The following is a 576,716-nucleotide window of genomic DNA, read 5'->3' as shown; positions in this document are numbered from 1 at the left end:
CTAGCTAGGTTTTGTGACTTACATTAGCAAGGTAGCTAGCTAGATATAATGTGACGTGTGATATAATAATGGGACATGTGCAAAATAAAAATGTAATCTTCTAGTTATGAAAAGGTCCCACCAGAATCTACTTCAAGGAAAGTGTTAGCTCTGCCTGCTTTATCAAGCATTGGAGTGGCTTCCAGAACCACACTGTCAGATAGATGAGAACACATGCTTAATTTCAATAGGAGAACACCTTTTCCATAATCCTTTCAATGATGGCTATTGGGTTGTTTGATCTTTCTTGTATGTGCATAATTTATGGTTGGTTTCTGTGTTTTTGTGTCCCTCTTTGTTCCGGCCTTCTTTGAGTAGCCTATGTGGGGGTGTATCTCTCTCTTACTGTCAAGTCTTCCTCTCTAGTATTCAAAATGTTTGCCAGTAATGAAGATACTATATGCTTGGTGTGTAACCAATTGTCTTTTTCTAAAGGGGGGATGAGTTTCTGAGGAGCCTGGAGTGGTTGAGCTAGATGGGAGCACCATGGAGGCAACAGAAGGCAAAAATGAAAAAATAGTTAGTTAATTATTCCCAGACATCATTACCCTATATGTGTTGTACAGATCTTATTCAGTCAAAGTATGTTTTTTGTTATGTTCTTTCACTTCTATTTAGACTGATTAATAGGAGCATATCCGAAGAGACCATAGAAGTAAATTAAGATTAGGTCAATGACCTACTGAACAGTGTGTAAGTGTAAGATTTTTCTTAGAATTTGTGATTTGCTAGTATGCTTACTTTGTTGTTTGGATTTACAATTTAATTATTATTCTGTCTTATTTGTGATAGCATCAATTGGGATGATGAAATCGGTGCTGACGAGAGTGGTGCTGATGACACCTGGAGTCCCTCAAAGAAATCACAGGTGAATGAAGATTCTGATGAAGAGGATTCTGCCCGAGTTTGAAGATTCTGGGGACAGCAGCTCGGACAAAGAATATGTTTATCCACATTATTTTCTATGTGTTAAAACAGAATGGGTGGATCTCCATTGATAGACTACCGGTCATCAGTGTGGAAGAAACAGTGCATGAATCTTCTTTTAGAAGACTCTTCAGACACACCTCCATCCACAAACACACCTGAACCACACCTGAACCACTTTGCAAGGATGACATCATTGGCAAGCATGCATCCATCACTTATGAAGACAGCTTCATAAATCTGACAAACTTTCTTGCGCTACCTGTGGATCAGTGGCCGGTCCACAACCGGGGAACAGGTGAAGATTGCTATGTCCATCCACCCTTTGAGGTCCAAATCAGTTCGAGAGGCACAGCAAACCTCATTGAATTGGTGAGTAAATCCAAATCTAAGATGGGTTTGTTGTATTTCTCTACATGCAATGAAGGATGTCACAGACTTGTATCTTTGAACTTCCTACGTTATTTAGACATTGGTTGGCATCCACCCAATCAAGTATGCTTGAGCAAATGCACACTGAACAAAAATATAACTGCAACATCTATGTTTCATAGGCTGAAATAAAATATCCCAGAAATGTTCCATACACACAAGCTTATTTCTCTAAAATGTTGTGCACAGCTTTGTTTACATCCCTGTTAGTGAGCATTTGTCCTTTGCCAAGATAATCCATCCACCTAACAGGTGTGGCATATTGCTGGGGACAAAAAAAGGCCACTCTAAATATGCAGTTGTCACACAATACAATGCCACAGATGTCTCAAGTTGAGGGGGCGTGCAATTGGCATGCTGACTGCAGGAATGTCCACCAGAGCTTTTGCCAGATCATTTAATGTTCATTTCTCAACCATAAGCTGCCTCCAATGTCATTTTAGAGAATTTGGCAGTGCGTCCAACTGGCCTTACAACCGCAGACCAGGACCAGCCCAGGACCTTCACATCTGGCTTCTTCACCTGCGAGATTGTCTGAGACCAGCCAACCGGTCAGCTGTTGGAACTGGAACTGTATCTTTGTCTGTAATACAGCCCTTTTCTGGGGAAAAACCGTCTCCCCAGTGCGTGGGTTTCATTTCTTTTTTCCAGTAGAGAATTCTTTGCCCCTTATAGTAACAATTATATTTTTCCTGACAGGTTTCCTCCAGATTGGCATTCAGGCGAAAGAGTTCAATCTTGGTTTCATCAGACCACATAATCTTATTTCTCATGGTCTGAGAGTCCTTTAGGTGCCTTATGGCATACTCCAAGTTGTCATGTGCCTTTTACTGAGGAGTGGCTTCCGTTTGGCCACTCGACCATAAAGGCCTTGTTGGTGGAGTTCGGCAGAGATGGTTGTCCCTCTGAAATGTTCTCCCATTTCCACAGAGGAACTCTGGAGCTTTTTCAGAGTGACTATTGGGTTCTTGGTCACCTCCCTGACAAAGGCTCTTCTCCCCCGATTGCTTCTCCCCCGATTGCCGCAAAAGCATGCTACTGCGGCAGAGTCGATTTCCGCGCTTATAAACCCAGGGTCGTTACAATATGTTTTACGTTCAAAAGGCTCTCCTGTGAAGTCATGACTTGCGACATACGCCTAGTTTCCTGAAATCTGGTCACAAATAAGGTATTTCTGTTTTTTATTTTTAATACATTTGAAAAAATGTCTATTAACCTGTTTTCACTTAGTCATTATAGGCAATTGTGTGTAGATTGACAAGGGACATTTTTTAAGAATAAGACTGCAACATAACAAAATGTGGAAAAAGTAATGGGGCTGAATAGTTTCCAAATGCATTGTATGCGCTCTCCCACTCTCTCACAACCATAGATTGTATATTTAAACAACACAAGAAGTGAGGGGAAGCCATGGACGACTCCCTGATTACCACTTTTAATTATATGTCATTGAGTTAATTTGTGCAGAGGTAGTTATGTGTTTTATATTCCACTTGAAACCTCCTCTGGAATATCGTTACCATAACCAAATCATTTCGCGCCTCTGTCTTGTCACTGGACATCATGTCTCCTTGAATAGCAAGGCTTGGAATAAGTTCTTATTTACCTGCATAGAACTGGCACTAGTCATTGGCGTTAACTGTTGTTTTGAGGGTGACACACATCATTGGCATTAACTGTTGTTTTGAGGGTGGCACAAGTCATTGTACAATTTTAGCTTTGAAATGTTATATCAAATCAAATCAAATTTTATTTGTCACATACACATGGTTAGCAGATGTTCATGCGAGTGTAGCGAAATGCTTGTGCTTCTAGTTCCGACAATGCAGTAATAACCAACAAGTAATCTAACTAACAATTCCAAAACTACTGTCTTATACACACAAGTGTAAGGGGATAAAGAATATGTACATAAAGATATATGAATGAGTGATGGTACAGAGCGGCATAGGCAAGATACAGTAGATGGTATCGAGTACAGTATATACATATGAGATGAGTATGTAAACAAAGTGGCATAGTTAAAGTGGCTAGTGATACATGTATTACATAAAGATGCAGTAGATGATATAGAGTACAGTTTATACGTATACATATGAGATTAATAATGTAGGGTATGTAAACATTATATTAGGTAGCATTGTTTAAAGTGGCTAGAGATATAGTTTACATTTCCCATCAATTCCCATTATTAAAGTGGCTGGAGTTGAGTCAGTGTGTTGGCAGCAGCCACTCAATGTTAGTGGTGGCTGTTTAACAGTCTGATGGCCTTGAGAGAGAAGCTGTTTTTCAGTCTCTCAGTCCCATGTTTGATGCATAGCGGGGTGAACAGGCAGTGGCTCGGGTGGTTGTTGTCCTTGATGATCTTTATGGCCTTCCTGTAACATCGGGTGGTGTAGGTGTCCTGGAGGGCAGGTAGTTTGCCCCCGGTGATGCGTTGTGCAGACCTCACTACCCTCTGGAGAGCCTTACGGTTGTGGGCGGAGCAGTTGCCGTACCAGGCGGTGATACAGCCCGCCAGGATGCTCTCGATTGTGCATCTGTAGAAGTTTGTGAGTGCTTTTGGTGACAAGCCAAATTTCTTCAGCCTCCTGAGGTTGAAGAGGCGCTGCTGCGCCTTCTTCACTATGCTGTGTGTGTGGGTGGACTAATTCAGTTTGTCTGTGATGTGTATGGCGAGGAACTTAAAACTTGCTACCCTCTCCACTACTGTTCCATCGATGTGGATAGGGGGGTGTTCCCTCTGCTGTTTCCTGAAGTCCACAATCATCTCCTTAGTTTTGTTGTTTTGTAGTTTTGTTTTGTTGACTCCTTAGTTTTGTTGACGTTGAGTGTGAGGTTATTTTCCTGACACCACAGGGCCCTCACCTCCTCCCTGTAGGCCGTCTCGTTCTTGGTAATCAAGCCTACCACTGTTGTGTCGTCCGCAAACTTGATGATTGAGTTGGAGGCGTGCGTGGCCACGTTCGTGGGTGAACAGGGAGTACAGGAGAGGGCTCAGAACGCACCCTTGTGGGGCCCCAGTGTTGAGGATCAGCGGGGTGGAGATGTTGTTGCCTACCCTCACCACCTGGGGGCGGCCCGTCAGGAAGTCCAGTAACCAGTTGCACAGGGCGGGGTCGAGACCCAGGGTCTCGAGCTTGATGACGAGCTTGGAGGGCCCGATGGTGTTAAATGCCGAGCTGTAGTCGATGAACAGCATTCTCACATAGGTATTCCTCTTGTCCAGATGGGTTAGGGCAGTGTGCAGTGTGGTTGAGATTGCATCGTCTGTGGACCTATTTGGGCGGTAAGCAAATTGGAGTGGGTCTAGGGTGTCAGGTAGGGTGGAGGTGATATGGTCCTTGACTAGTCTCTCAAAGCACTTCATGATGACGGAAGTGAGTGCTACGGGGCGGTAGTCGTTTAGCTCAGTTACCTTAGCTTTCTTGGGAACAAGAACAATGGTGGCCCTCTTGAAGCATGTGGGAACAGCAGACTGGGATAGGGATTGATTGAATATGTCCGTAAAGACACCAGCCAGCTGGTCTGCGCATGCTCTGAGGGCGCGGCTGGGGATGCCGTCTGGGCCTGCAGCCTTGCGAGGGTTAACACGTTTAAATGTTTTACTCACCTCGGCTGCAGTGAAGGAGAGTCCGCATGTTTTGGTTGCTGGCCGTATCAGTGGCACTGTATTGTCCTCAAAGCGGGCAAAAAAGTTATTTCGTCTGCCTGGGAGCAAGAAATCCTGGTCCGTGACGGGGCTGGTTTTCTTTTTGTAATCCGTGATTGACTGTAGACCCTGCCACATACCTCTTGTGTCTGAGCCGTTGAATTGAGATTCTACTTTGTCTCTATACTGACGCTTAGCTTGTTTGATTGCCTTGCGGAGGGAATAGCTACACTGTTTGTATTCGGTCATGTTTTCGGTCACCTTGCCCTGATTAAAAGCAGTGGTTCGCGCTTTCAGTTTCACGCGAATGCTGCCATCAATCCACGGTTTCTGGTTTGGGAATGTTTTAATCGTTGCTATGGGAACGACATCTTCAACGCACGTTCTAATGAACTCGCACAAGGAATCAGCGTATTCGTCAATGTTGTTGTCTGGCGCAATACGAAACATATCCCAGTCCACGTGATGGAAGCAGTCTTGGAGTGTGGAATCAGATTGGTCGGACCAGCGTTGAACAGACCTCAGCGTGGGAGCTTCTTGTTTTAGTTTCTGTCTGTAGGCAGGGATCCCCCCCCAAAAAAGATGCAAACAAACTAATGTAACATTATTTATTCAAGCACACATTCAGTGTGAAATTCTGAATTTTTTTCATTTAAAATTTCACTTGAGTGAGAAATAAACCATTAACCTTTAGAATAATTGATATGACATGGTGTGCCCACTACGAAGGTTTTTTGTCCTGATGATGTGTGTGGAGAGTGCAAACTGAGAGAGAGGTTGTGTTCTGTTCACAGCAAGTGACATGATACCATACTAATGTCATGCCAATAAGGGTCTGGTAACAGACAGTGTTTGGGCACAACACTAGTATGGCATCATGCCACATGCATTGAGAATCCTAGCGGCCAGGGTGGAACCCAGCGTACTGTGAATGGGGATCAGGGAAAGTGTCACTGATTCTCCAAACACAGCAATTGGGGATGTCAACTCGGTTTCCTGCCTGCACCAAGGGCACCATGCTGCTACATCACAAACTGTGTGTAGCCAGCATGCCGATACTCCCAGGCATCATCTCCAGGCTCAGCTGCATCAGCCACTGCCAACACTTCAACCCTATACCACCTGTGCAAACTTAAATATCCGTTGCCTAGGCAGTAATGGGTGAAATGTGGCAGCTGGCTAACACAGAGGTCTGGTCCCTGACCACAACATTTCCTCTCTCTGTCTGTAGGCATCTCCCTGCAGTTGGTACATGTGCAAGTGGTGGCTCACCATTCTGCCGCCAGTAAATCTCTAGACATCAAAGAAAAAAACTTGCTGAAACATCAGTCTCACCACCTCTCTGTTGTCTGCATCATCCAGCTCCCTGAGGAGGAATTCCTGAATGAACAGGTGCACACATGGCCTATTATTAGTAAGGCCAAATGGGATATTTCTCTCCACACCCCACTAAAGGTATTTCTCATTTGTATGGTCAAGGTCTACGATTAATTCAATGCCAATTCAAACACTAGTTTCTACTGTAAATTGATCAACCTAGATCATGTTTCTATTAAAAGTAGTATGTGTGGAGAAATGCATGTGAATGTAGTATGTGTGGAGAACTATCAAAAACCAAAATGTATTCAGCCACAAATGATTCTGTTCATACATTAATTATTCAAGAAATTTATTTGTATTTTTGTTAAATGTATTGACATTTTTTCAACATAATACAAACCTGTGTGACAGCCATTCTATCACCTCGGAGAGCAAAAAGCCTCTCCTTATCCAAATGTCTATCCCTCGACCCCTGCCTCTGCCTATCCGTCCTCTACCCCTGCCTCTGCCTATGTGTCCTCTGCCCCTGGCTCTCACTCTACCCATGCCTCTGCCCCTGGCTCTACCCCTGCCTCTGCCTATCCGTCCTCTGCCTCTGGCTCTACCTCTGCCTCTGCCTATCTGTCCTCTGTCCCAGGCTCTCCCTCTACCCATGCCTCTGCCTATCTGTCCTCTGCCCCTGGCTCTACCCCTGCCTCTGCCTATCCGTCCTCTGCCCTTGGCTCTACCCCTGCCTCTGCCCCTGGCTCTACCCCTGCCTCTGCCCCTGGCTCTACCCCTGCCTCTGCCCCTGGCTCTACCCCTGCCTCTGCCTATCTGTCCTCTGCCCCTGGCTCTCCCGCTACCCCTGCCTCTGCCTATCTGTCCTCTGCCCCTGGCTCTACCCCTGCCTCTGCCTATTTGTCCTCTGCCCCTGGCTCTACCACTGCCTCTGCCTATCCGTCCTCTGCCCCTGGCTCTACTATTCTAGAAGTATGTATTCATATCACGCTGGGCCTTGGTCTCCTCGTTATGATGAACGTGACAAACCCTGCCTCTTGCCCTGCTAGTCTGACTGCCATCAACACTTTCCAACGCAACCTGCGCATTGTTGAGGATTAATCAGAATAGTTGGGTAACATAGATAAGATTTTTTATTGCATGCTTATGTGAGATGTCATTAGAATGTCTATTTTTGGGTAATACTGTTGGCCGGTTGCAGTTATCTGTTCTGTCAGGGTTCAGTTACTTGGGCCGCAGAGAGGGGAGAGGTCAAGCTTGTCTTCATATGTAAACATATCTTTTAAACCATGTGAAGGGATGATTGAGGGGGAACCAATGATCTCTTGGTTCCACAATGTCTGTGTGCCAGTCACTGTGTCTCCATGAGCTTGTCCAGAATGGGAGTGTCTAAAATGACAATTGATATGTCTTGGTACTATGTTGTACCAAGAACGAGAAGTAGAACCTCTTTTTAGGAGAGCAAACTGAATGATAATGTATAGCTAATGCTGTCTGGCTATGGGATACTCCTCTCTCAAGTAAAGTCTTCCTTTGTAATGTTCCTAAGATCATGTGAGTTGAGATGGGTGTGTCTTGGCTATAAATGATACTAAGAACTGTTTTGTAAGCACTCTCAGAATTCATTTATAGACACTGAATTGATCTGAGAGTCACAGGGTTGTGATGGAGCTCATATAATTAAAGATGGACTTTATGATAACTCTGACTTGTGTGTGGTTTGCTCTCATGATTTGGTAAATACAGGAAATTTCCACTACAGCATACAATGAATGGTGTTAGCTAGATGTTATGTGCTACTACGTGAAATCTTTCTTACATACATTGGCTATTACAAAACAACTTGACAAGGTTGAAACTATTGCAGCTTGCTAGATGTGCAATAGTCTCAACTAGCTTTGGTTTTGCAAATGTTAGCAAGACTAGCAAGGGAACTGACAGAACACATCACAGCAAGTTGACAAATTGAAAGTACAACATTGCCATATGGTTTGACAATACAACTACTTTTTGGAGTTATACCATTATATTTCACCTCATCACTTGACATTCTGTGTCCAGTGGTTAGCTAGTAGACTGCTGCTGTAGCCATATGAAATGGCTGCCTAGGTAGCTAGCTATGCCTATGTAAACAAATCTACACATTGTAGGACGAAAGGGAGCGAGCGTGCAAAGCGGAATGACTCTAGGCTTGTGGGGATGGGGGAGAGTTGTTTGAAAATAGCCAAACTGTTATAATTCGCCAAGCTTCCACAACATGGGAGAAAAATAGGGATATCTATTTTAAGAACTTTTTTCAAATGTGTAGAATCTGGATGGTTCTGACTTAGAATATGTGGACAACTATAAATACCTAGGTGTCTGGTTAGACTGTAAACTCCTTAGACTCACATCAAACATCTCCAATCCAAAGTTAAATCTAGAATTGGCTTCCTATTTCACAAAGCCTCCTTCACTCATGCTGCCAAACATACCCTTGTAAAACTGACCATCTTAACGATCCTCGAATTCAGCGATGTCATTTACAAAATAGCCACCAATACCCTACTCAATAAATTGGATACAGTCTATCACAGTGACATTGTTTTGTCACCAAAGCCCCATATACTACCCACCACTGCGACCTGTACGCTCTCGTTGGCTGGCTCTCGCTTCATACTCGTCACCAAACCCACTGGGTCCAGGTCATCTACAAGACCCTGCTAGGTAAAGTTCCTCCTTATCTCAGCTCGCTGGTCACCATAGCAGCACCCACCTGTATCACGTGCTCCAGCAGGTATATCTCTCTGGTCACCCTCAAAAGCAATTCTTCCCTTGGCCTCCTCTCCTTCCAGTTCTCTGCTGCCAATGACTGGAACGAACTACAAAAATCTCTGAAACTGGAAACACTTATCTCCCTCACTAGCTTTAAGCACCAGCCTTCACAGCAGCTCACAGATTACTGCATCTGTACATAGCCCACCTATAATTTAGCCCAAACAACTACCTCTTTCCCTTCTGTATTTATTTATTTAGCTCCTTTGCACCCCATTATTTCTACTTTGCACATTCTTCCACTGCAAATCTACCATTCCAGTGTTTTACTTGCTATATTGTATTTACTTTGCCACCATAGCCTATTTTTTGCCTTTACCTCCCTTATCTCACCTCATTTGCTTACATTGTATATAGAATTATTTTTCTTATGTACTATTGACTGTATGTTTGTTTTACTCCATGTGTAACTCTGTGTTGTTATATGTGTCGAACTGCTTTGCTTTATCTTGGCCAGGTCGCAATTGTAAATGAGAACTTGTTCTCAACTTGCCTACCTGGTTAAATAAAGGTGAAATAAAAAAATACAAGGCCAAAACGTTATATCTGCAACTAATAATGCGGAAATATTTAACCAATAACAGTAACATATAAATAAAAACATTACTGCCAATTGTCTACATAAAAAACAAAAAGCTCTAGAATCTAGCATGTCTATTGTGCAAAACAGATTAAACCTAATGACAATACGAGATCAATGATGACATTTTAGAACTGAAATAATGAGCTGTCTTAAGCTCAACTGTAGTATATTTACAATATTGCACAAGTGGCTATAAATGATAAGAGACATGATCAGACTGGTTGTGAACTAAAGAGTTGTCCTCAGCTCAATTCTTCAGTCAGAAACAGGCCAGGGGAGGTCCGAACTTGACCTCAAGCATCCTGCTGACCTCAACATGCATTTCACTGGTCTAAAATAGAAATGACAATAAACCAGGCAACCAAATGAAAGCGACATACTGTATCTCATCCCTTGAAAAGTTATACCTGTGTTGCATCACTTACCCATAAATGCTGACCTCTAATTCTTCAAGAAGAGAAAAAAGTAGCTGAACAAACGTTAGTCTGTAAAATGTGTTCAGTAAAGGCAGCCCATTATTAACCGAGCTGGGTGCAGTAAACAGGCAAGTACAGGCCTTACATTGAGCTCCTGTTCCCTTCAATCAAACACAGAGGCCTTCATAGCTTCTCCAAATGTATGAATTTGGAATTTTTCAAGGTTCATGAAAGACCCTTCACAGTGGGGGTAGGTAGACGTGTGTGTGTGTTATCGCCAAATAAGATTAGACGCAAATACCTTCTGAAGCAAATGGAAAACTACCGGGCACTAGAGTTCTGTGGTTCACTCTTGTCTGAACATTCACAGAGGTACTGAGTGACTATTGGCGTAAACAGAACTTTTGATGTAAATGTACTCTAAGGACTTTCTGTGCAAACAGCCCATGGACTCTGAAATGATTTCCCAGGGGGAAATAAAGACAAACAGTCTTTCACTGAGAGAGAGATGTCCTTTATTCAATGCCACAGTGCCCATGTAGACTGAACACATCATCCTGAGAGCTTCTCTGCTATTGTATTAATAATGCATTCTGGTTTATGATGCATCCATTTTTCTGGTGCCATTTTGTTTTTCATTACTTTACATGAGATGTAGATATTTGAGATATATCTGAGATATTTTTCTCCCTTGGAGATCTAGGCTCTCCATCTCTATTACTGTAGAATGATGGCTGCTTTCCAGACAGGCAATCTCAGTGGACAACTCAGTTCCCTGGACCTAACCACTGAACCACAACCTCCGCTTCCTCTATGTTCAACATGTCAATGTAATGAGACAAGTGTTGGTCAAGAGGGTTTAAATCCGTGCTTTACGCCACAATATATTACTCACTACTAAATGAGCATGCAAAATTATGGTAATTCTTCCTGCCCCTAAAATTAAAGACTATGATATAATACTCATGCAAAATGCAACCTTTATGTAAAAAAAATGATTTGGTTGCACACACATTAGTAAAGAATAGGTTATTGTTTTACCCTGATCTGTACTTAGCCAGCAGTTATATGCGGGTACCTTCTCAGAGTCAGTGGCGGATACACAGGCGCACTCAGAGATGTAGTGTCTTGCACCCCTCTGGTGATTCATCATGACATACAGTGCTACTTCAAATAGTTTTTCCTGGCAGTGTTGGGAAGGGAAAAAGTGCATGAGCAACAACAAAGTGCATGAGCAACAACAAATTGCATGAGCAACACTTTATCTCTGGAGAGACCACTGTGCAGAGAATGTGATAAACAACATCATTGCTACTGGTTCACCCAGAGAGATCACTCCTCCTTCATCCAGAGTGCTGCAGTAAAGCTCTGCAGGAGAAGCTAGGGACCTTAGTAGTACACACTACCATACTAGAGTGAACAGTGGGCTTTGATGTGGGTGCAATTACTAAAACGGTATAGTGAACACTCTTGTGTTTTGTTGGGGTTGTGTTTTTATGTTGGTGTCACATACATACAGAACAGATCCATCTTTCTGTGGCTGAGCCTGTCACACCTCCACCCAGGGGTGTTAAATTAGCAGGCTGAGGAAAATGCTGAGGCAAACGTGGAAGCGTGAAAGCCTCTTCCTGTTGACCTTGAGAGTGAGAAGAAAGATGCAGATAGGTTCCATTGGAGCAGAGAAGATGATCCTCCCTGGTGAAAAGTCTTCCTCCATCCTCCTCTCCTCTCCTTAGTGAGACCATCAGTAAGGTTTTAAACTATAGCTATACAGCCTCAATTCTGCCTTATTCAATAGCAATACGTCTCTATCCCACTAACCCTACTGCAGAGACCTGAGCCCAAATCTGGGGCTCAAAGTGCTTGAGTACAGAGGCCTCCCTCAATCAGGTGGTTTTTGTGCTCCACAGAGCCCCAGAGTTGATCCTGAGACGTTCCCTTCCCAGACAGACATGCTGCTCCCTCCACTGCTTTAGACCAGACGAGTGGCTAGCTGACTGCTGCTGCTCTCAGGGATCTGACTGCCACACACTCCTACACACCCTTCAACTGAACCAATTCCAGTTACACAAAAACCCAGTTCTCTCCTGAATCGCTCATCTGGAATAGCCTGGCCCACAAGGCTGAACAATCAGGTCGACCCAGATGGGTTTTCTACCCGACACAGATATCGGAACAAAGGAAGTAAAACAACAACTATTACACCAGCAACCAACAGATTAAGCAAGACTGGTGAGGCATTGTTAGGATCTTAATTACGTTATTACAACAAAATCTACAACATCGGCTCAACAGATGCAGAAGGGCTCAATGGTTGATATCACCACAACAATATATATAACAGTGTCCAGTTAGATGGTGCTCCAATCCATTGAATCAGAAAAAACATCTATTTAAACAGCACCTGCTGAAATAGAATGTACTGCCTCTGTTTACTTTTATTGTTTCCATAATTACATCTCATTTCCACTGGGAGTTGAAACTGGCAGAGAGGATGAATATCTAACTACTCTCATCACATAGTAAAATGGCATCCTCCAACATGAAACACAACAAACATAAAAATAGTCCTCAGATCGCTTACCCAGCAGGGCACAAAACAGTGAGTCTCCTTATCAGGGAAAGAGCAGGGTTTGTTGCATTAGCAATGATCAGTTACATAGTTCCTCAGCCCTGGATACCACATCTTTCAATTAGCCAATCCACAGAGCTGGAGAAGTGGAAAATCTGCATACCTGTCCACCGTGAGGAGAGCAGTATGAAAACAAGAAACTCAGTTACAGCAAAACAGCGGAAAGGCATTCTTATTATTATACACTGCTCAAAAAAATAAAGGGAACACTAAAATAACACATCCTAGATCTGAATGAATGAAATACTCTTATTAAATACTTTTTTCTTTACATAGTTGAATGTGCTGACAACAAAATCACACAAAAATTATCAATGGAAATCAAATTTATCAACCCATGGAGGTCTGGATTTGGAGTCACACTCAAAATTAAAGTGGAAAACCACACTACAGGCTGATCCAACTTTGATGTAATGTCCTTAAAACAAGTCAAAATGAGGCTCAGTAGCGTGTGTGGCCTCCACGTGCCTGTATGACCTGCCTACAATGCCTGGGCATGCTCCTGATGAGGTGGCGGATGGTCTCCTGAGGGATCTCCTCCCAGACCTGGACTAAAGCATCCGCCAACTCCTGGACAGCCTGTGGTGCAACGGTTGGTGGATGGAGCAAGACATGATGTCCCAGATGTGCTCAATTGGATTCAGGTCTGGGGAACAGGCGGGCCAGTCCATAGCATCAATGCCTTCCTCTTGCAGGAACTGCTGACACACTCCAGCCACATAAGGCCTAGCATTGTCTTGTATTAGGAGGAACCCAGGGCCAACCGCACCAGCATATGGTCTCACAAGGGGTCTGAGGATCTCATCTCGGTATCTAATGGCAGTCAGGCTACCTCTGGCGAGCACATGGAGGGCTGTGCGGCCCCCCCAAAGAAATGCCACCCCACACCATGACTGACCCACCGCCAAACCGGTCATGCTGGAGGATGTTGCAGGCAGCAGAACATTCTCCACGGCGCCTCCAGACTCTGTCACGTCTGTCACATGTGCTCAGTGTGAACCTGCTTTCATCTGTGAAGAGCACAGGGCGCCAGTGGCGAATTTGCCAATCTTGGTGTTTTCTGGCAAATGCCAAACGTCCTGCACGGTGTTGGGCTGTAAGCACAACCCCCACCTGTGCACGTCGGGCCCTCATACCACCCTCATGGAGTCTGTTTCTGACCATTTGAGCAGACACATGCACATTTGTGGCCTGCTGGAGGTAATTTTGCAGGGCTCTGGCAGTGCTCCTCCTGCTCCTCCTTGCACAAAGGCGGAGGTAGCGGTCCTGCTGCTGGGTTGTTGCCCTCCTACGGCCTCCTCCACGTCTCCTGATGTACTGGCCTGTCTCCTGGTAGCGCCTCCATGCTCTGGACACTACGCTGACAGACACAGCAAACCTTCTTGCCACAGCTCGCATTGATGTGCCATCCTGGATGAGCTGCACTACCTGAGCCACTTGTGTGGGTTGTAGACTCTGTCTCATGCTACCACTAGAGTGAAAGCACCGCCAGCATTCAAAAGTGACCAAAACATAAGCCAGGAAGCATAGGAACTGAGAAGTGGTCTGTGGTCACCACCTGCAGAACCACTCCTTTATTGGGGGTGTCTTGCTAATTGCCTATAATTTCCACCTGTTGTCTATTCCATTTGCACAACAGCATGTGAAATTTATTGTCAATCAGTGTTGCTTCCTAAGTGGACAGTTTGATTTCACAGAAGTGTGATTGACTTGGAGTTACATTGTGTTGTTTAAGTGTTCCCTTTGTTTTTTTGAGCAGTGTATATTATTTGCTTTCTAATATAGGAGGCCGGGTGCATTCAAATGAGCATTGGATCAGGGAAATATTGGAAATATGGTAAATCCCTATGCTTAGACTTTCTAATCAGTAATATAAACAAATTCAGACAGAGTACTATCTCGCTTGACTAGCCTACCCCCTAAAAGAGGTAATTGTTGGTCAGCACAATCAATTCGATGTAATAAAGGTTGGATAAGGGTGGCAGGTAGCCTAGTGGTTAGAGTATTGGGCTAGGAACCGAAAGGTTGCTAGATCAAATCCCTGAGCTGACAAGGTAAAAATCTGTCATTCTGCTTGTTGAACAAGGCAGTTAACCCATTGTTCCTAGGCTGTCATTGTAAATAAGAATTTGTTTTTGCCTGGTTAAATAAATAAAAACAATTGTACTTCAGATGAAGTACAGATGATGATAAGAATAATATGCGTTACATAGCAATTAAATAATGAACATGACCAGATTTCTTAAGACCCCACACGATCTCTCAAAGTCTTAAGTGCAGAGGGGCTAAAACACTTAAAGTCTTAGCTTATCTAAGTCGGGGTTCACTCCATGTGTCCATTATCAGACTGAGATGGAAGTTAGGGGAAATAGAATAAAGATGTTGATGGAAAGAGGAGGAATTGCTCCTGACAATCAATTATTAAAACAATGGTCACTGATTTGATGGAAGCTGATATGAGTAATGAAATGGCAGCTCTGCTTCTAGCTCTTAAGCAACTTCGCAGTATTTTGTTTTTTTGTGTGTTATTTCTTACATTATTAGCCCAGAAAGTTTTTTGTGTCATTACATACAGCCGGAAATAACTTTTGGATATCAGAGCAGCGGTAACCAGCATTACGAACAGAAATACAACTTTCCTGAATTGGATCCTTTGTTCGTACCCCCCAGGACAATTGAACTTATCTCAGAGGCTGCTCCAAAATGCCACCGTCAGAGAAGAGGTATTCAGAGTGGACTTCTGGTCCAACTCAGGAGGTGTGCACACCATCCACCGCTAATGAGTATATTACTCACTAATGTTCAGTCCCTGGAAAATAAAGTAGACAAGCTCAGGGCCAGGATATCCTTTCAGAGAGACATCAGTGACTGTAACATACTTTGTTTCACGGAATCATGGCTTTCTCCGGATATACTGTCCCTGTCCATACAGGCAGCTGGGTTCTCCGTACATTGCACAGACAGGAATAAAGAACTCTCCGGGAAGAAGAAAGGTAGTGGTGTATGTTTCGTGATTACCTACTCATGAAATGATTGTGATAATGTAGTGGAACTCAAGTCCTTTTGTTCATCCGACCTAGAATACCTCACAATCAAATGCCGACCGTATTACCTCCCAAGAGAATTCTCTTCGTTTATAGTCACAGCCGTGTATATTCCCCCTCAAGCTGATACCAAGACGGCACTCAAGGAACTACACTGGACTTTGTGCAAACTGGAAACCACATATCCCGAGGCTGCATTTATTGTAGCTGGGGATTTAAGCAAAGCAATATTGAGGAAAACGCTAGCGAAATTCTATCAACACATTGCCTCTAGTATTCATGCTTCAAAAACTCTCGACCACTGTTACGCTCCCTTCCGGGATGACCACAAGGCCCTCCCCCACCCTCCCTTCTGCAAATCATATCACAACTTCATTATTTTCCTCCCTTCCTATAGGCAGAAACTCAAACAGGAAGTACCTGTGCTAAGGTCTAAGGTGTATAGGCTGTGTTGTTCCCACTGTGACTATTCAAAACCTACCCAAACCAAAAACTGTGGATAAATGGCATCATTTGCACAAAACTGAAAGCTCAAACCACCACATTTAAACGAGGTAAGGTGACTGGGAATATGTTTGAATACAAACAGTGTTGTTATTCAATCTGTAAAGGAAATAAAACAGACAAAATGTCAGTACAGAGATAAACTGGAGTCTCAATTCAAATGGCTCAGACACAAGAAGTATGTGGCAGGGTGTACAGACAATCACAGATTACAGAGGGAAAGCCAGCCACGTCACGGACACTGTCTTGCTCCCAGACGAGCAAAACACCTTCTTCGCCCGCTTTGAGGATAACACAGTGCCACCGACGTGGCCCACTCCCAAGGACTGTGGGCTTTCATTCTCCATGGCCGACGTGAGTAAGACATTTAATCGGTTTAACACTCGGAAGGCTGCCGGCGCAGACGGCATCCCAATCCGAGCCCTCAGAGTCTGAACCCCGCCCTGTGCAACTGGGTCCTGGACTTCCTGACGGGCCACCCCCAAGTGGTAAAGGTAGGAAACAATACCTCCACTTCGCTGATCCTCAACACAGGGGCCCCACAAGGGTGCGTGTTCAGCCCCTTCCTATTCTCCCTGTTCACCCATGACTGCGTGGCCACACACGCCTCCAACTCAATCATCAAGTTTGCAGACGACAACAGCAGTAGGCCTGATTGCCAACAATGACGAGACAGCCTAAAGGGATGAGGTGAGGGCTCTGGCGGAGTGATGCCAGGAAAATAACCTCTCCCTCAATGTCAACAAAATGAAGGAGCTGATCGTGGACTTCAGGAGACAGCACAGGGAGCGTGTCCCTATCCACATCGACGGGACTGCAGTCGAGAAGGTGAAAAGCTTAAAGTTCCCTGGGTACATCTGAAATGGTCCACCCACACAGACAGTGTGGTGAAGAAGGCGCAACAGTGCCTCTTCAACCTCAGGAGGCTGAAGAAATTCGGCATTGGCCCCTAAGACCCTCACAATTGAGAACATCCTGTATCATCACCTGGTACGGCAACTGCACAGCCCGCAACCGCAGGGCTCTCCAGAGGGTGGTGCGGTCTGCCCAACGCACACTGCCTACCCCCCAGGACACATACAGCACCCAATGTCACAGGAAGGCCAAAAAGATCATCAAGGACATCAACCACCTGAGCCACGGCCTGTTCACCCCGCTATCATCCAAAGGGCGAGGTCAGTACAGGTGCATGAAAGCTGTGACCGAGAGACTGATAAACAGTTTCTATCTGAAGGCCATCAGAATGTTAAATAGCCATCACTAGCCAGCTATCACCCTGTTACTAAACCAAAACCTTAGAGGCTGTACATAGACATGGAATCACTGGTCACATCCATTTTTTTACTTTTAGATCTGTGTGTATTGTTGTGAATTGTTAGGTCCTACTGCACTGTTGGAGCTAGGAAGCATTTCCCTACACTCGCAATAACATCTGCTAAATATGTGTATGTGACCAATAAAATGTGATTTGATTTTGATTTGATTTGAGTAGAGCTGGGGGTTCTTTCTAGAGTGGAAACCCACCTCTGTCTCTGAGATGCATCTGGTAGAGACTCCTAAGAGACCAAATAGAGTAGCTGGAACACCTTAGAGTTCATAATGAACTATTTGCAGTGGGGCAAGACCATTAATCCTACTACTCCCTCTACAACATGGCGGCAAAAACTAGCAAATAGCCAGTAGCCACAAATATGACAGGGAATGAGGCTTGTATCTATAGCAACAACAGTAACCCTGAAAGAACCCATCTCTTTTTGGGGCCTCTAAGCCCTCCTGAAAGAACCATAACAAGATTAGGAGGAGTGTGCTTTACACCTCTTCAGCAGTGTACACCCCTGAAACCCCTGTTCCCACACACTGCTAGAGGTACCCACAGAGAAAGAGCTTTCTTTATCTCTGACTCATATTTCAATATGCTGATTCTCTTTTCCCTAAAGCCATGACTACAACAAGTACACTTTCTGCTGAATTGTTAGCAAATTTGAACCTCAGTCTCCACATTAACAAAGGACAATTTCCCGAAGCTGCCATATCTCCTCATATTTTACAATGTTTCTCTTTGCATTCCGTCTTCCCCATGTATTCCACAGCAACATTATCCTGGGGCCACAGTGAACTCAAATCAGAAAGATCTTTCTGAAACACGCTCCGTCTCTCTGCAGCACTCTCGTTCTCATTGCTCCTCAAATTCATAGGGCTCCCTCCCTTTCTCTCCTTCTCACTCCATTATGAGGAATCTACAGATGCCCTCCCCATTGATCATTGGGGAGCTGTACAGTATGAAGGTAAACGGCTATCAGAGTGCATGGTGGACCTTTTCTTCATCGTGTTCAGAGGGAGCAATCAACCTTGATTGCTTACAAGATGAATCAACCTTGATTCACTCAAGCAAAAACTAAAGCAGGAAGTACCAGTGACTCGCTCAATACAAAAGTGGTCAGATGAAGCGGATGCTAAACTACAGGACTGTTTTGCTAGCACAGACTGAAATATGCTCCGGGATTCATCCGATGACATTGAAGAGTATACTACCTCAGTCACCGGCTTCATCAATAGGTGCATCGATGACGTCATCCCCACAGTGACCATACGTACAGTAATGTTAGGTTTAGTACAGTAACTTGCGTCACCACTTCATTGCTCCAGACCAGCGCAGGGGGGAGTTACAGCACTAATTATGCTTTTGGGTGTACTGTGTCTCTAACTGACAATGAATGGGCGAAATAAACCGAAATAGAAACTTGTGCACAACTTCAGTATTACTTACTAAAACTGTTGGTACACTAAGGTTTTTATTATCTTATTTTGTTAGGATTATTTTGCTCTTAATGTTGTAGTGAAGCCCACTCCCGACCAGTCAAGTTGGACAGTGCCAGAGTGGCGCAATGGTCTAAGACACTGCATAGCAGTGCAAGCTGTGTTGTTACACGTGCTGGTTCAATGCCTTGACTGGTAGACCCATGAGATGACTGTAGGTTTTTTGTTTCTCTCCCTCTAAAAACATAAATAGATCATTCTAAGTAACAAACTGGCTTTATTTACAAATTAGTAACAATGTCTCACCCCATGTTCAAGAATGGCCTTTTTTGCACTCATGTTACATTCTTCGAAAACTAAATAATCTCCAAAATATTGTAATTTTAAAGAAAGCGATTATTATTATTATTAATAATTTAGAATTATATAAAAGCCTCTTGGATATTCTCATAGATTGATTATTAACCCTGTTATTAGCAGGACAATATATATTGGTCATATTGGTCATGGCTCCCGAGTGGAACACAATGGAATTGTCTTGCAGTTCTCCAGCTGTATCCACTATTATGTATCACATCTGACCGTCATTGGGAGTCGCATAGGGCGGTGCACAATTGGCCCAGCGTTTCTCTCCCTCTAAAAACATAAACAAATATTTTGGTCTTTACAAATATTCTTTTGAGCTTTTATTCAGATTACAATCGCTCACTTTCATTTTTTGGGAAAATAAATCACCTCCAAAATATCGTTAAATATTATCAAGTTGATGGCACAGTCATATAGGGGCACCTACGTAAAGCTGAGTGACTCACTCGTTCATGGCTTTGGATCATAATAAATAAGTACAAACATTCTTGCTGATAGTCTTTAATAAAGAAATGTTTTGGTTATCCTGACATGGACACCATGTAGAGTATTATAATAGCCCTGTCACGCCCTGGTCTTAGTATTTTGTGTTTTCTATATTTATTTGGTCAGGCCAGGGTGTGACATGGGTTTATTTTGTGTTGTGTTGTTGTATGGGGGTTTTTCGTAGGTTTTGGGATTGTGGCTTAGTGGGGTGTTCTAGCAAAGTCTATGGTTGCCTGAGGTGGTTCTCAATCAGAGGCAGGTGATTCTCGTTGTCTCTGATTGGGAACCATATTTGGGCAGCCATATTCTTTGAGTGTTTCGTGGGTGATTGTTCCTGTCTCAGTGTTTTGTATTTCACCAGATAGGCTGTATAGGTTTTCACGTTCCATTTGTTTTTTTGTATTGATCGTGTTTTGTCTTCATTAAACATGTATCGAATTAACCACGCTGCATTTTGGTCCGACTCTCCTTCAACGGAAGAAAACCGTAACAGAATCACCCACCACACCAGGACCAAGCAGCGTGGTGACAGGCAGCGGCAGCAGGAGCAACCAAGGTTGGAATATACGACTTGGGAGGAAATAGACAGGTGGGCGGTCGACCCAGAGAGAGTGCCGGAGCCCGCCTGGGATTCGCTGGAGCAGTGCGAAGAGGGCTATAGGAGAATGGAGTCGAAGAGACAAGCACGGCGGCGCAGAAGGAAGCCCGAGAGTCAGCCCCAAACATTTCTTGTGGGGGGGGCTCAGGGAGAGTGCGGCAGTGTCAGGGTTCAAACCTGAGCCAACTTCCCCTGTTTATCGTGAGGAGCAGCGATCACAGGACTTCTGGACGTGGGAGGAGATATTGGACCGAAAAGGACCCTGGACACAGCCTGGAGAATATCGCCGCCCCAAAGAAGAACTGGAGACCGCGAAAGCGGCAAGGCGCTGGTATGAAGAGGCAGCACGGCGACGCGGATGGAAGCCTGCAAGTCAGCCCCATAAATTTATTGGGGGGGGGCTCAGGGAGAGTGTGGCAGAGTCAGGGTTCAGACCTGAGCCAACTCCCCCTGTTTATCGTGAGGAGCCAAGGAGGAGACCAGAACCAGAGCCAGTGTTGGAGGTGAGTGAAGCAGAGACTGTGAAGGAGTTAATGGGGAAAGTGGAGGAGAGAGTTATGAGGGAGTTGCTAGGTTGGTGCTTTAGGTACGATATTCGCCCGACGGAGCGTGTCGGGGATTTGATGGCACCTGGGTCAGCGCTTCATACTCGTCCTGAGGTGCGTGTTAGTCGGCTGGTGAAGAGTGTGCCAGCCTCACGCACTAGGCCTCCTGTGTACCTACCTAGCCTTGCACGTCCTGTGCCAGTCCTGCTCTCAGGCTCTCCAGTACACCTTCACGGTCCAGTCCATCCTGTGCCACCTTCACACACCAGTCCTCCGGTGGCAGCTCCCCGCACCAGGCTTCCTGTGCGTGTCCTCAGCCCAGTACCACCAGTGCCAGCACCACGCACCAGGCCTTCAGTGCGCCTCGCCTGTTCAGCGCTGCCAGAGCCTTTCTCCTCTCCAGCGCTGTCGGAGTCTCCCGCCTGTTTAGCGCTACCAGAGCCTTCCTCCTCTCCAGCGCTGCCGGAGTCTCCCGCCTGTTTAGCGCTGCCAGAGCCTTCCTCCTCTCCAGCGCTGCCGGGGTCTCCCGCCTGTTTATCGCTGCCAGAGCCTTCCTTCTCTCCAGCGCTGCCGGAGTCTCCTGCCTGTTCAGTGCAGCCAGAGCTGCTAATCTGCATGGAGAAGCCAGAGCTGCCAGTCTGCATGGAGCAGCCAGAGCTTCCAGTCTGCATGGAGCAGCCAGAGCTTCCAGTCTGCATGGAGCAGCCAGAGATGTCAGTCTGCATGGAGCAGCCAGAGATGCCAGTCTGCATGGAGCAGCCAGAGCTGCCAGTCTGCATGGAGCAGCCAGAACTGCCAGTCTGCATGGAGCAGCCAGAGCTGCCAGTCTGCATGGAGCAGCCAGAGATTCCAGTCTGCATGGAGCAGCCAGAGCTTCCAGTCTGCATGGAGCAGCCAGAGCTGTCAGTCTGCATGGAGCAGCCAGAGCTGCCAGTCTGCATGGAGCAGCCAGAGCAGCCAGTCTGCATGGAGCAGCCAGAGATGCCAGTCTGCATGGAGCAGCCAGAGATGCCAGTCTGCATGGAGCAGCAAGAGTTGCCAGTCTGCATGGAGCAGCCAGTCTGCATGGAGCAGCCAGAGCTGCCAGTCTGCATTGGAGCAGCCAGAACTGCCAGTCTGCATGGAGCAACCAGAGCTGCCAGTCTGCATGGAGCAGCCAGTCTGCATGGAGCAGCCAGAGCTGCCAGTCTGCATTGGAGCAGCCAGAGCTGCCAGTCTGCATGGAGCAGCCAGAGCTGCCAGTCTGCATGGAGCAGCCAGAGCAGCTAGAGCCGCCAGTCAGCCAGGATCTTCCAGATCCGCCAGTCAGCCAGGATCCGCCAGTCAGCCATGATCTTCCAGATCCGCCAGTCAGCCAGGATCTGCCAGAACCACCAGCTAGCCAGGATCTGCCAGTCAGCCAGGAAGCCAGGATCTGCCAGAACCACCAGCTAGCCAGGATCTGCCAGAGCCTACTACGTGCCTGAGTTTCCTCTCAGTACTGGGCTTCCTCTCGTTACTAAGCATCCTCTCAGTGCTGAGCTTCCCCTCAGTGCTGAGCTTCCCCACAGTCCCGAGCTACCCCTCAGTCCCGAGCTTCCCCTCAGTCCAGTGGGGTCCTTGGTGAGGGTTATTAGGCCTAGGTCGGCGGCGAGGGTCGCCAATCAAAGGACGCGTTACAGGGGGACTAAGACTTGGTTGGAGTGGGGTCCATGTCCCGAGCCGGAGCCGCCACCGTGGACAGACGCCCACCCGGACCCTCCCCTATGGGTTTAGGTGTGCGGCCGGGAGTCCGCACCTTGGGGGGGGGGTTCTGTCACGCCCTGGTCTTAGTATTTTGTGTTTTCTATATTTATTTGGTCAGGCCAGGGTGTGACATGGGTTTATTTTGTGTTGTGTTTATGTATGGGGTTTTTTCGTAGGTTCCGTTTGTTGTTTTGAATTGATCGTGTTTTGTCTTCATTAAACATGTATCGAATTAACCACGCTGCATTTTGGTCCGACTCTCCTTCAACGGAAGAAAACCGTAACAAGCCCATTAATTTATGCAAAATGTCTTAAAATCAGTCCCATATACTATGTTCTTAAAAAAAAGGTTTTAAATTCTCTAGTACTGTCACTAATGAAGGCTATCAAATGCTTCTCAAAAATGTCCTCTGGTGGTAAAACTAGCACTAACTTGTATTAATGGTACCAGTGGTTGGCACTTAACCTGCCATAGAATTCTGCGGCACCACGCAAGCTGTGCTGCAGTACGCTGCAACTTTTATAGGACGAACCACGGTATACTAGGCAGTGTCAAAGACTCCAGCCCCCCAAGTCATAGACTGTTCTGTCTTCTATCGCACAGCAAGTGGTACCGGAGGGCCAAATCTAGGTCCAAAAGGCTCATTAACAGCTTCTACCCCCAAGCTATAAGACTACTGAACAATTAATCAAATGGCTACCCATTTTTACCCTACCTCAATTACCTTGACTAACCTGTACTCCCGCACATTGACTCGCTACCGGTACACCCTGTATATAGCCTTGCTATTGTTATTTTATTGTGTTATTTAATTTTTTTACTTTCGTTTATTTAGTTATTTAATATTTTCTTAACTGTTATTTTCTTAAAACTGCATTGTTGGTTAAGGGCTTGTAAGTAAGCATTTCACAGTAAGTTCTACTCCTGTTGTATTCGGCGCATGTGACAAATAAAATTAGATTTTGATTTGATTTCACAGACACTCAATAGATGAATTAACCTTTATTCACTCAGACAGATGCTCACAAGATTAATCAACCTTGATATACTCTGACAGAGGCTCACTAGATGAATCTACCTTGATTCACTCAGACAGATGCTCACTAGATTAATCAACCTTGATTCACTCAGACAAATCAAAATCACATTTTATTTGTCAGGTGCTTCGTAGACAACAGGTGTAGACTAACAGTGAAATGTTTACTTACGGGCCATTCCCAACAATGCAGAGTTAAAGAAAGATAAATAATATATAGAAATAAAGATAATAACACAAAGAATAAATACACAATGAGTAACGATAACATGGCTATACACACGGGTGTACCAGTCAATGTGCAGAGTACAAGGTAATTGACAGATGCTCACTAGATGTTTGTGCCCTGGCCACAGGAGGAGGTGGGAGCAAGCAATAGGCTATTTCCTATTGCCTATAGGCTATTCTGTCATCTTAATTGGGTAACAATGTGGGAAAAATAAATAAGCATTGTTACAAGTATGTAAGTACACATAAATGAAAAAAGATAGATCATGTGGTAAGTCATTTTTTTACATTTTTTTTATACATTATAATTACAGTTATTCCATTGATATTCCTTGAGAAAGACTGGAAACCTCAAGTATAGCGAAGGACAAAAAAACTGCTCATAAGTCACAACCTATTTGTAGGCTACAGTGCCATATTTGATTTAATCTCAAGTTGTTTGGACTACAGGATGCTCCGTCTGAAAAATGTTTTCCTTTCATAATTGATGACTGAAGGTTTTCCACTCATCTCTGATTGCATGCCGACTCTGCAATTACTCTTCACTTTCCACAATTGAAAGGTGAGAGATGTTGAGTGAATTCCATATGGTCAGAAATAGCGGAGGCTAAAAACTTGACAACAGCCGAGACAGAGTGCAAGAGTGAAGCAGAGAAAGCATGTTAATTTGAAGACTGAGTATGCTGCCCCAGTAATTACACGTAAAAGTCTAAACGGAATCCTTGGGTCATCCCAACTCGGACATCACCCCATTGAAGTTGACATTTAACATGGTTAAGGTAAGGGTTAAGGTTAGGGTTAGGGTTAAGGTTAGGTAAGAGTTTTGGTTAGGGTAAGGGTAGGGGTTAAGATTAGGGTCATGGTTTAGGGTAGGGACGTCCCAAGGATCATGGATAGCACTAACTAACTCATCTAACCAATCGCTGCAGCTGTACATAGCCCATCTGTAAATAGCCCATCCAATCTACCTACCTCATCCCCATATTGTATTTATTTACTTTTCTGCTCTTTTGCACACCAGTATTTCAACTTGCACATCATCATCTGCACATCTATCACTCCAGTGTTAATTTGCTAAATTGTAATTACTTCGCTACTATGGCCTATTTATTGCCTTACCTCACGCCATTTGTACACACTGTATATAGACTTTATTTTTTATCTATTGTGTTATTGACTGTACATTGTTCCATGTGTAACTCTGTTTTGTTGTTTGTGTCATACTGCTTTGCTTTATCTTGGTCAGGTCACAGTTGTAAATGAGAACTTGTTCTCAACTAGCCTACCTGGTTAAATAACGGTGATAGATTAAATAAGGAAAAATAAAGAAAAAATATACATTATGTACTCCCCATACTGCACTGTCTTTTGTCATCCTTTTTTAGCTTGCCTGCCTAAGCCTACTGCAGAGCTGTCTGACAAACTCAATTTACTAGTTCTCCAAAGTAGATTAGGCATACTTTCACGAACTGTCTCTCGTCCTGTGTTAATCATTGTGCACGTGTGTTATTTATTTGAGGTACTCCTCACTCTTTTGTTTGGTGTTTCTACCCTGTGTTTGGTTACGTGTTTGGTCTTCGTCCCTGTGCCTTTACACAGCACGTCGTAATTTGGGCTTAATAAAATAATTGATACCACCATAACAAGCCCTGCGTCCCACATAGTTCTTGACTTGATTTCTTTCATTAATTAAACAAACTACATTTTATTCAAGTAATTGAACCAACGTCGGTCAATTACTTGTTTAATAACACCCCCAAAAACTAAATGTTGATTAATTGCTCAGCACTGGTACTGTTTTATTGGGCATAAGTGAGTTACCACTTTGTGTAGCCATTAGCGATGACCCTAATGAAAAATCTTCTGGTAGATGGAAAGGTTTCCCAAAAACCTTCTCAATTAAATGTTAACATCAATTCAATGGCAACTACAAAGTAGCCTATGCCAGAGGTGTGGACTTGAAACGGATTACAGTTTGAATCGGACAGCAGCCAATCAAATTGTGCCAGCAGACAAAAGGTTGCGAGTGGCAATGCAGATGGACGTCAGCGGGTGAATTCAGATGGAGCCCTTGGAAAGATGATACCCAAAATTATTATTTTCGGATATAAAGTCTACGCTGTAGTCACCCAAAACTTATTTTTTTTGTTTTACTTTTCAAGAATTCTTTTATATGCTTTCCTCTTACAGATTTGAACAATTCCAGATGAACAAAAGTGTCACAAGTGAACCACAAGTCTCCAAACTCACAGTTCATGGAGACCCATGTAGGGCAGTACAGCATGAATCATCCTCATCAGAAAGCTATCAACACTGCAATACTGTCCGACATGGTTATCGATTGCAACTTGCCTCTGTCTATTGTGGAAAACCACAGTTTTCGTCACTTTTTGTCAGTGGTTGACAGTAAGTACAGCCCAGTGTGTCGCAGAACATTGACATCAAAAGTAGAGAACCTCGCTACAGCGAGATGTTCAAAACTGAAAACTAAGTTGAGCAACACAGACCAAGTTTCAGTCACAAGTGGACATTTGGCCGACCGAAAGATGAGTATGGGAGTGGAATAGGTTGAAGGAGTTGGTGGACATCCTGAAGCCATTTGGAGCAACAGATATGACACAGGGGGAGAAGAATGTCACAAAGAGTTCTGTTGTTCCCTCTGTCCTGTTCCTGAATCACCACCTGGAACATTTTCTGAGCAGCCTGGTCAGAAGTCTCCAGGCATCCCTGAACAAAAGATTTCTTGGAATCTTCATCAATGTGAAAATGTCCAGAACACAAGATGGAATCACTGCCCCCTTTTCAGATCCAGTCTACCTCAAAGCAGCTGCCTTGGATCCGACTTTTTCTTCGGATGTGGGTGGAGCAACATGTGCTGGTCAAGGAGGAGATGGCACAAAGAGTGAAAGGTAAATATTGAGTTTAATGTAAGTTTTTCTCGTAATTTGATCCAATTGACTGCAACAATAATAATTTTTCTGTTTAATCCACTGCATCACCAATACTCTTATACCGGCCTTTTTGTTTCTGCTATGCTTTTACCAATGTTTTGCCAGAACTGATTCTGCAAGATGCTGCAGGGACTGAGCAAGCTATTGATTAGGAAGAGCGAGAGGACCATAGACTTGGACAAGAAGAAGGGCTGTTTGCAGCATACTGTAAGAGACAGAAGAAAGTTGTTGAGACCACTCCAGCACGACAGCTAAGTCACTACCTTGACATAGGCAAAGGACAACATGCCCTCTTGTTCTGGGCAATGAACATGAAGGCTCTTCCTTCACTGTCTCGAGTGGCCATCGGGGTCATGGCAGTGCCTGCCTCCAGTGCTCCGGTGGAGCATGTCTTCAGCCATGGTGGCATCATACTGTGGCCTCATCGTGCACAAATGACTGACAGACTTTTATGGAATTTGGTCTTTGCAAATGCAATGCATCATAGGGCACTGAGATAAGAGAAGAAATGAAACTGTTTATGCATTACAGACAAAATCGATTTGATGTTTTGTTGATGTTGGTGGAAAACGCTGTCTCAGGCGCCCATCCAGAATCTACCATAAGTGTTCAATTGGGTTGAGCTCTGGTTACTGAGATGGCCATGGCATATGGTTTACATGCTCATCAAACCATCCAGTGACCACTCTGCCCTGTGGATGAGGGCACTGTCATCATATGGAGGCATAACCATGGTAGCTAAAATAATGGCCTGCCAGCATTTGTATTCATGACCTTAAGCATGATCGGATGTTAAGTGCTTAATTAGCTCAGGAACAATGGATCAGGAACAATATACTTTGTATCCCTCACCCAGCTAACACAGTTGTGCTGGGCCAATTCAGTCTCAGAGTCGGGGCACTCGGCTGAGAGTCAGACTCGGCCGAAGTCATGTGGCCAGAGTCTGGGCCGCTTTCGGCAGTATTACTTATGGCTAGGATGCGGGAATTGAGCTCGTGTTGATTCCGGTGTGAGTTATCTGGCCCAAATGTATTACTTGGGGTTCGGGCCGATTGGGGCTACTCTCTGGCAGATGATTACACAGGCTTCTTTATATAATTAACATTGTATTATTTATTTATTTTTCCATATTTTTCTCATTGTTTCTGTGATCAAAAAATACAATTAATATTTAAATGAAATTCTTTAAAAGTCCAGTGTAGTATTTTAGTATTTTGATACTTTGTAAAAAAACAATTGATAAGCATTAAAAACTATATAGATGGAACTTCCCAGCGGTCAAAGACACTGCATGGCAGTGCAAACTGCGTTTCTACAGATGCTGGTTCGAGACCCGTGCCGACTGCACCCGGGAGACCCATGAGGCAAAGCACAATTGGCCCGGTGTAGTCCTAGTTAGGGGAGGGTTTTGCCAGCCGAGATGTCCTTGTCCCATCGCGCTGTAGCGACTTCTGTGGCAGGCTAGGTGCATGCACGTTGACACGCTAACACCAGATGTACGGTGTTTCCACTGAGACAAAAAAATAATAATTAATGGGTATAATTTGTATGTATAAAATGTATAATAGTAATATTTTAAATTACTAAATCGGGTAATTTTGTATCCATTTATTAAAATGTGCATCCAGCCACTTCTACAGAAACAGACCCGATGTACTTGGGCCGATTCTGGGGAGTCATTCATTTTGATTCCAACCGAGTCCAAACCAGTTTCTCCACCGATTCAATCAGTTCCGGTTCACCGAAGACCGCTTCTGGGCCGATTCCTCATTGCCATCTAGGCATTTACTTAAGTGTTTCCATTAGTTTGGCAGTTACATGTAGCTTGGTGAACATTGTGGTTGGTGGTCGTCCAATTTACTTGTCATGATAGAAAAAAGACACGACATGTGAGAAATGCCAAGTGCGAGGGCAGATTCAATAAAAGTTAAAGAAGGTTATTTAATTAAGACAAATGCAAGCGGTTAGGATGACGCGCTAGCCCCAGACTTTCGCTTGTCAGGTGTGCTCAGGTGCATACTAGTAGTTGTTCTGTTTCAGCTATGGACATTTCACCATTCAATCTACATCCATAATTTGCGATAGGGATAAATGGAATGGGATATATATGGGTTGTGTCCAGGCGTCTCAGCAAACCATAGACCAGCAAACCCTGTCAACCCCCGGGAACGACTGCTAGCACATTTGCGCACGCGGTCTTCTTGCTTCCGTCACTCTTATCGTGGTGTAGGCTATTTCAGTTATTCTTCCTGAACGTATGATGTCAACAAATAAGTAACACGACTCTATTCTAAAATCGTCATTGTTTTACTATCATTCATTCCGCGAGTCATGCAGAATCAACGTTAATGGAACGGAGTGCGCTCTCGCTACCTACAACAGTACAGAGGCAGCGATATATAGGTTAATGTAGCCTATTGAGGGACAGAATAAGCGTACATTTTAACATACCTGTATACTGCAAGAGAAACATTGTTCCAGTGAACTCCCTCCGGCTGCTGTATCACGTATATTCAAAATATATTCCTTGGATTGAGCGAAGGATACAATTTCCACGTCCGATCTGCTCCGCATGCAGAATGGGCTGCAGTGGACAAGGAGAGTGGAGGATGCTTTTAGCTCTGTAAAGTTTGCATACACGGTGAAATGCCCGGATACATAGACGTTCACAATAGTACACAAAATACTTCCAGTTAAAATTAGCAGGCGAGTATGAGATTACGCGCAACAGTGATTTGCACACGTACTGCCTGCTTCCTCCTAGTAGCCTACCGCCGCTGACAAGTTATTTGTCTCCACAAATGCGAACGGCCCATGGTTCATCATTGTCATCCTAATCATTATAGATGATGATCGGAATAGATCTGTTGGCAAGCCTCTTTCACTGAATATTATAATATGCTACTTGAAAAAAGCACTGTAAACATAGCAAGTGTCAGTTTAATCTGTGTGTGTGTGTGTGTGTGTCTGTCTGTTAGTTCATGGCATAAAAATATAACTATTGATTAATGAAGCAAGTAATGATCAGTCTTCAACCTTGGGAAGTGAGCCACAGTTCCTTGGAGTGCCAGCTGTGGGCACCACTGTTAGCACACAGAGTTAGGTCATGTGTCATTGAGGGTGATGTTCATATGGATTTCACACACAGGCACACTAACTGTGAGCCTCTCCCAGTGCAGAACTCAAGGCCTAATAAATAATGCACACTCTTACTGTAAGCAAGCAGAGACTGTGATCAGTCTGGTGTGATGATTTAACCTCGGGCCTTACAATCTTTTTTCTCAGTAACAAAAATGAAGTAGACTAAAGGAAATTAGTACATTTGACCCTTTTCAAGTCCATTGCAATCTAGTTTACAATTTCAAGAAGAAGCCAGACCTCTTTAGTATGTCGGTGAATCCTATTCTCATCTGTACATAGAGTGGAATCAACAACTCATGCTCCCATACACCCACCCTCTGTTCCCCTCCGAGTAAAACCATTAAAAAACATCAGTGATGTAGGATGGACCGAACGTAGGGGGGAGTGAAGGTATCAGAGGGTATCAGAGTTCATCATGTCACGAGTGGTTTGACGTTGCGTATGAGGAACCTGTGGAATGTGTCATGGCGGAAAGATAACGATGATCTTAATAAGGACCAGAGATAGAGTATGATTTAACATGTTGATTGGTCAACATCTCTGAGTTCCCAATGGTGTTCGATGGAGTTGAGGTCAGGGCTCTGTGTGGGCAAGTCAAGTTCTTCCACACCGATTTCAACAAACCATTTCTGTATGGACCTCGCTTCATGCTGAAACAGGAAAGGGCCTATGCATTCGGGCAGGTAGCGTTCTCCTGGCATCTGCCAAACCCAGATTTGTCCGTCGGACTGCCAGATTGTGTGATTCATCACTCCAAAGAACGCGTTTCCACTGCTCCCGAGTCCAATGGTGGCGAGCTTTACATCAATCCAGCATTGCACATGGTGATCTTAGGCTTGTGTGCAGCTGCTCGGCCATGGAAACCCATTTCATGAAGCTCCAGACGAACAGTTCTTGTGCTGATGTTGCTTCCAGAGGCAGTTTGAAACTCGTTAGTGAGTGTTGCTACCAAGAACAGTCCATTTTTACTCGCTACGCACCTCAGCACTCGGCGGTTCCATTCTGTGAGCTTGTGCGGCCTATCACTTCGCAGCTGAGCCGTTGTTCCTGCTATAAGTTTCCACTTCACTCTTAATAACTATTTAATCAAACTGTATTTAAACAAGTTTACCAAGGTCTTAGTTTTGTCCTCACACAACTTTTTTTATTTAATTTTTTCACCTCAGATGCTTTATCTGGACATAGACCTGCAAGACCTACTCCGCACGGGAAAAAAAGAAAGCTAAGTAACATTATGCCCTCTCATTGCAGTCGCTGTACTCTTAATATACAGGAGAACTATCTCTTTATGGTGAGGATAGCCGAGTTGCAAGCTTGTCTTCAGACACAATCGTTAGGCAAGTGTAGGAAAGGATGATACAGCGTCTGTGCCACCAGTAAATACAGGTACTAGTCAAGGCTGCCAACTTTTGAAGAAAGCTTTGAGTGAGATTTGCTATGTGAATTTTATTGCCCGATGGCACAATCCCTAGACTGGAGTCCTCCCCAAAGAAGATTTGAATGTTTTAAGGCTAATTTCCTTCTTATGTATTTTGACATGGCTTAGGCCTATGACCAGGGTGGAAAATTAGGTATAATCAGGATGATTTGAATATATCAAATAAACACAGAAAATTCTGCAACTTTTGGGGTGTGAAATGTAAAGTATGCAAAAAAAAAATTCACATATTGTTTAGGTGGTTTGACACAAGTTCATATTAATGGTTGATGGCAGTCTGCTTCTCCATAGACTGCTTTCAAGGTAAGGACACAAACATTTAATATTTTGACATTTGGATGAACTCTCTCTTTAAAATAGGTATGGAAGAAAATCCTGCTTGCTCTCCAGGAGGCTTTGGCCACCCCAGATCTATGTTTCCCAAGTGCTGGGTGTTTGAATATATTATTGTTATAACAGTTCATTTCTTAAGATCACCCAACCTTCAAGAAACATTTACTGAATATCAATATTCCGGTAGTTTATGCCTACTAATTGAAGATTCTTGCCATCATTTTACTCTACTTAGACAAAATATGATGTGTTTATGAGTTGTGAGGTACTGTAGAACAGTTTGCTGCCTTTTCTTTGTCACAGGCTAAATGCCAATCACCAAACGAGTGGACTAATGCAGGTGTGGATTAAATCGACTTTAGTACATGCTGTCTAAAGACTGCCTTCTGCAATAATACGGACGGGAGTAACAGCAACCTAATTTAGTTGACAACATTGTAAATAAATCAGCACTACTGTGCTGCTCTTTTTACAGTTTTATAAACTCAGTGGAGAATGTTCTCTCCATTCAGCCCCACTCTAATCTTGAGGGGCTTTTCTTTAAAACGCGCATCCAATCCCCTTGATCTTTTATATAACTAGAACAATAGTTCAAATGTGCCTAGGTTCACAATGCTGTGGCAAGACAGGACAATGATAGAGGTTCAGCTCATGATGTTAAATTGCAGGGGCAGATGCTCTGATTTCAAAAAGATTTTAAGGACAGTTGAAAGGTTAATGCGCTGACAGTGCGTGAGATATAAGACGAGAGCCGCGATAATAGGGTCAAATGCGTGTGTCTCAAAGGCAAAGCATGAGAGTTAGCAGCTCTGACGATGTTAGGATGAAAGAGTCAGAGGTCACCAAGCCCAACATAACTTCAGTGTGTAATTTAGCTAGAAAGACATGTTGGCATCGAGAAATTGTCTCTGGCCTCCTCCCGGTTAGGGGGAGTGATGAGCTCTAAAGCAGACTCGCACAACTCAATCGCTGGTTGATAACAGTTTTCTGCCCTTCCCAAAATATATAATTCGTAGATATCCAACCCTCTTTCTGGGACTCCCCCACAATTGTATTTATTTTTATATTTCACCTTTATTTAACCAGGTAGGCAAGTTGAGAACAAGTTCTCATTTACAATTGCGACCTGGCCAAGATAAAGCAAAGCAGTTCGACACATACAACGACACAGAGTTACACATGGAGTAAAACAAACCTACAGTCAATAATACAGTATAAACAAGTCTATATACGATGTGAGCAAATGAGGTGAGATGAGGGAGGTAAAGGCAAAATAAAGGCCATGGTGGCAAAGTAAATACAATATAGCAAGTAAAACACTGGAATGGTAGATTTGCAGTGGAAGAATGTGCAAAGTAGAAATAAAAATAATGGGGTGCAAAGGAGCAAAATAAATAAATAACATAAAATAAATACAGTAAGGAAAGAGGTAGTTGTTTGGGCTAAATTATAGGTGGGCTATGTACAGGTGCAGTAATCTGTGAGCTGCTCTGACAGTTGGTGCTTAAAGCTAGTGAGGGAGATAAGTGTTTCCAGTTTCAGAGATTTTTGTACTTCGTTCCAGTCATTGGCAGCAGAGAACTGGAAGGAGAGGCGGCCAAAGAAATAATTGGTTTTGGGGGTGACCAGAGAGATATACCTGCTGGAGCGCATGCTACAGGTGGGTGATGCTATGGTGACCAGCGAGCTGAGATAAGGGTGGACTTTACCTAGCAGGGTCTTGTAGATGACATGGAGCCAGTGGGTTTGGCGATGAGTATGAAGCGAGGGCCAGCCAACGAGAGCATACAGGTTGCAATGGTGGGTAGTATATGGGGCTTTGGTGACAAAACGGATTGCACTGTGATAGACTGCATCCAATTTGTTGAGTAGTGTATTGGAGGCCATTTTGTAAATGACATCGCCGAATTCGAGGATTGGTAGGATGGTCAGTTTTACAAGGGTATGTTTGGCAGCATGAGTGAAGGATGCTTTGTTGCGAAATAGGAAGCCAATTCTAGATTTAACTTTGGATTGGAGATGTTTGATGTGGGTCTGGAAGGAGAGTTTACAGTCTAACCAGACACCTAGGTATTTGTAGTTGTCCACGTATTCTAAGTCAGAGCCGTCCAGAGTAGTGATGTTGGACAGGTGGGCAGGTGCAGGCAGCGATCGGTTGAAGAGCATGCATTTAGTTTTACTTGTATTTAAGAGCATATATGTATTTTGGAGGCCACGGAAGGAGAGTTGTATGGCATTGAAGCTTGCCTGGAGGGTTGTTAACACAGTGTCCAAAGAAGGGCCAGAAGTATACAGAATGGTGTCGTCTGCGTAGTGGTGGATCAGAGACTCACCAGCAGCAAGCGTGACATCATTGATGTATACAGAGAAGAGAGTCGGTCCAAGAATTGAACCCTGTGGCATAAACAGGACCAAGCCTGGCCTGCTGAGGAGAGACAGACTCCATCCAAGTTGGAGGGGTGCTCTCACATTATCTACCAACATAGACAGGGCTCTAGCTTCTCTAGCTCCACAATGAGATATGGTGCAGGCTAGGCAGCAGGCTGTTATCCAGCCTGCCAGCTTAGTGGAGTCTGCCACCAGCACAGTCAGTGTAGTCAGCTCAGCTTTCCCCATTGAGACCAGATCTGTACCTCCATCCAGGCCGGACAAAACTAAACATGGTGGCGTTCGCCTTAGCAATCTCACTGGAATAAAGACCTCCTTCATTCATGTTATTGTTGAAAGACATTGTGATAATATCTCACATCTCAAAATAGGACTACTTAATGGTAGACCCCTCACTTTCAAGGCAGTCACAGTCAATGAACTTATCACTGATCATAACCTTGATATGATTGGCCTGACTGAAACATGGCTCAAGCCTGGTGAATTTACTGTGTTAAATGCGTCCTCTCCTCCTAGTTACACTAGTGACCATAAACCCATGCATTCCGCTACGGCGGAGGTGTTGCTAACATTTACGATAGCAAATTTCAATTTACAAAAACAAAAAAATGACTGTTTTCATGTTTTTAGCTTCTAGTCATGAAATCTATGCAGCCTACTCAATCACCTTTTATAGGTACTGTTTTACATGCCTCCTGGGCCATACACAGAGTTCCTCACTGAATTCCCTGTATTCCCTATTGGACCTTGTAGTCATGGCAAATACATTTCACATTTTTGGGGACTTCAATATTCACATGGATAAGTCCACAGACACACTCCAAAAGGCTTTCGGAGCCATCATAGACTCAGTGGGATTTGCCCAACATATCTCCGGACCTATGCATATTGTGGATCTAAATGTTTTTCCTCATAATCCTGGACTACCATCTCATTACGTTTGCATTCACAACAAATACTCTGATCAGACCGCAACCAAGGATTACCAAAAGCTGCGCTATAAATTCTCAGACAACCCAAAGATTCCTAGATGCCCTTCCAGACTCTCTCCACCTACCTAAGGATGTCAGAGTACAAAAATCAGTTAACCATCTACAGTTGAAGTCAGAGATTTACATACACTTAGGTTGGAGTCATTAAAACTACATTTTCAACCACTCCACGCATTTCTTGTTAACAAACTATAGTTTTGGCAAGTCAGTTGGGACATCTACTTTGTGCATGACACAAGTAGTTTTTCCAAAAATTGTTTACTTACAGATTATTTCACCTATGTATCACAATTCCAGTGGGTCAAAAGTGAACATACACTAAGTTGACTGTGCCTTTAAACAGCTTGGAAAATTCCTGAAAATTATGTCAAGGCTTTAGAAGCTTCTGACAGGCTAATTGACATCATTTGAGTCAATTGGAGGTGTACCTGTGCATGTATTTCAAGGCCTACCTTCAAATTCAGTGCCTCTTTGCTTGACATCATGGGAAAATCTAAATAAATTAGCCAAGACCTCAGAAAAATAATTGTAGACCTCCACAAGTCTAGTTCATCCTTGGGAGCAATTTACAAATGCCTGAAGGTACAACGTTCATCTGTACAAACAATAGTACGCAAGTATAAACCCCATGGGACCACGCAGCCGTCATACCACTCAGGAAGGTGATGTGTTCTGTCTCCTAGAGATGAACGTACTTTGGTGGGAAAAGTGCAAATCAATCCCAGAACAACAGCAAGGGACCTTGTGAAGATGCTGGAGGAAGCAGGTACACAAGTATACATATCCACAGTTAAACAAATCCTATATCGACGTAACCTGAAAGGCACTCAGCAAGGAAGAAGCCACTGCTCCAAAACCACCATTAAAAAAAGCCAGACTACAGTTTGCAACCGCACATGGGAACAAAGATCGTACTTTTTGGAGAAATGTCCTCTGGTCTGATGAAGCAAAAATAGAACTGTTTGTCCATAATGGCCATCGTTATGTTTGGAGGACACTTGCAAGCCGAAGAACACCATCCCAACCGTGAAGCACGGGGGTGGCAGCCTCATGTAGTGGGGGTGCTTTGCTGCAGGAGGGATTGGTGCACTTCACAAAATAGATGTCATCATGAGGTAGGACAATTATGTGGATATATTGAAGCAACATCTCAAGACATCAGTCAGGAAGTTAAAGCTTGGTCGCAAATGGGTCTTCCAAATGGACAATGACCCCAAGCATACTTCCAAAGTTGTTGCAAATTGTCTTTAAGAAAACAAAGTCAAGGTATCGGAGTGGCCATAACAAAGCTCTGACCTCAATCCTATAGAAAATGTGTGGGCAGAACTGAAAAAGTGTGCGCGAGCAAGGAGGCCTACAAACCTGACTCATTTACACCAGCTCTGTCAAGGGGAATGGGCCAAAATTCACCCAACTCTGCATCTGTCCTTGTGCTCCTAGACCTTAGTGCCGCTTCTGACCCTGATCTCTCTTTTGACAAACATATCAAGAATATTTCAAGGACAGCTTTTTTCCATATTCGTTAAAATTATGCAAAAAAGCGAATCTATGCTTTTGTCACTTCTAGATTAGACTACTGCAATGCTCTACTCTCTAGCTACCCGGATAAAGCACTAATTACATTTCAGTTAGTGCTAAATACGGCTGCTAGAATCTTGACTAGAACCAAAAAAAAGTATCATATTAAACCAGTGCTAGCCTGGATTCCTGTTAAGGCTGGGGCTGATTTAAAGGTTTTACTGCTAACCTATAAAGCATTACATGGACTTTCTCCGAACTATCTCTCCGATTTGGTCCTGTTGTACATACCTACATGTACGCTACGGTCACAAGACACATTCTCCTGTCTTATCTGGTGTCCTGTGTGAACTTAAGTATGCTTACTCTAATTCTCCCAACAACTCTCTCTCCCCTCCCAGAGGACCTAAACCATAGGACTATGCCTCAAGAAAACCTGGCCTGATGACTCCTGGCTTTCCCTGTCCCCAGTCCACCTGGTCGTGCTGCTGATCCAGTTTCTGCTTTTTTGCCTGTGGCTATGATACCCTGACCTGTTCACCAGACATGCTACCTTGTTGTGCTGCTGCTCCAGATTCAACTGTTCTACATGCAGCTATGGAACCCTAGCATGTTTACTGGACTTGCTATCTTATCCCGGATCTGTTGTATTCGGCCCTCCCTCGCCCTCTCTCTCTCCCTCCCATCTCTCTCTCCCTCCCTCTCTCTCACCCTCTCTACCACACCTGCTGTCTCGACCTCTGAATGCTCCTCTATGGAAATCCAACTGACATTTACTGCTGAGGTGCTGACCTGTTGCACCCTCTACAACCACTGTGATTATTATTTGACCCTGCTGGTCATCTATGAACGTTTGAACATCTTGAAGAACTATCTGGCCTTAATGGTCATGTACTCTTATAATCTACACCCGGCACAGCTAGAAAAGGACTGGCCACTCCTCAGAGCCTGGTTCCTCTCTAGGTTTCTTCCTAGGTTGCTGTCTTTCTAGGGAGTTTTTCCTAGCCACCGTGCTACTACATTTGCATTGCTTGCTGTTTGGAGTTTTAGGCTAGGTTTCTGTATAAGCACTTAGTGGCTTCTGCTGATGTAAAAAGTGGCTTTATTTTGATTTGATTTGAGTGCCTAGTCCGGCTAATTTGACTTCTGAAGGTGAAACTAGTCAAACTGACTCCATAATCCGTTGTTTTCTGAATGTAGCAAACATCACAGCAACCCCCCAAAATTGTTGAATGTAGACTAAATAGTCTAGAATCTTTGGAGTCTTACAAAAGTGTCTGAGATAATGTGTCTGATAATAATGTGTCCTGTCTGTAGTTTTTTTTTTCTTCAATTTAAAGTTTTATTGAGTTTTCTTGTTTTTCAATCAACCAACAAAACACATTCCACATTCACAGATGTGACAGGCTTTAAAAACACATTCCACATTCACAGATGTGACAGGCTTTAAAAACACATTCCACATTCACAGATGTGACAGGCTTTAAAAACACATTCCACATTCACAGATGTGACAGGCTTTAAAAACACATTCCACATTCACAGATGTGACAGGCTTTAAAAACACATTCCACATTCACAGATGTGACAGGCTTTAAAAACACATTCCACATTCACAGATGTGACAGGCTTTAAAAACACATTCCACATTCACAGATGTGACAGACATTAAAAACACATTCCACATTCACAGATGTGACAGGCTTTAAAAACACATTCCACATTCACAGATGTGACAGGCTTTAAAAAAAGAAAAAGTCAAAAAATAATAATACATTTGAAAAAATAAAAATACAATTAAAATGAATGAAAAAGTCAAATAAAAGCATTTATTTTTCTTAATCTATTTATTTTCCTTGGTGCATATATATATATATATATATATATATATATATATATATATATATATATATATATATATATATATATATATATATATATATATATATATATATATATATATATACATACGTACATACATACACACATATACATACATATATACACACACACACACACACACACACACACACACACACACACACACACACACGCACACGCACACGTACTCAAAAACTAAATTAAAATAAAAAAACACAAAAACATATAACACTTGCAGCATCACTATCAAGGTTCTTATCAGCTGTCTGTAGTTTTAAAAAGAAAGTGCATTTACTATCAATTTCTCTTTGTAAATGGATCAGATTTGCCATCAGGGCATCCAGCAGTTCCAAAGAGTTTGGAGACAAACTACAGAACTTACATCCCACTGGGCACAGACATTCAACGTCTTTTCCACATTGGTTCAGTGTAATTTTATTAAAATGACGTGGAAACAACATTCATTCAACCAGTGTGTGCCCAGTGGGATAAGATCTGTCAGACTGATTCCAAGGTGGAAACGAATGAGACAAAGACTGTCTACATAAACATTAAAACATTCCTAGGATAGATTTTTAAACAACCTTAAAGGGATACTTCTGGATGTTGGCGATGAGACCCTTAACCTACTGTGCGCTTCTGTAAATATTGGGAGAGTGAACCATTTTTTGTTGTTTTCGTTCTGTACTCCGGCACTTTGGATTTGAAATGATACAATGACTATGAGGTTACTGCAGACTGTCAGCTTTAATTTGAGGGTATTTTCATCCATATAGGGTGAACTGTTTAAATACCCTCAAATTTAAATATGAAATATTAAAGCTGACAGTCTGCACTTTATCCTCATAGTCATGGTATCATTTAAAATCCAAAGTGCTGGAGTGCATAGCCAAAACAACAACAAATGTGTCACTGTCCCAGTAATTTCTTAGGGCACTGTACATCCCCGGAGTCAGATGAACTCATATGGATACCATTTTTATGTCTCTGTGTCCAATATGAAGTTAGAGGTAGTTTCGCGAGCCAGTGCTAACTGGCAGATACCCATAGACTTCCAGTCCTTGCGCTAACGCTAATTAGCAATACTAGTTAGCAACTTTTTTTCAAACTGCATGCAGAGACATACAAATGGTATCCACAAGTTCACCTGACTCTGGGGAAGAAGATAAAGGGCCTCATTGCTAAAACCTAGAAGTATCCCTTTAACGCAATCAGAGAAATATATTAGGTGTCTGTTGTTGGTGGAGCAGTAGTGTTGGGTGCTCAATCTGCAGTCATTTCCTGGATATTATGGAAATTGCATGTTTACAGTCAGTAGCTCTTGCAGAATGAGTGTCATAGCAACACTGACTGAAAAATACATCAGAGCAAAGACTCAAGGCAAATGTATAAAAAAAACTAAACATGTTGTTAAAGGTCCAGGGCAATTAAAAACGTGATATTCCTGTGTTTCATATATATTTCCACACTATGAGTTTGGAATAATACTGTCAAATTACGAAAATTATGAAAACGCCCTTTTAGTGTAAGAGCTGTTTGAAAAACCGCCTGAAATGTCAGCCTGTCGTGGTGGGATGGAGTTTTGGCCTGCCTGGTGACATCGCCGGACGGTTAATTAGTTAATAGACCAATAAGAAGAGCTCCAAACCTCTCTACCAATAACAGCTAGTTTTCAGTTTTCCCCTCCCCACTCAGACCACTCCCAAACAGTCCTAACCAAATTCTTGCTTGAGAAATGGTTCTTTGCTAAGAAGAGTTTGGTTAGGACTGTTTGGGAGTGGTCTGAGTGGGGAGGGGAAAACTGAAAACTAGCTGTCCCTTTTTGGCTATTTTAATTTAAAATAATCACAGTAAGGTACTTCATTGTTAGCCAGAAAATATGGTTGGCAAGTGACTCATATTAGAAGATATAAATACACACCACCCTAAAACATACTGTATGTCTTTGTATACATGAACATGCCCTCAGAATTGTAAGGAGAATGTACTGGAAGGAACACAAAAGGAAGATGTGTGGTTTCGAGTTCAGTTGACAGTTTTAAAGGATAGCCAAATCTGTTGAGCCACTTGACCTAAAGCTATTTTTAAAATTTGACATTAACTAGCTTTGTCTGATGGTCCAGGATCATGGACCCTTAAATATAGAAGCCCACTACTTGGACTCAATCAGCAGGAGTGTTACTGAAACTGTTTTATGACCAGTATGGGAAGATCAAAAAAGGCTTCCAAGTAGCTGCATTGGATGGAGCTGCTGAAACACTCATTCAGACAGCCACTTTTTCTGTGTCCTCATTTTTCGCCACAACAGACTGGTCATAAATAATCTAAATGATCCCCAGACTGAATTAAATTACTTCTGTCACCAAATAGAAAATGAATAAAAGTGAGTCTGTGTCTCCCTAGGCCTAGGGAATGATGTTTGCATTTTTTTCTCCAAACAATTATGTTCTTTCATTTGCTTTCTTGGTTCAAGAGTGGATTTAAATCAAATACTAATTTGCCTTTTTGCTACAACAAATGAAAGAAACCTTCATTGGTTTTTATGGTTAGCATTGTACATTAGCTGTCCTCTTCACCCAAATGAACTGTGTGGCTTGAATGAAGGGTATGATAAATCAAAGTCATTTTGCTGGCACGTTTCCACTTCCTTTAAAAATGACAAGAAGAAACTTTGCCATTGCAGAAACGTCTTCAGGAGCTAACTCTTTAATCAGGGGTATAAATCTAATTGCAGAATGCAACTGGATTTCAACCCGTCCATTCCCATACTAACTCCATATTTGAGCTGGAATACCGCAGGGTTGGCATTTATTGTAATGAATCTTGCCTGAAGGCAGCTCTGCAGAGTAGTCACTAGCTGGTACAGCCACAAAGTCATACAATTTGATGTTAATCTTAACCTTAACCTTAACCACATTGCTAGCCTAACCATAAATTAGGGCCAAAAAGCACACTTTAGTATTCCAGAATTTTTAAGATATACCCAATTTTGCAGCTTCCCATCTAGGGGAAATTGCCCAGTTCTGCCTCCAGAGCAAGATAAATGACAATAAACATCAACCTGTTGGAATATCAGGCAGAGTTGATCACCTCTGATCTAAGGTAATCATGCTAAACAATAACTAACTTGATTGACATCTATAATGGCTGTGATTCATTGTGTGTTGTGAGCAAGTATTCTTCTGCTCAAACATCTTCACTGCTATTCTGAAAAGCTCACACAGAAAAACAAGGTTCCTGGGGTATGGTTTCAAAGATGTCTCCAATAGATACTGTGCAGCTCTAATGTGGTCCCTCTGTAAATGTTGAACCATCACACAGAGAGAAGCTGTACATCACAGATGTCTCTGTCTCTCCACAGGCCTTTATATGCCCACTCAGTGGAGTGTAAGTCTGATGCCTTGTGTACTATTGTGTGTGCTGCATTTAGCAATTCTAGAATTGATGATGCCCCTTGCACACATTATGATCAGAAGAGTAGATAGTGTTGAATGCTATACTAATATGCCCTTTCCAATCAAACAGAGGTGTCAGATCACTGCTCTGCAAAGCTTTCAGAATTTGAGAGTGGATGATATTTGAAGGTTCTGCTCACCAGAAAGCCTGCCAGAGTTTAAAGGACGGCCCTGGTATTTGGTGTCATCCATTTTGAGATCAATGAAATGTACTATTATAGCTCAGACTGGGAGGGGAAAATGTCAGATCTAACGATTCATAGTGTTTCATTAGCTCCACTGCCCTTTGTGGATGGAGAGACTGCCCATCGATCTGAACCAGAGCTAAGGATGGAGCCCTCCCTTCTTTCACCACTTCCTCTGTCTGTCTATTTCTTTCTCACTACCCATCTTTCCTTTGGACCCTGTACCACACTCTCCCTCTTCCTTCTCTCTTTTCCTCCTCTCTGTTTCCCACCCTCACCCTCTCGTTGAGTGCTGATTAGTAGATAATCACCTCATTAAGTCAGCGTCTCCACTGGCCAGATTGTGTTATTCCTGGTGGAATACTTGGGCAAGGTGACCGGAAACAGGACCGAATACAAACAGTGTAGCTATTCCCTCCGCAAGGCAATCAAACAAACGAAGCGTCAGTATAGAGACAAAGTAGAGTCGCAATTCAAAGGCTCAGACACAAGAGGTTTGTGGCAGGGTCTACAGTCAATCACGGATTACAAAAAGAAAACCAGCCCTGTCGCGGACCACGATGTCTTGCTCCCAGACAGACTAAATAACTTTTTTGCCCGCTTTGAGGAAAATACAGTGCCACTGACATGGCCCGCAACCAAAACCTGCGGACTCTCCATCACTGCATCCGACGTGAGTAAAACATTTAAACGTGTTAACCCTCACAAGGCCCAGACGGCATCCCTAGGCGCATCCTCAGAGCATGCGCAGACCAGCTGGCTGGTGTGTTTACGGACATATTCAATCAATCCTTATCCCAGTCTGCTGTTCCCACATGCTTCAAGAGGGCCACCATTGTCCCTGTTCCCAAGAAAGCTAAGGTAACTGAGCTAAACGACTAGCACTCACTTCCGACATCATGAAGTGCTTTGAGAGACTAGTCAAGGACCATATCACCTCCACCCTACCTGACACCCTAGACCCACTCCAATTTGCTTACCACCCAAATAGGTCCACAGACGACGCAATCGCAACCACACTGCCCTGACCCATCTGGACAAGAGGAATACCTATGTGAGAATGCTGTTCATCAACGACAGCTCAGCATTTAACACCATAGTACCCTCCAAACTCGTCATCAAGCTCGAGACCCTGGGGCTCGATCCCACCCTGTGCATCTGGATACTGGACTTCCTGACAGGCCGCCCCCCAGGTGGTGAGGGTAGATAACAACATCTCCACCCCGCTGATCCTCAACACTGGGGCCCCACAAGGGTGCGTTCTGAGCCCTCTCCTGTACTCCCTGTTCACCCACGACTGCGTGGCCATGCACGCCTCCTACTCAATCATCAAGTTTGCAGACGACACTACAGTGGTAGGCTTGATTACCAACAACGACGAGACGGCCTACAGGGAGGAGGTGAGGGCCCTCGGAGTGTGGTGTCAGGAAAATAACCTCACACTCAACGTCAACAAAACAAAGGAGATGATTGTGGACTTCAGGAAACAGCAGAGGGAGCACCCCCCTATCCACATCGACGGGACAGTAGTGGAGAGGGTAGTAAGTTTTAAGTTCCTCAGCGTACACATCACAGACAAGCTGAAATGGTCCACCCACACAGACAGCATCGTGAAGAAGGCGCAGCAGCGCCTCTTCAACCTCAGGAGGCTGAAGAAATTTAGCTTGTCACCAAAAGTACTCACAAACGTTTACAGATACACAATCGAGAGGATCTTGTTGGGCTGTATCACCGCCTGTTTCGGCAACTGCTCCGCCCACAACCGTAAGGCCCTCCAGAGGGTAGTGAGGTCTGCACAACGCATCACCGGGGGCAAACTACCTGCCCTCCAGGACACCTACATCACCCGATGTCCTAGGAAGGCCATAAAGATCATCAAGGACAACAAACCACCCGAGCCACAGCCTGTTCACTCCGCTATTATCCAGAAGGTGAGGTCAGTACAGGTGCATCAAAGCAGGGGCCGAGAGACTGAAAAACAGCTTCTATCTCAAGGCCATCAGACTGTTAAACAGCCACCACTAACATTGAGTGGCTGCTGCCAACACACTGATTCAACTCCAGCCACTTTAATAATGGAAATGGATGGAAATTGATGTAAAAATATATTACTAGCGACTTTAAACAATGCTACTTAATATAATGTTTACATACCCTACATTACTCATCTCATATGTATGTACTGTACTCGATACCATCTACTGCATCTTGCCTATGTCGTTCTGTACCATCACTCATTCATATCTTTATGTACATATTCTTTATCCCTTTACACTTGTGTGTATAAGGTAGTAGTTTTGTAATTGTTAGGTTAGATTACTCGTTGGTTATTACTGCATTGTCGGAACTAGAAGCCCAAGCATTTCGCTACACTCGCATTAACATCTGCTAACCATGTGTATGTGACAAATAAAATTTGAATTGATTTATATGAGCTCTGGGAGGACAGAGGGACCATGGAAAAGACACTGGGGCTGTGGAGTTTTGTGTTCCAGAGCCCTCTGCTGAAATCAACATTTTCTTGTGTGAGAAGGGGGAGGTGGAAGCCTTGGCAACATTCTGTAAATTGGATTAAGTGAAAGATACAGAGGCAAGCTGACCTCCAGGAAGTCCCCACCAGCATGAATATTGATGGTAGTAGGTTTCATACAGAGTGCAGAATACCCCTTTACTTCAGTCTATAGCTAAACCCCAGTCAACAGCAGGGACTCCCCACCATCAGTCCACACTGGTCATGGTCCTCAAATTCACAAACCAAAAAAAGAGAAAGGTTAAGGAATGGGAACGGAAATGTCTGTGTTTGCTCAACACAGCAAATGCAGACTGGAATGCCACAAGTCCTCTAGAACAGGGTGCCCCGAATTTGGCCCTCAGGTGAATTTATTTGGCCCCCCAAGATTTCTGAGCATTTATTTTTGCTCAGAAATCGTATATCTATGTATATGGTCTTAATCATCACAAGTCATTTTAATTTTGAGAATCCATTCTAAAGTGTTCCCATGCATAATAGAGAGATATGTGATCACATACAAATGTAAGGAAGGTTTGAAATTATGACGTTTTAGTCCTTCTGCTGAACCTTCTGCTGAAATCAAACATTATATCTCTTTGGGCTTCTTGCAGTCATTATGCAGTCTACAAATTATTTCTAATTATGCTTCAGCCCCCCGAACATCCACTCAAGAAAAAAATCCTCCCACAGCTGAATCCAGTTGATAAACCCTGGCCTAGGCTATTACACAATCACAAATGGTCCATCAGTACAAGTGGGTATTCTAATGCGTTTTGGCAGCGGAGAAGTGCAGCTAACTGTGATCCAGGCACCTAATGTGCCATCTGCCCAGACGAGCATCAGAAAAATCCGTCCCCTATTCGACATTAACAGTGGTCTGGTCAAGTGTTGAAAACTCTAAGCACAACTGACAGAAGCTGTGGCAGAAACACCCTCAGAGGCCCTCAGGTTACAGGTCCTGAGGCATTAACGAGATGGAACCAACACAACCATTCTAATTAGAGTCATTGAAACCCACCGAACCTTATCTGCCTGCAGCTGAGCCTGCCAATTTAACAGCCATTATGCATCATACTCTAGATTCATAATCATCATTTCTCTTATCTCAGAGCATTCCAATTTCAGTCACAACTTAAGAGGAAACTATTAAGTCAATACATGTCCAGCCCACCACCTTCTGCCCTGCCCCTTACACTCACCAATTAAAAGGGTGTGGTAGCCCTGAACTTTGTGGCTATACCATCAAAGGCCACTGAGAGGACAAGGTTCTCAAGCTCCAGTTAGTAATCACAGAGACGTGACGTCATTGGCTGCCAGAAAAACAGACAGACATACAGAGGCCAGTTAGAGATGAAGTATATATAAGAGAGTAGCAGTGCTGAGGGAAGATATACTACCACAGACAGAGGAGGCTGAACGCTTCATGCTGCTAGACTACAAGAATGCTCTCGAGAGAGCACAGATAGAGGATGGGAGTGGGAGAGAGATCAGACACCAGACTGCAAGGCCAAAGATACAGAGAATGGTGATACCTAGTCAGTTGCACAACTGAATGCATTCACCTGAAATATGTCTTACGCATTTATAACAACCCCTCTGATTCAGAGAGGTGAGGGGTCTGGTTTAATCGACATCATAGGTGCCCGGAAGAAGTTATTATTGGGGGTTAACTGCCTTGCTCAAGGGCAGAATGGCAGATTTTTTTTCCACCTTGCTGGCTTGGGGATTCAAACCAGCAACCTTGCAATTACTGCCCCAACACTCTTATCCGCTAGACTACCTGTCTTTAGAGGCCAGAGGTACAATGCCTTTAGAGGCCAGAGAGCGATAGAGAGGATGGGGGAGGCCAGAGAGAGAAAGAGGCCAGACACCAAGACTGTACATTCATTATCACCTGACCAACCTGTGCACCACACTGTGTGAACATAATAGGAGTTGACACACTCATCTACCAAATCCCGGCAAGAGAAGAGACGCTTTCATTCCCTCTCCCCATGCTCTCCCTGTATCTCTCACACCACTCCATTTTTCATCCTGGTTTTAATCCCTCACGTTCTCTCTCTCTCTCCTGTGCCCACCCCTCTGAGAGCCTCTGAAATAAAAGCCTGTGATTATTCTGATAGCGTTGAGTCAACTCCCTCAGCTGTAGTGAAATGTTGGAACACTTGAATGTAAGCTCAGATGTCAAAAACCTTGCAACATTACATTGTCAGTCACCTTTGCAAACCTGTAGGTGAAATAATAATATATATTTAAACATATTTCACATCCCATGTTTTGTACTTTACATTTTTTCTCTTGATTGCTTGCCCTAAAACAATAGAGCAATACTTGACATATTTGCATATCTGCTATTCCATAGGAAATTAGTTTAGCTTTCCAGCGGGGTTTGTGTCATAGTGGAGAGGTGTCTGCATGTCTCTGCTATCCATGTCTAAGTGCTGTCAAGTCACCTCTCCCTGTAAGCTTGGATGAGTTGTACGCTACTCGAATCAGAAACCTTGACAGCGAAAACAAATAAAGAGAGCACTGCAGGTTCCATTGTCTCTGTACACAATCAAACAAAATGAAACATGGAAAACACACAAATGATAAATTAGATGATGGAAGTCCCTGAGATAATGTTGCTCCAGGGGGGTTGGGGAGAGCCAGTGTAATAGTAGGGGTAGCTCCAGGGGGGTTGGGGAGAGCCAGTGTAATAGTATCTCCAGGGGGGTTGGGGAGAGCCAGTGTACTAGTGGGGGTAGCTCCAGGGGGGTTGGGGAGAGCCAGTGTAATAGTAGGGGTAGCTCCAGGGGGGTTGGGGAGAGCCAGTGTAATAGTAGGGGTATCTCCAGGGGGGTTGGGGAGAGCCAGTGTAATAGTAGGGGTAGCTCCAGGGGGGTTGGGGAGAGCCAGTGTAATAGTGGGGTTAGCTCCAGGGGGGGTTGGAGAGCCAGTGTAATAGTGGGGGTAGCTCCAGGGGGGTTGGGGAAAGCCAGTGTAATAGTGGGGGTAGCTCCAGGGGTTTGGGCAGAAGAGAGGAGGCTCTACTGGATAGAATGAAACCTCCACTAGGGGACAGATACAATCTTATCAGGTGTACAGCAGGAATTTTGGCAACAAAATGAAACATGGAAAACACACAAATGATAAATTAGATGATGGAAGTCCCTGAGATAATGTTGTGCCAGTGTAATAGTGGGGGTAGCTCCAAGGGGGTTGGGGAGAGCCAGTGTAATAGTAGGGGTATCTCCAGGGGGGTTGGGGAGAGCCAGTGTAATAGTAGGGGTATCTCCAGGGGGGTTGGGGAGAGCTAGTGTAATAGTAGGGGTAGCTCCAGGGGGGTTGGGGAGAGCCAGTGTAATAGTGGGGGTAGCTCCGGGGGGGTTGGGGAGAGCCAGTGTAATAGTAGGGGTAGCTCCAGGGGGGTTGGGGAGAGCCAGTGTAATAGTAGGGGTAGCTCCGGGGGGGTTGGGGAGAGCCAGTGTAATAGTAGGGGTAGCTCCAGGGGGGTTGGGGAGAGCCAGTGTAATAGTAGGGGTATCTCCAGGGGGGTTGGGGAGAGCCAGTGTAATAGTAGGGGTAGCTCCAGGGGGGTTGGGGAGAGCCAGTGTAATAGTAGGGGTATCTCCAGGGGGGTTGGGGAGAGCCAGTGTAATAGTAGGGGTAGCTCCAGGGGGGTTGGGGAGAGCCAGTGTAATAGTAGGGGTAGCTCCAGGGGGGTTGGGGAGAGCCAGTGTAATAGTAAGGGTAGCTCCAGGGGGGTTGGGGAGAGCCAGTGTAATAGTAGGGGTAGCTCCAGGGGGGTTGGGGAGAGCCAGTGTAATAGTAGGGGTAGCTCCAGGGGGGTTGGGGAGAGCCAGTGTAATAGTAGGGGTATCTCCAGGGGGGTTGGGGAGAGCCAGTGTAATAGTGGGGGTAGCTCCAGGGGGGTTGGGGAGAGCCAGTGTAATAGTAGGGGTAGCTCCAGGGGGGTTGGGGAGAGCCAGTGTAATAGTATCTCCAGGGGGGTTGGGGAGAGCCAGTGTACTAGTGGGGGTAGCTCCAGGGGGGTTGGGGAGAGCCAGTGTAATAGTAGGGGTAGCTCCAGGGGGGTTGGGGAGAGCCAGTGTAATAGTAGGGGTATCTCCAGGGGGGTTGGGGAGAGCCAGTGTAATAGTAGGGGTAGCTCCAGGGGGGTTGGGGAGAGCCAGTGTAATAGTGGGGTTAGCTCCAGGGGGGGTTGGAGAGCCAGTGTAATAGTGGGGGTAGCTCCAGGGGGGTTGGGGAAAGCCAGTGTAATAGTGGGGGTAGCTCCAGGGGTTTGGGCAGAAGAGAGGAGGCTCTACTGGATAGAATGAAACCTCCACTAGGGGACAGATACAATCTTATCAGGTGTACAGCAGGAATTTTGGCAAGAAAAAACCCTTAAGAGGCATGAAATCTGGACACTGCACCTGAGAACGCCTCTGGGGCTGCGGTGTGTATGCTCCACTCCAGACTGTCTTTCCACATGCAAACTCGAACACAGACACGCTGAGCTCTTATCTGCTGCTCGTCCTGATCTGTTGTCCTTGTACATTATGGCGTTGTGGTGGCACTTCCTCTGATCTCAGCCCCTCTGGTCTCTCAGTGATGCTCCTGTGAAGAAACAGCAACAACAATGGCCCCATGATTCTCTGTTCATTCTCTTTAGATCCATGCTGTTCAAGAGAGCACCAATATGCCATACTGGGATCTCAGCTCATCATTTCTGCGGCTGGTTCAAGGACACCAAGAGAACTGGGTAATAAGGGTCACAATAAAGGTGCTTTGTCTTGAGTAGAGAAAGATGATAACTAAAGGAGGATGTCACTGTGCTTCTTTGATAGGCATGGCCCTTTTGCTTTGTAGAGGAGAAACTCATCTGAACCAGAAAGAGCTGTGGATCAGGAGGGTCCCAGTGACTGTAGAATGTACACTCAGCCTTGGGGAAACCATGGAGGGAAATACAAAAACACAAAGCTGCCAGAGACCGATGCACAGAGAATACTCACTGTGATGTCTTATAATAGACTGAAAGAGGCCCTAAGGGTATCGTGATGACCAGAGTAATTGGCTTTCTCCTGCTATGACAATCTGCATCAGTCATGCCATGATGCCAACACACACTCAAGCCACTGTAAAGGTCATAGAGATCCCCAAAGCTTTCTCTTCTACTCATGAGCGCTCCTGATCTTCCCTAACCCACCAAAACAACGGCTTTATTCTGCATTAGGGGAATATCTGTATATGTCTGACTTTTTATTGAAAATGCTTGTGCATGTGTCGTTGAATCAAACTTGGAACTTAAATATATCTCTTGGTTCCTACTGACTCCTCTTACCTGCTCCATCCACCCCTCATCCCAACCCATCCCACCATTCCTTTCATCATCCACCCCCCCCCCCCCCCCCCATTCCCAGTCCTTCCCTCCACATAGCTTCAGAGATCTGTTCATCCACTACCGTTAACCACAGAAGACCAGAGTGAGAGCTGGTGACGTGGGATCTGTAACCAGCCTCTCTTTGTCTTTAGACAGTAGAGATCCAGGTCCGGCTCCAACACTGGTCCAGATCTGTTCATTACCAGTACACCTCAGGTGTCATGGTGAATAATAGCCAACAGGACAGAAACAGGTGTTCTGTTGTTGAGTCTATCGTTCTCTTTGATCTATTCCTCCTCCGTGTGAATGTGATTAACCCAGACTAAACAAAAGACAGAGGAAATAGCAACATGGTCTGCTCCAACATATCACCTTCATGATTGTTATTCACAGTAATGGTTGTTTTAGGAAACCAGTAATGGTTGTTTTAGGAGACCAGTAACGGTTGTTTTAGGAAACCAGTAATGGTTGTTTTAGAAGACCAGTAATGGTTGTTTTAGAAGACCAGTAATGGTTGTTTTAGGAGACCAGTAATGGTTGTTTTAGGAGACCAGTAATGGTTGTTTTAGGAGACCATGTCACGTTCTGACCTTAGTTCTTTTGTTATGTCTTTGTTTTAGTATGGTCAGGGTGTGAGTTGGGTGGGTTGTCTATGTTAGTTTTTCTATGATTTGGTATTTCTGTTTTTGGCCTGGTATGTTTCTCAATCAGAGGCAGCTGTTAATCGTTGTCCCTGATTGAGAACCATACTTAGGTAGCCTGTTTTCACCCTTGAGTGGTGGGTGATTTGTTTTCTGTTTTGTGTCTACACCAGACAGGACTGTTTCGTTCATCCTCCTTTGTTATTTTGTTTAGTGTTCTCGTGATAATAAATTATCAATATGGACACTTACCACGCTGCGCATTGGTCCTTACCTTCTTCCACCAACAACGGCTGTTACAGACCAATAATGGTTGTTTTAGGAAACCCCACAGAGGAATGTGATGCACTGGAGATTCACTTTTATTTGATGAGCAGAATCTCCAAAATGATATCATCGGCTGAGAGGAATTTAAAGTATTTGTCTCAGTTAAGAGGAGACGACCCCCAGAGATACCAATTACAGTGGACATATTCTGTGAACTGCACAAAGACGCTAAACACATAATAACTAAATGTTGTATTTTATTCTATTCTGCTTGTAACCTCAAAGCACCTCACTGGAGTATTTAGATCAAATTGAAGGCCCTTGCTCTCCCCATACTGTATGTACATCCCCCTGTACAAATTAGATTGCTCTTCAAGTCAAGGGGGTAACAGCACATATTCACTGCTCACTAGAACTAGTTTCTTTCTTCAGCACATTGGTTGATTGTTAGCCTGTCTGAACAGTGTCAAAGCTTGCTAGAGAGAACTTGTCTCCCCCAATTGGTTCAATTTGTGAATCTCAAAGTTGCTTCACTAATAATTAGTTCAAACTTTCTCAACTCTGGTCGTAAAATCCCTAGTCACCAACAGTAAAACCGCTCAACTTCTTCTTGTGTCTCCTCCTGCCATTGAAAATGCCCATCCATATAGTCAAGTGTCCTGGACATCTGACTGACATGTTTGATAGTTGGTGCTGCTGAGAGCCTCAACAGGTCTTTAATTTCACCCACTGATGACCTTCTGAGGATCTTCTGATTCAGGTAGAAATTACAAGACCGTATGTTCCCCCTGGCACCAGGTACCTGAATGTTGTTCTCTTTCTATGCACTCTGTCACGCCCTGACCATAGAGAGCCATTGTTTCTCTATGGTGTAGTAGGTCAGGGTGTGACTGGGGGGTATTCTAGTTTATTATTTCTATGTGGGGTTCTAGTTTATTATTTCTATGTGGGGTTCTAGTTTATTATTTCTATGTTGGTGATTTGTATGATTCCCAATTAGAGGCAGCTGGTAATCGTTGTCTCTAATTGGGGATCATATTTAAGTAGTTATTGTTCCCACCTGTGTTTGTGGGATATTATTTTGTGTTTTGTGCATGTGCACCATGTAGTCACGTTTCGTTGTCAGTTTATTGATTTATTTGTTTTGTTCTTGCTAAGTTTCACTTTATAATAAATATGTGGAACTCAACATTCGCTGCGCCTTGGTCCGTCTCTCTTCACGTTCGTGACACTCTAATAAATGTTAAGGTCTTGGATGAATAACAGTCTGCCCTTCACATTATACATTGAATGGGCTCCAGCACGCACTTTAACTGAAAACAGAGGCTGCTATGGCTGTAAATACATATTTGGCAGTGAAGAGATGCCAAAGAAACTGAGCAAAAAATGCACTAACAGGCTAATAATGGAAAATGATAATCTGCAAAACATGAACCAGGCTACTTTAAAATGACAGACCATGCAAATGTAGAACTACAGTGAAGAACGCTAGCCAGGATAATGTAGAACTGCAGTGAAGAACGCTAGCCAGGATAATGTAGAACTGCAGTGAACATGCTAATGCTATTTACAGAATTACAGAGTGAGTAAGGGGGTAATCCAACAGAAACAGCTTGAAAGACACTTAAAATTCACACACATTGCCTACTGTTCCACCTGCACACAGCATCCCAACCACTACAGCACCTGTTGTGACTAGGGGGCAGTATTTTCAACGTTCCCATAGTAAAACAGGATATTTTGTCAGGACAAGATGCTAGAATATGCATATAATTGACGGCTTAGGATAGAAAACACTCTAAAGTTTCCAAAACTGTAAAAATATTGTCTGTGAGTATAACAGAACTGATGTTGCAGGCAAAAGCCAATCCGGAAGTGCCTCATGTTTTGAAAGTGCTGCGTTCCAATACATCCCTATTGAGCAGTGAATGGGCTATCAACCAGATTACTCTTTCTCTGTATTCCCGAAGGTGACTACAGAATTGTGACGTAGTTTTACGCATTTATGTTGAAGAATACCCGTAAGCGGCTACATTGCGCAAGTGGTCACCTGATGGCTCCCAGAGTGACTCTCGCGTAAAATACAGAGGTAGCTATTATTCCAATCGGTCCTACTGAAAAACGAATTGTCCCAGTGGATATATTATCGAATAGATATTTGAAAAACACCTTGAGGATTGATTATAAACAACGTTTGCCATGTTTCTGTCGATATTATGGATCTAATTTTGAATATTTTTAGCCGTTTTCGTAACTGCAATTTCCGGGCGATTTCTCAGCCAAACATGAAGAACAAATGGAGCTATTTCACCTACAAAAAATTTATTTTTTGAAAAAAGGAACATTTGCTATCTAACTGGGAGTCTCGTGAGTGAAAACATCCGAAGCTCATCAAAGGTAAACGATTTAATTTGATTGCCTTTCTGATTTCCGTGACCAAGTTACCTGCTGCTAGCTGGACAAAATGCTATGCTAGGCTATCGATAAACTTACACAAATGCTTGTCTAGCTTTGGCTGTAAAGCATATTTTGAAAATCTGAGATGACAGGGTGATTAACAAAAGGCTAAGCTGTGTCTCAATATATTTCATTTGTGATTTTCATGAATAGGAATATTTATGTCCGTTGCGTTATGCTAATTAGTGTCAGTCGATGATTACACTCCCGCATGCGGGATGGGGAGTCAGTAGAGGTTATTAAATCGACCGCCCTTTTGCAAAACAATCTTGAGAAAATCACTGCTCTCCAGAATTTTTTTATATTTTTTTTATTTCACCTTTATTTAACCAGGTAGGCTAGTTGAGAACAAGTTCTCATTTGCAACTGCGGCCTGGCCAAGATAAAGCATAGCAGTGTGAGCATACAACAAAGAGTTACACATGGAGTAAACAATTAACAAGTCAATAACACAGTAGAAAACAAAGGGGGGGTCTATATACAATGTGTGCAAAAGGCATGAGGAGGTAGGCAAATAATTACAATTTTGCAGATTAACACTGGAGTGATAAAAGATCAGATGGTCATGTACAGGTAGAGATATTGGTGTGCAGAAGAGCAGAAAAGTAAATAAATAAAAACAGTATGGGGATGAGGTAGGTGAAAAGGGTGGGCTATTTACCAATAGACTATGTACAGCTGCAGCGATCGGTTAGCTGCTCAGATAGCTGATGTTTGAAGTTGGTGAGGGAGATAAAAGTCTCCAACTTCAGCGATTTTTGCAATTCGTTCCAGTCACAGGCAGCAGAGTACTGGAACGAAAGGCGGCCAAATGAGGTGTTGGCTTTAGTTATGATCAGTGAGATACACCTGCTGGAGCGCGTGCTACGGATGGGTGTTGCCATCGTGACCAGTGAGCTGAGATAAGGCGGAGCTTTACCTAGCATAGACTTGTAGATGACCTGGAGCCAGTGGGTCTGGCGACGAATATGTAGCGAGGGCCAGCCGACTAGAGCATACAAGTCGCAGTGGTGGGTGGTATAAGGTGCTTTAGTGACAAAACGGATGGCACTGTGATAGACTGCATCCAGTTTGCTGAGTAGAGTGTTGGAAGCCATTTTGTAGATGACATCGCCGAAGTCGAGGATCGGTAGGATAGTCAGTTTTACTAGGGTAAGCTTGGCGGCTTGAGTGAAGGAGGCTTTGTTGCGGAATAGAAAGCCGACTCTTGATTTGATTTTCGATTGGAGATGTTTGATATGAGTCTGGAAGGAGAGTTTGCAGTCTAGCCAGACACCTAGGTACTTATAGACGTCCACATATTCTAGGTCGGAACCATCCAGGGTGGTGATGCTAGTCGGGCATGCAGGTGCAGGCAGCGACCGGTTGAAAAGCATGCATTTGGTTTTACTAGCGTTTAAGAGCAGTTGGAGGCCACGGAAGGAGTGTTGTATGGCATTGAAGCTTGTTTGGAGGTTAGATAGCACAGTGTCCAAAGACGGGCCGAAAGTATATAGAATGGTGTCGTCTGCATAGAGGTGGATCAGGGAATCGCCCGCAGCAAGAGCAACATCATTGATATACACAGAGAAAAGAGTCGGCCCGAGAATTGAACCCTGTGGCACCCCCATAGAGACTGCCAGAGGACCGGACAGCATGCCCTCCGATTTGACACACTGAACTCTGTCTGCAAAGTAATTGGTGAACCAGGCAAGGCAGTCATCCGAAAAACCGAGGCTACTGAGTCTGCCGATAAGAATATGGTGATTGACAGAGTCGAAAGCCTTGGCAAGGTCGATGAAGACGGCTGCACAGTACTGTCTTTTATCGATGGCGGTTATGATGTCGTTTAGTACCTTGAGTGTGGCTGAGGTGCACCCATGACCGGCTCGGAAACCAGATTGCACAGCGGAGAAGGTACGGTGGGATTCGAGATGGTCAGTGACCTGTTTGTTGACTTGGCTTTCGAAGACCTTAGATAGGCAGGGCAGGATGGATATAGGTCTGTAACAGTTTGGGTCCAGGGTGTCTCCCCCTTTGAAGAGGGGGATGACTGCGGCAGCTTTCCAATCCTTGGGGATCTCAGACGAGATGAAAGAGAGGTTGAACAGGCTGGTAATAGGGGTTGCGACAATGGTGGCAGATAGTTTCAGAAATAGAGGGTCCAGATTGTCAAGCCCAGCTGATTTGTACGGGTCCAGGTTTTGCAGCTCTTTCTTGCAGCTCTTGAGAATGAACTGACAGATGAAGAAAATAGTTCTCTAAAGGCATTGAGAGATGAAACAACCCCCTCTCACACAACAACGACCATTCATCAGCCATAAAAACACCCAATTTTCACACACCCGTTATTACTGACATTTTTCATTCCTTCCCACCCATAAGCATTTTATTACCGTTCAAGAACCCTGCTTACATTGCCAACTTAGGAGGCAGCAAATGTGTAATGATTATTAATGACATGAGCCGAAGTCTGGGAAAGGAGAATTCTTGCACGCTTAAAAAAATGCATGTTCAGATGCATGCTTAAACGTGAGACGCTGAGAGGGGAGAATGGCTCCAGAGAGAATTGCATCATTATACCAGACAGTCTTGCTGAGGACGTGGATACCATTAAAATTGTGTAATTCTTCAGGAGAGAAGAGAAAGAAAAATAGCTGCTTATAATGACAGCCCTGCAAATGAAAGTAGTATAGAACTAAAAGTAGAGACAAGGGAACAGACAAAATAAACTTTAACAAAGTGCCTTAAAAGGATCGGACCCTTTTTTAAATTTTTGCCTAAAATAACATACCCAAATCTAAAACTGCCTGTAGTTCAAGACCTGAAGCAAGGATATGCACATTCTTAAAACCATTTGAAAGGAAACACTTTGAAGTTTGTGGGAATATGAAATTAATGTAGGAGAATATAACACATTGGACCGGATAAAAGTTAATACAAACAAATATTTTTTTCTTCTCTCCATCAGCTCTGAAATGCAAGTGAAAGGCCATAATGTATTATTGCAGTTTAGGCGCAATTTAGATGTTGGCCACATGATGGCAGCAGTGAAGCATTTCAATAATGGACAATATTTTTAATCAAGTCTGCCAAAATGTGCCGAATTGGTCAAATGATACATTTTCAAGTACATTACATACGTAACTTTAGAGAACATACAAAAATGATATGGTAATACAACATTTAAATTTAAACACTCCCAGGAATGTCATACATGATGGATCATTAGCTTATACACTAACTATCACACATCTAGATGGCAGGGCGGGAACCCAGTTCCTACATTTGAATATAGAAATAGATTCTATCAAACAAAACTATGCTACATTTTATCTCTGGGACCCTCAGGATAACAAATCAGGGCAAGATTACTGAATGTAAGTACATTATTTACCTTCAGAGGTGAATGTATCAAACTAGTTTTTTGTTGTTGCGCACTCTCCTCAAACAATAGCATGGTATTTTTTCACTGTAATAGCTACTGTAAATTGGACAGTGCAGTTAGATTAACAAGAATGTAAGCCTTCTGCCCAGATAAGACATGTCCTGGGAAACAATGTCGTGCTACTCACATTAGCGCATGTTAGCTCTCGGTGGAGGGACACCGATCCCATAGATCTACACCTGCATTGCTTGCTGTTTGGGGTTTTAGGCTGGGTTTCTGTACAGCACTTTGAGATATCAGCTGATGTACGAAGGGCTATATAAATACATTTGATTTGATTTGATAGAGGTTAAACATACAGCAGATGATTGGTTATGGTATTCAGTGTAAATATGGACTAAGGTGATTTCGTGATGAGGAAGCCCTGAAACCTGTAACACCAAATATCACCCTCAGACCACACGGATTTCCTCTTCTTCTGATGGCTAAGATATTGGGTTGGTGTGTGAGATGTCCGCCGATTTGATCCCACCAGTTATACCAATGGTACGTTTTGGTTATTTTACTTACACTATACTATACTGAGTGTACAAAACATTAAGAACACCTGCGCTTTCAATGACAGACTGGCCAGGTGAATCCAGGTGAAAGCTATGATCGCTTATTGATGTCACTTGTAAATCCACTTCAACCAGTGTAGATGATGGGAGGAGACAGGTTAAAGAAGGATTTTTAAGACTTGAGACATGGATTGTGTATGTGTGCCATTCAAAGGGTGAATGCACAAGACAAAATATTTAAGTGCCTTTGAACGGGGTATGGTAGTAGGTGACAGGCACACCAGTTTGAGTGTGTCAAGAACTGCAAGGCTGCTGGGTTTTTCACACCCACCAGTTTCCTGTGTGTATCAAGAATGGTCCACCACCCAAAGGACATCCAGCCAACTTGACACAACTGTGGTCAATATGGGCCAGCATCCCTGTGGAACGCTTTCACCACCTTGTACAGTCCATGCCCCCAAAAATTGAGGCTGTTGTGAGGGTGAAAGTGGGTGCAACTAAATATTAGGAAAGTTTTCCTAATGTTTTGTACAGTCAGTGTATGCTCGTGCATATGGTGGTCGAAGAAATGTAGGCCGATCACAGAATTTTTCAAATAGTTTAAATTAGAAAATGCTGCAGGACAAAGCTGCTTTTCATATGCTCCAAAATACCAGTATCTTAACTCACCACCTTTCATTCTCATTCTCAAGCTGTTCCCACTGGGAAAAAACTGGTTGAATCAACGTTGTTATAGGTGGTGCCGACAGAGATGGTCGCCTCGCTTCAGGTCCTTAGGAAACTATGCAGTTATTTGTTTTTTTATGTATTATTTCTGACATTCTTAATCTAGAAAATCTCAAGTGTTATTACATACAGGCGGGAAGAACTATTGGAAATAAAAGCGATGCCAACATTACGACCAGAAATACGGATTCTTTGTTTGGACCTTCACCCTGGACATTGGATCTTATCCCAGAGGCCGACCCAAAACAACAACGGTCGCTGCAGAGAGGCAGACGGAGCGGCCTACTGGTCAGACTCAGAAGGCGAGCACACCATCCACTGCTCCCGAGCATATTACTCGCCAATGTCCAATCTCTAGATAACAAGGTGGACGAAATTAGGGCACGAGTTGCCTTCAAGAGAGACATCAGAGATTGTAACATTCTCTGTTTCACGGAAACATGGCTCACTTGGGATATGTTGTCGGTGTCTGTACATCCACCATGGTTTCTTCATGCATCACGCTGACATAAACAAGCATCTCTCTGGTAAGAAGAAAGGCGGGGGTGTATGCCTATTGATTAACGACTCTTGGTGTAATCACAACAACATACAGGAATTCAAGTCCTTTTGTTCACCTGACCTAGAATTCCTTACAATCAAATGCCGATTGCATTATCTTCCAAGATAATTATTTTCGATTATAGTCACAGTCGTGTATATCCCCCCAAGCAGATACCTCGTCAGCCCTGAAAGAACTTCACTGGACTCTATGTAAACTGAAAACCATACATCCAGAGGCTGCATTTATTGTAGCTGGGGATCTTAAGAAAGCTAACCTGAGAACAAGACTTCCTAAATTCTACAGCATTTTCGAAAACGCGACACGGGCTGGTAGCATTCTGGATCATTGCTGCTCTAACTTCCGCAAAGCCCTCCCCCGCCCAGCCTTTGGCAAATCTGACCATGACTCCATTTTGTTGCTCCCAAACAATAGACAAAAACTGAAACAGGAAACGCCCGTGCTCAGGTCTGTCCAACACTGATCTGACCAATCGGATTCCACGCTTCAAGATTTCTTCCATCACATAGACTGGGATATGTTTCGGATAGCCTCAGACAACAACATTGATGTATACGCTGACTCAGTGAGCGAGGAAATTAGCAAGTACATCAGAGATGTTGTACCCACTGACAAATAAAACCTTTCCTAACCAGAAACTGTGGATTGAAGGCTGCATTCGCGCAAAACTGAAGGCCGCGAACCACCACTTTTAATCATGGCACGGCGACTGGAAGCATGACCGAATACAAACAGTTCAGCAAAGCGTCAGTATAATAGAGATAAAGTTAAGTCGCAATTCAACAGCTCAAACTCGAGAGGTAGGTGGCAGGGTCTACAGTCAATCACGGATTACATAAAGAAAACCAACCCAGTCGCGGACATCAAAGTCTTGCTGCCAGGCAAATAAAACAACTTCTTTGTTCGCTTTGAGGACAATACAGTGCCACTGACACGGCCCTCTACCAGCGCCTGTGGGCTCTCCTTCTCCGTTGCCAATGTGAGTAAAACATTTAAACGTGTTAACCCTCACAAGGCTGCCGGCCCAGACGGCATCCCTAGCCATGTCCTCAGAGCTTGTACAGACCAGCTGACAGGTGGTTTTACGGACATATTCAATCAATCCCAGTCCGTTGTCCCCACATGCTTCAAGATGGCCACCATTGTTCCTGTTCCCAAGAAAGCTAAGGTAACTGAACTAAATTACTATCGCCCGTTGCGATAGGTAGGTTCACTGACGATGCAATTGTCATCACACTGCACACTTCCCTTTCCCATCTGGAATACCTATGTAAGAATGCTGTTCATTGACTACAGCTCAGCATTTAACACCATAGTACCCTTCAAACTCATCATTAAGCTCGTCATCAAGCCCTGGGTCTCAACCGCGCCCTGTGCAACTGGGTCCTGGATTTTCTGACGGGCTGCCCCCAGGTGGTGAGAGTAGGAAACAACATCTCCACTTCGCTGATCCTCAACACTGGGGCCCCACAAGGGTGCGTTCTCAGCCCTCTCCTGTACTCCCTGTTCACCCATGACAGCATGGCCAAGCACGCCTCCAACTCAATCATCAAGTTTGCAGACGACACTACAGTGGTAGGCTTGATTACCAACAACGACGAGACGGCCTACAGCGAGGAGGTGAGGGCCCTCGGTGTGTGGTGTCAGGAAAATAACCTCTCACTCAACGTCAACAAAACAAAGGAGATGATCATGGACTTCAGGAAACAGCAGAGGGAGCACCCCCCTGTCCACATCGACGGGACAGTAGTGGAGAAGGTGGGAGGTTTTAAGTTCCTCGGTGTAGACATCACAGACAAACTGAAATGGTTCCACCCACACAGACAGCATGGTGAAGAAGGCGCAACAGCACCTCTTCAACCTCTAAAGGAATTTGGCTTGTCATTTAAAACACTCAAACTTTTACAGGTGCACAATCGAGAGCATCCTGTCCGGCTGTATCACTGCCTGGTACGACAACTGCACCGCCCTCAACCGCAAGGCTCTCCAGAGGGTAGTGCGGTCTGCACAACGCATCACTGAGGGCAAACTACCTGCCCTCCAGGACACCTACAGCACCCGATGTCACAGCATGGCCAAAAAGATCATCAAGGACAACAACCAACCGAGTCACTGCCTGCTCACCCCGCTATCATCCAGAAGGCGAGGTCAGTACAGGTGCATCAAAGCTGGGACCGAGAGACTGAAAAACAGCTTCTATCTCAAGGCCATCAGACTGTTAAACAGCTGTCACTAACACAGAGAGGCTGTTGCCAACATACTGACTCAAATCTCAGTATGTCACTTTAAATAACGGCACTTTAATAATATTTACATATCCTACATTACTCATCTCATATGTACAGTGCCTTGCGAAAGTATTCGGCCCCCTTGAACTTTGCGACCTTTTGCCACATTTCAGGCTTCAAACATAACGATATAAAACTGTATTTCTTTGTGAAGAATCAACAACAAGTGGGACACAATCATGAAGTGGAACGACATTTATTGGATATTTCAAACTTTTTTAACAAATCAAAAACGGAAAAATTGGGCGTGCAAAATTATTCAGCCCCTTTACTTTCAGTGCAGCAAACTCTCTCCAGAAGTTCAGTGAGGATCTCTGAATGATCCAATGTTGACCTAAATGACTAATGATGATAAATACAATCCACCTGTGTGTAATCAAGTCTCCGTATAAATGCACCTGCACTGTGATAGTCTCAGAGGTCCGTTAAAAGCGCAGAGAGCATCATGAAGAACAAGGAACACACCAGGCAGGTCCGAGATACTGTTGTGAAGAAGTTTAAAGCCGGATTTGGATACAAAAAGATTTCCCAAGCTTTAAACATCCCAAGGAGCACTGTGCAAGCGATAATATTGAAATGGAAGGAGTATCAGACCACTGAAAATCTACCAAGACCTGGCTGTCCCTCTAAACTTTCAGCTCATACAAGGAGAAGACTGATCAGAGATGCAGCCAAGAGGCCCATGATCACTATGGATGAACTGCAGAGATCTACAGCTGAGGTGGGAGACTCTGTCCATAGGACAACAATCAGTCGTATATTGCACAAATCTGGCCTTTATGGAAGAGTGGCAAGAAGAAAGCCATTTCTTAAAGATATCCATAAAAAGTGTTGTTTAAAGTTTGCCACAAGCCACCTGGGAGACACACCAAACATGTGGAAGAAGGTGCTCTGGTCAGATGAAACCAAAATTGAACTTTTTGGCAACAATGCAAAACGTTATGTTTGGCGTAAAAGCAACACAGCTCATCACCCTGAACACACCATCCCCACTGTCAAACATGGTGGTGGCAGCATCATGGTTTGGGCCTGCTTTTCTTCAGCAGGGACAGGGAAGATGGTTAAAATTGATGGGAAGATGGATGGAGCCAAATACAGGACCATTCTGGAAGAAAACCTGATGGAGTCTGCAAAAGACCTGAGACTGGGACGGAGATTTGTCTTCCAACAAGACAATGATCCAAAACATAAAGTAAAATCTACAATGGAATGGTTCAAAAATAAACATATCCAGGTGTTAGAATGGCCAAGTCAAAGTCCAGACCTGAATCCAATCGAGAATCTGTGGAAAGAACTGAAAACTGCTGTTCACAAATGCTCTCCATCCAACCTCACTGAGCTCGAGCTGTTTTGCAAGTAGGAATGGGAAAACATTTCAGTCTCTCAATGTGCAAAACTGATAGAGACATACCCCAAGCGACTTACAGCTGTAATCGCAGCAAAAGGTGGCGCTACAAAGTATTAACTTAAGGGGGCTGAATAATTTTGCACGCCCAATTTTTCAGTTTTTGATTTGTTAAAAAAGTTTGAAATATCCAATAAATGTCGTTCCACTTCATGATTGTGTCCCACTTGTTGATTCTTCACAAAAAATACAGTTTTATATCTTTATGTTTGAAGCCTGAAATGTGGCAAAAGGTCGCAAAGTTCAAGGGGGCCGAATACTTTCGCAAGGCACTGTATATACTGTTCTATACCATCTACTGCATCTTGCCTATGCCGCACGGCCATCGCTCATCCATATATTTATATGTACATATTTTTATTTATCCCTTACATTTGTGTGTATAAGGTAATTGTTGGGAATTTGTTAGATTACTTGTTAGATATTACTGCATTATTGGAACTAGAAGCACAAGCATTTCGCTACACTAGCATTAACATCTGCTAACCATGTGTATGTGACCAATAAAATTTGATTTGATTCCACTTTATTTCAGTTGAATGAACATGAAAACTAATTGGATTTGCAAAATGTCATCAACGTAACAGCTTTTCATCTTTTTTTCACCCAACTTTAAACCTAAATCCAATGACATGATGACATTTATTGTTGAAGTCACACTGGTTGACAACTTCACCAAACGTAAATCAAAACTAGATGTTGAACTGACGTCTGAGCCTAATGGATTCTGTTTGTTTACATGCATTTTCACACAACGTTGAGCACATTATTCATCATAGGTTCATTCAGAATTGGAGCAAAAGCCTGTGGCGGGCAGAGATCAGAGGACCCCTCAGTGAACAGTCTTATCAGAGAGAGTCAACATGACCGCATTGTGATGGAGGAGAGAGAGAACACATCAGCTCATCTGACTCCATTAATCTTCTCTGGCCACACTGGAGGGGACTAGCAGCAGAGGCATTGCAGACCAACAGAGATTCAGTATCAGTGGATTACCTACTGAGCATTGGATTAATCATAAAAACTTAAACCAAACTGAACTATACTTCACAAGCACCACTTTCCCCCGTTCCCTATACCGTAGTTCTGCCTCTGTCTGCCAGGTTATCTGTATGATGAAGTACCTCATCTTCAACACAGGGACTACAAGAGGAAGCATTTTTCCCTTCTGTTGAGATCACTGAAAAATGTACTACACTGGTTCAGCTGAGGGGAAAGGCAGTGCTTAACATGACGTTGAGTGGTATAACACGGGAAAATCTTATCTTACCAGATACCTGTACATTTCAAAACCATGCTCAGCTGTACTGTAACCCTCTTGGCCTTGATATATAGAAACATATCCAAGTTCAAGGCCCTAAGCATACCGTTGTCATTGTACGAAATATGAGTTACCATAATCAACGATGTCAGGTTTTCCTGATCGGTTCAAAATTTGACCCTCCACTGAAACTCTAACTTGTTTTTGAATTTGGTATACTCCCTAGACCTATGCTAATAAGGCACGGCTTCATACAGACATCCTAATAATATATGAGTGGCTTCATTTTATAACACTGCTCCACCATGGGAACATTCATTTAGGGCTGGAGGACAAATTGAACAGGAGGCATTGGTGTAGGCTGAACCAGACTGCACAAATACAGTGTTAGAATAGATGGAGCTCTAGAAGACTTTTGCCCTTCTGTGGTTCACTGCCGGAGGGGACCATGACCAAGGCTATGTCACAAAGGTGATAGAGAGGCAAAGGTAAATAGTCAAATGTTTTTACATATCCTTGTGGTAATGCCCATTTAAAATAAAGGTATTGAACATTGAAGAGTGCCTGAATGTTTTGAAAATAATTAAGAATTGATCAAGAACCCATCCAGAACACCTTTTTTTTTTACCTGCTCTGCCAATCCAAGTAGAATGTCATCCATTGTTTACTTTAGCACTGTGGCCTAGCCTTAAGCCAAATGCGGTATCGAGGTGTTGATGACATCCAATGGACACAATAATAGGATTTCCACTCTGCTGTGCACAATTTCTTTTTTGTTCCCAAGTCATATGACTCCGGTAACCACAAGTTAGCATTGTCTACTATTTCCTTAGAAAAACAGTTTTATAGAAAGGCCACTTTTGTCTTAGAAATTAAATAATTTTCCTAGGACTGCAGCTCTTATTGGACAATGTGGTTGTGGCACACATTTATTAATTTAATGAGTTCCTGCTGGCACGTTTTAGACTTGACAGCCTCTGTCAGGCTTCTACACACGCAGGGAAACAACATCACTAAGCGCCAGTGATAGACGTGTTGGATATCTGGCAATGGCACCATGTTGCAAGGCAGACGCCCAGACGTAACAAATGGTTCTCATCTAATCAGAATTCATCATATTAAAGTGGATTGAAGGAGACGATATTAGTTTGGCAACATTTGAAGCAATTCCATGTTTGAAGGGAACCTCCGTCTGTTTGAATTAAACTCTAATCTTTAGAGCAGTTCAAAACTGACAGAAACTATTTGCTTGTCAAATATTTACTTGTTAATCCAATCCAACATCCACAGAGAGAAGCTTCAGACAATCCATGCATACTGTAAACCCAATAACCAATTAGTAGAAAGAGAAAGAGAAAGCTACAGCAGTGCTGGAATTTGATCTTACTTAGGGCCTATGCATGGTTTAAGAAAACACGCCTAAAACATCATGAGGGCGATCAACAAATTAATCTGAGCCACAGAGGAGTCGTAGCAGACAGTCTCATCCCAAAGGATCCAGCCTCCTAGACTGAGCACCTCCCACTGAAGGCGGGTTTGTGAGAGTTTCCAGTTCCGTTATTTACGAGTGGCCCGGGAGCCAGTGGGCCTTGTTAAACATCCATAAGCACGTGTTCACCTTTCATCGATGGCCAATAGAAAGACAAGGGAAATCATTCCCAGCTCTATCACACACAGCCCCAGCCCAGAATTTGGCAGGTAAGGATCCTGGCATCACTCGAGGACGTTATATTTCACCAACAAACAAATGGAAAAATAAATAACATTCAATACCAGCTGGATAAGAAAAGCAAACTGGTGACAGAGCTAAATCAACCCTTTGTGGAATTCTTTCCCTTCAAAAATTATATCAAGCATCTGTCGTTAATTTTCCATATTAATTATCAACAAACAGAGGGTATCGAATTGGGAAATTTCATAAATGCCTCACAATATCATGATTGATGACTTCAGGGTATTATATTGAACAGAAAGCATATGGAGGTACTGTGAGGTTCCTGAGAGTACCTGGATGTGTAATCTACAGTTACCAGATTTAGAAGGAATAAAATACTTCTTATCTTCCCAAGTCAATGCCTCAAAGCAGCTTTGATTGGCTCAACTCTCCCTGACACAACTACTCACGTCTCAGTGGATGATGGATGCTTGAGAAAGGAGAGAAATGGACAAAAAGAGGCCTACATACCGCTGCAAAAGGCAGTGTTCTCCCACCTACCATTCTCTGTCTCCCTACCCTGCCCCCTGGAACTTTGACACAGTAAAAATGCCACAAACCAGAAAATCAATACACACATAATCCAGAAAAATTAAGAAATTAAGAAATATCAGAACGTATTCAGACCCCTTGACCTTTTCCACATTTTGTTACCGTTACAGCCTTATTTTAAAATTGATTAAATTGTATTTGTTCTTCATCAATCTACACATTCTATCCCATAATTACAAAGCAAAAACATGTTTCAATTTTTTTGCAAATTTATAAAAATAAGAAACTGAAATATCGAATTTACATAAGTAAAATCAGTACTTTGTTGAAGCACCTTTGGCAGCGATTACATTCTCAAATCTTCTTGGTTATGACGCTACAAGCTTGGCACACTTGTATTTGGGAGTTTCTCCCATTATTCTCTGCACATCCTTTCAAGCTCTGTCAGGTTGGATGGAGAGTGTCGCAACAGAGCTATTTTCAGGTCTCTCCAGAGATGTTTGATCTGGTTCAAGTCCAGGCTTTGGCTGGACAACTCAAGGACATTCAGAGACTTGTCCTGCGTTGTCTCCTGCCGTGTCTTGACTGTGTGCTTAAGGTCGCTTAGGGTCGTTTTCCTGTTGGAAGGTGAACCTTCGCCCCAGTCCTGAGTGGTCTGTAGCAGGTTTTCATTAAGGCTCTCTCTGTACTTTGCTCTGTTAGATGTCCTGGAGGGCAGGCAGTGTGCCCCTGGTGAAGCGTGGGCTGACCACTGCACCCTCTGGAGAGCCCTGCGGTTGCGGGCGGTGCAATTGCAATACCAGGCGGTGATACAGCCCTAAAGGATACTCTCACGCTGATTGTGTGAAGGAACCATTTCAGGTTGTCAGTGATGTGTACGCCAAGGACCTTTAAGCTTTTGACCCTCTCCACTGCGGCCCCTTCGATGTGGATGGCGGCGTGCTCTCTCTGCTTTTAAAATGTTTAACAACAGAAATGGTTAAAGATCACTGCCATGGCAAGCCAAGGGTGAAAAACTACAACATTTAAAGTTTAACATCAAACAGATAGGACCAACATTGTTAAGGGCAATATAATAATATCCTACCCTTCATTCATATACCATCTGACCATTTCCAGAGGTAATATCCGAGATGAATGAAAAGAGCAGCAGACCTCCTGATTCAACCAGCCCATTGCATAGGGCTAGCTCTCTCCATGCAAGCTGAGACTGAAAGCTGAATGCTGGTGAGTCTGGTCAGATGTTCATTGTCATCCTCAACACTAATCTTAATGGTTAATAACCCTCTTTCAAAAGGCTCTGGAGCCTGTTCTCTGTCTAGTACGAGAGGTGAGCTAATAACGTTCCCTGAAAAGACCATGTAGACTGCTGCCATTCACCTTCCGTTGAGATGAACAGGCTTCTAGTACAGTAGGCTGTGTTAGCGCTGCACTGTAATACTGTATATAATGTCATCCATTTAAAAGGGGGGAGATGGTGATGTCTTAACAAAATGTCAGCTTCAATGTAGTATAGTACCTTGTTCTTGTACTGTTGTGCATAATAATGACATCTATGATCCTGTGCAAGGAGGGGAATGGTATGTTGGTTTCTCAACGAAGTATCCATAAAGATATTAATCTCTCAAAGAAACATAGCACACATGAGCACTCCACTCCATGATGGCTGATTGTTGCAAGAAATGGAAAATCTCATTATTGTACATCTGGTAAACATGCTGCAAGTGGTTATTTAATCTTTTCCGCCACAATGTTCTTGCTGATTACCTTCACATCATTTCAGAGTGTGGTCATTTGTAGCTCAGTCTGGTAGAGCACTTGTAACGCCAAGGTAGTAGGATCAATTCCACAAAACACCCATAGGTAAAATGACTGTGCTTTGTATATGATTATATATTATTAGATTGGGCTCTGGTCTCCTGCTGGGTCAGTAAAACACACAAGCTTTACAAATGTTTCCAACCCTGTTTAACCAGTGAACAGTAAAAAGGTCTGCCAAGAAATTCAATTTAGACAGAATGTTAAATGGTGATGAGTCAGATGAGCCGTAACCATTAATGATGGCTGAGATGTTTCACTGTTAGCTCAACATTGCTGCAGTAAGGATATGGAAATAGGCTCTGTTTCTCTATTCAACATTTCTCTGCCCACCACTTAGCCTGTGTCACATTCTGACCTTTGTTCCTTTGTTTTGTCTTTGTCTTTTAGTATGGTCCGGGCATGAGTTGTGGTGGGCAGTCTGTTTGTTTTTCTAGGTTGGATTTTGAGTTTGGCCTGGTATGGTTCTCAATCAGAGGCAGGTGTCGTTAGTTGTGTTTCGTGGGTGTTTATTTTCGGTTTTGTGTGTCATCACTAGACAGGACTGTTTCATTTGTTCGTTCTTCCTAGTTGTTATTTTGTTTAGTGTTCAGTTTTGATTCAATTAAAATCATGAACACTTACCACGCTGCACCTTGGTCCTCACCTTCTTCCACCGACGACAGCAGTTACACCCTGCTACAGTCCTTTGCCTCTTTACAGAGCAGAGCGGTAGCTTAATAAAGCAAAGCTTAAATCATTAATTGTTTGAAGACAACACAATTAATACCAATTCAATCATATTGCAGAGCACTATCATCAAATCTGATTGCAATACCTGATGTCATTAATGTCATCTGTGGCAATGTGCCGGCAATTGCAAATGCCAGTTCAGAATGCTGACACCAAGGTTACACAGCAACCCGAGAATGACTTCAGCACCACTATAAGCATGGTGTTGCTTTGCCATCAGTCGTGTCATTGTGACGTTCTACCTGCTACACAGAGCGTGTTGCCTTGCTATCAGTCATGCAGTGGTGATTTTAACATGTAGAACTTGGTGGTGCAAACCCCCCAAAAATGTGGGATGCATGGCAGCAAAGCCACTACACAACACAACACTAAACAATTTAACTATAACGGTGACAAACGTTGCCCACAACCTGTTAGGTCCTACATAAACTGTCCCAAAAGCAGAGTCCCAACAGCAGTCCCAACACCATACCAATGCTACACCTGGCTATCAGCGGAGCCTTGTCTGGCACCGAAACAGTTAATTCAGCCTCAGAATTCAGAACATGGGCAGCTGATACAGTGTTCTCCCTGTACACCAAGTCAGAACCGTAGGATAAATAAATGGGCATATAAGAAGACAATGAAAGCTCTTACAATATTCAATGATTACATTTCTCAAAAACAGGTTATAGGCTACTTGTGCACTATCAAGTCAGAACAGTAGGCAAAATTAAGAGGTAAAAATAGACCAAATTATTAGGGTGAGGCACAAGGGCCACTAACAGCTTACTACACAACATACTCTTAGTATTACTTTATTAGCTCCAGTATACAGTACATACTGTATCTCCCTGGCAAATTACATAAATTATGCAGCAGCATACCAGACATTTTTGGACTCACCTTGTTGCGCTCACTTGAACAGGAAGGTGGCACGGCGGTCCTTCTTGGGCAAATTTTGTCATCAGACTTTGTCATCAAAGTCTGCCATTCTCTCTATTGATGGTGCTTTCAAGACAACTGGGAACTCAACAACAACAAAAGGTTGAATCATGATGACATCAGTGATCCTCAGGTCGAAGCTCTAGAAAGAGGCCCGAGTTCCGGATTTAAAATTCAGAGTTGGATGAAATTTCAAAAATCTTTTTTCCAGTCGTAGCTCATTTTTTCCAGTTCCCAGTTATCTTGAAATCACTAAAGTCAGATTTTGCAGTTCCAAACAGTTGTTTTGAGCGTGGCACAATTCATGCTTCATTGACAGCATGGCCAATGTCGAGTGTTTATCATTTTAAACTAGGAAAATAAACCCTTAATCTTAGACTTGGGACCACACAGCCACTCCACTGAATAGCAGGCTAATGATTGCTTTGCAATGCTTGCAGTTATCCACTGATTCCTTCCAAACCACTCATTGTTGAATTAGCCATTTCAACCTTGTTTTGTAATGTTTATGTCCAGTGGCCGATGAGCACAAATATGTTTTTAGTATATATTTCAGTATATATACTGTATACTACCGTTCAAGAATTTGGGGTCACTTAGAAATGTCCTTGATTTTGAAGAAAAAAAGCAAATTTTTTGTCCATTAAAATAACATCTAATTGATCAGAAATACAGTGTAGACATTGTTCATGTTGTAAACGACTATTGTAGCTAAAAACAGCAGACTTTTTATGGAATATCTACATAGGCTTACAGAGGCCCATTATCATCAACCATCACTCCTGTGTTCCAATGGCACATTGTGTTAGCAAATCCAAGTTTATTTTGCAAATATGTTAGCACAGCTGAAAACTGCTGTCCTGATTAAAGAAGCAATAAAACTGGCCTTTTTTTAGACTAGTTGAGTATCTGGAGCATCAGCATTTGTTGGTTTGATTACAGGCTCAAAATGGCCAGAAACAAAGCACTTTCTTCTGAAACTCGTCAGTCTATTCTTGTTCTGAGAAATGAAGGCTATTCCATGCGAAAAATGCCAAGAAACTGAAGATCTCATACAATGCTGTGTACTACTCCCTTCACAGAACAGCGCAAACTGTCTCTAACCAGAATAGAAAGAGGAGTGGGAGGCCCCAGTGCACAACTGAGCAAGAGAACAAGTACATTAGAGTGTCTAGTTTGAGAAGCAGACGCCTTTCAAATCCTCAACTGTAAACCCTCCCCCTGACTGAAATTGAAAAAGCATGACCCTTCTCCATTTCCCTTCGGGTAATCATTCTATAAATATCAATCCATCCCTTACACAAGTTGCTTTTGTTTACATTGTGAACCAAGCTAGTCAATGTAGTTAGCTAGCTGGTAGTAGTAACTTTTTGACTTAATAAATCTTACTAAAATAACCAGTGGTGTCTAGTGGAGGCCATGTGCAACCAAAATCAACTTTATTTATCACTATTTAAATTCACTATGTAGAATGAACACGTGCGTCAGCCATCAAGAATTGAACCTCTGCGATTCTTGAGCTTGGAAGCTGCCATTAGACATGATGCAAAGCGAGTGCAACACGGGCAGTGAAGCCGCTTTCATTGATTTCAAAAGAAGAATTTCCTCATCAGCTGACGGCTGATGGCAATGCTGGACGTCCGATGGCTATATTGTCGCAGGGCCATTAGACGGACTGTCTGCCTGTATGCTGGAATGAGGAAAGAGAGGAAATGACTTTCTGGGTTCAACTTTTTTCACATTAGACTTACTCTCTACCCTCTGCAAGAGGAGAGATTTTGCATTAAAGATGACTGGGAAGTGGGCAGAGTTAACCACAGAGAACACACACAGAAATAGCCTGATATTCTGTGGGAAAACAATATGTTTCAGCACTCCTCAAATGCAGGCTACATATTTAATATAACCGCAAATCTGTAGTTGTCAATTACTGTTTTATAGATAGGGTGGTTGATTCTGATGTTTGAGGCTTCTGACTATAATACAGTGTTGTTCTCTATGATTGGCTACAAACACAAGCTTTGACTTCCTTCAGATATTACCCATTAGAGGTAGAGTATAGGTACCAGCCCACTGCTCTCCAGTGCAATATGCCATTCTCATCTCAGCTACACACATACACACAGAGCCCTGTCAGCATGAGCAACAACAGGTATCCAAAGACCACCATGGTCACATAGTTCAAAGGACAGCTTAGGTTTACAGGGTCAGAAGGACAGATGGGCCACAACATAAAAACAAAACCCTCAAGACCTCCTCTAAATTACTCATCAAAATGGTCTACAGCAAGCCCAGGTGAAGTGCCGCCTTGCTATCTTCCAAATATAATTTAAAGTGAGGCATGCTTCTTCATCACCAGAGGCCATGAGAGGAGCTCCACTGTCCTTCCCATGTCTCCTCACACATTGGTCAGGGCACGGAGCAGAATGCTCATCTCTGTCTGGCCCAATTGACTGATGGATTACCAGCCTCTGCATCAGCCAAGCTATTAAGTGGTCTGCTGGAGCGAAATGGCTTTACTGTTTCCCAGGGTGCTGCCATTGGCTCAGAGATTCATGCTTGCTATTGTCTCGGACCGCTGTGACCAAGTACATTTCTTGCTAGACAAGCAGAAACACTTTAAATAAACAAAAAATTTAACCAATCACATCATTGACATGGTCTGTTGTTTTAACTGGTTATTAGCACCGCTGTGGTCATAGAAAGTGACCCAAAGCAAATGAATTTCCCTCAGGCAGTCAAAGTAAAGAACATTTTCTAAATTGATCTCTTTGGGGTAACAAAACAACATCAATGTAAACACATTCTATTATACTGTGATTTGTACTGCCTTGGTTTTCTACCACAGTTCTCTATGATTATGGTGGTTCTCTATGGTGTTCTGCAAAGCTTGGTGATACATGCAAAGGTTCAATCGGGACATTCAAAAAAGGTCATGTGCAACAAACTGCATTCAAGTGAGTGTTTGGTACACACAGTACTAAGAAAAAGTCAAATTAAGCATGATTGGCATGCTGCTAAGGATATGTCAGATTTTACTTTAAGACTACATAAAAAAGGGAGGGAAAGATTGACTCAATCTGCACCACAGACCTAACTGTTTCCACATTATTACTGGTCACATCTGTATTCTCAAACAAATCCTCACTTTTATTCACGAGACAAATGGGTTGGGTCTCTGTAATTTAAGTGTGCCTGTCTTGGTTGGGAAAACATCAAGCTGATTCCCACTCCTCAAACCCACTGACAGTAACATTTCCCACAAGGCCGTCTGAAGACACCGGGGACATTTAGTAGCAAAGCAGCAGAAGTCGACAAGGCTGAGGAGAAAATAACCACAAAGACGAGACACTGTCTTCATGTTGCATAGCAACTGAACTGACTTCAAGTGGTGAATCCATTGAAATATGTTCTCAGTCTCATTTAATTGATATAGGTACTTCTGTTGCCAGGTGTTTAGAACAAAAAGTGAATTGTTTCAAAAGATCATCAGATGTAATGAACAGATATCTACAGTATCTATAGCTAAAAAGTTATGTACTGTACAGCATGGCCAATACAAGTATTATGCTCGGAAGCAGAGAAAACTGTGACGACCCTCCCACTCTGTCTGCCGTATTCTGTCTTTGTTCTTGTTTCCTTATTAGGATGCCGGTGGGCGGAATTGGGAGGGTCGTCAGCTACATGGGAAACACCTGGGCCAGGTGTGTCCCAGGATAAATAGACCTCTTCCACATTCATGGAGGAGACTCTCTCCATGCAGACACCTTTGTAGATTGTGTTGTGGTTCTTGGTGGCCTTTTGTTTGTTTGCTTTGGCACCTTTCAACACCCTGCATTATCACATTCATGCATGCAAAACACTCACTTACACTACTGATTACACACACCATTGTATATTTTCCTTAGTTGCTTTAGTTAATAAATATATATTTTGTTACTCCTTATCTCCACGTTGTCTCCCTTTGTCACGGGCTTTGAGCCGGTTCGTGACAAAACACTAAAGCAAAGCCACGTGGTTCAAAGGTATGTCTAGATTCTTGCTTCCCTGCAAGATCAATTACATGTCACTTCTTCAGCTGACATACACAATTCCAATTTATGGATAAAACAGAAGGCTCAACATTGAAAAGGAGGTTAAACTGGTTCAAAACATTCAGGTGTGTCGGTCACGTATTTCCTTTCCACTCCATTGTAGTGATTGGGGCCTAGCAGAAAGGACTTCTGTCTCCTCTCCATTGTAGTGACTGGGGCCTAGTAGAAAGGACTTCTGTCTCCTCTCCATTGTAGTGAGTGGGGCCTAGCAGAAAGGACTTGTCTGGGAGCCTTATCTTGCTGTGGAGCATGAACGGCTGTGCAGCATTTGCTGCGGTCTCTATTGGCAGGATGATGGAGGGAAAGCCTGCCTCCCCAGATTAAAAGTCCCCATTCTCAGAACATATCAGCAGACCTGCTGTTTTCTGCCGGTGCTGGAGAAACTGCTCCTAAAGCCATTTTCAACCTCCAATGGAGAGGAGCTGGTTTAACTGACTGTGGGAGAGAGAATGGACCGGAGAGTGAGGATGGATGGGGACAAACTCGGGGATGAGGAATGGGGCATATACTGGTGCAAGGAGAATGGAGATAGGTACAGGGGGAAGGGAGAAATGGGAAATATACTGGGGAAGGAGGACAGAGACAGAAGGAAGGTTGGGGGAGAGATTCTGGTGGAAAGGTGGAGGGGAACAAAGACACTGACAGACCATTTACTCCCAGAAATGTCACCTTCCTGGAACACAGGGGAAAAGTCTTGTCATGTGGAATGTTTGACTGCGATAGCACATCCAGGGAGAGATTGGCTCCAGGACTGCTAATCGAGTTCTTTCAAAACTATTTTCTAAATTCTTTCCTTCACAAACAATAGAATCTGCCTCCACACTTCCTATGCACAAAACATACACAAAGATAAATAATAGGATTTATTTTTGTGATATAGTTAATTTAATTATATTTCAGTGAAGTGAAAAGTTGACCTTATTTATGTGATAAGAGTAAGATCCTCAAAGCAAACCTCTAGGGCTGTAACACCTCATAAACAAACAAAAGTCAAGTAACTAGATGAGCTAAAATGTAATGTATAGTTCAGCCAATGCAAAAACCACCTCTGAATTTGAAAGTGTCATTCTATTGGCCTATACTGAACAGATTCTCATAAACCTGCATAGATTTGTTTTACTTGAGCCTATCCCTCCATCTACGGCACCTCCTCTGTAACTCTGGTGTGCTTCTACACAGATGATCAATAATGAGATGTAATTGTCAGGCATTGGGATACACATTCCTTTCTGTGCCCTGCCATACAGCCAGGCAGGGGGCTGGACGCTGTGCGGGCAGATCAGACTACTTGCCCCATCGACCCTGCCATCCTATTTATACCCAGGACAATAAATGACTGCTGGCCAGCCAGCAACCAGCAGGCCCTGAGGGAATGAGAGCTGTGGAGGTCCCCTGCTGGAGGAAAGACGGAGCTAATGAATACTCTGATGACCTTACACCTTATTTTCCCTGCCAGGTATCCCAGAGACAACTAATCACAGTGCCCTGCCAGGATATCCCCGAGGAGACTAATCACAGTGCCCTTCCCCTCTCTCTGATTCCCATGGCCAGATTACCGATTGGACACGCAGATAGCATATGATATCAAAATGTGTAGAATAGCAGGAGATTAGCTTTAAAACTGCAACTTTTTCTCTCTGTACCATGGAAAATTGTATTGAAATTAAGGGAGTTTTTGGGGGGGGAACAAACACATGCTATAACAGCCACAAACAGTTAGGATTCTAAACTTGGTCACAGCAGAAATGACAAACAGAAAATAGATTTCTGGGTTGACATTTTTCTTAGATGGTGTAATATCCAGGGAGATACATATGTAACCTTCTCATTTCATTTTTGTAAGTGAGCAGTCTCGAGGTAGGCATTTGACAAAACCTTTGATTTGGCATGTCTTGACATACTGTCAGAGTACCAGACATCTAAAAGTGGAAGAGCAGAATATACCATAGAGAAACTAAACTATGACACTTGCCAAACCACCTTTACTACTTCCTTTGAAACTGACAAACATTTCACTCCATCCAGAAGCCTATTATACATGTGGCTATGAATGTAACTAGCTTTGTGCTTTATTGGCCTCTGTCTGAAGAGTGCCTGTCAAAGCTTAAGTGGTTGAGAAATCAAAAACCTTGTTAAAAAACGAACTACTCTGAGTTCTTTGCTGAGCTTAAATTCCCTGGCTGAGGGAATGGAGAGAGTTACTTAACATGTCAACTTCAGAGTGAGAGGGAGAGTTTGTGTCTGGAGCTGCCTTTAGTCAGCCTTTTTAATGAATAGCCATCCCTTTGCTTCCCTTTGAAAATAGAAATGGCTGGAAGGGGAGCCAAACAGTTATCGAGTGGAGGTGGACTAGACAATGTTAGCCTGTGTAACATGAGACTCACTGTGGGGCAGCATTCACCATTTGGTTTATGTCACCTCTGGGTAGTTGTGGCACTTTTTACATAGTGTCAGGCCGTCGGGGGGGGGGGCAAGCTCTAATTGAAACAGACCAAGAAGGATCTGGCCCAGAGGTGCCATGTTATTAACTGATCTCTGGACTGATATATTGAACTTTAGATGGAGAAAAGCTGACAGTAGATAAGACATTATCCCCCAAAGCAGCCTAGCTGCCTTTTTGGATTCATTTCTTAAAATACGATCGTTGTACCTTCAAGGCTAAACCACATTGGAGCTAAACTCAGTACCTAAAAAAATTCAAGAAACATGCAGAGTTATTTCAAGAGGATTCAAATATAAAGTGCAGTACAAATTCAATAAAATAAGATTGGCGAGAGAGAGGGACAGAGACAGACATCATTAAATACATCATTTAATACATCATTAAAGCAGAACTTAATATTTGGTACAGAAACCTTTGTTTGCAATTACAGAGATCATACGTTACCTGTAGTTCTTGACCAGGTTTGCACACACTGCAGCAGGGATTTTGGGCCACTCCTCCATATAGACCTTCTCCAGATCCTTCAGGTTTCAGGGCTATCGCTGGGCAATACGGACTTTCAGCTCCCTCCAAAGATTTTCTATTGGGTTCAGGTCTGGAAACTGGCTAGACTACTCCAGGAACTTGAGATGCTTCTTATGGAGCCACTCCTTAGTTGCCCTGGCTGTGTGTTTCGGGTCGTTGTCATGCTGGATGACCCAGACACGACCCATCTTCAATGCTCTTACTAAGGGAAGGAGGTTGTTGGGCAAGATCTCGCGATACTTGACCTCATCCATCCTCCCCTCAATACGGTGCAGTCGTCCTGTCCCCTTTGCAGAAAAGCATCCCCAAAAAATGATGTTTCCACCTCCATGCTTCACGGTTGGGATGGTGTTCTTAGGGTTGTACTCATCCTTCTTCTTCCTCCAAACACAGCGAGTGGAGTTTAGTGTACCTATGATAAAAAAATATTTTTGTCTCATCAGACCACATGACCTTCTCCCATTCCACCTCTGGATCATCCAGGTGGTCATTGGCAAACTTCAGACGGGCCTGGACATGTGCTGGCTTGAACAGGGGGACCTTGCGTGTGCTGCAGGATTTTAATCCATGACGGTGTAGCGTGTTACTAATGGTTTTCTTTGAGACTGTGGTCCCAGGTCTCTTCAGGTCATTGACCAGGTCTTGCCGTGTAGTTCTGGGCTGATCCCTCACCTTCATCATGATCATTGATGCCCCACGAGGTGAGATCTTGCATGGAGCCCCAGACCAAGGGTGATTGACCGTCATCTTGAACTGCTTCCATTTTCTAATAATTGTGCCAACAGTTGTTGCCTTCTCACCAAGCTGCTTGCCTATTGTCCTGTAGCCCATCCCAGCCTTGTGCAGGTCTACAATTTTATCCCTGATGTCCTTACACAGTTCTCTGGTCTTGGCCATTGTGGAGAGGTTGGAGTCTGTTTGATTGAGTGTGTGGACAGGTGTCTTTTATACAGGTAACGAGTTCAAACAGGTGCAGTTAATACAGGTAATGAGTGGAGAACAGGAAGGCTTCTTAAGGAAAACTAACAGGTCTGTGAGAGCCGGAATTCTTACTGGTTGGTAGGTGATCAAATACTTATGTCATGCAATAAAATGCTAATTAATTACTTAAAAATGATACAATGTGATTTTCTGGATTTTTGTTTTAGATTCCGTCTCTCACAGTTGAAGTGTACCTATGATTAAAAAAAATTAGTAGGAAGTAGTAGTAGGAAAACCTGCAAAATCGGCAGTGTATCAAATACTTGTTCTCCCCACTGTAAACACGTAAAAAATATAAATTAGTTACATTCAACTTATTTCATCAACAAAAAATAATTTCCCCTACTCCACAAAACATACCGCTCCTTCAGAAATCCACTTCTCCTCAAACAATGGGAGATCTTTTACAGCCGAGAATAACTCAAAATCCACTTTTATTCTCGCTTTTTCCAATCCTTTAAAAACACATATTACATCCTTACCATATCCCTTTTTCCTACTCAGAAAATGTACATGTTAGCAATGCACTGACTCTGCCGTAGTACGTCTGGACACCTTCATTGTACTCTGTCATGACGTTGGTCATGACGTTGGCCTTTTATGACTGCACACCACTGCCCTCCCCCGCCACTCCTGTTGCCACAGAACTTAATTTTCCACATTCTTCTTTGTCCATTATCCAGCTAGCTGCAATCCGAGTTGCTACTCCTGGCTAACGTCTCTGTCCCGAAGCATGCACCAATTAGCCGGGAGCTAGCCCATGCTAGGCCCATCTCCTGGCTAGCTGAAGAGGTCCATCAGCCACTCCTTGGGCTACAATACCTATTTTACCAATTAGTCTGGACCCCTTTCACTACATGAAGCCCTGCTAATCCATCACGACTGGACTACCGCCATAATCTGCCCGAGGGTTCTTTTTGCAACAGGTCCCTCCATCGCGACATCTAACCATCTGCTAGCCTGCTAGCTGCAGCCCGCTAGCTGTCTAGAGCATATCGGACTGTTAGCTGAATAGGTCCATCGGCCAATTTCTTGGGCCACTATACCCAATTTGCCAATTGGACTGGGCACCTTTACTACACGGAACCCTACTAATCCATCACGGCTGGTCTGTACGAGGAGGCTCCACACGAGAAGGCTACAACAGACTTCTTCCGTCATGACGTCTGTCTGAATCGCCGTATCTCCAACCAGCTTAACTACTCCCTGGACCCCTATCATCACTCGGCTACGCATGCCTCTCCCTAATGTCAATATGCCTTGTCCAATGCTGTTCTGGCTAGTGATAATTGTCTTATTTCACTGTAGAGCCTCTAGCCCTGCTCAATATGCCTTAGCTAACCATTCAGTTCCACTTCCCACACATGCGGTGACATCGTCACTCTATGCCTAGGTTTACCTCCACTGTATTCACATCCTACCATACCTTTGTCTGTACATTGTACCTTGAATCTATTCTATCGCGCCCAGAAACCTGCTCCTTTTACTCTCTGTTCCGAACGTACTAGACGACCAGTTCTTGTAGCCTTTAGCCGTACTCTTATCCTACTCCTCCTCTGTTCCTCTGGTGATGTCGAGGTTAATCCAGGCCGAGCAGTGCCTAACTCTACTCCCACTCCCCAGGCGCTCTCATTTCTTGACTTCTGTAAACGTAAAAGCCTTGGTTTCATGCATGTTAACATTAGAAGCCTCCTCCCCAAGTTTGTTTTATTCACTGCCTTAGCACACTCTGCCAACCCGGATGTACTAGCCGTGTCTGAATCCTGGCTTAGGAAAACCACCAAACACTCTGAAATTTCCAACCCTGATGATAACATTTTCCGACAAGATAGAACTGCCAAAGGGGGCGGAGTGGCAATCTACTGCAGAGATAGCCTGCAGAGTTCTGTCATACTATCCAGGTCTGTGCCCAAACAATTCGAGCTTCTACTTCTAAAAATCCACCTTTCCAGTCTCTCACCGTTGCCGCTTCCTATAGACCACCCTCTGCCCCCAGCTGTGCCCTGGACACCATATGTGAATTGATTGCCCTCCATCTATCTTCTGAGCTCGTGCTGCTAGGTGACCTAAATTGTGACATGCTAAACACCCCGGCCATGTCAAACGCTCCCTAAAACACTTCAGCGAGCAGGCCTTTCTAATTGATCTGGCCCGGGTATCTTGGAAGGATATTGACCTCATCCCGTCAGTAGAGGATACCTGGTTATTCTTTAAAAGTGCCTTCCTCACCATCTTAAATAAGCATGCCCCATTCAAAAAAAATTGAACCAGGAACAGATACAGCCCATGGTTCACTCCAGACCTGACTGCCCTTGACCAGCACAAAAACATCCTGTGGCGTTCTGAATTAGCGTCAAATAGCTCCCGTGATATGCAACTTTTCAGGGAAGTTAGGAACCAATATACACAAGCAGTTAGGAAAGCTAAGGCTAACCTTTTCAAACAGAAATTTGCATCCTGTAGAACAAACTCAAAAAAAATCTGGGGCACTGGATAAGAATAAGAGCACCTCCTCCCAGCTATCCACTGCACTGAGGCAAGGAAACACTGTCACCACCGATAAAACTACGATAATTGAGAATTTTGAATAAGCATTTTTCTACGGCTGGCCATGGTTTCCACCCAGCTACCCCTACCCTGGTCAACTGCCCTGCACCCCCACAGTCACTCTCCCAAGCCTCCCCAATTTCTCCTTCACCCAAATTCAGATAGCTGATGTTCTGAAAGAGCTGCAAAATCTGGACCCCTACAAATCAGCCAGGCTAGACAATCTGGACCATCTCTTTCTAAAATGATATGCCGAAATTGTTGTACCCCTATTACTACCCAGTTCAACCTCTCTTTCATATCATCTGCGATCCCCAAAGATTGGAAAGCTGCTGCGGTCATCCCCCTCTTCAAAGGTGGAGACAATCTAGACCCAACTGCTACAGACCTATATCTATCCTACCCTGCCCTTCTAAGGTCTCCGAAAGCCAAGTTAACAAACAGATCACCGACCATTTAGATTCCACACGTACCTTCTCCGCTATGCAATCTGGCTTCAGAGCTGGTCATGAGTGCACCTCAGCCACGCTCAAGGTCCTAAACGACATCATAACTGCCATCAATAAGAGACAATAATATGCAGCCATCTTCATCGACCTGGCTTTCGACTCTGTCAATCACCACATTCTTATCGACAGACTCAACAGCCTTGGTTTCTCAAATGACTGCCTCGCCTGGTTCACCAAATACTTCTCTGATAGAGTTCAGTGTGTCAAATAGGAGGGCCTGTTGTCCGGACCTCTGGCAGTCTCTATGGGGGTGCCACAGGGTTCAATTCTCGGGCCCACTCTTTTCTCTGTATACATCAATGATTTCGCTCTTGCTGCTGGTGATTCTCTGATCCACCTCTACGCAGATGACACCATTCTGTATACTTTTGGCCGATCTTTGGACACTGTGCTAAATAACCTCCAGACGAGCTTCAATGCCATACAACTCTCCTTCCATGGCCCCCAACTGCTCTTAAATGCAAGTAAAACTAAATGCATGCTCTTCAACCGATCGCTGCCCACACCTGCCCGCACGTCCAGCATCACTACTCTGGACTGCTCTGACCTAGAATATGTGGACAACTATAAATACCTAGGTGTCTGGTTAGACTGTAAACTCTCCTTCCAGACCCACATTAAGCATCTCCAATCCAAAATTAAATCTAGAATCGGCTTCCTATTTCGCAACAAAGCATCCTTCACTCATGCTGCCAAACATACCCTTGTAAAACTGACTATCCTACCGATCATCGACTTCGGCGATGTCACTTACAAAATAGCCTCCGACACTCTACTCAACAAATTAGATGCAGTCTACTACCCACCGCTGAGACCTGTACACTCTCGTTGGCTGGCCCTCGCTTCATACTCGTCGCCAAACCCACTGGCTCCAGGTCATCTACAAGTCTTTGCTAGGTAAACCCCCACTTTATCTCAGTTCACTGGTCACCATAGCAGCACCCACCCGCAGCACACGCCCCAGCAGGCATATTTCACTGGTCACCCCCAAAGCCAATTCCTCGTTTGGCCGCCTTTCCTTCCAGTTCTCTGCTGCCAAGGACCAGGAACGAGCTTCATAAATCGCTGAAGGTGGAGACTCATATCTCCCTCACTAATTTCAAGCACCAGCTGTCAGGGCAGCTGACAGATCATTGCACCTGTTCATAGCCCATCTGTAAATAGCCCATCCATCTACCTCTACCCCATACTGTATTTATTTATTTATTTATTTATTTTGCTCCTTTGCACCCCAGTATCTCTACTTGCACATTCATCTTCTGCACATCTATCACTCCCGTGTTCAATTGCTTTATCGTAATTACCTCGCCACTATGGCCTATTTTATTGCCTTAGCTCCCTTATCTTACCCCATTTGCACACACTGTATATATACTTTTTTTCTCCTGTATTATTGACTGTATGTTTGTTTATTCCAAGTGTAACTCTGTGTTGTTGTATGTGTCGAACAGCTTTGCTTTATCTTGGCCAGTTCGCAGTTGTAAATGAGAACTTGTTCTCAACTAGCCTACCTGGTTAAATAAAGATGAAATGAATATATATATTACTATGCGTTTCTTGTAGAAAACTTATGTCACATCCCTTTCCCTTTATTAACTCATACACTACTGCTCTTTTTTTGTCTCTTGCCCCATTTGCATTTTAATAAGACATCTTAAAACTGCTCATGGCTGCAACAAAAATACAGAGTAAGAAACAGAAAACACATCTCTTAATAGAGTTAATGGCTGCGACTGAACTTTTTCATTTCCTTTAGAATTTACCTCACTTGTCACTCTCGTGACCACTTTCTTTAGTCTAGCCATTTCTGGGCTTGTCAAACCTCCCCCTGATATTTTTAACATCAGAAACTTTGCTGATTCAATAAACAATTCACTTTCAGGATAAAACATCTATTACATTATAATCCTGCATATATTTTTTCCTTTTTGACGTACCTTTACAATCCCAACCTCCCTTCCACACCATTTCTCTCGCTATTTTGTTGTGACGCATCAGATGCCTCACTATCGCTATCATCCCCAGAAGAATATTCCATCATCTCTACAACATGTTTATTCTCAACTGATTTATCAATCTCTACCTTCCTCTTAGAATTAGAACCTTCACCACCCCTTAAACTCTTCCTCTTACTCCTCTGTACTTTGAAAACAGCTGCTTCATTTTCCATTGTTTCACTCTCCTCTTGAACTCCTATTTTATTCTCCAGTACCCCCTCAGTGACCTCAATCGCAGTCTCACCTAATGCCCCCCCTTTCCCTGCTCTATGCACCAAAAGCCCCTCTCTTCCACACCCAAAGCGTTTCTTTGATTCAGTAGAAGCATAAAACACATAATCAAACCCAGCAATCTTGAAACTAAATGCTAAATTCAGTTTGTCAGTATCCTTCTTTAAAATCTTGTGCACTTGTCTCCTATGGGATACGACTTGTTTCAGCAAAGGAGATTTGCATCCAAAAAGAACCTTCTTTATTGTAGACACAAGTTGTCCCTGACGAGATAACTCTCACTCCAACACTTCGTCTCTAACAAATGGAGGCACGTTAGAAAGTAAAACTTTCTTCGCCGGATTCATAAAAGGGAATACCGACGTCTGTGTCTTCCGCAACACAACACCACTCTCAACTATCATATTCACCGTTGAATGCGAAACGAGGAAGAACTCGGTTTTGTTTGTTTGAAAAGTTTGTTGTTTGAAAGTGTATTGGAAAGTTCTTGGTAGCTGTCTAGCTTCTTAGTTTGGATCCCGCAATGCAGTTGGTATCAGTTGCTGGGACTGCTTGTCTCTTTCCAGTGATCCTGCCGACCAAGAACTGGTCTGAGGAGCTATTTGGCGTTGCAGCTAGCCTAGCTGCTAGCTAGCTGCATATCAAGCTAGCAAGGTTCTCTTGAATGCAGCCCACGACGCGGTTAGCCATTGTGGCTGGGCCCGCTTATTGTCCCGGGTTTGTGGCTGTCTAGATCCCTGTTGTTTCTTGTTTTCAATTTTCCCCGTTACCTGCCCTGTCTGGAACTGCGGGAAGTAACAGCGTAACCTACATCGCTAGCTACCAAGACCAAAGCCGGCAGGAGTACCGTTGAGCACAGTGGTGTCTCTCTATCACACGTGAGGGACCTTTTAAACTAACAAAAAGAGACCTACAAGCAGTTGTTACAACAACAAGAAAATCGCTTCAAGTGTTTTGCCCAAATACTCGTGGATTCTACTAATAAAATAATGGATGACCTGACCAGAGAGGTCCAGGACCTGAAGAACAGTTTGCAGTTCTCCCAGGGTCGGCTCGATGAGTTGAAACAGGAGAACGGCAAGATGACAGCAATCTGTAAGACATTGAGAGAGGACATCAGTTCTGTGTGTGAATTCTTGATAACAATGACAGATAAATCAGACTCGAGGGCCAATCAAGGCAGAACAACATGGTTGTGGATGGAATTGCAGAATCTCCACATGAGACCTTGACGGAGTCTGAGAACAAAGTGAGGGAAATGATCTCTGAGAAATTGAAGATGGACCACAGGTTGAGGTGGAGCCCACCCACAGGACTGGAAAACCCACCACCGGCCCAGGTGATAGGCCCAGGCCGATAGTGGTCAAGTTCCTGAGGTTCAAGGACAAGGTAGCTGTTCTAGAAAGAGCCAAGAACTTGAGAGGAATGTATATCTTCCTCAACAAGGACTATCCTGAAGCTGTGCGCCAGAAGAGGAAAGAACTGATCCTCAGCCATGAAAGCTGCCAGGACATTGTGTACATCCACTATGACAGGCTCATTGTCCACCCTCCATCCCAGAAGCCTGGAATGGATGAGAGAGCCAAGCCTATGGGTTCGTAGCCTCAACCCTGCAGCACACACACACTCAGCAATTGATTAATGGACTGCTGAATGTATACTTATTTCTCTTCCTTTGTCTGCTCTTTTCAGTATTATGTATATCTCTGATAAGCTACCCAGGAAAGGGCTGAAAATAGTGTATATTAATATATGTAGGTTCATGAAATCAATATCTTGCTAACATCAGATAACATTCATGTATTAGCCATTTCTGAGACTCACTTAGATAATTCATTTGATCAGTAGCAATACAAGGATATAGCATCTATAGAAGAGACAGAAATGCTTATGGGGGAGGTGTTGCTGTATATTCAGAGCCATATCCCTGTAATGCTTAGAGAAGATCTTATGTCAAGTGTTATTGAAGTGTTGTGGTTGCAGGTTCACTTGGCACATCTAAAGCCTTTTAATTTGGGGTGTTGCTATAGGCCACCAACTGCTAATGGTCAGAATCATAATAATATGTGTGAAATGCTTGATAGTGTATGTGATGAAAACAGAGAGGTTTACTTTCTTGGGGACCTGAATATTGACTGGTTTTCATCAAGCTGTCTGCTCAAGAGGAAGCTTCTTACTGTAACCAGTGCCTGTAGTCTGGTTCAGGTTATTATTCAACCTACCAGGGTGTTAACAAACACTATAGGAACAAGACCATCCACATGTATCAATCACATTCTAAAGCTGTATTAGTACCAAGTGATCACAATATAGTGGCTATGTCCAGGAAAGCCAAGTTCCGAAAGCTGGGCCTAAAATAGTGTATAAGAGATCATACAAAATATTTTGCTGTGACTCTTATGTGAATGATGTTAAAAATATTTGTTGGTCTGATGTGATTAATGAGGAGCATCCAGACGCTGCACTTGATGAATTTATGAAATGGTTGATAAACATGCACCTGATAAGAAACTGACTGTTAGAACTGTTAAGGCTCCATGGATTGATGAGGAATTGAAAAACTGTATGGTTGAAAGAGATGGGGAAAAGGGAGTTGATAATAAGTCTGGCTGCACATCTGACTGGCTTACTTATTGCAAATTGAGAAATTATGTGACTAAACTCAACAAGAAGATATTTTATTATGAAGCCAAGATCAATGATATAAAGAACGATGGAAAACAACTTTGGAGTAGTTTAAATGAAATTATGGGCAGAAAGACAAATTCAACTCCATCTTTCATCGAATCAGATGGCTTATAAATCATAAAACCATTTGATGTTGCCAATTATTTTAATGATTATTTCATTGGAAAAGTGGGCAAATTTAGGCAGGAAATGTCAACAATGAACAGTGAGCAATTGTATTTATGCATAAAAAAACAAATAATGAAAGAAAAGCAGTGTAATTTTTAATTTTGTAAAGGAACATTACTAATGTTGATCAATAATGACAAACCTCCTGGCAACTTAGATGGAAAGCTACTGAGGATGCTAGCTGACTCTATAGCCACACCTATCTGTTATATTTTCAACCTGAGCCTAGAGGAAAGTCTTTGTCCTCAGGCCTGGAGGGAAGCCAAAGTAATTCCGCTACCCAGGAGTGGTAAAGCAGCCATTTCTGGTTCTAACAGCAGATCTATCAGCTTGCTGCCAGCTCTTAGCAAACTGTAGGAAAAAATGGTGTTTGACCAAATACAATGTTATTTCTCTGTAAAAAATAAATAACAACAGACTTTCAGCATGCTTATAGAGAAGGGCATGTACTGCACTGACACAAATGACTGATGCTTGGTTGAAAGAAATTGATAATAAGAAGATTGTGGGAGCTGCACTGTTAGATTTCAGTGTAACCTTTGATATTATTGATCATAACCTGTTGTTGAAAAAACGTATGTTCTATGGCTTTGCAACCTCTGCCGTATTGTGGAGTCAGAGCTATCTATTTAATAGAACTCAGAGGGTTTTCTTTAATGGAAGCTTCTCGAATGTCAAACATGTAAAGTGTGGTGTACCGCAGGGCAGCTCTCTAGGCCCCCTACTCAAAGCATGTGTGTCCATGTATGCTGATGATTCAACCGTATACGCATCAGCAACCACAGCTAATGAAGTCAATGAAACCCTTAACAAAGAGTTGCAGTCTGTTTTGGAATGGGTGGCCAGTAATAAACTGGTCCTGAACATCTTTAAACTAAGAGCATTGTATTTGGTACAAATCATTCCTTCAGTTCTAGACCTCAGCTGAATCTGTTAATGAATGGTGTGGCTGTTGAACAAGTTGAGAAGACTAAATTACTTGGAATTACCTTAGATTGTAAACTGTCATCGTCCAAACATATAGATTCAATGGTTGTAAAGATGGGGAGAGGTCTGTTCATAGTAAAGAGATGTTCTGCTTTTATGACTCCACACTCGAAAAAGCAAGTTCTACAGGCTCTAGTTTTGTCTAATCTTGATTATTGTCCAGTTGTGTGGTCTAAGTGCTGCAAGGAAATACCTAGTTAAGCCGCAGCTGGCCCAGAACAGAGCGGCACATTTTGCTCTTAATTGTAATCAGAGGGCTGATATAAATACTATGCATGCCAGTCTGTCTTGGCTAAGAGTTGAGGAAAGACTGACTGCATCACTTTTATAAGAAACATGAATGTGTTGAAAATCCCAAATTGTTTGCATAGTCAACTTACACACAGCTCTGACGCACACACTTATCCCATCAGACATGACACCAGGGTTCTTTTCACAGTCCCCAAATTCAGAACAAATTCAAGAAAGTGTACAGTATTATATAGAGCCATTATTGCATGGGACTTCCTTCTATCTCATATTACTCAAATACACAGCACACCTGGTTTCAAAAAACAGATAAAGCAACACCTCTCCCCTATTTGACCTAGATAGTTTGTGTGTATGCATTGATATGTAGGCTACATGTGCCTTTACATTTTTTTATGTAGTTCTGTCCTTGAGTTGTTCTTGTCTATTGATGTTCTGTATCATGTCATTCTGTATTATGTGTCATGTTTTGTGTGGACCTCAGGAAGAGTAGCTGCTGCTTTTGCAACAGCTAATGAGGATCCTAATAAAATACCCAGTGACGGATTTAGGTATAGGCAACATGGGCAGCAGCCCAGGGCAGCATCTCGCCAGGGGCAGCACTGGGCGCCAGCACTTAAAATATTGGAATAGAGACATTTGCGCGACAAGATTTATATCGCTCATTTGAATGTCACGTCAATGATATCACATCACCGTGTGGGACTGTGGGTCAATTAACCTTATCGGAGTGGGTGCCCTGATTCCAGTTTATGAGCTAGGCAGGCTACTGCCTGGGAAGGTCTCCCACTCAGAAGTACGAGATGGGAGGCAGGGGTAGATTGACCTCAGGTCTCCCCACTGGAAGCCCGAGGTAGGGGGAGCGAAGGAATCTATCAAATAGCGGACCTCTAACTTTGTACAGTACTAATGCAATTAGTAAAATCAGTCACACTACAAAATGCTACCAAATAAACCCCAATTCATTCATAATACTGTGAATATATAGTTTCACAGAAATATTGTTTTATTTTTCTCAAGTTTGTGTTGAAATCGTTAAGAATCATGTATACCAGTCTGCACATCACCTAGGTGAAGTCTTGACTCTTGTTTGACAGTGTTGGGGCATGGGTAATGTATTGATGCTTGAGTACCGAATCAACACAAATTTGTTTCTATTTGTCTTTGTTAGTATCATGACTTCTGCCGAAGTCGGTTCCTCTCCGTGTTCGGCGGTCCACGTCACCGGTCTTCTAGCCATCGTCGATCCATTTTTCATGTTCCATTTGTTTTGTCTGGTTGTCACACTCACCTGGTTTCAATGCCCTAATTACATGTTGTATATGTTCCCTCTGTTTCCCCTATGTCCTTGTCTGGAATGTTTTATTGTAAGTATGTGTGCTTTATGTGACTGGTGCGATATGGGTTTTGTGCCCATGTGTTTTTGTTATTTTTGTATGCCGGTAGTTTTGTACATTAAACGGCTCCGGCTATTTACCAAGTTCTGCTCTCCTGCGTTTTACTTCCATGCCACCAGTTACGCACCCCTGACTGAATTCCCGACCAGGACATGGGGGAAACAGAGGGAACATGTCACACCCTGACCATAGTTTGCTTTGTATGTTTCTATGTTTTGTTTGGTCAGGGTGTGATCTGAGTGGGCATTCTATGTTGTGTGTCTAGTTTGTCTGTTTCTGTGTTTGGCCTGATATGGTTCTCAATCAGAGGCAGGTGTTAGTCATTGTCTCTGATTGGGAACCATATTTAGGTAGCCTGTTTGGTGTTGGGGTTTGTGGGTGATTGTTCCCGTGTTAGTGCCACACGGGACTGTTTTCGGGTTTTCACTTTGTTGGTTTGGTTATGTGTTCATGTTCAGTTTTCTAATTAAAAAACCATGGACAACTACCGCGCTGCATTTTGGTCCGCCTCTCCTTCGACACAAGAAAACCGTTACAGAACATATACAACATGTAATTAGGGAATTGAAACCAGGTGAGTGTGACAACCAGACAAAACAAATGGAACATGAAAAATGGATCGGCAATGGCTAGAAGACTGGTGACGTGGACCGCCGAACAGTTCCCGAACAAGGAGATTTATTTTTGATATTTATGAGTCTTATTTTTGGATTTATTTAGTTTTAAATGTTATGATTATTTATTATTTATTTGTGCTCCCAAATTACAGTTAGTGCAGAATTGTGCTTTTTGGGGGGAGGGGGGGGGGGTCGCCTATTTATGAGACCACTGCAAAATTAACAGTTTCTCAGTTTTACTATTTATAGGTATGTGTTTGGCTAAAATGAACATTTTTGTTTATTCTATAAACTACTGACAACATTTCTCCCAAATTCCAAATAAAAATATTGTCATTAAGATCATTTATTTGCAGAAAATGACAACTGGTCAAACAAACAAAAAAGACGCAGTGTTGTCAGACCTCGAATAATGCAAAGAAAATAAGTTCATATTAATTTTTAAACAACACAATGTTTTAACTTGGGCAGAGTTTAGAAATCTATATTTGGTGGAATAACCCTGATTTTTAATCACCTGGACTCCATCACCTCCTTGATTACCTGCCCTATTTATGTTACTCCCTTTGGTTCCTTCCCCAGGCGTTATTGTATCTGTTTCATGTCGGTGCGCTGTTCGTGTTTCTTGTTTTGTTCATGTTTGTTTATTAAAATGTATTCACTCCCTGAACTTGCTTCCTGACTCTCAGCATACATCGTTACAATGACAATCACATACAGGCTAAAACTAGAGCAACAGAAAACATTGCTCACTTGTGTAACGTGTAGCTTAAGGGCCTATTGAGAAAATGTGTGATGTTGCAATTAATTAGAAATGTCTATTTTAAATCTATGGGTTTATTTTACACTGAACAAAAATATAAACTCAACAATTTCAAAGATTTTACTGAGTTACAGTTCATATTAGGAAATTAGTTCATTGAAATAAATTCATTCGACACTAATCTATGAATTTCACATGACTGGGTATACAGATATGCATCTGTTGGTCACAGATGCCTGAAAGGTAGGGTCGAGGATCAGAAAACCAGTCAGTATCTGGTGTGTCACGCCCTGACCTTAGAGATCCTTTTTATGTCTCTATTTTGGTTTGGTCAGGGTGTGAGTTGAGGTGTGCATTCTATGTTTTTTGTTTCTATGATTTTATATTTCTATGTTTTGGCCGGGTATGGTTCTCAATCAGGAACAGTTGTCTATCGTTGTCTCTGATTGGGAACCATACTTAGGTACCTTTTTTCCCACCTGTGTTTGTGGGAAGTTAACTTTGTTTGATGGCACATAGCCTTAAGCTTCACGGTTTGTTTTGTATTGTTTTGTCGGCGTCATTTCGAATAAAAGAGAAAATGTACGCCCACCACGGTGTATCGTGTGATCATTTACAGTCCGGTGTGCTCTGTGCCAGCATCCTGCATTTGCCAGGTGGGCATCCAGCCAGAACGGGTTGTGCCAGCTCTGCGCTCGAGACCGCCAGTGTGCCTTCACGGCCCAGTGTATCTGATGCCCGCCCCACGCACCAGGCCTCCTGTGTGTTTCTCCAGCCCGGTGAGTCCTGTGCCTGCTTCAAGGACCAGGCCTCCTGTGACGATCCATGGCACAAAGCCTCCAGTGATGATCCATGGCACAAAGCATCCAGTGATGATCCAGGGCATGAAGCCTCCAGTGAGGATTTCATGGCATGAAGCCTCCAACGACGGCCTCCAGTCCGGAGCCTCCAGCGACGGTTCCCAGTCGGGAGCCTCCAGTGATGGTCTCCAGTCCAAAGCCCCCAGCGACAGTCTCCAGTCCGGAGCCCGCAGCGACGGTCCCCAGTCCGGGGTCAGCGACGAGGGTCCCCACACAGGTGCCACCAAAGTGGGGTGAGCCAGTGGTGGAGCGGGGTCTGCGTCCCGCACCTGAGCTGCCACCGCGGATAGATGCCCACCCAGACCTTCCCCTATAGGTTCAGTTTTGCGGCCACACCTTTGGGGGGGGGGGGGGGTGTACTGTCACGCCCTCACCTTAGAAAGCCTTTTTATGTCTCTATTTGGTTTGGTCAGGGTGTGATTTGGGGTGGGCATTCTATGTTTTGTTTTCTATGATTTTGTGTTGCTATGTTTTGGCCGGGTATGGTTCTCCATCAAGGACAGCTGTCTATCGTTGTCTCTGATTGGGAACCATACTTAGGTAGACCTTTTTCCCTCCTTTCGTTATGGGTAGTTAACTTTGTTTGTGGCACTTAGCCCTGTAAGTTTCGCGGTTGTTTTTTTCTCTCAAAACTTTAGACATCTGTGGGATTGTGTTGTGTGACAAAACTGCACATTTTACAGTGGACCTTTGTCCCTAGCACAAGGTGCACTTGTAATAATCATGCTGTTTAATCAGCTTCTTGATATGCCACACCTGTCCGGTGGATAGATTATCTTGGCAAAGGAGAAATGCTCACTAACAGGGATGTAAACACATTTCTGCACAAATTCTGAGAGAAATAAGCTTTTTGTGCATAAGGAACTTTTCTGTGATCTTTTATTTCAGCTCATGAAACATGGGACCAACGCTTGTGTTGCGTTTATATTTTTTGTTCAGCGTAGTTCAAATCCTAGCCTATTTCCCAGCGGTGATATTTTATATGAGGACATTTCTTCTCTGGAAGCAGCTGAACTGTCACGTTGTATAAATGATTGGAGACAGGCGTAGGAATACATAATAGGGGGTTTTAATTCTCCACCCAAAAATACAACATGCCATGAAAGGCATGGGGACGAAGCCCAAAACAAACACGTATACAAAAAACACAGGGATGTAACCCAAACAAAAGAGCGAGCTTAAACCTCTAATAAATACAAGGGATGAGACCCGTAATAACAATACACGGAACGAGACCTGTAATAACAAGTGCACAACAATACACAGGACGAGACCCGTAATAACGAGTACACAATACACGCAACACAAAAGCCGACAGCAGAAAGCACAGGTACACAAGACCAACAATAACCGACAAGACAATGGTGAACAGAGGGCAAATGGCGGAGATCTTTGTGGGCTATACTCAGCCTTGTCTCAGGATGGTAAGTTGGTGGTTGAAGATATCCCTCTAGTGGTGTGGGGGCTGTGCTTTGGCAAAGTGGGTGGGGTTATATCCTTCCTGTTTGGCCCTGTCCGGGGGTGACCTCGGATGGGGCCACAGTGTCTCCTGACCCCTCCTGTCTCAGCCTCCAGTATTTATGCTGCAGTAGTTTATGTTTCGGGGGGCTAGGGTCAGTTTGTTATATCTGGAGTACTTCTCCTGTCCTATTCGGTGTCCTGTGTGAATTTAATCAGTTGGATTTAGGGGGCGCTATTTAAATTTTTGGATGAAAAACGTTCCCGTTTTAAACGAGATATTTTGTCACGAAAAGATCGACTATATGCTCGACTATGCAAATAATTGCAGCTTTGGAAAGAAGACACTCTGACGTTTCCAAAACTGCAAGATATTGTCTGTGAGTGCCACAGAACTGATTGTTACAGGCGAAACCCAGATAGAAATCCAACCAGGAAGTGCCGCATTTTTTGAAACCGCCTCATGCCAATGACTCCTTATATGGCTGTGAATGAGCTACGAATGAGCTTACGTTTTCCACGTTTTCCCCAAGGTGTCTACAGCATTGTGATGTCTTTTTAGGCATTTCCCTTGAAGAATGGCTGTAAGGGACCATATATGGCATGTGGTCACATGGTGTTTCCCGCAGTAAAATACTGAGGTAGCCATTTTTCCAATCGCTTCTTATAAGAAACCAACTGCCTCGACGGATATATTGTCGAATATATTTGTTAAAAACACCTTGAGGATGGATCCTAAACAACGTTTGCCGTGTTTCTGTCGATATTATGTAGCTAATAAAAAAGTTTGGCGTTATAGTTGTAGCATTTTTCGGTCGATTTCTCAGCCAAGCATGGTGAAGAAACGGGAGCTTTTTCACCTACAAAAATAATGTTTTTGGAAAAAAGGAACATTTGCTATCTAACTGGGAGTCTCCTGAGTGAAAGCATCCGAAGTTCTTCAAAGGTAAATGATTTAACTTGGTTGCTTTTCTTATTTTCGTGAAAATGTTGCCTGTTGCCAGCAGAGCCTAGCATAGCATTATGCCATGATAAACTTACACAAATGCTTGTCTAGCGTTGGCTGTAATGCATATTTTGAAAATCGGAGATGACAGTGTTGTTAACAAAAGGCTAAGCTTGTGTTTGAATATATTTATTTCATTTCATTTGCGATTTTCATGAATAGGAAAAGTTTCTAGGGGAATTTATGTCCGTTGCATTATGCTAATGCGTTTGAGGCTATGATTACGCTCCCGGATACGGGTTTGCTCGTCGCAACTGGTTGTGTGCTACCTCTAATTCTCTCTTTCTTTCTCTCTCTCTGAGGACCTGAGCCCTAGGACCATGCCTCAGGACTACCTGACATGATGACTCCTTGCTGTCCCCAGTCCACCTGGCCGTGCTGCTGCTCCAGTTTCAACTGTTCTGCCTTATTATTATTGGACCATGCTGGTCATTTATGAACATTTGAACATCTTGGCCATGTTCTGTTATAATCTCCACCCGGCACAGCCAGAAGAGGACTGGCAACCCCACATAGCCTGGTTCCTCTCTAGGATTCTTCCTAGGTTTTGGCCTTTCTAGGGAGTTTTTCCTAGCCACCGTGCTTCTACACCTGCATTGCTTGCTGTTTGGGGTTTTAGGCTGGGTTTATGTACAGCACTTTGAGATATCAGCTGATGTACGAAGGGCTATATAAATACATTTGATTTGATTTGATATATACAATTACTAATCAGGATAAATGGGAACCAGGTGTGCGTAATGAAACAGCTCAGTGACGCCTAGAGGCCGGTGACGTAGACCTCTGGAGCTGGTTCACGGAATGAGCAGCAGTACTGAGGGAATCCGTGACATGAACAAACAAGTTGGGTCTAGCTATATCTTTGGATCGTAATTCTGTCCAAAAAGATTAATAAAACGCATTACACCATGGCAATTAATTTGCTTTACTCTTCTCTTGTGGTTGAAATACCACCTGGAAGTGTAATAGCCTCCCCTCAATGTAAAAACCAAAAGAGCATTACAACCCAACAAACTGCAACACTCCATACCAGCACCACTTGAGCACAAAATTATGTCACTAATTCATTCAAAAAGACGTCACTCAGCACCAGTAAACTACCTGGAGTCTATGAGAAAGAGATCCTGATTTAGACCCTCCATGTTCTCATTAAACTGGAATGGCTCCCACTCCCTGTACGTCCTCAGGCCATGTGGTTCATCCAGGAACCCCAGCCAGGCCACACCGACATTGGAGATCCAGGCCTTAATTCTCCTCTGCCCACAGACAGAGCCTCTGCTCTGGGTAACCGACCAGAGTCAGCCTCCGAATTGTGGAGGCAACACTGACTTAGGCCTAATCAATGCAGTAGTAAACCATGTATGTGCATTGTTAAAGAACCGTGCATTGTTAAAGCCAAATTGTCACTTTATACGGCTACAGATACAGCTACTGAGGAATGAGTCGTTGAAAGCTGATTGTCAAAAGAGCAAGATATCAGATTGCAACACTTGCAAATGTTGATATGGTGGCCATATTTGAGATAATTAAAGAGACATCTACACCATAGTTCCAATAAAACAGGATTCTGCAGTCTATCTTTTAGAACATTCTCTCATGTCCTCCTGACACATGAAAGGGGCCACAGGGCTATATTGCATGTAGCCGATGATACCGAACCTACCGTTAAGACCCTACAGTTACGACCCTACCGTTACGACCCTACCGTTACGACCCTACCGTTACGACCCTACCGTTACGACCCTACCGTTACGACCCTACCGTTACGACCCTACCGTTACGACCCTACCGTTACGACCCTACCGTTAAGCTAGCTGCACTGGGGTCAAAACGCAATCATGGTTACATTCAGACACTGTGGAACCGACGCGAGATATGAGTCGGAAAACATACCTCAATTCAGGGAGGGGACATGCCACTGTACTCCAAATGTTGTGTTTATCCACAATGATACATCCACATGATTGAAATATTGCTAATTTTCCTAGACAACTTCCCTTTTCGTACTCATGTTAGTTAGCAGTAGCCGCCGCTATATTGCATGCAGCATGGGATGCTTATTGGACATGCTGTTTGCTGTGTGACAGAAAAGGGTAATCTGTAATGTGTTTCTAGGGAGAACAGGCCTGTCCCTCTCCTGAGATTTGCTTGAAGGCACTTGGCTCTGAAATGACATTCAAAAGGACAGAACACACTGTAATAGTCTATTGTGTAGAACGGCAGACAAGAGATGAATAGTGATTGTTCTCTCTCCTAACAATCAGCAAATCCTTCACAGAAGGACCGTGCATTGTTTCCCGTTCAGAAAATCTCTTGGTCCTAGTGAGAGCATATAACTTGGGCTATGACTTGTTCCAAGTCAGATCTCATGGTCGGGAAAAAACAGAGGGCCATATTCAAATCAAATCTACTCAAATTGTATTTGTCACATGCTTCATAACAAAAGATGTAGACTACCAGTGAATTACTTAGTTACGGGCCCTTCCCAAAAATGCAGAATTTGGGGGGGGGGGGATAGTAGAAAATAAATACACAATGAGTAACAATAACTTGGCTATATACACGGGGTACCAGTACCGAGTCAATGTGCAGGGGTTCGAGGTAAATATGTACATATAGGTAAGGATAAAGTGACTAGGTAAAAGGATGGATAGATAATAAACAGTAGCAGCAGCGCATGTGATGAGTTAAAAGAGATTAGTGCAACAAGGGTCAATGCAGATATTCCAGGTAGCTAGCTATTGGTTAATGATTTAACTAACTATTTAGCAGTCTTATAGCATGGTGGTAGAAGATATTCAGGGTTCTGTTGGTTTCAGACATGGTGCATCATTACAGCTTGCTATGCGGTAGCAGAGAGAACAGTCTTTTTTTATTTTACCTTTATTTAACTAGGCAAGTCAGTTAAAAACACATTTTTAATAATAAGGAACAGTGGTTTAACTGCCTTTTCAGGGGCAGAACGACAGATTTGTACCTTGTCAGCTCAGGGGTTTGAACTTGCAACCTTCCGGTTACTAGCCCAACTCTTTAACCACTAGGCTACACTACCACCACTATGACTTAGGTGGCTGGAGTGTTTGACAATTCTTAAATCCTACCTCTGACCGCCTGGTATAGAGGTCTTGGATGGTAGGGAGCGCGTCCTCACTTATTTCCTCGGCCTTACACACTACCCTCTAGCGACTTGAGGTTGGATACCAAGCGGTGATGCAGCCGTTCAAGATCCTCTCAATGGTGCAGCAGTATAACATTTTGAGGATCTGCATGGCTTCAGCCTCCTGAGGGGGACGAGGAGTTGCCATGCACTCTTCACGACTGTATTGATGTGTGTAGACCATGATAGTTCCTTAGTGATGTGGACACTTGAAGCCCTCGACATCTTCCACAACAGTCCCGCATGCATTCCTGAGTGGCACCAGTGTTGAAGTTGAGTGTGACGGATGTGTTGTTGCCTACCCTCACCACCTGGGAGCGGCCCTTCAGGAAGTCCCCTATCTAGTTGCAGAGGGAGCTGTTTAATCCAGGGTCCTTAGCTTAGTGATGAGCTTGGAGGGTACACTGGTGTTGAACGCTGAGCTGTAGTCAATTAACAGCATTCTCACGTGGGTGTTCCTTTTGTCCAGGTGGGAAAGGACAGTGTGAAGTGCAAGAGAGATTGTGTCATATGTGGATCTGTTGGGGCGGTATGCGAATTGGAGTGGGTCCAGGGTTTCTAGGGTGATGGTGTTGATGTGAGGCATTACCAGCCTTTTAAGTAATTTCATAGCTACAGATGTGAGTGCAACGGGGCAATAGTAATTCAGACATAACTTGACTCAGTTTTACTCACTTAACTGAAATGCTTTACTCAGTGTATTGCCCCCAGTCCAGAAGTCAACTATGTTGGAAGCCCCAGGTACAGCTGGCCACCCAGTAGAGCAGAGCATCATCTCTCTCAAGTAGGGCTGTGACAGTGGTAATGACGCAGAGCCATGCTCTGCAGCACCCTGCTAACCTGAACCTGCTACTGCTGTACATCCTGTCAGCTATTTATCACTGAGAGCTCCCCTCCCCCGTCTCACTCACCTCTCCTGCACATAAATTACCCTGCACAGGAGGAGGGGCTATTAACTTCTTATGGCTGCAGGGGCAGTATTGAGTAGCTTGGATTAAAGGTGCCCAGAGGTGCCCAGAGTAAACGGCCTGCTCCTCAGTCTCAGTTGCTAATATATGCATATTATTATTATTATTATTGGATATAAAACACTCTGAAGTTTCTAAAACTGTTTGAATGATGTCTGTGAGTATAACAGAACTCATGTGGCAGGAAAAAACCTGAGAAGAAATCCAAACAGGAAGTGAGAAATCTGAGGTTGGTATATTTTCAACCCAGGCCCTATTGAATTCACATTGGGATATGAATAAAATTGCACTTCCTAGTGCTTCCACTAGATGTCAACCGTCTTTAGAAACTTGAATGAGGCTTCTGCTGTGTTGTGGGACTGAATAAGAGCTGAATTGAGTCAGCTTACTGGCAGAGAGCCATTTCCTGGTCAAGCGCATTCCACATGATATTGACTTGCGTTTCGTTGCTTCTGTAGACACAAAGGAATTCTCCGGTTGGAACTTTATTGAAGATTTATGATAACAACATCCTATTGATTGATTCTATACTTAGTTTGAAATGTTTCTTCGACCTGTAATATAACTTTTTGAATTTTTTGTCCAAAGTTTTTGTCCAAACGCACGAGCATTTGGATATGTGTACCTAACGCTAACAAAAGTAGCTACTTGGACATAAATAACGGACATTATCGAACAAATCAAACATTTATTGTGGAACTGCGATTCCTGGGAGTGCATTCTGATGAAGATCATCAAAGGTAAGGGAATATTTATCATGTAATTTCTGGTTTCTGTTGACTCCAACATGGCGGCTAATTTGATTAATTTTCTGAGCGCCGTCTCAGATTATTGCATGGTTTGCTTTTTCCAGAAAGTTTTTTTGAAATCTGACACAGCGGTTGCATTAAGGAGAGGTATATCTATAATTCCATGTGTATAACTTGTATTATCATCAACATTTATGATGAGTATTTCTGTTGAATCGATGTTTTTGGAACTAGTGAACATAACGCGCCAATGTAAACTCAGATTTTTCATATAAATATGAACTTCATCAAACAAAACATATATGTATTGTGTAACATGAAGTCCTATGAGTGTCATCTGATGAAGATCATCAAAGGTTAGTGATTCATTTTATCTCTATTTGTGCTTTCTGTGAGTCCTCTCTTTGGCTGGAAAAATTGCTGTTTTCTGTGGCTTGGTGGTGACCTAACATAATCGTTTGTGGTGCTTTCGCCGTGAAGCCTATTTGAAATCGGACACTGTGGTGGGATTAACAACAAGATTACCTTTAAAACCGTATAAGATACATGTATTTTTGAGGAATTTTAATTATAAGATTTCTGTTGTTTTGAATTTGGCGCCCTGCACTTTCACTGGCTGTTGTCATATCATTCCGTTAATGGGATTGCAGCCCTAAGACGTTTTTAACAGAGACTGAGGCCTGCATTCTACTAACAAGCAACCGGAACATGCTGTCTGCAAAGGTCATTTCAAGAAGGTTTAAATCAATTTGTTGCTTTTGATCTACACAGCAAACTGGATGAAATTATTTGCATAAGTGTGAAAAATAAGTTATAAAAGGAGATTAGCATGAAAGAGAGCATGTTCGGAGAATCCATTTTGTTGCTCCCAGCCTATAGACAGAAATTAAAACTGGAAACGCCCGTGCTCAGGTCTGTTCAACACTGGTCCGACCAATCTGATTCCTTGCTTCAAGATTGCTTCAATCACGTGGACTGGGATATGTTCCGGATAATGTCGGACAACAACATTGATGTATACGCTGATTCGGTGAGTGAGTTTATTAGCAAGTACATCGATGATGTTGTACCCACGGCGACTATTAATACCTTCCCCAACTAGAAACCATGGATTGACGGCAGCATTCGAGCAAAACTGAAAGCACAAACCACTGCTTTTAATCAAGGCAAGGTGACCGGAAACATGACCGAATACAAACAATGTAGCTGTTCCCTCCGCAAGGCAATCAAACAAGCTAAGCATCAATATAGAGACAAAATAGAGTCGCAATTCAATGTCTCAGACACGAGAGGTATGTGGCATGGTCTACAGTCAATCACGGACTACAAAAAGAAAACCAGCCCCGTTGCTGACCCCAATGTCTTGCTCCCAGACAAACTAAACACTTCTTTGCTCGCTTTGAGGACAATACAGTGCCACCAACACGGCCCGCTACCAAAACTTGCTGGCTCTCCTTCACTGCAGCCAACGTGAGTAAAATATTTAAACATGTTATCCCTCGCAATGCTGCCCAGACGGCATCCCTAGCCGCATCCTCGGAGCATGCACAGACCAGCTGGCTGGTGGGTTTACGGACATATTCAATCAATCTCTATCCCAGTCTTCTGTTCCCACATGCTTCAAGAGGGCCACCATTGTTTCCCCCTCCCAAGAAAACTAAGGTAACTGAGCTAAATGACTATCGCCCCGTAGCCCTCACCTCCGTGATCATGAAGTGCTTTGAAAAACTGGTCAAGGATCATATCACTTCCACCCTACCTGAGGTGGAAAGTTTTAAGTTCCTCGGCGTACACATCACGGACAAACTGAAATGGTCCACTCACACAGACAGCTTGGTGAAGAAGGCGCATGTTATGTGATTTTTATCAATAATGACTAAATGAGGTATACTGCACTATAACTGGCAAGAATTCTAACCTGTCTTTCTTGTAGTATTAAATAATGTTTGTCCATTAGGAAGGGGTTATATGGCATGTACCTAGGAAGAAAGGAATGTATGTGGAGATAAGAGAGAACAGGGCGGGCTCCTCCAGAGTTATGTTGTCTGGGGAAGCCTGGAACGGTCAGTTGAGGGGTTATAAACTGTGGTTAGACTCAAGAGAAAATCCATGGTGGTGTGTATGTGTGTGCGTAGTTTAGGATTATATAAGAAGGAATGGATTTGTGAAAACTTTGGAGCTCTCGCAAATAAATTGGAACCTGATCAATTGTGAGCTGGGAATTCTGTCGGTTTTATTTAAGACCAGAACTTTACAAACTCTGGGTATCAGACAGATAAATATAATTGGAATTTATGAACACTGATTAAATAATTACATGACAGCACAACAGAAATTTGTCTTGTCACCAAAAACACTCACAAACTTTTACAAATGCACAATCGAGAGCATCCTGTTGGGCTGTATCACCGCCTGGTAGGGCAACTGCTCTGCACCCAACCGCAAGGCTCTCCAGGGGGTAGTGAGGTCTGCCCTCCAGGACACCTACACCACCCGATGTCACAGGAAGGCTAAAAGATCATCAAGGACAACAACCACGCGAGCCACTGCCTGTTCACCCCGCTATCCTCCAGAAGGCGAGGTCAGTACAGGTGCATCAAAGCTGGAACCGGGACTGCATGGTCCGAACTAGAAGCACAAGCATTTCGCTACACTCGCATTAACATCTGCTAACCATGTGTATGTGACCAATAAAATGCGATTTTAATTGATTTGATAAAAAATCATACAAATTGGGTTTGTAATAACGATGGGGGGGGGGGAGCAGGTAGCCTAGTGGTTAGAGCATTGGACTAGTAACTGGAAGGTTGCAAGATTGAATTCCTGCGCTTACAAGGTAAAAATCTGTCATTCTGCCCCTGAACAAGGCAGTTAACCCACTGTTCCTAGGCCGTCATTGAAATTAATAATTTGTTCTTAACTGACTTGCCTAGATAAATAAAGGTAAAAATAAATAAGTAAGACTGCATTTACCTAACAGGGAATTTAATTACCATAATAGGTGTGTTTGTCTGTAATTCAATGTTCTGGTGCTGAGGTGGATTCTGGTTGCATTTTTTTAATTAACCTTGTAAATTGTTTGGGATCTTTCTTAATTACACATAATGTCTGTCAGTTCCACCTCACCACTGTGTGAGAGGTGCAAGCAGGATGAGGGGACGTTGACCCACTTATTCTGGACATGTCCTAAGTTACATGTTTCCTGGGCTCTCATTTTTGATTATTTATCTAGAGCCTTTGATAGAGTTCTAGCCCCAGACCCATTGACCGCTCTGTTTGGTACAGTTGATGAGAATAACCACGAAGGGAAAGCTGTCTCTCTTTGTACTCTATTAGCCAAAAGGCTCATACTGCAATTTTGGAAACTGGAGACTGTACCCACCTTTGAAATGTGGTTACGGGATTTAGGGAATGTAATACATATGGAAAAGATTCGATACAATACCTCCAATAGAAGTCCAATGTTTTACAAAATATGGCAGCCGATACTGGATAAATGGTCTAGTCCCGCTTCATAACTGGGTTGACGATCTGCTGCTACTCTGTGCTGTACTCCACTCAATATTTATTTTTGGCTTAACTGCTTGTAATGACTATATGCTGTCTTCTTATACATGTACCACCTAATAGGATGTTGTTTTATTTTGTGTATGTGTGAGTTAAGTTTTGTCCTCTAAATGGGCCATCCCATTCAACAGTACAATGAATGTCATTGTTAGTATTGCTGTCTTTTTTATTTGATTTTTTATTGTAAAAAAAATAAAGAAAATAAAAAAATGTCTGTCAGTTCACTTTTCCAAATGGAACATACTGCTTTGCCTGGTCTTACTGGTCTTATTGGTCATACTGGTCTTTGCCCTTTCGCCAGTATCATGAAGAATTACCATGCACCAGTGTGTTGAGGAAATGTTTAGTCAAGATAGCTGCGCGCATTTCAATTTCATATCTATGCATTATTTACCTGTTTTAAATCTACAAGTGGATAGATGTTCAGATCATATAATTAAAACACTAGAATGAACATGAACTATCTGATGACCTGTTTACCATGTAAAGTTTTTTTTAAATCATGTTATGCATGCCAGGAAAGCCACTAAACAACACAACACCAAACAATACATTAGTTGCACTATAACAGTGACAAACGGTGACCACAAACTGTTAGGGCCTATATAAAGCTGTCCCAACAGCAGAGTCCCACCACTAGTCCCAACACCTTACCACTGCTATACCTGGCTATCAGCGGGGCCCTGTCTGGCAGCGAAACAGTTAATTCAGCCTCATTTACTGCCTTTTTTAAAAATATAACTGTTATGGCTGACTTGCTTTAAAAAAAGTGGTTTCTACTAACAATGGAGATGTACAAAGTATGGCATAAGAGAACAGTCACGTTGTATAACGATAGGAGACAGAAGCAGGAGACAGAAGCAGGAATACTAAAAAAATAAAAATCTCAAGCATGCAATTGACCTGGATGTTATCCTCCTCCACATCTGTGCTGATTCCTGGGTATGGCTCATTGTCATAGGACTCACACCACTGACCAATATGCTGAGCATAAATTACCTCTGGTCACCACAGGGTTTCAATGGTGCACACAGATCTTGGAGCATCAGCAGCTTCTAGAGTTGATATTGGAGCCTCAGCAGCTTCTAGAGTTGATATTGGAGCCTCAGCAGCTTCTAGAGTTGATATTGGAGCCTCAGCAGCTTCTAGCGCTTATTTTGGAGCCTCAGCAGCTTCTAGAGCTTATTTTGGAGCCTCAGCAGCTTCTAGAGTTGATCTCGGAACCTCTGCAAGCTTCTAAAGTTGCTTCTTTTAACTCAAAGCAGGGACAGTCTCATCTCTTTGACAGAGACAGGTTATGTCTCTGTACTTGATGTGACTTGGCAACACACTTATCTGTTGATGCATCTTCATTGTTCCTTTCACTGCAGTTAGATGGGCTACCTGAGAAGAGATGAGACAATATACTGAGAGTAGAAAACCTTTTCAAACATTCCCCTACTCACACAGCCACTAGACAAAGTATCCTTTTTGTGGTTTAAAAATGGACAAGCAAAAAAAACAGTTTCTGCACTTTTGTGTCGACAATGTTCTCGCTGACAAAGAACAGCTCTACTGATGATTCCTGACTTTTCAGCTTGTTGAACAGTCCCCCAACATCTGGAATGGCTTCTCTGAGGTGCACTAGCCTGTCGGCTGATCTCTTCAGCGTCCCTCCAACACCGTCAGGAGACCCTTGCCATGGCTGGCCTCAAAGAAACTCCAGATTACAGTATGTCGTGAATGCCTCACTTGAATGGTTCAGTCGAAAAAAAGGAAAAAGTTTCCCATCTGTTTATACTGGCTTGCTGGTCCGTCACTGAAGAAGTGACGGACCAGAACTGGCCAGATTGCTGGCGGGTCATGCCTTCTTTATGGGGGAGAAGGAGCGGAAGGCAACAGGTGAAAGCTGTGCTCCTGCATATAATACTCCAGTGTGGAGCGTTGCCTGCTGACGCGATCCTCCAAAATGAACCGACTGGACTTCAATGGAGTATTTTCAGGAGTAATTGTCGCTGAAGTCCACATGGATGAAACACTCATTGTGCTTGAGACTCTCCCTCAGGTCTCTGTACACTGCATAGTGCCATCTGATGGTGCCTGAACCTGAAGAGACTGTCCTGGAAGATCACAAGATCGTCCTCAGTAGTAGTCACCTGCCTCTTCACTGTAACTGCAAAAAGGTGATGCCTGAACCTGAAGAGACTGTCCTGGAAGATCAGAAGATTGTCCTCGGTAGTAGTCACCTGCCTCTTCACTGTAACTTTGGTCCTCTATTCTTCATCCCTGGAGCTCTCAATTGACCATTGGGGTCGGGGCAATTTCTTTGTTTGATGGGGGTTTCACAAGCGTGTCAGTGGCATGGTGGCACTCCTTACACTCACCACGCAGGAGGTTGGTGCCAACTTAATTGGGGAGGATAAGCTTGTGGTAATGGCTGGAGCCGAATAAGAATGGAATGGCATCAAACACATAGTTTGATACCATTCCATTTGCTCTGTTCCAGCCCTTGTTATGAGTCATCCTCCCCTCAGCAGTCTCCACTGACTCCATAGGCACAGGTATTAGAATTGATTGCACACAGTGGCATCTGCCATCGCCTCAAGATTTTGGGACAATAAAATCCCCCGGCTGTAAAGGCTGTTCGCCATGAATTGGAGATTCTTGTGGGTTTTACACTGGCATACCTCACGGTCAGCTTCCGTGGGTGCCACAACCCAAAATGGCCTAAGAGTGGAGAAGAAAGGGCACGAGATTGAGTCTTGACTTTCTGACAGGAACTTCCTGTGTAGATTCTTCATTGTGTCTGTCAGCAACCTTTTTTGCATCTTTTTGTTTTGTGTGACAGTTTGTTTCCTCCCTGTAGCCATTCGACTCACATCATCCCTCAAAAATAAGGATTTCATGCTCTTCTTGGATTCAACAGTTTCCCAGTTTCTCTTCGTCCAAACAAAGGTACAATGATCTCCATCCAATCCAGCCTTCATCTTTGAAAAAACTAGAGTAGTCTGGGTGAGTATTCGGTACTGCTTCACTATATTCCCAATATTTACTCTTGCAATCATCTATCTGCCTCTCGTTTACTTTTGTGGTGTTGTGATATTTAGTTCTAATGTCTTCGACCAATGATGATTGCAAAATAAGGGGTCTTCTAAAGGTTGGATGGACAGGATTATGTCTCAGCATGACATTCACTTTTGAGCGAGGAGATTTGGAGTTTCCCTTAAAACCTCTTAAGGATCGGACCCTTTTGTTTTCCATTTTCACCTAAAATGACAAACCCAAACAGACGCCTCACAAGTCCTCAACTGGCAGCTTAATTCAATTGTACCCGCAAAACACCCATCTCAGCGTCAACAGTGAAGAGGCGACTCCGGGATTCTGGCCTTCTAGGTAGATTTGCAAAGAAAAAGCTGCATCTCAGACTGGCCAATAAAAATAAAAGATTAAGACACTGGAAAAGAGGAACTCTGCCTAGAAGGCCGGCATCTCGTAGTCATCTGTTCACTGGTGACGTTGAGACTGGTGTTTGCGGGTACTATTTAATGAAGCTGCCAGTTGAGGACTTGTGAGGCGTCTGTTTCTCAAACTAGACTCTAATGTACTTGTCATCTTGCTCAGTTGTGCACCAGGGCCTCCCACTCCTTTTTCTATTCTGGTTAGAGACAGTTTGCGCGGTTCTGTGAAGGGAGTTGTACACAGCATTGTACAAGACCTTCAGTTTCTCGGCAATTTCTCAAATGGAATAGCCTTAATTTCTCAGAACTAGAATGGACTGAAGAGTTTCAGAAGAAAGTGCTTTGTTTCTGGACATTTTGAGCCTGTAATTGAACCCACAAATGCTGATGCTCCAGATACTCAACTAGTCTAAAGAAGGCCAGTTGTATTGCTTCTTTAATCAGGACAACAGTTTTCAGATGTGCTAACATAATTGCAAAAGGATTTTCTAATGATCAATTAGCCTTTTAAAATAATAAACTTGGATTAGCTAACACAACATGCCATTGGAACACAGGAGTGATGGTTGCTGATAATGGGCCTCTGTACGCCTGTGTAGATATTCCATTTAAAAAATCAGCCGTTTCCAGCTACAATAGTCATTTACAACATTAACCATGTCTACACTGTATTTCTGATCAATTTGATAAGGTACATGCAATCAACAAACAAATGTTATTATTTGTCTGCAATGCTCCTCTTCTATTGTGTTCAAGTCAAAGGAGAGCAAATCCACATCCCAAATCCCTGGTAATAGAAGTAAACTCAGAAAAATGGAACAAATATGTCTAACTAAATTACCCAAAAATAATTTCTGTAAAAAAAAAATCACAAAAATTAAGTGTTTGCATCATTTCCAGGAATATGAAAAGTGGAGAGAAATGAGTCAGAGTGCAATGTGACTAAGAAAATAAATCAATGACGTGTGATAAATCTAACTAAGGCAGGGTGGTGTGTGTGTTAGTAGGAGATACCAGACAGTGGGAGGACACTGCTTAACATGCAGACAGCATTTGGACAGTGGTTCTTAGGCACCAGGCATTAAGAAGAGATAGGCAACTGCTACTACCTTCAGATGAATCTGAAGGGAGCCCCATTCTAATACCACCGGCCTGAGAGGCAAAGACAATTGTGCTGCTGGGACACTATAGCAACATCTCCCAATGAGGTGATACCCTTCTACAAAAGATAGCTTTAGCATTGCTACCCCCAATGGAGGACACTGGTACCGGGCTTACCATGCAACTACGGGCTTATCAGATGCCTCAGAGAGCAGAGCAGGTGTAGATATCAGTGTGGGACAGAGAGGCAGAGACAAGGTGCAGTTTTTCATAATCTGCCTCCCTAGGAAATACTCCCTCCTTCCTAAATGGTTTCATCTTGGCCTGGGCTGAGGAACTCAACTTGTAGAGGATCACACTAAGACAGCACATCAACTACACTCTAACATTTAGTTATTCTTAAACCACCAAACATCACTTCATTTCAACATCTAAGCTTGTTAATTTTCACACAGCCACAAAACCATATCACTTCACATTAACGTTTATTCTCACACAAGCAGACACGTGTCCTAGAATGGGAAATCCTGCCTTGAGTGGAGTTGCTTCTGTAAGCTTTTTGTTGCTTTAATGTGGTCTGATCCCTGAAGATGTCATTGTGTCTTTAATGTAGGCTGATCCCTAAAGATGTCAGTGGGTCTTTAATGTGGTCTGATCCCTGAAGATGTCAGTGTGTCTTTAATGTAGGCTGATCCCTAAAGATGTCAGTGGGTCTTTAATGTAGGCTGATCCCTAAAGATGTCAGTGGGTTTTTAATGTGGGCTGATACCTAATTATGTCATTAGGTCTTTAATGTAGGCTGATCCCTAAAGATGTCAGTGGGTCTTTAATGTGAGCTGATCCCTAAAGATGTCAGTGGGTCTTTAATGTGAGCTGATCCCTAAATATGTCAGTGGGTCTTTAATGTAGGCTGATCCCTAAAGATGTCAGTGTGTCTTTAATGTAGGCTGATCCTAAAGATGTCAGTGGGTCTTTAATGTAGGCTGATCCCTAAAGATGTCAGTGTGTCTTTAATGTGAGCTGATCCCTAAAGATGTCAGTGGGTCTTTAATGTAGGCTGATCCCTAAAGATGTCAGTGTGTCTTTAATGTGAGCTGATCCCTAAAGATGTCAGTGGGTCTTTAATGTGGGCTGATACCTAAATATGTCATTAGGTCTTTAATGTTGTCTGATCCCTAAAGATGTCATTAGGTCTTTAATGTGGGCTGATCCCTAAAGATGTCAGTGGGTCTTTAATTAATGTGGGTGTAACGTTCGTTGTTGGGAGAAAGAGAGGAGGACCAAGGTTTAGCGTGATAAGTATTCATTATACCTTTTAATGAAAACGAATACTCGAACAAAACAACAAAGACGATAAACGAAACAGTTCTGGATGGTGAACATACACTACAGAAAATAATCACCCACAACTCAAAGGTGAAACCAGGCTACCTAAGTATGGTTCTCAATCAGGGACAACGATTGACAGCTGCCTCTGATTGAGAACCATACCAGGCCAAACACAGAAATCCCAAATCATAGAAAAAAGAACATAGACAACCCACCAAACTCACGCCCTGACCATACTAAAACAAAGACATAACAAAATAACTAAGGTCAGAACGTGACAGTGGGCTGATCCCTAAAGATGTCATTAGGTCTGTAATGTGGGCTGATCCCTAAAGATGCCATTAGGTCTTTAATGTGGGCTGATCCCTAAAGATGCCATTAGGTCTTTAATGTGGGCTGATCCCTAAAGTTGTCATTAGGTCTTTAATGTGGGCTGATCCCTAAAGATGTCATTAGGTCTTTAATGTGGGCTGATCCCTAAAGATGCCATTAGGTCTTTAATGTGGGCTGATCCCTAAAGATGCCATTAGGTCTTTAATGTGGGCTGATCCCTAAAGTTGTCATTAGGTCTTTAATGTGGGCTGATCCCTAAAGATGTCAGTGGGTCTTTAATGTGGGCTGATCCCTAAAGATGTCATTAGGTCTTTAATGTGGGCTGATCCCTAAACATGTGAGTGTGTAATCAAGCCCACAGGAAGCTTTACTTACTGGTCTGTATATCTGGAGCCTTGATGTAGCTGAGATGCAGAGGGACCATCTCGGATCCAAGTAACAACCTAACACTGCTCACTAATTAGAGCCAAGGGCGGGAATGTAATGCAGTGCCCCAAAGTCCAACAGCAAAAATATGCAAAGCTATTTATTACTGTAAAAGAGGGCAAGAACAATAGCACAAAAACAAATCGCTGCAGAGGAGCAGAAGGATAATTATTTCTGGGGATTAAAAAGAGGAAGCTACAGTATTTATTTTCATTTTGCTGTTAGTTAGCGGATCACATTGGCTACATCTCCAAAGGGAGAGTCTAGGGATTTGTTAGGATTATCCCAACAAATATGCAAATCCAGGCATGATCTCATGGTGGTGAGTGTTGGGGAAAGGGGATACCTAGTCAGTTGCATAACTCAATGCATTTAACTGAAATGTGTCTTCCGCATTTAAGCCAACCCCTTTGAGTCCGAGTGGTGTGGGGGGTTGCCTTAATCGACATCATCGGCGCCCAGGGAGCAGTTGTTGTTGGGGGTTAACTGCCTTGCTCAAGGACAGAACGGCAGATTTTTCCACTTTGCCAGCTCTGGGATTTGAACCAGCGGCCATTCGATTACTGGCCCAACACTCTTAACCTGGAGGCAGGCATCAGCCATGGATGGCTCTGTCCCTGCTCCACATGATGACGAGGCTCATCGTGTTAGAGCGAGGCGGCACCATACTGGGATTAGAGAGATAGGGAGTACCCATCTAGAATGCCCAGTCTCCTGTTCAGGTCAGAACACCCTGTCCATCTCCACGTCTCAGCCTGCACCCCAACCAACCCCCCAGGACCCAGAACCCAGCTGACTGTAGCAGGCAAACTATTAAGTGTAATGAGAATCAATGGGGTGTTAAAAGTATTGGCAGTGCAGCCTCCCTGAGCTCACTTTATTAGCCTGTAAACAGAGCTCTGGCCTCTAGTCCACCAGCTCCAAATGGACTGCATTGATCAGCAGGTCAGACTAGGTTGGCTCCGGCTCTTTAATTGCCTGTGTCCCTCCTCATGCTCACCCCAACAGCTGTCAATTACCTCCCAGGTAAGCCAGGGCCAGCAGCACTCATTGAGTTCAAAGCCAGGCTGAGGCATGACCAGAATACAGCACAGAGGAGGTGTCTTGACTTCACTGGACTGACATGAAGCCTCCTGGTCCTCCTTTTAATCACTGATGAGAATAAAGGACTGGAAAATATGAATTCAGTAGAAGGGAGGCATTAGTTACTGGCTAACTGGAGTATGAGACAACTTCATTATTCAACAGTCTGTCATCTTGAATTTATCGGCATTGGCTTCTCTTGGTTCAATGGGAGACAGATCAGTTGGCATAAAAGCAGAAACATCCTTAATCAAAGTGGCAAGACAAGACACATGTTTCAGAGGCAGGAAGGAGTCTGTTCTCGCTCTGTGTCAGTTAACGGAACAAGCAGTCCACTGCATGGTTCCAAGCAGACTTTTTTGAGCTTAGCTCTGTGATCTATATCCCTAACACTTAAGATGCTAATTACACAAACCACCATAGTCTCTTTAGAAGGAGAGAGTTTAGAGTACATATAGTACCAGTCAAAAGTTTGGACACAACTACTCATTCAAGGGTTTTTCTTAATTTGTAGAATAATAGTGAAGACATCAAAACTATCAAATAACACATATGGTATCATGTAGTAACTAAAAAAGTGTAAAACAAATCAAAATATATTTTAGATTTTAGATTCTTCAAAGTAGACACCCTTTGCCTTGATGACAGCTTTGCACACTTTTTGCCTTCTCTCAACCAGCTTCATGCTTTTCCAACAGTCTTGAAGGAGTTCCCACATATGCTGAGCACTTGTTGGCTGCTTTTCCTTCACTCTGCGGAGCAACTCATCCCAAACCGTCTCAATTGGGTTAAGGTCGGGTGATTGTAGAGGCCAGGTCATCTGATGCTGCACTCCATCCCTCGCCTTCTTGGTCAAATAGCCTTCACGCAGCCTGGGTGTGTGTTTTGGGTCATTGTCCTGTAGAAAAACAAATCATAGTCCCACTAAGCGCAAACCAGATGCGATGGTATATCGCTGCAGAATGCTGTGGTAGCCATGCTGGTTAAGTGTGCCTTGAATTCTAAATCATTTACTGACATTGTCGCCAGCAAAGCACCCCCACACCATCCCACCATCCGTCTAATGTCCATTGCTCGTGTTTCTTTGCCCAAGCAAGTTTCTTATTATTATTTGTGTCCTTTAGTAGTGGTTTCTTTTCAGCAATTTGATTGACGCAGTCTCCTCTGAACAGTTGATGTTGAGATGTGTCTGTTTCTTGAAATGTGAAGCATTTATTTGAGCTGCAATTTCTGAGGCTGGTAACTCTAATGAACTTATCCTCTGCAGCAGATGTAACCTTGAGTCATCCTTTCCTGTGGCGGTCCTCATAAGAGCCAGTTTCATCATAGCGCTTCATGGTTTTTGCGACTGCACTTTCAAAGTTGTTGAAATTTTCCAGATTGACTGACCTTCATGTCTTAAAGTAATGATGGACTGTCGTTTCTCTTTGCTTATTTGAGCTGTTCTTGCCATAATATGGACGTGGTATACCCCCCCTACCTTGTCACAATATTAACTTTCAACCATATGTGTTATTTCAATTGATGTCTTCACTATTCACTAGGTGTGTCCAAACTTTTGACTGGTACTGTAAATCAGATGCAAAGTTTCTTCTCAAACATCTTTTCATCACATAAACTGAGTGCGTGCTGCAGCTTTTTACCACATACCAGCAAGCCCTCCATCCGGATATACTTCCTTCAGAAGTATACTGGAGCAATTCTCTGAATGCAATGATTGGAGCACCAATAATGTCATACTCAGAGTCCTGCAGCAGAGAAAGCCCTGTTGTAGAGTGATTGCCACATTGACCTTTAGGTCTCACTTCCACTCCTGTGTTCCTTCTGTCTCCTGAATTGGACCTCCTCTTGCTCAGTGCAGGAGACCTATCAGCATGCTGGGCCACAAGCCTGAGGGGAGTTTAACTGTCTAATCTGCTCCCATCATGCATAGGACTTAGTATGGCTGCCCATGATGTTTTGTGCAGGCGGGCAGTGGGACAGAAAGGATGTGTTTGCGTCTGCCATGGCAGCCACACGTGTTCCTCCTGCTCACAGCAGATGAGAAGCAGATGGCAGTTTGTGATGTGTCAATCTCTGGCTCTTACATTTGCTCCAAGGAAGGAAGAAAACATGACTGATCTTTGTGCACTTTAATCTAGCTGGCTGGGTGTGTTTGAAACCTCATTTTCATTTCCCAGACATTTTACAAATCCCTGTTGGGTCTTATCTGAGTCAGGCTGAATGAAATGAAGATTCTGGCATTGTGTATGTATTGCAGATGCCTTGCTGAATGATAGGTTCAACTATCTCATCATAGAAACACTAGGATTTTTCTGCCTTGGGTCTCTGTACAAGCCAATCTCTTCATGCAAGAAGCACGGTGAACATGTCATCTTTTATTCTATGTCATTTCAACCAAAGGTTTTGTGTCAGCTATTCAATCCCAACAATGTGCGTTGTATCGAAAATATGTCTTAGCATAGAGCACATAATCTGAAAAAAGTTTTCAATTTTTCAGTTTTTAAGGGAATATAAAGAGGTGAGAGTCCATTATTGACGCTGTGAGGTCAGGTTACTGGTGAGGTCAGGTTACCTCTTGAACAAAATACAATGTACCCTACTGATCATAGACACCGACTGCAAAACTGAAACTGAGGAGAATCTGAGATTTGTCAAATGAAAGCCCTCTTAACTCAGTACTTCACAGCACACCGGTGGTATTTTTTCAGTTGTAGTCATACTTTATCCAATTACTTTCAGCTATCCAGTGAACCATGCTTGCATGATGAGTAACTTTTCCGGAGCCCTGAAGACTGTTGAAATTGTTGCTTCTTGGGTTAATTCCTAGGCTTTAGCTCAGCAGCTTAACACAGTTTTGTGGCCTGCAGACGACCAGGGCAAAAACCCTGTGGATCACATTACCCAGGAGTATGAATATAGGCTGGCTGTTCATAGAACCCCAAAAATGGACTAAATACCAAGACAACAACCATAATCGTATTTCAGGCGATGACAAATCCACTCCACCATGAAATACACTACCAGTCAAAAGTTTTAGAACACCTTCTCATTCAAGGGTTTTTCTTTATTTTGACTATTTTTACATTGTAGAATAATAGTGAATACATCGAAACTATGATTCAACATTTTGAACAGGAATGCAATGCTTCATTGGATCAGTCTTAAACTTTGCACATACACTGCTGTCACCTAGTGGCCAAAATCTAAATTGTGCCTGGGCTGGAATAATGATTTCTGGACATTCTCTTGCATTTCAAAGATGATGGTACAAAAAAAACATATTTTTTTCTTTGTATTATCTTTCACCAGATCTAATGTGTATATTCTGCTACATTACGTTTCACATTTCCACAAACTTCAAAGTGTTTCCTTTCAAATGGTATCAAGAATATGCATATCTTTGCTTTAGGTCCTGAGCTACAGGCAATTCGATTTGGATATGTAATTTTAGGCGAAAATTGAAAAAAAGGTCCGGATCGTTAAGAGCTTTTAGCAGGTGTGCCTTCTTAAAAGTTCATTTGTGCAATTTCTTTCCTTCTTAATCCGTTTGAGCCAATCAGTTGTGTTGTGACAGGGTAGGGGTGGTATACAGAAGATAGCCCTATTTGGTAAAAGACCAAGTCCATATTATGGCAAGAACAGATCAAATAAGCAAAGAGAAATGCCAGTCCATCATTACTTTATTAAGACATGAAGGTCAATCAATACGGAACATTTCAAGAACTTGAAAGTTTCTTCAAAAGCATTCACAAAAACGGAACATTTCAAGAACTTGAAAGTTTCTACAAATGCAGTCACAAAAACCTTCAAGCACTATGATGAAACTGGCTCTCATGAGGACATGAATGGAAGACCCAGAGTTATCTCTGCTGCAGAGGATAAGTTAATTAGAGTTACCAGTCTCAGAAATTGCAGCCCAAATAAATGCTTCACAGAGTTCAAGTAACAAACACATCTCAATATCAACTGTTCAGAGGAGACTGTGTGAATCAGGCCTTCATGGTCAAATTGCTGCAACAAAACCACTACTAAAGGAAACCAATAAGAAGAAGAGACTTGCTTGGGCCAAGAAACACGAGCAATGGACATTAGATTGATGGAAATCTGTCCTTTGGTCTGGAGTCCAAATTTGAGATTTTTGGTTCCACCCGCCATGTCTTCGTGAGACGCAGTGTGGGTGAACGGATGATCTCCGCTTGTGTGGTTCCCATCGTAAAGCATGGAGGACGCGATGTTATGGTGTGGGGGTGCTTTGCTGGTGACAATGTCTATGATTTATTTGGAATTCAAGTCACAGTTAACCAGCATGGCTACCACAGCATTCTACAGCTATAAGCCATCCCATCTGGTTTGGGCTCAGTGGGACTATCATTTGTTTTTCAACAGGACAATGACTCAACACACCTCCAGGCAGTGTAAGGGCTATTTTACCGAGAAGGCGAGGGATGGAGTGCTGCATCAGATGACCTGGTCTCCAAAATCCCCTGACCTCAACCAAATTCAGATAGTTTGGGATGAGTTGGACCGCAGAGTGAAGGAAAAGCAACAAGTGCTCAGCACATGTGGGAACTCCTTCAAGACTGTTGGAAAATCATTCCAGGTGAAGCTGGTTGAGAGAATGCAAAGCATGTGCGAAGCTGTCATAGAGGCAAAGGGTGGCTATTTGAAGAAATATATATATATAATATATAATATTTGAAATATATTTTGATTTGTTTAACACTTTTTTAGTTATTACATGATTCCATATGTGTTATTTCATGGTTTTGATGTCTTCACCATTATTCTACAATGTAGAAAATATAAACAATTCTGAAAAACTCTTGAATGAGTAGGTGTTCTAAAACTTTTGACCTGTAGTGTAAGTCAATGCCATCTTCCATTAGGGTGAACCATTAAGATGTCCTCTTAGTAATGCATGTGGGACACGCTATACAATAGTAGAAAGAGACAGCAATGACCTTCTTGTCATTTTTGTCAAGAGAACTCCAAATTCATCACCGGTACAGATGGTTCAATTCCACCAGCAAAAATACAATCAGCACCAACATTGACGAACTGTCCACATGACAAATGAGTTGTTTATGAGTATGTGAGGTCCCCCAGTCACAGGATTATTGCCAAAGGTATTTTCAACACCAATGTCAACATAATAGAGAGACTCCTTTCCTTTTCTGATAGTGATTGTTCACTCTGCAGTCACAAATGAAGCATTCCTGAATATTGTTCAGGTTTGATGGACAAATGTGTGATGTAGTTTGACTGTGGTTAGGTGTGGAGGACACTGAAGAATTTCCTGTGCTGGAATACTCTGGAGCAGAGTGCAGTCCACCTGTCACCCTCAGTGAGACAGGCTGCTTAGCGAGACCAGAATTTTCTGGCTTACTGAAGTATGAAATTCATTTACTTCACACCTCTCACAGACTTCATCGGAAATCAGGACCCATTCAGCTCTGATAGGAGGACTAACTGCATGGGCCTGGTAGCACTTACCACGGTTTAACGCCAAGTGGGAGAAGAAATCAGGAAATTACAGATTTCTGAAATTGCTGTACATGGGTGAGTTTTCCTAAAACCTCAAAGCTAACATGACATTTCCCTCTCTTGACAACAAAGCCACACAGCCGCAAGAGAGGAACAATTATAAAAATCGATGGTTGTCAGTAAATCTTCCATGCATGAACCAAATAAATTTGTCAAATGGCGCTCTTTGCTATTAATTCAGTGGCGTGGACGTGAGGTAAATGGCATTTCTGAAAATAGAAAAAGTACTGAACAGCTACTATACATCTCATGTATCCATCTGTCTGTATGTCCTATAGCCCTGGCCAAAGAGCTCTATTTTCATGTCATCCAACAAATGCCAACACCTGGAGTTTGCATTGGCACTTGAATTGGAACCGGTGCTTTGGTCAGAGGACATGAAAATAGAGTTCTTTAGCCACGCACATCAGCAGTGGGTTTGGCGTTGAAGTGAGAATGTATGAGCAGGAAAGGTCCCCATACCTACTGTTAAACATGATGGTGGATATTTGATGTTATGGGGCTATTTTGCTTCCACTGGTCCTGGGGCCCTTAAGTTCCACGGCATCAGAACCCAGTATCAGGATATGTTAGCATCTGCAAGGAGGCTGAATCTTGGCCCCAAGTGGATCTTCCAGCAATACAATAACCCCAAGCACACATCAAAATCCACAAAGAAATGGTTAATTGGCCACAAAACCTTCATTTTATAATGGCCATCTCAGTCTCCGGACTTGCAACCCATTGAAAACCTGTGGTATTTGAATTGAAGAGAGCAGTCCATAAGCGCAGATGAAGGATATCAAGGATCTGGAAGGATTCTGTATGGACTATGGAGGAATGGTCTAAGATCCCTACCCCAAAGTGTTTTCCAACTCATCAAACATTTTTGAAAAAGATTTAGTGCTGTTATCCTCACATTGTTTTTATAACTTGTTAAACAACATTTTTCTGAGCAATGGTACTAGAGTGTCACGACTTCCGCCGAAGTTGGCTCCCCTGCCTGTTCGGGTGGTGCTCGGCGGTCGTCGTCACCGTCCTACTAGTCGCCACCAATCCCTTTTTCGTTTGTCTGTTTGTTTTGTCTTATTAGTTTCACCTGTGTTTCTGTTGTTTGGTTTAATGAGCTCCCCTATATTTAGTAGGTAGACCCACCTTTGTTTTGTGCGGGATTGTCTTTATGTTACGTGTGTGCATTTTAGGTAGTGGTGGATTTTATTTTCTTAAACTTGGCTCCCTGTGGTTTTTGGGTTGTCTCGTTGTTTGTCCGCGCCCTGTATTTGTTGGGCTTATTATTTTGTGTACCTTAGTAAAAGCACTTAACCCCAGTGGAACTCTCTCTGTGTCTGATTCCTGCACCCACCTTGTCCCGCGTGACATAGAGTGTATTTCCAAAACTCTTCATCCACCCATTTTGCACCTTTGTGAAATGATTGGTTATGGGTACATTCATGTGTGTGTATATTATTGCTGTTCTCAGATTTTGTATTCATAGATTTTGATGTGTATGAAAATGTTTGTTTTTTTGCTAAATCCATTGTTTAGCTGGAATGGAATGTTGGTATCCTGTATATTTGACCGAGATATGTGGTTGTCTCACCTTAGTCACCTAGCTACTATAAGATGCTTTGGATAAGACCATCTTCTAAATTATTAATATGTCAAATGTAACATTAGCTAATGCACTTTTGTACATTGCGCTGTTCCATACATTTGACCTTATTTAAGCACCCCTAAAACGTAATACTTCTAGGTCAACTGCAATATGAATACCATGGTGAAGCATAATTTCTCCCCTTTCCAGCAAAATCAATGATGAGACCTTCATGCTGCCCGTCTTATTTGAGGGTGTATCGGGATTTCTTATAAGGGTCCAGATTAGTGTCCCGCTCCTTGAAAGCGGCAGCTCTAGCCTTTGGCTCGTTGTGGAAGTTGCCTGTAATACATGGCCTCTGGTTGGGATATGTACATACGGTCACTGTGGGGACACTTATTGATGATGTCGATTACTAAGGTAGTATACTCCTCAATGCCTTTGGATGAATCCCGGAACATATTCCAGTCTGTGCTAGCAAAACAGTCCTGTATCTTAGCCTCCGTGTCATCTGACCACTTCTGTATTGAGCGAGTCACTGATACTTCCTGCTTTAGTTTTTGCTTGTAAGCAGGAATCAGGAGGATAGAATTATGGACAGATTTGCCAAATGGAGGGCGAGGGAGAGCTTTGTATGCGTCCCTGTGTGTGGAGTAAAGTTGTTCTAGATTTAATTTTTTCTGCTTGCACATGTGACATGGTGGTAGAAATTAAGTAAAGCAGATTTAAGTTTCCCTGCATTAAAGTCCCCGGCCACTAGGAGCACCGCCTCTGGATGAGCATTTTCTTGTTTTCTTATGGCCTTATAGAGCTGGTTGAGTCCGGTCTTAGTGCCAGCATTGGTTTGTGGTGGTAAATAGACGGCTATGAATAATATAAATGAGAACTCTCTTGGTAGATAGTGTGGTCTACAGCTTATCATAAGGTACACTACCTCAGGCGAGCAATACCTCGAGACTTCTTTAATATTAGACATTGCGCACCAGCTCTTATTGACAAATAGACACAGACCCCCGCCCCTCGTCTTATCAGAAGTAGCTTCTCTGTCTTGCCGATGCATGGAAAATCTCGCCAGCTCCATCTTTTCTTCACGCAAATGATGGGGATTTGGGCCCATTCCCGAAAAATCTGTATATCCTTCATGACAGACTCATTAAAGAAAAAATATTTGTCAAGTTCGAGGTGATTAATCTCTGTTCTGATGTCCAGAAGTTATTTTCGGAAGTAAGTGAAGGTAGAAGCAACATTATGTACAAAATAAGTTACAAACAAAGCGAAAATAGCACAGTTTGTTAGGATCCCGCAAAATGGCAGTCATCCCATTCAGCGCCATTCAATATTTAGAAGTTGATCAAACATTTTAGCATCCTACAGCATAGAGTCTTATATTTTCAGCAGAAATCTGTGTTTTCCCTCGATTTATATTTTAAATATTGCCAAAGGCCTGTTTTGTCTGTGTGCTGTTTATTCACAGATTTGCCGCTCATTCCCGACTGTAGGCTATTGCTTGTTATTGTGCTACAAATCACAGCTAGGCAATTTTTTTAAATAAGCTATTGATCCTCTGTGGCTACATTAGAGGCCTTCTTGTGGTGTAGTAGGCTGTTCTGAATTATTTCATTTATTTCTGAACAGACAGCAGTAATTCTATAGCTTTGGCAAATGTATTTAAATGTATCAGGGGTGCTGCAGTTCCCTCAGAACCCTTCCCGAGGCTATGATTCAAAAAGGAAATTAATGATGAAATGCAATGCTGGAGAGATGAGAGTTGCATGCTCATGTCTATCAGAGCAGAGAGATCATAGAAAGTGAATCTCATTGTACTTATGTGAGTGATACTGGCGCGCTTCTCACACAGCCATGCCATGCGTTGGTCTCAAACATAGGTTACAATGTTGTGCAAACCATCATTCTTGAGGGGGGAGAGTAAGATAAACTTGGATTTTTCTGCAAGGACATATACAGGATACCAACCTCCACAACAACCTTCACTCCAAATCAAAACTCCAAACCTACAACCTGATTTTGGACAAAATGACCTATAAGGAATATTACAACCAAAGATTCCTATTTCCAAGCTATACGGCAAATGCTCTGGCAAAAAAACAAAAAACAAACCTGAAAACACCATCCAACCTGGATCTGAGTGAGTACTGTTTAGTCTGAAGCTATTTTGAAAGCCAAGAAGAAAAATACGTTACAAGGATGTATTTTACTTTATAAGGACTAATGCTAAGATAAGGCTACCTAGCTTGATAGGACAGAACAGATATAACTTTAATTAGCACTGAGGTGTGAAGTGAGAGGTGTCAAAGCCTTTGAGCCCAACAATGTTAGGACAGTCTCACAGTCTACCCCACCCAAATCCAGAGGCCTTTGAAGCCCCCTCCCGCTATTCAGAGGCCATCCCCTGGCATTTTCTACAAGAAATCTGCCTCCAGTAAAAAGCTTCTCCCAAGTGGGTGTGACACCTACTCCCGTTGCCTGATGCACTGATGCTTGGATTCCACCTGGCGATCTGTACACCGTCTGCCCTGGCCTGTCTCCCCCTGTCTGGTACAGGTACCACCGCCATACTCAATCCTCTCGGGGGGGGGGGGGCGAGCAACTCTGAACTTACAATGACTAGTCATATTCCAAGGTACTTGTATGAGGAGACTACCTCAAACTCTAAACCCTCAGAGGTAGTAATCACACCTGTGGTGGGAGGTCATTATTCTTACCAAATCATGTTATGGATGTGTTACTGCAACCTTAAAGATCCTCAAGGATGTCACCATTGCCCTTGAATCTAAGCAATCTTGTGCTGCTATTTTTATTGACTTAGCTAAAGCTTTTGATACGGTAGACCATTCCATTCTTGTGGGCTAAGCAGTATTAGTGTCTCTGAGGGGTCTTGGGCCTGGTTTACTAATTACCTCTCTCAAAGAGTGCAGTGTATAAAGTCAGAACATCTGCTGTCTCAGTCACTGCCTGTCACCGAGGGAGTACCCCAAGGCTCGATCCTAGGCCCCATGCTCTTCTCAATTTACATCAACAACATAGCTCAGGCAGTAGGAAGCTCTCTCGTCCATTCATATGCAAATTATACAGTCTTACACTCAGCTGGCCCCTACCCAGGTTTTATGTTAAACGCTCTACAACAAAACTTTCTTTGTGTCCAACAAGCTTTCTCTGCCCTTAAACCTTGTTCTGAACACCTCCAAAACAAAGGTCAGTTGGTTTGGTAAGAAGAATGCTCCTCTCCCCTCAGATGTGATTACTACCTCTGAGGGTTTAGACCTTGAGATAGTCACCTCATACAAGTACTTGAGTATGGCTAGAAGATACACTGTCCTTCTCTCACATATCAAAGCTGCAGGCTAATGTTACATCTAGACATGGTTTTCTCTGTTGTAATCGTTCGTCTTTCACCCACGCTGCCGAACTAACCCTGATTCAGATGACCATCTTACCCATGCTAGATTACGGAGACGTAATTTATAGATCGGCAGGTAAGGGTGCTCTCGAGCGGCTAGTTGTTCTTTACCATTCGGCTATCAGATTTGCCACCAATGCTCTTTATAGGACACATCACTGCACTCTATACTCCTCTGTAAATTGGTAATCTCTGTATACCCATCACAAGACCCACTGGTTGATGCTCGTTTATAAAACCCTCTTAGGCCTCACTCCCCCCTATCTGAGATTCCTACTGCAGCCCTCAACCTCAACATAAAACACCCGTTCTGCCAGTCACAATTCTGTTAAAAGTCCCCAAAGCACACACATCCCTGGGTCGCTCCTTTTTTCAGTTAGCTGCAGCTAACGACTGGAACGAGCTGCAACAAACACTCAAACTGGTCAGTTTTATCTTCATCTCTTCATTCAAAGACTCAGTCATGGACACTCTTACTGACAGTTGTGGCTGCTTTGCGTGATGTATTGTTGTCTCTACCTTCTTGCCCTTTGTGCTGTTGTCTGTGCCCAATAATGTTTGTACCATGTTTTGTGCTGCTACCATATTTGGCTGCTGCAATTTTGTGTTGCTATCATGTTGTTGTCATGTTGTGTTGCTACCATGCTTTGTTGTCAAGTGTTCCTGCCATGCTATGTTGTTGTCTTAGGTCTCTCTTTATGTAGTGTTGTGGTGTCTGTCTTGTCTTGATGTGTGTTTTGTCCTATATTTTATTCTTTATTTTTAATCCCAGCTCCCATCCCCTTTGGAGGCCTTTTGTTTTTTGGTAGTCATTGTAAAAAATAATTTGTTCTTAACTGACTTGCCTAGTTAAATAAAGGTAAACATTATTTTTTTTTAAATAAACCCAGGCTGGCCCAACCCAAACCAACTCTTAGAATGTTAGTCTTAGAATATTAGGCCCGGGCTGAAAATGTGGGGGCAGGAGAATTAACAAAGAAGCAACTCAAATTAACTTTGACCGCTTTTATTCAAATAGTCACGTTCTGACCATAGTTCTTGTGTGTTTTCCTTGTTTTAGTGTTGTTCAGGACGTGAGCTGGGTGGGCATTCTATGTTGTGTGTCTAGTTTGTCTGTTTCTGTTTTTGGCCTGATATGGTTCTCAATCAGAGGCAGGTGTTAGTCATTGTCTCTGATTGGGAACCATACTTAGGTAACTTGTTTTGTGTTGGGGTTTGTGGGTGATTGCTTCCTGTCTATGCACCAGATAGGACTGTTTTGGGGTTTCACATTTGTTGTGTTGTAATTTGAAGTGTTCAGTTGGGATTTATTGTTAAAGAAGATGAAGACTCACCACGCTGCGCTTCGGTCCTCTCTTTCCCAGGATGAAAGCCGTTACACAAATGTTTACATTTAAAAAAGTGAACATTATTTTTCATGCCACAAGAGGTACCGGACCAGGTCAACTAGGTTCCGGAACAAAACAGTCCAAAATGGAGCACTAAATATGAAGGACTTTTAAAATCTTGCATTGGTTTTGGCTGATTACCTTGTCATTTAGATTGATGTTTTGACAGGGTGTAGGTAATGTGGGATCAAATGTCAAACTGTACCTTCTGTGCAAGAAACTGAACAAAGCCATTTGACCTTTAATACTGGAGCACTAATGATTGCACACTATCAAATGTACACTATACAAAAAAAGCATGTTTAGTAACTTTTTTTTTTTACAGTGTAGGTATGTACAATAACACATTTATCGTACTCTCGTACTTTTAAATACGAACTAAGCAGATCAGGTCATTAGTTCTACAGTCCTTTGCCATGCAGTCTCTGAACATTTAGCTTCCCAAACTTTCCCATCCACCAGCATCCACCATCAGACTAGAAGCTCTACTCAACATTCACTGGACAAAGCCCAAAAACTGACTGTGCAATCCTGTAGAGCTATGAAGAACATAAGCTAAGACTTTATGAGCACCACGTGCATACTCCAGCTCTCGTTCCAGGTACAGAGCTGCACCTTCTAGATCATTAGTCAGGACATTGCTCCATCGCCCAATCAGATCAGAAACCCTCACTAATAACCAGTGGGAGGCAATTACACTGAGGAGCTCATGTCTCATTTGACAGTTCTCACCATCCCTCTATGAGAGAGGGTTTTCAGCACATTATTGCAGTCCAGTGACCGTTAAAGCCAATTATTAGAATTGGTATAAAGACCGGACTCAGCTTAACAGAAAAAAAGTGAAACTATTCTTGTGAGCATATTGATTCAGAGGTTCAGTTTTTGTCCCTGATGATGAAACAAATGGGTCTAGCCTGCGGCAGGAAATTCAGTCATCCTGCCATTGTTTTGCAGAGGGCAGAGATGGTGCAGCTTTGACAGACAAGCACAGACTATAAAAGAGGCATTGATTGGTTAGGATGGCAATCTTCGCACATCTACATCTTTTCTCATTTCACCAAATGCCCTTGAGGGTCAACAAAGTGTATTTGGTAATGAGAAATGCCACCCTTGAAGGACAAAAACAATTCAGAACAAAATAGGCAAAAAAATGGGATAATGTTTCCAACATTGTGATGGTTTCTGCTAGTTCAGGATTGAATATTTTTGCCCAAGGCGGTGGAAATCTAGTTTCATTGAGGTCAGGTCTGACAAAATCCCACAGTAGGGTGGAAATATAACACTGGAATAACACTGCAGTAAAGTGCATCAGAGGATTGCAAAGAGAAGGAACAGAACTCTGGAAATAATCCTCTCCAATAACAGTGACTTAAATAGTGTTGTTGGCATGAAAACACAAAAAAACTCACATGATTTTGAAACCTTCAAAAGGAAATACATTTAAATGTTATGAACTGTAGCCGACCTACTATGATAATTATCTGTCTCTGCAACACATACAGTGTTGTGTACAATCAATGGCAGGTCTACAGTGCAGACATCGTCATCCTAGGCTAGTAATGACGACTGCTAACAGACACAGTCCTAATGGGTCAACTGAGAAGTGAGAACTCTCTGTCTGTACTTCATACTGAATGCACTTTATAAACTAAATGTTAGAGTTGCTGAGAAGAACAAAAAGAAGAACCATATCCGAATGTGATATCTAAATTGAGTAGTTCCCCATTCATTGTTGAATGTCATAATTTCCTTGCTTAGTAAGAAGACGTTATTGACTTCGTAATCACATTTTTTTCATTTTAATTCTATTGACAGTAAGGGAAAAATATGGGGAAAAGATACGGAAAAAATTTACTGTATCTCATATAGAATTTGAACAGGTTTGACAGACTTCTGCACAAGGGAACATATTAGTATTATATTGACAAAGTAATACTCACCCAACTATTGTATTTACAGGGGCTTAGAGAAACATTGTACCCAGCTAGCACATTTGGTTCCTTGGAAGTTGCCGGAAAGTATGTTTTTGGTTTCACATTAGTTGTAGGAATAACTCATACGTTTCCTGGCCAGTAAAACTGAAATGTTTTAAACGTTCTGAGAACAGAAGGGAACATTTTGCCTGTTCTGGGAACATTTATTTTTAGGTTCCACAGAGGTTCTGAGAACATTTTACTCTCATTCCCTGAAGGTTTTCTAATCCATGGATTTAGTCCACTGCGCTAACAGGATGGAGCTAGCATGCCATGTTTTGTTACGCATTCAAAGCTGTTCATCTATTCAAACAGACCACATTTCAAAGGAAACAAGCACTCATTTAGGTCAGATGTGGCCAGGGCACAGACCTTAGGGGGGCAGGTGCTCAAACTAAAAAAGGGCACCCCATCCCCCCAAAAAACATTCACACACCTTACCAGACGCGTCTGAAGGTCCCCGGTACCAGTTGTGAAAAATGTATGAAAGTACAGTGCATTTGGAAAGTATTCAGACCCCTCCCCTTTTACCACATTTTGTTACGTTACAGCCTTATTCTAAAATGGATAAAATATTTTAAAATCATCATCAATCAACACATGACATAACGACAAAGTGAAACAGTTTTCTTGTTTTTTTATTTGATTTATTACAAATAAAAACAGAAATACCTTATTAACACAAGTATTTGGACCCTTTGCTATGAATCTTGAATTAAGCTCAGGTGCATTCTGTTTCCATTGATCATCCTTGAGATGTTTCTACAACTTGATCTGAGTCGACCTGTGGTAAATTCAATTGATTGGATATGATTTGAAAAGGCACACACCTGTCCATATAAGGTACCACAGTTGACAGTGCATGTCAGAGCAAAAACCAAGCTATGAGGTCAAAGGAATTGTCTGTAGAGCTCCGAGACAGGATTGTATTGAGGCACATCAAAAAAAATTGCAGCATTGAAAGTCCCCAAGAACACAGTGGCCTCCATCATTCTTAAATGGAAGAAGTTAGGAACCACCAAGACTCTTCCTAGAGTTGGCCGCCAAGCCAAACTGAGCAATCGGGGTAGAAGGGCCTTGATCAGGGAGTTGACCAAGAACCCGATGGTCACTCTGACAGAGCTCCAGAGTTTCTCTGTGGAGATTGGAGAACCTTCCAGAAGGACAGACATCTGTTCAGTACTCCACCAATCAGGCCTTTATGGGGTGAGTGGCCAGATGGAAGCCACTCCTCAGTAAAAGGCACATGACGTCCCACTTGGTTTGCCAAAAGGCACCTAAAAGACTCTTAGACCATGAGAAACAAGATGCTCTGGTCTGATGAAACCAAGATTGAACTCTTTGGCCTGAATGCCAATGTACAGAGAGATCCTTGATGAAAACATGCTCCAGAGCACTCAGGACCTCATACTGGGGCAAAGGTTCACCTTCCAAAAGGACAACGACCCGAAGCACATAGCCAAGACAATGCAAGAGTGGCTTCGGGACAAGTCTCCGAATGTCCTTGAGTGGCCCAGCAAGAGCCTGAAAATAGCTGTGCAGCGACACTCCCCCAACAACTTTGACAGAGCTTGAAAGGATATGCAGAGAAGAATGGCAGAAACTCCCCAAATACAGGTGTGCCAAGCTTGTAGCGTCATACCCAAGAAGACTCAAGGCTGTAATCGCTGCCAAAAGTGCTTCAACAAAGTACTGAGTAAAGGGTCTGAATACTTATGCAAGTGTGATATTTCAGTTTTTTCTAAATACATTTGCAAAACGTCAAGGGGTCTGAATAATTTCCAAATCCACTGTATAGTTGGAGATAGTTTAGTGCCTAAAATAAAATGACAAATACATGTTAAAAAATGTTTCAATCGTTTCCTGATCTTTCTCATAAGTCTCAGATATAGGACAGACACTTCAGAACAAACTTCCTTTAGATTTTTTGGGGGGACTATCTGTTGTTCCATGTAGTGAATCTGTTATTGAATGTGTTTCTATTGGCTAATAGCAGTAATGCCAAATAAACATTTTCATCAAATAATTGTTGTATATATATTTGTTTTATAAAAATCTAAATCAAATAGCTAAATGACCATTTTAAAACAATATGTTAGCTTAATAACACCTGAATAACACTTAACAAAACAGAGGATAGAGAGTTTTGTTGATGCTGGGAACCGAAAGCATATGTTTTTAAATAACATTCTTAGAATATTCTCTGAATATTGCTAAAGTTTTCTTGTGGTTTTTATGGAAAGTTTCTCACATTCTCTGAATAATTTGAGAATGTCATGCGTCCTCTGATACACAACCCAACCAAGCCGCACTGCTTCTTAACACAGCGCGAATCCAACCCGGAAGCCAGCCACACCAATGTGTCAGAGGAAACACCGTGCGCACCTGGCAACCTTGGTTAGCGCACACTGCGCCCGGCCCGCCACATGTCCATATCCTGAGCTGTCAGTAAATGACTCCCATGCATCAACAAAGTAGTTGGCCAGATCTGGTGACTGTCATGGATGCAGTGACAGGTCATGGAGCCATCTGCAGTAACTGACCGCTGCTCAGCTCACATAGAAATCTGCAGAGGAATTTTTTATTTGTATTTTACTAGGCAAGTCAGTTAAGAACAAATTCTCCTTTACAATGACAGCCTGGGAACAGTGGGTTAACTGCCTTGTTCCGGGGCAGCAGATTCTTATCTTGTCAGCTCAGGGATTCGATCTAGCAACCTTTTAGTTACTGGCCCAACGCTCTAACCAGGTCAGAAACCAGGTCGGGCCCAAACGCTGCTAAATTATACACAAGAGACCAGGGCAGACTACAGTATAAATAGAAACTCCTTATAAACACAAAAAGAGCCCCAGATGCCTTGCATTTAATCCTAGTCTTATTTACAAACCCTGGCAGCTGTCACCTGTAGAGAATTTAATCAGCTGGGCTTCCAACTGTATATTTCAAAGCTCTGGCAACACAAACCGTAAAATAATATAATTACACTCTTAGCTAGAAGTAATGCATAAATTGAACAGCAAAAGTGAACGAGAAATGGGTTTTGTGATTTAAATTGAGTTTATCTTTGCTTTACATGCATGTCTAATTCAGAATGAGTAGCAGGGGAACCATTGCTCCTCTCTGGTCCAATAATAACACTCCCTCCAGATGTGGTGAGTTAAAGGAGAAACGACAGCCATGGAGCATCGTCCTCCACTTGGGGCTTTCTGTCCTAGTCAATAATTGCTAAGTTAGTGTTGCCCAGCGCTCCTCCAATACACACAGCCTCATGGGAACAGAACTGTAGACATTGGCTGGTTCTATTGACTGAGAGACTGGAGTCTCTGCAGAAGTTCAGCTGCTTCAGCCTCGACACCAAACTGCACTGAAACACAGGAACGTTTCTCTTCATTTACAAGTTTGGGAATCAGATTTTCATAATACTTTCCAATAATTATGTCTTTCACTCTAGATTATTGAGAGCAACACATAGTACTTTTTCACCCCACCATTCTTGTCTTTATTGTGTGTCTGTCAATTATACTGACACATTTTCTTTGTGTTTTTGCCAACAGGGGCTTAGAGTAGCACAGACAAGGCCCATCCTGAGTTTTTAATTTATGTTAAGATTAACCTCTCCATCACAGAGATAGATGCCTCTGGGAGCAGAACTCAGAGTCAGAGGTTCAGGATTAGACCAGTAAGGACAAACTTTACCTCATTATTGGACTGAGATCTACAGACCTGAGTGAGACCCCATATTTCACTGACATTACCAGTAATAATCCACTAATCCCTCAAATCTCTCCACAGATGGGCGATTTAAGGAGAAATGTACCTTATCATGAGCACTTCTGCACATCAATGTCTTTGCGGAGGCTGCATGGGTAAAGAGCCACCACATCTGGAGACGAGCATTCCACTTTGGTATCCCCATCAAAGGCTTGTCTTCCAGGCATTTACCCAAGTGTCGTCTAAAAACCTTGTGCCTTAAAGTCTTTTATGTTCCCACACTGACTAACTGCCTCACATTCACGTTTTGTCATATTACCAAGGTACTCTTCTCTTACACAGTATGAGAATAGTAACCTTTGAACTGGCTGTGTAATCTAGCATTGTTTTTCCCCTATGTAAGGAAGTCTATGTGTAGCTGGTGTATAGGAGTCAGGCGCAGGACAGTAGATATGAGTAAAGAAACGTATTTTACTCAACATATAAATAAATGAAATACAAAAACAGAGCCCACAATAACGGACCTTCCTACATACAAACAATCACTCACAAACAAACATGGGGGAACAGAGGGTTAAATAATGAACGGGTAATTGGGGGATTGAGACCAGGTGTGTAAGACAAAGGCAAGACAAATGTAAAATGAAAAGTGGATCGGCGATGGCTAGAAGGCCGGTTACGTCGACCGCCGAACGCCGCCCGAACAAGGAGAGGGACCGACTTCGGTGAAAGTCGTGACACCCTAGTAAAAGCTACCTTACTCAGTCAATAACTACTGACACTGTGCTTCCATGTGACATAAATAAAGCTGCTGTGAAATAAATACATTTGATGTATAATCGGGATTACTTGAAAGATAGTTTTGTCATATGTTCTATTTACATAGTTATCAATGCTAATGAAGCTGTACAAATGTTTTTCAGTCTCAGGCTCTTTCAATTAAAATAGATTCTCAACAGGAAGGCTGTAGAATTGTCATTGACAGGAACCGTTTAGTATTAAGCACACGTTCACTCACACCTCAGTGTGCCATTGATGACCTTATCAGCTGAATGTCAAAAGGAAAGATTATATTTAGCCTCACTAAGAGGAAAAAGAGAACAGAGCAATGCCTCTCGGCAGTTGCTTGACAGATCAAACTCATATGAAAACCTTTCAATAACACAATTGCAGTGAACTATACATGGTGAGATATGTAAAAAAAAAAGAAGAATGCAAGTCTCTTTTGAGAAAAAAGTCGATAATGTTTCTTGTTGTCCTGAAATAGACACAAACCTTAACCTGTCTGGGCATTAAACGTCATACTCTGTCTGGGTAAATGAATCTTGTCCACATTAGAAGCACATGCAGATAGTGTCCTAATTTCCTCTGTAAGTGTGCAATTACCCAATGAACCATATAACGTTGGCATAAATGTTTTGGTTGATCACGAAAAAGATCAGCATAACTCGAGCCACAGAGGCAAATTGATGTTCTGTTCAGTAATATAGCCTACTGGAGTCAGCATTGAGCTCTCAGAGACCAACACGAGAGTGCACTCCATTGAAAGTTTAATATCCAAATAAATGGAAGAAGCAAAGTCCATTGAATGGCCCCAACTGGCATTTTTCATAGAGGCACTGGATATTAAACCTTGCTCATGTTTCTCTGCTGGGTCGTTTTTGTCACATTTGAGTGAGTGCATTTCATTTTGCTGTGCATAAAGTCACATTTTGTCCATTTTTAAACTGGACCATTTAAAATGTACTTACAGTGTTGTCATTTTCTATGTTTTCACAAGTGTTGATCATTCCGATTAAATGTTTGATGATATACACTGAGTGTACCAAACATTAGGAACAACTTCCTAATATTGAGCCCTCCCCCTCTTTTTGCTCTCAGAACAGCCTCAATTCGTCTGGGCATGTACTCTACAATGTGTCGAAAGCATTCCACAGGGATTCAGGCTCATGTAAACTCCAATGCTTCCCACAGTTGTGTCAAGTTGACTGGATGTCCTTTGGGTGATGGACCATTCTTGATACACACAGGAAACTGTTGTGTGGAAAACCCAGCAGCGTTGCAATTCTTGACATTAACCGGTGTGCCGGCCTGGCACCAACCACCATACCCCATTCGAAGGTACTTAAATCTTTTGTCTTGCCCATTCACCCTCTGAATGGCACACATACAATGAAGGGGAGGAGACATAACCTGCCCCCTTCAACTACACTGATTGAAGTGGATTTAACAAGGGATCATAGCCTTCATCTAGATTCAATTGGTCAGTCTATGTCATGGAAAGAGCAGGTGTTCTTAATGGTTTGTATACTCGGTGTATGTAGGAAAACCTCACAAATGCTGCTGCACTAGAACCCACAAATAATATGGGGAATATGGAACGGCAAGGCATACTCCTCACAGGTCTGAAGTCTTAGACAATGTGGCATTCAATTCCATAAGGCTCAGCAAGCAATACAGTTCATTATGAAAATTCAAGTCACAGGGACATGGTACACATGCAGAGCACTTGTAGCACCTCTTATTTCCCACCTGATAGCCCATGGGAAGACTTGGAGAGGCAAGCTACAAATTCTTGTGCGACACTTGCATCTCCTGACGCATTGTCATAAACATTTGGAGTAAAAAGGTGTTGGCTTTCAGTTACTAATCACTTAGAAAAAAGGGTTATTTGACTGTCCCCATAGGAGAACCCTTTTTGGTTCCAAGTAGAACTCTTTGGTTCCAGGTTGAAGTCTTTTGGTTTCCATATAGAGCCCTTTGTGGAAGGGGTTCTACATGGAACCAAAAAGGGTTATTCAAATTGTTCTCCTATGGGGGTGGCCGAATAACCCTTTTAAGTTTTAGACAGCACCTTTTTTTCTAAGAGTGTATTTCGAAGTTATAACATTAGAATTATCGACAGTGAGCTTGAATGGTGCTAGTCAAGGAACAATTGAGGCCTGGACAAATATACTTCACTGTAAATAATGACCTCAGCTAAAGCCCAACACAATCTATAAAGCCCAACGCATACATACAAACAAAATACACTCAGTCGCCAGTTTATTATGTACACTCATCTAGTCCTGGGTCAGACCCCCTTTGCATACATAACAGTCTGAATTATTTGGGGCTGGAACTGTTGCTCAATTGGTATCAAAGGACATATATATGCCAGGATAACCTTCAACCACACTATTACACCACCTCCACCAGCCTGTACCGTTGGTAGGATTGGGCCATGGTCTAAAGCTGCTTATGCCAAATCCTGACTCTGCCATCAGCAGATCATAACAGGAACCGGGATTCGTCGGACCTAGCAATGTTTTTCCACTCCTCAATTGTCCAGTGTTGATGATCACATGCCCACTGGAACACCAATGCCCCATCTGTGAAAAGGGCAGATGAGTTCCAAGATGCCGTTCTGCACACAACTGTTGTATTGCGCCATATTTGCCTGTTTGTGGACCGCTTAATAGCTTGCACAATTCTTGCCATTCTCCTTCAACCTCTCATCAACAAGCTGTTTTCGCCCACAGGACTGCCGCTGACTGGATGTTTTTTGTTTGTTGCACCATCCACGGTAAACCCTAGACACTGTTGTGCGTGAAAAGACCAAAAAGCCAGACATTTCTGAGATACTGGAACCAGCATGCCTGGCATGGACGATCATACCACTCTCAAAGGTGCTTAGGTCACTCGTTTTGCCCGTTCAATTGAACAGTAACTGAATGCCTCGATGCCTGTCTGCCTGCTTTATATTAAACTGGCCACTGAGAGTATATATATATATATATATACACAGTTGAAGTTGGAAGTTTACATACACCTTAGCCAAATACATATAAACTCAGTTTTTCACAATTCTTGGCATTTAATCCTAGTAAAAATTCCCTGTCTTAGGTCAGATAAGATCAACACTTTATTTTAAGGATGTGAAATGTCAGAATAATAATAGAGAGAATTATTTATTTCATCTTTTATTTCTTTCATCACATTCCCAGTGGGTCAGAAGTTTACATACAATCAGTTCGTATTTGGTAGCATTGCCTTTAAATTGTTTAACTTGGGTCAAAAGTTTTGGGTGGCCTTCCACAAGTTTCCCACAATAAGTTCCTCCCATTCCTCCTGACAGAGCTGGTGTAACTGAGTCAGGTTTGTAGGCCTCCTTGCTCGCACACACTTTTTCAGTTCTGCCCACAAATTTTCTGTAGGATTGATGTCAGGGCTTTGTAATGACCACTCCAATACCTTGACTTTGTTGTCCTTAAGCCATTTTGCCACAACTTTGGAGGTATGCTTGGGGTCATTGTCCATTTGGAACACCCATTTGCAACCAAACTTTAACTTCCTGACTGATGTTTTGAGATGTTGCTTCAATATATCCACATAATTTTCCTATCCTCGTGATGCCATGTATTTTGTGCAATGCCCTAGTCCCTCCTGTAGCAAAGCACCCCCACAACATGATGCTGCCACCCCCATGTTTCACGGTTGGGATGTTGTTCTTCGGCTTGCAAACCTCCCCCTTTTTCCTCCAAACATAACGATGGTCATTATGGCCAAACAGTTCTATTTTTGTTTCATCAGACCAGAGGACATTTCTCCAAAAAGTACAGTCTTTGTCCCCATGTGCAGTTGCAAACCGTAGTCTGGCTTTTTAATGGTGGTTTTGGTTATGGAGCAGTGGCTTCTTCCTTGCTGAGCAACCTTTCAGGTTATGTCGATATAGGACTCGTTCTACTGTGGATATAGATACTTTTGTAACTGTTTCATCCAGCATCTTCACAAGGTCCTTCGTGGTCCCATGGTGTTTAAACTTGCGTACTATTGTTTGTACAGATTTAACGTGGTACCTTCAGGCATTTGGAAATTGCTCCCAAGGATGAACCAAACTTGTGGAGGTCTACTATTTTTTTCTGAGGTTTTGGCTGATATCTTTTGATTTTCCCAGGATGTCAAGCAAAGAGGCACTGAGTTTGAAGGTAGGCCTTGAAATACATCCACAGGTACACCTCCAATTGACTCAAATTATTTAAACTAGTCTATCAGAAGCTTCTAAAGCCATGACTTCATTTTCTGGAATTTTCCAAGCTGTTTAAATGCACAGTCAACTTAATGTATGTAAACTTCTGACCCACTGAAATTGTGATACAGTGAATTCTAAGTGAAATAATCTGTCTGTAAACAATTGTTGGAAAAATGACTTGTGTCATACAAAAAGTAGATGTCCTAACCGACTTGCCAAAACTATAGTTTGTTAACAAGAAATGCGTGGAGATGTTGAAAAACGAGTTTTAATTGCTCCGTCTTAAGTGTATTTAAACTTCTGACTTTAACATTATGTACATTGAAGTCGGAAGTTTACATACACTTAGGTTGGAGTCATTAAAACACATTTTTCAACCACTCCACGTTGAGCCAACATACTGACTCAACTCTAGCCATTTTAATAATGGAAAAATTGATGTAATAAATGTATCACTAGCCACCTTAAACAATGCTACTTTATATCATGTTTAGATACCCTACATTACTCCTCTCATATGAATATACTGTACTCTATACCATCTACTGCATTTTGCCTATGCCGTTCGGCTATCACTCATTCATATATTTTTATGTACATATTCTTATTCATTCCTTTACACTTGTATGTATAAGTTAGTTGTTGTGAAATTCCTAGGTTAAATTACTTGTTAGATATTTCAGGCTCAAAATGGCCAGAAACAAAGCACTTTCTTCTGAAACTCATCAGTCTATTCTTGTTCTGAGAAATGAAGGCTATTCCATGCGAGAAATTGTCAAGAAACTGAAGATCTCGTACAATGCTGTGTACTACTCCCTTCACAGAACAGCACAAACTGTCTCTAACCAGAATAGAAAGAGGAGTGGGAGGCCCAAGACGGGTGGAGATTATAACAGAACATGGCCAAGATGTTCAAATGTTCATAAATGACCAGCATGGTAGAATAATAATAAGGCAGAACAGTTGAAACTGGAGCAGCAGCACAGCCAGGTGGACTGGGGAGAGCAAGGAGTCATCATGTCAGGTAGTCCTGGGGCATGGTCCTAGGGCTCAGGTCCTCAGAGAGAGAGAAAGAAGGAGAGAAGGAGAGAATTAGAGAACGCACACTGAGATTCACACAGGACACCGAATAGGACAGGAGAGGTACTCCAGATATAACAAACTGACCCTAGCCCCCCGACACGTAAACTACTGCAGCATAAATACTGGAGGCTGAGACAGGAGGGGTCAGGAGACACTGTGGCCCCATCCGAGGACACCCCCTGACAGGGCCAAACAGGAAGGATATAACCCCACCCACTTTGCCAAAGCACAGCCCTCACACCACTAGAGGGATATCTTCAACCACCAACTTACCATCCTGAGACAAGGCTGAGTATAGCCCACAAAGATCTCCGCCATGGCACAACCCAAGGGGGGGTGCCAACCCAGACAGGATGACCACATCAGTGAATCAACCCACTCAGGTGACGCACCCTTTCCAGGGACGGCATGAGAGAGCCCCATCAAGCCAGTGACTCAGCCCCTGTAATAGGGTTAGAGGCAGAGAATCCCAGTGGAAATTGGGGAACCGGCCAGGCAGAGACAGCAAGGGCGGTTCGTTGCTCCAGAGCCTTTCCGTTCACCTTCCCACTCCTGGGCCAGACTACACTCAATCATATTTTTATTTATTTATTTTACCTTTATTTAACCAGGCAAGTCAGTTAAGAACATATTCTTATTTTCAATGACGGCCTGGGAACAATGGGTTAACTGCCTGTTCAGGGGCAGAACGACAGATTTGTACCTTGTCAGCTCGGGGGTTTGAACTCGCAACCTTCCGGTTACTAGTCCAACGCTCTAACCACTAGGCTACGCTGACCCACTGAAGAGATGAGTCTTCAGTAAAGACTTCAAGGTTGAGACCGAGTTTGCGTCTCTGACATGGGTAGGCAGACCGTTCCATAAAAATGGAGCTCTATAGGAGAAAGCCCTGCCTCCAGCTGTTTGCTTAGAAATTCTAGGGACAATTAGGAGGCCTGCGTCTTGTGACCGTAGCGTACGTGTAGGTATGTACGGCAGGACCAAATCAGAGAGATAGGTAGGAGCAAGCCCATGTAATGCTTTGTAGGTTAGCAGTAAAACCTTGAAATCAGCCCTTGCTTTGACAGGAAGCCAGTGTAGAGAGGCTAGCACTGGAGTAATATGATCAAATGTTTTGGTTCTAGTCAGGATTCTAGCAGCCGTATTTAGCACTAACTGAAGTTTATTTAGTACTTTATTCGGGTAGCCGGAAAGTAGAGCATTGCAGTAGTCTAACCTAGAAGTGACAAAAGCATGGATTAATTTTTCTGCATCATTTTTGGACAGAAAGTTTCTGATTTTTGCAATGTTACGTAGATGGAAAAAAGCTGTCCTTGAAATGGTCTTGATATGGTCTTCAAAAGGGAGATCAGGGTCCAGAGTAACGCTGAGGTCCTTCACAGTTTTATTTGAGACGACTGTACAACCATTAAGATTAATTGTCAGATTCAACAGAAGATCTCTTTGTTTCTTGGGACCTAGAACAAGCATCTCTGTTTTGTCCGAGTTTAAAAGTAGAATGTTTGCAGCCATCCACTTTCTTATGTCTGAAACACATGCTTCTAGCAAGGGCAATTTTGGGGCTTCACCATGTTTCATTGAAATGTACAGCTGTGTGTCATCTGCATAGCAGTGAAAGTTAACATTATGTTTTCGAATAACATCCCCAAGAGGTAAAATATATAGTGAAAACAATAGTGGTCCTAAAACGGAACCTTGAGGAACACCAAAATGTACAGTTGATTTGTCAGAGGACAAACCATTCACAGAGACAAACTGATATCTTTCCGACAGATAAGATCTAAACCAGGCCAGAACTTGTCCGTGTAGACCAATTTGGGTTTCCAATCTCTCCAAAAGAATGTGGTGATCGATGGTATCAAAAGCAGCACTAAGGTCTAGGAGCACGAGGACAGATGCAGAGCGTCGGTCCGATGCCATTAAAATGTCATTTACCACCTTCACAAGTGCAGTCTCAGTGCTATGATGGGGTCTAAAACCAGACTGAAGCATTTCGTATACATTGTTTGTCTTCAGGAAGGCAGTGAGTTGCTGCGCAACAGCCTTTTCAAAAAAAATTGAGAGGAATGGAAGATTCGATATCGGCCGATAGTTTTTTATATTTTCTGGGTCAAGGTTTGGCTTTTTCAAGAGAGGCTTTATTACTGCCACTTTTAGTGAGTTTGGTACACATCCGGTGGATAGAGAGCCGTTTATTATGTTCAACATAGGAGGGCCAAGCACAGGAAGCAGCTCTTTCAGTAGTTTAGTTGGAATAGGGTCCAGTATGCAGCTTGAAGGTTTAGAGGCCATGATTATTTTCATCATTGTGTCAAGAGATATAGTACTAAAACACTTGAGTGTCTCTCTTGATCCTAGGTCCTGGCAGAGTTGTACAGGACAATGACCCAACACACCTCCAGGCTGTGTAAGGGCTATTTGACCGAGAAGGAGAGTGATGGAGTGCTGCCTCAGATGACCTGGCCTCCACAATCACCCACCCTAAACCCAATTGAGATGGTTTGGGATGAGTTGGACCGCAGAGTGAAGGAAAAGCAGCCAACAAGTGCTCAGCATATGCGGGAACTCCTTCAAGACTGTTGGAAAAGCATTCCAGGTAAAGCTAGTGTGCAAAGCTGTCAAGGCTACTTTGAAGACTCTAAAATTGAAAATAATTTGATTTGTTTCACACTTTTTTGGTTACTACATGATTCCATATGTGTTATTTCATAGTTTTGATGTCTTCACTATTATAATTTTTTTATCCTGTTTATACTTTTGTTTTTCTTTTGAAGTGCAGCCCATACCTGTACCCCCTCCCCCCGACCAAAAAATGAAATAAAAATAAAAACTTGGTCAAAAATGTTTTTATGATGCCTACTGGTATTGCCTTATGTATTGAGAAGAGTTCCCTCAACCGTGAACATTTAAGAGATTGGATGGAAGAAAACTTGAGCTCACCCTGTGACAGACAGTTACAGTTATCTCAGCTGCAACTGTATAACAGTCATGTATGATCAATCTAAATAGCATTAGAACTGCATGGAAAATACTATGCCATGTGACAGCTGGAGGGAATATAGCAATCAAGACACAATCAACAACAATGTCCTGGTATATAGCTACTCATGTCTAAAAGAACCATTCAATCACCATTTGCCTGATTGGATTAATCTTCTGAATAGGATCCATTTCTCCTGGATTCTAGTAAACATATCTTCAGGCGATTGGAAACACCGTTCTCTCTGTGATGCACCAACGTGGGCTTGTGTGAATCAATAAAATACAACATTTGATTGCATGTAAACATTTGCTCATCAGTTCATAGGAAGTAAGCCCTCTCCACTGTGTTGCACGGATGCCTACAGGCATGATCAGAGCACTTCTTGGGTGTTGTTGCTAGGATACAAAACATTTACTGTGAATCACAGTGGACATGAGGTTTGTGCTGTCCTGAAACTCTAAATGTGTCGCACCATTCCACACACTGTGTACTCCAAAAATACTTGGGATGCACGGCAGTGTAACATCTAATGAGGAAAGCAGAGTGGCTCAGAGTGAAAAAAATAGTGCACCTTCGAAGGAAATAGGATGCCTGCGGAGGTGTAGGTATACACAGACTCATACGTTTACACTGCTGACAGAGAAAGGTATGTTTCCTACAGTGTACAGCAGGTTACTCTATGTAGGCAATCTACTTTTCATTTTCTGACTGGACTGTTTACTGTATAGCCTATATACCGTAGCTGGCAGTAAAATCATTGTAACGTGTGGTAAATTGCTTACAACATGCATGATCTGAGTGTACATTAGCTGTTCAGTGGGGCAAGTGGGGACACTTCAGGCTAAGGAGTAAGTTTCACACATCCCTATGTGCAACATGGGCTTATTCTGTGTCCAGGAAACCGCCCCTTAGTCTTTTCAGTGGAGGCTGTCATACATTTTGAAGTGGTTCCTAAATAGGTTTCTATTGAGGGATTTTAACTCAAATGTGTCAACCTAAAACATCTGACTTTCCACTGGGATCTACCTGATATTTACTCACTGTGTATATTATCTTGCTTCTAAATATCAGGAATCACGGTTTGAAGTAGCAATATTTATTGTAACCTCAGGAACAAGCAATTGAAAGGTCAAGGCAGACAGGGGTTGATAATCCAGAGCAGAGGCCAAGGTTCAGGATGACAGGCAGGCTCAGGTCAAGCAGAGGTTGGTAACCCAGAGGTGGCGCAAAGGTACAGGACGGCAGGCAGACTCAGGAACAGGCAGTGGTCAGGCAGGCGGGTACAGGGTCAGGCAAAGGTCAAAAACCAGGAGGGCAGGAGAGACTAGGGTAAATCAGGTGCAGAGACAAACAGACAGACAGAAAACACAGGTATAAATACACCGGCGATAATGGGGAAGATGGGCGACACCTGGAGGGGGTGGAGAAAAGCACAAGGACAGGTGAAACAGATCAGGGCTTGACACTAAAGGTCAGTCATCAATAATGTATTCAACGATGGGAATGTAATGTAGCCAGGCCTGTACTACACAAATAATGCAATATTTGTAGTACTGTATTTTGGTAAAAAATAAACCAAACATTTTAAATGAGTCAACTAAACTCAGCAAAAAAAGAAACATCCCTTTTTCAGGACCCTGTCTTTCAAAGATAACTTAATTGTAAAGGGTTTAAACACGGTTTCCCATGCTTGTTCAATGAACCATAAACAATTAATGAACATGCACCTGTTCAATGGTTGTTAAGACACTAACAGTTTACAGCACCGGTATACACTACCAAGTGTGCTATTTTTCAGATGTTGCCCTACCGGAGTTACACAGTAATAGAGTAAATGCTATTAGCTTCACGACATACATAAACTCAGCAAAAAAAGTAATGTCCCTTTTTCATTACCCTGTCTTTCAAATACAATTCATAAAATCCAAAGAACTTCACAGATCTTCATTGTAAAGGGTTTAAACACTGTTTCCCATGCTTGTTCAATGAACCATAAACAATCCATGAACATGCACCTGTGGGACGGTCGTTAAGACACTAACAGCTTACAGACAGTAGGCAATTAAGGTCACAGTTATGAAAACTTAGGATACTAAAGAGGCCTTTCTACTGACTCTGAAAAACACCAAAAGAAAGATGCCCAGGGTCCCTGCTCATACGTGCCTTAGGCATGCTGCAAGGAGGAATGAGGACTGCAGATGTGGCCAGGGCAATAAATTGCAATGTCAGTACTGTGAGACGCCTAAGACAGCGCTACAGGGAGACAGGACGGACAGCTGATCGTCCTCGCAGTGGCAGACCACGTGTAACAACACCTGCACAGGATCCGTACATCCGAACATCACACATGGCAACAACAACTTCCCGAGTTACACCAGGAACAATCCCTCCATCAGTGCTCAGACTGTCCGCAATAGGAGGAGAGAGGCTGAACTGAGGGCTTGTAGGCCTGTTGGTAAGGCACAGACAAACCCACCGTCGCTGGACCAGACAGGACTGGCAAAAAGTGCTCTTCACTGACGAGTCAGGGTTTTGTCTCACCAGGGGTAATGGTCGGATTCACGTTTATCATCGAAGGAATGAGTGTTACACCGAGGCCTGTACTCTGGAGCGGGATCCATTTGGAGGTGGAGGGTCTGTCATGGTCCTGGTGCGGTGATTCACAGCATCATCGGACTGAGCTTGGTGTCATTGCAGGCAATCTCAACCCTGTCCTCCCTCATGTGGTACCATTCCTGCAGGCTCATCCTGACATGACCCTCCAGCATGACAATGCTACCAGCCATACTGCTCATTCTGTGCTTGATTTTCTACAAGACAGGAATGTCAGTGTTCTGCCATGGCCAGTGAAGAGCCCGGATCTCAATCCCATTGAGCACGTCTGGGACCTGTTGAATAGGAGGGTGAGGGCTAGGGCCATTCCCCCCAGAAATCCGGGAAATTGCAGGTACCTTGGTGGAAGAGTGGGGTAACATCTCACAGCAATAACTGGCAAATCTGGTTCAGTCAATGAGGAAGAGATGCACTGTAGTATTTAATGCAGCTGGTGGCCACACCAGATACTGACTGTAACTTTTGATCCCCCTTTGTTCAGGGACACATTATTCCATTTCTGTTAGTCACATGTCTGTGGAACTTGTTCAGTTTATGGCTCAGTTGTTGAATCTTATGTTCATACACATATTTACACATGTTAAGTTTGCTGAAAATAAACGCAGTTGACAGTGAGAGGACATTTCTTTTTTTCCTGAGTTTATGTATGTATGTGTGTCTCACTCAGCCGCCTCAAGGAGCAGACAAAGTTTATTGATAGGTCTCTGTAAGATATTGGTCTTGGTCTTAACCGCTCCCGACAAGATCTTTGGCCCCTGGCAACGCCTCCACCACACGCCCCATTAGCCAAGAGTTCCTTGGGGCGGTGTCATCGATGATGACAACAAGGTCACCAGTACTGAAGTTATGAGTGGAGACTGAAGTACGCCGCTTCTCTTGGCACATTGTTTTCCTTTCACAACTAGTGCAATTTCTTGTTTAAAGTGCTGTCATTAATCAAATCGAATGATGACCTTTTCTGCTTCATCTAGGTCATCCACAGACAGACTTTCTTTTCCAAACGTCAGTTTGAACTTGTCAAGTACCAGTCTGGAGATCGTCATCTGCTAGAGTGGAGTCACCCTTGATTTCACCAGTAGGAATGCGATGTGGACCTTTTCCATACCGTTTGTGAACCTAAGGTAGCTTGCTGTGCCATAATCTTGTTCACTTGCGTCACCGAAGTTATGCAGCTGTGCGGTCTTGGCATCATACACCATACAGCTGGTCCAGCTCTGAGAGCCATCTCTTCCATGAAATAGAATGTTCTTCAGGGATGACTTGGTCCCATCCACACTTTAGCTTGCAGAGCTCTTGAAGAATTTGCTTTGCCTTTAATACGAATAGGGCGAGGAAACCTAATGAATCATAAATAGAGCTGACAGTTGAGAGAATAGCTCTTCTTGTAATGGGTCTGTTCTTGACAGACTCGGAAGGTAAATGCATCACTTTCAATGTTCCGTCGGATTCACCAAGCCTAAGAAAGGATAGGTGGGAGCTTGAATGCCCGCAGTGCTGCTTTGTGGGCAAGGACTCACATTGTTAGGGCGGAGAAACAAGTATCTTGTCAGTATATCCATAATCTTTGGTTTAGCTCAACACTGGTGAGCTATTCTTTTATAATTTTTGGATAAACATGCTCGCTGCCTTTCCTTGCATTCAATGATAGGGGCGGCAACAATGTCATACAGTACTCTTTTTGACCAGACAGTATCAGATAGATGGGTTACACATACTGTACTGAGACAGAGCGGTGCTGTTTCGCTCACTCTGATGCTTTCTCCGGTGAGATGAAGTACATTCAGCCACTTGCGAATTGAAGAACAATCATGAAAAACAGAAACGAAAGTTATATTATTTTATATGCTTCTTTTTTATTGGTTATTTGGCAACCATGAATACACTCCACTTGGGGTAGGGTCGACCCAAGGATCCCGCACTACGCATCTACCCAGGAGGAATAGCCGGATATGTAAATGAGTTGAGAAAACGAAAGTAAGTCTTTCGACGACCGAATATTCATAGACGCTGCTTCTGTTGAGCAAGAGAAACGGTAAGACGACGATTGTTGTGTATATTCATATAGTTGATGATATCGTTATGTGGACATAGTGTTATAATAGGCCTACTCTCCTTAAAAAGGTATTCGATGTTAGATGGAGTGAATGTGTGCTCTGTAGAATTTGAAGAAAATAAGACACGGTGGCAGAATAATTTCAACCACACCTTTGTTTTATAACAAAACCGGATAACAATATCTGTCCCGTGAAGTCAGCCTAGTCTCACAGACTAGACATATAGTAAACTTATTCAGTACACTCAAAAGTATATTACATTTGGGATGGTTACATAATAAAGACATATGGTATCTTAAAGATGCACTATGGTTGCTAAATTTGAATAGCTCGCCTAATATCAGTTTGTGACAAAACAAGCAGTCATTGTGTATAAATATCGTAACCACAAATATTCTATATATTGTTTGAAGCTGGTGTGCAAAAACGAAACTTCAGAATGGAAAAAAAGTACCCAATTGTCATACTTGAGTAAATGTATAGAGAGATACCTTAATAGAAAGTTACTCAGGTAAAAGTGAAAGTCACCCAGTAAAATACTACTTGAGTAAAAGTCTAAAAGTATTGGGTTCTAAATATACAGTGCATTCGGACTGTTGACTTTTTCCACATTTTGTTACGTTATAGCCTTATTCTAAAATGGATTTAAAAAAAGAAAATGTGGCTTGGTTTTTGCTCTGACTTGCACTGTCAACTGTGCGACCTTACATAGACTGGTGTGTGCCTTTCCAAGTCATGTCCAATCAATTGAATTTACCACAGGTGGACTCAATGGAAACAGGATGCACCTGAGCTCAATTTCGAGTCTCATAGCAAAGGGTCTATTTATGTAAATAAGGTATTTCTGTTTTCTATGTTTAATAAATTAGCAAACATAAAAAAACTGTTTTTGCTTTGTCATTATTGTGTGTAGGAAAAAAACTTAAATCCATTTTAGAATAAGACTAACGTAACAAGATGTGGAAAAAGTTGAGGTCTGAATACTTTCCGAGTTCACTGTATTTATAAAAAATCCCTTAACTCAATAGCTCCTTGACCATGTGACCTAGACACCTCAAACCAACTTGGGAATGTTCACAGGGTAGAGACATACACTACCTGGCCAAAAGTAGGTGCACACCTGCTCGTCAAACATCTCATTCCAAAGTTATGGACATTATTATGGAGTTGGTCCCCCCTTTGCTGCTATAACAGCCGCCACTCTTTTGGGAAGGCTTTCCACTAGATGTTGAAACATTGCTGCGGGACTTGCTTCCATTTAGCCACAAGAGCATTACTGAGGTCGGGGCACTGATAATTGGGAGATTAGGCCTGGCTCGCAGTCGACGTTCCAATTCATCCCAAAGGTGTTCGTTGGGGTTGAGGTCAGTGCTCTGTGCAGACCAGTCAAGTTATTCCACACCGATCTCGACAAACCATTTCTGTATGGACCTCGCTTGGGTCAAGTGGGCACTGTCATGCTGAAACAGGAAAGGGCCTTCCTCAAACTGTTGCCACAAAGTTGGAGGCACAGAATTGTCTAGAATGTCATTGTATGCTATAGCGTTAATATTCAGCTTCACTGGAACTAAGGGGCCTAGCCCGAACCATGAAAAACAGCCCCAGACCATTATTCCTCCTCCACCAAACAGTTGGCACTATGTATTCGGGCAGGTAGCTTTCTCCTGGCACCCGCCAAACCTTGATTCATCACTCCAGAGAACGTGTTTCCACTGCTCCAGCCTGCTTGTCATTGCGCATGGTGATCTTAGGCTTGTGTGCAGTTGCTCGGCCATGGAAACTCGTTTCATGAAGCTCCCAACGAACAGTTCTTGTGCTGAAGTTGCTTCCAGAGGCAGTTTGGAAATCGGTAGTAAGTGTTGCAACCGAGAACAGATGATTGGTACGTGCTGTGCGCTTCAGCACTCGGTGATCCTGTACTCCCTGTTCACCCACGACTGTGTGGCCTTGCACGCCTCCAACACAATCATCAAGTTTGCAGACGACACTACAGTGGTAGGTTTGATTACTAGAGGTCGACCGATTATGATTTTTCAATGCCGATGCCTATTATTGGAGGACCAAAAAAGCAGATACCAATTAATCGGCCGATTTTTATTATTTTTTAAATATACATTTTTTTATTATTATAAAAAAAATTACTACAAAAAACGTTTTTATGTATTTGTAATTATGACAATTACAACAATACTGAATTAACACTTATTTTAACTTAATATCATACATCAATAAAATCAATTTAGTCTCAAATAAATAATGAAACATGTTCAATTTGGTTTAAATAATGCAAAAACAAAGTGTTGGAGAAGAAAGTAAAAGTGCAATATGTGAGAACGTTTCAGTTCCTTGCTCAGAACATGAAAACATATGAGAACATATTAACATGAGTCTTCAATATTCCCAGGTAAGAAGTTTTAGGTTGTAGTTATTATAGGAATTATAGGACTATTTCCCTCTATACCATTTGTATTTCATTAACCTTTGACTATTGTATGTTCTTATAGGCACTATAGTATTGCCAGTGTAACAGTATAGCTTACGTCCCTCTCCTCGCTGGGGTCGAACCAGGAACACAATGACAGCCACCCTCGAAGCAGCGTTACCCATGCAGAGCAAGGGGAACAACCACTCCAAGTCTCAGAGCGAGTGACGTTTGAACGCTATTAGCGTTCACCCGCTAACTAGTTAACCAGTTCACATCGGTTACACCAGCCTCATCTCGGGAGTTGATAGGCTTGAAGTCATAAACAGCGCAATGCTTGACGCACAACGAAGAGCTGCTGGCAAAACGCACGAAAGTGCTGTTTGAATGAATGCTTACAAGCCTGCTGCTGCCTACCACCGCTCAGTCAGATACATGCTCAGTCAGATTATATGCAACGCAGGACACACTAGATAAACTAGTAATATCATCAATCATGTGTAGTTAACTAGTGATTATGATTGATTGTTTTTTATAAGGTAAGTTTAAGTGCCATTTTTTAAAGTGGCTAGTGATAAAAAAATTTACATCAGTTTTTCCATTATTAAAGTGGCTGGAGTTGAGTCAGTATGTTGGCAGCAGCCACTTAATGTTAGTGGTGGCTGTTTAACAGTCTGATGGCCTTGAGATAGAAGCTGTTTTTCAGTCTCTCGGTCCCTGCTTTGATGCACCTGTACTGACCTCGCCTTATGGATGATAGCGGGGTGAACAGGCAGTGGCTCGGGTGGTTGATGTCCTTGATGATCTTTATGGCCTTCCTGTGACATCGGGTGGTGTAGGTGTCCTGGAGGGCAGGTAGTGCCCCCGGTGTTGCGTTGTGCAGACCTCACTACCCTCTGGAGAGCCTTACGATTGTGGGCGGAGCAGTTGCCGTACCAGGCGGTGATACAGCCCGACAGGATGCTCTCGATTGTGCACCTGTAAAAGTTTGTGAGTGCTTTTGGTGACAAGCCGAATTTCTTCAGCCTCCTAAGGTTGAAGAGGTGCTGCTGCTGCGCCTTCTTCACCACGCTGTCTGTGTGGGTGGACCAATTCAGTTTGTCCGTGATTGTCACGCCTTGGTCTTAGTATTTTGTGTTTTCTTTAATTATTTGTTCAGGCCAGGGTGTGACATGGGTTATTGTGTGGTCGTATTGTTTTTTTTTGTAGGCATTGGGATTGTGGTTGATTAGGGGTGTGTCGAGTGTAGGCTTGGCTGCCTGAGGCGGTTCTCAATCAGCAGTCAGGTGCTTCTCGTTGCCTCTGATTGGGAACCGTATTTAGGTAGCCTGAGTTCGCTTTGTATTTCGTGGGTGATTGTTCCTGTCTCTGTGTAGTGTTCACCAGATAGGCTGTAATAGGTTTCACGTTCCGTTTGTTGTTTTCGTATTTATTTAGTTATTTCATGTATCGCCGTTTTCTTTATTAAAGATCATGATTAACCACCACGCTGCATTTCGGTCCGACTCTCTTTCTACAAACGAAGAATGACGTTACAGAATCACCCACCACACACGGACCGAGCAGCGTGGAAACAGGCAGCGACCGCAGGAAAAGCGAAAGGAGGAATGGACATGGGAAGACGTATTGGATGGCAAAGGTTGTTACACTTGGGAGGAGATACTGGCTGGAAGAGATCGCCTCCCATGGGAACAGGTGGAAGCACTGAGGAGAGCAGAGGCAGCCGGAGATAAGAGTCGACGATACGAGGGAACACGGTTGGCAAGGAAACCCGAAAAGCACCCCCAAAAATGTATTGGGGGGGGGCTCAGAGGGAGAGTGGCTGAGTCGGGTGTCAGACCTGAGCCAACTCTCCCTGCTAATCGTGAAGAGCAGTTGCAGTGGGAGAGGCTGCATCACTTGGAGTATTGGACATGGGAGGAGGAACTGGACGGAAAAGGACCCTGGGCTCAGCCTGGAGAATATCGCCATCCCAAGGAAGAACTAGAGGCGGCTAAAGCAGAGAGGCGCTGGTATGAGGAGGCAGCACGGCGACGCGGATGGAAGCCTGAGAGTCGGCCCCAAAAATGTATTGGGGGGGGGGCTTACAGGGAGTATGGCTATGCCAGGTAGGAGACCTGCGCAAACTCCCTGTGCTTACCGGGGGGGCTAAAGAGACCGGGCAGGCACCGTGTTATGCTAGTGAGCGCACGGTGTCTCCAGTGCGGGTGCATAGCCCGGTACGGTTCATACCAGCCCTTCGTATTGGCCGGGCTAGAGTGGGCATCGAGCCAGGTAAGCTTGGGCAGGCTCGGTGCTCAAGAGCTCCAGTGCGCCTGCACGGTCCGGTCTATCCAGAGACACCTCCACACACCAGTCCTCCGGTAGCAGCTCCCCGCACCAGGCTTCCTGTGCGTGTCCTCGCTCCAGTATCACCAGTGCCCGCACCACGCATCAGGCCTACAGTGCGCCTCGCCTCTCCTGCTCTGTCGGAGTCTCCCGCCTGTTCAGCGCAGCCAGCGTTTTCCTCCTCTCCTGCGCTGTCGGAGTCTCCTGTCTGTTCAGCGCAGCCAGCGTTTTCCTCCTCTCCTGCGCTGTCGGAGTCTCCCGCCTGTTCAGCGCTATCAGAGCCTTTCTTCTCTACAGCGCTGCCGGAGCCTCCTGCCTGTTTGAAGCAGCCTGAGCTGCCAGTCTGCAGGGTGCTGTCAGCCTGCATGGAGCAGTTAGAGCTGTCAGTCTGCATGAAGCAGCCAGAACTGCCAGTCTGCAAGGAGCTGCCAGTCTGCAGGGAGCTGCCAGTCTGCAAGGAGCTGTCAGTCTGCAAGGAGCTGTCAGTCTGCAAGGAGCTGCCAGTCTGCAGGGAGCTGTCAGTCTGCAAGGAGCTGTCAGTCTGCAAGGAGCTGCCAGTCTGCAAGGAGCTGTCAGCCTGCATGGAGCAGTCAGAGCTGTCAGTCTGCATGAAGCAGCCAGAGCTTCCAGTCTGCAAGGAGCTGCCAGTCTGCAAGGAGCTGTCAGTCTGCAAGGAGCTGTCAGCCTGCATGGAGCAGTCAGAGCTGTCAGTCTGCAAGGAGCTGCCAGTCTGCAGGGAGCTGTCAGTCTGCAAGGAGCTGTCAGTCTGCAAGGAGCTGTCAGTCTGCAAGGAGCTGCCAGTCTGCAAGGAGCTGTCAGCCTGCATGGAGCAGCCAGAGCTGTCAGTCTGCAAGGAGCTGTCAGTCTGCAGGGAGCTGCCAGTCTGCAAGGAGCTGCCAGTCTGCAAGGAGCTGCCAGTCTGCAAGGAGCTGTCAGCCTGCATGGAGCAGTCAAAGCTGTCAGTCTGCAAGGAGCTGCCAGTCTGCAGGGAGCTGTCAGTCTGCAAGGAGTGGTCAGTCTGCAAGGAGCTGTCAGCCTGCATGGAGCAGTCAGAGCTGTCAGTCTGCAAAGAGCTGCCAGTCTGCAAGGAGCTGTCAGCCTGCATGGAGCAGTCAGAGCTGTCAGTCTGCATAGAGCAGCTAGATCCGCCAGTCAACCAGAATCTTCCAGATCTGCTAGTCAACCAGAATCTTCCAGATCTGCTAATCAACCTGAATCTTCCAGATCCGCCAGCCAGCCAGGATCTACCGGAGCCTACTACCTACCTGAGCTTCATCTCAGTACTGGGCTTCCTCTCAGTACTGGGCTTCCTCTCAGTACTGGGCTTCCCCTCAGTTCCGGGCTGCCCCTCAGTTCCGGGCTGCCCCTCAGTTCCGGGCTGCCCCTCAGTTCCGGGCTGCCCCTCAGTCCCGGGCTGCCCCTCAGTCCCGAGCTGCCTCAGTCCCAAGCTGCCCCTCAGTCCCGAGCTGCCCCTCAGTCCCGAGCTGCCCCTCAGTCCCGAGATGCCCCTCAGTCACGAGCTGCTCCTCAGTTCTGTGGGGTTCTGGGTGAGGACTATTAGGCCATGGTCGGCGGCGAGGGTGGATTATCCCAGGACGCGAAGGGGAGGAACTATGACATTTATGGAGTGGGGTCCACAGCCCGAGCCGGAGAGACGCCACCATGGACAGACGCCCACCCGGACCCTCCCTATGGTTTTGAGGTGCGTCCGGGAGTCCGTACCTTGGGGGGGGGGGGGGGGTTCTGTCACGCCTTGGTCTTAGTATTTTGTGTTTTCTTTAATTATTTGTTCAGGCCAGGGTGTGACATGGGTTATTGTGTTGTATTGTTTTTTTTTGTAGGCATTGGGATTGTGGTTGATTAGGGGTGTGTCGAGTGTAGGCTTGGCTGCCTGAGGCGGTTCTCAATCAGCAGTCAGGTGCTTCTCGTTGCCTCTGATTGGGAACCGTATTTAGGTAGCCTGAGTTCGCTTTGTATTTCGTGGGTGATTGTTCCTGTCTCTGTGTAGTGTTCACCAGATAGGCTGTAATAGGTTTCACGTTCCGTTTGTTGTTTTCGTATTTATTTAGTTATTTCATGTATCGCCGTTTTCTTTATTAAAGATCATGATTAACCACCACGCTGCATTTCGGTCCGACTCTCTTTCTACAAACGAAGAACGACGTTACAGTGATGTGTACGCTGAGGAACTTAAAACTTACTACCCTCTACACTACTGTCCCGTCGATGTGGATAGGGGTGTGTGGATAGGGGGGTGCTCCCTCTGCTGTTTCCTGAAGTCCACGATCATCTCCTTTGTTTTGTTGACGTTGAGTTTGAGGCTATTTTCCTGACACCACACTCCGAGAGCCCTCACCTCCTCCCTGTAGGCCGTCTCATCGTTGTTGGTAATCAATAGAGGTCAACCGATTAATCGGAATGGGCGATTAATTAGGGCCAATTTCAAGTTTTCATAACAATTTTGTTTTTACACCTTTATTTAACTAGGCAAGCGAGTTGAGAACACATTCTTATTTTCAATGACGGCCTAGGAACGGTGGGTTAACTGCCTCGTCAGAACTACAGATTTTCACCTTGTCAGCTCGGGGGATCCAATCTTGCAACCTTACAGTTAACTAGTCCAACGCTATAACCACCTGCCTCTCGTTGCACTCCACAAGGAGACTGACTGCCTGTTACGTGAATGCAGTAAGCCAAGGTAAGTTGCTAGCTAGCATTAATATAATGTTTACAAACACTACATCACTCATCTCATATGTATATACTGTACTCTATACCATCTACTGCATCTTGCCTATGCTGTTCTGTACCATCACTCATTCATATATTTTTATGTACATATTCTTCATCCCTTTACATTTGTGTGTGTATAAGGTAGTTGTTGTGAAATTGTTAGGTTAGATTACTCGTTGGTTATTACTGCATGGATAGAACTAGAAGCACAAGCATTTCACTACACTCGCATTAGCATCTGCTAACCATGTGTCTGTGACAAAAATGTTGATTTGATCCCTTTCTGTGATCTTGTGTGGCCTACCACTTCATGGCTGAGCCGTTGTTGCTCCTAGGCATTTACACTTCAATAACAGTACTTACAGTTGACTGGCGCAGCTCTAGCAGGGCAGAAGTTTGATGAACTGACTTGCTGTAAACTTGGTATCCTATGACGGTGCCACGTTGAAAATCACTGACCTCTTCAGCAAAATATAACTTTTTGGTAAAAACTCAAGTCGTCGTGTTTGGAGGACAAAGAATGCTGAGTTGTATCCAAAGAACACCATACCTAGCATGAAGCATGGGGGTGGAAACATCATGCTTTGGGGCTGTTTTTCTGCAAAGGGACCAGGACGACTGATCCGTGTAAAGGAAAGAATGAATGGGGCCATGTATCGTGAGATTTTGAGTGAAAACCTCCTTCCATCAGCAAGGGCATTGAAGATGAAATGTGGCTGGGTCTTTCAGCATGACAATGATCCCAAACACACCGCCCGGGCAACGAAGGAGTGGCTTCGTAAGAAGCATTTCAAGGTCCTGGAGTGGCCTAGCCAGTCTCCAGATCTCAACCCCATAGAAAATCTTTGGAGGGAGTTGAAAGTCTGTGTTGCCCAGCAACAGCCCCAAAACATCACTGCTCTAGAGGAGATCTGCAATGAGGAATGGGCCAAAATACCAGCAACAGTGTGTGAAAACCTTGTGAAGACTTACAGAAAATGTTTGACCTCTGTCATTGCCAACAAAGGGTATATAACGTATTGAGATAAACTTTTGTTATTGACCAAATACTTATTTTCCACCATAATTTGCAAATAAATTCATTAAAAATCCTACAATGTGATTTTCTGGATTTCTCATTTTGTCTGCCATAGTTGAAGTGTACCTATGATGAAAATTACAGGCCTCTCATCTTTTTAAGTGGGAGAACTTGCACAATTGGTGGCTGACTAACTACTTTTTTGCCCCACTGTACCTTTTTATTTAACTAGGCAAGTCAGTTAAGAACACATTCTTATTTTCAATGACTGCCTAGGAACTGTGGGTTAACTGCCTTGTTCAGGGGCAGAACGACAGATTTTCACCTTGTCAGCTCGGGGGATCCAATCTTGCAACCGTACAGTTACTAGTCCAACACTCTAACCATTGCACGCCACGCATCTCCATGTCGCCTGGGTTGCGCCCAACCGGATGCATCCCCCTTTCCCCGTTAGGCACGGCCACCCCCAATATCAAGGTGCACATGGGCCTATTTATATAATAAATATGAATTCGGAGGGCAGAAAATATTAAATAATAAAGCATTAGAGTTTTAAGAATTGTGTGTGTGTTCAATATGCTTTAAATGTCACAAATAATTGAAGTTAGAAGCAATAGGATTAGAAGCAATAGCCTACCTGCGTATGGTCAACTATTTCACCACCGTTTCACGCTGCTCTGAGACAAACATGGGGACTGGTCTTGATAAATCAATGAGATTTTTATTTTCACCGAATCTCCGTTTGGGTATTGGTTAGACTACAATTATGGTGTGGAATTGTTATGCTCTTAGTACTGTAGCCTACTCCTGACCAGTCACGATGTACAGCGCCATATTTTCAGTTTTTGTTTTTCTTGGAATAGAAACACCATAATATTAAGCAAATTAATTAAGCTAGGGCCTCCGGAGTGGCACAGTGGTCTAAGGCACTGTATCGCTGTGCCACTAGAGATCCTGGTTCGAGTCCAGGCTCTGTCGCAGCCGGCCATGACCGGGAGACCCATGTAGCGGCCCATAATTGGCCCAGCATCGTTATGGTTAGGGGAGGGTTTAGCGACTCTTGTGGCGCAGGCCAGGCGCAATGCATGCTGATTTGGTCGCCAGGTGTATGGTGTTTACTCTGACACATTGGTGCGGCTGGCTTCCGGGTGAAGCGGGCATTGTGTAGCTGGGTTGTGTTTCGGAGGACGCGTGGCTCTCGACCTTCACCTCTCCCAAGTCTGTACAGGAGTTGCATGAAATTGGGGAGAAAAAAGGGGTATACATTGAAAAAAAAAAAAAAAAAATTAAATTAAGCAACATTTCTTAAAATCAATCTCATATACTATGTTATTAGAAAAAAAGGGTTTAAATTCTCTGGTACAGCCAATACTAACTAGCATTAATGGTATGATGGCTGACAATTAAATATAATGCCGTAGAATTATATGGCAGCCCGCAAGGTGTGCTGCAGTACGATGCAACTTTTACAGGAAGAACCACTGTAACAATAAATCCATAGCACTTTACAGTACAATAAAACATATAGAAATGTGTAGCTCTTTATGAACTCTTAAATAATCCAAACATTTAATTCACACAGTAACATTAATTTCCTCAAAAAAAAATAGTTTTCACACCTCTCCTGGTGTCAGTGACCCCAGGACTTCCTCGAGATTGCCACAGATAGTCAGTCATCCAAACAATGTCATAAATTGTGATTGAGTCATCACGCTGTGCTCCCATAACAGCGTGAAAGAACATTGGTGATGATTTTGACTTAACAACTTTTTATTTTTCATCTCAGCATCACCTCAGAGTATGATTTACATCGAAGTGGATATTTTGTGAGGTGAGTTTGTTTTGCATCATCAAATCACTTTTCCAGGAAGTAAATATAAACTTATTGGATATTTGAGGCTTTAATGCACCAAATATTGATATTTTGTGACCATACAAGGTGCTCTCTAAAAGGGTTCTTTGGCTGTCCCAATAGCCAAGAACCCATTCAAGAATCCATTTTGGTTCCAAAAAAGTGTTATCCTATGGGGACAGCCAAAGAACCCTTTTGGAACCCTTTTTTGTAAGAGTGTACGTATGGTGGAATGATGAGAAATATAAAACGAGTTTTGAGTTAAGTACTCCTTTCAAGTTTGACTTGATCGGTCTTTGTCCTCCACAGCCTGAGCATGGGGTCCAGCTGGTGTAAGATCATATTGAAGAACGAGACCCCTTACACCTGGCACTACTCCGGTTCCCATGTTGATGACCCTTTTCCCAATAGCTCTTACACAGAGAGGAAGGTAAAATATTTACCTGTATTTATTTTCTGACCCCGAATTCACATAGCCCTTTCACAAACACAGTGCAAAGCATAGTGTGGGAGGGAGATGTCTGGTCTTCTCATTTGAGGCATAGTTGAAATAATTAAGTTACTTTGTGCTTTGGTGTAGAAGACCTTCAAAATGTGTAAGCTTTATGGGGGACATCAAATGCGATGTTAATATGCTTTTATCTATACATTAGAGATCTTCATTGTCCAAAAAGTTGGACCCATGGCTTTCCCACCCGAATTATTATTTATTTATTTTTTAAACGGAGACAACTTCCGAAAAAGCCTGTGGGAAAAACAGACCCGTGGTGGTTCGGACCTGAACCCGTTTGATGTGTAGCATATTCAAAACTATATAGCCTATTGTTTTATTGGTTTTTACTTTCCTAAAACAATATTTGTCCACCTAACAGTTCAGCGGTCTGAGATTTGAGCACTAAATGCAACAAGGCATTGCATGCATATAGGCCAAGGTATCTACTTTATGATATTATTGATTATAATTGAGATGGACAAACTATATGAAGATGGTTGATTGTTGTGCGGGTCGACTGAGAATGTTGTGCTTTGATAATTAGTAGGCCTATCCTTGATGAGCAACTATGATGTTGATGGTTGAATTCCTCCTGACATGTACTATAAGGGCTGATTGCTTGTTGACATAATAATGTGTGTTTGTGTTGTTGTGCGGCATGCCTAAACCTATTTTGTGACTTGATTGACACAAGTGAACTGGGATGATGTCGTAAAATGTATACACAAACAAACAAAAACAATGTCATAGTACGATGTCAGTGTCATGTATATTTTGCACAATATTTAGTTGTGTTCTGATTATGAGGGAGTCCGCGATGAATTAGTTCTCATTCTCTCTCTCAACCTCAAAAGGTATGAGAACTGCTGGTCTAGGGTAATTTGAGCACAAAATGGTCTGGCTTACGCTGCATTAAGCTTCCTTCCTTTTTATGTTTCGGTAATATAATTTTTCCCAATCATTATGACCGCCCACAAACATACACTTGGCCGCGTAATCGCGGTTGCCATTGTGATATAGTTTTTCTTCATTTACAGTATTCAAACATATCATCAGCCCCCACGTAGACTCCTTGGAATTTCAGAGGTATAGCTGATGAAGTTAGGCCTAGTTCAGCTAATAGCATCTAGCTGCTGTTGAAATTTATGAAGATCCACATAAGTCTGGCGATAGTATACTGAAGCTGAAAACAATACACACACACAACCACAAATTCTAAAGATACGCCCAACCCCCTCTCCATCTCACCCTTTACCACTCTCTAAAACAACAGAGAGAAAGAAATTATGACAAAGACAAAAGCCACAAATAGTATTGATAAAGCCCTCTTTACTTTTCCAGGAAAGTGGCACACTGAAGGCTCAGGAGGAAAAAGAATATTGGCCAGATCGGAATGGTACACTCTGTAGGTTCATTCTGAAATATGGAGATCATCAACACAATTCTTTTTCATATCCCTACTCTGGATATCAACACACAACGTTCACCATCAGAGAAAGCCTGGACCGCTCTGTCATTGAGCTGCACTGTAGCACAGGTTCTGTAGTTGAAACATGTCCCAACTATGGTAAGTCGTATTTTTTCATTTGAAACCTTCAGGGCTCTATTTTAACAACCCAAATGCAATTGTTGATCTAAGCGCTTCAGAAATAATTGTTAAAGTTCCGTGGTAATATCTGTCGGTGCAAATTCTGGCGGTAGTGTAAAGCTGTCTTTAGATTAATAAAATGAATAATAGGTATGTCAAGGGCTTGACCACTCACAGACCAATCAAAATGTGCTCCATAGCCAAATATATGCGCTCTGTGTATTTGGGGCTTGTGTGTTTTCCTCAACTCATATGGATGCATATGGTCTTCCAAACCACTGGCTAGTGAATTGATGGATAGTTTCAGTATCACATAATTGCAATGACAGACAAAATTTGGCTAACTTTCTTTAGACCTGACATCGTGTCTCCGAAGCAATAGACTTGCATTTGCAATAGTGAACATAACGTCCTTGCAAGTTTGATAAAATAATGATAAATGTTTTACTCTGAATTTGTTGCCTAGAGCATTAATAAAAGAAGGCTTTAGGATGTTAAATCAAGGCTGGATTTAACATCCTATTAGATTATAGACCTACTTTTTGTGGGCAAAGACTTCTCGCTTTGGCATTAAACATTATTGATGATTCCGTTTTTCCCAAAAAGCAAAGAAGGAGAAGGACCAGCAGCGGCGAGAGGAGGAACAGCGGCGGAAGGAGGAACAGCGGCGGAAGGAGGAACAGCGGCGAGAGGAGGAACAGCGGCGGCAGGAGAGACAGGAAAGGGAGAGGAGGATTGAGGAGGAGATCAGCAAGGAGACTGAGGAGGCCAGGAGGAGTCTGACAGAGGCAAAGCTGAACCTCAGTCCTAGTCTGAGGGAGCAGGAGGGTCATCGGCAGCACACACATGTATTACAGCAGGTGATGGGGGACCATGAGACTGTCATCGAAAGGGATGAGGTATGATGTATTTTATCTAAGCAGATCATTGATTAGTACAACATTATTCCCTTTAAAAAATCAGTTAATCCCTCTGGGTAACACTTTACAATAAGTGTACATGAATTACAATGTATTACAAATAAAGAATTGACTAATGCATTTACAAAGCATAAAGCCATTAATATAATGTTTGCTATACCATTGATAGACAATTTTCATGAAGTGGTAAATTATAGTCAGATATATAACTTAATCAGCAGGTTAACACATGGTTTACAGGTATTTTGCTTGTTCATGGTTCTGAAGGGGTAACATGTGAAAGGGATAGTTCACATTACAAAATATCAAGTTATTTACATCATATTGCTTAGAAAGCAGTCAGTATACAGACCTGGACTCAGCAGCCGATTGTGGGTTTATTTACTTAACTACAGTTTAGCATTAGCATTGTCAAAACACGTCATGTAGATATATTTGAAACTATACTCAGTGCAATAATGTGCATTAATTTTTTCAAAATAAGTCAAGCTATACATTTCTTTACAAAACAAGACATGCACAATACATTAACAAAGCCTTATTGATTTGGTACAACACTTGTTCTACTCTCATAAAGGTATTTAGAAGTGCAGTACCAGTCAAAAGTTTGGACACACCTACCCATTATATGAGATTCTTCAAAGTAGCCACCCTTTGCCTTGACAGCTTTGCACACTCTTGACATTCTCTCAACCAGCTTCACCTGGAATACTTTTACAACAGTCTTGGAGTTCCCACATATGCTGAGCACTTGTTGGCTGCTTTTCCTTCACTCTGCGGTCCAACTCATCCAAAACCATCTCAATTGGGTTGAGGTTGGGTGATTGTGGAGGTCACTCTCCTTCTTGGTCAAATAGCCCTTACACAGCCTGGAGGTGTGTTTGGTCATTGTCATGTTGAAAAACAAATGACAGCGCAAATCAGATGGGATGGGATCATTGCAGAATGCTGTGGTAGCCATGCTGGTTAAGTGTGCCTTGAATTCAAAATAAATCACAGACAGTGTCACCAGCAAAGAACCATCACACCTCCTCCTCCATGCTTCACGGTGGGAACCACACATGCAGAGATCATCCGTTCACCTACTCTGCGTCTCACAAAGACACAGTTGTTGGAACCAAAAATCTCAAATTTGGACTCATCAGACCAAAGGACAGATTTCCATCGGTCTAATGTCCATTGATCGTGTTTCTCTGCCCAAGCAAGTCTCTTCTTATTATTGGTGTCCTTTATCATGGTTTCTTTGCAGCAATGCGACCATGAAGGCCTAATTCACGCAGTCTCCTCTGAACAGTTGATGTTGAGATGTGTCTGTTACTTTAACTCTGTGAAGCATTTATTTGGGCTGCAATTTCTGAGGCTGGTAACTCAAACAAACTTATCCTCTACAGCAGATGTAACTCTGGGTCTTCCTTTCCTGTGGGAATCCTCTTGAGAGCCAGTTTCATCATAGCGCTTGATGGTTTTTGTGACTGCACTTGAAGAAACTGGCCTTGACTGGCCTTCATGTCTTAAAGTAATGATGGACTGTCATTCTCTTTGCTTATTTGAGCTGTTCTTGCCGTAATATGGAATTTTTCCAAATAGAGCTATCTGATGTGTACCACCCCTGCCTTGTTACAACACAACTGATTGACTCAAACACATTAAGAAGGAAAGAAATTCCACAAATTAACAAGGCACACCTTTTTAATTGAAATGCATTCCAGGTGACTACCTCATGAAGCTGGTTGAGAGAATGCCAAGAGTGTGCAAAGCAGTCATCAAGGCAAAGGGTGGCTACTTTGAAGAATCACAAATATAAAATATATTTTGATGTAGTTGTCTTCTACAATGTAGAAAATTGTAAAAATAAGGAAAAACCATTGAATGAGTAAGTGCCCAAACATTTGACTGGTACTGTATGTACATTTCCCACATTTCTAATAACAGGATTTAATTTAGCCATTATGGGGTCTAGAAGATTTAACAGAGAAAGCATCAAGGTAATGACTTAATTTTTTCATATGTTTCTGTGCGTTGAATGGGACACTAAGTCTTGGCTACTGTGCTCAATTGTGTATGATAGCCTAGGCCAGTGGTTCCCAAACTAGTTATAGTCCCATACCCCTTCAAACATTCAACCTCCAGCTGCATACCCCTTGCACCAGGGTCAGCAGACTCTCAAATGTTGTTTTTTGCATCATTGTAAGCCTGCCACAGACACACACACAATACATTTATCAAACATAAGAATGAGTGTGAGTTTGTCACAACCTGGCTTGTGGAAAGTGACAGAGCTCTTAGGGCACAAATAATAATTTCTCCATCTTACATATACAGTTGAAGTCGGAAGTTTACATACACCTTAGCCAAATACATTTAAACTCAGTTTTTCACAATTCCTGATATTTAATCCTAGTAAAAATTCCCTTGTCTTAGGTCAGTTAGGATCACCACTTTATTTTCAGAATGTGAAATGTCAGAATAATAGTAGAGAGAAGGATTTATTTCAGCTTTTATTTCTTTCATCACATTCCCAGTGGGTCAGAAGTTTACATACACTCAATTAGTATTTGGTAACATTGCCTTTAAAATTGATTAACTTGGGTCAAACGTGTCTGGTAGCCTTCCACAAGTGTCCCACAATAAGTTGGGTGAATTTTGTCCCATTCCTCCTGACAGAGCTGGTGTAAATGAGTCAGGATTGTAGGCCTCCTTGCTCGCACACACTTTTTCAGTTCTGCCCACACATTTTCTATAGGATTGAGGTTAGGGCTTTGTGATGGCCACTTCAATACCTTGGCTTTGTTGTCCTAAAGCCATTTTGCCACAACTTTGGAAGTATGCTTGGGGTCATTGTCCATTTGGAAGACCCATTTGCGACCAAGCTTTAACTTCCTGACTGATGTCTCGAGATGTTACTTCAATATATCCACATAATGTTCCTGCCTCATGATGCCGTCTATTTTGTGAAGTGCACCAGTCCCCCCTGCAGCACAGCACCCCCACAACATGATGCTGCCACCCCCGTGCTTCATGGTTGGGATGGTGTTCTTCGGCTTGCAAACCTCCCCCTTTTTCCTCCAAACATAACGATGGTCCTTATGGCCAAACAGTTCTATTTTTGTTTCATCAGACCAGAGGACATTTCTCCAAAAAGTACAATCTTTGTCCCCATGTGCAGTTGCAAACTGTAGTCTGGCTTTTTTTATGGTGAATATAAACTTCAACTGTAGGTACATGGTTGCAAAGAGCATAGGTTGCAAAGGGCATAAGTGTCAGCGTGATTTGCCAAGGCAGGAAATTCCAGAAATTTGGCAGTGGCTTTCTGAGCAAATTCAATGTTCACTGAACCGCTTGTTACAATTTCGATGAGGCTCTCTTGTTCAGATATCGGTAAGTGGACTGGAGGCAGGGCATGAAAGGGATAACCAATCCAGTTGTTTGTGTCATCTGTTTCAGAAAAGTACCTGCATAATTGCACACCCAACTCACTCAGGTGCTTCGCTATATCACATTTGACATTGTCCATAAGCTTGAGTTCATTTGCACACAAATCATACAATGATGAAAAGACCTGTGTTGTCCTTGTTAATGCAGACAGAGAAGATCTCCAACTTCTTAATCATCACCTCAATTTTGTCCTGCACATTGAATATAGTTGCAGAGGGTCTCTGTAATCCTAGATTCAGATCATTCAGGCGAGAAAAAACATCACCCAGATACGCCAGTTGTGTGAGAAACTTGTCGTCAGACAAGTGAAAATTATGGTCAGTAAAGAACTTTAAGCTCATCTCTTAATTTAAATAAAAGTGTCAATACTACTTCCTCTTGATAACCAGCGCACTTCTGTATTTTGTAAAAGCGTTACATAGTCGCTGCTCATATCATTGCATAGTGCGGAAAATACACGGGAGTTCAGGGGCCATGCTTTAAAGTTAACCATTTTCACTGTAGTGTCCAAAATGCCTTTCAAGCGGTCAGGCATTACCTTGGCAGCAAGAGCCTCTCGGTGGATGCTGCAGTGTACCCAAGTGGACTCTAGAGCAACTGTTTGCACGTGCGTTACCACTCTGTCTCCCTGTCATGGCTTTTACGCCATCAGTACAGATACCAACACATCTTGACTACCAGAGTCCATTTGATGACACAAAGCCTTTAAAAAGATCCTCTCCTGTTGTCCTGGTTTCCAGAAGAGGATGTCTTCCTTAATTGATCCCCCATAAATGTAACGGACATATACCAGGAGCTGTGCCAGGCCCGCCAGGTCTGTTGACTCATCCAGCTGTAATAATGCATAGAATTCACTGGCTTGTATGCAAAGCAGTAATTGTTTCAAAATATCTCCTGCCTTGTCACTGATGCGTCGTGACACAGTGTTGTTTGATGAAGGCATTGTCTGTAAAGATTGTGCCTTTTTCCCCAGCATTGTCCCAGCCATATCCGTGGCAGCAAGAAGAATTAAGTCCTCCACGATAGTATGGGGCATGCCTGTCCAAGCCACTCAGTAGCTCACCATATAAAATGCTTCTAGCCCCTTCTTATTAATGGTATCAGTTGCTTTTATACATGGGGGGGGGCTATAGTAAACCACTAAAATACCAAACTTTTAACAACCAAAGTTCCTTTCCCGTTTCAGCTACTGTCGTGACATTTGGTACATATACTGTGTGCATCTCCTCATGAGCAACACGTTTTCCATAAGGACCTATAATCTCAGCCCATTACATTTTCCACAAATTAGACTGTGTTCCCTACCAAACTTTGAACAAGCAGATCTCCCTTTTGAGCTACGGTCATGACATTGTATATCCAGTATATGCATTTCCCCATGAGAAACAAGTGTCTCATAAGGATCTATAAGCTCCGCCTACTCAAAAGTGTATCGATGTCAATAGAGCCCAACAGTGGAGGCGTCATAATACCCATAAAGCCTAATGGTCAAACAAGGTAAAGGTTCCAATCGTTTTTCTTAGAAAGATTTACACGGTTATCAAAACGGGGTAAGCCTACACAAAACACAGCCCTTATTTTAAATGTTTCTACAATCCCCTATGGGAAGAATGTAGTGGGAAAAACGCTGTTTAACCACTAGGTTTTATGGGTATAGTGACTCATACTGTGGTATTCTATATTTCAGTCATTGACCATTATGTTAGTATCGGTATAGTCTAGCCAGACTACTTTCATTATAACATTCCATCGTCTGCCCATTAAAATTAAAACCCACCCACTGGCTCCATGTCATCTACAAGACCCTGCTAGGTAAAGTCCCCCCTTATCTCAGCTCGCTGGTCACCATAGCATCTCCCACCTGTAGCACACGCTCCAGCAGGTATATCTCTCTAGTCACCCCCAAAACCAATTCTTTCTTTGGCCGCCTCTCCTTCCAGTTCTCTGCTGCCAATGACTGGAACGAACTACAAAAATCTCTGAAACTGGAAACACTTATCTCCCTCACTAGCTTTAAGCACCAACTGTCAGAGCAGCTCACAGATTACTGCACCTGTACATAGCCCACCTATAATTTAGCCCAAACAACTACCTCTTTCCCAACTGTATTTAATTTTAATTTATTTATTTATTTTGCTCCTTTGCACCCCATTATTTTTTATTTCTACTTTGCACATTCTTCCATTGCAAAACTACCATTCCAGTATTTTACTTGCTATATTGTATTTACTTTGCCATCATGGCCTTTTTTGCCTTTACCTCCCTTCTCACCTCATTTGCTCACATTGTATATAGACTTGTTTATACTGCATTATTGACTGTATGTTTGTTTTTACTCCATGTGTAACTCGGTGTCGTTTTATCTGTCGAACTGCTTTGCTTTATCTTGGCCAGGTCGCAATTGTAAATGAGAACTTGTTCTCAACTTGCCTACCTGGTTAAATAAAGGTAAAATAAATAAATAAATAAATAAAAAAAATCCTGTTTTACATCAATGTCTCTCCATCAAGCTGTAGAGTCCATTCTCTAACATCTCGTCCATTGTGAGCTATCAAGTTTAGATTTCCAGTGAGGGAAATGAATCCACACAAGTTTGAATAATTGTCACTGCATCATTCGTGGATGATGCCATGTTTACTGTGGTCTTGTTTTAACTATGGCATGTATTCATTTGAATTAATGCACCCTTATTGTAAAGTGTTACCATAGTATTTATATACATATGTTTCATACATTGTGTTACCTACATTGTTGAAGTAAAAATTTTAAACCTTCAATTCTAGCAGAGAGAAATTGAACAGAAGTTTGAGGAACTCTTGTTGGATTACCAGATCAGTGAAAATGAAAGCCTGCAAGATGTCACATTTGAAGACAGGATGAGAAACCTCCAGACTGAGCTGACAGTCCAATACTTTAGAGAGAAGCACCTCTCCCTTTGGCCTCTTTTTACCTTAGAGAATGCCATCATGTATGAAGATCTCTCTCTAACTGAGAGGTTCTGTATCCTTAAGGCCGTGACAGAGGTAACACTGGCAGGCAACCCGGATGCCGTCAATGGGGATGTCCACCAACTTGAGTGTGCCAAGAGGTATAACTTCCACCTTAGTCTTCTTGAGCATCTGAATGGTTCAAATTCCACTCTGGCAGGTAAACTTCTTTTGGCTTTTTTTGACACATTTTCAGATGTGTCTCAGACCAGCAGGGAGCTCCTTAGTCAAATTCTCTTCAGTAACATCTGGACACCTGTAGAAATCCTGCTCTTTCTTCGTGGGGTTGGTTCCATGGACCAGAAGAAAACAGATGCAATCCTTCATACAGTGCAGACCTACAGGCTGGATCTTCTCTCCACACTCTCTGCCCTTAGAAGTAATGATCCCAATAAGACTCTGCAAGGTTATGCAGAAGAAGAAACTGACAAAGATATTGACACCATTTTGAGTGAGATGCGGGATGCAAATTACCCCGAAAAGTTACTCTCTATAATGGAGACTGTCTTAGGACATATAGAAGAGAAGCTTTCAAAAGATCCCATGGTAGACACACAGAAGAAACTGAGCAAGAGAGAAAAAATGGAAATGATCAAAGACTTCAAGAACAAAATTAAATTGTTGAATTTTGCTGAGGCAGACAACACTATCCTCAAGGAAGTTCTTATTACAATGTGTATTGCTGTTAAAGACTGCACAGCCGTTTCCACTCAAAGTGGAGAGCAAATCAAGGGATATTTTCCCAGACTCACCCAGCTGGCATCATTAGTCATGCTCCTTCTACCAAAGGCAACATCAGATAAAGGATGCCTCTTAGAAATTGGCACAGGAGAAGGAAAGTCTTGCATTCTAGCTATGTTTGCAGCAATCCAGGCCATCAGAGGGGCCACAGTCGACATTGTGACCAGTTCTCCAATCCTTGCACGACGGGACGAAGAGGAGTGGAGAAAACTTTTTGACATGTTTGATATCACATCCTCCGTTGTGCCTCCACCGTTGATGAAGGAGAGCAGCCTTAAAAGCTGTGACAAAATACTACAGGACGCTTACAAAAGACAGATTGTGTATGGAACTGTAAGTGACTTTGCAGCAGACACTTTGAGGCAGGAATTTGAGAAAAACACCACTCGTGGGGAGAGGAAGTTTGACTTAGTGATTGTGGATGAAGTAGATTACATGACCTTGGACAGTGGAGTGCAGGTGACCTTCCTGTCTCATGAAGCCAGCGGCCTTAGGCACGTTGAGCAAGTCCTTGCTAGCATTTGGTGCATGATATCCGTGTGTCGGCCTATTCGAATGGAAGAAACGGGGGAGACTGAGTGGATAACTGGGATACAGCATTTTCACAAGGCTGCAAAGATGGCTGTTATGGGCTCAGACAGATCTGAACACTTTTCTGAATTTAATATTCTGCAAACAGGGTTGCAGTTTGGATTTTACACACAGGAAGACATTGATACATTGATGCAGAGTGAAAGTGAGGCACAAAGAGATGGTAAAGCTGATGATTTTCAAGATGAGAATTGGAAAGCTATTGAGGTGTTCATGACTAAAATTGGAGTGGAACAACAATATGATCTGCTCAGTATTCTTGAGACGGCATTAGATCAAACTGTTTTCATCGACTGTTACACATTAACAAATAATAAAGCCACATCAATTGGAGAGAAAAAAAGGGACAGTGACATGAAAATCAAAATGCTTCTCCTCAACAATGGACGAGCTAGTGAAATAATGTCTGAAAAATCACTAATTGATGCAGTTGTTCTTGAGATACAATCTAAAATCATATATTCTGACCAATGTCAGCCAAACTCAGAGGAAACCGATAACTATATTGTGATCCCCTTCTTCCTTAAGAAGTACATTGAGAATCGGATGCCAGTCTTTGTGGGAAATGCCTTAAAAGCTATTGCAATGAAACAAGGCAGAGAGTACATGATTGGCATGTCTTCTGACGCTAATCCAAGCACTGTCAGTGAGTCTGACAAACATTTCTACCATGCCATCATCCCAGTGGACTACCAGGCCAGTGGAGTACTGGAAAAGAACAAACGCTGGGGTGACGGCCTTCAACAGTTTCTAGAGATGAAGCACCAGTTGGCCATATCATCGCTATCCAATGTTACAAATTATATGTCAAATATCCATTACTTTAAAAGATACCTTAAAGGGAGTGGCATATTTGGTGTTTCTGGAACATTAGGTGGAAATGCAGACAAACACTTCTTGAAAAGCCATTACAAATCAGACAGCTATACGATACCTTCTCACAGGCACAATAAGGTAGTTGAACTCCCCGCTCTTCAGGTAAGCGGTGATGACTTAAAATGGATAGAGGTAGTCTGTGAAAGTGCATTGAAAGCTGCCGACAGGAACCAGGTCGTCTTGGTGGTTTGTGAGGATGTTAAGACAGCAAATGAATTACAGGTGGCAATGGCCAACCGAAGAGCAAATCAACGACATCCAATCACCATGTACACAATCAGTGAGAGAGACAACATTGAGCAAACCACATTCAGTGGGGGAAGCATCATTATCGCCACCAATCTGGGAGGACGTGGCACAGACATTAGATTGGAGCAGAAAGTGAATCAATGCGGCGGACTCTTTGTCCTTCTCACGCACTTTCCTGACAATCGCAGAGTGGAGAAACAGGTGTTTGGACGCACAGCCAGAAAAGGAAATTCCGGCATGGTACAAATGATACTCCATTGTGACCAACTGGCACCAGCGTACCAGGGCCAGCCTGTGGAGATCATGAGGCAGCTAAGAGAGGATCATGAAATCCAACGCATCACTGGTATGGAGACAAATGAGCTGCAGGAAATTGAAAGGAAGGAAAAATTATTTTCAACAGTTTGCCAATTTCTTGACAATTTTGACAGCAACTACTCAGAAAAAGAGAGAGAGAACCTGTTGACAATAAAGGTGGAGGAACATAGTTTCAGACGTCAAGGCGATAAGCTTGATTACCAGCCAGCACTCAATGCTCTGAAAGAATCCTGGGCATTGTGGTTGACCCTTCATGAGACCCATATCGAGAAGGATGATGATATCTCTGACTTGGAAGCAGACTTACTTCAACAATTGACAAACACAAGGAACATGATGTTGAAAGGACAAAGCCGAAATTTCTATGACCATCTGAAGCAGGCTGTTGTTAGAACCAACCTGCACTGCCGTGATAAAACCAAGTGGGACTATGATGCAAAATCTTCCTGGCAGAAAGCTGCAAAATGTGACCCCTTTTACAGAGCAGTGGCGCTATACAACCAAGCTTACATCACAATTAACCTGGCAGAGAGTGACCATAAAACAGAGGCTAGTAAATTACTGCAGGAAGCAAAAGACACACTAGGTATCTATATCTCTGAAACAACAAACACTTTGAATGCATGTCAGATGGCAATGAGGGGCAACTTTGAGCCACATCATGATGGTGTCTGCAATTTCCAAAGTCAGATGCAATCTAGGATGAATATTTTCCAAGCATGGCTGGGATACATTAACAGTACACTGAAAAAACTTGCAGAGCTAAAGAACAGTAAAAGTAGCGCCATAACAGAGGATTCCTCAGTGTATGCACTCTCAGACGGGACAGACTATGTCACCACAAATGAACTCATGGGCCTGTATGAGTACGGCCTTGGCATGGTGTTCGAAGTAAAAGAGAAGCCAAGGTTCAACATTGATGCTCTTGTGTGTTTTTTACTGGGTGCATGTCAGGTTCTGGCTGGAGTTCTTGTTTGTGCTCTGTCCTATGGCTCCGCCTCCCAGTTTGGTCTTGCCTTGATCTCAGAGGGAGTGTCTGACATGATCAGTGGGTGTGATGGCATGATAACTGGCAGTTTCAGTTGGGCATCGTGGGCCATCTCCAAAAGCATCGGTATTGGGATATCTTTGCTCACTTCTGGATTTGGCACCATCAAGAGAGCTGTCCAGTCTGTATATAAAGCCACAAAAGGCTTGCTAACAGGTACAAAAACCCTGTCATCTGTTGCAAAAGGTGTCATTAAATCAGGGAAACATGCATTCATGTCTTTCAAAGGCAGTGTCACAGCGGTCTCCTCTCTGTCCCTAGGTACAGTGAAGAAGCTGGGCACGAAAACTGTAGTCAAACAGACTTTCAAACATGCAACCAAGTATGCAGGACAGGAAATGGCTAAGCAGATAGTTACCCACACATTGCATTACTTCATTGATGCAGGGCTTCAAGCTGTACTGAAGGAGATTTTGAACAAGGCTTTCAAGGATTCAATCACCTCTGTAGTTAAAGAGAATGATGCATTGAGTCACACTCTCACAGAGCTTGTATGTGCTGGAGTTCCAAAATCAGCTTTACAGAAACAAGCTGCTGAGTTCAAGATAGACAGGGAGTGTGAAAAAAGTATTAAAGATTTAGTAAAATCAGTGACAGAAAAAATTATTTCTGATCTTATGATAGATTGCAGCACAGTGCATGAGATCATTGACAGAGTCTCTCAGGTGTGTAGCAAAGCGTCAGACCTTATGGACAACGCAGGAGTGCCTGGAAAAGTCCAAACTGCTATCTCTGCAAGCCTCTGCATAGCAGAGTTCAGTACAGTGCTAGTCCAAATGTTGAACTCTATCCCTACAGAAAAATGTATCAATGACAGATTCTCTTCCAAGTTGATAAAAGAAATTCATGCGCAACTGCCAAATGGGTATGACCAGGATGGCAGACACAGACTCCTTGATGTGGGACGCCTGAAGAATGAGCTCCTCGAGGGCATCTCAGAGAATGTCTCCCAGGAATTTATTGAGTCCTGTGCCAGACACATGAACTCCTTGATAACACATATTTTTAAGGAAAAGATCAATAAAGTCACGAACGCCATTGGCAATACCACTAGCAACATGCTTGGCAGGTACAAAACGGAAAACTATTTCGTAGAGCAGAAGCAGAGGCATGACATGAAATCAGCCAGTAAGCATGCAGGGGAGTCTACATGTGAGATTGAACAGTCGGACCTCCATCATTACATCAATAACATCAGTGATATTGACCGCCCTGCTTCAGAGCTGGACATCTATGTCCTTACAAAGAGTGACCTACTCCAGGGCCAAGGCATCAGGGTCAAGGTAGTGGATAAACATGGGAAACCACTCGATGAGCAATCCTACCCAGGCACTGACTGCTCAGCAGGATACATCACACTCAAACTGACCATGGAGCCAGAGACAGCTAAAAGGTACGTGCCTCTGTATTCAGCTCTGAGTTTCTGTGCCACGTCCCTCATTGAACTTTAAGGATATCAAAAATACAAATATTAATGTTCAATACCACTAAATTGACAGAGCATAAGATCAGGAGCATATTTATCCTAACTGCATTACTCTTCAAATTGCTATGTTTGAATTTTATCTTTGAACTTAACAATGATGATTGTGTTTGATTTGTTATTTTAGTGAGATGGGTCTGTTATCTCACATACAAGACCGAATCCAAGGTGTTCAAACTGCGTACAGCGGCCATTTTACCATTGTTCAACCAGATGGATGTGAGACCAGGGTGATGTCAGAGGGCCAGAATTGCATGTACCATGCCTTAATCCAGGCAACATCCAGAAGCCAGGAGCAGGACATCAAAGAACAGGCAAGGATTCTGCGCAAAAAAGTACAAAGCGAGGTTAGTCATGGAGTTCACATTCCATCTTTCATGTAAAACTTTGTCAAGTATTTTTTAAGAGAGCCATATGGATGTCTATAGTAGTTTATATGATACTGTAGGTGATGGGAGGCTGTAACCCACTGTTGCAGGAGTATGTTGACTCACAAATTAGTAATATTTTATTATATTTCATATTTTATTAGAGTTGATAGCATAACTTCACATATCTATATGTTGTACATTGACTCCTGAAAAAGTAACTAGAAAAGCAGTCAAACTGCATTGTGTAGGTCCCGGTGTTGTGATTTGACATACAGTACCAGTCAAAAGTTTGGACACACTTACTCATTCTGTCACAAGGATGACGCTGGAGTGGCGAAGCAGGTACAGGGAGTCAAACATTTAATATGGAACAAGACAGGACCAGCATCAGCACACGGGTAGCACAGACAAATTACAATTAATGAAGCAGCGGGGAACAGACCTGGGGAACTGACAAATATAGGGGAGGTAATAACAGGTGATTGAGTGAGTCCAGGTGATTCCAATATCGCTGATGCGAGTGACGAGGAAAGGTATGTGCGTAAATTATGGTTGCCGGAGTGCGTAATGCAGGGGGATGAGCGGGAGCAGGCGTGACATATTCAAGGGTTTTTCTTTATTTTTACTATTTTCTACATTGTAAAATAAAAGTGAAGACATCAAACCTATGAAATAACACATGGAATCATGTAGTAACCAAACATTGTTAAACAAATCAAAATACAGTTGTAGTCGGAAGTTCACATACATTAGGTTGGAGTCATTAAAACTCAATATTCAACCACTCCACAAATTTGTTGTTTAACAAACTATAGTTTTGGCAAGTCGGTTAGGACATCTACTTTGTGCATGACACAAGTCATTTTTCCAACAATTGTTTACAGAGAGGTTATTCCACTTATAATTCACTGTATCACAATTCCAGTGGGTCAGAAGTTTACATACACTAAGTTGACTGTGCCTTTAAACCGCTTGGAAAATTTCAGAAAATGATGTCATGGCTTTACAAGCTTCTGAAAGGCTAATTGACATAATTTGAATCAATTAGAGGTGTATCTGTGGAAGTATTTCAAGGCCTACGTTAACTCCGTGCCTCTTTGCTTGACATCATGGGAAAATCAAAAGAAATCAGCCAAGACCTCAGAAAAAGATTATAGACCTCCACAAGTCTGTTTCATCCTTGGGAGCAATTCATGAACGTCTGACGGTACCACGTTCATCTGTACAACCAATAGTGCGCAAGTATAAACACCATGGGACCAAGAAGCCGTCAAACCGCTCAGGAATGGGAGACACGTTCTGTCTCCTGGAGATGAACATACTTTGGTGCGAAAAGTGCAAATCAATCCCAGAAAATCAATCCCAGCAAAATACCTTGTGAAGATGCTGGAGGAAACAGGCACAAAAAGTATCTATATCTACAGTAAAAATGAGTCCTATATCGACATAACCTGAAAGGCCGCTCAGCAAGGAAGAAGCCACTGCTCCAAAACCGCTATAAAAAAAGCCAGACTACGGTTTGCAACTGCACATGGGGACAAAGATTGTACTTTTTGGCGAAATGTCCTCTGGTCTAACGAAACAAAAATAGAACTGTTTGGCCATAATAACCATTGTTATGTTTGGAGGAAAAAGGGGAGGCTTGCAAGCCGAAGAACACCATCCCAACCCTGAAGCACGGGGGTGGCAGCATCATGTTGTGGGGGTGCTTTGCTGCAGGAGGGACTGGTGTACTTCACAAAATAGATGGCATCATGAGGCAGGAACATTATGTGGCTATATTGAAGCAAAATCTCAAGACATCAGTCAGGAAGTTAAAGCTTGGTCGCAAATGGGTCTTCCAAATGAACAATGACCCCCAAGCATACTTCCAAAGTTGTGGCAAAATGGCTTAAGGACAACAAAGTCAAGGTATTGGAGTGGCCATCACAAAGCCCTGACCTCAATCCTATAGAAAATGTGTGGGCAGAACTGAAAAATCGTGTGCGAGCAAGGAGGCCTACAAACCTGACTCAGTTATATCAGCTCTGTCAGGAGGAATGGGCCAAAAATCGTCCCAACTTATTGTGGGAAGCTTGTGGAAGGCAACACAAAACGTTTAACCCAAGTTAAACAATTTAAAGGCAATGCTACCAAATACTAATTGAGTGTATGTAAACTTCTGACACACTTTGAATGTGATGAAAGAAATGAAATATGAAATAAATCCTTCTCTCTACTATTATTCTGACATTTCACATTCTGAAAATAGTGGTGATCCTAACTGACCTAAGACAGGGAATTTTTACTCAGATTAAATGTCAGGAATTGTGTAAAACTGAGTTTAAATGTATTTGGTTAAGGTGTATGTAAACTTCCGACTTCAACTGTATATATATTTAAAAATGTTCAAAGTAGCCAGCCTTTGCCTTGATGACAGCTTTGCACACTTGGCACACTTTTTTCAACCAGCTTCACTTCGGATGCTTTTCCAACAGTTTTGAAGGAATTCCCACATATGCTGAGCACTTGTTGGCTGCTTTTCTTTCCCTCTGCGGTTCAAATCATCCCAAACCATCTCAATTGGGTTGAGGTCGGGGGATTGTGGAGGCCAGGTCATCTGATGCAGCGTTCTATCACTCTCCATCTTGGTCAAATAGACCTTACACAGCCTGGAGGTGTATTGGGTCATTGTCCTGTTGAAAAACAAATGTCCCTGTTGGGTTGACGTATCGCTGCAGAATTCTGTGGTAGCCATGCTGGTGTTGACCAGCAAAGCACCATCACACCTCCACCATATTTCACATTGGGAACCACACATGCAGAGATTATCCGTTCACCTACTCTGTGTCTCATGAAGACACAGCGGTTGGAAACAAAAATCAAAATGTTGGACTCATCAGATAGAAGGACAGATTTCTTCTGGTCTAATGTCCTATGCGTGTGTTTCTTGGCCCAAGCAAGTCTCTTCTTATTATTTGTGTCTGGTAGTGGTTTCTTTGCAGGAATTTGACCATGAAGGCCTGATTCACGCAGTCTCCTCTGAACAGTTGATGTTGAGATGTCTATTATTGAACTCTGTGAAACATTTATTTGGGCTGCAATTTCTGAGGCTGGTAACTTGAATGAACTTATCCTCAGTAGCAGAGGTAACTCTGGGTCTTCATTTCCTGTGGTGTTCCTCATGAGAGTCAGTTTCATTATAGTGCTTGATGGTTTATGCACTTGAAGAAACTTCTACGTTTTAAATTTTCCACATTGACTTACCTTCGTGTCTTAAAGTAATGATGGACTGTCGTTTCTCTTTGCTTATTTGAGCTGTTCTTGCCATAATATGGACTTGGTCTTTTACCAAATAGGGCTAACACCCCTACCTTGATTGATTGGCTCAAACGCATTAAGAAGGAAAGAAATTCCACAAATGAACATTTAACAAGGCACACCCGTTAATTGAAATGCATTCCAGGTGACTACTTCATGATGCTGGTTGAGAGAATGCCAACAGCGTACAAAGTTATCATCAAGGCAAAGGGTGGCTACTTGAAGAATCTCAAAATAAAATATATTTTGATTTGTTTAACACTTTTTGGGGTTATTACATGATTCCATATGTGTTATTTCATAGTTTTGATGTATTCACTATTATTCTACAATGTAGAAAACAGTACAAATAAGGAAAAACCCTTGAATGAGTAGGTGTATCCATCTTTTGACTGGCACTGTACATACCAACCCAAATCTGTAAACTCAATTGCACATTCTTCAGCTGAGATGCTTGACATTTTACATTTTAATAATATAGCAGATGCTCTTATCCAGAGCGACGTACCGTTAGCCATCTTAAGATAAATACACTAAGTGGGACAACCACATATCTCAGTCATAGTAAGTAAAGGTTTTCCTCAGGAAAGAAGCTATCAGCAACGTCTGTGCTAGGATGGGGGGGTCAGGTGTGAGTGTTAGTGTGCGGAGGAGCAGGGTGACATAGCAGAACTTGGGAAGGTTGAACACCAGGTGGGCTGCAGCATTCTGAAAAACCACTAGGGGTTTGATAGCACAAGTGGGAGCCCAGCCATCACTGAGGTGCAGATGACAAGTGCCTGGATTAGGACCTGCACCGCTTACTGTGTGAGGTAGAGTCGTACTCAACAGATGTTGTAGCGCATAAACCTGCAGGAGCGGGTGTTTGCAGAGAATGACAGGGTGTTGTCCAGGGTCAATCCTGGACCTCAAGGTCCTCTACTCCGACAACATTGATAACCCCCGAACAACATCCTGGTAGGTATAACGGTAAATTAAGATACATGAACACAGGAATTACAATTACCCACAATCCTCTAGCATAGAGTTCTTTCTAAAGTCTTTGAAAGCCAACTTAACAAACACATCACTGACCATTTCGAAATCCCACCGTACCATCACCGCTGTGCAATCAGGTTTCCGAGCTGGTCACGGGTGCATCTCAGTCACTCTCAAGGTACTAAGCGATATCATAACCGCCATCAATAAAAGACAGTACTGTGCAGCCGTCTTCATCGACCTGGCCAAGGCTTTCGACTCTGTCAATCACCGTATTCTAATCGGCAGACTCAACACCCTTGGTTTCTTAAATGACTGCCTCGCCTGGTTCACCAACTACTTCTCAGATAGACTTCAGTGTGTCAAATTGGAGAGCCTGTTGTCCAGACCTCTGGCAGTCTCTATGGGGGTGCCACAGGATTCAATTCTCGGGCCGACTCTTTTCTCTGTATATATCAATGATGTCGCTCTTACTGCTGGTGATTCTCTGATCCACCTTTATACAGACGACACCATTCTGTATACTTGTGGCCCTTCTTTGGACACGGTGTTAACAAACCTCCAGACGAGCTTCAATGCCATACAACACAGCCTCCTTCACTCATGCTGCTGAATACACCCTCAAAACTGACTATCCTACCGATCCTTGACATCCGCTATCTGAGCAGCTTAACGATCGCTGCAGCTGTACACAGCCCATCTGTAAATAGCCCATCCAACTACCTACCTCATCCCCATATTGTTTTTAATTTACTTTTTTTTCTCTTTTGCACACCAGTATTTCTACTTGCACATCATCATCTGCACATCTATCACATCTATCACTCCAGTCTTAATTTGCTAATTCACTACAATGGCCTGTTTATTGCCTTACCGCCTTATGCCATTTGCACACACTGTATATAGACTTTTTCTATTGTGTTATTGACTGTACGTTTGTTTATTCCATGTGTAACTCTGTTGTTGTTTGTGTCGCTTTGCTTTATCTTGGCCAGGTCACAGTTGTAAATGAGAACTTGTTCTCAACTGGCCTACCTGGTTAAATAAAGGTGAAATAAAAAAATGAATGAAAAATAGCCATGTGTGTATTGTCAATGGCAAAGCCATAGCTAGTGGTATAGAAGGAAAAGTGGATTGTGGGTAATTCCTGTGTTCATGTTGCTGAATCTTATTAACCATTGTACCTACCGCACTGTTATTCTGGGGTTATCAATATTGGTTCTCTGCTGTACGCTCCATCACTTTTGGCAGGGTTATTGGTTCAAGTACCTTCAGTGATAAGTGTAGTAAAATGTATGGGACCAGCCTATTTTTTTACATTATTTTAAGATGAATGACCCTTGATATAATTATTGGCTTAAGTAAAACTTTTTAAGTCACTCTATCCTCCATTACAACCGACACTACAATATTACTGTAGAATGTAATGTGTGGAGACAGGTCGAAAAGCATAAAACATTTATGGCAATTTAGCTAGCTAGTTTGCTGTTGCTAGCTAATTTGTCCTGGGATATAAATGTTGAGTTGTTATTTTACCTGAAATGCACAAGGTCCTCTACTCCGACAATTAATCCCCACATAAAACGGTCAACCGAATTGCCTGTCTGGCTCTGAGATCTTGGGTCTATTGATTTAATTGACTTTCTAGGAGGGTCTCTTTTTTTAATTCCATGCATACTAAATAACAGATACAGATAGTGGCCTCCACAGTAGGTAAACCCAGAGCGATGTATGTAGAGAGTTGGGCCAATGCGGTTTCTGCATTATGATGCTTTTACATCACACTTCACCATTCTATGGCAGCCATGTTAGTTCCCTATTAACATTACATGGTGAATAATTAAACAATGATATGTAACTAAATGTCTAGAATTAAAACAATATTAAAAATTCCAAAAGTTGGCCGAACTTTTAAGGCTCTGGGCACACTCCTACTGTCCATCATGCCCATTTTCGGTTGTCTGATAGAGACATTTTGGTTTGGTCTGTTTCATGTTCGGAAAATAAATAAGTATATATTTTTAAACAACAATGAACCCTCTGGTTTCTTCAGGCTTCAGTCCTAAGCAGAAAGTGACCTTCAGACTTTATATAGAGCATTATTTTATGTGTATAACATAATTACAGTGTAAAACTTTTCGCTGGAGTTACAGTATTGTACTGGCACCACGATTGCCAGACAGTTATTGTATTTTGCCTATACTGTACCATAAAAAAAGCAAAGAGATACTGTAAAACACAAACCAATACAGTTCTGTATTTTTACTGTATTAACTACATTACTTCCACAGCAATAGCATCTTAATGTTTACAGTAAATTACATGTTACTGTAGGTTTAAACCTTAGCCCTGTCGATTGTCATAGTTACCACGACGACCGACCAAACTAATTTCATCTTTCAATCACCCACGTGGGTATAACCAATGAGGAGGTGGCACGTGGGTATCTGCTTCTATAAACCAATGAGGATATGGGAGAGGCAGGACCACGATCAGCGTCACAAATAGAAATGACTTCTATTTTACATGCTGACCACACTCCTTGCGTCGAGTGTGTGAGCGTTGCAAAATAAATGTAAACATACACGTTATTCAATTATTGCACCCACACTGCTTGTGCGCGCCAACGAGCATCTTCGTTGCCAAGGGCTAAAATAGAAGTCAGTTCTATTTGTGACGCTGATCGCGGTGCAAGTCCTGCCTCTCCCATCTCCTCATTGGTTTATAGAAGCAGATACCCACATGCCACCTCCTCATTGGTTATACCCACCTGGGTGATTGAAAGATGAACTGAGTTCGGTCGGTCGTCGTGGTAACTATGAAGTCCAAAGAAGAAAAAGCCTGGAAGGAGGAGAGATGACTAGAAAGGATTCATTTGACCGTTTTGTGTGGATTAATTGTTGGAGTAGAGGACCTTGTGCATTTCAGGTAAAATGTCCTGGGATATAAACGTTGTTTATGTCCCAGGACAAATTAGCTAGCAACTGCAAGCTAGCTAAATTGCAGTTGCCTCAAAAAAGAGACCCTCCTAGAAAGTCAATTAAATCAATAGACCCAAGATCTCCGAGCAAGACAGGCTGTGTAGTTGGCACAACTTTACAACTAATAATTAAGGCTTATCAAACAATTATTTTTGTATAAAGCCAGAAAACACAATACATTTCTGAAACAGCCAATCATTTTTTCAAAGGCATGGGCCTAGATTATATGAATAATAAAGCCAGAAGTGTAAGAGACAGATTTAAGCAAATTATTGAGAATTGGATTCTGTCAAAACAATCAATCAATGTCAGCACTAGAGCTATAGCAGTTTCAAATCAATAGTAGAGGAAAATCTGGCAACTTTCAAAATGTTTTGTTAAAATGTTGGACAGTTCTGATGACAAACTGGTGCCAATGTTCACTAGAAATAAGGAAAAGTTAACTGAAAAGCTGAAAAGCTTGTGCAATCTGGCTATTTTTTTGTTGTTGCTTTGTTCAGTCACTTTATTATCACAACTTTATTATCCATAACGTAAAGTGAATGAATATACAACAGACATGTTACCAACAGATAGGCAAACAGGGAAAAGATTGCTTCTCCCCTCGCTGTGTGTGTGTGTGAGGACCAACTTCTCTTTCTCTCTGGCTTTCCATGTGTTCTGCCTCCAGACCAAACTCCTCAGAAATGATATATGATGTAGAAGCCTAGGAAGAGGAAAACGGCCACTACAAAATAAAAATATTCTATCAAAAGTTTAGCATCGTTATAGGGGAAAATGTTATCGAGAACCTTTTATCGCCCAGTGCAAGAATAGGGAGCACAACCTTTGGGAGTAGAGAAATTGATATTGTGACACTATTTATGCTTACTGACTTCAATTATTTCCTCAAACAGGTTCAGGAAAACCTCCCAACCTACTGTGAGTTAGTAAAACTCCAGAAGCGCTATGATAATGTTATGGATCCTGGAAAATATTCCATATTGGGAGGGGTAAGGCCAGAAAAGAAGATTATCAGCCAGGACTACAGGGATGCCATCGCACCTATGACGGAAACCGACTATATCATTGCCCAGCTTTACGACCTTGGTTATGTTGCCACATACAAAGAGTAAAGTAGTTTCATCTTCATTTGGATACCGATTGCATAGATGATTTAGAGACACTCAGGATACAATTGTAAAAGAAATGAGTTCTCTAATCATATGAAAATGAATTTAGAAATGTATTATTTCTACACTCAGGAAATGTCTTCAAAATATCAATAAAGGTAATGTTTCAATATTCAAGACTGTTTCGAAGACTCTTAGCTGCTTGATACTGTACATATGGCCCCTGATATGTCTCATGCACTTTCTTTTTCTCTTCCCTCAAAAGTGTAAGAAACACCATATTGTCTGGAAGGTACGCTGTGGAAGCCGACCACATCATACCAAAGGACACATTAAGGAAGGCACTAGTACACCGTGACTTGGAAAAACTCAAGAGTAAGAATTCACAACTTTATGCTCTAGTAACAAGTATTCAATCGGACCCAAATGGAAGATGCCACCTTGTCATGCAGGTTCTCTACCAACATCACCGCACTGCCTTGACAACTGGCAATTGCATGGAGGCCAAACTGTGCAGGTGAGTCAGCAGGTGTGAGATGTTTGCGTGCATGTACATCTGCACTGGGCGTGCAAGTGAATCTGTTTCAGAGTACAGTGGATTTATTTATGAAAGCATGAATAAGAATATGTCCCTTTTTAACCTTAAAGTCTTATAGAATGTTGCCCACCCATCCCTGGTCCCTCTCTCTGCCCCATTTCCCAACAGGGCACTGCTGGCTGACACACTCGTAAGTGGGAATGCTGAGAAGATGCTGAAGCAGGCCATGATTATGGCCAATCCTGTGTCCTCCCAGAAGCTTAGGGATTATGCAGGTATCGACATCACAAGCTTGTCTACTGCTGTCCATTCCCTACTGCTCTGTTTATTCCATGTTGCTCCATGCATTCCCCACTGCTTAATCCATTCCCCACTGCTCTATTCACTCTCTTATTCAACATCCATTCTCTACTCCAGTGCTCTTTAATTCTATGTAACTGCTTAAATTTGGATGAGTATTTTTATTCAGAGGACTTACCAGTTTATTGTACATGTTTACCCTACACCTAGGCCTCAGAAACCGCTCGTCCATTGGAAAACATCAAGACTTTTCAGAAAATGGGACGAACTGCTACTACAAAGCTGGGTTCATGAATGTGTTCAGTGAGTATCTGAAAATTGGCATCATTGACCAGAACCAGCATACGAGGCTAAAGTCATGGGCCAAAGAAAACAGGCACCAGGACACAAACACAGAGGAGTTTAGAGAGATACAAAGAATAGTCGAAGGACAACAAGGTGAGAAATCGAGGAAACGGGTGAGAGGAAACATGCTCGGACCACAGACACATCAAAGCCCCTGACAAAGTGGGAACATTCTCTCTCCCTGTATCCTATAGTCATTTACACAGAATTTAGATCATGCATTTAATTATGTTTGTAAAGGAAAATAATGTAGACATCAGCTGTATATTGATGACCAATGTAGGGTCTTTGTAAGCCCGAATGTCACATGCTGGAGAATGGTGAATGATTTCTTATGTTTCTTCATGAGGGACTTGGTTTTCTATCTGTTACATAAAAAAGGAAAAGACCCGACTCTCTGTTCAAGTCATAGGCCTCTCTCCCTCATCAATATTGACATGAAATTGTACGCCAAGGTTCTAGCCAAACACCTTGAAACTATTTTGCAAAAACTAGTTCATCCTGGTTTGTCAAATATCGATTGGCGTCAGACAATTGGAGACGTCTCCTACGTATAATACAAATTACACCTGATATACCATCCTCCTGTGCAGTCCTGTCAATTGATGCAGAGATGGCCTTTGACTGTCTCGGGTTGGGTCTACCTCTGGTAAACTATGGAACATATGGGATTTGTTTATGACTATGTTGAAGACACTGTATAGTAACCCCTCTTTAATGGTCTTGAGAGTGTGATGGAAATGTGATACATTTGCTTTTCTTATAACTAATTTCTGTGTTCTATTCATGTGCTGTTCTATAAACCAATTTCTGTGTTCATGCAAGTGACTGACTGAACGAACCCTCACTATCAGTAACTGCAATTTAGCAGTACGTCCAGACCTTGTTTTGAGAATGAAAGACGTCTCAGCTTAGAGAGAAGAAGCCTCGTGAGGTATTCGTTATGAACCAGTATTGGTCGGTCATGTGAATGAAACAAAACACAAATAATTAATTAATTATGCTAAATCATGCAAATGTAACTTGTATGTGTATAGCCGTATATAAGACAACTGCTGGGACAGCCCAGGCAGAGCTTCTGACCGACGTTCACAATGGTATGCTGACAAATAAACATTGATTAATTTAAGATTTACTTCGAGGGTCCCTGTGTAAAATTCCACAACAATGTGTAACCAGTGCTCCTCAGTTTTCCATCAAACGGTGATCTCATCAAGGCTGTCCAGTGTCCAGTCTCCTATTTGCCATATCACTGGCACCTTTTGGAAGAAATAAAAATGTCAATCCTACTTCAATCGAGTACAGGCTTAACTGAATGACAGAGACAAAATGCAATCTAGAATTTTATTGAATTGTTTGGGGTAGACCTCATCTCTGAGGAATGCTCCTTGGCATCAGATGCTGATGACAGGTTACCTTATGCTAGGGCAGTTGGCATCAAAACCCCCCAAAAATAAATACGTTACTCACCAGGGAGAAGGGACACATGGAGCAATGGTTGGATATTAAGACACTGGTAAATAGATGTAAAAGAGATGCATGCAAAGACTAGAACAAAAGTGCAATTATACTGTATACTGTAATGTAAAGTATTATATGAAATGTTTGTTAATTACATCTAACCAACCACACATGATGTAATGCAATATGTATGATTAACGTGAAACTACAGCTGAGCTTTGAACCCAATAGTGCAGATCTTCAACCAAAACATAATATTAGATAAAATAAATCTGAATGAACAAATAAAACAACAATTACATATTTAATTTATTTCATAAACAAAGTTATGCAACACCTAATGCCCCTGTGTGAAAAAGTAATTGCCCCCTTACACTCAAAAACTGGTTGTGCCACCTTTAGCTGCAATGACTGCAACCAAATGCTTCCTGTAGTTGTTGATCAGTCTCTTGTGTCGCTGTGGAGGTATTTTGGCCCATTCTTCCATGCATAATTGCTTTAACTCAGTGACATTTGTGGCTATTCAAGCATGAACTGCTCGTTTCAAGTCCTGCCACAACATCTAAATTGGGATTAGGTCTGGTCTTTGACTTGGTCATTCCAAAACGTCAAATTTGTTGCTTTTTGACCATTTTCATGTAGACTTGATTGTGTGTTTTGGATCACTGTTTTGCTGCATGACACAGCTGCGCTTCAGCTCACAGATGGATGGCCTGACATTCTCCTGTAGAATTCATGGTTCCTTCTATTAAGGCAAGTTGTTCAGGTCCTGAGGCAGCAAAGCATCCCCAAACCATCATACTACCACAACCATGCTTGACCGTTGGTATGAGGTTCTTACTGTAAAATACAGTGTTTGGTTTTTGCCAGACATAATGGGACCCATGTCCAAAAAGTTATGTCCATAGAACATTCTTCCAAGGTGCTTCCAAGTGTTTTTCCACTCAATTGTCCAGTGTTGGTGATCGCGTGCCACTGGAGCCGCAATAGCCCATCCGTGACAAGGACCGGCGAGTTGTGTGTTCCGAGATGCCGTTCTGCACACAACTATTGTATTGCGCTGTTTTTGCCTGTTTGTGGCCCACCTGTTAGCTTGCACAATTCTTGCCATTCTCCTTTGACCTCATCAACTAGTTGTTTTCGCCCACAGGACTGCCGCTGACTGGATGGATTTTGTTCATCGCAGAATTCTCGGTAAACCCTAGACACTGTCTTGCATGAAAAGACCAGGAAGCAGGACGTTTCTGAGGTACTGGAACCGGCGCGCATGGCACCGATGATGATGAGGATACCATACTTATGTTGGTTAGGTCATTAGTTTTGCCCATTCTAAGATTCAATCAAACAGTAACTGAATGCCTTGATGCCTGTCTTCCTGCTTTATATAGCAAGCCAACGCCATGTGACTCACTGTCTTTAGGAGCTAACCATTTTCTTGAACCAGGTGGTGTACCTAATAAACTGACAAAGAGGCCTCCCACTCTTTCTATTCTGGTTAGCGACAGTTTGCTCTGTTCTGTGAAGGGAGTAGTACACAGAATTGTATGAGATCTAAAGTTTCTTGGCAATTTCTCACATGGAATAGCCTTCATTTCTCAGAACAAGAATAGACTGACGAGTTTCAGAAGAGATTTCTTTATTTCTGGCCATTTTGAGCCTGCAATCGAACCCACAAATGCTCCAGATACTCAACTAGTCTAAAGAAGGTCAATTTTATTGCTACTTTAATCCGAACAACAGTTTTCAGCTGTGCTAACATAATTGCAAAGGGTTTTCTAATGATGAATTAGCCTTTTAAAATTATACACTTGGATTAGCTAACACAACTTGCCAATGGAACACAGGAGTGATGGTTGCTGATAATGGGCCTCTGTACGCCTATGTAGATATTCAAAAAAAAAAATTATCTGCCGTTTCCAGCTACAACAGTTATTTACAACATTAACAATGTCTACACTGTAGTTCTGATCAATTTGATGTTATCTTAATGGACAAAAAATGTGCTTTTCTTTCAAAACGAAGACATCGCATGGGGTGGAAGACAAGGTTTACGGGAGTGGGGGGGTGGAGGGGGTTAGATGTAGACATGTTGGCTGGGTGGGGTGCGGGGAAAGGGATGGGAGGTTGGATGGAGACATGTTGATTTGGTGGGGTTGGGGGAAAGAATGGGAGGTTGGATGGAAACATGTTGGGGGAAATGTAGGTTGGGGGTGGAGGCCTACTTTTGTTTTTCCTGTTGATACTGAATTTATTATTACTTAATTATTACTGTATATATTTCTTATCTATCTTTTGAGGTGAAGCCCATGTGTACATATAAACTGAATATATTAATGGAAAATGAAGCTCTGCGCTGCACTGTAGGCTAAAGGAGCAAATGGAGCAATCTGCAGATAACAGCACATCCTCCCCTGCTGTTACCAGGGATACAGCACATCCTCCTCTGCTGTTAACCAAGTAACAGCACATCCTCCCCTGATGAGACAAAGATGGTAATGGTATAATCACCCAGTTGGGAATATTAACAGATCATTATATGGTGATAAACTCCCCAGATCAGCTTAAATACCATACAGTTAGACAAACCACATTTTTACATGTGTGCTAGACATTGGTGGAAATATATTGTTATTGATGCTTTGTTAATACAGACTAAAATAGATGTCCTAGATGGCAAATAATGATTACAAGTCAAGGTACAGTCCAAATCCATTGCAAACACACCAAGATGCATCAATCTACATTTAAATGTCATAACATGTCAAATATAATCACATTCCTTGGGGGTGTGGGTGGGGGGCATTAGTGATGAACTGACTGTAAATGGTCCAAATAGTTAATGATGTGGGATTGCGGAGCATGCTGGCACATTTGATAATCCCCCTGTAATGAGAATACACTGGATATCACTGGCTTTGTTCATATTCCGGCATTAGACACTGAGCTTATTAATGATCACAACAGTAACCATACAGCCACGAGGCAGGACACGACTACCAGGCATGCAGTCTCCTATTTCCCTTTTACTGCAGTGGGATAAATCAGTGTTTGAAACAAATGTATACACCTCACACACATGGTTATGAGATTAATAAATAGAAGATACCTGTACCATGTCAAATATAGAGTTTAAATGTATTAAATAATGAGTGTGCATCCCAGTATTACACTTTATATACATCACAGAAGACTGATATATAACAAAACCGTTTGACATTGAAACATTGGATTTTCAACTGGATTTTTTAAATAATATTTATAAATTATGACATTTTAAAAAAATGTTAACATTCCACCCACTAGGTCACCTTACTGCAGGAACGGCTACAGAAGAAGACAAATAAGAATAAGAAAGCCTCAGTAAGGTTGTTCCTAATGGGTACCCTATTCACTATTTAGTGCACTACTTTTGACTAGGGCCCATAGGGTTCTGTTCACTATACAGTGCATTCGGAAAGTATTCAGACCCGTTTACTTTTTCCACATTGTGTTATGTTACAGGCTTATTCTAAAGTGGATTACATTGTTATTTTTTTTCTCATCAATCTACACACAATACCCCATACTAACAAAGCAAAAACAGGTTTTTAGAAAAAAATATTGTTGTAAAAACTGAAATATCACATTTACATTAGTATTCAGACCCTTTACTCAGTACTTTGTTGAAGCACTTTTGGCAGCGACTACAGCCTCGAGTCGTCTTGGGTATGACTCTACAAGCTTGTCACATCTGTATTTGGGGAGTTTCCATATGGTAGACTTGAATTACTATTTATTTAGTTTCATTCCACAATGGTATTACATTTCTTCAATATCAACTCACAGGGGTAAAGAAGTGTCCCCACTAGACATTGATTTCAAACAGTTAATTTAGAATCCCATAGAGCGAGAGGTTATAGAATGTTCTATATAGAGAGAGACAGGTCATTTTAGTAGTATGCCATACAGAGCATTCAGAAGGTATGCAGAGCCCTTTTGACTTTTTCCACATTTTGTTACATTACAGCCTTATTCTAAAATTGATCAATTTAAATAAATTTTATCAATCTACACACTACCCTATTGACAAAGCAAAAACAGGTTTTTAGACATTTTTGCATGATATTGTCATTTCCGGTCACAACTTTCAGACTTGTTTACGTGTTGCTGTGCGTTTTGTTGCCAACCTTACTTTGCTACCTGACAACTTGACAGTTTTTACTTTTTAATTACCATTTATATTTTTAGTTTTTCCCTCACTCAACTGTTTTACTCCGGACGCTTTATCTGGACATGGTTCGTCAGGACCTTCAACACCGAAGCTAAGTAGTAACATTAACATGATGCCTTCTAATTGCAGTCGCTGTACTCATAATATACAGGAGAACGATCGCCTTACGGCAGGATAGCTGTGCTGCAAGCCCAGCTTCAGACGCAATCGTTAGGCAAGGGTAATTTCAGTGTAGGAAAGGATGAAACAGCATCTGTGCCACCAGTAAGTACAGATAGTAGGATAAATCCCCTCGCACGTTCCCCACAGCCGGGCAACTTTCTCATGGCTTCTTGAGGGAAATGCTGTAGGAATGCTCCAACGGTGTCGCTCATTCCGCTGACAAACTTTCAACCGGTTTTCCCCATTAAGCAGCGAGTCGGAGTCTAAGGCCGAGCCTTCTCTTGTCTCTACTCCTCCCGTTACGGGGTCTGAGACGCTTCCCACCATTAGCTCTGACAAATTGAAAACCCTAGTCATTGGCGACTCCATTACCCGCAGTATTAGACTTAAAACGAATCATCAAGCGATCATACACTGTTTACCAGGGGGCAGGGCTACCGACGTTAAGGCTAATCTGAAGATGGTTCTGGCTAAAGCTAAAACTGGTGAGTGTAGAGAGTATAGAGATATTGTTATCCACGTCGGCACTAACTATGTTAGGATGAAACAGTCAGAGGTCACCAAGTATAGAGATATTGTTATCCAACATAGCTTCAGCATGTAAATCAGCTAGAGTGATGTGTCAACATCGAGTAATTGTCTCTGGCCCCCTCCCAGTTAGGGGGAGTGATGAGCTCTACAGCAGAGTCTCGCACCTCAATCGCTGGTTGAAAACTGTTTTCTGCCCCCCCCCAAAAGATAGAATTTGTAGATAATTGGCCCTTTTTCTGGGACTCACCAACAAACAGGACCAAGCCTGGCCTGCTGAGGAGCGACGGACTCCATCCTAGCTGGAGGGGTGCTCTAATCTTATCTACGAACATAGACAGGGCTCTAACTCCTCTCGCTCCACAATGAGATAGGGTGCAGGCCAGGCAGCAGGCTGTTAGCCTGCTGCCTAGCTTAGTGGAGTCTGCCACTAGCACAGTCAGTGTAGTCAGCTCAGCTATCCCCATTGAGACCGTGTCTGTGCCTCGACCTAGGTTGGGCAAAACTAAACATGGCAGTGTTCGCCTTAGCAATCTCACTAGGATAAAGACCTCCTCCAGTCTTGCCACTATTGAAAGAGATCGTGATACCTCACATCTCAAAATAGGGCTACTTAATGTTCGATCCCTCACTTCAAAGGCAGTTATAGTCAATGAACTAATCACTGATCATAATCTTGATGTGATTGGCCTGACTGAAACATGGCTTAAGCCTGATGAATTTACTGTGTTAAATGAGGCCTCGCCTCCTGGTTACACTAGTGACCATATCCCCCATGCATCCCACAAAGGTGGAGGTGTTGCTAACATTTACAATAGCACATTTCAATTTACAAAAAGAGTTTTTCGTCTTTTGAGCTTCTAGTCATGAAATCTATGCAGCCTACTCAATCACTTTTTATAGCTACTGTTTACAGGCCTCCTGGGCTATATACAGCGTTCCTCACTGAGTTCCCTGAATTCCTATCGGACCATGAAGTCATAGCAGATATTCTAATTTTTGATGACTTTAATATTCACATGGAAAAGTCCACAGACCCACTCCAAAAGGCTTTCGGAGCCATCATCGACTCAGTGGGTTTTGTCCAACATGTCTCTGGACCTACTCATTGTCACAGTCATACTCTGGACCTAGTTTTGCCCCATGGAATAAATGTTGTGGATCTTAATGTTTTTCTTCATAATCCTGGACTATCGGACCACCATTTTATTACGTTTGCAATCGCAACAAATAATCTGCTCAGACCCCAACCAAGGAGCATCAAAAGTTGTGCTATAAATTCTCAGACGACACAAAGATTCCTTGATGCCCTTCCAGACTCCCTCTGCCTACCCAAGGACGTCAGAGGACAAAAATCAGTTAACCACCTAACTGAGGAACTCAATTTAACCTTGCGCAATACCCTATATGCAGTTGCACCCCTAAAAACTAAAAACATTTCTCATAAGAAACTAGCTCCCTGGTATACAGAAAATACCCGAGCTCTGAAGCAAGCTTCCAGAAAATTGGAACGGAAATGGAGCCACACCAAACTGGAAGTCTTACAACTAGCTTGGAAAGACAGTACCGTGCAGTATCGAAGAGCCCTCACTGCTGCTCGATCATCCTATTTTTCCAACTTAATTGAGGAAAATAAGAACAATCCAAAATTTATTTTTTATACTGTCGAAAAGCTAACTAAAAAGCAGCATTCCCCAAGTGAGGATGGCTTTCACTTCAGCAGTAATAAATTCATGAACTTCTTTGAGGAAAAGATCATGCTCATTAGAAAGCAAATTACGGACTCCTATTTAAATCTGCGTATTCCTCCAAATCTCAGTTGTCCTGCATCTGCACAACTCTGCCAGGACCTAGGATCAAGAGAGAAACTCAAGTGTTTTAGTACTAAATCTCTTGACACAATTATGAAAATAATCATGGCCTTCAAGCTGCATACTGGACCCTATTCCAACTAAACTACTGAAAGAGCTGCTTCCTGTGCTTGGCCCTCCTATGTTGAACATAATAAACGGCTCTCTATCCACTGGATGTGTACCAAACTCACTAAAAGTGGCAGTAATAAAGCCTATCTTGAAAAAGCCAAACCTTGACCCAGAAAATACAAAAAAACTATCAGCCTATATCGAATCTTCCATTCCTCTCAAAATGTTTAGAAAAAACTGTTGCGCGGCAACTCACTGCCTTCCTGAAGGCAAACAATGTATACAAAATGCTTCAGTCTGGTTTTAAACCCCATCATAGTACTGAGACTGCACTTGTGAAGGTGGTAAATGACCTTTTAATGGTGTCAGACCAAGGCTCTGCATCTGTCCTCATGCTCCTAGACCTTAGTGCTGCTTTTGATACCATCGATCATCATATTCTTTTGGCGAGATTGGAAACCCAAATTGGTCTACACGGACAAGTTCTGGCCTGGTTTAGATCTTATCTGTCGGAAAGATATCAGTTTGTCTCTGTGAATGGTTTGTCCTCTGACAAACATCTGTAAATTTCGGTGTTCCTCAAGGTTCCGTTTTAGGACCACTATTGTTTTCACTATATATTTTACCTCTTGGGGATGTCATTTCAAAAACATAATGTTAACTTTCACTGCTATGCAGATGACAGCTGTACATTTCAATGAAACATGGTGAAGCCCCAAAATTGCCCTTGCTAGAAGCCTGTGTTTCAGACATAAGGATGTGGATGGCTGCAAACTTCCTACTTTTAAACTCGGACAAAACAGAGATGCTTGTTCTAGGTCCCAAGAAACAAAGAGATCTTCTGTTGAATCTGACAATTAATCTTGATGGTTGTACAGTCGTCTCAAATAAAACTGTGAAGGACCTCGGCGTTACTCTGGACCCTGATCTCTCTTTTGATGAACATATCAAGACTGTTTCAAGGACAGCTTTTTTCCATATACGTAACATTGCAAAAATCAGAAACTTTCTGTCCAAAAATGATGCAGAAAAATGAATCCATGCTTTTGTTACTTCTAGGTTAGACTACTGCAATGCTCTACGAAATTAACTTCAGTTAGTGCTAAATACGGTTGCTAGAATCCTGACTAGAACCAAATAATTTGATCATATTACTCCAGTGCTAGCCTCCCTACACTGGGTTCCTGTTAAATCAAGGGCTGATTTCAAGGTTTTACTGCTAACCTACAAAGATTTACATGGGCTTGCTCCTACCTATCTTTCCGATTTGGTCCTGCCGTACATACCTACCTACACGTACACTACGGTCACAAGATGCAGGCCTCCTAATTGTCCCTAGAATTTCTAAGCAAACAGCTGGAGGCAGGGCTTTCTCCTATAGAGCTGCATTTTTATGGAATGGTCTGCCTGCCCATGTGAGAGGCGCAGACTCGGTCTCAACCTTTAAGTCTTTACTAAAGACTCATCTCTTCAGTAGGTCATATGATTGAGTGTAGTCTGGCCCAGGAGTGTGGAGGTGAACGGAAAGGCTCTGGAGCAACGAACCGCCCTTGCTTTCTCTGCCTGGCCGGTTCCCCTCTCTCCACTGGGATTCTCTGCCTCTAACCCTATTACAGGGGCTGAGTCACTGGCTTACTGGTGCTCTTTCATGCCGTCCCTAGGAGAGGTGCGTCAATTGAGTGGGTTGAGTCACTGACGTGATCTTCCTTTTCTGGGTTGGCGCCACCCCCTTGGGTTGTGCCGTGGCGGAGATCTTTCTGGGCTATACTCGGCCTTGTCTCAGGATGGTAAGTTGGTGGTTGAAGATATCCCTCTAGTGGTGCGGGGGCTGTGCCTTTGCAAAGTGGGTGGGGTTATATCCTTCCTGTTTGGCCCTGTCCGGGGGTATCGTCGGATGGGGCCACAATGTCTCCTGACCCCTCCTGTCTCAGCCTCCAGTATTTATGCTGCAGTAGTTTATGTGTCGGGGGGCTAGGGTCAGTTTGTTATATCTGGAGTACTTCTCCTGTCTTATCCGGTGTCCTGTGTGAATTTAAGTATGCTCTCTCTAATTCTCTCTTTCTCTCTTTCTTTCTTTCTCTCTCTCGGAGGACCTGAGCCCTAGGACCATGTCTCAGGACTACCTGGCATGATGACTCCTTGCTGTCCCCAGTCCCCTGGTTGTGCTGCTGATCCAGTTTCAACTGTTCTGCCTGCGGCTATGGAACCCTGACCTGTTCACCGGACATGATACCTGTCCCAGACCTGCTGTTTTCAACTCTCTAGAGACAGCAGGAGTGGTAGAGATACTCTTAATTATTGGCTTTGAAAAGCCAACTGACATTTTCTCCTGAGGTGCTGACTTGCTGCACCCTCGACAACTACTGTGATTATTATTATTTGACCCTGCTGGTGATTTATGAACATTTGAACATCTTGGCCATGTTCTGTTATAATCTCTACCCGGCACAGCCAGAAGAGGACTGGCCACCCCTCATAGCCTGGTTCCTCTCTAGGTTTCTTCCTATGTTTTTTTCTTTCTAGGGAGTTTTTCCTAGCCACTGTGCTTCTACACCTGTATTGCTTGCTGTTTGGGGTTTTAGGCTGGGTTTCTGTACAGCACTTTGAGATATCAGCTGATGTAAAAAGGGCTATATAAATACATTTGATTTGAAATTTGATTTGATATCACATTTACATAAGTATTCAGACCCTTTACTCAGCACTTTGTTGAAGCACCTTTGGCAGCGATTTACTGCCTTGAGTCTTCTTGGGTAAGCTTGGCACACCTGTAGTTGGGGAGTTTCTCCCTTCTCTGCAGATCCTCTCAAGCTCTGTCAGGTTAGATGGGGAGCGTCGCTGCACAGCTATTTTCAGGTCTGTCAGCAAATGTTCAATCGAGTTAAAGTCCAGGCTCTGGCTGGGACACTCAAGGACATTGAAACTTGTTGCGAAGCCACTCCTGCATTGTCTTGGCTGTGTGCTTAGAGTCGTTGTCCTTTTGGAAGGTGAACCATCGCCCCAGTCTGAGGTTCTAAGTGCTCTGGAGCAGATTTTCATCAAGGATCGCTCTGTACTTTGCTCCATTCATCTTTGCCTCGATCCTGACTAGTCTCCCAGTCCATGCCGTTGAAAAAGCTCCCCACAGCATGATGCTTCCACCACCTTACTTCACCGTAGGGACGGTCCCAGGTTTCCTTCAAACGTGACTCTTGGCATTCAGGCCAAAGAGTTCAATCTTGGTTTCATCAGACCAGAGAATCTTGTTTTTCATGGTCTGAGAGTCCTTTAGATGCCTTTTGGCAAACTCCAAGTGGGCTGTGATTGACCTTTTACAGAGTAGTGATTTCTGTCTGGCCACTCTACCATAAAGGCCTGATTGGTGGAGTGCTGCAGAAATGGTTGTTCTTCTGCAAGGTTCTCCCATCTCCACAGAGGAATTCTGGGGCTCAGTCAGAGTGACCATCAGGTTCTTGATCAACTCCCTGGCCAAGGCCCTTCTCCCCCAATTGCTCAGTTTGGCTGGGCTACCTCCTCTAAGAAGTGTCTTGGTGGTTCCAAACTTCTTCCATTTAAGAATGATGGAGGCCACTGTGTTCTTGGGGACCTTCAATGCTGCACACATTTTTGGTACCCTTCCCCAGATCTGTGCCTCGACACAATCCTGTCTCGGTGCTCTACAGTCAATTACTTAAACCTCATAGCTTGGGTTTTGCTCTGGCATGCACTGTCAACTGTAAGACATTTTATAGACAGGTGTGTGCCTTTCCAAATCATATCCATTCAATATAATTTACCGTAGGTGAACTCCAATCAGGTTGTATAAACATATCAAGGATGATCAATGGAAACAAGATGCACCTGAGCTCAATTTCAAGAATCATAGCAAAGGGTCTGAATAATAAGGATAAGGAATTTAAGGAATTTACATTTTTTTACAAACATTTCTGAAAATCTGTTTTTGCTTTGTATTATGGGGTATTGGGTGTATTGATGATTAAAACAATTATTTAATCAATTTTAGAATAAGGCTGTAACGTAGCAAAATGTGGTAAAGGGGAAGGGGTCTGGGATACAAACCATGTCCCCACACTGGGAGAATACACTGCACCCCATCAACAGACCAATGACATTACAAATTAGTCTCATAAAAACATGACAAATAAATACAAGTGATGAATGTATATAGCCTACAGTTACAGTATGCACGCTTGTGTACATGTATGGGTTCAGGCCTAAAGGAGACGTTTGGGAGAAATTATGAGATGGGTGTTGATTGCACAGTGGTTTGTTGGCAGGGCAGGGGTGGAACATATCCCAGGTGAGTGCCACCATCAGGTCAAACAGACAGACTGCTGTGTTATTACAGATCAGACAAGGCCCAAGGCTGGGTGGCATGTACATATACGGCATGTTAGGTTAGATACTGGATACCTTCTACCAGTCTGATCATATGGAAGAGCGAATCATAATATTTATAGTAGTAATCTAACAAGCACTTCTCAACATTTTCGTCATGATATTTTCAACTCTTCAACCACATATAATTTTGCATCTGATATATTTTATTATGGGTGTGGACATTAAGAACATTTTGGCATTGCTTTTATGCATATTTTTCCTCTTCTCCTCTGTACTGGCATTGTAAATCATGACCATATCTGTTAAATATTATTGTATTAATTTGACAGTGACTCCCAGAGAACCCATTAAAAGACTCTAATAATGAATAATTTGACAGCTGTAAAATCGGATAATGACTTCTGAGAAACGTAGCTGATGGACAGAAATAACAGGGTATTTTTAGCCACTTGTTAAACCAAGGGTTTGTGGGAAGCAGCCAACTATAACTTCAGTACTTATCTTATCTTTTGTGCATTTGGAAAAGACAGTCATCCAATTTTCTTTGATCGTGAGGGAAAGAGAAGGAAAGCTAATTCTAGACCCAGGAGTTGCACCTGAAAAAGGACTCTGAAGTCTTACTGATAATAATGTTACTGGAAAACTAATTTAGAGATATTTCAATTTATTACCAAATACACCAACGTGTTACAGTGGCAGTATTCATTATTTTGGTTCTATTGCTAGCTTGATGAAGTCACACAAACAGACCATTTTGTTTGCCAGATAGCAGAGGCGTGGATTCCAGTCACATGACTTGGACGCAAGTCACAAATTTGATGACTTGATAGAAAACAAAATAAATATCTCCAGATTTGACTTGGACTTTGAACCTCCAGACACAGGACTCGACTTTGACTTGAAACTAATGACTTGAAATGGTTTTGTAACGTTTTGTCACTCCTTTTGTGGCAGCACAGGGTCTCCGTGGATTAGGCCTATTTTCCACGCAGCCAGAGAGAGTATCATATATTAAAAAAAACAAATTGGCTAGTAAAACGCACACTGATTGGACTAGCAAACTGTCAATCAATACAGGCCGAATAAGGGTGAGCAAGTGCACTGAGAAGATTTTAGGGGGCTGCGAGTGTGAAACTTAATGTGGAAAATATATATTTTCCATACATAGACTATTTGAATAGGCTACATATGCTCTACCATTTGTATGTTATATTTATACCTATGCTTATTCGATCTGGTCACTAACATAGGCCTACGGCATTGCATCAAATTCTTGTTTCAGAAACATCTAATCTGTGCTTCAGAATACAAAAATTGCATGTTTTAACTGTTAACCAATGACCAGTTAGCAACATTGGCGCACATATCTAAATTAGTAGCCAGGTTTCAATCCAATTGACGACTGATTTTCATGCAAATATTCTAAAATCTGCATAAAACAATGTGAGCATTTTCCCACCAGAGATGTGTTTCAATCAAATGTATTTATTGGGGATTAAAGGCTGTGCATGATGACTTGGTGCACATAAACATTTATTGGGGATAAAAGGCTGTCTATGATGTCGTGGTGCACATAAACATTTATTGTGGATAAAAGGCTGTGCATGTTGACGTGGTGCACGTAAATATTTATTGGGGATAAAAGGCTGTGCATGATGACGTGGTGCACGTAAACATTTATTGGGGATAAAAGGCTGTGCATGATGACGTGGTGCACGTAAACATTTATTGGGGATAAAAGGCTGTGCATGATGACGTGGTGCACGTAAACATTTATTGGGGATAAAAGGCTGTGCATGTTGATGTAGTGCACATAAAAATTACTTTTGCGATTAAAAATATATTCAATGGGTTTTCATCACATTTTAAACTCAACTGATGGTTTTGTTGCAAAAACTGTTGCGGTATATAACAAACGTGCCCAGTCTTGGCACATGACTCTAGCCAACAGGTCGCAGATACAGTGCGGGTAGGCTACCTACATTATGAGATTATTACGGATAAGAGCAATATTTTTAATGGTCAAACTGCAGGCAAGAATTGATCACGGTGCACGTCTACCACCCTGTGAAGTTCATCATAATTGATTTAATCTGCAGCCTAATAAACTGCATAGTTTCCCGAGTCGTAGTGGGAGGATCACACACCATATCATCGAGTGACTCCCAATTTACTTCGATATGATGGAATAATATATCAATATTTGAAGGAGTTTCCATCGCCATTTCTCGCATAATTAATTTCACCAACACAAAAAGATCCCACCATGTCTGTCGGCATTTATAAAATTGTACCGGCATATCCTTTTTCCATCAACTCGGTCTTGACTGTTTTCATGCATCAGGTAATTCATCCTCATTAAATTGTTGGATGGAAAACTGATTGGTGACCAGACATCTTCTTCGGTTTTGCCTGGCAAAAACAGAGTAGCCTAACTACATTCATATTAGAGTAGCCTAACTACATGCATCTTTGCCAGAACATGAGGCTACCTGCTGATTTCATTGATCATTTTCATATTTCAGAAGGACCTAGTTTGGGTGGGTTAATTATATAGCCCTACCTGTGGTCGGCACTGGCTATAAGATTAAAGATACTGTACACTACATGAATAGAAGTATGTGGACACCTGCTCGTCAAACATCTCATTCCAAAATCATGGGCATTAATATAGCCTCCACTCTTTTAGGAAGGCGTTCCACTAGATTTTGGAACATTGCTGTGGGGACTTGCTTCCATTCAGCCACAAGAGCATTAGTGAGGACGGGCACTGATGTTTGGCGATTAGGCCTGGCTCGCAGTCGGCATTCCAATTCATCCCAAAGGTGTTTGATGGGGTTGAGGTCAGGGCTCTGTGCAGGCCTGCCAAGTTCTTCCACACCGATCTCAACAAACCATTTCTGTATGGATCTCACTTTGTGCATGGGGCACTGTCATGCTGAAACAGGAAAGGGCATTCCCCAAACGGTTGCCACAAAGTTGGAGGCACAGAATCGTCTAGAATGTAATTGTATGCTGTAGTTTTAGGATTTCCCTTGACTGGAACTAAGGGGCTTAGCCCGAACCATGAAAAACTGCCCCAGACCATTATTCCTGCTCCATCAAACTATACAGTTGGCACTACGCATTGGGGCAGGTAGTATTGATGCAGTTTGGAACTTGGTAGTGAGTGTTGCAACCGAGAACAGACGATTTTTACACGCTATGCGCTTCAGCACTCAGCGGTTCCATTCTGTGAGTTTGTGTGGTCTACCACTTCACAGAAATTTTACAAACTGACTTGTTGGAAAGGTGGCATTCTATGACGGTGCCACATTGAAAGTCACTGAGCTCTTCAAGATGGCCATTCTACTGCCAATGTTTGTCAATGGAGATTGTGTGCTCGATTGTGTGCTCGATTTTATACACCTGTCAGCATACTTTTGTATATATAGTGTCGCTGTAACATTGCACTACCTTCAATAGGCCCAGTAAACCTGTTGACGTTGAGACTGGTGTTTTGCGAGTACTATTTAATGACGCTGCCAGTTGAGGACTCGTGAGGCGTCTGTTTCTTACACTAGACTCACTAATATACTTGTCCTCTTGCTCAGTTGTGCACCGGGGCCTCCCACTCTTTCTATTCTGGTTAGAGCCAGTTTGCGCTGTTCTGTGAAGGGAGTAGTACACAGTGTTGTACGAGATCTTCAGTTTCTTGGCAATTTCTCAAATGGAATAGAAATGGAATTTCTCAGAACAAGAATAGACTGATGAGTTTCAGAAGAAAGTTATTTGTTTCTGGCCATTTTGAGCCCGTAATCGAACCCACAAATGCTGATGCTCCAGATACTCAACTAGTCTAAAGAAGGACAGTTTTATTGCTTCTTTAATCAGGACAACAGTATTCAGCTGTGCTACACAAAGATGCCATTACTATTTATCTCTATAGTGACTTCATCCCACCTCTGCCAGATAGGCTACCTTGCAATTGAGGCAACGCCTTCATATAAGGATTGGGCTAGTTAGTTTAATGTTTATTTTCCAAGTCTGTTGTCTCTAGAGATAACACTGAGTGGCCAAATTCAATATCTTTGAATGAATGAATTATATTTTATATCTAGGACATTACCTCTTAGATTGAATGGTCATGACAGATCTAGTCTAATAATTTTTCAAATAGGAAAATAAACCATAGAGACAAAATTTATGATCAATGCCACCTTTCAGCATGAAGGGGGTGGCAGGTAGCCTAGTGGTTAGAGCGTTGGGTCAGTAACTGAAAGGTTGCTGTATCGAATTATTGCGCTGACAAGGTAAAAATCTGTTGTTCTTCCCCTGAACAAGGTAGATAACCCACTATTCCCTTGGTAGGCTGTCATTGTAAATAATAATTTATTCTTAACTAATTTACCAGGTTATGTAAAGTTTATATAAAAAATTTAAAGCATGGATTTTCTCTCCAAGTGGTTCTCCGACAGAGGTCGTTATTACGCCTTCGACAGCAACAAGCACGTGTTGTTGTCCTCCGGGTTCCCATAAATCAATTTTGTAGTTTATTTTGGCACTGACTTTAACCCAGCAGTAAAATCTCGCGTAATTTGGTCAGCTGACACACTGCCACTGGACAGGGCCGTTGCCAGTGAGTCGCTTGCATCAAAGATTGTGAACATTGTGCGGCTTGGATCGTGCTATACCTCTGTGGCGTGCAAAGCTATTAGCTAGTAACAGAGGACATACGAAAGATCCGGAAAAGGGGTGTCGTCTGAAAGCTGGAAACTGAAAGAAACAACTGAAGTAAGGAACAGATATATCGTTATCACTATTCCGCTCTTATAGCATTAGCTAGTTAACTTCCGCGTGTGTAGTTAGCTAACGCTAGCTAACATAGCTAAGTCACAACCACAGCCAACTAACGTTAGCTAGTTAACTAAGTTAATAACTCGAGGAAAGTGTATTTGTTTGGTAGTTAACTGGAAGGCACAGCCCATGCAATATTTCTTGAAGTTCGTATCATTTGGGTTTTCCGGTTAGCTAGTTATCTAACGTTACCTCACAGATAGTAATAAGGCCGGTTATTTATACAACTCCTTTGGTTACCTAGCTACGTAGCTAGCTAACGTTAGCACGAAGACCGTGGCAAACGTTTTGAAACGGAAACCGTTTACTCCAAACGTAAAACGAATTCAGGTAGACCCCTCCCCGTTTAAGTCTGTTTGCTTCCGTCTGGTCCTGTTTTGTTCCTAGTGAATACGTCGTCACAAATCTGGGACCAGCGCCCATAGCGATCATATAGCTAATTCTATACCAGCGTCCTTGCTAACGATTAGTGCCGTTGCTAACTAGTATAGTTGGTCCCTCTGGCATAGAAATATATATCCACCCTGCTGGTCCCAGAGCCATGCATTTATAGAATTGGGCAATGCTATTTCTGCAATTAAAATGCATTTACATCCATCTAAGGCATCCATGTTAGCTCCCCATTAACATTACATGGGGAATACTTGAACAATGCGAAGTAACAGAATGTCTAGATTTATAACAATATTAAACATTCTGAAAGTTGGCGCTGGCTGATCCCATTGTTGAAATAGGTCTGGGATATTAGAATCCCGTTGTCTTAACCTTTGTCATCTTCAACCTAGGTGTATATGCTAGTTGGATCCTGTTGGCTAGCAAAGTACCCATATGACAGAAAAGTGTTGACAGTGAGGCTTGGTACGGGCTAGTAACGTTACTCCGTACCATACTATTGGTTTATGGCTTAGGCTAATGTTACCTCCTGCTGGGATAGCATTTGGTTCTTGAGCTAGCTTTGACTGTTTAAATATTTACCAGCTAGCTACCTAAAGCAAAACGACGTGGCTAAGTTAGCTAGCTACGACATTTAAAAAAAAAACTCATTATCTACTATACCTAGTGTGTGTGAGAGACTGAGAAAGAGACAGAGAGACTGTACCAGGACCACTAACATACAAACTTGTTATTCATATGGAGGATAGTTTTTTTTGTAACCTAGCAACACAAGAACAGCCCCTTACTCACAGCCATCGAGGCGGCTAAGAGGAACCACTTTCTGAACAGATTAGTAACTGTGGTCTTTTAATGATTCACGTAAGCCCACGGTGCATCAGAGGTAACGATGATGATCTCTGTGCTCATGAATGTGGGTGTAATACTGTTTTACCACTCACAGGCCTGATGTTATGTTTCAGGTTTTAAGTTTTAATGTCACATGCACAAGTACAATTCTTTCTGGCTAGCTCTAAACCCAACAATGCAGTAATCAATATCAATGTTGCACTAAAAATAACACAAGGTAGAAACAAACACAAGAAATATAAATAAAAGGAACATGAAGTATGTAAGCTATGTACAGGGCCAGTTCTAATACCATATTTACATTGCACAGGGTTACTGGACTGCTAGACCTTGATATGTATAGGGGTAAGGTATCTAGGTATTTTATTAGGATGCCTATTAGCTGTTGCAAAAGCAGCAGCTACTCTTTCTGGGGTCCATATGGGGCGGCAGGGTAGCCTAGTGGTTAGAGCGTTGGACTAGTAACCGGAAGGTTGCAAGTTCAAACCCCCCCTGAACAGGCAATTAACCCACTGTTCCTAGGCCGTCATTGAAAATAAGAATTTGTTCTTAACTGACCTTCCTAGTTAAATAAAGGTCAAAAATATATATATATATCTCAACATGGACTGTTCAGAGAAGACTGTGTGAATCAGTCCTTCATGGTCGAATTGCTGCAAAGAAACCACTACCAGAAGAAGAGAAGAAGAAGAGACTTGCTTGGGCCAAGCAATGGACATTAGACCGGTGGAAATCTGTCCTTTGGTCTGGAGTCTAAATTCAAGATTTTTTAGAGTAGATGAACGGATCATCTCCGCATGTGTGCTTTGCTTGCCTGGTTAAATAAAGGTTAAAAAAAAAATGTAATGGATGTAAAACGGCTAGCTTAGTTAGCGGTGCGCGCTAAATAGCGTTTCAATCGGTGACGTCACTTGCTCTGAGACCTTGAAGTAGTGGTTCCCCTTGCTCTGCAAGGGCAGCAGCTTTTGTGGAGTGATGGGTAACGATGCTTCGTAGGTGACTGTTGTTGATGTGTGCAGAGGGTCCCTGGTTCGCGCCCGGGTTTGGGCGAGGGGACAGTAAAGTTATACTGTTACACATACAAGACATGAAACATGACCTAATACAGAACCTTAATAGATAAGTACAGCTCAAGGACAGAACTACATCAATTTAAAAATAGCATACGTAGCCTACATATCAATACATACACACAAACTATCTAGGTCAAATAGAGGAGAGGTGCTGTGAGGTGTTGCTTTCTGTTTTTTTTAAACCAGGTTTGCAGTTCATTTGAGCGATGGGAGTTCCATGCAATAATGTCTCTGTAATATTGTACGCTCTCTTGAATTTGTTCTAGATTTGGGGACTGTGCAAAGACCCCTGGTGGCATGTCTGGTGGGGAAAGTGTGTGTTAGAGCTGTGTGTAAGCTGACTATGCAAACAATTTAGAATTTTGAACACATTGTTTCTTATTAAAATAATTGATGCAGTCACTCTCCTCAACTCTTAGCCAAGAGAGACTGGCATGCATAGTATTTATATTAGCCCCCTGATTACAATGTATGAGAAAGGTGTGCTGCTCTGTTCTGGCCCAGCTGCAGCATAACTAAGTCTTTCCTTGCAGCACTCGACAACACAACTGGACAATAATCAAGATAGACAAAACTAGAGCTTGCGGGACTTGCTTTTTGGTATGCGCTGTTATAAAAGCAGAGCACCTCTTTATTACGAACAGACCTCCCCATCTTTATAACCATCAAATCTATATTTTTTGACCATGCCTGTTTACAATTTAAGGTAACACTGTAATTTAGTCTCCTCAACTTGTTCAATAGCCACACCATTATCAGATTCAGCTGAGGTCTAGAACTTAGGGAAGGATTTGTACCAAATACAATGCTTTTAGTTTTAGATGTTCAGGACCAGTTTAAGGACGAGTATTTTTGGGAGAACAGACGCATCGGTAAAAGTCTGTGAATCTCAAGGTCTTAGGGTAAAATATTAAGACAGTTTGAAAGGAAGGCTTGCCTAGACAAAAACAACAACAATGATGAAAATATTAATATTTTCATAAATACTTTAGAGGAAAATTGACAGTTATGGATATGACGTTGTGCAAAATGAGTGTTAATATATTAAAGATTTCTTGACCAAATTTCATCATGATACTGTTGTAGTAATCTGAAAATGCAGTGTACCTCATAAGCCAAGAAATCACCATTAACTTGAATTCATATTGCATAGGCTATGTACTCGTGGGTCCTGTGTTAAACAACGAAAAATGCGCAAATGTGCTAAAATGCTTTACATTTCTTTGTCATACCTCAATAAAAAGTAAAAAATATTAGCATTTTCATAACACTAGAGGAGAATTTTGATGTGACATTCTGAGAATATGAATGTGACAGGGTCCCAAAAGAGACTGAAATGATGACACTGCACTCGGTGATGACAAATGTACACAGTTTAAGTTATTTTTATTTATTTTGTATTTATTTTTTGAATTTTACCCCCTTTTCTACCAATTACCCCTTTTTCTATCCAATTGTTTTTTTAATAGCTACTATCTTGTCTCATCGCTACATCTCCCGTACGGGCTTCAGTTCTGCCCACACATGACTTTCAACCTTCGTCTCCACTGGAGTCGCTGGTGCGCGATGAGACAAGGATTTCCATACCGGCCAAACCCTCCCTGCCCCACGGACCTCCCGGTCGCGGCCGGTTACGACAGAGCCTGGGCGCAAACCCAGAGTCTCTGGTGGCACAGCTGGCGCTGCAGTACAGCGCCCTTAACCACTGCGCCACCTGGGAGGCCCCTCAGTTTAAGTTATTTAATTCTACATCATGAATGACATATGCTTGTTACCATTTCTCATTATGTTCCATATACATCCCCCCCCAACCTTTATTTAATCAGAAAGGCTAGTTGAGAACAAGTTCTCATTTACAACTGCAACCTGGCCAAGATAAAGCAAAGCTGTTCGACACATACAACAACACAGAGTTACACATGGAATAAACAAACATAGTCAATAATACAGTAGAAAATGTGTATATATACAGTGTGCAAATGAGGTAGGATAAGGGAGGAAAAGGCAATAAATAGGCCATGGTGGTGAAGTAATTACAATATAGCAATTAAACACTGGAATAGTAGATGTGCAGAAGATGAATGTGCAAGTAGAGATACTGGGATGCAAAGGAGCAAGATAAATAAGTAAATACAGTATGGGCATGAGGTAGTTGGGCTTTTTACAGATGGGCTATGTGCAGTGATCTGTGAGCTGCTCTGGATATATGAGTCTCCAGCTTCAGTGATTTTTGCAGTTCGTTCCAGTCCATGGCAGCAGAGAACTAGAAGGAAAGGTGGCCAAAGTTGGTGTTTGCTTTGGGCATGACCAGTGAAATATACCTGCTCGATTGTGTGGTACGAGATAAGGCGGGGCTTTACCTAGCAGAGACTTGTGGATGACCTGGAGCCAGTGGGTTTGGTGACGTTGAAGTCGGAAGTTTACATACACCTTAGCCAAATACATTTAAACTCCAGTTTCTCACAATTCCTGACATTTTATTCCTAGTAAAAAAAATCCCTGTCTTAGGTCCGTTAGGATTACCACTTTATTTTAATAATGTGAAATGTCAGTGATTTATTTCAGCTTTTATTTCTTTCATCACATTCCCAGTGGGTCAGAAGTTTACATACACTCAATTAGTATTTTGTAGCATTGCCTTTTAAATGGTTTAACTTGGGTCAAACATTGAGTGGCCTTCCACAAGCTTCCCACAATAAGTTGGGTGGATTTTTGCCCATTCCTCCTGACAGAGCTGGTGTAACTGAGCCGGGTTTGTGGGCCTCCTTGCTCGCACACACCTTTTCAGTTCTGCCCACAAATTTTCTGTGTGATTTAAGGTCAGGACTTTTTGATGGCCACTCCAATAACTTGACTTTGTTGTCCGTAAGCCATTTTGCCACAACTTCAGAAGTATGTTTGGGGTCATTGTCCATTTGGAAGACCCATTTGCGACCAAGCTTTAACTTCCTGACTGATGTCTTCTTGAGATGTTACTTTAAAATATCCACATAATTGTCCTACCTCATGATGCCATCTATTTTATGTTCTGGGATTGATTTGCACCATTCACACACCAAAGTACATTCATCTCTAGGAGACAGAACGCGCCTCCTTGAGTGGTATGACGGCTGCGTGTTCCCATGGTGTTTATACTTGCGTACTATTGTTTGTACAGATGAACGTGGTACCTTCAGGTGTTTGGAAATTGCTCCCAAGGATGAACCAGACTTGTGGAGGTCTACAATTATTTTCCTGAGGTCTTGGCTGGTTTCTTTTGATTTTCCCATGATGTCAAGCAAAGAGGCACGGAGTTAACGTAGGCCTTGAAATACATCCACAGATACACCTCTAATTGATTCAAATTATGTCAATTAGCCTATCAGCAGCTTCTAAAACCATGACATGATTTTCTGGAATTTTCCAAGCTGTTTAAATGCACAGTCAACTTAGTGTATGAACCCATTGGAATTGTGATACAGTGAATTATAAGTGAAATAATATGTCTGTAAACAATTGTTGGAAATATTACTTGTCATGCACCAAGTAGATGTCCTAACTGACTTGCCAAAACTATAGTTTAAGACATTTGTGGAGTGGTTGAATATTGAGTTTTAATGACTCCTTCCTAAGTGTATGTACATTTCCGACTTCAGCTGTACCAATGAAGTACAATGAGCCTGTCCTCCGGTTTCTCCATCCAACAGCCACAACTGACAACCCCTAGCCTCTCGGGTCCTGTGTGGCTCATTTGGTAGAGCTTGGCGCTAGCATGGCTAAGGTTGTTGGTATGGTTCCCTTGGGTCCAAAAATAATACAAATGTATGCACACACTGTAAGTTGCTTTGGATAAAACCATCTGCTAAATGGCATATATACATACAGTACCAGTCAAAAGTTTGGACACACTATTCATTCAAGCATTTTTCTTTCTTTTTGTAGCTAAAACTGCATTGTAGAATAATAGTGGAGACATCAAAACGGTGAAATAACACATATTGAATCATGTAGTAACCGAACAAGTCTTAAACAAATCAAAATATATGTTTAGATTCTTCAAAGTAGCCACCCTTTGCCTTGATGAAAGCTTTGCACACTCTTGCCATTCTCTCAACCAGCTTCATGGGGTAGTCACCTGGATTGCATTTCAATTAACAGATGTACCTTGTTAGAAGTTCATTTGTGGAATTTCGTTCCTTAATGCGTTTGAGCCAATCAGTTGTGTTGTGACAAGGGTCGGGTGGTATACAGCCCTATTTGGTAAAAGACCAAGTCCATATTATGACAAGAACAGCTCAAATAAGCAAAGAGAGATGACAGTCCATTACTTTAAGACATGAAGGTCAGTCAATCCAGAACATTTCAAGAAATGTGAATTTTTCTTCAAGTGCAGTCGCAAAAACCATAAAGCGTTATGATGAAACTGGCTCTCGTGAGGACCGCCAGAGGAAAGGAAGACCGAGAGTTACCTCTGCTGCAGAGGTTAAGTCATTAGCGTTACCAGCCTCAGACATCGACAATTAACTGTTTGGGATGAGTTGGACAGCAGAGTGAAGGAAAAGCAGCCAACAAGTGCTCAGCATATGTGAGAACTCCTTCAAGACTGTTGGAAAAGCATTCCAGGTGATTACATCATGAAGCTGGTTGAGAGAATGCCAGGAGTGTGCAAAGCTGTCAAGACAAAGGTTGGCTACCTTAAATAATATAACACTTTTTGTTTACTACGTGATTCCATAGGTGTTATTTCATAGTTTTGGTGTTCTCAATATTATTCTACATTGTAGAAAATTGTAAAAATTAAGAAAAACCCTTGAATGTGTAGGTGTCAACTTTTGACTTTGACTGTATATGCACTCCACAGGAGCGGAATAAGTGAAATACTGTCAAATACATCAAACACATGGTTTTCCATGTGTTTGTTGCCATTTCATTCACTCCTTTACAGCCATTATAATGAGCCGTCCTCCCCCTCAAACATTTTTTTATACCCTACCGATGGCACAGGGTTCGCATTTTAGTCAATTTCATGTCAGATTGTAAATCACCTCAGGCTTGACAGCTGCAGTTCTCAAGTGGGCGAGTGCCTCTTATCGCCGCAGTGCAGACCACACAGATACAGACCAATATTGTCTCTGGTGGGGTACCTGTGCTTACTCAAAGTCAACAAACTCCGCATGACCGGTGAACATTTCTTTAATTATGTTTATGAATTTAAGACTGTTATTATGCGACCTGATCACATGCAGTGCTCCGGTTATCAGAACAATGCTTCATTGCAGTTCATATGAGAACGTGAGTACACCCAAAATGAATCACTCACACAGATTACGATAGCCAGCTAGCTTGTTAACATAAACACTCTTCAGAAGCAGTAGGAAGTGCTTGGACATTTTATCACAAGCGCGTTATACGCTGATGGCCTATTTGAGTTTTGCAGTGTACCGTTTCAGGCCTCTGACATCTAGCATCAACTAAGAGGTCTGGAGTCTGGACCTCTATAGTGTAAAGTCAGTCGTGCTCAATAATAGGGTTCCCCAACTGGTTTTATTTGTCCCCACAAGCTTTCTGAGCAACAAAGAAAAACACCCGGAAATCAACTCAAAGTGATTTGAGGAATCTGTTCCCAAGTGTTCTCACACATGATCGTATTCAAATGTAAGCAAGGTTTAAAATAATTGTTTTAGTCAAACATATCTGTTTGGTCTTCTTGCAGTCAATTTGCATTCCACTGAATCTAGTTGATAATCCCTGGGATAGCAGCTGTTCAGGAGCCTGTTGGTGCCTTAGTTGACGCACCGGCGCCCCTTTTCCGAGTCTTCCTTTCACACCGCCTGATATAGACGTCCTGGAAGGCAGGGAGCTCGGCACAGTTATGTTTCCTAGAGTTCAGGTGAAATGGATTTAATCACTGGATTGTGATAAGGGTCTCTGGTACTGTGTTAGACATGTCTCCGTCGTGGAGCTTAAAGTTGCTTGTAAGAAAGAAACATTGCTGCTGATTGTGCCTCATTGCTGATTGTGCCTCCATATGGAGGAGAGTTTTGTAACCTAGCAACACAAGAAAAGCTCCTTGCTCACAGGCATCAGTTCAAGGCGGTCAAGAGGACTCACTGTCTGAAAGGAAAGGAGATACTTTGTCAATTGAACAACTGAATGCATTCAACTGAAATGTGTTCCGCATTTAAACCAACCCCTCTGAACAGATGAGCAGCTGTTTACATGCAATCAAATGTGGTCTTTTAATGATTCACGTAAGCCCACGGTGCATCAGAAGTAATGATCGTTGTGGTAAGTAACTGATGCTGAGTTTAGATGGTATGCGTTAGACGGTAGACCACAAACTGGATGTCATTGTTTTCATTGAGAGCACAGCGCTAAATGCCGTTGAGACAGGCCTTCAGCAGCCACGGTAGACGGGACTTGCCGCCAGAGTTCCAATATTTAAACTTTTGCCATCTGCCGCGGCGTTATTTTCTACTGGATGTTGATTTGCACTGTTTGTTTACTGTAATCACCATAGTAACGCATACCGTTGTGCTGGCTTGCTTTTGTGTCCGTTTTCTTGCTTTCTTGACCCGCTATGAAAAGTGGTATGACGGGTTTTGCATCCCTCGTCGAAATGCAGCATAAGACATGTTTATCCATAACCTTGTAAGTCTAAAATGTTAATGTTTCAGGGGAGATTTATTGACCGCATGGGAGATATTTCTCAGTTAGGTTATTTTAAGAATATATTTTAAAGTTCTCAGACATGACCAATGTTGAATAGATGAGAATCCCTGCTTTCTAACGGTATCAGATTTATTTCTCAGCTCCCAATAGAGGCACTGGGGAGACGGGTTTACAACCAGAGTAGGCAACGCATTAGTTTATTAACGTACTCCATCAACTGCGTGTCTCCGTTTGTGATTATGCCCGTGGAAAGTTTAGGCCAATTACATTAATATATGATAGGGTTGACCCCATTTAGTCGACTGGTCGATAGGCTGTCCACCTGTCTCGGTGGACTAATCCATTACGGACCCACACCAGTATCACCAGTAGTACATTTACTGTTAATTCCCACAATTTCTAATCTAGAATGTTAGTTTGGTTACCGTAATTCCTGTTAATGGATTTAATGTTATTATTATTAAAGTAATTTACATTTCTCATTGTCGGAGTGGACACGTAGTTTGCTGAGCGCACAACCTAGGCTGCACCTGTGAGAAACAACTTTTGGTTCTGATTCATTCCATTTACGATCGATGAATTTATTAGTTTTGTTTGGAGTGCTCCTGTCGATGTTGAGTAAGGACGTGCACCTGATTATGCATAGAAGTAGGCCTAAGCTAACTGGCCTGCGCCGCAAATGTAGGCTTTTTTTATTTCACCTTTATTTAACCAGGTAGGCTAGTTGAGAACAAGTTCTCATTTACAACTGCGACCTGGCCAAGATAAAGCAAAGCAGTGTGACACAGACAACGCCACAGAGTTACACATGGAGTAAACAATAAACAAGTCAATAACACAGTAGAAAAAAAAGAGTCTATATACATTGTGTGAAAAAGGCATGAGGAGGTAGGCGAATAATTACAATTTAGCAGATTAACACAAGTGATAAATGATCAGATGGTCATGTGCAGGTAGAGATAATGGTGTGCAAAAGAGCAGAAAAGTAAATAAATAAAAACAGTATGGGGATGAGGTAGGTAAATTGGGGGGGGCGATTTACCGATAGACTATGTACAGCTGCAGCGATCGGTTAGCTGCTCAGATAGCAGATGTTTAAAGTTGGTGAGGGAGATAAGCCTCCAACTTCAGCGATTTTTGCAATTCGTTCCAGTCACAGGCAGCAGAGAACTGGAAGGAAAGGCGGCCAAATGAGGTGTTGGCTGTAGGATCAGTGAGATTCACCTGTTGGAGCGCGTGCTACTGGTGGGTGTTGCCATCGTGACCAGTGAACTGAGATAAGGCGGAGCTTTACCTAGCATGGTCTTGTAGATGACCTGGAGCCAGTGGGTCTGGCGACGAATATGTAGTGAGGACCAGCCGACTAGAGCATACAGGTCGCAGTGGTGGGTGGTATAAGGTGCTTTAGTTACAAAATGGATGGCACTGTGATAAACTGCATCCAGTTTGCTGAGTAGAGTATTGGAAGCTATTTTGTAGATGACATCGCCGAAGTCGAGGATCGGTAGGATAGTCTGTTTTACTAGGGTAAGTTTGGTGAAGTGATCTTCTTGATTTTAGATTGGAGATGTTTGATATGAGTCTGGAAGGAGAGTTTACAGTCTAGCTAGACACCTAGGTACTTATAGAGGTCCACATTCTAGGTCGGAACCATCCAGGGTGGTGATGCTAGTCGGGCGTGTGGGTGCAGGCAGCGAACGGTTGAAAAGCATGCATTTGGTTTTTACTAGCGTTTAAGAGCAGTTGGAGGCCACGGAAGGAGTGTTGTATGGCATTGAAGCTCATTTGGAGGTTAGCACAGTGTCCAAGGAAGGGCCAGAAGTATACAGAATGGTGTCGTCTGCGTAGAGGTGGATCAGCGAATCACCCACAGCAAGAGCAACATCATTGATATACACAGAGAAAAGAGTCGGCCTGAGAATTGAACCCTGTGGCACCCCCATAGACTGCCAGAGGACCGGACAACATGCCCTCCGATTTGACACACTGAACTCTGTCTGCAAAGTAGTTGGTGAACCAGGCAAGGCAGAAAAACCGAGGCTACTGAGTCTGCCGATAAGAATATGGTGATTAAATTTTCTTCACCTCAAACAGCAAGTAAAGACTTTTAGATTTGTATCATTTTAATTTATATAAAGTTTTTATGAATCATGATGATTTTGAGACTTCCATGAAAATGTGAATATGAAAATCATAACTGGCACGCAGATCGGTAGTAATGGTAAGGTAAGTTGGCACTTCAAATGAATAAGGTTGCCGACCCCTGGTGTAGCATATTATCGGCAACTTCGGGAGCGTAATGGCAGAGTCTGCGAAGGCCAGCTGGAGGTGGTGGTTCTGCAACAGGTTTTTTTCTTGTACTCTGGCTCCCTCTTGAGTGATATGTCTTAATTATTTAATGTGTGCTTAAAGCATCAGCAGACAAGCTCAGTAGCCTACATATAATAACTAGCCAGGCTACACTATGTGTTGAATTTGCTATCTAGTTAGTCTGTTGTTATTTTATAAGCTTTGCCTACCTGCTGTAATGTCGTCCTCTCCGCTGGTCCACTCGCTCTGGCACACATGCAGCTGATGAACAAACAACTTTTCCAGGATTTTCATGACCGTACGAAGCCTGTTTGCTGACCAAATATGTGCTATAACTGTGTAAATAACTCACTAATTGGCAAAGAATATCAACAATTGTGCACACGTAGTTACACACTGATCTGCTTTAAATTGCGCCTCTCGCAACCGGGGATAACCGCTCTGCCTGTCAATGCAATAGCCAAAAAAATCCTGCTGTGTAATGCTCTGCAGAAATTTGGAGAACAGCAATACGTCGCATCCAGAGGACACTGATAAGAGTAATTGTTAATATTGTTATTTTAAGAGAGAAATGTACTTGTCCTTTCGGACAACTCATTTATTCTTATTGTCCACCAATTTCCTTTTCTTGTCCTGGACAAACGTTAATGTCAAGCCCTGATTTTCTTCAAAAAGCAATATGTACTGTGTTTGAAACTTGCCCTTGGTGCACTGCTGTAGAATGAATTGACTCTGAAAACGTGCAGCACAGATAGTCTTCAAGCAATACAGTAGGTTAAAACTTTGAGGTCCTCAGTCCATTGTGTGAAAAGCCAAAGTCTCACTTTCTTTAGTCCAGGAAAATTAAAATCTACTCATCCAGCATAGAAAAATTAGCCAGTTTTAATATCAATTACCTCTATAAAAAATGGCACTAGGGGCCTCCTTAAGGATCTGACCCTTTTTTTCTTCTTTCAATTTTCACCTAAAGTGACACACAAATCTAACTGCCTGTAGCTCAGGACCTGAAGCAAGGATATTCATATTCTTGATACCATTTGAAAGGAAACACTTTGAAGTTTGTGGAAATGTGAAATTAATGTAGTAGAATATAACACATTAGATCTGGTAAAAGATGATAGAATGTTTTTTTGGTACCATCTTTGAAATGCAAGAGAGGCCATAATGCATCATTCCAGCCCAGGTGCAATTTCTTTTTTGGCCACTAGATGGCAGCAATGTATGTGAAAAGTTTTAGGCGCCGAAATGTGCCTAATTGGTTTATTAATACATTTAAGTTCATAATTGTGCACTCTCCTCAAACAATAGCATGGTATTCTTTCACTCTAATAACTACTGTAAATTGGGCGGTGCAGGTAGATTAACAAGAATCTTAAACTCTCAATGGAGTGCACTCATATTGGTCTCTGAGAGCTAAATGTTGACTCCAGTAGGCTATGACACTGTAATATGGATAATTGGGTAATTGTTAAGGTAATAATTGAGTCATATCATGATATACATTTTTGTCAATTTTGCCCAGCTCCAGGGTAAAATGCCTTGTTAAAGGGGTTGAGGGGATTCAGTCTGTATTAAGTTGCATACACAGTGTCAGAGGCTAATGTCCATACTTTTCTTTCCCCCCCAACCCTCCATCTGCCTGAGAATCAGGGTGTATGTCAGGAAAATGTTCAGCCTGACATTGGACCGGTACCATTTTAATTTAATGGACTTATATGATTTGGATGCGTAACCTGATTTAGGGCGTCCACCCACTTTGCTCAGAATTACAGAAATCACGTTTTAGATTATGGTAATTCATATTAACAGAACAATGAACTTGTGGCCATAGGCTACATGCGAATGTTAATTCCATAATGTAATTGGTGAGAAGACCCTGGTGTCAAAAGCGCACTGCACATACAAGGTTTCATGTGACAGAGATGAAAATCTGTTAGAAATGTAGAAAGAGGGGAGATCTAATGATGCAACAACTAGCATAGGTTGCTAATATGACTAGGAGTGTGCCTTTGCTTACTAGACAATGAAAAAAAAAAAGTTCATTTGGAAACCAGGAGAACATGAGAGAAATAGGCTACTGGTTTCAATTGCATATGAAAGTCTATATAAATAATTGTCTCCACATTTCTATGGTTGTATTTTACTTTGAAGCAAGGCAAGACATGCCTCATATGATTTAAGACGTTCAGGTTTCAAACAATTATGTTTTGAAAATGCATACTGCCTCCAGCTAATTGCAAAGTGGTGTATGACATGCTAAAGCCTACCGTTGCCTGTATGCACTTGAATGGTGAATTGAATACCAATTGAGGAATTAAAATGGTAGCTTTTTTAAATCGTGGCCAAGAATTGTTTTCAACACGTGATTGCATTTAGAATTGTTACGCAATGACTGGACTTAAAATAACCTTAAAATAACCTTTCACTACAGCGGCAACAAATGAGCTGTTTGAGAAGCTGTAGCAGCAGCTCTCGCACTGTGACAGGTTTTCTGCTCATAGACTCTGTATCTATATGCTGTGATAAATGTGATAAACTTAACTAATGAAAATACACGCGCCAATTTAATACCACTTAATTATGCAAATTCGCCTATAGACTGTTAGGCATAACCGGTCAAATGTATTTTGATCGATGGGTACATCAATGATTAAGCAAACAAGCAATATCTTGGAATCCGATTTATTTATTTTTCTTCTCCTGGACTATTGGCCAGTGACCGTTTTTATTTATTGGCTTTTATTTATTTTATTTTTTTGCCAAAATCTGGCTATTACCGGCTAACGGAAACCCAACTGAGGATAAATATAATCCTTCCTTTTGACGTCAAGTTGGTAAAGACATCAATGGAGCACACTATTGGTTAGTGCTTTGCGTGGGAGGTGTTTGTGTGCGTGTGGGCATAATACTAAACAGTTCCTGACTGTCAAAAAGAGCGTAGCCTACACCACACTGTGAAGAAAATGAAAGTAATTTCTTTCTTAGAATAAACTTTTTGACAGCCTCATTTGCATTAGCAGAGATGTTTACAATTTATTCTTAAACTATTGCTACACCACATGCTCAAAAAAAGCAATTTCTGGGGTTTGTAGTGTAAACCTTCCCATAGTGGCTAGTAGATTAATCAGCTATTAGGGTAGCAGTGCCAGCTTAAATTGATGGCAGCATCAGAAGAAGAAGCAAGCAACCCATCCGTAATATGACACATTTTGAATGTGTGTGGGAACATAAAGGACTTGAAAGCAGTGGGCTTTTAGACGACACTTGTATAAATTCCTGGAAGATGAGCCTTTGATGGGGACACCAGTGGAAAGCTCGCCTCCAGGTGGAAATGCATTTGGATCATTACCCAAGCAGCTCCGCAAAGACATTCATCTGCAGCAGTGCTCATAAGGTGAATTTCTCCTGAAATTGCCCGTCTTTGGTGAGATTTGAGGGATTAGTGGATTATTACTGCTAATGTCAGTGAAATATGGGGTCTCACTCAGGTCTGTAGATCTCACTCCAATAATGAGGTAAAGTTTGTCCTTACTGGTCTAATCCTGAACCTCTGACTCTGAATTCTGCTCCCAGAGGCACATCTGTTACTTCTAACTATGATTCAAAACTTGGGTGGGCCCTCGTCTGCTACTCTATGCCCCTGTTGGCAAAATCACTAGGAATGTTAGTCACCATAATCACCAGGCATACAGGAATGACAGGATAGATGTGAAGTACCCTGTGTTCTCCATAATCTAGAGGGGATGAGACGACATTGGCTAATCATTCGAATTTGAGAGACTGTTCTGTTTGTTTTTCCGTGTCGAGGCTGAAGCAGCTGAACTGCTGCTGAGGTGACTCTGGGACAGACTCCAGTCTCTCTGTCAATAGAACCAGCCAATGTCTACAGTTCTGTTCCCATGAGGCTGTGTCCATTGGAGGAGCGCTGATGATTGACTAGGACAGAAAGCCCCAAGTGGAGGACGATGCTCCATGGCTGTCGTTTCTCCTTTAACTCACCACATCTGGAGGGAGTGTTATTATTGGACCAGAGAGGAGCAATGGTTCCCCTGCTACTCATTCTGAATTAGACATGCATGTAGAGCAAAGATAAACAAAACCCATTACAAAACCCATTTCTCGTTCACCTTTGCTGTTCAATTCATGCGTTAGTTCCAGCTAAGAGTAGAATTATATCGCATTACAGTTTGTTGCCAGCCAAAGGTTAAACAGAGCTTTGACACACACCGTTTGAAGCCCAGCTGATTAAATTCTCTACAGGTGATGGCTGCCAGAGTTTGTAAATAAGACTAGGATTAAATGCAAGGCACCTGAGGCTCTTTTAGTGTTTATAAGGAGATCTGTTTCTATTTATACTGTAGTCTGCCCTGGTCTCTTGTGTATAATACTTCCACTTTAGCAGTGTGTGGGCCTGACCTGGTTTCCTCTGCAGATTTCTATGTGAGCTGAGCAGTGGTCAGTTACTGCAGCAGCTGGATGTGATGGGAGCCTCTGGATCCGTCATGTCAGCACGTTCTGCTTCATGAATCTGTCTGATTGATCCAGTGTGCAGTTAGCACCATGACCGCACACTGCAACAATAACGCATGACGGCATGTCACTGAATATTCTGTTTTGTTGGTGCATGGGGGGTCATTTAATGACTGCTGTGGTTTAGGTGTCCTCACTGTCCAAATGGAGTAAGGTTACTCTCTTGTATTCAGAAGAGCTGCAAATGCATACCTTAGCATTTGCATTTGATATTAGGATGTCAGCTAAATGTACCATACAAAATTAGCCTGCCGCTAGCCTACATTATGCAATGAGTTGAGACTGTCAGCAGCAGAGGATTAGCCATGCTCAGTGCTGCTTTGTGCTTGTTGCCTTAACTACTCCAGTCTCAAGGACAGAAATCAATGGCTGTTATGTGTGATTGAGAGGCTGGTATAGAGCGCTCTCACACTTCTCAGTTGACTCATTAGGACTGTGTCTGTTAGCTGTTGCCATTATTTACCTAGGATGTGAACGTCTGCAATGTAAACCTACCCTTATTGAAATATGAGTTACAGGCCAAGTAAGATTTAGTTCCAATGAACCTGTTTGAATACTTTATGATAGTAGGATTGTTAGCCGTTCATTCTGCGTTAATGCAAAGTGGATACAGGTACAGCCAAGTGTATGCTACTTTCCGTCTTGGCGGAGGAGATTGGAAGCATAGGCTGGGAAAGTAGTCTTGTAAATTTTTACAGAAATTTCACAAACATTGTTTGAGCCGATATTAAGGAATGTTTACTCCAGTGTTATTTCAATCTGAGCAGCTCCCGCAATGATTTTGTCAGACCTTCCCTGACTCCAAAGGAACTAGTTCTCTTCGGCCCAAGGCCAATTTACAAAACTTTGGCCTAGCTAGTAGATGCTATCATAATGTTGATATAATTTGGGCCAAAATTGGTTTTTGTCCTACTCTTTGAGGAAGGTTGGCTTTTATCATTAAATGTTTTGTTGATCCTCGGACATTGGAAAAATAAATAAATAAATAAAATAAAGAACAGATAAGAGCGACTAAGCCAACGTAGCTAGTCAAGATACTTTTTTTCATAGTCTTTCCTTGTCTGTCATAGAAGCTACACTAGCTCTGCCCTCTGCAAAACATCACTGACACAAACTATATCACAAGATTAAACTTTGGATACAATGGCATGATGACTGAATTTCCTGCAGCAAGCTAGACCCATTTGTTTCATCATCGGGGAGTCAGGGACCCTGGAATCAATATGCTCACAATAATAGTTAAAAATTGTTTGAGCTGAGTCCTGTCTTCATAGCAGTTATAATAATTGGCTTTAACGGTCACTGGACTGCAATAATGTGCTGCAGAGACCCCCTCTCGTGGAGGAATGGTGAGAACTGTCAAATGAGACATGAGCTCCTCAGTCTAATTGGCCTCCCACTGGTTATTAGTGAGGGCTTCTGATCTGATTGGGCGGTGGAGTGTTGCCCAGACTAATGATCTGGAAGGTGCTGCTCCGTACCTGGAACGACAGACTGAAGGAGGCAGGTGGATCTCTTAAAGTTTGGACACCAAGTTGACCAAAAGGATATGCTGCTGACAGCTGTTGGCCTGCAATGTAGAATTTAGAGCCAGATTGCTCAGTCAGTTTTGTTGGCTTTGTCTAGTGTGTGCAGAGTGGAGCTTTTAGTCATGGTGGACACAGGTGGATGGTAAAGTTTGGAAAGTGAAATGGCAAAAAGTCATAAGCTAATGTAATGTCTATTCTAGCCTGCCAGTTTTGTTGACTTTGTTCAATGTATAGTTTTACGTCCCACATGGCCGTACATAACGCAGGTTGCCATTTATTGTCATGAGTCTTGCCCTGGAGGCCGCTCTGCATGGTTGTCTCCAGCTGGCACAGCCACTAAGTAATAAAATCACATTTTATACCTGACCTTAATCACACTGCTAACCCTAATGCCTCAACCTAGCCTTAAATGAAGACCATAAAGCAATTTTTTGGTTTTCATTAGTTTTTACAATCTAACCAATTTTGACATTGCTGCTGGCCTATCTTGTGGAAATTGCTCAGTTTTGCCTCAAAGGCAAGATTCATGGCAAAAGTCAACCTGCTTCCATAACGTCCATCTAGACATGGCAAGCTAATCACAGTAACCCGGTGTCAGGTGGTGAAGGCCCTCGTATGCGTACATGTTTGATCACTACGTCAGAAAATGTCAGCATGCATATTTCATAGATGAAGACATTTAGTAGGCATGCAAACTTACTCATTCCCACCTGGTCTCTGGAGGTATCCTGTTACACAGCTTCTATTCTACTCCCGTAAAGGCTCTTGTTAAAAATAAATCTCCTTCAGAAGTTTCACCATCTTCTCACTACCTTGGACATGAAAGGGCTGGTAGCTGAAATGAAATGACAGTACTGGAGACAGTGTTCCCCCTCATCCTCAAAGAGCTTCAAGGAGGGAGACATGAATAAATGGATGTATGATACAGTATTAAACTAGGCCAAACTGTTGGACTGTTAATTGCATAAACTGTTAGGCTACACATCAACAAGCCTATGTTCTTACTGTGTTTGAAGGTCCTTCATTGTGCAGATTATTAGGCTGTTGGGACTTTTTGTTTTGTAATTATTTCTCATCACAATCCAGTATAATTGAACTCTCCTGTACAGCAAAACCAGAAACCTTATCTGCCACCCCTTGGTGTCTTTTCCCATTTGGCGTTAAGCTGTGGTAAGTGCTTCCAGCCTCATGTTGTTAGTCCTCCCATCAGAGGTGAATGGGTCCTGATTTAAAGTCTGCCAGAGGTGTGAAGTAAATTAATTTCATATTCCAAGCCTGAAAACGCTGGTCTCTCTAAGCAGCCTGTCTCGCTGAGGGTGACCGGTGGACTGCACTCTGCTCCAGAGTATTCCAGCACAGGAAATTCTGCAGTGTCCTCCACACCTAACCACAGTCAAACTACATCACACATTTGTCCATCAAACCTGAACAATATTCAGGAATGCTTCATGTGTGACTGCAGAGTGAACAGTCACTATCAGAAAAGGAAAGGTGCCTCTCTGTAATGTTGACTGTGGTGCTGAAAATACCTTTGGCCCTAACCCTGTGACTGAGGGACCTCACATACTCATAAACAACTAATTTGTCATGTGGACAGTTCGTCAATGTTGGTGCTGATTGTATTTTTCCTGGTGGAATTGAACCATCTGTACCGGTGATGAATTTGGAGCTCTGTTGACAAAAATGACAAGAGGTCATTGCTGTCTCTTATCTACTCTGGTATAGTCTGTCCAGCAGTACATTACTAAGAGGACATCTTCATGATTCCGCCTAATAAAAGTTGTCTTTCATGGTGAAGTGGATTTGTCATCACCTGAAATGCAGTTATGATTGTTGTCTTGGTATTTAAAATAATGTTTTGGAGTTCTATGAACAGTCAGCCTCCATTCATACTTCCTCGGATATGTGATCCACCTGGGTCGTCTGCATACCACAAGACTGCTCGGCTGCTGAGAGAAATCCTGGGCACTAACTTGATGCAAACAAGTCTTTCAGTCTTCAGGAAAGTTAACTTACCGGTATTTATAATGTGAACATGGTTCACTAAACCAACAACAAAGGTGAAAGTTATTGGATTAAATCAGGTTGACTGATCCCCTTTGTCTCAGGTTTGCAGTGCCAATGATCAGCACGATTTTTTAAAATCAGAGGTCTGAATCATCCATAAGCAGGCATAAGGGACTAACCTTTTTTAAATATTTTATTTTAATGAAAGCGGAATAATTGAAACTTTTTCAGATTTTCTGCCCTTTGCAAAGAAATATTTCAGATGCAGAACTCTTTGTGACTGAATAGCCAGCACAAAAGCTTTGCGTGAAATTCCCTAGAGTGTAAGGTAGCATGGCGCATTCACATGCAATTGTAAATGTTCCTTTCATTCATGTGTGACACACTGATGGAAAATCTTACTCTTTCTTTGATGAAAGAGTTGGGCTGTTCATCCACAAAGGCATCAAATGTATACACCATGCCAGAATCTTCATTTCATTCAGCATGACTCACAAAAGCACAGAAAATAATCTTAATATATCAGCCAGCTGGCTAGATTAAAGTGCTCAAAGAGCAGGCATGTTTTCTTCCCTTGGTGTTAAAGGGAGACCCAGAGATTGACACATCAAACTGTCATCTGCTTTTCATCTGCTTCTAATCAGGCACAAACACGTCCTCTCTGTCCTACTGCTCGCCTGCAGAAACTGACAACCATGCTAAGTCCTATGCATGGTGGGAGATTAGAGAGTTAAACTCCCCTCGGGCTTGTTGCCCAGCATGCTGATGGGTCTTCTGCACTGAGCAATATGAGGCCCACATTGCCTTCCTCTTACCAAAGCATTTTGCGCACATCAGTGATTTAAATATTTTATTTTCTATACAACGTTCTTCTAGATTGTTCATTATTTGGTCAACAGTAATGGCGTGTGCATTATTTTGATTCCTGCTGTGAAAGTATAGTGCCTTCAGAAAGTATTCATACCCCTTGAACTTCCGGCGCCGACAGAGATGGCCGCCTCGCTTCGCGTTCCTAGGAAACTATGCAGTTTTTAGTTTTTTTACGTGTTATTTCTTACACTAGTACCCCAGGTCATCTTAGGTTTCATCACATACAGCCGAGAAGAACTACTGAATATAAGATCAGCGTCAACTCACCACCAGTACGACCAAGAATATGTTTTTCGCGATGCGGATCCTGTGTTCTGCCTTACAACCAGCGCCACGGGATGGTTCCCATGCAGCGAACCCAAAAAAACGACTCAGAAAAAGAGGGAAACGAAGCGGTCTTCTGGTCAGATTCCGGAGACTGGCACATCGTGCACCACTCCCTAGCATTCTTCTTGCCAATGTCCAGTCTCTTGACAACAAGGTTGATGAAATCCGAGCAAGGGTAGCATTCCAGAGGGACATCAGAGACTGTAACGTTCTCTGTTTAACGGAAACGTGGCTCACTGGAGAGACGCAATCCGAAGCGGTGCAGCCAGCGGGTTTCTCCACGCATCGCGCGGACAGAAACGAACATCTTTCTGGTAAGAAGAGGGGCGGGGGCGTATGCCTTATGGCCAACGTGACATGGTGTGATGAAAGAAACATACAGGAACTCAAATCCTTCTGTTCACCTGATTTAGAATTCCTCACAATCAAATGTAGACCGCATTATCTACCAAGAGAATTCTCTTCGATTATAATCACAGCCGTATATATCCCCCCCCAAGCAGACACATCGATGGCTCTGAACGAACTTTATTTAACTCTCTGCAAACTGGAAACGATTTATCCGGAGGCTGCATTCATTGTAGCTGGGGATTTTAACAAGGCTAATCTGAAAACAAGACTCCCTAAATTTTATCAGCATATCGATTGCGCAACCAGGGGTGGAAAGACCCTGGATCATTGTTACTCTAACTTCCGCGACGCATATAAGGCCCTGCCCCGCCCCCCTTTCGGAAAAGCTGACCACGACTCCATTTTGTTGATCCCTGCCTACAGACAGAAACTAAAACAAGAAGCTCCCACGCTGAGGTCTGTCCAACGCTGGTCCGACCAAGCTGACTCCACACTCCAAGACTGCTTCCATCACGTGGACTGGGAGATGTTTCGTATTGCGTCAGCCAACAACATTGACGAATACGCTGATTCGGTGTGCGAGTTCATTAGAACGTGCGTTGAAGATGTCGTTCCCATAGCAACGATTAAAACATTCCCCAACCAGAAACCGTGGATTGATGGCAGCATTCGTGTGGAACTGAAGGCGCGAACCACTGCTTTTAATCAGGGCAAGGTGTCTGGTAACATGACTGAATACAAACAGTGCAGCTATTCCCTCCGCAAGGCTATCAAACAAGCTAAGCGCCAGTACAGAGACAAAGTAGAATCTCAATTCAACGGCTCAGACACGAGGCATGTGGCAGGGTCTACAGTCAATCACGGACTACAGGAAGAAACCCAGCCCAGTCACGGACCAGGATGTCTTGCTCCCAGGCAGACTAAACAACTTTTTTGCCCGCTTTGAGGACAATACAGTGCCACTGACACGGCCTGCAACACAAACATGCGGTCTCTCCTTCACTGCAGCCGAAGTGAGTAAGACATTTAAACGTGTTAACCCTCGCAAGGCTGCAGGCCCAGACGGCATCCCCAGCCGTGCCCTCAGAGCATGCGCAGACCAGCTGGCCGGTGTGTTTACGGACATATTCAACCAATCCCTATACCAGTCTGCTGTTCCCACATGCTTCAAGAGGGCCACCATTGTTCCTGTTCCCAAGAAAGCTAAGGTAACTGAGCTAAACGACTACCGCCCCGTAGCACTCACATCCGTCATCATGAAGTGCTTTGAGAGACTAGTCAAGGACCATATCACCTCCACCCTACCTGACACCCTTGACCCACTCCAATTTGCTTACCGCCCAAATAGGTCCACAGACGATGCAATCTCAACCACACTGCACACTGCCCTAACCCATCTGGACAAGAGGAATACCTATGTGAGAATGCTGTTCATCGACTACAGCTCGGCATTCAACACCATAGTACCCTCCAAGCTCGTCATCAAGCTCGAGACCCTGGGTCTCGACCCCGCCCTGTGCAACTGGGTACTGGACTTCCTGACGGGCCGCCCCCAGGTGGTGAGGGTAGGCAACAACATCTCCTCCCCGCTGATCCTCAACACTGGGGCCCCACAAGGGTGCGTTCTGAGCCCTCTCCTGTACTCCCTGTTCACCCACGACTGCGTGGCCACGCACGCCTCCAACTCAATCATCAAGTTTGCGGACGACACAATAGTGGTAGGCTTGATTACCAACAACGACGAGACGGCCTACAGGGAGGAGGTGAGGGCCCTCGGAGTGTGGTGTCAGGAAAATAACCTCACACTCAACGTCAACAAAACTAAGGAGATGATTGTGGACTTCAGGAAACAGCAGAGGGAACACCCCCCCATCCACATCGATGGAACAGTAGTGGAGAGGGTAGCAAGTTTTAAGTTCCTCGGCATACACATCACAGACAAACTGAATTGGTCCACTCACACAGACCGCATCGTGAAGAAGGCGCAGCAGCGCCTCTTCAACCTCAGGAGGCTGAAGAAATTCGCATCACCGGGGGCAATCACAGCACAACGCATCACCGGGGGCAAACTACCTGCCCTCCAGGACACCTACACCACCCGATGCTACAGGAAGGCCATAAAGATCATCAAGGACATCAACCACCCGAGCCACTGCCTGTTCACCCCGCTGTCATCCAGAAGGCGAGGTCAGTACAGGTGCATCAAAGCTGGGACCGAGAGACTGGAAAACAGCTTCTATCTCAAGGCCATCAGACTGTTAAACAGCCACCACTAACATTGAGTGGCTACTGCCAACACACTGTCAATGCCACTGACTCTACTCCAGCCACTTTAATCATGGGAATTGATGGGAAATGATGTAAATATATCACTAGCCACTTTAAACAATGCTACCTTATATAATGTTACTTACCCTACATTATTCATCTCATATGCATACGTAGATACTGTACTCTATATCATCGACTGCATCCTTATGTAATACATGTATCACTAGCCACTTTAACTATGCCACTTGGTTTACATACTCATCTCATATGTATATACTGTACTCGATATCATCTACTGTATCTTGCCTATGCTGCTCTGTACCATTTTATTTATTTTTATTTATTTTACCTTTATTTAACCAGGTAGGCAAGTTGAGAACAAGTTCTCATTTACAATTGCGACCTGGCCAAGATAAAGCAAAGCAGTTCGACAGATAAAACGACACAGAGTTACACATGGAGTAAAAACAAACATACAGTCAATAATGCAGTATAAACAAGTCTATATACAATGTGAGCAAATGAGGTGAGAAGGGAGGTAAAGGCAAAAAAGGCCAAGATGGCAAAGTAAATACAATATAGCAAGTAAAATACTGGAATGGTAGTTTTGCAATGGAAGAATGTGCAAAGTAGAAATAAAAAAATAATGGGGTGCAAAGGAGCAAAATAAATAAATAAATTAAAATTAAATACAGTTGGGAAAGAGGTAGTTGTTTGGGCTAAATTATAGGTGGGCTATGTACAGGTGCAGTAATCTGTGAGCTGCTCTGACAGTTGGTGCTTAAAGCTAGTGAGGGAGATAAGTGTTTCCAGTTTCAGAGATTTTTGTAGTTCGTTCCAGTCATTGGCAGCAGAGAACTGGAAGGAGAGGCGGCCAAAGAAAGAATTGGTTTTGGGGGTGACTAGAGAGATATACCTGCTGGAGCGTGTGCTACAGGTGGGAGATGCTATGGTGACCAGCGAGCTGAGATAAGGGGGGACTTTACCTAGCAGGGTCTTGTAGATGACATGGAGCCAGTGGGTTTGGCGACGAGTATGAAGCGAGGGCCAGCCAACGAGAGCGTACAGGTCGCAATGGTGGGTAGTATATGGGGCTTTGGTGATAAAACGGATTGCACTGTGATAGACTGCATCCAATTTGTTGAGTAGGGTATTGGAGGCTATTTTGTAAATGACATCGCCAAAGTCGAGGATTGGTAGGATGGTCAGTTTTACAAGGGTATGTTTGGCAGCATGAGTGAAGGATGCTTTGTTGCGAAATAGGAAGCCAATTCTAGATTTAACTTTGGATTGGAGATGTTTGATATGGGTCTGGAAGGAGAGTTTACAATCTAACCAGACACCTAAGTATTTGTAGTTGTCCACGTATTCTAAGTCAGAGCCGTCCAGAGTAGTGATGTTGGACAGGCGGGTAGGTGCAGGCAGCGATCGGTTGAAGAGCATGCATTTAGTTTTACTTGCATTCAAGAGCAATTGGAGGCCACGGAAGGAGAGCTGTATGGCATTGAAGCTTGCCTGGAGGGTTGTTAACACAGTGTCCAGAGAAGGGCCGGAAGTATACAGAATGGTGTCGTCTGCGTAGAGGTGGATCAGGGACTCACCAGCAGCGAGAGCGACCTCATTGATGTATACAGAGAAGAGAGTCGGTCCAAGAATTGAACCCTGTGGCACCCCCATAGAGACTGCCAGAGGTCCGGACAGCAGACCCTCCGATTTGACACACTGAACTCTATCAGAGAAGTAGTTGGTGAACCAGGCGAGGCAATCATTTGAGAAACCAAGGCTGTCGAGTCTGCCGATGAGGATATGGTGATTGACAGAGTCGAAAGCCTTGGCCAGATCAATGAATACGGCTGCACAGTAATGTTTCTTATCGATGGCGGTTAAGATATCGTTTAGGACCTTGAGCGTGGCTGAGGTGCACCCATGACCAGCTCTGAAACCAGATTGCATAGCAGAGAAGGTATGGTGAGATTCGAAATGGTCGGTAATCTGTTTGTTGACTTGGCTTTCGAAGACCTTAGAAAGGCACGGTAGGATAGATATAGGTCTGTAGCAGTTTGGGTCAAGAGTGTCCCCCCCTTTGAAGAGGGGGATGACCGCAGCTGCTTTCCAATCTTTGGGAATCTCAGACGACACGAAAGAGAGGTTGAACAGGCTAGTAATAGGGGTGGCAACAATTTCGGCAGATAATTTTAGAAAGAAAGGGTCCAGATTGTCTAGCCCGGCTGATTTGTAGGGGTTCAGATTTTGCAGCTCTTTCAGAACATCAGCTGAATGGATTTGGGAGAAGGAGAAATGGGGAAGGCTTGGGCGAGTTGCTGTTGGGGGTGCAGTGCTGTTGTCCGGGGTAGGAGTAGCCAGGTGGAAAGCATGGCCAGCCGTAGAAAAATGCTTATTGAAATTCTCAATTATGGTGGATTTATCAGTGGTGACAGTGTTTCCTATCTTCAGTGCAGTGGGCAGCTGGGAGGAGGTGTTCTTATTCTCCATGGACTTTACAGTGTCCCAGAACTTTTTTGAGTTAGTGTTGCAGGAAGCAAATTTCTGCTTGAAAAAGCTAGCCTTGGCTTTTCTAACTGCCTGTGTATAATGATTTCTAGCTTCCCTGAACAGCTGCATATCACGGGGGCTGTTCGATGCTAATGCAGAACGCCATAGGATGTTTTTGTGTTGGTTAAGGGCAGTCAGGTCTGGGGAGAACCAAGGGCTATATCTGTTCCTGGTTCTAAATTTCTTGAATGGGGCATGTTTATTTAGGATGGTTAGGAAGGCATTTTTAAAAAATATCCAGGCATCCTCTACTGACGGGATGAGATCAATATCCTTCCAGGATACCCCGGCCAGGTCGATTAGAAAGGCCTGCTCGCAGAAGTGTTTCAGGGAGCGTTTTACAGTGATGAGTGGCGGTCGTTTGACCGCTGACCCATTACGGATGCAGGCAATGAGGCAGTGATCGCTGAGATCTTGGTTGAAGACAGCAGAGGTGTATTTAGAGGGGAAGTTGGTTAGGATGATATCTATGAGGGTGCCCGTGTTTATGGCTTTGGGGAGGTACCTGGTAGGTTCATTGATAATTTGTGTGAGATTGAGGGCATCAAGTTTAGATTGTAGGATGGCTGGGGTGTTAAGCATGTTCCAGTTTAGGTCGCCTAGCAGCACGAACTCTGAAGATAGATGGGGGGGCAATCAGTTCACATATGGTGTCCAGAGCACAGCTGGGGGCAGAGGGTGGTCTATAGCAGGCGGCAACGGTGAGAGACTTGTTTTTAGAGAGGTGGATTTTTAAAAGTAGAAGTTCAAATTGTTTGGGTACAGACCTGGATAGTAGGACAGAACTCTGCAGGCTATCTTTGCAGTAGATTGCAACACCGCCCCCTTTGGCAGTTCTATCTTGTCTGAAAATGTTGTAGTTTGGAATTAAAATGTCTGAATTTTTGGTGGTCTTCCTAAGCCAGGATTCAGACACAGCTAGAACATCCGGGTTGGCAGAGTGTGCTAAAGCAGTGAATAGAACAAACTTAGGGAGGAGGCTTCTAATGTTAACATGCATGAAACCAAGGCTATTACGGTTACAGAAGTCGTCAAAAGAGAGCGCCTGGGGAATAGGAGTGGAGCTAGGCACTGCAGGGCCTGGATTCACCTCTACATCGCCAGAGGAACATAGGAGGAGTAGAATAAGGGTACGGCTAAAAGCTATGAGAATTGGTCGTCTAGAACGTCTGGAACATAGAGTAAAAGGAGGTTTCTGGGGGCGATAAAATAGCATCAAGGTATAATGTACAGACAAATGTATGGTAGGATGTGAATACAGTGGAGGTAAACCTAGGTATTGAGTGATGAAGAGAGAGATATTGTCTCTAGAAACATCGTTGAAACCAGGAGATGTCATTGCATGTGTGGGTGGTGGAACTAATAGGTTGGATAAGGTATAGTGAGCAGGACTAGAGGCTCTACAGTGAAATAAGCCAATAAACACTAACCAGAACAGAAATGGACAAGACATATTGACATTATTGACATATTGACACCATCACTCATTCATATATCCTTATGTACATATTCTTTATCCCCTTACACTGTGTATAAGACAGTAGTTTTTTTTGGAATTGTTAGTTAGATTACTTGTTCGTTATTACTGCATTGTCGGAACTAGAAGCACAAGCATTTCGCTACACTCGCATTAACATCTGCTAACCATGTGTATGTGACAAATACATTTGATTTGATTTGATTCCACATTTTGTGTTTCAACCTGAATTCAAAATTGATTTAACTATAATTATTTCCTACACACAATACCCCATGTTGATAAAGTGAAAACATTATTTTTTTTGCAAATGTATTAAATTAAATACAGAAATATCTCATTTACATAAGTATTCACACCCCTGACTCAATACCTTGTAGAAACACCTTTGGTGGCAATTACAGCTTTGTTGTCTTGGGTCTGAATCAGTTTTGCACATCTAGATTTGGGGATATTCTCCCAGTCTTCCTTGCAGATTTTCTCAAGCTCTTAAATTAGATGGGTTGCGGAGGTGAACAGCAAACTTCAAGTCTTTCTACAGATTTTTCATGGGATTCAAGTCTGGGCTTTGGCTGGGCCACTCAAGGCCTTTCACATTATTTTTCCGAAGACATTCCGCTGTATGCTTGGGGTTATTGTCCTGTTAGAATGTAAATATTCACCCCAGTCTAAAGTCGCTTGCACTCAGAAGCAGGTTCTTGTCAAGGATTTGCCACCATTCATTGTTCCCTCTATCCTTACCAGTCCATGCCGCTGAAAAGCATAGCATGATGCTGCCACCACTATGCTTCACGGTAGGGATGGTTTTAATTGGGTGATGCTCTGTGCCTGGTTTTCTCCAGACATTCAGGATCGCTTTGAATTTAGGCCAAAGAGTTACATTTGTCTCATCAGACTTCAATGATTTGCCTTAGGATCACAGTCTTTCAAACTCCAGGTGTGCTTTCGTGTGTCTTTTTCTCAGGAGTGGCTTTTGTCTGGCCGCTCTCCCATAATGTCCAGATTGTTGAAGTGCTGTAGAGACTGTTTTCCTTCTGGCAGGTTCTCCCAGCTCAGCTAAGAAACTCTGTAGTTCTGTCAGAATGGTCATTGGGTTCTTGGTCACCTCCCTGACAAAGGTCCATCTTGCTTGGTTGCTCAGTTTGGTTGGATGGCCAGCTCTAGGCAGGGTTGTTCCATATTTTGTGAATACTTATGTAAATTAAGTAATTGTTTCCTTTTCAATAAATGTAAATGTTCACTTTGTCATTATGAGATATTGTATGTAAACGGGTGAGAAAGAAACATTTAATCCATTTTGAATTCAGGCTGTAACAAAACAAAATGTGGAATAAGTCAAGGGCTATGAATACTTTCTGAAGGCACCATCTGCCTGTCTCTGTTTTGCTGTCGGCTGCTTTGTGAGCGAGCCTCTTACTCCCTCTCCCCACTGTGACACGGAGGAGGGAGAGATGCATTCTGAGAAGCAAAATCATATGACACCATTTTAAAAGTAAATATTGTTCTAGTTAGAGTCATCACATTTATTTCTCACCTCTTTATTGAGTTCATACCACTCTACAACCGGAGTAGTCTGTAGGATAGGTTTGATCCTGCGTAGCTGAGCTCACCATTTGCAGGCCTAGAAGTAGCCTAGGCATTGTAGAACATTAGTCTACCTTTACAGATATACTAATCAATTAGCGTACATGGCTATATAGCATCAATCATATTTATAGTTCGCTAGATTGGTAAGTTTTTTGGGTTCCCACTTCCTCAGGTGGTGAATAATATTCTATAGGCAAATATGCATAAAGTTGTTAGCAAATTCTCTGAAGAGCTCTCACGTATATGACATTTTTGGCCGATACCGATATCCAATATTTTCCTTGCCAAAAAACGATAACGATTATTACATTTTTGCGGCCTTCTAAGTATTCTAGTACAGTTATAGTTAACACCGGCACATGCATGGACGCAGCCGTCTAAGGCACTGCATCTCAGTGCAAGAGGCGTCACTACAGTCCCTGGTTCGAATCTAGGCTGTATCACATCCCGCCGTGATTGGGAGTCCCATAGGGTAGCGCACAATTGACTCTGTCGTCCAGGACATCATTGTAAATAAGAATTTGTTCTCAACTAACTTACCTAGTTAAATAAAGGTTACACACACCACATTGACCAAAACGTTATTTTGTTCACATTTACGTATGTCCCCATTACCAGTAAAACATCATCAAAACCTATTTCTTACACTTGCTGTTATCTTTCGCTGTCCAGTCGTTTCATTCCCAGGATTTCTATTGAACGTCGTTTGGGTGCTTTGTGTGTCAAAAAAAGATGCACGTCAAATAACACTGTGTAATCTGTTTCAGTGGCTATAGTTAGCTAGCTAACTATATAGCTAGGTGCCATCTAAAATAACCCTAATTTATAAGACCGTTCTTATTTGATTAATGGTTGTCGGCTCCATCTATGTGAAGCTAGCCACAATAAAGGTTAGCCACTAGCCAATAGTTGACTAGCCAATAGTGGACTTTGCGGTTAGCCTTCAAAATACAAGTATGGCAGAATTCTACTATTTATATTCATTTGCATCACTGTCAATATGTACTTTTATTTTGAAGGCAAACTGCAAATTCCACTTGTGCCTAATCCTTATCGTGACTAGCTTCACAGCACATAACCCGGTCTGGTCGAGCCTCACTAGCCAGATGATGCTAGCTGGCTACTTATAATGTTAGCTTTGGGCAACAGGGTTAAGTAGCTGGCTAGCTATTTATTTTCATGAACTGAAGTTCAATTTCAATAGGTGTACAAGTGGCTACCTAGCTAATACTTATTCACAAGGATTCCCAAATCATTGCTAAGAATAATGAAAATGACTGCAGTTTCTACTGGTCATTGTTTTCAGGCTGGTTGTATTGGTGCTAGCTAGGTACCAAGCTAAAGCTAGCTACCTCAGAAGTTGCGGTCGAACAAATGTTTCTTGATTACAAACAGTGTAAAACATTGTAAAAACAGTTTATGGCTGGTGTTTGCAGACTTTTGTTTTTACAGCTTTGACAGTGCTACGGTACCCTTTTTGACACGCGAAGACCAAAACGGCATTCCATAGTAAACCCTGCAAAAAAAGAAACCTCTCACTATCAACTGCATTTATTTTCAGCAAACTTAACTTCTTGCGTCGAGCCATCCCCGATCCGGGATCGTGAATACAGCCTCAAGCTCATTACCATAACGCAACGTTAACTATTCATGAAAATCGCAAATGAAATGAAATTAATATGCTAGCTCTCAAGCTTAGCCTTTTGTTAACACTGTCATCTTAGATTTTCAAAATATGCTTCTCAACCATAGCAAAACAAGCATTTGTGTAACAGCTAGCGCTGCTAGCGTAGCATTTAGCGTTAGCATTAGCAGGCAACATTTTCACAACCAGAAAATCATTCAAATAAAATCATTACCTTTGAAGAACTTCAGATGTTTTCAATGAGGAGACTCTCAGTTAGATAGCAAATGCTCAGTTTTTCCTGAAAGATTATTTGTTTAGGAGAAATTGCTCCGTTTGGTGAGTCACGTTTGGCTACCAAAAAAAAAACGAAAATTCAGTCTTCAAAACGCCAAACTTTTTTCCAAATTAACTCCATAATATCGACTGAAACATGGTAAAGGTTGTTTAGAATCAATCCTCAAGGTGTTTTTCACATATCTCTTCATGATATATCGTTAGTTGAAAGCCTCCTCTCTCCTCTCAATCACTGGATGACTGCGTGCAGCTTGTAGATTACGCAACAATTTAGACAAAGGTCACCGGGCGGACCCCTGGTAAATGTAGTCTCTTATGGCCAATCTTCCAATGATATGCCTACAAATACGTCACAATGCTGCAGACACCTTGGAGAAACGATAGAAAGGGCAGGCTCATTCCCGGCGCATTCACAGCCATATAAGGAGACAATGGAAAACAGAGCTTCAAAAATTCTGCCCATTTCCTGGTTGAAGTATCATCTTGGTTTCGCCTGTAGCATGAGTTCTGTGGGACTCACAGATAATATCTTTGCAGTTTTGGAAACCTTAGTGTTTTCTTTCCAAAGCTGCCAATTATATGCATAGTCGAGCATCTTTTTGTAACAAAATATTGCGCTTAAAACGGGCATGTTTTTTTATCCATAAATTAAAAGAGCGCCCCCTATATCCAAGAAGTTAACATGTGTAAATATTTGTATGAACATAAGATTCAACAGAAACTGAACGAGTTCCACAGACATGTGACTAACAGAAATGGAATAATGTTTCCCTGAACAAAGGGGGGAGGTCAAAATCAAAAGTAATAGTCAGTATCTGGTGTGGCCACCAGCTGCATTAAGTACTGCAGTGCATCGCCTCCTCATGGACTGCACCAGATTTGCCAGTTCTTGCTGTGAGATGTTACCCCGCTCTTCCACCAAGGCACCTGCAAGTTCACAGACATTTCTGGGGGGAATAGCCCTAGCCCTCACCCTCCGATCCAACAGGTCCCAGACGTGCTCAATGGGATTGAGTTCCATGCTCTTCGCTGGCCATGGCAGAACACTGACATTCCTGTCTTGCAGAAAATCACGAGCAGTATGGCTGGTGGCATTGTCATGCTGGAGGGTTCCACATGAGGGAGGAGGATGTCTTCCCTGTAACGTACAACGTTAAGATTGCCTGCAATGACAACAAGCTCAGTCCGATGATGCTGTGACACACCGCCCCAGACAATGGCGGACCCTCCACCTCCAAATTGATCCCGCTCCAGAGTATAGGCGTCGGTGTTTTGCTCATTCCTTTGACGATAAACGTGAATCCGACCATCACCTCTGGTGAGACAAAACCGCGACTCGCACTTTTTTCCAGTCCTGTCTCGTCCAGCAACAGTGGGTTTGTCAGTGCCTTACCAACAGGCCTACAGGCCCTCAGTCCAGCCTCTCTGATCCTATTGCGGACAGTCTGAGCACTGATGGAGGAATTGTGCGTTCCTGGTGTAACTCGGGCAGTTGTTGCCATCCTGTACTGGTCCCGCAGGTGTGATGTTCGAGTGTACCGATCCTGTGCAGGTGTTACACTAGGTCTGCCACTGAGAGGACGATCAGCTGTCCGTCCTGTCTCCCTGTAGCGCGCTGTCTTAGAAGTCTCACAGTACGGACGTTGCAATTTATTGCCCTGGCCACATCCGCAGTCCTCATGCCTCCTTGCAGCATGCCTAAGGCACGTATGAGCAGGGACCCTGGGCATCTTTCTTTTGGTGTTTTTCAGTTTTCACAACTGTGACCTTAATTGCCTACCGTCTGTAAGCTGTTAGTGTCTTAACGACCGTTCCACAGGTGCATGTTCATGGTTCATTGAACAAGCATGGAAACAGTGTTTAAACCCTTTACAATGAAGATCTGCAAAGTTATTTGGATTTTTATGAATTATCTTTGATTGACAGGGTCCTGAAAAAGGAACATTTATTTTTTGCTGAGTTTATGTATGTCGTGAAGCTAATAGCAATTACTCTATTACTGTGTAACTCCGGTAGGGCAACATCTGACAAATAGCACACTTGGTAGTGTGTACCAGTGCTCGACCAGTCAGCAAAAGCCAACATCACCCACGACAGTTACACTAGGTCTGCCACTGCGAAGGCGATCAGCTGTCAAATGGTTGATTGTCAAGGGCAATTAATTCCATTATCTTAGCTTTAACCTGTTGAGTGTAGGGGCAGTATTTTGATGTTTGGATGAAAAACGTACCCAAATGAAACTGCCTATTTATCAGGCCCAGAATCTAAAATATACATATAATTGTCATATTAGGATAGAGAACACTAACGTTTCCAAAACTGTCAAAATATTCTCTTGAGTATAACAGAACTGATATTGCAGGTGAAAACCTGAGGAAAATCCAACCAGGAAGTGCTGTTTATCCTGAAAGCTCTCTGTTCCATTGCATGCCTTCCCTCCATTTAAAGGGATATCAACCAGATTCCTTTCTCTATGGCTTCTACATGGTGTGAACGTTCCGGTTGAAATATGATCGATTATTTATTGTAAAAACAACCTGAGGATTGATTATAAAAAAATGTTTGCCGTGTTTCTACGAACTTTACGGATACAATTTGGAATTTGACTGCTCGAGCCTGTGGATTTCTGAACAAAACGTGCCAACCAAATGGAGGTATTTTGGATATAAAAATAAACTTTATGGAACAAATGGAACATTTTGTGTAACTGGGAGTCTCGTAAGTGCAAACATCCAAAGATCATCAAAGGTAAGCGATTAATTTGATTGCTTTTCTGACTTTCCTGACAATCTACTTTTGCTGCTAGCTGTTTGTAATGTTTTGTCTGCTGAGAGAGATGTCGTAACATAAACGCTCGGATAGCTTTTGCTGTATAGCTTTTTTGACACACCAGGTGGATTAACAACAAGCTAAACTGCGTTTTTCTATATTGCACTTGTGATTTTTTGAATTTGGCGCTCTGCAATTCAGCGGATGTGGACGAAAATGATCCTGCTAACGGGATGGGTGCGCCAAGAAGTTAATGGATGTCACCTTTGAGTTGTCTCGACTTGACTGCTCGATCCACACAGCAGACATAGTTTGGTTAGGAATGCTGTTTCATGTGTAGCGCAGAATTTTACGTGGCGTTATTACGTCATGTACCTACGTTTATGTAGGTATGTATTAGAGGTCGACCGATTTTATGATTTTCCAACGCCGATACCGATTTATTGGAGGACCAAAAAAGCCACTACCGATTTAATCGGCATATTTTTATTTATTTATTTGTAATAATGACAATTACAACAGTACTGAATGAACACTTATTTAAACTTAAAAAAATACAGAAATAAAATCAATTTAGCCTCCAATAAATAATGAAACATGTTAAATTTGGTTTAAATAATGCAAAAACAAAGTGTTGGAGAAGAAAGTAAAAGTGCAATATGTGCCATGTAAGAAAGCTAACGTTTCAGTTCCTTGCTCAGAACATGAGAACATATGAAAGCTGGTGGTTCCTTTTAACATGAGTCTTCAATATTCCCAGGTAAGAAGTTTTAGGTTGTAGTTATTATAGGAATTATAGGACTATTTCTCTCCATATCATTTGTATTTCATTAACCTTTGACCATTGGATGTTCTTATAGGCACTTTAGTATTGCCAGTGTAACAGTATAGCTTCGGTCCCTCTCCTCGCTTCTCCCTGGGCTCGAACCAGGAACACAACGACAACAGCCACCCTCGAAGCAGCGTTACCCATGCAGAGCAAGGGAAATAACCACTCCAAGGCTCAGTGCGAGTGAAGTTTGAAACACTATTAGCGCTCACTAACTAGCTAGCCATTTCACTTTGGCTACACCAGCCTCATCTTGGGAGTTAATAGGCTTGAAGTCATAAACAGCGCAATGCTTGAAGCACAACGAAGAGCTGCTGGCAAAACGCACTAAAGTGCTGTTTGAATGAATGTTTACGCGCCTGCTTCTGCCTACCACCGCTCAGTCAGATACGTAGATACTTGTATGCTCAATCAGATTATACGCAACGCATGACACGCTAGATAATATTATAAGAGAAGTTTAATCCTAGCTAGCAACTTACCTTGGCTTACTGCATTCTCGTAAAAGGCAGTCTCCTTATGGAGTGCACAAGGACTAGTTAGCTATAAGGTTGCAAGATTGGATCCCCCGAGCTGACAATGTGAAAATCTGTCGTTCTGCCTCGGAACAAGGCAGTTAACCCGGCAATTCCAATTAATCGGTCGACCTCTAGTATGTATGGTACCTTTAACATCGGTCTTAAACTAGACATCAGCCGAAACCGCTGTTGGCATTTTTAGTTAATATCGTCTGATTCTGATACATTAACCGATATATCGTGCATCCCTCGTCTCATGTCAAGTGGAATGTTGAACATGTCTTGCAGCATGATGGCACACTGTGCTGGGGTAAAAGGTTGCACTATTCAGGCACTGCAGGGATAATGTCTCCAAAGAGGGGGCATCTGAGGGTAAATGCACTCTGTCCTCAATTGTGTACACCAAGACTTGAAGATTGGCAGTACTTTGTAAACTGAATTAAACTATTGCTCTGTCAAGTATAGAACAGTCATGTTCATGAATAGCCAGTCGAGCTCTGTATTGTGTTACCCCAGCAATAATCTGAAGGACCCCATAGGTTTTAATAAGCACTGTAGAGGATAAATGGGACAATCATGAGAAACATAAGTCATTGCAGAGTGACAGTTCTTTTGGCTCAGAGATTTGCGTCTTGTCAGTAGACTTTGATCAACGAAAATGTGTCGTTGTTATGCCAATTGAACTGCTTCCCTTTCACCCGAGAGAAGACTATTTTAAATTCAAGAGGACAGACTGATGCATGCACTGTGCATGAACATAAGGAGTTGTCTCATACTCCAGTAAGCCTGTAACTAATGCCTCCCTCCTATTGAATTCATATTTTTTTCTTAATAATAAACTGGAGCAGTGGGCTCCATGTCAATCTAGTGAAGTCAAGACACCTCTGTGCTGTATTCTGGTCATGCCTCAGCCTGGCTTTGAACTCAATGAGTGCTGCTGGCCCTGGCTTACCTGGGAGGTAATTGACAGCTGTTGGGGTGAGAATGAGGAGGGACACAGGCAATTAAAGAGCCGGAGCCAACCTAGTCTGACCTGCTGATCAATGCAGTCCATTTGGAGCTGGTGGACTAGAGGCCAGAGCTCTGTTTACAGGCTAATAAAGTGAGCTCAGGGAGCACCTGTTGGCAGTGCAGCCCAGTACTTTTAACACCCCATTGATTCTCATTACATTACACTTAAAGGGGAACTTCATCGCTAGACATTAGTTGGGGTGTTTTTCCAGTCTCCCTACATAAAAATGAGGGAGGTTTTTCAGACATTATGCACCATAGCGGTATTTAAATTTAAAAAAAAAAATAAATCTCCAGGGAGTTCAACCAAAGACATGGGTTGATTTGAGCCTGCTGTCTGAGTCATGTTTTGTAGCAATTATTATGGCCTTTGTGTTTTGAAGGAAAGCTTTTATTTATTTTTACTGGGGCAGTACTAGTTTCTACAGGTTCACGGGAACTATGTTACCGTGCACTGTGTATCCCAGATGGCTAGCTAAATAATGTCTGTCTGCTTCTGATTATTCCTCTCCAAATAGAGCTGGACGACAAAACAGTTATTTTACATATTAACATGGGTACATCCTGCCCTATTCATTTGAGCCGGTGTTGTGCCGAAAATCACCCCCCTGCCAGAATCCCCCCCCTTCTAATTTCCTTAATTTTGTGGTTAGTCAAATTTCTGTAGCACACATCAGTCAAATACTTTCTATAGAACAAACTCCACGTAAGGATTGGCAACCGAAATGAATAATTAATGTATGTGTGCTATATTAAACATAGAGGAGGGAGCAGAGCGGCATCCTGCCGTGGGCAGCACGGGGCCCCCCTGGCTGCGTGCAGAGGTGCTGAAGGGGGAGTTCGCCCAGGGCGCCATACAAGCTAGAACCATCACATACACTTGAAGCAAATAGCCAAACCAAAAACTGCAGACAAAAATGCTCTCTGCTACTAAGATCAGTGAAATGTAGGCTTAACTGACAACGGAGTGAAGAGCAGAAATCTCAACTAGCAAGCAAGTCGTAGCAATGAAGAACGAAGTGGGGGGAAAATTCTGGCAAGGGGGGAGACTTTCAGCACAATGCAGGAATTCCATGAAGAGGAGTTGAGATGGTGAGAACGAATTGCGAGACCAACAAGCAGCGATGGGTAGCTATGGCCAGAGTCTGGTGCCTATGCTTGTGCTGTCCATCCATGCCGACAGAAGAGGAATGTAAGAGTGACAGACCATCGAAGTTTCGACGCACATATGGCTAGAGGTGTGCTGAAGATGTTCGTCAGAACCTCCAAGATCAACTCGCAGAGGCAGCCTAGACCAGCTGGACCAGGAGGGCAAATGACAAACGAGTATGTTGTTGGGAGCTAGCTAGCAACCGCTCGCTCTTCACACTGTTCAGTACAGTATCATTTGGTGATTGATTCAGCCATAACGAGGCTTGCTAGTTCTACTAGTTAATTTGCGCTAGCTAGCTTAGTTTGCTATACCCAAAATGTACTGTCGCCTAATATAATAGCTATCTATCTAATGTTAGCTAGCTAGCCTCAGTGCATCTCATTAGGACTCTGGGAAACTGGAGAAATGCTTTGATGTTGACGAAGACTATAAAGGAATGATTGACTTTATAACTAATTAGTCTTTGACTAACTATACCTGCGTTGTAGCTAGCTAACATGTCTGTGATATGTATACTATTTTGAATCGTGCTGCTACAGTAGGAATAGACAGTGCACATTGATTCCCCATGAAAGTCTAATAGCATTTTTGTCATTCTCTTAGACGAATACTGCTTAGTGGCCTACATATTATTTTGGAGTTTCTTCTGCGTGGGGAGAAACAAGGTACAGGACACCAAATCCCTTGCTTGCGTGTGTTGTTGGGGCCATTTTGAGCAATTCAAGAGGATATTAGAAAGGTCCAAAACAACTATCTCCCCTTGTATCGAAGTGACTCTGAAGACTTCAATGTCTGCAGCCCCCAAACACACCATATGCAACTATTCCCATTGTAGAACTGTAATACTGATTTTTGGTGTTAGTAGTATATGTTTATTCTACTGTATATATGTCATACATTGCATAACTGTTCCTGTATACTGCTGTGTAAACTCGCCTCCGTCTCCAGAGCAAATAAACTTAGTCTTGAATACAAGCCATGTCTATTTATTTGCTACAGACCAATCTACCGTTTTATTGTAACATGTTTACTTGCCAACAAATATAAGTTGAAATGATACACCGCCTCCCTGCATCATTTGTTTTAACTAAGATTGTAGCTAGTTACTTCTGAATACATTTCACGAATATCACAAATTGTGACACGTTTCAAGAAGCTAGGCATATGTCACACGCTACTTCTTCACATGAGGCATTTGAACAAAAAAACTGCGCATTTTTTGACATGCCTTCTTGAACATGCAAACTTTCATGTGCCCTTAACAGATTTACTCTCCCATTATTCCTCAACTGCAGTATGATATACCATTCTACTTTTATCCAAGGGGGATTTATTTTCTCCAAATGTTGCTACATTAGTCCGAATCGAGGCGGTCAGTCACAATTGAAGTCAACAGTTTGGTTTCCGATGCAGCTGGAATCATTTAGTCACTTGTCAGTACACTTGTAAAAAATAAATAATAATAATAATTGTGCATTCGGAAAGTATTCAGACTCCTTGACTTTTTCCACATTTTGTTACGTTACAGCCTTATTCTAAAATGGTTTAAATCGTTTTTTGGGTATTGTGTGTAGATTGATGATAAAAATGTATTTAAACCATTTTAGAGTAAGGCTGTAACGTAACAAAATGTGGAAAAAGGGAAGGGGTCTGAATACTTTCCAAATTAGGAAGGTGTTCCTTTTTATCCATCTCCATTTTATATACACTAAGTACAAAACATTAGGAACTCTTTCCATGACGTAGACTGACCAGATGAATCCAATGATCCCTTGTTAAATCCACTTCAATCAGTGTAGATGACGGGGAGGATACAGGTTAAAGGATTTTTAAGCCTTAAGACAACAGAGACATGGATTGTGTCAAGAACTGCAACGCTGCTGGGTTTTTAATGCTCAACAGTTTCCCATGTGTATCAGAATGGTGTTGGTACTCCCTGTATATAGCCCCATTCATTGTGTATTTATTATGTTGCTATTTATATATATATTTTTAGCTGCAACACTGGGAATGGTTTGTAAACAAGCATTTCACTGTAAAGTCTACACCAGTTCTATTCTGCACATGTAATTAATATACATTTTCAACATGGGCTAGCATCCCTGTGTCATGGTTTTCTTCCTCTTCCTATGAAGAGGTGAAACAGGGATCGGACCAATACGCAGCGTGGTAAGTGTCCATGGTTTTAATAGGAAAACTCAAACATGAACACAACTACAAAACAAGAAACGTGAAAACCGAAAACAGTCCCGTGTGGCACAAACACTGACACAAAAAACAATCACCCACAAAATACCCAAAGAATATGGCTGCTTAAATATGGTTCCCAATCAGAGACGACGATAAACACCTGCCTCTAATTGAGAACCACTCTAGGCAAGCATAGACTTGCCTAGACAACTAAACTGAACACAACCCCATTAATCTAATAAACCCCTAGACAAGACGAAACACAAATCACCCATGTCACACCCTGGCCTAACCAAAATAATAAAGAAAACAAAGACAACTAAGGCCAGGGCGTGACAGTACCCCCCCCCCCCCCCCCCCCCCCCAAAGGTGCGGACTCCCAGGCGCACACCTAAACCCATAGGGGAGGGTCTGGGTGGTCGTCTGTCCATGGTGGCGGCTCTGGCGCGGGACGTGGACCCCACTCCACCATAGTCTTAGTCCGTTTTTGTAGCATCCTAGGAACGGCGACCCTTGCCGCAGACCTAGGATTGGCAACCCTACTAAATCAAATCAAATCAAATTTATTTATATAGCCCTTCGTACATCAGCTGATATCTCAAAGTGCTGTACAGAAACCCAGCCTAAAACCCCAAACAGCAAGCAATGCAGGTGTAGAAGCACGGTGGCTAGGAAAAACTCCCTAGAAAGGCCAATACCTAGGAAGAAACCTATAGAGGAACCAGGCTATGTGGGGTGGCCAGTCCTCTTCTGGCTGTGCCGGGTGGAGATTATAACAGAACATGGCCAAAATGTTCATAAATGACCAGCATGGTCGAATAATAATAAGGCAGAACAGTTGAAACTGGAGCAGCAGCACAGTCAGGTGGAAGTTGAAACTGGAGCAGCAGCATGGCCAGGTGGACTGGGACAGCAAGGAGTCATCATGTCAGGTAGTCCTGGGGCATGGTCCTAGGGCTCAGGTCAGTTGAAACTGGAACAGCAGCATGGCCAGGTGGACTGGGGACAGCAAGGAGTCATCATGTCAGGTAGTCCTGGGGCATGGTCCTAGGGCTCAGGTCCTCCGAGAGAGAGAAAGAAAGAGAGAAGGAGAGAATTAGAGAACGCACACTTAGATTCACACAGGACACCGAATAGGACAGGAGAAGTACTCCAGATATAACAAACTGACCCCAGCCCCCCGACACACAAACTACTGCAGCATAAATACTGGAGGCTGAGACGGGAGGGGTCAGGAGACACTGTGGCCCCATCCGAGGACACCGCCGGACAGGGCCAAACAGGAAGGATATAACCCCACCCACTTTGCCAAAGCACAGCCCCCACACCACTAGAGGGATATCTTCAACCACCAACTTACCATCCTGAGACAAGGCTGAGTATAGCCCACAAAGATCTCCGCCACGGCACAACCCAAGGGGGGGGCGCCAACCCAGACAGGATGACCACAACAGTGAATCAACCCACTCAGGTGACGCACCCCCTCCAGGGACGGCATGAGAGAGCCCCAGCAAGCCAGTGACTCAGCCCCTGTAATAGGGTTAGAGGCAGAGAATCCCAGTGGAAAGAGGGGAACCGGCCAGGCAGAGACAGCAAGGGCGGTTCGTTGCTCCAGAGCCTTTCCGTTCACCTTCCCACTCCTGGGCCAGACTACACTCAATCATATGACCCACTGAAGAGATGAGTCTTCAGTAAAGACTTCAAGGTTGAGACCGAGTTTGCGTCTCTGACATGGGTAGGCAGACCGTTCCATAAAAATGGAGCTCTATAGGAGAAAGCCCTGCCTCCAGCTGCTTAGAAATTCTAGGGACAATTAGGAGGCCTGCGTCTTGTGACCGTAGCGTACGTGTAGGTATGTACGGCAGGACCAAATCAGAGAGATAGGTAGGAGCAAGCCCATGTAATGCTTTGTAGGTTAGCAGTAAAACCTTGAAATCAGCCCTTGCTTTGACAGGAAGCCAGTGTAGAGAGGCTAGCACTGGAGTAATATGATCAAATTTTTTGGTTCTAGTCAGGATTCTAGCAGCCGTATTTAGCACTAACTGAAGTGTATTTAGTGCTTTATCCGGGTAGCCGGAAAATAGAGCATTGCAGTAGTCTAACCTAGAAGTGACAAAAGCATGGATTAATTTTTCTGCATCATTTTTGGACAGAAAGTTTCTGATTTTTGCAATGTTACGTAGATGAAAAAAAGCTGTCCTTGAAATGGTCTTTATGTTCTTCAAAAGAGAGATCAGGGTCCAGAGTAACGCCGAGGTCCTTCACAGTTTTATTTGAGACGACTGTACAACCATTAAGATTAATTGTCAGATTCAACAGAAGATCTATTTGTTTCTTGGGACCTAGAACAAGCATCTCTGTTTTGTCCGAGTTTAATAGTAGAAAGTTTGCAGCCATCCACTTCCTTATGTCTGAAACACATGCTTCTAGCGAGGGCAATTTTGGGGCTTCACCATGTTTCATTGAAATGTACAGCTGTGTGTCATCCGCATAGCAGTGAAAGTTTACATTATGTTTTCGAATAACATCCCCAAGAGGTAAAATATATAGTGAAAACAATAGTGGTCCTAAAACGGAACCTTGAGGAACACCGAAATTTACAGTTGATTTGTCAGAGGACAAACCATTCACAGAGACAAACTGATATCTTTCCGACAGATAAGATCTAAACCAGGCCAGAACATGTCCGTGTAGACCAATTTGGGTTTCCAATCTCTCCAAAAGAATGTGGTGATCGATGGTATCAAAAGCAGCACTAAGGTCTAGGAGCACGAGGACAGATTCAGAGCCTCTGTCCGATGCCATTAAAATGTCATTTACCACCTTCACAAGTGCCGTCTCAGTGCTATGATGGGGTCTAAAACCAGACTGAAGCATTTCGTATACATTGTTTGTCTTCAGGAAGGCAGTGAGTTGCTGCGCAACAGCCTTCTCAAAAATTTTTGAGAGGAATGTAAGATTCGATATAGGCCGATAGTTTTTTATATTTTCTGGGTCAAGGTTTGGCTTTTTCAAGAGAGGCTTTATTACTGCCACTTTTAGTGAGTTTGGTACACATCCGGTGGATAGAGAGCCGTTTATTATGTTCAACATAGGAGGGCCAAGCACAGGAAGCAGCTCTTTCAGTAGTTTAGTTGGAATAGGGTCCAGTATGCAGCTTGAAGGTTTAGAGGCCATGATTATTTTCATCATTGTGTCAAGAGATATAGTACTAAAACACTTGAGCGTCTCTCTTGATCCTAGGTCCTGGCAGAGTTGTGCAGACTCAAGACAACTGAGGTTTGGAGGAATACGCAGGTTTAAAGAGGAGTCCGTAATTTGCTTTCTAATAATCATAATCTTTTCCTCAAAGAAGTTCATGAATTTATCACTGCTAAAGTGAAAGTCATCCTCTCTTGGGGAATGCTGCTTTTTAGTTAGCTTTGCGACAGTATTAAAAAGGAATTTCGGATTGTTCTTATTTTCCTCAATTAAGTTAGAAAAATAGGATGATCGAGCAGCAGTAAGGGCTCTACGGTACTGCACGGTACCGTCCTTCCAAGCTAGTCGGAAGACTTCCAGTTTGGTGTGGCGCCATTTCCGTTCCAATTTTCTGGAAGCTTGCTTCAGAGCTCGGGTATTTTCTGTGTACCAGGGAGCTAGTTTCTTATGAGACATTTTTTTTGTTTTTAGGGGTGCAACTGCATCTAGGGTATTGCGCAAGGTTAAATTGAGATCCTCAGTTAGGTGGTTAGCTGATTTTTGTCCTCCGGCGTCCTTGGGTAGGCAGAGGGAGTCTGGAAGGGCATCAAGGAATCTTTGTGTTGTCTGTGAATTTATAGCACGACTTTTGATGTTCCTTGGTTGGGGTCTAAGCAGATTATTTGTTGCAATTGCAAACGTAATAAAATGGTGGTCCGATAGTCCAGGATTATGAGGAAAAACATTAAGATCCACCACATTTATTCCATGGGACAAAACTAGGTCCAGCATATGACTGTGACAGTGAGTGGGTCCAGAGACATGTTGGACAAAACCCACTGAGTCGATGATGGCTCCGAAAGCCTTTTGGAGTGGGTCTGTGGACTTTTCCATGTGAATATTAAAGTCACCAAAGATTAGAATATTATCTGCTATGACTACAAGGTCCGATAGGAATTCAGGGAACTCAGTGAGAAACGCTGTATATGGCCCAGGAGGCCTGTAAACAGTAGCTATAAAAAGTGATTGAGTAGGCTGCATAGATTTCATGACTAGAAGCTCAAAAGACGAAAATGTCTTTTTTTTTTTTGTAAATTGAAATTTGCTATCGTAAATGTTAGCAACACCTCCACCTTTTGCGGGATGCACGGGGGATATGGTCACTAGTGTAGCCAGGAGGTGAGGCCTCATTTAAAACAGTAAATTCATCAGGCTTAAGCCATGTTTCAGTCAGGCCAATCACATCAAGATTATGATCAGTGATTAGTTCATTGACTATAATTGCCTTTGAAGTAAGGGATCTAACATTAAGTAGCCCTATTTTGAGATGTGAGGTATCATGATCTCTTTCAGTAATGACAGGAATGGAGGTGGTCTTTATCCTAGTGAGATTGCTAAGGCGAACACCGCCATGTTTAGTTTTGCCCAACCTAGGTCGAGGCACAGACACGGTCTCAATGGTGATAGCTGAGCTGACTACACTGACTGTGCTAATGGCAGACTCCACTATGCTGGCAGGCTGGCTAACAGCCTGCTGCCTGGCCTGCACCCTATTTCATTGTGGAGCTAGAGGAGTTAGAGCCCTGTCTATGTTGGTAGATAAGATGAGAGCACCCCTCCAGCTAGGATGGAGTCCGTCACTCCTCAGCAGGTCAGGCTTGGTCCTGTTTGTGGGTGAGTCCCAGAAAGAGGGCCAATTATCTACAAATTCTATCTTTTGGGAGGGGTAGAAAACAGTTTTCAACCAGCGATTGAGTTGTGAGACTCTGCTGTAGAGCTCATCACTCCCCCTAACTGGGAGGGGGCCAGAGACAATTACTCGATGCCGACACATCTTTCTAGCTGATATGCACGCAGAAGCTATTGGTGATTTCTGACCGTTTCATCCTAACATCGTTGGTGCCGACGTGGATAACAATATCTCTATACTCTCTACACTCACCAGTTTTAGCTTTAGCCAGCACCATCTTCAGATTAGCCTTAACGTTGGTAGCCCTGCCCCCGGGTAAACAGTGTATGATCGCTGGATGATTAGCTTTAAGTCTAATACTGCGGGTAATGGAGTCGCCAATGACTAAATGGCCCCACTGGACTGAGGGGCAGCTCCGGACTGAGTTAACTCAGGACTCAGAGGTAGCTCAGGCTGGTTGACGACGACTGGCAGCTTCTGGCTGAATGGCGGCTCTGGCGGATCCTGGCTGAATGGAGGATCCTGGCTGAATGGCGGATCCTGGCTGAATGGCGGCTCTGGCGGATCCTGGCTGAATGGCGGCTCTGGCGGATCCTGGCTTAATGGCGGCTCTGGCGGATCCTGGCTGAATGGCGGATCCTGGCTGACTGGAGACTCTGGACAAACGGGAGACTCTGGCGCCCCCGATCCGAGGAGCTGGTATGTACCGCACCGGGCTATGCACCCACACTGGGGATACCGTGCGCTCCACAGCATAACACGGTGCCTGCCCGGTCTCTCTTGCTCTCCGGTAAGCCCAGGAAGTTGGCGCAGGTCTCCTACCTGGCTTTGCCATACTTCCTATGCGCCGTGCCCCCATTTTAGGGGCTGACTCTCGGGCTTCCTTCCGCGCTGCCGTGCTTGTTTCTCCAACTCCATTCTCCTATAACCCTCCTCGCACTGCTCCAGCGAATTCCAGGTGGGCTCCGGCACTCTCCCTGGGTCGACCGCCCACCTGTCTATCTCTTCCCAAGTCGTATAGTCCAGATTTAGCTCCCAAGTCCAATAATCCTGACATCGCTGCTCCTCCTGCCGCTGCCTGTCACCACGCAGCTTGATCCAGTTATGGTGGGTGATTCTGTCACGGTTTTCTTCCTCTGAAGAGGTGAAACCGGGATCGGACCAATACGCAGCGTGTTAAGTGTCCATGGTTTTAATAGGAAAACTCAAACATGAACACAACTACAAAACAAGAAACGTGAAAACCGAAAACAGTCCCGTGTGGCACAAACACTGACACAAAAAACAATCACCCACAAAATACCCAAATAAATGCCTAAATATGGTTCCCAATCAGAGACGACAATAAACACCTGCCTCTGATTGAGAACCGCTCTAGGCAACCATAGACTTACCTAGACAACTAAACTGAACACGACCCCATTAATATAATAAACCTCATAGACAAGACGAAACACAATAAATCACCCATGTCACACCCTGGCCTAACTAAAATAATAAAGAAAACAAAGATGACTAAGGCCAGGGCGTGACACCCTGTGGAACGCTTTCTACACCTTGTGGAGTCATTGCCGCGACGAATTGAAACTGTTCCGAGCACAAACGGGGTGCTTCTCAATATTAGGAAGGTGTTCCTAATGTTTTGTGCCCTCAGTGTACACATGTACAAGAGCTAGCAATATCTATACCACAATGCAGTTGTGTGCATACTAGGCATTCTATATTATACTACAACATCAGTCTAACTGGATATGGATGTTGTGTTGGCTGAACGTTCCAGGCAGAGTCCTGAATGTTCTTCAGCTGGTGAACCTCGTCTTGTGTTGGTGAATGGCAGCTGGTCTGGTAGAACTTCATGAGCTCCATGGCCTTGGACTCCTAGTTCTTGCCAGCCCTGTGCAGTATTTCCTCTTCCAAGTCAGATGATATTGAACTTGTTCCCGGATGAAAACTTTCATCCAATGGGTGTACAGGATCTGTATTGCTAAAGCTGGTGTAAAGGTCATCATCAGCAGCAGGATGTCTGTAGGACACACACTAGTCGGTGATTAGCCAACATTTTACTACTTTGTCCCCATCAATACACTCTCAAACAAGGTACTATATCTATCCACCCACCCCCCTCGTGTCAATGGATCACGCTGACTAAATTTCACACAATACCCACCCACAACAGACACCAGTCAGTAACACACACCACCCTTACTAATAACTCAATTTTTGTCCCAATTTAGACTTCAAGTTTTGCATAAACAATCAACTAAGCCTCCATAATACAGATAACTACCGTAGACGTTGTAGCCTACATGTAAACACACCAACTATGACAATACACAAACCAGGTTTATGCCTAGCTCCAGTATATTTATTTGGTGACTTACACTAGTTCCTGGTGCTGAGCCTAATGTTGATGGCGCTGCATAAGATCGGACTCTGTAAATAGAACACACAGGCCAGTCACGTTAGCCTCTGCGGTAGTTAGCTAGCTAATGGTTACATACGGTCTAGTAGGCTGTAGCTAACGTAATCTAACGTAGCGAAAGTTAGTTTGCAAAGTTACAAATCTCAATGCCAGATAAGTTGGCGAATTATAGTGATTTGTTTTGGAATGTCTAGCCAGCGTATTATTAAAGTCATCTAGATTTTGGTAAAGGTTAACAAATATAGTTTGCTAGTTAGTTAGCTAATTTAGCTACGTTACCTCTGCTCGACTTTAGTAAGGTAACAATTACATTTTACCCCAGCAGCCTGTGCTTACTTGTAGTTTGCGCTACAAGCAACTTTAGATGTCGATACAAAAATACACAGTTCTTTGCAAGCTGATGATGTTCTATGAACGAGTGGCTAGTCTATTGAGTAACGTTAGCTACCTGTTGACACCAATTCTCAAACGGATCCACCTCAACAGGGGCGGTACTACGTCCAGAAATCTCTATGAATTCTGAATATTGTTTGCTTACAACCAGGAAATATAGATTACTGTTTCTGCCGGTGAGATGCAGAAATGCGCATATTTGCGTCTAGTGAGGAAATGCTAGATGTTAATAACATATCTTGGAACTACCCATCCCGGATCTGGGAGAATTGTCATCAACTACACTAATTAGCATAGCGCAACGGTCAAAAATATTACTAGAAAATATTCATATTAATGAAATCGCAAGTGAAATATAGTGAAACACAGCGTAGCCTTTTGTTAATCACCCTGTCATCTCAGATTTTGAAATTATGCTTTACAGCCAAAGCAAGACAAATCCTAGATTTTGACATGTTAAAATAACATATTAATGGAGAAATACAGTGAAAGAGCTGCGGTGAAAGTTCCCTTTAATAGTTTGCCTGCTACAGTCAGCCTGGTGATGGGTGGTTTTGGAGGCTGAGTTGTGGGGAGGGACAGGGTGTTCTAAACTTCTCTCTCTCTGCCCAGCATGGTGCCGCCTCGCTCTAACACGATGAGCTTCTTAATCATGTGGAGGAGGGACAGGGCCGTCCATGGCTGATGCCTGCCTCCAAATACTCCCTAATATTTGGACGAGATCACGCTGATGATCACAAGCAGCCTGGATTTGTATATTTGTGGGATTATCCATCATCGCTTCCATTGGAGATGTAGTTTATAAGATTTGCTAACTAATAGAAATATATAACGCCATTTTTTTTAATCCCCTGAAACAATTCTCATTCTGCTCCACTGCAGTGATGTATAATGTGCTATTGTTCTTGTCCTCTTTCACAGTAATAAATAGATTTGCGTATTTCAGCTGATGGACTTTGGAGCACTGTGTTACATTCCCGCCCTTGGCTCTAATTAGTGAGCAGTGTTAGGTTGTTACTTGGAGCCTACATGGTCCCTCTGCATCTCAGCTACGGTAAAGGCGTCCGCATGCTTCAGTTCGGCTGGCGCCTAACTCAGCTAGGTGAACCGGATGAGTGTTTGCGTACTCCCCTAATAAAAGACCTTTGCATGAAAAACTAGGAAAAAAGCGTCAATAGTACTGTTTCTCCATTTTGATATGCCATAGCCAGTATACACTTCCTCAAAATAGTCCGAATTAATCTAAGATAATTCATGAAATCTTTCTTTCATTTTGAAATTTTTGCAGAGGATTTGAAATCTTTTTTCTTTTTTGTTGTTGCATGAAAACGAATTCTCGTTGAATTACAACAGACTTTTGAAGAATCCCTACTGTTGACCAATCATAGGCAAAGGGGCATAGACTTCGGCTACCGACTTTGGCTTGCCTTGAATAAATGTGTGCCCGAACAGCTAAAAAAATACCATACCGAAGTCCAAAACAAACAACGTCACAATGTAATATATGCACAAACTCTTCCCAACTGTTTCGGCTGGGATAGATATACAGAACAGTGTAAGTGGGGTTTCCTGTTGGCTTCATTACCCACTCACATCTTTAGGGATCAACACGCATTAAAGACCCACTCAGATCTTTTGACTTCCCACACAGGAGTTCCTCTTCCCAGGCCAGGATGAAACCATTTAGATGGGAGGGAGGGTTTCCCAGGGAGGCAGATTTATGATAGACTGCACCTTGTCTCTGCCTCTCTGTCCCACACTGATCACTTCACCTGCTCTCTGAGGCATCTGATAAGCCTATAGTTGCATGGTAAGCCCAATCCCAGTGGCCTGCATAGCTAAAGCTATCTTATGTAGCAGGATCATCACCTCATTGGGAGACGTTGCTATTTGTATTTGTTAGGGAATAATGTGTGCCCCAGTAGCACTAGTCTCGGTATCCAGACTTTGGAGCATCATAAGCTCGGTAGCAGCAACACAAGGTCTAGGGAGGATGTCGGCTTCTCTCAGACATTTTGATATGGGAAAAAATATTGGTCCTGGGAGCGTCATCTTCTGACAGACAACTCTCCCACCAAATCACAAGTTTGGGTAGGCAAGGCTTAAAATGCGGAGAGGAATTGTGATCATGTTTAGTTAGGGCAGCAAGCATTACCAGTGACGTTAACGGTGACGCGTTTCCCATTTCCTTATTCGTTCTCTCGGTCCCAACTGACGCTGCAAGTTATACAGACGTGTTAAGCTGGATCATTCACGTGTTAAGCAACCCGTCTGTCTAGAGACTACAGCAGCACAGGTGTCTCTGCCTCTCAGGCCAGTGCTATTATAATGGGGCTCCCCTCAGATTCAGCTGAAGGTAGCAGCTATCTCTTCCAATTACCTGGTGCCTGAGATCCACTGTCCAAATGCTGTCTGCATCTCAAGTAGTTTCCATCCACTCTCTGCGATTTCCACCACTACTGCCACAGTAGTACTGCCACACACACCCTGTTCCTGTTTGGTTTATTACACATTGGTTCATTTTCTATTTGCTTAGTCGCATTTCATCTTATGGACTCATTTCTATTTGTTTATTTTTGTTTGTTACAGTCCAATACTTTATTCTCCATTTTCATGGAAATAATTTTTGGGTTATTTGTTTTTATGTTCCCGTTCTCTCGGGGGCTGAATGTTATTTTCTGCTGGGATGTGGCTTTGCTCCACTTCTGACTTCAACACAATAGAAGAGGTGCATATTGTTGCTTGATAATTAAATGGTATTACCGCTGACTTTTTGAAGAACGTATCAGAAAAAAGTTATATATCCATTAAATTCACTGTTAGCTGAAATGCAATCATTACAATGCTGATTTTAAAGTGAGCAATTAAAATAGAAATTCTGTTTATGTTTTCTTCTCATACATATTTGATTTAGAAAAGCTGTTGGTTTATAGATTTGGTCATTGTGATCAGAGCTCAACTGGTAGATATGAACTGTTTTATTAATTGTAATCTTATGTTCAGCCAATGCTTTCTACAAAGACTGTGTACATTTCAAATTACCGCCTGCTTTCCGAATGCTTAGCCGGTCTCTTTCTTTCATTACATCAGCCTACTTATTAGGCCTACTATTTAACACACATGCAAATTAAATAGTTGGCTGGTAGCTCAAGGAGCAATAAATTGATTGAAGCCTTTACTTGGTCTAAGCCTATATTTCTTCCCTGTGAAAATATAATACCTTTTCAGACAGCATGTTCAGGTTGCTTGTTAGTAGAATGCAGGCCTCGGTCTCTGTTAATAGCCCCCTCTGCTCCTTTCCTGTTCAGGGTTATTGATGTGCAGGAGAGATGGGGGAGGGGGGCTCTCAGTGATAAAGAGCTGACAGGATGTACAGCAGTAGCAGGTTCAGGTTAGCAGGGCGCTGCGGAGCATGGCTCGGCGTCATTACCACTGTCACAGCCCCACGGTTTTCTACCCGGCAGCTCGTTACAGGGTGCCCTCTTCTGCCTCAGCGTTAGGCTATGTCAAAATAAGCGATCATGCTTGACATAGCCCTGTGGCACCATGTGAAAGGGTAATCTGAGTGATGGCTGCACAGCAAAAACCCCTGCCTAACAAATATCCTTTTAATTTTATGCAAGATAACAATTTGCACTCTATTCATGGCGATACGCATAATTATATAAATGGTGACACATAGCTTTTGTTTATATCCCCACACAAATGTATTGCTGAAATAGTTTGACGTTTGCAATCATTGTTTTCTATGTTGAGTGTACGCTTAGGTTACATGGAAAGTCATAGGTATAATTGAATTTAATAATTGAACTTTATATGTTAACCATTATCATTTTCTAGCAAATAGTCACAGTTCAATGTAATCTATTGTTTACCGCTGTCTCAGCAGTCACCCCCGGCACCATGTCTGCAGCATGGATGCTGCTTTGTTCTGGTTAGATGGCTGACTGGAATCCCAGGGTTAAAATATGGTTTGCGGACTCCCCTTGGAGCAGGGAATATAACTGGCCACTCATCTTAGTCTCTGTGCAATGTCCCTTCAATTAGTTGATTATTGTACGTTCTGTTCTTGCACGTTAAAGGGGTGGCAGGGTAGCCTAGTGGTTAGAGCGTTGGACTAGTAACCGGAAGGTTGCAAGTTCAAATCCCTGAGCTGACAAGGTACAAATCTGTCGTTCTGCCCCTGAACAGGCAGTTAACCCACTGTTCCTAGGCCGTCATTGAAAATAAGAATTTGCCTGGTTAAATAAAGGTTTAAAAAAAAAATCTTGGACCGTCCGTTAAAAAAAAAAAAAATGTAAACCCCGTTTTCTCCCCAATTTGTAGTTAGTCTTCTCCCATCACTGCAACTCCCGTATGGACTCAGGAGAGTCGAAGGTCGAGAGCCATGCGTCCTCCGAAACACAACCCAACCAAGCCGCACTGCTTGACACAATGCCCACTTAACCCGGAAGCCAGCCGCACCAATGTGTCAGAAGAAACACCGGACACCTGGCGACCATGTCAGCTTGCACTGCGCCCGGTCAGCCACAGGAGTCGTTAGTGCGCGATGGGACAAGGACATCCCTGCCGGGCAAACCCTCCCTTAACCCGGACGACACACCCGGACGACACTAGGCCAATTGTGCGCTGCCCCATGGGTCTCCCGGTCACAGCCGGCTGCAACACCCTTTGTATATTTTAAAGCACTTTATTTCCTTGACATTAGTATTTTCCAAATTTTGAGAAATTAAACAATTTATATTGTTTCTACCCTCCTTAAATAAATCTGTAGCAGTATGAGACACTTTCGCTGGAAAGCTTGAACTATTAAAATTGATTTCAGTCAGTGTTTTCTCCACCATTCGGGGATGGCTCACCCAGAGTGTATGCTGTGTCTGTGGGCAGAGCAGTATCAATGCCCGGACCTCCAATGTTGGTGTGGCCTGGGTGGGGGTCCTGAATAAATCACATGGCCTGAGAACGTACAGGGAGTGGGAGCCATTCCAGGTTGAGAACATGGAGGGTCTAATTCAGCATCTCTTTCTCTTAGACTCCAGGCAGTTTACTGGTGCAGTGACCTCTGTTTGAATGAATTAGACTGTCATTTTGTGCTCAAGTGGTGCTGTCACAGTGTTGCAGGCAGAGGAACAATTTGTTGGATTGTAATGCTCTTTTGGTTTTTACATTGCATTCGAGGGGAGGTTATTACAGTACTTGGTGGCATTTAAACCACAGGAGAGAAGAGTCGCTATTTTGGACAGACTAATTATGATCTGAAAATGTAGCTAAACCAACTTGTTTGTTCAGCTGCTCCCAAAGAAAAATATTACTCTTATAAAATCACACTGCTGAGAAAAAGCCTAGGATTTGAAAAAAAATAAACCCATAGTTAAACAGTGGAGCATAAATCAACATTTCTGATGAATACCAGGATCACAGATTTGTTCAATACGTCTTTTGAGATTTACACAGTGAGCAATGTTAGCTTTGTTTTATCCGAGCCTGTGTTTCTCATGTTAATTTCAAATGGGTTGGCGATGTGCTATCAATATTTACTACCTCCAGCTGTCCACATCCATTTTAAAGCTGCTTTATTCAGGCTATGTATAGCATAAGCAACTTTTCCTCTGATTGCCCACAAAAATTACAGCTCAGTGGAAGGAAGCAGCACAAATACATTGTGACAAGTCTCAGTGCATGTTCCTGCTCCTTCTAGCTCCAGTCATGGAGAATTAGCCAAAGCACCTTCTGGACTGTCAGTGAAGAGAGACAATAGCCAGGCAACTGTGTCCCACTGTCTGTCTGCCTCTCCCAGCATCAGCCTGGATTAGTGTGTGAACATTGCTTGCTGTTTGGGGTTTTAGGCTGGGTTTCTGTATAGCACTTTGACATCGGCTGATGTAAAAAGTAAGTAAATTTGATTGATTGGATTAGTGTGTGAACAGACAGAGAATGCCTTGGAGGGGCTGGTAGAGAGGAGAACATCATCCAAGACCTGATCATGTAGCTCTGCTCTTTGTCCCAGAGCCTGTCTGCTCTGCCAAGCCCTGCTGAATCCAAACATATATAGTCTATATGATGGAGACCTGGCCCAAGCTGCCTCCATGGAAATGATCTATTATTCACTTTGCTTTCAGTACAGTCCCATATGATTTAATTATGCAGTTTTAATGCAGTTCCATATGGTTTATGATGCCTACTCTATACAATCCCATATGGTTTATGATGCCTACTCTATACAGTCCCATATGGTTTATGATGCCTACTCTATACAGTCTCATATGATTAATGATGCCGCCTTAATACAGTCCCATATGGTCTACAATGCCTTCTTAATATATTCCCATATGATTTAATGATGCCTTATTGATACGGTTCCATATGGTTTATGATGCCTTAATATAGTCCCATATGGTTTATGATGCCTACTCTATACAGTTCCATATGGTTTACGATGCCTTCTTAATACAGTCCCATATGATTAATGATGCCTTCTTAATACAGTCCCATATGGTTTTTGATGCCTACTCTATACAGTCCCATATGATTTAATGATGCCTTATTGATACGGTTCCATATGGTTTATGATGCCTTAATATAGTCCCATATGGTTTATGATGCCTTAATATAGTCCCATATGGTTTATGATGCCTACTCTATACAGTTCCATATGGTTTTTGATGCCTACTCTATACAGTTCCATATGGTTTATGATGCCTACTCTATACAGTACCATATGATTTAATGATGCCTTATTGATACAGTTCCATATGGTTTATGATGCCTTAATATAGTCCCATATGGTTTTTGATGCCTACTCTATACAGTTCCATATGGTTTACGATGCCTTCTTAATACAGTCCCATATGATTAATGATGCCTTCTTAATACAGTCCCATATGATTAATGACGCTGTCTTAATACAGTCCCATATGGTTTATGATGCCTACTCTATACAGTCCCATATGATTTAATGATGCCTTATTGATACAGTTCCATATGGTTTATGATGCCTACTCTATACAGTTCCATATGGTTTACGATGCCTTCTTAATACAGTCCCATATGATTAATGATGCCTCCTTAATACAGTCCCATATGGTTTACGATGCCTTAATACAGTCCCACATGGTTTACGATGCCTTCTTAATACAGTCCCATATGGTTTATGATGCCTTCTTAATACAGTCCCATATGGTTTATGATGCCTACTCTATACAGTACCATATGATTTAATGATGCCTTATTGATACAGTTCCATATGGTTTATGATGCCTTAATACAGTCCCATATGGTTTTTGATGCCTACTCTATACAGTTCCATATGGTTTATGATGCCTTCTTAATACAGTCCCATATGGTTTATGATGCCTTCTTAATACAGTTCCATATGGTTTACGATGCCCTTTTAATACAGTCCCATATGGTTTACGGTACCTTTTTAATACAGTCCCATATGGTTTACGATGCCTACCCTATACAGTCCCATATTATTAATGATGCCTTAATACAGTCCCATATTATGAATGATGCCTTCTTAATACAGTCCCATATGTTTTAATGATGCCGCCTTAATACAGTCCCATATGGTTTACAATGCCGCCTTAATACAGTCCCATATGATTAATGATGCGGTCTTAATACAGTCCCATATGGTTTTACAATGCCTTAATACAGTCCCATATGGTTTATGATGCCTTAATACATTCCCATATGGTTTATGATGCCTTAATACAGTCCCATAAGGTTTTTGATGCCTACTCTATACAGTCCCATATGGTTTACGATGCCTTCTTAATACAGTCCCATATGGTTTGATGCCTTCTTAATATAGTCACATATGTTTACGATGCCTTCTTAATACAGTCACATATGGGTTTTGATGCCTGCTTAATACAGTCCCATATGGTTTATGCCTTCTCATTACAGTCCCATATGGTTTATGCCGTCTCAATACAGTCCCATATGGTTTATGATGCCTTCTCTATACAGTCCCATGTGGTTTATGATGCCTACTCTATACAGTACCATATGGTTTATGATGCCTTCTCTATACAGTCCCATATGGTTTATGATGCCTTCTCTATACAGTCCCATATGGTTTATGATGCCTATTCTATACAGTCCCATATGGTTTATGATGCCTATTCTATAAAGTCCCATATGGTTTATGATGCCTACTCTATACAGTCCCATATGGTTTAAAGGAGAAAAAGGAACTCCGACCCAAATATTGTCTAGTTTCTGATTGAATTAACTTATTTCACACAGACTGAATACATTTTAGCTTAATACACCATATATTGTGGCAAATACAGTGGTTGAATTGTCATAACAGTAATTACTCAAATTTTTGTTTAGATTGAATGTCGAACGTCAAGTCATCTCATATGAACATGGATTGTATTTTTGCCCACAGCAGCCTTTGTGCCAAAATGCAGTGAAGCAATTTGTTACTGAGTGAGTCCTGAGTGCAGGGTTTTAATCCTCCTGTCCTACTATTTTGCTTGTGTATCCTTCAAGAAAGAGAATCAGTCTCTCTGTCTCTCGCGTTCGCTCTCTCTCGAAGTGATCCTCTCAGACAGTTTCCAATGACTACAACAAACCGGCCAGAGACCCAATGCTTTGGACCCTGATAAAGTTAATACACTAATAAACAGCCATTTGACATCAAAGAGGGACACTTCTCTGGATTGCAGTTAATTTGGCAGTGGACACTCACTATGGAATCCAGAGTATCAATCAGATTTTATTTAATGCACTTTATATTTGAATGCTTTTGAAAGAACTGTTTGCATGTTTCTGTTAATTTTTTTAGGAACTGAGTTTAGTTAAATATATTTTTATATATAGCTTCCCGCAATAAGTTGGGTGGATTTTGGCCCATTCCTCCTGACAGAGCTGGTGTAACTGAGTCGGGTTTGTAGGCCTCCTTGTTCGCACATGCCTTTTCAGTTCTGCCCACAACTTTTTTATATAGGATTGGGGTCAGGGCTTTGTGATGGCCACTCCAATTCCTTTACTTTGTTTTCCTTAAGCCATTTTGTCAAAACTTTGGAAGTTTGCTTGGGCTCATTGTCCATTTGGAAGACCCATTTGCGTCCAAGCTTTAACTTCCTGACTGATGTCTTTAATGTTGCTTCAATATACCTGCATAATTTTTCTCCCTCAAGATGCCATCAATTTGTGACGTGCACCAGCCGCTCCTGCAGCAAAGCACCCCGACAACATGATGCTGCCACCACCATGCTTCAGGGTTGGGATGGTTTTCTTCGGCTTGCAAACCTTCCCCTTTTTCCTCCAAACATAACGATGACAAAACAGTTCTATTTTTGTTTCATCAGACCAGAGTACATTTCTACAAAAAGTACAATCTTTGTCCCCATGTGCAGTTGCAATCCGTACTCTGGCTTTTTTATTGTAGTTTTGGAGCAGTGGCTTCTTCCTTGCTGAGTGGCCTTTTAGGTTATGTCGATATAGGCCTCGTTTTACTGTGGATAGATAATTTTGGACCTGTTTCCTCCAGCATCTTCACAAGGTCCTTTGCTGATGTTCTGGGATTGATTTGCACTTTTAGCATCAACGTACATTCCTCTCTAGGAGACGGTACACGTCTCATTCCTGAGCGGTTTGACGGCTGCGTGGTACCTTCAGGCGTTTGGAAATTGCTCCCAAGAATGAACCATACTTGTTGAGGTCTACAATTTTTTTTTTCTTGGCTGATACCTTTTGAATTTCCCATGATGTCAAGCAAAGAGACAATGAGTTTGAAGGTAGGCCTTGAAATACATCCACAAGTACACCTCCAATTGACTCAAATGATGTCAGTTAGCCTATCAGAAACTTCTAAAGCCATGACATTTTCTGGAATTTCCAAGCTGTTTAAATGCACAGTCAACTTAGTGTATGTAAACTTCTGACCCACTGGAATTGCGATAGATTATTTCACTGTCTGTAAACAATTATTAGAAAAATTACTTGTCATGCACAAAATATGTCCTAACCGACTTGCCAAAACTATAGTTTGTTAACCTGTAGTGACACCACATCCCGTGAACGGGACCGTTGTCATCATCGGACACTAATTAGCATAACGCAACGACATAAGTCTTCCTAGAAAATGTTCCTTTTCATGAAAATCACAAGTGAAATATATTGGAACACAGCTTAGCCTTTTGTTAATCACCCTGTCATCTCAGATTTTCAAAATATGCTTTACAGCCAACGCTAGACAAGCATTTGTGTAAGTTTATCGATAGCCTAGCATAGCATTTTGTCCAGCTAGCAGCAGGTAACTTGGTCACGGAAATCAGAAAAGCAATCAAATTAAATCGTTTACCTTTGATGAACTTCAGATGTTTTCACTCACGAGACTCCCAGGTAGATAGCCAAAGTTCAGTTTTTCCCAAAATATTATTTTTGTAGGCGAAATAGCTCCGTTTGTTCTTCACGTTTGGCTGAGAAATCGCCCGGAAATTGCGGTCACCACAACGCTGAAAAATATTCCAAATTAGCTCCATAATATCGACAGAAACATGGCAAACGTTGTTTAGAATCCATCCTCAAGGTGTTTTTCAAATATCTATTCGATAATATATCCGTCGGGACACTTTGTTTTTCACTAGGACCGATTGGAGTAATGGCTACCTCTGTATTTTACGCGATAATCTCTCTCGGAGCCACCATGTGACCACTTACGCAATGTGGCCGCCTATGGCTATTCTTCAACTAAAATGCCTAAAACTACGTCACTATGCTGTAGACACCTTGGGGAATACGTAGAAAGCGTAAGCTCGTTGATGGTACATTCACAGCTGAATAGGGAGTCATTGGAACGCAGCGCTTTCAAAACCTGGGGCACTTCCGGATTGGATTTTTCTCAGGCTTTCATCTGCAACATCAGTTCTGTTATACTCACAATATCTTTACAGTTTTCGCAACGTTAGTGTTTTCTATCCAAAGCTGTCAATTATATGCATATTCTAGCATCTTTTCCTGACAAAATATTCCAAAAATGAAAATACTGCCCCCTAACACCAAGAGGTTTTAACAAGACATTTGTGGAGTGGTTGAAAAACAAGTTTTAATGACTCCAACCTAAGTTTATGAAAACTGTGTGTGTGTGTGTGTGTGTGTGTATGGTGCACAGTCACAGATCATAAAAACAAAAAATAGAAATAAACTTGGCTCTTGCTATACAGGCAGGCATTTTGGAATATCGCGCCAAAACATAGATTAGAATGAATCAAATTAATTTGATTTATAGCCCAGCCTTAATTCCCCTGGGTATCGATCCTCCAGCCAGGAGAAAAAAGAAACCTGATGTGTACCTGAGTGCAAAGTATTAGTAAATGCCCCTAAACCAACTCCACATATCCCTCTCCTTTGCACTTATGTGATTTCCCAGGACACAAACACACCCCACATGTTCGCCTCGATCAACATTAAGCGAACTATCTCCCTTTGAGTAACAGCCATGGCTGTTAACTTCTTGGTGACAGGGGGCAGTATTGAGTAGCTTGGCTGAATAAGGTGCCCAGAGTAAACTGCCTGCTTACTCTGTCCCAGATGCTAATATATTATTAGTATTATTATTAGTGGATAGAAAACACTCTGAAGTTTCTAAAACTGTTTGAATGAAGTCTGTGATTATAACAGAACTCAAATGGCAGGTGAAAACATGAGAAATCCAACCAGGAAGTGGGAAATCTGAGGTTTGTAGTTTTTCAACTCTTTGCCATTCCAATATACAGTGCAAATGGGGTCATATTGCACTTCCTAAGGCTTCCACTAGATCTCAACAGTCTTTAGACCGTTGTTTCAGGCTTCTACTGTGAAGGAGGGGCGAATGAGAGGGGATTGAGCCAGGTGTCTGGCAGAGTGCCACAGGCTCTGATGAGTGAGAGAATTAGTTCTCGTTCCATTGCTTTTCTACAGACAGGAATTCTCCTGTTGGAACATTATTGAACATTTATGATAAAAACATCCTAAAGATTGATTCTATACTTGGTTTGACAAGTTTTTACGGGCTGTAACGGAACTTTTTTAACTTTTCGTCCTTTCGGCTGGACCTGAACACGCGTTTGGATTTGTTTACCAAACGCCCTAACAAAAGAAGCTATTTGGACTTGTATGATGAACTTTATCGAACAAATCAAACATTTATTGTGGAACTGGGATTCCTGGGAGTGCATTCTGATGATCATCAAAGGTAAGTGAATATTTATAATGCTATTTCTGAATAATGTTGACTAAACAATATGGCGGATATCTTTTTGGCTGCTTTCTTGTCTGAATGCTGTACTCAGATTATTGCATGGTGTGCAATTTGTAAAAAATCTGACAGCGGTTGCATTAATGCAGTTTGATTATGTTATTTTTTATTTTTATGGGGCTCTATGCTCAGATAATCGCATCGTATTCTTTTGCAGAAAATCCTTTTTAAATCTGACAATGCAGTTGGATTAGTAAGATTCTAGGCTTTCGATACATGTAAGACACTTGTATTTTCATGAATGTTTAATATGACTATTTATGTAGCGATCACCGTATGTTGTGGAATTTCAGCCCGCTAGCGGGTACCGTGCGCAGAGAGGTTAAGGAGAAGTATATCTCTAATTCCATGTATAGCACTTGTATTTTCATCAACATTTATGAGTATTTCTGTAAATTGATGTGGCTCTCTGCAAAAATCACAGCATGTTTTATAACTACTGAACGTAACGCGCCAATGTAAAATGAGATCTTTAGATATAAATATGCAATTTATCGGACAAAACATACATGTATTGTGTAACATGAAGTCCTATGGGTGTCATCTGATGAAGATCATCAAAGGTTAGTGATTAATTTGATCTACTGTGGGGAGAAAAAGTATTTGATACACTGCCGATTTTGCAGGTTTTCCTACTTACAAAGCATGTAGAGGTCTAATTTTTTAAACCATAGGTACACTTCAACTGTGAGAGACGGAATCTAAAACAAAAATCCAGAAAATCACATTGTAAGATTTTTAAGTAATTAATTTGCATTTTATTGCATGACATAAGTATTTGATACATCAGAAAAGCAGAACTTAATATTTGGTACAGAAACCTTTGTTTGCAATTACAGAGATCATACGTTTCTTGTAGTTCTTGACCAGGTTTGCACACACTGCAGCAGGGATTTTGGCCCACTCCTACATTACAGACCTTCTCCAGGTCCTTCAGGTTTTGGGTCTGTCGCTGGGCAATACGGACTTTCAGCTCCCTCCAAAGATTTTCTATTGGGTTCAGGTCTGGAGACTGGCTAGGCCACTCCAGGACCTTGATGCTTCTTACGGAGCCACTCTTTAGTTGCCCTGGCTGTGTGTTTCGGGTCGTTGTCATGCTGGAAGACCCAGCCCGACCCGTCTTCAATGCTCTTACTGAGGGAAAGGAGGTTGTTGGGCAAGATCTCGCGATACTTGGCCCCATCCATTCTCCCCTCAATACGGTGCAGTCGTCCTGTCCCCTTTGCAGAAAAGCATCCCCAAAGAATGATGTTTCCACCTCCATGCTTCACGGTTGGGATGGTGTTCTTGGGGTTGTACTCATCCTTCTTCCTCCAAACACGGCGAGTGGAGTTTAGACCAAAAAGCTCTATTTTTGTCTCATCAGACCACATGATCTCCTCCAATTCCTCCTCTGGATCAACCAGATGGTCATTGGCAAACTTCAGACGGGCCTGGACATGCGCTGGCTTGAGCAGGGGGTCCTTGCGTGCGCTGCAGGATTTTAATCCATGACGGCGTAGTGTGTTACTTATGGTTTCCTTTGAGACTGTGGTCCCAGCTCTCTTCAGATCGTTGACCAGGTCCTGCCGTGTAGTTCTGGGCTGATCCCTCACCTTCCTCATGATCATTGATGCCTCACGAGGTGATCTTGCATGGAGCCCCAGACTGAGGGTGATTGACTGTCATCTTGAACTTCTTCCATTTTCTAATAATCGTTGCCTTCTCACCAAGCTACTTGCCTATTGTCCTGTAGCCATCCCAGCCTTGTGCAGGTCTACAATTTTATCCCTGATGTTCTTACACAGCTCTCTGGTCTTGGCCATTGTGGAGGTTGGAGTCTGTTTGATTGAGCGTGTGGACAGGTGTCTTTTATACAGGTAACGAGTTCAAACCGTTGCAGTTAATACAGGTAATGAGTGGAGAACAGGTGGGCTTCTTAAAGAAACTAACAGATCTGTGAGAGCCGGAATTCTTACTGGTTGGTAGGTGATCAAATACTTATGTCATGCAATAAAATGCAAATTAATTACTTAAAATCATACAATGTGATTTTCTGGATTTTTGTTTTTGATTCTGTCTCTCATAGTTGAAGTGTACCTATGATTAAAATTACAGACCTCTACATGCTTTGTAAGTAGGAAACACTGCCGATTTTGCAGGTTATCAAATACTTGTTCTCCCCACTGTATATTTCTGCTTTTTGTGACTCCTCTTTGGCTGTAAGAATGGCTGTTTTTCTCTGAATTGGTGGTGACCTAACATAATCTTTTGTGGTGCTTTTGCTGTAAAGCCTTTTTGAAATCAGACACTGGCTGGATTAATGAGAGTTATCTTTAAAATTCTGTAAAATACCTGTATGCTTGAGGAATTTTAATTGAGATATTTGTTGTTTTGAATTTGGCGCCATGCACTTTCACTGGTTGTTGGCGAGGTGGGACGCTACCGTCCCAGAGAGGTTAAAGGCTACCACCACTTTGCAACATTGGTATTTAGCTTAGGTTGCAGAATATTGGTTATGGCACTGGCGTGATAGGCATAACTTTTAAAATATCAGTTACATTTTGAAACTAAGGGTCAGACTGGCACTTCTGAAACCCACTCTGTAGTGAAATAGCCTACATTTTCTGGTCATTGAACAGAGTGATTCATTCAAAATGGCTAAAGGGAACTGTCCCTGATACTCATCTGGATGGCCTGACACTATGTAAAAAGTTCCACAGCTACCCAGAGAGGTGACAGAAACCAAATAGTGAATGCTGCCCCACAGTGAGTCTCATGTTACACAGGCTAACATTGTCCAGTCCAACCCCCTATAACTAACTATGTGTTCAGCTCCCCTTCAAGCCTTACCAATTTTCAAAGGGAAGCAAAAGGAGAGGATGGCTATTCATTAAAAAGGCTGACTAATGGCAACTCCAGAAACACTCTCACTTAACGTGTCAACTTCAGAGTAACTCTCTCTATTCCCTCCAAGGGAATTTAGTGCATTTAAGTATTCAGACCCCTTCCCCTTTTCCACATGTTACATTACACCCTTATTCTAAAATTGATTCAATGTTTTTTTCATCAAATATTTGTAAATGTATTAAAAAGAAAAAAACTAAACTGTATTTACATAAATATTCAGACCCTTTGCTAGGAGACTCAAAATTGAGCTCAGCTGCATCCTGCTTCCATTGATTAAAAACCAAGCCATGAGGACGAAGGAATTGTCCGTAGAGCTCCGAGACAGGATTGTGTCGAGGCACAGATCTGGGTCAAGGGTACCCAAATATTTCTGCAGCATTGAAGGTCCCCAAGAACACAGTGGCCATTATTCTTAAATGGAAGAAGTTTGGATCCACCAAGGCACTTTCTAGAGCTAGCCGCCCTGCCAAACTGAGCAATTGGTAGTGACGGGCCTTGGTCAGAGGTGACCAAGAACCCGATGGTCACTCTGACAGAGCTCCAGAGTTCCTCTGGGGAGATTGGAGAACCTTCCAGAAGGATGACGATATTTGCAGCACTCCACCAATCAGGCCTTTATGGTAGTGACCAGATGGAAGCCACTCAGTAAAAGGCACATGTCAGCCCGCTTGAAGTTAGCCAAAAGGCACCTAAAGACTCTCAGACCATGAGAAACAAGATTCTATGGTCTGATGAAACCAAGATTGAACTCTTTGACCTGAATTCCAAATGTCACCTGGCACCATCCCTACGGTGAAGCGTGGTGGCTGCATCATGCTGTGGGGATGTTTTTCAGCGTCAGGGACTGGGAGGCTAGTCAGGATCGAGGGAACGCTGAATGGAGCAAAGTACAGAGATCCTTGACCTCAGACTGGGGGGGCGAAGGTTCACGTTCCAACAGGACAACAACCCTAAGCACACAGCCAAGACAATGCAGGAGTGGCTTCGGGTCAAGTCTCTGTATGTCATTGTGTGGCCCAGCCAGAGCCCGGACATGAACCCATTCAAACATCTCTGGAGAGACCTGAAAATAAATAGGCAGCGACACTCCCCATCCAGCTTGACAGGATCTGCAGAGAATAATTGGAGAAACTCCCCAAATACTGGTGTGCCAAGCTTATAGCATCATACCCAAGAAGACTTGAGGCTGTAATCACTGCCAAAGGTGCTTCAACAAAGTACTGAGTGAAGGATCTGAATACTTATGTAAATGTTTTTTTTCTTCTCTGTTTTTCTCTTTATACATTTGCTAAAGATTCTAACCCTGTTTTGCCTTGTCATTATTGGTTGTGTGTAAATTGAGGGGTGAAAAAATTATTTAATCCATTTTAGAATGCGACTAACGAAACGAAATGTGGAAAAGTCAAGGGTCCTGAATTCTTTCAGAATACACTTTAAGCTTAAAAAAAAGTCTCAAATCTTCGCTAACACTGTTTTTAATTTCTCAACTACTTAAGCTTTGACAGGCACTCTTCAGACACTGGCCAATAGAGCACAACAATAGTTACATTCATAGCCACATATTATAATAGGTTTCTGGATGAAGTGAAATGTTTTATAGGAAGTAGTAAAGGTGGTTTGGCAAGTGTCATAGTTTAGTTTCTCTATGGTATATTCTGCTCTTCCACTTTTAGATGTCTGGTACTCTGACAGTATGTCAAGACATGCCAAATCAAAGGTTTTGTATGAGGCTCTACATCTCTATAGGCCTGGATGCCATTGTCTAACATTGAGAGAGAATATGCCTGTTATGCATGTCAAATGCCTACCTCAAGACTCTCAAAATGTCCAACAATATAATCAGAATGTTATATAACTCTCTTTGGATCTTTCCACTTTATAAATACACATTCTAAGAAAGATCTCCCCCCTAGAAGATATGCTTCTGGTCATAACGACAGGTTTCGAATCGCAACAATTGTTGAGTGTAGCAGCTATAAACCTAGACTGCTTTTGCAATGCCCCAGTGTAGTAGATGTTAAGTTTCTCAAAGTTATTCTAGTCTGGCTTCACTGATGGGAAGGGCACTATGATTAGTTGTCTCCTCTGGGATATTCTGGCAGGGCACTGTGATTAGTTGTCTCTGGGATACCTGGCAGGGAAAATAAGGTGTAAGGTCATCAGAGTATTCATTAGCTCCGTCTTTTCTCCAGCAGGGGACCTCCACAGCTCTCATTCCCTCAGGGCCTGCTGGTTGCTGGCTGGCCAGCAGTCATTTATTGTCCTGGGTATAAATAGGATGGCAGGGTCGATGGGGCAAGTGGTCTGATCTGCCCGCACAGCGTCCAGCCCCCTGCCTGGCTGTATGGCAGGGCACAGAGTGGAATGTGTATCACAATGCCTGGCAGGGCACAGCAGAGGATGTGTATCCCAACTCCTCTTCCTCATCACGTCTATGGACTGCAACCTATAGGAATTGTCCTCTCTGATTGGCCCACATTGAGGGAAGTGTCCTGGCACACCATTACTCTGCAGGCGCTCTGAATGTCCTCCAGAGACCTGGTGATCATGTCGATCTGAGTAGAAGCACAGCAGGGTTACAGAGGTTCCGCCGTAGATGGAGGGATAGGCTCAAGTAAAACGAAATGAGTGTGCACGTTTTTGCATCTACTAACCACTATGTAGAGAATGAAAAAATGTGGAACGCTGTTTTGGTCTTTGCTGGTCAAAAAAAAGGTGCACAAATAAAACTATTTGACATGTCAAATAACATTTAATTGTAGAATGTTGTGTTGGACCGCAACTTCTGGGGTGGGTAGCTAGCTTTAGCTTGGTATCTACAGTTGAAGTCGAAGTTTACATACACCTTAACCAAGTACATTTAAACTCAGTTTTTCATTATTCCTGACATTTAATCATATAAAAAATTCACTGTCTTAGATCAGATAGGATCACCACTTTATTTTAAGAATGTGAAATGTCAGAATCATAGTGATTTTTCAGCTTTTATTTATTTCATCACATTCCCAGTGGGTCAGAAGTTTACATACACTCAATTAGTATTTGGTAGCATTGCCTTTAAATTGTTTAACTTGGGTCAAACATTTTGGGTAGCCTTCCACAAGCTTCCCACAATAAGTTGGGTGAATTTTGGCCCATTCCTCCTGACAGAGCTGGTGTAACGGAGTCAGGTTTGTAGGCCTCCTTGCTCGTGCACACGCTTTCTTCAGTTCTGCCTAAAAATGCTCTATGGGATTGAGGGCAGGGCTTTGTGATGGCCACTCAAAAACCTTTGTTGTCCTTAAGCCATTTTGCCACAACTTTGGAAGTATGCTTGGGGTCATTGTCCATTTGGAAGACCCATTTGCGACCAAGCTTTAACTTCCGGACTGATGTCTTGAGATATTGCATCAATATATCCACATAATTTTCCTCCTCATGATCTCATCTATTTTGTGCACCAGTCCCTCCTGCAACAAAGCACCCCCACAACATGATGCTACCACCCCTGTGCTTCACGGTTGGGATGGTGTTCTTCGACCTGCAAGCCTCCCCCATTTCCTCAAAAGTTTTATATTTTTGTTTCATCAGACCAGAGGACATTTCTCCAAAAAGTATGATATTTTTCTCCATGTGCAGTTGCAAACCGTAGTCTGGCTTTTTTAGAGCAGTCTCTTCTTCCTTGCTGAGCGTCCTTTCAGGTTATGTTGCTATAGGACTCGTTTTATTGTGGATATAGATACTTTTGTTTCCTTCAGCATTTTCACAAGGTTCTTTGCTGCTGTTCTGGGATTGACTTTCACTTTTCGCACACCAAAGACAGAACACATCTCCTTCCTGAGCGTTATGACTGCTATGTGGTCCCATGGTGTTTATACTTGCGTACTATTGTTTGTACAGATGACGTGGTACCTTCAGGCGTTTGGAAATTGCTCCCATGGATGAACCTGGCTTGTGGAGGTCTACAAACCTTTTGGACATCTTGGCTGATTTCTTTTGATTTTCCCATGATGTCAAGCAAAGAGGCACTGAGTGTGAAGGTAGTCCTTGAAAAACATCCACAGGTACACTCAAATTATGTCAATTAGCCTATCAGAAGCTTCTAAAGCCATTACATTTTCTTGAATTTTCCAAGCTGTTTAATGGCACAGTCAAGTTAGTGTATGATAACTTCTGACCCACTAGAATTGTGATACATTGGATTATAAGTGAAATAATCTGCCTGTAAACAATTGTTGGATAAATTACTTGTCATGCGCAAAGTAGATGTCTTAACCGACTTGCCAAAACTATAGTTTGTTAAAACCTCTTGAAGCTAGGGGGCACTATTTTTATGTTTGGAAAAATAACGTTCCCAAAGTAAACGGCCTATTTCTCAGGATCAGATGCTAGAAGATGCATATAATTGACAGATTAGGATAGAAAACACTCTAAAGATTCCAAAACTGTCAAAATATTGTCTTTCAGGATAACAGAACTGATAGTGCAGGTGAAACCCTGAGAAAAATCAAACCAGGAAGTGGCTTCTATTTTGAAACCTCTCTGTACCAAACCCTCCCATTGCTCCATTTAAAGGGATATCAACCAGATTCCTTTTCCTATCGCTTCCTCAAGGTGTCAACAGTCTTCAGACACAGTTTCAGGCATTTATTTTGAAAAATTAGCCAGAACGAGAACATCGCGTCAAGTGGTCACATGAGTTTTGATCGCGCAACAGAGTTTGGATAGGTATTGCTTTTCCCTCTCCTACTGTGAAAGACATTTGCGGTTGATATATTACCGATTTTATATATTTTAAAAACAACCTGAGGATTGATTATAAACGTTTGACATGTTTCTGTGGACATTACGGATATTATTTGTAATTTGTCTGCGTTGTCGTGACCACTCTTTCCTGTGGATTTCTGAACATATTGCGCCAAACAAACGGAGGTATTTTTAATATAAAAATAATCTTTATGGAACAAAAGGAACATTTGTTGTGTAACTGGGAGTCTCGTGAGTGAAAACATCTGAAGATCGTCAAAGGTAAACGATTAATTTGATTGCTTTTCTGATTTTCGTGACCATGCTACCTGATTCTAAGTGTACTTAATGTTTTGTCATGCCATCGATAAATTTACACAAACGCTTGGATTGCTTTCGCTGTAAAGCATAATTTCTAAATCTGAGACAGGTGGATTAACAAAATGCTAAACTGGGTTTTGCAATATTGCACTTGTGATTTCATGAATATGAATATTTTTTGTAATATTATTTGATTGAGGCGCTATGCTATTAAGGGGTTGCTGATGACAATTATCCCTCTTAAGGGATGGGTAGCGTCAAGAAATGCGTGGAATGGTTGAAAAACAAGTTTTAATCACTCCAAACTAAGTATATGTAAACTTACGACTTCAACTGTACGTGCAGTCATTTTGGGGGCGGTGTCCTTGATGCACTTATTGATAAAGCCAGTGACTGGTGTGGTGTACTCCTCAATGCCATCGGGAAAGAATCCTGGAACATGTTCCAGTCTGTGATAGCAAAACAGTCCTGTAGTTTATCATCTGCTTCATCTGACCACTTTTTTACAGACCAAGTCACTGGTGCTTCCTGCTTGAATTTTTGCTTGTAAGCAGGAATCTGGAGGATGAAATTGTGGTCGGATTTACCAAATGGAGGGCGAGGGAGAGCTTTGTTCGCGTTTCTGTGTGTAGTACAGAATTCTGTCAGATATTAAACAGAGGTAGAGTGGCACATAGCAATATGGCGTTCTCTTCATCTCAGCTACACGCATACACACAGAGCCCTGGCGAAAGAGCAACGACATGTTTCCAAAGACCGCCATGGTCACATAGTTCAAAGGACAGCTTAGGTTTACAGGGTCAGAAGGACAGATGGGCCACAACATAAAAACAAAACCCTCAAGACCTCCTCTAAATTACTCATCAAAATGGTCTACAGCAAGCCCAGGTGAAGTGCCGCCTTGCTATCTTCCAAATGTAATTTAAAGTGAGGCATGCTTCTTCATCACCAGAGGCCATGAGAGGAGCTCCACTGTCCTTCCCATGTCTCCTCACACATTGGTCAGGGCACTGAGCAGAATGCTCATCTCTGTCTGGCCCAATTGACTGATGGATTACCAGCCTCTGCATCAGCCAAGCTATTAAGTGGTCTGCTGGAGCGAAATGGCTTTACTGTTTCCCAGGGTGCTGCCATTGGCTCAGAGATTCATGCTTGCTATTGTCTCGGACCGCTGTGACTAAGTACATTTCTTGCTAGACAAGCAGAAACACTTTAATATTCCGATGCACACAATACATAAACTAAAAATGACCCAAAACAAATGATTTTCCCTCAGGCAGTCAAAGTAAAGAACATTTTCTAAATTGATCTCTTTGGGGTAACAAAACAACATCAATGTAAACACATTCTATTATACTGTGATTTGTACTGCCTTGGTTTTCTACCACAGTTCTCTATGATTATGGTGGTTCTCTATGGTGTTCTGCAAAGCTTGGTGATACATGCAAAGGTTCAATCGGGACATTCAAAAAAGGTCATGTGCAACAAACTGCATTCAAGTGAGTGTTTGGTACACACAGTACTAAGAAAAAGTCCAATTAACCTCTTTATCCTACCCCCTACATTTTCGAACATTCTGTTAAAAATCGCGCAACATTTCAGCGCCCTGCTACTCATGCCAGGAATATAGTATATGCATATGATTAGTATGTGTGGATAGAAAACACTCAGAGGTTTATAAAACTGGTTAAATCACGGCTGTGACTATAACAGAACGTGCGTTTCATCGAAAAGTGCAGGAAAATCGGATCACTGAAAATGGGAAAATATATCCATGCTCCACTTGAACCCATTGTTAAACGTGAACCACATTAAATGGGGCCGAGGTTGCAATACCTACAGCTTCCACACGATGTCAACAGTCTTGTCATTTGCCTACGAATTGTTTCTTGGTCAAACGGACACGAGGCAGCACATTTCTTCCGGTCTCCGACCGGATATTTTGGTGGAGATTTACCCGGACATTATTTCCAGAAGTACAGCTATAGAATATACATCGCCTTGTGATCAATTTGATTGCTTATTAACGTTTACTAATACCTAAAGTTGCATTACAAAAGTATTTCGAAGTGTTTTGTGAAAGGTTTGAGTTTTAACGAGTGCTATTAGCATTTAGCGTACTGCATTTGCATTTCCAGATGTCTAGATGGGACGTCTGCGTCTCAGGTAGGAGCAAGAGGTTTTAAGCATGATTGGCATGCTGCTAAGGATATGTCAGATTTTACTTTAAGACTACATAAAAAAGGGAGGGAAAGATTGACTCAATCTGCACCACAGACCTAACTGTTTCCACATTATTACTGGTCACATCTGTATTCTCAAACAAATCCTCACTTTTATTCATGAGACAAACGGGTTTGGTCTCTGTAATTTAAGTGTGCCTGTCTTGGTTGGGAAAACATCAAGCTGATTCCCACTCCTCAAACCCACTGACAGTAACATTTCCCACAAGGCCGTCTGAAGACACCGGGGACATTTAGTAGCAAAGCAGCAGAAGTCGACAAGGCTGAGGAGAAAATAACCACAAAGACGAGACACTGTCTTCATGTTGCATAGCAACTGAACTGACTTCAAGTGGTGAATCCATTGAAATATGTTCTCCTTCTCATTTAATTGATATAGGTACATCTGTTGCCAGGTGTTTAGAAAGAAAAAGCTAATTGTTAAAAAAATCTGACGTAATGAACAGATATCTACAGTATCTATAGCTAAAAAGTAATGTACTGTACAGCATGGCCAATACAAGTATTATGCTCAGAAGCAGAGAAAACAGTATGCAAAGCCACGTGGTTTAAACTTATGTCTAGATTCTTGCTTCCCTGCAAGATCAATTACACATCCCTTCAGCTGCCACACACAATTCCAATTTATAGATAAAACAGAAGGCTCAACTTTGAAAAGGGGGTTAAACTGATTAAAAACGTCCAGGTGTGTTGGTCACTCATTTCCCTTTCCACTCATTGTAGTGATTGGGGCCTAGCAGAAATGACTTCTGTCTCTTCACTGTAGTGAGTGGGGCCTAGCAGAAAAGACCTGTCTGGGAGCCTTATCTTGCGGTGGAGCATGAAGGGCTGTGCAGCATGTGCTGTGGTCTCTATTGGCAGGATGATGGAGGGAAAGCCTGCCCCCCCCTAGATAAAAATTCCCTCTGTTCTCAGAACAGATCAGCAGACCTGCTGCTGGCACTGGGGAAACTGCTCCTACAGCCATTTGCAACCTCCACTGGAGAGATGCTGGTTTACCTGACTGGGGGAGAGAAAAGTAGGGCAGTTGGTTAATGAGGATGGCTCATGGGGGGAAAAAATGGGGATGATGAAGAGGAGACACTGGTGCAGGGAGGAAGGAGTAAGTCTTAGCACATCCAGAGAGACTCCAGGAATGCTAATCGAGTTCTTTCATAAAACTCCTTTCAAAATGCTATCCTTCAAAAGCAATAGAATTTCTGCCTGCACATTGCCTAGGTGAAAAACATAGGCTACACACAGATAAGCTTCAGTCCAGGTTAGCTTTAAAGTTTTGCTTCTTTGATACTAAGCAGTTAAGTAATAAATGACCTCAGTGAAATTAAAACCTGACCAGCTTAATAGGTGTATGAACCTCAGTAAATCTGTAAGGCTGAACATTAATGTGCAGTAGGGATGTAACATTTCACCTAGGTCCCGGTTCAAATGTTTATTAAGATCTGTAGCCTACTTTCTACCATCCAAAAATACCTAATATTTTGTGACAACTGCATCCTCTACTTCATTGTGGAACTTAGCATGTAATTGTGTGGACAGTCATCTCCTGGATGGCGCAGTGGTCTAAGGCACTGCAACGCAGTGCTTGAGGCGTCAATACAGACCCGGGAACGATCCTGGGCTGTGTCACAGCCGCCCGTGACCTGGAGACCCATCAGGCGGCGCACAATTGGCCCAGAGTCATCCGGATTAGGCCGGACGGGATATCCTTGTCCTATTGCACTCTAGCGACTCCTTGTGGCAGGCCGGGCGCGCGCAAGCTGATTTCGGTCGGCAGCTGGACGGTGTTTCCTCCGACACATTGGTGTGGCTGGTTTCCGGGTTAAGCAAGCAGTGTGTCAAGAAGTAGCGCGGCTTGGCATGTTCGTGTTTCTGTGGACACATGGCCCTCGACCTTCGCCTGTCTCAAGTCCGTAGGGGATTTGCAGCGATGGGACTAACCTAAATACATAGGCTACACATGAAATTGGGCAGAAAAAGGTGTACATTCCCCAAAAAATAGTTGCATGTGAAAGAACACCAGTCAATTACAGTAGCCTAGTCAAACTGTGCACAGCTGAGCATGCTGACCAACAAGAGGTAGGCCTAATCCTGATCTGACGCACAGCTGTGCGTCACCTTCAGCATTCAATTGTTTGTAAAAATGTGTTGCGCAATATCAGGCTTTATTAGTTTATTGTAATTTTCCAGGCTATTTTTTTATTAAATTCGCTGTACATTTTTGTTTTTTACCAATCTAAAAGTAGCCTAAGCTACTGCTGGAGGCACAAATCATCTCGCTATAGGTAGGCTACATGCTGATCGGGGCTAGAGTGTGAATGGGCAAGACAAAAGATCTAAGTGCCTTTGAAGGGTTTGGTAGGTGCACCAGTTTGTGTCAAGAACTGCAACACTGCTGGGTTCTTCCATGCTCAACAGTTTTTAACGTGTGTATCAAGAATGGTCCACCACCCAAAGGACATCCAGCCAACTTGACAACTGTGGGAAGCACTGGGGTCCCATCCGAAGAGCGTCGGAGCCGGTGTAGTATCATTCAATCTTAGCCCTGTATTGACGCTTTGCCTGTTTTGATGGTTCGTCGCAGGGCATAGCGGGATTTCTTGTAATCTTCCGGGTTAGAGTCCCGCACCTTGAAAGCGGCAACTCTACCCTTTTAGCTCAGTGCGAATGTTGCCTGTAATCCATGGCTCTGGTTGGGTTATGTACGTCCAGTCACTGTGGGGACAACGTCCTCGATGCACTTATTGATAAAGCCAGTGACTGATGTGGTGTATTCCTCAATGTCATCGGAAGAATCACGGAACATGTTCCAGTCTGTGATAGCAAAACTGTCCTGTAGTTTAGCATCTGCTTCATCTGACCACTTTTTATAGACCGAGTCACTGGTGCTTCCTGCTTTAATTTTTGCTTGTAAGCAGGAATCAGGAGGATAGAGTTGTGGTCGGATTTACCAAATTGAGGGCGAGGGAGAGCTTTGTACACATCTGTGTGTGGAGTACAGGTGATCTAGAATTTTTTTTCCCTCTGGTTGCACATTTAACATGGTGATAGAAATTAGGTAGACCTGATTTTAGTTTCTCTGCATTAAAGTCTCCAGCCACTAGGAGCGCCGCCTCTTGGTGAGTGGGTTCCTGTTTGCTTATTTCCTTATACAGCTGACTGAGTGCGGTCTTAGCGCCAGCAGCTGTCTGTGGTGGTAAATAAACAGCCACGAAAAGTATAGTTGAGAACTCTCTAGGCAAGTAGTGGCCTGCAGTTTATCACAATATACTCTGTCAGGTGAGCAAAATCTAGAGACTTCCTTAGATTTCATGCACCAGCTGTTGTTTACAAATATGCACAGACCCCCCCCCACCTCTTAACGGAGTGTGCTGTTCTATCCTGCCGGTGCAGCGTGTATCCTGCTAGCTGAATATCCATGTTGTCATTCAACCACGATTCCGTGAAGCATAGGATATTCGTGTTCTTACCTCGTCTAGTTTATTGTCCAATGATTGCACGTTGGCGAGTAATATTGACGGTAACGGCAGCTTTCCTAGTTGTCTTCTGCGGGTCTGGATGAGGCATCCGGCTCTTCGTCCTCTGCGTCGCTTCCTTTTGCGAATAATTGGGATGTCTGCCCTGTGGGGTGTTTGGAGAATATTGTGTAATTCCTGCTTGCTGCTGCTGCTGTTGTTGAAATCTTTGTCTAATCCGAGGTGAGTGATCGCTGTCCTGATAACCAGAAGCTCCTTTTTCTGTGAGTTATGGTTGCAGAAACATTATGTACAAAATTACAAATAACACGAAAAAAACCCACATAATAGCACAATTTGTTATCTCCTCTGGCGCTGTTTTATGTTACCTACATTGTGTCCCGCCAACCCCTCTTTTACGCTACTTCTGCTCTGTTTATCATATGTGCATATAGTCACTTTAACCTTATCTACATGTACATACTACCTCAATCAGCCTGACTAACCGGTGTGTGTATGTAGCCTCGCTAATGTATACAGCCTCGCTACTGTTATTTTTTACTGTCTTTTTTACTCTTTTTTATTTCTTTACTTATTGTTCACCTAATACCTTTTTAAAATTGTTTTAATTGCATTGTTGTTTAGAGCCTGTAAGTAAGCATTTCACTGTAAAGGTCTACTACACCTGTTGTATTTGGGCACGTGACAAACTTAGATTTGATTTGAAGCTTGTGTTTGTAGCCAATCATAGAGTTACACTGGATTATAGTCAGAGGCCTCAAACATCAGAATCAGCCACTCTGGCCCCATCTATAAAACAGTAATTGACAACTACAGATTTGCGGTTATATTAAATATGTAGCCAACATTTGATGAGTGCTGAAACATATTGGTTTGCCCCATAATGTCAGGCTGTTTCTGTGGTTAACTCTGCCCAGTTCCTAGTTATTTTTAATGCAGAATCCCACCTTTTGCAGGGGGCAAGAGTCTGAGTCTAATGTGAAAACAATTTAAAACCAGAAAGTAATTTCCTCTCTCCTTATTCCAGTCGGCTGGCCAGCAGACAGGCCCTTTAACTCTACCAGGTTGCTGTGTAACCTTGGTGTCAGCATTCTGAACGGGCATTCGCAATTGCCGGCGCATTGCCACAGATGAAGTTAATGACATCAGGTATTGCAATCAGCCTTGATGATAGTGCTCTGCAATATGATTGAATTGGTATTCATTGTGTTGGTTCCAAACAATGAATTATTTATGCGTTGCTTTAAGCTACCGCTCTGCTCTGTAAAGAGGTGAAGGACTCTAGCAAGGTAAGTGGTGGGCAGAGAAATGTTGAATATAGAAAGTCTATTCCCATATCTGTACTGCAGCAATGTTGAGCTAACAGTGAAACAACTTAGTCATCATTAATGGTTACGGGTCATCTGACTCATCACCATTTAACATTCTGACTAAATTGAATATCTTGGCAGATCTTTTTTTTTACGGTTCACTGGTTACACAGGGTTGGAAACATTTTATTAAACTTTTTGTTTTTCACTGAGGTAGCAGGAGACGAGCCCAATCTGAAATGTTTATTTTTTACCTTTATTTAACTAGGCAAGTCAGTTAAGAACAAATTCTTATTTTCTGTCTAGCCTAGTGGTTGGAGCGTTGGACTAGTAACCGGAAGGTTGCAAGTTCATACCCCCGAGCTGACAAGGTACAAATCTGTCGTTCTGCCCCTGAACAGGCAGTTAACCCACTGTTCCTAGGCCGTCATTGAAATTTGTATTTATTTTACCTTTATTTAACTAGGCAAGTCAGTTAAGAACAAATTCTTATTTTCAATGACGGCCTAGGAACAGTGGGTTAACTGCCTGTTCAGGGGCAGAACGACAGATTTGTACCTTGTCAGCTCGGGGATTTGAACTTGCAACCTTCCGGTTACTAGTCCAACGCTCTAACCACTAGGCTACCCTGCCGCCCCCTGCCAAAATGTGTAGGTAGGTGGTTAGAGCACCACTTGTAGCATGTTTACCAGATTTACAATCAGCTGTCATGCACGGCTTACCTGTGATATTGTGCTCTGCTAGATTTGAATCTTTATGGTTGCAAGTGAATCTTTATTCACAGGATAATTTGTGTGATTATTTTTGCACAACACTTACTTCTACCCTTACTGGGCTTATATATTTTAAAAGCCTGTTCATTTCAATGTTGGGTGAGCGGCACAGTCAACAGCCCCTGAAAAGACAATGTAATTATCTAGCCTCTCTTATTAGACAGAGAACAGGCTCCAGAGCATATTGAGAGGGTAATTGTGAACATCTGACCAGACTCATTAGCTTCTAAATCAAAGGCAGCATTCCGGTCTCTGTCTGCGTGAAGAGATAGCCCTACAAACTGTGATGGCTGTATCATGAGGCCTCTTTCATCTCAGATATTACCTCTGGAGATGTGCAGCTGTTAAGAATAAAGGGTATCATATTATTATTCATGAAACATGTACTATCCAGGCCTTTCTGTTTTGACTTGGGTCAAACTTTTTAACTTTGTCCTCACCGTTTTGCACCTGTTTTGTCTGACATGCCAGTGACCGTGTAACCATTTCATGTGTCATCTGTTGTTATCCCTCTATAAAGGCGTGTCAAATATCCAGGGAGGCAGAGAGGGGCAGAAGGGTAGGACAGAGGGTGAAAACGGCCTTTTTTCCAGCGGTATATTGGCCTCTGTGTCCGTCTCCCTCCTTCCTAACACATCCATTACCTTCCAATGAGAATATTCCTTCACAGACGTGAGTAGTTGTGACGGGGAGAGTTGATCCTATCTGACGCTTCACACGCATAGCTGCTTTGAGGCCCTTTCTTGGGAAGAGAAGTAGAATTGTATTCCTCCTAAATTTGGTGACTGTAGATAACACAGCCAGGTACTCTCAGGAACCTCACAGTACTTCCATATTGTTTCTGTTCAATATAATACCCTGAAGTCATCAATCATGCTATTGTGAGGTTTTTATGAAATGTTTCCATTCAATATCTTCTCTTTTGTTGATAATTAATATGGAACATTTACGGCAGATGCTTGATGTGATTTTTGGAGGGAAAGAATTCCACAGGGTTTGTTTAGCCCTGTCACCAGTTAGCTTTTCCCCAGCTGGTACTGAATTTGATTAACTTTTCCTGTTTTTTATATTTTTGTGGGTTAAATTCAGTGTCCTCGAGTGCTGCCAGGATCGTAACCTGCCAAATACTGGGCTGGGGCTGTGTGTGATAGAGCTGGGAATGATTTCCCATTGGCCATCGAAGCAAGGTGAACACGTGCCTATGGCTGTTTAACAAGGCCCACTCAAAAATAACGGAACTGGAAACTCTCTCACAAGCCTGCCTTCAGTGGGAGGTGCTCAGTCTAGGAGGCTGGATCCTGTGGACTGAGACTGTCTGCTATGACGCCTCTGTGGCTCAGCGGTGTTACGACGCCTCTGTGGCTCAGCGGCTGGCTCAGCGGCGTAAGGACGGCTCTGTGGCTCAGTGGCGTTAGGACGCCTCTGTCGCTCAGCGGCGTTAGGACAGTATGCATGGATTGTCTGAAGAGTCTCTCCCTGGATGTTGGATTAACAAGTAAATATTTGGCAAGCAAATCTTTTCTGTCGGTTTTGAACTTCTCTGAAGATTAAGTCAATTCAAACAGACGGAGGTTCCCTTCAAACATGGAATTGCTTCAAATGTTGTCAACTAAAATCATCCCCTTCAATCCACTTTAATATTATGAATTCTAATTAGATGAGAACTATTTATGTCTGGGAGTCTGCCTTGCAACATGGTGCCGTTGCCAGATATCCAACACGTCTATCACTGGCGTTTCGTGACGTTGTTTCCCTGCGTGTGTAGAAGCCTTGACAGACTCCAGTCTAAAACGTGCCAGCAGGGACTTCAGCAGGGACTCAGTTATTTATTTATTGTATTTATTTTTTATTTAACCTTTATTTGACTCGGCAAGTCAGTTAAGAACAAATTCTTATTTACAATGACTGTCCTTTTTAGAATAGGATATATTTGTAAAAATGTTTACAGGAGTCAGACATGTAATAGAAACCAGATGTATTGTTAGGCTGCTGTTGTTCCTGTCACTCTACCTATTTGGAAGCCTGGAGTTAGTTGGGTCTAAATCTGTATGTAACTGCACAGTAATTTCCTCCAACACTGCACTTATAACTCCTTTTATGGATTTGAATACTGTCTGTGCCAATTATCCTTCTTCCCTTTGATTACAAAGATTCCCGAGAGGTTTTGTCTGAAAAGGTTAACTGGCTACAGTACGTGGTGGATGCCAGGGCAGAAAATCTGCTGTGGCCGTCAGATCTCAGCACCTCTGGCCTAGTAGGCTTTAGGATAGACTGAATTGACTAGCTACAGTGTTAAAAAAGTGAATGGTTTGACAAGTTGTAATTTAACATACCCCTTTGTTCACCTGATGATCTGGTTCCGATGACACCTGTCCCTTGTCATCTGTCATAACTGCCATGCAGTTACTGATTCAGACAAGCTTCTTGTTAGGCCTCCCATCTTCTCTCCCTAATCATCAACTCCAGCGTCGAGGAGAAAGGCCTGAAATGAAATGACGGGCTCTAATGGTATGACTTAATTATATAACCTGCTATTCCCTTACCTATAGAAGGCTACCCATGTTAATGAGCAATATCAGGTTCAGCGTCCTCTAACATGGTTTGTGGGGAGAAAATGAAACCTTTGGGAATGGTTGTCAACCAACAGGCCTAGAGTCCATTTATCTGAGCAGCGTAAGATGACATGCAAAGGTTCATCTCTCTAGGTTGAACATGGAAGTATTTTTTCCCGAGAGGATTAATGAAAGTAGTTTTCTTTAACATACCATCACATTATTTCTCGAGGCTCTGGGCTCAGTGTCATCTTTTTCTGCTCTCTTCAATCAAAGAAAAGCACATAGGCCCAGTACAGTTTTCATATCTCCCTCATTAGGAACCATACCGTTAGGTTGTCTGTCTGCATGCTGGCTATATGCAGCACCACTCAACTTTTAGGCTACATTATGTTTTCACAGCCAGGGTTTCATGCCCATTTGAGGGCATATTGCCATTTTAGACTATTCTGTGTCCCTTCAACTCAATTACCTCGTCTTTTCTTTCTCTTTTCTCTGTAACAACCTGTATTATTTAGTTATGTAAGACCTCTTCATGTAATGATGCTGCTCAATTCAATTCCTATGTATGTCTGTAAAAGTACTGTAGCAAACTATCCGAAATGGCAGTTTAAGAGACTGTCTTGAAAGACCACTGTGGAGAGCTACTGGGACTCCATTACCCTCCCAGAGACATACTGCAAATTTAGAGGACAAATTTCAGAATGTTTAATATTGTTATAAATCTAGACATTCTGTTCGCATTGTTTAAGTATTCCCCATGTAATGTTAATGGGGAGCTAACATGGCTGCCTTAGAATGTTGAACTGTCATGTAAATGCATCATATTGCAGAAATAGCATTGGCCAATTCTCTAAATACATGGCTCTGGTTCCCCCATAACAGGAATAATACTGGCAACAATGAATGCAATATCTACCAGTAGGAAAAGGGATCATGCTTCCTCCTACAAGCTGCTCCCCAAGTCTCAATCACACTGCTTTTGTTGCATTATAAGTGTACATGCTTTTCTGCTGTCGGAAACTGGTATCATTCCCCAGTCACACTTTAGGCCTACATTATTCTATTGTTATGAATCATGTTATGAGTTCTGAATTGTGACAAGTAGCCCATTTCAGTTTTTACATTGGACACAATGGGAGGCATGCAGCATGCTATTGTATAAATCCCCTGCTAAACAATATTCTAATGTGGCATCTGCCCTTCCCTCGCTGCAGTGGAACGGTTGCCATGACAGACACATGAGGATAATAACCTCGGTAAAAAGGGCCATTTGGATTGCTCATCCTCTCCGGAGACTGGACACCTGGGCGTTCTGCTTGGTTAACCCCGGCAGTGAACAACAGAAGGGCAAAGGTCAACTAGAGCTCCACCTATTCTAATACTGTATTTATGAAGTCTGGTTCAGAAATCCTTAGGCCCTACACCGATGCCTCCTGTTCAATTTGTCCTCCAGCCCGAAATGAATGTTCCCATGGTGGAGCATTCAAACAAACAAAGCCACTCGTATATGAAAATGTATGCACTCACTACTGAAAGTCTCTCTGGATAAGAGCGTCTGCTAAATGACTCCAATGTAATTGTCTGTATGAAGCTGTGTCTGATTTTAGCATAGGTCTAAGGAGTATACCAAATTTAAAAAACAAATTGAGCTGAAAGTGGAGGTCGAGTTTTGAACCGATCAGGAAAATCTGACTGACTATGGTAACCAATGTAACATGACAATGGTATGCTTAGGGACTTGAACCTGGTTTCTATATTTCAAGGCCATGAGGCTTTTAGTACAGCTGAGCACTGTTTTGACATATACAGGTATTAGGTAAGATTGTCCTGTGTTATACCACTCAATGTCATGTTAAGCACTGCCTTTCCCCTCAGCTGAACCAGTGTAGTACCTTTTTCAGTGATCTCAACAGAAGGGAAAAATGCTTCCTCTTGTAGTCCCTGTGTTGAAGATGAGGTACTTCATCATACAGATAACCTGGCAGACAGAGGCAGAACTACGGTATAGGGAACGGGGGAAAGTGGTGCTTGTGAAGTATAGTTCAGTTTGGTTTAAGTTTTTATGATTAATCCAATGCTCAGTAGGTAATCCACTGATACTGAATCTCTGTTGGTCTGCAATGCCTCTGCTGCTAGTCCCCTCCAGTGTGGCCAGAGAAGATTAATGGAGTCAGATGAGCTGATGTGTTCTCTCTCTCCTCCATCACAATGCGGTCATGTTGACTCTCTCTGATAAGACTGTTCACTGAGGGGTCCTCTGATCTCTGCCCGCCACAGGCTTTTGCTCCAATTCTGAATGAACCTATGATGAATAATGTGCTCAACATTGTGTTAAAATACCTGTAAACAATATACAGGATTGCCTGAGAATGACAATGAAAATTGAGTGTGGTACAGTAGCTCTGCTTTTGATTGGTGGAAAGTGTCTTACATTCTCAGCAGCTCTATCCCGCATTGTTATTTATGCTAATTAAATATAGCATTTTAAACTATTTGATCATTAACCAGCTAGGCTAATATTCAGTTGTGATGTGCTTGCATCTTAACTACCCAATTCCCCTTTTAGTTATTTCCATGATGATGCTAATGTTATAGGCAAGGCAACATTTGTTACGACCACCATCTGAAATTTAACCTGAAGTATTTGTTAATGTTACAGAATAAATCAGGTTATAGGCCTAAACTATGTAGTGGAAAGATCATTCACACCAACCATCTCTTTCAAAGCACTTTGTTTAAAAAAAAAAGTTTCTTCTCTTCTTCCTACCTTCAGTTCTGTGATACTTTCATGTTTTCAGGAACATCATTTCAAGCAGGGATTATACTTTCAGTTCTCCCTTAACGAATTTAGATTTTGGGTCCGTTTTCCATTTTAATGGCATCCACACTCTCAGCAAGACTGTCTGGCGTAATGATGCAATTCTCTCTGGAGCCAGTCTTCCCTCTCAGCAACTCACGTTTAAGCCTGGATCAGAACATGCATTTCATAGCAGCAGAAAGATTTCAAAGAATTGTGCTAAAATTCTCTTTTCCCAGACCAAGGCTTGTGTCATTAATAATCATAACACAGTTGCTGCCTCTGAGTTTTTTTTGTTTGGACGGCAAGATATTCGTAGCCTAGGCCTGTGGGTGGTAAGATATGAAAAATGTCACGGGTAATTAATGTGTAAGGAAAGTGGGTGTTTTTACATTAAATAGTTCATGGTTATTGTGGTGGTTTTAATGGATTTCAGATCTCTTGGTCCACTCTAGAAAACAAAAATGTAAAACTACCAGAGATCCCACTCTGGGACTTTGATATGCCAGTAGAGTATTATTTGTTCAAAATTAGACAAATCTAAAATCGTGAATTATCAAAATTCATTTTTCATTGAAGTCAAAATACTCCTCATATTAAAGAGCAAGCAGGAAAGAATCAGATGACACCATTTTTTGCTTCTTGTAGCACCTGCAGATGGAACACATTAAAGGAGGCCTGGGTAAGGCCAAAATGTCACATGTTCCAATTTGAATCAATTCAATTATGTTTCAAGATATGTCAAACAATCCTTCCTCATAAGGACCCTTCTATGGATTACATTTCGGGAAAACACCCCAAATAATGGTCATATTCACTTCTAGTTTCATGAGGAATCACCCATATGATTTGGTGTCACTCCAAATTAAAGGAAGAATGACCCCCTCTCTGCTGTCCCAACTTCCACTGCTGCTGTGTTTCCCCAAACTTGCTCCTCAGGACCTCAAGGGTGGCACTTTTTTTGTATTTTTTTGTACTAACACTACATGGTTGATTCAAATGATCAAAGCTGGATGATTTAGTTGATTATTTGAATCAGCTGTGTAGTGCTAGTGCAACAAAAACTAAAGGTGCAACCCTTAAGGTCCCGGGGACTGAGTTTGGAAACCCGGCATGACGGCCTTCATCTGTTTACCCACCACCAGAACCAGTAGCCCAACATTAGCTTGGGAAGCTAGCTGGATGCTACACATTGATAGACAAGTTACCCCATAAAGGATATTGAGCTATTGGCGAGGTTAAATGCAACTCATCATGTATTCATAAATTAGTGCTCTTCGGTCTGCGTTCTTGCATATAGCGTAGCCTAGTCTGGTTAGCAGTACTCCTCACTTTGCATAAGCCTAGTTAGTGTACTGCCCTCATGCTGTTTTGCCTCAGTCTCTTTACTGCTAAATATGTGTTCACAACCAGCCTTAAGTTAAAGTGCATGCTGGAGCCCAGTTAGTGCACAGTGTGAAGGGCAGACTGTAATTCATCCATGACCTTTACATTTATTAGAGTGAATAAAAAGAGGGCAACATTCAGGTGGCTGGTGCCAGGGGGAACATATGGTCTTGTGGTTATCTACATCAGTCGAAAGATCCTCAGGGTCATCAGGGTGTGAAATTAAAGACCCGTTGAGGATGTGTCACATGGTCAGCCCTAGGACTGGGAATTGCCCGGGACCTCACGATACGATATTAGTACCATACTTATATGATAGGTATTGCGATTTTCACAATACTGCGATTTTATTGCTATTTTATGTTCCAAACATATTGCTCAGCATATGTCTGCTACGTATAGACACGAGAGCATGAGAAAGCAAGTTTTGATCCGTGCTGAAAAAGGGGAACAATCTTTAGGATGAAAAAATACCAGAGTTTTCACGCAGGTACTGTCGACGGGCGCAGGTACTGCCGATGACTGACGCTAGCTAATGCTAGGTACATCATTATTTTTTACAAATCAATAATCAGTATTTCGTTCAAAAATAATAAAATGCCATGTGTAACTATTGATTGTTTCTCCCCCCATCACTAGTCAGTCCTGCACTGACTTAAACCCTTTCCTTCCTGTTATTATGAGTACTAATAATGAGCTGTTTGCCTGTTTGTACAAAGTGTATGAAGCATATTTGTTCTATGTAAAATCAAAGTGAGTTGCTTTTAGGCTTCCAGCAGAATATCATCACAGTTCCAGGCGTGTGGTTTGATAAAATACATGTTTTTGGTTCTTTGTTGCTCAGTCGGTAGAGCATGGCGCTTGCAATGTATGCACATGTGACTGTAAGTTGCTTTGGATAAAAGCGTCTGCTAAATTGCATATGCGCAGACCATTTCACTATTTCCCCTGTCTTTTGTTTAGTCTGGGTTAATCACATTCACACGGAGGAAGAATAGATAAAAGAGAACGATAGACTCAACAACAGAACACCTGTTTCTGTCCTGTTGGCTATTATTCACCATGACACTTGAGGTGTCGGCTGATCCCACGTCACCAGCTCTCACTCTGGTCTTCTGTGGTTAACGGTAGTGGATGAACAGATCTCTGAAGCTATGTGGAGGGATGGACTGGAAAGAGGGGGGAGGAGGGAGTGGGAAGAGGGATGGAGGGAGCAGGTGAGAGGGATGGTGTGGGAGAAGCAGGTCAGTGATGGAGGGACAGGGAAAGAAAGAGCAGGTCAGAGGGATGGAGGGAGGGAAAGTGTTGGGAGGAGAGAGGAGGGAGCAGATGAGAGGAATGGTGGGATGGTGTTGGAGAAGCAGGTCAGCGATGGAATCAGGGGGATGGATGTAATCACAGGAGGGGTGGAGGGAGCAGGTCACAAGAACACCTGCTCCCTCCACCCCTCTGTGTGTTCTATCCTCCTAAGGGAAACAGTCGCCTGGCATTTCAAGGAGACGGTAAAGTAAAACCAAAGCCTCCTAACTCTGGTGACTGGCTGTCAGGACAAATGATTAAAAAGTCCTTCATTACAATACATGGTCACAATACTTGTTGAGACGTCTTCTTGGGTCCAAGTTGAAGGACTGTCACCTGCAATACGTTATGGAAGTTAATATTTTGATTCAAGTATACATTGAGTGTATAAAACATTAGGAACACCTTCCAAATATTGAGTTACACCCCCCTTTGCCCTCAGAACAGCATCAATTCGTTGTGGTATGAACTCTACAAGGTGTCAAGTCTTAGGGCTCTTGGCCCATGTTGCCTCCAATGCTTCCAACAGTTGTCAAGTTGGCTGGATGTCCTTTTGGTGGTCGACCATTCTTGATACACACGGTAAACCCAGCAGTGTTGTAGTTCTTGACACACTCAAACAGGTGCTCCTGGCACCAAACCCTGTTCAAAGGCACTTAAATGTTTTGTCTTTCCCATTCACTTAATGACAACACAATCCACATCTCAAGGCTTAAAAATCCTTTAACATTTCTTCTCCCCTTCATCGACACTGGTTGAAGTGGATTTAACAGGCAACATCAATAAGGGATCATAACTTCCTCATGGTCTGTCTGTCATGGAAAGAGCGAAGTTTTCTATACTCAGTGTACATGCACAAGCATTCAATACAAAGTCAGACACAGAAATGAGGTAACAGTCAGGAGAAATTCACTGAGGCAGAATAAAGCCTTTGTTCAGGAGTGTTTGTGAGTAGTAGAGGAAGCTTTGGGGATCTCTGACCTTTACAGTGGCCTGAGTGTGTGTTTGCATCATGACATGACTGATGCAGACTGTCATAGCAGAAGAAAGCCAATTACTCTGGTCATCACGATACCCTTAGGGCCTCTTTCAGTCTATTATAATGCATCACAGTGAGTATTCTCTGTGCGTCGGTCTCTGGCAGCTTTGTGTTTTTGTATTTTCCTCCATGGTGTCCCCTCCAGACGAGCTTCAATGCCATGCAACTGCTCTAAAATGCAAGTAAAGCTAAATGCGTGCTCTTCAACCGATCGCTGCCTGCCCGTCCAGCATCACTACTCTGGACGGTTCTGACTTAGAATATGTGGACAACTACAAATACCTAGGTGTCTGGTTAGACTGTAAACTCTCCTTCCAGACTCACATTAAGCATCTCCAATCCAAAATTAAATCTAGAATCGGCTTCCTTTTTCGCAACAAAGCATCCTTCACTCATGCTGCTAAACATACCCATGTAAAACTGACTACCCTGCCGATCCTTGACTTCGATGTCATTTACAAAATAGCTCCCAACACTCTACTTAGCAAATTGGATGCGGTCTATCACAGTGCCATCCGTTATGTCACAAAAGCACAATATACTATCCACCACTGAGACCTGTATGCTCTCGTTGGCTGGCCCTCATTTCATATTTGTCGCCAAACCCACTGGCTCCAGGTCATCTATAAGTCGTTGCTAGGTAAAGCCCAGCCTTATCTCAGCTCACTGGTCACCATAGCACTCACTCCAGCAGGTATATTTCACTGGTCACCCCCAAAGCCAATTCCTCCTTTGCCACCTTTCCTTCCAGTCCTCTCTTGCCAATGACTGGAACAAATTGCAAAAATCAATGAAGCTGGAGAGTCATATCTCCCTCACTAACTTCAAGCATCAGCTGTCAGCAGCTCACAGATCACTGCACCCGTAGATAGCCCATTTGTAAATAGCCCATCCAACTACCTCATCCCCATACTGTTATTTATTTTTGCTCCTTTGCACCCCAGTATCTCTACTTGCACATTCATCTTCTGCACATCTATCACTCCAGTGTTTAATTGCTAAATTGTAATTATTTCACCACTATGGCCTATTTATAGCCTTACCTCCCTTATCTTAGCTCATTTGCGCACACTGTATATAGACTTTTTTTCGATTGTGTTATTGACTATGTTTGTTTATACCATGTGTAACTGTTTGTGTCGCACTGCTTTGCTTTCTCTTGGCCAGTTGTAAATGAGAACTTGCTCTCAACTAGCCTACCTGGTTAAATAAATGTGAAATTATTTTTAGATTTTGTTAAAGACTGTGTAAATTCTACAGTCACTGGGACCCTCCTGATCCACAGCTCTTTCTGGTTCAGATGAGTGTCTCCTCTACAAAGCAAAAGGGCCATGCCTATCAAAGAAGCACAGTGACATCCTCCTTTAGTTATCATCTTTCTCTACTCAAGACAAAGCACCTTTATTGTGACCCTTATTACCCAGTTCTCTTGGTGTCCTTGAACCAGCCGCAGAAATGATGAGCTGAGATCCGGGTATGGCATATTGGTGCTCTCTTGAACAGCATGGATCTAAAGAGAATGAACAGAGAATCATGCGGCCATTGTTGTTGCTGTTTCTTCACAGGAGCATCACTGAGAGACCAGAGGGGCTGAGATCAGAGGAAGTGCCACCACAACGCCATAATGTACAAGGACTACAGATCAGGACGAGCAGCAGGTAAGAGCTCAGCGTGTCTGTGTTCGAGTTTGCATGTGGAAAGAGAGTCTGGAAGGGTGCATACACACCGCAGCCCCAGAGGCGTTCTCAGGTGCAGTGTCCAGATTTCATGGCTCTTAAGGGGATTTACTGCCAAAATTCCTGCTGCACACCTGATAAGACTGTATTTGTCCCCTAGTGGAGGTTTCCTTCTATCCAATAGAGCCTCCTCTCTTCTGCCCAACCCCCGTGGAGCTACCCCCACTATTACACTGGCTCTGCCCAACCCCTGTGGAGCTGTCCCCCTCTTACTCTGGCTCTGGTTACCATGGCAACAGGGCCACTGGAGTCCTATCACGTGTCTGAGATTTGGGGTCTGACTAGGGTATCTTTTTGCTATCAGTTGAAGCAGCAGACTCAAACTAATGTCAAAACAACCGAGTTGTGAAAAAAATGATGTAAATAGCCATGAAACATGAGACTTTCGAGTAAATTAGACCATATTTTATGCCTGTGCACAGCGCCTCCAAAAATGAATATCAGCACTAAAGTCCGTGCGCTCAGCTCCCCTGCCAGGCAGTGTTGCTGTGCAAAGTGGGATATAGGATTAGTGTTTATTAATGTAATTAGCAGCTATGAAACAAAACAGCAGAAATACTTTGAAAACAGCTCATGCAGCATTTTTCTAACTCCACATGTGCTTATACTTCACTTTTGACTATTTTTATTCAGGAATGTAATGCTCACACTAGAGCCCTGCAAATTAACCACCCGCCAAAGTAGCTGGTGAAATAGACATTCTTACCCGCCAATACCTAAATCTACCGGCATTTGCCAGGTGCTAATTGTATTCCCTGGTGGTGTGAGAGCATGGGGAGAGGGAATGAAAGCGTCTCTTCTCTTGCTGGGATTTGGTAGATGAGTGTGTCAACTCCTATTATGTTCACACAGTGTGGTGCACAGGTTGGTCAGGTGATAATGAATGTACAGTCTGGTGTCTGGCCTCTTTCTCTCTCTGTCCTCACCCATCCTCTCTTTCGCTCTCTGGCCTCTAAGACATTGTATCTCTCGTCTCTGGTGATGTTCCCTCTTCTCGTCCTCTACACTCTGCCTCAGCCTACAGCGGTGTGGTGTCTGATCTCTATCGATATCCCACTCTCATCCTCTATCCCTCTTTCTGTCCTCTCGCTACAGCATTTTTGTAGTCCATCAGTGTGTGGTAGTATATCTTCCCTCAGCACGGCACCTTTCTGATATATACTTCATCTCTAACTGGCCTCTGTCTGTTTTTCTGACATCCAACGACATCAGGTCTCTGATTACTAACTGGAGCTTGAGAACCTTGTCCTCTCCTTGGCCTTTGATGACAGAGCCACAGACACCATTAAAGGAAGGAAAGTAGAGGTATGAGGCTCAGGGCTACCACTGTGATCACAATATAGTAGTCATATCTAGAAAAAACTAAGGCTGGGCCTAATATAGTGTCTAAGAGGTCACACAATAAGTTTTGTAATGATTCATATGTTGATGATGTAAAGAATATTTGTTGGTCTGTGGTGTGTAATGAGGAGCAACCAGACACTGCACTTGACACATTTATTAAATTGCTTTTTCAAGTTACTAATAAGCAACGCACCCATTAAGAAAATGACTGTAAAAACGGTTGAATCCCCTTGGATTGATGAGGAATTGAAAAATTGTATGGGTGAGATGGAGGAGACAAAAGTTACGGTAAATGAGTCTGGCTGCCCAACTTGATTGGCAAACATGCTGCAAATTAAGAAATCATCATAAACTAAATAAAATAAAAGTATCTGTACTATTTTACAAAAATGAATGATAACAAAAAGCTTTGGAGCACCTTAAATTAAATGTTGGGAAAAAGGCAACCTCTGCTCTATCATTCACAACTCACTGATATTGCCAACTACTTTTAATTCGTTTTTCATTGGCAAGATAAGCAAACTTAAGTATGACATATCAGCAACAAATGCTGACACTACACATCCAAGTATATCTAACCAAATTATGAATGACAATTTTACTTTTGAATTTCGTAAAGTCAGTGTGGAAGAGGTGAAAAAAGTAGTGTTGTCTATCAACAATGACAAGGCACCGGGGTCTGACAATCTGGATGGAAAATGACTGAAGATATTGCTACTCCTATTTGCCCATCTTCAATTTAAGCCTACTAGAAGGTGTGTACCCTCAGGCCTGGAGGGAAGCTAAAGCCCAGGGTAGCTGTTTAGGCTCATTGAAAAAAATTATCTTTACTAACGACATGCCTCTGGCTTTGAGTAAAGTATGCGGATGACTCAACACTATACACGTAAGCTACTACAGCAACTGAAATGACTGCAACACTTAACAAAGAGCTGCAGTTAGTTTCGTAATGGGTAGCAAGGAATAAGTTGGTCCTAAATATTTCCAAAACTAAAAGCATTGTATTTCTGACAAATCATTCACTAAACCTCAACTTCATCTTGTAATGAATAATGTGGAAATTGAACTAATAGAAGTCACTAAACTGCTTGGAGTAACTCAGGATTGAAAACTGTCATGGTCAAAACATATATTGATACAACAGTAGTTAAGACGGGGAGAAGTCTGTCCATGATTAAGCGCTGCTCTGCCTTAACAAGGCAGGTCCTGCAGGCCCTAGTTTTGTCACACCTGGACTACTGTTCAGTAGTGTGGTCAGGTACCACAAAGATGGACTTAAGAAAATTGCAGTTGGCTCAGAGCAGCAGCATGGCTGGCCCTTAAAAGTCCTCGCAGAGCTAACATTAATGACATGCATGTCAGTCTCTCATGGCTCAAGTGGAAGAGATTGACTTCATGACTACTTGTTTTTGTAAGAGGTGTTGACAAGCTGAATGTACCGAGCTGTCTGTTTTTAAAATACTTGCATACTGCTCGGACACCCATGCATAACCCACAAGAAATGCTACCAGAGGTCCAGAACAAACTGTGAGGGGTATAGTACTACATCGAGCCGTGACTACATGGAACTCTATTCCACATCAGGTAACTGATGCACGCAGTAGAATAAGATTTAAAAAGCAGGTAAAAATACACCTTATGTAACAACACAACAGATACTGTGAAGACCCAATCAAGGTACAGACACATTGTGGTATTGTTGTATGGTGGTATTGAACATGTTGTATTGTAGATATGTAGTGGTGTACTGTTATAAGATGTACTGTATTTTATTTAACCTTTATTTAACCAGGTAGGCAAGTTGAGAACAAGTTCTCATTTACAATTGTGACCTGGCCAAGATAAAGCAAAGCAGTTCGACACATACAACGACACAGAGTTACACATGGAGTAAAACAAACCTACAGTCAATAATACAGTATAAACAAGTCTATATACGATGTGAGATAAGGGAGGTAAAGGCAAAATAAAGGCCATGGTGACAAAGTAAATACAATATAGCAAGTAAAACACTGGAATGGTAGATTTGCAGTGGAAGAATGTGCAAAGTAGAAATAATAATGGGGTGCAAAGGAGCAAAATAAATAAATAACATAAAATAAATACAGTAAGGAAAGAGGTAGTTGTTTGGGCTAAATTATAGGTGGGCTATGTACAGGTGCAGTAATCTGTGAGCTGCTCTGACAGTTGGTGCTTAAAGCTAGTGAGGGAGATAAGTGTTTCCAGTTTCAGAGATTTTTGTACTTCGTTCCAGTCATTGGCAGCAGAGAACTGGAAGGAGAGGCGGCCAAAGAAAGAATTGGTTTTGGGGGTGACCAGAGAGATATACCTGCTGGAGCGCATGCTACAGGTGGGTGATGCTATGGCGACCAGCGAGCTGAGATAAGGGGGGACTTTACCTAGCAGGGTCTTGTAGATGACATGGAGCCAGTGGGTTTGGCGACGAGTATGAAGCGAGGGCCAGCCAACGAGAGCATACAGGTTGCAATGGTGGGTAGTATATGGGGCTTTGGTGACAAAACGGATTGCACTGTGATAGACTGCATCCAATTGGTTGAGTAGGGTATTGGAGGCCATTTTGTAAATGACATCGCCGAATTCGAGGATTGGTAGGATGGTCAGTTTTACAAGGGTATGTTTGGCAGCATGAGTGAAGGATGCTTTGTTGCGAAATAGGAAGCCAATTCTAGATTTAACTTTGGATTGGATATGTTTGATGTGAGTCTGGAAGGAGAGTTTACAGTCTAACCAGACACCTAGGTATTTGTAGTTGTCCACGTATTCTAAGTCAGAGCCGTCCAGAGTAGTGATGTTGGACAGGCGGGCAGGTGCAGGCAGCGATCGGTTGAAGAGCATGCATTTAGTTATACTTGTATTTAAGAGCAATTGGAGGCCACGGAAGGAGAGTTGTATTGCATTGAAGCTTGCCTGGAGTGTCCAAAGAAGGGCCAGAAGTATACAGAATGGTATCGTCTGTGTAGAGGTGGATCAGAGACTAACCAGCAGCAAGAGCGACATCATTGATGTATACAGAGAAGAGTCGGTCCAAGAATTGAACCCTGTGGCACCCCCGTAGAGACTGCCAGAGGTCCGGACAGCAGAACCTCCGATTTGACACACTGAACTCTATCAGAGTAGTAGTTGGTGAACCATGCGAGGCAATCATTTGAGAAACCAAGGCTGTCGAGTCTGCCGATGAGGATGTGGTGATTGACAGAGTCGAAGGCCTTGGCCAGATCAATGAATACGGCTGCACAGTAATGTTTCTTATCGTTGGCGGTTAAGATATCGCTTAGGACCTTGAGCGTGGCTGAGGTGCACCCATGACCAGCTATGAGACCAGATTGCATAGCAGAGAAGGTATGGTGAGATTCGAAATGGTCGATCATCTGTTTGTTGACTTGGCTTTCGAAGACTTTAGAAAGGCAGGGTAGGATAGATATAGGTCTGTAGCAGTTTGGGTCAAGAGTGTCCCCCCCTTTGAAGAGGGGGATGACCGCAGCTGCTTTCCAATCTTTGGGAATCTCAGACGACACGAAAGAGAGGTTGAACAAGCTGAAGGGGTGGCCACAATTTCGACAGATAATTTTAGAAAGAAAGGGGTCCAGATTGTCTAGCCCAGCTGATTTGTAGGGGTCCAGATTTTGCAGCTCTTTCAGAACATCAGCTGACTGGATTTGGGAGAATGAGAAATGGGGAAGGCTTGGGCGAGTTGCTGTGGGGGGTACAGTGCTGTTGACCAGGGTAGGGTTAGCCAGGTGGAAAGCATGGACAGCCGTAGAAAAATGCTTATTGAAATTCTCAATTATAGTGGATTTATCAGTGGGGAGTGTTTCCTATCTTCAGTGCAGTGGGCAGCTGGGAGGAGGTGTTCTTATTCTCCATGGACTTTACAGTGTCCCAAAACTTTTTTGAGTTAGTGTTGCAGGAAGCTTATTTCTGTTTGAAAAAGCTAGCCTTGGCTTTTCTAACTGCCTCTGTATAATTGTTTCTAGCTACCCTGAAAAACTTCATATCATGGGGGCTGTTCGATGCTAATGCAGAACGCCATAGGATGTTTTTGTGTTGGTTAAGGGCAGTCGGGTCTGGGGAGAACCAAGGGCTATATCTGTTCCTGGTTCTAAATTTCTTGAATGGGGCATGCATATTTAAGATGGTTAGCAAGGCATAAAATAAAATAAAATAAAAAAACAGGCATCCTCTACTGACGGGATGAGATCAATATCCTTCCAGGATACCCCGGCCAGGTCGATTAGAAAGGCCTGCTCGCTGAAGTCTCTCAGGGAGCGTTTGACAGTGATGAGTGGAGGTCGTTTGACCTCTGACCCATTACGGATGCAGGCAATGAGGCAGTGATCGCTGAGATCTTGGTTGAAGACAGCAGAGGTGTATTTAGAGGGCAAGTTGGTTAGGATGATATCTATGAGGGTGCCCGTGTTTATGGCTTTGGGGAGGTACCTGGTAGGTTCATTGATCATTTGTGTGAGATTGAGGGCATCAAGCTTAGATTGTAGGATGGCTGGGGTGTTAAGCATGTTCCAGTTTAGGTCGCCTAGCAGCACGAGCTCTGAAGATAGATGGGGGGCAATCAGTTCACATATGATGTCCAGAGCACAGCTGGGGGCAGAGAGTGGTCTATAGCAGGCGGCAATGGTGATAGACTTGTTTCTGGAGAGGTGGAATTTTAAAAGTAGAAGTTCAAATTGTTTGGGTACAGACCTGGATAGTAGGACAGAACTCTGCAGGCTATCTTTGCAGTAGATTGCAACACCGCCCCCTTTGGCAGAGTGTGCTAAAGCAGTGAATAAAACAAACTTAGGGAGGAGGTTTCTAATGTTAACATACATGAAACCAAGGCTATTACTGTTAGACGTCATCAAAAAAGAGTGCCTAGGGAATAGGAGTGGAGCTAGGCACTGCAGGGCCTGGATTCACCTCTACAACACCAGAGGAAAAGAAGAGGAGTAGGATAAAGGTACGGCTAAAAGCAATGGGAATTGGTCATCTAGAACGTCTGGAACAGAGAGTAAAAGGAGGTTTCTGGGGGCGATAAAATAGCTTCAAGGTATAATGTACAGACAAAGGTATGGTAGGATGTGAATACAGTGGAGGTAAACCTAGGTATTGAGTGATGATGAGAGAGATATTGTCTCTAGAAACATCATTGAAACCAGGAGATGACATTGCATGTGTGAGTGGTGGAACTAATAGGTTGGATAAGGTATAGTGAGCAGGACTAGAGGCTCTACAGTGAAATAAGCCAATAAACACTAACCAGAACAGCAATTGACAAGGCATATTGACATTAAGGAGAGGCATGCTTAGTCGATAGATCAAAAGGGTCCAGTGAGGTTGGTTGGGGTCACGGCGATTCAGACAGCTAGCCGGGCCATCGGTAGCAAGCTAGCATAGGATGGAGGTCTGTTTTTAACCACCGTGCATTTCTGTCGGTAGGATTAGTGGGGTTCCGTGTGGTAGATAGAGGGGATCAATCCAATTCGCAAAAAAAATAAATATATATATATATATAGTTATAGAGGCCCAAGAAAACAGAAAAAAATGGTCCGATAGGTCTATTCAAATAGCAGCCGATAAGACAGCTAACGATTAGTGGACCGCAGATGGGCGTTCAGGTAACGTCGCGACGGAGGAGCCAGCTGGATTACTCGTTGGCAGTAAAATGGGTCCGGATAGGTGATTGTAGCCCAGGAGTGACTGATGGAACTCTTCAGCTGGTTAGCTCCGGAATAATTGATGTTTGCACCGGAATCGACGTAAGCTGATAGTCACACGGATAGCAGCTAGCTAGCTGCGAGAACCAGGTATAAATGTCCAGAGATTGTGGTTGAAATCCGGGGACATGTAGAGAAAAATAGGTGCGGTATGTTCCCGAGCCGCGCCGTACAAAACTGGCGATAAGATTTTCGAGCTAAAGGATAGCTGATGACCACAAACCGTGGTTAGCTGAATACTAACGATTAGCCAGTGAAGAAGCTGATTAGCTTCTGGTTAGCTTCTGGCTAGCTTCTGGCTAGCTTCTATGGAGGATTACAGATTTGAGGTAAATAATACTTTCTTTAAAAAAATATATAAATTGGTGAGGTGGGTTGCAGGAGAGTGTTTTGAAGAAGAAAAATATATAATGTATGCGAAGAAAGTTGTAAATAGATATACGGGACACGACAAAAGACATCTTGGTGACAATCTATTTATCTTTTGTTTTATATGTAATGTAAGTGCTTTAATATGTTTGGACCCCAGGAAGAGTAGCTGCTAATGGGGATCCCTAATAAATACAAACTACATCCTCTTAATTGGTGAGTGTCAGTTGCAGGGCAGGTGGTGGTGTTGGGCTGGATATGCATTGACTCAATAGTTTCCTCAAGTTGTGACTGGAATTGGAATGCCCTGAGATGAGAAAAAGGTCACCAGGACCTTGCTTAAATGAGTGCAACTGGAAAGTTGGTGGACTATAATTTCCTAATTTTAGGCCTACAATCTGTGTATACACTCTTTTCATTGGCCTATGGTAGTGGTTGCATTTAAGACCTGGGTCGTTGGTTTTTATTGATGCCAGTATCTTGTCACTTGCGTGGTATTCAAAAATATCATTGTAATGTTTACAGTTTACATGTAAAGTGAAGTAGAATAGCAGGAAATTATTTTTTGAAAAGGCTATGTTTTTCTCAATGCCGCAAATACAATGATTAGCGGGTCCCCCTGTCAGCCCCTGGTCTTCAGGGTTGAGCCCGTGGTTATGAAACAGTTTGTCAGTTCTGCTGAGAGTTTTTAACACTTGACCTTGTGTCTGATTCACCAAGCAGACGCTGTTAATGTTGTGTAGGGGCCAGAGTTTCTGATGCTCATCTGGGCAGATGGCACATTTGGTTCCTGGACCACAGTTAGCTGTACTTCTCTGCTGCCAAAATGCATTATAATACCCACTTGTTCTGATGGACCACTTGTGATTGTGTAATGGAGGACTTGCTGCACTCCAGTCTGCATACTGTGTTGCGTAAACACAAATAATTATATTCCCCTTCCTCTCCCTTCAGTTCTTTTGGTCAACGGTGTGTTTGGATGGTGATTTTGAGGACCATGACCAGTGTGGACTGATGGTGGGGAGTCCCTGCTGTTGACTGGGGTTTAGCTATAGACTGAAGTAAAGGGGTATTCTGCACTCTGTATGAAACCTGCTACCATCAATATTCATGCTGGTGGGGACTTCCTGGAGATCAGCTTGCCTCTGTATCTTTCACTTAATCCAATTTACAGAATGTTGCCAAGGCTTCCACCTCCCCCTTCTCACCCGAGAAAATGTTGATTTCAGCAGAAGGTTCTGGAACACAAAACTCCACAGCCCCAGTGTATTTTCCATGGTCCCTCTGTTCTCCCAGAGCTCATATACCAAGTATTCCACCAGGAATAACACAATCTGGCCAGTGGAGACTCTGATTTGATGAGGTGATAATCTACAAATCAGCACTCAACGAGAGGGTGATGGTGGGAAACAGAGGATGAAAAGAGAGAAGGAAGAGTGTGATACAGGGTCCAAAGGAAAGATGGGTAGTGAGAAAGAAATAGATGGACAGAGGAAGTGTTGAAAGAAGGGAGGGCTCCATCCTTAGCTCTGGTTCAGATCGATGGGCAGTCTCTCCATCCACAAAGGGCAGTGGAGCTAATGAAACACTATGAATCGTTAGATCTGACATTTTCCCCTCCCAGTCTGAGCTATAATAGTACATTTCATTGATCTCGAAATGGATGACACCAAATGCCAGCGCAGTCCTTTAAACTCTGGCAGGCTTTCTGGTGAGCAGAACCTTCAAATATCATCCACTCTCAAATTCTGAAAGCTTTGCAGAGCAGTGATCTGATACCTCTGTTGGATTGGAAAGGCCATATTACTATAGCATTCTACACTATCTACTCTTCTGATTCCACTGTGTGCAAGGGGCATCATCAATTCTGGAATCGTTAAATGCATACTTTACAATACAACACAAGGCATCCGATTTACAATCTACTGAGGGGATATAAAGGCCTGTAGAGAAACTGAGCCTTCTGTGATTTACAGCTTCTCTCTGTGTGATGGTTCAACATTTACAGAGGGACCACATTAGAGCTGCACAGTATCTTTTGGAGACATCTTTGAAACCATACCCCAGGAATCCTTTTCTTTCAGAGATTTAAAAAAAAATAGTCAAGAGGGAAATGGAGAAAATTTTAGATCAGAATAAGACTTGGTTAAAAATGTATCAGAACCCTTTTAGACGTTAGTGATGTGTTAGTTGAAGGCGGAGAAAGAGAGGCCGGAGGGCGGACATAAAATGGACGACTCCCATCACCATTACATTTGCCGGTGACACAACAGTCCTAGGCCTGATCACCGACAACAATGAGACAGCCTGTAGGGAGGAGGTCAGAGACCTGGCCGGGTGGTGCCAGGACAACAACCTCTCCCTCAACCTGGTCAAGACAAAGGACATGATTGTGGACTACAGGAAAAGGAGGACCGAGCACGCCTCCGTTCTCATCGACGGGGCTTCAGTGGAGCAGGTTGAGAGCTTCAAGTTCCTTGGTGTCCACATCACCAACAAACTAACATGGTCCAAGCACACCATGACAGTTGTGAAGGGGGCACTACAAAACCTATTCCCCCCCAGGAGACTGAAAAGATTTGGCATGGGTCCTGAGATCCTCAAAAGGTTATGCAGCTGCATCATCGAGAGTAACCTGACTGGTTGCATCACTGCCTGTTATGGCAACTGCTCGGCCTCCGACCGCAATGCACTGCAGAGGGTTGTGCGAACGGCCCAGTACATCACTCCTGCCATCCAGGACATCTATACCAGGCGGTGTCAGAGGAAGGCCCTAAAAATTGTCAGACTCCAACCACCCTAGTCATAGACTGTTCCCACTGCTACCACACGGCAAGTGGTACCATAGCTCAAAGTCTAGGTCCAAGAGGCTTCTAAACAGCTTCTACCCCCAAGCCATAATACTCCTGAACATCTAGTCAAATGGCTACCCAGACTATTCACATTGCCCCCCTCTCCACACCACTGCCACTCTCTGGTATCATCTATGTATAGTCACTTTAATTAACTCTACCTACATGTACATACTACTTCAACTAACCGGGGCCCCCGCACATTGACTCTGTACTGGCACACCCCTGTATGTAATGGTATGTATGTATGTATGTATTTTTACTTCTCTTTAATTACTTTTTAAAACTTTTATCTCTTATTCTTATCCGTATTTTTTAAAACTGCACTGTCAGAGGCTCGTAAATAAGCGTTTCACTGTACGGTCTACACCTGGTGTATTTGGCGCATGTGACTAATAAAGTTTGATTTGATTTTGTCTTATGCTCTGAACATCTTCAATAATGAGACAAAATATCTCCATCTTAACTAAACAAGTTACTTATTGTTCAACAGGTGTCTCTTAAACGAGGCGATCAACTCTGGCTGATTTTCCAGCTCAACGATGAGGTACGGATATGGACTGGCTGATATATCGGTGCGCTCTGCGATTTGTAATTAGATTTATGACCCAGTGATTGAAGAGTTGGCTCACAATCTTTTTTTGTTTGTTATGGCAGTGTCTTTTTCCCCCCACATTTTTTGATTTATCAAAATGACTTTGATTTATCATACCCCTCTTTTAAGCCACCCAGTTTATTTGGCTTAAGATGATCACTAATGTACAACGCTAACCATAAAAACCAACGAAGATTTGTATTTCATCTGTTGTAGCAAAAAGGCAAATTTAGTATTAGATTTAAATGCACTTGGACCAAGAAAGTCTTTGACAGAACATCACGGTTTGAAAAACGGATAAGCAGAAACACTGTCCCTTAGGCCTAGGGAGAAACGAACTGAATAAGAGCGCCAACTCTTTCATTTTCTATTTGGTGACAGAATTAATTTAGTTCTGTCTGGGAAGCATTTAGTTTATTTATGACCAGTCTGTTGTGGCGAAAAACGAGGACACAGAAAAAGGGGCTGTCTGAATGAGTGTTTCAGCAGCTCCATCCAATGCAGCTACTTGGAAGCCTTTTTTGATCTTCCCATACTGGTCATAAAACAGTTTCAGTAACACTCCTGCTGATTGAGTCCAAGTAGTGGGCTTCTATTTAAGGGTCCATGATCCTGGACCATCAGACAAAGCTAGTTAATGTCAGATTTTAAAAATAGCTTTAGGTCAAGGGGCTCAACAGATTTGGCTGTCCTTTAAAACTGTCAACTGAACTCAAAACCGCACATCTTCCTTTGTGTTCCTTCCAGTACATTCTCCTTATGATTCCGAGGGCATAATGCAACCTATTATAGTCATATTTACACCCTCTAATATGGATTATGAGTCACTTACCATGCACCAATTTCACTCTTAACATTTCATCTTTAGAATTTGTTTATTCATTGCGTTTTGACTCGAATTACTTTTTGTTGCTATGACATGCAACCATACTGAAAGGGCTACTGCTGACTGTAACCATACAATTTCTATATGCAGGAAGTTACTCTACAGATTGAGCAGGCAACGTTACTGCTCCGCCAACAACAGACGCCTCATTTATTTCTCTAATTGGTTAAGGTTGTTTAAAAATCAATGCTGGGAATGTTTCCATGCTCAAGTACAATCTTTGCCTCGTTCGTTTCCACTTTGGAATCCGTTTGACAGTTCTTGTGTATGGGCTGTGGGCTTTGAAATGTGTTTTTGGAAGTGCAGACAGGCTGTTGAAGATAATATTGTTTGACCCATCAAACATTTCTCAGACACTTATTTTTCATCTCAAACTTTTTAGACGAGGGTTGTCAAACAAATTTTGCTCGGGGGCCACATTTGGTGATCACTGAGGTCCGGATAGACGCAGTGAAAATTGGTTATAGAATTGGTTATAGAGTATTGCTTCGACATCAAAATCTGGAGAGGGAAAAAAACATTCACTGTACACTTTTTGCAACTTTTAATACGACCTGACTAACTTTTGTTTCTGTCTTTGAGAGATGGACACAGTGAAGCAATTATATACATGTAGGTCCATATTCATGTAGTATGGATTTCTGGCCTCTTTTTTGAAATGACAACCCAGATAGAAATGGACTTTGAATGTTTGCTCCTTACCTTCAACCTACTACATGTTTCTTTCTGAGAAAAGGGACACTTTGAGGCTCATTTGATATGAGTGCTGTCTCCATGGTGAAGAGGTTCACAGGACTGAGATTAAATCATCACACTAGACTGCTCACAGTCTGCTTGGTTGTCTGCAGTAAAATGGTGCATTATTTATCAGGCCTTGAGTTCTACGCTGCATGGTGGGAGAAGCTCACAGTCCATATGAATATCACCGTTAATGACACATGACCTAACTTTGTATGCCAGCAGTGGTGCCCCCAGCTGGCATTCCAAGTTACTGTCTTCGTATGACTGCACTTCCCAAGGCTGAAGATGAGACTGAAAATGACTTGTATTGAGAGAGATTGTTATAATAGATTAATGGGCTCATCAGTGCTATTTCTATGTAAGCAGCAACAACCCATCCATCACAACACACACAGGGTTGGAGTAATGGATTACATGTTACTGAACAAAAAATCTAATCCGTTACGTTACCAGAAAAAATATTGTCATCAAATGACATATTCCATAGATGGTTCAGAAAGGCTGTTTGAGGGGGAAAATATTTGACGCCTTTCTCTTTTCTGAATGACATTCAAATCCGCAAAGTTTAACATTTGTTTCCCGCCTGAATAAGTCTGACCAGGTCAGAGACCACTATTACACACCAAATGGAAAAGAGCAGGAATAAGCATTTTGTAGGCTACAGTCCAAGCTATGTCTTCCAATGGTGTGACTGCTGTTGGCATCCAAAGATTATTCAACTTGAACAAACGCTTGGAGGTGAGGACGAAAGCAGTGGTGTAGCCTATGGACGGGGCGATACGGACATCACATATTATAGATGTCTAAATGGCATTGATGTGAATCACATTGCTGCTATTTGTGCCTTTATATATTGTTTTGGTTGTGGATGGCTGTTCAAAAATGCATATGTGTATTTTAACCCAATGGCTGAGTTGAAGTGGGGCTTTTATTGCTCAATCTAATTGTGCTGATTCAGAAAAATGCCCATAGGCCTAACGGACACATGCTCAAACTCACACAAACACTTAAACTGCTGCAAATTATTGAGATATCCAAGTGTCGCCAAAACAAAACGTTAAAAATAAGCCTAAAGCAAATGCAGCATATGGTATATATTTTTCAAATGCAAATAGCACTTTTCGGTAGTGTTCGAAGCATGCCATTCCATGAGAGAAGCATTTTAAAACTCAAAGTAATGGCCCCAATCAGTTCTTCATGACAGCAAAATCATAAACGACAGAGTAGGCTAGTAAATCCTTAACTTTTGGGTTATGCTCGGGTAAATTAAGTTGGTTAATCTATATTTCCAAGTCCTATTCTTGAAGATCAAGGTGTATTAAATGAATTGGGATGACTGGAAATCTGAGATGTTGGTTTTTAATGTAAAGATATAGCCTAATCATGTCTAGTAGAAAGCAATGGATTAGAAGAAGCCTACATAACCAAACCATACAGTAAAATGCAACATCCATTTCTGGCCAGCTATGTAAACTCTAACATTGATTTATCCTGTAATAGATTTAAATTAATAATAATATAATAATATTCATGTTTTGTCTTCTAATGCCTCTTAAAGGGCAAGTAATCTAAAAGTAACAAAGTAATCAGATTACCTTACTGAGTTTTTGTACTCCAAAAATGATGTTACTTATTTACCATTTTGAACAGGTAACTAACGGATTACATTTAAAAAATAACCTGCCCTACACACACACACTCACTCACTCTTCTATAGCAACTCAAGGTTGATTAGTATTGTAATTTAACATGTTTTTCCATAATACAAATGCTACTTAGATTTGTACAATGTAATACTCCGGGTCTAACAACAAAACCTATAGATATCAAACCCATGATGATTTGTCAATGTCCCTGCAGAGTCCCTTTAACTGGTCTGCCTTTGCGGACACCGACAAACTATAGCCTACAGTATTTGGTCAGCTGTGGGAAAACGGGATTGACATATTCTTGAGCATATCACCGGTGCCATTTGCGCGCACTCAGTAATACACCCTTGCGGGGTAGCATCTGGCAGGCTATACTTTGTTCACTTGTAAACGAAGGTTACATGTATTCGGGAATGTGGTTTATATGAGTGCGAGGCTCTGCGAGCTGCTAAACCCTGCCTCATTCTCGCGCTACAGCCCAGTCTGCAGAGCGACACGGACTGGAGAACAAACTCCCTTTCTCTCAATACAACGGATTTATACTCTTGACGATTGGCGTTGCAGTAGGCGACGAGGGCTCACCATCCTCTGCTGTACGGACTGTAAACAATGTTTCTCTTACAGTATAGAGGTAAGGTCTAACGTGTGTTAATTTTGATACAGTATTACATTATACCAGCTCTTGTCTGCTCCTCTCGCTCTGTTATGTCCGTGGAGGTTTGCCGAATTCTGTATGACCGTTATCTCAATCGTAGAATGAATGAATGCACGTTGTTAAAGACGAATTTCGAGGAGGACTAGGTATTTGATTACTGCAGGTCCATTTAAGTATATTACCGACGGAAGCAACATGCGAACATCTTAACGACAGTGACCAAGCTGAGGTCTTTGCGTCACTTTGTTATACCTGCTGTTCACGAGCCTAGTCGATTTGATGAGACAAAGACTTCTCCTCGTTAACGTTTTTATTCACACATTGATGTTTGCTAGATTTAAATTGTGTAACCCTTCTTGTAGAATGTCTTATTGATTTCATTTAGCTTATTTTTTACAATGCATTTTGAGTAAAGTTGACAGGCGTCCTCCCAAATGCTCTTTATCTTTGGAACTGTTCTGAAATATAACACTGGTCAGTTCCGTTATTGTTTTTCCCGAAGACTGTTTTCTTGTTTCATTTAGTTAATGACCATGGTTGCTTTTTAGATATAATACGTCACCAGTAGCGAACTGAAAATAGGCTACGGTCTTCATCTCATCTGTTTTTGAGAATATGCCGTTGTGCGCAAAAGTCATTCAAATATTATGGTGAGCGCGTGCACTTTGCACTGGTTTTGCACACTGGCTTCATTCAGATTTCTTTCTCATTTATTCACTTATTTACTCATGATACATAAATAGCTGCTGGTAAATGGAACGTTTTCCACAGTCAGTGTAATTACAGGAGAAGTAAATTGAGCCTTCAAATTAACCTCCTTACTCTGCTTCACTCTTGCGCTCTGACTCTGCTTCTTTCGACTTTTTAGCCTCTGCTGTTTCTGACCATGGAGAATTTACTCCATCTCTCACAGCCATCCAATGTTGGATAAGTGTTCGTAATTGCCCAGTTCCCTGGGACCATCAATTCGCATACAGTAGGAATGCTGAAAAGGCTATAAACACAACACACCCTATGTGTTTTCTGTAGGGGAATGATGCTGATGCTGTGCACTAAGTATGAGTTTAGCTTTCTCCCCTAAGTAATTGACTTCATATGACATAAGCAATATTTTGTTTCTCTGTGCCATACTTTCATTTCAGCTATGGTGACAAAATGGCTCTGGAATATTGCATACTTGCTCCCACTTTTCTTTCCATGGCCAGGGGCACAAACAGCTAGTGAGCATCTGAGTGAATCAAGGTTGATTGCTCGCTTTCAACAGGGCTGACCATGATGAAGAAAAGGTCCACCATGCACTCTGACAGACATTTACCTTCACACTGTACAGCTCCCCACTGATCAATGGAGAGGGTGTCTGCAGATTCCTCATAATGGAGGGAGAAGGAGAGAAATGGAGGGAGCAATATAGATTTGAGGAGCAATGTTTCAGAAGGATCTTTGAGATTTGAGTTCACTGTGGCCCCAGGATAATGGTGCTGTGGAATAAATTAGGGGAATACTGAATGCAGAGAGAAACCTTATAAAATTAGCACATATGGTAGCTTTGGAAAATTTTCCTTTTTTAAATGGAGACTGAGGTTAAGTTGCTCACAATTCAGCAGAAAGTGGAGCCATGGCTTTGGGGAAAGAGAATTGGCATAATGTAATATGAGTCAGAGATAAAGAAAGCATTTTCTCTGTGGATACCTCTGGCAGTCTTTTGGAACAGGGGTTTCAGTGGTGTACACTGCTGAAGGGGTGTAAAGCACAGATCTGCTACCTTGTTATGGTTCATTCAGGAGGGCTTAGAGGCCCCAAAAAGAGATGGGCTCTTTCAGGGTTACTGAAATCCCAGATACTGAGTTGCTATAGATGCAAGCCTCATTCCCTGTCATATTTCAGGCCGGATATGTGGCTACTGGCCATTTGCTAGTTTTTGCTGCCATGTTGTAGAGGGAGTAGTAGGATTAATGGTCTTGCCCCACTGCAAGTAGCTGTTCCAGCTACTCTATTTGGTCCCTTAGGAGTCTCTACCAGATGCATCTCAGAGAGGTGGGTTTCCCCTCTAGAAAGAACCCCCAGCTCTACTCCGTAATCATATCAGCGTTCCATCAAATCAGTGACCATTGTTTTAATAATTGATTGTCAGAAGCAATTCCTCCTCTTTCCACCAACATCTTTATTCTATTTCCCCTAACTTCCATCTCAGCCTGATAATGGACACAGAGTGAACCCCTACCTAGAGAAGCTTTTAAACTGGCATTCCCCCCCCAAGGTCAAGACTTTTTAAAGTGTTTTAGGCTGATGAATCTCTCTCTGCCCTTAAGACTTTGAGAGATCGTGTTCGGTCTTAGAAAACTGGTCAAGTTCATTATTTAATTGCAAAGTAATGCATTTTTATTGTTGTCTGAATTTTTATTTTACATACTATTCAACTGTAATTACATCATTGATTACGTTGACCAACAATTACCTCTTTTAGGGGGTAGGCTAGTCAAGCGAGATAGTACTCTGTCTGAATTTGTTTATATTACTGATTAGAAAGTCTAAGCATAGGGATTTACCATATTTCTAATACTTCCCTGATCCAAAGCTCATTTGAATGCACCCGGCCTCCTATATTAGAAAGCAAATAATATACACTGCTCAAAAAAATAAAGGGAACACTTAAACAACACAACGTAACTCCATGTCAATCACACTTCTGTGAAATCAAACTGTCCACTTAGGAAGCAACACTGATTGACAATAAATGTCACATGCTGTTGTGCAAATGGAATAGACAACAGGTGGAAATTATAGGCAATTAGCAAGACACCCCCAATAAAGGAGTGGTTCTGCAGGTGGTGACCACAGACCACTTCTCAGTTCCTATGCTTCCTGGCTGATGTTTTGGTCACTTTTGAATGCTGGCGGTGCTTTCACTCTAGTGGTAGCATGAGACGGAGTCTACAACCCACACAAGTGGCTCAGGTAGTGCAGCTCATCCAGGATGGCACATCAATGCGAGCTGTGGCTAGAAGGTTTGCTGTGTCTGTCAGCGTAGTGTCCAGAGCATGGAGGCGCTACCAGGAGACAGGCCAGTACATCAGGAGACGTGGAGGAGGCCGTAGGAGGGCAACAACCCAGCAGTAGGACCGCTGCCTCCGCCTTTGTGCAAGGAGGAGCATGAGGAGCACTGCCAGAGCCCTGCAAAATGACCTCCAGCAGGCCACAAATGTGCATGTGTCTGCTCAAACGGTCAGAAACAGACTCCATGAGGGTGGTATGAGGGCCCGACGTCCACAGTTGGGGGTTGTGCTTACAGCCCAACACCGTGCAGGACGTTTGGCATTTGCCAGAAAACACCAAGACAGAGTCTGGAGACTGCCTGCAACATCCTCCAGCATGACCGGTTTGGCGGTGGGTCAGTTATGGTGTGGGGTGGCATTTCTTTGGGGGGCCGCACAGCCCTCCATGTGCTCGCCAGAGGTAGCCTGACTGCCATTAGATACCGAGATGAGATCCTCAGACCCCTTGTGAGACCATATGCTGGTGCGGTTGTCCCTGGGTTCCTCCTAATGCAAAACAATGCTAGACCTCATGTGGCTGGAGTGTGTCAGCAGTCAACACTACTGAGCCTCATTTTGACTTGTTTTAAGGACATTACATCAAAGTTGGATCAGCCTATAGTGTGGTTTTCCACTTTAATTTTGAGTGTGACTCCAAATCCAGACCTCCATGGGTTGATATAATTGATAATTATTGTGTGATTTTGTTGTCAGCACATTCAACTATGTAAAGAAAAAAGTATTTAATAAGAATATTTCATTCATTCAGATCTAGGATGTGTTATTTTAGTGTTCCCTTTATTTTTTTGAGCAGTGTATAATAATAAGAATGCCTTTCCGCTGTTTTGCTGTAACTGAGTTTCTTGTTTTCATACTGCTCTCTTCACGGTGGACAGGTATGCAGATTTTCCACTTCTCCAGCTCTGTGGATTGGCTAATTGAAAGATGTGGTATCCAGGGCTGAGGAACTATGTAACTGATCATTGCTAATGCAACAAACCCTGCTCTTTCCCTGATAAGGAGACTCTCACTATTTTGTGCCCTGCTGGGTAAGCGATCTGAGGACTATTTTTACACTGTGTTGTGTTTCCTGTCAGAGGAGGTGATGTTTAACTATGATGTGAGTAGTTACATATCTTCTCTGCCAGTTTCATGCTCCCAGTGGAAACAATTAAAGTAAAATTCAATTTCAGCAGGTGCTGTTAAAGTAATGTTTGTTTTCTGATTTACTGGATTGAGCGTCATCTAACTACTGTGGAGATAGCATCACAGTCCTTGGACTACCCACCTACTGCTCAGTAGCCTACACTCAACATATCACAGTGAACTTATATGGCCTTCCAGAAACCATCATCAAAAGACCAATTTCCAAGCATCATAGCAGAGTTTCAAAGCACCCAATGGGAAAAATGTGTGTTGGTTTCAGTAATACATTTTTACTGGACACTTCATTTGTTTTTCAAGTTCTTGTCTCGATGGGTGCCAGACGTAGATTATTGTGGTGATATCACCCATTGAGCCCTTCCCCATCTGTTGAGCCGATGTTGTAGATTTTGTTGTAATAACGTAATTAAGATCCTAACAATGCCTCACCAGTCTTGCTTAATCTGTTGGTTGCTGGTGTAATAGTTGTTGTTTTACTTCCTTTGTTCCGATATCTGTGTCGGGTAGAAAACCCATCTGGGTCGACCTGATTGTTCAGCCTTGTGGGCCAGGCTATTCCAGATGAGCGATTCAGGAGAGAACTGGGTTTTTGTGTAACTGGAATTGGTTCAGTTGAAGGGTGTGTAGGAGTGTGTGGCAGTCAGATCCCTGAGAGCAGCAGCAGTCAGCAAGCCACTCGTCTGGTCTAAAGCAGTGGAGGGAGCAGCATGTCTGTCTGGGAAGGGAACGTCTCAGGATCAACTCTGGGGCTCTGTGGAGCACAAAAACCACCTGATTGAGGGAGGCCTCTGTACTCAAGCACTTTGAGCCCCAGATTTGGGCTCAGGTCTCTGCAGTAGGGTTAGTGGGATAGAGGCGTATTGCTATTGAATAAGGCAGAATTGAGGCTGTATAGCTATAGTTTAAAACCTTACTGAAGGTCTCACTGAGGAGGATGGAGGGAGATGAACTTTTCACCAGGGAGGATCATCTTCTCTGCTCCAATGGAACCGCTCTGCATCTCTTTTAGGGTTGTAATGGTTCACCAATCCCATGGTTCGGTACTCATTGCGGTTTTGGGGTCGTGGTTCGGTTACCGTACAGCAGGACAATTAAATGCCAACAGTAAACAAAAGACACTAAACCCAAACACCCTTTTTTTGGCACAGGTCCAGCTTCTGTGATGTTTTCTTTTGTGAAAGGGATTATGTTTGGCCTCTTAAGTAGAGGTCTTCGCAGGTCTAAAAGTTTGATGTGTTCCGAAATGGACCTGTGGTTTTCCCACCCGGACCCTATATGCATACAATTATTTAATATACAGATAAACCTGTTTTGATCCAGACCTAGTCCAATCCGGGTGAGGGAAGCAGCAGAAAATTAACTTTGTAAGCTACCTTTTTTATTAACTAGAGCTGATAAAGCTTGAGGGAGAGTTGCCACTCTAGCAGGCGGAGGGGCCTTGCATTGTCAACTCGGAGATATTATAGAAAGGAGGAGTTTGGAATCCCATTGGGCAATGAATGTAGAAATGTACAATGCCCTACACGGCAGACTGTCGACCAATCACTTCACATTGTCATCCTGCATCACACGGTTTCTAAGCTAATCAACACACAACCTTTCTCAATGTCTGGGTACAAGTTAAGAAACCTGCCTATTTTCCTCAAGTATCTCACCTCTGGAAAATGTTGTAGTATTGTAATTCTTGTTGACAAAATTCATGCTTATGTTGAGTTTTTGATCTAGCACCCAATTGACTCCCATGCACTCCTTGAAGGAGAGCTCACTTTTTATCAGAATCTCCCAGAATGCACCACACACGGTCCATTGACGATTCATGGGCAATGTACACAATGGGCGTTAATACAATTCTAAGGAAGTTTCCCATCTCCTCAAATGTACAGTGCCTTCAAAGTATTCAAACCTCTTGACTTATTCCACATCTTGTTGTTACAGCCTGAATTCAAAATGGATTAAATACGCTAAAATGACACCCCTGAGTCAATACTTTGTAGAAGCACCTTTGGCAACGATTACAGCTGAGTCTTTCTGTTTAAGTCTAAGAGCATTCCACACCTGGATTGTGCATCATTTGTCCATTATTCCTTTAAAACCATAGATTTACAAGTAGATTTAAGTCAAAACTGTGACTCGGCCACTCAGGAACATTCACCGTCTTCTTGGTAAGCAACTCCAGTGTAGATTTGGTCTTGTGTTTTAGGTTATTGTCATGCTGAAAGGTGAATTCATCTCCCAGTGTGTGGTAGAAAGCAGACTAAACCAGGTTTTCCTCTAGGATTTGCCTGTGCTCAGCTCCATTCTGTTTCTTTCTTAGCTTGGAAAAACTCCCCAGTCCTTAACGATTACAAGCATACCCATAACATCATGCAGCCACCACTCTGCTTGAAAATATGGGTAGTGGTACTCAGTAATGTGTTGTATTGGATTTGCCCCAAACATAACACGTTGTATTCAGGACAAGAAGTGAATTGATTTGCCACATTCTATGCAGTATTACTTTAATGCCTTGTTGCAAACGGGATGCATGTTTTGGAATGTTTTATTCTGCACTGGCTTCTTTTTCAGTGGTCTCTCCAGAGATAAAGTGAACCCAAGTTTTTGTTGTTGCTCATGCACTTTTCCCCTTCCCAACACTGCCAGGAAAAACAATTTGAAATAGCACAGCATGTCATGATGAATCACCAGAGGGGTGCAAGACACTACATCTCTGAGTGCGCCTGTGTATCCGCCACTGACTCTGAGAAGGTACCCGCATATAACTGCTCAGATCATAGGGGAAAAATCACCTATTCTTTACCAATGTCTCATTGGATGAGTAATTTGCAACCAATTCACATTTTCACAAAGGTTGCATTTTGCATGAGTATTATCTGTTTGACGAATGACGAATTGCTATAATTATGCATGCTCATTTAGTAGTGAGTAATATATTGTGGCGCATAGCACAGATTTAAAGGCCAAGTGCAGTCAAATAGATGTTCCTGTGTGTTATGTATATTTCCACACTGGTTGGAATGATACAGTGAAATTCATTCCCTGGAATTTCAGCCTGTTTTGGTTGGATGGAGTTTTGGCCTTCCATGGTGACATCAGCAGGTGGTAAAATAGTCAATAGACCAAAAAGAAAGTGGCTTCCAAACTTCTTTGCCAATAACAGCTCGTTTTCAGTTTCCCCTCCCCACTTAGACCACTCAGACAGTCCTAGCAAAATTGCTTAAGAAAGTGCTCTTTGCTCAGAAGTTATTTGTTTCTTTTTGACCATTTTGATTTAAATTAATCACAATAAGGTACTTAATTCTGAGAAATTATTTAATATCGAGTTAGAAATGGCTGCATTGTACCTTTTTTAATTCTCTTGACCTGTTCTTGTCTCATCACATTGACATGTTGAGCAAGGAGGAAGCTGAGGTTGTGGTTCAGTGGTTAGGTCCAGGGAACTGAGTTGTCCACTGAGATTGCCTGTCTGGAAAGCAGCCATCATTCTACAGTAATAGAGATGGAGAGCCTAGATCTCCATGGCCCCTGGTATAGAAGGGAGAAAAAGCTCTCAGGAAAAAAATGTAAAGTAATGAAAAACAAAATGGCACCGGAAAAATGGCTGCATCATGAACCAGAATGCGTTATTAATAGAATAGCAGAGACGCTCTCAGGATGTGTTCAGTCGACAGGGGCGTTGTGGCATTGAATGAAGGACATCTTGCTCTCTTTATTTTCCTTTGGGAAATCATTTGTCTCCATGAACTGTTAGCAAACAGGACTTAGAACACATTTACATCAAAGGTTCTGTTTACCTCACTGCTCTGTGAATGTTCAGACGAGAGTGAACCACAGAACTCTAGTGCCCGGTAGTTTTCCATTTGCTTCAGACGGTATTTGCGTTGAATCTTATTTGGCGTTAACACACACACGTCTACCTACCCCCACTGTGAAGGGTCTTTCATGAACCTTGAAAAAGTCCAAATTCATACATTTGGAGAAGCTATGAAGGCCTCTGTGTTTGATTGAAGGGAACAGGAGCTCAATGTAAGGCCTGTACTTGCCTGTTTACTGCACCCAGCTCGGTTAATAATGGGCTGCCTTTACTGAACACATTTTACAGACTAACGTTTGTTCAGCTACTTTTTTCTCTTCTTGAAGAATGAGAGGTCAGCATATATGGGGAACTGATGCAAGGGATGAGATACAGTATGTCGCTTTCATTTGGTTGCCTGGTTTATTGCCATTTCTATTTTAGACCAGTGAAATGCATGTTGAGGTCAGCAGGATGCTTGAGGTCAAGTTCGGACCTCCCCTGGCCTGTTTCTGACTGAAGAATTGAGCCGAGGATTACTCTTTAGTTCACAACCAGTCTGATCATGTCTCTTACCATTTGTAGCCACTTGTGCAATATTGTAGATGTATAACATTTGAGCTTAGGACAGCTCATTATTTTAGTTCTAAAATGTCATCTCTCCATTTATGAGGGCTAGATGTAATCTGTTCTGCACAATACATACTCTAACTCCATTTCATTTGTGGAAAACTACCGGTGAAGTTCTAATATCTTTGTCATCGTTAGTGGGTCAATCTCTCCACATTTATTAATTGCAGATTGAACGTTTTGGTCTCGTATAGACTCAAGCTTTGCATTTGTTTAGCTTGTGTACTCTGTCTAGTTCACAACTGACATTTGTTTAGCTTGTGTACTCTGTCTAGTTCACAACTGACATTTGTTTAGCTTGTGTACAACGCTCAATACCGTTCTCATTGCTATGTCATCATTAGTTCAACCTCACTTTTAGTTGATCTTTTGTGGTCCTAGTACTTTTTTGAAAACTGTGGTATTTCTTCAGAAAGCCTAACAGGAGTTTTCTGAAAAGCTGTGATGTGGAGTCCCTTTCTTTGTGTTCTGTGTTGTATCTGTTAGGCCAGTGGTTCCCAACTCCGGTCCTCGAGTATCCCCAACAACACACATTTTAGGAGGATCCTCCTGGGGTGCTGTACTGAGGGGTTTTAGGAGGATCCTCCTGGGGTGCTGTACTGAGGGGTTTTAGGAGGATCCTCCTGGGGTGCTGTACTGAGGGGTTTTAGGAGGATCCTCCTGGGGTGCTGTACTGAGTGGTTTTAGGAGGATCCTCCTGGGGTGCTGTACTGAGGGGTTTTAGGAGGATCCTCCTGGGGTGCTGTACTGAGGGGTTTTAGGAGGATCCTCCTGGGGTGCTGTACTGAGGGGTTTTAGGAGGATCCTCCTGGGGTGCTGTACTGAGTGGTTTTAGGAGGATCCTCCTGGGGTGCTGTACTGAGGGGTTTTAGGAGGATCCTCCTGGGGTGCTGTACTGAGTGGTTTTAGGAGGATCCTCCAGGGGTGCTGTACTGAGGGGTTTTAGGAGGATCCTCCTGGGGTGCTGTACTGAGTGGTTTTAGGAGGATCCTCCTGGAGGATTTCCGGGGTTCTGCTGTTCTCTGTGGAGGTTAAAGCGCGCCGGACAGATGCTGACAACCACGGCACTGAACACAGCCATTACAGAGGGAATGTAATTGGATCCACAAATCAGCTGACGGCTCCAGGTTTATAGTGGCCCCACGGCTTTATGGGCTGTATTTCAGGGCCTTGTGGGGGAGGCTGTCGGGCATTTTGATGTATTGGGGGGCCTCAGAGCTGTTAGAGGAAATGTTGCTTGTTATGAATGAACCACACTGGAACTCAACACAACGAATCAAGCTCTACTCTTCATCTGTCAATGACAGAGCACCTGCCCTCTATGCAAACTAAGTCTTCCTATTAGACGTGTTTGGCTAATCTGAAATGAGGAGGCAGTTTTAGTTCCTGTATTTCTCTCAGATTCTCTAGTTTATAGGCTTACTTCAAATGCTGGTTCATTTTGGAACACTGTCACTTCAACTGAACTGAAAGTGATTCGTATGTTTCCAGGACATGAATTGCCTTGAAAGTCTTGACCTTTATAAGGAGTGAAGACAAGTTCTGTAAACTTGTAACAGAGAGGTGGACCGTGTTTTAGTCATCTGTTACACCTTCCTTCCCTCTGGACTGAAAGAAGAGGTCTGAAGCAGCTCAGTGGGAGAGGATCAGCTTATCTCTACCTCTCTGCTCCTCTCTGAACCCCTATATTTTTGCCATTCACTCCCTATTTCCTTCTCTTCTTTGTGTGCAACTCATGTCTCTATAAACCTCTTCTGGTGTGTGTTTCCTTCTCTTTTAATGAAGGCTTTTATTTCCAGCTAATAGAAATATGAGTCTTCCAGAGTCATGGACAGGTTACTGGAGAAAAGTGCATTGGCTGGGTGAAAAGCCAAAGAACATCGCTGTGCATTTTTCCAGAACTCTTTTCTGCTACCTCAGTCTCTGATAAGAGCAACAAATGAACGTTCTTTGAACCTCACTCCCCATCTCCTCCCTCTCTCTTTAACGCCCCCAATAGTACAAGACAGTAGTCAGTGAGGCAGAGAACAGTGAGGATTAATTGTGTTCTGTAGGTACAGAGGACATCAGCAGCGGCCTGCTATTTTGGGCCCTGGTGAGCCTCCATATGCTGGATGAAATCTGTTCCTCCTCTCCTGGCTTGTTAGCTTTAGCGTGTTAGTGTGCTCACTGACCAGCAGCTGCAGTGAGACAAGGCAAGACTGGGCCACTCTCCAGGAGTACCACAGAGCAGTGCAGCTCAGCCCAGCCAGCAGAACCAACAGGCAACCCCCAGTTCCCATATCACACCCCCACAACCTAATGAATCATTCTGGGAACCTTTAACAGACCCCATTCTGTTTGCCCAGAGGCAGCAGAGCCACCAGGCAGCCCTTCAGCATCCTGGGCCGTTAGTCTCTGCTGTGGAGCCGTTGTCTGAAATAGCCTTTGACTATCTCTGAGACACAGAGCCTTGCAGGATCCTCTCCTCTCATCATTAAAGGAAAATCACTGCTCTAAAGATGGACTCCCCAGACCCTTGTTTTAGAATGATTCTGTTTTAATGCAGGTCTTTATTTTTACTTTTCCTGTGAAATATATTGGCACCCTTTCACTTTTATTACATTTTTTCCTATTTTCAAATCATTTAAAATTTAAAACAACCTTTTGGTCTTCACAGCATATTGGATTTTCAACATTGCAGAACCATGTTTATTTTTGTAATCTTAAGTTTATAATTTAAATTTAGAAAATGGCATTTACCAAATTATTTTATTTGCCTTTATTTAACTAGGCAAATCAGTTAAGACCTAAATTATTGTCACCCTGAAGCTAGTACTTGCTTGCACAACCTTTGGCCAAGGTAACACATGCTTCTTGTAGCCATCAATGAGCTTTCTGCACCTTTTCTACTGGCAATTTGGCCCACTCTTCACCAGCCAAACTGCTCTAATTCTTCAATATTTGTGTGGTGCCCTCCACCAACTGCTGTTTTCAGCTCTCACTATTGCTTATGTATGTGATTCAGATCTGGACTCTTCGCTGGCAGAACAGTCCAGAGTTTTTTCTTGAAGCATTCCCTTGTGCTTTTGATGTGTTCTTGGGGTTGTCCTCCTGCTGGAAGACCCATAACCTTCAACAGAGACTCTTTTTGGACACTGGGTTGAACATTACACTCCACAACACCTAGATAATCTGCTGTTTTCGTGATGTCTTGCACACATTCGCGGGCCAATTAAGCCTGGCTCGCAGTCGGCATTCCAATTCATCCCAAAGTTGTTTAATGGGGTTGAGGTCATGGCTCTGTGCAGGCCAGTCAAGTTCTTCCACACCGATCTCAACAAAACATTTTTATATAGGCCTCGCTTTGTGCATGGGGGCACTGTCATGCTGAAACAGGAAAGGGCCTTCACCAAACTGTTGCCAGAGACGTTAGGAAGCACAGAATCATCTAGAATGTCATTGTATGCTTTCACATTAATATTTCCCTTCACTGGAACTAAGGGGCTTAGCCCAAACCATTAAAAATACATCCCAGACCATTATTCCTCATCCACCAAACTTTACATTTGGCTCTATGCATTGAGGCAGGAAGCGTTTGCTCCTGGCACCTGCCAAACCCAGATTTGTTCGTCAGACTGTCAGATGGTGAAGCGTGATTCATCACTCCAGAGAATGCCTTTCCACTGCTCCAGAGTCCAATGGCGGTGAGCTTTACTCCACTCCAGTTGATGCTTCTCATTGCGCATGGTGATCTTAGGCTTGTCTACGGCTGCTCGGCCATGGTAACCCATTTCATAAAGCTTCTGACGAACACTTCTTGTGCTGACATTGCTTCCAGAAGCAGTTTGGAACTCAGTTGTAAGTGTTGCAACCGAGGACTGATGATTTTTATGCGCTTCAGCACTTGGCAGTCCCGTTCTGACAGCTTGTGAGGCCTACCACTTTGCGGCTGAGCCATTGTTGCTCCTAGACATTTCCGTTTTACAATAACAGCACTTACAGTTGACCAGAGCAGAAATTTGACAACCTGGTTTGTTGGACATGTGACATCCTTTGACAGTACCACGTTAAGTCACTGCGCTCTTCAGTGAGGCCATTTTACTGCCGAGGTATGTCTATTGAGATTGCATGGCTGTGCTCGATTTTATGCACCTGTCAGCAATGGATGTGGCTGAAGTAACCGTATCCACTAATTCGAAGGGGTGTCCACATAATTTTGCATATATAGCTTACCTTAATAGAAATTTACTCATTGAAAGTCACTGAGTAAAATACTACTTGAGCAGAAGTTTTAAAGTATAAATCATTTCAAATTCCTTATTTTGCAAACCAGACAGCAGTCTTAAAAAATGTTACATTTACGGATAGCCATGGGCGCAATCAACACAGCCATAATTTACAAAGTATTTGTGTTTCGTGAGTCAGCCAGATCAGAGGCTGTAGGGATGACCAGGGATGTAATCTTGATAATTGCCTGAATTGGAAAATGTTCCTAACCTGCTAAGCATTCAAAATGTAACGAGTACTTTTGGGTGTCAGGGAAAATGTATGGTAAAATTATAGTTTCTTTAGGAATGTAGTGGAGTACAAGTAAAAGTTGTCAAATATAAATAAAGTACAGATACCCCAAAAAATGACTTAGTAGTTCAAAGTATTTTTACTTAGTTACTTTACACCATGGGCGTTACCTCATACTCTGGCCTATTATCTTTGCTGGCTAACAGCTATATAATAAATGTCCCTGAAGGCCACTGTAGCGTGACTGTGCTAATTTAAAGGGTAAACAGCAGAGAAAGAGCCTGACTGATGGAGGCGGGTGGCAAAGTCTGTCTGAGACTGGTGATGACACTGGGGGGCACGGAGCCATCTGATTGGAGAGATGTAGGATGCTGATGAAAAAACAAAGCAACCCCTAATTCTAGCAGGATTTGCTCCATAAAGAGGGTACAGCAATCTCTGTTCATACAAATTAATCCTCCATCTCACTCAACTTCACTGTTTTATAGCAGAGTTCTTAGGTCTTGATTATATCCCTCAGCCATAACTGAACTTTGAGCATTACAATATGGTAGGCCTAGTTGAATTTAGACCCGGTAGGCCCGGTTGAATGTACGCCCGGTTGAATGTAGGCCCGGTTGAATGTAGGCCCGGTTGAATGTAGGCCCGGTTGAATGTAGGCCCGGTTGAATGTAGGCCCGGTTGAATGTAGGCCCGGTTGAATGTAGGCCCGGTAGGCCGAGTTGAAGGTAGAACTGGTAGGCCGAGTTGAAGGTAGAACTGGTAGGCCGAGTTGAAGGTAGAACTGGTAGGCCGAGTTGAAGGTAGAACTGGTAGGCCGAGTTGAAGGTAGAGCTGGTAGGCCGAGTTGAAGGTAGAGCTGGTAGGCCGAGTTGAAGGTAGAGCTGGTAGGCCGAGTTGAAGGTAGAGCTGGTAGGCCGAGTTGAAGGTAGAGCTGGTAGGCCGAGTTGAAGGTAGAGCTGGTAGGCCGAGTTGAAGGTAGAGCTGGTAGGCCGAGTTGAAGGTAGAGCTGGTAGGCCGAGTTGAAGGTAGAGCTGGTAGGCCGAGTTGAAGGTAGAACTGGTTGAAGGTAGGCCGAGTTGAAGGTAGAACTGGTTGAAGCTAGGCCGAGTTGAAGGTTGCCCCAGTTGAAGTTAGCCCCGGTAGGCCTAGTTGAATGTTGCCCCGGTAGGCCTGGTTGAAGGTAGCCCCGGTAGGCCGGGTTGAAAATAGCCCCGGTAGGCCGGGTTGAAGTTAGCCCCGGTTGAAGGTGGCCCGAGTTGAAGGTGGCCCGAGTTGAATGTAGAAATGGTAGACCCAGGGGAAGGTAGGCCGTGTTGAAGGTAGACCCAGTAGGCCCAGTTGAATGTAGGCCCAGTTGAATGTAGGCCCAGTTGAATGTAGGCCCAGTTGAATGTAGGCCCAGTTGAATGTAGACCCAGTTGAATGTAGACCCGGTAGGCCTTGTTGAATGACTTAATCACATACAGATCCACCAGTTAAACATAATAACAATGATGCTGCTTTCAGCTCACAACAGATCAATGTGCTCATTAGATCTACTTTGGTCTTAACAGGAGCCATAGAGATCAGTAGTCTATATCTTAACGTCTTAACTATGAAGCACATGCTTCATATGCACTGGTTATCCAGTGATTTGTTTTATTAGTAGTATACCTATTAGCAGTTATACAACATTTTCTGTTAATGTTAGTTTTTTTCAGTTATTATTAGACCGTTTCTATATTCTTATTACTAGGTATTTTGTTTTTAAATTTGGACGCTCTTGTGCTCCAGAGTGGCTCGGCGGTCTGAGGTACAGCATCTCGGTGCTAGAGGCATCACTACAGACCCTGGTTCCATTCTAGGCTGTATCACAACCGGCTGTGATTGGGAGTCCCATAGTGCGGCGCACAATTGGCCCAGTGTCATCCGGCTTAGGTTTTGGCTGGGGTAGGCCGTCACTGCAAATAAGAATTTGTTCTCAACTCACTTGCCTAGTTAAACAAACAAAAAAACAAGATGTGCAGTTAAAGAGATTTTATGTTGCAACATTTCAAATAAATTCCCTTTCTTGGTCAGTAAGTAAAAAATATACACTAATGCTTCCTCTAAGATTTTCTTTCTTTCAATGCAATGGTTTTCTTGTAAGAATTAGGCCTCGATAATATCAAATGAAATCAAAGTATATTTGTCACGTGCGCCGAATACAACAGGTGTAGTAGATCTTACACTGAAATGCTTACTTCCAGGCACCAACAGTGCAAAAAAGCTATTAAGTGAACAATAGTTAGGTAAAGAAATAAAATAGTAAAAAGACAGTGAATAATAACAGTAGCGAGGCTATAAAAGTAGTGAGGCTACATACAGACACCGGTTAGTCAGGCTGTTGAGGTAGTATGTACATGAAGATATGACTATGCATATATGATGAACAGAGTGGCAGTAGCGTAAAAGAGGTGTTGGTGGGTGCCGGGACACAATGAAGATAGCCCGGTTAGCCAATGTGCAGGAGCACTAGTTGGTCAGCCAAATTGAGGTAGTATGTACATGAATGTATAGTTAAAGTGACTATACATATATGATAAACAGAGAGTAGCAGCAGCGTAAAAGAGGGGTTGGGGGGAACACAATGCAAATAGTCCAGGTAGCCATTTGATTACCTGTTCAGGAGTCTTATGGCTTGGGGATAAAAACTGTTGAGTAGCCTTTCTGTCCTAGACTTAGCACTCCGGTACTGCTTGCCATGCGGTAGTAGAGAGAAAGGTCTATGGCTGGGGTCTTTGACAATTTTTAGGGTCTTCCCCTGACACCGCCTGGTGTAGAGGTCCTGGATGACAGGCAGCTTAGCTGTACTGGGCCGTATGCACTACCCTCTGTAGTAGACCGATTATGATTTTTTCAACGCCGATACCGATTATTGGAGTGATAAAAAAAGCCGATACAATACTGAATTAACACTTATTTTAACTTAATATAAAACATCAATAAAATACATTTTGCCTCAAATAAATAATGAAACATGTTCAATTTGGTTTAAATAATGCAAAAACAAAGTCTTGGAGAAGAAAGTAATATGTGCCATGTAAAAAAGCTAACGTTTAAGTTCCTTGCTCAGAACATGAGAACATATGAAAGTTGGTGGTTCCTTTTAACATGACTTCAATATTCCAAGGTAAGAGGTTTTAGGTTGTAGTTGATATAGTATTTATAGGACTATTTCTCTCTATACCATTTGTATTTAATATACCTTTGACTATTGGATGTTCTTATAGGCACTATAGTATTGCCAGTGTAACAGTATAGCTTCCGTCCTTCTCCTCGCCCCTACCTGGGCTCGAACCAGGAATACATCGACAACAGCCACACTCGAAACATCGTTACCCATCGCTCCACAAAAGCCGCGGCCCTTGCAGCGCTAGGAGAATAACTACTTCAAATCTAAAAGCGAGTGAAGTTTGAAACGGTATTAGCGCACTCCCAGCTAACTAGCTAGCCATGTCACATTGGTTACACCAGCCATTAGGCTGATAGGCTTGAAGTCATAAACAGCGGTGTGCTTGCGAAGAGCTGCTGGCAAAACGCACAAAAGTGCTGTTTGAATGAATGATTACGGGCCTGCTGCTGCTCAGTCAGACTGCTCTATCAAATCAGACTTAATTATAACATAATAACACACAGAAATACGAGCCTTTGGTCATTAATATGATCGAATCCAGAAACCATCATTTCGGAATTTTTAATTTATTTCAGTGAAATACGGAACCGTTCGGTATTTTATCTAACGGATGGCATCCCTAAGTCTAAATATTCTTGTTACATTGCACAGCCTTCAATGTATGTCATAGTTACGTACAATTCTTGCAAATTAGTTCGCAATGAGCCAGGTAGCCCAAACTGTTGCATATACCCTGACTCTGCGTGCAATGAATGCAAGAGAAATGACACAATTTCACCTGGTTAATATTGCCAGCTAAACTGGATTAGTAGTTATAACTAGTGATTATGATTGATTGATTGTTTTTTATAAGATAAGTTTAAGGCTAGCTAGCAACTTACCTTGGCTTCTACTGCATTTGTGTAACAGGCAGGCTACTCGTGGATGGCAATGGTTAGAGCGTTGGACTAGTTAACTGTGCGGCTTCAAGATTGGAACCCCTGAGCTGACAAGGTGAAAATCTGTCGTTCTGCCCCTGAACAAGTCAGTTAACCCACAGTTCCTTGGCAGTCATTGAAAATAATGTGTTCTTAACTGACTTGCCTAGTTTAAAAAAAAAAAAGGCATAAAAAATATATATATTTGTAATAATCGGAAATTGGCGCCAAAAAATACTGATTTCCGATTGTTATGAAAACTTGAAATCGGCCCTAAATAATTGGCCGCTCTGATTAATCGGTCGACCTCTACTCTGTAGTGCCTTGCGGTTGGAACAATTGCTGTACCAGGCAGTGATGCAACCAGTCAATGTTGCAGCTGTATAACCTTTTGAGGTTAAAACTTTTTAGTTTCCTGAGGGGGAATAGGCTTTGTCGTGCCCTCTACGACTGTCTTGGTGTGTTTGCACCATGTTAGTTTGTTGTTGATGTGGACACCAAGGAATTTGAAGCTCTCAACCAGCTCCACTACAGCCCAGTCAAGGAGAATAGGGGCGTGCTTGGTCATCCCTTTCCTGTAGTCCACAATCATTTCCTTCGTCTTGGTTACGTTGAGGGCTAGGTTGTTATTCTGGCACCACCCGGCCAGGTCTCTGACCTCCTCCCTATAGGCTGTCTCGTCGTTGTCTGTGATCAGGCCTACCACTGTCGTGTTTTCTGCAAACTTAATGATGGTGTTGGAGGCCATGCATTCATGGGTGAACAGGGAGTACAGGAGGGGACTGAGCACGCATCCCTGGGGAGCTCCAGTGTTGAGGATCAGCGTGGAACATGTGTTGCTACCTACCCTCACCACCTGGGGGCGGCCCGTCAGGAATTCCAGGATCCAGTTGCAGAGGGAGGTGTTTAGTCCCAGGATCCTTAGCTTAGTGATGAGCTTTGAGGATACTATGGTGTTGAACGCTGAGCTCTAGTCAATGAATAGCATTCTCACACATGTTACTTTTGTCCTGGTGGGAAAGGGCAGTGTAGAGTGCAATAGAGATGGCATCATCTGTGGATCTGTTTGGGCAGTATGCAAATTGCAGTGGGTCTAGGGTTTCTGGGATAATGGTGTTGATGTGAGCCATGACCAGCCTTTCAGAGCACTTCATGGCTATGGATGTGAGTGCTACGGGTCTGTAGTCATTTAGGCAGGTTGCCTTTGTTCTTGGGCACAGGGACTATGGTGGTCTGCTTGAAACATGTTGGTATTACAGACTCAATCAGGGACATGTTGAAAATGTCAGTGAAGACTCCTGCCAGTTGGTCAGCACATGCCCTGAGCACACGTCCTGGTAATCCGTCTGGCCCCGAAGCCTTGTGTATGTTGACCTGTTTAAAGGTCTTACTCATGTCGGCTACAGAGAGCGTGATCACACAGTCGTCCGGAACAGCTGATGCTCTCATGCATGCCTCAGTGTTGCTTGCCTCAAAGCGAGCATGGTCGCTCGTCTGGTAGGCTTGTGTCACTGGGCAGCTCGCGGCTGGGCTTCCCTTTGTTGTCTGTAATAGTTTGCAAACCCTTCCACACAAGGCGGACTTCGCAGCCGGTGTAGTATGATTCAGTCTTTGTCCTGTATAGACACTGCCTGTTTGATGGTTCGTCGTAGGGCATAGGCGGGATTTCTTGTAAGCTTCCGGGTTAAAGTCCTACACCTTGAAAGCGGCTGCTAGACCCTTTAGGTCAGTGCGAATGTTGCCTGTAATCCATGGCTTTTGGTTGGGGTATGTTCGTACAGTCACTGTGGGGATGAAGTCCTCGATGCCTTTTGATAAAGCCAGTGACTGATGTGGTGTACTTCTCATTGTCATCGGAAGAATCCAGGAACATGTTCCAGTCTGTGATCGCAAAACAGTCCTGTAGTTTAGCATTTGCTTCATCTGACCACTTTTTTATTGACCGATTAACTGGTACTCCATGCTTTAATTTTGGCTTGTAAGCAGGAATCAGGAGGATAGAATTGTGGTCAGATTTACCAAATGGAGGGCGAGCTTTGTACTCGTCTCTGTGTGTGGAGTACAGGTGATCTAGATTTTTTCCCCCTCTGGTTGCACATTTAACATGTTGATAGAAATGAGGTAGAACTGATTTTAGTTTCCCTGCATTAAAGTCTCCGGTCACTAGGAGTGCCGCCACTTTGTGAGTGGTTTTCTGTTTGCTTATTTCCTTATACAGCTGACTGAGTGCAGTCTTAGTGCCAGCATCTGTCTGTGGTGTTAAATAATCAGCTATGAAAAGTATAGCTGAGAACTCTCTAGGCAAGTAGTGTGGCCTGCAATTTATCACAATATACTCTACTTAAGGCGTGCAAAATCTGTAGACTTCCTCAGATTTCGTGCACCAGCTGTTTACAAATATGCACATATCGCCCCCCCCCCATGTTTTATATGTTGAGTGTTAGGGAAATGTAGTCCTTGCCATGGTCTTAAGATTTTGGGTTGGGTTTTAGTATTCACACACTTTTGGGCAGGAAGGAGAAATAATATGCTCAGTCCTCACTGGGGCACTTTGGGAGGGAACAGTCTTCTCTACGGTCAATTCACAGACTCATCTCCTCATATTAATGTCATTCTGCGGGAATGAAGCTCCACATCCCCAACTCCCTGTGGTTCATCAGTATTCACACAGCTCAGCTCTCCATACACCACCTTACACCATTCCCCAAATACTCTACCTGGCAAGGCTTCAGATGACCTTGACTTTAGTGTGTGTGTGTGTGTGTGTGTGTACCTGTGTGCATGCTATGACATTGTTTGCATCATGGATCCGTGTGAATGCAAACCGTTGACATACTGACAGCCCCACATCAATCACCTCTTCTGCAATCAAATGTTTGCCTTCTCCTGAAGATCTGCCTCCCTCTCAGCAGCCTGGACACCACAGGGGAGGGAAGGAGGGAGGGACTCAGAACAGATCCTGCTGCAGCTGTTGCTCTGCTGGTGTCTACACACAGTCAGACATACTCCTCCACTCCCCTACTCCCCTCCAGCTGCACACACACACTGGACTTGAGATGGCTAACAGCACCAGACCACCCCTAGCCTGTCTATTCGGCTGATTGAGACAGATGGATGAATGGAGGGGAGAGCGAGAATCTAAGCTGAGCCAGACCAGAGCCATGAGTCTCTGTTTGGACTCTGCTGGGTTGGTAATTAAAGAGGGGAGGCCCAGTAGAGTCTAGCTGTGTTATTTTCCCTATCTCTTGTTTTCTCTCTAATCTTCCTGTAAGACCAGATAATTAATGGTGGTCCTCGTGTTAATGGAGCGGATCGGGCTTGTTTACCTAACGTCCTCTTGGCCTCTCGTTAGGGTCTGGGCCAGGGCTAGTCATTGTCACGTTAATTATCCTAACCTGCTGTGAAAAGTCACATCTGCTAGCCCTGAGAACAGACTTGGTTTCCACTAACGCGGTACAGCTTCGCGCTTGCTTGCCTTCTCTTTCTCCTCTCTAATGTTGCGAGTGTGTGTTCAGTCTTCGGTCTGTTGTGTGTAGAATATTATAGCCTATTCATTGATGATAGGCCCTGTTTTGCTGAAGTTTCGAGACATTGCAAGCCAAGAAATTGCGAGATACAGAATTCCATTGTGAGACAGCATTTGATTACTGCTAGATAGGCCTAGTTTATGGTTCTGCCTGTTAGCCGACCTGCCTGGACTGTGCTCCTCCCCTCTCTCCCCGTCCCTCGCTATGAAAGATGCAAGTGTTTGTGTTCGAGGAAGTACTGCATTTTAGGAGTCGATTCCTAGCGAATGGTCAACAATCAGAGTCAAGGAATACATTTTTTGGAGTCTTCTCTCTGCCACTACATCGTCGTTAACAGTTGGGAAAATGGCAAGCGACAGAAGCGAAGTCCTGTATGGCAGTTCTTTGAGAAGTTAAATGCAAACTTTGCAAGGTTGAATTGAAGTCCAGTAATGGCAGTACAGGTGCATGGTTAACCAACTGAAAGGGATGCACCGTGAGACCCAAACCATTGCTAGCAGCAGGGCAGATGCATTGTCAATTAATGTGGAATCTTATACATTTGTATCATTTTAATGGAAAACTGATAAAGTGGCTGTTATTAAATGTAAGAAAATGACAATTTGTCACATCCCTACATAAAACCATAACTCTCAGCATGGATTTGTTTATGCAGTGGCTTAATTATCCAACTATCTGTATAATCTAAATCTGTTTATTCATGAGTGATTATAAATGGATAAGGAGAATGGTTTTTGGTCGCTTAGTATAGGCATTCAAATCCCAAGCTGTTTGCCAAATGATCAATCAAAATGTATGCTGGAAGCGATAGCTCTTGTAAATATGAGTGTCAGTATTTCTTACTGAGCAACATTAGACTGGATGACACTACATGACAGTACTATTTATTTACAATCTGGATAGTTGTGTATATGCGTACTCATCCATTCTGCCTTAATGGGACATTCAGTAAAAATTCTGAATCTCAACTTCAGGTAGTGGTTATGACACGCAATATGGATAAATGTGGATTGGCAGTGATTTGAGTAGGAAGACATGTAGCTGCAGGTAAACATACCAGTGTAGAGATGTGACTGGCATTATGGGCATCACTGCTCCTCTGGGGAGATATAACGGGTATTACTGGGCAGCACTGCTCCTCTGGGGAGATATAACGGGTATTACTGGGCAGCACTGCTCCTCTGGGGAGATATAACGGGTATTACTGGGCAGCACTGCTCCTCTGGGGAGATATAATGGGTATTACTGGGCAGCACTGCTCCTCTGGGGAGATATAACGGGTATTACTGGGCAGCACTGCTCCTCTGGGGAGATATAATGGCATCACTGCTCCTCTGGGGAGATATAACGGGTATTACTGGGCAGCACCGCTCCTCTGGGGAGATATAACGGGTATTACTGGGCAGCACCGCTCCTCTGGGGAGATATAACGCCATTACTGGGCAGCATTGCTCCTCTTGGGAGAAGGCTGTTTGGGCCAAAACCTGGCAAAGGTCTTTGGAGAGCCATCCTGAGACACAGAGCCCTCATTAGCCCACAACAGAGCAGAGAGAAAAAGAACAAGTTCACACCTCTCTAACAGGTGTGGAGGAGAGAGAGAGATGAAGTGTAACTGGCAGGTAGAGGAGAGTGGATGTAGGCTAGAAGAGGAAATGAGTGGGTGGGGGAGAGGGATCGTGAGGAGATGCACAGAGGACCACAAAAAGTAGATGTAAGGGGGGGGATGTAGTAGAAGGCAGAATGTCCTCACCTCCCCATAGAAATCATTAGTTCCAGAGGTGGTAATAGGATAATCTATCTGGTATTATGGCCTAAAAAATGACCGGATTGTGTATCTAAAATGTAGGCGACGAGGAAAGGGTACATAATAATTTCAGCCTTTTCTCAATCCACCAACTGAAGGGAATGTCCTTGTGGGTTTTTTCCCCCACTGAATTAGAACTAAGCTGCTTAAGCTTTCTTCATTTTATAAATACACTGCTCAAAAAAATAAAGGGAACACTAAAATAACACATCCTAGATCTGAATGAATGAAATATTGAAAACAAAATCACACAAATTATCAACCCATGGATATAACGGCATCACCGCTCCTCTGGGGAGATATAACGGCATCACTGCTCCTCTGGGGAGATATAACGGCATCACCGCTCCTCTGGGGAGATATAACGGCATCACTGCTCCTCTGGGGAGATATAACGGCATCACTGCTCCTCTGGGAGATATAACACCATTACTGGGCAGCACTGCTCCTCTGGGGAGATATAACGCCATTACTGGGCAGCACTGCTCCTCTGGGGAGATATAACGGCATCACTGCTCCTCTGGGAGATATAACACCATTACTGGGCAGCACTGCTCCTCTGGGGAGATATAACGCCATTACTGGGCAGCACTGCTCCTCTGGGGAGATATAACGCCATTACTGGGCAGCACTGCTCCTTTTGGGAGAAGGCTGTTTGGGCCAAAACCTGGCAAAGATATAACGGCATCACCGCTCCTCTCTGGGTAGATTTCCATTATCAATGGAAATTAAATGTATCAACCCATGGAGGTCTGGATTTGGAGTCACACTCAAAATTAAAGTGGGAAACCACACTACAGGCTGATCCAACTTTGATGTAATATCCTTAAAACAAGTCCAAATGAGGCTCAGTCGTGTGTGTGGCCTCCCTACAACGCCTGGGCATGCTCCTGATGAGGTGGCGGATGGTCTCCTGAGGGATCTCCTCCCAGACCTGGACTAAAGCATCCGCCAACTCCTGGACAGTCTGTGGTGCAACGTGGCGTTGGTGGATGGAGCGAGACATGATGTCCCAGATGTGCTCAATTGGATTCAGGTCTGGGGAACGGGCGGGCCAATCCACAGCATCAATGCCTTCCTCATGCAGGAACTGCTGACACACTCCAGCCACATGAGGTTTAGCATTGTCTTGCATTAGGAGGAACCCAGGGCCAACCGCACCAGCATATGTTCTCACAAGAGGTCTGAGGATTTCATTTCGGTACCTAATGACAGTCAGGCTACCTCTGGCGAGCACATGGGAGGCTGTGCGGCCCCCCAAAGAAATGCCACCCCACATCATGACTGACCCACCGCCAAACCGGTCATGCTGGAGGATGTTGCAGGCAGCAGAACGTTCTCCACGCCGTCTCCAGACTCTGTCACGTCTGTCACGTGCTCAGTGTGAACCTGCTTTCATCTGTGAACAGCACAGGGCGCCAGTGGTGAATTTGCCAATCTTGGTGTTCTCTGGCAAATGCCAAACATCCTGCACGGTGTTGGGCTATAAGCACAACCCCCACCTATGGACGTCGGGCCCTCATACCACCCTCATGGAGTCTGTTTCTGACCGTTTGAGCAGACACATGCACATTTGTGGCCTGCTGAAGGTCATTTTGGAGGGCTCTGGCAGTGCGCCTCCTGCTCCTCCTTGCACAAGGCGGAAGTAGCGGTCCTGCTGCTGGGTTGTTGCCCTCCTACGGCCTCCTCCACGTCTCCTGATGTACTGGCCTGTCTCCTGGTAGCGCCTCCATCCTGTGGACACTACGCTGACAGACACAGCAAACATTCTTGCCACAGCTCGCATTGATTTGCCATCCTGGATGAGCTGCACTACTTGAGCCACTTGTGTGGGTTGTAGACTCCGTCTCATACTACCACTAGAGTGAACGCACCGCCAGCATTCAAAAGTGACCAAAACATCAGCCAGGAAGCATAGGAACTGAGAAGTGGTCTGTGGTCACCACCTGCAGAACCACTCCTTTATTGGGGGTGTCTTGCTAATTGCCTATAATTTCCACCTGTTGTCTATTCCATTTGTACAACAGCATGTTGTTGTGTTGTTTAAGTGTTCCCTTTATTTTTTTGAGCAGTGTACATACAAAAATACTTCTTCTTTCCTCCTTCAAAACGTGTTAAATATTGCTGGAAAAGCACTGTGAGGTCAACTTTGAGTCACCAAAGGAGTTATTTCTGTTCCGGTCTGCTCTGGTGGGCACATAAACAATGTGGGTGGTTGGATTGTCATTCAGATAGGATTACTGTTCCCAATGGTCAAACACAGACAAATAGCCCAGGACAGCTGTAATGGTATTGGGGAGCTACATGGAGATTTAAAGGAATTTATCATCTCTGAGGATTCTTTCCTTATTAAAACCCCCTCTGTCATTTCTTTATGTCTACACAAAATCAGATAACCTTTTCTGTTGCACAACCTCACTAACCTTTGTAGCTCGTCACGTCCTAATCCTAATCCACAGTACACTCCGTCAGCATTGCTTAAACCCATCTTCAAAGAGTGTGTGTAGCTTTGTTTGTAATAACCAGTAAACACTGTCTGTGTTTAGATCTTTCTCCCTCCTAAAAATAACATCAGACACCTGTGACCCTCTGTTTGGATTCAGAAATAAACTGTCTGAGATCAAACTATTCCATTTCTACCATCTGGTACTTGACTTCCATTTTTTGGCTACTTATTCAAATGTTTGATATTGTATTCAAGCCTTCACTTTGACCACATATATGCAGCTCTTGATACAACCCGGTCTGAGTATTTCATATTATTTACGTAAATCCGGGCACTCCATTTAGTATATGTTACGAATTAGAAAAAACATACAAAATGTTATGAATTTGCTAAATGTACAATGTTACGACTTCATGCAAGGTCGTTAGAGGTTAGGGTTAAGTTTAGGAGTTAGGTTAAAGGTTAGGGTTACGTTTAGGAGTTAGGTTAGGGAAGGGTTAGCTAACATGCTAAGTAGTTACAAAGTAGCTCAAAATTTGTATAGTTGAGAAGTTGCTATTTAGCAACATGCTAAAGTTGTCTGTGAGATTCGAACTCACAACTTTTGGGTTGCTAGATGTTCGTGTTATACAACCACCCTACTTTAGTTTATGCCTTACCAACCATCTATCTGTCTTATGTAACCATACCAAACGTAACACACTATATATTCAATGTATGTGGACACCCCTATGAATTAGTGTATTCAGCTATTTCAGCCACACACATTGCTGACAGATGTATAAAATTAGTACACAGCCATGCAATCTCCATAAACAAACATTGACAGTAGAATGGCCTTACTGAAGAGTTCAGTGACTTTCAACGTGGCACTGTCATAGGATGCCACCTTTCCAACAAGCCAGTTTGTCTAATTTCTGCCCTGCTATAGCTGCCCCGGTCAACTGTGCTGTTACAGAAGCTCACAGACAGCGAGTGTTGAAGCGCGTAGCTCGTAAAAATCATCTGTCCTCAGTTGCAACACTCACTACCGAGTTCCAACCTGCCTCTGGAAGCAACGTCAGCACAATAACTGTTCGTCGGAAGCTTAATGAAATGGGTTTCCATGGCCGAGCAATTGGCTCGAATCAAGCCAGTTACGCATTCCCAGCTGTTTGTGCTTTCCTTGTTTCTGCTAGGCAGTCTGGTTAAAGAGGGGAACAGAGTTAAAACGAATAACAGTAAAACACATAACATATTTTCCCACCAGCTCCCCTCGCGGGGTTTGAGTCGTGTCGATGGAAACGATTGAACCGGGAAGGGAAACGACCTTTAGAGACAGGAAATGACCAGGTCATGGAGGCCATTACTGCAGTAAAGATCAAGGGCAATTAGCCTGTTCATAGATCACAATGTAGCAGCTTTGTGAGAGGGAACCAGGCCAGCAGAGTCCATTCAGCCCACATAGTAAGGAGCCCTGGCTGAACCATTCTGTGCTTGTGACATGAACGTCATCAATCGGTTACTTTTGCGTTCTCTGCATGGTGACTGGATAGAGTTTTGGAGCGATGGAACATCGATCTGAATTATTGAAGTTCAAAAGGGCAAGAAACGGTTTCTTTCTTCTTTGTTGTGCTACAGAGCTGACTCACCATCTCACACCTGACGCAAGACTCCCTCTGTAGGGGGGTGCAGTTTCTGTGAGGTTAGCACCATGGGTCACATTAGAATGATGATTCAATCTGCCTGGTCTTCTTACTCTCTCTGTCTCCCAGATGACACAGAGCTTTGTTTTGACCACAAGCTTTGGTGGAAACCGAAGACCTCGAAATAAATTATCGTTGTGTGTTAAGTGGGTATGACTTGACTGAGCCCAATCTGCCATGACCTCTATAGTTCTTCCATTTCCCAGCCCGCCTGAAGTGGAGTGAAGATATTGCTCTGAGTTCCCTTGTCCTACGCTGACCATTTGCTTTATACATGACCTGGATATTAAAGTGACAGTCTTGGAAATGGTTCCTCAATGTGATTTGTCCTTTGCCTTTTCAACACAAACCCTTTGTTGTTGTGGTTAATAACTTCTTCTGTGGTGCTAAAACCCGCTTTGACACCAAGAGACACATCTACTCAGTCTGTGACAAAACAACAAATGATTCATATGGTGAGTGCTAGCGCTATCAGCCTCAAAATATTGTCAACACCCATGCTAATTCCCTTCTGTGAACATTGAGCAGTAAAGGTAGAGAGGGAATGAGGGCAGACATCAGAGCTTCTAACTAACCAGGTGTCTGAAATGCTCCAGATACACAGATTGGCAAATTTAGCGTTCTGGAAACTTTGGGATTGGCACAAGGTATGACTCCAAAACCCCAGAAAAGGCTACTCTTGATGTTATCCTCACAAATAATCCTGATCAGTCAGGTGTTTTCTGTGATGACCTTAGTGATCACTGTTTTACAGCCTGTGTTCGTAATGGCTGCTCAGTGAAACAACCTGTCCTGATTTGTCATAGACGCTTGCTAAAAAACTTTAATGAGCAAGCCTTCCTTCATGAACTGGCCTCTGCAAAATGGTATAGAATCAGCTTGATCCCCTCTGTCGAAGACGCTAGGACCTTTTTTTAAATATTTTCAGTGGTATTGTAAACACAGCCCCATGAAGAAAATGAGAATTAAAAACCAGTTCAGCCCCTGGTTTGACCGTGATCTTGCAGAGCTCCTCCACCTCAAGAATTGCATTTGGCGAAAGGCTCGGCACACGCATACTCAGGCTGACTGGCTCTCGTTCAGGCAAATGAGAAATAAGTGTTAGTTACTGTAAGGAGCAGTTCTCTCTCTCCCAAGAAGTTATGGAAAACGGTTAAAGACCTGGAGAATAAACCCTCACAGCTGTCCCTTAAAGTTGATGATGTGGTTGTTAACTGACAAGAAGCACGTGGCTGAGCTCTTTAATCACCCTGTCATCTCAGATTTTCAAAATATGCTTTACAGCCAAAGCTTGACAAGCATTTGTGTAAGTTTATCGATAGCCTAGCATAGCATTATGTCCAGCTAGCAGTAGGCAACTTGGTCACGAAAATCAGAAAAGCAATCAAATTAAATCATTTACCTTTTGAGCTTCGGATGTTTTCACTCACGAGACTCCCAGTTTGATAGCAAATGTTCCTTTTTCCCATAAATATTATTTTCGTAGGCGAAATAGCTCTGTTTGTTCTTCACCTTTGGCTGAGAAATAGACCGGAAATTGCGGTCACGAAAACGCTGAATAATATTCCAAATTAGCTCCATAATATCAACAGAAAATGGCAAACATTGTTTATAATCAATCCTCAAGGTGTTTTTCAAATATCTATTCTATAATATATCCACCGGGACAATTGGCTTTTCAGTAGGACCGAGAGGAAAAATGGCTACCTCTGTTTTTTACTCAAGAATCGCTCAGAGCCATCAGGTGACCACTTACGCAATATAGTCGCTTACGCTCATTCTTCAACATAAATGCATGAACTTTAGTGTTTTCTATCCTAAGCTGTCAATTATATGCATATTCTAGCATCTTGTCCTGACAAAATAGCCCGTTTACTTTGGGAACGATATTTTTTCCAAAAATGTTACAAGAAGTTAATCACCACTTCATTGAGTCAGGATTCCTATTTGACTCTGCCATGCCTCCTTGCCCTTCCAGCATTTCCTCATCTCCCCCCTTTTAATGTGACACCCCAATGCTCCTCCCTCTTTCCCCTGCCCCGCTACAAAGTTTCTCCCTGCAGGCATTCACTGAGTCCGAGGTGCTAAAGGAGCTCCTGAAACTTGACCCCTAAAAAAACATCTGGGTCAGAGGGTTTAGACCCTTTCTTCTTTAATGTTGCTGCCCCTATCATCACCAAGCCTATCTCTGACCTTTTTAACCTGTCTCTCCTTTCTGGGGAGGTTCTCATTGCTTGGAAGGCAGCCATGGCTCGTCCTTTATTTAAAGGGGAGATCAAGCTGATCCTAACTGTTATAGGCCTATTTCTATTTTGCTCTGTTTATCAAAAGTGTTAACTTGTCAATAATCAACAGACTGGCTTTCTTGATGTCTAGTATTCTCTCTGGTATGCAATCTGGTTTCTGCTCAGGTTATGCATGTGTCACTGCAACCTTAAAGGCCCTCAATGATGTCACCATTGCCCTTGATTCTAAGCAATGTTGTGCTGCTGTTTTTATTGGTTTGGTCAAAGCTTTTGATACGGTAGACCATGCCATTCTTGTAGGCCGGCTAAGGAATATTGGTGTCTCTGAGGGGTCTTTGGCCTGGTTTGCTAACTACCTCTGAGTGCATTGCATAAAGTCAGAAAATCTGCTGTGTCAGCCACTGCCTGTCACCAAGGGAGTACCCCAAGGCTCAATCATAGGTCCCACACTCTTCTAAATTTACATCAAGGAAGATGTAGATGTCACAGGAAGGCCATAAAGATCATCAAGGACAACAACCAACCGAGCCACTGCCTGTTCACCCCGCTATCATCCAGAAGGCGAGGTCAGTACAGGTGCATCAAAGTTCGGACCGAGAGACTGAAAAACAGCTTCTATCTCAAGCCATCAGACTGTTAAAACAGCCACCACTAACATTGAGGGGCTGCTTCCAACATACTGACTCCACTCCAGCCACTTTAATAATGGAAAAATGTAGTAAAAAATGTATCACTAGCCACTTTAAACAATGCCACGTTTATATGTTTTACATAACCTACATTACTCATCTCATATCTATATACTGTACTCGATACCATCTACTGCATCATGCCTATGCCGTTCTGTACCATCACTCATTCATATATCTTTATGTACATATTCTTCATCCCTTTACACTTGTATGTGTATAAGGTAGTTGTTGTGAAATTGTTAGATTACTCGTTGGTTATTACTGCATTGTTGGAACTAGTAGCACAAGCATTTCACTACACTCACATTAACATCTGCTAACCATGTGTATGTTTTATTTTATTTATTTATTTTACCTTTATTTAACCAGGTAGGCAAGTTGAGAACAAGTTCTCATTGTTCTCTTATGTGACCAATAAGATTTGATTTGAACAAAGCTTTCTTCATGTCCAATAAGCTTTCTCTACCCATAACCAAGTTCTGAACACCTCCAAAACAAAGGTAATGTGGTTTGGTAAGAGGAATGCCCCTCTCCCCACAAGTGTGATTACTACTTCTGAGGGTTTAGAGCTTGAGGTAGTCACCTCATACAAGTACTTGAGTATGGCTAGAAGGTGCACTGTCCTTCTCTCAGCACATGTCAAAACTGTAGGCTGAAGTTAAATCTAGTCTTGGTTTCCTCTATCGTAATCGCTCCTCTTTCACCCCAGCTGCCTAACTAACCCTGATTCAGATGTCCATCCTACCTACCCATGCTAGATTACGGAGACATCATTTATAGATTGGCAGGTAAGGGTGCTCTCGAGTGGCTAGATGTTCTTTACCATTCGGCCATCAGATTTTCCACCAATGCTCCTTATAGGACACATCACTGCACTCTATACTCCTCTGTGAACTGGTCATCTCTGTATACCTGTCGCACGACCCACTGGTTGATGCTTATTTATAAAACCCTCTTAGGCCTCACTTCCCCATATCTGAGATATCTACTGCAGTCCTCATCCTCCACATGCAAAACCCGTTCTGCCAGTCACATTCTGGTAAAGGTCCCCAAAGCACACACATCCCTGGGTCACTCCTCTTTTCAGTTCGCTGCAGCTAGTGACTGGAACGAGCTGCAACAAACACTCAAAGTGGACAGTTTTATCTCCAATCTCTTCATTCAAAAACTCAATCGTGGACACTCTTACTGACAGTTGTGGCTGCTTTGCGTGATGTATTGTTGTCTCTACCTTCTTGCCCTTTGCTGTTATCTGTGCCCAATAATGTTTGTACCATGTTTTGTGCTGCTACCATGTGTTGCTACCATGCTGTGTTGCTATGTTGTTGTCTACACTCATGTAGTGTTCTCTTTCTCGTTGTGATGTGTGTTTGTTCCTTTATTTATACATTCCCGCAGCAGGTCTTATGCCTTTTCGTAGGCTGTCATTGTAAGTAGGAATTTGTTCTTAACTGGCTTGCCTGGTTAAATAAAAAATCTATATCTTAAGTTCAAGGACAACTACATTGCACTGATGTTGATTAGAAAGCTATGGCCATTGATTGGTTTGTGTCAACGTGGAGAATAGCTTGTCATTCAACATCTATGGCTCTGGTTAAAGTACCATGTTTGGTCTCCAGTCAGTCCCCACTGTGATGGCTGCTTCTATCCTGGGTCGAGAGCAGAAAGCTTCTATCCTGGGTCGAGAGCAGAAAGCTTCTATCCTGGGTCGAGAGCAGAAAGCTTCTATCCTGGGGCGAGAGCAGAAAGCTTCTATCCTGGGGCGAGAGCAGAAAGCTTCTATCCTGGGGCGAGAGCAGAAAGCTTCTATCCTGGGGCGAGAGCAAGAAAGCTTCTATCCTGGGGCGAGAGCAGAAAGCTTCTATCCTGGGGCGAGAGCAGAAAGCTTCTGTACGGGGCGAGAGCAGAAAGCCCAGATTCATGGAGAATGACAAGCAGGCATCTGACTTCTTCTCTGGCTTATGACTGTATCCTGAAATAGCTTCAAAGGAGAAAGCCTCTCCTTTTGAAAGAGGGTTTTGGAGCTAAAGCAGTGATATCTCTCGCTTGTTCAGTCACTCAGGGGGAGGATTTATTTGGAGACAGATTCAATCACATGGACTCACTTTCACCATGGGAACAAAGATAACTCACACACAGAGCTCCTATTGGAGGATTGGATATAGATGGAAAAAGGTGCCAAAAAAGCAAATCACTCTTTTCGAAGCATGAATTAACTGAGTAATATTCAGGCTCCCGAGTGGCGCAGCGGTCTAAGGCACTGCATCTCAGTGCGAGAGGCTTCACTACAGACCCTGGTTCGATCCTGCGCTGTATCACAACCGGCCGTGATTGGGAGTCCATAATGGGTTACGTCATTAGTGTTTGGCCGTCAGTGAAAATTAGATTTTTTCCCCATTAACTGACATAAATATGGCTTTGCCTCAAACCGTCTATTTAAAGCAGTCATAGGACCACTAGTGCAACTTCACAAGTGCTACTGCTGTTTTTATCATGTTGTAGGTGTTATCTGAGTAGATTATTTGGGTGACATTTCATTTTTTTATAGGTTAAATATAGCTTGGTGAATCACTAGATTTTGTATTTATTATTCCTCAAGACCTCTCTGATCTGACATCTCTAGAAAATATGCAATCAATACTGTGACGCGGTTCAGGTTATAATCAATACTGTGACGCGGTTCAGGTTATAATCAATACTGTGGCACGGTTCAGGTTATAATCAATACTGTGGCACTGTTCAGGTTATAATCAATACTGTGGCACGGTTCAGGTTATAATCAACACTGTGGCACTGTTCAGGTTATAATCAACACTGACACGGTTCAGGTTATAATCAATACTGTGGCACGGTTCAGGTTATAATCAATACTGTGGCACTGTTCAGGTTATAATCAACACTGTGACACAGTTCAGGTTATAATCAATACTGTGGCACGGTTCAGGTTATAATCAATACTGTGGCACGGTTCAGGTTATAATCAATACTGTGGCACTGTTCAGGTTATAATCAACACTGTGACACAGTTCAGGTTATAATCAATACTGTGGCACGGTTCAGGATTGAATCAATACTGTGGCACAGTTCAGGTTATTATCAAAACTGGGGCACTGTTCAGGTTCTAATCAATACTGGGGCACGGTTCAGGTTCGAATCAAGACTGGGGCACGGTTCAGGTTCGAATCAATACTGGGGCACTGTTCAGGATCAAATCAAATCAAATTGTATTTGTCACATACACATGGTTAGCAGATGTTAGTGCGAGTGTAGCGAAATGCTTGTGCTTCTACTTCCGACAATGCAGTAATAACCAACAAGTAATCTAGCTAACAATTCCAAAACTACTACCTTATAGACACAAGTGTAAGGGGATAAAGAATATGTACATAAGATATATGAATGAGTGATGGTACAGAGCGGCATAAGCAAGATACAGTAGATGGTATTGAGTGCAGTATATACATATGAGATGAGTATGTAAACAAAGTGGCATAGTTAAAGTGGCTAGTGATACATGTATTACATAAGGATGCAGTAGATGATATAGAGAATCAATACTGTGGCACTGTTCAGGTTATAATCATTACTGTGGCACTGTTCAGGTTATAATCATTACTGTGGCACGGTTCAGGATTGAATCAATACTGTGGCACGGTTCAGGTTATTATCAAAACTGGGGCACTGTTCAGGTTCTAATCAATACTGGGGCACTGTTCAGGTTCTAATCAATACTGGGGCACAGTTCAGGTTCTAATCAATACTGGGGCACGGTTCAGGTTCTAATCAAGACTGGGGCACGGTTCAGGTTACCTTGTTAACTACATTCTTGTCCTGAAAGTGAAACCTCCCTGCTTGTCTCCCTGATTTGTCTGGATTTAATTAGACTGCTTTGGGGGGGATTGAATTCTCTCTTCCTCTAAAACAATATGGGTCCCTCACACACAGTGTACTCTCGCAATCTCTTACATATGCATTCGCACACGCAGTCACACACTTCTGAGTGCCCACACTGTGACTGGAATCAATTTCTTTCACTTTTTGAAACCACTGCTTCAGTCCATGCAGTCAACCAGTTTCCTTCACAACACACAGATCCGCCCGTCTTCCCACTCACATGTGGATTACATGGAGATTAATTTTCCACTGGCGATGGAGAAACAACATCGCAGATGTGGAGGATGTCTAAGGTAGGCATTAGCATAGCCTCGATCCACATCGCTTTTCAAGCCTTCGTTAAAGAAACATGCATTTTGAAAACAAATCAATGGAGTAAATAGACTGTGAAATGTACAGAGAAAGAAACAAACAACCTTCCCTCGATGAGGAATAAACATGTTAAGGCAAAGCAATGCGACACAATGGATTAGAGGCTGTGTTAATACAGGATGTAATGTGTAGGGAAAAAGTAAAGCAGGAAGAAAAACACAGAGCTCAGATGTTATCACAATGACAGTACCGCGATACTAGGAAGCAAAGTGGACAGAACGTCTTGAAGAGAACAGTTCTAAGGTTGGAAAAAAAACAGCCTTGTCACATTTCTTTATTTTGCAAGCTATAGCACACACTATTTTATTTAAGTAGGATTTAAACTACCATAAAATTCAGTCCGCGTTGTGTTTTCTTTTGAAGGAAAATCTGGTATCGTAGTAGTGCGATACTGGTATCGTGACAACAGTATTCTGAGATGGTTACACATCTTGGTGATATGAGAGAAACTGGTTTTATATTCCAGCTTGGCCTAAGTGTTATGAAATCCTGGAAGCTGGGAAGTTCCTAGTCTGGAAGTTCTCCACTTGAATGCAAATGGTTAGGTAAGCATATGTTCTAATGCTTGTCTCTTTTTGACTGTGTGTAATGTTCTAGTAGCAGTTTTGACAATACACTGCATTGTGCCAGCCAGGCTGCTTGCCAGGACACCTGTTGACTATTGGACTTCTCTCAATACGAGTCTGGCAGCTCTTCAAGAAAAGCTGTCATGGCCTCCTGCTCTCTCCATTACTATGATTTGAGAAACCACTGAATGAGTCTCAAACAAACGATAGAGGAAGGTTACGCAGAGAGCTGTGTTTACCAATGGGTCTTCTCTATAGACATTTCTCAACGGCTGAGGGAGCGATGGACAAAATAGAGCGAGAAGAGAGAGCAGGCACCAGTTCAGATCCACAGTGTGAGTTTATCTATTGGTCTGTCTCGAAGGTTCACTGCTCAGCTGAGCCCAGTTCAGCTTCATCTAAATCAGGGCATCATTTCCTTAACCAACAAAGTGCCTGTCACTTCCAGCACCCACTTTTCCCTTATATACTGTTTGCCACAGTGCTCCTGCCTCAATCCCCCATCTGTTATCAGACTGATCACCTTACATTACCACCAAGGAGGGTGTGTGTCGACCCCCAAAGGCACATGCTATACCCTCACTCACCTTCCCTCTCTCAGAATGAGCAGTAATGTAATACCGATCGGAGAAAAAAGAACTGGACATATTTGACCAGTTCACCCCAGCTGAGAAAGTGCTTATTAACCTCAATAGATAATGGACCACCAGTCAGTGACTCCCGCTGTTACGAAACCCTGCCACACAAGACGACTGACACTGCATGCCATGGTTGAAGCCCATCAAAGCCAACTGGGCTTGTGAGGGGTTTGACTCTTCTGTCCCTCCCTGGTTCCTCTTTCATTAGCCAGCCAATCGGACCAGATAGGCAGTTTGACATTAGCTGTAAACCATCTGAAACAGACTGGAAATGGCTTCACTGACAATTAAACTGACATTTTCAGAGGCATTTCCATAACACCATCTGTCTGTACCATAACGCTGACATATAACATGTTGTAATGAGGCTGGTCCTTATGCCCGAGGTCTGCCTGTACAATAGTTGTATTGCTACATGCTCTGATAAGACTGGATTCTATCTATAACAATCCAGTGTGTTGGGAGAGGGGACAGATGGGAAATGGAGTTTGAGGCTATGGTTTAGAGCTCCAGGGGGAGAAGGAGGATTTAGATGTCTGCCTTTTGACTTTATTACCATGTACGCTATGTAATTAGAAAGATTAGACCAAGGTTATCACACACACACACACACACACACACACACACGTATCCATAGGAGTTCAAATGCCATTATCAGTATCTATAGTAACTGTTGGAGCTCTATAAAACTCCACACATACACACAATGTTCCTGGTGAGCTGATGTGGGCCTTTGACAGTAGAAAGCTGATTAGACTGCAAACCAAAGATTCATTAGTCTAGTTTAATGGAATTGAGATGAGTGGATGGGAGATTTAAATAAATTAACCTTCAGCGAATCCCCAGAGGCATGTTGGAATGACAGGGGGCTGAGGTTGAATTCTCCTCTTGTCACTGATATAATGAATACTGATGACATGTTATTTGCCCTGGAGTCTGAAATAAGCTGTCCTATGGACATGTTCCCAGTTGACTGTAGTAGAGACCAGTGCTGGGAGATGGTTGGAACCACAGATCCAGTGACAACGATGTAATGGTTATATCAGTTACAACAGTTATATCTACGTATATGTGCTAGAATTAGAATGAGCATTTCAGTGTACCTCCTGAATTGTCTGGGAATTTAAATGGACTTGACCTCAGTCCTGGTGCAAAGGTCACGTCAGTGGTGATGTAGAGTGTCAACCCTACTGAACGGTATTGAGAGACACCATTCCAGTCAGTAATAAGTTTCAGCACCGGCGATTAAACCACCCATAATGCTTGGGGACTCAATAATGACCAAACCATTTTTGATCTGAGTGAACGAAGATTGATGCAGATTTTTGCAGAGGAAAGACAACATTTGCTAGGTCATTAACCACGGACCGCAATTTAATAATTTAACCCTGGACTCCGACCTGACACGTTGGAGGCCTAGCTGGAGAGAGGGATGGAGAAATGAAATGGCTTGGATGTTCTACTCAGGAACCAACACAAGAGAAACTCGAGCTTCTGACATCTTAACAGTGACAACCTGCTCTGTCTGCTGTTTCTTTGCTTGTTGATTCATTTACCTACCTTGCCTCTTCCTCCTCCCCTTCTACGTCTTCAGTGTGTACGTGTCAACGTAACTCGCGCAGCAGGAGGCCTGGAAAAATACAGATATTTGAAGAATTTAGCATTATTTGAACATGTCACATCTTCAGCAAGGAATAGATACATTTTTACCAGATCCTAGCAGAATTCTTTTGTGATTTTTACCGCTCTGCATATTATTAACCTTCATTAGTGGCTTCTTGTGAAATTTACTTAATATCCTCTGTGGTTTGGGTTCAGGCTATTAGTACCCTCTGTGGTTTGGGTTCAGGCTATTAATACCCTGTTTGGGTTCAAGCTATTACTACCCTGTTTGGTTTTGGGCTATTTATACACTCTGTGGTTTGGGTTCATGCTATTAATACTCTCTGTGGTTTGGGTTCAGGCTATTAATACCCTCAGTGGTTTGGGTTCAGGCTATTAATACCCTCAGTGGTTTGGGTTCAGGCTATTAATACCCTCAGTGGTTTGGGTTCAGGCTATTAATACCCTCTGTGGTTTGGGTTCAGGCTATTAATACCCTCTGTGGTTTGGGTTCAGGCTATTAATACACTCTGTGGTTTGGGTTCAGGCTAATAATGGGTTCAGGCTATTAATACACTGTGGTTTGGGTTCAGGCTATTAAAACACTCTGGTTTGGGTTCAGGCTATGTATACGTTCTGTGGCTTGGGATCAGGCTATTAATACCCTATTTGGTTTGGGTTCAGGCTATTAATACCCTCTGTGGTTTGGGTTCAGGCTATTAACTTCTTGGTGACAGGGGGCAGTATTTTCACTTCCGAAATGCATGCCCAAATTCAACTGCCTGCTCCTCATCCCCAGAAGATAAGATATGCATAGTGTTAGTAGGATAGAAAGTTGGATTGAAAACACTCTGAAGTTTCTAAAACTGTTTGAATCATGTCTGTGAGTGTAACAGAACTTATTTAGCAGGTGAAACCCCGAGGACAAACCATTCAGATTTTATTTTATTTTTTTAGGTCACACTTTTCAATGTGTTTTCATTGGGAATCCAGATTTTGAAGGGACCTTCTTGCAGTTCCTACCGCTTCCACTGGATGTCACCAGTCTTTAGAAATTGGTTGAGGTTTTTCTTTTGTGTAATGAAGAAGTAGCCCTGTTCAAAACTAGGGTCATTTCAGTGTACTATTTGTTAGAGGCACGTGACCAGAAAGGTAGCGTCAGTTTGTTTTCTTCCTGTATTGAACACACATAACCCCGTCTTAAATTTGATCGATCTTTTACTTTTAAAAAATACCTGAAGTTGTATTACAAAAGTAGTTTGAAATGTTTTGGCAAAGTTTACAGGTAACTTTTGCAATATTTTGTAGTCCTGTTGCACAAGTTGGAATCTGTGTTTTTCTGGATCAAACGCGCCAAATAAATTGACATTTTGGAGATATATCGACACAATTAATGACCATTTGTGATGTTTATGGGACATATTGGAGTGCAAACAGAATAAGCTTGTCAAAGGTAAGGCATGATTTATATTTTTAACTCTGCGTTTTGTGTCGCGCCTGCAGGGTTGAAATATGTTTTCTCTATTTGTTTACGGATGTGCTACTCTCAGATAATAGCATCATTTGCTTTTGCCGAAAAGCCTTTTTGAAATCTGACATGTTGGCTGGATTCACCACACGTGTAGCTTTAATTTGCTATCTTGCATGTGTGATTTCATGAAAGGTTGCGTCCCACACGCTAGCGTCCCACATATCCCAGAGGTTAATACCCTCTGTGGTTTGGGTTCAGGCTATTAATACGCTCTGTGGTTTGGGTTCAGGCTATTAATACCCTCGGTGGTTTGGGTTCAGGCTTTTAGTCACCTATTACACATGGTGACTTCTTTGAGTTGTTGGTAAATATATTAAATGAGACTTTCCATCTGCTATAACTCACCAGGCTTGGAATTTTGTGATTTTAGGGTCAAGGCCATTTGGCCTTCCAGAGGTGCCTAATCTGCCGGGGCACCATATGGCCATGAACCAAATAGCCAATTAAATTGTTGAGAAAACTGAAAAACAATAGATATTCTGTTAAGATAATCAAGTATGTAAATGTACATAAATAATTATGTGAGTGAGAGGTGCTTCGGAGAGCGGCGATTGACAGTCGGGAGACGAGAATTACAATTTTTATATTCAGGCCAAGGGCACGACGGCCACTTTTTGGCCACAAGGCATGGATTTTAAGGGGCATTACGGCCAGACGGGGGAAATGGGAGACCTATTACTCACTCTAAGGCGGTTCTATTTTTATCTTCTATATTTCTCCACAGGATCTGAGCAGCAGGTCCAATGGCTCCATGCCTAAAGTGACTTATCTGGAGTGACGTACCTCTCTCTTTGTCAGACCCTCCTCTTACTAAACATTCAACAAAGAGACAGTCACACCCAGGAATCACATTCACCACGGCTTTCCGCTCAATACACGGCTCAGTAGCATAAAAGCTGCTATTGGCCTCTTTCAGCAGAAACGGTACCAAAAAGACACTGTACAGAAAAACAGGTTGAGTGCTTCCTGTGTTTGATTTAAGCCTGTTTTCACACAAAGGTGGCAGCCTGATAAGTCAATGGAACTGGCTGAAGTGTTTTGTGTGTGCGTGCATTTGTCTAAGAGATACTGAAGGGAAATGCGTGAGTGTAAGATGTACTGTGTGTGTCCACGTAGGTGTATTTAACGTGTGTGTTTATGTGCATTTTATGTATGCTGGTGTGCTTACGTCTGTCACCAACAGATACCTGTCACCGCGGACTAGGGCGACACCACAGATACAAATACCCAGCTTCGTCAGTCCGCTCAAAGCCTATGTCACCATACACACTTAACTGAGCTCCACATAGTGACACACTTTAACAGTTACTGATAAACACCTGGATGGTTTGCCAGTCCCTACTAGAGTTCGACCGATTAATAGGAAGGGCCGATTTTCAAGTTTTCATAACAATAGGAAATCTGTATTTTTGGGCGCCGATTTTAGGCAAGTCAGTTAATAAGAACACATTCTTATTTTCAATGACTGCCTAGGAACGGTGGGTTAACTGCCTTGTTCAGGGGCAGAACGACAGATTTTCACCTTGTCAGCTCGGGGGATCCAATCTTGCAACCTTACTAGTCCAACGCAATAACGACCTGCCTCTCTCTCGTTGCACTCCACAAGGAGGCTGCCTGTTACGCGAATGCAGTAAGCCATGGTAAGTTGCTAGCTAGCATTAAACTTATCTGCCATCTTAACAGAACTCCCACTGCTGTTGTTGGTCATCTGCCATCTTAACAGAACTCCCGCTGCTGCTGTTGTTGATCATCTATTTTATGCTGAGGGTCCATTAAGATGCAGTAGAAAATAGAGACAGAGGGGGGAAAAACTGGCCTGTATACATGTTTAAAGACATTGTTCCACTGAGTGATTCCATCTCTAGTTGTGGTCATTAGTGAGCTGGAATGAAGAGGAACAGAAATTACCTGGAAACCCGGAGGAGATATCAGGGTCTCTGCTGCCTTCCCCAGCTCACACTCCTCTCTGCACCCTTTACCAGGGGCCTTTTCATTAGGCACCAAACAGAAGACAAGTCTACTCTGGGCTAGTAGCCCCTCATGTCCTCACCAGACCAGAGGCAGGTGTTCTCTAGGTAGACTGACACAGAGCCATTGATGGCTGTTCTCTTTCAGGTCCTCATCTCTCCTTAGACTCCATAAAGAACCTGCTGTGCTGGGATTGGCCAAAGGAAGCTGCACTTTTCCATCAACTAACAGTGCTTGTGTGTCTGGGGCCAAAAGGCCGGATTTGATTCATTAGTGTTTTTTATCTGAAACGGAGCTCATGTCTCAATGCTTCACCTGACTGAGGCCTTCTGAAGCCTGTATCTCAGACACCAAAAACAAAACTTCACACAAGCCTTTAAATAGGGCTAGTTATTGAAAAAGCACCATTGTTTGTTCAACCAGTTACTGATGTGTTGTGCGAAAAATAGGAGGAATAACCTCTGAGGAAGACGCTGATATGAGATCTTGCTTCCTTTCACTTTGATTCACAGTCTGTTGTTTAAATGTAACTCTCTGTAGTCTCTAGCGCTATAAATACGCTAGCAGCTAGCACCAAGTGGAAAGCTAATGTAATGGCCTGGGGAGAATTCTACAGATGACTGGAATGCTTGTGCTTACACATTAAGCTGGATCAGTCAGGCACCTTGTTGATTCATCTGCCCAGTGCATCCATCACTCCAAATAGTCAGCTATGTGTGCTAATGCCCAGGACCCAAGTGGACCCCTCTAATGTGCTAGGGGCCACACTGGACGACCCAGGCTATGAATAGAGTTGCAGCTCACTTCGTTGTCTGACGAATCTCTGTAGGGCCTTTATCGTGCGCACTGCCTTGCGAAAGACCTTGTGACTGGATTTCATCCCCAGCCTTCCAGGCATTAGAGGAACATCACTGATGCTCTCCACTAATTTTGGATCACAAACCTCTACGCACCAACTGTCAGCACAGCAGACATGGCGAGAGTCAAGTCACTTGACCTTGAGAAATAACAGCAACCTCCTATTATTTATTTTCCAGCTGTGTCTATAGGGGAGAGAATGGAAGCAGTGCACTGTGGGTCTCTGGGCTGGTCAGAATGTGACCGTAGTCCAACATCAGTAAGGGTTTCTGAGTGGAGAACGTGACCATTATTGACTGTGGCAATCACTGTTCTCTTAGCAGGAACCAGCTGACAGGTGAGACATTTTACTCAACGCAGTCAGAAAGGTCCGTGTTGTAACCCACAATCATAGAAGTCACGGTGGTTTGTTTCACTGACCTCTAAAATGATAGTTGGGAAAAGTCTGCTGTGTTGTGAACCGGCAACATGAAGTTTGGCATCATTATCCTGGATGCCATCTCTTGTCATTGTACCCTTGAGCAAGGCACTTAATTCCCTTGTAATGATTTAATGAAAGCTGCACACATTGAGGGGCGCTTGTTTTGTCATAGTGGAATGTACTCAAACTTCCACACTTCCGATGTTCTTCAAGTGAAGAGTCTGATCCTAAACCTTCCTCTTGTCTCCTAAAAATAAAAACAACCTTTTTCTGCCCCCTGGTCTTCCTCTGCGGAACGTTCACTGATTTTAGCAGACTGAATGTTTGCTAACATTAATTCAATAGAAATGGCTCTTCTGAGAATAAGATGCCATCTCTTTTTGGGACTGGGATTGTGTGACCGTTGACCTATCAGCGGCTAGACGGAATTAAAATAGGAAACTTATTCAGTGCATTGTCCTGCATGCTTGCTTTCTTGATGCAGATTTGTGGAAATATTAGAAATTGTCTGTCTGTGTTGTTCTCATATCAGACCCTCATTGCCTGAGTCCCCACTTCGGTAGTTTTTCAGATAGTTTGAAGGAGTGGAACCCCCTACAGTTGTCATTGGTCTTATAAGTGTCTGTCAGCCAGCCACAGCGTTTGATAAGACAAATCCATGGAGCTAAATGTGTAAAGTACAGAGGTCTTTGGGGACAGAAGGCTTTGACTTGGTAATGGAGTGTAAAAGTTCAAAGAGAAGCAGAATAGTATTCATGAGGTCAGTGGTGTGTTAATGCTTTGTGTCACTGTACATTCCTCTCTATCACATGGATGAACAGGCTTTAATCTATCTGACTACCTGTTGACTTGTTCATCACTGGCAAGATGGATGGTCCACTCCCTCACCTCACACACCACATTGTTACACACAAGAACACGCACACGCTGTGTCGTCCTTCCTACATAATGAATAGCGTCTGGTTTACACCAGATCAGTTGTGTAAGGGGGATGGACCGTGAGCAAACAGCATTAACCAGGAGAGGAGTAGTGTACTGACAGCTCTCCTGTACACACTTCATCTGGATTTACGGTACTGACTACTTCCCCTGTGCTCTCTGTCCGTCTGTCTGTCTCTATCTGTCTCTCTCTCTCTGTCTCTGTCTGTCTGTCTGTCTGTCTGTCTGTCTGTCTGTCTGTCTGTCTGTCTGTCTGTCTGTCCTGTCTGTCTGTCTGTCTGTCTGTCTGTCTGTCTGTCTGTCTGTCTGTCTGTCTGTCTGTCTGTCTGTCTGTCTGTCTCTCTCTGTCGTCTGTCTGTCTGTCTCTCTCTCTCTCTCTGTCTCTCTGTCTGTCTGTCTCTCTGTCTCTCTCTCTCTCTCTCTGTGCGTCTCGATGTCTCCTGCTGGTATTTGACAGTGCTATTATCCTGTCTCATTATTCCAGCTGAGAGTATTGCAGCCTTTTTTCTCAGGCTGTCATCACATAGAAGCTGAGGCATCTGAGACACAGCCTGCTTCTCTCCACCCCTCACGGGGCCCTCGGGAAGGGACAAGGAAGAACTAGAATGACACTGATGGAGGAAGAGAAGCCCAACAAACGTGCAGCACAGCACAGAGACGCGCAGCACAGAGGCAGCGGGAGCAGCATGGGGGCAGAGCAGCGCAGAGACGAGGCAGCGCAGAGACGAGGCAGCGCAGAGACGAGGCAGCGCAGAGACGAGGCAGCGCAGAGACGAGGCAGCGCAGAGACGAGGCAGCGCAGAGACGAGGCAGCGCAGAGACGAGGCAGCGCAGAGACGAGGCAGCGCAGAGACGAGGCAGCGCAGAGACGAGGCAGCGCAGAGACGAGGCAGCGCAGAGACTCAGCCTCCAGATAATATTCTACTAAAGAGGACATCAATTTAGCGTGTCGGACGCTCTCCTTCAATTGCTATGTTTATCCTCTATCTAGCTCTTTTCTTTAACTCCCAATCTCCTTTCATTTCCTCTTGAAGTTATTCAACTCTGGTTTAAATCAGATGAAACTCTAGTATGTTTAGAAGATGAACTGAGGCATTTATCATGTCTGTAGACTGTCGTCTGGGAGAAGTCTGTAGACTGTCGTCTGGGAGAAGTCTGTAGAGTGTCGTCTGGGACAGAGAGGAGAGGCTGCCAGATGGATGTTGACGAGCAGTGAGAGGTGGAGAGATTGAGGGTGCGTGGGTGGATTTGTGAGTACTGTGATGACAGTCAGTCAGTTGAGAGAAGTTATATCAGGAATGGAGATGAAAAGGCAGACTTTCTACATAATGTTTAGGGCAGATCTCCCAGCTGGTTTCTCTGGGTTTGAGGGAAGTCAATTCTGCACTTTATTCGACAGTTTGTCCTCTGTTTAGACCGTTGTTTACCCATCTACGCTCTTCATGACACAGAGGGAGAGAACGCTTGGTTCTCGTTGTGATGGAAATGTGGTTACATAAAGAACAGAACACGGAGAGAGAAGGAGATGAAGGAAGTAAACAGAGAGAGAAAGGAAGAAGGGCCTGATGAGGACAGATTCTATCAAGTCTCTTATAGAGAAGGTGAACTGAGTGAGATATTTCAAATCCTCCTGTAAACACATTAGGGATGGCTTTGTGTTGTGGAGCAGAGATAGAGAAACATTCATCAGAATGCCGTTACCCCGGCCCATCCATAAATGTATGAGGCTCACTGGGTCAGTCTGTTTCTGAGCCCCCAATGCTGAATGAATGATTTACTCTTTTTATTAGATCACCATTAGCTGTTTCTGAAGCAGACACTACTCTTCCTGGGGTCCACATGAAACATAATACACAACATTAATAGACAGAACTACATTGATTTAAAATGAGAGTAATAGAATTAAAGAAATGTCCTTGACTGACACGAGGCGTCCTGGACGAAGCATGCTTTCGCCCTACATTCATATATTACAAATTCTCTATCACTTAAATGTGTACATAGGCCTACAATTTATTAGACAGAGATGTCTATGGTGCTGTGGCTTGTCGTTTGTCCCTGTGTGTGTCCTGCATCCACGGGCTTGTCCCAAGTACGTAGCCCTTCCCACTAGTGTGAGGTCAGTATCACCATACTAGGAAGTAAGGAAAATGGTCCTAAACAGTCAACCAGAGTCAGGTGTGTTTATTTTGCAAGCTATAGCACACGCTGTCAGGTTTAAAAGACCATAGAGTTTAGTCTGCTTCATGTTTTATTTTTTTGCCAAAGAAAATCTGGTATGATGACAACACTACTGTCCACTCACAGACCCTGTCATCCCATATACTGGTTATATATATATACTCATTTTCAAATTGCTTGTGAAACCAGTTGCTTGAAAGTTGTTTTGATTTAACTAAATTGTTATTGAAAAATATTCTGGTTCTTTTGTTTTCTCTCAAATGGAGGAGAGTTGGAGTTTTACTACAAATGCACTGTTTTTATGGTAATCTGACTGACTTGATATAACCACATCTGAAGTTGCTATTGACTAATCCAATCAGATAAACAGACTGTTTTATGTTAATTGAAATGTGAATTAATCTGTAATGTACACTATATATCTAAAAGTATGTGGACACCCCTTCAAATGAGGGGATTTGGCTATTTCAGCCACACCAGTTGCTGACAGGTGTGTAAAATCTTACACACAGCCATGCAATCTCCGGAGACAAATATTGGCAGTAGAATGGCGCATACTGAAGAGCACAGTGATGTTCAACATGACACCTTCATGGGGCGGCAGGGTAGCCTAGTGGTTAGAGCGTTGGACTAGTAACTGGAAGGTTTCAAGTTCAAACCCCCGAGCTGACAAGGTACAAATCTGTCGTTCTTCCCCTGAACAGGCAGTTAACCCACTGTTCCTAGGCCGTCATTGAAAATAAGAATTTGTTCTTAACTGACTTGCCTAGTTAAATAAAGGTAAAATAAAGAAAACATTTATATCACCTTTCCAACAAGTTAGTTCATCAAATTTCTGCCCTGCTAGAGCTGCCCTGGTCAACTGTAAGTGGAAATGCCCTGGAGCAACAACGGCTCAGCCGCGAAGTGGTAGGCCACACAAGCTCACAGAACGGGACCGCCGAGTGCTGAAGCGCGTAGAGCTTAAAAATGGTTTGTCCTTAGTTGCAATGCTCACTACCGAGTTCCAAACTGCCTCTGGAAGCAAGGTCAGCACAAAAACTGTTCGTTAGGAGCTTCATGAAATGGGTTTCCATGGCTGTGCAACCGCACAGAAGCCTCGGCTGGAGCGGTGTAAAGCTCGCCGCTGTTGGACTCTGGAGCAGTGGAAATGCCTTCTCTGGAGTGATGACTCAGACTTCACCACCTGGCAGTCCGGCCTCTAGGCCCCTAGGCAGTCCGGCCTCTAGGCCCCTAGGTCCAGTGAAGAGATCTTAACGCTACAACATTCTAACGATTCTGTGCTTCCAACTGTGGCAACAGTTTGGGGTAGGTCCTCTTTCAGCATAACAATGCCCAACACACAAAGCGAGGTCCACACAAAAATGGTTTGTCAAGATCAGTGTGGAAGAACTTGACTGGCCTGCACAGAGCACTCACCTCAACACCATCAAACACCTTTGGGATGAAATGGAAAGGCCACTGTGAGCCCGGGTCTAATCGCCCAGAATCAGTGCCAAAACTCACGAAGGCTCTTGTGGCTGAATGGAAGCAAGTCCCTGCAGCAATGTTCCAACATCTAGTGGAAAGCCTTCCCAGAAGAGTGGAAGCTGTTATAGCAGCAAAGAAGGGACCAACTCTATATTAAAGCCCATAATTTTGGAATGAGATGTTCAAGCAGGTGTCCACATACTTTTGCTCATGTAGGGTACCTTCAGTTAAGTGTTTGCTCATATAAAGAAGAATGGAGCATTCCTTTCTAGCTTGCTTGCAGGAAAGGTGTTACCTAAGGGCATTTGCATGTCTAAGGAAGTCAATTCTACCTGCCAAAAGGACACTGATTGTACCCCCACAAAAGGAGTACTGATTGGAAGCCTTCTTCAGTTCATTTATTCTCTTGAGATGTTTTTTTGGGGGGGTTTCAAAGACCATATATGGCCTCCTTTCACTTGACGTGTGTGTGTGTGTTCACACGCCTGCGTCTGCTCTTAATCGCTGTACATGTGTCATCTAATAGTACTTTCTAGAGAATTACATGTACTGTGTTTTATACTCAGATTTTTCAGGGGGTGCTGCAGCACCACTACTTCCTGCGACTATGCTGAGTCCTGTGTGTTCTACTGCAGATTGATGCGTCTTTCCTGAGCCATGTGTGTTATACTGCAGATACAGTTGAAGTTGGAAGTTTACATACACTTAGGTTGGAATCATTAACTTGTTTTTCAACAACTCCACAAATGTCTTGTGAACAAACTATAGTTTTTTTGCAGTTGGTTAGAACATCTACTTTGTGCATGACACAAGTAATTTTTTAGACAGAGTATTTCACTATCACAATTCCAGTGGGTCAGAAGTTTACGTACACTAAGTGCCTTTAAACAGCTTGGACAATTCCAGAAAATGATGTCATGGCTTTAGAAGCTTCTGATAGGCTAATTGACATAATTTGAGTCAATTGGAGGTGTACCTGTGGATGCATTTCAAGGTCTACCTTCAAACTCAGTGCCTCTTTGCTTGACATCATGGGAAAATCAAAAGAAATCAGCCAAGACCTCATGAAACAAATTGTAGACCTCCACAAGTCTGGTTCATCCTTGGGAGCAATTTCCAAACACCTGAAGCTACCACATTCATCTGTACAAACAATAGTACGCAAGTATAAACACCATTGGTCCATGCAGCCATCACACCACTCAAGAAGGAGATGAGTTCTGCCTCCTAGAGATGAATGTGCTTTGGTGCGAAAGTGCAAATCAATCCCAGAACAACAGCAAAGGACCTTGAGAAGATGCTGGAGGAAACCGGTACAAAAGTATCTATATCCACAGTAAAACGAGTCCAATATCGACATAACCTAAAAGGCCACTCAGCAAGGATGAAGCCACTGCTCCAAAACCAACATAAAAAAGCTAGACTACAGTTTGCGACTTCACGTTGGGTCAAAGATCATACTTTTGGGAGAAATGTCCTCTGGTCGGATGAAACAAAATATAACTATTTGGCCATAATGACCATCGTAATGTTTGGAGGAAAAAGTGGGAGGCTTGCAAGCCAAAAAACACCATCCTGACCGTGAAGCATGGGGGTGGCAGCATCATGTTGTGGGAGTGTTATGCTGCAGCACTTGCCAAAATAGATGGAATCATGAGACCGGAAGATTATGTGGATATATTGAAACAACATCAAGACATCAGTCAGGAAGTTAAAGCTTGGTCACAACATGATGCTGCCACCCCCGTGCTTCAGGGTTGCGATGGTGTTCTTCGGCTTGCAAGCGTCCCCTTTTTTCCTCCAAACATTACGATGGTCATTATGGCCAAACAGTTCTATTTTTGTTTCATCAGACCAGAGGACATTTCTCCAAAAAGTACAATCTTTGTCCTATGAGTGTCATCTGATGAAGATCATCATAGGTTAGTGATTCATTTTATCTCTATTTGTGCTTTTTGTGCCTCCTCTCTTTGGCTGGAAAAATGGCTGTTTTCTGTGGCTTGGAGGTGACCTAATATAATCATTTGTGGTGCTTTCGCCGTAAAGCCTATTTGAAATCGGACACTGTGGTGGGATTAACAACAAGATTACCTTAAAAACGGTATACGATACATGTATGTTTGAGGAATTTCAATTATGATATTTCTGTTTAGAATTTGACGCCCTACACTTTCACTGGCTGTTGTCATATCATCCCGTTAACGGGATTGCAGCCCTAGGAAGTTTTAACAAGAACTTTGTCGAGTGGTTGAAAAACAAGTTTTAATGACTCCAACCAAAGTGTATGTGAACTTCCGATTTCAACTGTATGTTTTTCCTGAGCTCTGTGTGTTCTTCTGCAGATAGGTCTGTCCTGTGTTATACTGCAGAACTGAGATGGATCTCTCTGACACAGACCAGTCTGCTATTCTATATTTTCAGATATTTTTTGTCTGACGACAAAGTCTAGCAAAACCAGTGTAAACCTAGATAATTTATGCATTTTTCATGAGAACCGGGCTTGTCTCTCCCTGACCTGTTTCTGAGTTACAAATAACACATGTCCAGTTAGAGAAGTGGAAATCCCTGATATATTAGGCTCGGAACACAATTGAATTAGTTTATTGTTTCCTGGGATTTTGGGTCAATATCCACATTGATATTGTTTCCATAATTCATCAGCCACTACTCTCCTTATTGCTTTATTCTCTGGATCAGGGGTTCTTCATGTTCATCCTGGGTCCCAACTTAGAAATTCTGTGATTTCCCGGGACCCAAGCTTATGAAAACATGCAACTGTACGGAATTATCAGTAAATGTATTTGTCCTTATGCCTAAAACAAATGCAATAAATGCAAAAACAAATATCAATGAAATTAAATACCCATATACAGTGGGGCGAACAAGTATTTGATACACTGCCGATTTTGCAGGTTTTCCTACTTACAAAGCATGTAGAGGTCTAATTTTTATCATAGGTACACTTCAACTGTGAGAGACGGAATCGAAAACAAAAATCCAGAAAATCACATTGTTTGATTTTTAAGTAATTAATTTACATTGTTGAAAAAAAGGTATTGGTTGGAACTGTTGCTTTTAAAATTCAACAAATCCTGTTTTATTCTGAACTGGAAGAAACTGATCACATCACACAGATGTTGACCAGAAAACACACACAGTCCTAATGAGAGGGGTGTGGTGGGTTGAACAAGCAGGTCTAGTCAGTGCAACCCTGAGGTGAGTCTGTTTCTGTACTTGTTTTTTAAGTAATCTAGAGTTGAGAACTCTGACTCACATAGGTATGTGGTGCCAAACTGGACCAGAACAACTACTGTTTCCCCAGTCACGCAGGAGTCCGCTTCCTGTTGTAGATGAGCAACCCAGAACTGTGTGATTCCCTCAAAAAGCCCATTGCTTCAATCAGTTTATTCCACTATATATACTCCCAATATATTTCAATCAGATTATTCCACTTGTATTTAAACATTAACAGTTCCAACCTAGACTTGTTTTCAACAATAATTTCTACAGTAAGCTGTACAGTAGGCCTACATTTTTGTAGTGTTACTTAGGGTTGCAGTAGCTAGCTATTAGCTGTGTACAAGGGGATTGTTTGAAAGAAAAACTCCCATCTACTATGAGAGAGTACTCCCTTATTTCTGCTCATCACCTGTTATAAAATGACGACAATTCCTTGCTAGATGACTTACTTTCCACTGTCGAAGCACCGTTTCCTGAAACATTCTCTCCTGTTCTGAGAACTTCCTGGGTTTACTGTCATGCTGTGGATGTTTTGTCAGGATGTGTTTTCATTTGTTTTGAGAGACTCATTAATAAGCACTCCCCCGCACAAAACACATTGTGTGTGCTCCTCGTTATTTCTCAAAGTTTGTATGAAACCAACTCCAAGCTGTATTTGCGTTTTCATGACGTTTGAGCTCAGTCAGAACTGGTGGCTAACATCCATTTGACAGCGGTGACTGATGGCCTGTGGGAATGACAAGTAAGTGTCTGACAGTGCACCATCTGCTGCTGAACGACAGCGCTGCAGCGTGATCTTCAATAAAACTGCAGGAAAAATATCTGGTAATCCGCGAAGCACACAGGCTTCTCCCTCCCACCCTCGCAGCTGACACAACCGAGCAGAGACACCACTGCTAAGCTGAGAGCACAGTTGCACGTTGCCAATTCATGAAATAATTATATGTTTAGTCTGACACGTCGCGACGCCACATCGACCCGTTCTTTAAAGGCTGCTCTGAAAGACGCTACCCATCTGTGGGAGGAATGGAACTGGTTTTAGGAAGGGACTGTCTGCTTGGAGCTGTTGGACAGATTGGCTCATTGCTATTTTGGAGCCTGTAGTCACTTTAGATATGAGACGTCTTTGAAGAGTGTGTGGTAAGTTCATAACTAATGGTAGTCACTTTGGATACTGGAATTCTATGAAGAGTGTGTGGTGGGTTCATAACTCACAGGGGTCTTTGTGTTCCTCTCAGGACAGAAATCTACTGGGATAGAAATTAAACCGCTAAATTAGAAAAGAGACCAGAAAAGATGTTCAGAAACTCTGTTATTGGTTCTGAGATGCTCCCTAGTGTCCCCACTGTCTAAAGACCTGAACAGAGAGACAGAACTCTGGAGATTCTGACATAGTGTTAAGTTGTAGTGCTCTCTAAGGTGTTTCCTTCAAGAAGTGAAGTATGTTAACTCCGGACTTTGTTAGATCCTGAACATATGGTTTCTTATGGTTGAATAGAGTTGTATTTCCACAGTCTGTTTTCTTTAGTTTAGACTTCTCCGGAGTCAAACAGTCTGGCATACATTTCTCTCCTTGTAGGTTTCTCTTCACATATTACATTTTTGTAGCCTATGTACTCTGCTCTGTGGATATATTGTGAATGTGTTAAACAATAGTGTCTAACTCCAGATTAATCTGGTTGAACATGTCTGCTTGTTGTGGTTTATAGATCTATGGTCTATCTGGTTGAACATGTCTACTTGTTGTGGTTTATAGATCTATGGTCTATCTGGTTGAACATGTGTGCTTGTTGTGGTTTATAGATCTATTGTGCATCTGGTTTAACATGGCTGCTTGTTGTGTTTCTGTTGTGGTTTATAGATCTATGGTCCATCTGGTTGAACATGGCTGCTTGTTGTGTTTCTGTTGTGGTTTATAGATCTATGGTCCATCTGGTTTAACATGGCTGCTTGTTGTGTTTCTGTTGTGGTTTATAGATCTATGGTCCATCTGGTTGAACATGGCTGCTTGTTGTGTTTCTGTTGTGTTTCAGGACTGAACCCGTTGTCCTTTGACCCGTCCTCCAACAACGAACCCCTACAGTTCAGCAACTCAAACGTGCCGCTGGTGTCAGACTGTCCCCTCGAGAACGGAGCTGAGAAGAGCATTAAGAGGAAGAGACCGAGCCTGCCCCCAGGTACTATAGTACTGTCATATTACTGTGGTATATAATAAGTACATAACGCTACACAGCTCTACCTCCAGGTACTATATTACTCTCATATTACTGCGGTATATAAGAAGTACATAACACTACACAGCTCTGGCTCCAGGTACTTTAGTACTGTCATATTACTGTGGTTTATAAGAAGTACATAATGCTACACAGCTCTGCCTCCAGGTACTATACTTTCCTACCAAGCAAAAAGGCAGTAACCGCTCATAGCGTGGAACTGAGAGAAATTGCTTTATTTACCTTGGTTTCACAGTAACTTTTTTCAGTTACTGCTAACATGACCCCAATTTTATCCAAAACACAATACAATAGAGGCAGGATACTTGTCCACATGATTACGCATGTATTTAATGTAGCTAAAATGACATTATCTAGTTTTTGACCAAATTAGCAGTTACTTCCTTTTTGCTTGGTAGGGCAATATAGTACTGTCATATTACTGCAGTATATAAGAAGTACATAACACTACACAGTTCTTCCTCCAGGTACAATAAAATACTGTTACAATTGAGGTGTACATCAGTTGTACCTATGCATTTTATACTATGAGACTAGGAGAATCATTTAAAGTGAGGTCAACTTGGTAAAATGTCATGTTTTCCATCCTGAGGGCCTTATTGCCAGTTAGTCCTGTGGAGGTCAGGCCTGTCTGTCTAAAGCTGCAGGATTGTGGTCTGCTAGGATTGCAGCTCTCACACCTTAGCCTGGCTGTTACCATGCCTACAGCACCTGCCAATCAATGCTCAGAAATGCCTTCAGGCATCTCTCACGGAGTGATCTGTCACACGGAGGGTAATGTGCTGAGAAGTGTACGTGCGTGCGCCCCCCACTTTCGTGTGTTGTTGACTTTTTCATTACTAAATGAGGCCTAGTTTTAATCAGTGGCTGTGCATTCTAATTAAAGAATGTCTCTAATTAATAGCATTATGACAAGTAGAATGAGAAGGGGCCTTAAGACAGAGGTGTTGCTGTGTGTTTTCTGCTGTCTTGGTGACCTTAATTGGTCAGGATTAATTGTCAGTGTTAATAAACCACTCTATCATTCGTCTTTGTGCAAAATTTTCGATAAATGACCCTTTCTCGTGAGTTTCAGTTCTCCCTAATTAATATTATTCTGAATTATTCTGCGTCGTTACCAACCCAGAGCTAGACATGAAGACATTGAGTAGGTTTAGATTGATGGAGGTACATAGACACGTTCGATGTGTATTTAATAAACATGGTGTTTGTGCAGAGCAATGTTAGCCTCTGAACAGTTGCACTGAAATTGACAGATAACGACAGATAACCTGAGGAGAATCAACACACTTCAATGCTCTCTTGCCTCAGCATATGCTCTAGTGTGTTGCGTGTTCAGACGTTCATGGTATAATTTACTGACAGGTTAACTTGACCCTAGAAGTTTTTTATCCTAAGTTCACTTACGAAGACGAAGAAAGAAAGTAAATGGAATGTTTCATAGTACATGACATGTCAGTCTGCCTGGTTTTCTGAGTGCATGTTTGTTTAAGAGAGTGTGTAATGTCACTGCTCAGATGAAAGCCAGTCAGAGAACTTTAGATCAAAGCCACTGCACACAAATCTAATACACTATTTCCCTTTGGAGGGGAGAGAGCACTCATTGTTTTACGGTGTCTTAGAGAGAGATAAAAAGATAGTGACAAATCAAAGTATGGTGTTTTTAACAATATCCTTACACGTTAAAACCTCACGCTGTGCGCTGGTTTAGACGTGTTACACCTCACAAACCCTCAAGAGTGGCTGTGTCTACGTGCACCTGCTTAGCAACAGAACATTAGATAATGATGACTTACCATTAACGACAGCGCCGGGGTCCCTCAGCCTTTCAGAACACTGCCATTATATCTATTATTGCTGTGTTACATTAATCTGCTCCCTAATGGAAAACCTGTTAAATGGGGACAATCTGCTGCATCTGGAGCTGGGTACATTTAGTGGCTTTAATGTTCTCTAGCATCACAAGAACCAGTCCAGTCCTCCAGCTCTGTGAGAAGATGGAGCACGGACTAATTAGCAGCCATGTGGATTTACCCTCATTAAGGAATTCTAATGGATATATTCATCTCGTTAGATGCAGAAACACGCACACTCAGCATCACCGTTCCTCTGGTGATGGGGGGGGGGGGGGGGATAATGTATGCAGTGAGAGATTCCCAAGACGTAAACAGTGATGTTTAAAGGATGTATACTTCGTGTAGTAAAGTTTAAACCACTAAACTTCTTAATGTCTCAAACAAGCAGCAGAAGTGGTAACTTTTAGTAATTAGTAATGGGTGTCCTAACAGACACTACAACTGTCTTTAGTTTTAATGGCTTTGACACTCTATTAATAGCCTATCAGCTGGGAAAAACTGAATTCATGCCCGCTCAACACCTTGTAATTCATGCAATAACTAAAAAATGTTTTGCTTTTATGACGACATTGTATTAATAAGTCAACACTGGGAAAACCTGGAAAGTTAAAAAGTGCAAAGGGAATCCTGCCTACTCAACACTTTTAGAGAATACCCAACACAATGTTGGCTTATGGTGTTCTATTTAGGGCGGTATGAAAGGAAATTCATTCATTGTCTTTGTCTTGGGCCTTGTAGAATGGAGTCATTATGTCTTGGGCCTGGTAGAATGGAGTCATTATGTCTTGGGCCTGGTAAAATGGAGTCATTATGTCTTGGGCCTGGTAGAATGGAATCAGTAAATATTTCAGCACATTAGCTTGCTTTCATTAGCAAACTCGCTAAGATTTGTATATAGCTTTGCCTTGTAAAGTTGAGGATGCATTCGTCCATGGTAAGGAAATCTGGCATTTAAACCTCACATAAGCTGAGCCACAGCGTGCCATGCTGCATGGCTGTTCTTGATGTTGTCTTTATATAACCAACCAAAGACCAATATGGTTTTGCCTACTTGTACTGTACAGCTGTGGGGGATGGCCAAGATGGTATAGCCTACTTGTACTGTATAGCTGTGGGGGATGGCCAAGATGGTATAGCCTACTTATACTGTACAGCTGTGGGGGATGGCCAATATTTTACAGCCTACTTATACTGTATAGCTGTGGGTGATGGCCAAGATGGTATAGCTTACTTGTACTGTATAGCTGTGGGGGATGGCCAAGATGGTTTTGCCTACTTATACTGTATAGCTGTGGGGGATGGCCAAGATGGTATAGCCTACTTATACTGTACAGCTGTGGGGGATGGCCAAGATGGTTTTGCCTACTTATACTGTATAGCTGTGGGGGATGGCCAAGATGGTTTTGCCTACTTATACTGTATAGCTGTGGGGGATGGCCAAGATGGTATAGCCTACTTATACTGTACAGCTGTGGGGGATGGCCAAGATGGTATAGCCTACTTATACTTTGCTTTATCTTTGCCAGGTCGCAGTTGTAAATGAGAACTTGTACTCAACTGGTCTACCTGGTTAAATAAAGGTGAAATTAACAAAAAATACTGTATAGCATGTTGTAACATGCGCCGGTGTAGACTACATTACACCATGAAATGCTTACTTAAGACCCTTTTCCCAACAATGCAGAGTTAACAATCAAGAAAAATAATGAAATAGTAAGGTCGCTGGTACAAATACCCAAACTGACTAGGTGACATATGCAGATGCCCTTGAGCAAGGCACTTAACCCTAATTGCTCCTGTAAGTCACTCTGACAAAAAATGTGTGTGTAGCATCAATATGAATGTGTGTGAGCATATGTAGTGTGTGTGTGCCTGACAACGTGACCGGGAAAATGTTAATTTACCAGCCATTTGAAAAATTTTGCGACACATACAGTACCAGTCAAAAGTTTGGACACACCTACTAATTTCAGGGTTTTTCTTTATTTTTACTACACTGCTCAAAAAAAATAAAGGGAACACTTAAACAACACAATGTAACTCCAAGTCAATCACACTTCTGTGAAATCAAACTGTCCACTTAGGAAGCAACACTGATTGACAATAAATGTCACATGCTGTTGTACAAATGGAATAGACAACAGGTGGAAAGTAAATCAAATCAAATTTTATTTGTCACATACACATGGTTAGCAGATGTTAATGCGAGTGTAGCGAAATGCTTGTGCTTCTAGTTCCGACAATGCAGTAATAACCAACAAGTAATCTAACTAACAATTCCAAAACTACTGTCTTATACACAGTGTAAGGGGATAAAGAATATGTACATAAGGATATATGAATGAGTGATGGTACAGAGCAGCATAGGCAAGATACAGTAGATGGTATTGAGTACAGTATATACATATGAGATGAGTATGTAAACAAAGTGGCATAGTTAAAGTGGCTAGTGATACATGTATTACATAAGGATGCAGTCGATGATATAGAGTACAGTATATACGTATGCATATGAGATGAATAATGTAGGGTAAGTAACATTATATAAGGTAGCATTGTTTAAAGTGGCTAGTGATATATTTACATCATTTCCCATCAATTCCCATTATTAAAGTGGCTGGAGTTGAGTCAGTGTCAGTGTCAGTGTGTTGGCAGCAGCCAGTCAATGTTAGTGGTGGCTGTTTAACAGTCTGATGGCCTTGAGATAGAAGCTGTTTTCCAGTCTCTCGGTCCCAGCTTTGATGCACCTGTACTGACCTCGCCTTCTGGATGATAGCGGGGTGAACAGGCAGTGGCTCGGGTGGTTGATGTCCTTGATGATCTTTATGGCCTTCCTGTAACATCGGGTGGTGTAGGTGTCCTGGAGGGCAGGTAGTTTGCCCCCGGTGATGCGTTGTGCAGACCTCACTACCCTCTGGAGAGCCTTACGGTTGTGGGCGGAGCAGTTGCCGTACCAGGCGGTGATACAGCCCGCCAGGATGCTCTCGATTGTGCATCTGTAGAAGTTTGTGAGTGCTTTTGGTGACAAGCCGAATTTCTTCAGCCTCCTGAGGTTGAAGAGGCGCTGCTGTGCCTTCTTCACGATGCTGTCTGTGTGGGTGGACCAATTCAGTTTGTCTGTGATGTGTATGCCGAGGAACTTAAAACTTGCTACCCTCTCCACTACTGTTCCATCGATGTGGATAGGGGGGTGTTCCCTCTGCTGTTTCCTGAAGTCCACAATCCTCTCCTTAGTTTTGTTGACGTTGAGTGTGAGGTTATTTTCCTGACACCACACTCCGAGGGCCCTCACCTCCTCCCTGTAGGCCGTCTCGTCATTGTTGGTAATCAAGCCTACCACTGTCGTGTCGTCTGCAAACTTGATGATTGAGTTGGAGGCGTGCGTGGCCACGCAGTCGTGGGTGAACAGGGAGTACAGGAGAGGGCTCAGAACGCACCCTTGTGGGGCCCCAGTGTTGAGGATCAGCGGGGTGGAGATGTTGTTGCCTACCCTCACCACCTGGGGGCGGCCCGTCAGGAAGTCCAGTACCCAGTTGCACAGGGCGGGGTCGAGACCCAGGGTCTCGAGCTTGATGGCGAGCTTGGAGGGTACTATGGTGTTGAATGCCAAGCTGTAGTCGATGAACAGCATTCTCACATAGGTATTCCTCTTATCCAGATGGGTTAGGGCAGTGTGCAGTGTGGTTGAGATTGCATCGTCTTTGGACCTATTTGGGCGGTAAGCAAATTGGAGTGGGTCTAGGGTGTCAGGTAGGGTGGAGGTGATATGGTCCTTGACTAGTCTCTCAAAGCACTTCATGATGACGGAAGTGAGTGCTACGGGGCGGTAGTCGTTTAGCTCAGTTACCTTAGCTTTCTTGGGAACAGGAACAATGGTGGCCCTCTTGAAGCATGTGGGAACAGCAGACTGGTATAGGGATTGATTGAATATGTCCGTAAACACACCGGCCAGCTGGTCTGCGCATGCTCTGAGGGCGCGGCTGGGGATGCCGTCTGGGCCTGCAGCCTTGCGAGGGTTAACACGTTTAAATGTTTTACTCACCTCGGCTGCAGTGAAGGAGAGTCCGCATGTTTTGGTTGCTGGCCGTATCAGTGGCACTGTATTGTCCTCAAAGCGGGCAAAAAAGTTATTTTGTCTGCTTGGGAGCAAGAAATCCTGGTCCGTGACGGGGCTGGTTTTCTTTTTGTAATCCGTGATTGACTGTAGACCCTGCCACATACCTCTTGTGTCTGAGCCGTTGAATTGAGATTCTACTTTGTCTCTATACTGACGCTTAGCTTGTTTGATTGCCTTGCGGAGGGAATAGCTACACTGTTTGTATTCGGTCATGTTTTCGGTCACCTTGCCCTGATTAAAAGCAGTGGTTCGCGCTTTCAGTTTCACGCGAATGCTGCCATCAATCCACTGTTTCTGGTTAGGGAATGTTTTAATCATTGCTATGGGAACGACATCTTCAACGCACGTTCTAATGAACTCGCACACCGAATCAGCGTATTCCTCAATATTGTTATCTGACGCAATACGAAACATATCCCAGTCCACGTGATGGAAGCAGTCTTGGAGTGCGGAGTCAGCTTGGTCGGACCAGCGTTGGACAGACCTCAGCGTGGGAGCCTCTTGTTTTAGTTTCTGTCTGTAGGCAGGGATCAACAAAATGGAGTCGTGGTCAGCTTTTCCGAAAGGAGTGCGGGGCAGGGCCTTATATGCGTCGCGGAAGTTAGAGTAACAATGATCCAAGGTTTTTCCACCCCTGGTTGCGCAATCGATATGCTGATAAAATTTAGGGAGTCTTGTTTTCAGATTAGCCTTGTTAAAATCCCCAGCTACAATGAATGCAGCCTCCGGATAAATGGATTCCAGTTTGCAAAGAGTCAAATAAAGTTCGTTCAGAGCCATCGATGTGTCTGCTTGGGGGGGGATATATACGGCTGTGATTATAATCGAAGAGAATTCTCTTGGTAGATAATGCGGTCTACATTTGATTGTGAGGAATTCTAAATCAGGTGAACAGAAGGATTTGAGTTCCTGTATGTTTCTTCCATCACACCATGTCTCGTTAGCCATAAGGCATACGCCCCCGCCCCTCTTCTTACCAGAAAGATGTTTGTTTCTGTCGGCGCGATGCGTGGAGAAACCCGCTGGCTGCACCGCCCCCGATAGCGTCTCTCCAGTGAGCCATGTTTCCGTGAAGCAAAGAACGTTACAGTCTCTGATGTCCCTCTGGAATGCTACCCTTGCTCGGATTTCATCAACCTTGTTGTCAAGAGACTGGACATTGGCGAGAAGAATGCTAGGGAGTGGTGCACGATGTGCCCGTCTCCGGAGTCTTTCCCTCTTTTTCGGAGTCGTTTTTTTGGGTCACTGCATGGGATCCATTCCGTTGTCCTGTTTGAGAGGCAGAACACAGGATCCGCGTCGCGAAAAACATATTCTTGGTCGTACTGATGGTGAGTTGACGCTGATCTTATATTCAGTAGTTCTTCTCGACTGTATGTAATGAAATCTAGGATGACCTGGGGTACTAATGTAAGAAATAACACGTAAAAAAACAAAAAACTGCATAGTTTCCTAGGAACGCGAAGCGAGGCGGCCATCTCTGTCAGCGCCGGAAGTGACAGGCAATTAGCAAGACACCCCCAATAAAGGAGTGGTTCTGCAGGTGGTGACCACAGACCACTTCTCAGTTCCTATGCTTCCTGGATTTGGTAACTTTTGAATGCTGGCGGTGCTTTCACTCTAGTGGTAGCATGAGACGGAGTCTACAACCCACACAAGTGGCTCAGGTAGTGCAGCTCATCCAGGATTGCACATCAATGCGAGCTGTGGCAAGAAGGTTTGCTGTGTCTGTCAGCGTAGTGTCCAGAGCATGGAGGCACTACCAGGAGTCAGGCCAGGGCAACAACCCCAGCGGCAGGACCGCTACCTCCGCCTTTGTGCAAGGAGGAGCAGGAGGAGCGCTGTCAGAGCCCTGCAAAATGACCTCCAGCAGGCCACAAATGTGCATGTGTCTGCTCAAACGGTCAGAAACAGACTCCATGAGGGTGGTATGAGGGCCCGACGTCCACAGGTGGGGGAACACCAACACCAGAGAACACCAAGATTGGCAAATTCGCCACTGGCGCCCTGTGCTCTTCACAGATGAAAGCAGGTTCACACTGGGTACACGTGACAGATGTGACGGAGTCTGGAGACTCCGTGGAGAACGTTCTGCTGCCTGCAACATCCTCCAGCATGACCGGTTTGGCGGTGGGTCAGTCATGGTGTGGGGTGGCATTTCTTTGGGGGGCCACACAACCCTCCATGTGCTCACCAGAGGTAGCCTGACTGCCATTAGGTACCGAGATGAGATCCTCAGACCCCTTGTTGTGAGACCATATGCTGGTGCGGTTGGCCCTGGGTTCCTCCTAATGCAAGACAATGCTAGGCATCATGTGGCTGGAGTGTGTCAGCAGTTCCTGCAAGAGGAAGGCATTGATGCTATGGACTGGCCCGCCCGTTCCCCAGACCTGAATCCAATTGAGCACATCTGGGACATCATGTCTCGCTCCATCCACCAATGCCACGTTGCACCACAGGACTGTCCAGGAGTTGGTGGATGCTTTAGTCCAGGTCTGGGAGGAGATCCCTCAGGAGACCATCCGCCACCTCATCAGGAGCATGCCCAGGCGTTGTAGGGAGGTCATACAGGCACGTGGAGGCCACACACACTACTGAGCCTCATTTGGACTTGTTTTAAGGACATTACATCAAAGTTGGATCAGCCTGTAGTGTGGTTTTCCACTTTAATTTTGAGTGTGACTCCAAATCCAGACCTCCATGGGTTGATAAAGTTGATTTGCATTGATAATTTTTGTCTGATTTTGTTGTCAGCACATTCAACTATGTAAAGAAAAAAGTATTTAATAAGAATATTTGATTCATTCAGATCTAGGATGTGTTATTTTAGTGTTCCCTTTCATTTTTTGGAGCAGTGTATTTTCTGCCTTGTAGAATAATCCAAACTGTGAAATAACACATATGTTTCTAACTGAGATTAAAATCTTAGAAAAGGGGGAATGTAAAGATGCAACAACTAGGATGGCCTGACTAGGATGATGATGTATTTGGCTTCGGGACAACAAAAGAAAATAGATATAAAAACCAATAGAACGGGAGAGAAATGGTATGTGTGTGTAGTGAAGATGGACACACCTATAGGCTATCTCCAGAATGCATGCGCTTAGCTCTCCACAATCCTCTCAGCTGTCTCCCGCCAATTCTTGCACGTTCATTCTTTCAGGTGAATTGTAGGACACCTACTGTATTTTTTTGTGAAGTGACATCATTTCGCTGCTAGACTTACTCTCAGGCTTCCTGTTATTGGGAGTACCTTGTGACATGGGATAAATCTGTTGGAGACTTGTTGTTTCTATGTTGTAGATTGATGCTGAAACCCTCAGGTTGTGTTGAATGAGTTTCAACCACCTACAGCAGGCATCATGAACTAGATCATTTTTTAGAGTGGATTTTCATGGGGCCGGAACATAACTACAAATAATTTGTAGACTGCAAATTTACCGCAAGAAGCCCAAACAGATATAATATTTGACTAAAACCGAATAATTTCAAACCTGACATACATTTGTTTACGATAACTTTAGGAACCACCATTCCATTACATAGATTGACCAGGTGAAAGCTTTGATCCCTTATTGATGTCACCTCTTAAATCCACATCCAGCAGTGTATATGAAGGGGAGGAAACAGGTTAAAGAAGGATTTTTAAGCCTTGAGACAATTGAGACATGGATTGTGTGTGTGTGCCATTCAGAGGGTGACTGGGCAAGACAAATGATTTTAATTTGGAACAGACAGGTCGCCAGTTGGGGAACACTGGCCTATAGTATTGTAACACAGCGGTTGCCCTGACACCAATATTGAATTGAGGGCCTCCTGAGTGGAGCAGCGGTCTAAGGCACTGCTTCGCAGTTCTTGATGTGTCACTACAGACCTGGGTTCAATCAACCGTCCGCAACCGGGAGACCCATGAGGCGGCACACAATTGGCCCCGCGTTGTTAGGGGAGAGTTTGGCCAGCTGGGATGTCTTTGTCCCATCACGCTCTAGTAACTCCTGTGGCGGGCCGGGCGCATGCACGCTGACACATGGGTGCGGCTGGCTTCCAGGCAGTGTGTCAAGAAGCAGTGCTGCTTGGCAGGGTCGTGTTTCGGAGGATGCATGGCTCTCGACTTTCGACTCTCCCGAGTCCGTACGGGAATTGCAGTGATGGGACAAGACTGTAACTACCAATTGAACATCACAAAATTGGGGAAAGAAAGGGTACAAAAAAAAAGTGTATATATATATATATATATATATTGAAATGAAGCAAAAACATAGACATGGGTTTGGAGTAGTATATCTCAGCCTTTTAAACATCATGTTGATAGTAATGTGATAGGAATATTTTATTCACTGTCATATTTGTGCAATTAATAAAATCCATAAAATGTAAATGTGTGAAAAGAAAGTGACTGACAGTGAAAAGCAGAGGGAATGGTTAGCCTTCTCCAAACCAATTCCACCTTCATTAACCTTTAGCGAGTGGTAGCAGAGCTGTGCTGAATAAAATTCGATTGATTCCCACGGTGTGGATGGTAAGTGCAGTAGAATGATACAGCAGCGGACTGTTCTCCTGGTATTTAGACAGAAAACAAAGAGTGGCAGCTCAGACTTGTGGGTGTGAAGTGTAGCAGGGAGCAAAGGTTCCCAGCTGTCTTCATTCCTGTATGTTAGTGCTGTACACATGTTCAGTGTCTCCCCCTGGCTGCTTTGCTGTAATGCGCTACTAATATGGCACCTTGGGTGGCTGAGCTCAGCTCGTCATTGGACAGCCTGGCAGAATGCAACCTGGGAAAAGATGAAGAGGAGACATTTAGAGCCAGAAGGACGGTTCACATCTGTACTGTGTGTATGCTTGTGAAGATGTATTTAAGTGTTTGTGAATAAAAGTGTAGCCTAACTGGCTGTGAGTCATCCCAGACAGATGGCTGTCAGACCGTATAGGACCAAACCCAGGCCTGCTCTGGGATCAGCCGTCTGCTTTGAGCTTCTGCTTTCTCTAAAAGACCTGCTGTTTTCTCCGATTGGGTCTTCTGCTTTCTCTAAAAGACCTGCTGTTTTCTCTGATTGGGTCTTCTACTTTCTCTAAAATACCTGCGGTTTTCTCTGATTGGGTCTTCTGCTTTCTCTAAAAGACCTGCGGTTTTCTCTGATTGGGTCCTCTGCTTTCCCTAAACGACCTGCTGTTTTCTCCGATTGGGTCTTCTGCTTTCTCTAAAAGACCTGCTGTTTTCTCTGATTGGGTCCTCCGCTTTCTCTAAAAGACCTGCTGTTTTCTCTCATTAGATCTTCTACTTTCTCTAAAAGAGCAGTTTTTATTTCTCTCAATCTACTACGTTCTCTAAAGATCAGCAGCTCTCTCCATTCAGCAGCTCTCTCTTCGAGAACAGCATGTCTGCTGGGTTTGAAAAGGTGTCATTTTTCAATGTGCTAGTTAGGTTTGGAGTGTTTTTATGGTGAAAGCCCTGAAACAATACAGTATTTATTGCAAGGAGCTTTTCACACAGCCTAGTGGATCTGCTGAGGGCTGTTTGTCATTGCTACTGGTGCCGTTGGAGTGTGTGACCCAGGCCTGGTCTCTCTCCACTGGCCTCCCTCTGACAGATGCCCTTCTCTGGGTCTCTTCCTTCTGTCATCTACTCTGGTTCTGTTAATGTAATGGCCACTATGCCACAGCCTTAATGTAAGATCATATGTGTTACTCAGACCTCCACGTATATCATACACTGATGTCAGAGGCATTTGCATGAACTTCAAAGTTATGGCTTTGAGTTCACCTGGGTCACTGTCTTTATACCAATGTTGGCAGGGGAAGTGCTGTTTAAGGTGATAAATCAGGTTAATGGCTATTTACCCTGTCAGAACTGAGCTGTGTCTGAGGTACATGGAGATGTATTGCTGTGTCGTGATACTAGAGAATGTCGTCTTGGCTTACCTAAACCAGGCCCTATGCACTTTTCTCAGACCTACAGCTGGATATTATAGTCTCTGTGACAGTGAGGACATCGAGTGACAGTCAGGATTATGATGACTGGAGATTTGACATGGTGGTGTTTAGCAGCCTATATGGTGTGTATACACACACACACACACACACACACACACACACACACACACACACACACACACACACAAAGCTCTCCCTCACCCTCCATTTAGCAAATTTGACCATAATTCTATCCTCCTGATTCCTGCTTACAAGCAAAAACTCAAACTGGAAGTACCAGTGACACACTCGATACGGAACTGGTCAGATGAAGCAGATGCTACTCTACAGGACTGTTTTGCTAGCACAGACTGGAATATGTTCCGTGATTCCTCCAATGGCATTGAGGAGTTTACCACATCATTCACTGGCTTAACTAATAAGTGCATTGACGTCGTACATACATACCCCAACTAGAAGCAAGCCTACTCGACGAGCTAAGTATCGTCTATGCTTAATTCTAGGCTAGCAACACTGCATGAGAGCACCAGCTGTTCCGTATGACTGTGTGATCATGCTCTCATAGCAGATGTGAGCAAGACCTTTAAACAGGTTAACATTCAGGACGAGTACTCAGAACATGCGCTGACCATCTGGCAAGTGTCTTCACTGATATTTTCAGCCTTTCCTGGGTCCAGTCTGTAATACCTTCATGTTTCAAGCAGACCACCATAATCCCTGTGCCCAAGAATGCCAATGTAACCTGTCTAAATGACGATATCCCCGTAGTACTCAAGTCTGTAGCCATGAAATGCTTTGAAAGGCTGGTCATGTCTCAACACCATCATCCCAGACACCCTGGACCCACTCCAATTCCCATACCGCCCCAACAGATCCACAGATGATGCAATCTCTATTGCACTCCACTCTGCCCTTGCCCATCTGGACAAAAGGAAAAGCTATGTGAGAGTGCTGTTCATTGACTACAGCTCAGCGTTCAACACCAGTGTGCCCTCCCAAGCTCATCACTAGGCTAAGGACCCTGGGATTAGACATCTCCCTCTGCAACTGGATCCTGGACTTAAAGAAGGGCCAACCCAGGTGGTGAGAGTAGGCAACAACACATCCGACCCACAGATCCTCAACACAGGGGCCCCTCAGTGGTGCGTGCTTAGTCTCCTTCTATACTCCCTGTTCACCCAAGACTGCGTGGCCACGTACGACTCCCAACACCATCATTCATTTTGCTGACAACACAACGGTGGTTGGCCTGATCACCGAGGATGATGAAACGGCCTACAGGGAGGTCATCAGAAATCTGGTAGTGTGGTGCCAGGACAACAACCTCTCACTCAACTTCAGCAAGACAAAGTTGCTGGACTAAAGCGCGCCCCCCCCATTCACGTCCAGCGGGGCTGTTGTGAAGCAGGTCGTGAGTGTTTTCTACCGCACGGAAATCCTTGCAGATGGACCGAGTTTGGAACCAATGGGACTCTGAACAGCGTCTACCCCCATGCCTTAAGACTGATAAATATTTTGGCCAGGTAGCTATTGCTTAACTATTTAACTACCTGCATTGACCCTTTTTCACATCTCTCTTGACTCATTACGTGCTGCTGCAGCTACTGATTTTATCTATCCTGTTGCCTAGTCTCTCTCTCTCTCTCTCTCTCTCACGCACACACACACACAACAGTGTACTGCTTAATTGTGTGTCTCTTTATCAAAATCAATTATTTGCCTTGAGTTTATTTGCTCAGTTGTTTGGCTGACTAGTTAGCAATGTTTCCTCAAATTTTTTCAGCACTGAGCAAATTTAAGGTCTGCTGAGCGCAAACTTGAACGTTGCGATAATTCTGTGCAACATCTGGAGAACGTTAACTGTGAACACTGAGGCTGTGCCAGCTTTAAGTTACAGTTGTAACAATGTTGGCTAGCTGTTATATCATTCAGCCTACAGTGTAACTCTGTGTTGTTGTCTGTTCACACTACTATGCTTTATCTTGGCCAGGTCGCAGTTGTAAATGAGAACTTGTTCTCAACTAGCCTACCTGGTTAAATAAAGGTGAAATAAAAATAAAATAAACAGTAGCAGCCAATGTGTGGTGTTCAATGTAGGCCTACATTCTTAGAGACTTTTGAAAAAAACATTTAGGGATTGACATTAACCTGTTTATTCACTTGTTCTTCAGAGGAGGAGGTGACTGAATGTTGTTTGATGCAAGAAATCGCTTTACAAAATAAAATGCATTATTTCCATGCCATTATTACAGAGAATTAGACAAATGATGCTTTCCCTATTGGCTACTTGGCTTATTCAAGTAGCCAATACTTGAAAAATACAACACTGCCCCTTTAAAAAGCTCTTTACCTGACTTGCTTTTCAAAGACTGCTAGAAATGCACACGTGGTGCTCTTGTAGGAAGCAACCCTACTGTTGACTAGACATTAGCAATAACTGGGCAAAATAACTCAATTACCAAATAATATGAACACATGTACACACCTGGCTACATGCAGCTCTCGCTTTGATCTCATTAAGCACGTCTACTTGCATCCACTCATGCTGTAAACACAGTCCAGTTCAAAGTGAATGGCACAGATCTGCATATGGCAATGGTGATATTGCAGCGCTGGTTGGTTATGGCGCACCGGTCTGTGTCGAGTATGGACCTGAATAGAGTATGTGTCTGAGTCGTGCCTGTCAATGCAATAAATCCTACTTCAATCTCTTGCATCGTATATTTTGTTTCGATATGTTGCATTGAAAGTGGCTAATATTGCGTTGATTCGATTACAATTTGCACAGTAGAGGGAAACGTTGATAGTATTAACTAAAGGGAAAAACTAGGATGTTGAGTGAAGTTCAAACTCGTGATTCTCTGCACAGACATACTTCTTCTGCATGCCCACGCGCAGGTTACATTGAACATAGCTGGTTAGTTGTTGATTGGACTACTTGATCAAGGTTGATTAACCTGACGTTTGGGTAGAGCTGAGTGACATTGACTGTTTGTTGTCGTCTTCAGTGTATTTGAGTTCTACATAACAAGATGTGGTTTTCCTGCAGTCTACATCAGGGAGCTCGTCAGTCAGAACACCTTGCTTCAGTCATTTTCTATTAAGGTATCTTTACTTTTTCTCAAGTATGACAATTGGGTACTTTTCCCACCACTGAGTCCAGGTAACTGTCATACTGCAGCTGGGGAAGCTGTGCTAGAGCGGAGACCATGCTGCAGATTGTGTGTGTGCATCCGTGTGTGTGGCAGTACATTTACATCTCTGTGTTTGTGTTTTAGTGTAGCTTTGTGTAACTGAGCATGAGTGTTTCCGTGTTCCTATTTTCTTGTGGAATCATGGTGTGTGACTACATAAACCAATGGGTCTTTCATGGGTCGTAATTGAGATCCTCTGTGTGGAACTTAGATTTAAGACACGTTGTAAATCCAGTTCAATGATCCACTTCATATTGATGTGGTCGGCATCCTTAAAGGACACCGTCTGCATCAAATGGCACCCTATTTCCTTTATAGTGCACTCTTTTTTTAAATTTAAATTTAAAGCCCAAAGGGCTCTTGTCAAAGTTAGTGCACTATATAGGGAATAGGGTGCCATTTGGGACCAAGACATTCAGTACTGTACAGTAGAGTTTACAGAGGAAGACGAAGCCTGTCTGATAAATGTTCTCCTGGGCCCTTTCATATTGAAAACTGCAGCCGAACATTGCCCCATATTTAAAAAAACAAAAAAAACATTCAGGGGTCTCGTATCTCGTATCACAGTGCATTTTCTACTATAACAGAGGAGACCAGCTGCCTGTGTTTTCAGCCATCCAGACACAACACACTGGAGGAAATATGAACAATTAGCTGTGTGATGAGTTTCTCCCTCCGTCTATCAGCCTGGGGAATATGGCCCCACAGAGAGAAAGTCAATGCTATCAAATGAGTGAACGCTGTCTCTCCCTGCAGTGTTGTTGTAGGGAGACATATTCTTTTTGATATGATTAAAATCTTATTCAGTGTGTACATTCTGCACCACTTGGTATGGACTAATTTGTAAGTGAAGCTGTTTATTATTTCATATGCCTCTGTGTAGAGGATCATATCTGTCACAGGTTAAATGTTAAATGTTTCTTACTTGAGTCAGCTCATTCTTATAGCTTTAAGAAAAAAGTAAAATGGCCTGTACTTTAATTGCCTAGAATTTGAAGAAGGTCTTGTTTGAGGCATTACAATGATTGATTGATAATTTAGAACATTCCATTCCCAGATGGAGGGCAAGCCCGCAGCCCTCTCTTATGCATTACAGCGCAAAACAGTGCTGGAGTGTGCACCTCTATCTCTCAATATCGGCCACCATTTAAATGGATATTTGAATGATATACAGTGCTTTCAGAAAGTATTCATACCCATTATTCCACATTTTGTTACTGAATTCAAAATGGAGTCAATAGTTTTTTTTCTCACCCATCTACACACAATACCCCACAATGACGAAGTGAAAACATATTTTTAGAAATGTTTGCAAGTATGTTGAAAATGAAATACAGAAATATCACATTTACATAAGTATTCACACTTGAGTCAATACTTTGTAGAAGGACCTTTGTCAGCGGTTACAGCTGTCAGTCTTTCTGGGTATCTAAATGACTCTAAAGTATCTAAACGATCCATATCTGGATTGTGCAACATTTGCCAATTATTCTATTCAAAATTCTTCAAGGTCTGTCAAATTGGTTGTTGATCATTGCTAGACAACCATTTTCATGTCTTGACTGACTCACTCTCTGCTTGGCTGTAGTCCACAGTACCAAGAGGCTTGTGGGAGGATCTGAATCCCACTTGGGACATTTGTACTGTACATTGTGTTCCATTCAACATTAAACGCATACTCCCAGTCCCAGTTCACTACCAGATACACTGGTATCAATTAGACCACTCAAGCCCAGCAGTTTTTGGTTTAAAACAAGTAAAGAAATGGAGAGAAGAAGTCCTCTACAAACTGTATAGCAGAGTGTAAGGAAATGTTTACAATGTTTAGCCACGTCCTTCTGTGATTGGGCTTTCATGTTCACATAATATCTAATTCCAGACCCCACCCCACACACACACAAACACAGTTCAATTTACAACCCAAGGGTTGTCAAGGTATTTTATCCCAATGTTCTTCATTAAGAGAGCGGCACACTGTACGATTTACACCTCTGTCTGAGACAGCATCCAAATAGAGGAATAACAGTCTTTCTGATAAGCCAGCTAGGAATGGCACTCTCTCCGATATGCCTCCCGGCTGGCATGTTGAATTATGCATCTCACAGCTCTACCTTTGTGCCTAAGTGGACCAAACTGTGGCTGCAGTCTCAGTACAACAGGAAAGACCCCGGGCTCTCTGTGTCCTTGTTTGAATCAAAAGCCCAGAGCTTTCTGAGGGCCAGCGCTGGCCCCACTGTCACCTCCACTATATCAGCTCTAATTGGAGATGACATTTGGTCTCACACAGGTACTGGAGGACAACAAGTAGCTATGTTGAACTCTATTCGGTCTGTTTCTCCCCTGACCTGAGAGGCAGACAGAGGTGGATGTGCTGTCTAGGTATGAGCTCTTTTTGAAGCTCGCAAAATCACATATTCAAAGTTGAAACGGTGTAAAGTACCTGTAGAATTCCCTGTCTTATGCTTCTCAGCCTGGGGAGATATGGTCTATAGGTTTGCGAATGAAGATGTGTGTGAGTGTTGAAGACCTTACTCAGCTCTTAGGCTCATTCAACATCTCTCTTTCTGCCCTCCTTTCTCTCCCTCCACATCTGTCATCTCATTGAGAGGTGATGCAATAATCCCCCTTTTTAACTCAGCACCACGCTCACAGCAGCACACACATCAAAAGATACTCTTCCTGTGGTTCTCGCTCCTCTGTCTCGCGCTCTCTCTCTCAATTCAAAGGGCTTTATTGGCATGGGAAATATGTTTACATTGCCAAAGCAAGTGAAATAAACAAAAATGAGGAGAAACAAATTCAACAACAAACTACTAGAACTTGAAAGATAGACATTTCAAGCATCATATTATCAGCTATGTACAGTGTTTTAGCAATGTTCAAATAATTGTAGTACGAATGGTGGGGTAAGGTAAATAAACGTAAGTATTGGTAGTATTTACAGTTATGTTTGTACTCCACTAATTGCCCTTTTCTAATGGCAATGAGCCACATATTTCTGCTATTACTGCACATTATGGTATTTCACCTAACAGATATAGGAGTTTATACATTTAGCTAAAATCCTGTCTTCTCTTGAGAGCCAGGTCTGCCTATGGTGACCTCTCTCAATAGCAATGCTATGCTCACTGAGTCTGTCAAAGTGGTCAGGTATTCTGCCGCTGTGTACTCTGTTTAGGGCCAGATAGCATTGGTTGATTCTTTTCAATGTGTCAAATAATTAACTTTAACTTTAACTTTAACTTTTTTGCTTTCTCATAATTTGGTTGGTTCCAATTGTCTGTCCTGGGGCTTTGTAGGATCTGTTTGTGTTTGTGAACAGAGCCCCAGAACCAGCTGGTTGAGGGAACTCTTGTCTAGGTTCATCTCTTGTAGGTGAGGGCTTTGTGGTGGAATGTGTAGGCATCGCTTCCTTTTAGGTGGTTATAAAATTGAACAGCTCTTGTCTGGATTTTGTTAACTAGCTGTATTGTCTTAATTCTGCTCTGCATTCATTGTTTGGATTTCGCATTAACACTGCGTGTATTTTTGCAGAATTCAGCAAGCAGTCTCTTAATTGAGCGTTTGTCCCATTTTGTGAATTCTTGGTTGGTGAGTAGACGTCACAGCCATAGAGGGCAATGGGTTCTATAAGTGATTGAAGTATTTTTAGCCAGATCCTATTTGGGATGTTGAGTTTTATGTTCCTTTTGATGTCATAGAAGGCCCTTCTTGCCTTGTATCTTAGATCTTTCACAGCCTTGTGGAAGTTACCTGTGGCGCTGATGTTTAGGCCGAGGTAGGTATAATTATTTGTGTTTTTAGGGCAGCAGTGTCTAGATGGAATTTGTGGTCCTGGCAACTGGACCTTTTTTGGAACACCATTATTTTTGTCTTACTGAGATTTACTGTCAAGGCCCAGATCTGACACAATCTTTGCAGTAGGCCCTACTTGGTTGGGGACAGAAGCACCAGATCATCAGCAAACAGTAGACATTTGATTTCCGAGTCCAGTAGGGTGAGGCCGGGTGCTGGAAATTATTCTAGTGCTCTCGCCAATTCATAGATATACATTTTGAAGAGGGTGGGGCTCAAGCGGCATCCCTGTCTCACCCCACAGCCCTGAGGAAATAAATGTGTGCTTAATGCCAATTCTAACTGCACACTTGTTGTTTGTGTGTATTGATGTCATATGTTTTTCCTCCAACACTGATTACCATCAATTTGTATAGCAGACCCTCATGCCAAATTGAGTCAAGCTTTTTTTAAATCAACAAAGCATGAAAGGACTTTGCTTTTGTTTGATTTGTTTGGCAATAAGGGTGTGCAGGGTGTATACATTGTCTGTCATATCGTCTCTCCCCCTTTCTGCCTCTCTCATTTTCCCCCTCCAGTCGTTTCCACTGACCCACAGCAGCTGCCTCTCTGTAGCTGTCACAGCGGGGCTTGTAAATGAGCTGCAACACTCTTCCACCCCTTCACCATCCTGCTATCTCTCATTTCTTCCCCTCTTTCTACCTTTTCTCCTCTTTCTAGAAGAACACATTCCCTTACTCACATTCCTTGAAGTGTGAGAGCAGTGTGCCCCCCACTTGATTGGGTGGGGCTCATGAATGAATGAATGAAAGGGGGAGGGATGGTGGACCTCTGGTATTACGATTCAGTTGCTTGCTCATTCATTATGGACAAGAAATAAAAGCCATCTAAGTCAGCTGAGGCTCCCAGCAGTTTCATTAAACTCAGTATAAAGGAGATATTGATCCGCTGTGGTGAGAGCGAGAGAGCGCAGAGAATTGTGTTTTATAATTGATTTCAGAGGGAGGCAAAAAAGCCTTTGAAGTTTTACAGATGAGAAAAAGGTGATTGGGTTGCCTGGCATGTGTGTGTTGGCTGGAGTGTGTCTGTGTGACATTGTGCAGCAATTTCCACTTCTTTCTCTTACTCCTAAATTACTTTAGTATATAACTGATGTTTAAGGTTTCCCATAGACCACAAGAGGGGAACAAGGTTTTGCTCAGGTTCCTGCTCACAATGATAATGTGTGAAAGCCACAGTTCACACCTTTCCCTGAGCTACTCTCTTCCTTCTCTCTATTTATCAATTCAATTCAATTCAAGGGCTTTATTGGCATGGGAAACATGTGTTAACATTGCCAAAGCAAGTGAGGTAGACAACATACAAAGTGAATATATAAAGTGAAAAACAACAAAAATTAACAGTAAACATTACACATACAGAAGTTTCAAAACAGTAAAGACATTACAAATGTCATATTAAAAGGGCAACCAGTGAAGAACAAACACCATTGTAAATACAACCCATATTTATGCTTATTTATTTTATCTTGTGTCCTTTAGCCATTTGTACATTGTTAGAACACTGTATATATATATATATACAGTGTTGACTGTAAGTGGCTTTGGATGAAGGTGACTGCCAAATGGTGTATATTATCATGGAGTTTTGATGAACTGGGCTTAGACTCTATACTGTACCTGAGCCATTCTCTGATACAGAAGTCTAATGGTGAAGTCAAGGGTATTCTTAAAGGTGTTGTTGCTGAAACTCCTTTAAAGGACAAAAGTCTCCTCTGCTCTCCAAAAACATTAATCTTCAGGACCTTGGCGACACCCACTCAGACAAACCGAAAATGACTCCACAGAGCCAGGTTTTGGGGAGCCTGATGGATTAAATGCAGGGATCCCCCTCTTCTTCCCTCTCGGCTCGTTCATCTCGACATATCTCTTTGACACGTAAGGACAGGCATCCATCTCACTGGGAATGATTACATTAATTTGCTTGGCAACCTCCTTTAGATTTTTTTCCTCTTTCCCTCCCTTCTCTTCCGATACAGTTTATCATTCCCTTGTGTGGGTTGAGGAGCAGGACGTGGCAACGCTTCATATTTCACAAGAGCCCCTGCACCTAGTTGATACAACACTAGTGACTTCTTGACAAATAATGACAGTATTAGTTGTAGTATTTTATTTGACCTTTATTTAACTAGGCAAGTCAGTTAAAAACAAATTCTTATTTTCAATGATCAGAGGCCTAGGAACAGTGGGTTTACTGCCTGTTCAGGGGCAGAACGACAGATTTGTACCTTGTCAGCTCTGGGATTTGAACTTGCAACCTTCTGGTTACTAGTCCAAAGCTCTAACCACTAGACTACCCTGCCGCCCCAGGATCTTCATCACCCACACACCCCTGCACACTTTTCTTAACTCTTGAACTGCACTGTTGGTTAAGGGCTTGTAAGTAAAGTATAAACGTGTTGTATTCGGCACATGTGACTAAAAAGTTTGATTTGATCAATCTTCCCACCACCTTACATCCAGTTTTAGCAAGAAACTCAGTCACAACACTATCCTCTGCTGATTCAGTAAGTTCTTTAATTGTAACTTGAATTGCGTTCTGGTCAGCCATGTGCGACTTCAAACTGAACGGATTATTCTCTTTGAACACAACATGTTTTCCTCTGACCATTATTCCTCTGATCAGAAGCTTTGCCTTTGCTTCCTTACTGAGAAGATGTATGTACGCCAGAGCTGACCAAGTGGTTTGGATGAATTTCATGTATGAGACTGTGGTAGAGCTCCTCCTTCTTAATGGGGTTGGTCTATGGCCTCATTTGTTAGGATTTTTCTCTCCATGATAAAAATAGGGGCATTTCCACCCACAACCCCGTTCTCATTTTCCTTGACATCAGTTTTTGCATCGCTGGAAATAGCCACAACTACAGTAATTTGTTTAACATTGAAATATATCAACAAAACTATTCAGCATTATACAGTGAGGATACTTCTTAGTCAATAATTGATGGTTGGCTGATCCTCAAATTGGTATTTGCTGGATTCAGTGTTGTCTAGCAATTGAAGCTTCCCAACTTGGCCGAATACCCATACAAATTGAGATGTCAAAACGCAACAAAAGCTAAATATTCTGCTCCGCTCAGTTTCTGGACTGTTTTCAGAGGTTTAGAGCTGGGAAGGAACAGCCACTTGTTTATCATAGATTACAATTGTCTTGTATTGCACAGATTGTTGTGCATCTTTCTGCATTGCATAGACTGACTTCTAACAGCTCTGTCGTGAGAACAAGCGTTCTTCCTTTGATGTGTCAGTTCATATATATATCTGAAGGCCTCAGGGTATTGTAGCATGGTGATGTTTGTATTCACACAACACTGGTATTGTTAACAGCCTTTTAACATGCTCTCGTTCTGCACTCCTGTCCTCTATTCACCATCATGTATTTGTGGAAAGATGTTGTTAATCAGAAAAAAGGTTATCGTACTAAATAAATTAGCCTGCTGTTATCTGATTTGACCAGATCTTTCAGTTTGCCCCTAATCACTGATCCAAAGTCAGATGTTTTTATATTCTAATGGTTCAGGTTGGATAGATGTCGTTAGGGGGAACTTGGAGTGAGCAGAGCAGTGTTTGGGTCCTCTGTCAAGGCAGCTATTAGTGGCAAATCTCCACCTCCATCTCTCAATCTCCCCGCCTTCTCGCTCTCTTTCTCTGCTCTGTAGGGTCTTCTCCTCCACTCAGTGTCTATCTGTCTGTCTCTCAGCTCACAGAGCCAGAGAAGAGGAGCTGTCATCCTCAGGGAGGTATATGGAGACTTACACAGACATGTCAGTCAGTCATCAGTCTGATAAAGTCCCATCAACTGAGCCTCATCTCCTCTCTCTGTCATCACAACAACACCTGGCAGTCCTCCCCACTGGCACGGCAGCTCTCCATCAGAGGACAAGTTAACCATTGGAAAGTCTAACCTTTATTTTTATTATTTTTTATTTTTTCACCTTTATTTAACCAGGTAGGCTAGTTGAGAACACCTTTATTTAACCAGGTAGGCTAGTTGAGAACACCTTTATTTAACCAGGTAGGCTAGTTGAGAACACCTTTATTTAACCAGGTAGGCTAGTTGAGAACACCTTTATTTAACCAGGTAGGCTAGTTGAGAACACCTTTATTTAACCAGGTAGGCTAGTTGAGAACACCTTTATTTAACCAGGTAGGCTAGTTGAGAACACCTTTATTTAACCAGGTAGGCTAGTTGAGAACACCTTTATTTAACCAGGTAGGCTAGTTGAGAACACCTTTATTTAACCAGGTAGGCTAGTTGAGAACAAGTTCTCATTTGCAACTGCGACCTGGCCAAGATAAAGCATAGCAGTGTGAGCAGACAACAAAGAGTTACACATGGAGTAAACAATTAACAAGTCAATAACACAGTAGAAAACAAAGGGGGAGTCTATATACAATGTGTGCAAAAGGCATGAGGAGGTAGGCAAATAATTACAATTTTGCAGATTAACACTGGAGTGATGAATGATCAGATGGTCATGTACAGGTAGAGATATTGGTGTGCAAAAGAGCAGAAAAGTAAATAAATAAGAACAGTATGGGGATGAGGAAGGTGAAAAAAGGTGGGCTATTTACCAATAGACTATGTACAGCTGCAGCGATCGGTTAGCTGCTCAGATAGCTGATGTTTGAAGTTGGTGAGGGAGATAAAAGTCTCCAACTTCAGCGATTTTTGCAATTCGTTCCAGTCACAGGCAGCAGAGTACTGGAACGAAAGGCGGCCAAATGAGGTGTTGGCTTTAGGGATGATCAGTGAGATACACCTGCTGGAGCGCGTGCTACGGATGGGTGTTGCCATCGTGACCAGTGAGCTGAGATAAGGCGGAGCTTTACCTAGCATGGACTTGTAGATGACCTGGAGCCAGTGGGTCTGGCGACGAATATGTAGCGAGGGCCAGCCGACTAGAGCATACAAGTCGCAGTGGTGGGTGGTATAAGGTGCTTTAGTGACAAAACGGATGGCACTGTGATAAACTGCATCCAGTTTGCTGAGTAGAGTGTTGGAAGCCATTTTGTAGATGACATCGCCGAAGTCGAGGATCGGTAGGATAGTCAGTTTTACTAGGGTAAGCTTGGCGGCGTGAGTGATGGAGGCTTTGTTGCGGAATAGAAAGCCGACTCTTGATTTGATTTTCGATTGGAGATGTTTGATATGAGTCTGGAAGGAGAGTTTGCAGTCTAGCCAGACACCTAGGTACTTATAGACGTCCACATATTCTAGGTCGGAACCATCCAGGGTGGTGATGCTAGTCGGGCATGCGGGTGCAGGCAGCGACCGGTTGAAAAGCATGCATTTGGTTTTACTAGCGTTTAAGAGCAGTTGGAGGCCACGGAAGGAGTGCTGTATGGCATTGAAGCTTGTTTGGAGGTTAGATAGCACAGTGTCCAATGACGGGCCGAAAGTATATAGAATGGTGTCGTCTGCGTAGAGGTGGATCAGGGAATCGCCCGCAGCAAGAGCAACATCATTGATATACACAGAGAAAAGAGTCGGCCCGAGAATTGAACCCTGTGGCACCTCCATAGAGTGCCAGAGGACCAGACAGCATGCCCTCCGATTTGACGCACTGAACTCTGTCTGCAAAGTAATTGGTGAACCAGGCAAGGCAGTCATCCGAAAAACCGAGGCTCCTGAGTCTGCCGATAAGAATATGGTGATTGACAGTCGAAAGCCTTGGCAAGGTCGATGAAGACGGCTGCACAGTACTGTCTTTTATCGATGGCGTTTATGATATCGTTTAGTACCTTGAGCGTGGCTGAGGTGCACCCGTGACCGGCTCGGAAACCAGATTGCACAGCGGAGAAGGTACGGTGGGATTCGAGATGGTCAGTGACCTGTTTGTTGACTTGGCTTTCGAAGACCTTAGATAGGCAGGGCAGGATGGATATAGGTCTGTAACAGTTTGGGTCCAGGGTGTCTCCCCCTTTGAAGAGGGGGATGACTGCGGCAGCTTTCCAATCCTTGGGGATCTCAGACGATATGAAAGAGAGGTTGAACAGGCTGGTAATAGGGGTTGCGACAATGGTGGCAGATAGTTTCAGAAATAGAGGGTCCAGATTGTCAAGCCCAGCTGATTTGTACGGGTCTAGGAAATGTTAATGGTCCCTATTTTGAGTTAGAGGGCATGACAATCTGCCACATGATCCATGTTGATTGGCAGCAGAGGACGATCTGGTCTGGTTGACTGCTAGTCGAGTGTCTGTAGTACAAGTGTAGCTCTATGTAGTCTGTGTAGTGTACAAGTGTAGCTCTATAGAATCTCCTTGTTCTCCTACACTGAATCTCCTACACTGACAGTAGAGTGTAGGCCTTATACAGAAGGTGGATCTGCCCTTGTTGACTGATAGTGAAATATTGTATGGAGGTTGACTTCTCTGTGTTGACTGACAGTTGAGTATTGGTCAATATGTCCTTGTTGGTCGGCAGTAGACTCTTTGGAAGTGTACGTATCCTAAATGTCCTAGATGTCTGGCCAGTCTGCCTTGTTTCTGTTTGGTCTGGTGACATGTGATGTGGCAGTGACACTCCTGAGCACGTCTCCCTCGACAGCGACTTGACAGTCAGCCATGATATCACATGGCCATGTTACACAGCCATCACAGTCAGTCACATGCTCAGAGTGTCAAAGAAAGCATATTGTCATCACTCTGAATGGACAACCTTGGCCTTGGCATGACAGAAAAGGACAGTCATTAATTGATTTTACACAGACCTTTGTGCTTGTGAGTGTTGCCTTTGCATTAACACTGTCTCTATTTGAAGTATTGGTAGCTTTATTGATAACACCACCAGGGTGACACCACCAAGTTGGACCAATGAAACCTTTAAAATAGGTAGTTGACCTCCAAGTGTTATCTGTTGTCATGGGAAACAGCCTATCAGAGTTGCCCTAGCATTGATTCCTGCATGGAGATTGATGGACAGATAGAAGAGCGGTTTGGAGCAGAATTCATCCTTCATGACATCATTGTCAAGGAGAATAAGCCAAACAGAAAGTAATCTCTATCTTCTCTCCTGTAATGAATCAAAGCCTTTGTTATCAAGAGGTACAGGTTCCAGGCATGTCTGCTCCTTCCTCTGGTCATGTAGCTCTAAGTGCTGTGTGTAATAGCTGTTAGCTGGGAGGGTAAAACACACATCAAGAGCAGCAGCAGCCTTTTCTTCAACTGGAAATAGACCCAATTCATTCAATGTTGCTGGACGCTAGTTATCAAGAGGGTGTTGACATTGTTGGGAGACAGTCAGGGTGTCTGGGAGTTTATTTTATTAAAGTGGCCTGTACCTGTTTCCCTTGTAATAGTATCCCATCACCAGCGGTTACCATGACAGTAGAGCTGGAGCTGTCTGGAGGGAGGGAGAGGCGGGGCCAGATAAGAGAGGCGTGAGGTCTCTTAGTTGTTTCCTCACAGCAGCTCCCTCGGTTGTAATTGGCGGTTGGAGATAAGATCCCTGTGTTCTAATTGGCTGCTGATAAGAGCCTGGCAGCAGCAGCATCAGCAGTTCAGATAATGATAATGGGACACCAGTGGAGGGAGGAAGAGATTAAAGCCCCTCAGCTAGACTCTACTATCTGTCTACTGGACTACTTTGTACTGGCTGCTCTGCTTCCTACAGTCACTGGACCACTTTGACACAGGACATTAGAACTCTGATACTGGGATATATTGTACTTGGTGACTGGGCCACTATGCCACTGGGAGGGTGCTGTAGGAGTGTTATCATTCTAGCTAGCTTCAGAGAACTTCTGCTCAGCAGACTGTGGTAAAACCAAAGGACATTGTTCAGGGCTGGCTTTACAGCAGCAGAGACTAACTGTATTGTGCTGGTTAGGCCCCCTTTAACCACGCGCATCAGATTTGATTAATGTCTGAACAGAGGTTTTCTGTTTTTGATATTGAATCTCAAGCTGCAGGACTTTTTCTCCCTCTCTACTGTAACTGCAGCTACACACAGTGTTATTATGCCCTGAAGAGACTCCTCTGCAGTGAAATCAGAGTGTGCATGTCCAAGCATGAGGTGAATGGGTAATGTGTTCATCTGTCTCCAGCTAGTACTGTGGCCTGCTGTTATTGGCTAATGGTGCACGGAACCCCTACTAGCTATGCACTTTCATTGCAACTACTTTCCATGCTGCCCATCTAATAGATGTTTATGGTATCTTGAAAAGTAGTCTGAGTGTGATGTGGGGAATTAAGCTATGACCTCCCACTGTGGTCACCACCCAGGAAACACACTGGCCTCTAATGCAGCATATCTACACACGCTTAGAGATGCTTCATACATCTGGATCTCAGCTGAACCCTAGTGTTACGGTGAATCAATATGTTGGGCAGGATCACATTTCTCGTGCCTGTTTTTCAATATGTATTTCCCCTCCCAACTTGCGAGGTCCATATTTTGTTAACCTTTGCTTAAACCATGGTTTAAACCATTGATCTAAAATGGCTAGCTGCTAGCTTTTCTCATAGGCTAACCTGGCCAAGTTGGACATGCTGTGGGTGGCCAGCTGAGTAGATAATGATATCCTGTAACAAGATAATGAATCAACCTATCTGAGACCTTAATAACCCTCTAGTCTATCAAAATCCGTAAATTTAACCTAGAGAAACACTACATGATCGAAAGTATGTGGACACTTGCTCGTCAAACATCTCATTCCAAAATCATGGGCATTAATATGTAGTTGGTCCCCCCTTTGCTGCTATAACAGCCTCCACTCTTCTAGGAAGGCTTTCCACTAGATGTTGGAACATTGCTGCAGGAACTTGCTTCCATTCAGCCACAAGCGTTAGTGAGGTTGAGCACTGATGTTGGGCGATTAGGCCTGGCTCGCAGTCGGCGTTCCAATTCATCCCAAAGGTGTTCGATGGGGTTGAGGTCAGGGCTCTGTGCAAGCCAGTCAAGTTCTCCCACACCGATCTTGACAAACCACTTCTGTATGGACCGTGCTTTGTGCACGAGGGCATTGTCATGCGGAAACAAACTGTTCCCACAAATTTGGAAGCACAGAATTGTCTAGAATGTCATTATATGCTCTAGCGTTAAGATTTTCTTTCACTAGAACTAAGGGTCCTACCCAGAAACATGAAAAACAGCCTCAGACCATTATTCTTCCACCAAACTTGACAGTTGGCGCTATGCATTCGGGCAGGTACAGTTTCCTGGTATCTGCCAAACCCAGATGGTGATGTGTGATTCATCATTCCAAAGAACGTGTTTCCACTGCTCCAGAGTCCAATGGCGGTAGCTTTACACCACTCCAGCGCTTGGCATTGTGCATGGTGATCTTACACTTGTGTGTGGCTCCTCTGCCATGGAAACCTAGCAGGGCAGATATTTGACGAACTGAGTTGTTGTTCCTCATCAATCTACACACAAACCCCATAAAGGCAAAGTGAAAACAGATTTGTAGACATTTTTGCAACTTTATTAAAAAATTAAAAACGTATTTATATAAGTATTCAGAGCCTTTGCTTTGAGACTCGACATTGAGCTCAGGTGCATCCTGTTTCCTTTGATCATCCTTGAAATGTTTCTCCAACTTGATTGGAGTTCACCTGTGGTAAATACAATTGATTGGACATGATTTGGAAAGGCACACGCCTGTCTATGTAAGGTCCCACAGTTGACGGGACATGTCAGTGTAAACACCAAGTCATGTGGTCAAAGGATTTGTCCTTTGAGTTCTGAGAGAGGATTGTATCGAGGAACAGACCTGGGGAAGGGTACCAAAATATTTCTGCAGCATTGAAGGTCCACAAGAACAATGGCCTCCATTCTTAAATGTAAGAAGTTTGGAACCACTAAGACTCTTCCTGGAACTGGCTTCCAGGCGAAGCTGAGCAATCGGGGGAGAAAGGCCTTGGTCAGGGAGATGACCAAGATCCCGATGGTCACTCTGACAGAGCTCCAGAGTTGCTCTGTGGAGATGGGTGAAACTTCCAGAAGGACCGCCAACTCTGGGGCACTCTACCAATCAGGCCTTTATGGTAGACTGGCCAGACGGAAGCCACTCCTCAGTAATAGCTGTGCATCAACGCACCCTATCCAAACTGACAGAGCTTGAGAGCATCTGCAGAGAAGAATCGTCTGAAGGTAACCGGGAACAGTTTATACAAAATTAATGGAAGTATGGAGGAAGTTTTGTGCCTACCCAAAAATACAGTATCTTCTAGATATAGGACAGTCACTTCAAAATCTTTTTTTTTTTTTTTTCTTCATTCAATGTGTTTCTATTGGCTATAGTAGTAAAAGCCAAATTCATTATTTTGTTTTATACCTGTAGGGGTCCTACAATTCTAAATCAAATAGCTAAATGAGCCGTGGTCTGACAATCTTAAAACAATTCCATATGTCTGCTTAGAACCCCCCCACCTTAGACTATTAACTAGTTTAAACGGTAGAGCCAGCATCCAATCTCATTTGTTCAACAGGTCAATTTGGCCACCAGAGGCAGATTTTTAAACCATCCAACTGCTTACCCATGGTCTAAGTGAAGTGTGCTAATATGTTTTTGCATGATGGTTCATTGATTAGGCGTCATACAAAATGTATGAAGAAAGTAGAAGGATTATATAATATGTACAGTGCCTTGCGAAAGTATTCGGCCCCCTTGAACTTTGCGACCTTCTGCCACATTTCAGGCTTCAAACATAAAGATATAAAACTGTATTTTTTTTGTGAAGAATCAACAACAAGTGGGACACAATCATGAAGTGGAATGACATTTATTGGATATTTCAAACTTTTTTAACAAATCAAAAACTGAAAAATTGTCATTTAGGTCAACATTGGATCATTCAGAGATCCTCACTGAACTTCTGGAGAGAGTTTGCTGCACTGAAAGTAAAGGGGCTGAATAATTTTGCACGCCCAATTTTTCAGTTTTTGATTTGTTAAAAAAAGATTGAAATATCCAATAAATGTCGTTCCACTTCATGATTGTGTCCCACTTGTTGATTCTTCACAAAAAAATACAGTTTTATATCTTTGTTTGAAGCCTGAAATGTGGCAAAAGGTCGCAAAATTCAAGGGGGCCGAATACTTTCGCACGGCACTGTAACTATCCAGGTGATGACTCTCATGGTGTTGTCAAATAGCATGAATATACCCACTACTGCTAGCCCTGAGTTGTGACGTGATCCTCTGAAGTGATCTACTCCACGTCATCGGCTATTGTTGGCTGTGAGGTCGAATCCCATTTGAGGCAATATTATTTTTAAGAAATCCCTCAGCTACTATTCCTTGAGTGAAATGTTGCAAATGTGACAGTGCAGCCAATTCTAGAAATGCATACTAAACTTTCTGCAATTAACTGTACATGTAATTTTGTCTATATCATTGTAGTATTTGGCCTACCCTATAGCCTGTGTTTCAGTCTGAGTGACTCTTGGCCTACCCTATAGCCTGTGTTTCAGTCTGAGTGACTCTTGGCCTACCCTATAGCCTGTGTTTCAGTCTGAGTGACTCTTGGCCTACCCTATAGCCTGTGTTTCAGTCTGAGTGACTCTTGGCCTACCCTATAGCCTGTGTTTCAGTCTGAGTGACTCTTGGCCTACCCTATAGCCTGTGTTTCAGTCTGAGTGACTCTTGGCCTACCCTATAGCCTGTGTTTCAGTCTGAGTGACTCTTGGCCTACCCTATAGCCTGTGTTTCAGTCTGAGTGACTCTTGGCCTACCCTATAGCCTGTGTTTCAGTCTGAGTGACTCTTGGCCTACCCTATAGCCTGTGTTTCAGTCTGAGTGACTCTTGGCCTACCCTATAGCCTGTGTTTCAGTCTGAGTGACTCTTGGCCTACCCTATAGCCTGTGTTTCAGTCTGAGTGACTCTTGGCCTACCCTATAGCCTGTGTTTCAGTCTGAGTGACTCTTGGCCTCTCCTATAGCCTGTGTTTCAGTCTGAGTGACTCTAGGCCTCTCCTATATCCTGTGTTTCAGTCTGAGTGACTCTAGGCCTCTCCTGTAGCCTGTGTTTCAGTCTATTTTTGTCAACAGACTCATTTTGATATCTGAACATTCTCGCAACCCCAGCCATGTAAAAAAAATAATAATAATGGAATTAACAACCGATGTTTACTTTTTTATTTAGGGCTATGGCAGTTAATAGAAAACATTCTAACAGTATTTCTCATTGTCTTCTCAACTCACCATCAAATACTTTTAATGTGGGACTATGACAGTCAATTGAAAATGATTCTGACATAATGTATCTTATCTCACCACCACTAATGAGATGGGTGTGCTTGATGCATGTCGCATCAGAGTTTCTCAAAGTCAGGGAGCGTGGTCAGCAGTGCACACCTTCTGTCACATCCAACCTGGATGGATATTAGGGTTTTAATGCAGATGAGAGCACTGCTGAATCCAGCTTCACACCGATATGAGCTGGCGAATGGTACCGTGAGTTTTAATGCTCTAAGGGAGAATGCATGGTATTCCCTTTGAGTCAGGAACCAAAACTCCCCCATAGTGACCCATGAATGCTAGAAAGGCTGCACTTGAATCATTCCGATTCAAGCGCAACAGTCAAGTGCGGCTTTTTCCCACGATGTAAGGTGCTCTAGTCGAATTTTATCTTTTAGATTCCAATCTATTTCATTTGGATTTTTTTTTTTTAAAGTCATGGCCGCTAGTTTGGGAATCGCTGCTTTAGTCTGAGTGACTCCAGGCCTCTCCTGTAGCCTGTGTTTCAGTTTGAGCGACTCTAGGCCTCTCCTGTAGCCTGTGTTTCAGTTTGAGGGACTCCAGGCCTCTCCTGTAGCCTGTGTTTCAGTTTGAGCGACTCCAGGCCTCTCCTGTAGCCTGTGTTTCAGTCTGAGGGACTCCAGGCCTCAGATTGTCACATCTTCGTATTGACACCCCTTAACGTATAGGCTGTCTGACTCAAAAGAAACAGGCAATTTCACTATTGCATTACACTTCATTACTGTTTTTTCCCCTTTAATTTATTTTCGATGTGTCCAATTTGTTTAAATGTATGTTACTGTTGTCTCTTGTACATGGATATGTTTCTTAAAACCTATTTCATCAGGCCATTACTCTTCGTTATTATTTTTATTCATATTATTACTTAGAAATATAAATTGACTAATTAAGAAATGCCAGGCTTGAGGATATGTCCTATTTTCTTATTGAATCAGCATGACTGAGTCAACATCAAGACACAAGCCTACTTTGTCCTAGTCTTTTAGCTTATCTGCATTTAAAACATTTAATACGGATCCTATTTCGCTGCGCAAAACCATTCAAACAAAGTCCGATGGATTTTCTCCCATTTTCCCCGAAATATTCGCATAACGTCACAAACCCTACTGCTGTCATTCAACCATTCTTCAAAGAGAGGACGCAGTAATGAGAGAGATAATGTAGCCTAAACTATGGAAAATAGGCCTTTTACAAGATTCAATCATGACAAGAGCGTTTTGAATCTTATAAAAGACATGGAGTCCAGTCAAGCTACTTTAGGAAACTTTCTGAATGGAAATATGGACCTATAGAGAGAATCAGAATAGTCACACACCCAAAACCCTGTAAAAGGACCCATCAATCAAAGCCACCAACATATTTCAGACGCAAGCAAATATTTATCCTTTCCTTAAAATGTATAAATAATACTAGACCTACCTTAAGCTTTCCAGAAGTAGGATATAAGATAATGAATTGACAAGGAAAGCTGAAAGTAGGCTATCAGATAATAAATTGAAGGGGAATTATGAAGGGGATAAAGACCGCACAATGCGATAGTATGAAGATTAAATGTACACTCATTCAAATAGAAACAAATACACACAGCATGTCCATAGCCTTTTTATCAGTGTTGATTAGTCTATAAATTAAGAAAAAATTCCATATCAATTTATACCATGCCAGATTGAAGAGGATTGGCACATTGTCCATTTGACACAACATTAGTTAATTTTATGCCTCAGAGCCAGAACAATCTTGTTGACTGCTGTTGTAGTCTGTAATCATCTGAGGTTATTTACATTACTTTTAAAAGTGCCATCCTTTTTTCCTAGGCATATTTGTGCTGTTACCCTCTTAAGTCGCTGCTATGGAATTAACAGCCACCTTCAAACGCAATGTTCTACTGCCAGCCTTTCCATGAGAGAACAACTTCCTAGTTTCAGACAGTCGTCCTGTCATTCCCTTTAATAAAACCAAAGCATCAGAGAGCATCAGCCTTCTCTTCAGCACTGGTCTGTTGTTCTGACAGGAACCGCAAGAAAAGAAAAACAGATTAAAGAAACTCTTGTGCTTGTTTTTCGAGATGGTGTCAAGTACTCCTTTAGGCGTCAATCATAGTCCTTTTCTGTGTTCCTCTTTTAACAAACAATAGTTTGCCTGTGTAGTGAATGTGTGTGTTGAGCAGCAGAGGTGCTGGTACTGAGCTGGACACGGTGACTGGTCTGTTTAGGTGAGTAGTTTGAGTTCTGTCTGATATGAGAAAGAAGGGTGTTCCCCTTTCCCTCCTAGAACAAGATTAAGAAGTACAGAGAAACTTGGAAAGATTCTCTCCCTGAAGTGCACAGGGAGCCATGGTGAAACAGGCTGAATGGAACTAAATTCCAAATAGTATGGAATCATATTTTTCCTAGCAAGAACCTTGAGTTCAAAAGTCTGGTTTTGTTGGTTTCATCTCCTTCTACCTCTGACAGGTGGAGCCTACTCTGGAGGCGATAGTTTGGTATCTCATCAGAAAGTGGACATCCCGGGTGGCGCAGTGGTTAAGGGCGCTGTACTGCAGAGCCACCTGTGCCACCAGAGACCCTGGGTTCGCGCCCAGGCTCTATCGTAACCGGCCGCGACCGGGAGGTCCGTGGGGCGATGCACAATTGGCCTAGCGTCGTCCGGGTTAGGGAGGGCTTGGCTGGTAGGGATTTCCTTGTCTCATCGCGCACCAGCGACTACTGTGGCGGGCCGGGCACAGTGAGTGCTAACCAAGGTTGCCAGGTGCACGGTGTTTCCTCTGACACATTGGTGCGGCTGGCTTCCGGGTTGGATGTGCGCTGTGTTAAGAAGCAGAGCGGCTTGGTTGAGTTGTGTATCGGAGGACGCATGACTTTCATCCTTCATCTCTCCCGAGCCCATACGGGAGTTGTAGCGATGAGACAAGATAGTAGCTACTAATACAATTGGATACCACGAAATTGGGGAGAAAAGGGGCTAAAATTTTAAAACATTTTTGGGATCTCCTCCTTTCTTCTCCTCCTGGGACACATAAAGGATGTTAGGACTGTCAGTGAGAGGGAGTGTTTTCTCAGGCTTTCAGAGCTGCCACTTGGGAGTCCTATGTTGAGGTTTATGAGAGCAGACTGTAGTTTAGTTCAGCTCCCTTGACCTCCTGATACATTTGGGACCAGGTTTTGTAATGGTTGGTAAAGCCTTCCACTGCAGACGTTTTCCTACAGTAACTTGAACGTCTATTAAATAGATGCGTCTATATCTCTGCACTGAGCTAATCTAGATACACATATATGCAAACAGCAACAAAGGAGCACTGTCCACGTCATTGAATCCCCACCCGTATGAAAAAGTATAAAAATGGGTGCATTCACTTCTGTAAGTACAGTAGCTCTAAGTAAGAGAATCTGCTAAATTAATCAAATGTCAAATGTAAGCACAAATGAAGAGGAATGCAAAATGAGAGGTTGAGCTATTAAACAAAAATGAAGTATTCCCACATTAGGTTATAATCATTGGTTTAATTCCACATCTTTTCCAGGGTTTCAAACCGATTTCAGGCCAGACTTGAAAGTCTAATGGCCAGGCATTCCCTCTTCAAAGCCTCTCCACTGTGTTGTAATTAAGGTCTGTTAATCAAGTTGTTTTGATTAATGAAAGTTCATGTGGGTGAGAGAGAGCAGAGAAAAGAGGAGGCGGTAGAGCAAACCGCTATCTAGGAGGGAACTAGCAGCTCAGCCCACACCTCTCTCATTGGGAACTAGCAGCTCAGCCCACACCTCTCTCATTGGGAACTAGCAGCTCAGCCCACACCTCTCTCATTTCTACATTAATGACCTATTAACCAGTCATCTGTCAGTGTTGATTCAGATCCAGTGAGCTGAGATAGACATCAAAGATGGAGACAAGGAGCACTCATATCTATCTTTGTGTGTGTATGTGTGGTCTGTATCTGTGCGTGTGTGTGTGTCAGTCCATGCATTTATGTTCTTTTTTCAAATATGGAGGCTGACTGAGGGATAAGGATTGAAAAGCAGTGTATACTTGTCTCTTTTGAAGTCTCTATTCCCCCAAGATAGCTAGTTACCCTGACCATGTGACTGTCTCAACAGAGAGCCTTTTATTATGAGAATGACTGAAGCCCTACTGGGCAAAATGTATTGGGTATTAGAACATCATAAGCAGTGTGTAAGAGTATCTGAGCAGTTTAGAACATCACAAATTATGTGAATGTGGGATGGCTTTATTGACGTGAACGTGGGATGGCTTTATTGACGTGAACGTGGGATGGCTTTATTGACGTGAACGTGGGATGGCTTTATTGACGTGAACGTGGGATGGCTTTATTGACGTGAACGTGGGATGGCTTTATTGACGTGAACGTGGGATGGCTTTATTGACGTGAACGTGGGATGGCTTTATTGACGTGAACGTGGGATGGCTTTATTGACGTGAACGTGGGATGGCTTTATTGACGTGAACGTGGGATGGCTTTATTGACGTGAACGTGGGATGGCTTTATTGACGTGAACGTGGGATGGCTTTATTGACGTGAACGTGGGATGGCTTTATTGACGTGAACGTGGGATGGCTTTATTGACGTGAACGTGGGATGGCTTTATTGACGTGAACGTGGGATGGCTTTATTGACGTGAACGTGGGATGGCTTTATTGACGTGAACGTGGGATGGCTTTATTGACGTGAACGTGGGATGGCTTTATTGACGTGAACGTGGGATGGCTTTATTGACGTGAACGTGGGATGGCTTTATTGACGTGAACGTGGGATGGCTTTATTGACGTGAACGTGGGATGGCTTTATTGACGTGAACGTGGGATGGCTTTATTGACGTGAACGTGGGATGGCTTTATTGACGTGAACGTGGGATGGCTTTATTGACGTGAACGTGGGATGGCTTTATTGACGTGAACGTGGGATGGCTTTATTGACGTGAACGTGGGATGGCTTTATTGACGTGAACGTGGGATGGCTTTATTGACGTGAACGTGGGATGGCTTTATTGACGTGAATGTGGGATGGCTTTATTGACGTGAATGTGGGATGGCTTTATTGACGTGAACGTGGGATGGCTTTATTGACGTGAACGTGGGATGGCTTTGTTGACGTGAACGTGGGGGGGGGGGGGGGGTTTGTGTTGACGTGAACGTGGGGGGGGGGTTGTGTTGACTTGAATTATAGATCCAGTAATCTATGGAGCTAATAAGAACTACAACACTAATTAGTCACCTTCAGGAACCTGTTTGAAGCTTTTAATCTCCCACACTGGTCATATCTCTTTCATTCTCTTTCTCTCTAGCACTCTCACTCACACAATGACCCAGCTGAAGGTCAGCTCATTAATTAATGTGTCCGCTCCATGTCTGTCTATTTGCTACACTGGATCATTGGCGATTCTCTGTGGTAAAACTTCTCTCCCTGTAGGTTTGTTATGACTGGCAGGGATTTTCACCATCAAAGGCTTTAATACTGTATTTGGATTATATAGGCCTAGACATATTTTGACTTTTCTAGGTTTGTTGTGACTGGCAGGTTTGTTTTGGTTATACTAGGTTTGTTGTGACTGGCAGGTTTGTTTTGGTTATACTAGGTTTGTTGTGACTGGCAGGCTAGAGTTGATCTGTGGGACAGCTGAATGTCATATAGATTCAATAGGCTTTATCCATCATATGGCTCTAAAGAATCCATCAAGTCTCCTCCTCACTGTAATCTTCTGACTCATTGCATAATGGATGAACCATTTGAATCAGTTGAATGTAGGTAGGCCAATATGTTTATACTGTCTGGTTGGATATATTTTAATGTTCCTCTGAATTCTCTGGCATGTGCTTTCTGCCCCAGCTTTGAGGCTTGATGACGAATCTGAGCTTGGCTCCCAACTGTCTATTCCCCTGGAATCATTCACTTTGGTTATGTCCCAACAAACTTTTTCAATTACTGTTTCAGTGGGGGTCCTCTTGTTGCCAAGATGATTACCAGTGTCCAGTGTCAACATGACTGAGAAGACACATGACGTGGTTTGAAAGACAAAACAAGACAAGACGGGCAATATTATCGACATTACTTTGCACTTTTCACTGGCTGTCCCTCAGGTTGTTGCAAGAGGACACATATTTGGCTGCCAAAACTACACATTTAGGCTTCTCACCCAATAAATATTTTATAGTTTCAAATTCTTTGTATTGAATTATAATTTGGGGAAAGAAATATTATCTTAGGTCTGAGTATTTGTCACAATGTAATATGAAATGCTGCTCTGTCCTCTCTGGGCAGCCAGGTTTGTCTGTGACGACCGGTCTCTATAGCCAGACTGTGCTCACTGAGTCTGTACCTAGTCAATGTTTTCCTTAGTTTTCTATCAGTCACAGTTGTCAGATAGTCTGCCACCATGTACTGTCTGTTTAGAGCCAAATAGCATTGAAGTTTACTTAGATTTTTTGTGGTGTCTTTCCAATAGGTGATATATTTTTATTTTTGTTTTGTGATGATTTGGTTGGGCCAGATTTTCTGAGTGCCGTCCTGAGGCTCTATGGGGTTGGTTTGGGTTGGTGAACTGAGCCTCAGAACCAGCTGGCTGAGTGCTGTCCTAAGGCTCTATGGGGTTGGTTTTGGTTGGTGAACTGAGCCTCAGAACCAGCTGGCTGAGTGCTGTCCTGAGGCTCTATGGGGTTGGTTTGGGTTGGTGAACTGAGCCTCAGAACCAGCTGGCTGTGGGGACTCTTCTCTTGTTTCATCTCTTGACATTGTATAGATTTTGCCTTTTGTTTTGGTTTACTTGTTTATCAATTAGAGTGTGGAGGGTGTAAATGTGGTCTGTTGTACGATAATTTCTTAGAAATCCAATCTGGCTTCTGTTCAGGACGTTGTGTTCGTCAAGGAAATTATGTAGTCTGATATTTATAATACTGCAGAGAATTTTCCCCAAGTTGCTGTTAACGCAAATTGCTCAAATTATTTGGGTCAAATTTGTCTCCATTTTTATAGATTGGTTTGATCAATCCCTTGTTCCAAATATCGGGGAAAATACCTGCAGTGAGGATAATGTTGAAGAGTTTGAGTATAGCCAATTTTAATTTGTGGTCTGTATATTTGATCATTTCATTTAAAATACCATCAGCACCACAGGCCTTTTTGTGTTGGAGAGTGCATAGTTTTTCCAATAATTCTTCTTCTGTAATTGGGGTATCCACAGGATTCTGATAGTCTTTGACTGCTGATTCAAGGATTTGTCATTTTTCTTTATCTTTTTGTTCTGGGCTCTTTGTTATATTGCTGTAGAGGTTTGCAAAGTGATTTCTCCACATATCCCCATTTTGGATAGCCAATTCCTCATGATGAGGTATGTTTAATTTATTCCAATTCTCCCAGAAGTGGTTTGATTCTATGGATTCCTCAATTCCATCCAGCTGATTTCTAATGTTCTGTTCCTCTGTTCTTAGGGTGTGTTTGTATTGCTTCAGTGTTTCCCCATATTGAAGGCATATATATTTGTTGTCTGGTTCTGTGTTTTTGATTAGATATATTTCTCAATGACTTTCTTAGATTTTTGCAATCATTATCAAACCATTTTTCATTATCTGTTATTTCTGGTTTGCTCTTATGCTTCTTTAGATTAGCCAAGGAGGCTAATTTGTCAAATATAAAGTTTATGTTCCAAACAGCCAAATTTACACCTTCATTGCTGTAGGAGAATGTTAAGGCTAAAAAGTTGTCCAGGAGAGATTGTATTTTTTGGCTACTAATTGCTTTTTGGTAGATGTCTGTACTGTTTGCACTCCATCTATAAGGCCTGTTTTGTACCATGTAATTTATTTGGCCGTGATGCTTCATGGTTGGGTTCTGCTCTTCTCAGATACACTGTGATTTTACTGTAGTCTGAGAGCGGTGTTAGTGGGCTGACTGTGAAGGCTCTGAGAGACTGGGTTTTGGTCAATTGTCTACAGAGGAAGTAGTCTACAGTGCTGCTGTCAAGGGATGAGCTGTAGGTGTACCTACCAAAAGAGTCCCCTCTCAGCCTACCATTGACTATGTACAGACCCAGTGTTCGACAGAGCTTCACGAGCTGTACTCCGTTTTTGTTTTTCACTTTGTCATAGTTGTTTCTGTGGGGGTATGTGGTAACTCTCTCTCTCTGTTCGCTCTCTCTCTCTCTGTTCGCTCTCTCTCTCTCTGTTCGCTCTCGTTCGCTCTCTCTCTCGTTCGCTCTCTCTCTCGTTCGCTCTCTCTCTCGTTCGCTCTCTCTCTCGTTCGCTCTCTCTCTCGTTCGCTCTCTCTCTCTCGTTCGCTCTCTCTCTCGTTCGCTCTCTCTCTCGTTCGCTCTCTCTCTCGTTCGCTCTCTCTCTCTGTTCGCGCTCTCTCTCTCGTTCGCTCTCTCTCTCGTTCGCTCTCTCTCTCGTTCGCTCTCTCTCTCGTTCGCTCTCTCTCTCGTTCGCTCTCTCTCTCGTTCGCTCTCTCTCTCGTTCGCTCTCTCTCTCGTTCGCTCTCTCTCTCGTTCGCTCTCTCTCTCGTTCGCTCTCTCTCTCGTTCGCTCTCTCTCTCGTTCGCTCTCTCTCTCTGTTCGCTCTCTCTCTCTGTTCGCTCTCGCTCTCTGTTCGCTCTCGCTCTCTGTTCGCTCTCGCTCTCTGTTCGCTCTCGCTCTCTGTTCGCTCTCGCTCTCTGTTCGCTCTCGCTCTCTGTTCGCTCTCGCTCTCTGTTCGCTCTCGCTCTCTGTTCGCTCTCGCTCTCTGTTCGCTCTCGTTCGCTCTCTCTCTCGTTCGCTCTCTCTCTCGTTCGCTCTCTCTCGTTCGCTCTCTCTCGTTCGCTCTCTCTCTCTGTTCGCTCTCTCTCTCTGTTCGCTCTCTCTCTCCTTCGCTCTCTCTCTCCTTCGCTCTCTCTCTCTCCTTCGCTCTCTCTCTCCTTCGCTCTCTCTCTCTCCTTCGCTCTCTCTCTCCTTCGCTCTCTCTCTCCTTCGCTCTCTCTCTCCTTCGCTCTCTCTCTCCTTCGCTCTCTCTCTCCTTCGCTCTCTCTCGCGTGTTCGCTCTCTCCTTCGCTCTCTCTCGCGTGTTCGCTCTCTCGCGTGTTCGCTCTCTCGCGTGTTCGCTCTCTCGCGTGTTCGCTCTCTCGCGTGTTCCTCTCGCGTGTTCGCTCTCTCGCGTGTTCGCTCTCTCTCTCTGTTCGCTCTCTCTCTCTGTTCGCTCTCTCAATTCAATTCAATTCAATTCAAGGGCTTTATTGGCATGGGAAACATGTGTTAACATTGCCAAAGCAAGTGAGGTAGACAACATACAAAGTGAATATATAAGTGAAAAACAACAAAAATGAACAGTAAACATTATACATACAGAAGTTTCAAAACAGTAAAGACATTACAAATGTCATATTATATATATATACAGTGTTCTAACAATGTACAAATGGCTAAAGGACACAAGATAAAATAAATAAGCATAAATATGGGTTGTATTTACAATGGTGTTTGTTCTTCACTGGTTGCCCTTTTCTCGTGGCAACAGGTCACAAATCTTGCTGCTGTGATGGCACACTGTGGAATTTCACCCAGTAGATATGGGAGTTTTTCAAAATTTGATTTTTTTTCGAATTCTTTGTGGATCTGTGTAATGAAATATGTCTCTCTAATATGGTCATACATTGGGCAGGAGGTTAGGAAGTGCAGCTCTCTCTCTGTTCGCTCTCTCTCTCTGTTCGCTCTCTCTCTGTTCGCTCTCTCTCTGTTCGCTCTCTCTCTCTGTTCGCTCTCTCTCTCTGTTCGCTCTCTCTCTCTGTTCGCTCTCTCTCTCTGTTCGCTCTCTCTCGTTCGCTCTCTCGTTCGCTCTCTCGTTCGCTCTCTCGTTCGCTCTCTCGTTCGCTCTCTCGTTCGCTCTCTCTCTCTCTCGTTCGCTCTCTCTCTCTCTCGTTCGCTCTCTCTCTCTCGTTCGCTCTCTCTCTCTCGTTCGCTCTCTCTCTCTCGTTCGCTCTCTCTCTCTCGTTCGCTCTCTCTCTCTCGTTCGCTCTCTCTCTCTCGTTCGCTCTCTCTCGCGCGTTCGCTGTCTCTCGCGCGTTCGTTCTCTCTCGTTCGCTGTCTCTCGCGCGTTCGTTCTCTCTCGCTTTCTCTCTCTTTCTCTCTGTTCGCTCTCTCTCTGTTCGCTCTCTCTCTCTGTTCGCTCTCTCTCTCTGTTCGCTCTCTCTCTCTGTTCGCTCTCTCTCTCTGTTCGCTCTCTCTCTCCTTCGCTCTCTCTCTCTGTTCGCTCTCTCTCTCCTTCGCTCTCTCTCTCCTTCGCTCTCTCGCGTGTTCGCTCTCTCGCGTGTTCGCTCTCTCGCGTGTTCGCTCTCTCGCGTGTTCGCTCTCTCTCTCTGTTCGCTCTCTCTCTCTGTTCGCGCTCTCTCTCTGTTCGCTCTGTTCGCTCTCTCTCTCTGTTCGCTCTCTCTCTCTGTTCGCGCTCTCTCTCTGTTCGCTCTCTCTCTCTGTTCGCTCTCTCTCTCTGTTCGCTCTCTCTCTCTGTTCGCGCTCTCTCTCTGTTCGCTCTCTCTCTCTGTTCGCTCTCTCTCTCTGTTCGCTCTCGCTCTGTGTTCGCTCTCGTTCGCTCTCTCTCTCTGTTCGCTCTCTCTCTCTGTTCGCTCTCTCTCTCTGTTCGCTCTCTCTCTCTGTTCGCTCTCGCTCTGTGTTCGCTCTCGTTCGCTCTCTCTCTCTCTGTTCGCTCTCTCTCTGTTCTCTCTCTCTCTCTGTTCGCTCTCTCTCTCCTTCGCTCTCTCTCTCCTTCGCTCTCTCTCTCCTTCGCTCTCTCTCTCCTTCGCTCTCTCTCTCCTTCCTCCTTCGCTCTCTCTCTCCTTCGCTCTCTCTCTCCTTCGCTCTCTCTCTCCTTCGCTCTCTCTCCTTCGCTCTCTCGCGTGTTCGCTCTCTCGCGTGTTCGCTCTCTCGCGTGTTCGCTCTCTCGCGTGTTCGCTCTCTCGCGTGTTCGCTCTCTCGCGTGTTGTTCGCTCTCTCGCGTGTTCGCTCTCTCGCGTGTTCGCTCTCTCGCGTGTTCGCTCTCTCGCGTGTTCGCTCTCTCTCTGTTCGCTCTCTCTCGCGTGTTCGCTCTCTCTCTCTGTTTGCTCTCTCTCTCTGTTTGCTCTCTCTCTCTGTTCGCTCTCTCTCTCTGTTCGCTCTCTCTCTCTGTTCGCTCGCTCTCTCTGTTCGCTCGCTCTCTCGTTCGCTCTCTCTCTCTCGTTCGCTCTCTCGCGCGTTCGCTCTCTCGCGCGTTCGCTGTCTCTCGCGCGTTCGTTCTCTCTCGTTCGCTGTCTCTCGCGCGTTCGTTCTCTCTCGTTCGCTGTCTCTCGCGCATTCGTTCTCTCTCGCTTTCTCTCTCTTTCTCTCATGTTCGCTCTCTCTCGCGCTCGCTCTCTCTCGTTCGCTCTCTCGTTCACTCGCTCTCTGTTCTCTCTCTCTGTTCTCTCTCCGTTCTCTCGCGTTCTCTCGCTCGTTCGCTCTCTCTCGCGTTCGCTCTCTCTCGCGTTCGCTCTCTCTCTCTGTTCGCTCTCTCTCTCTGTTCGCTCTCTCTCTCTGTTTGCTCTCTCTCTCTGTTCGCTCTCTCTCTCTGTTTGCTCTCTCTCTCTGTTCGCTCTCTCTCTCTGTTCGCTCTCTCTCTGTTCGCTCTCTCTCTCTGTTCGCTCTCTCTCTCTGTTCGCTCTCTCTCTCTCGTTCGCTCTCTCTCGCGCGTTCGCTGTCTCTCGCGCGTTCGTTCTCTCTCGTTCGCTGTCTCTCGCGCATTCGTTCTCTCTCGCTTTCTCTCTTTCTCTCATGTTCGCTCTCTCTCGCTCGCTCGCTCGCTCTCTCTCGTTCGCTCTCTCGTTCACTCGCTCTCTGTTCTCTCTCTCTGTTCTCTCTCCGTTCTCTCGCGTTCTCTCGCTCGTTCGCTCTCTCTCGCGTTCGCTCTCTCTCTCTCGTTCGCTCTCTCTCTCTCTCGCACGTTCGCTCTCTCGCTCGCGTTTGCTCTCTCTCTCGCGTTCGCTCTCTCTCTCGCGTTCGCTCTCTCTCTCGCGTTCGCTCTCTCTCTCGCGTTCGCTCTCTCTCTCGCGCGTTCGCTCTCTCTCGCGTTCACTCTCTCTCGCGTTCACTCTCTCTCACGTTCACTCTCTCTCTCCCGTTCACTCTCTCTCGCGTTCACTCTCTCTCTCGCGTTCTCTCTCTCTCGCGTTCTCTCGCTCTCTCGCGTTTGCTCTCTCTCTTGCGGTCGCTCTCTCTCTCGTGGTCGCTCTCTCTAGTGCATTCATTTTCTCTTCGTTTTCTCTCTCGCTCTCTCTTTCAATTTCAATTAAGTTCGCTTCAAAGGGCTTTATTGGCATGGGAAACATATGTTTACATTGCCAAAGCAACTGAAATAGATCATGCTCTCTCTCGCGCTCCTGCTCTGTTATCTAGTCAGTGTTTCTGTCTGTCACATCCCTCTATGATAAGATGTGAAAACCCTTCTCCAGGAATGGCTGCTCCGCTCTAGTGACACAACACGAGTGCTCCTGCTCCACACATCTAAAAAATTGATCCTGATAAGAGGATAGAAACGGAGGTTGTTCCCCAGACAGAGTGCTTTTTGGTAAAATCCACAGAAAACATACTTCAAAGACAAATCACAGCCTCTGTAGCTGAGGTGGTTTTTTGCTTCATCGTCAAGGTTGTCTAAGAGAAGAAATCAGGCCTGGGTGATTTTATAGTAATGTGGTGTCTTTCACTAGCTGCATGTCCCCAGATACCTCAGCCGATCTCCCCTCAGTGTCATCATCCTCCGAAAATCTCTCCTCTCTGCCGGTAGAGTTCTGGACTTGAGAGCGTGATACACACTGAAGAAACACTCACCTATGAGGGGTGAGAATGTCAGGAAAGACACGCTGGACAACACTGAAACACCAAGACCACATCAGAGAATAGAGATTCCTCTCCAGTGTATTATACTATTGCAACTCATTCTAATGAAACCAATTGTCTTCAATGTTATGCTGAGTAGATGGCATTTCACTCCTCATCTCCTACCAAAGCAGTGAGTCTGGAATCCTTCCTTTCTTCAGAGTTTAATCACACAGCTCTTCAAAAGGGCTCTGTTAGTTTAAAACGAAATGCTGATCTCATTCAAGCTACTGTATCATAATGAAAGCTAATCAGGTTAGTCAGGCAGTTAGCCTGTGCACATACAGTAATCAGCTGGACTGCATGACAATGCAGTTTTGATTTGTGCTCATTGCTCATGTCAACATCATTATGCCGTCAGAGTTAATACCTGCATCATTTGTCTGGTTTGGTGAACAAATATGTGTGGATGATTCATTCAGCTCAGAGGTCAAACAAATGTAGAAGCAGAGTGAAGTTGGAATTTTGTACGGATAAAAATAATCTCTGATATGCCTGAAAAACCAACAAGTGACTCGCCTCTGCTGACATTAAATGTGAATTAAAGGCTCTGTGAAGAAAAATATGGTTACCTCTTTGGAGACAGAAATGTAGTTTTATAAACTGTCTTGAAAGAAGGATACTTGTGTTTATTTCAAAAGGAAAAACTCTAAGAGGAGCTCAGGTTAATGTGTAATTTATCAGCCAAGTTGTTGTAGCAGGACGATGCTACTGTAGCCTGGCTTCCAACCCTAGTGGAGAGGTGAACTAATCTAACAATAGGGACCTTCATTTGATAAGGAAGATTGATGGGGGGGGAGAGAGATGGGAGACGCTTGATGGGGGAGAGAGAGATGGGAGACGCTTGATGGGGGAGAGAGAGATGGGAGACGCTTGATGGGGGAGAGAGAGATGGGAGACGCTTGATGGGGGAGAGAGAGAGATGGGAGACGCTTGATGGGGGAGAGAGAGATGGGAGACGCTTGATGGGGGAGAGAGATGGGAGAAGCTTGATGGGGGAGAGAGAGATGGGAGACGCTTGATGGGGGAGAGAGAGATGGGAGACGCTTGATGGGGGAGAGAGAGAGATGGGAGACGCTTGATGGGGGAGAGAGAGATGGGAGACGCTTGATGGGGGAGAGAGATGGGAGAAGCTTGATGGGGGAGAGAGAGATGGGAGATGCTTGATGGGGGAGAGAGAGATGGGAGACGCTTGATGGGGGAGAGAGAGATGGGAGACGCTTGATGGGGGAGAGAGAGATGGGAGACGCTTGATGGGGGAGAGAGAGATGGGAGACGCTTGATGGGGGAGAGAGAGAGGGCCTACAGCAACCAAGGAGGGCCTACAGCAGCACCTAGATCTTATGCACAGATTCTGTCAGACCTGGGCCCTGACAGTAAATCTCAGTAAGACCAAAATAATGGTGTTCCAAAAAAGGTCCAGTCACCAGGACCACAAATACAAATTCCATCTAGACACTGTTGCCCTAGAGCACACAAAAAACTATACATACCTTGGCCTAAACATCAGCACCACAGGTAACTTCCACAAAGCTGTGAACGATCTGAGAGACAAGGCAAGAAGGGCATTCTATGCCATCAAAAGAAACATAAATTTCAACATACCAATTAGGATTTGGCTAAAAATACTTGAATCAGTCATAGAGCCCATTGCCCTTTATGGTTGTGAGGTCTGGGGTCCGCTCACCAACCAAGACTTCACAAAATGGGACAAACACCAAATTGAGACTCTGCACGCAGAATTCTGCAAAAATATCCTCCGTGTACAACGTAGAACACCAAATAATGCATGCAGAGCAGAATTAGGCCGATACCCACTAATTATCAAAATCCAGAAAAGAGCTGTTAAATTCTACAACCACCTAAAAGGAAGCGATCCACAAACCTTCCATAACAAAGCCATCACCTACAGAGAGATGAACCTGGAGAAGAGTCCCCTAAGCAAGCTGGTCCTGGGGCTCTGTTCACAAACACAAACACACACTACAGAGCCCCAGGACAGCAGCACAATTAGACCCAACCAAATCATGAGAAAACAAAAAGATAACTACTTAACACATTGGAAAGAATTAACAAAAAAACTGAGCAAACTAGAATGCTATTTGGCCCTACACAGAGAGTACACAGCGGCAGAATACCTGACCACTGTGACTGACCCAAAATTAAGGAAAGCCTTGACTATGTACAGACTCAATGAGCATAGCCTTGCTATTGAGAAAGGCCGCCGTAGGCAGACATGGCTCTCAAGAGAAGACAGGCTATGTGCTCACTGCCCACAAAATGAGGTGGAAACTGAGCTGCACTTCCTAACCCTCCTACCCAATGTATGACCATATTAGAGAGACATATTTCCCTCAGATTACACAGATCCACAAAGAATTCGAAAACAAATCCAATTTTGAAAAACTCCCATATCTACTGGGTGAAATTCCACAGTGTGCCATCACAGCAGCAAGATTTGTGACCTGTTGCCACGAGAAAAGGGCAACCAGTGAAGAACAAACACCATTGTAAATACAACCCATATTTATGCTTATTTATTTTATCTTGTGTCCTTTAGCCATTTGTACATTGTTAGAACACTGTATATATATATAATATGACATTTGTAATGTCTTTACTGTTTTGAAACTTCTGTATGTGTAATGTTTACTGTTAATTTTTGTTGTTTTTCACTTTATATACTCACTTTGTATGTTGTCTACCTCACTTGCTTTGGCAATGTTAACACATGTTTCCCATGCCAATAAAGCCCTTGAATTGAATTGAATTGAGTAGGGAGACGCTTGATGGGGGAGAGGGAGAGTAGGGAGACGCTTGATGGGGGAGAGAGAGAGTAGGGAGACGCTTGATGGGGGAGAGAGAGAGTAGGGAGACGCTTGATGGGGGGGAGAGAGAGATGGGAGACGCTTGATGGGGGGGAGAGAGAGATGGGAGACGCTTGGGGGGGGAGAGAGAGATGGGAGACGCTTGATGGGGGAGAGAGAGATGGGAGACGCTTGATGGGGGAGAGAGAGATGGGAGACGCTTGATGGGGGAGAGAGAGATTGGAAGACCCTTGATGGGGGGGACCCTTGATGAGGTGGGGGGAAGAGACCCTTGATGGGGTGGGGGGGAAGAGACCCTTGATGAGGGAGAGAGATGGAGACCCTTGATGAGGGAGAAAGATGGAGGAGACCCTTGATGAGGGAGAGAGAGATGGGGAGACCCTTGATGGGGGAGAGAGAGATGGGGAGACCCTTGATGAGGGAGAGAGATGGAGGAGACCCTTGATGAGGGAGAGCGAGATGGGGAGACCCTTGATGAGGGAGAGAGAGATGGGGAGACCCTTGATGAGGGAGAGAGAGATGGGGAGACCCTTGATGAGGGAGAGAGAGATGGGGAGACCCTTGATGAGGGAGAGAGAGATGGGGAGACCCTTGATGAGGGAGAGAGAGATGGGGAGACCCTTGATGAGGGAGAGAGAGATGGGGAGACCCTTGATGAGGGAGAGAGAGATGGGGAGACCCTTGATGAGGGAGAGAGAGATGGGGAGACCCTTGATGAGGGAGAGAGAGATGGGGAGACCCTTGATGAGGGAGAGAGATGGGGAGACCCTTGATGAGGGAGGGAGAGAGATGGGCGAGACCCTTGATGAGGGAGGGAGAGATGGGGGAGACCCTTGATGAGGGAGGGAGAGATGAGGGAGACCCTTGATGAGGGAGGGAGAGAGATGGGCGAGACCCTTGATAAGGGAGGGAGAGATGGGGGAGACCCTTGATGAGGGAGAGAGATGGGGGTACCCTTGATGAGGGAGAGAGATGGGGGAGACCCTTGATGAGGGAGAGAGATGGGGGAGACCCTTGATGAGGGGTGGAAAATGGGGGAGACCCTTGATGAGGGAGGGAGGGAGAGAGAGATGAAGACCCTTTCCCCTCTGAAAGCTTGGCAGGATCAGGTTGAGGAATTTCGTGGTGTAGAGAGATATGCGTCCTCAGGCTGCAACTATCAGCTACTTCTGTCTGAACTCTCCTTTCACTGGCCCTCATCCTAAGTGAACAGATCTGTTGTCTACACCCCACTTTGAGGGATCCCTCCCAGCTCCACTGCTAATGAGAAATGCCCTAAGATTCCTATATCAGTAAGAGATGAAAGGAGTGAAGAGGTCACTCATACATTATTAAGCATTGTGGGTGTGTGTGTGTGTGCGCGCGGTTTGTGTGTGCATATGCCTTTAGGTGGATCTAATGTGGAAATCGTTACAGTTTCCAAAGCTCTCAAGTTATAAAATACAGAAACATTATGTAGTTGAATCCAGGCTCCCCACCTTGCTGATTTAGTTGTGCTGGTGTTGGATTCAGGTGGAGGGAATCTCTGACACAAACAGAAGACAGGGCAGAAACACATTGATCTGCATCCACTAGATTAAGGTTAAACAGACATCCATCCACTCCAACAAAGCTATTTCACCATGCATTTTATTCTCCCTGGTGAGGGTTTTTCACGTGTAAGGATGGCCTGGCATCACTAATCTTAGCATTGTGTTTGAATGAAAATGGCCATCTCTTCTTCCTCCTATATTGTGATTCATGCTGTGAGTGTAAGGACCCAGAACTCCTATTCAGAGGAAATCACAGACATCTAATGTCTTGGGTGTTTTTCTTTGTGATATACAGACATGCAATGGAAATGAATTAGATACTACACCATTTCACCCACCACTGTTCTGTTCAGCAAGGACACATTTAAAGGCCATTTTCATAATTGGAGGTTGATATAACCCCTAATTATTTGTAATCAGTCATTTCACTTTTCTGACAAACTATCATCACATCAGATGTTCTTTGTGGACGGTCCAGATTCGCATAGAGATTGCCTGCAGTTTGCCATTAGTTGCACCAGGGGTGGCCAACTGTGATGGGGGTGGGGGCCACAAAAACCTGAACTCATCATGAGGTGCCGCAGTGCCTCGTGGTTCTGCGTACCAACATCCCCCGTCTAACTAATTTAATGCAATTCTACACATTTTGCAATCGGGTGGAGGCAAATGTTTGCTGCTCTTAATATGATAACTGCTGATCAATGGGCCCCATCCCGGCTGCTAGACTAATTTCAGTCACATTTTTTTGTTGCTGACATGGGCTAATTGAGTGACTCCAGAACCAAATTCCTAACTTGCACCTTGTAATTCACAACAGTAACTTGAATACTTATTGAAATGTGATATTTCATTTTTTTATTTGTATTCATTTGCAAACATTTCTAAAAACGTGTGTGTGACTGTTTGAGGTTGTGGACAGGTCTTTTATACTGATAACAAGTTCAAACAGGTGCCATTAATACATGTAACGAATGGAGGACAGAGGAGCCTCTTAAAGAAGAAGTTACAGGTCTGTGAGAGCCAGAAATCTTGCTTGTTTGTAGGTGACCAAATACTTATTTTCCACCATAATTTGCAAATAATATCATAAAAAATCCTACAATGTGATTTTCAGGATTTTTTTTCTCATTTTGTCTGTCTCAGTTGAAGTGTACCTATGATGAAAATTACAGGCGCCTCTGATCTTTTTAAGTGGGAGAACTTGCACAATTGGTGACTGACTAAATACTTTTTTTGCCCCACTGCATATATAATTGATTTAAAAAATATATATATTGGTCCTCAAAAGGACAGTGGCCCATCCCTGTGTTAGACCATACTCTTTCTTTCTCGCTCCTCCTCCATTCTCCCATTCTCTCCATCAGTTAGTCCTGAGTGCAGACTTCCTTCCCTGTCGGTATGTGACCATGATTGTGTCCAGGAGGCCTTTCTTTGTAAAAAAAGGCTGTAATTGGCCTGTTAGCAGTTAAGACCTTGCCCATTGTAAACTAAATGTCCCTGAGCTTCTCTTGGCCTGCTGGGAGGCCTCCAGCCAATGGGCCTTAAAACGGATTCATTTCCTATCAGCACCCTGGGGGAGACTTTTATTTCAGCTTAAAAGCCCTTTATTGCAGCTCGATGGCCAGTAAGGCTGAGGTCAGGCCTGTGGCAGTGTTTCTTATGCCATTACTTTGACACATATATAAAGGGGATGTGCACTCACTGTTTCACTACTGCCAAACTCTTCATTGAGAGGAAGGGAGGCTGTGCTTAGTTTTAATCAAATCTAAACTCTAAATGGGGGAAAAACATTTGTTTAGACACACAAAGCACTTCATGTGAATATGTGCACTGTGCATCACAGCTGAATAGGCTGCACCTCCACTGTCAAAATCAATGCAACAACTAACCGTATTAATGCTAAGGCCAGCTTTCGGTTGGTCTGAAATTTCCCTACCAGCGCATACTGAAATTGTCACTTTGGCTCACATTTTTAAGGACACACCTCAGTTATTTCCACCTCTCCCACCTCATTGTAAGCGAGCTCATATAAGACAGTTAAATTATCACTGGGGTTTGAAATAGAATAGAATAGAAGTGCCGGCTTTAACAGGTAGAAATTGCAGACGAGCGTGCGTACAGGAAATAGAGCCATCGGTATCGTAACCCAATTTCATCACAATTAATTTTCTTCTGCCTCATTTGACCTTGAATTGATTAGAGTAACATGTTCAGTAGAGCTTACACATTGAATCAATTCCTGCAAAATGTTAGGAATTGAATCATTAAAAACAAGAGAACTGGTATAACATGTGTTCAATCAGACGCATTCAGCCCTTGTGATGACGGATGTGTATTTTCACTGGCTGAAATGTCTTCTGGTTGGGCCAGGGAGCGTGTCTGTGTGTGTACATGTGTGTGAGCGTGTGTGTGCTAGTGTTGATCTTTCCACTGCTGTTTGCTATTCAGACACACTCCCTCTGCTCTGTGTGGCTGTGATTGAGTGGAAGGGAGCTGAGGGGAGCCATGCCAGAGCTCTGGCCTCAAGGTCACTCTATGAAGCCCTAAATCCCAGGAGGCCAGCGCCCAGGGAGGGAGGGAGGGAGGGAGGGATGGAAAGAGGGAGGGAGGGACGCAGGAGGGAACGAGTGAGGCACTGTGGACATTTCCTCCACGACATCTTATCATTACAGGGCATGAGGGTAACCTTGACCTCAACCAGCACTTTAACTCTCTCTCAAAGCCTTCAGCCCTTAGATAACTATCAACCTGATAAGATCAGAACTCCTAAGACAACCCAGGCCTCCTGTAATGAGCTAAACAGTATGGATGCATCGGGATCCTTTGGAGACAGTGGCCCTGTGGATGTGTCATGACTAGAAGTAGAACGATTATGATTTTTCAACGCCGATACTGATACCGATTATTGAAGGACCAAAAAAAGCCGCTGCCGATTAATCGGCCAATTTGTTGTTTTTTTGTTTTGTTTTTTGTAATAATGACAATTACAACAATACTGAATTAACACTTATTTTAACTTAATATAAAACATCAATAAAATCAATTTAGCCTCAAATAAATAATGAAACGTTTAATTTGGTTTAAATAATGCAATAACTAAGTGTTGGAGAAAGTAATATGTGCCATGTATGTGTCATGTAAAAATGTGTGTCATGTAAAAATGTGTGCCATGTAAAAATGTGTGCCATGTAAAAAAGCTAACGTTTAAGTTCCTTGCTCAGAACATGAGAACATATGAAAGTTGGTGGTTCCTTTTAACATGAGACTTCAATATTCCATGGTAAGAGGTTTTAGGTTGTAGTTAATATACGCTGCTCAAAAAAATAAAGGGAACACTAAAATAACACATTCTAGATCTGAATGAATGAAATATTCTTATTAAATATTTTTTTCTTTACATAGTTGAATGTGCTGACAGCAAAATCACACAAGAATTATCAATGGAAATCAAATTTATCAACTCATGGAGGTCTGGATTTGGAGTAACACTCAAAATTAAAGTGGAAAACCACACTACAGGCTGATCCAACTTTGATGTAATGATCCAACTTTGATGCAAGTCAAAATGAGGCTCAGTAGTGTGTGTGTGGCCTTCACGTGCCTGTATGACCTCCCTACAACGCCTGGGCATGCTCCTGAGGTGGCGGATGGTCTCCTGAGGGATCTCCTCCCAGACCTGGACAAAAGCCAACTCCTGGACAGTCTGTGGTGCAACGCCACGTTGGTGGATGGAGCGAGACATGATGTCCCAGATGTGCTCAATTGGATTCAGGTCTGGGGAACGGGCGGGCCAGTCCATAGCATCAATGCCTTCCTCTTGCAGGAACTGCTGACACACTCCAGCCACATGAGGCCTAGCATTGTCTTGCATTAGGAGGAACCCAGGGCCAACCGCACCAGCATAGGGTCTCACAAGGGGTCTGAGGGTCTCATCTCGGTACCTAATGGCAGTCAGGCTACCTCTGGCGAGCACATGGAGGGCTGTGCGGCCCCCCCAAAGAAATGCCACCCCACACCATGACTGGCCCCCCGCCAAACCGGTCATGCTGGAGGATGTTGCGGGCAGCAGAACATTCTCCACGGCGTCTCCAGACTCTGTCACGTGCTCAGTGTGAACCTGCTTTAACCTGTGAAGGGCACAGGGCGCCAGTGGCGAATTTGCCAATCTTGGTGTTCTCTGGCAAAATGCCAAATGTCCTACACGGTGTTGGACTGTAAGCACAACCCCCACCTGTGGACGTCGGGCCCTCATACCACCCTCATGGAGTCTGTTTCTGACCGTTTGAGCAGACACATGCACATTTGTGGCCTGCTGGAGGTCATTTTGCAGGGCTCGGGCAGTGCTCCTCCTGCTCCTCCTTGCACAAAGGCGGAGGTAGCGGTCCTGCTGCTGGGTTGTTGCCCTCCTACGGCCTCCTCCACGTCTCCTGATGTACTGGCCTGTCTCCTGGTAGCGCCTCCATGCTCTGGACACTACGCTGACAGACACAGCAAACCTTCTTGCCACAGCTCGCATTGATGTGCCATCCTGGATGAGCTGCACTACTTGAGCCACTTGTGTGGGTTGTAGACTCCGTCTCATGCTACCACTAGAGTGAACGCACCGCCAGCATTCAAAAGTGACCAAAACATCAGCCAGGAAGCATAGGAACTGAGAAGTGGTCTGTGGTCACCACCTGCAGAACCACTCCTTTATTGGGGGTGTCTTGCTAATTGCCTATAATTTCCACCTGTTGTCTATTCCATTTGCACAACAGCATGTGAAATGTATTGTCAATCAGTGTTTCTTCCCAAGTGTGATTGACTTGGAGTTACATTGTGTTGTTTAAGTGTTCCCTTTAATTTTTTGAGCAGTGTAGTATTTATAGGACTATTTCTCTCTATACCATTTGTATTTCATATACCTTTGACTATTGGATGTTCTTATAGGCACTATAGTATTGCCAGTGTAACAGTATAGCTTCCGTCCCCCTCCTCGCCCCTACCTGGGCTCGAACAAGGAACACATCGACAACAGCCACACTCGAAGCATCATTACGCATCGCTCCACAAAACCCATCGCTCCTTGCAGTGCAAGGGGAATAACTACTCCAAATCTAAAAGCAGGTGACGTTTGAAACAGTATTAGCGCACACCCAGCTAACTAGCTAGCCATTTCACATTGGTTACACCAGCCATTAGGCTGATAGGCTTGAAGTCATAAACAGCGGTGTGCTTGCGAAGAGCTGCTGGCAAAACACACGAAAGTGCTGTTTGAATGAATGATTACGGGCCTGCTGCTGCTCAGTCAGACTGCTCTATCAAATCAGACTTAATTATAGCATAATTACACACAGAAATACGAGCCTTTGGTCATTAATATGATCGAATCCGGAAACTATCATTTCAAAAACAAAACGTTTATTATTTCAGTGAAATACGGAACCGTTCTGTGTTTTATCTAACTTGTGGCATCCCTAAGTCTAAATAATATTCTTGTTACATTGCACAACCTTCAATGTATGTCATAATTACGTACAATTCTTGCAAATTAGTTCGCAATGAGCCAGGCGGCCCAAACTGTTGCATATACCCTGACTCTGCGTGCAAGGAACGCAAGAGAAATTACACAATTTCACCTGGTTAATATTGCCTGCTAAACTGGATTAGTAGTTATAACTAGTGATTATGATTGATTGTTTTTTATAAGATAAGTTTAATGCTAGCTAGCAATTTACCTTGGCTTCTACTGCATTCGCGTAACAGGCAGGCTACTCGTGGAGTGCAATGGTTAGAGCATTGGACTAGTTAACTGTGCGGTTGCAAGATTGTAACCCCTGAGCTGACAAGGTGAAAATCTCTTGTTCTGCCCCTGAACAAAGCAGTTAACCCACAGTTCCTAGCAGTCATTGAAAATAAGAATGTGTTCTTAACTGACTTGCCTAGTTAAATAAATAAAAGTTATAAAAATATATATATATATATATTTTGTAATAATTGGAAATCGGCCTCCAAAAATTCAGATTTCCGATTGTTATGAAAACTTGAAATCGGCCCTGATTAATCGGCCATTCCGATTAATCGGTCAACCTCTAGTCATGACCCTTTGCGAGACAGTGGCCCTGTGGATGTAAATTGACGCTTTCGGGTAAACTGAGACACTTATAAGCTGAACATTGGTGTCCGTTTCTAAACTGACTCATGTTCTGTCTTCTTCCTGGCATTTGTGCCCTGTTTGTTTGACTGGTCATTGAGACTTCACTGACTTTATTGTCCCCATGTGGAAATGTTGTTGCAGTATCATGTACATGTTTAAAGTGGTCTTTAAATACAGTAGAAAACAAACTGACTGTACAAAATACACAAGTTGCATACCAATAAAGAGACTAGCCTGCTGGCCTTACTGGGTGGATAGGAACATTAGACAAGCTATTTAGGAGGGATAACACACCTGGCACAAATTATTGTCTAGTTGTGTTTTTCTTGCCGGTGGATGCCTTATACCTGCGCCCATAGGGAAGTTGTTCAGTCTGAGTACAGGGGGTGGCTTAGCTCAAAAAGTCTCAATGAAAAATTTGTAAAACAGAGTCAGGATAGCACAGTCAACATTCATATCCCAGCTTTCTGAGAAAGTAGACTCTGACTCTTTTTGTAGATCAGGTCTGTACATTTACTCCACTGAAGCTTATTGTTCAAGAGGACACCCTGATATTTATATTCCTCTACAATCTCTATGTTCTGACCTCTGATAGATGTTGCAGAGGTAGGTGTTGTTTCTTCCTGAAATCTATGCACAAATCTTTGATCTTGTTGGTTTCGACAACAAATTGTGATTCATCACTCAACAAAGTAATTTAGGACCGGACTAGTTTGTTATGGCTGGTCAGTGAGACTCGTTGATTTTTGACTGGTCAGTGACTGCAGTAAAACAAACATCCCCTCTGTCATTTAGGAATTAAAGCACCTTGACACTGTGGAACCATGATTGTCTAATTGGTTAACAAGGTCTTGAGAGACATTTACATTGGAACAACAGTAAGGTTTTAACATCCTTTGTCATGGAAACACAGATATGAGAGTTTAATGACAGCATCGGGGATGCAGGGGACAGAGGTAACATCATTAGGCCTTTATTATACCAGACAGAGGAAACATCATTAGTCCTTTATTATACCAGACAGAGGAAACATCATTAGGCCTTTATTATACCAGACAGAGGAAACATCATTAGGCCTTTATTATACCAGACAGAGGAAACATCATTAGGCCTTTATTATACCAGACAGAGGAAACATCATTAGGCCTTTATTATACCAGACAGAGGAAACATCATTAGGCCTTTATTATACCAGACAGAGGAAACATCATTAGTCCTTTATTATACCAGACAGAGGAAACATCATTAGTCCTTTATTATACCTGACAGAGGAAACATCATTAGTCCTTTATTATACCAGACAGAGGAAACATCATTAGTCCTTTATTATACCAGACAGAGGAAACATCATTAGGCCTTTATTATACCAGACAGAGGAAACATCATTAGTCCTTTATTATACCAGACAGAGGAAACATCATTAGTCCTTTATTATACCAGACAGAGGAAACATCATTAGGCCTTTATTATACCAGACAGAGGAAACATCATTAGGCCTTTATTATACCAGACAGAGGAAACATCATTAGGCCTTTATTATACCAGACAGAGGAAACATCATTAGTCCTTTATTATACCAGACAGAGGAAACATCATTAGGCCTTTATTATACCAGACAGAGGAAACATCATTAGTCCTTTATTATACCAGACAGAGGAAACATCATTAGGCCTTTATTATACCAGACAGAGGAAACATCATTAGTCCTTTATTATACCAGACAGAGGAAACATCATTAGTCCTTTATTATACCAGACAGAGGAAACATCATTAGTCCTTTATTATACCAGACCCTCAGCTACCTCGGACCAATCAGTCTGCTGCTCAAGTGATTAGACAGGGCGCGAGCGTGCGCGTGTACACACACGCACGCACAGCATCACACACACAGCATCAGTGTTAGCAGATGACAGTAACCTTTGAGGTGTGGGAAGTGTTGTTCTCATCATCACCAACTGTTTGTTTTGGCATCATGAGGCAGGAGAGCAGTTCAGTGCCACAGCCAGTCAACACACTTTACCGTCTGTCAGAGGGACAGGTAAAAGAAATGAGAGCCAGAAAGCCCATTTACAGTTGTGAAATGGTTTAGATGGGAGGAATAGGCTGGGGTTGAATGTGTGATGCGTTCTTGTTTACTTGGGGTATTTTACTGTAGGGATCTTGGCAGAAAACCAGACTGCTTTCCCTGGGGTTGTGTCTGAATTGATGTGTGTGTCTGTAATATTAGGCCATCGATTTATTTTTTCAAGTTTTGAATGCCCGACTGCTTTAGAAATGGCCTTTTGCTTAGTACCAAAGCTAGTAATCTTTATTCCCTTAAATTGACCATGACAAAGAAACATAAACTAGCCCTGCTCTTTTACTGAAGTTTTATTGTGTAGATTCTATCTGAGGAGTGTGTTGTGGTAGTACTGTTGTTCATTCTGAGAGTAGTGTCGGCCAGGGAAGAGAAGCAGCATCATCAGGAGGCCCTCTCTTACAAGAGGTCAGAGGAAGTTCTGCCAAGAGGGGAATGAATGCTAATAACCTCTGAATAGAATGTAAAAGGGGGTGTCACTGGACAGATGACCTCTCATCCCTCCACTCTGAATAGAATGTTGAAGGCTGTGTCACTGGACAGATGACCTCTCATCCCTCCACTCTGAATATAATGTTGAAGGCTGTGTCACTGGACAGATGGCCTCATCCCTCCACTCTGAATAGAATGTTGAAGGCTGTGTCACTGGACAGCTGACCTCTCATCCCTCCACTCTGAATAGAATGTTGAAGGCTGTGTCACTGGACAGTTGACCTCTCATCCCTCCACTCTGAATAGAATGTTGAAGGCTGTGTCACTGGACAGATGGCCTCTCATCCCTCCACTCTGAATAGAATGTAAAAGACTGTGTCACTGGACAGATGGCCTCTCATCCCTCCACTCTGAATAGAATGTAAAAGACTGTGTCACTGGACAGCTGACCTCTCATCCCTCCACTCTGAATAGAATGTTGAAGGCTGTGTCACTGGACAGATGGCCTCTCATCCCTCCACTCTGAATAGAATGTAAAAGAATGTGTCACTGGACAGTTGACCTCTCATCCCTCCACTCTGAATAGAATGTTAAAGACTGTGTCACTGGACAGATTACCTCTCATCCCTCCACTCTGAATAGAATGTTGAAGGCTGTGTCACTGGACAGATGGCCTCTCATCCCTCCACTCTGAATAGAATGTAAAAGACTGTGTCACTGGACAGCTGACCTCTCATCCCTCCACTCTGAATAGAATGTAAAAGAATGTGTCACTGGACAGTTGACCTCTCATCCCTCCACTCTGAATAGAATGTTGAAGGCTGTGTCACTGGACAGATTACCTCTCATCCCTCCACTCTGAATAGAATGTTGAAGGCCTTGTCACTGGACAGTTGACCTCTCATCCCTCCACTCTGAATAGAATGTTGAAGGCTGTGTCACTGGACAGCTGACCTCTCATCCCTCCACTCTGAATAGAATGTAAAAGAATGTGTCACTGGACAGTTGACCTCTCATCCCTCCACTCTGAATAGAATGTTGAAGGCTGTGTCACTGGACAGATTACCTCTCATCCCTCCACTCTGAATAGAATGTTGAAGGCTGTGTCACTGGACAGATTACCTCTCATCCCTCCACTCTGAATATAATGTAAAAGACTGTGTCACTGGACAGATGGCCTCTCATCGCTCCACTCTGAATAGAATGTAAAAGACTGTGTCACTGGACAGCTGACCTCTCATCCCTCCACTCTGAATAGAATGTAAAAGAATGTGTCACTCGACAGTTGACCTCTCATCCCTCCACTCTGAATAGAATGTTGAAGGCTGTGTCACTGGACAGATGGCCTCTCATCCCTCCACTCTGAATAGAATGTAAAAGACTGTGTCACTGGACAGCTGACCTCTCATCCCTCCACTCTGAATAGAATGTAAAAGAATGTGTCACTGGACAGTTGACCTCTCATCCCTCCACTCTGAATAGAATGTTGAAGGCTGTGTCACTGGACAGATTACCTCTCATCCCTCCACTCTGAATAGAATGTTGAAGGCCTTGTCACTGGACAGATTACCTCTCATCCCTCCACTCTGAATAGAATGTTGAAGGCTGTGTCACTGGACAGATTACCTCTCATCCCTCCAATCTGAATAGAATGTTGAAGGCCTTGTCACTGGACAGATTACCTCTCATCCCTCCACTCTGAATAGAATGTAAAAGACTGTGTCACTGGACAGATGACCTCTCATCCCTCCACTCTGAATAGAATGTGAAAGACTGTCTCACTGGACAGTTGACCTCTCATCCCTCGAAGCACAAATAGGAATTTTTCCGCTCTGCTTTTGCCAGACATGAATAAAAACACATTATTTTTGTTGTTGTAACATCTTAGGGGGAGGATTATATAAGCTATTAAAGAGGAAATGTAAGGGAATGATACAAAGCAGCCAAAGGGGATTTTAGTTTATCTGATTGTACTGTATTCTGACTGACTCTCTCTCTCTTTGCAGAAGGGATTCGTAACATGTCCATGGACTCCAACCCCATGCCGATGCCCATGTCAGACCCCAACGCCTGGGCCACCGCCATGAACAACCTTGGCATGGCTCCCATGAACATGACAGGACAGCCCCTTATGTCAGGTATGGGTCATTTAATCCTAATCATACCTCTACTGTAGTTATAATCATACCTCTACTGTAGTTATAATCCTACCTCTACTTTAGTTATAACCCTACCTCTACTGTAGTTATAACCCTACCTCTACTGTAGTTATAACCCTACCTCTACTGTAGTTATAACCCTACCTCTACTGTAGTTATAACCCTACCTCTACTGTAGTTTTAACCCTACCTCTACTGTAGTTTTAACCCTACCTCTACTGTAGTTTTAACCCTACCTCTACTGTAGTTTTAACCCTACCTCTACTGTAGTTTTAACCCTACCTCTACTGTAGTTTTAACCCTACCTCTGCTGTAGCTATAACCCTACCTCTGCTGTAGCTATAACCCTACCTCTGCTGTAGTTTTAACCCTACCTCTGCTGTAGTTTTAACCCTACCTCTGATGTAGTTTTAACCCTACCTCTGCTGTAGTTTTAACCCTACCTCTGCTGTAGTTTTAACCCTACCTCTACTGTAGTTTTAACCCTACCTCTACTGTAGTTTTAACCCTACCTCTGCTGTAGCTATAACCCTACCTCTACTGTAGTTTTAACCCTACCTCTACTGTAGTTTTAACCCTACCTCTGCTGTAGCTATAACCCTACATCTGCTGTAGCTATAACCCTACCTCTGCTGTAGCTATAACCCTACCTCTGCTGTAGCTATAACCCTACCTCTGCTGCAGCTATAACCCTACCTCTGCTGCAGTTATATCCTTAACCATAGGGGGAGTGTGTGTGGCTACATTAGAGACTAGGGGGAGTGTCTGTGTAGCTGCAGTAGAGACTAGGGGGAGTGTCTGTGGCTGTGGTAGAGACTACAGGGAGTGTGGAGTGCCTGTTTGGCTGCAGTAGAGACTAGGTGGAGTATCTGGAGTGTCTGTGTGGCTGCAGTCGAGACTAGGGGGAGTGTCTGTGTGGCTGCAGTAGAGATTAGGGGGAGTGTCTGTGGCTGCAGTAGAGACTAGGGGGAGTGTCTGTGTGGCTGCAGTAGAGACTAGGGGGAGTGTCTGTGTGGCTGCAGTTGAGACTAGGGGGAGTGTCTGTGTGGCTGCAGTCGAGACTAGGGAGAGTGTCTGTGTGGCTGCAGTCAAGACTAGGGGGAGTGTCTGTGGCTGCAGTAGAGACTAGGTGGAGTATCTGGAGTGTCTGTGTGGCTGCAGTAGAGACCTGGGAAGTTACTGTGTGGCTGCAGTAGAGACTAGGTGGAGTGTCTGTCCCTGTGGCTGCATGAGAGACTAGGGACTAGCAATTGCGAGAGGTTTTACTTTTCCCGAAATCTGTCCATGAAAATAAGCCCATGAAGCGAGGAGTGTTTGTATGGAGGTCAATGAGGGTGTTGATTTTGGTCAATATAAAATGTCATGGCTAATTTGCTGTATGAGGCTTATTTGATCGAATGCACTGATGGAAGTGGCATTTCGAACAAACAATTGTTTATTTATTTTTTTATATTTTTTATTCAAAGTTGTGCCTGCTTTCATATAGGTGGAGGATTCAACATTGATATAACCCTTTTTAGCATGGACATTGCCATTGGGGGCTTCCACCCTTTTTAAATCATTTGGGTGGGGATTTCTGAGTTGGGAGTAATCTGTCAAAAAGAAGAAGCAAATTCACTACTTTAAAATGGAGATGGCCTCAATGGCGCTGCTCATGCTGTCACAGATGCTATAATGGCACAGATACAAAAATGAGTCCTCTATCTCTACGGCCTGTTGTTGACACTTATCTGCCCTCTCATTGGCTAGAATGATCCCACCTGATCTCAACTCATCCCACAGCCTTCCATCATTGAGGACATGTATTTCCTTTGTTAGAGCGGTCACTCAAATATCTTGTCAATATAATAAACAATCGGGTCACCCATTCAGGTGAAATTACAGTGGCAGAGCCAACCAATATGCTATCATGAGTCACTCAGTCAGGTGAAATTACAGTGGCAGAGCCAACCAATATGCTATCATGAGTCACTCAGTCAGGTGAAATTACAGTGGCAGAGCCAACCAATATGCTATCATGAGTCACTCAGTCAGGTGAAATTACAGTGGCAGAGCCAACCAATATGCTATCATGAGTCACCCATTCAGGTGAAATTACAGTGGCAGAGCCAACCAATATGCTATCATGAGTCACCCATTCAGGTGAAATTACAGTGGCAGAGCCAACCAATATGCTATCATGAGTCACTCAGTCAGGTGAAATTAGTGGCAGAGCCAACCAATATGCTATCATGAGTCACTCAGTCAGATGAAATTACAGTGGCAGAGCCAACCAATATGCTATCATGAGTCACTCAGTCAGGTGAAATTAGTGGTAGAGCCAACATATGTTATCATCATCAGTCACTCAGTCAGGTGAAATTACAGTGGCAGAGCCAACAGATATGTTATCATGAGTCACTCAGTCAGATGAAATTACAGTGGCAGAGCCAACAGATATGTCATCATGAGTCACTCAGTCAGATGAAATGACAGTGGCAGAGCCAACAGATATGTCATCATCATGAGTCACTCAGTCAGATGAAATTACAGTGGCAGAGCCAACAGATATGTCATCATCATGAGTCACTCAGTCAGATGAAATTACAGTGGCAGAGCCAACAGATATGTCATCATCATGAGTCACTCAGTCAGATGAAATGACAGTGGCAGAGCCAACTGATATGTCATCATCATGAGTCACTCAGTCAGATGAAATTACAGTGGCAGAGCCAACAAATATGTTATCATGAGTCACTCAGTCAGATGAAATTACAGTGGCAGAGCCAACAGATATGTCATCATCATGAGTCACTCAGTCAGATGAAATGACAGTGGCAGAGCCAACAAATATGTTATCATGAGTCACTCAGTCAGATGAAATTACAGTGGCAGAGCCAACAGATATGTTATCATGAGTCACTCAGTCAGATGAAATTACAGTGGCAGAGCCAACAGATATGTTATCATGAGTCACTCAGACAGATGAAATTACAGTGGCAGAGCCAACAGATATGTTATCATGTGTCACCCATTCAGGTGAACCATACAGACGTGTCATTAACGCGTCCTTGGGAGACAGGAGTGAGAGAAATGATATGAGCTCCTTCTAGAATGATAATGTTCCATCGATGTTTGTTTAATGGTTTGGAACTGAGAGTTTGAGATGAATGAAACGCAATAAGGTGCTCCGCTTCTGGTGTTTATTATTTGTTCAATATCAATAGAAGCCCTGCAGGGCATTTATCACTTTAACATCACGTTTTGACTTCATCATTTCACTCCTCTGGCTGTGAGGATTTATGCAGTCATGTGTCGTTCCTCTCTTCGTACTAGAATGTCTTATTTCCCTTTTTCTAAACCAACACCTTCAGCTTCTTTAAAAGCACATTCATATCAACAGAGCTCCAGAATTCTAGGCCTCACAGTAATCCACTAGGACTCCATATTTTAAATAATGCGGGCTTCGAGGATGCTATTCTACCTACTGGCTTTTTCCTGTTCAATTTCATTTGTACAATTTACTGAGCTGCTGCCAGACTTAGCAGACTCTCTTTGCTACACTGCTGTGCTGTGCAAGAGAAAATGATGCACTTTGTGAGCGAGTTATAATTGTAGAGCTGTGTTGGTGCGATGGAGAGGAACACTAGTGTATTTGTGTGTTCTGTCACTAAGCACCTTGAGCCATGGGACAGCGTATGGAAGCTGCCGTTAGTGCTGTTACCTTCATTAGAGGACTCTCTCCAGATTTTAAATACCGCAGCTGCATTGGTTTCACACAGACAGACGCACACACCATCATTGCCAGTGGTTAGGCTGCAGTCAGGTTGTCTGTGTCGTAGTGGGAGGGGCTGTGTGGGACAGCTGTAGTCCTCATAAATCACCTGGAGAAATACACTGCTCAAAAAATGAAGGGAACACAAATAACACATCCTAGATCTGAATGAATGAAATATTCTTATTAAATTATTTTTTCTTTACATAGTTGAATGTGCTGACAACAAAATCACACAAAAATGATCAATGGAAATCAATTTATCAACCCATGGAGGTCTGGATTTGGAGTCCCACTCAAAATTAAAGTGGAAAACCACACTACAGGCTGATCCAACTTTGATGTAATGTCCTTAAAACAAGTCCAAATGAGGCTCAGTAGTGTGTGTGGCCTCCACGTGCCTGTATGACCTCCCTACAACGCCTGGGCATGCTCCTGATGAGGTGGCGGATGGTCTCCTGAGGGATCTCCTCCCAGACCTGGACTAAAGCATCCACCAACTCCTGGACAGTCTGTGGTGCAACGTGGCGTTGGTGGATGGAGCGAGACATGATGTCCCAGATGTGCTCAATTGGATTCAGGTCTGGGGAACGGGCGGGCCAGTCCATAGCATCAATGCCTTCCTCTTGCAGGAACTGCTGACACACTCCAGCCACATGAGGCCTAGCATTGTCTTGCATTAGGAGGAACCCAGGGCCAACCGCACCAGCATAGGGTCTCACAAGGGGTCTGAGGGTCTCATCTCGGTACCTAATGGCAGTCAGGCTACCTCTGTCGAGCACATGGAGGACTGTGCGTCCCCCCAAAGAAATGCCACCCCACACCATGACTGGCCCACCGCCAAACCGGTCATGCTGGAGGATGTGGCAGGCAGCAGAACGTTCTCCACGGCGTCTCCAGACTCTGTCACGTCTGTCACATGTGCTCAGTGTGAACCTGCTTTCATCTGTGAAGAGCACAGGGCGCCAGTGGCGAATTTGCCAATCTTGGTGTTCTCTGACTCCGTCTCATGCAACCACTAGAGTGAAAGCACCGCCAGCATTCAAAAGTGACCAAAACATCAGCCAGGAAGCATAGGAACTGAGAAGTGGTCTGTGGTCACCACCTGCAAAACCAATCCTTTATTGGGGGTGTCTTGCTAATTGCCTATAATTTCAACCAGTTGCATTTCCACAACAGCATGTGACATTTATTGTCAATCAGTGTTGCTTCCTAAGTGGACAGTTTGATTTCACAGAAGTGTGATTGACTTGGAGTTACATCGTGTTATTTAAGTGTTCCCTTTATTTTTTTTAGCAGTGTAGATCGTTCATATCTTGACTCTCTCTCCTCTCCCCACCTTCTACTCTCTCTACTCCTCTCTCCCTCTACTCTCTCTACTCTCCTCTCTCTCTACTCCTCTCTCCCTCTACTCTCTCTACTCTCCTCTCTCTCTACTCTCCTCTCTCCCTCTACTCTCTCTACTCTCCTCTTTCCCTCTACTCTCCTCTCTCCCTCTACTCTCCCTCTACTCTCTCTCTACTCTCTCTCTACTCTCTCTACTCTTTCCCTCTACTCTCTCTACTCTACTCTCCCCACCTTCTACTCTCTACTCTCCCCACCTTCTACTCTCTCTACTCTACTCTCCTCTCTCCCTCTCTACTCTCCTCTCTCCTCTCTCTACTCTCCCCTCTCCCTCTACTCTCCACTCTCTCTACTCTCCTCTCTCTACTCTCTCTACTCTCCTCTCTCCCTCTCCTCTCTCTCTACTCTCCTCTCTCTCTACTCTCCTCTCTCTCTACTCTCCTCTCTCTCTACTCTCCTCTCTCTCTACTCTCCTCTCTCTTACTATCCTCTCTCTACTCTCTCTACTCTCCGCTCTCCCTCTACTCTCCTCTCTCCCTCTACTCTCCGCTCTCCCTCTACTCTCCTCTCTCCCTCTACTCTCCTCTCTCCCTCTACTCTCCGCTCTCCCTCTACTCTCCTCTCTCCCTCTACTCTCCTCTCTCCCTCTACTCTCCTCTCTCCCTCTACTCTCCTCTCCCTCTACTCTCCTCTCTCCCTCTACTCTCCTCTCTCCCTCTACTCTCCCTCTCCTCTCTCCCTCTACTCTCTCCCTCTACTCTCTCTACTCTCCTCTCTCCCTCTACTCTCTCTACTCTCCTCTCTCCCTCTCCACTCGTGTCTCTCCCTCTCTACTCGCCTCCCTCTCTCTACTCTACTCGCCTCTCTCCCTCTACTCCCTGTACTCGCCTCTCTCCCGCTACTCTTTCTCTCTACTCTCCTCTCCCTCTACTCCCTCTACTCTCCTCTCTCCCTCTACTCCCTCTCTCTACTCTCCTCCCTCTCTCTACTCTCCTCTCTCCCTCTACTCTCCCTCACTCTCTCTATTCTCCCCTCTCCCTCTACTTTCTCTACTCTCCCTCACTCTCTCTATTCTCCTCTACTCTCTACTCTCCTACTCTCTCTACTCTCCTCTCTCCCTCTACTCTCCTCTCTCCCTCTACTCTTTCTACTCTCCTCTCTCCCTCTCTCTACTCTCCTCTACTCCCTCTACTCGCCTTTCTCCCTCTACTCCCTCTACTCGCCTCTCTCCCTCTACTCTTTCTCTATACTCTCCTCTCTACTCTCTCTCGCCACTTCCTTGCACGCTCTCAATTAGCTTTTATTGGCATGACATAAGGTACATATTGCCAAAGCGTTACAATATTAGCATAACATAATAATAATCAATATTGTCAACTCTACAAAACTCACAAAGTGAAGTAGGACAAATAATATTCATCTGGCACCAACACTGTTTAATTATACATGTATACATTACTTCATCTGGCACCAACACTGTTTAATTATACATGTATACATTACTTCATCTGGCACCAACACTGTTTAATTATACATGTATACATTACTTCATCTGGCACCAACACTGTTTAATTATACATGTATACATTACTTCATCTGGCACCAACACTGTTTAATTATACATGTATACATTACTTCATCTGGCACCAACACTGTTTAATTATACATGTATACATTACTTCATCTGGCACCAACACTGTTTAATTATACATGTATACATTACTTCATCTGGCACCAACACTGTTTAATTATACATGTATACATTATACATCATCTGGCACCAACACTGTTTGATTATACATGTATACATTATACATTACTTCATCTGGCACCAACACTGTTTAATTATACATGTATATATTACTTCATCTGGCACCAACACTGTTTAATTATACATGTATAAATTATACATTACTTCATCTGGCACCAACACTGTTTAATTATACATGTATACATTACTTCATCTGGCACCAACACTGTTTAATTATACATGTATACATTACTTCATCTGGCACCAACACTGTTTAATTATACATGTATACATTATACATCATCTGGCACCAACACTGTTTGATTATACATGTATACATTATACATTACTTCATCTGGCACCAACACTGTTTAGTTATACATGTATATATTACTTCATCTGGCACCAACACTGTTTAATTATACATGTATACATTATACATTACTTCATCTGGCACCAACACTGTTGTTTAATTATACATGTATACATTACTTCATCTGGCACCAACACTGTTTAATTATACATGTATACTGTAACGGCGTTCTTCGTTTGATGAAGGAGAGTCGGACCGAAATGCAGCGTGGTGGTTAATCATGATCTTAAATGAAAACTAATGACGATACATGAAAAACATATAAATACAAAAAACAACGAACGGAACGTGAAACTTATTACAGCCTATCTGGTGAACACTACACAGAGACAGGAACAATCACCCACGAAATACAAAGTGAAACTCAGGCTACCTAAATACGGTTCCCAATCCGAGACAATGAGAATCACCTGACTCCGATTGAGAACCGCCTCAGGCAGCCAAGCCTATACTAGACACACCCCTAATTAACCACAATCAGAATGCCTACAAAAACCCCACTAAGACAATACAATAACCCCATGTCACACCCCGGCCTGAACAAATAATTAAAGAAAACACAAAATACTAAGACCAAGGCGTGACGTATACATTATACATCATCTGGCACCAACACTGTTTGATTATACATGTATACATTATACATTACTTCATCCGGCACCAACACTGTTTAATTATACATGTATACATTATACATTACTTCATCTGTAACCAACACTGTTTAATTATACATGTATACATTATACATCATCTGGCACCAACACTGTTTGATTATACATGTATACATTATACATTACTTCATCATCTAGCACCAACACTGTTTAATTATACATGTATATATTACTTCATCTGGCACCAACACTGTTTAATTATACATGTATACATTATACATTACTTCATCTGGCACCAACACTGTTTAATTATACATGTATACATTATACATTACTTCATCTGGCACCAACACTGTTTAATTATACATGTATACATTACTTCATCTAGCACCAACACTTTAATTATACATGTATACATTACTTCATCTGGCACCAACACTGTTTAATTATAAATGTATACATTATACATCATCTGGCACCAACACTGTTTAATTATACATGTATACATTATACATTACTTCATCTTGTTTTTATTTCAATTAAAAACAACTTTTCTTCTTTTTCCCCCTTTAACCTTTATTTAACTAGGCAAGTCAGTTAAGAACTCATTCTTATTTACAACGACGGTCTACCTCTGGGGCAGTTAAGAATGTTAAACTACACATATCAACTTAAAAAGTTGTCAGTCCAGGAAGCAAACGTGTCTCACTCTCCTGTCAGAGGTGGTGGTGTTATTGAAACCCATGGTCTATTGAGGAAAATATTTATGAAGAAATTCACCATAGCCAAGGTTGACCACTAACTGTGTTCCTTTTGAACCAGTGAACTGAGTAGCCAGACACTCAGTACTAAACTTGCTCTGTACTGAACTCCATCTATAATTCAGAAAGGCTGCTTGTGTTTTGCTGGGGACTTCTGTCTGTGAGATCTGATCCACAGTCAGTTCAGAACTTTATTAACACACCCCTCCTTTGTCTGTGTTAATGGTGGTCAAACAGCTGAGAGACTAGATGGCTTTAGAGAGACAATACAGGTGGTTAGCATTGTTACTGTATGAGGATATTATACAGTAGGTTACACCGAATGCTTTCCTGGTCTACTGGAGGCCCACAAACACACACTACACACACCACACACACACACCCACTAACAGCACACGCACACTTAAAGACTTTGTTACGAGATCGGCTTGTACCTTTGAACTAATCCACCTGGATTTTCTACTGATTTTCCATGTGAGAGATTGAACTTCATCCTCTCTGTTGTTTTTCTTCTGGTGGAGCTCTCTGTCATTCTCGGTCTGTCTGTCATTCTCGGTCTGTCTGTCTCGCTCTCTCTCGGTCTGTCTGTCTCGCTCTCTCTCGGTCTGTCTGTCTCGCTCTCTCTCGGTCTGTCTGTCTCGCTCTCTCTCTCGGTCTGTCTGTCTCGCTCTCTCTCTCGGTCTGTCTGTCTCGCTCTCTCTCTCGGTCTGTCTGTCTCGCTCTCTCTCTCGGTCTGTCTGTCTCGCTCTCTCTCTCGGTCTGTCTGTCTCGCTCTCTCTCTCGGTCTGTCTGTCTCGCTCTCTCTCTCGGTCTGTCTGTCTCGCTCTCTCTCTCGGTCTGTCTGTCTCGCTCTCTCATCTCGGTCTGTCTGTCTCGCTCTCTCTTCCGGTCTGTCTGTCTCGCTCTCTCTCTCGGTCTGTCTGTCTCGCTCTCTCTCTCGGTCTGTCGTGTCTCGCTCTCGTCTCTCGGTCTGTCTGTCTCGCTCTCTCTCTCGGTCTGTCTGTCTCGCTCTCTCTCTCGGTCTGTCTGTCTCGCTCTCTCTCTCGGTCTGTCTGTCTCGCTCTCTCTCGGTCGGTCCTGTCGTCCTCGCTCTCTCTCTCGGTCTGTCTGTCTCGCTCTCTCTCTCTCGGTCTGTCTGTCTCGCTCTCTCTCTCTCGGTCTGTCTGTCTCGCTCTCTCTCTCTCCGGTCTGTCTGTCTCGCTCTCTCTCTCTCGGTCTGTCTGTCTCGCTCTCTCTCTCTCGGTCTGTCTGTCTCGCTCTCTCTCGGTCTCTCGGTCTGTCTGTCTCGCTCCTCTCTCGGTCTCTCGGTCTGTCTGTCTCGCTCTCTCCTCGGTCTGTCTGTCTGTCTGTCTCGCTCTCTCTCGGTCTGTCTCGCTCTCTCTCGGTCTGTCTCGCTCTCTCTCGGTCTGTCTCGCTCTCTCTCTCGGTCTGTCTCGCTCTCTCTCTCGGTCTGTCTCGCTCTCTCTCTCGGTCTGTCTCGCTCTCTCTCTCGGTCTGTCTCGCTCTCTCTCTCGGTCTGTCTCGCTCTCTCTCTCGGTCTGTCGGTCCTGTCTCGCTCTCTCTCTCGGTCTGTCGGTCTGTCTCGCTCTCTCTCTCGGTCTGTCTGTCTGTCTCGCTCTCTCTCTCGGTCTGTCTGTCTGTCTCGCTCTCTCTCTCGGTCTGTCTGTCTGTCTCGCTCTCTCTCTCGGTCTGTCTCGCTCTCTCTCTCGGTCTGTCTGTCTGTCTGTCTGTCTCGCTCTCTCTCTCGGTCTGTCTGTCTGTCTGTCTCGCTCTCTCTCTCGGTCTGTCTGTCTGTCTGTCTCGCTCTCTCGGTCTGTCTGTCTGTCTGTCTCGCTCTCTCTCGGTCTGTCTGTCTCGCTCTCTCTCGCTCTCTCTCGGTCTGTCTGTCTCGCTCTCTCTCGGTCTGTCTGTCTGTCTCGCTCTCTCTCTCGGTCTGTCTGTCTGTCTGTCTCGCTCTCTCTCTCGGTCTGTCTGTCTGTCTGTCTCGCTCTCTCTCGGTCTGTCTGTCTGTCTGTCTCGCTCTCTCTCGGTCTGTCTGTCTCGCTCTCTCTCGGTCTGTCTGTCTGTCTGTCTCGCTCTCTCTCGGTCTGTCTGTCTGTCTCTCGCTCTCTCTCTGTCTGTCTGTCTGTCTGTCTCGCTCTCTCTCGGTCTCTCGGTCTGTCTGTCTCGCTCTCTCTCGGTCTGGTCTGTCTGTCTGTCTGTCTCGCTCTCTCTCGGTCTGTCTGTACGGTCTGTCTCGCTCTTCTCGGTCTGCTCGCCTCTCTCGGTCTGTCTCCGCTCCTCTCTCGGTCTGTCTCGCTCTCCTCTCGGTCTGTCTCGCTCTCTCTCGGTCGTGTCTCGCTCTCTCTCGGTCTGTCTCGCTCTCCTCGTCTGTCTGCTCTCTCTCGGCTGTCTCTCTCTCTCTCGGTCTGTCTCGCTCTCTCTCGGGTCTGTCTCGCTCCTCTCGTCTGTCTCGTCTCTCTCGGTCTGTCTCGCTCTCTCTCGGTCTGTCTCGCTCTCGTCTCGGTCTGTGTCTCGCTCTCCTCTCGGTCTGTCTCGCTCTCTCTCGGTCTGTCTCGGGTCTGTCTCGCTCTTCTCGGTCTCTCTCCGCTCTCTCTCGGTCTGTCTCGCTCTCTCTCGGTCTGTCTCGGTCTGTCTCGCTTCTCTCTCGGTCTGTTCTCGCTCTCTCGGTCTGTCTCGCTCTCTCTCGGTCTGTCTCGCTCTCTCCTCGGTCTGTCTCTCTCTCTCGGTCTGTCTCGCTCTCTCTCTCGGTCTGTCTGTCTGTCTGTCTCGCTCTCTCTCTCGGGTCTGTCTGTCTGTCTGTCTCGCTCTCTCTCCGGTCTGTCTGTCTGTCTGTCTCGCTCTCTCTCTCGGTCTGTCTGGTCTGTCTGTCTCGCTCTCTCTCTCGGTCTGTCTGTCTGTCTGTCTCGCTCTCTCTCTGTCTGTCTGTCTGTCTGTCTCGCTCTCTCTCGGTCTGTCTGTCTCGCTCTCTCTCGGTTGTCTGTCTGTCTCGCTCTCTCTCGGTCTGTCTGTCTGTCTGTCTCGCTCTCTCTCTGTCTGTCTCGCTCTCTCTCTGTCTGTCTCGCTCTCTCTCTGTCTGTCTCGCTCTCTCTCGTCTGTCTCGCTCTCTCTCGGTCTGTCTCGCTCTCTCTCGGTCTGTCTGTCTGTCTCGCTCTCTCTCTCGGTCTGTCTGTCTGTCTCGCTCTCTCTCTCTCGGTCTGTCTGTGTCTGCTCTCTCTCTCTCGGTCGTTGTCTGTCTGTCGTCTCGCTCTCTCTCTCGGTCTGTCTGTCTGTCTGTCTGTCTCGCTCTCTCTCTCGGTCTGTCTGTCTGTCTGTCTCGCTCTCTCTCGGTCTGTCTGTCTGTCTGTCTCGCTCTCTCTCGGTCTGTCTGTCTGTCTGTCTCGCTCTCTCTCGGTCTGTCTGTCTGTCCTGTCTCGCTCTCTCTCGGTCTGTCTGTCTGTCTCTCGCTCTCTCTCGGTCTGTCTGTCTGTCTCGCTCTCTCTCGGTCTGTCTGTCTGTCTCGCTCTCTTCTCGGTCTGTCTGTCTGTCTCGCTCTCTCTCGGTCTCTCGGTCTGTCTGTCTCGCTCTCTCTCGGTCTGTCTGTCTGTCTGTCTCGCTCTCTCTCGGTCTGTCTCGCTCTCTCTCGGTCTGTCTCGCTCTCTCTCGGTCTGTTCTCGCTCTCTCTCGGTCTGTCTCGCTCTCTCTCGGTCTGTCTCGCTCTCTCTAGGTCTGTTCTCGCTCTCTCTCGGTCTGTCTCGCTCTCTCTCGGTCTGTCTCCGCTCCTTCTCGGTCTGTCTCGCTCTCTCTCGGTCTGTCTCGCTCTCTCTCGGTCTGTCTCGCTCTCTCTCGTCTGTCTCGCTCTCTCTCGGTCTGTCTCGCTCTCTCTCGGTCTGTCTCGCTCTCTCTCGGTCTGTCTCGCTCTCTCTCGGTCTGTCTGTCTGTCTCGCTCTCTCTCGGTCTGTCTGTCTTGTCTCGCTCTCTCTCGGTCTGTCTCGCTCTCTCTCGGTCTGTCTCGCTCTCTCTCGGTCTGTCTCGCTCTCTCTCGGTCTGTCTGTCTGTCTCGCTCTCTCTCGGTCTGTCTGTCTGTCTCGCTCTCTCTCGGTCTGTCTGTCTGTCTCGCTCTCTCTCGGTCTGTCTCGCTCTCTCTCGGTCTGTCTCGCTCTCTCTCGGTCCTGTTCTCGCTCTCTCTCGGTCCTGTCTCGCTCTCTCTCGGTCTGTCTGCTCTCTCTCGGTCTGTTCGCTCTCTCGTCTGTCTCGCTCTCTCTCGTCTGTTCGCTCTCTCGGGTCCTGTCTCGCTCCTCCCTTCGGTTTTTTTCCTCGTCTTCCTCCTTCTCTCGGGTCTGTCGGCGCCTCTCTCTGGTCTTGTCTCGCTTCTCTCTCGGTCTGTCTCGCTCTCTCCGGTCTGTCTCGGCTCTGGTCTCGGTCTGTCGCTCTCGGTCTCGGTTCTGTCTTCGCTCTCTCTCGGTCTGTCTGTCTGTCTGGTCTGTCGCCTCTCGGGTCTGCGGTTCTTGTCTGTCGGCTTTCGCTCGGTCTTCTGTCGGTCTGTCTTCGCTCTCGCTCGTCCTGTCTGTCTGCCTGTCCTCTCTGGTTTTCGCTCTTCTCTCGGTCTGTCTGGTCTGTCTGTCTGTCGCTCTCTCGGCGTCTGTCTGTCTGTCTGCTCTCGGTCGGTCTGTCTGTCTGTCTGTCGCTCTGCTCGGTCTGTCTGTCGGTCTGGCTGTCGGGCTCTCTCTCGGTCTGGTCTGTCTGTCTGTCGCCTCTCTCGGTCGGTCTGTCTGCCTGTCGCTCTCTCTCGGTCTGTCTGTCGCTCTCTCTCGGTCTGTCTGTCTGTCTGTCTGTCTCGCTCTCTGTCTGTCTGTCTGTCTGTCTGTCTGTCTGTCTGTCTCGCTCTCTCTCGGTCTGTCTGTCTGTCGCTCTATCTCGGTCTGTCTGTCTGTCTGTCGCTCTCTCTCGGTCTGTCTGTCTGTCGCTCTCTCTCGGTCTGTCTGTCTGTCGCTCTCTCTCGGTCTGTCTGTCTGCCTGTCGCTCTCTCTCGGTCTGTCTGTCGCTCTCTCTCGGTCTGTCTGTCGCTCTCTCTCGGTCTGTCTGTCGCTCTCTCTCGGTCTGTCTGTCGCTCTCTCTCGGTCTGTCTGTCGCTCTCTCTCGGTCTGTCTGTCTGTCTGTCGCTCTCTCTCGGTCTGTCTGTCTTGTCTGTCTGTCGCTCTCTCTCGGTCTGTCTGTCTGTCTGTCTGTCGCTCTCTCTCGGTCTGTCTGACTCTGTCTGTCGCTCTCTCTCGGTCTGTCTGTCTTGTCGCTCTCTCTCGGTCTGTCTGTCTGTCGCTCTCTCTCGGTCTGTCTGTCTGTCTGTCGCTCTCTCTCGGTCTGTCTGTCTGTCTCGCTCTCTCTCGGTCTGTCTGTCTGTCTGTCTGTCGCTCTCGGTCTGTCTGTCTGTCTGTCTGTCGCTCTCTCTCGGTCTGTCTGTCTGTCTGTCGCTCTCTCTCGGTCTGTCTGTCTGTCTGTCGCTCTCTCTCGGTCTGTCTGTCGCTCTCTCTCCGGTCTGTCTGTCTGTCTGTCTCGCTCTCTCTCTGTCTGTCTGTCTGTCTCGCTCTCTCTCGGTCTGTCTGTCTGTCGCTCTATCTCGGTCTGTCTGTCTGGTCTGTCTCTCTCTCTCGGTCTGTCTGTCTGCCGCTCTCTCTCGGTCGTCTGTCTGTCGCTCTCTCTCGGGTCTGTCTGTCTGTCGCTCTCTCCTCGTGGTCTGTCTGTCTGCCTGTCGCTCTCTCTCGGTCTGTCTGTCGCTCTCTCTCGGTCTGTCTTGTCGCTCTCTCTCGGTCTGTCTGTCGCTCTCTCTCGGTCTGTCTGTCTGTCGCTCTCTCTCGGTCTGTCTGTCTGTCTGTCGCTCTCTCTCGGTCTGGTCTGTCTGTCTGTCGCTCTCTCTCGGTCTGTCTGTCTGTCTGTCGCTCTCTCTCTGTCTGTCTGTCTTGTCTGTCTGTCGCTCTCTCTCGGTCTGTCTGTCTTGTCTGTCTGTCGCTCTCTCTCGGTCTGTCTGTCTGTCGCTCTCTCTCGGTCTGTCTGTCTGTCTGTCTGTCGCTCTCTCTCGGTCTGTCTGTCTGTCGCTCTCTTCTCGGTCTGTCTGTCGCTCTCTCTCGGTCTGTCTGTCTGTCGCTCTCTCTCGGTCGTCTGTCGCTCTCTCTCGGTCTGTCTGTCTGTCGCTCTCTCTCGGTCTGTCTGTCTGTCGCTCTCTCTCGGTCTGTCTGTCTGTCGCTCTCTCTCGGTCTGTCTGTCTGTCGCTCTTCTCTGTCTGTCGGTCTCTCTGTCGGCTCTCTCTCGTCTCTCTGTCGCTCTCTCTCTGTCGCTCTCTCTCGGTCGGGTCTCTCTGTCGCTCTCTCTCGGTCTGTCTCTCTGTCGCTCTCTCTCGGTCTGTCTGTCTGTCTCGCTCTCTCGGTCTGTCTGTCTGTCTCGCTCTCTCTCTCGGTCTGTCTGTCTGTCTGTCTCTCTCTCTCGGTCTGTCTGTCTGTCTGTCTCGCTCTCTCTCTCGGTCTGTCTGTCTGTCTGTCTGTCTCGCTCTCTCTCGGTCTGTCTGTCTGTCTGTCTGTCTCGCTCTCTCTCGGTCTGTCTGTCTGTCTGTCTCGCTCTCTCTCGGTCTGTCTGTCTGTCTGTCTGTCTCGCTCTCTCTCGGTCTGTCTCGCTCTCTCTCGGTCTGTCTCGCTCTCTCTCTGTCTGTCTCGCTCTCTCTCGGTCTGTCTCGCTCTCTCTCGGTCTGTCTCGCTCTCTCTCGGTCTGTCTCGCTCTCTCTCGGTCTGTCTCGCTCTCTCTCGGTCTGTCTCGCTCTCTCTCGGTCTGTCTCGCTCTCTCTCGGTCTGTCTCGCTCTCTCTCGGTCTGTCTCGCTCTCTCTCGCTCTCTCTCGCTCTCTCTCGCTCTCTCTCGGTCTGTCTCGGTTCTGTCTCGCTCTCTCTCGGTCTGTCTCGCTCTCTCTCGGTTCGGTCTGTCTCGCTCTCTCTCGGTCTGTCTGTCTCGCTCTCTCTCGGTCTGTCTGTCTCGCTCTCTCTCGGTCTTGTCTGTCTCGCTCTCTCTCGGTCTGTCTGTCTCGCTCTCTCTCGGTCTGTCTGTCTCGCTCTCTCTCGGTCTGTCTGTCTCGCTCTCTCTCGGTCTGTCTGTCTCGCTCTCTCTCGGTCTGTCTGTCTCGCTCTCTCTCGGTCTGTCTGTCTCGCTCTCTCTCGGTCTGTCTGTCTCGCTCTCTCTCGGTCTGTCTTGTCTCGCTCTGTCTCGCTCTGTCTCGCTCTCTCTCGCTCTCTCGGTCTGTCTGTCTCGCTCTCTCTCGGTCTGTCTGTCTCGCTCTCTCTCGGTCTGTCTGTCTCGCTCTCTCTCGGTCTGTCTGTCTCGCTCTCTCTCGGTCTGTCTGTCTCGCTCTGTCTCGCTCTGTCTGTCTCGCTCTGTCTCGCTCTCTCTCGCTCTCTCTCGGTCGGTCTGTCTCGCTCTCTCTCGGTCGGTCTGTCTCGCTCTCTCTCGGTCTGTCTGTCTCGCTCTCTCTCGGTCTGTCTGTCTCGCTCTCTCTCGGTCTGTCTGTCTCGCTCTGTCTCGCTCTGTCTGTCTCGCTCTGTCTCGCTCTCTCTCGCTCTCTCTCGGTCGGTCTGTCTCGCTCTCTCTCGGTCGGTCTGTCTCGCTCTCTCTCGGTCGGTCTGTCTCGCTCTCTCTCGGTCGGTCTGTCTCGCTCTCTCTCGGTCGGTCTGTCTCGCTCTCTCTCTGTCTGTCTGTCTCGCTCTCTCTCGGTCTGTCTGTCTCGCTCTCTCTCGTCTGTCTGTCTCGCTCTCTCTCGGTCTGTCTGTCTGTCTCGCTCTCTCTCGGTCTGTCTGTCTGTCTCGCTCTCTCTCGGTCTGTCTGTCTGTCTCGCTCCTCTCGGTCTGTCTGTCTGTCTCGCTCTCTCTCGTCTGTCTGTCTGTCTCGCTCTCTCTCGGTCTGTCTGTCTGTCTCGCTCTCTCTCGGTCTGTCTGTCTGTCTCGCTCTCTCTCGGTCTGTCTGTCTGTCTCGCTCTCTCTCGGTCTGGTCTGTCTGTCTCGCTCTCTCTCGGTCTGGTCTGTCTGTCTGTCTCGCTCTCTCTCGGTCTGGTCTGTCTGTCTGTCTCGCTCTCTCTCGGTCTGTCTGTCTGTCGCTCTCTCTCGGTCTGTCGCTCTCTCTCGGTCTGTCTGTCTGTCGCTCTCTCTCGGTCTGTCTGTCTGTCTCTGTCGCTCTCTCTCGGTCTGTCTGTCTGTCTGTCTCGCTCTCTCTCGGTCGCTCTGTCTGTCGCTCTCTCTCGGTCTGTCTGTCGCTCTCTCTCGGTCTGTCTGTCGCTCTCTCTCGGTCTGTCGCTCTCTCTCGGTCTGTCTGTCGCTCTCTCTCGGTCTGTCTGTCTCGCTCTCTCTCGGTCTGTCTCGCTCTCTCTCGCTCTGTCGGTCGGTCGCTCTGTCGGTCGCTCTGTCGCTCGCTCGCTCTGTCGCTCGCTCGCTCTGTCGGACGGTCGCTCAGTCGCTCGCTCTGTCTGTCTGTCTCGCTCTCCTTTGCTCTCTCGGTTCGTCTCTCTCTCGGTTGGTCTCTCGCTCTCTCGGTCGGTCGGCCGCCCATCTACTCTCAAAGAATTGAAAATTATATGCCTTGGCAGCAGCTAATGGGGATCCATAACAAATACAAATACATCTCAATGGCCCAGAAAGAAAGAGATTAGCTTTACATTACAGTAGGATTTATCATGACTTTATAAAAAATTAACTTTATTGAAGATACAGGTCCAGACAAATTAGGACCATATGGAATCTTTTAGGGCTTTCCATCCTCTGTTTCCTCATACTGTTTTCATTCTTTCTCTCTTGCTCGGAGTGGGGACTTCCCCAACAACCATTTATTATCCAAGACATTTGACACATTAATCAGCAGTCTTGATTAGATGTTTTGCCTCTGTGGTACGCAACACCACCTGCCACCAAGTCATTGCATCGTCAGTCTGTCTAGAGCCAAGTAGCTACCGGGAGATGAGGCTCAGTCAACTTAAAGAAATAAAATGCTGTGGAGACGGACAGGGTCTAAAGAGGCACAGACGTCTTTTCAACGACTTTTCCACTTTGGTTCAACGTAATTTCATTGAAATGATGTGGAAACGACCTTGATTTAACCAGTGTGTTCCAGTGTGTTGTTTTGTGAAGACAGGGTACAGTACTTCACTATGGGGACACGGTACTGTAAATACTTCACTATGGGGACATGGGACTGTAAATACTTCACTATGGGGACATGGGACTGTAAATACTTCACTATGGGGACATGGGACTGTAAATACTTCACTATGGGGACATGGGACTGTGTAGTCTTCACTATGGGGACATGGGACTGTGGAGTCTTCACTATGGGGACATGGGACTGTGGAGTCTTCACTATGGGGACAAGGGACTGTGGAGTCTTCACTATGGGGACAAGGTACTGTGGAGACTTCACTATGGGGACATGGAACTGTGGAGACTTCACTATGGGGACATGGGACTGTAAATATTTCACTATGGGGACATGGGACTGTAAATACTTCACTATGGGGACATGGGACTGTAGAGACTTCACTATGGGGACATGGGACTGTAGAGACTTCACTATGGGGACATGGGACTGTGGGGACATGGTTCTGTAGGGACATGGGACTGTGGGTACTTCACTATGGGGACATGGGACTGTGGGGACTTCACTATGGGGACATGGTACTGTAGGGACTTCACTATGGGGACATGGTACTGTAGAGACTTCACAATGGGGACATGTCTAGTGGATATGGTGCCTCTTCTAGTCCTCACAGGAGAGAAATAGCTGCCTTTCTGTGGAGTCTCCACTCTGAGGAATTGTTGTCGTCCCAACTGCAGAAGCACTGCATAACACTAATGAGACCTAATATTCTCTCTCCACAGCGATGATGTCATTGATTTGTTTGTTTGGATTTTGATTAGAGTTGCGATTGGACAGAGTGCTTTTGACACACTGCAGTGTATGAGGCTAAGGAAGATGTGTGGACAGACCAAACTAGATGGCAAGCCTAACACACACAAATTCCCACAGGAATGCGTTAGTCTGCAACACACACTCCCTTCTGAATTGATTTAGCCTGACACACACCCCTCTGAATACATAAACAGGCTCTAGGGAAGGTTCCCTGGGGATTCATACAGTTATGTATGTTATAACCTCAACAACCACTGCGCGCACACACACACTGTGTATGTAGTCTTACTGTCATCACCTTTTTAACTATTTATGCAATATTCTAATAGAAGTAGCCAGCAAGTGTTTTGGCCTCTTAGGTTTTTACCTGATGAATTATTTAAACTATTGATATTGTACTAGTAGAAGCAGTAGGTTTAAGAAGCTTCTTGTGTTTCTGGCTTGAACATTTATTTGCCTGCATTAATAGTTAAGAAAAAGAAAACCCAAGTTTATTTTCTTCTTCCACTAGAAGCTTTTGGCCCCTCTGTATCTCTGTCATTGCTGAGTTAATGTTGAGGAGCTGTAAGTCGTTTCCAAGCTCTGCTCTGCTTTGTGCTGCTAGTGCTGTTGGCAGAGTGAGGACTGATAGAGACACAGGGAGAGATCTGTAGCTGCACATTTATAGCCTGGGAGAAGTAGACTAGATTTCTGATAGCGAGGAGTACAGAGAGGGAGATCTTTGGCAGAGGAAAAGAGAGAGGGATATGTCTTTCAGGAGCATGGAGAGAGATCTATGACTGATGAGTTGAAAGAGGGGTATCTTTGGCAGGGATGTAGTGCGAGTTCTCTTTTAGAAGTGTGTAGAGGGATCATTTGAAAACTAGTGCCTGACCAATATATGCCCGGTATTATTGGCCAACATTGGCCTTTTACCAATATATCCATAAGGGATGATAATTCTGTCCATGACCGATATTCAGTAAATATGATGACAAAAGTGAGTCTCGTGATTATCTGAACACTTGTGGCCATGCTCATGATGTCGTTATCGTCGTAATGTAATTTTTTTTTTTTTTTTTATGTTTCTTTGGCAATTAATGAGATCTCGGTGTGCAAAAATATAACTTTTTCATTTCCCTGTTAAACAGTATATGGGCAGCACCTCCCTCCCTGAAGTGGACTGTGTATTATTTTCTTATCACAGTGTGTTCTCTCACAGGTGCTTGTAAGAGGACAGAGGACAGAGGGGTAGGATTCCAGTTGAGGTGGTTTAATAATGCTGATTCACAGGAACGGCACAGTGTATGGGTTAAGGCACTTTAAGCTATGGCTTGTCAAATGTTTTAACCAAGAGTGTGGTTCTGAAAAAGGGGAAATTAAATGCAATACTAAATGGCAGGTTTAATCTTAATACAACCTCAAATTACGTAGGCTTTAAACAATAATATGGCTACAATAGATAGACAATACAGCCGAATAACATGGCTGCTATTTCACTAATGAAAGATCAGAGGGGTGGAGCACCATCCTCACACAACTGCATCAGCACCATCCTCACACAACTGCATCAGCACCATCCTCACACAACTGCATCAGCACCATCCTCACACAACTGCATCAGCACCATCCTCACACAACTGCATCAGCACCATCCTCACACAACTGCATCAGCACCATCCTCACACAACTGCATCAGCACCATCCTCACACAACTGCATCAGCACCATCCTCACACAACTGCATCAGCACCATCCTCACACAACTGCATCAGCACCATCCTCACACAACTGCATGAACTTGTATACTGAACAAAAATATCAATGTAACAGTCCTCCCGAGTGGCACAGCGGTCTAAGGCACTGCAGTGCTTGAGGTGTCACTACAGACCCGTGTGACCATTAGTCCCATGGAGTGGCACACAATTGCCAAAGCGTTGCCCGGGTTAGGGGAGGGTTTGGCCGGGGGGGCTTTACTTGGCTCATCGTTCTCTAGCAACTCCTTGTGGCAGGCCGGGCACCTGCAGGCTGACTTCTGTCATCAGTTGAGCGGTGTTTCCGCCGACACATTGGTGCGGCTGGCTTCCGGGTTAAGCAGGCGGTTGTTATGAAGCGTGGTTTGGAGGGTCATGTTTCGAAGGACGCATGACTCGACCTTCGCCTCTCCCGAGCCCATTGAGAAGTTGCAGCGATGAAACAAAATCGTAATTTGAATGTCACAAGATTGTGGAGAAAAAGGGGTTAAAATGAAATCATTTGAATAAAAAAAATGTTTATAAACGCAACATGTAAAGTGTTTGTCCCATATTTCATGAGCTGAAATAAAATATCCCAGACATCTTCCATACGCACAATAAGCTTATTTCTCAGATGTTGTGCACAAATTTGTTTACATCCCTGTTGGTGAGTTTTTGTCCTTTGCCAAGATAATCCATCCACTTGACAGGTGTGGCATATCAAGATTAAACGGCATGGTCATTACACAGGTGCATCTCGTGCTGAGACAATAAAAGTCCACTCTAAAATGTGCAGTTTTCAAATCCAATTTTATTGGTCACATGATGTACATGAATTTAGCAGGTGTTATTGTGGGTGTAGTGAAATGCTTGTGTTCCTAGCTCCAACAGTGCAGTAGTATCTAACAATTCAAAAGTTTTGTGTCACAACGCAATGCCACAGACTGTGTCACAATGCAACACAGTCTTAAGTTTTGAGGGAGTGTGCAATTGGCATGCTGACTGCAGGAATGTCCACCAGAGCTTTTGGCAAATAATTTAATGTTATCTGAATGGAGGCCAATGTCATTTTAGAGAATTAGGTAGTATGTCCAAATGGCCTCACAACCGCAGACCATGTGTACCCACGCCAGCCCAGAACCTCCACATCCGGCTTCACCTGCAGGATCGTCAGACCAGCCACCCAGACAGCTGATGAAACTGAGGAGTATTTCTGTCTGTAATAAAGCCCTTTTGTGTGGAAAAATTCATTCTGATTGGCTCAGCCTGGCTCCATGTGGGTGGGCCTATGCCCTCCCAGGTCCACCAATGGCTGTGCCCTGCCCAGTAATGGGAAATTCATAGATTAGGGCCTAATGAATTTATTTCAATTGACTGATTTCCTTATATGAACTGTAACTCTGAAGTTGTTGCAGGTTGCGTTTTATATTTTTGTTCAGTGTGTGTATACATATATAGCTACATCCACAAGGCTCATAGCTAACAAAATACATAATCTGCACATCTATTCAACCACGGGGCATATTAAACTAGGCGCTGGTGTACATTATACTACACAATCAAATGCTAACTGTCTGAAATGAGATGGCAAAAACAACAAGAGTAAGCAAGCGTACAGTTGCTAGCTGGCAGTAAAAACATGAATTAGCAAAACAAAGCAAACTACATCATCGTCACAGAGTGCGTCCACAACACACTCTGTAAGAAATATGAACTCCCATTTCTGAAGGACGCACGCTGGCCTTGGCTAAACAAAGAATGCTAACCAAAGGCAATCACAGGAGATGGCTGAAATGTATCAGTTGGCTTGTGTACGTTCTCTAGTTACTTTCTTCAGTTAGAGATCACCCAGCATGCTCTGCTCCACATTACTGGTGGACATAGCCTTTCATATTCTTCCTCCCTCACCCTTTCTCCCTCCACCCAGCACACATTTTGCTGTAGGGGACAATTTACCCTGGGAAGGGGGAGAGGAGGTGAGAGAGGGAGAGGACTGATGTAATGTGTTGATAGCCAGGAGGTGTCTAGAGTCAAATGCCACATTTTTTATTCCTGGCTGGACTTTTGATTGATGGGCAGCATGAAATGTGATTACCTTCAACAATCCTCTGGGAAGCTGATTGGTTAACATGGAGAGACATAGGACTGTGGGATGTGTGTGTGTGAAAGTGGCATGTGTGCCTGCTTGCTTGGGAGAGATGGAGCCAGTGGGGTGGAGAGATGGAGCCAGTGGGGTGGGGGGGTGGAGAAAGGGAGAGATGGAGCCAGTGGGGTGGGGGGGGGGGGAGAAAGGGAGAGATGGAGCCAGTGGGGTGGGGTGGGGGAGTGGAGAAAGGGAGAGATGGAGCCAGTGGGGGGGGGGGGAGAAAGGGAGAGATGGAGCCAGTGGGGTGGGGGAGGGGTTGGAGAAAGGGAGAGATGGAGCCAGTGGGGTGGGGGTGGGGTGGGGGGGGGGGTGGAGAAAGGGAGAGATGGAGCCAGTGGGGGGGGGGGGGGGGGGGGGGGAGAAAGGGAGAGATGGAGCCAGTGGGGTGGGGGGGTGGAGAGATGGAGCCAGTGGGGTGGAGAGATGGACCCAGTGGGGTGGGGGGGTGGAGAGATGGAGCCAGTGGGGTGGAGAGATGGACCCAGTGGGGTGGGGGGGGTGGAGAGATGGAGCCAGTGGGGTGGGGGGGTGGAGAGATGGAGCCAGTGGGGTGGAGAGATGGAGCCAGTGGGGTGGAGAGATGGACCCAGTGGGGTGGGGGGGGGGGGTGGAGAGATGGAGCCAGTGGGGTGGGGGGGGTGGAGAGATGGAGCCAGTGGGGTGGAGAGATGGAGCCAGTGGGGTGGGGGGGTGGAGAAAGCGGAGAAAGAAGACAGTTCTCTGCTGATGTTTCTTTTCAGGAGACTCCTGCTCTGTCTCTGTCTCTAGACCATTTTACCTCTGGCTGGAAGAGGTCTGTTTCACACTGAAGATGGTGTGTGTGCATGTACACACTTGCGTCTAACACACTTGCATGCACCCGCGTGTGTCTGCGTGTGTGGGAGTTTCCAACCGAATATGTTGAAAGATGTGAAACATGTATTGAGGGGTTGAGTATCCATTGTTACAGGGGGCTCCCAAGTGGCACAGCGGTATAAGGCACTGCATCTCAGTGCTCGAGGCGTCACCACAGACACCCTGGTTCAATTCCAGGCTCTATCACACCCGGCCGTGATTGGAGTCCCATAGGGCGGCGCACAATTGGCCCAGCGTCGTCCGGGTTTGGTCGGTGTAGGCCGTCATTGTAAATAAGAATTAGTTCTTAACCACCTTGCCTAGTTAAATAAAGGTTAAATAACAATCCTGCTGTAGCTGAAAATCCCTGAGAATGGCAGAGGGTAAATTGTTATCATACACAGTTCTGTCCTCTGGCTGTCAATGGAATAGGACACAGACCAGGGATGGGCATTTGACATTTTTCAACTGTTCGAGTACTCGCATGATTTATTTTTTCTGTGTACATTGATATATACTGAGTGTACAAAACATTAAGAAAACTTGCTCTTTCCATGAGACTCTCCAGGTGAAAGCAATTTCAAACCCTGCCTATTTCTACGATTTCTCTTTTTAAAAATCCGATTTTAAACGTAACACTGATTCACACTGGTAAACCTTATGCCCTGACTTTAAATTTACACCAAAAAGTGTTTTTTTATTATATTTTTTGCAATAAAGCCAAGTAGTTGTGTAGAGAGAGAGGTCGGAACGCAATTGAGTGAGTGTGACATGAAGGAGAAAGGACATTTAGGAGAATAACTGTTTGTTAACAAAGGCACATGTACTGATGGAATACTAGAGGCAAAGCACATTTATGTTGTCTGGTTTTACAGTATAAAGAATAAAAACATTTAATGGATTTGTGGTTAAAAATAGGGTTTTGACGTCAGGTCAAGTACTCTATTACCTGTCACAGACAGACAGACAGACACATAATCACACATAATCACACACACACACACAGACAGACACACATAATCACACACAGACACACATAATCACAGACAGACAGACATAATCACACACACACAGACAGACAGACATAATCACACACACACAGACAGACAGACATAATCACACACACACACAGACAGACAGACATAATCACACACAGACAGACAGACAGATATAATCACACACACAGACACAGACATAATCACACACACACAGACAGACACACATAATCACACACAGACACACATAATCACACACAGACACACATAATCACACACACACAGACAGACAGACAGACATAATCACACACACACACAGACAGACAGACATAATCACACACAGACACACACAGACAGACAGACATAATCACACACAGACACAGACAGATATAATCACACACACAGACACAGACATAATCACACACACACAGACAGACAGATATAATCACAGACATAATCAGACAGACATAATCACACACACAGACAGACAGACATAATCAGACAGACAGACATAATCACACACACAGACAGACAGACAGACAGATATAATCACACACACAGACACAGACATATATAATCACACACAGACAGACATAATCACACACTGACAGACAGACAGACAGATATAATCACAGACAGACAGACAGACAGACATAATCAGACAGATATAATCACAGACAGAGACAGATATAATCACACACAGACAGACAGACAGATATAAACAGACAGACAGACAGACAGACAGACAGACAGACATAATCACAGACAGACAGATATAATCACACAGACAGACAGACATATATAATCACACACACACAGACTGGAAGGAATAAGACAAATTCAGCAGTGAAATGGAAACAGGCTGGTCTTGATCAAACCAGATCTTTTCTTGATGTGCACCCGGAGCCTGGTTTGGTTCCTATCATCTGTCATGTTCATGAATAAATATGGTGCAGAAATCTTTTATTTAATAGCTTTGTGTTTCTTCAAGAGTGACTCTGTGACTTTGAGGAAATTATTCTCTGTGCTCAAAATGTGTGTGTGGCAGCCAGGAGTGTTTTCCATTATTCATCAGCACTGTGCCCATTTCCTCAGTGTCAAGTGGTAGGGCTGCACGAAGTGGGCCAAAAATCGAGTTGCGGATGTTTTACAAAATATTGCAATTTGACGTGCAATAAAGATCAGAACATATGTGAGCTGTGTGAATTCTAGAAATTGAATGACATATTAAAAAGAAAAGTAATATCATTGTTTCAAACAATAATCTGTTCTATCTCAGAACAGCATGCCAACTGTGAATCTAACAAACAGCCAGGAGGAATAACTGTCTTAACCCACTGACCAGGGTCTGGTTTCACTGATGGACTCTTGACATAGAGGAACTAAGTCACTTCCTATGTCTATAAGAGAAAACAATTATTCCCGGGACTCACTCAACAAATCACGAGGCAGACATGCCAGACTGTCGCGATTCAAAACCAAAGTTTGCAGGCAAAACCTTTGCAATGGTTTAAGTTAAGGTAGTTGATGTGAAATAACCTCTGATCTCCATCTTGCTAGCTACTATTTAGTATTTTATTCACGTGCATAAGGTAGTGACGTAGTTCCTCTATGATAGGAGTCCATCATTGAAACCAGACTCTAGTTGCTGGGGGCGAGGCTTGGTGTGTGTGTGGGAAGCAGCCGCAAGACGGTTGCGTTTTTATAGTTTGTCAATATTGCAATTTCGATGAGAATTTTATTAACTGTGCAGCCCTACTAAGTCGCAGTTATGAAGCAGCTCACACCTGTTGCAGTAAGGCCCATGACAGAGCTCTGCAGTGGGCCTCCCTCCCTAACCCAGAACAGCCCGACGGTTGACCAGAGATTTCCTCTGTGGGCCTCTTACTGCCACTGAGACTGGCCTTGGTATTCAGAAGACACTGTGTCCGCTGTACCCCTCCCTCCCTCCCTCCCTCTATCTCTCCTACTGCCATCATTTCACCTCTCCTCCGCCTCTCTGGGCAGGAGTCATCATCACCCAGGCAACAGGGTCCCTCTTATCACTTACTTACCAGAGATGAGGTCATCAATAAGGGTCACTGTAAAAGAGATGAAGCGGACCTAGACGTTCTCTTCTACTTTTACTGTCCTCTCCTCTGATTTGTCCAGTTACACCTCTGGCTTGTTTCCCCCTCTTCCTCATCCTTCATCCAAATACCTTCCTCTCTCACACACAGAAAGCTGAAATTATTGAAAAGCTTTCGTTGCCCTTTCTGGGATTTAAACATAAGTTATCCACATGGTTTTACTAAGTGGTATTTAGTTATACTCAGGCTTTTGTGTGGTCCATCAAGGCACACGCACAATGAAGACAAGCTTTCAAGCCCACAGTTATCTGCAGGTGCAGTAGAGGAAATGTAATTTCCATTAAAAAAAATGATCTGCTGGAACTCAGCTAGTGTGCAGAGTGAATCCAGCTGCAGTCTAAATCGATAGTCCTCTACCTGTGAATTGAAGGCTCACTTGTGTGCTAATTCTCAGATCCATCTCTCCCTGCCTCTGACTACTGACAGGAAGATCAAAGGTCAGCTAATCAGTAGCAGAGAGCAGAGTCAGTAGAAGCTCATGTAGCTCCACTTTGTAGGATGTTTGTAGGATTTATTTTTTATTTTCTTTATGCTCTTATTTTACCAGGTAAGTTGACTGAGAACACGTTCTCGTTTACAGCAACGACCTGGGGAATAGTTACAGGGGAGAGGAGGGGGGGGGTGAATGAGCCAATTGTCAGCTGGGGATTATTAGATGACCATGATGGTATGAGGGCCAGATTGGGAATTTAGCCAGGACACCAGGGTTAGCACCCCTACTCTTACCATAAGTGCCATGGGATCTTTAGTGACCACAGAGTCAGGACACCCATTTTAACGTCCCATCCGAAAGACGGCACCCTTCACAGGGCAATGTCCATTGGGATTTATTTACCAGGGTGCCTCCAACACCACTTCCAGCAGTATCTGGTCTCTCATCCAGGACCAACCCTACTTCGCTTTAGAAGTAAGCCAGCATTGGGATGCAGGGTGGTATGCTGCTGGCCTTGTGTCACCATTGTTGACACACAAGGCCAAAGTGTTCATGGAGAGACACACAATGTCTAATGAAACATGAAAATTTCAACATGGATGAACTAATGCCTGTGGAAATGTTGTTTTTATATGCGTGTTATTCCATTCTCATGTGTGTGTGTCTCCTTCAGATTTCGACTCAGGCCTTGGCATGATGACAGGCATGAACCCCATGATGCCCGGCCTTGGTTACGTGCCCCCACCCCCCCTGCCCCATGATCTACCCATCGTTAAGGAGATCATTCACTACCAGAGCTGCACCCTCTTCCCCCCAAACCCAAGTAAGTCTATTGACCTCTTACCCAAGTAAGTCTATTTAATTTAAGCCATCAGCAAAAAATCTATTGAAGTGATGGGGCAACCCGCATGCTAGCAGATACCCATAGACCTATAGTTATTGCGCTAATGCTAATGTTATTGCGCTAATGCTAGCAACTTATTTTAAACTGCACACAAAGGCATAAAAATAATATTTGCTAATTCATCTGACTCTGGGTATGTAGATAAAGGGCCTCATTGCTGAAATCCCAAAGTATCCCTTTAAGTTGTAAAATACTGAACTTCCCCTTTAATAAAGAAGTCATATTTTTACTACATTTCATTCTTAGCGTCTACCTTCTCTATTACCTGAATACTGACTATGACTGAGACCACCATCTCTCTCCTCACAGTTAATTTATGCAGCCATAAGCCTTCTCTCCTCCTGCGTTGTAAATGCCAATATTGACTCCAGTGATCTGGTCTAAAATGCAAGGGAATGAAAAGGTGTCAAGGTCTCTGTGTAACTGATCTGGCCCAGGGAAGTTCTGCAGGGCCTTATCGTCTCCACATTACAATTCTGACAGCTTATAAACTCTCTAGCCTAGCAGTAGGTGTTATGGGTACACACCTTGTAGATACAGACACCATGTAGATACACACAACATGCAGACATACACACTGGTTCTTGTGTGAGAAACTATATACACTCATAGTCCACTGATAGACCTCCTACTCCCTCATGGTTTCACCTAGGATTTGTTTCAGCAGCGGTGGCAAAGTCAGCTACCTCAGAGACAAAATGTTGCTGTTTTTAAGCTAATCTCCTGCAATTCTACATGTTTTGCCATAGTGCAGATAGAACACTTAAGTTGTTTCCTGAAATTCTACACACTTTGTCATGGGGTTGAGAGAAAGAATTGCAGTTTTAAAGCTAATTTCCTGCAATTCTGCTGATTTTGCCATGGCTTATGCCGTGTTCTTATTCTTTCTGAGTACCGTCATAAAATCCGATTTTAAACCTAACCACACTGCTAACCCTAATGCCTCACTAATATTCATCGTCATCTTGGAAAGCAACTCCAGTGTAGATTTGGGCTTGTGTTTTAGGTTATTGTCCTGCTGAAAGGTGAGTTAAATCTCCCAGTGTCTGGTGGAAAGCAGACTGAACCAGGTTTTCCTCTAGGATTTTGCCTGTACTTAGCTCCATTTGGTTTCTTTATTATCCTGAAAAACTCACCCGTCCTTAATGATTACAACCATAACATCATGCAGCCACCACTATGATTGACAATTAAGTGGTATTCAGTAATGTTTTGTATTGGATTTGCCCCAAACACAACACTTTGTATTCAAGACAAAACGTTAATTGCTGTGACACATTTTTTTGCAGTATTACTTTAGTGCCTTGTTGCAAACAGTATTTATGTTTTGGAATATTTTGATTCTTCACTAGCTTCCTCCTTTTCACTCTGTCAATTAGGTTAGCTTTGTGGAGTAACTACAATGTTGGTCCTGAGCAGTTTCCTTCCTCTCCAGCAACTGAGTTAGGAAGGACGCCTTTATCTTTGTAGTTACTGGGTGTATTGATACACCATCCAAAGTGTAATTAAGTGTCACCATGCTCAAAGAGATATTCAATGTCTGCTTTTCTTATTTTTACCCATCTACCAATAGGTGCCCTTCTTTCCGAGGGATTGGAAAACCTCCCTGGTCTTTGTTGTTGAATCTGTGGTTGAAATTCACTGCTTGACTGAGGGACCTTACAGATAGTGTGTGGGGTACAGAGATGAGGTAGTCATTCACAGTGAGTCCATGCAAAATGTTCCTCTACAATTTATTTAGGCTTGTCATAACAAAGGGGTTGAATACTTATTCACTCAAGACATTTCATCTTTTCATTTTTTATTAATTTCAAACATTTTGAAAAACTTATGGGGTATTGTCTGACAAAAAAAATAAAAAAAATTGAATTCAGGCTGTAACACAATTTTTTTAAATAAAGTTAGAGGTGCAAAATCATTGCCGCCACACAAAAAAATATGGAACATGAAGAACTATTTCTGCAGAGGCGCACTATGAAGAGGCTAGAACAATCCACGTTTACTTTTCCACGGCAAACAAAACGAGCAATGAATAGAAAAAACAGACAACCCCATAGTAGAATAGTTTATCTGTTTACCTAGTTAGCTTGTTATGTGTTCTATGTGAGAGAAATATTCCTCTCAAGGTGCATTCAAGTTGCAAGTGTCATAGGGAGGGAAACATGCATTCTGACATGCAGTCAATGCACAACCATTCATAATGCAAATTTTAAAAGCAGCAGTTTTAATGGCATTTGTTAAAGAAGCGGATCCCAGGTTTTCATTCCTTCTTTATTGATTTATCAACTCCTTTAATATGTGTGAACTGCACCATTTTAAACCCAGTGTTTTTAGCAACTGCATGGTTAAGCATGTTACTGCTCTGCAATTTGCAAAGAGTGCCTAGGGGAGATTGGGGCTGAATGGGGCTGAATGTAACACAGGTCAATTTTCACCCCAATAGCTTGGGGTAATTCACCACCCTACCTCAAAATATTTTGGATAGTGACTTAAACAATCGTGATTAGATATTACATTTTTAGTTGAGCAAGAGTAGTGGCTACCAGGAAAAGTGTTGTGAGTGGAAATGGTTGCATGAAGGGGTTTTTGTGAGAAGTACAGGCAGTGGACGTCGGTAGAAATACATTCATTAGGCCATTATCTATGGAATTCACATGACTGGGCGGGGGCGCAGCCATGGGTGGGCCTGGGAGGGCGTAGGCCCACCCACTTGGGAGCCAGGCTCAGCTAATCCGAATGAGTTTTTCCCCACGAATGGGCTTTAATACAGACTGAAATACTCCTCAGACCCCTTTTTGTGTGTATGGAAAATATCTTGTATCTTTTATTTCAACTCGTGACCAACACTTGTGCTAATGCTAATAGCATACCTGATAATATAGACCATGCATAGGCTATATGCATGGTCCAATCTGTTAAATTCATTTTAAGAAATCATTTTGACTATGTTATTGGGCTCATTTCTGGAAATTTAAATTATATTTTAGATGGTGTCAGCAAAATGTAATTTTCATACATTTTGAAGTAGAATGTCCTTTTAAAAAGTCGCCAGAACGAACGGAGCTTCTCTGTCTCTACATAACAATTCTGATTGTGTGCGTACATGCGTGTTTGTGTGTGTGTCTGTGAAGAACGCTCAGTTGGAGCTCTCCTTTAATATCTCTGAGAGAGAACTTTGTCTGGTGACTTTTTCAAAGAAAGCTCACTTGTCAGATTTGGAAGGGATCAATTTCACCCTAAACTAAAACAAAAGCACATTTTCTCTCGTCAGTTGTTGGGAATTCAGGCTCCTTCAGAAAACAGAAAATACAGTCTGGAGTCACATCCCCTCTCCTTCCTTAAGAACACAAGGCTTTCATGTTGTGTGTGTGTTTTCAATGTGAATATTCTTCCTGTCTCTCTCTCCCTCTTGCCTATTATGGTCTTCCCTCTCCCCCTGGTTTTTTCTCTCCTCCTCTTCTACCGTCTTTCCCGCTCTCCCTCTTCTTCTCACCTATGGTCTTCCCCTCTATTTCTGTCTCCTCTCTCTGTCCGCTCCCTGAGTTCCTCTTTCTGTCTCCTCTGAGTCTGCTCCCTGTCTTCCCCCTCTTTCTCTTGCTCCCCTCTGTCCGCTCCCTGTCTTTCTATTCATTTTCTCGCTATCACTTTTATGTTCCTCATGAAAGGCAGTCTCTTCAAGGAGGGATATCTTTAAAGCCCTAATTCAGAGGAAGCCTATTTATTCTCCAGATTAAAGTTATCACAGGGCTCCGTGATGAGCCTCTGTCCCTTTCTGTTTGCCAAATAGAAAGACATCTGCTCAGCCATTAGTTAGTGAATCATTGTGACTGTTGAGAATAGTAAACTCCACTGCGGCGGTCACAGCACCATGAGGATGATGTTTAGAGGACTATGGGCCAGGAGGAAGAGGGGGTCTTTTAGACCTCAACCTGAAGACGATGAAAGAGTATTCGCGGTAGATTAGAAAATATTGGGCAGTGATATAGGTGATGAGGAGAGAAAATAGATTACATCTACTAGGAAAATAAAAGAAAGAAAAGGAATATAGAGAGAATAAAATAAAGGTCAGAGCTGAAGGGTCTGTTTTCTCTTATTTTCATAGAGATCCAAGCCATGTCATCTTTTTTTCTGCCCTTCACCTGTATGTTTGTGTGTGGTCCAGGGGCGTGTGAGGGTTAGAGGAGCCTGGTGAGTTAGTGGCCCTGTCATCCCCAGGGCAGCAGGTCAACAGGCTGCATATGGTGGCCATCACAGGGAGCAGGACCTCCAGGCTACCCTGACACCATACTGCCCCTCACACTGACCTTGATCTGAATTACACCGGCAGTGGCTCTCTCTCTCTTTCTCTCACTCTACTCTTTCACTCCCCTTTTCTCTCGCTGTACTCTTTCCCTCCCCTTTTCTCTCGCTTGACTCTTTCACTCCCCTTTTCTCTCGCTCGACTCTTTCCCTCCCCTTTTCTCTCGCTCGACTCTTTCACTCCCCTTTTCTCTCGCTCGACTCTGTCTTTCTCTCGCTTTAAGCTGTTCAATTCACGTCTATCTAGCCCCCTCTTTCCTTATTTTCCCTCCTGCTTTTCTTTTTTCTCCTGCGTCCCTCCAAACAAACGTTCCAAAAGAGATATTGACTGGCAACAGTAGCTGGCAACAGTAGGCTAGCCAAGACCAATGCTAGCTGTCTTTTTGTAGCTCAACAGTAGCCAGCATATTGCTAGTATGTTCACTATTGAAGGTTTAATATTGTAAATGACTTTCTCTAAAAGAAATAAGCTCAGAGAGTAGATTGATGGGTGCTTCTTGTTGCTCTGGGCAGCTGGTGTATGCTGTGTGAAGTCATCAACTATGTACTGCTCCAGAAGTTGTAACTCGTGGAAGCGTGGTGGTGCTTGAATGAACGGCCAATCATATTGCCCAAATACAAATAGCATGGCATTTACGCTTGTGGTCTTCAATGGTTGGCGACAGAGCAGGTAAATATTGAACTGGAATGCGAAGATGCGCTGAAAATGTACTGTCGGGCCATTGACTGACACATGTTTTTACTGGTCCTGGGCCGGCGGGCCTTCATTATTATCGGATCCTGCACACGAAAGAAAATAAATGAATGTTCTAGAAAACAATAGGCTAAATGGATTTTGACTCCACGTTATATGGGACGTGCAAATTCATGCTCTCTCCATCCAAGTAGAAATTTGACTGCAACCACAATGCACACAGCGCACACACACACACACACAGGTACCGAGAGGCGGGACAGATAGCAGACTGTCAAACCAGCAGTCTTTCCCTGTCATCGCTCACTTTGTGACTGACAGGCGCCAGTCCTATCAATAGATCGCTAGAAGATGCATATTGTTCATTCTAGACGCGGAGTGCACTAGCAGACTTTTTCTGACTAGCAAATTGAAAGGTTGTCTAGTTTAATTTAAGGCTGAAAATGAGTCTGTAATTGGCTGTATAGACAACAGCCGGCACAAGTGGAAAACACTGATGATGCATCTTAACATAAGTATAGGTGTGTGTTTGTCCCAGCAAGCAGAGTGGGCTGTACAGGATGGAGATTTCGAGGAAAGAATGGAGAGCTCTATTGTCATTAAGTTACCGTTTGTCTGTTGTCCTGTGGTGCTGAACATCAGCTCCCAGGATACCAATGTTGCCTCTCCATGGTGCTGAAGATTCTGATCGGCACTATCTCCTTGTTGACAAGTAGCCACCACATATTGCGTTCTCCAGTGTCACTCCCACCGTTCATACTCTTTCTGTAGTATAGAGACCCCCCCCCCCCCGCTGAACCTAGAAAATACATGCACATTGGGTTTTAAAAGCAGACTTTCAGATCATACAGCCATCGTCTAAATGTCGAAGGACTTTAGCTGAACAACAGTGGCACAGGTCTGGTCCTCTGGAAGAGCTGAGCTTTGAAACAAACTTCATATCACTGACGTTTTAACATAAGAGGCCTTTCTTTTGCACCACAAGGCTCTGCCATAGATCCCTAGGAGGGCAGAGGCATCTCAGAGTAGGAATGCAGATCTAGGATCAGGTCTCCCTCTCAAGCAATGAACCATTCACATGAGAGAATCAACCAGCTTTTGGCTAAGAGGATGCATTTGTGTTTATCCCACAATAGTTTTCACATTAACATTAGATATCAATAGAAAAGTTATCCAAGCGTATTGCTGTATGTTTTCGTCATTATTGCTACTCGTTGGTCATGGGAGATATTTCCAAATGTAATTTTTCAAATAATACTTTAATAGATTTTTCCCAGCATGAAGCCTCTGAATTAATCACATGGATATTGTATAACATAAATTACAGCCTGCACATTGCATTATGATAACAGTACTTCTAAATGCATAAATCAATTTCACATTATTTTTTTCACTGTAGAAACACTAGTTTTATATTGTGTTGTAAATTCAGACTGAGTATTTAACTGCTTCTTTAATGCGGTTCTGATTGATTTATGGGACCCAGTTTGTAGGTGGCATGTAAACCAAGGTTATAGTAAACTGTAATGAAAACTAATCATGAACTATTTAGTAAACTGAAATAAAATAATTAACAAACCTGTTTGAGAAACGAAAACTATACTGAAACGATTGTCTTTGATTCCAAAACTAACAAAAATAATAACCATCAATAGTTGTTTTTTGTGGGGTTGAATGAGTGTGTTAAGCTTTTTTAAGCCTTAAGTTTTCAAGGTTCTGGTGGGTCACATTGAGGTTGACTTTATAATTTAAAGGTAGACTCAGCAAGACGACGTTGCCACGAGCAGCACTGCAGATATTGGACGCGTTTGAGTGGTAAGACTACAGCTTCCGACTATAGACTAAAGTCAGGAGAGGTACATCTGTGACAGCCGAAAGTCTGATACTAATGTGGTTTTTCTTCAGCAAGGCTCAGATCAACCGTGTCTGGTTTGGAGATGGCATAACCTATAACAAAAGCATGTCTGTTATACAAAATAAATGGCCAAATAAATGCAGTCTTTACCACTAGCGCCGGCTCTTGTCTATACAGCCGATTAGTTATTTTATCCTTTTTCCACTTAAATTAACTAGGCTACTTTTCAATTCGCTAGTCAGAAAGTCCGAGCCTTCTCCCACTAGAATGATATGCATCTTCTAGCAATCTATTGAAATGACAGGCGTGTGCACTGAGGTCTTGCTCTTGCGACTCCTGTGGTGGGCCGGCCGCTGGCACCGTCGCCAGGTGTCCGGTGTTTCCTCCGACACATTGGTGCGGCTGGCTTCCAGGTTAAGCGGTCATTGTGTCAAGAAGCAATGTGACTTGGTTGGGTCACTTTTTGGGATTTTGCTTATTTTGTAATTATCATTAAATAATATAACTGATTAGTTAGCAACGCTTATAATAATCTGGCTAGTTTTTAGAAGTGCTATTGCAAACAGATTATCAGTTGGCAGTGCATTCAAAAGCATGGTGACGTTAACTAGGAGATGCTTGCCAGGAGATTCTGGACATTGTTAGAAAAAAACACTAACTAACACCTTTAAACTCAGGTCAAATTAATACTTTATCATTCATAGTGTCCAAGTTTACGGGTAGTTTTCTGTATTGATGCCTCTCTCTTCTCATCTACAGACCTTCCCTTTCCGGCCATGAGGGAGCGCCCTCCCGGCTGTAAGACTGTGTTTGTGGGTGGTCTGCCAGAGAACGCAACTGAGGCGCTCATTGTGGAGGTATTTGGCCAGTTGGGGGAGATCATCGCAATCCGAAAGAGCAAGAAGAACTTCTGCCATATCCGATTTGCCGAAGAGTTCACTGTGGACAGAGCCCTCTTCCTGTCTGGTACATTTCCTACATGTTCTATTAAACTTCAAGCTGTATTGTGGAATAAATGTCTTCCCTCTTCAGTCAGAGACCTTAACTATGTTGGTCAATGAGGAGACAACGAGAGGTGTTGTGCAATAAATGTCCTCCCTCTTCAGTCAGAGACCTTAACCTCTCTGGGATCGTTCGGGACGCTAGCGTCCCACCTCGCTAACAGCCAGTGAAATTGCACGGCGCCAAATTAAAAACAACAGAAATCTCATAATTAAAATTCCTCAACCATACAAGTATTTTACACCATTTTAAAGATACACTTCTCGTTAATCCAACCACAGTGTCCGATTTCAAAAAGGCTTTTCGGCGAAAGCAGAATATATCCTAATGTTAGGTCAGCAACTAGTCACAGAAAGCATTCAGCCATTTTCCTACCAAAGAGAGGTGTCACAAAAAGCAGAAATATAGTTAAGGTCTGTGACTGAAGAGGGGGGACATTTACTGCACAACACTTCTTGTTGTCTCCTCATTGACCAACGTAGTTAACTTCTTGGTGACAGGGGGGCAGTATTGAGTATCTTGGATGAATAAGGTGTCCAGAGTAAACTGCCTGCTACTCTGTCCCAGATGCTAATATATCCATATTATTAGTAGTATTGGATAGAAAACACTCTGGAGTTTCTAAAACTGTTTGAATGATGTCTGAGTATAACAGAACTCATATGGCAGGCAAAAACCTGAGACAAATCCAACCAGGAAGCGGGAAATCTGAGGTTTGTAGTTTCATTTAAGTGATTGCCTATCCAATATGCTGTGTCTATGGGGCCAGATTGCACTTCCCAAGGCTTCCAGCAGATGTCAACAGTCTTTAGAATGTTGTTTGAGGCTTCTATTGTGGGAGGGTGTTGAATAAGAGCTGTTTCAACAAGTGGACTAGGCTGAGGCCAATCAGTTGTTTACTGCGCGGTCCCGCGGGCACGCCGTTTTTTCTTTTTCCTCTGTTATGAATACGCTATTGTCCGGTTGAAATATTATTGAAGATTTATTATAAAAAGACCCTAAGGATTGATTGTAAACATCGTTTGACATGTTTCTACAAACTGTAATGGAACTCTCACGCATTGTGCCTTTGGAATATTTAGACATAAATATGGACGTAATCTAACAAAACAAACATTTCTTGTGGAAGTGGGAGTCCTGGGAGTGTATTCCGGCGAAGATCAGCAAAGATTTATAATGCTATTTATGACTTTTGTTGACTCCACAATTTGGAGGGTAACTGTATGGCTTGCTTTTGTGGTTGAACGCTGTTTTCAGATTATCGAATATTGTGCTTTTGCCGTAAAGCTTTTTTGAAATCTGACACAGCGGTTGCATTAAGAACAACTTTATCTTTAATTCTATGTAAAAACATGTATCTTTAATCAAAGTTTGAGTATTTCTGTCATTTGATGTGGCTCTGCAATTTCTCAAGATGTTTTGGAGGTATTTCTGAACATGGCGCCAATGTAAACAGGTTTTTGGATATAAATATGAACTTGATCGAACAAAACATACATGTATTGTGTAACATTGAGTCCTGGGAGTGTCATCTGATGAAGATCGTCAAAGGTTAGTGATTCATTTTAATTAACTATGTTTGTCAATGAGAAGACCACTACAGGTGTTGTGCAGTAAATGTCCTCCCTCTTCAGTCACAGCCCGTAACTATGTTGGTCAATGAGAAGACCACTACAGGTGTTGTGCAGTAAATGTCCTCCCTCTCCTAATAGTTCTAAATGAAGGAAATTAATCTCCAGTAGTAGTCCAGTACTAATCTCCAGTAGTAGTCCAGTACTAATCTCCAGTAGCAGTCCAGTACTAATCTCCAGTAGTTGGTAGTCCAGTACTAATCTCCGGTAGTTGGTTGTCCAGTACTAATCTCCGGTAGTTGATAGTCCAGTGCTAAACTCCGGTAGTTGGTAGTCCAGTGCTAAACTCCGGTAGTTGGTAGTCCAGTGCTAAACTCCGGTAGTTGGTAGTCCAGTGCTAAACTCCGGTAGTTGGTAGTCCAGTGCTAAACTCCGGTAGTTGGTAGTCCAGTGCTAACCTCCGGTAGTTGGTAGTCCAGTGCTAACCTCCGGTAGTTGGTAGTCCAGTGCTAACCTCCGGTAGTTGGTAGTCCAGTGCTAAACTCCGGTAGTTGGTAGTCCAGTGCTAAACTCCGGTAGTTGGTAGTCCAGTGCTAAACTCCGGTAGTTGGTAGTCCAGTGCTAACCTCCGGTAGTTGGTAGTCCAGTGCTAACCTCCGGTAGTTGGTAGTCCAGTGCTAACCTCCGGTAGTTGGTAGTCCAGTGCTAACCTCCGGTAGTTGGTAGTCCAGTGCTAACCTCCGGTAGTTGGTAGTCCAGTGCTAACCTCCGGTAGTTGGTAGTCCAGTGCTAACCTCCGGTAGTTGGTAGTCCAGTGCTAACCTCCGGTAGTTGGTAGTCCAGTGCTAAACTCCGGTAGTTGGTAGTCCAGTGCTAAACTCCGGTAGTTGGTAGTCCAGTGCTAAACTCCGGTAGTTGGTAGTCCAGTGCTAAACTCCGGTAGTTGGTAGTCCAGTGCTAACCTCCGGTAGTTGGTAGTCCAGTGCTAACCTCCGGTAGTTGGTAGTCCAGTGCTAACGTCCTAGAGGTATGCCAGTGATAACGTCCTAGAGGTAGGCCAGTGATAACGTCCTAGAGGTAGGCCAGTGATAACGTCCTAGAGGTAGGCCAGTGATAACGTCCTAGAGGTAGGCCAGTGATAACGTCCTAGAGGTAGGCCAGTGATAACGTCCTAGAGGTAGGCCAGTGATAACGTCCTAGAGGTAGGCCAGTGATAACGTCCTAGAGGTAGGCCAGTGATAACGTCCTAGAGGTAGGCCAGTGATAACGTCCTAGAGGTAGGCCAGTGATAACGTCCTAGAGGTAGGCCAGTGATAACGTCCTAGAGGTAGGCCAGTGATAACGTCCTAGAGGTAGGCCAGTGATAACGTCCTAGAGGTAGGCCAGTGCTAACGTCCTAGAGGTAGGCCAGTGCTAACCTCGGTAGTTGGTAGTCCAGTGCTAACCTCCGGTAGTTGGTAGTCCAGTGCTAACCCCCTAGAGGTAGTCCAGTGCTAACCCCCTAGAGGTAGTACAGTACTCACCCCCAGTAGTTTGTAGTCCAGTGCTAACCCCCTAGATGTAGTCCAGTACTAACCTCCAGTAGTTAGTAGTCCAGTGCTAACCCCCTAGAGCTAGTCCAGTACTAACCTCCAGTAGTTAGTAGTCCAGTGCTAACCCCCTAGAGGTAGTCCAGTACTATCCTCCAGTAGTTAGTAGTCCAGTGCTATCCTCCAGTAGTTAGTAGTCCAGTGCTAACGTCCTAGAGGTAGTCCAGTGCTAACCTCCAGTAGTTAGTAGTCCAGTGCTAACCTCCAGTAGTTAGTAGTCCAGTGCTAACCCCCTAGAGGTAGTCCAGTACTAACCTCCAGTAGTTAGTAGTCCAGTGCTAACCCCCTAGAGGTAGTCCAGTACTATCCTCCAGTAGTTAGTAGTCCAGTGCTATCCTCCAGTAGTTAGTAGTCCAGTGCTAACGTCCTAGAGGTAGTCCAGTGCTAACGTCCTAGAGGTAGTCCAGTGCTACCATCCTAGAGGTAGTCCAGTGCTAACATCCTAGAGGTAGTCCAGTGCTAACGTCCTAGAGGTAGTCCAGTGCTAACCTCCAGTAGTTAGTAGTCCAGTGCTAACCTCCAGTAGTTAGTAGTCCAGTGCAAACCCCCTAGAGGTAGTCCAGTACTAACCTCCAGTAGTTAGTAGGCCAGTGCTAACATCCTAGAGGTAGGCCAGTGCTAACGTCCTAGAGGTAGTCCAGTGCTAACCTCCAGTAGTTAGTAGTCCTGTGCTAACCTCCAGTAGTTAGTAGTCCAGTGCTAACCTCCAGTAGTTAGTAGTCCAGTGCTAACCTCCAGTAGTTAGTAGTCCAGTGCTAACCTCCAGTAGTTAGTAGTCCAGTGCTAACCTCCAGTAGTTAGTAGTCCAGTGCTAACCTCCAGTAGTTAGCAGTCCAGTGCTAACCCCCTAGAGGTAGTCCAGTACTAACCTCCAGTAGTTAGTAGTCCAGTGCTAACGTCCTAGAGGTAGGCCAGTGCTAACGTCCTAGAGGTAGTCCAGTGCTAATCTCCAGTAGTTAGTAGTCCAGTGCTAACCTTCAGTAGTTAGTAGTCCAGTGCTAACCCCCTAGAGGTAGTCCAGTACTATCCTCCAGTAGTTAGTAGTCCAGTGCTAACCCCCTAGAGGTAGTCCAGTACTATCCTCCAGTAGTTAGTAGTCCAGTGCTATCCTCCAGTAGTTAGTAGTCCAGTGCTAACGTCCTAGAGGTAGTCCAGTGCTAACGTCCTAAAGGTAGTCCAGTGCTAACCTCCAGTAGTTAGTAGTCCAGTGCTAACCTCCAGTAGTTAGTAGTCCAGTGCTAACCCCCTAGAGGTAGTCCAGTACTAACCTCCAGTAGTTAGTAGTCCAGTGCTAACCCCCTAGAGGTAGTCCAGTACTATCCTCCAGTAGTTAGTAGTCCAGTGCTATCCTCCAGTAGTTAGTAGTCCAGTGCTAACGTCCTAGAGGTAGTCCAGTGCTAACGTCCTAGAGGTAGTCCAGTGCTACCATCCTAGAGGTAGTCCAGTGCTAACATCCTAGAGGTAGTCCAGTGCTAACGTCCTAGAGGTAGTCCAGTGCTAACCTCCAGTAGTTAGTAGTCCAGTGCTAACCTCCAGTAGTTAGTAGTCCAGTGCAAACCCCCTAGAGGTAGTCCAGTACTAACCTCCAGTAGTTAGTAGGCCAGTGCTAACATCCTAGAGGTAGGCCAGTGCTAACGTCCTAGAGGTAGTCCAGTGCTAACCTCCAGTAGTTAGTAGTCCTGTGCTAACCTCCAGTAGTTAGTAGTCCAGTGCTAACCTCCAGTAGTTAGTAGTCCAGTGCTAACCTCCAGTAGTTAGTAGTCCAGTGCTAACCTCCAGTAGTTAGTAGTCCAGTGCTAACCTCCAGTAGTTAGTAGTCCAGTGCTAACCTCCAGTAGTTAGCAGTCCAGTGCTAACCCCCTAGAGGTAGTCCAGTACTAACCTCCAGTAGTTAGTAGTCCAGTGCTAACGTCCTAGAGGTAGGCCAGTGCTAACGTCCTAGAGGTAGTCCAGTGCTAATCTCCAGTAGTTAGTAGTCCAGTGCTAACCTTCAGTAGTTAGTAGTCCAGTGCTAACCCCCTAGAGGTAGTCCAGTACTATCCTCCAGTAGTTAGTAGTCCAGTGCTAACCCCCTAGAGGTAGTCCAGTACTATCCTCCAGTAGTTAGTAGTCCAGTGCTATCCTCCAGTAGTTAGTAGTCCAGTGCTAACGTCCTAGAGGTAGTCCAGTGCTAACGTCCTAGAGGTAGTCCAGTGCTAACCTCCAGTAGTTAGTAGTCCAGTGCTAACCTCCAGTAGTTAGTAGTCCAGTGCTAACCCCCTAGAGGTAGTCCAGTACTAACCTCCAGTAGTTAGTAGTCCAGTGCTAACCCCCTAGAGGTAGTCCAGTACTATCCTCCAGTAGTTAGTAGTCCAGTGCTATCCTCCAGTAGTTAGTAGTCCAGTGCTAACGTCCTAGAGGTAGTCCAGTGCTAACGTCCTAGAGGTAGTCCAGTGCTAACATCCTAGAGGTAGTCCAGTGCTAACGTCCTAGAGGTAGTCCAGTGCTAACCTCCAGTAGTTAGTAGTCCAGTGCTAACCTCCAGTAGTTAGTAGTCCAGTGCAAACCCCCTAGAGGTAGTCCAGTACTAACCTCCAGTAGTTAGTAGGCCAGTGCTAACATCCTAGAGGTAGGCCAGTGCTAACGTCCTAGAGGTAGTCCAGTGCTAACCTCCAGTAGTTAGTAGTCCAGTGCTAACCTCCAGTAGTTAGTAGTCCAGTGCTAACCTCCAGTAGTTAGTAGTCCAGTGCTAACCTCCAGTAGTTAGTAGTCCAGTGCTAACCTCCAGTAGTTAGTAGTCCAGTGCTAACCCCCTAGAGGTAGTCCAGTACTAACCTCCAGTAGTTAGTAGTCCAGTGCTAACGTCCTAGAGGTAGGCCAGTGCTAACGTCCTAGAGGTAGTCCAGTGCTAATCTCCAGTAGTTAGTAGTCCAGTGCTAACCTTCAGTAGTTAGTAGTCCAGTGCTAACCCCCTAGAGGTAGTCCAGTACTATCCTCCAGTAGTTAGTAGTCCAGTGCTATCCTCCAGTAGTTAGTAGTCCAGTGCTAATGTCCTAGAGGTAGTCCAGTGCTAACGTCCTAGAGGTAGTCCAGTGCTAACCTCCAGTAGTTAGTAGTCCAGTGCTAACCTCCAGTAGTTAGTAGTCCAGTGCTAACCCCCTAGAGGTAGTCCAGTACTAACCTCCAGTAGTTAGTAGGCCAGTGCTAACATCCTAGAGGTAGGCCAGTGCTAACGTCCTAGAGGTAGGCCAGTGCTAACGTCCAGGAGTTAGTAGTCCTGTGCTAACCTCCAGTAGTTAGTAGTCCAGTGCTAACCCCCTAGAGGTAGTCCAGTGCTAACCTCCGGTAGTTAGTAGTCCAGTGCTAACCTCCAGTAGTTAGTAGTCCAGTGCTAACCTCCAGTAGTTAGTAGTCCAGTGCTAACCCCCTAGAGGTAGTCCAGTACTATCCTCCAGTAGTTAGTAGTCCAGTGCTATCCTCCAGTAGTTAGTAGTCCAGTGCTAACGTCCTAGAGGTAGTCCAGTGCTAACGTCCTAGAGGTAGTCCAGTGCTAACATCCTAGAGGTAGTCCAGTGCTAACATCCTAGAGGTAGTCCAGTGCTAACCTCCAGTAGTTAGTAGTCCAGTGCTAACCTCCAGTAGTTAGTAGTCCAGTGCTAACCTCCAGTAGTTAGTAGTCCAGTGCTAACCTAACCTCCAGTAGTTAGTAGTCCAGTGCTAACCTCCAGTAGTTAGTAGTCCAGTGCTAACCTCCAGTAGTTAGTAGTCCAGTGCTAACCTCCAGTAGTTAGTAGTCCAGTGCTAACCTCCAGTAGTTAGCAGTCCAGTGCTAACCCCCTAGAGGTAGTCCAGTACTAACCTCCAGTAGTTAGTAGTCCAGTGCTAACGTCCTAGAGGTAGGCCAGTGCTAACGTCCTAGAGGTAGTCCAGTGCTAATCTCCAGTAGTTAGTAGTCCAGTGCTAACCTTCAGTAGTTAGTAGTCCAGTGCTAACCCCCTAGAGGTAGTCCAGTACTAACCTCCAGTAGTTAGTAGTCCAGTGCTAACCCCCTAGAGGTAGTCCAGTACTATCCTCCAGTAGTTAGTAGTCCAGTGCTATCCTCCAGTAGTTAGTAGTCCAGTGCTAACGTCCTAGAGGTAGTCCAGTGCTAACGTCCAGTAGTTAGTAGTCCAGTGCTAACCTCCAGTAGTTAGTAGTCCAGTGCTAACCCCCCCTAGAGGTAGTCCAGTACTAACCTCCAGTAGTTAGTAGGCCAGTGCTAACATCCTAGAGGTAGGCCAGTGCTAACCTCCAGTAGTTAGTAGTCCAGTGCTAACCTCCAGTAGTTAGTAGTCCAGTGCTAACCCCCTAGAGGTAGTCCAGTACTAACCTCCAGTAGTTAGTAGGCCAGTGCTAACATCCTAGAGGTAGGCCAGTGCTAACGTCCTAGAGGTAGTCCAGTGCTAACCTCCAGGAGTTAGTAGTCCTGTGCTAACCTCCAGTAGTTAGTAGTCCAGTGCTAACCCCCTAGAGGTAGTCCAGTGCTAACCTTCAGTAGTTAGTAGTCCAGTGCTAACCTCCAGTAGTTAGTAGTCCAGTGCTAACCTCCAGTAGTTAGTAGTCCAGTGCTATCCTCCAGTAGTTAGTAGTCCAGTGCTAACGTCCTAGAGGTAGTCCAGTGCTAACGTCCTAGAGGTAGTCCAGTGCTAACATCCTAGAGGTAGTCCAGTGCTAACGTCCTAGAGGTAGTCCAGTGCTAACCTCCAGTAGTTAGTAGTCCAGTGCTAACCTCCAGTAGTTAGTAGTCCAGTGCAAACCCCCTAGAGGTAGTCCAGTACTAACCTCCAGTAGTTAGTAGGCCAGTGCTAACATCCTAGAGGTAGGCCAGTGCTAACGTCCTAGAGGTAGTCCAGTGCTAACCTCCAGTAGTTAGTAGTCCTGTGCTAACCTCCAGTAGTTAGTAGTCCTGTGCTAACCTCCAGTAGTTAGTAGTCCAGTGCTAACCTCCAGTAGTTAGTAGTCCAGTGCTAACCTCCAGTAGTTAGTAGTCCAGTGCTAACCTCCAGTAGTTAGTAGTCCAGTGCTAACCTCCAGTAGTTAGTAGTCCAGTGCTAACCTCCAGTAGTTAGCAGTCCAGTGCTAACCCCCTAGAGGTAGTCCAGTACTAACCTCCAGTAGTTAGTAGTCCAGTGCTAACCTCCAGTAGTTAGTAGTCCAGTGCTATCCTCCAGTAGTTAGTAGTCCAGTGCTAACCTCCAGTAGTTAGCAGTCCAGTGCTAACCCCCTAGAGGTAGTCCAGTACTAACCTCCAGTAGTTAGTAGTCCAGTGCTAACGTCCTAGAGGTAGGCCAGTGCTAACGTCCTAGAGGTAGTCCAGTGCTAATCTCCAGTAGTTAGTAGTCCAGTGCTAACCTTCAGTAGTTAGTAGTCCTGTGCTAACCTCCAGTAGTTAGTAGTCCAGTGCTAACGTCCTAGAGGTAGGCCAGTGCTAACGTCCTAGAGGTAGTCCAGTGCTAACCTCCAGTAGTTAGTAGTCCAGTGCTAACCTTCAGTAGTTAGTAGTCCTGTGCTAACCTCCAGTAGTTAGTAGTCCAGTGCTAACCTTCAGTAGTTAGTAGTCCTGTGCTAACCTCCAGTAGTTAGTAGTCCAGTGCTAACGTCCTAGAGGTAGGCCAGTGCTAACGTCCTAGAGGTAGTCCAGTGCTAACCTCCAGTAGTTAGTAGCCCAGTGCTAACCCCCTAGAGGTAGTCCAGTGCTAACCTCCAGTAGTTAGTAGTCCTGTGCTAACCTCCAGTAGTTAGTAGTCCAGTGCTAACCCCCTAGAGGTAGTCCAGTGCTAACCTCCAGTAGTTAGTAGTCCAGTGCTAACGTCCAGTAGTTAGTAGTCCAGTGCTAACCTCCAGTAGTTAGTAGTCCAGTGCTAACCTCCAGTAGTTAGTAGTCCAGTGCTAACCCCCTAGAGGTAGTCCAGTACTAACCTCCAGTAGTTAGTAGTCCAGTGCTAACGTCCTAGAGGTAGGCCAGTGCTAACGTCCTAGAGGTAGTCCAGTGCTAATCTCCAGTAGTTAGTAGTCCAGTGCTAACCTTCAGTAGTTAGTAGTCCAGTGCTAACCTTCAGTAGTTAGTAGTCCTGTGCTAACCTCCAGTAGTTAGTAGTCCAGTGCTAACGTCCTAGAGGTAGGCCAGTGCTAACGTCCTAGAGGTAGTCCAGTGCTAATCTCCAGTAGTTAGTAGTCCAGTGCTAACCTCCAGTAGTTAGTAGTCCAGTGCTAACCTCCAGTAGTTAGTAGTCCAGTGCTAACCTCCAGTAGTTAGTAGTCCTGTGCTAACCTCCAGTAGTTAGTAGTCCAGTGCTAACCTTCAGTAGTTAGTAGTCCTGTGCTAACCTCCAGTAGTTAGTAGTCCAGTGCTAACGTCCTAGAGGTAGGCCAGTGCTAACGTCCTAGAGGTAGTCCAGTGCTAACCTCCAGTAGTTAGTAGCCCAGTGCTAACCTTCAGTAGTTAGTAGTCCTGTGCTAACCTCCAGTAGTTAGTAGTCCAGTGCTAACCTTCAGTAGTTAGTAGTCCTGTGCTAACATCCAGTAGTTAGTAGTCCAGTGCTAACGTCCTAGAGGTAGGCCAGTGCTAACGTCCTAGAGGTAGTCCAGTGCTAACCTCCAGGAGTTAGTAGTCCTGTGCTAACCTCCAGTAGTTAGTAGTCCAGTGCTAACCCCCTAGAGGTAGTCCAGTGCTAACCTCCAGTAGTTAGTAGTCCAGTGCTAACCTCCAGTAGTTAGTAGTCCAGTGCTAACCTCCAGTAGTTAGTAGTCCAGTGCTAACCTCCAGTAGTTAGTAGTCCAGTGCTAATCTCCAGTAGTTAGTAGTCCAGTGCTAACCTCCAGTAGTTAGTAGTCCAGTGCTAACCTCCAGTAGTTAGTAGTCCAGTGCTAACCTCCAGTAGTTAGTAGTCCAGTGCTAACCTCCAGTAGTTAGTAGTCCTGTGCTAACCTCCAGTAGTTAGTAGTCCAGTGCTAACCTTCAGTAGTTAGTAGTCCTGTGCTAACCTCCAGTAGTTAGTAGTCCAGTGCTAACGTCCTAGAGGTAGGCCAGTGCTAACGTCCTAGAGGTAGTCCAGTGCTAACCTCCAGTAGTTAGTAGCCCAGTGCTAACCTTCAGTAGTTAGTAGTCCTGTGCTAACCTCCAGTAGTTAGTAGTCCAGTGCTAACCTTCAGTAGTTAGTAGTCCTGTGCTAACATCCAGTAGTTAGTAGTCCAGTGCTAACGTCCTAGAGGTAGGCCAGTGCTAACGTCCTAGAGGTAGTCCAGTGCTAACCTCCAGGAGTTAGTAGTCCTGTGCTAACCTCCAGTAGTTAGTAGTCCAGTGCTAACCCCCTAGAGGTAGTCCAGTGCTAACCTCCAGTAGTTAGTAGTCCAGTGCTAACCTCCAGTAGTTAGTAGTCCAGTGCTAACCTCCAGTAGTTAGTAGTCCAGTGCTAACCTCCAGTAGTTAGTAGTCCAGTGCTAACCCCCTAGAGGTAGTCCAGTCGTAATCTCCAGTACTAATCTCCAGTGGTAATCTCCAGTACTAATCCCCCGTCGTAATCTCCAGTACCAGTCCCACTAGTCATGTTGCACCAGGGTCTTTTTTTATCTCCTTTTCCATCAAAGCTTTTATACTCCAGACACATGCCATCTTAAATCTCTCTCTATATGCAAACTAGATACATATATCACAGCCCGACAAAGTACATTTAACACTGGCCTCTACAATAATATCCTATGCATTATTTATTGTGTGTGTGCGTGTCTGTGTGGTGCATATGTGTGTGCTTGTAGTGACTGTTTCTCATGAAACCAGTTTTAACTTTGTAAGTAGTCACACCAAATCCTCATTGCTGAAATGTGTCCGGATTTAATTCTCAGGTCATTGTACTTCAGAAAAATATAAAACTCTTGCTGTAGTTTGTCCATAAATCATAATGTTATATTACACTATATTTATTACGTAAAAAGTGTCTGGGTACATGTCTCATTACCGTAAAAACTCCAATCAGTTTTTCAACAGAATGCATCATGTGTAAGTAAAACTGTCTGCATTCTGTCTGCCCCCAGGGGGCAGGACGGAGTTTGGGAAAGCCTGATCTGGAGTTGTCCTTAGATGAGCACAAGTTCATTTATTTGCTTTTATGCCTTCAGAATGAGGTTCTTATTCTCAAACACTCCCTTTACCCCACTTGACTTTCTCACATTATGGCCAAAAAAATATAATTGGGACAAAGTTAGAACTATTACCTTACCAACATGGGGGCATGAATGGGCTTTAGTGATGTGGTCAATTGTTTACTGACTCCTTTTATTTGCAGATTTAGCTAAGGGCTTCTCATTACCAAAATGGGAACCTTAATATCGGTAATGCTAATTCTAATGTATAGACAATGGGTGTGCTGTGCTGGTAACTTCAATTATTTACTAGGGCCACTGCTTTTACTGGTTTGTATAGATGATTTGTAAAACAATTGAGTACAGGCTTAACTGAATGAACAACATAGACAGAATGCAGTGTGGAATTGTATTAAATAGTTTGGGGTATGGCAAGTGAGATAACATGGGTAAATTGACATGTAAATAGATCCCAAGGTTTAAATCCATTTGTTGACAGGAAAGTCATAATTGTATGAGTTAGCCCTTAGGTTAAACGGCAAGCGTGAGGAATGTGCATTCTTGTGCCGTGCTTATAGGCTACAAGGTAAATAGGTGAATGATGTTCCACACATGGCAAATAGGAATGTGGAGAAGAACGAGACGCTATGCTGATGATGCGTTTGTTTTCATTCCCACTACGCCTGTATAATAGGAACCAGAGTGAATTATGTTATGCTGCTTAATGAAGTTGAACAACCATTCAGACCAGTCTTCCTGATTTGAACGTATTATTTGACAGGGTTTGTCAAGAAATATGGGGTGTTTAAACCCCATTTAACTTACTTTAAGCCACAATCTGCAATTTTAGCAAAAAGCAACCCTGCCACTTAAATTAGGATATGCCCCATTTTGACATGTGTACCTGTTTTAGCACTTACTTATACTGTTGTTTGATATCATGAGCCAGTTTTTGGTCCGTATCTCACCTATTTAGATAATGTTGCTGTCTATGACAACTGAAATGCTGAATTGTTTCAATGAGCACTTTGTATCATCTGGTAGGCTGTCTGATTCAGTGTCCTCTGTCTCTGTACAACCCTGTGTGGATGAACCAGTGAGAGCTGGTCAAACTTTTAGCTCTTTGCCATTATCAGTGCAGGTGATACATAAAGCCCTGAAATCCTTAGATCAGAGAAAGCCTGCAGGTCCTGATCTTTTGGATCCCTGCTTTTTAAATCAAATCAAATCAAATTTATTTATATAGCCCTTCGTACATCAGCTGATATCTCAAAGTGCTGTACAGAAACCCAGCCTAAAACCCCAAACAGCAAGCAATGCAGGTGTAGAAGCACGGTGGCTAGGAAAAACTCCCTAGAAAGGCCAATACCTAGGAAGAAACCTAGAGAGGAACCAGGCTATGTGGGGTGGCCAGTCCTCTTCTGGCTGTGCCGGGTGGAGATTATAACAGAACATGGCCAAGATGTTCAAATGTTCATAAATGACCAGCATGGTCGAATAATAATAAGGCAGAACAGTTGAAACTGGAGCAGCAGAACACTCAGGTGGAAGTTGAAACTGGAGCAGCAGCATGGCCAGGTGGACTGGGGACAGCAAGGAGTCATCATGTCAGGTAGTCCTGGGACATGGTCCTAGGGCTCAGGTCAGTTGAAACTGGAACAGCAGCATGGCCAGGTGGACTGGGGACAGCAAGGAGTCATCATGTCAGGTAGTCCTGGGGCATGGTCCTAGGGCTCAGGTCCTCCGAGAGAGAGAAAGAAAGAGAGAAGGAGAGAATTAGAGAACGCACACTTAGATTCACACAGGACACCGAATAGGACAGGAGAAGTACTCCAGATATAACAAACTGACCCCAGCCCCCCGACACATAAACTACTGCAGCATAAATACTGGAGGCTGAGACAGGAGGGGTCAGGAGACACTGTGGCCCCATCCGAGGACACCCCCGGACAGGGCCAAACAGGAAGGATATAACCCCACCCACTTTGCCAAAGCACAGCCCCCACACCACTACCACTAGAGGGATATCTTCAACCACCAACTCTGGCAGCTGATTTCATAGCTGAACCGCTGAACCGCTGTTCAATCTAACCCTGGAATGTCATGAAAATCTGGAAATCAGCATTTGTCCTACCACTTTTAAAAGGGGGAGATCCAACTCTTTTAAATAATTATGGGCCAATCTCAAAGCTGTCACCCCTGGTGAAAATACTTGAAACCCTTGTGAGTGAACAGCTAAAATAGTTTTTATTTACTAACTCTATTTTATCAATGTACCAATCGGGCTTCAGGAAGAAGCATAGCACAATTACAGCAGCCATGATGGTTTTAAATGATATCACTGAAGCCCTTGATAAAAACAGCACTGTGTCTCACTTTTTATTGATCTCTCGAAGGCTTTTGATACAGTTGATCATGCTATACTAAGGTAGAGATTGTCAAGTGTAGGTCTTTCAGAGCATGCAGTTGCATGGTTTTCTAACTGTCTGATAGAACTGTGCACTCAATTTGATGGGCTTATGTCTGTTAAATTGTCTGTCTTTAATGGTGTGCCCCAAGGCTCTGTACTTGGTCCTCTCTTATTCACTATTTATATAAATGATTTAGACAAAAATGTCCAAAATGCGCATCTTCATTTTTATGCTGATGATACTGTTATTTACTGTTGTGCCTCATCTCTTACAAAAGCTTTCCAGAACTTGCAAACTGCTTTTTATACTGTTCAACATACCTTGTGTCAATTGAAGCTCATCCTCAATACTGACAAAACTAAACTAATGGTGTTTTCTAAAGCAAGAAATAGACCTCTGAACCTTTCACCTATTACTACCTGTCAGGGCAAGGAGATTGAGGTTGTAACCTCATAAATATATTGGAATTTTAATTGATGACGGCCTCTCTTTTAAATTGCATATTCAACAACTTATTTTAAAAATTAAGCTGAAATTGGGATTTTATTTTAGGAATAAGGCCTGTTTTTCTTTTGAAGCCAGGAGGCGGCTAGTATTAGCTACATTTATGCCTTTACTAGACTATGGGATATTTTATATATGAATGCTTCCACTCAGTGTTTGAGATCAATTGACACCCTTTACCATGGCACTTTGAGATTTATTTTAAACTGCAAAACCCTTTCGCACCACCTCACTTTGTATACCAGGGTTGGCTGGCCTTCTCTAGTCACTCGTAGGCTCAGTCACTGGTATACTTTTATTTACAAAGCCATTTTGGGTTTACTACCTTTTTATTTTGACCTTTTTATTGTTCAGAAATGTGGTGGGTACCCTCTTCGCTCGCTGGGCTTTATCCTGCTAACTGTTCCAAATGTCCGAACTGAATTTGGTAAAAGGGCTTTTATGTACTCTGCGCCATCGTCTTGGAACGTCTTACAAAATCATTTTAAACTGGAAGAACTTGTCCCGATTGGTATTTTTAAATCACTGATGAATGATCTTGAGACTGATTTCCTGACCTGTCAATGTTTTTAATAAGCTGTTTTTGATTTTGTTATACTCTTGTGAATTCTATGGTTTTTACGAGATTATTTGTAGTTTCTCATGTTGTTTGTCTGTAATTTTTGTAATGACTTGGTGCTGCCTATCTTGGCCAGGACGCTCTTGAAAAAGAGATTTTAAATCTCAATGAGCCCTTCCTGGTTAAATTAAAATTAAATTAAAATAAATACTTTGTTAAGCATTTGCCCATAGGATCCCATTCAATCCAGAAATACATCTAAATGACCTTACATCCACGTCATAGTACACCAATATTACCTTTAAATACCTTTAAAGATCATGTATTGCTTTAAAAAAAAAAAAAATCACTTTTGACTCTTGAAAATACATGAATGTAGTTACAGTACTATACTGAAATAAGGGGTATTTTAGTCAATTGCATTAAGAGCAGTACTTTTAGTATTATGCAAGTCTGATGTATTGGGTTTCTGAATCTCTAGAGATCAGTACAGTTTTTCAATGGCAAACTATGCAACTCTCTGGGCAGGTGAGATTTTGTCCCAAAGACAACTGTTAATTCATGTTGACTCTAGTATTCCTTCCATTTGTTATGTGCATTAGTGACTCTCAACAAAAAATACACCTAGCCAAGTGATCAGTTCTTCTCCCTACAGTTTCTCTTCCCTTTCTCTTACAAAATTTTGTTCCGACCACTCCCATTAGGCCTACAGAAATATAATGTATCTGATGGGATACACAAACAAAACTGTAGCCAAGCTACGTTCCTTGCCAAATCACAACAGCTTTATCACAAATTCAAAATGGACTGGTTGATTAAAAGTAGGGAAGTATGTGTTCCAACCACAAGCTGCAGTTTTGGAATAATAGATGTGGCTCGTCTATTTTAGGCTTTTTTGTAAACTGCTGTAGTGTGCCATTTAGAAAAGGTTACAGCCACCATAAACCTCGGCAGGTTCCAGACTGAAATATGCAACAAAACCATTGTTTTGATGAAGGCAAATAGTGTATTTATTAGTCTAGTCTATATCAACTGCAGTCATTTCTATAATCAGTACCTTTGTTCTCCAACTGTTGCTGGCAATGATGTGTGGTAAATAATTAGAAATATGCTCCGTATCCCCTCTTACAGCGTTGTTGCGTTAGGTAGGTCTATTTGTAAATAATGTTGGCTTCGTGGTGGTGATCAAGGCCTGTTGGTGGTAGTTTTGTGATAACTCCACTGTGGAGAACATTTTTTTCTTAAAATTGACCATTCAATTTTGTTTTAACATTAACCCACCTTGAAAAATGCATAATATCTTATAAATAAACACAATAATGATCAAATAAATAAGTACAGATCCTAATATAAGTGATCCTAGAGGAAATGTTCAGTCTCCCTATGAAATATTGAATCACATCTGTGAGCCTGAACCAAAGAGCAGGCCGTGTTCGTGTGAGAGCGCCCGTTTTCACCTAGGGTCATTTGAGTGAATGAGCAGCGATGGAGAGGAGGAGGAGTGAAAGAGACTGAAGAGTGAGACAGCAGGAGGGAGAGAAAGAGAAACAGAGGAGCAGGAGGGAGAGAGAGAGAAAGAGAAACAGAGGAGCGGGAGAGAGAGAGCGAGATACAGAGGAAAGATGAGCAGGAGAATGGAGAGTGATGTTTGCTTGGGTGTCACTAGAGGACCAATTAGTCTCGAAGTCTTCTCTATGAATTAGTTTAGAGAACAGAAAGGTGTTTACTTCAACCCCACAAAACTACTTTAGCTGGGATGCAGCTGTGACAGGAACCAACAGATTAAAAAGAGGAGAGCCTCAGAGGGATGGGGAGCGATGGATGGACCGATCGTTTCAACCCAAATAGAGGATGTCAAGAGAGAGATGCAGGTGTCTGATAGAAAGTGGTTTGTGGGTATTTACGGCGCTTTATCGCCCTGCACCTGCCCGTTTAGCAGAGTGAAATGTCACTTGTGATGTTACCAATTGGTTCTAACGCTCTCTACCCCCTTCTCTCTCTCTCCCCCCTTCTCTCTCTCTCTCTCCCCCCTTCTCTCTCCCCCTCCTCTCTCTCCACTCCTCCCCCCCCCCCCCCCCCCCCCCCCCCCTTCTCTCTCCCCCCTCAACCCCCTTTCCTCTCCCTCCAGGCTACCGTATGCGTCTGGGCTCCAGTACAGACAAGAAGGACACAGGGCGGCTCCATGTGGACTTTGCCCAGGCCAGAGACGACTTGTATGAGTGGGAGTGTCGTCAGCGCCTGTATGCTAGAGAGGAGAGACACCGCAGGAGGATGGAGGAGGACCGTTTCAGACCCCCCTCCCCTCCACCCATCGTCCATTACTCAGACCACGAGTGTAGCCTGCTGGGCGACAAGATCAAAGGTGGGGCTACACACACAGTACACACTTCTATAGAGATATAGAAATGTTTACACATTCACACAAAATAGAGATATAGAAACATTTACACACACACAGCACACACACACACAGTACAGAGAGAGACGCAGAGAATAAAAACACACGGACACACACAGAATACAAAACTCACACATTATCAATGTGGTGGAAATTCTACCTTTAACTAATGAGGAGAGGCTAAATCAATAATCAATCAAGGTATTACTTTTATTAAAAACCTATTATAATGAGGCTGGTTGACCCCGCCCACGCAGGTGAGATGGAGTGAGAGCCTCCTGTACAAAGAGTACAGGATCATTTATATAGTCAAGCTACCCCATGCAAGCATCTGCAAAACACGTGACCCTATGTGTGTGTGAGGGGAGACACCTGGGTGAAAAGGTTGCCTCAGTCTGTTGCAACTGAGTGAGAGCAACAGGGGCCAGAATGACAGGAAGTCAATCCAGACATACTTCCTCTAACAGTTCCCCAAAGTTGGGCAAGCAAGCGCTTTTGACTGTCGGGCCAGATGATGTATGGTTGTACTGGTCACGCACGCGCACGTGTATCTTTGGCCCAGAAACAGGCTCCAGACAGAACAATAGCTCTGTTACTGGTGTGCAGGATATAACCTTTAGTCTGTCTCCGATCAAGAGGAACCAGTCAGTTTCTGTCAATCTTGGCTGAGTGGCCAGACATCATGGGGTCATTCTACACACAGTCAGGACAGGCCTCTATTAATGCACGCACACACTTTTCTATCCTATATATGTTTGTCATATAAACTATCTCAAACCCAAAGTCCAGGCTTAAACACAGATGTTTTAGTACACAAGCATTAGTAAGGTTTAACTTCAAAATGCCCTCACATCAAGCTGATCAACCGGTACACAATGTACAGTGTTCCACTGTGGTCCTCCTCTGGGTTTGATTTGGTTGACAAATCCTCCTGACACACGGCAGAGCTTGATGTTGTCTATATGTCTGAATCTGTCTCTGGGTTTAAAGAAGCTGTAGACTCAAAAGCCCCATCTTCTCTGAGGCTTAAAGTGTGATTCTGTACTTTCTCAAAGGCAGATGAACTCATGGATACCATTTTTATGTTTCTGCGTGTATGAAGGAAGTTTGGTAGTTTCACGAGCCAATGCTATGTACAAAAATGGCCCTTTAATATGTTTGTGTGCATGCGTTCGTGCTTGTGTATTTATATGCTTAAAGATAGAGTGTAAAGCATGTCCCCACTGCTGAAGGACATAAATATCCCCTCCCACAACTTGTACAACTTAGACTTCTGAATGTGAGGATTCCAGTGGAAAGAAGCTCAACATCATGTTTTGTGAATTAGGTTAGCAGACAGGTAGCCTCACTGCCATCTTAACCCAAACACCTTGAGACGTTCTCCATTAACTGCTACACAGAGCAGTGGCCAAGTAATGAATGTGGCTAGATATGAAAATGAGCTGCCAGGCAGTAGTTTTAGTAACCACACAGATCTTCAACACATTCCTGTGCTTTTACTGTATGTGGGTTTTGTGAATCTTAGGGACCTCCTCAAAATTGGTTTCTTTGATAAGCCACTTAGCCTCCTCCCTGTATAGATGCATTGAAAGATATGTTTTTCATTATGTCCCAAATGGCACCCAATACCTATATAGTGCACTACTTTAAACTAGAGCCCTGATCAAAAGTAGTGCACTATATAGGGGAAAGGGTGCCTTTTTGGATGCAACTTCCATACAGCAGATAAACTCTCATTTTGTCCAGATGTTATATTTTATTGGGCCCTGGTCATTGTCAGATATTGTGTGTGTATTGATAATGGACCTGTAGTTGGTAGGGAGGACTAGTGACTGTGGAGAGCCTGGAAACCTACATCTTTCTATAGATAGACTAACACCTCAGGGACCTCTGGTTATGACACCTTAGGGGCTTCAGCTTAAATAAATCAAAAGCCCTCTCGATCTTAGTGTGTGAACATGTACACAGAGTGGACAAAACATTAAGAACACCTATTTCCATACAATAGACTGACCAGGTGAATCAAATCAAAGTATATTTGTCACGTGCGCCAAATACAACAGGTGTAGACCTTACAGTGAAATGCTTACTTACAGGTTCTAACCAATAGTGCAAAAAAGGTATTAGGTGAACAATAGATACGTAAAGAAATAAAAACAACAGTAAAAAGACAGTGAAAAACAGTAGCGAGGCTTTATACAGTAACGAGGCTACATACAGACACCGATTAGTCAGGCTGATTGAGGTAGTATGTTCATGTAGATATGGTTAAAGTGACTATGCATAAATGATGAACAGAGAGTAGCAGAAGCGTAAACAGGTGAATCCAGGTGAAAGATTTGATCCCTTATTGATATCACTTGTTAAATCCACTTCAATCAGTGTAGATGAAGGGGAGCAGACAGGTTAAATAATGATTAAGCCTTGAGACAATTGAGACATGGTTGTTTATGTGTGCCATTCAGTGGGTGAATGGGCAAGACAAAATATTGAAGTGCCTTTGAACAGGGTATGGTAGTAGGTGCCAGCCGCACCAGTTTGTGTCAAGAACAGCAACGCTGCTGGGTTTTTCACACTCAAATCAAATCAAATTTATTTATATAGCCCTTCGTACATCAGCTGATATCTCAAAAGTGCTGTACAGAAACCCAGCCTAAAACCCCAAACAGCAAGCAATGCAGGTGTAGAAGCACGGTGGCTAGGAAAACTCCCTAGAAAGGCCAAAACCTAGGAAGAAACCTAGAGAGGAACCAGGCTATGTGGGGTGGCCAGTCCTCTTCTGGCTGTGCCGGGTGGAGATTATAACAGAACATGGCCAAGATGTTCAAATGTTCATAAATGACCAGCATGGTCAAATAATAATAATCACAGGCAGAGCAATTGAAACTGGAGCAGCAGCACGGCCAGGTGGACTGGGGACAGCAAGGAGTCATCATGCCAGGTAGTCCTGAGGCATGGTCCTAGGGCTCAGGTCCTCCGAGAGAGAGGATTAGAGAGAGCATACTTAAATTCACAAAGGACACCGGATAGGACAGGAGAAGTACTCCAGATATAACAAACTGACCCTAGCCCCCCGACACAAACTACTGCAGCATAAATACTGGAGGCTGAGACAGGAGGGGTCAGGAGACACTGTGGCCCCATCCGATGATGGGACAGTGCCAAACAGGAAGGATATAACCTTCCTGTTGCACAGGGCGGGGTTGAGACCCAGCGCCTCAAGCTTCATGATGAGTCTGGAGGGTACTATGGTATTGAATGCTGAGCTGTAGTCAATGAACAGCATTCTTACATAGGTATTCCTCTTGTCCAGATGGGATAGGGCAGTGTGAGGGTGATTGCATCGTCTGTGGACCTATTGGGGCGGTACGCAAATTGAAGTGGGTCTAGGGTGACAGGTAAAGTGGAAGTGATATGATCCTTGACTAGTCTCTCAAAGCACTTCATGATGACAGAAGTGAGTGCTACGGGGCGATAGTCATTTAGTTCAGTTACCTTTGCCTTCTTGGGTACAGGAACAATGGTGGCCATCTTGAAGCATGTGGGAACAGCAGACTGGGATAGGGAGAGATTGAATACGGCCGTAAACGCACCAGCCAGCTGGTCTGCGCATGCTCTGAGGACACGGCTAGGGATGTCTTGCGAGGGTTAACACGTTTAAATGTCTTTTAGAGTCCATGCTCTGTTCTGAGGGCAAAATGGGGTGCAACTCAATACTAGGAAAGTGTTCCTAATGTTTTGTACACTCGGTGTATTTGGGTGATTGTGTGTGTTAGAGAGACCATAGAGAACAAATCCATCTTAGACGTTTCCACTTAATAACAGCACTTGCAATTGACCAGGGCAGGAATTTAATGAACTGACTAGTTGGAAAGGTGGCCACGTAACCGGTGTGGCTGAATTTCAAAGTATGCGGTGTCCATATCGCAACAGAGCTTTCAACCGCAAGGTGGCCTTGCGTTTTCACTGCGTAACATCCGGCGCAGCATAACGGATTGCTTATGGGTAATGTGAACGAGGACATCACCAGTGTCATTAACAATGAAAGTCAATAACACTCGTCTCTTCACATCTCCTTATCAGTCTACAACCCAAAACATGAATAATGCAAAACAACCACTGTTGTTCATACAAAGGCATTTGAAACATGATATTCACATCGCTACCATCCACTGCCCTCTAGTTAACATGCAGAGCAGACCTGGAGAAGAGCCAGAGCCTGTGCTGCCATTTAGAATACATTTTCGGGATTTTATTAAAGATATCACTATTTTCTCTCCTCCCTTTCCTATCCTCCCTCCGTTTATCTCCTCTACTGCTATCAGCTTTGGGCTGAATGAATGAACTTGTTTCTCTAATGAGCTATGATGGAGGGGATGGCTGCCATCTTGTCGGCTCCTAACCAACAATTTTTGTTTTTTCGCATTGTTCGTAACTTGTTTTGTGCATAATGTTGTTGCTACCGTCTCTTATGGCCGAAAAGAGCTTCTGGACATCAGAACTGCGATTACTCAACTCAGATTAGACAGATTAGCTAACATTAAATCGCTGGAAAATAAATGGGGCGAACTGAAAACACCTATATCCTACCAACGGGACATTAAAAACTGTAATATCTTATGTTTCACCAAGTCGTGGCTGAACGATGACATTAAGAACATACAGCTGGTGGTTTTTACACTCTATCGGCATGCAGCCTCTGGTAAGACACGGGGCGGGGGCCTATGCATATATGTAAACAGCTTGTGCACAATACCTAAGGAAGTCTCGGTTTTGCTCACCTGAGGTAGGGTATCTTATGATAAGCTGTAGACCAAACGATCTACCTAGAGTTTTCATCTGTATATTTCATAGCTGTCTACATACCACCACAGACCGACCGATGCTGGCACTAAGACCGCACTCAATGAGCTGTATACTGCCATAAGCAAACAAGGAAAACACTCATCCAGAGGCAGCGCTCCTAGTGGCCGGGGACTTTAATGCAGGGAAACTTAAATCCATTTGACCTACTTTCTATCAGCATGTTAAATGTGCAACCAGAGGGAAATGAACTCTGGACCACCTTTACTCCACACACAGAGATGCGTACAAAGCTCTCCCTCACCCTCCATTTGGCAAATCTGACCGTAATTGTATCCTCCTGATAACTGCTCACAAGCAAAAAGTTAAGCAGGAAGCACCAGTGACTCGGTCTATAAAAAAAGTGTCAGATAAAACAGATGCTAAATTAAAGGACTGTTTTGCTAGCACAGACTGGAATATGTTTCCAGGATTCTTCCGATGGCATTGAGGAGTACCCCACATCAGTCACTGGTTTAATCAATAAGTGCATCGAGGACGTCATCCCCACAGTGACTGTACGTACATACCCTCAACCAGAAACCATTGATTACAAGTAACATTCGCGCTGAGCTAAAGGTTTGAGGTGCCGCTTTCAAGGAGTGGGACTCTAACCCGGAAGCTTATAAGAAATCCCGCTATGCCCTCCGATGAACCATCAAACAGGCAAAGCCTCAATACAGGGCTCGTCGGATGTGGCAGCGCTTGAAACTATTACAGACTACAAAGGGAAGCACAGCCGAGAGCTGCCCATTTGACATGAGCCTACCAGACGAGCTAAATAACTTCTATGCTTGCTTCGAGGCAAGAAACACTGAAACATGCATGTGAGCATCAGCTGTTCCAGATGACTGTGATCACGCTCTCCGCAGCCGATGTAAGACCTTTAAACTGGTCAACATTCACAAGGCCGCAGGGGCAGACGGATTACGTGTACTCCGGACGTGTACTCCGAGCATCCGCTGACAATCTGGCAAGTGTCTTCACTGACATTTTCAACCTCTCCCGGTCTGAGTCTGTAATACCAACATGTTTCAAGCAGATCACCGTAGTCCCTATGTCCAAGAACACTAAGGTAACCTACCTAAATGACTACCGACCCGTAGCACTCACGTCTGTAGCCATGTAATGCTTTGAAAAGTTGGTCATGGTTTACATTAACACCATTATCCCAGAAACCCTACACCCACTCCAATTAGCATACCGCACCAACATATCCACAGATTATGCAATCTCTATTGCACTCGACACTTTCACACCTGGACAAAAGGAACACCTATGTGAGAATGCTATTCATTGACTACAGCTCAGGGTTCAACACCGTTGTGCCCTCAGCTCATCACTAAGCTACGGGTAGGCAACAATATATCCACCACGCTGATCCTCAACACAGGGGCCCCTCAGGTGTGTGCTCACTCCCCTCCTGTACTCCCCTGGGACTAAACACCTCCCTCCGCAAATGGATCCTGGACTTCCTGACAACCTCCCCCAGGTGGTAAGGGTAGGTAACAATACATCCACCACGCTGATCCTCAACACAGGGGCCCCTCGGGTGTGTGCTCAGTCCCCTCCTGTACTCCCTGTTTACTCATAACTGCACAGCCAGGCACGACTCCAACACCATCAATAAGTTTGCTGATGACACAACAGTGGTATGCCTGATCACCGACAAAGCCTATAGGGAGGAGGTCAGAGACCTGACCATGTGGTGCAAGGACAACAACCTCTCCTTCAGCGTGATCAAGACAAAGGAGATGATTGTGGACTGCAGGAAAAGGAGGACAGAGCACGCCCCCATTCTCATCGACGGGGCTGTAATGGAGCAGGTTGAGAGCTTCAAGTTCCTTGGCGTCCACATCACCAACAAGCTAACAAGGTCCAAGACAGTCGTGAAGCGGGCACGACAAAACCTATTCCCCCTCGGGAGACTGAAAAGATTTGGCATGCGTCCTCAAAAGGTTAACAAGACATTTGTGAAGTGGTTGAAAAATGAGTTTTAATGACTCCAACATAAGTGTATGTAAACTTCAGACTTACACTGTATTTACCAGGCGGTGTCATAGGAAGACCCTTAAAATTGTCCAAGATTCCTGCTACTGCTCGGCAAGCGGTACCGGAGCTCCAAGTGTAGGTCCAAGTGGCTTCTACAGCTTCTACCCCGAAGCCATAAGACTTAAGACTATTTGTGTCGCCCCCCCCTCTCCTCTGTGCTGCTGCTACTCCGTTATCTATGCATAGTCACTTTATTAATTCTACCTACATGTACATATTACCTCAATTACCTTGACACCTGTGCCCCGGCACATTTTTATTTATTTTTTATTTTACCTTTATTTAACCAGGTAGGCAAGTTGAGAACAAGTTCTCATTTACAATTGCGACCTGGCCAAGATAAAGCAAAGCAGTTCGACAGATAAAACGACACAGAGTTACACATGGAGTAAAAACAAACATACAGTCAATAATGCAGTATAAACAAGTCTATATACAATGTGAGCAAATGAGGTGAGAAGGGAGGTAAAGGCAAAAAAAGGCCATGATGGCAAAGTAAATACAATATAGCAAGTAAAATACTGGAATGGTAGTTTTGCAATGGAAGAATGTGCAAAGTAGAAATAAAAAAATAATGGGGTGCAAAGGAGCAAAATAAATAAATAAATAAAAATTAAATACAGTTGGGAAAGAGGTAGTTGTTTGGGCTAAATTTTAGGTGGGCTATGTACAGGTGCAGTAATCTGTGAGCTGCTCTGACAGTTGGTGCTTAAAGCTAGTGAGGGAGATAAGTGTTTCCAGTTTCAGAGATTTTTGTAGTTCGTTCCAGTCATTGGCAGCAGAGAACTGGAAGGAGAGGCGGCCAAAGAAAGAATTGGTCTTGGGGGTGACTAGAGAGATATACCTGCTGGAGCGTGTGCTACAGGTGGGAGATGCTATGGTGACCAGCGAGCTGAGATAAGGGGGGACTTTACCTAGCAGGGTCTTGTAGATGACATGGAGCCAGTGGGTTGACTCTGTAACGGTACCCCCTTTATGTAGCCACACGCTATTGTTATTTACTGCTGCTCTTTAATTTGATATTGTTATCTCTTTCTTTTTTGGGGGGGTAATTAAAACTGCGTTGTCATTTAATGTCTACTAAGTAAGCATTTTACTGTTGTGTTCGGCGCATGTGACAAATACAATTTGATTTGAAATGAGTTGTTCGCCAAAATCTGTGACTTTCTGCTTCTGCCATTTCTGTATCGCCTTTCCTCTCAGTTCTCTATCAGACCATGATAAATATGACAGAATAACTTTCATACCATAGAGATCCTATTGAATTAATTGTTATTTAATTCATAAATGTATGTTCTAATTCCTACCTATGTTTCAAACCATAAATGCATTTATTTTCGCCACTAGTTGTAACCTTACCCCAAACAAACCACTGACCTTAACCTTAAGTCTTACCTTAACCCTCTCCTCAGATGAGGCAGCGTTTGCGGCGGCGGTGCACGTGCTGCTGACCTGGGTGGAACGAGGTGAGGTGAACCGTCGTAACGCCAACAACTTCTACTCAATGATCCAGTCGTCCAACAGCCACATCCGCCAGCTGATGAGTCAGAAGGCCGCCCACGAGAAGGAGTTGGAGGTGGCCAAGGACAAGTTCAAGACCGCCCTGTCTGGCATCCTGGCACAATGTGAGTACACACCAGGCTGACACACACACAGGACCCACAACAGGGTAAGGGTCAACATAAAACCACTTGCGGCATTCCCTTTGAAGCAACGTCACATTGTCCCTCTAAACATTCTCAACCCTCAAGTGATTTTCATGTCACAAGTTCACAAGTTCCAGGTCAGTGCTCCATACATGATGGATCAAATACCCAGGGACATGGAACAGAGATGGTATTTTCTGCAAACACACTCACACACATGCATGGCTGCACACAAACAGAGGATAGCACTTCTGAAGACCCACTCTATGGGATGACTCTTTGTAGTGATGGCAGCAATAACATTGAACAGGTTATTTAGGGAGCTGTTAGCTACCTCTCTTAGCCCATCATCATTAGGCCCAGAGTGGCCACTTTTCTCTCTCCATCTCCCATCTTTCTGCTCTTTCTTCCTGTCTCTGTCTCTCATAGTAATTAACACCTGTCTGAGGAGAGCAACTGTCAGCCGATTCACTAATGAGGCTTTTAGGTACAGGTGCTGATCTCACTAGACCCCTGTATAGCTGACCCTGGATCAGTCAGAACTATTAGACTACCTGGGTCAGGTAGAGACATTCACATAGTACCAGGGTCTGCCAGAGACATTCACATAGTACCAGGGTCTGCCAGAGACATTCACATAGTACCAGGGACTGCCAGAGACATTCACATAGTACCAGGGTCTGCCAGAGACATTCACATAGTACCATGGTCTGCCAGAGACATTCACATAGTACCATGGTCTGCCAGAGACATTCACATAGTACCAGGGTCTGCCAGAGACATTCACATAGTACCAGGGTCTGCCAGAGACATTCACATAGTACCAGGGTCTGCCAGAGACATTCACATAGTACCAGGGACTGCCAGAGACATTCACATAGTACCAGGGTCTGCCAGAGACATTCACATAGTACCAGGGTCTGCCAGAGACATTCACATAGTACCAGGGTCTGCCAGAGACATTCACATAGTACCAGGGTCTGCCAGAGACATTCACATAGTACCAGGGTCTGCCAGAGACATTCACATAGTACCAGGGTCTGCCAGAGACATTCACATAGTACCAGGGTCTGCCAGAGACATTCACATAGTACCAGGGTCTGCCAGAGACATTCACATAGTACCAGGGTCTGCCAGAGACATTCACATAATATCATCCACAAAGTCCCAGTGCATATCCCATTCCTATTCCCATGTTGAGTTCCAACTAGGGAACTCCTGTGTCATGTTGCCTCTCTGTTTAGCTTGAGGCCGGAAATACCCAGGGGCATGTTGGTAGTCTACAGACGTAACACTTGTCTGTCAGCTTTTCAGCTTTACCTACTGTTCATTTTTCCAAAGGGAAAAAACATAGTTTTATTAACCTGCTTCAACTTGTGCTGTGGCAGCCTCTCTGTATCTCACAGCTGTGACGTGCCTGACACTAAGAATCAAGATATAACACAGCTGTCATATACTCACATACACCTGTGGGGAATAGAGAGATAAACGTCTGAGGTTGCAGGAAACCTGTGATGGGTGGCGCTACCTTCAAAAGGACAATTTGAAGTCACTCAAGTGATAATTGAATGGCAATGACCTGTCATTGGGCCTTTGTGAAATATTGATAGCACATACAGTAACTTTTTATGTACTAAGTACTCTTTCTATTGTAGGATTCATGAAACTCAGCTTCAATGACACTTGAATATGATTGATGCTAGGGCTGTTGCGGTGACCGTATTATCGCCACACCAGCGGTCACAAGTCGTGAAGGCAGTCAAATGCCCCGTGATTGTTTAGTCACGGTAATTAGGCTTCTCCAAGCTTCTGATGCTGCCGATGGTCCTTAGTAGCCTACTTGCTAACTGCCTGGTACTCAGCACTATATTTTCCCACTAATCACTCTGACATCACGTAATTGAAAAACTAATCAAACACTTCATGAGAGCCCATGAGCTCATGTTGTGCAACATTTCTATAGGCTATGCAATTGAGTGAGAATACAGAGTGATTGCCTATATTAAAAAGAGGATCCCATCAGCTTTCTATAGGCTAGGCCTACTATATTTCTCAACTTTCCTAATATTAAGCACATTGCTTATCTTTACAACAGGACAGTGGTGGAAAAAGTACCCAATTGTCATACTTCAGGAAAAGTGAAGATAGCTTAATAGAAAATGAAAAAAGTTTAAGTCACCCAGTAAATTCTACTTGAGTAATAAAAGTATTTGGTTTAAAATATACTTTATCAAAAGTAAGTGGAATTGTTGAAATATACTTTAGTATCAAAAGTAAAATAATAAATCATATCATCCTTATATTAAGCAAACCAAACGGCACCATTTTCTTGTTTTTTAAATTTACGGATAGCCAGCGGCGCACTCCAACATTCAGACATAATTTACAAAGGAATTGTGTGTTTATTGAGTCCGCCAGATCAGAAGCAATAGGGATGACCAGGGATGTTCTGTTGATACGTGCGTGAATTGGACCACTTTTCTGTCCTGCTAAGAAAACGTAACGAGTACTTTTGGGTGTCAAGGAAAATGTATGGAATAAAAGGTGTAGTAGTTTCTTAAGGAATGTAGTGAAGTAAAAGTAGTCAAATATAGATAGTAAAGTACATATACCCCCCAAAAAAGTGACTTAAGTACTTTAAAGTATTTTTACTTAAGTACTTTACAAATAGCCTAATAGTTTATGAACATTTTAAGATAAACACCCAATCACGTGATGGAGAGCCTTGCGAGTACGCAGCACTTGGGTAGAAGGGCACAACGCAGCACCTATTCCCACCTATTTTTAGGGTGCATTACGGCCACACAAAGGGGGTGCCGCCGTGAAATTTGAGGCATTATTAAGTGCTTGTCAAATTGTGAATGAGAGACTGATGAAGTGTGTACGTCCTGCGCAAAAGAAGAAAGCAGAGCTCATGCCTTTCAAGCGACTCAAATCATCATTAGTCGCATCATGCAGCCTTACAATGTATTAAAAATCTAAACATGTAGCCCAACGTTTGTAGAACTAAAGTTACATTATTAACTCTAAATGAAGATATAGGAGTACCTATTTATTTTGTTCAACGCTCAACACAGAATAGCAGCATGTGGCTCTCCCTCAAATCATTTGGAGAAAATATCCTTTCTATTATATTCAGCTTTGTTCAATTGTCTTCGTATTATAAAATATAAAATAATGCCACAGAATTCTAAGTAAATCTTGTCTGCTAAATGAACTAGTGTAGCACACAGCCATTTGGCATAGCCAGATCAGGATCTAACATAAGGACAACTCATAATATTCTATTCTGTTTTTCTGAAATAGACTTATTGTGAAGGTGTAGGCTATATTACATAGATGTATTAGTCTTTTTAAAAGTACATGTTCCAAAGATATGCAGTTGTGGCTTGTAGGTTATGTGTGGAAACCAGGAGATGCTGAATGTGTTTGTTAATTAACGGCCAATTACTGTGAGACCAACCAGTTATTTTCTTGACAATCACTGGCTGACAATATTTTGTGACCCTAATTGCACCAACGCAATCGCCAGACAGACGGACACAACAAATGCCACAGATAAAACACACAACAAAGAAACACCTATGATTGAACAACTCTTTAACCACTTGATACACTTGCTATTGTATACATCTTGTGTGTTGAACTAGTATTTAGGATCATGTTTTTTGATGATACAGAAGGTAAGTTTGTTTTTGGCCCCATAAGAACAGTATATTGGGCTGTATGTAGAAATAGTCCACTGTGATGGTTGTGTTACCTGGTTAAAGCACCAGTTAGAGGTTAGCTCCCCACAAACTCCTCTGGTTAACTTTAGCCTCTATTGGTCTGTGGACAGCTCATCTGAAGGAACCCACTCAGCCATAGAATCAAAGTAAGTAACACCTCTCTACATGAAAACAACTGGAACTGAAGGAAGAAATGAATTTAGTCATATTGATGATTGAAAAGCCAAAAGGGGAAATGTAGAGCTGACCTGATTCACAACTGCCAATGCTAAGAGCATGTATGAGTTCAGATACCTTTGGTGATACACCACTTACAGTAGTGTGCATACTGAGTACTGTGTTAGTATGGATATTGGGATATACCACATAATCAGTTCCTGTTTATACAGTAATACAAATATTGGAAAGAGCAAAGTGGGTCTCCCCCCCCCCCCCCCCCCCTCTCTCTTCTCTCTCTCTCGCTCGCTCTCTCTCTCCATCGCTCTCGCTCTGTTTACCGTTGTCTTTTAAAGGCCACCATCCTCCATCACAACAATCCACACAAACACTTAGTTGTATTCATGAGTTCGTCTTTCTCTGCAGTTCCACACATGCAAATGTAAACACAGAGGTTGGTGTCCCGGGAGACAGGTTCACACTCTCGTTCTGTCAACTAAAGGTGTCCCGGGAGACAGGTTCACACTGTCGTTCTGTCAACTAAAGGTGTCCTGGGAGACAGGTTCACACTGTCGTTCTGTCAACAAAAGGTGTCCCGGGAGACAGGTTCACACTGTCGTTCTGTCAACAAAAGCCACGTCCATATTTTCACAGGCTTTTTCACAGCCGCACATTACATTATGAGTTGTTGAATAGTTTTATATCGCTGTGTTATGTGTGAGTACTCTGTCTGGACAATCTGTGATTATGTGATGCTGCATTATATCAACAGGTAGGTAAACGGGTCATTCTGACGCACACACACACACACTAATTATTATAAATGAAAAGTTAGCACAGTCTCACAATCTTTTGTCTATTGAATCCTTTCTCCCTGCTCTGGGTTCACACACACAGGTGTTTTGGTAACTAATCTGGGGGTGGTTAAGACGAGGTCTAGCTGTCAATCGCAGGTGTGGTTAGGATGGAGTGATGAACAGAAGTGTGTTCCAGCAGCTCTCCTCCTCCAACCTTGAGCTCTGAATCATAGTTGCTCACCCTCTCACTCTTTCATAATCTCGCTCTTCTCTTCCTCAGAGATTAGACCATCCACCATCTCTCTCATCCCCAAGACTCTAGATTACCTCTTTCAAATCTGATCAGATTTCAGGGTCTTTATTATTGAGTGGTCGTTAAAGATACCTCCTCTCTAAAGATATAATAAAGACATTAAGATCAGCACTCCTATCTAACCCACAGTGAGGAGAGCCAAGTCGGTCCCAAATGACACCCTGCTCCCTATATAGTGCACTACTGTACTTTAGACCAGAGCCCTATGGGCACTATATAGAGAATAGGATCTCATTTGACACGCAGCCCCACTCTCAGATAGAAACAGGCTTTTCCTTCATTAGGTCTGAACTCTACACTCTTTACACAAAGGCAGCCTTTGATTATGGCATTCCAAGCATCTGAGAGTCGATGAAGGTGAGAAATGTTGTGGTCATTAAAAACAGGACATGTTTGAGAGGAAAAGAGGGTTTCAGTTATAAAGAGATCAAAGTATCTACCTCTAAGATGGCCTCTCTCTGTCCCTCTCTGTCATCACTCTTAGAGAATTCCCTTGTTCTACTGTCAGGTTCTCTTGAGAGTCTATGTCCCTGTGGAGGATAGGAGGAGGTGGTGTGTTTGTGTGTGCCTACCCATTGTCTGGGGGGGTGAGAGGGGAGCAGGAGCCTGCTGGTTGCGGTCTAGTCCTCCTGTAGCTTTCAGCACCGTCTTGTGTTTTAGGACAGGTGCTCTGTGGTCACCTTGAGATATGGTGGGTTCCTTCTCCACCCCATCCCACCTCCCCCACTCTAGACACTGACCCAGAACAGACTGTACTATAGAGCAGAATAGAACATTGAAAACACATCAACATGAACATACAGTGAAGTGCCTTCCTACCTGATTCCACTTTCTCACTCCTCTGCTCCTTCCCACCCGCCCCCTCTCTCCCTGCATCCCCCGCCACAGTTGAGCAGATTGTGTCTGTATTCCACGCTGCTTCCAAACAAAAGGCATGGGACCATTTCTCCAAAGCTCAACGCAAGAACCTGGACATGTGGCGCAAGCAAGCAGAGGTTGGTCCTTTACTTTTTCTACAATTATTCACATCTTCTATTCATTTGGTGAAGTGCAGTATAGTCTACATATTATTGTTTCCTTTATGTGAACATTATGTGAGCATCCCCATCTCCAGTATTCCCGGATTCTAACTACTTTTTGTGGAATTCATGGTGTTGTCTTGGCAGGATGATTTGTGTTAAACAGTGTTAAAGTTAACACCAGCTTTAAAACTACACTCAGCATGATCCTAAAACTGACCTTAATATAAATGGGAAAAGGGAACCTTGTTGTATTCCTCTAGTAGTATCAAGGAACTGAGATGGTAGAACATCAACATTAAGTACTAGCCTAAGAGGTCAAGTAAATGCTATAGCTAGGCTGAATGCTAGGCTACACCCAGGCTCTCTACTTAGTTCAGTCCCAGAGTGGGTGCTCCGGTCAGGTCCAGGTCCCGGCCACTCCAGCCCGGTGGGTGCTCAGTCTCACTGCCAGAAACAGGTAACTCACCCTTTAAGTCAACAACAGTACCCTGGACTGGTCTCTGTGCAGATCACTTCATCATACATGTATACTCTCTATCTGTTATTACTGACTGTGCTTTCTTCCAATAGAGAACAAATAACCAACTTTCAGTTTTTGTTTGGTGTAAAATCGAGGTCATGCTCCATGTTGAGATACACAGGTATTAGCTAATGAAACCTGGCAAGATTTGTTCTCTGTATTTTGTTCAGTACTTCCTGTCCAACAACCGCTGCATTAATTACCTCAAACATGTTTTCCTCTTTAATGGAGGGTGCTCAAGTGTGGCGCTGCTGTCATTTTAAGGCCAAATGGGTAAGTTTGATCTGGGTACAAATCTCTGAGGGTGTTAGTGTGTAAAAAAGCAGATTTGGTATGTAATTAACTGCCTAATCTCTGTCTCATAGCAACACTGAAACAGTCACCATGGATCGCAGGCTGGAGATGGTTTATCTTTCCTTTGCAGATCCTGGTGCTGGAGATAGATTACAAACTAGTGGAACACATTCATTATAAACTCTTCATGCAGTTTGCCTGTGAAAGGCATTCTGTAAAGTGAGAAGAATTTGTATTTGTACAGAGTCATATGAATGTGTAACTGATGGTATAAATTGTAATGGGTTGGTAGCTGTGTGTTTGGATGTGTGTACATCGTGATGGACTCACTCTGAGATATAGCAGGTATGTTTGGTATTTCTTGATCTCAGACTAGGGACTCTTCTTCTCTAAAGGTAGGTGTGAGTAGACTAGTGACGTCACTCCTCACTAAGCGAAAATTACAACTAAAGCATAATTTATACCTTACGTACATACGCAATTAGCTACTCAAAATGGCGGTCTTGCGTCAAGTTTGTTATTGCAGGGTTGCACACGTCTGCAAACAGGGCAGGCCAGCTCATTAGGCAGGATTAGGCGGCAGATTGACGAGCTGCATTTTCTGAGCTATCGCTGCGGCGCTCCACCAACGTTCTGTCAAAAAAACCTATCTAACATAAATTGTGTAGCACATATAGCCAGAGTAAAACATGAGCCATTCACAATAATTAAAGCATAATGTCTTGAAAAATTAGGCCATTACATCACTTTTTATCATTACTGCATTTCAGAGCCATGAAAAATGAGGGAATGGATTTAAATGGGTGGTTTAGCCTACGCGCAAATGCGTGGACCAAACCAAATGGATGGAAGGGAATTCGTAAAATCGCCGACACTGTAGACCCGACCCAGTTAGCACAGACCGACGCAGACGTCTTTTTGGCGTCTTGTTTTGGTCCTTTCCCAGACCGGGCGTCTTTTTCGGGGTGTTTTGCAAACGGTGGGCGTACCACATGGATGGGTATTTCTAACATTTTATTTCAGGCGACACTGTATGTTCCACCTCAGTAAGCACGGGCCGATGCCTTTTGGACCGGCCTTGATTTCCACATCCACGGACATTGATTCTATAAATGACGTCTTTTCAACTTTAATTCAGAACCTAAAATTAACCTGATTTCTAACTGTAAAGTTTGGTGGATGTTTTTTCCTTCCAATGCACAAAGACTGCTGCAACGTGTCCCTCTGCTGTCATACAGGATAATAGTAGTACAGGTAATGCAGGGAAGCAACATATTTCCAACATTTCCCCCCAAATTCCTAGGTTTTCCAGAAATCCTGGTTATGAAGGTTTCCCGATTTCCCGCTTATTCCATCCTGATTCCAGAAATCTTCCAACTAGGATTTCTTGAAAACCTTGGAATTTTGCAACCCTACAGCAGTATCTTTCTTGACGCGTCTGTTCTGTAGTCATCAGACAGAATGCACAGAACTGCAGGACTGAAAGACTGCAGGGGTTTCACTATCTGTCTGACACATAATCACAACACCCATCTTCTACCATCCATCCTTTCATTTATCCATTTACCTGTTCTAATCCATCAATCCATCCATTTGGCCATCTAGCCATCAACCCTAAGAACACATCCATCCATCTCAGGCTGCATCCCTCTGGTAAAAAATAGTGCACTATATAGAGAATAGCATGCCATTTGGGTTGCAGTCAGTTTTTCTACGCATTGCACAGACACATTAACTTTTAATAAAATAGATTTCAATTGGTGTGTACACATTTTGCCGACATTATCGCAGGTGCAGTGAAATGCTTATGGTTCTAGCTCCAACAGTGTTGTAATACCAAACAATACACACAAATCCCAAGAAAAAATTATTAAGAAATATCAGAACGAGCAAAGCATATAATGGTGCGTATGGGCAGTATACAGTATGAATAGAAAAGGTGTGTACACAAGCAAGAAATACCATAAACAACTTTCAGCTCCAGTCCACTGTGATTAAGGAAATGGACCTTGATAATAGTCCTGGACTGGCTAGACACCAGGGGGAATAGATGGAATAACCGAGGGCTAACTAGAGAATACAAACTCCATCTCCACTATATACCAGGGGGATGATAGATTGGAAGTAGAACTAAATAATACAACCCCTATATTTTACAACCCAAGTTAATTCCATGAGGGCTTAATTCTTCAACATCCTGTGATAATCTATTCTTCTCTATCAGTTTTACTCCTTTAGGGCATTAGCTGGAGAGAGTAGGGACAACCTGTCATCCGACTGAATTCAGATGCTCTGTCTTTCTCTGTCTCTGTCTGTCTCTGTCTACTTCATTACAGACAAAGGTAAGAACCAGCATACATGCATGAAGGAGTTCAGCTCAATCTTGAACCTTCACTTAGTATCCCCTACCAGTGTAGCTAGACTCTGATGCTACCTTCACTGTTAGTGCTGCTGGCTGGTAGACACACCAAACAGTGAGTCTTGTCAGGTAGCAGTTAGCTGGATAGTTTCGTAGCTGCGACTCACAGAGGCAGGATCAAAGTCTAACAGCTGGCGATTCTTATCTCACTGGGCAGATGGGTGTGCTGGTTTCTGACTACCTGTTTGACATCTTTGATTGGCCAGCAGCTCAACGTGTTATAGACACCAGACAGATGGTTGTTTACTTCAAGCTTTTTGTTGGTGTGAAATAATGATTCCCTCGCCCAGAGTTGTGAATACATTGTTTGTGTGTGTGTTGGCAGAACACAGAGCTGTCTTTCTTTCGAATATACTCGCCTCATTAGCCGAGAACAGCACTGCCGAGCTAGCCGGCCAGACATACTGCTAGCTGACATACACACTACTGTAGCTCCCATCCACACACAGCAGGTCATGCCTCCAACTGAGCTAGAGGCTCCAGGGTGAAGTTTCCACTAGGTACAGATCTACTCTACATGACCAAAAGTATGTGGACACCCCTTCAAATGAGTGGATTTGGCTATTTCAGCCATACACATTGCCTACAGGTGTATAAATTCGAGCACACAGCCATTCAATCTCCATTCATTGACAGTATAATGGCCTTACTGAAGAGCTCAGTGACTTTCAACGTGGCACCATCATAGGACAAGTTAGTTCGTAAAACTTCTGCCCTGCTAGAGCTTCCCCGGTCAACTGTAAGTGCTGTTATTGTGAAATGGAAACATCTAGGAGCAACAACGGCTCAGCCGTGAAGTGGTAGGCCACACAAGCTCACAAAACGGGACCGTTGAGTGATGACGTGTATAGCCCGTAAATATTGTCTGTCCCTGGTTGCAACACTCATTACAGAGTTCCAAACGGCCTCTGGAAGCAATGTCAGCAGCTATAACTGTTTGTCGGGAGCTTCATGAAATTGGTTTCCATTGCAGCCGCACACAAGCCTTAGATCACCATGCGCAATGCAAGTGGTGTAAAAATTGCTGACATTGGACTCTGGAGCAGTGGAAACAAGTTATCTGGAGTGATGAATCACGCTTTACCATCTGGCAGTGCGACGGACAAATGTGGGTTTGCCAGGAGAACGCTACCTGCCCCAATGCATAGTTCTAACAGTAAAGTTTGGTGGAGGAGAAATAATGGTCTGGAACTGTTTTTTTTTCATGGTTCGGGCTAATTCTACAGCATACAATGACATTCTAGATGATTCTGTGCTTCAAACTTTGGCAAAATCGGTGGGGAAGAACTTTATAGCCGTGCACAGAGCCCTGACCTCAACCCCATCGAACACCTTTGGGATGAGTTGGAACACCCACTGCGAGCCAGGCCTAATCAACCAACATCAGTGCCTGACCTCACTAATGGAATGGAAGCAAGTCCCCGCAGGAATGTTCCAACATCATGAAAAGCTTTCCCAGAAGAGTGGAGGCTGTTATAGCAGATCAACTCCTTCGACGAGATGCTCGACGAGCAGCATGATTCTGTCTCATCCGTGTAGAGGCAGACTGCTGCTGCTCTATCTACTGTCTCATCAGTGTAGAGGCAGACTGCTGCTGTCTATCTACTGTCTCATCAGTGTAGAGGCAGACTGCTGCTGTCTATCTACTGTCTCATCAGTGTAGAGGCAGACTGCTGCTGTCTATCTACTGTCTCATCAGTGTAGAGGCAGACTGCTGCTCTCTATCTACTGTCTCATCAGTGTAGAGGCAGACTGCTGCTCTCTATCTACTGTCTCATCAGTGTAGAGGCAGACTGCTGCTCTCTATCTACTGTCATCAGTGCACCAGAGGGAGATATCAGTCCTGCTGTGTATCACTCTGGGTAGAAGCTGCCCTTAGGGACAGGTCTAGGATCAGCATTTCTTCCATAGGTGTGTGCGTGCGTACGCGACAGTGTAAACCGTACTCCAGCCAGGCTACCCAGGAGGATCGTGTTCAGTATGAACATCCAGTGATAACCCTGTTTTGTTGTTTCCCTCCAGGAGATCAGAAACATGCAAAATGAAGAGCTGATGGGGATCAGACGAGAAGAGGAGATGGAGATGTCTGACGATGACATGGAGGATACACACGATCCTGACGACTCAGGTACACATACACATGCACACACATACCACACACACAGATGCACACACACTACACACATACCACACACACACACACATACCACACACACACACACACTACACACATACCACACGCGCGCAGACACACTACACATACCACACACACACACACACACATATGAACACACACACACATACCACACACACGACAGAAAGGACTCTGACAACTATTGGTATATGGCTGGTGTCTTTTCTCCTTTGTTGTAGAATAGATCTGTAGCTCAGCCTTCTCTGTGTTGCTAATGAGGTGTTTTGTGAGTTCCTCTCCAGCCTCAGTGTGAATGGAGCCGTAACATTAGAGAGAAAACAGTCTCCAGCTCATTCACTCTCTAAATGGCCAAATTAAGCTGGAGAGGAGACTGTGTAACTGCATGCAGAGACTGTGTTACGGCCATCTCCAGACTGTCTGTGGCTGTGTGTGTTTGTGAGAGTAAGAAAGAGAGTGGGTGCATGCGGCTGGTAGATACTCAGTCACAGCTGGAACGAAGTGTTTAGGTTTCTGTCTGTTGGCATGGTGCTGGTGTAATTAGCTGGTAGAGACACTGAGCTGGCTACTGGAGGCTTTTGCTCTCTTGGGCCCAGATTCACAAAACCTTTTTAAGAAGAAATGTCTTCACTGCCATTTTTTCCCCCTAAACTATAGATTTAAGACGAAAGTTAAGCAAAGTTGCTATTCCTCCAAAAGTTTTTTGGAAATGTTCTTGAAATTTTTCTCCTTGAGTTGAGAAATTGAGAAATTAGATTCTTGAAAATTAATTTATTGGAAATATTCTTAATTCCAAGATAGCTAAACCCTTGTCTTAAACTCAGGGGAGGGAGAGAGAGAGAGAGCTCCTTCAGTGCTGTTCTGGGCACCAGTGAAGTACCATTAAGGTCGTCTTTACGCAGAACATCCTGTTTATGTCTGCTGAGCCAACAGAGCTACTGATGTAAAACAGATTGATAATATATAGATTGACCACAATATTCACCTGGACATTCAGATGACCCTCTGCTTCTCTCTAAAGCAGTTAGAGAGAGAAGGGTTTTGAAGCCAAGAGAGCGGGGCTAACTGCTACAATCAGGTCTCCTTTTCAAGTGTGTCGTTTACTTTCTGCTTTTGAATTGTTGTGGTCTCTCCCGGTTAAGACCGCCTACCTAATTTCTATGCAGATATATGCAAATGTGATCATCAGCCAAGCAGGTTTTGATTTCCACCTTTTCATGTGTGACCTTGCTTATTAGAAAACACTAACAATCATTGTCAGGAGGCTGTCACAATGTTGGAAAGGAATGCTGTGGAGAAGGACCAGGATGTGGCAGGGAGACAGGTGTTGATGTGACACCCCATCATATTTACAGTCTCAGTCACACCTGCTAGGGCTTCCTGTAATGCAGGAGCACAGGGGGAGGTTTAAACCTCCTCCAATCCTGTTTAAGAAGCCTAGTCTCTGTGCTCTCAATCATAGACAGGTGGTCTGTTTAACCTATCGGCAGGCTTGAAGAGGAACACCTGTATTCTGGGTTGGTGCTTCTACATTAATACAGTGCAGAGTGGGAATGGGTTGGTACTTCTACACTAATACAGTGCAGAGTGGGAATGGGTTGGTGCTTCTACACTAATACAGTGCAGAGTGGGAATGGGTTGGTGCTTCTATACTAATACAGTGCAGAGTGGGAATGGGTTGGTGCTTCTATACTAATACAGTGCAGAGGGGATGGGTTGGTGCTTCTACACTAATACAGTGCAGAGTGGGAATGGGTTGGTGCTTCTACACTAATACAGTGCAGAGTGGGAATGGGTTGGTGCTTCTACACTAATACAGTGCAGAGTGGGAATGGGTTGGTGCTTCTATACTAATACAGTGCAGAGTGGGAATGGGTTGGTGCTTCTATACTAACACAGTGCAGAGTGGGAATGGGTTGGTGCTTCTATACTAATACAGTGCAGAGTGGGAATGGGTTGGTGCTTCTACACTAATACAGTGCAGAGTGGGAATGGGTTGGTGCTTCTATATTAATACAGTGCAGAGTGGGAATGGGTTGGTACTAATACAGTGCAGAGTGGGAATGGGTTGGTGCTTCTACACTAATACAGTGCAGAGTGGGAATGGGTTGGTGCTTCTACACTAATACAGTGCAGAGTGGGAATGGGTTGGTGCTTCTACACTAATACAGTGCAGAGTGGGAATGGGTTGGTGCTTCTACACTAATACAGTGCAGAGTGGGAATGGGTTGGTGCTTCTATATTAATACAGTGCAGAGTGGGAATGGGTTGGTACTAATACAGTGCAGAGTGGGAATGGGTTGGTGCTTCTATACTAATACAGTGCAGAGTGGGAATGGGTTGGTACTTCTATAGTAATACAGTGCAGAGTGGGAATGGGTTGGTGCTTCTACACTAATACAGTGCAGAGTGGGAATGGGTTGGTGCTTCTACACTAATACAGTGCAGAGTGGGAATGGGTTGGTGCTTCTATATTAATACAGTGCAGAGTGGGAATGGGTTGGTACTAATACAGTGCAGAGTGGGAATGGGTTGGTGCTTCTACACTAATACAGTGCAGAGTGGGAATGGGTTGGTGCTTCTACACTAATACAGTGCAGAGTGGGAATGGGTTGGTGCTTCTACACTAATACAGTGCAGAGTGGGAATGGGTTGGTGCTTCTACACTAATACAGTGCAGAGTGGGAATGGGTTGGTGCTTCTACACTAATACAGTGCAGATTGGGAATGGGTTGGTGCTTCTACACTAATACAGTGCAGAGTGGGAATGGGTTGGTTCTTCTACACTAATACAGTGCAGAGTGGGAATGGGTTGGTGCTTCTACACTAATACAGTGCAGAGTGGGAATGGGTTGGTGCTTCTATATTAATACAGTGCAGAGTGGGAATGGGTTGGTACTAATACAGTGCAGAGTGGGAATGGGTTGGTGCTTCTACACTAATACAGTGCAGAATGGGAATGGGTTGGTACTTCTATAGTAATACAGTGCAGAGTGGGAATGGGTTGGTTCTTCTACACTAATACAGTGCAGAGTGGGAATGGGTTGGTTCTTCTACACTAATACAGTGCAGAGTGGGAATGGGTTGGTGCTTCTACACTAATACAGTGCAGAGTGGGAATGGGTTGGTGCTTCTATACTAATACAGTGCAGAGTGGGAATGGGTTGGTGCTTCTACACTAATACAGTGCAGAGTGGGAATGGGTTGGTGCTTCTACACTAATACAGTGCAGAGTGGGAATGGGTTGGTGCTTCTATACTAATACAGTGCAGAGTGGGAATGGGTTGGTTATTCTACACTAATACAGTGCAGAGTGGGAATGGGTTGGTGCTTCTACACTAATACAGTGCAGAATGGGTTGGTGCTTCTATACTAATACAGTGCAGAGTGGGAATGGGTTGGTGCTTCTATACTAATACAGTGCAGAGTGGGAATGGGTTGGTGCTTCTACACTAATACAGTGCAGAGTGGGAATGGGTTGGTGCTTCTATATTAATACAGTGCAGAGTGGGAATGGGTTGGTACTAATACAGTGCAGAGTGGGAATGGGTTGGTGCTTCTACACTAATACAGTGCAGAATGGGAATGGGTTGGTACTTCTATAGTAATACAGTGCAGAGTGGGAATGGGTTGGTGCTTCTACACTAATACAGTGCAGAGTGGGAATGGGTTGGTGCTTCTATACTAATACAGTGCAGAGGGGATGGGTTGGTGCTTCTACACTAATACAGTGCAGAGTGGGAATGGGTTGGTGCTTCTACACTAATACAGTGCAGAGTGGGAATGGGTTGGTGCTTCTACACTAATACAGTGCAGAGTGGGAATGGGTTGGTTCTTCTACACTAATACAGTGCAGAGTGGGAATGGGTTGGTTCTTCTACACTAATACAGTGCAGAGTGGGAATGGGTTGGTGCTTCTACACTAATACAGTGCAGAGTGGGAATGGGTTGGTGCTTCTATACTAATACAGTGCAGAGTGGGAATGGGTTGGTGCTTCTACACTAATACAGTGCAGAGTGGGAATGGGTTGGTGCTTCTACACTAATACAGTGCAGAGTGGGAATGGGTTGGTGCTTCTATACTAATACAGTGCAGAGTGGGAATGGGTTGGTTATTCTACACTAATACAGTGCAGAGTGGGAATGGGTTGGTGCTTCTATACTAATACAGTGCAGAGAAGGGAATGGGTTGGTGCTTCTACACTAATACAGTGCAGAATGGGTCAGTGCTTCTACACTAATACAGTGCAGAGTGGGAATGGGTTGGTGCCTCTACACTAATACAGTGCATAGTGGGAATGGGTTGGTGCTTCTACACTAATACAGTGCAGAGTGGGAATGGGTTGGTGCTTCTACACTAATACAGTCCAGAGTGGGAATGGGTTGGTGCTTCTACACTAATACAGTGCAGAGTGGGTTGGTTCTTCTACACTAATACAGTGCAGAGTTGGAATGGGTTGGTACTTCTACACTAATACAGTGCAGAGTGGGAATGGGTTGGTACTTCTACACTAATACAGTGCAGAGTGGGAATGGGTTGGTGCTTCTACACTAATACAGTGCAGAGTGGGAATGGGTTGGTACTTCTACACTAATACAGTGCAGAGTGGGAATGGGTTGGTGCTTCTCTCCTGTCAGCAGCCTTGTGCTGAGGTGCTGGGGGTCGATACTAAAGCCTGTCACGTTGTGGAAGGGGAATCGGTCGAATACCCCAGACAGCATCTTGATGAGGCTCCCTGATCAATACACACCTCACCCAAAACCTCCTCGCCTGCTGGCTCTCTCTGTCACACAGACACACACACACAGCAGGTTGATGACTCAGAGGTCTCTCTCTCAGCTCTAACAGACATAATGCCGGATTTAAAGCAGGCAGCTGGAGTCCGTGTGTTGAGTTACACATACGCACGCGCGCGCACACACATCCTATGCTGGGCCTCCCTCCCTCACACTCACTCTCAGGTCTTATCTCCCCAGCTCAGCCACTCAAACACACCCTCTCATTACATTACACACATCCTCCTCCAACAGCTGTAAATAACAAACTCTCCTGTCAAAGGAACAGGGGTAGAGTAGTTCTCATCACACTGTGTCTCCTCTCTGTCCAATAGGACAGGTTAGGATTTAATGAGTGGTTCTCATCACACTGTTTCATGTCTGTTCAATAGGACAGGTTAGTATTTAATGAGTAGTTCTCATCACACTGTGTCTCCTCTCTGTCCAAAAGGACATTTTAGGATTTAATGAGTGGTTCTCATCACACTGTTTCATGTCTGTTCAATAGGACAGGTTAGTATTTAATGAGTAGTTCTCATCACACTGTGTCTCCTCTCTGTCCAAAAGGACATTTTAGGATTTAATGAGTGGTTCTCATCACACTGTTTCATGTCTGTTCAATAGGACAGGTTAGTATTTAATGAGTAGTTCTCATCACACTGTGTCTCCTCTCTGTCCAATAGGACAGGTTAGGATTTAATGAGTGGTTCTCATCACACTGTTTCATGTCTGTTCAATAGGACAGGTTAGTATTTAATGAGTAGTTCTCATCACACTGTGTCTCCTCTCTGTCCAAAAGGACATTTTAGGATTTAATGAGTGGTTCTCATCACACTGTTTCATGTCTGTTCAATAGGACAGGTTAGTATTTAATGAGTAGTTCTCATCACACTGTGTCTCCTCTCTGTCCAAAAGGACATTTTAGGATTTAATGAGTGGTTCTCATCACACTGTTTCATGTCTGTTCAATAGGACAGGTTAGTATTTAATGAGTAGTTCTCATCACACTGTCTATCCTGTCTGTCCAATAGGACATTTTAGCATTTAATGAGTAGTTCTCATCACACTGTCTATCCTGTCTGTCCAATAGGACATTTAATGAGTAGTTCTCATCACACTGTCTATCCTGTCTGTCCAATAGGACATTTAATGAGTAGTTCTCATCACTCTGTCTATCCAATGGGACAAGTTAGGATTTCATAGCCTCTCCAGTATAGTTACAGTAAGTCCTCAGTTCACCAGTACAGACATTTGAAGGCTGTCTATACAGTACAATGTTATGATAGTTGTGATGTTCTATGTCTCGTGTGTGTGTGTGTGTAGGCCCTGTGGCCCAGGTGGAGGCCCTAAAGGAAGAGAATGACTCTCTGCGCTGTCAGCTGGACGCCTACAGGAACGAGGTGGAGCTGCTGAAGCAGGAGCAGGGCAAAAACCAAGAACACACACCTCCACAACACAGTGAAGAGGACACCATCAGGCAGCAACAACTAACCTTTCTACAACAGGCACTACAGGGAATGCAGAAGGTACTACTTCTACCAGACATACCCACTGTAGTTAACTTCTTGCAGCACTTCCTGCTTTGGATTTATTTTAATGAATTCCACAGGAATCTTTCATTTCCGGGTTCCATACAGATATTAAACCCCTGCAGATTCTGGCTGGTGAGACTCATAATCCATTGGTTTGGCTTCCTTGGGTGACCAGTCGTATTGAGGAAAAGTGACTTTTAATAGAGGTGGATAGAGAACTGCCCTCCCAATCTCACACACACATACGCACACACACACACACAACACGGAGAAAGAAGAGTAGGCGTAGAGAGAGGGAGCAAGGGGGGTGCACTCTGAGAGTAGGATGGATAGAGAGACTTGACAGGAAAAGAGTCCTTCTAGAATCTGATCAGTCTGCTGACCTAGACGCTGTACACAAACTAATACCAGCTGGAGGGGTTTTCTAATAAAATATCCCCCTCAGAGAAAACAAACTGTTGGTTAAACAACCCTCAGGCAGGAAATCTGTTGCTTCCATCACCTGCTGGGTCATCAAATATCCTCAAGTGGTCAACGGTCATGCTCATATGAATAGACAGATGGTAATTACATTTCCAACACGCAAGTTTTGCGTGAAAATATTAAATGAATGGATAAAAATGAGGAGGAAGAGACAAATCTAATACTTCTTATTGCTCTGTGCTAAATTGTGATATCAGGCAGGCTCTGGCAAATTACCATAACATTTTATCAGCAGGTGATTTGAGTCTGCCCAGGTTCTGTGAATTTCTTCCACTTCTGAGTCATGTAATACTTGTGTATTTCAGCCTAAACCCAACTGAGACTGTTATATAGTTTTTTAAGCTGAAATGGATAAGGAGAAAGGACTTTTCAGCTTCTACATGGCTCTGACCTACATAGAGAAGCTATAAGCTAAAAGTTCCTTACTCGATGGCAAATCCTGAAACATAAGGGTTAGCACCGCTGGCTAACATGGTTTCCTCTATGGAGCTGATGGGTTAATAACCAGCATGAGTCATATGCCTGTAGTAAGCAAGAATCTGTAGCTGTGTCTTCTCTGTCTTAAGGATTAGTTAGCATCTGTAGCTAACTGTGCCTTGGGTTAGGTATCATCTGTAGCTAACTGCTTTCTCTGTCTTAAGGATTAGTTAGCATCTGTAGCTAACTGTGCCTTGGGTTAGGTATCATCTGTAGCTAACTGCTTTCTCGGTCTTAAGGATTAGTTAGCATCTGTAGCTAACTGTGCCTTGGGTTAGGTATCATCTGTAGCTAACTGCTTTCTCTGTCTTAAGGGTTAGGTATCATCTGTAGCTAACTGTGCTTTCTCTGTCTTAAGGGTTAGGTATCATCTGTAGCTAACTGCTTTCTCTGTCTTAAGGGTTAGGTATCATCTGTAGCTAACTGCTTTCTCTGTCTTAAGGGTTAGGTATCATCTGTAGCTAACTGTGCCTTGGGTTAGGTATCATCTGTAGCTAACTGCTTTCTCTGTCTTAAGGGTTAGGTATCATCTGTAGCTAACTGTGCCTTGGGTTAGGTATCATCTGTAGCTAACTGCTTTCTCTGTCTTAAGGGTTAGGTATCATCTGTAGCTAACTGTGTCCCTCTCCAGGCCCTGAAATAAACATCTGCTACCTGCCAAATGACGGTAGATTTAGGTATTGACATTGGCTATTTCACCAACCACGTTGGCAGGTGGTCAGGGCTCCACCGTGGAGCATTTGTGAATAAAAATAGTCCAGTATGATCACATTTATAATCAAATAAATGCTGCAGTAGCAGTATACAAAGTATTTCCGCTGGTAAATTAATTGCACTAAGTCAAAGAACTACAAATCCTATATAGCCAATTCCATCTCTAAGGGGCAGGGGAACATTTTGGTAAAAAAGGTCTCACAAAATGTAATTATTCAATATACCACATTAGCTCTTACTAGTAATACATTTGTTTTAAAAACATGCTAATCTGTTGTTTTATTTTGACAGCAAAAAAATATTTTGGCTTATAAAAAATCTGAGTGGCTGATAGGTTTTTGTATCTCCCTGCCACAGTGGCTGGTGGACCAAAAAGTTGATTTTAGGCCCCGCTCTGTATCAGACGCTTAAGGGTTAGTTAGCATCTGTGGCTAACTTTGCTATGTCTGTGGTAGAAGCTAAGTGTTAGTTAGCATTTGGGGCTATCTGTCTTCTCTCTAAAGACTAGTTCAAATCTGTAGTTGCCTCCTGAGTGGCTTAACGGTCTAAGACACTGCATCGCAGTGGTGGAGACGTCACTACAGACCTAAGTTCAATCCCAAGCTGTATCGCAGCCGGCCGCAACGGGGAGACCCATTGTCCCAGCGTCGTCCGGGTTAGGGGAGGGTTTGACCGGCCGGGATGTCCTTGTCCCATCATGCTCTAGTGACTCCTTGTGGAGGGCCAGGCGCATACACGCTGACTTCGGTTGCCAGCTGTACAGCGTTTCCTCCGGCACTGGTGCACATTGGTGCAGCTGGCTTCCAGGTTAAGCAAGCAGTGTGTCAAGAAGCAGTGCGGCTTGGCGGGGTCATTTTTCAGAGGACACATTTCTCTTGACATTCACCTCTCCCGAGTCCGTACGGGAGTTGCAGCGATGGGACAAGACTAACTTCCAATTGGCTGTGACGAAAAATAATATCTGTACTTAACTTTGCCGCCTTTGTATCAGAAGCTTAAAGGGATATTTTGACAATGAGGCCCTTTATCTACTTCCCCAGAGTCAGATGGACTCATGGATACCATTTTTATGGTATCCTTGAAGTGTCCCTTTAAAGGTTAGTTAGCGTACTGTATGTGGCTCACTGTATGTCCTTTGTGTTTGCAGCAACTGCTGAAGATGTGTGAAGAAATGAAACAGAGGGAGGCAGAGTTGGAGAAGAGTGTGGAGGACAAACAGCAGCTGGAGAGCCAGGTACAGAGCCTCAAGGAAGGACTGGAGAGTCTGAAGAAAACACGCATACCACAGGTCAGTAACACACACACACCACAGGTCAGTAACACACACAACACATGCCCTTTACAGGCCCTAACACACTCATAGTGCAAGGTTCAAAGAACTCTTTACAGCTTGGCTAATTTCAAAGGTGCCTGTGGTTTGAAATGGAATTACCATATGGTAGACTTGAATTGCTATTTATTTAGTTTCATTCTTCAATATCAACTCACAGGGGTAAAGAAGTGTCCCCACTAGACATTGATTTCAAACAGTTAATTTAGAATCCCATAGAGTGAGAGGTTATAGAATGTTCTATATAGAGAGAGACAGGTCATTTTAGTAGTATGCCATACAGAGCATTCAGAAGGTATTCAGAGCCCTTTTTACTTTTTCCACATTTTGTTACGTTACAGCCTTATTCTAATGATCAATTTAATCCAATCTACACACATTACTCCGTAATGACAAAGCAAAAACAGTTGTAAATTTTTTTTTCATGATATCACATTTACATAAGTATTCAGACCCTTTACTCTGTACTTTGTTGAAGCGCCTTTGGCAGCGATTACAGCCTCAAGTCTTCTTGGGTATGACGCTATAAGCTTGGCACACCTGTATTTGGGGAGTTTCACCCTTCTCTGCAGATGCTCTCAAGCTCTGTCAGGTTGGATGGGGAGCGTTGCTGCACAGCTATTTTTAAGTCTCCAGAGATGTTCGATCGGGTTAAAATTTGGGCTCTGACTGGGCCACTCAAGGACATTCAGAGACTTGCCCCAAAGACACTCCTGCGATGTCTTGGTTGTGTGCTTAGGGTCGTTGTCCTGTTGGAAGGTGAACCTTCATATTTCCCTCGTTCCTAACTAGTCTCCCAGTTCCTGCAGCTGAAAAACAACCCCCACAGCATGATGCTGCCACCACCATGCTTCACCCTACGGATAGTGCCAAGTTTCCTCCAGACGTGACACTTGGCATTCAGGCAATCTTGGTTTTATTAGATCTGAGAATCTTGTTTCTCATGGTCAGAGTTTTTAGGTGCCTTTTCGCAAACTCCAAGCGGGCTGTCATGTGCCTTTTACTGAGGAGGGGCTTCTGTCTGGCCACTCTACCATAAAGGCCTGATTGGTGGAGTGCTGCAGAGATGGTTGTCCTTCTGGAAGGTTTTCCCATCTCCACAGAGGAACTGTTCACCTCCCTGACCAAGGCGCTTCTCCCCTGATTGGCAAGCTTTTGGATGAGTCTTGGTGGTTCCAAACTTCTTAAATTTAAGAATGAGGGAGGCCACTGTGTTATTGGGGACCTTCAATGCTGCAGACATTTTTTGGTACCCTTCCCCAGATCTGTGCCTCGACACAATCCTGTCTCGGAGCTCTACGGACAATTCCTTCGACCTCATGGCTTGGTTTTTGCTCTGACATGCACTGTCAACTGTGGGACCTTATATAGACAGGTGTGTGCCTTTCCAAATCATGTCCAGTCAATTGAATTTACCACAGGTGAACTCTAATCAGGTTATAGAAACATCTCAAGGATGATCAGTGGATTCAAGATGCAGTCTCAGAGCACAGGGTCTGAATAATTATGTATTTCTATTTTATTTGTTTTGCAAAAAATTCTGAATACCTGTTTTCGCTTTGTCATTATGATATATTGTATGAAGTTTGAGAACAATTTTTTATTTAATAAATTTTAGAATAAGGCTGTAACATAACGAAATGTGGAAAAAGTCAAAGGGTCTGAATTAGGGATGCACAATATATTGGAATCGGACGATATTAGCTAAAAATGCCAACATCGGCATCGGCCCAATGTCTAGTTTAACGCCGATGTGCAAAAACCAATGTCAAAGCTGATGTGCATACCTGTATAACGTAGGTAGATGATCTAATGATACCACCAAAAAATATAGCGCTACACGTGCAACACAGCATTCCTAACCTAGCCCACAATGTCTGCTCTGTGGATCGAGCAGTCAAGTCGAGCAGTCATTTGAAAGATTAAGAACATTTCAGCGAGACAACTCAAAGGCGAAATCCATTAACACCAAGATAATGGAATTCATTGCCCTTGACAATCAACCGTTCTTTGTCGTGGATGATGTTGGCTTTTGCCGATTGGTCAAGCACTGGTACACACTACCAAGTAGGCGCTATTTTTCAGATGTTGCCCTACCGGAGTTACACAGTATTGTTGAAATACATCCATGAGCATCATCGCTATTCGCTTCACGACTGACATTTGGACCAGCGATGTCATCCCCATGAGCATTATGAGTCTGACAGCACAGTGGGTCAACGAGGATTTAGTACTGAGGAAAGCCGTATTGCATGCTCAAGAATGTGCTGGTTCTCATACTGCTTCTGCCATTTCAATGGCATTTGAGAACATGTTTGAAACATGACCACTCCTAGCGCCATTTGAACAACACTCGAGAAATTAGCTCAACTGCATCTGCAGCAGACGTGATACCCTGTCATGACATTGAAATGCCTGCTCAACCAAAATGCAAACACAGACCATTGGGTTAACTTGAAAAACTACTTTACCAGAGGCTGTGAACAAGCGATTCGGTGGCATTCTCTCTGAGCCTCTACTGTGTTGCCACCATGCTCGATAATAGGTACAAAGACCACTACTTGGATGTAGACAAGAAACAGGGTTTACGTGAAATGTTAGACAGCTGGACAAGAAGGAAACGAACACAGTGACAGTGCGCACCGAGCAAGAGAGGCCATGGACAGACAGAGCTGAAACTTCACTGCTTATCATGTATGATGAAATCCTGGTTGAGACTGAACAAATTAACAATGTAACAGCACAGCAAGTAAGTGAAAGAAATAAGTTTTGATTATGTTTTACTGGTAATGGGACATGTAAATGCCAACAAAATGGTCTGTGTGTGTGTTTCAACTGTCTGACTACTAGAATGCTTAAAAGGCCGGCAAAATTATTTTATTTATTTATCAAGGAAAATATCGGTATCGGTGCATCTCCAGTCTGAATACTTTCCAAATGCACTGTATATAGAGAAGGACGTCTCAATCATCTTTACATCAAACTAGACTCTTCAAACTATCTACTAGACTCACCACCTCTTTATCTGGCTAGCTTCTTTAAACTAAACCAGCCTCTGTAAACTGACATAGCATATTACATTTCCCATCTGTCATGATGTTTATGGCACTGTGCCATCGCACAGGCTAAAACTTTTTCATATATTTACATGTACCTTAGCCAAATACATTTAAACTCAGTTTTTCACAATTCCTGACATTTAATCCTAGTAAAAATCCCCTGTCTTATGTCAGATAGGATCACCACTTTATTTTAAGAATGTGAAATGTCAGAATAATAGTAGAGAATGATTTATTTCAGCTTTTATTTCTTTCATCACATTCCCAGTGGGTCAGAAGTTAGTATTTGGTAGCATTGCCTTTAAATTGTTTAACTTGGATCAAACATTTCGGGTAGCCTTCCACAAGCTTCCCACAATAAGTTGGGTAAATTTTGGCCCATTCCTCCTGACAGAGCTGGTGTAACTGAGTCAGGTTTGTAGGCCTCCTTGCTCGCACACGCTTTTTCAGTTCTGCTCACACATTTTCTATGGGATTGAGGTCAGGGCTTTGTGATGGCCACTCCAATACCTTGACTTTGTGGTCCTTAAGCCATTTTGCCACAACTTTGGAAGAATGCTTGGGGTCATTGTCCATTTGGAAGACCCATTTGCGACCAAGCTTTAACTTCTTGACTGATGTCTTGAGATTTTGCTTCAATATTCTTTGTGGTCCACCATCCATTGTGGCAGGTAGTTTAAAAAAATCTGAGCCACTCAGATTTTTTACCAGCCAAAATATAACAAAAAACGATATAAACAAAAAAATAAACTGAGTATACTAGATAATGTTTCTAAAACAAATTTTACTAGTAACTAATGTGGTATAGTGAATCATTACATTTTCTGTTTTAAACAAAATATCATAAATGAGACAAATTTTCACCTGCCCCTTTAAGGGCGGAAGGTTACGGTGGTAGAAACACTCGAGTCGCTCATGTTTGTGCCTGTAAGATTGTGTCGTGACTAGTAGAAGTGTTGTCTTTTCTTCTCTAGCAGTTGAAACTCAAATATAGAAAAACAACCTAACTTGTGAACAAAACAATGTAAATAGCCAAGAAACACAAGGACAAAACCTTGCTTTAGTTTCAAGTAAATTAGACTAGCTTTTATGCCTGTGCGCAGTGCTTCTAAAAATGGATCTTTCACTCAGCTCTTCACATGCGCACAGCCCCCAGTCAGGCAGTGTTGCAGCGCGACATGGAATAGGCTATGCAGGATTCGTAATTATTTGACTTTGGGTGATTCATTTAGCAGCTATGACTCAAAACAGCAACTGCAGCATTTATTTTACTATAAATGTGATCTTACTTGACTATTTTTATTCACAAATGCGAGTGACATGTTCGTAAAGCTCACCATGAAGCCCTGACCACCTAACAACGTGCCTGGTGAAATATACATCTTGCCCGCTAATGCCAAAATATACCCGCAGGTGTTATATACTGTTAATGCTTGTGTTGCTCATTGGATAACGTTGGCTGAGCAGGATTTCAGTGGGAGGGTTGACAAGAGCATGAGATTCCTGTTCAATCAGCTATTTAATTGGATAAAGATAATACTGATATGAGAGAGTCTAATGGTGCGTAGTCCATATTTGATTTCTTCTTTTCCAATCGAGACACATTTTCTCTTCTCTGCCTCCCGTAGCCGCTTGGCTAGTTGTTTAATTGACTTTGTTAATTTGTCATTTTAGACCTGAGTCGGGCTTCAATCTAGGACCACTGAGTCGGGCTTCAATCTAGGACCACTGAAACAGGGTGTCTTAACCATTTTAATAGAAAATGGAGAGACACCACTCACTGTGTGAATGTCAGTCGTGAACAGAGGACGTTTTGACATCCAATTATGTTTACTCATGGAATGAACACAGATTCGTATGTACTGTATGTCTCTGCTTGATCTGATCTGATTCTATATCTGATTGCACATTACAACATACCCCCTCAAACTATTCAGGGCTTGTATATGTGATGTTGACCTCTCCTTCACGGTTATATAGTGGTCTTGCCAGAGGAGAAAGTGTGTCTGTATGTTTGTGTGAGTGTGTCTGTCTGTTTGCATGGGTGTGTGACATGATTGTCAGTGACGGCTTTTCTCATTTTTATAATTGACTCTAGCTGGAGACATCACCGCGAGATGACAGAGGGAGCGAGGAGAGTGCTGATCAAGTCAATGTAAGTGGAAAAGAGATGAGCCTCTCCATCCCTCTCTATTCCCTAGTTCCTCACTCTCTTCCAGTGACATGACAGAGCACCTTGTCGGCTCTGAGATTTGAACCAGCGACCTTTCGGTTACTGGCCCAACGCTCTTAACCGCTAGGCTACCTGCAGCCCCACATGCCTGTCTGTTTAAATAAGAATGTGAATGTTAGACAGTGACGGCTTTTCTCATTTTTATAATTGACTCTAGCTGGAGACATCACCGCAAGATGACAGAGGTAGCGAGGAGAGTGCTGATCAAGTCAGTGTAAGTGGAAAAGAGATGTGATCCTCTCCTTCTCCCTGTATCTGTTTCTCTGTTCCTCACTTTCTCTCCTCTTCCAGTGACATGACAGATCATTACAGACCAATCCAGTGCAGGAGGACTTTATTTGTCGCAGGATTAATCAACCCGACACAACTGGGTTAGGAAATCAAGGGCTTGTCTCATCACACACACACAGAATAGAATAGTGAGGACAAGCCAAGTCAGGAGGGCCACCACGACTGTAACGATAGGTCAGAGCCCACTAGGGTTGCCAACTTTCTCACTACCAAATAAGGAACAGTGTATATTCTTTTCCAATGGAAAGGCAAAACATTTTTATATTCCATTTAGTCTATAGCTTTACTAAAACTGTATCATTATGTAAACTTATGTGAATAAACCTCAAAATAAATGATCAAAGAAATCACAATTTGAACCTTTAAAACAAAAACAAAACAAAAAACATTTCAAATGGAAAAGAGGCTTAACTTGCCGTCAGGAAGAATGCACCGATATTGCTACAGTAGCACCTTTAGCTAGCGTGGCCTTGTGCATTTCTATGGATGCATGCTAGGTCATTCTCCCCTCCATGTCCAATTGAGAATTCCCAACGGCATAAAGTACAGAAAGATTTCATTGAGTCACCACTGACGGGCTTAACCCATGTATTTGTTTGTTGTAGCTGTACAGTCTTTTCTTTTTTGCAGGTTTATCCATATTTCCTTGATCTTCCAAACCGACTGAACAACATAAATTATTTTGCAGGAATTGGCACGTTGACACTATACTGTGATTGGATGAATATACAGGACAAGGGAGGTCCTGTATGGGACAAACCAATTTAGCCCAATATAAGGGACATCCCGGCTAATACGGGACAGTTGGCAACCCTAGCGCCCACACACATACCCGACCCTCCCTCCCTCCAGCCTGTCAGAGGCCCACAGTAAACAACAGCTTCATCATTAGCATCGCTAACACTCCCATCTCTCTCTCTCCCTCCTCTCTCTGGTAGAACTATTACCATCTCCTCTCTGAATGATCTCCCTGCCTTTTGACTCCCCTCTTCTTCCACTGCATCTGTCTGTTGTTGTGTGGTGCGTCATCATGGCTGCTGAGCACTGATTGCTTGTGTGTGGGCAGGCGGGCATCATCTACCAGTCTGTGTTTTCTCCTCTTGTCCTGTAGGAGGCGACAGCATTAGAAGTGGTTTCCTGCAGTCAGGAGAAGGAGAGTCTGCCCCCAGAGAAGATTCCCTCTAGTCCGGTTTACTCTGAGAGAGAGGCCTTGCTAGTTGGTAAGTTCACCTAAAATTACAATAACCTTACTTCAACATTGTAACAATGTTGTGCTAACCTAACTATAGAGGAGTAGACCCCCCCAGTCCAGTCCACTCTGAGAGGCCCAGCTAGTGGGTACATTCACCTAACATAACTATAACGTTACTAGGCTTATAACAGTAGTATGACGTTATGTTACCCTAACATTAGTACAGGAGAAGATTCCCACAAGTCCTGTCAACTCTGAGGGAGAAGCCCTGCATGTTTGTATGTACAACACGCAGGGCTTCGTACGTACAGAGGAGAATATTCCCCTTGCGCTGTCCACTCTGGCAGAGAGGTTCTGATTGTTGGTACACTTTTTGCTAATTGAACAGGTTATTTTTAGATCAACTTTCATCAACCTCAATCATTTAGCAGGTTATTTGTGGAAAGCCTGGTTTTTCTCCCCAGTTTATTCCCAGTTCTCTGGGCGGGTTCACACATTTTAATTGGCTGGTTGACTGAGGCCTTCAGCACCTCTACTGTTTCTAATCACCACAGCCTTCTGGCACATTCTCCATTTCAGTGGAGCGTACTTTCACAGGGAATGGTTGGTCCTGGATCAAAAAGTTTTTCTGAAATTGAGGTCTTGTGGAGTTACAAGGGAAAGGAGTTGTGGAGTTACGGGTAGGCCTGTGCCAGATGGCAAGATGCACACTATTGTGTTGTTAGTGGGAGTTACCTGTCCTGTCCCACAGTGGTGTCATGCCAGAATGATCATATGATTGGCTCAGAGGTAGTTGTGTAGCCAATGGGGCGTTCCGCTCCCTCCCTCCATGCCGGCCCACTCTGACCTCTCAGCAGCGACGGCTGGTGAGGATTCTGGGTGTTCTCTCTGCCAGAATCGCTCTACATGACATTTTGTTTGAAGATTAATTGAAGGTAGCACCACAGGGAAAAGGGGACATTGGCTCCTAAGTGAATTCATGAAGAGTCTGCATCTTCAACTGCTTTATCCCTTCTAGAGTAGGGGTTCCAACCTAGGGGTCACGACGCATAACTCTGCCATGCTTAAGGCTAGAAACAAGCAGTAAAATGCCTGAGGAAGATGCGACTGATTCATATGGGGATATAAATTTGACTTTTTCCTGTGTTTTTTGAGCTGGCTCCTCAGTGTACTATAATATATTATTACACAGAGGTTCAGGATTATCACTAGTGGATGATCTGATAACAGATGTTATCGTTGAAATTGATGAGAGAGAAAAACATGCTGGTGGTGTGTGTGTGAAGCCCCATGGTGCTCTGATCAGAGAAGCTTTAATGTAGAAAGCAGTGTCAAAGTCCTCATTAAACACTTATCTTAATCTGGACTGTTCAAACACAAGAGTCTTCCATAGAGCTGGGAGTGCTTTGGAGAAGACACACACTTGAAGAGTCCAGATGCATTTCATCAGTCAGACAGCATGAGTTGACGCGAGGTCTCTTGAATGTGAGCTTCTCGCTGGTTTTCATTTTGGACAGATGGGTAAATCAACACTGACTGAATTTAGGTGTTTGTACATATGATTGTAGGGTTGTAGTTATAGAGAATTAAACTACATGTTAATATCCAGTTTGATTGACAGCTGTATTGATGTCTCTGTTTGTTCTTCCTCAGGGATCATCTCTACGTTCCTCCATGTCCACCCGTTTGGAGCCAGCATCGAATACATCTTCTCTTACCTACAGCAGCTGGACACCAAGGTACTGCTGGCACACACACACACACACACACACACACACTCTGTAATGGTTTTGACTTGAGGTTATTGTTTGTAGGGGTGCCAGGTAGGTCGTACCTACCAGAGAAAATATTGATTTCTCCCTTTTGTTTGCGAGGGAATGAGTCCCATCTGGTCTGTCAAGTCTACACCAATACAAAGGACAAACACATAACCCAACATGGTGTAAAACAAATTAAATACCGGTTGGAAAAAGTTGTAGTCAGTCAATCCAGTCAAATCCATCAACGGATCTCCTCTGAGAAACAGTGGAGACCAACTGAGATGAGTAGTTCAAAGGAAGAAATGCGTGGATCCTGGTTATCCTGAGACACGGCTACAAAGCACACTTTATAAATACGACAAAACTAACGGAGTAGAGGAGTTTCGGGAAACAAGGGTTGCACACTTCCTCATTCGTTCCACCTTCACAACCATTTTTTGCACAGCTGATGCTGGCCATTTAATAGGGAGTTAAAGGGGAAGCACTGATGGTTCAGACCAATTCAGGGCTGTCACAACACACACAACACAGCCAGTTCAGCAATAGAGCCGTCCTGACACCACATACCCAGCACAAACATGGACTAAGCATCCCTACTGCACTGACATATGGGCCCGATGTATGCCAGGGCCCCACAATGCAGTTGGAGCCCCCTGGTGCAAGCAGCCTCCCCCTAATGCAATTTGAATCATCCCCTTGTGACAGCAGAGCCCCATCGTGCAGCCAGACCCTGCTCATCTAATTTGATCCCCCTGGTGCAGGCAGGGCCCTCATAATGCTGAGGCATGGGTTAGAGTTGGCGTTAATGAAAAGTCCCCCTCTCCACTCGGTGTAGCTACAATAGAGAGATATCCTATATTCATGTATATAGTACTGTAGCTAAGGGAGATATACATGAATATAGGACATCTCTCTATTTTTTTTCTCACCTTTATTTAACCAGGTAGGCTGGTTGAGAACAAGTTCTCATTTGCAACTGCGACCTGGCCAAGATAAAGCGTAGCAATTTGACACATACAACAACACAGAGTTACACATGGAATGAACAAAACATACAGTCAATAATACAGTAGAACAAAAGAAAACAAAAAAAGTATATATACAGTGAGTGCAAATGAGGTAAGTTAAGAAAATAAATAGGCCATGGTGGCGAAGTAATTACAATATAGCAATTAAACACTGGAATGGTATCTCCCTTAGCTACAGTACTATAGACATGAATATAGGATATCTATATCTCCCAGTGCTACAGTACTATAGACATTAATATAGGATATCTATATCTCCCTTAGCTACAGTACTATAGACATGAATATAGGATATCTATATCTCCCTTAGCTACAGTACTATAGACATTAATATAGGATATCTATATCTCCCTTAGCTACAGTACTATAGACATGAATATAGGATATCTATATCTCCCTTAGCTACAGTACTATAGACATGAATATAGGATATCTATATCTCCCTTAGCTACAGTACTATAGACATGAATATAGGATATCTATATCTCCCAGTGCTACAGTACTATAGACATGAATATAGGATATCTATATCTCCCTTAGCTACAGTACTATAGACATGAATATAGGATATCTATATCTCCCAGTGCTACAGTACTATAGACATGACTATAGGATATCTATATCTCCCAGTGCTACAGTACTATAGACATGAATATAGGATATCTATATCTCCCTTAGCTACAGTACTATAGACATGAATATAGGATATCTATATCTCCCAGTGCTACAGTACTATAGACATGAATATAGGATATCTATATCTCCCTTAGCTACAGTACTATAGACATGAATATAGGATATCTATATCTCCCTTAGCTACAGTACTATAGACATGACTATAGGATATCTATATCTCCCTTAGCTACAGTACTATAGACATGAATATAGGATATCTATATCTCCCTTAGCTACAGTACTATAGACATGACTATAGGATATCTATATCTCCCTTAGCTACAGTACTATAGACATGAATATAGGATATCTATATCTCCCAGTGCTACAGTACTATAGACATGAATATAGGATATCTATATCTCCCTTAGCTACAGTACTATAGACATGACTATAGGATATCTATATCTCCCTTAGCTACAGTACTATAGACATGAATATAGGATATCTATATCTCCCAGTGCTACAGTACTATAGACATGAATATAGGATATCTATATCTCCCTTAGCTACAGTACTATAGACATGAATATAGGATATCTATATCTCCCTTAGCTACAGTACTATAGACATGACTATAGGATATCTATATCTCCCAGTGCTACAGTACTATAGACATGAATATAGGATATCTATATCTCCCTTAGCTACAGTACTATAGACATGAATATAGGATATCTATATCTCCCAGTGCTACAGTACTATAGACATGACTATAGGATATCTATATCTCCCAGTGCTACAGTACTATAGACATGAATATAGGATATCTATATCTCCCTTAGCTACAGTACTATAGACATGAATATAGGATATCTATATCTCCCTTAGCTACAGTACTATAGACATGACTATAGGATATCTATATCTCCCTTAGCTACAGTACTATAGACATGAATATAGGATATCTATATCTCCCTTAGCTACAGTACTATAGACATGAATATAGGATATCTATATCTCCCAGTGCTACAGTACTATAGACATGAATATAGGATATCTATATCTCCCTTAGCTACAGTACTATAGACATGACTATAGGATATCTATATCTCCCTTAGCTACAGTACTATAGACATGAATATAGGATATCTATATCTCCCTTAGCTACAGTACTATAGACATGAATATAGGATATCTATATCTCCCTTAGCTACAGTACTATAGACATGAATATAGGATATCTATATCTCCCTTAGCTACAGTACTATAGACATGAATATAGGATATCTATATCTCCCTTAGCTACAGTACTATAGACATGAATATAGGATATCTATATCTCCCTTAGCTACCGTACTATAGACATGACTATAGGATATCTATATCTCCCTTAGCTACAGTACTATAGACGTGACTATAGGATATCTATATCTCCCTTAGCTACAGTACTATAGACATGACTATAGGATATCTATATCTCCCTTAGCTACAGTACTATAGACATGAATATAGGATATCTATATCTCCCTTAGCTACCGTACTATAGACATGACTATAGGATATCTATATCTCCCTTAGCTACAGTACTATAGACGTGACTATAGGATATCTATATCTCCCTTAGCTACAGTACTATAGACGTGACTATAGGATATCTATATCTCCCAGTGCTACAGTACTATAGACATGAATATAGGATATCTATATCTCCCAGTGCTACAGTACTATAGACATGAATATAGGATATCTATATCTCCTCCCAGTGCTACAGTACTATAGACATTAATATAGGTTATCTATATCTCCCAGTGCTACAGTACTATAGACATGACTATAGGATATCTCTTTATTTCTCACTGCTACAGTACTATAGACATTAATATAGGTTATATATATCTCCCAGTGCTACAGTACTATAGACATGACTATAGGATATCTATATTTCCCAGTGCTACAGTACTATAGACATGAATATAGGATCTCTCTGTATCTCCCAGTGCTATAGTACTATAGACATGAATATAGGATATCTCTGTATCTCTCAGTGCTACAGTACTATAGACATGAATATAGGATATCTCTATCCTCAGTGCTACAGTACTATAGACATGAATATAGGATATCTATATCTCCCTTAGCTACAGTACTATAGACATGAATATAGGATATCTCTGTATCTCTCAGTGCTACAGTTTCAACTAGGACCTGAGCCCTAGGACCATGCCCCAGGACTACCTGACATGATGACTCCTTGCTGTCCCCAGTCCACCTGGCCGTGCTGCTGCTCCAGTTTCAACTGTTCTGCCTTATTATTATTCGACCATGCTGGTCATTTATGAACATTTGAACATCTTGGCCATGTTATAATCTCTACCCGGCACAGCCAGAAGAGGACTGGCCACCCCTCATAGCCTGGTTCCTCTCTAGGTTTCTTCCTAGGTTTTGGCCTTTCTAGGGAGTTTTTCCTAGCCACCGTGCTTCTACACCTGCATTGCTTGCTGTTTGGGGTTATAAGCTGGGTTTCTGTACAGCACTTTGAGATATCAGCTGATGTACGAAGGGCTATATAAATAAATTTGATTTGATTTGAATATAGGATATCTATATCTCTCAGTGCTACAGTACTATAGACATGAATATAGGATATCTCTGTATCTCTCAGTGCTACAGTACTATAGACATGAATATAGGATAGCTCTGTATCTCTCAGTGCTACAGTACTATAGACATGAATATAGGATATCTCTGTATCTCCCAGTGCTACAGTACTATAGACATGAATATAGGATAGCTCTGTATCTCTCAGTGCTACAGTACTATAGACATGAATATAGGATATCTCTGTATCTCCCAGTGCTACAGTACTATAGACATGAATATAGGATATCTCTGTCTCCCAGTGCTCTTGTGGAAGTGTCTCAGTGTGATTTCCCTGGACACTGAGACCTGTTACATCTGGATCCTTCCTGTCTCTCCCTGACGAAGCAGAGCGGTTTTATTTATTCTGACTCTTCGCTAAAACACCTGTCTCCACATGTCGGGTTCCTCAGGGGCCTTTCTGGGATCTCAGCACTCCTCTGCTCTCAACTGTCAGATTGATTCTGTTCTTTTCTCTCCTTCACATATGACCACTACACTCACTGACACCTCCGCAAGGAGGCCTTCAGATATACTATATGGCCACTCTTACTGCTACCTCCATGAGGAGGCCCTCAGACATGACTACTCTTACTGCTACCTCCATGAGGAGGCCCTCAGACATGACTACTCTTACTGCTACCTCCATGAGGAGGCCCTCAGACATCAAATCAAATTGATTTCTTTAGCCCTTCGTACATCAGCTGATATCTCAAAGTGCTGTACAGAAACCCAGCCTAAAACCCCAAACAGCAAGCAATTCAGGTGTAGAGGAGTCATCATGTCAGGTAGTCCTGGGGCATGGTCCTAGGGCTCAGGTCTTCCGAGAGAGAGAAGGGGAGAATTAGAGAACGCACACTTAGATTCACACAGGACACCGAATAGGACAGGAGAAGTACTCCAGATATAACAAACTGACCCTAGCCCCCCGACACATAAACTACTGCAGCATAAATACTGGAGGCTGAGACAGGAGGGGTCAGGAGACACTGGCTACTCTTACTGCTACCTCCATGATGAGGCCCTCAGGCATGACTACTCTTACTGCTACCTCCATGAGGAGACCCTCAGACATGACTACTCTTACTGCTACCTCCATGAGGAGGCCCTCAGACATGACTACTCTTACTGCTACCTCCATGAGGAGGCCCTCAGACATGACTACTCTTACTGTTACCTCCATGAGGAGGCCCTCAGACATGACTACTCTTACTGCTACCTCAATGAGGAGGCCCTCTCATTTATTGTTTGACCACTCTCACCACCAGCTCATTAAAACCTCTCTGCACTCATCAACACATTGACTCATTCCTTTTTTCTCCGTTTGGGTTTTCCATTAAGGTCTGAGGGTGTGTTTGTTCCCACGCTGCTTCTCTGTAACACCACACAACAAGTCCACAGAGCTTTGTCAACAGTCATCACTGGATTCTCCACTAACTACATTACTCTCTACTTATCTACTGTGTTCATGATTCACTACTACATTGTTAAAGATGATACACCATTGACATCTTCATGATCTAGTGTTTAATACATACTGACAGGGTTTTACCCATCTGGTTCTTACAAATGTTTTTTCTCTGTATACAATGATACAGTGCTTCCTGCTGTCATTGTTTGGTGTAATCTCACCTTTTGAAAGTGATGCTATATGCTAACGTGATGCGATTGCATATGTAGGTGTGGGTTTGTGATGAGTATAGTGTTGGTGTTGGCGTTTGTCACTCAGATCAGTTCATCTGAGATGTGGGGCTCTTTGAGTTTGTAGGAGTGTGTATCAAATCTGTGTGTTACAATCACAATACAAACGTATCTGTTGATGTGTGTCAGTGTATGTATCAAATGTGTATTTATAGTGTGTGTGTGTGTTTCAGATAAACACCGGACAGGTGGGGGCTCTACTGGGTCGGCTGCCCTGTACCTTCAGACAGGAGCTGACAGGGGTGGGTGCCAGCCTGGAGAAACGCTGGAAGTTCTGTGGTTTCGAGGGAATCAAGACCACATAGAGCATTACAGAGACACAGCGGATATCACAGGAGAAACAGCATAGAGATCTGACGGTCTTATGAGGATATTGTTTTATGGGGACCGGCACTGGTCCCTTAGCTGTTGCTCACCAGTCCCTGTGATGGTTAACTGATCTTGATTTAGTCCGTTCTTAAGTGCTAGTTATAATGTAAACAGTTTTCTGGTCCCTGTCACAAATAAGGTTGAGAAACACTGGCATAGAACTCTTGACTGTATTATGAAGACACAGAAGTAACAACATAGAACTCAGACTGTCCGTCACATGAGCGGGTCGGACCGTTCTCAGAACCTCTAATTGGTTAACTCTGCTGTCACTCAGCCAGGACTACTACCCAGGGAGGTTATCAGGGTCTGCTGAACACTGTCAACCTCCAACCCCTCTGGCCTCTCACACTCTTTTCTTTCCTTGTTTGTACAATTCTATGAGTAAAAATGAATATATTTCTTCATTTTCTGTAAAGGCTGTTGAAGGGATACTTCTGGGTTTTGGCAACGAAACCCTTTCTCTACTTCACCAGAGTCAGATGAACTTGTGGATACCATTTTATGTCTCTGTGTGTAGTTTGAAGGCATTTTCTAAGTGATGCTAGCGCAATGACTGGAAGGCTATGGGTGTCTTCTAGCTAGCATGCTAGCAGATACCCATAGCCTTCCCGTCATTGCGCTAGCTAGAGGTAGTTAGTTAGAGGTAGTCTTGTAAGCCAATGCTAACTTCCTTCGTACTGGACTCGGAGACATAAAACTGGTATCCACAAGTTCATCGGATTCTGGGGATGTAGATAAAGGGCCTCATTGCCAAAATCCTGAAGTATCCCTATAACAGTTGCATAGATTGATTTGTTTTCCTACTCTGTAAATGCTTGGATGATATTTTTAAATAAAAAATCAAAGCAATCTGAAGAATTGAGAATAGAGTTGTATTGAATAGAGTTATGCTCGCTGGCACTTAGGTAGGTTGCGTGTAGATGCTGTATGTAGCATGAGTGGGAGCAAACTGCTAATCCAGTCAAGGATGGTCCCCAGCCACATGAGGAGCCTCTGATAGGTACACACACACACACACACACTGCTCCTGCCCAGCCATGCCTGGAGAGATGCCCGAGACCCTTTGTGATGCTGTTTTTTTTTTTTTTTTATCTCTTAGCGCTGCCCAAGGCCTGTCATTAAACCTTACCTAAGGCTATTTAGAACCATCAAAATAACATTATTATCTGTGCTCTTGTGCCTGGGCAAAGCTGAAACACGCTGTTGGGGGTCTTCTTAATGAAGCGTCCTTATCTAATTATAGAGGCGTGTGTGTGCCTCGGTGAGCATGCGAACATGTACTGTTTGTGTATATAAGGCTGTTTTACAACAGAACAGATGTTGGTCTCCCCTCCAGTTTCCCCTCCTTCCAGGTTGAATCCTGGCTGCCAGGACCGGAGGTCCTTCCCAAAAGCCTGCTGGAGAGTTCCTAATGCGCCTCCGTCGGGCAATTTGTCGGCGTACTCTTTCCTTGTTGCTCGGGGAAACCGAAGGTTTATTACACATGATTTGCTTTCATCAGACTCTGCCATCTCCTAACGCCTTGTGTATGAAACATTAAGTCCACGCACTTATCAGAACACCATCCGTCCTTCCTGAATTAATGATAAGTATTGAGTTGGTTTTCCCCCTGCAAGGCTCCCTTCTATACATATGAATTTGCCTTGGCATGCGTTATTAACATGGGGTCCAAAGGGGAAGAGAGTGGAGAGAACACGCACGGCAGAACCATAGAGCTGAGTGGAGATTTGTGTGTACTGTGTTGTATATAGATCTGCAATGCATTCGGAAAGTATCCCGACCCCTTGACTTTTTCCATATTTTGTTACGTTACAGCCTCATTTTAAAATTGCTTAATTATTTTTTTTCCGTCATCAATCTGCACACACTACCCCATAATAACAAAGCAAAACATTTTTGCAAATGTCAAAAAAATACTAAAAAACATCACATTTCCATAAGTATTCAGACCCTTTACTAAGTACTTTGTTGAAGCACCTTTGGCAACGATTACAGCCTTGAGTCTTCTTGGGTATGACGCTACAGTCTTGGCACACCTGTATTTGGGGAGTGTCTCCCATTCTTCTCTGCAGATCCTCAAGCTCTGTCAGGTTGGATGGAGAACATTGCTGCACAGCTATTTTCAGGTCTCTCCAGAGATGTTTCATCGGGTTCAAGTCCGGGCTCTGGCTGTGCCACTCAAGGACATTCAGAGACTTGTCCCGAAGCCACTCCTGCGCTGTCTTGGCTGTGTGCTTAGGGTCGTTGTCCTGTTGGAAGGTGAACCTTCGCCCCAGTCGGAAGTCGTGAGTCCTCCGGAGCAGGTTTTCATCAAGGATCTCTCTCTACTTTGCTCCGTTCATCTTTCCCTCGATCCTGACTAGTCTCCCAATCCCTGCCGCTGAAACACATCCCCACAGCATGCTGCTGCCACCACCATGCTTCACTGTAGAGATGGTGCTAGGTTTCCTCCAGACATGACACTTGGCATTCAGGCCAAAGAGTTCAATCTTGGTTTCATCAGACCAGAGAATCTTGTTTCTCATGGTCTGAGAGTCTTTAGGTGCCTTTTGGGAAACTCCAAGCCGGCTGTCATGTGCCTTTTACTGAGAAGTAGCTTCCGTCTGGTCACTCTACCAATTGCTCAGTTTGGCTGGACTGCCACTTTTCAAGGATGATCAATGGAAACAGGATGCACCTGAGCTCAATTTCGAGTCTCATAGCAAAGGCGCTGAATACTTATGTAAATAAGGTATTCGGTTTTTATTTGTAATAGATTTCTAAAAACTTGTTTACACTTTGTCATTATGGGGTATTGTGTGTAGATTGATGAGGGAAAATAATGATGTAATCCATTTTAGAATAAGGCTGTAATGTAACAAAATGGGAAAAAGTCCAGGTCTGAATACTTTCCGAATGCACTGTATATAGTCCTCTTCTAATTCTTAGGTTTTGTCTGACAACAAAGAGCATGGTGGTTCTAGTAATGAAGTTGGGCCCGCACACTCAACTGCTTCAACACGTTCCCTTTTCAGGTTGGTTAAATGCACAGTTATTTCCATGCTTGGAATGGTTCATGTTTGGCATTCAGACACAGTGTTAAATACTTTGAGTCAGATTCTCTCATGGACTCACCAGAAGGCCCAGGGAAGAAAATGTGGACCCCCCCCCCCTTCAAACACTTATCTCTGTCATACCAGGCCAGCCCCATTTGACAAATGAGAGTGCACTTCACAGCATGACTCTTCACTCTAGTCTCCTACAGGCACCGATGATCATACTGCCAGTTTCTATCCTCACTGAAGTTGCTGTGTTCTTTCTGTCAAGTCCAATCTCCCCATAGACTTGATGCCTCTGTAGAGTTAGATGGGAGTCATTCATAATTCATCTGTTCTTCAGACTTGAGAGTTTTTGGGCATGTGAAGCTTTCAGTGCGTCACACAAAGGATGTAAACACAGCCTAATTAAATCGGCCCGCAGTCCCCGGCGGATTTTTTTCCATTTGGTGTTGTCTTCCCATCGCCCCACCGGGGAGAGTTCCTCATTAATTCAATCCAAGGTGGATTCAAAATTCAAGCTAAAGCTATTCAAGGGTGTGATTCACCGTGCCAGCGAAAGCCGATGCGCATATTTCCCCTATTTGGAAGATGAATCTAAAGATTTTGGGAGGATGTCCTTGAGCATCTGCCCTCATTCTGCTCAAGTTGTATGGAAGAACAAATATAGGAGCCTGCATCTCAGAGGCTGTAAGTAGGAAGGGCAGTAGTGTCAAACTATGAATACCCAGAAGTTAAGAGTTTAAATCTCTTAAGACATTCAAATCATGTGTAAAAAAGGAGTAATTCGATTTGAGACGATAGCAAGGTTATTTTGGGTGGTATCATGGTGCTTGAGAGAATTGTAATTACTGCAGTCTTTAAATCACTTCCTGATGCCATCGAGATCCAGTTCATTATAAACATGGTCTCCATTGACTACACAGGTGAGAAGATGCTGGGCGCATGTGTTTGCATATCTTTGGTTGCAGCTTATGGGTATGGGTGTGAAAGTGATGGTACTTCTGAAAAGTAGGACCACTTTTTAAGAGCATGGCTCCATCCTTTCCCGTGACCCCTAACATAATCCATCTGTATAGGAAACAACTCAGACGGAAGCAGCCAGTGGCCCTACTGAACACAAAGTGGAGAGGGAAGCTGCCAGTGTCCCTACTGAACACAAAGTGGAGACGGAAGCTGCCAGTGTCCCTACTGAACACAAAGTGGAGACGGAAGCTGCCAGTGTCCCTACTGAACACAAAGTGGAGACGGAAGCTGCCAGTGTCCCTACTGAACACAAAGTGGAGACGGAAGCTGCCAGTGTCCCTACTGAACACAAAGTGGAGACGGAAGCTGCCAGTGTCCCTACTGAACACAAAGTGGAGACGGACCTTACTAGGGATGTCGCGGTCATAAAATTTTGTCACCCGGTGATTGACAAGCAAATAACTGCCGGTCTCACGGTAATTGTTGGTTAATTAACATAAACACTTTTACTGTATCATCTCCTGGCTTCCACACACAGCCTACAAGCCACTGATGCAGACCTTTGGAAAACCTACATTTTAGAACATCTAATAAGGTGCTACCTGTTGCTGACCTCTACAACCACTGTGATTATTATTTGGCCCTGCTGGTCATCTGAACGTTTGAACATCTTGACCATGTACTGTTATCTCCACCCAGCACAGCCAGAAGAGGACTGGCCACCCCTCAGAGCCTGGTATCTTCCTAGGTTCCTGCCTTTCTAGGGAGTTTTTCCTAGCCACCGTGCTTCTACATCTACATTGTTTGGGGTTTTAGGCTGGGTTTCTATAAAGCACTTTGTGACATCGGCTGATGTAAAAAGGGCCTTATAAATACATTTGACTGATAGCTGAGCACGTCCTTATCGAATTCCAAGGCACATATTGAAGATGTTAGAAGAACTGTCCACATTTACTTTTCACCAGCCAACAAGATGAGTAACAAACAGCAAAAGCATTAATACCCATAATACAAAGTTGACCTATTCTATGATCAACTTGTCCTTCTGTGCGAGAAATAAATATTCCAAACATAGTCTGGGAAAGTAGTGGGATGCGATAGATCCCAAATGAATACAACCACTAGCATCAAAAAAACGTTTAAAAGCAATGGGGCGGATGCAACAAATGAGAACGTTTAGCTTAAAATGTTGAACTATTAGGCTATTAATTCACATTATAAGCGCAGCAATGTGCACGCGGCAGTAGGATATAAGTGAAAATATTCCAAAATGAAACAATTAGCAGGAAAACACCATTCTCAAAAGTGACCACGAATGTGGCTATGCATGTAATGCTTTTATTATAAAGGTGCATTTTTATGGTGAAAATGATCTTCTCCAAACTCACACGTCACCTATGTATGCCAGTTAGCGGATTAATAAAGCGGATTAATATTCTTAATTTTACTTTTTTTTTTTTTTGGCCACTTTAGTTGTGATACAAAACATATAGGCCTATGATTCGAAAGATTTGCAAAAAAAGGCATACGCCTTACTGCCGACCAGCTGGGCATCATTCACAAGTGATATGTCATTCACAAGTGATAGACTTATATTGTCACCCATCAACCTTTTCTTGATTTAATATTGTCTTTACATATACTCAATAATATATGTGTGAATTGAGTTTTGATTTAGAATGGACAATTATCATACACCTATACACTTAAATAACTCTGTGATTAATTGTCATGCTAGCCCGCTAGGCTATACTCCTGTTGTAAAGTGAAGCAATATGCTTAATATTGTGAAAGTTGAGAAATAATTATAATAGGCCTAGTCCATAGAAAGCTGATGGGATGCTCCTCTTTTTAAGAGCCCATCAAAACTCTGTTTTCTCATGTGATTTTATACCCTATAGAATTATTGGGCAACATGATACTGGGCTCTCATTTAGTGTTTGAATTGATTTCTGATTACATTTGCATTGTTGTCAAAGTGTTTAGAGGGACAATAGAGTGCTGAGTACCAAGCAGTTAGTTTGGTAGGCTACTAATGACCAGCAGCAGCATCAGAGCTTGGAGAAGCCTAATTACCCTGACTAAAACGGTCACGACTCGTGCATCTGCCGGTGTGACGGTAATATGGTCACCGCAACAGCCCTAGACCCTACTGAACACAAAATGGAAACGGAAGCTGCCAGTGACTATACTGAACACAAAGTGGAAACGGAAGCTGCCAGTGACTATACTGAACACAAAGTGGAAACGGAAGCTGCCAGTGACTCTACTGAACACAAAGTGGAAACGGAAGCTGCCAGTGACTACTGAACACAAAGTGTAAACGGAAGCTGCCAGTGACTCTACTGAACACAAAGTGGAAACGGAAGCTGCCAGTGACTACTGAACACAAAATGGAAACAGAAGCTGCCAGTGACTATACTGAACACAAAGTGGAAACGGAAGCTGCCAGTGACTACTGAACATAAAATGGAAACAGAAGCTGCCAGTGACTATACTGAACACAAAGTGGAAACGGAAGCTGCCAGTGACTACTGAACACAAAATGGAAACAGAAGCTGCCAGTGACTCTACTGAACACAAAGTGGAAACGGAAGCTGCCAGTGACTCTACTGAACACAAAATGGAAATGGAAGCTGCCAGTGACCCCACTGAACACAAGTTAAGTGTTCTATACAATATAGAATTCCAATAACCCATTGAAAAGCCCTCACAAGTCCTCCTTAATGAGTTGGTGAGTCAATAGCTCCCCCTATGGGCCAGAAACGCAGCTACATAACGGTATAATGGATTCCACAGCTAATGTGATGCTGGTCATTTGCTTTGGCAGCTGGTAGATGGCCACAGCATTAGGGAGCAGCTCACGCGGACTCATGTCTCAATAAACCCTGAACCGAGCTCATTCATTTATGTATGGGTAGAAAGGGGCTTTAAAATCAGTGTTCCCCAAGAGCCAGTGCTGAGACAGCACAGGAAGCACCGCTCCAGAAACTCTTGCCCTGTGGGCACTTGGAATGGCATCTTAGAAATGGCAAACTATTGAATATTAAAGCTCGAACTAAAGAGATTTCTCTTTCTTTGAGGATATTAGTGGGAGAGAGGAGCCAAGCTGTGCTATGTACAAAGATTTCCTTTAATTATTTATATTCAGTTAAATAATTATTAACACCTCCAGACTTTGAATGACTGGCAGGTTTTTGGCCGCTGTGCTTTCTTAGCTGGCACAGAATAGTGTCGGCTACAAGCTTGGGGAAAGGCTGCATGTCAATTGTCTAAAGTGGCTTTTTTATTTTTTATTATCTGCACTGAACTGAACATAGAATAGGTAGAATGTCCTATTGAAGGAAAGGAGTTGGTAGAGGAAGCTACTTAGACTATTGAGATGTACCCATGGAGTGAGAATCTGTCTCAAATCCTATCACAGTGTGTGCTGACAGTGTAGTTCATATTTAACTCCCAGGGAGAAAGGTGTTCTTTTTTCTGGCCCATTAAACAGTGTAATGACCATCCTGATCTGCTCCTAAGATGTTTGATTTCAAATGCCAGCCTGATGGTTCCAGCCCCTGATGCCAGAGAGATGGCATAATGTAGCACTACACCTAATGAACGATGCCTGCTCTTCATGCCCATTAGATTGCATGACCTTTCGCAGAAAGAAGAGGAAACTGATTGTTTGTACAGGTGTAATTTTTCTGCTCCGAAAGCATGTCATATTTATTATTGTAGAATTATTATCAGATTTTAGATGCTGTTCTTCGGGAGACTGTTTTCTCTGAAAGCTGAGCCATATGGTCTTTCTCTCACAAAATTGTAGATGGAAATTTCAAAGAAATTAATTGCCTGAGTGAATTGTGATTTCCTGAGTGATTCTGAGGGTGAAATAAATGATAGAGGGCGTTGCATTTCTCATTCTTTCAGACAGTGATCTGCAGAAAGCCACACTGTAGAACACCCCCAGTTGACTTTATATGGTCATACAACATGATTGTGCTAATTATACATTTTAGTCATTTACAGACATTCTTATCCGGAGAGACTAAAATCTCATTTTATTTGTCACATGCTTCGTAACCAACAGGTTGTAATACTTACTTACGGGGCCCTTCCCAACAATGCAGAGAGAAAGATCATTGAGAAATAATAGGAAAGTAATAATAAATACAAAGAGAACTTGGCTATATACACGGGGTACCAGTACATAGTCAATGTGCAGGTTGTAGCGGTATTTATTAGAGCGGGGTAAAGATACAGATTTTGTTCGGGCGCCAGGCAGGTATTAACCATGCCGAAAGGAAAAGAGTAGAATAGAGAGAGTACTACTACCAGACCCACACACAGCAGAAGAGACGGCCTAGAGTGTAGCCTGTTTCCCAGATAGCCAGTGGAGAGAAAAGAGAATACACACCATATAAAACCCACATCACAGCACAGGGGTAACCCCACCAAGAATACCTCATACAATAATAATAATAATGGCAGAGCAATTGAACAGAAACTTCATACAAGAAAGAACCCAGTCATCAACAGAGGAATATGTATTGTCTTTCAGTGGAGGAGTGCAGAGGGTATGAATGTGGGGGGTGTTCATAGACACAACAAAGGCCTTAAAAATGTCCCCAATCTTCTCGGCCACATGTCATTAGTACACCCCGCCTCAATACAGTTCAAATAACAATACACAATTTGCAACAACCTCCCTTTTTAACTAAAATGTCCACCCAAATAATCCTGGCAGGGCAATAATAGTCCAGCTCTAATGAACATCAATGGGAAGTGCATTTGAAAAATAGAAAATCTGTTGCAGGGTAAAGCACTGGATCGATAGAGGAAAGAGAACAAGAGATCTTAGCTGTGGTCTTCAGGCTGGCAGTTGTCCTGTCTGACCATCCGATGGTTTGTATGTTAAAGCTTCACAACAATGTTGCTACTAATCCATGCGATCCATAACAGGTGCGGTCCCAAACGATAGCAACCACAACCTAGAGCGGTGTTATGGGATTTATATGAATAATGACTAAATGATTTATACATTTAACGTAGAACTATAACTAAACAGAATACTACCCTGTCACTGTATGAATGTATGAATCTTAATATAATCATAACACTGAATATAATGTGTGTAGTTTTAGTTCTGAATTAGAACACGGACTTTCTGTTCCTTGTTAGAAACTAATGGAGCTATCGTCAGACCGGCTGGAATACTGTGTTCCTTACAGGACATTCTGTCCCCACCCAGGGAGGGGAGAGACCTTGGGCTTGTAGTAGATTGTTTAACAGGTGGCAGAAAATGTGCATGAGTAGGAGAAGACTTGTGAACTATGTTGCCATTGTATCTGAGAGGAGATGGGGTATTTATGACGAAATGTGTGGTAGATAGACCAATGTACAGGAAATGATAAGCAGAACGTTCCCGTGAATAAACATTTAACTATTGTACTATTGTAGACTGGGCCTCCGTCTGTCTTCATTTATATCAGTATCTTACAAATCCTGATATAGCAGACTGAGTAATTACAATTGAATTGGTTAATGAACACGAGAACAAAATTCTCTTGACAAGCCGTCACACCAATGATTGAGTTAAATACTTTAAAAATTAACAAGGACATCTGCAGCATAGCACACACAATCAAACTGTCGCGCCAACCAAGAGCTCCTCCCCAGAGAGCTGAAAGAGCTGTCTTTATTTCCTCCTTCCTTACTGCTGATGCACTCTTAAATTGGCAGCGCATGGTGAAGGCTCCGTGCAGGATTTCGCCACAAGGTGTATGAGGTAAATATGTACATTTAACCAGGAATAGTGTGACTAGGCAACAGGATAGTTAAAACAGTATCAGTAGTGTATGTGATGAGTCAAAAATTCTATGCAGGTAGATATTTGGTTCACTATTTAACTAACTATAGCAGTCTTATGGCTTGGGGATAGAAGCTGTTCAGGGTCCTGTTGGTTCCAGACTTGGTGCATCGTTACTGCTTGCCGTGTGGTAGCAGAGAGAACGGCCTATGACTTGGGTGGCTGGAGTCTTTGACCATTTTTAGGGACTTCCTCTGACACCGCCTGGTATGTTGGTCCTGGATGGCAGGGAGCTCGGCCCCAGTGATGAACTAGGCAGTACGCCCTACCCTCTGTGTGCCTTACGGTAGGATGCCAAGCATTTGCCATACCAAGTTGGTGATGCAGCTGGATCAGTCAAGATGCTCTCAATGATGCAACTGTAGAACTTTTGGAGGATCTGCAGGCCTATGCCAAATCTTTTCAGCCTCCTGAGGGGGAAGAGGTGTTGTCGTGCCTCTTCACGTGCCCGTCAAAAGTCCAGTGATGAGCTTGGAGGGCACTATGGATTTAAACACTGAGCTGTAGTCAATTAAAGGCATTTTCACATAGGTGTTCCTCTTTTCCAGATGGGAGAGGGCAGTGTGCAATAGAGATTGCGTCATCTGTGGATCTATTGGGGCGGTTTGGGATTTGGAGTGGATCCAGGGTGTCTGAGATTATGGTGTTGATGTGAGCCATGAGCAGCCTTTCAAAGCATTTCATGGCTACAGATGAGTGCTAAGTGGCGATAGTCATTTAGATAGGTTACCTTGGCGTTCTTGGGCACAGGGACTATTTACAGTCAATGCTTTGAAATAAGTTTAAAGGGATAGTTCACCAAAATTACAAAATTGACACATTGGGTTACTTACCCTGTTATCGGTCTATGGACAAGGTACTGTATGACAGCAATCCATGCTTTGTTTTATTTTCCCTGGTACTGATTCCACATGCTAACATTTCAGCATTTGTGGCACAAATCCCATTCAAGTCGGGACCGGTAATATAATTTTCGTACATGTCCAAATCATCCGAAAGTCACTTAGATGTTTTGAATACGGTGTGTAAAACATGCTAATATTGTTCCCATGACTTGAGTAAAAAACAACCACAGCAGAAAAACAAACACATACTGTATCACAGTTATCATGCTGATTTTACTATGGTTGTCATTACCAAAAGGATTGAGTCAAACATCAATCACTCTTCATTATAAGACTACCTATGAAAACGGGTAAATACATTTAAGTGTTCTTTGTGTAATTCCTATTTAATCTGCATCGGCCCAGTGCGTTTCAAATAGATTTTTATCCTTTACTGTAGAGTAACTGAGAGAAAAGCTAAGACAAAACGTAGGAGTTAAGTTTGATCCTTCTCTGTCCCTCAATGACCCCCCCACCCCTCCAAAAAAAAGTCAATCTAAAAAGTATTGCCCGCGTCATACCATCACTCTCCCAGCCAGATGCAGAGAAACTAATCCACGCCTTCAACTTCTCTTAGATTGACTACAGCAATGCGCTGTTTGGGGGCCTCCCAGCCAAATCACTACAGAGGCTCCAACTAATCCAACCAACAGCGCTGCCAGAGTCCTGACCAGGACCAAGAAGTCAAACCACATGACCCTGATCCTGGCCAAAATCCACTGGCTACCGGTTAACTACAGGATCGGCTTCAAAATCCTCAAAATGCTTGTATTTAAAGTCATGAATGGATTAAAACTCACTTCTATTTTTTTCATAGTCCTAGTCCCAATCTAATACGTATTTGCACCAAACCCACTATTGCTATTTTACCTGCCTTGATTCTAAATATTTGTTGTTTTCATTGTATGTAATATTAAAAAGAAATCCTCAGTAGACATTTGAGAAGTGTAATGAAAGTAATGTATTATTATTAGGCCTGATTGATAGTCAAGTTGTAAGCCATGCTCCCCAAAGATTGCCCAGGGATTTCAGCGCCTCTTGGTAAAGAAGAATCCCAATAGCAAGCTAATAGGATTGTAACTTATCCAGCCGTAACATTTACATTGGTTATTATTCAGGTCATGTAAGGGCCCAATTATGAGATGGGTTGCCAGGTTTGGATCTCTGACTTTATGAATTTCTAGCATTGAGATAATGTGATTAGAGTTGCTGATTAGAAGTCGACACCATTCTGAAGGCCACCACTGAGCATGCTGTCAAATTGCTGGTGTAGCTCGCCTGCTCTGTCTTGCAGGAGAATTAAATGATTTCTTCCTCGTGTGAAGTGCACCAGAGCAGCATGAGGCCTTCATTTGCTCCAGCCTGACACAGCTAGTCTTAAAGGGATACACTCCAAATCCAGTTGGTGCTTTATATTTCCCATTCATTTGCCTGAAGTCTGCAGATCTCTTCCAATGCATAGAGCATTACTCACAGTAAAGATAAGCATGGCCTTAATTTGACTTTAGACCACTTCTGATTTATTGAAACATCTGCCAAACTATTGAGTGAACCATCTCTTTAACTATTCCATCTTTGACCCAGCGCTCCCTCAATCTAAAAGAGTTTCTCTCAGTCTCTTCACCATAGCAACAAAGTTCTGTATGTGCTATGGAACTTTTTCTCCAAACTCAGCCATCGGTTGCTACATATCAGGAATCACCCAGGAAATGGATAGAGGAGACTGGATCCAGTTCATTGATCTCAGGCATTCAGCAAATTTCCCAGTTCAGTAAAGTGAGACGACTCCAATGATTTTCTGGGCCGGTTTATGTATTGATTTCTGCTGGCTGCCGGTGGTACAGAGAAACCAGTCCATGAGATGGCATCACTGTATTAAGATGATGGCATTGGGCTGAATACAAATGATCAAAGAAATGGAGAGCGAGACTCTGGGTCCTGTTCCAATACTATGACAAGCCTTCCTTCAGCCCTTTCTCACTTCATTATTGGTACCTATCCAATGATCGGTCATGACTGGATTGGAGATTAACCTACGTAGTAAACCCTTGATTTTCACCTTTCCAACAGTGTTAAAGGACAACTGTCGCTTAGAAACAACTTGTCTCGTTTAAAATGGCCTCTGTGGCATCGATATGATTCAAACATGTATAGTGTCTTAATAGGATAATTTTGGTCATAAGGTCAGTCTCGTTCCAAACTGAGTTGTGCAAGTGAGTTTGTCACGACTTACAGGAGGGTTGGGTGTTGCGATCTTACCCAGTGCCCACTAACATGAGAGAAGCTGCTGTGCTTATTGCGCTCTATCAGTTGTGTGCACTGTATTCAACCATAGCAGCCAGAACCTCCAGACAGTGTGACAGACCTGCCCATTACACACCGCCTCACGACTTGTTTACATAAGATAAGTCTCCAATGTCATGTTGAAATGACCCTTGGCCATAAGCTCTTTATGGTGCGGCCACTTGCTAGTGTGTTTTATAGTGTCTGCCACTTTTTGGGGTAAAATGAGAATTGAGATGATCAGAGCGCACTTGTATCCCAACTGCAACCTGTCAAAATTCCAAAACCCATTCAGAAGCATCTTGTCCCCCGCGACCTGTTTTGTAACATGATTCCATATGAAACACTGCCGGACAGATGCACAATTTTTTATAATTTTTTAAAATAAAAAAAACAAGATGCACAAAAAACAAATAGCAATGAAGCACACACATAGCCACTCGCCAGTGACCTGATAAGCTGATTGTAGCCTGGCTCAATGTGCCTGCTAGCTTCATTGACAAACACAGAGTTGGAACTTAGCTAGCTAGCAAGTGATTTTGGGCAGTGTTAACAGCTTAGAGTTTCAGAAGAAAGTTATTTGTTTCTGGCCATTTTGAGCCTGCAATCGAACCCACAAATGCTGATATTCTAGTCTAAAGAAGGACAGTTTTATTGCTTTAATCAGAACAAGATTTCAGCTGTGCTAACATAATTGCAAAATGGTTTTCTAATGATCAATTAGCCTTTTCAAATGATTAGCTAACACAACCTGCCATTGGAACACAGAAATGATGGTTGCTGATAATGGGCCTCTGTACGCCTATGTAGATATTCCATTAAAAATCAGCTGTTTCCAGCTACAATTGTCATTTACAACATTAACAATGTCTACACTGTATTTCTGATCAATTTGATGTTATTTTAATGGACAAAAGTCACCCTAAACTTTTGGGACAGTAGTGTATATAAATATAGGACAGCACACACATCACGACAAGAGACAACACTACATAGAGACCCAAGGCAGCAACACATGACAACACAGCATGGTAGCAACACATGGTAGCAGCACAAAACATGGTACAAACATTATTGGGCACAGACAACAGCACAAAGGGCAAGAAGTTAGACAACAATACATCACGCCAAGCAGCCACAACTGTCAGTGAGTGTCCATGATTGAGACTTTGAGTGAAGAGATTGAGATTAAACTGTCCAGTTTGAGTGTTTGTTGCAGCTCGTTCTAGTCGCTAGCTGCAGCAAACTGAAAAGAGGAGCGACCCAGGGATGTGTGTGCTTTGGGGACCCTTTACAGTATGTGACTGGCAGAACGGGTGTTGTTTGTGGAGGATGAGGGCTGCAGTAGATATCTCAGCTAAGGGAGAGTGAGGCCTAAGAGGGTTTCATAAAATGTAATAAGCATCAACCAGTGGGTCTTGCAACAGGTATACAGAGATGACCCGTGTACAAAGGAGTATAGAGTGCAGTGATGTGTCCTGTAAGGAGCATTCCTGGCAAATCTGATGGCCGAATGGTAAAGAACATCTAGCCGCTTGAGAGAGCACCCTTACCTGCCGATCTATAAATGATGTCTCTGTAATCTAGCATGAGAAGGATGGTTATCTGAATCAGGGTTAGTTTGGCAGCTGTGGTGAAAAAGACATGTTATTCGGCCTCCCGGATGGCGCAGTGGTTAAGGGCGCTGTACTGCAGCGCCAGCTGTGCCACCAGAGACTCTGGGCTCTCGCCCAGGCTCTGTCGTAACCGGCCGTGACCGGGAGGTCCGTGGGGCGACGCACAATTGGCCTAGCGTCTTCCGGGTTAGGAAGGGTTTGGCCGAGAGGGTTATCCTTGTGTCATCGCGCACCAGTGACTCCTGTGGCGGGCCGGGCGCAGTGCGCGCTAACCAAGGTTGGTGCTGCTGGCTTCCGGGTTGGATGCGCGCTGTGTTAAGAAGCAGTGCGGCTTGGTTGGGTTGTGTATCGGAGGACGCATTACTTTCAACCTTCGTCTCTCCGGAGCACGTACGGGAGTTGTAGCGATGAGACAAGATAGTAGCTACTAACAATTGGATACCATGAAATTGGTGAGAAAAAGGGGTAAAATTTAAAAAATATATTTATACAGCGGGGCAAAAAAAGTATTTAGTCAGCCACCAATTGTGCAAGTTCTCCCACTTAAAAAGATGAGAGGCCTGTAATTTTCATCATAGGTACACTACAACTATGACAGACAAAATGAGAAAAAAAATTGTAGACCTGATGCAGGTCTACAATTTTGTTTCTGGTGTCCTTTGACAGCTCTTTGGTCTTGGCCATAGTGGACTGTGTGTGACTGTTTGAGGTTGTGGACAGGTGTCTTTTATACTGATAACAAGTTCAAACAGGTGCCATTAATACAGGTAACAAGTGGAGGACAGAGGAGCCTCTTAAAGAAGAAGTTACAGGTCTGTGAGAAACACATTGGGCTTATTTTGGACAGATTTTGTCAAGAGAGAAACCTCTTGCTTCACCTTTTTTTCCTCTCTGACATAACACACCCACATCAAACCACACCCCCACGACCCTTGTTTGGCTTTAGTCATGGCTGCTTGCATTTCTTAATGAGCAATCTTCAAAACGAGGCAAAATTGGGAAGTGCAGTCTCCCTTTAACTTCAGTGTTTGGACTGCATGGGCTGGGTTGGACAAAGAAACAACTGCGCTGCCTCTCAAAACCCATAGAGGACACTGTAAAGAGTTATGGTTTCTTAAAAATGTTCATACTGTAACAACACAGTTTCTCTTGTCCTCAAGTGGCTTTTACAAGCGTGTTAGTTCGGAGTGGATCACATCACTGGCCAAGGATAAGCAGCACTTACAATGCAAAAGAGTTTGACGTGCCAACAGGGGTCACAGACTAATTCAGAGGTGAGATGATTCGTCCATTGGCCACCCTGGGGATCTCTACAAGAAGCAGCAATGTCATCAAGTATTTTTCTATTAGATAACAGTGGATTCTGAATAGAAATGGATGTTGGCCATAATGACTTGATTAGACTAAATCTTTGTATCTGAGGTGTTAATAATAAATGAGTGCAGTGCGCCCTATGGGTATTTCAACTTTCTCAACCTCTCAAGTTGACTCTTCAAAGCTTGATTATTTATTGTTATTCATACATCTACCGGAAACATTATCTTTTTCATCCCATCTTGCCAGGGGCCGACTGACTATTCAATTGCAAAAAAATATAACTTTGTCTCCCCCGCCCACTCCCCTGTCAGCTGGGTAAACAAAGCCTGGTACAGACATCCCTACTAAGAGCTACAACCTGGCCATTACACCAACTGTAAGAATGCTAATGACTACCCTCGGCACCAGTTCCTATACACACAAACACAGGGTGGCAGGTAGCCTAGTGGTTAGAACCTAGTAACTGAATGGTCGCTAGTTCGAATCCCTGAGCTGACAAGGTGAAAAATCTGTCCTAATTACTCAATGGTCACCGTTAATAATTGCAGACCCCAGCTGTGATTCCACTCTGAGGGTGTTTCGGGAGAGTTGGAAAATGTAAAGAAACACATTTCCAGTTTACACACGCAAATTAATACACACTTGTACATGTGTGAAATAGGACAAACATAAGGACCCACCAAATTATTTTTCAGTTTCAATAGTTTATTGAAATACATTGTGAAAAATAGGTTGATTTTGAAGAAATTACGTAGGCCTCTCAACCCTGTGTTTTTCATAAGGAATCTGTGCATCTGCAACAACAGAGCACAATATTCCTTATTGTATTTGGGGAGCTTGCATCCATTCATGATGCAATGCAGGCATGCTTAAAGCCACCATGTTATCTAGATTATTGTTCTTCCTTGGAAATCACATGCACCCAACCCAACTAAGCGCCAAAGAGCACACAACTCAGCTTCTTGGACTTGGCTGGACTGCTGTTTCCCGTCTCTCCATAGCCAAATATAGACAGAGAAACGTAAGCTGTTCGCGCGCCCTGCTGGAGATCACCACGTGGCTTTCTTGTAGTCACCATTCACGTTGCTACGGCGACGATGCAAGCAAGGCTACGGTTGGTTGAGCAGCGATGACGTCAGGTGGATATCGGGAATTCCGTATGCACTGAGTGGAAGAAAAGCTGAGTTGAGAACTCATCAGAGAGGTCCGGAAAAAGTGGTAACACAACTAGCAAGAAACATTCTGTGGGACATGGCTTTTAATTATTTTAAAGTTGATGTTATAGAAGTGTTGCCTATGTATTTTATTAAGAGAAAATTAGATGCAACCTTCGAAAGTGGTATCAAACCCAATGACCATACCTCAACCAATATTCATAAACATCAGATTTGAGAGCTACGCCGCTGGGGGACAACTGAGGGCAGACTGCAGACTTGCACATGTAAGTTTCTTACACAGAATAATGTAGATGTTGACAACTTTTTACAATGTTTCACTGGAGATGATGATTGTGAAGGATGTTGGTGATTGTGGTTGTTACACATTTATATACAATTTTCGAATTACTTCAATACATTATTTTAAATTTATAAATTTGATTTTGTACTGAATGACCAAATTTATTTGGACTTGACATTTCCAGCAAACAGGGCAGTTCGAATGTAGGGTTAACAAAAATGTTTTGTTTGCTTATGCTCCGGTCACATCCTTTTTAACGTGGGTCAATCAAAAGTAGTCTACAATGGAACTTGGGTTAATATTAACCTGCTTTGGCATCATTCTATATTTTTGTTTTGTCCATTTATCGTTCGCTGAGTTCATGTTTTTAGTGGACTATTGAGTCCATGCACTTACCCATCCTACAGGACTTATTTGACATAAGGAAATTGTATAACCGATGTAAACTTGATCATGTAACCGATGTAAACTTGATCACTTGAACATGTTTGGGCAATCCAGGGGCTGTTTCCTTGGCGGTGGCTGTTTTTAAGAATTATTTAGGCCTGGTCTCTGCTATAGCAGCTGGTTCTGCAAAGTTATCAGCCTGGTGACCAACTTCACATGATGAAGGGGCCACGTGATAAAGGTTGGAAGTGAGGGAAAATCAGTGTGATCTTTCTCGCGTATGTCAAGTGAAACGTCTCACTTCTCTGCAGTTCTCATGCTACAGACACTGTCCACTGACTCGTACAGTGCTACTTCTCAGCGCATATATCGATACGATCTGTCTGACGTACATGTAACTGACTCTTGCAACATGCTACTTTACTGTGTGTGTCTGACCCATTGGGTGCAGTAGACATATGGCTGCTTTTCCTTGCTAAACTTTATTGGCAGCATGTCTGTCAATAAATACATTCTTAAATAAACCTTTCGTCTCCAGTCCACATTGCTGTCTTTTCCCTGGTCAAGGTCAAGGTCGTATGCAACATACGTACTCTGAGTGACCTTATCATGGAGCTTTGCCATAGAAGGATCACTGAACACACAAGCGGCTCAAATATCCTCCCTCCTCTCAATGTTTCCCAAGCCATTGAAGCCGCCAGTGGGCCGTCTTTAAATAGATAAGCACTTCATATTTGTGGCTGAGGGCTGTGGGGGGGGGACAACCTTAGTGTAACTGGTGTGAAATGGCTAGCTAGATAGCGTTAAAATCGGTGACGTTTTTTGTAGTTGTTTCCCTTACCCTGCAAGGGCCGCAGGTTTTGTGGCGCCATAGGTAACGATGATTCATGGGAGGCTGTTGTTGATGTGTTCAGAAGGTCTCTGGTTCAAGCCTAGTTTAGAACATGGAGAGGGCCAGAAGCAATATTGTTACATGAGCAAGGTGCTTTTCAGTCATACCAGGTCTCCACAAGGTGAGTCAGCAAAACAAATAGACTTCTCTAATAGGGCTCAGAGGAGAGGTGGTTAGGCAATAGATGGATAGAAAGGGTTCCCACCAAGATCGTGAATTGAAAATGACCCATTATTTGCTATGAGGACTTTTCAACTCAAGTGCTTGAAATCACTGCACTCAAACTTGCTGTTAGGTTATTCAGATTGTTTAAGTGTCTCTCCAAAAACCCTAATTCAACTCCAACCCAGGTTTTGCACAGAAAGGGCCAGTTCGAACACTTTTACATGTCAACTAACTTTTGTGTTTGCATTTTCCCCTCTACAGAAAGTCAGCCATGTTCCCTGATGCTCTGGAGGCAGTTGGCAGGGTGGAAGGCTTGCCCCTGACCTCCCCCGCAAACCCAACCTTAACCGACCCCGATGAAGAGGAAGGCCAGAGTGAGGTTGTGCCGTGGACCAGTCCCAGGCGGAGGGCTGGCCGCTATCGTCACAGCCTGCAGATACTGAAGCCCTTCAGGATAACACACAAGTAAGTAAGCACACTTTTTTTTAGGCCAGGGGTTCCCAAACATTTTGGGCCCACGACCCCATTTTGATATCTGAAAATTCTTGTGACCTCGACCATGTTTATTTTTTTTATTTTGGGCTATGACAGTCAATTGAAAAACATTCTAGCATTATTTCTGACTGTCTTCTCAACTCACCATCACATAAAATATATATATAAAAAAAAAAAAAAAATTCTCCCCAATTTCGTATTATCCAATTGGTAGTTAGTCTTGTCCCATTGCTGCAACTCCCATACGGACTTGGGAGAGACAAAGGTCGAGAGCCATGTGTCCTCCGAAACACGACCCTGCCAAGCCGCACTGCTTCTTGACACACGGCCCGCCACAAGGAGTCGCCAGAGCGTGATGGGACAAGGACATCCCGGCCGGCCAAACCCTCCCTAACCCGGACGAGTTCCCAGTTGTTTTGAATGCAACCTTAATACCCAGAGGGAGACGGCAGGCTATTCCCTTTGAGTCAGTAACCAAAACTCCTCTGTAGTGACCCATGAATTTGGATACATTTCACTCACCGGCATCGCAACTGAGCCAGAATCACAGTCAAACGGATTGGGAAGTAGGTACCAAAGTCAAAGTGCTCTTCCAAGCATTGGAGGTGAGCAGTCGTCCCTTGTGTGGGACACTTATTGATGCTGTTTTTTGTTAGGAAACATGCACAGCCGAAGGGAAGGGGGCATGGGTCACTTTTGAAAGACTCTGTCCAATAAGAATTATTTCCACTGATTCGGTCACTTGTCTGTAGAATGTTTTTTTTATTTCCCCTGCATGCTTGCGTTCAGTTTCCCAAATATGTCTGTTACGTAGGCAAGGAGACACAACAGTTCCTCTCTCAAAGCAAAAACATATTTCAAACACTCCCCCCTCGATAACCACAAAGCCTCAGTATGAAATAGAACGTTGTCATGCTCTGATATCATATCTCCACATAGCTTTGCAAACAGGCGTTCGCTCAGTGGATGTGGTAGTTTACAATCGAAGTTACCTGCTGCAGTATACAGTATCTCAGAGTTCTGTGCTCCGCTCTCTTGCCACCAGTTGCTTTTGGTGTATCATACAATGTGTCCATATGGCAGAGGGAGACACATTCATAACTAGAGTGCAGCGGCCTGCCCGCCATACATTTTTTAACAGTGCTATATGACAAAGGTATTGATTTGAGTTTGTGCCTCCCCACACATTGTTTTCAATTGCGGACGGTAATATCGAAGTCACATAGCGTAACAGGCCTAGCCATTCACCGTGGGAATGATTCAAGTGCAACAGTCAAGTGAGGCCTTTTCCCATGATCTAAGGGAGCTCTCTGGTAAAAAAAATTCTTTTAGATTTGAATAATTTCATTTCGATTTTTAAGGTTAACCACATTACAATGATTTTGAGATACAAAGACGATATTATAATATATTTATTTTTGTATATATTTCCAGAATTTTGGAAATTCTCCCACGACCCCGTTTTCATATTAGGCAACCCCTAATTTGGGAACCGCTGTTTTAGAGCCTTTACTAATCGGCATAAATCCTGCAATGTCAACATGAGACAGTGTGCCCTGCTGAGTTGTGAGTGTATAGGGTAAATGTCTGCATCCCAAATGGCACTCAATTCCCTTCATAGTGCAGTACTATAGGCCCTGGTCAAAATAAGTGCACTCTGAAGGGAATAGGGTGCCATTTGGGACTCATCTATAGTCTTCCTGTTTCAAGCGAGCAGCAGGAGGCCATGATAAGGGAATTGACTTATCCCCCGCTAACAGAGGGCTCTGTGTTTGAACGCACACTGACTGATAAACTGTCCCTGAACTTTTTTCACAGCTCCCCAAGATTTCTATGAAGTGCCTGCAAACTGCTGTTCAAACAACGGTGGTTCATGATTCATCTTTCCCCGGTCAAAGTGAAGGTTCAGGGGCTCTTTTCTTTTCTCTCAGGGGCCAGTGTGTTCTCTCTATCTCTCTCCACCTAGCACCCAGATGATGCCTAGATTTTCACTCAGTCCGTTCTTTTCTGCTCCTGGCTTTCTCGCAGGCACCAGCACCCAGTCGACAACGCTGGTCTCTTCTCCTTCATGACTCTGCACTGGCTCACCCCACTCGCACGGAGGGCCCACAAGACATCCAGCCTCTCCACAGATGACGTATGGGGCCTATCCTGCCACGAGGCCTCTGAATTCAACTGTCAGAGGTGAGGCTATTGTCAAACATCAATCCCCAAGCACCCTATGGTCCATTGACTCTCCATAGGTTCAACAGGGTTATTATTTTGTATCTTATCAGAAACCCAATGTTTTCCCCTTCAACAAATATTTGATGAATCACTTTTCCTGCCCCTGTACGAGTTTAACCAGAAAACAGTAGTGCAGCCAAGGTTTCTCAAGGTAATCTCAGTGGACCTCCACATTTGCCGTTTGTGGGATTTCCCAGAGTCACCTTCCACAGAGGTTGATTGCCTGATTTGATGAACATCTTGTCACTTCCAGGAGAGATATGGCGGTTAGGGAGGGTGTTATTAATAGCCTAGGATTAGAGATTAGGGTGTTAGAGTTAGCCAGGACTAGCCTCGCTCAGTCTTGCCTACAGAGAGAACGGTTATGTCATTATCCCTTGTCCTCGCCTCAATGCGGCTGCCAAAACAGCATCTCAAGCAATCCTTTGAGTCTTGTGTCCTCACCCTTATGGAGGTGAATCTGTCATTCATGCATGAATGAATGAACACAAGAAGGACATATTAAATGGTGGATCATTTGTGACTCAAATCTTAAAACGACTTCCACATTTTGATCAAGAGCAGAAATTCCTGTCAGCTAAGCTTATAACATGTTATAGGGGACTACAGGAGAGAGAGGCATGAGAAGAGCTCGCATTATGTCCCTGGCCTGGGTCCAAACGTGGCCCAGAAAACGGACACAATGATATATGCTTGTGCCACGTCTGAGAAAAAGAGGTAGAGTGGAGGGTTTAACTTTGTGTTTACATGGCTAGAACAGTTACGTAACACAACTACCAAAGAGAGGGATGGGAGACGAGCCAGAGAGCCCCTGGGAGAGCCCCTGGGAGAGTTGACACTTGAGTGCCAAAAGAAGGTGCTATTCATGAAAAGCTAGCAGACTAGCCCCTATCTGCATTCAGTCACCACATTTGTTTTCTTAGGCAGGTTTTTTTTCTAAGGCTAGCCAGTACAAAGTGTTGCTGTTAGGCCTACATTTTGTAGCACCGACTTCTTATTTTATTACTTTCAGTATTATTAAGACAAGTGAAAGGTGATTTATAGTTGCTTTATGTGCATTTACACTCCATAGTGCACTACAAATAGACTCTAGACAGTGGGCAGGATTTATTTTGCTTGTATACCTTTTACAGGCTTGAAAGGCTTTTCTCTAAGTTAAACTGCTTGACGTATCGACCATTGATATCAATTCAAACCAAAAACTCCAATGGATATATATTTACCCAAAGCTTTGAATGTTTCATTTCCTGCAAACCTCTCTCTGCATAGACGGCTTAGTGTAGTTATAGTGTTAATTGTAATTTCTCACTCAGCTCGGAGGTAAATGTCAATTAAAGTTTGAATTATCTGCCCACGGGAGAATGTGCACGGGTTAGTGCACTTTGTATCTCTGTAACGTTTTTAATAAACTCATTAACACATCAATTAGATGTGACACCTGCTCTATCCTTCTCTTTTTCCAGCCATTAGGAATGATACATTTTGTCAAGGCATTTTTCCCTCTTTATGGAGAATTTACACACCGGTTAAAGAGTGCATTACCACATATTTAACATGCTTGCATGTAATGCTCACGCGACTATTATCCTACCATCCATTCTCATCTCCATTGGGCTCGTTGGCCGTTTTTGTGATCAATCTGACCCACGATGTTAAATTAGTCTATTTAGTGTAAAATACTGGTATGAATTATGCATTTTTCCAAGATAATAATTTAGTCCTCAAAATGCTAATTTCCATCACCATCTTAATATTAGCTGATCTATCACCTTCATCTGTCTGCAGAGTGCATACTAATTTGGAAAGACGTACAGATACAGTGCATTCGGAAAGTGTTCAGATCCCATAACTTTTTCTACATTTTGTTACGTTACAGCCTTATTCTAAAATGGATTTAAAAAATATATATCCTGATCAATCTACACACAATACCCCATAATGACAAAGTGAAAACAGGTCTAGAAATTTTTGCAGTTGTATAAAAAACATGTTTATATATTTATTCAGACCCTTTGCTATGAGACTCGAAATGAAGCTCATGTGCATCCTGTTTCCATTGATCATCCTTGAGATGTTTCTACAACTTGATTGGAATCTGTCTACATAAGGTCCCACAGTCGACAGTGCATGCCAGAGCTAAAACCAAGCCATGAGGTCAAAGGAATTGTCCGTAGAGCTCCGAGACAGGATTGTGTTGAGGTACAGATCTGGGGAAGGGTACCAAAAAAATGTCTGCAGCATTAAAGGTCCCCAAAAACACAGTGGCCTCCATCATTCTTAAATGGAAGAAGCTTGGAACCACCGATACTTTTCCTAGAGCTAGCCGCTTGGCGAAACTGAGCAAATGGGGAAGAAGGGCCTTGGTCAGGGAGGTGACCAAGAACCCGATGGTCACTCTGACGCTTTTCATCCAACCTGACAGAGCTTGAGAGAATCTGCAGAGAACAATGGGAGAAACTCCCAAAATACGGGTATGGCAAAGCTTTTGTAGCGTCATACCCAAGAAGACTCGGATGTAATCGCTGCCAAAGGTGCTTCAACAAAGTACTGAGGAAAGGGTCTGAATACTTATGTAAATGTGATATTAACTTTTTTTAGGGTTTCTAAAAACCTGTTTTTGCTTTGTTGTTATGGGGTATTGTGTGTAAATTGATGAGGGAAAAAAATTATTTAGAGGCTGTAACATAACAAAATGTGGAAAAGTTTGAGGTCTGAATACTTTCCGAATGCACTGTAACTGCCAAAATAAAGGAAACACCAACCTTGTCTCTTAATAGGGCATTGGGCTACCACAAGCCGCCAAAACCATTTCAATGTGCCTTGGTAGAGATTCTATACGTGTCTGGAACTCTATTTGAAGGGCGTGACAATTCTTCCACGAGAAATTCCATCATTTGGTGTTTTGTTGATTGTGGTGGAAAACCCTGTCTCAGGTGCTGCCCCAGAATCTCCCACACATTCACACATAACACACACTCACACCCCTTAAACACCCTGTGCTCCTTTGAGATCCCTCATTCAACATCACTGAGATCTCTTTTAGCGATGGTAGCCAAAAGATTGGGCTACTGAGCATTTCATTCATAATATTAGGCCTAATTCCAATACTTCCAATGTATACAGCAAATAAGCACATTGTCACCATAAAAGGTGAATGATGGACGTTTTTCAGGCGGTGTTATAATGCTCTTTCACGCTCACGCAGGTTTACAATGTGTGTGATTTATATCAGAAGCATGCATCACCCCTAGATGGGACTGCCTAGTTCTAGCTTGCCTTTCAATAAAGGTTAAATAAATACAATTAAATATGGCGTGCGCCAAGTTTATAAATTGCAATATTTTTGTGTGTGCACAATCTTTGCAGAAATGGCTAATTATTTAGTGTCAAATTTAGGCAACGGTTATAAATGAGGCCCAGGTGTTTTTGCCATCCCTTGAATAGGAAAAGGTTTGAATTGGGTGAAGGCTAATCAGATCCTTTTGCCATGGTCTCCAGTTTCATCTGTCTATCTTAACTCCTCTCTCTCTCTCTCTCTCTCTCTCCCCACCCCACACCCCCACCCATGGTCAGACTGGAGAACCTGTGGTATGATGAGCTGAAACAGAAGGGGAAAGACGGGGCATCACTGTCTCGCGTCTTCTGGAGGTTCTGCCAGACCCGCATGCTGGTTGCCATCTTCTCTCTCCTCATCACCATGGTCACTGGCTTCGTTGGGCCAGTAAGTACACTCCAAATCCCTCCTACTACTTTTCTTCTGCTGCAGCCCTCAATCTGCCTGCATACTGGCTCAGAGACTGGGGATGTGTTCACACTAAATGCCATATTCCCTATGTAGTGCTCTACTTCTGACCAGGGCCTGTAGGACTCTGGTCAAAAGTTGTGCATGCTCCAGCAGCGGTACCCATTGCACCATGGACCGTTCTCATATAGACAATATTTTCCAGGACCGGCTGTGGGATATCGATTAGGCCTACAAGTTTAGTATAGCTGCTTTTTCATAACATTTTAGTTTAAGTAGGTCTAACGTGATATTATAAAAACATAAAGTGCATATTTTTCTCTAATAACAATATAATAAACATTGCAACTCACCTTGACGCTGAATCAATGGGAGTCCTGAACCTGTTTCCATAGGCAGCAAGACGGTCCCATCTAGGGGTGATGGGAGGACATGTTCCTTATGTCCAGTCTACTCCGTAATTTCGTTTTTGTTGCCGTCATTGCGGAAAATCCCGTTGCGCAGAGATTAGGATGTTGGAAATAGAAGCAACGTTTTCAGTGCTTTTGTGGCTATCTCAGGATATTCAGCCTTGATTTTAATCCGGAAGGTCGGCAGAGGTGAAATTCTCAAACATACTTTGAAGGCCATCGTCATTTGCAACCTCAAGGAGTTGATCTTCTTCCTGTACGGAGATGGACAATTCACCTGGGACATTCACAAATGGGTTGAGGATCCATTCCTTAACGCTTTGTGGGTCTTTGGCGGTTGGGAAGTAACACTCAAACTCCGTTGACAGCGAAGCTAGATGACCGTGCACCAGCTGGGAGAAAGACGGCCCAGTCTCAAGTCTCCCGAAATCCCTGCTAATGTTTGGAACATGTCCAATATGTCCACTCGCCATCCCCACAGTTCCAGTTTGGCTTTGAATGCAGCCACTTTATCTGCCAACTTAAAGACAGTTGTCATTCTCCCCTGAAGTGACCGATTGAGTTCGTTGAGCAGGTTGAATATGTCACACAGGTAAGCAAGTTTTGCGACCCATGCCTCATCTATGAAATGTGCTGCCAGTGGTGACTTTTTTTCTGAAAAATCTCTGCAGTGGCTCTCATAACTCAAACACTCAGGCAATCCAGGGGGAGATCGCTTGCCAATCTCCACATACTGTGCACAGGGGTCTTGGAGCATGCGAGTCACCTGTTGCAATAAACCATATTTGAGGTAGGAGTCATATTTTCTATTGAATGAGGCTTTATTTAATTTATTTTTTGCAGCCTCGGGCTCTGCTATCTTTGCATTATCGTCATCTTCGGGCCTTTTTAATATCCTTTACCCCTTCAGAAGAAGCTCTCCAGCGACGTTTATTTCAGCTAACGTAGCTAGCTAGTAAAAAGTTAGCGGGCAACACAGCTCACGCAGACCGTGATGAACTCGCAGCCAGTGATACCAATTTAGCAACTTTTCAGAGAAACCTGGCAACTTTATTTCCAGACAGCACCTAGCTACAAATGTAGCTACTTTTTAAAAATGTATTTGGAGCTTTTAGCAACTTTTGAAAAGTGACTCAAATGCTAAAATGCACGCATTTTCCCTCTAAATGACACAAAAACGTTTTCTCTGTCACACACTCAGTCACAACACATGTGCCTGGCTGCAAAAGTGCGTTGTGAGTGACGTCAGCAGCAGGCGCTCAGCTCGTGCACAGACAGCAGCAGCAATTTGCAAGTCATTGTTGGCTGGCTGACAGCAGCAGTAGTACGGGTTCGACGAGCCAAACCCAGTGAATATAGTTGGTCACCAATGTTTGATCTTGAACAGAACTTACAACATCAAACAACATGTCTCAATCAAAATTGTACAGAAAAGAGCGGGAGCCTGTACCTTAACAAAAATGTTAAATCATATTTTTTGCCGAGATGGCCAGTAAATTTGAGTAACGTTATTGTGTATTCTACGTAATGACGCAGTTTTACGTTATCACGCAATGACATCACAACGTCATTTAGCAACTTTTAGCAACAAATCAACCTGCCTCTAGCAATTTACCCTGAAAATTAGTTGGCAACACTGCTCGCAGCGCGCACATTACTCATTCAAAATCTGCAAACTGTTGTGGGCGTGACAGAGATATTAGAGTGGTGAGAAAAGGACCAACAGACTGCAACACGTTCAACATAATTACTGCACAAATAGCCCATATTGTATATAATTATTTTCTTATTTTACCGGTTTTAAAAAATTATGATTTATCCTTTCCGTGCGGCCCGGTGGTGGGGACCGCTGCTCTACAGGGAATAGATTGCCATTCGGGACATACCTACCCTAGCTCGAACTGTTTGAAAAAGCACTTCATCCAATTTCACGCTGGTCTGAAAATTGAAATGAAAACATACCCGAAGATTAGTAAGCTTTAGATGGTGAACCAATATTAATCCTCCAGCTTTAGATGGTGAAACCCATATTAATCCTCCAGATTAGTACCACGATTACACTTTGTCCCAGAAATAGGCTGTTCTTTTCCAACTGCCACACTTCGGACTTCATTTCCCCCTCCTACCTAAAATACCCCAAATTAGTACACGTGTGCCGATATTGCACCACAATGCGGGCGCTTATTACAACCATATTAAACACAATTTCAGATGAAAGGCAATTCAATTCGTGGGTTCCTTAAATGAGATATTGAATGGCTGTATTGTTTCCAACACCTCTGGCTGTTTATATGGATGTTAATCTAGGTCCATGTGTGGCATGCTACTGTACATTCTAGCAGCTTTCCTCATTCCACTAAATATTAACTGTATTTACAAGTTACACAATGAATCATTTGTCTCACATTCCTGCCTGGGTGCTATGTAGGCCTACTGTACAGATTTATTTGGCATAAATTGAACTATAGTAGCACTGGTAATCTTACTGTAATTACAATTTTGGACACCTGCACATTTTCAGACCATGAGTGGTCTAATGTTGAGATGAGTTCATGACCCCAGTAAGTTGTTATGCACAGTGCATTCAAAGTATTCAGACCCCTTGACATTACTTTACAGCCTTATTCTAAAATTGAGAACGTATTTTTGGGTGCAAATGTATATAAGTATTTATGATTTAGACCCTTTACTCAGTACTTTGTTGAAGCACCTTTTGGCAGGGATTACAGCCTTAATCTTCTTGGGTATGACTACAAGCTTGGCACACCTGTATTTCTCCCATTCTTCTCTGCAGATCCTCTCAAACTCTGTCAGGTTGGATAGGAAACGTCGCTGCACAGCTATTTTCAGGTCTCTCCAGAGATGTTAGATCGGGTTCTAGTCCAGGGTCTGGCTGGGTCGCTCAAGGACATTCGGACACTTTTTTTATTTTTTTTATTTTTTTTATTTGACCTTTATTTGACCTTTATTTTACTAGGCAAGTCAGTTAAGAACAAATTCTTATTTTCAATGACGGCCTAGGAACAGTGGGTTAACTGCCTGTTCAAGGGCAGAACGACAGATTTTGTACCTTGTCAGCTCGGGGATTTGAACTTGCAACCTTTCGGTTACTAGTCCAATGCTCTAACCACTAGGCTACACTGCCGCCCCAAGACTTCTGCGCTGTCTTGGATGTGTGCTTAGTGTCGTTGTCCTGTTGGAAGGTGAATCTTCTCCCCAGTCTGAGGTCCTGAGCGCTCTGAAGCAGGTTTTCATGCAGGATCTCTCTGTGCTTTGCTCCGTTCATCTTTCCTTCAATCCTGACTAGTCTCCCTGCCGCTGAAAAACATCCCCACAGCATGATGCTGCCACCACCATGCTTCAGTAGGGATGGTGCCATGTTTCCTCCAGAAGTGACGCTTGGCATTCAGGCCAAATAGTTCAATCTTGGTTGCATCAGACCAGAGAATCTTGTTTCTCATGGAGGCTGCTGTGTTGTTTGGGGACCTTCAATGCTGCAGACATTTCTTGGTACCATTTCCCAGATCTGTTCCTCGACACAATCCTGTCTCAGAGCTCTTTGACCTCACAGCTTGGTTTTTGCTCTGATATGCAATGTCAACTGTGGGACCTTATATAGACAGTTGTGTGCCTTTCCAAATCATGTCCAATCAATTGAATTTACCACAGGTGGACTCCAATCAAGTTGTCGAAACAAACATCTCAAGGATGATCAATGGGAACAGGATGCACCTGAGCTCAATTTTGAGTCTCAGAGCAAAGGGTCTGAATACTTATGCAAATAAGGTATTTCTGTTTTAAATTTTTTAATACATTTGCTAAACTTTCCAAAACATTTTTTTTTCACTTTGTCATTATGGGGTATTGTGTGTAGATTGATGATTTTTCATTTTAGTTAATCAATTTTAGAATATGGTTGTAACGTAACAAAATGTGAAAAAAGTCATCAAGAGGTCTGAATACTTTCCGAATGCACTGTAGATCCGTATGGCTCAATCCCAAATGAAAGGGAAAGATGGGCACCATCTAATGTCATCATTTAAGACTGTGCCTATCTTTCCCATTGTCCTTACAAAGTCTTCAGTTCACTCTCTAATCTGGCTCAAAATGTTCCTCTTTCTGCCTACTCTTTCTGCCTACTCTCCTCCTTCCTCTCCCTCTTCTACGCTTCCTTTCTTACCTCTCCGTTTCCCACCTCATTCCCATTTCCAGGCTCTCCTGGTGCGTGCCCTGCTGGAGTATTCTCAGAGTGCGGAGGCCTGGCTGCCCTACGGCCTCTCCCTAGTGGCAGGGATCTTCCTGATGGAGCTCATGCGTTCCTGGTCGCTGGCGCTCATGTGGGCCGTCAACTACCGCACTGCCGCTCGCCTCCGGGGTGCAGCGCTCACATTCGCCTTCCACAAGATCCTCCGCCTGCGCAGCACCAAAGACATCAGTGCTGGAGAGGTGAGTGATTGTTAGCCTGGTCCCAGATCTGTTTGTGCAGTATAGGCAACTCCTATGGTCATTGTCATGCCTGGGCCCAAACAGATCTGCGAACAGGCTAGGGTGTTTGAGTGATGGTGGACCAAATCAACCCCTTTACCCCACAGTAGGATTACAAAGGGTCTGAACATTACGGTAAATTACGCAATTTTTCCATGGGAAGTTTAGCCCGGGAATATGGGGAATTTTGCTTAAATTTATCAAAAATGTAGCTTATAACAGTGAACCTTTTTTGTATGATATGCATAAGGCAATTCTAGGTCTTGTGGCATATTTTGGTTAAACTATTCCCAATTCAATGGAATTGCAACCCTCTGCATGCACAGTGCATTCTTCCATCACATGTGCAGTGCATTCTTCCATCACATGCGCAGTGCATTCTTCCATCACATGTGCAGTGCATTCTTCCATCACATGTGCAGTGCATTCTTCCATCACATGCGCAGTGCATTCTTCCATCACATGCGCAGTGCATTCTTCCATCACATGCGCAGTGCATTCTTCCATCACATGCGCAGTGCATTCTTCCATCACATGCGCAGTGCATTCTTCCATCACATGTGCAGTGCACTCTTCCATCACATGTACAGCTTATTCTCAAGATCTTGCACACTAATGAGATGCTGTTGAGCCCATACTACTACACTGTCTGAGCCAAGGACTACATGCTTTCTGGTAAGTTTTTATTTCAATACTGGGTGGGGTGAATATATTTTATAGGACATACATGATTTTTTTGTTAACTAGTAAATAGTAGCCTACAGCAACGTGTGTTTAAATTCTTTCTAACTTGTTAACAATTTCAGCTAGTTAGTTTTTGCTACCATGTGGGTTTTAGCTTGCTTGAGCCTGCTAACTGAGTGTTAATTCACCTGTTTCCATACATGTTTAATTTGAAAACATTTCTTACAAAGGTGTTAAATAGTTCAGCAGTTAGATTAATCTGTAGATGGATTTTTTTTTTTTACATTTTTTTTTCTTCTCATCTTTACAGGAAAATGCCACGGGCACTATCTGATGTGTGAAGACATTACACTGCAGCTAATGTAGAAGGAAAAGCGGTGTACATTTGCAAATACTGTCCCAAATCATATGTGAAAAATGCCACAAAGATGCAGAATCATCTGGCCAAGTGCATAAAGTTTCCTCTGCGCTCACAACAAGCAACCTCTGACAAAAGTTCCTCTATTTCTATTCGAGGTGAAAATGATGAATCAGACGAGTCAGAAGTTTTTTTTGACTCAAGGGAGGAACGTAGTCAGAGAAATGCTGATGAATGTCTTGCTCGAGCTGTCTATGCAACTGGTTCACCTCTGATGCTCACAGGCAATGTGTATTGGAAGAGTTTTCTGAATGTTCTTCGCCTAGCATACACCCCTCCAACCAGACATGCTTTATCTACTCATTTGCTGGATGCGGAGTTCAAGTGAAGGTCAAGAAAATCATAGAGAAAGCAGACTGTATTGCAATCATCTCTGATGGGTGGTCAAATTTTCGTGGGCAAGGAATAATTAACTACATAATACCCCCCCCCCCCCTCAACCAGTTTTCTACAAGAGCACAGGCGCAAGGGACAACGGACACACCGGTCTCTACATTGCAGATGAGCTGAAGGCAGTCATCACTGACCTTGGACCACAGAAGGTATTTGCACTGGTGACAGACAATGCTGCGAACAGGCAGGCTGCTTTGTTTTAAGTGGAGGATTCCTACACTCACATCACACCCATTGGCTGTGCTGCTCATGCATTGGATCTGCTGCTCAAGGACATCATGGCACTGAAGATGCACTCTACAAGAGAGCCAAGGAAATGGTTAGGTATGTGAAGGGTCATCAAGTTATAGCAGCAATCTACCTCACTAAACAAAGTTAGAAGAATAAGCGCACCACATTGAAGCTGTCCAGCAACACCCGTTGGGGTGGTGTTGTCATCATGATTGACAGTGTCCTTGAGGCGAAGGAGTCTTTCCAAGAAATGGCCGTACCACACACAGTCTGCTCATATGGACAGCCCCATCAAGAGGATGATGTATTTTGGGAGAGAGTGGTAAGCAGCCTGAATCTCCTGAAACCTACTGCAGTAGCCATTGCAAATCCGTACTGCCCTGCCCACTTCACTGTTGCTCCAAGCAGAGGAAACTGCAGTTCTGAAATACATCAAAAAGCATGAAGACTTCTGCCTGAAGCCCATACTATACGCCGCAGCGTACATGTTGAACCCCAAGTATGCTGGCAAGAGCATCCTGTCTGGTGTGGAGCTCAACAAGGCCTATGGTGTCATCACTACCATGTCTCGCCACCTTGGCCTGGATGAGGGCAAGGTTCTTGGCAGTCTGGCGAAGTACACTTCCAAGCAAGGGCTTTGGGATGGAGATGCAATATGGCAGTCGTGCCAACAAATCTCATCAGCCACATGGTGGAAGGGACTTTGTGGCTCTCCCCTGTTGCCTACATCATCCTCAATCTCACCAACATCAGCCGCCTCAGAGTGCAACTGGTCCTTGTTTGGGAACACACACACCAAAGCACGCAACTGGCTGACCAATACAAGGGTTAAGAAATTGGTGGCCATCTGGGCAAATTTGAGGCTTTTTGAGCCTGACAACGAGCCATCCTCAACAAGGTTGGAAAGTGACAGTGAAGATGAGGCCTCAGAGTCTGATGTTCAAGAGGTGGACATTGAGGAGGTCCAGGGAGAAGACATGGAAGCCTGAGAGGATGACAACCAATGCTTTAGTTTCTAGACTATCATTTTACAGATGTACGTTGAAAACGTTTTTGGGAGATGCGATGGATCATTGGAGATCATTCAATATTCCCTTTTGTGGTTCAATGAAATCATCCCATGTGAAGAGTCAACTCATTTAATTAAAGTTAAATTTGTAACTAAATAGTTTTGTATTTCTATTGGAAGGATTAAATGATTTGCAATTATGTCTACTTATGATAAAGGTTTCTGTTTCTGTTTACATATGATATGGTAAATATATCCAATGCAAAGAAACATCTACATTTAAATGGAATTAATACTAATTTGCATATATTCCCGTTAATTCCCACGGAAAGTTTCCACCTCTGAATATTCAACCCTACCCCACAGACACTGCCTTCAGTTCTGAAAGTGAAATGCACTTCTAGTGGTTACATTGTAGGTGTGTCTCAGATAACAAATAACTCCATTGTATTAGTTTGATTGTTTCAATGAAAAAAATCAAATCCTCTGTCGTGCCAATGTCTCAGCCCTTTGTCCATGGTCTACTATTCTCATTGCAACATTTCAGGATTCTGTGGGTTAATTTCATTCTCTTTGACTCACTATGTCCTTGTGAAGTAAATGGTATGTTCAATGTGTCCACTAACATTCTGTGTCAATGTCCCTCCCTACAGCTGATCAACATCTGCTCCAGCGATGGCCAGCGGGTATACGAGGCAGTCTCAGTGGGCTGTCTGCTGGCCGGGGGCCCGCTGGTTGGCATCCTGGGTCTGTCCTACACTGCTTACTTTCTGGGACCCACTGCACTGGTTGGATCAGCCATATTCATCTTCTTCTACCCTGCTATGGTAGGAAGTCCTCCACATGTCTCCTAACAAAGGAATGCACACCTTATGGAAAACAAAAGTGTTGACTAACGAAAAAATGTGAACCGATGTCTAAAGGAAAGTTACTCCACTTTCATTAACTCAGAGGCATCTTAGTGCTACCTTTTCATATAGTTTATTTATTTAGGAACAAAGCTTTAGAATACACTATGAAAGTAAACAATATTTTGACAGCAGTGTTACTTGGAGCATGATTCCTTTGAACTTATCTCATTCTCAGCACTTAGTCATTCATGAATTGTCTTTCCTGTTTATAGTATTAGTGATGAACAGCATCATATTTCCCCATAACTGTAGAACTAAAGTGAACGTCCTTCACTTCACAGACCGTTAACCTTTACAGCACAGCCTGTTAATTCCCCTTAAAAGGGTTTTGGGGAAGTTAAAGGGCGATTCTGCCATTTTTCAATCTCATATTCTTCATCTACAGCAGTAAACCAGTGTCTACACATGTGAAAACAGCTTGCTTCTATGATCTGTGGTTAAAAAGATAAGAAAAAATGTCCTAAAAAGGGCTTCTCTGTGGCATCACAAGGTAGGTTAAAAAAACAGTGATTTTCAAAACCTGCAACGGATTTCTAGGGAGTGTATTTTCTTGCTCCCCATGTCACTGCAAATCTGTGTTTTGAAAATCACTGTTTATATAATGTTTTAACTTTCGAGGATGTCATCGGGTACAACTGTTTTTAAACTTGATTTGTTTCTACAAAACACAGTTTTGCACTGTTTTCACATATGTTGACACTGGTATTGTGCAGGAGATAATGAAATTGTGGTGGAGTTGCCCTTCAACTTCCCCAAAACTCTCCGCCTGCCAATCTCCTGTCGACTTTGCTGCTGTTAGTCTTTGAATTGAGTTCGCTTCAGTCTGAGCCTGCCTGTTGGGGACCTTTGCCTTGATGTGGAATCCGTTTATAGCCTGTTCCTTGCAGTAACCCTGCCGTACAGCTGATGCAATAGGGCTGTCTCTGTCCCAAATGGAACCTTATTCCCTATACAGAGCACTACTTTTGACCAGGGCCCATGGGGCTCTGTTCTAAAGTAGTGCACTAGGGGAAACATAGGGATGTAGACTGTGTCTGCCTTCATTTCCCTGTTACGACACTCACATTTCTCCTCTGTTACTTATTTTCTTGCTTCTTTCTATCCGGGACAGATGCTGGCTTCACGTCTCACAGCGTATTTTCGTAAGAAGTGTGTGTTAGTGACTGACCAGCGCGTGAGGCTCATGAATGAGATCCTCGGCTGTATCAAGTTCATCAAGATGTATTGCTTGGAAAACACTTTCGCTCAGAACATCCACAGTGAGTGTTTGGTAACACTTGCACACACACACACACACACACACACACACTGGGCTTGTATTGTTTTTTTTCTGGTCAGGTCACTTGGTGAGGATAAACACCAGACCACAGTCATATTGTTTATAGCACGGGCCCAGTGACTCAGCAGTCATCATGTTATGGCACGGGCCCAGTGACTCAGTAATCATCATGTTATGGCACGGGCACCCAGTGACTCAGTAGTCATCATGTTATGGCACGGGCACACAGTGACTCAGTAGTCATCATGTTATGGCACGGGCACCCAGTGACTCAGTAGTCATCATGTTATGGCACAAGAACCCAGGGACTCAGTAGTCATCATGTTATGGCACAAGAACCCAGGGACTCAGTAGTCATCATGTTATGGCACGGGCACCCAGTGACTCAGTAGTCATCATGTTATGGCACGGGAACCCAGTGACTCAGTAGTCATCATGTTATGGCACGGGCACCCAGTGACTCAGTAGTCATCATGTTATGGCACGGGCACCCAGTGACTCAGTAATCATCATGTTATGGCACGGTCACCCAGTGACTCAGTAGTCATCATGTTATGGCACAGGCCCAGTGACTCAGTAGTAATCATGTTATGGCACGGGGACAGTGACTCAGTAGTCATCGTGTTATGGCACGGTGCCAGTGACTCAGTAGTCATCATGTTATGGCACGGGGCCAGTGACTCAGTAATCATCATGTTATGGCACGGGCCCAGTGACTCAGTAGTCATCATGTTATGGCACGGAACCAGTGACTCAATAATCATCATGTTATGGCACGGGGCCAGTGACTCAGTAGTCATCATGTTATGGCACGGGGCCAGTGACTCAGTAGTCATCATGTTATGGCACGGGCAACCAGTGACTCAGTAGTCATCATGTTATGGCACGGGGCCAGTGACTCAGCAGTCATCATGTTATGGCACGGGGCCAGTGACTCAGTAGTCATCATGTTATGGCACGGTCACCCAGTGACTCAGTAATCATCATGTTTATGACAGAGGGCCAGTGACTCTGCAGTCATCATGTTTATACAGAGGGCCAGTAACTCTGCAGTCATCACGTTTATGACAGAGGGCCAGTAACTCTGCAGTCATCACGTTTATGACAGAGGGCCAGTAACTCTGCAGTCATCATGTTTATGACAGAGGGCCAGTAACTCTGCAGTCATCACAATTATGACAGAGGGCCAGTAACTCTGCAGTCATCATGTTTATGACAGAGGGCCAGTAACTCTGCAGTCATCACAATTATGACAGAGGGCCAGTAACTCTGCAGTCATCATGTTTATGACAGAGGGCCAGTAACTCTGCAGTCATCACAATTATGACAGAGGGCCAGTAACTCTGCAGTCATCATGTTTGTGACAACTGGCCCCAAGCTATAAACATGATAGCTCATCATGTGTGTGACAAAGGGCCAGTGACTCAGCAGTCATGTTTCTAGCACAGGGCCAGTGACTCAGCAGTCATGTTTCTAGCACAGGGCCAGTGACTCAGCAGTCATGTTTCTAGCACAGGGCCAGTGACTCAGCAGTCATGTTTCTAGCACAGGGCCAGTGACTCAGCAGTCATGTTTCTAGCACAGGGCCAGTGACTCAGCAGTCATGTTTCTAGCACAGGGCCAGTGACTCAGCATTCATCATGTTTATGACAAGGGGTCAGTGACTCAGCAGTCATGTTTCTAGCACAGGGCCAGTGACTCAGCAGTCATGTTTCTAGCACAGGGCCAGTGACTCAGCAGTCATGTTTCTAGCACAGGGCCAGTGACTCAGCAGTCATGTTTCTAGCACAGGGCCAGTGACTCAGCAGTCATGTTTCTAGCACAGGGCCAGTGACTCAGCAGTCATCATGTTTATGACAAGGGGTCAGTGACTCAGCAGTCATGTTTCTAGCACAGGGTCAGTGACTCTGCAGTCATCATGTTTATGACAAGGGGCCAGTGACTCAGCAGTCATGTTTCTAGCACAGGGTCAGTGACTCTGCAGTCATCATGTTTATGACAAGGGGCCAGTGACTCAGCAGTCATGTTTCTAGCACAGGGTCAGTGACTCTGCAGTCATCATGTTTATGACATGGGGCCAGTAAGTCAGCAGTCATCATGGCACAGGGGCTAGTGACTCTGCAATCATCATGTTTATGTTACAGGGCCAGTAACTCAGCAGTCATCATTTTTACAGCACTGGCCCAGTGACACAGCAAAAATCATAATACTCACTTCCTGTTTTTGCGTCTGGGTTAGAGTGATTATTTCTAGCTGACAATGCGCCTCTCAAATTCGTACTTCCTTTATTTGACTTTATTTACATTTTCTTCTCTGTTAGGCCAATTCTCTTTCAATTACAGTCAGTCCAGGAAATTCAACCCGTTACCTGAAATCCATTAGTTCAAATCCTCCAATCATCAATTCAAATTAGATTCATCCCCGGAATTGACCCGGCAACTCCATTCCCGTTAGGTTCCATTGGCTGAGATTCCTTCCATGCCTTCCCACATTACACAAGCCCTGATTGGATCACTGCGCCCAAAGTTTAATTTGAAAAGCGTTTAAAGCTCTTTGATACCTAAGACCTGCAGAGGGTTGTTCCACTTAGAGGATATTGAAGAATTAGAGAGGGAGGGGGGACATTTCTCACGAGGCTCTGCCTTACATTGTGGATAAGAAACGTTTGGTGCTTTTAATCATGACTGTAATTAGCCAGGTTGGACTCATATCCTCATAACAGCCCGCTGTTTGGATAATAGTGATAATACCTATTATTATGATCATTAATTGGACATTCATCTTAAGGGCTATCGAGTTTCATATCAGGAGTTCTGATATCGTTCTCTTCAGTTAGTTTTAGTATATGGCCCTATTCCACCTGCTGATAAAATATACATTGTATATGTAGCAGCTTCTACAAAGGCAATCCAACAACCCTGCTGTGAGTCCCTGGAGAATAATATGAAATGTGTTTTAGGAGGAGTGCAGTCATGTTATAGCTTTCCTGGAGCACGTAGTAGCCTTGGCTGTGTTCAAAAGAAACCTTTGCTTGGAGCCAGAGTGCACTGAATGGACTGTTGAATGAAGCAGCCAACACATGCATTTAGAAGATGTACACAATCATGGATGACAAGCCACTTGACTTGGACAACTGCCAATGGCCCACAATTTTAAAAGTCCATTTCATACCATTTATGGCCGTGAGGCCCAACATGTCTCTCTTATTTCTGGCCATGACTGTAAGGGACTCTCTCTAATGTTGTTTGGAGCTGAATATAACTGTACAGTGCCAGGCGTAAATTCCTGAAAGACTCTACAGTGGTAATACAAGGGCTCATTGTCTCTCTCTGTCGCTCGCTCACTCTCTCTGTCGCTCGCTCTCTCTCTCTGTCGCTCGCTCTGTCTGTCGCTCGCTCTGTCTGTCGCTCGCTCTGTCTGTCGCTCGCTCTCTGTCTGTCGCTCGCTCTCTCTGTCTGTCGCTCGCTCTCTCTGTCACTCGCTCGCTCTCTCTGTCGCTCGCTCTGTCTGTCGCTCTCTCTGTCGCTCGCTCTCTGTCTGTCGCTCGCTCTGTCTGTCGCTCTCTCTGTCGCTCGCTCTCTGTCTGTCGCTCTCTCTGTCTGTCGCTCTCTGTCTGTCGCTCTCTCTGTCTGTCGCTCTCTCTCTCTGTCGCTCGCTCTCTGTCTGTCGCTCGCTCTGTCTGTCGCTCGCTCGGTCTGTCGCTCGCTCTGTCGCTCGCTCTGTCTGTCGCTCTGTCTGTCGCTCTGTCTGTCGCTCTGTCTGTCGCTCTGTCTGTCGCTCTGTCTGTCGCTCTGTCTGTCGCTCGCTCTCTGAGTCTGTCGCTCGCTCTCTCTCTCTGTCTGTCGCTCTCTCTGTCTGTCGCTCGCTCTCTCTGTCTGTCGCTCGCTCTCTCTGTCTGTCTCTGTCGCTCGCTCTGTCTGTCTGTCGCTCGCTCTGTCTGTCTGTCGCTCGCTCTGTCTGTCTGTCGCTCGCTCTGTCTGTCGCTCGCTCTCTCTGTCTGTCGCTCGCTCTCGCTTTCTCTCTGTCGCTCGCTTTCTGTCTGTCGCTCGCTCTGTCTGTCGCTCTGTCTGTCGCTCTGTCGCTCGCTCCCGCTCTGTCTGTCGCTCGCTCCCGCTCTCTCTCTGTCGCTCGCTCCCTCGCTCACTTCCTCTCTGTCGCTCATTCTTTCTTTCTGCCTCGCTCGCTCTCTGCCGCGCTCGCTCTCTGCTGCTTTCTCTTTCTGCCCTGCCCCCCAGCGGTGCGATCTGAGGAGAGGAGGATACTGGAGAGGGCTGGTTGTGTTCAGAGCCTCACAGTGGGCGTGGCCCCCATCGTCGTGGTGATCGCCAGTGTCTGCACATTCACTCTACACATGGCCCTGGGTTTTGACCTCACTGCTGCCCAGGTAAACCCCTCCCCTCAGCTGTCACTAACTTTTCAAGAGTCAAGTGACTTCAATATCTACCAGTAGCTTTTAAATATGTGGAATTCCACTAAATGAAATTACTTGACCACTTTGTTGCTCCCTTCAGGCCTTTACCGTTGTTGCAGTCTTCAACTCCATGACCTTTGCCCTCAAAGTCACGCCCTTGGCTGTACGAGCATTATCAGAGGGTTCTGTGGCAGTCAACCGATTTCAGGTAAATGAAAGACAGACGAGATTGTTGTACAACATTGGGAATGATTGTAGCGTTCAGTTGTCAGCATAGCACTTCAAAATAGACATGTTCATTCATTAATCTTCTCCATATATCATACAGTATATCATATGTCAACAGAGACTCTTCTTGATGGAGGACCGTGAGGTTGTGTTGGCCAAAACAGACGACCCGATGAACGCCGTGGAGTTCCAGTACGCCACGTTGGCCTGGGAGAAGGCCAAAGCTCCCGCCAAAGCCACCCCCATCCCCAAGAAGCAGTGCAAGAGAGGTGGAATGCATCGAGTACTGCGCAAGGAGAAACTGAGCTTGTATATCACAGCAGAAGAGGGTAAAGGAAACAACGATGGTCCCAACGGACAGAGTCTCCTTACCCACATGGAACAGGAGAGCCCCCAGAGCACCATCTCCTCTACCCAGAGCTCCATCATCCGCCCACCGCTGCACAAAACCCTACATCGCATCGATCTGCGCGTCAAGAAGGTAAACTACTCGAACAAGCACCATCAATCAGACAGGTGTACTCACCCGTGCACAAAACAACCCTGATTTACATTCATACAAGCCTACACAAATGTTTGTACACATTGACGAATATATGCATGCACGCACACATGCAAACCTGCACACACACACACACACACACTAAAGCAGTGGTGTTCAAGGTCTGGGGGGGGAACGCAGTGGGGTTGGCTATTTATTTATGAATAGAATTGGAACAAAGAAATCAGAGGACAGATTATTGTATTCAAACATTTTTTTTAAATTGTATTTAGTAAATGTATTTTGTATTTAGTAAATGTATTTTTTGGTTTCTTTCATATTGATAAGAGATGAAAATGTAATGACTTGAAGGTTATTTGTTGATGTAAAATATATACAGTTGAAGTCGGAAGTTTACATACATTTAACTCATTTATCAACCACTCCACAAACTATAGTTTTGGCAAGTCGGTTAGGACATCTACTTTGTGCATGACACAAGTCATTTTTCCAAAAATTGTTTACAGACAGATTATTTCACTGTCTCACAATTTCAGTGGGTCAGAAGTTTTACATACACTAAGTTGACTGTGTCTTTAAACAGCTTGGAAAATTCCAGAAAATTATGTCATGGCTTTAGAAGCTTCTGATAGGCTTATTGACATCATTTGAGTCAATTGGAGGTGTACTTGTGGATGTATTTCAAGGCCTACCTTCAAACTCAGTGCCTCTTTGCTTGACATCATGGGAAAATCAAGAGAAATCAGTCAAGACCTCAGGAAAAAAAAAATCTAGACCTCCACAAATCTGGTTCATCCTTGAAAGCAATTTCCAAATGCCTGAAGGTACCACATTCATCTGTACAAACAATAGTACGCAAGTATAAACACCATGGGACCACGCAGCCGTCATACCGCTTTGGAAGGAGAAGCGTTCTGTCTCCTAGAGATGAACGTACTTTGGTGCGAAAAGTGCAAATCAGTCCCAGAACAACAGCAAAGGACCTTGTGAAGATACTGGAGAAAACCGGTACAAAAGTTACTATATCCACAGTAAAACGAGTCCTATGTCGACATAACCTGAAAGGCTGCTCAGCAAGGAAGAAGCCACTGCTCCAAAACTGCCATAAAAAAGCCAGACTACGCTTTGCAACTGCACATGGGGACAAAGATTGTACTTTTTGGAGAAATGTCCTCTAGTCTGATTAAACAAAAATAAAACTGTTGACCTGTTGACCATCGTTATGTTTGGAGGAAAAAAGGGGGAGGCTTGCAAGCCAAAGAACACCATCCCAACTGTGAAGCACGGGGGTGGCAGCGTCATGTTGTGGCGGTGCTTTGCTGCAGGAAGGACTGGTTCACTTCACAAAATAGATGGCTTCATGAGGATAGGAAAAGTATGTGGATATATTGAAGCAAAATCTCAAGACATCAGTGAGAAAGTTATAGCTTGGTCGCAAATGGGTCTTCCAAATGGACAATGACCCCAAGCATACTTCCAAAGTTGTGGCAAAATGGCTTAAGGACAACAAAGGCCTCAATCCTATAGAACATTTGTGGGCAGAACTTAAGAAGCGTGTGTGAGCTAGGAGGCCTACAAGCCTGACTCAGTTGCACCAGCTCTGTCAGGCGGAATGGGCCAAAATTCTCCCAACTTATTGTGAGAAGCTTGTGGAAGGCGACCCAAAATGTTTGACCCAAAAACAATTTAAAGGCAATGCTACCAAATACTAATTGAGTGTATGTAAACTTCTGACCCACTGGGAATGTGATGAAAGAAATTAAAGCTGAAATAAATAATTTTCTCTACTATTATTCTGACATTATTTCACATTCTTAAAATAAAGTGGTGATCCTAACTGACCTAAGACAGGGAATTTTTACTCGGATTAAATGTCCGGAATTGTGAAAAACTGAGTTTAAATGTATTTGGCTAAGGTGCATGTAAACTTCCCACTTCAACTGTATACAGTACAAGTACAGTTTGGATACCTACTCATTCAAGAGATTTTCTTTCTTATTTGTACTATTTTCTACATTGTAGAATAACAATGAAGACATCAAAACTATTAAATAACACACATGGAATCATGTAGTAACCAGAAAAGTGATAAACAAAATATATTTCAGCTTCTTCAAAGTAGCCACCCTTTGCCTTGACAGCTTTGCACACTATTTGCATTTTCTCAACCAGCTTCACCTGGAATGGTTTTGCAACAGTCTTGAAGGAGTTCTCACATATGCTGAGCACTTGTTGGCGGCTTTTCCTTCACTCTGCAGTCCAACTCATCCCAAACCATCTCAATTTGCTTGAGGTCGGGTAATTGTGGAGGCCAGGTCATCTGATGCAGCACTCCATCACTCTCCTTCTTGGTCAAATAGCCCTTACACAGCCTGGAGGTGTGTTGGGTCATTGTCCTGTTGATAAACAAATGATAGTCCCACTAAGCGCGAACCAGATGGAATGGTGTATCACTGCAGAATGCTGTGGTAGTCATGCTGGTTAAGTTTGCCTTGAATTCTAAATAAATCACAGACCGCGTCACCAGCAAAGCACCCCCACTGCATCACACCTCCTCCTCCATGCTTCCCGGTGGGAACCACACATGTGGAGATCATCCGTTCACCTTCTCTGCGTTTCACAAAGTCACGGCGGTTGGAACCAAAAATCTCAAATTAGGACTAATCTAACCAAAGGACATATTTCCACCGGTCTAATGTCCATTGCTCGTGTTTCTTGGCCCAAGCAAGTCTCTTCTTCTTGTTGGTGTCCTTTTTAGTGGTGGTTTCTTTGCAGCAATTTGACCATGAAGGCAGCGGAGGTAACTCTGGGTCTTCCTTTTCTGAGGCGGTCCTCGTGAGAACCAGTTTCATTATATTATATTGATGTTTTTACCGAATGCACTTGAAGAATCTTTCAAAGTTGTTGAATTTTTCCGGATTGACTGACCTTCATGTCTTAAAGTAATGATGGACTGTCATTTCTCTTTGCTTATTTGAGCTGTTCTTGCCGTAATATGGACTTGGTCTTTTACCAAATAGGGCTATCTTCTGTATACCACTCCTACCTTGTCAGCACACTACTGATTTAAGAAGGAACTCAAACGCATTAAGAAAGAACAAAAATCCCACAAATGTACTTTTAACAAAGCACACCTGTTAATTGAAATGCATTCCAGGTGACTACCTCATGAAGCTGGTTGAGAGAATGCCAAGAGCTACTTTAAAGAATCTGAAATATATTTGTATTAGTTTAACACTTTTTTTGGTTATTTCATGATTCCGTATGTGTTATTTCATAGTTTTGATGTCTTTACTATTATTCTACAATGTAGAAAATAGTAAAAAATAAAGAAAAAACATTGAATGTGTTGGTGTGTCAACCTTTGATTGGTACTGTATATATTTTTTATTCCATCTGAGAATTTTATTTTTTAGCTTTTGCGGCAGCAGCTTCTCTTCCTGGGGTCCACAAAATGTACAGATTTTTAAGGTTGTGTCATTATATTTGGGGTGGGGTTGCTAGAAATTTGTGCCCCAAAAAATGGTGTCATCCGAAATTCTGGTGGAAAGAATTGGGTCCCTGCTGAGAAAGTTTGAATACCACTGCTCTAAAGCATTGAGTCACTGGCACTGGATTTAGCATGCAGGCACATTTGATTATAGTAGCACAACTCATAAAGAGAACGACTGAAAGAGTAGACAATTGGAGGGAGTCAGCAACTTCTTTCCTTTTGAAATGGACTGAGTGTTTGAATTTCAAATTCATACCAATACTCCCTGGTATCCTTCTGATCTGCAGGGGGCGTTGGTAGGAATATGTGGAGCTGTGGGGAGCGGAAAGAGCTCTCTGCTGTCTGCTCTGCTGGGACAGGTGAGGTTCTATATCATTGGCCTTCAAATCAGCTTACTGGGGGATTCCCCCACAAACCAGACTGGAAAGCATTTGAGGTGCGTTTGATTAAGCTTGATTTTTGCACTTTTGGGACTATTCCGTTGTACCAGGCAATCAAACGCAGTTCAAGTATTTTCCCTCTCGTGAAAGCCCAGGTCAGCTTTACCTCTAGTATGTTTTAACATGAGTCTTATCTCTGGTGCTCAACAGATGACCCTGCTGGAGGGCAACGTGGCAGCCAGTGGCGGCTTTGCCTATGTGGCTCAACAGGCCTGGATCCTCAATGACTCACTGAGAGAGAACATCCTGTTCGGAAAAGAATACGACGAAGACAAGTAAAGATTGATTGATTGATTTGTGTTTATGACTTTTTGAGTCATTTATTATGGAACAGTACACAATGAAAGCAACAACGCAGACCATTTAGAGGTGTCTTAGTGCTGGATTTAGGTAGACTGCTCATTTTCATCTGTAGTCTATGATCAGTCACATTTGGATGTCATAGTTTGATAGTTTCACATTCAGAAGGGCCAAAGGCTCATTTCTAACTCATGGTTTACTCATTTCTCTGGACCATGACTGCGTTTCCCTCTCATGTTAAGTCATGTCCTTGGCTGTGTTTCCTTATTAGGTATAATGCTGTGGTCTCTGCCTGCTGCCTGATTCCTGATCTGACAGAGCTGCCCTATGGGGATATGACTGAGGTATGTATCAGACCGCTATTACATCTCTCTGCTGGAGATGCTCTCAATATGAACTCTGGCCATTCTGGACAATACATTTGCCTTACACTTTCTGCTACTTTGGTATAGTGTATTTACCATGTAACAGGCTAGTAAGTAGTACATGCATTTATAGATGTGGTGTTTTGTGAGAGAACATGATAAAGTGTTATGTAAGTACATGTCTGGTCTGTTGCTGCCTCTGTGTGAAGCCTATCAATCAGAAATGATCCTTGATACATTTTGTCAACATTGTCCCAATGTTTTCACTCCAGATAGGTGAGAGGGGTGCCAATCTGAGTGGCGGGCAGCGCCAGCGGGTGAGCCTGGCACGTGCCCTATATAGCGAGCGGCCCATCCTGCTCCTGGACGACCCTCTCAGTGCCGTGGACGCCCACGTGGGCTCTCACCTCTTCCACAATGCCATCCGCACGGCGTCCAAGGGCAAGACCACCATCTTTGTCACACACCAGCTGCAGGTAAGAGGAGCTTCTGATTATCTGAATGATCAAATCAAATTGTATTTATGTGAGAAACAGAAGAATTTGCAGCAAATAAGTGACTTGTGGACTATGGCCAAATTATAGGAAATGGCATTCATTATCTGAAATGGCTTTCTTAACTACTCTCTTGTATATCTTTGTGACGCCTAATCTGAAAGGAAATGAGACCCTATGTAGACCACCTAGGTCGGTGATTATAGTGCCACTTGAGTTTTCACACAAGTCTCCCATTGACATTAATGCATAAAAGCTAAGTTAAGAGTGTGACTCTCAAGAATTTGTCCCGAAATGAGAAGGCTGAGGAAAGGGAGCCATATAGAAATATAGAGGAGCATACTATAGCCCAGGATTCTTCATCAGGAGAATCACAGATCTCACTGGTGTTGACCCTCTCTCAGTACCTGGCAGAGTGTGACCACGTGATTCTGATGAAGGACGGGCAGATTGCCGAGCATGGCACCCACTCCCAGCTTATGGGCAGAGACCGTGACTACGCCGCTCTCTTCAACAGCGTACAGCAGGAGGTAATGCCAACCACGGAGCGCATGTCCAGCTCTAGCCTGATCACAGATCTGTTGCCTTTCATTGTCATGCATTGGCATGAGCTGGCAAGACAGCATAAACTGACCTGGGACCAGGCTAGCCCAGCTCTCCTCTATGTAAAAACACCTTCTTCATCCCTCTTTACACAACACTATCATACGTCACGTCCTGCGTAATTCATAAGGCAGGAGAAGCCAAGTGGGTGGCTGGGAAATGTTAATGCATACAGGGCCTTTCATTATTTAGGTCGGCGTTGATTTATCGGTGTCACACTGCTAAAGACCCTGTCACCAATATCTCTGTTTAAATGACTTACTGGCAGTGTTATGACTTGGCCGATTGTCTTATGCTGTAGGTCTCTTTGGCTTGCTCTCCTAGAACCTGGTGAAAAAGAACCTGGTGAAAACAAACCTGAAGAAAGAGGGAGATGAAAAGGTTGAGATCACCGGGAATTTCGCCAAAGTTGCCAGACCGCCGGTGGAGAAAGGGAAAGGAGGTGAGACTCGACTGCGCCAATTTGAATGTGTTAATGTGTTCCCTTTTAAAGCGGTTGGCTTGAAATGAGGAAATTACTCACAGGTTTCTTCCTTCCTCTCTTCCTCTTCTTTCCTTCCTTCCCTTTCTAATTCTCTTCTTTCCTTCCTTCTTTCCTTCCCTTTCTTCACTCTCCAGACCAGCTCATGAAAGCGGAGGAGAAGGGCTCTGGTGCCGTGGCCTGGGATGTGTACAAGGCCTACATCAATGCGGCTGGAGGCCCTTATGCCTTCATCATCAACGTCATCCTCTTCCTCTTCACCACTGGCAGCATCGCCTTCAGTAACTGGTGGCTGAGCTACTGGATCCGCCAGCGCAGTGGGGTGAGTTTGGATTTTCTGATGGCCTTACACACGGACACATAACTAGGATCAGATTACCCTACCTACAATACTTAGAATTATTAGAATTTAAAGAAATATCTGATGCTGTGTTAGTTGGATAGGACAACTTCTGCCTACTCTGAGGGATGTCTATACTGTAGCAGGCTGTCTCCCACAAGTAAAACGACTTCTGTGCATCACTGAGTTGTAGTGGGGAAAGTGCGAGCATTAATCTCAGCACGTGTAATTAAAAAAGTACCGGTGTCTCTGTAAACGTAATTAAAACAAGAGACGAGCCGGCAAAAAGCAGATGTGCTGCAAAGCTGTCATCCGTGTCTGATTGAAGGATGTGTTTGGAATAGCGACATTACCCAAATGGCTGCTTCTTTCATGTCTTCTGTCTCAGCTGGCTTTGTTTAATTTATTTCCTTCATTGGATAGAAATGCCTTGTGTGTATCCCTCCATCTGCCCTCAGAATACATCATTAATCCTGGAGAACGAAACCAATGAAACATTGGCGGGGTTGGCAAGCGACAGCATGAGGCTCAACCCTCATGTTCAATACTACTCAAGAGTTTATGTGCTGTCCATGGGGGCCGCTCTCTTCCTGAAGACAATGAGGGGGCTAGTGTTCGTCAAGGTAAGCATCTTGCTCAAATGTCTTTTAGAGTGGTTCTTGTGGATTGTTCTCTCGTCTTGAAATGTCAGGACCATTCATTGATGCACTCTAAGGCCTGTCAAAGGAGAGTGCATCACTGACCGATTCACTCCAGGGTACTACTTTTAACAAGGGCCCATAGGATACCATTCTGGACGGAACCATAGTCTCCATAAGTCAGGTTTTCATTGATTTACGCTCAGGCCCTTTTCAAAGGAAAGAAGTGCAAAGTTGTTGTGGTACAACCTTGACTCTCTCTATTTGTCTTTAAGACGTTTTCATGAGTTGCACTACTATAATTGAAAGTGCCTGCAGGCTAAATCCATTTCTGTCCAGTGCCGTGACACGCTGCTTTAATGGCTGTGTGTGTGCGTGTGCCGCTGTGTGTCCCTGTCCCTTTGGATATGTCCCCTGTGTTTGTTAAACTTTCCTGACAGCCCATTACAGAGGTTATGTCCTCACATAATTGTGTGACACAAACTTTTCCCGAAGATGGCTAATCTTATTTTTTTTTACGCTTAGCTGTAACATGAATGTGGGAGTGTTGCATATTCTATTAATAGATTGAATTTGTTCTCTCCTGCCAAAAGTCATTTCTGCCAGATGTTTCTCACTGCGTTAGCCTAGACATGGGTTCATAACCTTTGTGTCAGCCTGCCAGACATTCATTTATGTCTGAGGATTTGACAGTTTGCATGACCCGAGAAACTTTCCACTTGCTCTTAAGAGCACTGTGACTACTAATAGGGACACATCATCAACAACAACAACATATGGCCAACTAGCATTAGCAACATGTCATATGAGCGTTAGCTAGTATGTGTTCATAGCTGTGAATGCTGGCAACAATTCTCTAATGTCTACTCCTACTTGCATTTGTTGCGCCTGGGTGTTGAGCTTTCCCGAGTCCCGACAACCCATCTGTTTACCAGTGTTATGTCTGGCTCCGTGTTGAAACACCACTGTGTTTGTCTGACAGTGCACTGTTCGGGCTGCCTCGGTGCTCCACGACAAGCTGTTCCACCGCCTCCTCCTGAGCCCCATGCGCTTTTTTGACACAACACCTTTGGGCCGCATCCTCACCCGCTTCTCCCGAGACATGGACGAGGGTGAGGTGTCTTGCCTTGATTTCATACTCCGAGCCTTGAGGTGCCCATACCACCCAGACAACACAGTGTGATCTGACAGTTTTTTGTTTTCTCTCTCCCTCTGTGTCCTCTCTTTCTTTCGGTCTCCTTTTCTATCCCTCTCTCTCTAACCATCCACAGTGGACGTCCGTCTGGCCATGCAGGCTGAGATGCTTCTCCAGAACATGACCCTGGTGCTCTTCTGCCTGGTCATGGTGGGCATTGTATTCCCCTGGTTCCTGATCTCCCTCCTGCCCCTGGGAGCCTTCCTCCTCATTGTCAACCGAGTCTCCAGGTCAGGCTACAACCAATCGATTTATACGTGTATGCTCATGTGTGCTTTGATTTAAAGAAGATAAGTGTAGAGATGGATTAAGGTTCCCTAGGTCTTTGGGTAATTTCTTATTCAGCGTGACGCATCTAACCAGTTTCCTCGTTAAAAGCAAGCTCAAAAGGCACCCCATTCCCCATATAGGGCACTACTTTTGACCAAGGCCCGCACAATATAGGGAATGAAGTGCTTTTTGGGACGGGTCCCATTTATTGATGTGGTGTACTTTGCCAGCTGGCATCTTGAGATGAAAGTACAAACTGCATAAACATGTTTGTGTAGGTAGTCTCAGAATAAGGAGTGTCATGTTCTTTAATCCCCTGCCCTCTTCCCCCCCTCCCCCCCCTCCCGCCGGGGATGATTCATGAGCAGACTTGTTATTCACATGTGCAGCCTATCTATGGACCTAAAAGTAGAACTCCACCCCACCTTTGTCAATAAAACCCTCTCTCTCACACTTCCCTGCTGACTCAGTCGAGTGTTGTGGTAGTGTGGGTCTGTGGCTCATAAATCACACATCATTCAGAAATGATTCTAGCGGAGCCAAGGAATGGCCTGAGCTGTGCCAGGAAATTGTTGTCCTGTCCTGGGCAGAATTACACTCTGACTCCCCTGTGTCCTCTCATCATATACTGCTCAAAAAAATAAAGGGAACACTAAAATAACACATCCTAGATCTGAATGAATGAAATATTATTATTAAATACTTTTTTCTTTACATAGTTGAATGTGCTGACAACAAAATCACACAAATGATCAATGGAAATCAAATGTATCAACTCATGGAGGTCTGGATTTGGAGTCACATTCAAAATTAAAGTGGAAAATCCCACTACAGGCTGATCCATCTTTGATGTAATGTCCTTAAAACAAGTCAAAATGAGGCTCAGTAGTGTGTGTGTGGCCTCCACGTGCCTGTATGACCTCCCTACAACGCATGGGCGCGCTCCTGATGAGGTGGCGGATGGTCTCCTGAGGGATCTCCTCCCAGACCTGGACTAAAGCATCCGCCAACTCCTGGACAGTCTGTGGTGCAACGTGGCGTTGGTGGATGGAGCGAGACATGATGTCCCAGATGTGCTCAATTGGATTCAGGTCTGGGGAACGGGCGGGCCAGTCCATAGCATCAATGCCTTCCTCTTGCAGGAACTGCTGACACACTCCAGCCACATGAGGCCTAGCATTGTCTTTCATTAGGAGGAACCCAGGGCCAACCGCACCAGCATATGGTCTCACGGAGTCTGAGGATCTCATCTTGGTACCTAATGGCAGTCAGGCTATCTCTGGCGAGCACATGGAGGGCCGTGCGGCCCCCCCAAAGAAATGCCACCCCACATCATGACTGACCCATCATGACTGGCTGGAGGATGTTGCAGGCAGCAGAACGTTCTCCACGGCGTCTCCAGACTCTGTCACGTGTGCTCAGTGTGAACCTGCTTTCATCTGTGAAGAGCACAGGGCGCCAGTGGCGAATTTGCCAATCTTGGTGTTCTCTGGCAAATGCCAAACGTCCTGCACGGTGTTGGGCTGTAAGCACAACCCCCACCTGTGGACGTCGGGCCCTCATACCACCCTCATGGAGTCTGTTTCTGACCGTTTCAGCAGACACATGCACATTTGTGGCCTGCTAGAGGTCATTTTGCAGGGCTCTGACAGTGCGCCTCCTGCTCCTCCTTGCACAAAGGCGGAGGTAGCGGTCCTGCTGCTGGGTTGTTGCCCTCCTACAGCCTCCTCCACGTCTCCTGATGTACTGGCCTGTCTCCTGGTAGCGCCTCCATGCTCTGGACACTACGCTGACAGACACAGCAAACCTTGCCACAGCTCGCATCATCCTGGATGAGCTGCACTACCTGAGCCACTTGTGTGGGTTGTAGACTCCGTCTCATGCTACCACTAGAGTGAAAGCACCGCCAGCATTCAAAAGTGACCAAAACATCAGCCAGGAAGCATAGGAACTGAGAAGTGGTCTGTGGTCACCACCTGCAGAACCACTCCTTTATTGGGGGTGTCTTGCTAATTGCCTATAATTTCAACCAGTTGTCTATTCCATTTGCACAAAAGCATGTGAAATTTATTGTCAATCAGTGTTTCTTCCTAAGTGGACAGTTTGATTTCACAGAAGTGTGATTGACTTGGAGTTACATTGTGTTGTTTAAGTGTTCCCTTTATTTTTTTGAGCGGTGTATCATAGTCCACTAACCTGTCAGATAACTGCACTGTCATTGGAGTTATAATGTAGTGTTTGTCAACCCTCTCCTCGACCACCATCCCTAGATATTTCACAATGTTGTTGTTGTCCTGATCTAGTGTCTGGTTTGGTAAGGAGTTCACAAGTTGAATCAGGTTCCTTAGAACACGCAATGGAAAACATTTTTGCAACGGGAAATTAAAATGTTTAACCCTCCCTAAGGATTGGCTGGAGGGTCACAGAGTAGAGGTTTGACCGGGGAGGTCACAGAGTAGAGGTTTGACCGGGGAGGGGGTGTTAAAGGAATTTTGTTCCAATGTGTTCATTAACCAATGCAATTAATACACTCTGTCTGTTTCTAAGAATTTGTAAGGTTCTTATTTAAATGAAACAGACAGAGATCAGTCAACTTAGCCAATAGCGTTTATTCTCGAGAGCTCTGCTCATAATACCATGTACATTGGTTTATCCCGTAAGACGGCAGCTATCCACTGGATCATTGTGAGTTGAACAGTAGAGGTTTGGCTGGGGGTCACAGAGTAGAGGTTAGAGAAATGGTGAGTGAGTGGACTTCTTTAGCATCCCTAAAGTGGTGCTCTGGTACGTTTAAGTAATCGACTTGATGTTCCACTTCCTCTTTGTCTGACTAGGGTTCTGATTCGCGAGCTGAAGCGTCTGGAGAACATCAGCCAATCACCTTTCACCTCGCACATCACCAGTAGTCTCCAGGGGCTGTCTACCATTCACGCTTATGGCAGAGGGGATGACTTCTTACACAGGTGAGAACAGTACACTAATATACCGTATAGCGCTCATAGGAAGACATTTTATCTGTCACAGGACGTTTTTTCAAACACTGATAAGACATTGGTTTTGACAGTTCATGTCCAGTTAGCTTCGCCCACCACACGTCTACATTTTTAAATGATTTTTTTTGTCATTTAGCAGACGCTCTTATCCAGAACGACATACAGGGGCAATTCGAGTTAAGTGCCTTGCTCAAGGGTACATCAACTTTTTTTTTTACCTAGTTGTCTCGGGGATTTGAACCAGAAACCTTTCGGTTACTGGTCCAACGCTCTTAACCGCTAGACTAGGTGCCGCCCAAATTGCACAACTAATAATGAGAGAACCCCCCTAAGTAACATTTCCTTGACTTTTGAGTTGAGTAGCATTTGTGCTTAGCTAATGTGGGCACTGAGCAGCCTTCCACTAAGTCTGTTATTGGTCCGTTGACTTTCACTAACCATTCCTATTGGTTTATCTCTGTGTATCTCAGGTACCAGGCTTTACTGGACACCAACCAGGCTTCCCACTACCTGTTCAGCTGTGCTATGCGCTGGCTGGCTGTACGGCTGGACCTGATCAGCATCATTCTCATCACCACCGTAGCCCTGCTCATCGTTTTCATGCACAACCAGATCCCCCCAGCCTACGCAGGCTTGGCTATATCCTACGCTGTGCAGGTACACACACACAAAAGCACATTCATGCACATGCATGTAAACACGCACACACGCATGTAAGCAGACACGCACTGCTAGAGTATGTCCTTGCGATCTGTGAATTATTTTGCCTGCCCTTTATGGGAATGTTTTTATGAAGGCTGTTTTGATGTTCTATACAGTACCAGTCAAAAGTTTGGACACACCTACACATTCCAGGGTTTATCTTTATTTCTACTTTTTTCTCCATGTAGAATAATATTGAAGGCATCAACACTATGAAATAACACAAATGGAATCATGTAGTTACCAAAAATATATTTTATGTTTGAGATTCTTCAAAGTAGCCACACGTTGCCTTGATGATAGCTTTGCACACTCTGTGTGCAAAGCTGTCATCCCTGTCATCCCTGTCTTAGGTCAGTTAGGATCACCACTTTGTTTTAAGAATGTGAAATGTCAGAATAATAGTAGAGAGAACTATTTATTTCAGCTTTAAATTCATCACATTCCCAGTGGGTCAGAAGTTTACATACACTCAATTAGTATTTGGTAGCATTGCCTTTAAATTGTTTCACTTGGGTCAAATGTTTTGGGTGGCCTTCCACAAGCTTCCCACAATACGTTGTGAATTTTTGCCCATTCCTCCTGACAGAGCTGGTGTAACTGAGTCAGGTTTGTAGTCCTCCTTGCTCGCACACACTTTTTCAGTTCTGCCCACAAATGTTCTATAGGATTGAGGCCAGGGCATTGTGATGGCCACTTCAATACTTTGACTTTGTTGTCCTTAAGCCATTTTGCCACAACTTTGTAAGTATGCTTGGGGTCATTGTCCATTTGGAAGACCCATTTGCGACCAAGCTTTATCTTCCTGACTGATGTCTTGAGATTAAGCTTCAATATACCCACATAATTTTCCTTCCTCAATATGCCATCGATTTTGTGAAGTGCACCAGTCCCTCCTGCAGCACAGCACCTCCACAACATGATGCTGCCTCCCCTGTGCTTCACGGTTGGGATGGTGTTCTTTGGCTTGCAAGCCTCCCCCTTTTTCCTCCAAACATACCAATCGTCATTATGGCCACACCGTTTTATTTTTGTTTCATCAGACCAGAGGACATTTCTCCAAAAAGTACGATCTTTGTCCCCATGTGCAGTTGCAAAGCGTAGTCTGGATTTTTTTATGGCGGTTTTGGCGCAGTGGCTTCTTCCTTGCTGAGCAGCCTTTCAGGTTATGTTGATATAGGACTCATTTTACTGTGGATATAGTAACTTTTGCACCCGTTTCCTCCAGCATATTCACAAGGTCCTGTTGTTCTGGGATTGATTTGCACTTTTCGCAGGAAAGTACGTTCATCTCTAGGAGACAGAACGCGTCTCCATCCTGAGCGGTATGACTGCTGCGTGGTCCCATGGTGTTTATACTTGCGTACTATTGTTTGTACAGATGAACTTGGTACCTTCAGGCTTTTGGAAATTGCTCCCAAGGATGAACCACACTTGTGGTTGAAAAACGAGATTTAATGACTCCAATCTAAGTGTATGTAAACTTCCTACTTCAACTGTATGTCTGTCTATAGGGGTCGTAAAGGTTTATGGTTTGTGCTGCTCATTCATCCAAATGGTATCAGCGCACACAGTGACCAACACTAGTGTTGACGTGAGCCTGGGTTGATTGTAATAGGGTGTGAGGGTGTTAATCATTGACTAATCACTTCTCTCTCTCTCTCTGTCTGTCTATGTCTCTCTCTCTGTGTCTGTCTCTCTCGCACTCTCTCTCTTCTCCAGCTGACCGGTCTGTTTCAGTTTACCGTGAGATTGCTGTCAGAGACTGAGGCTCGCTTCACGTCAGTGGAGAGGATCAATCATTATATAAAGGTAGGTAGGCCTAATGACACCAGGGATGCTGCCAACAGTCGGGGGAAGGGTTGCTGATTGGCTGAACCATGTGTGGCCGAATCGAAAGTACACACATGGTATGACACAAACAAACACAGGCTTATATACTTAACGCAGCAGGACACAGGCACAGATGAAGCAACACACACACATACAGGCACAGCATACTCACATGCAGACACACACTCTAAATCCACATTCCTGCGTGGGGTTGCACCCACGCACTTACACAGGTCCATATCCCAATAACAAAAGCTGTTGGATAAGGTTGACATACTCACACATACACAATCATGACGCACACCCATGCACACACACATAACCCAATCCCAATAACACAAAGCTGTTGGTCATGGTAGGCTCCAGACAGACACAGTGTACATCCCAAAGTTAACCCTATTCCCTATGTAGTGCACTACTTTTGATCAGGGGCCCATAGGGTTTGGTTAAAAGTAGTCCACAGTATAGGGAGTCGTGTGCCGTTTGGGACACACCCCGTCTCTGAGAGGCCCAGCAGGAAGCAGATGGAACCCAGTGTGTGGCCTGTCACACATCACAGCACATGACAGGACCTGTTTCACACAACACCCATCAAAACATAAACACCCCCATATCAGAGGAACAACTTTTTTTCTCTCAAAGTGCCAACAAGCTTTTAGAGATCTATAAATTACAGTTATATTGAGAGGTAGAGGTCTTTACTTCATGGGATTGGAGATACAGAGATTAGCACTCCATATTGGATCTATTTTTTTCTGTCTCAGACCTTAGAAGGTGAGGCGCCGCGGCAGATCACTGGACCCTCCTCTCCTTCCCCCTGCTGGCCAGATAAGGGACGGATCTCCTTCCAGGATGTGGAGATGTGTTACCGGGACGACCTGCCGCTGGTGCTCAAGAAACTTTCCTTTAACATCCTGCCAGAGGAGACCATCGGCATTGTGGGTCGCACTGGCTCAGGTACTTCCCTCCTTATTTCCATGTATCGTTTTACATCGTTAATGTTTAATTGTATTATCTTTGTTTCCGCTGGTGTTTACCTGGTATTTACTCAGAAATTATGTAACAATGGGTTGAATTGATGGTAATGGTGTTTGTTTTCTAATGATTCTCATTGAAAAAGATTTTCATAAAATAAAAATAATCTTTAACCAGTGAACTGTAATCTTCACATGTAGATGTGGTTATCATCTATCCAAACTAATCGTAGATCACTCACAACCCCCCGTTTCTATCTATCTAGGGAAGTCCTCACTGGGCGTAGCTCTCTTCAGACTGGTGGAGCTGACTGGGGGCTCCATCACCATCGACGACATCAACATTGCACAGATCGGATTGGAAGACCTGAGAAGCAAGCTGTCAGTCATTCCCCAGGAGCCTGTTCTCTTCATTGGCACTATCAGGTATGTATTAATGATTTACCTAAGATGCCCCTAGGTACAGATGTAAGATCAGCTTCCCCTCCCCAATCCTAACCTTTAAGGGATCCTTGGGTAAGTAGGAAATTACCCAATATCCAAGAGTCAGACAAACTCATGGATACCATTTTATGTCTCTGCGTGCATTTTGAAGGAAGTTGAAGGTAGCATATCGTTAGCTTAGCACAATTTCTGGAGGTCTATGGGTATCTACTAGCCAGCTCCTCTCAAAAGCAGGGAAATATACCTAACTACTACAAAGCTATGTGGTTGGTCATTTATTGTCTAACAAAGGTATACATAGAATCTAATTTCATAAAATATAGATTACTATCAACTTCCTAATTTACGGACTGGGGGGGCTTGATATCTATGGCAAAGAAAGCAACGCACACAGAGACTGTAACAAACCCTGAGGAATTTTCTGCGCTTATCAATCCTGGAGTTATGGAGACATTCTTCCATATCCCAAAATGAAACTGTAAGAAACAGCCCCTACCTGCTGGACCGAATGGACAGCTGTCTATCGAGTAAGTGACATTATTCTTGCTTGTCCCACCACACAGTACCAAAATATAAAGAAGATAATCTATTGGTAACTTTTGTTTCATAATTGCACTCTGATCAAATCAAATAGTTTATTATTAGATTATTTGTATCTAACGACTCATGAATCATAACTTATTTGTTCTTAGTCAATACAGGCTGGTTGCATATCGACTGGTGTTTGAGTGGGCACTGAAGGGAGAGAGACTGGGATGAGGGAACAGAAGAGTTTTGCATTCAGCTTCACAGCCAGACATTACCTAACCAATTCTGTCAAATCATTGAAATAAATGCCCTTAGAACCAGTACCACCTATTTTGTTCCTATCTGCTAGAAGTGATTCATTACAGTATGCTACAACATCTTATTTTTATTATGAAATATAGCAGTCAGATCTATGTGTCAGTAACATTTGAATACTTAAGGTAAATTGGTAGAAGCAACAAAACAGCGTATACCTATGTAATGACAATCGATGAAGAGGCAAAGACCATTATGTATTTTACAACACAGTATAGACATTCAAACAATGCACATCAATTAAAGGTCAAATATACAATAAAATAGGCAGTACAAAGTAAGTATGGGGGTGCTGTTATGTAGTAGTCTACAGTGAATGGTATGGGGGTGCTGTTATGTCCAGTGGTAGTCTACAGTGAATGGTATGGGGGTGCTGCTATGTAGTAGTCTACAGTGAATGGTATGGGGGTGCTGTTATGTCCAGTGGTAGTCTACAGTGAATGGTATGGGGGTGCTGTTATGTAGTAGTCTACAGTGAATGGTATGGGGGTGCTGTTATGTCCAGTGGTAGTCTACAGTGAATGGTATGGGGGTGCTGTTATGTAGTAGTCTACAGTGAATGGTATGGGGGTGCTGTTATGTCCAGTGGTAGTCTACAGTGAATGGTATGGGGGTGCTGTTATGTAGTAGTCTACAGTGAATGGTATGGGGGTGCTGTTATGTCCAGTGGTAGTCTACAGTGAATGGTATGGGGGTGCTGTTATGTAGTAGTCTACAGTGAATGGTATGGGGGTGCTGTTATGTCCAGTGGTAGTCTACAGTGAATGGTATGGGGGTGCTGTTATGTCCAGTGGTAGTCTACAGTGAATGGTATGGGGGTGCTGTTATGTAGTAGTCTACAGTGAATGGTATGGGGGTGCTGTTATGTCCAGTGGTAGTCTACAGTGAATGGTATGGGGGTGCTGTTATGTAGTAGTCTACAGTGAATGGTATGGGGGTGCTGTTATGTCCAGTGGTAGTCTACAGTGAATGGTATGGGGGTGCTGTTATGTAGTAGTCTACAGTGAATGGTATGGGGGTGCTGTTATGTCCAGTGGTAGTCTACAGTGAATGGTATGGGGGTGCTGTTATGTCCAGTGGTAGTCTACAGTGAATGGTATGGGGGTGCTGTTATGTAGTAGTCTACAGTGAATGGTATGGGGGTGCTGTTATGGCCAGTGGTAGTCTACAGTGAATGGTATGGGGGTGCTGTTATGTAGTAGTCTACAGTGAATGGTATGGGGGTGCTGTTATGTCCAGTGGTAGTCTACAGTGAATGGTATGGGGGTGCTGTTATGTCCAGTGGTAGTCTACAGTGAATGGTATAGGGGTGCTGTTTATCCTGTGGTAGTCTACAGTGAATGGTATAAGGGTGCTGTTTATCCAGTGGTAGTCTACAGTGAATGGTATGGGGGTGCTGTTATGTCCAGTGGTGTCTACAGTGAATGGTATGGGGGTGCTGGTATGTCCAGTGGTAGTCTACAGTGAATGGTATGGGGGTGCTGTTATGTAGTAGTCTACAGTGAATGGTATGGGGGTGCTGTTATGTCCAGTGGTAGTCTACAGTGAATGGTATGGGGGTGCTGTTATGTCCAGTGGTAGTCTACAGTGAATGGTATGGGGGTGCTGTTATGTAGTAGTCTACAGTGAATGGTATGGGGGTGCTGTTATGTAGTAGTCTACAGTGAATGGTATGGGGGTGCTGTTATGGCCAGTGGTAGTCTACAGTGAATGGTATGGGGGTGCTGTTATGTAGTAGTCTACAGTGAATGGTATGGGGGTGCTGTTATGTCCAGTGGTAGTCTACAGTGAATGGTATGGGGGTGCTGTTATGTCCAGTGGTAGTCTACAGTGAATGGTATAGGGGTGCTGTTTATCCTGTGGTAGTCTACAGTGAATGGTATAAGGGTGCTGTTTATCCAGTGGTAGTCTACAGTGAATGGTATGGGGGTGCTGTTATGTCCAGTGGTGTCTACAGTGAATGGTATGGGGGTGCTGGTATGTCCAGTGGTAGTCTACAGTGAATGGTATGGGGGTGCTGTTATGTCCAGTGGTGTCTACAGTGAATGGTATAGGGGTGCTGTTATGTCCAGTGGTAGTCTACAGTGAATGGTATAGGGGTGCTGTTTATCCAGTGGTAGTCTACAGTGAATGGTATAGGGGTGCTGTTTATCCAGTGGTAGTTTACAGTGAATCATTTTATTATGCTACAGATGCAGTGTGATAATGACCAGAGTGTTTGTATTTTGTAGTAGTTTGTATTAATGTAGGTAGTTGTTCTAGGACGACCATTTCCATAGATACCAGATGAGTTGGGGGTGTCAGAATAGCCCCCAAGTGTCCTTGAATCTTGATGTGTGTCCCGCAATGATCTTGATGTGAGTGACTGTCTTTGTCTATCAGTATATCACTGTTTTGTTACTTGTCATGTTTTATGTTTTTGTGTGGACCCCAAGAAGAATAGCTGCTGCTTTAGCAAAAGCTAATGTGGATCATCATAAACCAATAATGACATCCTCCTTGCTGAGTTTTGGGATGGGGCTATGTTGGTTTTGGGATGGGGCTATGTTGGAATCGGGATGGGGCTATGTTGGTTTTGGGATGGGGCTATGTTGGTTTTGGGATGGGGCTATGTTGGTTTTGGGATGGGGCTATGTTGGTTTTGGGATGGGGCTATGTTGGTTTTGGGATGGGGCTATGTTGGTTTTGGGATGGGGCTATGTTGGTTTTGGGATGGGGCTATGTTGGTTTTGGGATGGGGCTATGTTGGTTTTGGGATGGGGCTATGTTGGTTTTGGGATGGGGCTATGTTGGTTTTGGGATGGGGCTATGTTGGTTTTGGGATAGGGCTATGTTGGATTTGGGATGGGGCTATGTTGGAATCGGGATGGGGCTATGTTGGATTTGGACTCCCAGTATTTGTCCATGCGTCTCTTCAGGACGCGCTCCATCAGGTCATTCCAGAATCTTTGTGTGGTAGGCTGACATTGGCTGGGCAATCCACTATTTTGATTGTTTTGGGTGGACAAGTTGAATCTTGGAGTGTCTGAAATGAGGAAAGAGGAGCTGATAAACCAGTGAATACAATGTAAACACAAGGATGTTTCCATACATACAGAAAGAACATGTGTGACACTTCTGGATGCAGTTGATCAGATTAGTGTAGTGGATATAGTCAGCTTCCCACACTTCAGAAAGGGTGCCTCTGAGCACACTTGAAAGGGAGCGCCATTCAAAGAAACCCTCCACTTTACCCAAGTCAGCAAAACTATCCTGGAGGGGCAGTTAGGCTACCTGTCCATTTGTTAGAATAGATGTCTGGACACGTCAATGATTGCATTACCATCCTAATATGACAAAACAAGTGCTGAAGTGTAAACATTGATTGCATATTTTGAGTACTTGCCAGCAAAAATTGAGGCTTGTCCTCTATTCTGGTACTGAATGTGATGTTACTCCAGCAAACATGGAGTCCGTTCCTTGTGGACTGTCCACAGCAGGCATGTCTTTTATCTAAACCAGAGTGAGCAATAAAGGGAACAGGACATGGGGAAAATCATTTGAAATATACAAAGGATATACAATATACAAATATACACCTGAAGAAGGCCATAATAGATGTTCTGATTTAGTGTCATGATGTCATGCATTATATAGCTAACACTATAAAGTCAAGTCAATCTATTTGTTTCTCAAGCATGTGGAAAATGTATAATTAGTTGGAAAGTACTTGAATAAAGACTAAAATAATGGCACCACTGAATGTTGAATAATGAAAAAAGGAGAGCACATAATTTTGTTGTACTCTGGTTTTCTTTGGCTTTGAGCGGAGGGCATCACAGATGTAATGGACAGCCCATCCACAAGAAAAGTGACAGGCCTATCACATTTTATCATGAGAGCAGCTAGCTACTATTCAATAAGATAATGTAAGATCGCATCACACTTACCCCCATTCCACATTGTCCTGATGTGCGTAGAATGGCCACTGATTGGACCACTGTATCCTTCAGGAAATGTCTCATCTTATGGCTTGTCAGTTCCATCTTCTCATAATAGTCCCCTAGTTATAAAAAAATCTGAGCAAACCATTAACTTTCGGAGATCCTTGGTCGGAGTGTTGTTATCTAGCTTGCTAACGTTATATTCATGGCAACTCAGTCAAACAAGGTTTATAAAAAATAGACCCTTACAAACAAATACAATAACATGTTTCAGTTCAATACAATACGCTAAAAAACAAGATATAGATTTATCAATAATGTCTGTTGATGCTGAAAAGACTTTCAACTGTCTTGAATTACCTTTTTCTATTCAAAACTTTGGAAGCCTTCAACTTTCCAAAAGTATACAGTGAGCTCAAAGTATTGGGACGGTGACCATGTTGTTGTTGTTTTGGCTCTGTACTGCAGCACTTTGGATTTGAAGTGATACACGGCCAGCTTTAATTTGAGTGTATTTTCATTCATGTCGGGTGGACCGTTTTTAGAAATTGCAGCACTTTTTTTTGTCCCCCCCATTTTAGGGGACCAAAAGTATTGGGACAAATTCACTTATCTGTATTAAAGTAGTCAATAGTTTAGTGTTTGGTCCCATATTCCTTTAAATTTGTTGGTTCCATTTGCTGTTTTGTTTTGGTTGTGCTTCTGATTATTTTGTGCCAAATGGAAATGAATGGTAAATAACCTGTTGTCATTTTGGAGTCACGTTTATTGTATATAAGAATAGGATATGTTTCTAAACACTTCTACATTAATGTGGATGCTACCATGATTACGGATAGTCCAGAATGAATCGTGAATAATGATGACTGAGAAAGTTAGACACACAAATATCATACTCCCAAGACATGCTAACCTCTCACCATTACAATAACATGGGAGGTTAGCATTTTTTATGCCTTTAACATTGTTGACACTGCTGGAAGTTGAGTGACAAACTTTACACTCACGGCTGCGAGGTAAAAAATATTTGCTCTGGACAAGCATTGGCAGTCTGATGTACTCTTTTTCTTTTGTGAGGTTTATCTTCTCACACTTCGGTTACTTGATATCTATCTAGCAACCTCGTTCAAACTGCCGCTGTCTCAGCTGGCCTGCTGTGTTTACACTTGCACACAGCCAATGCTTGTGCCCACCGTCGATGAATGAAATGCGTAGTCCGGAGAAAATAGTTCCAGAAATAACTATAATAAAAACATTATAATTTCATATATACTTGTAATGAATACTTAGAGTACAAAGTGCTAACCACCCAGCCTTTGAATAGTTAGGTTAATTTCCATGCTTTTGAGAGGAGCTGAGTAGTAGATACTTATAGACTTCCAGCAATTGTGCTAAGCTAACAATATGCTACTGTCAAATTGGTATCCATGACATGAGTTTGTCTGACTCTGGAATTTCGGGAAATGTCCTACTTACCCAAAGTATCCCTTTAACCATTAGTGGGGTATATGTCAAACTGACCCCACGGGCAACTTCACCGGACTCTTGTTGTACTGTTATCTAGGCTTGTTTACAATTATGGAGATTGATTCTTTATTCTTATTTTTCCTTATCAAATAGGTCCAATCTGGACCCATGGAATCAATACTCAGATCCCCAGATCTGGGATGCACTTGAGAGGTCCCATATAAAGGAGATTGTAAGTAGGGATAGATGGTAAATGTTAACATAAATAGAGTAAACAATGCATTGCTGTCAGTTTAACCCCAAATATATTGATAATGTCTGTCTGTATAGCGCTGACAGTAATTGATAACAAATCCTAGACCTGTGTAAGATTAAAGTTCCCCACTAGAGATTTTTTAACAGTTGAAAACGATATGTGGCTTGTGTTTTGACTCCATTTCGTCTCTCATCATGTTCAGATCAGCCAACTGCCTCACTCTCTCCAGTCCGAGGTGACCGAGAACGGAGAGAATTTCTCAGTGGGAGAGAGACAACTACTGTGTGTGGCAAGAGCACTGCTGAGACACAGCAAGGTAAACACACACAAACACAGACACATCACACATGCACGTGCACACACACACTCTAGCGTTGCATCACGTCTCTTTCTCTCCATAGCACACACACACACAGACAGGACAATAGACAAGGGCAGTTAGATTGATTTTCTCTTTTCTGTTACCACAGAGGAAAGCTTTTGTGCCTCACATCCTAATATTGAGGTAGTCACATAAGGTGGGCAGAAGGCAGCAGCTTCTCCAAGGCGTAACATTGCCACCACATGGCTTGTGTTGTAATGTCACTCTGGTTCTATACAATGCAGTTGGAAATTCAATCAAGACGTTTAGGGACTAGTCCTACATAGTTATAGCACTCCTTAAGATTGTAATATACACATCCATATTCAATGTTGTTTCTATATTGTTACTTCCTTATTCTACCAACCTTTGTGATTGAACCTCTGCAAAGTTTGCTTAAATGTGACGTGTTTGGTTGCCAGATCTTGCTGTTGGATGAGGCGACTGCAGCCATCGACACAGAGACAGACCGGCTGATTCAGGAGACCATCCGCGAGTCATTCAGCAGCTGCACCACGTTGATCATCGCCCATCGCCTCAACACTGTGATGAGCTGTAACAGGGTCATGGTGTTGGACCAGGGACAGGTGGGTCTTCTGCACCATAGACATATAGAATGCGTCGTAATGGCACCCTATACCCTATGTAGTGCACTGCTTTTGACCAGGGCCTTTTGGGAATTGGGTGCCATTTGAGACGCTGCCATATCATTCTATTTCTTCTATGTTCTGCAGCTCTTAGCTCTGTGTTTATTTGAGAGGGACTTGTAACCATTTGTATCTATTGAATCATACCAGTGGCTAATGAAACACATTTGACGTCTTCTAATTCTGGGTTTGTAGTATAGTGTAAAAATATACACAGTTCCTTCAGAAAGTATTCACACCTCTTGACTTTTTCTACATTTTGTTGTGTTACAGCCTGAATTTAAAATGGATTCGATTTAGATTTTTTTTCCCACTGGCCTACACACAATACTCCATAATGTCAAAGTGGAATTAATTAAAAATGAAAAGCTGAAATGTCTTAAGTCAATAAGTATTCAACCCCTTTTATGGCCAACCTAAATAAGTTCAGGAGTAGAAATGTGCATAATAAGTTGCAAGGGCTCACGCTGTGTGCAATAATAGTGGTTAACTAGATTTTTTTTTTTTGATTACCTTATATCTGTACCCCACACATACAACTATCTGTAAGGTCCCTCAGTTGAGAAGTGAATTTCTAAGACAGATTCAGCCACAAAGACCAGGAAGGTTTTTCAATGCCTCACAAAGAAGGGCATCTATTGGTAGATGGGTAAAAATGTAAAAAGCAGACATTGAATATCCCTTTGAGCATGGTGACGTTATTCATAACACTTTGGATGGTGTATCAATACACCCAGTCACTACAAAGATACAGGCGTCCTTCTTAACTCAGTTGCCGGAGAAGAAGGAAACCGCTCAGGGATTTCACCATGAGGCAAATAGTCACTTTAAAACAGTTAGATGGCTGTGATATGAGAGAACTGGATGGATCAACAACATTGTAGTTACTCCACAATACTAACATAATTGACAGAGTGAAAAGAAGGAAGCCTTTACGGAATAAAAATATTCTAAAACATGCATCCTGTTTGCATCAAGGCACTAAAGTAATACTGCAGAACCATGTGGCAAAGAAATTAACTTTTTGTCCTTAATACAAAGTGTTATGTTTGGGGCAAATCAAATACAACACATTACTGAGTACCATTCTTCATATTTTCAATTATAATGGTGGCTGGATCATGTTATGGGTATTCTTGTAATCGTTAAGGACTGGGGAGTTTCAGGATAAAAAAGAAATGGAATGGAGCTAAGCGTAGGCAAAATCCTAGAGGAAAACCTGGTTCAGTGTTTCATCAGACTAGAGGTCAGCCGATTATGATTTTTCACCGCCGATACCGATTATTGGAGGACCATAAACGCCAATACCGATTAATCGGCAGATTTTTTTTATTTTTTATTTATTTATTTGTAATAATGACAATTACAACAATACTGAATGAACACTTATTTTAACTTAATATAATACATCAATAAAATCAATTTAGCCTCAAGTAAATAATGAAACATGTTCAATTTGGTTTAAATAATGCAAAAACAAAGTGTTGGAGAAGAAAGTAATAGTGCAATATGTTCCATGTAAAATATGTGCCATGTAAGAAAGCTAACGTTTCAGTTCCTTGCTCAGAACATGAGAACATATGAAAGCTGGTGGTTCCTTTTAACATGAGTCTTCAATATTCCCAGGTAAGAAGTTTTAGGTTGTAGTTATTATAGGAATTATAGGACTATTTCTCTCCATATCATTTGTATTTCATTAACCTTTGACTATTGGATGTTCTTATAGGCACGTTAGTATTGCCAGTGTAACAGTATAGCTTCCGTCCCTCTCCTCGCTCCTCCCTGGGCTCGAACCAGGAACACATCGACAATTAGCGCGCGCTAACTAGCTAGCCATTTCACTTCGGTTATACAAGCCTCATCTCGGGAGTTGATAGGCTTGAAGTCATAAACAGCGCAATGCTTGACGCACAACGAAGAGCTGCTGGCAAAATGCAATAAAATGCTGTTTGAATTAATGTTTACCTACCACCTCTCAGTCAGATACTTGTCAGATACTTGTATGCTCCGTCAGATTATATGCAATGCAGGACACGCTAGATAATATCTAGTAATATCATCAACCATGTGTAGTTAACTAGTGATTATGATTGTTTTTTATAAGAATTTTAATGCTAGCTAGCAACTTATCTTGGCTTGCTGCATTCGCGTAACTCCTTGTGGAGTGCAACGAGAGAGATGCAGGTCGTTATTGCGTTGGACAAGTTAAAGTTGCAATATTGGATCCCCCGAGCTGACAAGGTGAAAATCTGTCATTCTGCCCCTGAACAAGGCAGTTAACCCACTGTTCCTAGGCCGTCATTGAAAATAAGAATGTGTTCTTAACTGACTTGCCAAGTTAAATAAAGATTAAATAAAGGTGTAAAAAAAATTAAATGCAAATCTGCACCCAAAAATACCGATTTCCGATTGTTATGAAAACTTGAAATCGGCCCGAATTAATCGGCCATTCCGATTAATCGGTCGACCTCTACACCAGACAGATGCATTCACCTTTCAGCAGTACAATAATCTAAAACGCAGGGCTACACTGGAGTTGTTTACCAAGAGGACAGTAAATGTTCGTGAGTCACCAAGTTACAATTTTGACTTAAATCATGGCAAGACCTGAAAATGGTTGCCTAGGAATGATCAACAACTAATTTGACAGAGATTGAAGAGTTTTGAAAAGAATAATGGGCTAATGTTGCACAATCCAGGTGTGGAATGCTCTTACAGCTGAAATTGCTGCCAAGGGTGCTTCTACACCTGCATTGCTTGCTGTTTGGGGTTTTAGGTTGGGTTTCTGTACAGCACTTTGAGATATCAGCTGATGTACGAAGGGCTATATAAATAAATTTGATTTGATTTGAAGGGTGCTTGTACAAAGTATTGACTCATGGGTGTGTGAATACTTATGTCAATTAGAAATTTCTGTATTTCATTTTCAATAAATTAGCAAACATTTCTAAAAACATGTTTTCACTGTCATTATGGGGTATTGTGTGTAGCTGAGTGAGAAAATAATACATTTGAATTCCGTCTGCAAAACGTGGAATAAGACAAGGAGTATGAATACTTCCTGAAGGCATGTATTTAACCCCTTTACACTTGTGGGAATTGGCCTATATGGATAGGATTAAATTGAAATGTTTCTTACGGAAGAAATATGGAAAACATATGCATGACCATGGTAACAATTAAACAGGAATAGTTAGGAGATTGTGGGGAAATTATTGGACTAAAGGTGAGGACACAACAGTTCACCTGACACAATAATGAACCCAAACATTACACTGTTGCTTTTATGTGCATTTTACATTTACTGTACTTTTCATCTCATTTGACAATAACAAAATCTGAAAATACTCTGGATACATTGAGTAACATGATGAGAATATTCCTGGAAAATGTGGGACAGGTGCAACATAAGAGAAAAAAATGATATGGATTTGAGTGAGCGGTCTAACTGGTGTTTCACTTCTCCAAAGTGTGCCCAGTTCCTAAGTAATTTCAATTTAGAAGAGTTTTCAACTATAAGGTGCTTTTTTGAGCTCTCCTAGCTGTGCTGTTGAGGAACTGGAACAAGTACACTTGTAGTTGTTTTGTTTGGAACACAGCCCTGAAAACTCCTGCCTTTACACAATTACTGTTGTTTACGCAATCCAAAAGCGTCCATTTTAACAGCAATCTGGCACAGGTGGGCATAATTTGAAAGCTTGTTCTATTGCCAACATGGCTAGCTAAATTATAAAATACAATATTACACTGCTAGGCCTCACAAGGCAATTCAGAGAAGCAGAACATAATTTTGGTGGGCTTAGAATGGAGTCTTAAGTGCATTGATGCGTGGTCCATGGCAAATGTTCATCACAATACAACAAACAGGCTCATTCTGTTCAAGACAACCCAGGGTATAACGCCATGTCATCTTGTAACTGTATATCAAACATAGTGATCATAAACACTGACTGTATTTTTATGATATGGAAATGTGAAGTGCACATTTGGGCTCACAGGCATTTGACATCAAAGTTATATTTCTCATTGTAATCCTCAGCGTCTCATATTTCAAAATGCATTGAGTCCTCTTAATTTACAGCTTTTCCCTCACTCAGACAAAAATAATTGTGAAAATTGCCAAGTTCAGAACGGCTGTCAGTCAAAACCCATACAGCGCTGTGAAGAACAGAGCCTGAGCTCTGACGTCATGTATAGTATGTTACTGTACAGCCACTGTGTTCCAATTTAGGCACTTATCAGTGTCCAATTATGCAATTTTCAACCTGTATATTGGTACGAGTGTAAAAGGTTAACGGCATATACTAAACAAAATATTTGATATACTACTGTGTACCTAAGGAAACATTTCTCTAGTGGGTCGAAATACTTGTTGGTCAGAACTTGTTTATTTTCTTCATTCCAGATTTTGGAGTTCGACACCCCTGCTGCCCTGCTGGCAGATGACAACTCCAGATTCCGTGCCATGATCGAGGCATCTAACGGCAAGCTCAGTGACACAGAGCAGTGAACCCGAGGCGAATGGGTACAAATTAGCGCTTATAAAACGAGGCAATACAGCAGAGGACATGACTTGCACAAACTTTGAAGATTACCATCCTGCCATGGAGCGAGTCAGATGTTATTTTAGAAGGCATTAACAGAGGTTCTTACCAACGCTGCTAAATCTAGTGATGTCTGTTGATTTCAAAAACCAATGATGACAATGTTCCAAAAGACGCATCAAAGATGTGGATCTATTGAGAGTTGGGAGTATCGTACCTGCTGACCTTTACTGCTGTGTGGAAAGAGATCATTTCTCAGAGGCAAAAGGAGAATGTGCAAATCAAGAGCAATGACTCTACAATGGCACTTTATATTCCATGATGAAACACTGAAGCGTCTGATAACAGTGAATGTTGCTTCCTTTCACCCTCTCTCTACAGGGCTATCAGTGAGACTTGGAAGAGACCGTAAAATGATCTATATATTTCACTGATATAATTTGAAAGGAACCGATCACTTGTAAAAGCCTCAATGCTAGTTGGTGGAATGGATTTTATATTATGATATTTGCAATCAATACAGCCAGCACATTCATCAGTCAAATCACTGGGCAACTGAGACTTCCAAAGAATCACATTGATATACCAAAGTAGCCATTCCACATGAGCAAGGTCAGGAATATATTGACTGGTAATACGTCAAGTTATAATAAGGCAGATTATTATATGGTAATAATTTCAGTGAATCCTAACAGATGCGGTGTATATGTGCCTCTACAGTTATGTCATTCGTTGTGTAGTAATGTTGTAGCCTATGCTTTTTGGAATTGCATTTGTGTTGCATTATGTTCTGTTCTGGGTGAATCATATGCTGGTATGTGGAAACTGTATCTGCATAGTCTCTTGTATTGTTGCAGGGTATATGGCAGGAATGTTGTTTTTATCAACGTGTAATCATTCTGTTGTGTAGTAATAAAGCACAGTTATATTCATGAGTTTGAAGGACAGCAAAACAGAGTTATGGAACAAATAATGAAAGGTACTGAGTATTTAGAGTATTTTTTTTGTTCTAAACAACCACAGACAATGTCTGCAAATCAGTGTTTTTGGATGACGTTTTGGATTGTAAACATCTAGATGCCTTAAAAAAAAAAAATGAATACACTGAGCAGACATTGTGTGCAATAAGCAATAGGTTGTTAGATAAACCGTAAAGATGGCCTTGTAAAAGACTTGAGATTGTAATTTTGCTATATTTTTTTATTCTTAAATGTAAAGATTTTTTTTGTCTTAGAAATGCTTTACCAATAAAAATGTTTTCATACTTGAAATATTGTCCTTGCATTCATTGTTATCGCATATGGTGCCTTCCTGGCATGCATGGTGCTCTGATAATGAATTAGATCAATAGTCCATGGGCCAGAGGGCCAAATTTCACATATTGGTCCACTATGGGGTGGCAAGGGTAATGTCTGTGAGCTATATTTTGATATGATACCCACTATCGGACATTTTTATTTTTTATTTATTTCACCTTTATTTAACCAGGTAGGCTAGTTGAGAACAAGTTCTCATTTGCAACTGCGACCTGGCCAAGATAAAGCATAGCAGTGTGAACAGACAACACAGAGTTACACATTGAGTAAACAATTAACAAGTCAATAACACAGTAGAAAAAAAAGGGGGAGTCTATATACATTGTGTGCAAAAGGCATGAGGAGGTAGGCGAATAATTACAATTTTGCAGATTAACACTGGAATGATAAATGATCAGATGGTCATGTACAGGTAGAGATATTGGTGTGCAAAAGAGCAGAAAAGTAAATAAATAAAAACAGTATGGGGATGAGGTAGGTAAAAATGGGTGGGCTATTTACCGATAGACTATGTACAGCTGCAGCGATCGGTTAGCTGCTCAGATAGCAGATGTTTGAAGTTGGTGAGGGAGATAAAAGTCTCCAACTTCAGCTATTTTTGCAATTCGTTCCAGTCACAGGCAGCAGAGAACTGGAACGAAAGGCGGCCAAATGAGGTGTTGGCTTTAGGGATGATCAGTGAGATGCACCTGCTGGAGCGCGTGCTACGGATGGGTGTTGCCATCTTGACCAGTGAACTGAGATAAGGCGGAGCTTTACCTAGCATGAACTTGTAGATGACCTGGAGCCAGTGGGTCTGGCGACGAATATGTAGCGAGGGCCAGCCGACTAGAGCATACAAGTCGCAGTGGTGGGTGGTATAAGGTGCTTTGGTGACAAAACGGATGGCACTGTGATAAACTGCTTCCAGTTTGCTGAGTAGAGTGTTGGAAGCAATTTTGTAGATGACATCGCCGAAGTCGAGGATCGGTAGGATAGTCAGTTTTACTAGGGTAAGTTTGGCGGCGTGAGTGAAGGAGGCTTTGTTGCGGAATAGAAAGCCGACTCTTGATTTGATTTTCGATTGGAGATGTTTGATATGAGTCTGGAAGGAGAGTTTACAGTCTAGCCAGACACCTAGCTACTTATAGATGTCCACATATCCAAGGTCGGAACCATCCAGGGTGGTGATGCTGGTCAGGCGTGCGGGTGCAGGCAGCGAACGGTTGAAAAGCATGCATTTGGTTTTACTAGCGTTTAAGAGCAGTTGGAGGCCACAGAAGGAGTGCTGTATGGCATTGAAGCTCGTTTGGAGGTTAGATAGCACAGTGTCCAAGGACGGGCCGGAAGTATATAGAATGGTGTCGTCTGCGTAGAGGTGGATCAGGGAATCGCCCGCAGCAAGAGCAACATCATTGATATACACAGAGAAAAGAGTCGGCCCGAGGATTGAACCCTGTGGCACCCCCATAGAGACTGCCAGAGGACCGGACAGCATGCCGATTTGACACACTGAACTCTGTCTGCAAAGTAATTGGTGAACCAGGCAAGGCAGTCATCCGAAAAACCGAGGCTACTGAGTCTGCCGATAAGAATATGGTGATTGACAGTCGAAAGCCTTGGCAAGGTCGATGAAGACGGCTGCACAGTACTGTCTTTTATCGATGGCGTTTATGATATCGTTTAGTACCTTGAGCGTGGCTGAGGTGCACCCGTGACCGGCTCGGAAACCAGATTGCACAGCGGAGAAGGTACGGTGGGATTCGAGATGGTCAGTGACCTGTTTGTTGACTTGGCTTTCGAAGACCTTAGATAGGCAGGGCAGGATGGATATAGGTCTGTAACAGTTTGGGTCCAGGGTGTCTCCCCCTTTGAAGAGGGGGATGACTGCGGCAGCTTTCCAATCCTTGGGGATCTCAGACGATATGAAAGAGAGGTTGAACAGGCTGGTAATAGGGGTTGCGACAATGGCGGCGGATAGTTTCAGAAATAGAGGGTCCAGATTGTCAAGCCCACCTGATTTGTACGGGTCCAGGTTTTGCAGCTCTTTCAGAACATCTGCTATCTGGATTTGGGTAAAGGAGAACCTGGAGAGGCTTGGGCGAGTAGCTGCGGGGGGGGCGGAGCTGTTGGCCGAGGTTGGAGTAGCCAGGCGGAAGGCATGGCCAGCTGTTGAGAAATGCTTGTTGAAGTTTTCGATAATCATGGATATATCTGTGGTGACCGTGTTACCTAGCCTCAGTGCAGTGGGCAGCTGGGAGGAGGTGCTCTTGTTCTCCATGGACTTCACAGTGTGGACCCAAACCGAGCCAGGTCGATTAGAAAGGCCTGCTCACAGAAGTGTTTTAGGGAGCGTTTGACAGTGATGAGGGGTGGTCGTTTGGAAAAAAAATCTCTGAATTTTTGGTGGCCTTCCTGAGCCAGGATTCAGACACGGCAAGGACATCAGGGTTAGCAGAGTGTGCTAAAGCAGTGAGTAAAACAAACTTAGGGAGGAGGCTTCTGATGTTGACATGCATGAAACCAAGGCTTTTTTTTCGATCACAGAAGTCAACAAATGAGGGTGCCTGGGGACATGCAGGGCCTGGGTTTACCTCCACATCACCCGCGGAACAGAGGAGGAGTAGAATGAGGGTGCGGCTAAAGGCTATCAAAACTGGTCGCCTAGAGCGTTGGGGACAGAGAATAAAAGGAGCAGATTTCTGGGCATGGTAGAATATATTCAGGGCATAATGCGCAGACAGGGGTATGGTGGGGTGCGGGTACAGCGGAGGTAAGCCCAGGCACTGGGTGATGATGAGAGAGATTGTATCACTGGACATGCTGGTTGTAATGGGTGAGGTCATTGATAAATTGTGGTAATCACTGCATGATTGTTATGACCACTATGCGGTTAATAAGGACAACTGGATTTATGAAATGTATTACAAAACAACAATCTTCTCAAAACAACTTATGTGTTATTAACTTCATAATACAACATGAAAGAAGGCCATTTGAATCGTAGTGGCATCTCTATAGGCCCAACGTGGAGGGTGAAAGGTAATTTATGTATGAATGTTGGGGTATATATCGAGCCAGAATGGACGTACGGTTTAGGAAAGTGCTCCATTATGACATGGTGCGTAGATAATCATCATCACAAAATCACACAAGGAGACCCATTGAGACATTTTTGCATTCGGAAAGTATTCAGACCCCTTTTTCCACATTTTGTTACATTACAGCCTTATTCTAAAATTGATAACTTTTTTTAAATTAATCAATCTACACACACTACCCCATAATAACAAAGGGAAACCGGTTTAGACATTAATGCAAATTTATTAAAAATAACAAACTGCAATACCTTATTTACATAAGTATTCAGACCCTTTGCTATGAGACTCGAAATTGAGCTCCGGTGCATCCTGTTTCCATTGATTATCCTTTGCCTTTACAACTTGATTGGAGCACCTGTGGTAAATTCAATTGATTGGACATGATTTGGAAAGGCACATACCTGTCTACATAAGGTCCCGCAGTTGACATTGCATGCCAGAGAAAAAAACCTAGCAATGAGGTCGAAGGAATTGTCTGTAGAGCTCTGAGACAGGATTGTGTCGAGGCACAGATCTTAAATGGAAGAAGTTTGGAACCACCAAGACTCTTCCTAGAGCTGGCCGTCCGGCCAAACTGAGCAATCGGGGGAGAAGGGCCTTGGTCAGGGAGGTGACCAAGAACCGATGGTCACTCTGACAGAGCTCCAGAGTTCCTTTGTGGAGATGTGAGAACCTTCCAGAAGTACAATCATCTCTGCAGCACCCCACCATTCAGGCCTTTATGGTAGAGTGGCCAGACGGAAGCCACTCCTCAGTAAAAGGCACATGACATCCCGCTTGGAGTTTGCCAAAATGCAATTAAAGGACTCTCAGACGATGAGAAACAAGGTTCTCTGGTCTGATGAAACCAAGATTGAACTCTTTGGCCTGAATGCCAAGCGTCACATCTGGAGGAAACCTGGCACCATCCCTACAGTGAAGCATGGTGGTGGCAGCATTATGTTGCTGGGATGTTTTTCAGCTGCCGGGACTGGGAGACTAGTCAGGATCGAGGAAAAGATTAACAAAGCAAAGTACAGCGAGATCCTTGATGAAAACCTGCTCCAGAGCGCTCAGGACCTCAGACTTGGGTGAAGGGTCACCTTCCAACAGGACAATGACCCTAAGTACACAGCCAAGACAACGCAGGAGTAGCTTCGAGACAAGTCTCTGAATGTGAAAATAACTGTGCAGCAATGCTCCCCATCCAACCTGACAGAGCTTGAGAGGATCTGCAGAGAAGAATGGGAGAAACTCCCCAAATACAGGTGTGCCAAGCTTATAGCGTCATACCCAAGAAGACTTGTGGGTGTAATTTCTGGAACTTTGTGATATCTGCTGATGTAAAAAGGGCTTAATAAGTACATTTGAGTAATTATGTAAATGTCATTTTATTTTTTAAGTAGCAAACTATTCTAAACCTGTTTTTGATTTGTCATTATGGGGTAGTGTGTGTAGATTGACGAAACAAATCAACTTAATACATTTTAGAATAAGGTTGTAACATGACAAAATGTGGAAAAAGTCAAGGGGTCTGAATACTTTCTGAATGCACTGAATATACAAAACATTAAGGATACGTGCTCTTTCTGACAACTGACTAGGTTAATGCAGGTGAAAGCTATGATCCCTTGTTGATGTCACTTGTTAAATCCACTTCAATTCAGGACGCCTACAGCACCTGATGTCACAGGAAGGCCAAAACGATAACCAAGGACATCAACCACCCGAGCTACGGCCCGTTCATCCAGAAGGCATGGTCAGTACAGGTGCATCAAAGCTGGGACCGAGAGACAGCTTCTATTTCAAGGCCATCAGACTGTTAAATAGCCATCACAAGCCGGCCTCCACCCAGTACCCTGCCCTGAATTTAGTCACTGTCACTAGCCGGCTACCACCCGGTTACTCAATCCTGCACCTTGGATTATGTACATAAAATTGGATTGTGTACATAGACATGGAGTCACTGGTCACTTTAGTAATGGAACACCAGTCAATGTAATAATTTTTAGATAATGTTTTACTCATTTCAAATCAAATTGTATTGGTCACATACACATGGTTAGCAGATGTTAATGCTTGTGCTTCTAGTTCCTACAGTGAACTAATCTCTAACAAGTAATCTAACAGTTCCACAACAACTACCTTATACACACAAATGTAAAGGGATGTAATAGGAAGATGTACATATAAATATATGGATGAGCGATGGCTGAGTGGCATAGGTAAGATGCAATAGATGGTATAAAATACAGTATATAGATATGAAATTGCATATCTTACATTACTCATATGTATATACTGTATTCTAGTCATTCCACTCTGACATTGCGCGTCCTAATATTTACAGTATATATTTCTTAATTCCATTCTTTTACTTTTAGATTTGTGTGTATTGTTGTGAATTGTTAGATACTACTGCACTGCTGGCGCTAGGAACACAAGCATTTCGCTACACCCGCAATAACATCTAAATAAACTAAATTAAAAAAAGAAACAGACCTTTTACAGGAACCTGACTTTCAAAGATAATTCGTAAAAATCCAAAGAACTTCACAGATCTTAATTGTAAAGTGTTTAAACACCGTTTCCCATTCTTATTCAATGACCCATAAACAATTAATGAAGATGCACCTGTGGAACGTCGTTAAGACACTAACAGCTTATAGACGGTAGGAAATTAAGGTCACAGTTATGAAAACTTAGGACACTGGAGAAGCCTTTCTACTGACTCTGAAAAACACCAAAAGAAAGATGCTCAGGGTCCCTGCTCATCTGCGTGAACGTGCCTTAGGCATGCTGCAAGGAGGCATGAGGACTGCAGATGTGGCCAGGGCAATAAATTTCAATGTCCGTACTGTGAGATGCCTAGAACAGCGCTACAGGGAGACAAGACGGACAGCTGATCATCCTAGCAGTGGCAGACCATGTGTAACAACACCTGCACAGGATCGGTATATCCAAACATCACACCTGCGGGACAGGTACAGGATGGCAACAACAACTGCCCGAGTTACACCAGGGACGCACAATCCCTCAGACTATCAGCGCTCAGACAGTCCGCAATAGGCTGAGAGAGCCTGGACTGAGGGCTTGTACGCAGGTCCTCACCAGACATCACCGGCAACAACGTCTCGTATGGGCACAAACCCATCGTCGCTGGACCAGACAGGACTGGCAAAAAGTGCTCTTGACTGACAAGTCACGGTTTCGTCTCACCGGGGTGATTGTCGGATTCGCGTTTATCGTCGAAGGAATGAGCGTTACACCGAGGCCTGTACTCTGGAGCGGGATCGAGGTGGAGGTTTCGTCATGGTCTGTGGCAGGTGTGTCACAGCATCATCGGACTGAGCTTGTTGTCATTGCAGGCTGTCTCAACTCTGTGCGTTACATGGAAGGCATCCTCCTCCCTCATGTGGTACCCTTCCTGCAGGCTCATCCTGACATGACCCTTCAGCATGACAATGCCACCAGCCATACCGCTCGTTCTGTGTCTGATTTCCTGTAAGACAGGAATGTCAGTGTTCTGCCATGGCCAGCGAAGAGACCGGA

At 43.4% G+C, this 576,716-nt stretch overlaps 3 protein-coding genes and 1 long non-coding RNA gene across 5 annotated transcripts; 3 read left to right on the top strand and 1 right to left on the bottom strand.

The window, feature by feature from the left end:
• The first annotated feature begins 140,231 nt into the window (after nt 1-140,231).
• Nucleotides 140,232-177,266, top strand: LOC109864902 (uncharacterized). The gene is made up of 11 exons (XM_020452957.2): nt 140,232-140,480; nt 150,790-150,834; nt 151,165-151,285; nt 152,690-152,915; nt 153,543-153,835; nt 160,075-165,494; nt 165,712-165,931; nt 174,111-174,325; nt 174,592-174,843; nt 175,033-175,139; nt 175,375-177,266. The coding sequence occupies exons 3-11, from the start codon at nt 151,172-151,174 to the stop codon at nt 175,665-175,667; spliced, it is 7,140 nt and encodes a 2,379-aa protein (XP_020308546.1). The 5' UTR covers nt 140,232-140,480; nt 150,790-150,834; nt 151,165-151,171; the 3' UTR covers nt 175,668-177,266.
• LOC116355031 (uncharacterized) lies at nt 165,656-166,381 on the bottom strand. Its single transcript, XR_004204258.1, has 2 exons — nt 166,259-166,381; nt 165,656-165,907 (listed from the first exon to the last, which is right to left on the bottom strand). It is a non-coding gene; the product is annotated as an uncharacterized LOC116355031 (long non-coding RNA).
• A 15,435-nt stretch (nt 177,267-192,701) lies between the features above and the next one.
• On the top strand, nt 192,702-501,761 carry enox2 (ecto-NOX disulfide-thiol exchanger 2). Of its 2 annotated transcripts, XM_031798030.1 has the most exons (17): nt 192,702-192,906; nt 278,455-278,547; nt 344,752-344,895; nt 403,972-404,103; nt 431,546-431,695; nt 439,384-439,590; nt 456,486-456,719; nt 465,062-465,274; nt 471,178-471,284; nt 476,567-476,672; nt 482,796-482,998; nt 485,826-485,966; nt 491,166-491,222; nt 491,458-491,514; nt 492,703-492,811; nt 494,437-494,522; nt 500,701-501,761. In XM_031798030.1, exons 2-17 carry the CDS (start codon nt 278,514-278,516, stop codon nt 500,830-500,832), a joined length of 2,112 nt encoding a protein of 703 aa, XP_031653890.1. In that variant the 5' UTR covers nt 192,702-192,906; nt 278,455-278,513; the 3' UTR covers nt 500,833-501,761. The 2 variants fall into 2 exon arrangements, with proteins under 2 accessions (XP_031653890.1, XP_031653891.1); XM_031798031.1 differs by lacking the exons at nt 192,702-192,906; nt 278,455-278,547 and adding an exon at nt 293,058-293,424.
• Nucleotides 501,762-518,036: 16,275 nt separating this feature from the next.
• wu:fb13g09 (multidrug resistance-associated protein 5) lies at nt 518,037-570,060 on the top strand. The gene is made up of 29 exons (XM_020452956.2): nt 518,037-518,298; nt 520,021-520,224; nt 522,283-522,438; nt 526,054-526,201; nt 530,845-531,078; nt 534,506-534,679; nt 535,875-536,022; nt 540,278-540,426; nt 540,554-540,661; nt 540,800-541,162; nt 544,964-545,035; nt 545,267-545,391; nt 545,688-545,760; nt 546,054-546,257; nt 546,680-546,805; nt 547,203-547,320; nt 547,497-547,681; nt 548,158-548,322; nt 549,320-549,449; nt 549,609-549,762; nt 552,637-552,765; nt 553,266-553,452; nt 555,220-555,309; nt 556,095-556,287; nt 556,571-556,730; nt 563,135-563,213; nt 563,440-563,553; nt 564,021-564,185; nt 568,651-570,060. The coding sequence occupies exons 2-29, from the start codon at nt 520,031-520,033 to the stop codon at nt 568,753-568,755; spliced, it is 4,248 nt and encodes a 1,415-aa protein (XP_020308545.1). The 5' UTR covers nt 518,037-518,298; nt 520,021-520,030; the 3' UTR covers nt 568,756-570,060.
• The last annotated feature ends 6,656 nt before the right edge of the window (nt 570,061-576,716 follow it).

Source organism: Oncorhynchus kisutch, linkage group LG19, assembly GCF_002021735.2.
Source record: "Oncorhynchus kisutch isolate 150728-3 linkage group LG19, Okis_V2, whole genome shotgun sequence".
In the NCBI taxonomy this organism is placed as follows: Eukaryota; Metazoa; Chordata; class Actinopteri; order Salmoniformes; family Salmonidae; genus Oncorhynchus; species Oncorhynchus kisutch.
This window is presented reverse-complemented; position numbering and strand designations above follow the sequence as displayed.

Coding starts and splice junctions, on each gene's coding strand:
- LOC109864902 (XM_020452957.2), top strand. CDS start 151,172: ATGGGGTCCAGCTGGTGTAAGATCATATTGAAGAACGAGACCCCTTAC. Junction 153,836..160,074: donor CTGTCATCGAAAGGGATGAG/GTATGATGTATT, acceptor CTTCAATTCTAG/CAGAGAGAAATTGAACAGAA. Junction 174,326..174,591: donor TATGTTGCCACATACAAAGA/GTAAAGTAGTTT, acceptor TTCCCTCAAAAG/TGTAAGAAACACCATATTGT.
- enox2 (XM_031798030.1), top strand. CDS start 278,514: ATGTACAAGGACTACAGATCAGGACGAGCAGCAG. Junction 431,696..439,383: donor CCTCTTCCCCCCAAACCCAA/GTAAGTCTATTG, acceptor TCTCATCTACAG/ACCTTCCCTTTCCGGCCATG. Junction 476,673..482,795: donor ACACGATCCTGACGACTCAG/GTACACATACAC, acceptor GTGTGTGTGTAG/GCCCTGTGGCCCAGGTGGAG.
- wu:fb13g09 (XM_020452956.2), top strand. CDS start 520,031: ATGTTCCCTGATGCTCTGGAGGCAGTTGGCAGGGTGGAAGGCTTGCCC. Junction 540,662..540,799: donor TGGCAGTCAACCGATTTCAG/GTAAATGAAAGA, acceptor ATATGTCAACAG/AGACTCTTCTTGATGGAGGA. Junction 555,310..556,094: donor GGATCAATCATTATATAAAG/GTAGGTAGGCCT, acceptor TTTCTGTCTCAG/ACCTTAGAAGGTGAGGCGCC.